General features: G+C 40.2%; 4 protein-coding genes and 1 pseudogene across 5 annotated transcripts; 2 read left to right on the forward strand and 3 right to left on the reverse strand.

Annotated features, from left to right (window-relative positions):
* Positions 1–6,499: 6,499 nt before the first annotated feature.
* Positions 6,500–192,538, forward strand: UGGT2 (UDP-glucose glycoprotein glucosyltransferase 2). The gene is made up of 39 exons (XM_003409644.4): positions 6,500–6,695; positions 9,995–10,077; positions 28,313–28,443; positions 28,895–29,007; positions 37,240–37,414; positions 49,222–49,318; positions 52,698–52,767; positions 59,475–59,575; positions 66,606–66,705; positions 68,734–68,794; positions 77,185–77,276; positions 78,732–78,882; positions 93,464–93,583; positions 94,480–94,565; positions 95,117–95,252; positions 97,128–97,259; positions 107,090–107,254; positions 107,444–107,567; positions 107,663–107,761; positions 110,954–111,048; positions 118,970–119,176; positions 122,977–123,108; positions 128,034–128,158; positions 133,125–133,220; positions 136,946–137,048; positions 139,900–139,979; positions 145,714–145,903; positions 151,020–151,178; positions 151,560–151,645; positions 156,110–156,194; positions 163,431–163,516; positions 165,914–166,009; positions 167,264–167,348; positions 170,934–171,116; positions 172,672–172,832; positions 173,647–173,761; positions 176,242–176,358; positions 184,334–184,460; positions 192,450–192,538. Exons 1-39 carry the CDS (start codon positions 6,538–6,540, stop codon positions 192,470–192,472), a joined length of 4,545 nt encoding a protein of 1,514 aa, XP_003409692.1. The 5' UTR covers positions 6,500–6,537; the 3' UTR covers positions 192,473–192,538.
* On the reverse strand, positions 191,121–285,902 carry DNAJC3 (DnaJ heat shock protein family (Hsp40) member C3). The gene is made up of 13 exons (XM_064269979.1): positions 285,731–285,902; positions 274,248–274,358; positions 252,433–252,557; positions 249,867–249,941; positions 237,352–237,504; positions 235,364–235,545; positions 234,867–234,986; positions 227,876–227,981; positions 227,657–227,777; positions 209,066–209,198; positions 207,975–208,123; positions 191,926–202,095; positions 191,121–191,431 (listed from the first exon to the last, which is right to left on the reverse strand). Exons 1-12 carry the CDS (start codon positions 285,810–285,812, stop codon positions 201,938–201,940), a joined length of 1,515 nt encoding a protein of 504 aa, XP_064126049.1. The 5' UTR covers positions 285,813–285,902; the 3' UTR covers positions 191,121–191,431; positions 191,926–201,937.
* Positions 285,903–311,996: 26,094 nt separating this feature from the next.
* On the forward strand, positions 311,997–389,303 carry DZIP1 (DAZ interacting zinc finger protein 1). Of its 2 annotated transcripts, XM_010589386.3 has the most exons (23): positions 311,998–312,225; positions 312,933–313,030; positions 313,397–313,608; positions 314,940–315,186; positions 315,288–315,863; positions 332,216–332,300; positions 335,231–335,355; positions 337,782–337,943; positions 347,454–347,591; positions 350,052–350,114; positions 359,609–359,749; positions 360,195–360,243; positions 361,476–361,532; positions 364,888–364,944; positions 370,285–370,344; positions 376,204–376,346; positions 377,586–377,748; positions 377,998–378,127; positions 378,335–378,388; positions 379,738–379,931; positions 384,889–385,019; positions 385,742–385,916; positions 388,195–389,303. In XM_010589386.3, exons 4-23 carry the CDS (start codon positions 315,184–315,186, stop codon positions 388,272–388,274), a joined length of 2,586 nt encoding a protein of 861 aa, XP_010587688.1. In that variant the 5' UTR covers positions 311,998–312,225; positions 312,933–313,030; positions 313,397–313,608; positions 314,940–315,183; the 3' UTR covers positions 388,275–389,303. The 2 variants fall into 2 exon arrangements, with proteins under 2 accessions (XP_010587689.1, XP_010587688.1); XM_010589387.3 differs by lacking the exon at positions 370,285–370,344 and having other exon boundaries at positions 311,997–312,225.
* Positions 389,304–391,431: 2,128 nt separating this feature from the next.
* On the reverse strand, positions 391,432–417,954 carry CLDN10 (claudin 10). The gene is made up of 5 exons (XM_064269980.1): positions 417,729–417,954; positions 410,625–410,786; positions 410,455–410,536; positions 392,669–392,779; positions 391,432–391,622 (listed from the first exon to the last, which is right to left on the reverse strand). The coding sequence occupies exons 1-5, from the start codon at positions 417,946–417,948 to the stop codon at positions 391,502–391,504; spliced, it is 696 nt and encodes a 231-aa protein (XP_064126050.1). The 5' UTR covers positions 417,949–417,954; the 3' UTR covers positions 391,432–391,501.
* Positions 417,955–553,987: 136,033 nt separating this feature from the next.
* LOC100673375 (protein MEMO1-like) lies at positions 553,988–566,735 on the reverse strand (annotated as a pseudogene).
* Positions 566,736–576,716: the final 9,981 nt, after the last annotated feature.

Consider the following 576,716-nt stretch of genomic DNA (forward strand, 5'->3'; position numbering starts at 1 on the left):
TTTCATTTCAGTTATTACACCTTTTAATTCCAGAAAGTAATTATGTAATTCCTTTATGTAATTTTTATCTCTTTATTGATATTCTCTATTTGGTGAGCTATTGTTCTTGTGGTTTCCTTTTATTTTTAGACATGGTTTCCTTTAGTTTTTAAAGGCATTTAAAATAGCTAATTTTAAGACCACCTAGTAAAGTACAACATCTGGGCCTCTCAGAGATAGTTTCTATTGATTGCTTTTTTCCCTGTGTATGGGCCATATTTTCTTATTTCTTTGCATGGCTCATAATTTCTTGTTGGAAAGTCAATATTTCAAACAACAAAATGTGGCAAAACTGGAAATCCAGGATTTTTTCTTGTTCTTGTAGTTGTTCTTTGTTCATTCAGTGAGTTTTATGAACTAATGTTTAAAGTTTGTTTCTTTGTTGTGTGTGGCCATGGAGGTCTGTTATTTGGTTAATGTCTTAGGCTGGGTTCTCCTGATTCACGTAGTTGCAGGGGGTGATGAACCCAAGATTGGCAGGTAAGATGGTAGGCTGCTGGCTCACAGGTTGCAGAGGCCAATGAATCCCAATATTGGCAGGCAATACAGCAGACTGCTGGCTCAAGTCCTAAGAATTAGAGGTCAGATGATGACGAGGCGGATGCAAGATCCAGAGTAAGCAAAAGCCAGTGAGCTTTGTCAGAACGTCCATATATACTGGATGCAGGCCACACCCCGGAGGAAACTCCGCTTATAATTCATTCTCTGATCACATCACAGAGGTGATTATATTATATCACAAAATGGAGGGTAATTACATTATTACATAACTGCCAACCTACATCATCTCCCAACTGCCAAACCGCATCATTCCAGAACAGTCAAACTGCATCATTACATAGCTGCCAAACCACTGAAAATTGTGTGCCAGCCAAATAAACACACACTCTTAACCATCACAGTTAACTTAGTAGTCAGCTAATAATTTGACTGAAATGTCCTTACATGCTGGGAGATTTTCATGCCACACAAGTATGTGAATAATGGTTCCAAATCTATGTGGCTGGAGACCCTAGGCTAGGAATTTCCAGAGATCTTTTCTTTTCTGATTCCCAAAGCAAAAGGTGACACAGGTATATATGTCTACTGTCTCCTTCTTACATGGCAGCTCTTCCTTTCTTTTTTTTTCTAGTTTACCCAAAAAATAAATTGTAGGATTTTTATGTGGTAGGTGATTGATCCAACTTCCCAAGTGGCTAAGGCTCAGCCAGCGTTAAAAAAAAAAAAAAAAAAATTTTAAGCAGTATACACAGTTGTTGGCGTGCTGTACTAACAGAGTTTCTCTGAACATCTAGTCCCCTCTGGTGCCAGAAATAAAGGTCTTAGTTCTGTGTTTTAACAGATAATCTTGATGACAATATAATTCTTTCTTCCTAGAATTTTCCATCAGGAAAATCCTCCTAGTGCTCCACTTTTCTAAGTCATCTAAGTCCTATACATCCTTCAACGTCCAGATAAACCATGGATTCAGTGAGGCCTTTCTTAGAACTGCCTTTCTTTTAATTCTGTTTTATTTATTGTAACGAGCCAGTCCTTTAGATCTTGTCACATAAAACTTACTATGATTTATTTACGTACTGCACTACCTTCTCAACTAAACTACAAAGTCACTTAGGGTTTGAGACCATGTTTCATACTATAAACGCAAAGTAGTTGCTCTGTAAATACTTATTTTTGTTGTTAATAATCATTTCAGTACTTTTCAGATACTTCCCTAGGGAACGAAAGAATCTGTACAGCTTCTCTATTAGAAGACATAAAAGTAGAATCTATGTTTCATCATCTTTAACCAGCATGTTTTGATCGTACGTTTTGCTGAAGAAATAAAACATAGAAGCAACGGAATAGAGATTTAGCAACCTTTGAATAAGCATATAATTATAAAATACTATGTATTTAAGTATACAAGGCTATTATTATAGTGAATTTTAAGTTTTTATATCATCTCAAAGGATTAATTTAAAGATCATTATGCTTTTTGCATAACTTAGCATTTGAAAATCACCATGGTAAACTGCCTTAAACATATCAGGAGTTAGACATTTACGGAGCAATTGTAATCTATTCTAAATAAAATATGCAAACTTTTAAAAATCAGCCTTGCTGACAATTAAAAAAAAAGAAAGCGAAATCATTACTCATTTGATTATGATTTTGGTCTAATCTTGCCTGGGGAGTTGAAATAGTATAAATTATATGTACAGACATTCTTTCCTAGGGAAGTTGAAATATAATAAATTATATGTCTATACATTCTTCCCAACTGGGATGATAAGTAAGATACTTTTATATATTTAAGAAATTCAAATAAAAAATGAGAATATTTTTCTTATAGCAAGAGGAATCCGGAAGACCTACAGAGTAATATTTTAAAAAGCTATTTCAGCTGTGGGACTGTATTCAGGCTGAGAAAATTAAAGCTTCATTATATAACATGATAATTTGGCAGTAACTTTATCCTCACCTCGCACCACTATTTTCATTAAATACATATAGTTCATGCTGTTCCTAAAAAAATTCAAGATGATTTATGCTATTAAACACAAGATTCTTATTATAAAGCACTCATTAATCACTTTTTCCACATACAATGAAAGCTACTATCCTCATCAATTTTCGTTCATATCATCCTGAGTGAATAATTTTGAATTAGCTTTTGCTAAAAAAAAAAATTAAAATATAATTGTTTCTGAAGTACCTGCAGTTCATAGCCAACCTGTGCCAAAGGTTATTGATAATTGATGTTAGACTACCTTGCTACGCCACTGATTTAAGTGACCTTTACTGAGTTACTCAATCTTCTGGTATTTTAGTATTTCTTTATGTACACTGGAAACCCTGGTGGCGTAGTGGTTAAGTGCTATGGCTGCTAACCAAGAGGTCAGCAGTTCGAATCCGCCAGGCGCTCCTTGGAAACTCTATGGGGCAGTTCTACTCTGTCATATAGGGTCGCTATGAGTCAGAACCAACTCGACAGCACTGGGTTTATGTGTACATAGACTTATATATAGATGGTGATGGTGAGCCCTAGAAGAGATCTTAAATGTCATTCAGTTCTACCCTTCTGTAGCAAACGAACTAAGCTCAGGAATGATCACTTTTTAGGAATGTTTCAAAACAACCTAAATTTCTAGGCAAATACTATGTAAACAAAAATGATAACAATGATGTATTTAAAAAATGGCCCTGGACTCAAGTAATTTCATCGTCTTCAAAAAGAAATGTATCACCTCTATTCTGAACTGAAATATACTGGAATGTATATTAATATATGTTTTAGTGCTATATTTATTTAATGGTATATTTTATGTGACTTTTTATACAACAAATCATTTCTTAAAGATCTGCAACTCATTAGATAAGCTGACATTTGAGACATTCCCATCAATATTTTATTTCCTTCATTTCACAATGTCAAAATTTAATCCACAAATAAGTGGAAATGGGGAATTAATTTAAATAAATATTTATGAAAGATTCATAATATATTCTTCTGTCATGCTCTGTGGATAGAAATGTAGCCTCTTCACTCAACTTTCTTACCCTTCTGTCTACCTATCCATAAAATGAGGACCCTTCAATGAGCCCCAATAAGATGCTAAGTATTTGTGCTAGGTACTGTCAAAAAACCAAAACGAAACCCATTGCCCACAAGTCAATTCCAACTCATAGCCACCCTATAGGACACAGTAGAACTGCCCTATAGGGTTTCCAAGGAGCACCTGGGGGATTCAAACTGCTGACCTTTTGGTTAGCAGCCATAGCTCTTAACCACTGCACCACCAGGGTTTCCCTAGGTACTGTAAGGGATACCAAAAATGAATAAGGCATAAGCCTTTTGGGAATATACCATTTTTAGCAGAAGAAATAAGTAAGTGCTATATTCAAATTCCTAAAATGAGAATTTAAATGCTAGATGACTGTAAAGAGCTTATGGCGATTCAAAGAAGGAATAGTTCATTAAATAACGCAAATCAGAAAATGAAAGCCAAAGTTAGGAAATGAAACAAGTTTGAGCAGAATTTCCAGAGCAAGGTTTTCTAAGGAAGGGTATAACCTAGACTAAGCAAATAAAACGAAAAAGGGGAGTGGCATGTTTAGGGAATTTCCAGAGATCCAGTTTCCCTACTGAAACTGGAATAAGGTGGGGAGGGGTGGTGGACCAGTGGATTCCCTATTTTCCAGATGGGGCTTCTCTTTACCATACACTTTTTTACTGTAAAATTACTCTCTTCTGAATAGAAAAAGAATAATTCCTGACTAATCCACTAATGGAAACCCTGGTGGGTAGTGGTTAAGTGCTACGGCTGCTAACCAAGAGGTGGACAGTTCGAATCCACCAGGTGCTCCTTGGAAACACTTTGGGGCAGTTCTACTCTGTCCTATAGGATAGCTATGAGTTGCAATCAACTCGATGGCAGCAGGTTTTTTTTTTTTTTTTTTTTTTTTCGTAACCCACTACTGTTGAGTCAACCCCATAGAGTTTTCAAGGCTGTGAATATCTGTGGAAGCAGACTGCCACATCTTTCTCCCATGGAGTGGCTGGTGGTTTCAAACAGCTGACCCTTCCAACAGCAGTTGATGGCTTTAACCACTGTGTGCCACCATGGCTTCTTAATTCCTGACTAGAATTCAGAATCTTGAGGCCCCACCTCTGCCCAGTTAAATAAAACTGAAAATTTTGATTTGATGAGTCATAGGGACTGGAAAATCTGTTAACTGTGTTGCAAAGTTTTTGACTTTGAGCCTGATATAGTAAATACATGTGCTTTGGGGTCAGACAGTCCTTGGAATCCAGCCTCAATCATGACTGTTATTTTGGCTGATAAAGACAAAAACAACTATCACTTATTGGCCCTTTTCTGAGCACTTTCACCTACCATCCTCTAAACCAGTACTTCTCAGTCTTTAATGTGCATAAGAGTCACCTGAGGTTCCTGTAGTTAAACTGGAGATTCTGATTTAGCGGTTCTGGGGTGAAACCTGAGGTTCTGTGCTTCCAAGCAGTTAGCAGGTGATGCCAATGCTGCTGGTCTGTGGACCACACTTTTGAGTAGAAAGGCTGTGTGGTTCCCAGGCAGCAGTATCAGTATCACCTGGGAACTTGGTAAAAAAAAAAATGAGATCAAATTCTCAGGACCCCTTCCACAACTAAAGCCCCTGGGTGGTGCAGACAATGAAGGTGCTTGACTGCTAATGGAAAGGCTGGAAGTTTGGTCCATCCAGAGGCACCTCAGATGAAAGGTCTGGCAACCTAGCTCCAAAAATTCAGACACTAAAAGCCCTAGAGAGCACAGTTCCACTCTGACAAACATGGGGTTACTGTAACTTGGGAAGCAACTCAACGGTAACTAGTTTTTTTCTTTTGTTTTGATCCCAGACCTACTGAGGCAGAAACTCTAGGGTGGGCCCAGCACTCTTTTAACAATCCTTCCAGGTGATAATACTTGTTAAAATCTTCTAAATCACTGTTTTTCAGACATAATTGCACACAGGAATCACTTGTGGGGTTTAAATAATATTGATGTCTGGCTTTTACTCCCAGAGATTCTAACTGGTATGTCATGTGTAGGCTGGGCATCGGGCCCCCCAGGTGACTCTGACAGACGATGCAGTTTGAGAACCACTAAGCAACGTCGTGAGAGGAGCACTTTAACTTTTGTAGGTGTTATTTCCACGCTAGGTCTAAGGAAGGGTATTAAAAAACACACACACACTCCAAAAACTCATTGCCATCTAGTCAGAATGCGACCCCATAGGACAGAGTAGAACTGCTCCATAAGGTTTCCAAGGAGCTGCTGGTGGATTCGAACTACGGACCTTTTGCTTAGCAGCTATAGTTCTTAACTACGGTGCACCAGGGTTCCAAAGAAGGGTATCCAAAACCAAAAACCAAACCCACGGCCATCAAGTCGATTCCGACTCATAGCGACCCTATAGGACGGAGTAGAACTGCCCCATAGAGTTTCCAAGGAGCACCTGGCGGATTCGAACTGCCAACGTTTATGGTTAACAGCCGTAGCTCTTAACCACTACACCACAAGAGTACAGACTGGGAAAATAAAAAAGGGGAGTGACATGTTTAGGTAACTTCCAGAGGTCCCCACAGATTTGGCATTTCCAGTCAGCCTTAGTGGGCAGCAATCTCAGTCAGGCTGTGAGAGCTCGCTCTTCGCACGTGTCACACGCGCTCTGTCCGATAACCCGAGGTCTCCGTCGCGGACCGGCTCAAGCTTTTTCTCAGGCCGGCTCCGACGTGGCTCCGAGCCCGGCGACTGCCGCCCAGCACGCCCCCGAGTCGTCCCCCGGGGCGCTCCCCACCGGGCGCCGGAGCGGGCCACGCATGCGCCCAGGGCCGCACGCCGGGAGCCGGGCGCCGAGTAACGGACTGGAGCTCCCTCCACCGGAAGTGGGCGGCCTCGCGGCGGGAGCGGCCGGCTGTAGCGTGGCGACTTCGGACACCCGGGTTTGAGGGGCTCGTGCTTTCGTCTCTGCGCTATGGCGGCAGGGAGGACTCTCTGCGTCGTGCAGCTGCTCCTAGGTTCCATGCCACTGTGGCTCTCGCTTCTCGGCGCCACGACGGCCTCCGCGTCCAAGGCGGTGACGGCCCGCTTGGCCGCTAAGTGGCCCGAGACCCCGTTGCTCCTGGAGGCGAGGTGGGTGTGGGCCGGGCGGGGTGTGGGCGCGCTGGGACCCTGGCTCTGCCCAGACCCCCTGCTCTCGGCCTGACCTGACCGCGTCTCCAGCCGCCCTCGCTAGTGGCCGCCGAGCATCCCCGCCGGTCCTCTTACCCGTCCGCGGCTTCGGGTTCACTTGGCAGCACCCTCTTGCGACAACTTTCCCCTTCAGTTTGTACTGAGCGTGGCAACTCCAGCTCACCGAGTTTTTTTTTTTCCAATTTCGGTGCCCTAGTTTCATTAGCATTTATGACATGAAGAAAAAAGGGGGAGGTGGAGTGTGGCTTTTAATGCAAGCACTTCAGCTGATGTTCGGCAGTCCCACTGAGGGAGAAATTAACACCGGGACAGCGGCGTTGGCCTGAGGGTCGGAAGCCCAGCTTGCCAGTTGCTGTCCCCAGTGTGTCCCAGCCTCCGCTCCCTGCTGTTCACTGCGGGGCTCCCTCCACAGCCCCCCAGTTCCCCTGCTCTGGACACACGGAGGCAGAAGCCAGGTGTGTCCACAGGGAAGGACACCTGGTTTCCTAAGGGTCACATTCTGGCAGTTCCCAGGCTTGCCATAGAGGAGGCAGCGCCCCACAAGTTACTACTTTTTTCCCGAATCTCTTCCAGTGGACTTAGTTCAAGAGGTATCGCTTACTGTGCGGAACAGACTTGGAGCTGTTGAATTTTGCCCTTTAATATTCCAGTAGTTAAAAAAAAAAAAATCAAAACCCGTAGCTGTTGAGTCAATTCCGACCCACAGCGACCTTACAGGGCAATGTAGAACTGCCCCATAGGGTTTCCAAGGAGAGGCTGGTGGATTCGAACTGCCCACCTTTTGGTTAACAGCCACGGTTTTAACACCAGCTGTTTTGTAAATTCACCAAAGCAGCAGTTTGTGGTCCTAAAAAGAGACTCCATCTCCTAGGTTACATTGCATACCCAGTACTACTAAAAAATTATATTTAATAAACGATTCTAGGTAAAATGTACTCCCTCCCTCTACTTATCTTTTCCCCAGATTCTCAGAGAGCTTGCATGAACCTGTTTCCATTCTTAGTCCCGAATTAGTTTAGTCTTAACTTCTTCCAGTCTACTACCTGTAGTTGCAGTCGGGTTTCTACTTGCCTCAAGAGTGTTGGAACTGGGACTCCTGTAGGATGTTCCGTAAGGCCCCGACGGTGCAGCCCCAGTCTAATTTACCAATGGCAGTGGGTTTTCACTTGTACAGCAGCCCTGGTGGTGCAGTGTTTAAGCAGCTCGGCTGCTAACTGAAAGGTTGGAAGTTCAAACCGCTCTGTGGTAGAAAGATGAGGCAGTTCTACTTTGTCATAAAGGGTCACCATGAGTTGGAATCGACTGGCTAGCAAAGGGTTTGTTTTGGTTTTGGTTCACTTGTGATGGGTTTAATGGTGGCTACCTGAAAAGATCATGAGGATGGCGCAGGACTGCACTTTATTTCGTTCTGTTGTACATAGGGTCGCTGTGAATTGGGAACAACTCCAGGGCACCTAACAGCAACAACCTGAAAAGATATGTCCACATCCTAACCTCTGGAATCTGTTAATGTGATCTTATTTGGAAAAAAAGACCTTTGCAGATGTAATTAAGGATCTCAAAATGAGATAGTCTTTGCTTATCTGGGTTTTTTTTCATTCATATTTGTTTCCCTCAAAGCATAGTATGTAAAAATTGGTGCTCAAGAAATGCCGATTTCAATGGCAGTGACTTTCTATAACCTAGTGTACACTTCCAACCACTATCAGAATTATCTCTATAGTAACCTGATCTGTGCAATCTAGTCTCTGTTTGGATAACTCAGTGTTTAAGTTGTTAGCAGATATTTATTATACAAACTAAAATCTTTCTCACTGGCCCTTGTACATACCGGTCCTGGGTCTATCCTTCAGAAATAAATCCATTTCTTCAGTGTATGTGTAGCAGGCAAAAAACCTGTAATTTCTTTAGCCATAGCTCTGTTCTGTGTTTTTTTTCCCCTAGATTTCATTATTCTGATCATTTTCAGTTTGGTTATGTTCCTCTCTGATAAAAATTTTAGGAAAACCAAAGAAGTTGAGGGAAGTAAGTGTGGAAGAGGAAGAATTGAGCATTGGACAGATTGAAGGAGCTTGGGAAATAGGAACTTAAGAAAATAGCTTTCTTTTTGGCAAACTCAATTTTTTGGATTTAAGGCATTATTCTTGGGAATTTCTTTTTCATAACATATAATTACGCCTGAACATAAAACAAAAATTCTCACAGCTGGACCAAAAAGCAACATGGTAAACAAAAAATATTGAAGTTGCCAAAAATTTCATTTTACTTGGATCCACAATCAACGCCCCTGGAAGCAGTAGTCAAGTAATCAAACAAAGCATTGCATTAGGCAAATCTGCTGCTAAAGACCTCTTCAAAGTGTTAAAAAGCAAAGATGTCACCTTGAGGACTAAGGTGTGCCTAACCCAAGCCATGGTATTTTCAATTACCTCACACGCATTCAAAAGCTGGGCAATGAAGATGGAGTACCCGAGAAGAAGTGAAGCTTTTGAATTACGGCGTTGGTGAAGGATATTGAATATACCATGGACTGCCAAAAGAATGAACAAACCTGTCTTGGAAGAAATACAGTCAGAATGCTCCTTAGAAGCAAGTGTGGCGAGACTTTGTCTCACATACTTTGGACATGTTGTCAGGAGGGGTCAGTCCCTGGACAAGAACATCATGCTTGGTAAAGTAGAGGGTCAGCGAAAAAAGAGGAAAACCCTCAACTAGATGGATTGACACAGTGACTACAACAGCGAGCTCAAAAGAGCAATGATTGTGAAGATGGCACAGGACCGGGCAGCGTTTTGTTTTTTTAGCACATAGCGTCACTATGAGTGGGAACCAATCTGATGGCACCAAACAACAGCAGAGTTTATATAATGTTCTCTCTTTATTACCATTAAATTATACGTCTCAGTGGTGTTTCACATGGAGAAATACAGTAAATGATTCATTTTTTAGTTGTTGTTAATGGTGAGAAAGAGCCAAAAAAAATACCGACATGCGTTCTCCTGACATGTATGCTTGCAATTTAGGTTACCTAGTTCAAGTAAGAATCATCAGTTTGTTCTCTTTTTGCTTTATAGTACATGGAAATCGGTAATTTGACATTAGTTTTTTACTATAAATTATACTATAAATTACTATAGTGATTATAAATTACTGTAAATTATCATTTCATTCTAAAGTATAGAGTATCTAAACCATTTTTCATTTCCATCTATTGACTGATTACTTTTTTTTTTTAATAGTGAATTTATGGCAGAAGAAAGTAATGAGAAATTTTGGCAATTTCTGGAAACTGTACAAGAATTAGCAATTTATAAGCAAACAGGTAGGTGATGTGCATGTTTTAGCTGTTAATATATGTGTTTATGTGCACGCATTGGTTATGTTTATGTATACACATAGGGTATGTTTATGTGCATACAATGGACATGTTTATTGTTTTTGCCAATAATGGGTTGAGTGTGAGCACTTAATGGGGGTAATAACTCTAAACATTAAAATTGAAAAGATATTTTAATGGAAATTATTCCAAACATGTTTAAAAAAATCTAAGCCTTTTATACTTTATTGTAAGAAAACTCATATAATTAGTACTGCTTGGGTATTATATAGTGACCAAATAGATGCAGAAGTTTTTGAATTATGGTTTTCTTTTTACCTGGATTCCCTTGAAACAGTATTAGTTTTACATATAACAAGATTGTATTTTTATGGCCAGAATACTTTTACACTCTTAAAAAGATTTTTTTTTTAATTATGGTACGAATATACACAACAAAACACTTGCCAATTCAACAGTTTGTACATGCATAATTCATTGATACTGATTATTCTTCATGTTGCACAACCCCGATCCCTATCTTTTTCCTAAATTTTCTGCCACTGTTAACGTAAACTCAGTTCTCCAAAGCAAAAACTCCCCCACTTCCCCTCCCTCACATCCCTGGTAACCACTAATAAATAAACTGTGGTTTCTATATATTTGCTTATTTCATACAAAAGAGGTCATACAGTATTTGTGCTTTTTGTAACCAGGATATTTTGCTCCGCATCATGTTTTAAAGGTTCATCTGTGTTGTGGTGTGTATCAGGACTTCGTTTTTCTTTGTGGCTGAATAATATTCCATTGTATATACGTACCACATTTTGTTCGTTCATCTATTGATGGACACTTAGGTTGTTTCTACCTTTTGACTGTTGTGAAAAGTCCTACAGTGAGCACTGGCATACAGGTTACTGTTTGTGTTCCAGCTTTCACTTCTTTTGGGTATATACCTAGGATTGGGATTGTTGGGTCTTTATGGTAGTTCCATGTTCAACCTTTTGAGGAACTGCCAAACTTTTCCACAGCAGCTGTACCATTTTGGATTTCTGCCAACAATGGATGAGGGTTCTGATTTCTCCACGCCCTTCTTCAACACTTATTGTTTTCTGTTTTTTTGATCATTGCCATTTCAGTGGGGTGAGGTGGTATCTAACTATGGTTTTGATTTGCATCCCCCTAAAGGCTAATGACATTGAGCATCTTTTCATGTACTTGTTGGCCATTTGAATATCCTCTGCGGTGAACTGTCAATTCAAGTCCTTTGCCCTTTTTTGATTGGGTTGTCTTTTGTTGTTGTGTTGTAGTTTTTTTTTTTTTAATATAATTTAGATACTAAACCCTTATCAGATAAATGGTTCCTGAAAGTTTCCTCCCAATCTATAGGTTGTCTCTTTGTTGATAATGTCCTTTGACGAACGAAGTATTTAATTTTTAATGGGGTCCCAGTTACATAATTTGTCTTTTGCTGCGTATTCTTTTGTTGTCATATCTAATCATCCATTCTTAAAAACTATGTCTTGCAGCCACACCCCTGTATTTTCTTCTAAGAATTTTGTGGTTTTAATTTTCACGTTTAGATCTTTTCCATTTTGAATTGGTTTTTGTGTATGATGTGAGGCATGGATCCTGTTCCATTCTTCTGCATGTGGAAATCCAATTTTCTCAGCACCATTTATTGAAGAGGCACTTTCCCCATTGAATGGACTTAGCACATTTGTCGAAAACCATTTGGCCATAGATGTTTGGATTTATTTCTGGACTGTCAATTCTATTCAGTTATTCTGTGTGTTTATTTTTGTACTAGTAACAGGGTGTTTTGATTACTGTAGCTTTATAGTACATGTTGCAGTCAGGAAGTGTGAGTCCTACTTTATTCTTTAAGGTTGCTTTACCTATTTGAGGTCCCTTGCTCTTTCTTATAGATTGGAGGATTGGCTTATTCATTTTTGCAAAGAAAGCTGTTAGAATTTTGATAGGGATTGCATTGAATTTATAGATTGCTTTGTGTATGTATTGACATCTTAACTGTATTGACCCTTCCAATCCGTGAACATGAATTTCTCCTTTCATTTATTCAGGATTTCCTTGTTTTCTTTATAAACTATGAAGTATTTATAGTTTTCTGCATACAAGTCTTTCACCTTCCTGCCTAAGTTTATTCCTAGGTACTTTTTGCTTTTGGATGCTGTTACAAACGGTAATGTTTCCTTATTTTTCCTTTTCAGCTTGCTCGTTACTGGTGTATAGAATCCCAGCTGATTTTTGTGTGTTGCCACTTTGCTGAATTCGTTCATTAGATCTGTTAGCTTTCTTATGGAATCTGGGATTTTTCTATCTATAGGATGATGTCATCTACGAAAAGGGATAGTTTTACCTCCTCTTTTCTGACTTGGATACCTTTTATTTACTTATTTTTTTCTTGCCTAATTGCTTTGGCTAGGACTTCCCAGAATGCTTTTGAATAACGGTGGTGACAGTGCGCGTCCTTGTCTTGTTTCTGATCTTAAGGGGAAAGCTCTCAGTCTTTGTCTTTTGAGTATGATGTTAGCTGTAATATCACACTTTTTTAATGACAGAGACCTTATAGCATGTTTTAGGTCTGAGAGAACTACACCTCCCTCAGTATTGTTCTCCCCACCCACCCATTTTTTTCTGTTTATTTTCCGGTAAGCTTATATAATCAGCTTGTCTGCCCCCGCCCCCCCCCAAAAAAAACCACAAGCAAACTGATTTAAAAAAAAAGAAAACCTTTTGGTACTTTTATGGAAAATAATTTTAAATTTCCAACTGAGCTTAAGGATAATTGATGTTTTTATGATGATGAGTCTTTCCATCCAAGAATATGGTATAACTATTCAAGTTAACTTTCATATGCTTTAGAACTGTTTCAAGTTTTACTCATACAGGTTTTGGCATTTTTTATATGTTGGACTTGTTCCTTGATACTTCTGTTGTTGTTTTGTTTCCTGTTATATCGCCTAACTAGTCATTGCTTTTATATATAAAGGCTATGAATTTGTGTGTTGAATAGCTTTATCACTTCCTTTCTCTTTTTTGTGCCTTTTATTGCTATCTTTCATAATTTTGTGGGCTAATACCTCTAATTTAATGTTAAATAGAAGCGTTATTCATAGGAAGAACCTGTATTGTTCTCTTCTGGACCAATAATGCTTCTACCGTTTTTCTATTACATATAATGTTGGCATTTGGTCTGTGGTAGGTATCTACATCCCTGTAATATATATCTACATATTTGTTACATTACGTGTTGTATATGCTCTCATGTTAAGGAAGTAACCATGAATTCTTATTTTACTGAGTATTTTTTAAATTATTAGGAATGAGTAGAGCTTTTTTTAGATCATTTCGGCATCACGGGTACTGTAATTTTTTTCTACTTAGATCTCTCAGTAAGATGAATGATATTGAATGGATTTCAAAATATCAAGCTATCTTGTATTCCTGGAATAAATTCACATGATCTTGATTATTTTTTGAAATTTTGTTGTGGCATGATATAAATAACATAAATTTTGCCATTTTAACAATTTTAAAATGTACAATCTAGCAGCATTAATTTTATTCACAATGTTGTGCAGCCTTTTGCCACTTTGTTTCCAAAACCTTTTTATCACCCCAAACAGAAACTCAATACCCATTTAGCGGTAGTTTCCCATTCTCCCCTATTCCTAGCCCCTTATAAGCAGTGACCTACTTGAGTTTGTGTGCATTTACCTATTCTAGGTATTTCATGTATGTGGGTGTCATGAATTGAATTATGTCCCCCTAAAAATATGCATATTAATTGAGCTGGGCCATGATTCCTGGTATTGTGTGATTTTCCTATACGTTGTAAATCCTGTCTCTATGATGTTAATGAGGGAGGATGGGCAGCAGTTATGTTAGTGAGGCAGGACTCATCCTACAAGATTGGATTGTGTCTTGAGGCAGTATCTTGAGATATAAAGCAAAGATGCAAGCAGAGAGATGAGGGACCTCGTACCACGAAGAAAGCAGTGTAAGGAGCAGAGTGTGTCCTTTGGGCCGGAGTTCCCTGTGCAGAGAAGTTCCTAGTCTGGGGGAAGGTTGACGAGAAGGCCGACAGAAAGAGAAAGCCTTCCCCAGGAGCTGACACCCTGAATTTGGGCTTTTAGCCTACTTCAGTGTGAGGAAATAAACTTCTCTTTGTTAAAGCCATCCACTTGTGGTATTTCTATTATAGCAGCACTAGATAACTAAAACAGTGGGATTATACAGTATTTGTCCTTTTGTATCTGACTTATTGAGCTTATTTTCAAGGTTCACCCATGTCATAGCATGTATCAGAATTCAGTTCCCTTTATGGCTAAAAAATATTCTATTGTGTGTGTGTGTGTGTGTGTGTGTGTATAGACACACCCCATTTTGTTTATCCATTCATCTGTTGAGGGACACTTGGGTTGTTTCCACCTTTTGGCTGTTGGGAAAATGCTGCAGTAAACATTGGTATACAAGTATCTGTTGGAGTCCTGCTTTCAAATCTTTGGGATTATATATATACCTAGTAGCAGAATTTCTGGATCATATGGTCACTCAGTGTTTAACCAAAAGAACTGCCAAACTATTTTCCACAGAGGTCACACCAGTTTACATTCCTACTAGCAATGGATGATAGTTCCAATTTCTGTACATCCTCACCAACACTTGTTATTTTCTTTTTTTTTAATTTTTTTCCTAAAAACATGCTAGTGGATGTGAGATGGTATCTCATTACGGTTTTGATTTGCATTTCCCTAATGGCTAATTGGCACAATAGTTAAAATGCTTGACCACTTGCCCGAAGGTTGGTGGTTCAAAACCACCAGCTGCTCTGTCGGAGAAAGATGTGGTGGCCCAGTCTGCTTCCGTAGAGATTTACAGCCTTGGAAACCCTGTGGGTTGCTATGAGCCAGAATTGACTTGGTGGCAGTGGGTTTGGGTTGGTTTTCTTAATGGCTAATTATATTGAATGTTTTTTCTTGTGCTTATTGGACATTTGTATATCTTCTTTGGAGAAAGATCTTCTCAATAGCATGTGTTGTACACCTTTTTCTGTTCATTCCTCCAATACTGCCTTCTTTTATGGTAGTTGATTTTTTTTTTTTTTTTTTGGTGGCAAACCATTTTGACTCCCTTTTCATTTCCTTTTGTACGTATGTTTTAGATCTTTTATTTGTGGTTCTATAGGGATTATATTTAACATCCTAAATATATAATAACCTAATTTAAATTGATACCACCCTGACTTCAGTAACATACAAGGCTCAGTTCTTATACTGCTCTGCTGCCTACTTTGTTATTATTGTCACAGATTACATCTTAATACATTGTGTGGACTGTAACATAAATTTATAATTATATTTTATGTAGTTGTCTTTTAAATCATGGTAAGATATGACAGGTAGCATTATAAACCAAAAACACAGTAAAGCTGGCCTTTGTATTTGCCCGTGAAATTACCTTTACTGCAGATCTTTATTTTTTATGTGGCTTTGAGTTATTGTCTAATGTCCTTTCATTTCAATCTGAAGGGCTCCATTTTGCGTTTTGTAGGGCAGGTCTTGTAACAAACTACCTGTTGTTTATTGTGCATTTCATATACGTGGGATTATACAATATTTGTCCTTTTATATCTGACTGGTTTTACTTAACATGGTATTTTCAAGATTCAGCCATATCATAGCATGTATCAGAATTTACATGAAATTTACATACAATGGAATATTATTCAGCCGTAAAGAGACTGAAGTTCTGATAACAGATAAACTTATTTATCTGGGGAAAAAAAAAATTTTTTTTTTTTTTTAATCTTAGTTTCACCCTCATTCTTGAAGGACAGTTATGCCAAAAATAGAATTCTTGGTTGACAGTTCTTATCTTTCTGTACTGTAATTAAATACGTCATCCCACTGCTTTTGGGCCTCCGTGGTTTCTGAGGAGAAATTGGCACTTAATCTTACTGAAGACTCCTTGTATGTGACAATTCAGTTCTCTCTTTCTGCTTTCAGGATTCTCTCTTTACGTTTGGTTTTTGAGAGTTTCATTATAATGTGTCTTGGTGTGGATCTCTCTTGGCTTATCCTTTTTCTATTTATTTGAACTTCTAAAATGTGTAGATTCATGTCTTAGCTCAAATTTGGGTCATTTTCGGCCAATATTTCTTCAGGTATTTTTTTCTCCCCCTTTCTCATTGTCTTTTCCTTATATGTCCCCCATGGTGTTGGTTTGCTTGATATTATCTCACAAATTCCTTAGGCTCTGTTGACTTTTCTTCATTCTTTGTTGTTTTTGCTCCTTAAACTTGATAAGTTAGGTTGTCCCATCTTCAAATTTGCTGATTTTTTTTCCTGCTTGCTCAAACCTGCTGTTGAACCCTTCTAGTGAATTTTTCATTTCAGTTATTGTACTTTTCTGCCCAGTATAACTTCCTTTTTATAACCTCTCTTTATTGATATTTTGATTTCGCACGTCTCTGTTATCCTTTAGTTCTTTTTGTTTTCCTTTAGCTCCTTCAGCATATTTAATACTGTTGTTTTATGTCTTTGTTGTATGCTGTTGAGTTGATTCCAACTCATAGTGACCTTATAGAACAGAGTAGAACTGTCCCATAGAGTTTCCTAGGCTGTAATCTTTATGGGAGCAGATCGCCAGGTCGTTTCTGTTGCGGAGTGGCTGCTAGATACAAACCATCAACCTTTTGGTGAGCAGCCAAGTGCTTAACCATTGGTCCACCAGGGCTCCTAATCTTTGTCTAGAAAGTCCATTATCCTGGCTCTTAGAAGGATGGTTTCTGTCACTTTATTTTGTTTTTAATAGGTTATGTTTTACCATTTCTTTGTATGTCTTGTGTTTTTTTTTTGTCCTTGTTGAAAATGGGACATTTGAATACTTTGATGTGGTGACTCTAGAAATCAAATTCTCCCTCTTCCCAGGGTTTGTTATTTTTTTGCTTAATTGTTTAAGGAGTTAGTAGTCTGTTCAGTGACTTCCCTGTTTGTGCATAGACGGCCTTCTGGTTGTTTGTGGACACTGAAGTTCCTTAGCTCATGTTCAGCTAGTATGTTGACAGATATTCTAGAACACTATGGAAAAATAAAACCTTTCCTAATCTTTGTAAATTGGCTCTGTACTGGGGCACTCTCAACATTTAACTTTGTACCGAGCATAGGAATCAGCCCAAGGCGCAAGGTAAGGTGTTATGTATTTTCTGTGCGTGTGTCATGTCCTGGGAATGCATGTGGCTTTCTTGGTTTTTCACAGTCGGTGTTTTTGAATGCTCTAATTTCTCAAGGACCCACTCTGCTTCCAATCCTTAGGCATTTGTTGTATCCCTTAATCCCACTGTTTAACACTAGGTGGCTATAGGCAATTACGTTCTTCAGGCATTGCCCCGCACCCCACGCCTCATCCCTCCTCCCTGTGTGAGCTCCGAGACAGGCCAAACCAAGATAAATACCTTGGTTCAGTCTTTCAGCCATTACTCAGACAGATTAGAACAGATACACACGATAATTTGCAAATAAAGACCAGAGACCAAACTCCTCTGGGAATGCCGACCACTGCAGCTTTAAGATGGTACTGAGCCGAGTAGTGGGTGGGGTATAGCATGTATAAAATCAAAGCTTTCTTGTTTTTATGACACTGTCTTCTCAGTTCAGCATTTGCTTACTTGCTGTAACCCCCTTGACTGGTTTCCAGAGTGTTGACAAAGTTGTTTCTTCCACTTTCTGCCTGTTTATTTGGTGTTCATATGCAGAACGTGGAGCTGCTTACATGCCACTTTGCTCTGGAACCTATGATGTACTTACTCTGTAATGTGTTGATTCTGTTGATTAATATTTTATTATACAGTTTTGCTTTGATAGTCATAAATAAAATTAACCTGTAGTTTTCTTTTTTGTATAATCATTTTCAGGTTTAGGTATCACGCTGTTTGTTTAATGATAATTCCTAAATTCTCTTTAGCTTTTCGTACTCTAGAGCTGTTTAGCATTGGGATTGTCTTATCTTTCAAGGTGTAGTAGAGTTCCTCAGTGAAACCATGTGAACTTGGTGCCTTTTTTGGTGAAATCATTTGACAACTGATATTTCTTCTCTGGAAATTTATCTGCTTAGACATTGTGTCTCTACTGGGTTCAGTTTTGAGATATTGAATTTTTCAAGTTAAACATGTTGCTTTTTGAATTTATTTGCATAAAAAAACAAAAACATAGTGTTATGCAAAATCATCTCTAATGTGTTTTTTCTGTTTTAGTGTTTTTATACATTGTTTCTTTTTTCTTATTTCTCTTTTTAAAAAAGAATGAAACCATTGGTATTTACCTTTGTTGGTTGTCTTAAAAGAATCAGCTTTTTATTAGGTCCATGAAATTTCTCTTTTCTAATTCAGCTTTTTCTTTTAGTTTTTATTAATTCATTTATTCCGTAATCTTCTGGTTTTACTTTATTGCAGTTTTTCTAGTTTTTTGAAGTTGATGTTTGTATCTTTATATTTTAATTTTTATTGTGAAGTTATTAATGTTTTGAATATTTCTTAGAACACTGCTTCCCATAGATACTGATACGCAGTGTTTTTATTATCATAGACATTTTGCAAAATAAAAATTGCTTTATTGTGGTAAAAATATATAAGAAAACTTTTCCCAGTTTAAGGCTTTTTACTTTGGTTCTGTCGGTGACATTGGTCATGTTCATTGTGTTGTACAGCCATCGCCACTGTTTCCATATTATTCCACCACTGTTAACAGAAACTCAGTGCCCCTGAAGCTAAGACCTTTCCTTTTGTCTCCTCCCTCTCATCACTGGTAACCACTAATAAACTTTTGTTTCTATACATTTGCTTATTTTACGTAAGTGGGATCATACAATATTTGCCCTTTTGTGGCTGACTTAAGAAATTTTGCAATTTTGTTTTCTGTTTCTCCTTTGACCCGGTAATGGATTAATGAGTTTTAAAAATTTCTGAGTAAAATAATCTTTTTCTTAAAAATTAATTTGTTAATTGCTAGTGTTTTACATTTTGATTTAGGCGTGCTTTTTGAATTTATTCTCCTTTCCCATATTTATTGAGGTTTTCTTTGTGTGTAATGTAGGGTAAATATTAATTTTCTATGTGCTCTTGAAAAGATGATGTAATTCTCTTATTACAGTACAGTTTTCATTTTTGTCGTTGATTGTGTTTATTTACCTCTTCCACTGTCTGTTTGTTTAACTGTTTGCAGCCTGCCTTGCAACTTGTCTTGCAACCTGCATGGATCCTGCCTTGCAACTTCCCATGAAACCTGCCGTGCAATTTGCATTGCCTTGCATCTTGCCTTGTAACTTGCCTTGCAAATTGCTGTTTGATTCCTCTTGGATTGAACTGAGAAATGTTCATTGAAAATCTCTGGCTGTTGTGTTTCCATTTATTTCTCCCTGCCTTTTCAGTCTTTTATAATTTGTGGAAGTTGTGTCGTATATTTTGGTACATAGATAGATTTTAAGGACTTTTAAATTTTGCTTTGTGAGTTACAGCCTTTGGCATTAAAAAGGGTCTTTTTGTTGTTGTTGTTGAGTGCTTTTGGTATAGAATTTTATTTTGCCTGGTATCAAAATTGCAACTTCTGCTTTTTTAAATTTGCAATTCCATATAGAACAGTTTCCATTGTTTTATTTACTTAACCAGCTTTATTGAGCTATAGTTTACACACAATAAAATACATCCATTTCCTGTGAACAATCTGAGTTTTGACAGACGTATACATTTATATAGTTATTTATGCCTCTCTTCACTAAACATTACCCTCATTTCTATTCATAGGCAATCACTGATCTCTTTTTTTTTTTACCCCTGTAGCTTAGTTTGCCAGTTCTAGAGTTTTAAAAAGGGGAGTCATAGTGTGTATACTCTTGTTTCTGGCTTCTTTTGCTTAGCCTAATGATTTTTAAATTATGTGTTTCAAATCTAGTTATTTTGAGATTTGTTCCTTTTTACTGCTGGCTTGTATTCTGTTGTATGGATATACTACAGTTTATGCATTCGCTTGTTGATGGCCATTTGGGTTGTTCCCACTTTGAAGCTGTTACAAATATGGGTGCTGTAAAGCTTGTATGTACAAGTCTTTCTGCGGAAATAACCTTTTCTTTTGAATAAATACCTAGGAATTTAATGGCTGGGTCAAATAGTATGAGTGCATACTTTTATGAGCAGCTGCCAAACTATTTTCCATGGTGGTTGTACCAGTTTACATTTCAACACACAACGTCTGTCTGGGTGGTACAGTTACTCCATGCCCTTGGCAGCACTTGGTATGTTAGCCTTTTTCGTTTTAGCCACTTGAATAGATATGTAGTATTATTTCATTGTGATTGCAATTTACATTTTCCTAATTACTAATGTTGCTGAGCAACTTTTTATATGTATATCACAAAAAAAAACTGGTTAATGCTCTGTATATTGTCTTTTTTGAAGTGTCCGTTAAAATATTTTGTTCATTACTTTATTATTAGTCTTTATTGAGTTGTAAGATTTCTTCATATATTCTGGTTACATGTCTTTTATCTACTATGGGTTGCAGTTTTTTCTCCCAGACTGTTGCTTGCCTTTTCATTTTCTTAATTGTCTTTCAGTGATCAGTACTTTTAATTTTGATATAGCCTGATTTATCAACATTAAAAAAAAGTTTGTGCTTTTTGTGTTCCTTTTAGGAAATTTGTACCACCTCAGGGTTGCCAAGATTTTTCCTATATGTGTATGTGTGTCTGTTTTCTAGATACTTTATTACTTTAGGTTTTACATTTGGGGGTTATGATCCATTTTGAATTAATTTTTGTACATAGTGTGAGGTAAGAGTTGTTTTTCATTTTTTATACAAAAACCCGTATGACCCAAACACGTTGAAAAGACTTTCCTCTTTATTTTGTAATCTTTGTTCAGAATCATCTGTCCTTATACCTATGGATCTGTTTCTGCATCCTCTCATCTGTTTCACTGATCTATGTGCTTCTCTTTTTGCTGGTACCAAACTTGATTACTGTAGCTTTATAATAAGTCTTGAAATTAGGGAAAGTAAGACCTCCAGTTTTTTTCTTCATTAAATTACTTTGGTTATTCTAAGTCCTTTGCATTTTTATATTAATATCAGTATCAAATTTTGTTGTAGAATCAAATTTTCTACCAAAAAAGCCTATTGGAATTTATTTCATTTTTCTAATGGTTTGAAATAATATTTCATCTTCTAGTTGTTTGGTCCTGGTATAGAAGAATAAATTGATTTGCCTATATTAGTCTTATATCCTGTAACCTTGCTAAGATCATTTATTATGTTTAACCCCCCCCCACCTCCCCCAGTGCTGTCGAGTCGATTCCGACTCATAGCGACCCTATAGGACAGAGTAGAACTGCCCCACAGAGTTTCCAAGGAGCGCCTGGTGGATTCGAACTGCCGATCCTTTTGGTTAGCAGCCATAGCACTTAACCACTACGCCACTAGGGTTTCCTTATCATCTTTAGTAGTTATTGTTTAGATTCTCTTTGTTTTTCTACCTATCACATCATCTGTAAGTTACGACAGTTTTACTTCTTCTTTTTCTCCATACTCTGCGAATTTCCAAAATATGCCTATTTTTCGTATGTCCTATTCCCAAGGCTAAGACATCTGTACAATATTGAATACCAGTGGAGAAAGCAGGCATCTTTACCTTATTCTGATCCCAGGGGGAAACAATTCAATTTTGAGTGTGGCGTTAGCTGTAGATTCTTAGTGTGTGTCCTTTATCAGTTATTATTATTACACTTACTCTTCACTTACTACCTTGTTATCTGACATTTCACATTTAGCATAGTAAAAAACCTACCATGTGACTATTTGCACGTTAACAACGTGCATCTGGCAGTAACAAATGCCGAGGCAAGAGTAACTGACGTGATGGTTAAGGTAATGTGTCAGCTTGGCTGGGCCATGATTCTCAGTGGTTTGGCAGTTATGTAATGATGTAATTTGGCATTTAAGTGATGATGTAGTTATCCTCCTTTTTGTGATCTGATGTGGTCGTCCTCAATTTTTGCGTAACACCAATTTCCACATGATGACCTGGTCTTTGGAACCTAACCATGTCGATAAGTGAGGAGTAGATGTATTAGTTATTCCTAATTTTGAGTTTTTTAAATTTTTTTAATGACCGATCAGTATTTATTATCCAGTGCTTCTGCATCTATTTTGATGACATGATTTTTCCCTTTATTCCTATAATTTATTCCAATTATTTATTGTTATTTATTCCTATTGTGTCCTTTGATATTGTGAGTTATGTTGATTTTTTAATATTAAACCAACCTGTGTTGCTGGAATAAATCCTTCCTGGTAGCGCTACATTGTTCTTTTTATATACTGTTGGATTTGATTTGATATTATTTCTAAAGGATGTTTCTGTATATATTCATGAGGTATATGGGTCTGTTATTGACCTTCATTGTATTGTTTTGTCACGTTTTGTTATTAAGGTTATACTGGCCTTAAAAAAGGAGTTGGGCTCTGTGTGATCATGCTCCATTATTTTTTAAAAAGTTTGGTCAGATTTGTCTTACCTTTTTCCTTAAATGTTTGAAGAATCACCAGTGAAATCATCTGGGCCTGGAATTCTTTGGGGAAAGTTTTTGATAAAAGTTTTGATAAACTTTTGATAAAAGTTTTTGGTAAATTTCTTTAACAACTACAGGATTTCCCAAGTTCTCAGTTTCTTTTCGTGACCATTTTGTCAAGTATTTTTTAAAAAGTTGTTGGCATGAAAGTTGTTGAATTTTTATGACAAAATTGATCATAAGGTATTCTGTTATTTTCTTTTTAATGTTGTTTGATCTATGATGATACTTTCTTTTTTCATTGCTAATATTGATGATTTCTGTGTGTGTGTTTCTTGATTGGTTGAGCCAGATATTTTTCAATCTCGTGAATCTTTTAAAGTAACCAAGATTTTGCTTTGTTAATTTTTTTTGCATTGTTCGTCTGATAATTTCAGCTCTTACCTATATTATTATTGGTATTGTTTCCTTCCATTTCCTTTGCATTTCTTTGTTCTTTTACTTGTATTTTTAATATATACCTTCTGGTCATTAATTTTATATCGTCTTTTTAAATAAGAGCATTTCAAGCCACATTTTTTTCTAAGTATTGTTTTAATTGGATCCTAAAAAAAATTTTTGTACTATATTTAAATTGTAACATGCTTAAAACTATTTTCTGATTTCCCTTGTGATTAAGTTTTTAACTCTTAAATTACTTAGAAGCTTTTGTTTAATTTCCAGATATTTTGGGTTTTTTTGACTTGACAGTAACGGGTTTATTGTGATTGACAAGGAGCCCTGCTGGCACAGTTATTGAGCACCAGGCTGCTAACTGAAATGTTGGTGGTTCAAACCTACTCACTGCTCTGTGGGAGAAAGATGTGACAGTCTGCATCCATAATAATTACAGCCTTGGAAACCCTGTGGGGCATTTCTACCCTGTCCATCGGGGTTTTTGGTTCTATTGTGATTGATTATTAATGTAATTCATTGCATTTAGAAAACAAACTTTGTATGATTTCAGTTTTTTCAAAATCAGTGAGATTTTTTTTTTTTTTTTGCCTAGCGTATGATCTGTTTTTGTCAAACAGTGTGCATTCTGCAGTTGTTGTTAGATGTAATGTTCCATAAATGTGCATTAAATCAGCGTGACTGAAATGTTAAGTAAGCTTTGTCTTTCTGGTTTGTCTTTTTTTTTTTTTTTTTTGATGTCTGTCAGTTGTTTAGAGAGGGGTATTAAAATATTCTCCTATAATTGTGGGCTTTGATGTTTCTCCCTTTAATTATATCATTTTTTATGTCATGTATTTTGAGACTTTTATTAGGTATATACCCATTTATTGGTATGTATTTTTTTAATAATTTATTTTAGTGGTTTTTGTTGAGAATATGCACAGCAGAAAGTACCAGTTCAACAGTTTCTACTTACACAGTTAATTGACTTTGATCATATTCTTCAAGTTCTGCAACCATTCTTACCCTTTTTTTTCTGAATTGTTCTTCTGTCATTAACATAAACTCACTGCCCCCTAAATTTACTATTTAATCATTCAAGTTGCTGTTGTCACTTTGATCCCATGTAGATAGACCTAAAAAGAGCACAGTGCCCAAGGCAGACATTCTTTACTGGTTAGGCTAAACTGTTGCTTGGTTTTAAGAAGACTTCCGGGGATATTTTTGGTTTAAGTTTTAAAGATTATCTTAGGACAGTAGTTTTGGGAGTTCATCCAGCCTCCATGGCTCCAGAAAGTCAGAATTTCATGAGGATTTGAAATTCTCTTCTGCATTCTGCCCCCACCCCCCCCCTTTTTGATCAGGATTTTTCTATAGAATCTTTGATCCTCTTGTTCAGTCATGGTGGCTGGGCACCATCTAGTTCTGGTCTCATGGCAAAGGAGGCAGTTGTTCATGGAGGCAGTTAGCTACACATTCCAATTCCCACTTCTATTTCTGACTTTTCATCTTACTCTGTTGTGTGAGGCAAATAGTATGATTATGTCTGACTAATGAATTGTACCTTTTATTATTGCGATCTGTCCCTCTTTATCTCATATTTCTTATCTTGAAGTCTGTTCTGATATTAATATACCAGCATTGCTAAGCTTATTACTCCTTGCATGTGATCTCTTTTTTAGATTTATTTACTTTCAACTTAATCTGTATTTTCAATTCACCGTATTTTTATGCAAATAAAGTGCATGTTCTACGTTTTTCTGCCAGCTGCACTCCCCCACGAGGTGTTTTTAGAAGTGTGCTATGCCAATTTATTTTTTACATGTTACTCTAAAAAAAAATTGGCATTAGCATGCTTAGGAAAATACCTTGCGGACGAAGAACGTGGTTGGCAAACAAACGTAGAACTTGCATGTCATTTGCATAAAAATACAGTATCTGTTTTATATTAAAACATGTCACTTTTTATCCACAGGTTTAATGTGATTTCTACTCTTAAGTATATTAAGACCTCACCATCAAAATTGATGCTGCAGTTTTTCCAATTATTTGTTGCTTATATGAAGCTTGCTGTAGTTTATGTCTCAGTAGGAACTCATGGGAATAACATACCATGAGTTCTTCACACATGGAAGCACATTTTATATGGCTATAAATTCCTCAGCTCTCCTTGTCTCTTACTAATGTTGTGCTGTTTGTTTTCTAGCATAAAATACTGTTTTTCGATGTAGAATGCCCAGTCTTCGCTTCTTTCAATTATAGGTAACTAGGTCTTTTGCTGAGATGCTTTTTTGTTGTTGGTCTTTATTTGTTTTGTAATCTTTGGAGTCCCGTAGTTTTACTAGAAAACACTGTATTGTTGACTGTTCCGAATCCCACCCCTTCCATTCCCTGCAGGTAAAATGGTATCTCCTAGTATGTAGGTTCATTACTCCTTTTAATTCTGCAGAGTTTCTCCTTGATTATAGTTTTATTTGTTCTGTTTTCTTCCCTTGATTTTCTCCATTGGGGTCTCTGATGATACATATGATAGAACTCTGTCGCCTGACTTAAGTATTTATCAGTTACTCTCAAATCTTTTTTCTTCCTCGCTTTCTTTTAATTCTGCTTTCTTCTTTTTTCCCCATCCTCTATTTTACCTACAGTGTTTTCCTTGGTGTATACTTACTGTGGTGTTACTTCTAATTTAATCTAAATTTTTCTAGTGTTTTCTTCTAGTTCTTGTTTCAGTTCCTTCAGAAATGTTTTCATATGCCTCTGTTTTCTGATCATCATTTCTGAGCTTTTTGTCAATAATTGTGAAAAGGTTGAACTTTTTTTTTTTTTTTTACCATACTTAAAAGCCAAGGACTCAGCGTGCCAAAATGTCAAGGAGACATGAGACTCTTGGATCAGATACGAAAGACTTTATAACTGACTAAGTGCAGTCTCCCAAGTAGGCCATAACCCCCTTATACCAGCCATTGTAATAAACTCTCAGACTTTTAACTGTCATCTTTTTGAAGGATTTAAGGTGGGTATGGCAGACTATAGGAAGAGTTGAGTTACAGATGTCCCAGCAGCTGTCATTCGCATTATGTGATTTGATTCCTCCTCTGCCTGGAGAATTAGCCACAGTCCAATGATCTGCCAGCCTTTTGGCTGTAGTGCTCCCGAATTTCCCTCCTTTTCACTCAGTTTAAGTGTACACCTCTGACTGTTGTCTGAAAGAGGTCTAGCCTTCTTCTAACCCAAGACAGGTCTTTGTACTTGTTACAGTGGAGTGGTCTTGAGGTTAACAGACTAATTGGTGAGGTGGTTGGTTTGCATGGAGAGTTAGCAACCAAGATATTGTTCAGGCAGATGTCTTTGAACTTATTTAGTAAAGCTTGGCATATAAGCCCTTCCTCATTTCCCCTTCATTAACAGGCAACAAAGTGGATGACCATTTGGCATTTGATCAGCCATATAATTTGATCAGTGTGTCTGCTATAAATTTCCAAGGACTTCTGTCAAATCCCGTGAATTGGCCCACAGGGCAGCGTCTTTCTTTTTCCAGAAATCTATGTGTCTACCAACATTTTATCTTTGTCACCAAAATTGTCAAGTACTATAAAGAGTCCAAGATTTCACATTATTTGCAAGCTAACAGATTAATTTTATAGATTCAAACAGAAGACATGAGACCCCTGGATCAGAAACAAGAGACTTTATTAGTCACAGACAAGACTGTAGCCACAGTGTCAGCAGATTTGTGCTACTCTCTGAGCCCCAATTTCCACAGAGTGACAAAGAGGGCCAGATGATACTTGGACACTGAGTGGGTTGTGGTAAGGAGAGGAAGCAAGGGTCAAGGGCCCAGCATGTTTTGAGCAAGGAGTAAACGTTACAGCAATCAGTGAACAACCCAGTCTCCTTCTGTCTCCGCTATCCCTCACAGTGTCTTCTTCCAGTCAGCAACCCTTTCCTCCTCTCTGAAGGGAAGTGTTTGGTATTACAATCTGGTCTCAATCATACCCCTTTTGCCACCCATTTTTGTATCAAGGAACCCTGATCCTTAGGGAACTGCTTTGCATCTACCTCAACTATGTGTGTGGGTTTTTGTTTTTTTGTATGAGAAGTGGCCTAGTGCCAAGAAGTAGGAGAGAGAAGAAATGACCAGAGAGTTTCCAGCGGCCAACCTGTGGATGCCTGTAGCAGCTGAACTCCTGAGGACCCTCTGGCTGGGCTAGAATGTCTCTGTGGCTTGCTGACACAATGGCAACAGTGCAGATAATCATACTTAGGGCAATGTATAAAAAGGAAAAGGGCACAAATAGAAAGTTCTATTCCTGTTTATCTCATTAGGGCCACTAGACCCCCCCGTCTTCAGCTCTAGGCTGCCATTCCATTCTTCCCTTTCCCATCTAAATGATCTGTCTAAACAGGGGTACCCTAGAGTTTTATAGTTAAATTCTAGTATCTCTGCTTCTCTCTTTTGTTTTGGGGATCCCTGGTGATGAATGTAAAGGAGGAAACAAGCAGCTCAGGTTAGTTTGTTCTAGTTCCAAACAAGGTAGCATTTATCTTATTCTTTAAGGTCTGGTTCAAATTCTGTTGCCTAAACTATTCTACCCGTTGCTGTGGAGTCTATTCCGACTCATAGCAACCCCACAGGACAGATTAGAACTGCCCCATAGAGTTTCCAAGGAGCGCCTGGTGAATTTGAACCGCTGACCTTTTGGCTAGCCTCCGTAGCTCTTAACCACTACACCAACCAGGTTTTCCTAAACCATTCTAGCCATGCTAATTTCATTTGGCTGTAGGTACTAAATCTCAGTAGAAAGTATTCATATATGTAATTTGAAATTTATTAACAGTAATATTGCTCTTTAACTTTTTTGTGTTATTCTTAATCTCTTCTTAAATTGTAGATAAGACCTATACCTATGTCTTACCCTTGTATTATAACCCCGCAGTCTTAGAGTACATTGGTCGGACATGCTGGCATCCTCCAAGTTTTAATGACAAGATTATTTTCACTTATTCCTGTGTTGATTTCTTGGATATCACTGGAATATACAAAATGAATAATATAATAAAAGCTTGATTTTTCTGTTTATCTCTAATACCACTCATAACCATAACCAAACTTCAAATATAAATATTAAAATATAATTCTGTGACATTGATTAATTTAGTGTCATTTCCAATGTGTTGGATACGAAATACTAACATCCTTTTCTTTTGACTTTTTTTTTATAGAATCAGATTATTCTTACTACAATTTAATCCTGAAGAAAGCTGGACAATTCCTAGACAATTTGCACATCAACCTCTTGAAATTTGCTTTCTCTATAAGGGCATACTCTCCGACTGTTCAGATGTTTCAGCAGGTGTGTAAAAATACCCAAATTGTATTTGGCCGAGACATGCTAGCAACATTCATAAAGCTGACTTCATGTTAGCATTTGGTTCAAAGGGATCTATAAATTTTTAATACCTGGTTCTCTAGCATCATATTATTATTAATTGTAATATAATTTAGTATATTATGTAATTTTTATAGTTATTTGGGATAAGAAAATTATGAGGACAAGTTGAAATTAGCTATAAGGAAAATTTTAACTTAATAGAATTTTTGCAACAACTTTGAAACATTTATTTTCTAGTATAAAGTTGATTTTATATTTATCTTTCATTACGCCCAGAGACATTTTTTACTTTAATTAGAGCTATAATTTAATAGTAGTCGATGACTTATTTTAATCAAAAGCATATGTGAGTTTTTAGAACGATGCTGTATTTATCAACTACAGTAGCTAACTGTGATCTTTGAAATCTTAGATTGCAGCTGATGAGCCACCACCAGATGGCTGTCACGCATTTGTGGTCGTCCATAAGGAGCACACCTGTAAAACTAATGATATTAAAAAGCTTCTGAAGAAGGCCACTTCAAGGTAAACTAATTGTAGTCTGTTGTGAAAGAAGCGGTTTATCAAGATGAGGGTTGAAATAGCAGAAATTTTTTATAATATAAAAATTAAGTATTCTAGGACATTGTATATTCAAGAATGTGATCTTTATTGAAAATTTTATTACTGTTTCTCAGCTGATAGTCTGTGTCCTTTTCTAAAATAAATAAGTACTTTTCTCACTTTATCTTGATTAAATTTTTTTAGAATATAAATTGTAACAAAATGTCATAAAATATGAGATATACGCTTTTTTTAAATATAAGGTTTCCCCCTCCCCCCCAATAAGCACACAAAGCTCTGGATTTTTTGAAATGCGTCTCTTTAAATATAAACTGAATGTACACCAGGGGAATTAAAAAAAAATAATAAAAACCATAGTATAGATGGAGTTGCTTCGTTATAATGTGTTCTTTTAAAAAACTTTAATATTTTGCAAGTATTTAAAAGATGCATATCAGAAATTAGAAGAAGATCATTAATTTGTAAGTGGTTTTTACACTGCAGTACCAGTTCTCACCTTCCATGCACAACACCCAGGTTCAGTTACCAGCCAGTACACTTCATGTGCAGCCACCAACTGTCAGTGGAGGCTTTGTGTGGCCACGATGCTGAACAGGTTTCAGAGGAGCTTCCAGACTTAAGATGGACTAGGAGGAAGGGGCTGGTGCTCTACTTCTGAAAATCAGCCATTGAAAACCCTGTGGATCACAACAGTCTGATTGCCAACCAGTCATAGGGATGATGCAGGACGGGCAGCATTTCGTTCCGTTGTGCATGGGGTCAGCATGATTGGGTACCAAGTAGATGGCATTTAACTACCACAATGGCATCAGCACCTTCCAGTGTATACCATGTTGCCTGATTGTTTATAATTTAAAAAGTGATGATAGGTTTTTCTGTAATTGTGAAAGAGCTGTTTATATATTAAGCAATAATGTATATTTATTAAGCAGCCATGTGTATTTAGTAATGTATATCTAGTAATTTGTATTAGTACTTTTCTCACTTGTTGCAAAACCTTTTCTAATTTTTTCTTATACTTTTATGTTGATGTTAACGTATAGAAGGGCTTTATTTTTATGTAGCCAAGTATTATATGTGTGTTTGAGTGATTTTGACATTGTTTTTATAGTAACACAAATTGTCTCAAGCTGGAGATAAGAGATTTTAGTAATATTTTCCAGTAGTTTTCTTAAAAGTTTTTCTTTTGTTTTACATAATTTTTTTTTAATCCACCTGTAATTTATCAAAAGGTAAGGATCCAACCAGATTTTTTTTTTCTCAGATAGCCAATAACTATATTGATTATGTTTATATTATGGTTTATTTTCATAACAATTGTTCTTCGTTATCTGTTTCTTGTACCAAAGCCATATTGTTTTAGGATTTATTGTTTTATAATATACTGAATATCTGATATGATAATTTCCTCTTCATCACTGTGCATTGTTCTCTAAAATTTCTTTGCTCTCTGCATGTGTCAGTTCTTCCAAATTAACATTAGAGTCCTTTTTTTTGCCAAAGTTGCTCCCCGCCAAAAAAGTCCTAAAAAAACCCCCCAAAATAGTCCTAGTAGGGTATTAACTAGAATTGTGTTAAACCTATTTGTTAAATCAATATAGATTTTTTTATGTTAAATCTATATTGACTTATCAAAGAACATGGTTATGTCTCTATTCATACCTACTTTTAAAACTTGAAGTAAAGTTTTATAATCTTCCAAGTTTTAAAAAACATAAAATGTTTTATTCTATCAAATATTTTTTAATTATTAAAATGAATACAAAGTTTTTGTAATTGGACTTACTGATGTACTGTGTTAACGTATTTTTAAATATTACACCTTCTTTGCATTTCTAGAGAAAACTACTCAGTGATGTGGGATTAATCGTATTTTTCTGTTGAATTAAGATTGCTTATGTTTTTGTTCTGTTGTGATCTGTAGGGTTTTCATTGGCTAATTTTTGGGTGTTGGTGGCCAGGCCTGCCTTCCTAGCCTGCCTGTGTCAGGAAGCTCCACTGAAACGTCCACCAGATTACCTTGCTGGTATTTGAAATACCCGTGACATAGCTTCCAGTATCATAGCAACATGCAGGCGACCACAGTATAACAAACTGACAGGTGGCATTTGCCTGGATCCTAACAACTACGGACAACATTACGAAGAATGGGAATTCCACAACATTTAATTGTGCTTGTGCGGAACCTATACATGGATGAGGAGTCACTTGTTCCAATAGAACAAGGGGATATTGCATGGTTCGAAACTGGAAAAGGCACGTGGCAGGGTTGTATTCTTTCACCTTACTTATTCCATCTGTATGCTGAACAAATAATCCGAGAAGCCAGACTATGTGAAGAAGAACGTGGCATCAGGATTAGAGGAAGACACACTAAAACAACCTATAATATATGAATGACACAACCTTGGTTGCTGAAAATGACGAACTTAAAGCACTTATTGATGAAGCTCAAAGATGATACCCTTCAGTATGGATTGCACCTGAACTTGAAGAAAACAGAAATCCTTACAACTTTACCAATAAGGATCATTGTGATAAATGAAGAAAAAATTAAGCTGTCAGTGGTTTCATTCTACTTGGAACAACAATATATATCCACGGAAGCAGCAGTCAAAAAATCAAACAGTGTACGTCGTTGGGCACATCTGCCGTAACAGATCTCTTTAAAGTTTTAAAGAACAAAGATTTCACTTTGATGACTGAGGTGTGCCTCACGGAAACCGTGGTCTTTTCAGTTGCCTCATAGGCATGTGAGAGTTGGGTAATGAAAAAGGAATGCAGAAGAATTGATGGGTTTGAACTGTGATGTTGGCAAAGAATATTGAATATACCATGTATTGCCAAAAGAATTAACAAATCAGTCTTAGAAGAAATACAACCAGAATGTTCATTGGAAGCAAGTATGGTGAGACTTTGGCTTGCTTACTTTGTACAGGTCATCAGGAAAGACAGATCACTAGAAAAGGACATCATGTTTGGTAAAGTAGAGGGCCAGGGAAATCTTCAGTGAGGTGGTTTGTCACAATAGCTGTAACAATGAGCTCAAACATACCAACGACTATGAAGGTGGTGCAGGGACAGGCAGCATTTCATTCTGTTGTACAGAAGATCACCGTGAGTTAGAGATAACTTCATGACAACTAAAACCAACGGCAACACTTTCTTCTTAAAATTTCTGCTTCTGTTTTAATAACTGTGATTGGATATAGATTTATTTATACCATCTTTGATTTTTTTAGAGTTATTCTGACTTCCTAAATTAGGTAGCCACATTATTCTTACTCTGTAAGAGTTAATATAGAGTAAGATTTATCATTTTTTTTACAGCAATGGTAGAATCACTATGAAATTATCAACCCTAGTACATGTTTTAAGATAATTTTTTGTAACCTTCAAAATTTATTATATTGTTAGTGACTTCGGGTGTCAGGTTTTATGATTTTTACAAGTTTTGTTTTGTAGAAACATATTTAAGATTAAAAAATGAAAAAATGGAGAGGCAATTTACTGTGGGACCTGAGAGTTATTTCATGTTTTTCCTGGGTGTACCAAGAATGCAAAACCTGGACTGTTCTTTACTTGAGTCAGTTCTCAGGGTTGTGTTTGCAGGGAGCTCTTTTCACGAAGAAAGAGTAGGCTCATTTATTGCTTGCCGTACAAGAGTGACTTCCCAAGCTCAGCAACCAAGTGTTCCTCAATTACAACATACACCCACTCGTAGTATCTGTCTAGGTCCCTGTTATGTCACACCCCCTCCCTCTGTGGGATTTAGGAGCAAGCATAATAATGCTCGTGCTCCTTGCTTTGCCATGAGTAATGAAGTCTTTTGTCTTTGACCCAGTAGTTTCATGTCTCTGCCAGAATCTATGCAACAATTAAAGGTTAGCTTATTAGTTTGTCAGTATGGTAAAAATCAAACCTTAGACCTTTCACAGTCCCTGAAAATTTGTGACAGGATGGAATGTTAACAGGCACATGGCTTTCTAGGATAATGACAAAGGCCCTGTGGGTGGAGGAGGAAAAAAGTTTGACACTTAAATTTCTTCCATACTGGCCTATGCTGCCACCTCGACTCTCTCAGCTCTTGGCTGGGTGATAGCCATCCCCTGATAGCTGTTGCTGTAGTCTCTGATACATGCTCTTTGATCCATGTTCCTATAGGAAAAGGTCCCTGAATTCATCTGATTGGATTTGGAAGAAGCTCACAGTGGGGAAAGGATGTTAAAATGATGTCTGGACTGATGCACTGTACTGTGTTTTGGCTCCCACATCTGAATATATCATTGCTGTATTACATGTTTATTCTGTGAACGTTATGAATGGTCGTGAAGTCCAGAGGGGATTCCTCCATTCAGAGAGCAGCACATGCACTCCACTCACAGGTGGTCCAGCAGAAACAGCATAGAATCCCAGGAGAAAAAAGGAAAATCACAACTTTAAAGACTTCGTGATTGTGTGAATTCCCAGAGAGGTTATTTTCTAGTACAACGGTGCCACATTCCTGACTGAGCCCTTAAAGACACCTTTTTTTTTTTTTTTAATAAAAAAAAAAAAACCCAGCTTCTAAGCTGCTTTGAAACTGAACACCTCCCCAGTGGAGGCCTCAGTGACTTCACCCCTGACACCTCCATTTTAGTATAGATCAAGTAAGAGTCAATGACTAACAAGGATGAAGGGGTCTCACAAGTCTCTCTGGTCAAATGGGAACACTCAAGAGCACAGCAGGCCTGGCCCCAGCGTGACCTCAGGTTTACATGAAAAATGGCAGATACAATTTGAGGCAAACCTTTTACCCCTTTCACCACCTTAAGTCATGGGCTCAGTGGGGCCCTCAGTTCACAAGGGTTTCTCTAAACCTGTGTCAGGTTACTGATACATTTGCCTAAGTTAAAAACTGAAAACCGATGATATCTGTTGGGCTGCTGCTTGTTCAACCTAGCACCAGCTGTGTAAAGCCAAAAGCAGACGTTGCTTCCCTTAATGGACTGATCATTGCTACCTAGGCATTATGTATCTTTCTTTCCCCAGCAGTAACTCCAGATCATCCTAGTTGGTACAGCCTCGTTGTAGTAGTCCTGCCAAAAAGGGACCTCAGAATTTCAAACTTAATTTCAGTTCAGCCTCCTGGATTCTTTTGTTGGATTGACATGGTCCTAGATCATGAATAACCACTTCATTGAGTACATTTCTGGCCAAGTCCTCCTACAGCGGCCCATGCAGGCCAAGGTGAAGGATATAACAAGTCTTTGTAAATTTTGTAAAAATTTCCTTGTCCCATTTGGCCGTTAACAAAATAAAGGTCTGGGTGCAAATAGGTGATGACTAGAAAGATGATGAACTTTTGGTACTGGGGATTCTGGAGTGAGGCATTACTTTTTATCCTCCAAGGGTTTAAATCAGTCTTCCTTTGCTTGGGAGGGAGACACTCTGTCTTCCAAGGCTGTTAACTGTACAAGCATCCATAAAAGATGGTCTTGAACAAAGCCGTCCCTGCCTTCCTCACAAGGTGTGCAAAAATACAAGAGACTTGTGGTGAGCTTTTTTTCTAACGAGGATTAGGAAATACTGTGAACTGAACTTAATGACGATGAAAATGTCGTATCAGAGTTGATGACATGCAGCTAATGCTGTACTTAGAAAAAAATTATATACTTATGTGCATATATTAGAAAAGAAGAAATGCTGAAAGTCAGTGTTATAAGCATGCATCTTAGTATCTTAGAAAACATGTACAAGCGAAACCCCCCAAAATGTAAAGGGAAATAATGAATATAACAGAGTTCATGGATTAGAAAACTCAATAGTATAAAGATAACAGTTCTCCCGGAATGAATCTGTAGATCCAGTGTAAGCCTGATTGAAATCCCTCAAGCCTGTGGCAATTTTAAAATGTACGTGGAAAAGCAAAGTATAGTGAATTGTCTAGGCGGTTTTGAAGAAAAAACCAGAGCACGCACAGTATTTAGATATGATGACTTGCAACAGCTATTTAAACTGTTTGGTATTGGCACAAATTGACCAACAGAATAGTACAGAGACCAGAAATAGACCTTTTGGTTTATGACAAAGATGGCACTTCAGAAGAGAGGTGTTTAATCAAATGAGGCTGGGTCTGCAGGTTATTCTTAAAGAAAAAAAAAAAAAAAAAAAAGAACCTCATCCCTATATACACTATACACTAAAATGAAGTTTAGGTGGACTACAGAGCAAAATATGAATGACATATAAAATAAAGTCTCTGGGAGATGATTTAGAAAAAGTTTGTTAAAACACCAACACCAGTGTTTTAATTATTTATTTTGTTTGCCTTCCTTTCATGTAGATCCAAGTTTGCATTTGGTTATCTTTTCCCTTCAATCTGAAGAAGTTCCTGTAGCATTTCCTATTGATAACAAATGCTCTAGCTTTCATTTCTTTGAAAAATCCTAGCTTTTGGAGGGATATTCTTGCAGGATATAGACGTTTGGTGGTTTTCTTTCAGTGTTGCTTGACCTCTAGCTTAGAGATACTGTTTCATTTTTTCTGGAATCCATTGTTTCTGAGGAGACATATTTTTCATACAGGCGAATAAAATCATGACAATAGTCATGATTTTATTCCCCTGTATGAAAAATATCTTTTTATCTCTGTTTATGTTTGATTTTCGGTAGTTTGATTATGGTCTACCTCATTTTTAGTTTTCTTTGCCTTTATCCTGTTCGGTTTCACTAAGTTTTATATTTTAATGAAATTTGAGAAATTTTAGCCATTATTTCTTCAGATTCTCTTTTATTCTGCTCTCCTCTCTTCTTCCAAGTCTTTTACTACATGTATTTTACTCCATTTGATACTGTCTTTCAGATCCCTGAGTCTCGTTCATTTTTTCCCTCAATCTTTCTGTTTCACAGATTGGTTAACTTCTCTTGGCTTGTCTTTAAGTTAGCTTTTTTTGCCATTTCCTGTCTCTGGCCCTTCTAGTTAATTTTTCATTTAAATCATTGTATTTTCGTTTCTAGAACTTCTTTTATGGTTTCCATTTCTTCGCTGAGATATTTTATCTCCTGACTCACTTTCCTTTAGTTCTGAGAACAGAATTTCCCTTCTTTTTTTGAGCTTACTTATAATAGCTGCTTTGAGGTGTTTGCTTTATCTAACATCTGGAACATAACAGTGTTGGTTTTTATTGAATCCTTACTTTGTTTCAGTCACATGTTCCTTTTTCTTTTCATGTCTAGTACTACTTATTATGTATTAGACATTATTGATGATATGTTATAGAGACTCTGGATTCTGTCATCTTTCTCTTAAAGAATGTTGAGTTTTAGTAGGATGTTTAGTTACTGGCTAATCACCTTGAAATTGTGTAGCTTTTGTTTTAAGCTTTTTTAGAATGGATATGTCCAATATATTTCCCAAGCCCCTGTAATTTGGTGTGACTCAACCTCCAAGTCATCATTTGCTGCAGATCTTGACAGGTCCTGGGTTTAGGCTGTCTTTGACCTTGCCCTAGGCTAGGGTGTGATCCTTCTTCCTAAAGTTTGACCTTTCTGGTGTTTTAGTCAGATGCCTGGGTGTTGTCAATGAGGTTTTTCCACCAGGGCCTCCAGTGTTGCTATCGGGTGGGTTTCAACTGCCAAGCTTTAGGTGAGTGGTTGAGCACAAACTGTTTGCGCCGCCCCAAGAGCTGAGTCTAGTACAGCGCCTGACAAAGCGTCAGTTGAAGTCTTTGTTTATTATTGTAGGTCCAGATCATAGGATGCTTCTATTACGTTTGTCTTCAAAAACTTACTGAGTCGTTGTTCATACCAAGTACCATACTCTCTGTATACAGCAATGACTATTTTTTAAGTGTTTGGAACCCATTTTCAGGATGTATAAGCTATAATAAAAAAAAAATACATTCTTTCAAATGAAGAAAACAACTTCTATTTCATTAATAATATGCTGCCAATATATGTATTGTTTAAAGATAGTCTTGTGGGAAAATAAAGCATTTTTAAGATTTATTTTTGGGGTAACAAAATTTCTGTAATTTAGAAGTTATATGCACATAGTCACCACAGGCAGTTTAAGTTCTTTTTCTCTGATGATGTATGTAATCCTTTAAACTTTTGATAAACAGAAATTATAAAGTATCGTGGTATATTTTTGAAATCCTTGTATTTATTAACTTTAAATTTATTTAAAATTTGCATTTCATTTTCATTTCAGGCCCAGACCTTACCTTTTTAAAGGTGATCATAAATTTCCTACGAACAAAGAAAACTTACCAGTGGTTATTCTCTATGCAGAAATGGGTACCAGAATCTTTGGTAAATTTCACAAAGTATTGTCTGAAAAAGCTCGCCGTGGAGAAATTCTGTATGTTCTTCGACATTATATTCAGGTCTGTGCTTATTTTTTCCAAGTTTATTCTTGCTGTGGAAAAATAACTTTTATGATAATTTCATTACTAGATTTATATAATAAGTTTCACCAAAAGAGTCACTTTTCTTGTATTTGTTTTACTTAGCACAACTGTTAAACATGTGAATTTTACATGGAAAAACATATTGGGTTTCTGTGTCTGTTCTAGGGGGTATAACATTTTTAGCTCTTTCCCCTGTAATATATCTGGCTCAGATTTAAAACTTGGATAAATATAAAACTTATTGCAGTAATGTGTATAAAATCAACTAGGACTCACAAATATAACTCTTTTTAATGTAAATGTTTCATGATGGTGAAATCTGGTTTACTAGCTGCACTGATAACCCAGTACACTGATAGTGTATCTTAAAGTCCTAAGCATGGGATAGGAATGCTCTCAACCCTATTTCTTCACATAGCTGACCCTCACATTCAGGTTTCCGGTGAACTGCGTTGTATTATCCCCCACCCTTCCTGCCTCCCACTGCCATCATACACTGTCACATTAGTCTGTTTTAAAGACTTCATAGCACATATTACTATGTTGTTGTTGTTGTTTGGTGCCCTCAGGTCAGTTCCAACTCATAGCGACCCTGTGCGCAATGGAATGAAACATTGCCTGGTCCTGCACAATCCTCAGAATTGTTGTTATGCTTGAGCGTGTTGTTATAGCCAGTGTCAGTCCATGTTGTTGAGGATCCTCCTCTTTTTCGCCGACCCTCAACTTTACCAAGCATGATGTCCTTCTCCAGGAACTGATTCCTCCTGATAACATGTCTGAAGTATGTGAGACACAGTCTCGCCATCCTTGCTTCTAAGGAGCATTCTGATGTACGTCTCCCAAGACAGATTTGTTCATTCTTCTGGCAGTCCGTGGTGTATTCAATATTCTTCACCAACACCATAATTCAAAGGCGTCAGTTCTTCTTTGATCTTCCCTATTCATCATCCAGCTTTTGCATGCATATGAGGCAATTGAAAACACCGTGGCTTGGGTCAGGCACGCATTGGTCCTCAAGGTGACATCTCTGCCTTTTCACACTTCAAAGAGGTCTTTTGCAGCACATTTGCCCAATGCAATGCATCTTTTGATTTCTTGACTGCTGCTTCCATGGGTGTTGCTTGTAGATCCAAGTAAAATGAAATCCTTGACAACTTCAGTCTTTTTCTCTGTTTATCACGATATTGTTTATTGGTCCAGTTGTGAGGATTTTTGTTTTCTTTTTTTGAGTGTAGTCCATACTTAAAGATGTGGTCTTTGATCTTCATCAGTAAGGGCTTCAAGTCCTCTTCACTTTCAGCAAGGAAGGTTGTGTCATCTCCCTAACGCAGGCTGTTAATGAGTCTTCCTCTGATCCTGATGCCCCATTCTATATATAGTCCACTTTCTTGGATTATTTGCTCAGATACAGATTGAATAAGTATGGTGAAAGGATACAACCCTGATGCACATCTTTCCACACTTTAAACCACGCAGTATCCTTGTTCTGTTTGAACAACTGCATCTTTTTTTTTTTTTTTGGTCTCATATAGTTTTTTTTATTATTATTATTGTGCTTTAAGTGAAAGTTTACAAATCAAGTCAGTCTCTCACACAAAAACTTACATACATCTTGCTACGTACTCCCAGTTGCTCTCCCCCAATGAGACGCCTGCTCCCTCCTTCCGCTCTCTCTTTTTGTGTCATTTCGCCAGCTTCTAACCCCCTCTGCACTCTCATCTCCCCTCCAGGCAGGAGATGCCAACATAGTCTCAGCTGTCAACCTGATCCAAGAAGCTCACTCCTCCCAGCGTCCCTCTTCATCCCATTGTCCAGTCCAATCCCTGTCTGAAGAGTTGGCTTTGGGAGTAGTTCTTCTCCGGGGCCAACAGAAGGTCTGGGGGCCGTGACCACCGGGGTCCTTCTAGTCTCAGTCAGACCATGAAGTCTGGTCTTTTTACGAGAATTTGGGGTCTGCATCCCACTGCTCTCCTGCTCCCTCAGGGGTTCTCTGTTGTGTTCCCTGTCAGGGCAGTCATCGGTTGTAGCCAGGCACCATCTAGTTCTTCTGGTATCAGGCTGATGTAATCTCTGGTTTATATGGCCCTTCAAACAACAACAAAAAAAATTTTTTTTTTTCAGACAACTACATCTTGATCTATGTACAGGTTCTTCATGAGCACAATTAAGTGTTCTGCAATTCCCATTCTTTGCAGTGTTATTCATAATTTGTTATGATCCACACAGTTGAATGCCTTTGCATAGTCAGTAAAACACAGGTAAACATCCTTCTGGTGTTCTCTGCTTTTAGCCAGGATCTGTCTGACATCCTCTTCTGAATCTGGCTGGAATTTCAGGCAGTTCCCTGTCGATGTACTGCTGCAGCCGCTTCTAAATGATCTTCAACAAAATTTTACTTATAAAAAAAAATTTTTTTTTATGATATTAATGATATTTTTCTGTAATTTCCACATTCTATTAGATCAATAAATAAATAAATTTTTTTTTTTTTTATTGGATCAGCTACCTTGGGAATAGGTATAAATATGGATCTCTTTCAGTTATTTGACCAGGTAACTGTCTTACAAATTTCTTGGCATAGACGAATGCTTCCAGTGCTGTATCAGTTTGTCAAAACATCTCACTTGCTATTCCGTCAATTCCTGGAGCCTTGTTTTCGCCAGTGCCTTCGGTGTAGCTTGGACCTCTTCCTTCAGTAGCTTCGGTTCCTGATCATTGGTTGCCTCCTGAAACGGTTGAATATCGACCAGTTCTTTTCGGTATCTATGTTTATGCATTCCATTTCATTTTTGACAATTTCCTGTTTTCCTAGATTCACACTTTGTATATTCCACATCCTGATTATTAATGACTGTTTGCAGCTGTTTCTTCTCATTTCAAGTCATGCCACATCAGCAAATGCAGATCCCAAAAACGTGACTCCATCCACATCATTAAGCTCAACTCTACTTTGAGGAGGCAGCTCTTCTCCAGTCCTGTTTTGAGTGTCTTCCAGTCTGAGGGGCTCATCTTCTGGCACTGTCAGTGTTCCGCTGCTATTCATAAGGTTTTCACTGGCTAATTCTTTTCAAAAGTAGAGTGCTGGGCCCTTCTTCCCGCATCTGTCTTAGTCTGGAAGCTCAGCTGAAACATGTCCCCCATGGGTCACCTTGCTGATATTTGAATACCGGTGCCATAGCTTCCAGCATCACAGCAACACAAACGTCCCCACAGTAGGACAAACTGACAGACGTTTGGGGGCTTATTGCTGTAATATCTCAAATTTTGTTTCTTTAACACTCCCAACCCACACATCCACACCAACAAGAATATTGCCATTAGAGCAAGGACTTTGTTTTTTTATTGCTATTATCTCCAACATGGAGAACAATGTTGGGTACACATTTAGCACAAGATATTTGTTGAATGAATGAATATGAAAAAATTATTGATTTGTGTATGCCATGGGGTGGTAATATTCAATTCAAATTGCTTAGAAAAATTAAGCAAACAGTTCCCATGTGTGATTTACCTGGAGTCCTTATTTGCACGTTGACCTGTTTCCAGCTCAAACTACCAAGATCTGTGTGAGGAGTCTTGATAGAGGGAGACGTGAAAACAGAATTGCCTGTTCATTTTCCTTTAGGGTTATTGTCTCTTCAGAATTTATAACTCTTGATTCAGTATTAGAAATTTTCTTTAAAAATCATTTATTTCATTGAGGTTTCCAATTTTAATGATATGAAAAAATTTTCGTGTTCCATTATGTATCTGATTTAAATGTTTAATTTTAATTATATATGTAACATGAGAATTATTAGAATATTTCAGATGATGATAAAAAAATTCCCTTTGACCCAATTCTCTGTTTGAATTCTACCCTACCCCACTTCCTCAGAGCCTGTTCCTGTTTTGTGTTTGTGTGTTTCCCTAGTTCATTTTTCAAAATATTTTAATATCTTTTAGCAATATAGAGTATAATTTTTTTGTGTCTATTAAAATTATGTAACTGGTTTATTATTCTGCTTGCTCTTTTCAATATTTTTTTAACTCAAAATTTTTGATGCAATCAAATTCATTAATTTAAAATATGTTATTATGTTGCTAAATTGTTATATTTTTTATTCATCCATGCACCTTTTCATGGATCATTTAGTTTCTGCTTTTCTAGCCTTAAAATCAATGCAGTGATGAACACCTTGTTTCTTGTCTTTTTAATAAGTTTTGTAGATGAACCACACATCTGTCAGTTTCTCATACTGTGTTGGCTTATATTGTGATACTGGAAACTTTGCCACTGGTATTTCAAATACCAGCAGGATCACCCATAGTGGACAGGTTTCAGCTGAGCTTCCAGACTAAGACAGACTAGGAAGGAGGACCCGGCAGTCTACTTCTGAAAACAATTAGTCAGTAAAAACCTTATGAATAGCAGCAGAATATTGTCTGATACAGTGCCAGAAGATGAGCCCCCCAGGTTGGAAGGCACTCAAAATACGACCGGGGGAAGAGCTGCCTCCTCAAAGTAGAGTCGACCTTAATGATGTGGATGGAGTGAAGCTTTTTGGACCTTCATTTGCTGATTTGGTGTGACTCAGGATGAGAAGAAACAGCTGCAGGCATCCATTAATAGTTGGGACATGAAGTGTATGAAGTACGAATCTAGGAAAACTGAAAGCCATCAAGAATGAAATGGAACGTATAAAGGTCCATATCCTAGGCATTAGTGAGCTGCAGTGAACTGGTATTGGTCATTTTCAATCAGACAGTAATATGATCTGCTATGCCAGGTATGACAAACTGAAGAGGAATGGTGTCTCATTCATCACGAAAAAGAACATTTCAAGATCTGTCCTGAAGTACAGCACTGTTAGTGATAGGATAATATCCATATACCTACAAGAAGACCAGTTAATATGACTATTATTCAAATTTACGCACCAACCACTAAGGCCAAAGATGAAGAAACTGAAGATTTCTTGATGAGATGTGCAATCAGGATGCATTGATAATTACTGGTGTTTGAAATGCAAAAGTTGAAAATAAAGAAGGATCGGTAATTGGAAAATATGGCTTTGGTGATAGAATTTTGCAATATAAAGAAAGCAAAAATCTTCACAACTCTATCAAAAAATGTCATCATGTTAAACCCAAAAAAGATAGAAGAAGTTGTGGAAGACTTCATTTTACTTGGATCCACAATCAACACCCATGGAAGTGACAGTCAAGAAATCAAATGACCTATTGCATTGGGCAAATGTTCTGCAAAAGACTGCTTTAAAGTGTTAAAAAGCAAAGATGTCACTTTAGGACTAAGGATTGTAAATATCATGGCTTGAGTCAGATGCACCTTAGTCCCCAAAGTGACATCTTTGCTTTTCAACACTTTAAAGAGGTCTTTTGCAACAGGTTTACCCAATGCAGTACTTCGTTTGATTTCCTGAAAGCTGCAACTGTGGGTGTTGATAGTGGATCCAAGTAAAATGAAATCCTTAACAACTTCAATCCTTTCTCTCTTTATTCTGCTGTTGCTTAATATTCAGTTGTAAGGCATCTTGTTTTCTTTCTGTTGAGGTGCAATTCATACTGAAGGCTGTAGTCTTTGAACTTCATCAGTAAGTGCTTCAGGTCCTCTTCACTTTCAGCAAGCAACATTGTGTCATCTGCACATTGCAGGCTGTTAAAGAGCCTTCTCCAATCATAATGCTCTGTTCTTCATATAGTGCAGCTTCTTGGATTATTTGCTCAGCATACAGATTGAATAAGTACGATGAAAGAAAACGACCCTGACACACACCTTTCCTGACTTTAAACCCTTGTTATGTTTGAATGACTGCCTCTTGGTGTAGGTGCAGGTTCCTCATGAGCACAATTAAGTGTTCTGGAATTCCCATTCTTTGCAATGTTATCCCTAATTTGTTATGATCCACACAGTGGAATGCCTTTGCATAGTCAATAAAACACAGGTAAACCTTCTTCTCGTATTCTCTGCTTTCAGCCAAGATACTTCTGACATCAGCAAAGATATCCCTCCTTCCATGTCCACTTCTGAATCCAGCTTGAATTTGAAGCAGTTCCCTGTTGATGTACCACTGCAACTCCTTTGAAATCATCTTCAGCAAAATTTTACTTGGATGTAATATTAATGATATTGTTCGATAATTCCCGCATTCTGTTGGATCGCCATTCTTTGGAGTGGGCACAGATGTGGTTCTCTGCCAGTCAGTTGGCCAGAGAGCTGTCTTCCAAATTTCTTAACATAGATAAGTGAGCCCCTTTAGTGCAGCATCTGCCTCTTGGTTGAAACATCTCAATGAGTATGCCATCAATTCCTGGAGCCTTGTTTTTCACCGTTCCCTTCAGTGCAGCTCGGACCTCTTCCTTCAGTACCATTGGTTCTCGATTATATCATATTTTCAGTTGTTCTGTGTGTTGCCATTTTCTCTAAGTTGATCTAATTAATATTATTACCAGCAGTTGATATTGTTCTGTTTAATTTTTACCAATCTAATGGGTACAAATTTGATATGTTGTTTTATTTTGAATTTCCCAGATTATTAATGATTTATTTATTAATGTTTAACATAGGAAAATTACAAGTATGTTTGTAAATAGCCTATCATTCCCTTTGCCTGTTTTTTTTTGTTTGTTTGTTTTATTCTTTGGCTGTTTTTTTTTTTTCATTTTTTGGCTGTTTTTTTCCTCCCTGTTGATCAATGTTGCATGTATATTCTCAATACTAATGCTTTGTTCCATACTTTGCAAACATATACTAGTGTATTTCTGGTGTGTGTGCATGTTTTTTGAATTGCTAATGACTTTATTCATTGAACACAAGTATTAATTGTGATGTAGTCAAAGTTATCTGGCTTTTCTGTACTGGTTTCCTTCACAATGTCATAAAAACGTTCTCCTATATTTTCTGGTAAGAGTGATAATTCTTTATGTTTTAGTCTTTAAGCCATCCGGGTTTTATTTGAATATACTGTGAGGTAGAGATGTAATTTTACTTTTTTCCATGTTGAAAATCATTGGCACTATCGGTTATGAAATCAGGATTTTGAAAATCCGTAACTTATTGAACAGTCAAGTCTGTATCCCACTCCATCACATACCAAGTTCTCATATGTGCATGTGTATGTTTTTAGACTCTCTGTTCTTTTCCAATGACTTACATGTCTTTTCTACACAAATATAATACCATTTTTAATTGATATATATTTAAATATTGATATCTGGTAGTAGAATTCTGCCTTTAGTTTTCATTTCGCTAAATATCTTGGCTGTTCTTACATGTTAAACATCCATATTAATTTTGTAATCAGCTTTCCAGGTCCTGTGAAAACTTTCTGTTGGAATTTTGTTTGGGAATGCATTGGTGTCACTGATTAATTTGGGAGAGAATTGTTCCCTGTGTATATTGAACTTTATCTTTCGTTAACATTTTTTCTTATTTCACCATTTAGTTGAGTGTCTTTTTAGAAGTAAATCTGATACACAGTTTAAGTTTTGTCAGTTGTCATATATCAGTCACTCTGGTACTGTACAGAAGTTTCTTCACCCTAAAAATTCCCCCGTATTATCTTCTTTGTTGTCATACACACTCCTCCCAACCTCTGGCCTGAATCTATTTTCTGTTCTATAATTTTGTTTTTTCTAGACTGTCATATTAATGAAATCATACAGTGTATAGCCTTGTAGTCTTATGCTTAGTAAAATTTATTTAAGGTTAGTTTATGTTGCAGTGTGAGTGAATAGGTCATTCCTTTTTATTGCTGAATAGTATTCCATTGTGTCAATATACCACAATTTTTAATCCTTTCCCTTGTTGAAAGACATCTTGGTTAATTCCAGTTTTTAGCGATTATGAATAAAGCTGTAGTAAACATTCCTATACAGACTTTTTTGTGGAACCGTAAGTTTTCAATTAACTTGAGTAGATACCTGTGAGTGCTATTTTTAGGTTATAAGTTAAGCCTATATATAGTTCTGCAATCCCACCAGCCACAAATGAGAGCTCAGCTGCTCTGCATTCTGACAACCATTTATTAGTGTCTCCTTTTTTTTTTTTTTTTGCATTTTAGGTATTCTAGTTTTTTTTTTTAGAGCTAGCTTGTTGTGGTTTTAATTTGTGTTTCCCTAATGACTAATGAAATTGAATGTTTTTTCATGTGCTTATTTGGCATCTGTACAGTTTTGGTGAGCCGTCTGCTCATATGTGCTTTTTTTAATTGGGTTGTTTGAGGTTTTTTGTTGAATTTTAATAGAACATTTAATTTTAATGTTCTGTGTGCAAGCCATTATCAGATTTTTTATTTGTCTGCATATTCCCCACTCTGTGGCTTGTCTTAACAGTCTTTCAGCAGTGCCTTTTGTAGAGCAAAAGTTTTTAATTTTGATGAAGCAGGGTTCATCAGTTTCTTTCTTTCATAGATTGCGCTTTTGGTGTTAAACCTAGAAAACTCATGGCCAAGCTCAAGGTCATACAGGTTTTCTTCTATATTTTTTCCTAGAAATTTTATTGTTTTATGTTTTACATTTAGGTCTGTGACCCACTTTGAGTCAATTTTTATGGAAGTTGTGAGGTGTGTGTCACAAGGGTCATTTTCTTTTTTTGTGGATGAATGACCCGTTTTCCCAGCATCATTTGTTGAAAAGACTATCCGTTCTCCAATGCATTTTCTTTGCACCCTTGTCAAAAATAATTGACTTTATTTTTGCATCTGTTTCTGGCCTCTCTGATCTGAGCCACTGATCTGTGTGTCCATCCTCATATTAGTACCACAGTCTTGATTACCGTAGCCCTGTAGGAAGCCTTGAAATTGGTGGCATGAGTCTTCCAACTTGGTTCTTCCTTTCTAGAATGTTTTGCTTAATCTAGTTCCTTTGCCTCTTCGAGTGCACTTTAGTATGATATTAAACGTAGGGTTTGTTGTTGTTGTTACACACCCTTTATTAAGTTAAGGAAATTTCCTTCTTTTTCTAGTTTGCCAAGAGTTTTCATTTGGAATGGATGTTCAATTTTTTCATCTGTTGAGAGAATCATGTTTTTTCTTGTTCAGCCTTATTAATATAATGTTAACATGATGAATTATATTTAATGATTTTTGAATGTTGAAACAATCTTGTATTCCTTTGATAAATCTCATTTGGTTGTGATGTACTATGCTTTTTATATATTGTGAATTGATTTGCTAATATTTGATTCATTGTTTTTGTCTGTTTTCATGAGGGATATTATCTTTGGTTTTATTTTCTTGAAATGTCTTTGTCTGGTATTGGTATTAGGTTATTGCACGGCCTCATAGAATGAGTTGGAAAGTATTCCATCTTCTGTTTTCTGGAAGAGATTGTGTAAAATTTGAATTATTCTTTACATGCTTGGTAGAATCCACAAATCTGCTGCTTAAGTGAGGAGTCCAAATTTTAGGTTTCTTAGTGCTGATTGAAGCTACCTTATAACTTCTCAAAGCAATAATAAATCGTTGTAGAAGTATTTGGAATTGACTGTAAGGCAGTGGGTTTGGTTTTTTTTTTTTTTTTAATTCTCTTAAACCAGTGACTCACAGTCTTTTTACCAACTTAGATTGCCAGAGGTATCGCTACATTTCCATCAGCAGCAGAGGTTCATAAAGGCTGTTACTCTCTTCTGGGTGGGGCAGAGAGGAAAGAAAGGCCCATCAGACTAGGAATGGGAGATACAAGTAGATTTATTTCACTTTAAGATGGTTCTAGTATGCCGGCCTGCCTAAGAGGCATATTCGTCTTTTGAGAACCAGTATCCCGAGTTATTCTTTGGAGAATGTAAACGTTATTATGTAATTTTGTGAAGTGATGCTAACCAACTCTCTGATCCTTTTGTAGCATCAAATTATAGCCTTCTATTTAATGAATGATTATCTTATCCATTCAGAGTAATTATATAATGAAATCTGTGACAGCCGGAACTCGACAGGACTGCCTTGTTTTTCTGGGTCTCACAAGTTTTCCGCCTTTGACAGGGTGCAGTCTTAGCACTTTTTTATCACTCTTTCGTAGTGGAAAATAGTGTATTTGAATTTTCTTCCTCTGACAGCTTTCTGCCTTAAAGAGTTTCCAGCTTTCGCAGGTTTCACTGTACTGTAAATTTATCCAACATGTAATTTTAATAAAAATAGACTTATGTTAATACTACCTTTTGAACAGATAGCTTTTTCTGGGGAAAGAAGAAACAGAAAAATACAAGAAAGATTTTCACCAGTTGATTTATTATTTGAGCATTTTGGTTTGCAAATCTAAACCTACTTAACTACAATTTAAATTTTATATTAATACATTTCAAATGGACAGAGTAAATATGGATTTAATAAACATTTGTCTTTATTAATGAATAGCTAATAACTTTCCAGAACTGATAATGGAAATTGGTTATGTGGAATTGCATTTCTTTTATGAGCTATAAAAAGGTATATGACTTTATAGCCTCAATTTTTGCTTAGCCACCAACTGATTGCCTTTTGAGTGGACATTCAGATGTATTTTTAAATTGAGCTATATGAAATTGAAAACTCCTTAAAAGATTTTCAATTTTGTCAGATTACTGTTATTAATAAATAACTTAGTTCAACATGCTATCTTTCCTTATAGTATTTGCCTAAGAAATTAGCAAATTAAATTTTAGCTTGGGCAGCAATGCTAAATGCCCGTCTGCACATCTGAGCGTAATTCTTACGTTTTATTTGAAAATAGAATAGGCCAGGGAATAGTAACTCTGTAAGTATACCTAGTTTAAGGCTGAGGGAGAGGGATAGGAGGAAAGGGAGAATAAAAAGAGTAATAAACTATTACATTTCTCTGTCCCCCTGATCTTTACCCCCTTTCTCTGTTATGTTTAGAATTGCAAAACTGCCCATGTGCAAACCTGAATTAAAGCAAAGACACATAGCATCTTCAAGGGAGTTTGCTGAGCAGTAGATTAAACGGATTTCCTAGCCCTTAAAATAATGCGCAAAATGGTTGAGGCACAACTGATAAGAATGTCAGTCCGGAAGCTGGAAAGAACCTTAGCTATCTTCTCACATATAGCGTATATATTATTGTATCATCGAGGTTGATACCTTTTGAAAAAATTTGGTGACTAGTGTTTCTTACTGGAGTAATCTCCAGAAGTGCATATTATATTTGCCCTGCATAAAATAAAAAATAGAAAGGGGAAAATTGAGTACCTAAATTTGGGTAATAACTACTTTAGGCAACTTAGTTTTTGACAGTTGCAGCCTGTTGCAAGAACAAATATTAATTTGCAGCCTTTGGTATATTTTAATCATTTAGAAACGTGAGGAAAAATTTAATTACCTTGTTTAAGGCACTGGGTTTTTGTATCCTTTGCCTCTACTTTCTGCTCTCTGCTGTTGTCAGCATTCTAGTTGCCCTACATCTAGACAACAAGCAAATGAATAACATTTGCTGGTTTAGCAAAGCTTGTGGAGCTCCATCCTCTGTAGGAGTACAGATTTGTTGAAACTTGACAATACTGGATCCTCTGTTAATTAACTCATGAGACAGGCTGGGAATGTTGCCATGAGTAATTAAAACAGTAGTCCTGAGAAAGTAGTCAGAAAGTCAGAAGGTGGTCATCGAGCAAATTCTGGTTTCTTGATAGAGTGTGTAGGCAGACTATAAATGGTACCCTCAAGTAATATGTCATACTGACTGAACAGCTTCAGTAATTTATTCTGATGTTTTAATATACTCATCATACTGAATTTAAAACAAGATGTTTAACTAAATATTTTCTTATTTTATCAAATACATGTTTTGAACAGAAACCGAGCTCACGGAAAATGTACTTATCTGGCTATGGTGTGGAGCTAGCAATAAAGAGTACAGAATACAAAGCGCTGGATGATACCCAAGTTAAAAGTAAGTTTTTTATTTCTGAATTTGAGTGGAATGAAAATTAGTAGACTTACCTACTTTTGTTTTTAAAAAAATCTAATGAATTTAATCCCACATATGTTAATTTGAAGATGGAGATGGGAGCGAATGTCTTCCTACTTAGTTTGGAATTTAATTCTAAATGGAAATAAATGTATTGAGCTTAATGGTATTGTGTCTGAAAAGTAGAGTGAGTATATTATTTTGCTTAGATCCAATAGCTTTCCAACCATTTTTAGCAACACATAAAAAATGTAAACTGAGGTAATCAATGCTTATGGCTAGAGTTGACAGACCTAAGAGCTTAGACTGGCCCAGACTCTACCCAGCCACTCTGGGGTGTAAGGGGATTGGTAGCTGGGTCAATCCGTAACCCATCAGTGACACACTGGCTTAGGAAGCTTTGTCTGAAGTATTTATTTGTAATGACATTAGAATGATGGTTTTTTTTTTAAGGAAAGTGGAAGAGTCCTGTGAATTATTTATTTAGCTGAGGTAGATTAGATTTGTTGTGATCTATAAACCAGTCTTCATCTATAGTTGTTCTGTGAATCCTAGCTCAAGATAAGAGATACTCTGGAGACCTAAAGAATTTTCATTTGTAATCTGGTTAATCTAAAATTTACTTATACCTGATTCTTGATTAAGAAAGAATATTTAACTCATTCTTAAAAATGTACTCAGATTTGGCTCCTGCTTTAACTTTGTTTTTCTATTCAGAGCTGCTGGTGAAGGCCCTGTCTTGATCACAGACTTAGCTCTGCTGCTCCTACCAGAAGTGCTTCAAATAAAGATCTGTATTACTCTAAATACTTTTGGTTAAAGAGCTACTGAAAAACTATAGTAAAAATAATAACGTCCAGATTTTATGTATTTCTGTCTAAGCTATATATACCTTTACAGTGTTTTATAACTTGTTGTTAGGTGCCATCGAGTCAGTTCCGACTCATGGCGGCCCTGTGCACAACAGAACGAAACACTGCCCGGTCCTGCGCCATCCTCACAATCGTTGTTATGCTTGAGCTCATTGTGGCAGCCACTGTGTCAATCCATCTCATTGAGGGTCTTCCTCTTTTCCGCTGACCCTGTACTCTGCCAAGCATGATGTCCTTCTTCAGGGACTGAACCCTCCTGACAACATGCCCAAAGTATGTAAGACACAGTCTTGCCATCCTTGCCTCTAAGGAGCATTCTGGCTGCACTTCTTCAAACACAGATTTGTTCATTCTCCTGGCAGTCCATGGTATATTCAATATTCTTTGCCAGCACCACAATTCAAAGGCGTCAGCTCTTCTTCGGTCTTCCTTATTCATTGTCCAGCTTTCACATGCATATGATGCGATCGAAAATACCATGACTTGGGTCAGGCACACCTTAGTCTTCAAGGGGACAGCTTTGCTCTTCAACACTTTGAAGAGGTCCTTGGCAGCAGATTTTCCCAGTGCAATGCGTCTTTTGATTTCTTGACTGCTGCTTCTATGGCTGTTGATTGTGGATCCAAGTTTTATAACTTAGTATCTTAATAATCATCCTTGGGCTTGTAGCATTTTCTTTAAGAGTCAGATGGTCACATATGTGTTAACAGATTATCTAGTAAATTCTCTCAGATCAACCTTTCACGTATCTTTGGACTGTATCTTCCCTCCTCCATTTTCATGCCACTCCATTCCTTCTTATTTTTCTTACCTGCATGCGTGTATTGGACTTTTGACTGGGCTTCTCTCTGGTCTTTAGCCTTCAGTGCTCTCAGCATGAATTAATCAGTCCAGTCTCCACAGTGCTTTCAAAATGTACTTCTTAGGAACATCTGACTAACTCCACTGGCTAAAGCCCTTTAGTAGTCCCTGTTACCTGCCTCATAAATTCAAATTCCTATAGCACAGCAAACAAAGCTTTTTTCAGTATCCCTCTTTCTGCTTTATCACCCTCCCCTCAACCCTCTCTCGTTTGTACCCTCTGGTCCTGCAGCACTGAACTACTGTATAGAAAAAGCTTCTCCCTCCTGAATGCCTATGTGCTCTGCCAAGCCTTTATGAGCTCTGTACTTTGCTCCTTTTGCATGTGCTCTTCCTCCTGCCTGAAATCCCTCCTCCCACTCTCTAACCTCTTTTGTTGTATCTAGGACCTCATCTTTTAAGACTCAGGTACCAGTCAGTACCTCTGAGGTGACAGGTGTCTTCCTGCTCTGTCAGAGGATGAGTTTTCCTTTTCTTTATTCTGTATAATTCTACTACCTGCTTTACAAAAGCTCTTCACACTATTAAAAATACCTATTTATTTGCCTCTCTCTTTTTTTACCAAGCAGGGTCTGTCAGTGGCATAGGGAAGGTAACAAGTGCCCAGAGGCAATTTCTGAGTTGCACCCCTCCTCCAATTTAAAGATGAATAGACGTTGATAGCAGCAAGTAGTCAGCAGAAATGCCTACCACCTCTAGACTGGCTGCCTTCGTCAGGTGCTTTTCACATTTGTTGTGACTCAGAATGTCATTTCATGCCTCGTCTGGTGCACCGTTGGACTTGCACCCAGAGGCAAGCATCCCCCCTCCTCCATCTGCACCCCCCACAGACACACCTCTGGAATCTGTCATGTCTCTCTTCCTGGTGTCTGTCCTGATAGGCATCAGGCATGATAGTAGGCAGTCAGTAATGTTTGCACAGTGAATGAAAGGGAGGAAAAGGAAGACTGGAGTAAAGCACCCGTGGGTTTTAGCTGTAGCCCTAGAGATTCTGACCTTCAGAAGAGAGAGAGGGAGAAGTATACTTGATGAGCTGGGCCCCTCTGATAGTCGGAGAGCAGCTTCTATGCTGGGAAGATCAGAGGTGGTTATAATGCCAAAGTACCCTTCACATACATGATTTACCACATGGTATATTATATTGTAATTATTTGGTAAGTAAAGGAGAAGGGAAGGAAAATGACTATAAAATATGCTTATTTTTTGAAGTCAGAAGTTTTGATTTATTTTATAGGAACCTATAAGACTCCTTGCTTACAGGTATTGAAATATGTAAGAACTCCTATTTGTCGGGGATTGGGTTCCTCAGCCTGGCTTAAGAGGTGAACACAGAATTTGTCCCAGGCACTTGTGTTTATCACTTCTAGTTATAAAGCAGAACTTGATGATGAAAAAAACCTATCAACTATTAATTAAGATGATTAAATATTTAATAATCAGTCAAGCCTGATTAAAAAGAGAGAGCACACTCAGGAGTTATAAGCACGTGTACACATGCACGTGTCACTGATCTGGTCCAGGAAAGAAGGGGCGAAACAAAGGGAATTAATTTGAGTTCTTCTGATTCTTGATTACATAATCCTTTTCTAGCCTGGAAATATTTTTATTTTGTGTTTTTCAAAATTTAGCTGTGAATAATACTGTAGAAGATGAGACTGAAGCAAGTGAAGTTCAAGGATTTCTCTTTGGGAGACTAAAGTAAGTCTGAATACAAATAAAATTGGTATTATACTCAAGTTTGGTTTAAAGGAATTGATTCAGTGTGCTATGTTGATACATGTTTCACATTTCTTTTTTATATACAGAATTCTTTATTACAGAAGTAACAGAGCTAATGTCAAAAACTTTGGGAGAGCAAAAAACCACAAAATTGTAAAACATTATTGTTAGTTGCCATGAAGTCAACTCCGACTCATGGCGACCCCAAGTATAATAGAGTGAAATGTTGACACTCCTGCACCGCCTTCGGTATTGTTGCTATGCTCGAGTCTGTTGTAGCTACTTGTGTTTTGAGTGCCTCCTAGCACAATATCAGACAATATTCTGTTCTGATCCATAGGGTTTTCATTGGCTGATTTTTGGAAATTGATCACCAGACCTTTTTTCCTGGTCTGTCTCTGGTTGACTCTACTGGTATTCAAAATACCGGTGACACAGCTTCCAGCATCATAGCAACACACAAGCTGCAACACACAAGCTGCCACCACAGTACTACAAACTGGCAAATGGGCGGTGGGAATTGTAAAATAGCTGCTACGAATTCAACAATTACTGCTGTTCTAGTACAGGTCTTTCCGTACCTATTTATAGTAACAGATAAATGCATCCGTGACATGCTGTTTTGTGCAGTCAAACCAGATTGTTCAACTGCTATTTTCATATCCTGTGGGATGTGCCATTATTTACTAAAACAATCGCATAGAATGAAACTTTAGGTTATTTCCTTACCTTTCCTTGGTATTTTTATACACAAATTTGTGTATACCTCTCATTTTTTAACACAAATTCCTGAGAAAAATTAATAAATACATATGTACTTCTTGAAATTTTTGATGCATATCTCCAAATTTGTCTCTGTGAAATTATCCTAATACATACACTGCTTCCAGTATGTGGGTGTGTCTATTTCCCAGAACGTTACTCACCGTTGACACTACTTCTTTGAATCTTTGTTAATCCAGTACATGGAAATGATTTTTTTTTTTAAGCAATTCTGCATTTATTTTACCAGACTAAACTATGTTGTAATTTGTAGTCAAAAACAGTTAAATATTGGAAATTTATTAATAGCAATATTAAACTTGTTTTCATATTTTCATTGGTTTTTGAATTTATTCTTGGATAAATTGCTTATTCCTAGCCTTTGCTCATTTTTTCTCGTTGTGCTCATCTTTTTTTATTAATTTAGAACAGCTTTTTGCAAGTTAAACTTCTGAGCCGTTGCACTATGTTGAATTATTCACCATTAAAGCTTATTTTTATTTCTTAATCTTAAAACTGGAAATTTATTCATTAGTTAGAGCTGTTTTACTTCTTAAGTTGAGCATTAGGACTCGATTTCTGATACTCACCATCCGTGGGATAACTAGAAGAATATTAATTGAGATCTCAGAAGCCTATGTTAGGTCTGTTAAATATACGGCTCTTTCCTTTTACGCAGACCAAATTATTTGTCCCACAAATAAAGGCTGAACATTCAGAGAATTGGCTAAACCTTGAAAACACGAAATGACAAGCATAAACCAAGGAATAAATTACCAAATATTTATTAGCCTGTAGCTTTTTTTTCTAACCTTATTATTCATTCAGATTATATGGTGGTGTCACTGTATGAATTAAAACTTTCTGTACTTGGAAGTAGTAACTTGTTTTGCTTAAGCCCATTTTAACATTCTGGCTTAAAAGTCAGGTAAATAATAAACATATATAATCAGATTTGTTTAGGAAGTGTTTTAATTTGAAGAGAACAAATAATAAAATTAACTTTAATTTTGTACATCATTTGTATTAATTGATCCAATTTTAATTTTTCAGTTAATTTAAAAATGTTAGCAACTCATTTATGTACTCAGTTTATTTTTTATCTTAAGTTTATTGATATATTTTTTAATAACAGTTTTAAGGTATAATTAATCTATCATAAAATTCACCTTTTTAAACTATACAATTCATTGTTTTTTAGTATATTTACAAGGTTTTGCCACCATCACCACTATCGAATCCCAGAATAGTTTTATCACTCCTAAAAGAAATCCTGTATCTATTAGCAGTCACTCCCCATTCCCTTTGCATCCCAACTCCTGACAACCACTCAGCTACTTCCTGTCTGTCGATTTGCTTAATCTGGATTTCTTATAAATGGAATCATACAGTATGTGGCCTTTTGTGACTGGCTTCTTTCTCTTAGCATAATGTTTTTAAGGTTCACTTATGTTGTAGGATACATCAGTAAGTCATTCCTTTTTAGTGCTGAATAATATTCCATTGTATGGATATAAAAAATACTCCTTTAATATTTTATTAATGGGCTTCTTTTACAGTGTTGTATTTAATCAGTTTTAAAATTGATTAGACACCTATTGTGCTGTCCCAGTGGACACCTATTGTGCTGTCCCAGTGGACACCTATTGTGCTGTCCCAGTGGACACCTATTGTGCTGTCTTGACATAAACTGTAGCACCAGCTGAAGGAGCAGAGCATAGTTGAGACTATGGAGTCAGATTGCCTGGGTTGCTATCCTGATTCTTCCATTTACTATTTTTGTGATCTTGAGCAATTAATTTACTTAATCTCTGTGCCTCAGTTTCCTTGTATTAAAATAGGGCTACTAATAGTATCTATTAGGCTATTATGGGGATTACATCAGTTATTTATAAAGTGCTTAGAACAGTTCATAATAGATAGTAACCCTATATAAGTGCTTGTTAAACATGAATAAAGGAAATAAAAGTTACAAAAATCATGGATAATATTGTATCTTTAGGATGAAAATAAAAATTATTTTTATGGCTGAATAGGAAAGACAAGACTTCCCTAAATTTCTGTGCCACAGATTGCCATTTTGAAAACTTTTTAAAATCTGAGCTTAATTTTTTACACACATGTAAATAACCTTTCAAAAATTAAAATTGTGTCCCCTTTTTTCTGGCAAGATGATAGAAAACAAGGAATGGGATGGTGTCTGCTCTCTAAATACTTCTCAGTGGGCATGGCTGTGGTCCTATGTGCGCTTTCCCTAATTTACAAGAAGGGAAAGTTTGTGATTCGCCTGTAATGGCAAAAATTAAGAAAAAAGGAATTTTTTATTAATATCTTTAGCTCTTCATGGAAAAAAAATGAGTTTTTTAGCTTTTATTCTAATATTACGAAAACAACCAAACCCATCGCTGTCAAGTTGATTGGGAGGTTTCCAAGGCTGTAAATCTTTACAGATCCTGACCGCCACATCTTTCTCCAAAGGAACAGGTCGGGGGCGTAAACTGCTGACCTTGCAGTTAGCAGCCTAGCGCTTAGCCACTGCGCCACTAGGGCTCCTCTTATTTTTATATTATGTGGTGTGAATATTCACAAACCACACTAAGGAGGCAGGTTTTCTTGGAGAGTAGATAACCCCATAGAGCAAGGAGAACGTTTTTTACTACTTGGCCTGTATACTTTGGAATATAACTCAGTGTAAATTATCATACTCTCCATAAATATTGCCCTTGCTCAGATTTTAATCAGCCTTGATCATTTTCAAAATGTATTCCGACATGGCAATAAAATCGCAAGATATTAACACTGTAATATACTTTTAATCATAAGATTAATGCATTTTTTTAATACATACGTTCTGTATGTTTACTGTTTGTTTTGATTTTTAAAATCTTCATTTCTACCTACTATTGGCTGCTAATCAAAGGGTCGGCAGTTCGAATCTGCCGGGCGGTCCTTGGAAACTCTATGGGCCAGATCTGCTCTGTCCTATGGGGTCGCTATGAGTCGGAGTCGACTCGACGGCACTGGGTTTTTTAGTTATTGTTGATAATATGTTTAATAAATTGTACTGATTGCTAGTTTTTTTAAAAAGAATTTTATTTAAATCTGAAATGACACCATGCTTTGATTTCATGAGGGATAAAGATTATAGCTTAACTATTGCTATGCGTCGGAATTGACTCGGCGGCGGCAAGTTTGAGCTTTTTTTTTAATGCACAGTAATATGCTATCCTACTGCATTATTATTTGGCTGTAAAGGATACCTGAATAAAACAAGAAAACAAACCCATTGCCGTTGAGTCAGTTCTGACTTATAGGAACACTATTAAAAAAACCCATTGCCATTGAGTTGATTCCGACTCATAGCAACCCTATAGGACAGAGTAGAACTGCCCCATAGAGTTTCCAAGGAGCGCCTATGCGGATTTGAACTGCCAGCCTCTTGGTTAACAGCTGTAGCACTTAACCACTACGCCACCAGGGTTTCCAGCAACCTTGTAGGACAGAGTAAAACTGCCCATAGGGTTTCCAGGGAGTGGCTGGTGGATTCGAAGTACCCACCTGTTCGTTAGCAACCAAGCTCTTAACCAGTGTGCACCAGGGCTCGTGTTTAATACTAGGCAAAATTACCTTATTTTGGTTTTTATAAGTATCAAAGATGGAACTTTGTGAAATAGATTTTAAGGTTGATAAGAAGCATTAATATCTTCATTAGTTTTTTTAAAGTACTTTTTAAATTGTGCTTTAAGTGGAAGTTTACAGTTCAAGTTAGTTTCTTATACAAAAATGTATACACACATTGTTATGTGACCCTAGTTGCTCTCCCTATAATGTGACAGCCTGTATTTCCTTTCTACCCTGTATTTCCCATCTCCATTCAACCAGCTCCTGTCCCTTTCTGCTTTCTCATCTCACCTCAGACAAGAGCTGCTCATTTAGTCTCATGTATCTACTTGAGCTAAGAAGCACATTCTTCACAAGTATCATTTTATGTTTTATAGTCCAGTCTAATCTTTGTCTGAAGACTTGGCTTCAGAAATGGTTTTAGTTTTGGGCTAACAGAGAGTCCGAGGGCCATGTCTTCTGGAGTCCCTCCAGCCTCAGTCAGACCATTAAGTCTGGTCTTTTTACTAGAACTTAAGTTCTGTACCTTACGTTTCTTCTGCTCCGTCAGGGACTCTCTGTTGTGTTCCCTGTCAGGGTGGTCATTAGCAGTAGCCAGGCACCATCTAGTTCTTCTGATCTCAGGCTGATGGAGTCTCTGGTTTATGTGGTCCTTTCTGTCTCTTGGGCTCATATTTTCCTTGTGTCTTTGGTGGTCTTTATTCTCCTTTGCTCCAGTAGATTGGGACCAGTTGATGCATCTCAGATGGCCACTTGTTAACTTTTAAGACCCCAGACACCACTCACCAATAGTGGGATGCAGAACATTTTCTTAACAAACTTTGTTAATGTCAGTTGTCCTAGGTGTCCGCTGAAACCATGGTCCCCAGACCCCTGCCCTTGCTGCTCTATCCCTTGAAGTGTTCAGTTGTGTTCAGCAATCTTCCTAGCTTTTGGTTTAGTTCAGTTGTGCTAACTTCCCCTGTATTGTGTGTTGTCCTTCCCTTCACCTAAAATAATTCTTGTCTACTGTCTGGCTAGTGAAAACCCCTCTTTCTCCCTCCCCACCCTTGTAACCATCAAAGAGAGTTTTCTTTTGTGTTTAAACCTTTTTCTTGAGTTCTTATAATAGTGGTTTCATGTATTTGTCCTTTTGTGACTGACTAATTTCACTCAGCAAAATGCCTTCCAGATTCATCCATGTTATGTTTCGAGGATTCATTGTTGTTCTTTATTGTTGTGCAGTATTCCATTGTGTGATTATACCATAATTTGTTTATCCATTCATCCGTTGATGGGCACCAAGGTTGTTTCCATCTTTTTGCTATTGTGAACAGTGCTGCAGTGTATATTGGTGTGCATATATCTCTTAGTGTAAAGGCTCTTACTTCTCTAGGATATATTCCCAGGAGTGGGGTTGCTGGATCATATGGTAGTTCTATTTCTAGCTTTTTAATTAAGCACCAAATCAATTTCCAAAGTGGTTGTACCATTTTACATTCCCACCAGCAGTGTATAAGTGTTCCAGTCTCTCTACAATCTCTCCAACATTTATTATTTTGTGTTTTTTTGGATTAATGCCAGCCTTGTTGGGGTGAGATGGCATCTCATTTTAATTTTGATTTGCCCGTTTTTTAATTGGGTCGTTTGTCTTTTTGTTGTGGAGGTTTTGCAGTGTCTTGTAGATTTTAGAGATTAGATGCTGATGGGATTTGTCGTAGCCAGAAAAGCTTTTCCCAGCCTGTAGGTTGTCTTTTTACACTTTGGTGAAGTCTTTTGATGAACATAAGTGTTTGATTTTTAGGAGCTCCCAGTTATCTAGTTTTTCTTCTGGTGTTTGCATATTGTTAGTCATGTTTCGTATTCTGTTTATGCCATGTCTCAGGGCTCCTTGCATTGTTCCTATTTTTTCTTCCATGATCTTTATCATTGTGGATTTTATATTTAGGTCTTTGATCCATTCTTTATTAGTTTTGTTTTAAATTATAAAAGCAATGCTTGCAATTTATAAAATGTTAAAACAAAAAATGTGTGACATAAAAACAAGAAATTATGCCCTCATTCTTGCATTCCTTACAGGTAACACTGACAAGCTCCATGAGAATGTGTCCTTCTAGACTTTTTTATGTATTAAAACATGGAGCTCCTTCACTTTTAAGGACTGTGGATGACACAGATGGATCACAGTTGGTTTGTTTTTATCTTAATGATAAACAATCAGTTTGTTTTTAATTATTTGGAAAAATTAATTTTAAGAACATACTGTGCATATAATGATTTGTGATAGGTGGTAATAATTGACATGACTTAATATTTTCATGCAGGGAAATACATTCAGAGCTTAGAGATAACCTGACGGCATTCCAAAAATACTTGATTGAGAGTAACAAGGAAATGATGCCTTTGAAAGTCTGGGAACTGCAAGGTATAGTGTTTTGAACTACTTTAATAGAATTCGGTTAATTGATCTCTGTTTTGTTAAATAAGCTTTTATGTAACTAAATTGTTCTTTAGAAAATAATAATTAGTAAAATATAAGTAATATAAATTATTACATTAATTTTTTGTTGGAATACACATTTAATTAAAAAGTCATTCATTAAGAAAATCATATTTTTATGTTCGTAAAATCTGAAGTTATCTGAAGTTCAGTTGTTTGTCATCATCTCACTTAAAAACCAGTAGCCGTTATTTTGATTCGACCCATGGTGACTCCACGTGTGTCAGAGTAGAACTGTGCTCCATTAGGGTTTTCAGTAGCTGATTTTTCAGAAGTAGATCTCCATGCCTTTCTTCTAAGATGCCTCTGGGTGGACTCAAACCTCCAACCTTTCGTTCAGTGGCCAAACATTTGCACCACCCAGGGACTCTGTTATCTTAATTATTTTAAAAATGTACACTGATTTACCTTCTAGGTTAGTCTCAAATATTAAATCACATTTCACAGAATCTATAACATTGATTAAAAATCCTTACTATCAGATTGGGAGAAATCAGAACTAAGTTTTAGTTTTCTTCTCTCTTACATTTTGATCTAGTTAGACCAGTGCATGTTTCACTGATATATTTTTCAAACAGAAAGACCTGCAGTTACAAACTTAGACGAACTTTTAGATTGATGACCTACAACAGATATTCTGTGCCCAAAATTTAGTTTGAATTGAATTATAAATCCTTTCTTATTAGTGATTTTCCCTTACTATAGTGATTTTTTTTTAAGTCATGAAGCCATGTCATTTTTCTTCATAAACTAAAACTTTTATCACGTCTCTCAACTTTTTATTGAGATATAATTCACATGCCAAATAATTCACCCATTTTAATTGTTCTGCAACTGTTACCATAGTCAGTTTTAGAATGTTTTCATCACCCCAGAAAGAAACTCTGTACCCTTTAGCAGCCAGCCCACATTTCTCCGCAACACCTCTAGTCCTAAAAAAAAACAAAAAAGAGTTCCCATTGAGTCGATTCCAACTCATGGTGATTGTATATATGCAGAATAAAACTGTATTCCTTAGAGTTTTCAAGGCTGTGACCTTTTGCAAGTAGATTGCCAGGCCTTTCTTCTGAGGTGCCCATGCATGCGTTCAAACCATCTGCTTTTCAGTTAGTAGTTGAGCACTTAACCATTTGCACCACCCAGAGACTCCTACAAATAATAACATTTTATGTTTTATCAGGATTCTGTTTTACAGGATCCTTTCATACAAAAAGAAACCCTGGTGGCTTAGTGATTAAGAGTTCAGTTGCTAAGCAAAAGGTGGGCAGTTCAAATCCACCAGTCACTCCTTGGAAACCCTATGGGGTAATTCTGCTCTGTCATATAAGGTCGCTGTGAGTCGGATTTGACTCGACGGCAATGGGTTTGGTTTTTTAGTTTTCATATAAAAAATTTTTTTGACTTTTACATAGCTTCTTTTATAGATAAGAAAAGTGAAATTTAGTGGATTCATGTGCCGGTTACCACATGGCTATTAAATGAAGGCTTTTGGATCCAAGTTATGTTCTTTATACTGTACCGTGGTATACGTAAGTGAACTTTATATATACTTAACAGATTTTTGAGATACCACATTTTTTTTTTAATTATAGCATAATGTGCAGGACCACATCTATTAAGGTTCTTTAACTTCTGCTACACTTTACTTACCTAATACACGTTGTATCAGCTGATCAGTGTATCCTTCACTTGACAGAAAAACATTCAACAGAATGAGATGTTTTAAGAACATGGTGATAAATTAACTGAGAAGAATCTACTGCCCTGAACATATAACATCTATTCACTCTGGGACTCTGTGTTGTATACTTCCTTATTTGTTGTCTGTTGTTTCCACCAGACCTCGCGTTTGACCTTCCTTTTGTTATAGCACAGCCGTTATGACTGCTGTTACATGTGACATCCCAATAGCACCAAACTAATGCAGTATGCCCATATCCATTCTCCACATGGATATGAGGATAATCTTTCTAAAATGAAAACCTGATCTTGCCTTTGATAAATTCAGCCAGAATTTATCACTTATAAACACCTAATCAGATAATGGCCTTATATTAGAGTCCCCATGAGAAATAGATGGCACACAAAAACTAAGGAAGCTTAATAAAGAGACTGTTTACAAAGCCATTGGCAGGGTTCAGGTAAACCAACAAGAAATGGTTTCTCTGAATCCAGGACTAGCAACCGTAAAGAAACTTTTACCACCCCACTTGAAGGGGCTCTGGAAGGGAGTGATTGCCAAAACCTGGAGAGAGCATATACAGAGGACTGCCTAATAGAGCAGTAGCCTCTGGTAGAGAGTGACATGGTCCTCCCACTGTGACCTAAGAAGGAGGAACCTAGGTAGTAACTATCTAATCCTTAATCTTCTTCTACTTGGTGATCTCTTGCCAGTGACTTCCATTGCCTGAATCCAACCAGAAGTCAGAGGGTAAGAAAGGCTGTTGATGAAGATTGTGTAGGTCAGGCTTTTGGAGCCAGCGTAGGGTTGAGCAGAGTGGATCTGGAGGGCAAACAGAAAATATCCATCCTGGTCCTCATCCAAGAAAGCCATCTTGTTTTCTCAAAGCAGACACTTCAGGAGCATCTTATGTAGATAAGGGGGATGCTTTCTTAGCCAACCAAGTCGTTTGTATCAGTACTGACTAAAGGACTGATTTCACTCATACCTGTTAGATATACTAAGTCCATCTCCTTAGCAAGTACACCAAGCTCTTCTCTAATCTTTTACCTTCTCCTCCACACTCATAAGGTCTTCTCTAGTCTTTTACCTTCTCTTCCAGGTTCCTGTCAATTTGACAGATATGCTCTCTCCTTTCTCCATAACTTTGCATAGGGGCATTTGCTCATTTTATTGTTTATTCATTAATTTACTCAGCAAATATTAATACCTGCTGTGTTTGACCATCAGGATACAATGGTGAGCAAGTCTGACAGATTCCTTTTTGCAACTTAAATTGTAGTAGGTAAGACAGTAAACAAGAAAAGAATGTAGGAATTAAATTATTATGAATTTTGTTAAATGCCAGAAAGAAAATAAAAAGAATGTTATGATTGAGGATATCATGGAAGCTAAGTTAGATAGGGGATCAGAGAAGACCTCACTGAGGAGATTCCTCCTGAATGGAAGCCTCTGACTTCCCCAAGAACACGCGCATTTACATACACATACCTTCTTTTGGGGGTAATTCTTTACCCATTAAGGCTCAGCTGAGAGACATACTCTTTTTATGGAAACTTCTGTAACACTGTCAGCGTGACAAGTTCTTGTCTCTGTGCTACCGTAACATGTGTTATCCCTGCTAAAGCACCTGTCTCCCCAAGGAGATTTTGAGTCCCTTGAAGGTAGAGATTGTTTGCTATCAAGGTATTTCTAGGTTTTAACATAGTGCCTACCACAGAGCAGGAACTCAATAACTATTTGTTTATGAAGGAGTGAAGGAGGAAGGGAATAAATGGGGGTGAGGAATTAAACTAGAAATGCTGAGCTGACAAGTATTTTAAATAGTTCAGGGCTCTTACCCAGAGATATATTAGAAGGGGAGAGGAATTCTAGTCATAGTCAGCCAGATAGGGAAGGGCCCTAGGATACAAGAAATTTGGTTATGGTACAGAGGAACAAACAAACTTTACGCAAGTCACACTAAAGAATTTAAGAGCCCAGGTGAAGAGAAAATAAATAAATGAGGGAGGGAGGGAGAACCAAGCCAGGAATCCAGATTGAATGTTCCCTGGAATTTTTAGTCCATTTTAAACAGACTCCCCTGCTACATCTGTAAAGGCCCTTTTATTTAAGGTATAGGATATAAACAGGTAAATATTCACAAGTTCCCTTACATTTATACCCCTCTGAATCACCTCCCTGCCTGTCTTAGGCTGAGCTCTCTAGGGGAGCAAAACCGGAGGTCAGATGATGAGGAGTTGGATTGCAGGATGCACAGTGAGAGTGAGCCTTGCTGGAACATCCCTTTGTATAGTGGAGGCAGGCCACACCCCCAGGGAAACTTCCTTTTCAGCTGGTTGGCTACTCTTAGCAGATCTCATCACAGAGGTGATTACATTACATCAGATCCCATCACAGAAGTGATTACATTCTATTACCTTATGGAAGCACAGTCAGTCCAGTGTCTACCAAACCACTGAGAATCATAGCCTAGCCAAGCTGACAGATATCATTAACCATTACATTGCCCTAAATTAAATCTTATTTTCTCTGAAATCCTTTCCTCTAGAAGATTAGTAAGTTAGCCTTGTGTTCCACACAAACCTAAAATCTGTTTGGGCTTGATTTGTAGTGAAGCTTGTCATCGGCATCCTTCTGTTAACTCTTCCATGACATTCCTGTTCTGTGATTTCTGTGCCATCTGACTATACCATCCTCTGTTGCTCCTCATGACTGTCACTTTTCAGCTGACAGCCTATTCTCTCACATTCATCAAGGAGTCTGAAACTCAAGTACCTCCTGTGTGTCATGCTATATATAGTACATCAGAGTCATGTAGACTCAAGCCTTATAAGTCATCGACCTTGTCATCTCCCCAGAACCTTATTCCCCATTTCATTTCAGCCACCCCGTTACAGGAGTATACTTTTGGCTTTGTAATCAATCAAAACTTTTCCAACTCTAAAATCTAAAACTCCAGTACTTTAGCTCGACAATGACTCTTCAGACTTTTAGCATCCCCAGCTCCTCATTCCCACTGATATTGATCTTCACCGTCGCTGGGATCACTGAGTTTTGTGAACTCTGTTTGGTTTCAATCTGTCAGACTTCCTCTGCTTGACTTCTTTTCAAGCTTTTCAAGATAACAGCTTATACCACCAAATCCATCATTTTAGACACCCTCTTGCAAGGTTCCATAGGCCTTTTTTTAAAATCCTTGTTTACATCTCTTTCTTAGCACTTACTTTTGTCTTGTATTATCATGTTCACGTGTTTAAGCATCCTTCAGAATGCTCTCCAAGGGACCCTTGCATAGTTTAGAAAATGATAAATGATGAGGTACTTTTAAGCAGAGAACATGCATAGTCAGCTTAGTTTTCATTAATCACCTTAGTATCTGTGAAAGATGTATTTGAATTAGGTGGAAACAGGAAATCTAGTTAGGACATCATTGAAATGGCATAAATAAGAGATTGAACAATGACTTTGGTAAAGGGCATAAAAAGGAAGACTTGAATTTGGAAAATATTTAGGAAATAAAAGGAGTCACAGACAACTCCAAGGTTTTCAGCTTTGAGGCTGAGTAGACTGTAAAATATTTAAATAGGTTTTGGGGTTGAGTGTGGGGCCCAGAAATAATGACACCAATGTTGGACAGGCTGACTTAAAGTAATTGTGAGATATCCAGATTATACAGTCTGATAGTGGATTGAATATACTGTCCTCAAGCTAAAAGGAGAGGATTCTAAAAAGGGAGAAATATCAGTGTAAAGATTTTAAACAGGGTGGTGGATTGCTGATTAAGAGCGTAGAATGACAGGGTCAGTGCAGCAGGAAGGGTGCCCGGGTCTCGTCCACGTGTAGAATGTGGAGCCCATAAAGGAGACTTGGGGAGAGATGGAAGAGTGAGCGCCGCATTCTAGATGCTATGAAAACAGACTTGTAAGAAAAAAAGCAATCAGTAGTCTTTTCTTTGTAGGAAGTGGTCCTATTGCAGAAGGATCCTGGCAAGTTAGAACTGATACATTGGCCATCATGCTTGGCAGTTGGTGTATTACTGACCACTGATAGTTTGACTGCAGCACTGGCTGCTGTAAACACACTGAGGGAGGTTGAGGAAACTCTCGTTAAAATTATTCAGCCAGTAAGCGATGGAGCTGGAGTTTGAAACCTGGTCTGTTAGACTGTACCATCTCATAAGAGGAACACTGAGAACATCTTTTTCTAGATTATGACTCCAGACCGGTAGGATATTTCACACTGAGAATATGGAAACAAATAGTTGTGTTACGTTAAACCATTGTTTGTCCTTGCCTTTTCAGATTCTGAACAATTAAGTGTCTTAATTGCATGGAATATTTCGTGGAACACTTACTTTATTTAGTATTTGATAAATTAGGATTCCACCTCTAGTGAAATATTAAAGAGAAACTATATGCGTCACTAATAATATGTAACGAAAGAATTAAGTTTCAAAATCTTTTCAGACTTTTAACAAGGTAATAAGACTAAGAGGATTATTGCTTTTGACATATTTAAGACTGACTGTAGTTAGCCAGGAAACCCTGGTGGCATAGTGGTTAAGTGCTACGGCTGCTAACCAACACGTCGGCAGTTCAAATCCGCCAGGCACTCTTTGGAAACTCTATGGGGCAGTTCCACTCTGTCCTGTAGGGTCGCTATGAGTTGGAATCGACTCGACGGCAGTGGGTTTTTTGGGTTATAGTTAGCCGCACATATTTTTCTTTCCATAGAGCTGTTACTTCAGGTAAAGTAATACAGTTTAAGCTTAGGATTTTATTTTTATTTTAGCATACTGGTAAAACAGTGTTTAAAGAGAAGGTGATTGCTTCTTATTTATTGAGTTAAATACTTTTTGAGTCTTTCTTAAAGTTCTTTTGAGAATTGACTCTTCAAAGCTCTTTTTTCCCCTCTTCTTTGTTGTTCTTTCTGTCACGCGAAGCTTTTTGTGACATGGTTTTTTTTAATCTAAGAAAAAGGAGCTTTATGTCTTACATATTTTTCTTTTGAAGTTACACTGTAATTTGTAGAATACAAATAATAGGTGTTAAATGATAATTACTCTTTCACAAAAATATAAAGCTTATGTAAATGGACATGATGATAGGTTTTCATTTACAACTTTTAGAAAATGCTAAATAAAAGAGTGTTAACATATTAAGATACAAATATATGGGAAGGAGAATTAAGTAAATTATTTAAATTACATGGATGTCTTTTAAGAGTCTAACGTCATGCTAGATTCCTTAATGATATTTTTTTTCCTTCCAGATCTTAGTTTTCAAGCAGCTTCTCAAATAATGTCCACTCCAGTTTATGATGCCATAAAATTAATGAAAGACATTTCACAGAACTACCCTGTAAAAGCAAGGTATATTAAAGCTCATTGGTTTGATCGTAGCCAGAACTGTCTTCCATTAAATAAATTTTATGAGATTAATTGATTTCGTCTAACATGATGATGTCAGTTCTAGGTATATATAGCTTTCACATAACCAATGTTTTTCCTCATTATACACATCGGTTTTTATTACAGCATAATACTGGCTTGTGTGCACATGTGGGTACACGCTGCAAAGTAGAACCCTGGAATTGTCTCTGGAAGTAAATGGAAAGAAAAAAAATTATTTAAAAAAAAAAAATACTGTAAACAGCAATCCGGGGTGGAGAGGAGGGGACTTGTTTAAGGAAAAAATAATAGAGTATTTCTCTTTTTCACTCATGGCGGATGATGAAAAGTAGTATTCTGAGTACAAAATCCATGCCTAAAGTACCACCAAGTCACATTCTTGCCCTGTCAGGTTCTTAATTTCATGGGATGTTTTGTGGAATAATTATTTTGCCAATATTTAATTGAGTTGCTTTCAAGAATAGTGATGTTGCATTACTAAGCGTATCATCTGTTTTGATAGGTAATGCGTTAACACATCTAAAAGTGACCAGTACATGCAATTCAGGTTACCACATATTATGTGGCTTTACAAAATAACTTGATTTTGATGCATTTATATTCTAGTTAATAAAAACGTATAAAATTATAAGGAACAGGTGAAATATAAAATAAGTTAGCTGTATTTTATACACCAGTAACAAGTCACAATTGCGTGGGTAGCAGTAGTGTCTTAGTAGAACTGAAAAGCAACCTTGTGGTCTCTGCATACCTTATCAAGCCCTGACTGATTGTTATACCTTTATTTGTCTCAAACACTGTTTTGCCTATGTATCCACAGTGCAAATTACTGAATATTAAATCTAGGTATTCTTTCCCTTTAAAAGATAAGTAAATGGTATATAGTTGGCCACAAAATACCAAGACCCTCTTAATGGTACCCTGAAAATACAGGGGTTTTTTGCTTTCCTACAGATTATGATGACTCTATTGATTTAACTGGAAACTCTGGTGGCGTAGTGGTTAAGTGCTACAACTGCTAATCAAAAGGTCGGCAGTTTGAATCCACCAAGCGCTCCTTGGAAACCCTATGGGGCAGTTCTACTCTGTCCTGTAGGGTTGCTATGAGTCAGAATTGACGGCAATGGGTTTTTGGGTTTATTGATTTAACTATTTCAGTCAGTTTTAGTTTAAGCGGTCAAGAATTTGAGGAGTCAGTATTTATACTAAAACATGAAATATGTGTGTGTTTGTTTAGCCACACTGCTGCTAATTAACAGTAGCTTTTAAAATCAGTACAAATAAAGTAAAATAATTTTAGTTTTAATAAAGCAGTTAATGGGCTCGTCTAAGGTTAAGTCAACACAGCTATTCAGTAGTTCTGATGCTAAATGGTTGGTCATTAAGAAAAAATTCCAAAACGTGCTAACATTGCTTAATGGCTAAATCGTAGGCTTGAGCATATCTCTAAACCCATTTGGTAGACAATCAGTAAATGTTTGTTGAAATATATTTACTAAATGAATGACTAATTTGTGCTGTTAAATTTTCACTATTGAAAGTATGGCCAGAATTATGGAACTTACATACTTTGCTAAAGATCCCAGGTTAGTCAAACTCTGTGTACAAATATTCGGAAATTTGCCAGTTTGCATGGGCATGTATGACGACTTTGGTAACTTCATACAAAATTTCTCTGGGAAAACAAGGTAATGTTGCATTTCTAATAAAGTATTTTTGAAAAATAAGTATGGTGGTAACAAGCTCTGACAATATTTCATACATGCAGTTAGTACACATACGCTTTTGAGAGTCTCTGTTCCACCTGAATCAGCATCCTTTCAGATGAAACCCATAGCGCTGCGTGTCAGATAAGGCTATATGAGAGTCATGAGGGGCTGAGAGCTGAGAGTTTTTAGTTTCTTATTCAAAGTATTACATTACATTGAATTATCAATCACTGTGAACCACCTAAGGAAGAATTAATTACACTAGTATTTATTTTCTCAGATCACTGACCAGAATTGCTGTAAATCAACAAATGAGGGAGGAAATACAGGAAAATCAGAAGGTTTGTTTGAATTCCTTTCTCAAAAATTTTCTATACTAATATCAGTATTTTAGACTTCAGCTTATCAATTATGATACAAAAAGAAAATATTAATTTGTGTTTTGATTATTAAAACAGTTTAGTTTCTTCCTGGTGGCACAGTGGTTAAGAGCTCAGGCTACTAACCAAAAGGTTGGCAGTTCGAATCCACCAGCCACTCCTTGGAAACCCTATGGGAGCAGTCCTACCCTGTTCTGTTGGGTCGCTATGAGTCGGAATTGACTTGACAGCCACGGGTTTGGGGGTTTTTTGGCTTACATATAGCTTACGCTCTATGATTTTAGCTAGTCTTTCTCCTACTTACTTCCTAGTTCACCCTACACTCTAGAATTTCTGCCTACATAGTATAGTTTTCTTCACAGGGCAAATAGTAAATGTACGACTTCATTATTCTGCTTCTTATGATCAGTTTTCCTCATAAAAGCTTGTGAGGACTGAATGAAGTTTGGGATGGAACATTACGCGACTCCTCTAGCATATGGGACACAACTGATCATTAAAAAACAAAAAAAAAAAAATTTTTTTTTTTTTTTTTTTAAATTCTGTCAAATGGTCTTTTAAATTTTCTTAGGACCCCAAATGATCCTGACTGTGTTAATACTTGTAAAGTCCTTATTAGAACACTACTGTTGTTAGCTGCTGTTGAATCAATTTCAACTCACAGGGACCCTGTTGGACAGAGCAGAACTGTCCCATAAGGGTTGCCAAGGTTGTAAATCTTTTCGGAAGCAGACTGCTACATCTTTCTCCTGAGGAGTGGCTGGTGGGTTCGAACCAGCAGCCAAGTGCTTAACCGCTGTGCCACCAGGGCTCCTTCATAGAACACTACCTGGCTTTATTACATATGACTGCTTTGTCACATATGTGGTTGCCAACTGTTTTCTTCCATTTGTTAGGTTGTTTCTTCAGTTTCTTGATGAAGTTCTTTGATTCACAAAAGTTTTTAATTTTGATGAGGTCTAATTTCTTTTTTCTAAGAATTTATTATCAAAAACAAGGCGCTAAAGATTTACCCCTATGTTTTTTTCTAAGAGTTATATGGTTTTAGTTCTTATCTTTAGATCCTTGATCCATTTTGCATTAATTTTCGTGTATGGTATGCGATACTGGTCTGACTTCGTTCTTTTACATGTGGAGAGTCAGTTGTCCCAATACCATTTGTTGAAGAGGCTGTTTTTCCCTTATTGAATGGACTTGGCACTCTTGTCAAAAATCAGTTGGCCATAGATGCATGAGTTTTTTCCCTTGATTCTCAGTTCTGTTCCATTGGTGTATGTGTCTGTCCTTATACCAGTACCAGACTATTTTGATTACCGTAACTTTATATTATGTTTTGAAATCAGGGACTGTGAGTCATTTTACTTTATTTTCTTTGTTCTTTCTCAAGATGATTTTGACTGTTCAGGACCCCTTGCAGAATTGCAGTATTTCTTGATAAAAACATTTGAAAAAATAAGATCCTAGAATCTTTGAGACAAACATCAAACAATATTCAGAGAAAAGCCTTAAAATCTTACATTAAAAATATATAAGTATAAAACCACTACAAATGAGAGCTATGAAGGTAACAGGATACACAATATATAGATATCAATAGATTCCATATATTACAAACAGCGAGCTCAAAGATAAAAGAGAAGATTCGGTTTATAATAGCAGCAGAAACTGTATCTAGGAATAAACTTAGTAAGCATGTAAAACATATATAAAGAAAATTTTTAAACGCTCACTAAGGACATATTGAAATGCAGAGTATGTTCTTGTATTGCAAGATCACATTGCAAAGAAGTCAATTCTAAGTTAATTTATAAATGTAATGTGAATGTCTACCACCTGCCTGTCAGTTTGTTATAGTATGGTGGCTTGCGTTTTGCTATGATACTAGAAACCATGCGACCAGTATTTAAAATACCAGCAGGGTCACCCACGGTGGACAGGTTTCAGTGGAGCTTCCACACTTAGATGAACTTGGCAGAAAGGCCTGGTGATCTCCTTGGAAAAATTGGCCCATAAAAACCCAATGGATCACAAAACAATACTGTCAAATAAGATGGCACAGACCGGGCAGTGTTTTCTTCGGTTGTACATAAGGTCTTAGTTACCTGGTGCTGCTGTGACAGAAGTACCACAAGTAGGTTGCCTTAGTAAATAGAAATTTATTTTCTCACAGTTTAAGAGTCTAGAAGTCCAGACTCAGGGTGCTGGCTCTAGAGGAAGGCTTTTGCTCTGTTGGCTCTGGGGGAGGGTACTTTTTTCTACTTCTGTTTCTTGGTTCTTTGGAGATCTTTTGCAGCTTGGCATCTGTCTTCCCCGACCTGTGCATGGTTGCTTGCTCAGTCTGCTCTTTTTATATCTCAAAAGAAAGTGACTGAAGGCACACCTTACACTCATACTGCCTCATTAGTATAACAGAAAACTCATTCCCAAATGGGATTATAACCACAGGTACAGGGTTGTATTCTTTCAGTGTACCTATTCAATCTGTATGCTGAGCAAATAATCACAGAAGCTGGACTATATGAGGAAGAGCAGGGCATCAGGATTGGAGGAAGTCTCAGTAACAACCTGTGATATGCAGATGACACAACCTTGCTTGCTGAAAGCAAAGAGGACTTGAAGCACTTACTGATGAAGATCAAAGACCACAGCCTTCAGCATGGATTACACCTCAACATAAAGAAGATAAATATCCCCAAAACTGGACCAGTAAGCAACATCATGATAAACGGAGAAAACGTTGAAGTTGTCAAGGATTTCGTTTTACTTGGATCCACAGTCAACACCCATGGAAGCAGCAGTCGAGAAGTCAAAAGATGCATTGCATTGGGCAAATCTGCTGCAAAAGACCACTTTAAAGTGTTAAAAAAGCAAAGATGTCACCTTGAAGACTGAGGTGCACCTGTTCCAAGCCATGGTGTTTTCAATCGCCTTATGTGCATGTGAAAGTGAATAAATAAGGAAGACCAAAGAAAAATTGATGCCTTTGAATTGTGGTGTTGTCAAAGAATATTGAATAGTAAACCATGTAATTGTCCCGTTCTGAGTGGCCAGTACCAATCCATTTCAGCTCACTAATACCTAGGATATTGATGTTTATGCATTCCATTTCATTTTTGACAGTTTACAGTTTTCTTAGATTCATACTTTGTACATCCCAAGTTCTGATTATTTATGGATGTTTATAGCTGTTTTTTCTCATTTTGAGTCGTGCCACATCAGCAAATGAAGGTCCCAAAAGCTTAACTCCATCCACATCATTAAGGTCGACTCTACTTTGAGGAGGCAGCTCTTCCCCAGTCGTCTTTTGAGTGCCTTCCAACCTGGGGGGCTCATCTTCCCGCACTGTATCAGACAATGTTTCACTGCTATTCATAAGCTTTTCACTGGCTAATGCTTTTCAGAAGTAGACTGCCGGGTCCTCCTTCCTAGTCTGTCTTAGTCTGGAAGCTCAGCTGAAGCCTGTCCGCCGTGGGTGACCCTGCTGGTATTTGAATACCGGTGGCACAGCTTCCAGCATCACAGTAACACCCAAGCCCCGATCGTATGACAAACTGACAGACTCATGTGGTTCCATGTAATTAATCTAAGGTAAGTATGTTTGGACCAGTATTGCATGCTATCCACTCATCTCTGGAGTGTGTGGGTAGTAAGTAAACTGGAGTTCCAACCCTGGAGAAAGAGGGTGGTTGTGATTGGAAGGTCAAAAAATGTTGCAGTACCCTTTGCAGTGTTGCAGCAGCACTGAACCTACTGGAAGTGTACCACTGTTACAGTATTTTATCCGCATACACCAATGAGTACAAATCTGGCAAAGAAAGTTCACACAAATACACACAAAAAATATAGTGGTTTTTATATAAGCAGATGATTTGTCTCACTCATAATGAAAGCAGTACAGATCAGAGTTAGGCTGAGAAAGCATTCCAAAACACAGAAGTTTGGCAGTGCACTCTTTTGGCAACTTGGTAAGGAACCAGGCATGTCCATAGACTGCTGATGAGCAAGCTAATTTGAGCAGCCCTGTGGCTGGAAATTTGGCAATATCTTCCAGAATCGTAGATATAGCTACCTTTTGACTCTGTCATCAGTTTCTAGGCATCTAACCAAGATATACCTGCACGTGTATTAAATGACATATGTCTAAGGTTATTCATTGTTACAGTGTCTGAAAAAAAAATGTTGGAAACATATAACTGCTGATGAGTGGGATACATTTATATGATAGAGTGCTGTGGAGTTATTTAAAAAATAAAAATGAGGAAGGTTTCTGGATTCTTGGTTCTACTGATATGAAATTATCTGCATGACATACTGTTAACTGCAAAAGAGCAAAATGGTAGCACATCTGCATATGTATCGTGTTATCTTTTTATTGGATGAAGAAATACTGGAAGGATGAACCGGAAATACTAAAAACAAAAACAGTTACTTGTAGGGACCAGGAATCGGGTGGGGGACAGGGGAGAAGGGGCTGGGCACAGACTTCTGTATGTTTATCTTTTAATACAGATTTGATTTGGGGCTGATGCAGATTATTAAAAAATATGACTATGCTGAAGTTGTATAAATGAATTTTGGTTTAGTTTTATTCAGAAGATAACTGCTTTCACTCCAAAGTACAGCACATTTCTCTTGGAGGCCCTTAATTGTTATTTTGCTCAAAGAGCGGCCAGAATATACCTCTGGGGATTTTTAAATTCAGTGTCAATCCATTGTGTGTCTCTTACTGGTTACTGCAAGGTCCGGTAAATTATATTCCATTACATTTTCTGTTTGTTTTGAGAAAGCATAGGAGTTGGGTCAGGTAGTCAGGTGACTTTAGTTTCTTCCTTTGGCGGTGTGAAGCAGAGTATTTTAGATATAGAGTTACATTATTTTACCAAATGCAGATATTTAAATAGAAAATCCAAATAAATGATTACCCATATCCAAATAAAAGTTCACACATTTTCTGCTTATTTTCACCTAGTTACTAAAAATGTTTGAAAATTTTAGAGTTCTAGAGAAATTTCCTAGATGAGAACCATTTCCAAAAAACATATTTTCTTTTGCATTATAAAGCTCAACCAGTCTTCTGCAGTTCAGTCCGTTGGAATTTCTTTAGCTTCAGGCGTTGGCCCAGCTCCACTGGTTGTTAAAGGGAATGTTAGAATAAACCATTCTCTCTTTAATTTGGGAAACCCTGGTGGTGTAGTGGTTAAGTGCTATGCCTGCTAACCAAAGGGCCGGCAGTTCAGATCCACCAGGCACTCCTTGGAAACTCTACGGGGCAATTCTACTCTGTCATAAAAGTTTGCTATGAGTCGGGATCGACTCAACTGCAGTGGGGTTTGTTTTTTGTTTTCTCTTTAATTTGAATGAGGTTATATTCTTCCAGGGGCATTTGTATTTGTTTTTGCTGAAAGCCTGGGAACACTACCGACTTAATGACACTTTAAATAAGAATTCTCAGTTTATATTTTTTGGATGACAAAAATAGTATGCAATCAAACCCCAGACTCATCTGAGGATAAGCCGGAGGTCATGAATTCCCATAGAAGACTTGGTCTTCCTCCACCTAGAACCAGGGTGAGATAGACACATTTCTCTGTTCTGTGTTTCTGTAGGGCATTTTGTTTTCTAGTTCACCTTTTCACTGTGAGTATAGCACTTCTCTGTGTATGCATGAGGATGTCTCTGACCCTCCTGCCAGCTCTGTATGCACTGCCAGGCCTTGTCTCCTGTCTTCAGATTGACCATTGAAAACCCAAGCTGGGGGTCGACTCAAGGGCATGTAACAGCAAAGGCAACTCTAGAATTCTTTAGGGCAAGGCATTCAGGGTTTACACCCCTGGACTCATAGTCCCGCTTCCTGTTTGTCCTCAAGTGAATTCTCTGCCTTCTTAAAAGCTGAGCCATTCGTTTAGACAGCATTAAGTGCTCCACTGCTAACCGGAAGGTTGGGTATTAAGAAGAAAGGCCTGACATCTATTTCTGAAAAAAGCAGCATTGAAAACCTTAAACAGAGCACAATTGTACGCTGACAGACATGGGGTCACCGTGAGTCTGAGTCGACTCAACAAAAGTTAAGTTGGTTTTAGTTTTAATATTTTAATCTTTTTGTGCTTCCCTTTAGTAGGAGGGTTTCAGGATTTCTGGTTCATTATATTGTTGGGAATTAAATTCTTACCACTTGATTTAAGAAAGACTGACATGTCAGTCAGGGGTATTTGCTAAGATTTGACAGTAACCAACTGAGGAGAAAGAGAAGAATTTGTGAGCACAGGTCTCTAATGGGGAGCCCTGGTGGTACAGTGGTTAAGAGCTCAGGCTGCTGTTCAAAAGGTTGGCAGTTTGAATCCACCAGACATTCCTTGGAAGCCCTATGGGGCAGTTCTATTCTGTTCAAGGGCAAAGGGTCTTTTTTTTTGTTGTTGTCTTTAGTACACATACCTCTTCTCTCTGGCTGTGTTTCAGCAATGACATTCACTGAGTTCAATTTATTACTTTTTTTTTTGGAATCTTTTTTCAAGGCACTGGATCTGGCATAAACCTTCTGAAAGGAATTAGAAATTTAATATAGATCTGTGTGCTTGATACGTTTTCTACTTAGAGCTGAGATGCACTAGAATGAATGAATGAAGTGCTGGAGAGAGCTCGTGTCAGTATATATGAAGGTTCATTGCAAGTTTTGGGGGAAACGGCAGACAGTATGAATTCACTAGGCATCTGTAGATTTTGAAGTTGGAATAAAAGTTTCTTAGAATAAGTAACTCTTTGATGGAAAGGCACAGAGATAGCTAACCTAAAATCAAAATTTTACTTGTGAACTTTCTCGTTTATTTTTTTGCTGGTATTCCGTGGAAAGGAAATGTGGCAAATTTAGATCCTCCTCCCTTCTCTGTAGCCATGCAAAAAAAAAAAAAAACCTTTCTGTGAATCTCTTAAAGTCAGTTGCTTCCTCTGCATTTCCAGAATAATTTATATAAATCTCTATTATGTCATTCACCATGTACTGTCATTGAAATCCACTGTTTTAAAATTGTATCTCCTAAACTGATTTGCCTGCCCTGATAATAGTTTTCATTTTTGAATACCTTATATGTGACTAGATATATATTACATTTAAACTTTACAACAAACCTGTAAGGTAGATATAATCCCCATTTTACTGATGAGAAAACTAAGGCATATACCCAAATCATACAGCTAGTAAGTAGCAAGACCAGATTTAAATCAGGTCTGACTCGCAAACCGTGATCTTAATAACTATACTATGCTGGCAGGGACACTGCTTTTTTAAGTTGCGTTACAGATCTAGTGCTCAAAAGCATTTCTGGCACACACTGCAGTTGTTGTTGGGTGCTATCAAGTCAATCTCAACTCACAGCAACCCCACTTGAAAGAGTAGAACTTTCCCGTAAGATTTTCTAGGCTGTAATCTTGACGGAAAAGAGCCCTTGGTACACAGTGGTTACAGTGTCTTCTAACCAAAAGGTCAGTGGTTTGAACTCACCCAGTGACTCTGCAGGAGAAGGACCTGGCAGTCTCCACCTGAAGGGATTACAGCCTAGGAGTCCCAGGGGCCCTTCTCCTCTGTCCTGCTGTAGGATCGCTCTGAGTCGGAATAAACTCGATGGCCTATGACAGCAAATCTTTACGGAAGTAGATCTCTGGGCGTTTCTCCCGCAGAGCCACTGACTGGGTTCAAACTACCAACCTCTTGATTAGCAGTCAGGCACTTAACCATTGCACCACCAAGGCGCCTTCTGCTACGTGTTGTTGTTGTGGGTGCCACTGAGGCAATTCCAACTCGTAACAACTCCAGTGATAGAGTAGAACTGCCCCATAGGGGTTTTTACCGAAGCAGATTGCCAGGTCTTTCTCCTGAAGAGCCACCTTTCAGTTAGCAGCTGAGTGCTTAAGCATTGTGCCACCAAATTGACGATGTGTGTGCACACACCCACAAAATACATAAAATGTAGTCGATAAGTAATCATTATAGCATTAGAAGTTGATTGTCATATATTACAAAATCAGAATTTTCAAGTGTCTAATGCTTTCTCTGATCTGTTGTAGGAGTCCCATCACCTCAGTCAGACTTGGGCAAACTACTGCCCATAGGCCAAGTCCAGTCTGTCACCTGTTTTCTCAAATTAAAATTTCATTGGGACATAGCTATACCCATTTTTTTACATGTTGTCTATGACTGCTTTCATGTTACAAAAGCAGAATTGAGTAGTCAGTTCAGAGACCATTTGGCTGGCAGGACCTGGAATGTTTAGTGGCACTTAGTGGAAATAGTTTGCCGGCCCCTGACAGATCACTCTTGTTGTATCAGGCAGTTAACTATTATTCTGCTCTGTTTCAAGGACCTTCAAGATAGATTTGATATTCACCCAGGTGATACTCGTCTGTATGTAAATGGACTTCATATTGACACAGATGTGTACGATCCTTTCAGGTAAGTGTTAGATAATTGGTAAAACTAACTAGGGTTTATATAAAGGTGAGTATTGAATTTAGTATTTGTCAAAACACAATCACGTAACTTTTAAGTTAAAAAAAAAAAAAAAAAACCATTAAAAAACCCATTGCCATCAAGTCAGTAAGTGCCTTGAAATGGCCAGAACTGAAACAGACCTTGCAGGTATTTTTTGAGAGGAGAAAACTGAGGCTTCTGAATCTTAGGCCCGTACGTATCCCATTGTTCCAAACTGCCTTTCATCGAAGAGGAGGTTGATAATTTAGCAGGGAAATTCACTGGGGCTTGGCTGAGCAGCCAGAGAGCCCTGCTTTCTAGAAAGGAACTGAAAGCAACAAGTGGTATTTCCCAGAGGAAAGAAATTAACAGGCAGGATGTAAAGTGCTTGTGTTTTTATCAGAAAGAAAACTTGGAAGCATAATACCGTCTTCAGGAGAGGTGCTCTAGGGCAGAATGAGGAAGACTTTTATTTATCAGTAACCATTGATCCATATATTAAAGGCATGGGCCAAAATGAAGAGAAATAGAAGTAAATTTGTTTTACTTTTAAAGAGAAACTACATGAAAAATTGATATTTGGAATCTAGTAAACACAATATTTAGTTCATATATTCAGTTTTAATTCAATTGAATATACTTTTATTAAACTGAAATTAATTGTTGATGGACATTTTGATTGTTTCCACATGTTGGCTATTGTGAAAAGTCCTGCAATGAACATCGGTGTACAGGTCCCTGTGGTGGTTTTGACCTCAAAAGAGGTCTGTTAAAAAGAACTTGGCATTTACTAGACACACAGGAAGAATGTATTAAATAGTATTTTAAAGCTTCAGATTGCCCCAACTTTTGTCAGTAGGGTTATTTATCGTTATTGCTGTTTAACAGTATATAATACTCTCTATCATGTTTAAGAACTATTGAATTATTATATATGTAGTTAGAATTTTTAATTTGTGTTTTAAAAAGATGTAAACTTTCATGATTTAATGGGGCCCCCGCCCTGTACTAAAATTTTACATTTTAAAACGTGCTTGATCTTATTTTAATTTTGTAGATAGCACTGTTTTTTTTTTTTTAGTAGGTGATAAAAAGAATAACCTAATAATATTTTTTTTTCTCATTTTTGACCTGTGAGTAGGGATCATCTCCTTCCTTCTTGGTAAAGGATACACCTTTATGCTTATTGGCTTATCTTTAAATAATAATAAGACTTTATTGCCACTAAAAATAAACCTCAACATAAATTTGCTCTATATAATTAGAAAAACTATTTGTCTTATGTGTTAATGAATTTAATTTGACATTATTTTCCTGCTGTTCATAAAAATAACAATGAAACTTATTTCTGATGCTTTGAGAAGCCTTTCAAACGTTTATGAATTAAAAAATATGGCAAGTGAAAATAAAACTTATTTCTTTTCTTTGAACATAAAGTATTTTGGATATGCTGAAATTAGAAGGAAAAATGATGAGTGGCCTTCAAAACCTTGGGATCAATGGAGACGATATGATCAGATTTTTAAAATTAAATACACATACTTGGGAATACAACTATGCATTAGATATTCGGCATTCTTCTATAAAGGTAGGTGCTCATGGAATTTCTTCTTTTAAACCTTTAGTAGATTTAATGCTTAACAGAAAACCACATGCCAGTTCAACCCCAAAAATAATTCCTAGACTTAATACAATTTTAATAAGAAACTCCCATAGTATTATCTATAAACTTCATAAAATATTTCTAAAATTGATCTGAAAGTTGAAGGTATAAGAAAACAAGAATATTTTTAAAAAGAAGAGTAAAGAAGGAAGACGTATTCTTGTCAAGTGTTAAAACATGACACTAATAATCAAATTGTTGTGGATGAATTCAACAGAATATTTGATCCAAAAACAGAACCTAGCGTAAATATCAATTATAAAAGTAGAATCACAAAACTGTAGGAAATAGAACAATACTGGAACAATCTGGTTGCTCTTTAGTGGAAAGAAAATCAGTGTGTATCTTTACCATATACCAAAAAACAAAGTGAATTTTGGATGAATTAAATAAACATTTTAAATTAATAAAATATTAATGTTTTATTATATCTTCCTCAGAAAATACCATAAAATTAAAATTTAAGACTAAGGAAAATGTGTGTGAAAAAGCATTAGAACAAGAGTTACATACTTTAAATACAATAAAGGGCTCACAAATATATATAGACGAGATAAATTTTAAGATTCCGGTAGAAAAAATAAGCAAAGGACATGAACATACAGCCCTTCAAATAGAACATACAAAAAAATGATTAGAAAACACCTGGGAAAGTATACAACTTCACTAGAACAGAAATTCAAATTAAAACAAGGTACAGTTCTTCATGTATCAAATAGTCACATTATTTAAAAATCATAATAGTTTATTTAACGAAAGGTGACGTGGTCAGGCACAGGTGCCGTAAAGGAGAGCACAGATTGATGCAGCTTTTAAAAAAACCATGGCTGTGGTGGTCAGGACCCTCAGAGAATGTCATATACTTTGATCTAGTAATTTTACTTGTGGGAAACTGCCATGAAGGAATAGTAGGGCATGGAGAACAGTGTTTAGGCCAAGAGATCTGATCAGCACTGCATGTTGTTAATACAACCCCAAATGAAAAAATGTAGAGCGGTTTTTGAAAGGAACAAATAGGAAACCTTACTTGTTTCCAGTAGCCACTGAGTTGTATTGTTTTGATATTTGATTCTATCCTGGATGAAATTTTATCACAGTGTAATGAAGCATCGTGTCAACTGTTTATAGCTGTTTTGGAACTAAGAGACAATCCTGTAATCAGGAAAAAAGTGAATTTTATGAGGTCAGGAATACAAACTGTTCACATGGTTGGGGGAAATGTTGAGCTGTGACTGGTTCAGTGTTTCTGAGCTTTTTATCAGTGCAAGGCTACTGCTGTAATCCTACAGATTTATGTAATTACATATACCATATATGTGTAGTCACATAATACATGATTTTATACAGATTTAACTACACACACTTTTTAATAAAAGAGAATGTAAGTTCAGTTTCTTAAGCCTAAAACTGAGCATGGAAGAAGAGACACAAATTTGTTGTTCCTAAATTACCTTCAGTTCCCTTGAGCCTTTGATGATATGAGAATCTCACTGTAGTACACATGACTTATGATTTGATTTTCTCATTTTAGCAATTTAGGAAATTGTAGGGGTAATTGTAACTTTTCTGTTTCTCCTCAAGTTGTAACTTTAGATCATAGCACCTATATGAATTTCAATTAACACTGTTTAAAAAGATATAGATAGAAGGATTTTCTATGGCTTCCTAAGCAAGAAAAGAAAACAAAATCAGTTGTCAGTGTTGCCGAGATATGTATTATAATATGAAAAAAGAAATTATTTAGTGAACCATATAATGAATTCTTGAGTTTTTTTGTTTTTTAACCATAGTGCCCAGAACTATGAGGACTCTGAGATTTTACCCCACTTGGAAGCTAACAGGTTAGCCTGCCACAGTTTTTATGGATGCTGGCAAAAGAGACGGAACTCCTGAGTTAAAGTCAAAGGACAGCTTATTACTCACAGGAATAGCCGTAGCCAGAATATCAGTATTTGTGCCACACAGGCAGCCCCCCAGTGTTATGAAGAGGGTCAGTTGATACTTGAGACACAGGGGGGTTGCATTACAGAACAGGAACACCCAGCCTGTGGAACCCAGATTTTACACCGGGAGATAAACAGACTTGCCCTTTGTTCCAGAGAGACTGTTCATTACATAAGCACCCTTGAAAATAAAGCCCAGAACTAAGGCAGACATTGCCTCCTCTTGCAAAATGTGCAGAAACACTAGAGCTCGTGGAGGATGGTCTTCCAGTAGAAAGATGTAGGGTTGTCACTAGAGTGAAAGGTGACAGCACCAGCAGATCAAGAGATGATAAATTCAGTTTGTACACTCAGAGGTGTTCCTGTTTTGCAACTAAGCAAAGTGTGTGTGGTGTGGGTAGTATCAGCTGATTAGCCTAAAGCACTAAGACAGGTGGTAGTGCTTGGTTAGTACAAGGATCCTGTCTAGATTCTTATAGAACCTTGCTGTTTCCATTTGCACTAGGGTTTTTGTTTTTTTTTTTAACTCTCCTAACCCATCCCATCTTTTCTGCATTTTGGCTTTGTACCTGACTATTAACCAAGTAACTTGTGGTAATTCCAGTGTATTTCTAAATATTTACAGAGAGACTGAGTGAATGAAAAGACTGATTTCCCAGCTGTCCCACAGTTTCGACAGGCTTTAGGCCTACCTGACGTCTCTTCCTACAGTTCCTCCCCCGTCCCGAGATTTCATATTTACAATATGAATGTAGTGTTTTCTAAGACATTTAAAATTTAACTTTCTAAAATGTTTTCTTGTATCTAGGGCACAGAACAACACAGGTATCCATTACGGTTCCTATGATAACTACTTATACTACCCAGGGAGAGGAAAACATTGTGTAGAGTAAGCAAATCAAAGTCATTCACATTTCTTAAGTAACTGAATGATTTTTTTTTTTTGGTGCCCTCTGCTTTTTTGTAGGATACCAAGCATAAACAGTTTACATTAGTAGGTTTGACTTTTCTCTGAAACATTTCCTTTTGAGCATCATGCTTAGGGGCTTTCACAAACTCTAAGAGTTTAATGGTAAGGATTATTCTCTTTTACATGCTAAATTAGTGTTAGCTAAAATAATCAGCCCCTGGCGGCTCTCTCTTCGGACCACCCTCTTTATCCTTTTGAATGCCACCTTTGGGACAGATGTCCTGCACATCATCTTGACTTCATTTTCCACAAATATGGGGAACATGGCTGCCTGTTTGCTAAGAAGCTTTGATTTCTTTTGATGGAAAGTAGTACTAAAGACCAAACGGGGGCACTAGTTCTGCACGTCATGTTGTTTCCCCTGAAATACTGAGAACACAGTGGTGATGAGCTACTTTTCTCTTGACAGAGGAAGAAAAGTGAGCATCTTTTAAAAGTTGATGAGTTTATGTTGACAGTTCTTGAATCGTAACCTCTACCTTTACGTCATCTCGTGCTCCAGTATGTCTTTAAACCAGTTTCCCCTTTCCCGTTAGTTTTAGTGTGCCTGTTATGTTGTCTTACTCAGTAATGTGTTCCAATGATAGCCTTGCCCCACCCCTTTTAAAAAAAAACCAAACCCGTTGCCATCGAGTCGATTCCAACTCATAGTACCCTGTACTGCCACCCAAACTAGAAGTCTCTTTTCTTTTTCTTCTTTTTGGCTCTTGGCCCCAGCACCCTGGAACTGCCTTTGAAATGTGCAGGTTCAGATCATCCCCCCTGTCAGGATCATTTGCTCTTCAACTATGTGAAAAGAAAATGAAATTCCAGTATCTCTCCTAGTGAAAACTAAAGAGCATACCTGCACACATAAATTCCCTAAAGTTAGACGATAGCATGAAAGGGACAGAGGCAAATTCTCGCTTTTCTGGTTTTATCCAAAACTTGGTTGACTTTTCACTTTTATAGTAACATTGTCATTGTTCATCTTTTATCACAGTTAGCTCTAGGATTGAACTTTTGTATAAAAACAGATGTTTGTTATCACAATATGTACAGTCATCTTTATAAAAGCCAATTAAAAATATCAGAAAATACAACCAAGGCAATGTTAAGAATCATAATATACCTTTAAAATTTAAAAAGTTCAAGTGGAATAATTTCTTTGGGTACATCTCATTGTAATATGGTCTTGAGTCCCCAAGAATCACCCTGTAAAAGACACTGAGTCATTGGGTCATAGCATATTTTAATTACAGGTTTTTTATAGTTACATTACATTTGAATGTTCTCCCACACATTAACTACTAAATTATAAATGTTTTTGATCTATCCTGTAAGTGTTTGCATCCACATGAGCATGGAGAATTTATCAAGTTTTAGTTATGAAGAGTAGACTTAGTGAAATTGATAAAATTTTTATGTGAATTAAAATGTGATGTGTTAGCCCACCAGTTTTATAATCTATCAAATACATGCTGTCTCCATAGCAGGGGAATAACCATATGAAACCTTTTTTTTTTTCCTGTAACTTGATATATAAAAACCCAAAACCCATTGCCATTGAGTGGATTCTGACTCCTGGCACCCCATAGGTTTCAGAGTAGAACTGTGCTCCATCAGGTTTTCAATGACTGTGATCTTTTGGAAGTAGATCACCAGGCCTTTCTTTCGAGGCATTTCTGGGTGGATTTGAACCACCAGCCTTTCAGTTAGTAACCAAGTGCTTAACGATTTGCACCACTCAGGGACCCTGTAGGTGTAGAATATGATTTTGCCAAAGTTTGTACAAACTGATCAGGGATTTGCTTCCATCTTGGACCTGGGTACGGTTAGCAGCATTACCTTTTTTTTTTTTTTGCTGCCTGTGGTTTGTCAAAATGGCTCTCCCCAAGTGCTAGAGCACTACTTCTCCAACTATCTACAGTGAATGACCAGCTTTTTTCTCCCATTGTGTTGCCAGCCACTGTGTTGTCCTACTGCAGTGACTAATATGCATCTCGTACCACATCCAACTTACCACAGTTCAGTAAACCCCACACGGGTCTGTACCGTATTCAGTGACATGAAATCATTGATCACATGCTTAGATGTCCCAGCGATGACAAATTACTTGAAGTTTCTGAACACTTAATCTAAATTTCTGTACTTACTGTGAACTAGTAACCATCTACAAACCACACGTTGAGTAGCACTCTACCTGAGCGTCTCAGTTTGTCTCTCCAGGTGCACTTGCTTTTTAGTCAGGAAAAGCTTGAAGGCTTTGATGTGTGATTCCCAACTCTAACTTTCCACTTACCCTTTCACAAAAGGCTGCTAGTTTCTCTGGAGGAAGAAGCCAAAACTTCACTTTCAGACTGGTTTGAGTCAGAGCCAGGCCTGCTACCCCTTTGGGGGTTAGGCTTTTTGCTTTTTTTAGAAATTCTTCATCTGAGCCTCATCTACTCATGTGTTCTTTTTGCCTTGGAGATGGTGAGTACAATTTTGTATGTCCCATTTATCTTAACTCTTTTTGGATCAGTCTTCTAACATATTGCCAGCATTCCCCTGCTTATTTCACTTGCCTTTGATCCATGAACATAGTCTTCCCCCAAACAAAAGATATACCTGAATTTAAAAATTCAGCTTATTGTTTTAATTGGAGAAAGGCCACTATACTTAAGAACTAAGAAACACTCTTGAAGTAGTGGAACTTAGTTATTGGAAACATTAATAGCTAGAAAAATTCTATGCTCAGGTCACATGCATACGCTTATCCTGCTTGTAAACAGAAGTTTAATTGAAAAGCTTTTTTGCATACTTTTAATGAAAGTTTCATGTTACAATTAAATACTGTTATTTTTCCAATTGAAAGGTGCCTGCTTTGAGCAGAAAATTATTTCCAAAATCTTATCCTCTCAGCCCCTTAAAAAAAAAAAACAGAACAAATTAACTGGCATGAAATACAGAGCTCTGAGGTCTCAGTGCTCTTTTCAACTTGCTTGTAAAAACCCAAAACCAGACCCGTTGCTGTTGAGTTAATTCCAACTTACATTGACTCTATAGGACAGAGTAGAAATCCCTATAAAATTTCCAAAGAATGGCTGGTAGATTTGAACTGCCGGCCTTTTCGGTTAGTAGCCGAGCTCTTAACTACTACACCACCAGGGCTCCTCAGCTTGATATAAGAGCAGCGAAATTAACTGACGCATGTTTTATTCTTCTTAATAGCAGCTGCTGTCACCCATTATGATATATATTTGTTTATTATTTGTCTTCTCCCAGTGAGATGTCAGCTCCACAAAAACCAGGGCTTTGTTGATCATTCCCAGCATATATCAGGTCCTAGGTTTTTTTTTTTTTTTTAGAACATAGGAAGTGCTTAAAAATTTATTGAATGTGTTGATGTCAAAACAGTTATTTATGAAAAAAAGTGTCATGTTTTTCTTTTTCATCCTCTGTAATCTGCCTCCCCACCTACTTGCTGTGTTTTACAGAGAAAGCTGAGTCAGTGAGACTTACATTACTGCTGAGCTCCGTGTTCACGCCCTCCCACATAAAAACTTTGACAGTTACCTAATTTATTTCTTATAAGTTGCTTATTGCTAGTTGAGTAAGAACTCAAGAGGGTCATTGGGTATCCTGCCATCCCTGGTTTACCATTCCAGGTGTCCCTGTCCCAGACATCAAGACTAACAGTTTTAATTTTGTCTAGTTTAATTGTTTTTGTTCCCACCCTTGCTGAAATACCTCAGATACTACTGGCAGTCATTCTAGAGCTAGTAGAAAGAAGCGTGTTTGGTTCTTTTGGATTGTAATTAATTTTCAGTCCACTGTGCTAGATCACACACAGTGAAGGGGCTGTTGGTCATATTCTACCAAAATTAACCCCTTTTTTAGCTGCAAGTATTTTTTTGTATGCTGTGATAAAGATTCCTGTTGCCATCGAGTCAGTTCTGACACATAGTGACTCTACAGGACAGAATAGAACTGCCCCATAGGGTTTCCAAAGTGGTGATCTTTATAAAAACAGACTACCACATCTTTCTCTCGTGGAGTGGCTGGTGAGTTTGGTTTAGGAGCCCTGGTGGTACAGAGGTTATGTACTCAGCTGCGAACCAGAAGGTGGGCAGCTTGAACCTCTCCTGTAGGGTCACTGTGAGTTGGAATCAAATCAGTGGCAACGGGTTTGTTATTTTTTTGTTGTTTTATTTTGTTTTGCTTTTTGGTTTTGTGATGAACACGATGTAGCTGGATATTTGGGGTGCTTATTTCATTTTTTTTTTTTAATTTCCTAAGTCACCTTGGCCATTTGTCATTATATCAATCCAAGTTGCTCTGAAGGAATTGGCAAAAAACAAGGCTCCAGAAATTGATGGAATATCAATTGAGATGTTTCAAAAAACAGATGTAGCGCTGGAGGTGCTCACTTGTCTGTGCCAAGAAATATGGAAGACAGCTTCATGCCCAACTGACTGGAAAAGATGCATATTTATCCCTTTTCCCAAGAAAGGTGATCCAACCGAATGTGAAAATTATAGAACAATATCGGTAATATCGCACGTAAGCAAAATTTTGCTGAAGATCATTCAAAAATGGCTGCAGCAGTATATCAACAGGAAACTGCCAGAAGTTCAGGCCGGTTTCAGAAGAGGATGTGGAACCAGGGATATATCATTGCTGATGTCAGATGGATCCTGGCTGAAAGCAGAGAATACCAGAAGGATGTTTACGTGTGTTTTATTGACTATGCAGAGGCATTTGACTGTGTGGATCATAACACAAACTATGGATAACATTGTGAAGAATGGGAATTCCAGAACACTTAATTGTGCTCATGAGGAACCTTTACATAGATCAGGAGGCAGTTGTTCGGCCAGAACAAGGGGATAACGATTGGTTTAAAGGCAGGAAAGGTGTGTGTCAGGGTTGTATTCTTTCACCATACCGATTCAATCTGTATGCTGAGCAAATAATCCGAGAAGCTGGACTATATGAAGAAGAACGGGGCATCAGGATTGGAGGAAGACTCATTAACAACCTGCATTATGCAGATGACACACCTTGCTTGCTGAAAGTAAAGAGAATTTGAAGCACTTACTAATGAAGATCAAAGACCACAGCCTTCAGTATGGATTGCACCTCAACATAAAAAAAAAAAAAATTTTTTTTTTTAACATAAGGAAAACAAAAATCCTCACAACTAGACCAATGAGCAACATCATGATAAACGGAGAAAAGATTGAAGTTGTCAAGGATTTCATTTTCCTTGGATCCACAATCAACAGCCATGGAAGCAGCAGTCAAGAAATCAAATGACGTATTGCATTGGGTAAATCTGCTGCAAAGGACCTCTTTAAAGTTTTGAAAAGCAAAGATGTCATCTTGAAGACTAAGGTGCGCCTGATCCAAGCCATGGTATTTTCAATCACATCGTATGCACGTGAAAGCTGGACAATGAATGAGGAAGACCGAAAAATTGACGCCTTTGAATTGTGGTGTTGGCGAAGAATATTGAATATACCATGGACTGCCAAAAGAATGAACAAATCTGTCTTAGAAGAAGTACAACCAGAATGCTCCTTAGAAGCAAGAATGGCGAGACTGTGTCTTACATACTTTGGACTTGTTGTCAGGAGGGATCAGTCCCTGGAGAAGGTCATCATGCTTGGCAGAGCACAGGGTCAGCAGAAAAGAGGAAGACCCTCAACGAGGTGGATTGACACAGTGGCTGCAACAATGAGCTCAAACATAGCAACGATTGTAAGGATGGCTCAGAACCGGGCAGTGTTTCGTTCTGTCGTGCATAGTGTCTCTATGAGTCGGAACCGACTCGACGGCACCTAACAACAACAACTCTTTGTGGTTATTACCAGGATGACAATGATGTGATTGAAAAAGAGATACCAGTAGAATTAGGCAAAGGATACTAAGCCTGTAGTCTAAGTTAAGAATAATTTACCCACCACAGTGCGCCACATAGTCACAGAGGCAAGTTTTCTTGTCCAACGTCCATGATGATACCCTGGTGCCATGAGGGGTATCAGATTCTCTGTTTTTCTTCGAGCCTTTTATGCCACCCTGACTCCCTTCCATAGGAAACTCTGCTTATCAAGAGCGAGTACTTAGTGATAATCCCAGTAGAGTCTTGAGCACGTTGGGGAATCAGTGCTCAGTTTGACAGCTTTAGGCCTGAGTTCTATCCCAGCTATAGGAAGAGAAGACACATTGAGGTGTGATAACTTTTTTGTTTAGTACCTAAACTCAAGCAGTTGAAAAAATTTAGGCAGAAGTGGAGTTTGACAACAGAATTCAGAGACTTATTAAATAAAAGGATAAGAATCAAATAAATAGGGTTCTTTCTTTTAACAAAGTAGAAATCATCGAGGTATGCAAGTAGATTTCAGTGAAGAAAGAGGAGGCTTTAGGAACAAGTTAATTTAGGTCCTTTAGATAGTAAAACAACACTGAGACCTTTGGAAGAAATTGGATGACTATGGAGGGACCTTAAATACCAGTAGAAATGTCAAAAGCTGAAGCTAAAGTTGTTTGCAAAAAAAAAAGAACACAAGTACATTAAAAAAGATGGTTGTGTGTAATTGAAGTTGAAAATGAGAAGAAATTTCTGTGTTCTTTGAAATAGTAAATTATATTTAAGGAACTGGCAAGTAATAGAAATTGTACTGTTGAGTATTATCTAGGGTAGTCACATATGTATGTATTTGTATGTATGTTTGTATGGAAAGCATTAGATAAGGATTTCAAATCTTCGAATCCTTGACCAGCTGCTTATTAACCCTACAAAATTTCTGAAGGAGATTTATAGCAGAGAGAACACTTCTGTTACACACTAGATACTCAATAAATATTGTTTGTTGACCTTATACGCAGGGAAAAAAGAGACCCAGTATGTCATCAATATGATAAGCAATTTAAGAAAATATTCTTTGTATTGAAGTAAAATTCACCTGACATAAAATTGACCATTTCAGACATTTTAAAGTGTCCAGTTCAGTGCTGATTAGAATATCCATAATGTTGTGTAACAATCACCACTGTCTAATTCCAGAACGTTTCTCTTGGCACAAAAAGAAGCCCCGTATCTGCTAATTTCCCACTTCCTCACCCGTTATAGTGAGTGACAACCACCCTTCTACTTTCTGCCTCTGGATTCACCTTTTCTGGGTATTTCATGGAAAAGAATCATACAAAATGTGACCTTCTGCAGGTAACATCTTTCTCTTAGCCTAAGGTTTTCAAGGTTCATCCATGTTATAGCATGATCATACTTCACTCCTTCTTTAATGGCTGAATAATATTCTGTTTTATGGCTAATACTATTTTTGTTTATCCATTCATCAGTTAATGGACATTCGATTTTCCACTTTTTGGCTGTTATAAATAATGCTGCTATGAACATTCACATACAAGGTTTTATATGGATATTTTATTTAAGTATTCTTGGGTATATACCTAGGAATTGCTAGGTCATATGGTAGTTCTATCTTTAACTTTCGGACGACCGGCCAAACTGTTTTTCACAGCTGCTGCACCATTTCATATCTGCACAAGCAGTGGATGAGGATTTCAATTTCTCCACACCCTTGCCAGCACTAACTCTTTTTCATTTTTTAATAACCATTCTGGTGGGTATGAAGTGATGTCCACTGTGGTTTTGAGTTGCATTTGTTGAGCATCTCTTTACGTGCTTATTGGCCATTTGTCTATCTTCTGTGGAGAACATTTGTCTATATTTTAATTGGGTTGTTTACATTTTTATGGTTAAGTTTTAAGAGTTCTTTCCATATTCTGGAATATTCTGGAAAGAGTACTAGACCTTTATTACATATATGATTTGTAAATGTTTTCTCTAATTCTGTGGGGTGTCTTTTTGCTTTCTTGATAGTGTCCCTTGAAGCACAGAAGTTTTTTGTTTTGGTGAAGTCTAGTTTATCTGTCTTCTTCTTTAGTTATTTGTACTTTTAGTGTCATTATTTTAAAAAACCTAATCCCAGGTCATAATTTACACCTGTATTTCTAGGTTTTATGGTTTTAGCTCTCACGTCAGCATAAAGCAAAAAGTCTCATAACTGCATCAATAAACAGCATCGTGATAAACGAAGAAAATACTGAAGCTGTCAAAGATTTCATTTTACTTGGATCCACAATCATTACCCACGGAAGCAGCCGTCAGGAAATCAAACAACTTACTGCGTTGGGCAAATATGCTGCAAAAGAACCCTTTCAGGTGTTGAAAAGCAAAGATGTCACTAAGGTGTACCTGACCCAAACCATGGTATTTTCTATTGCCTCATATACATGTGTAAGCTGGACAATGAATAAGGGAAGACCGAAGAAGAATTGATGCCTTTGAGTTGTGGTGTTGGTGAAGAATACCGAATATACCATGGACTGGCAGAAGAACAAACAAATCTGTCTTGGAAGAAGTACAGCCAGAATGCTCCTTAGAGCCAAGAATGGTAAGACTTCATCTCTCGTACTCTGGACATGTTATCAGGAGGAACAAATCCCTGGAGAAGGACATCATGCTTGTAAAGCAGAGGGTCAGCGAAAAACAGAAAGACCCTCACTAAGATGGATTGCCACAGTGGCTGCGGCAGTGGGCTTAAACATAGCAGCGATTGTGAGGATGGCACAGGAACAGGCAGTGTTTCATTCTGTTGTACACAGGGTTGCTATGAGTTGGAACCAACTCGACAGCACCTAACAGCAACAACAAAGCTCTTCTATTGAGGTCTTTGATCTATTTTGAGTTAATTTTCATATATGGTATGAGATAGGGGTACAAATTCTTTCTTTTGTATGTGGAACTCAGTTGTCTGAGCATTGTTTGTTGCTATGACTGTTCTTTCCCCTTGAATGGTCTTGCCACCCTTGTTGAAAATCATTTGGCCATAGATGTGTGGATTTCTTTCTGAACTTTCAGTTCTACTCCATTGAGCTATGTGTTTATCCTTATGCCGGTACTACAGTGTTTTGGTTGTTGTAGCATTGTCATAGGTCTTGAAATTGAGACGTGTGAGTTCTCCAGCCTTACGCTTCTTTTTCAAAATTGTTTTGTCTATTTTTGGAATCCCTTGCAGTCTGGTAGGAATTTTAGGATCAGCTTATCCACTTCTGAAAAATGGCGGTGTAATTTTTTAATGAGATTGCAGAGAATCAATTTTGAGAGTATTTCCATCTTAACAGTATTAAGTCTCCCAATCCATGAACACAGATTTCTTTCCTTTTTTTTTTAACTTCTTTCAACAGTGTTTTATAGTTTTCAATATATCAGCCTTACAGTTCTGTGGTGGTTAAGATTGTGTGTCACCTCAGCTGGGCCACGATTCTCAGTGTTTATACGTGACCACTCCAATGATGGAATCTGCTAGGAGTAGCCAGTCAGTTGAAGGGATGCTTCCTTGGGGGTGTGGCCTACATCGCATATAAGCAGGTGTTGTAGCTTTTTGCTCGCTCTGGATCCTGCGGCTGCCTCCTGTTTGTCTGATCTCTGGTTCTTGGGACTTGAGCTATCACCTGATCTGCCGATCTTGGGATTCCTTAATTTTCACAGCCTGTGAACAAGAGCTCTGCTCTCTGACCTGCTGATCTTGGGTTCACCAGCCACTGCAGCTATGTAAATTGAGAGAAGCCTCTATCCTGATCTGCAGACGTTCCAGCCTCTACAACCGCATGAACTGTTTCCTTGATACAAATCTCTTTCTGAATCTATTTATATGCTTTACTGGTTTTGCTTCTCTAGAGAACCCAGCCTAAGTTCCTTGATTAAATTTATTTCTTAGTCTTTTATTCTTTTTGATGATATTGTAAATGAATTGTATTTAATTTCATTTTTGAATTGTTCAACTGCTAAGTCTATAGAAATATAACTGCAATTTGTGTATTAGTAGTGTACCCTGCAACTTTCCTGAACTCATTTGTCAGTTGTAATCATCATGAGTGGATTCTTTAGGGTTTTATATGTATAAGATCATGTCATATGCAAGTAGAGGTAGTTCTGTTTCTTCCTTTCCAACCTGGCTTCCTTTTGTTTCATTTTCTTACCTCATTGCTCTGCCTAGAACGTCCAGTACAATGATGACTAGAAATGGCGAGAGCGGACATCCTTTCTTGTTCTTGGTGTTAGGGTAAAGCTTTTAGTCTGTCATCATGAAGCATGATGTTAGCTATTAATTTCTCCTAGGAGCCCTTTATTAGGTTGAGGAATGTCCCTTCTATCCTAGTTTATTGATTGTTTTTATCATGAAGGGCTGTTGGATTTGTAAACGCTTTTTCCGCGTCTGTTGAAAGGATGCTGTGTTTCTTTTCCTTTACTCCAGTAATGTGGTGTATTACCTTGGCTCCCCAGCACCACGTTAGTGGCTACAGCTTTAACCTCTCAGTTTGAGTTTACTCTTGTGTTTTTGCTTTCCTTTTGGAGGGTTGCTCTGTATATGTGCAGTTTAGGAGTTGGTGCATGAATTGGGTGGAATTTTTATGGAGCTTGTTTTGGTTACTTTCCTGCAGTATTATTCTCTCCTGGATTTTCTCTCACACTGAGCAGTTTGGCAGGTGCTGACTTTGAGTTCTGTCTCTCCAGCCTAGTATAACTGCCAGTTTCTGTTTGAACTCTGTTTCCCCAGGTTGCAATTTGATCAATGTCTTCAGGGACAAACAAATTTGAGGTGAATGTGGAACTTGCCTTTTAGGCCTCCTTGTTTTCAAGGATTATAACTCCTCAATTCTTAAGCATTGGTTGTCCCCCACCAAAAAAGAAAAAAAACACTTTTAAACAGTGACGTATTTGTTTTCTCTAGCTTTCACGAGGCATTTTATCTTCCTTAAGGCCCCTGGTGGCACTAAGGGTTCGTGCTTGACTGCGAAGCTAAAGGTTGGCAGTTCAAACCCACACAGTGGCTCAGCAGAAGAAAGGCTTGGCAGTCTGCTTCAGTAAAGATTATGGCCAAGTGTACCCGATGGAGCAGTTCTGCTCTGCAGCACGTGGGTCGCCGTGAGTCAGAAGCAGCTCCGCAGCAGCGGGTTTGCTTTGGTTTATTCTCCTTAGCCCAACCCTTTAAGAAGAGAGAGGAGGTGGAAGAGCTCAGTGCCTCCTGTACCGCTGATAATTAAGATGAATACTCACCTCTCTTCAGTGGTTTCTGAATGTAATTTTATATAATCTTATTTTGTATCAGGAGCCCTGGTGGCACAGTGGTTAAGACCTCAGCTGCCAACCAAAAGGTTGGTATTTCAAATTCACCAGCTGCTCCTTGGAAACCCTACCAGGTAGTTCTGCTCTGTCCCCTAGGGTCACTATGAGTCAGAATCGACTGGACAGTGACAGATTTTGTTTTGCTTTGTTTTATTTTGTATCATGAAAAACAAATGCATGAGTGAAAGAAGTCAGTCGATTTTGTAGGAAGGCTCAGTGTACTAGGACATGGTAGTATAAAATTGTTGCATATATGTTACTAAATTTAAAGAATATTCAACTTCCTTCCAACATTTAATCAGAAATATGAAAACCCTATGTATATTGTCACTCGTCATTTGTTATAGTGAAAATCTGGCTTTGATAACAATGTATTATCTTAATATAGCTTTCACAGATTTCTGGATTCTTTTCTAGTGGATTAACGACTTAGAGTATGACGATTTGTATGTTACGTGGCCTGCAAGTTGCCAGGAACTTTTGGAGCCAGAATTCCCTGGCAGCATACCTTCCATAAGGCGTAATTTTCATAATTTGGTAAGTTTTATATTTTGCTTATGTGTATTTTATAAAGTTATTTGTGTTTTTTTATCACGCTTCTCTTGATAAATAGGCATCCGTTAGCGAGGAAGAAAGTATTTGCCTAACGCAACAAGTGTGAGGTGGCGTGACTGACTAGGTACCAAAAGCTGGTAGTGGCCATTACCTGCCTCTTATTATTCAGTCCTCTTGTGCTTTTTAGTGTCCATATTAAGTTGATTGCTTACTTGTGTATTTTCTCAAAGGAATTTACGATAGGACTTTTCTTTGTTATATATTGTAAGAAACTCATTACTAAAGTTTAGTACATTTCAGGGAAAAAGACAAATATCACCTTATCATATGTGCATATAAGTTACTTACTGTAATACTAGCTATCCAAACAACATTATGGGAACTTCGAAATTTGTAGAAAACATCTGGGACCTTATTTTTTTATTTTTACATAGGAAGTGAATATCTTACTTCTTACAGCAGCTTTGAGCAAGTAATGATAACTGATAATGCTATTTTTGTCAGAATTCAATTTCTGTTTCCTTTTTTAAAACATTTGTTACAGAAAGCCCAGTGAATCGTTTAGAAGAAGTTATTTCACAACATTAAAACATACCGCACTTAATGCTTCGCTTCCAGAAAGAGGCTGCGTAGCTGATTGTGAATTCTGTGTGTAACTGTTAGATGTGCAGCTTCTAGAGGCGCCTTGTCAAGTCTGAAATTGGGTTTTGGATACATCCTTCAGAGTTATTTAGAATACAGTTGCCAAAAGTTTATTTCAAAAATTATACCTGAAATTTTATACTTCTAACTACAGAAATTAGACTAAACTTGAATTTCATAAAAATTCTAAAGAGTTGAAACAAATAGTGATTATAAACTGTCTGCCTTTCTTTTAGGTTATGTTTATTGATCCTGCTCAAGAATATACCTTGGATTTTATAAAACTGGGTCGATTATTCTATCATCATAAAATTCCTCTTAGGTAATTTCCATTTTATAACATGAAACTGACAACTGAAAAAATTCCAGTGGTGTTCGTATTACATTTTACAGAGTATTTATGTGCAGTTCAAAGCAATATTTAGTTCTAGTGCCTAATAGGACATAATAGTGTGTTGTGAAGTGTCATCTGCCTTTAATGCCTCTGTTAATTAGGGCCGATTGGTAATCTTGTTTACCCTAATACCTTCCTAAGGGGGTGATCTTAAATGGTTTATGAATGTAATTCCTTTGGGAACTTGGAGAAGGACCCATTTCCCTGTGGTTGTGTTAAAGCGTACCTTCCTTTTTTTCCCAGAAGAACAGGGTCATTTGGTAGTGTCACCACCACAGAGTTTGACATCTTGCAAGTATCCAATATCTATAAGGATTTTGGCGAATAAGGATTAAAAATCAGATTTTCCAAATAATATCTTCCCTTTCTCCCATTCACTAACTTACACCCTCCATCGAAGCTAATGATTTTTGAAAGTAGTGGTTTATTGTGATTCGTGAGGTAATTGTGACATTCATGATTTCATCTTCTCTTCCCAGAATTGGTTTAGTGTTCATTCTTAATACAGACGATGAAGTGGATGGAACAGACGATGCTGGAGTCGCTCTTTGGCGAGCTTTCAACTATATTACAGAAGAACTTGATGTATCGCAAGCATTTATTTCCATAGTACATGTGAGTTTATGCAATAAGGGTAATTTCTTTAGAATATATAATTTTTTTCATTACTATAATAGTTAATTATCATTAGAAAATTTCAAAGTTTATAAAAATTTCAAAGTTTATTTTGGGGGTTAATAGAGATGAATTTGATTAAAGTACACAATAATCCCTACTTTATAAGTTAGGCAACTAAGGCTCTGCCAAAATACACGAATTTACTTAGGTTTACCCAGCCAATAAAGGAAATTAAGTTGTATACAGGAGTTTAGAGGAAACTGTATTAATAGGAAACAGTGAGTCGGGGATGAATTCTTAAACTAGGTCTTGAATAAAATCATGAATAAAAAAATCATTGCAAAGTTAAATGTCCTAAATGACAAAGAATATGGACATTTTCTATAGGATTTCAAAGATGGAGGAGATCACTTAGAGACAGCAAATTGGCGTGAAATAGGTAAGATTGATACTGAATATGGCAAAGAGATTGTGTAAGAAGAAATTAGAAATTGATGCAAACTTGTTTAAAAGGAACAGAGTAAGAAGATTATTTGGTAATTGAGGTTTTGAAACTCCTGTAGGGCCCATTGTGGAAGCGTTAAGTGTATTAAAGAGCAATATTGTTGCTATTAAGAAAGTCACGTTGTAACTTAAAAAAAAAAACTGTTCATGTTTATATTCATTGGGCTTTCACTTGTCAACCATTTTTATAGCAAGGAATGGCCCTTGAAACTGAGAAAGAAATTTCCAAAGTAGTGTAAATTCTCTGCTCTACTTCCATAGCTCCCAGAAAAACTACTAAATACGTAATTAACTCACTGACCTGTAATTATGGAGGACACTTTGCTTCGTCAAATTGTGCCATGGAATATGTATCAATATTGTATCTCAGTGTATTAATTTTCTTAGCTAATTAGTATAAGAGATTATAAAGGACTTAGTGGAATTGACACCTTTTATTATGGTCCAGCTGCCTTATTTAAAAAGATTAGGTTGATATTCAGAAGCTGGAAAAAACCTATATACTTTCAGGATTATCTTTTACTAAGTTATTTAATTATCTATATTCTACAAACATTTTGTACCGGTTGTTGAGTTGCATGTAATGGCATATTTGTCAATCACTTGCCTTTTGAATTAGCTACTGTGATACTTTAATTTCTCTGAAAAACTAGACCATTGGACTTGAAACCATAGGGTTCAATATAAAGCAGCATAAACCAAGAACCAGCCGTCAAGCTGATTCTGACTCATAGCAACCCCGTAGGACAGAGTAGAACTGCCTCATAGGGTTTCCAAGGAGCACGTAGTGGATTCAAACTGCTGAACTTTTGGTTAGCATCTATAGCTCTTAACCACTGTGCCCCCAGGGCTCCTGAGTCATCCTAGAGGATCTGTAGCTATTTTCTTAATACATTAAAAAGAGAGAGAGAGGAGTAACAACTTACATTATGTAGGTGCATGTAGAACATTTGAGACTGGGAGAGGAGTGGATGTGCGGAGAAAATCTGGTCAAGATATTTACTGAATACCAATCAGAAATAAAAATAAAGCATTTCTGAAATAAACCATTTAGAAATATTTCACGCATACTTTTTTAAAGTAAGGTAAGTGTCACAGTGTCTAGTTTGACCAAAAAGAATGTAATGTAAATTTGTTACTATATTTCTGAAAGACATACAGGGTCCACAGAAAAAATTATTGGAAGATACATTGTAGGGTTAAAATTATTTTTATGTAAATATGTATATATACATAATTTACATGGTATGCTTTTATATATTAGCATATAAAATATGTTCTTTATTTTACAAATGTATCTACTTACTAAAAGAAAGAAAACTAATTGCTATAAGGTTAAAATTAATTCTAATATCTTTATTTCCACAGATGTATCAAAAAGTGAAGAATAAAAAAATACTCACTGTGGACAATGTAAAGAGTGTTCTCCAAACTAAATTTCCTCATGCTAATGTTTGGGATATTTTGGGAATTCATTCTAAATATGATGAAGAAAGAAAGGTACGTTGGAATGAAACTTTTAAAAATAAAATCTAGGAAGCATTTAGTATATAATCTCATGAAGAGAATTATTTCCATACAGTATAATCATGATTTGGATTTTTGTCCCATAGAAAGAAGGGAAATAGACTTTTGAATGCCTCATGCTGTATAAGGTATTACCATTACCACTGTCGCTTTTTTGAAAAGAACAAAAAAAGACAGTTCTCAGAATTAACAGTATAACCACTAGAATTTTAAAGGGCATGGTTTGTATTCTCAAAAAGAAAGAAATGGAACTCTGGGTCTTTAGACAAGTTCTAGGACAAGAACCAGATTTCGGAAAGTACGCATCATTGGTGTTGAATATTTAAGACTAATATGGATTACAGGTTTTCTAAGTGGCCTTTGCATTTCACAGGAGTTTTTTAAAAAGCACGTCTTATCTTGTCACTCTTACATTTAATATCCTTCAGTTATCTTCCATGGCCTTTAGGGTAAAGTTAATTTAATTCTCCAGTCTCATGTTTCACTACTCTTTTCCTTGTTTTTTCTGGTCCAGCCACACTAACATCCTTTCAAGTTCTAAAATGGGTAAAGCTCCTTCCCATTAGAGGGATTTTGTACTTACTATCTCAATGCCTGTAGATACTTGGTTTCATTTCTTTTTGCTTGCTCTTACCCTTTGGCTCTCACCTTGAATGTTGCTTTCTCTGAGCTTTTTCTAACCCTCTAAACTACATTACTATATATGTGTGTGTGTGTGTGCGCGTGTGTATACATAAATAAAAGCATTGGTCGATATTAAACCATTTCAGGAGGTAGCATATGATCAAGAACCAATGATACCGAGGGAAGAAATCCAAGCTGTGTTGAAGGCATTGGTGAAAAACAAGGCTCTAGGAGTTGACGGAACACCAGTTGAGATCTTCCCCCAACAAACGGATGCAACGCTGGAAGCACTTACTCATCTAAGCCAAAAAATTTGGAAGACAGTTGCCTGACCCACTGGCTGGAAGAGATCCATATTTGTGCCCATTCCAAGGAGATGATCTACCAGAATTCAGAAATTATCAACAGTATCCTTAATATCACATGCAAGGAGAATTTTGCTGAAGATAATTCAAACATGGTTGATGCAGTACGTCATCACGGAAGTGCCAGCAACTCAGGCCAAATTCAGAAGAGGATGTGGAACCAGGGATACGCTTGCTGATGTCAGGTAGTTATTGATTGAAAGCAGAGAATACCAGAAGATGTTTACCTGTGTTTTATTGACCGTGCAAAGGCATTGACTGTGTGGATCATAACAAATTATGGAAAAAATTGTGGAGATGGGAATTTCAGAGTGCTTAAAGTGCTTGTATGGAACCTGTACATAGACCAAGAGAGAGTCCTTCAAACAGAACAAGGGGGTACTGCGTGTTTTAAAGTCAGGAAAGGTGTGTGTCAGGGTTGTAGCCTTTCACCGTACATACACAAACTGTATGTTGAGCCAATAATCCAAGAAGCTGGGATATATGAAGAAGAATGTGGCATCAGGATTGGAAGAAGACTCATTAGTGACCTGTAATATGCAGATGGCACAACCTTGGCTTCCTGAAAGTGAAAAGGACTTGAAGCACTTACTGATGAAGATCAAAGACTACAGCCTTCAGTATGGATTACACCTCAACATAAAGAAAACAAAAATCCTCACAACTGAACCTATAAGCAACATCATGATAAATGGAGAAAAGATTGAAATTGTCAAGGATTTCGTTTTACTTGTATCCACAGTCAACCCCCATGGAAGCAGCAGTCAGGAAATCAAACGACCTACTGCATTGGGCAAATATGCTGCAAAAGACCTCTTCAGAGTGTTCAAAAGCAAAGATGTCATTTTGAAGACTAAAGTGTGGCTGACATAACCCATGGAATTTTCAATGGCCTTGTGCATGTGAAAGCTGGACAATGAGTAAGGAAGACCAAAGAATAATTGATGCCTTTGAATTATGGTGTCGGCAAAGGGTATTGAATATACTGTGGTCTGCCAGAAGAATAAACAGATCTGTCTTGGAAGAAGCACAGCCAGAATGCCCCTTAGAAGCAAGGATGGCAAGACTTTGTCTCATATACTTTGAACGTGTTACCAGGGAGACCAGTCTCTGGAGGAGGGCATCATGCTTGGTAAAATAGAGGGTCAGCAAAAAAGAGGAAAACCTTCAACGAGATGGATTGATACAGTGGCTGTTAACAGTGGGCTGAAACACAGCAACGGTTGTGAGGATGGCACAGAACTGGGCAGTGTTTCGTTCTGTTATACATAGGGTCGCTGTGAGAACCGACTTGATGGCACCTAACAACAACAACAAAAACTACATTAATTTGCTTCATTCGATGACAACATATTCTATAGACCTTCACAATGCTGATTATACTTATAATTAATTGTTCACTATTTGCCTTCCCTTCAGACTCTAAGGTCCATGAGAGCAGGAATCACGTATGTCTTGTTGGATGTTATAGGCCCAGTGTCTAACACAGTGAGTGGGCATGGTATGTAGTCATGGAATGTAGAATGGGTTAATGAGAAGGAGGCAAGGCCATTTTCTGAGAGTGAGGGGATGTGCAATAGGAATGAAACTTCAAGAGAGCGATGATGTTTTAGAAATTATTGCTCTCAAGACTAGGAAAACAGCTAAAGTAAAGCATATTAAAGAATTTCTACAATGCTGAAATAAGGAGCCCTGGTAGTATGGAGGTGAAATGCTCAGCTGCTAACAGAAAGGTCAGGGGTTCGAACCCACCAGCTGCTCTGTGGGAGGAAGATGTGGCAGTCTGCTTCAGTAAAGACTACAGCCTTGGGAACACTGTGGGGCAGTTTCGCTGTGTCCTGTAGGGTCGCTCTGAGTTGGAATCAGTTCAGTGGCACACAACAACAGCAACTTGGTGCTGAACTTTCTGCTAAAATTCTTACCATGGATTTATGATGTTATCAGTCTCTTATGTTGTCATTTTTTACAGCAATTCCAAAATGCTTAAGGGTAGAAGTAAAGGAGGTGACTGGATAAAGTAATCTAAGCATGAAATTTTATAGGCTTGGTATGGCATTAGCAAAAAAATCCCAGTGAGTAGAAGATAAATGAAGCTTTGTGGGGTGCAAGGTGCACAGAAATGGAAGTAAAGCCAGGAAGGGATGGTGTCTGAGCCTCCTAGTACTGCTGTTGCACAAATACCACAACTGAGTTTTAAAGAACAGGAATTTACTGTCTCACAGGTCTGGAAGCTGGAAGTCCAGATCAGGGTCTCAGCCTTGTTGATTGCTTCTGCAGGCCTCTCTCCTAGTTTTCGGTGGCTGCTAGCAGTCCTTAGCATTCCTTGCTGCTTGTGGAGGCATCTACTTCTGTCCTCACATGGCCCCTTTCTCCTGTATATGTCTCTGTGTCTCTTCTGCTCTTTTTATAAGACACCACGCATAAGTGATTAGGTTTAGGACCCACCCTACTCTGGTATGACTTGATTAACGTAACAAAAGAAAACGCTGTCATGTTTGCAGGTACAAGGTTCAGGATTTCAACAGGTCCTTTTGGGAGACACAATTCAGTCCATAACAGATGGTAAACATAGAGACTTGGACAAAGGACTGGTTGCCTGAGTCAGATAGAAAAGCCACTGTAGTAGAAATTACGGACTTTTTTTTTTTAAGTTATATGAGAATGGTTTTCCAAATAACTATTTCTGAAATCAGAAAGAGTTTTATTGCTTTTTCTACTACTACATTTTCATATAATTTTTTTTTTAACCTAAAAAACAACGAAGATCAACTTTCTTTTAGGACCAACTTGCATAGTAACATCTCTTTAAATAACGTTATTAATGGCACTAAAGAAATATAGAAAAGAAATGATTTTTCACAAGCACTCTTAAGGTATTCTGAATCACTGGGGGAAAGTACCAAAATTTCATAGAATGATTACCTAAGTTCATGGAATAGGAACACGGAGAGTTCTGTATGTTAGGATCCTGTTTGCATAGATTGAAAGCTGAAAGTTACCCAACATTTGTGTTTTAATATTAGCTGATAGTGTTAATTGTAGGCATCCTGGAAGTGATTTCATACTTATACATTACATGTTATGTTTTTATTTTCCTTTTCTTTCCTCCTTCTTCCAATAGAAGTGGTCTGTCTTCTGCTTGCTACTAGTTGGCAAAGCAGTTCCTATTAAGACCTCGACTTTCTTAGGGAGGAACACTTCTACAAATACCAGATCTCTTACATGGCTGGTAGATTCATAAAGGTGACAGTAAGAATCACTTCTCATTAGAAAGGAAAAAAAATATTTCTGATTGATAGTCCCCTTTTTATTCATCTGAGCCATGTATTTAGTTTTTCACTCAATTGTTGTATATGTGTTGTTTTTTTAAGAAATCTCTTCTGGTTCAGAATACTTACGGCATTTGAAGTCTTTTATACTCCTTGTGGACCTGAGGACGTTAACTATATTTAAATAAAGTATTAAGAACAGCTAGATAGGAACTATTCAGGGTATTTATTTAATTTCAATACATGTATTAAAAGGTTTGAAGTATCTTTCATGTAATTACCTGACTTGTATATGGAGTCATAAAAATATCATCTGAATGACACAAGTCTCCGTGCTGTGCTCAAATATTGACATTCAGGACTCATCGTTACTGTTTCTTATTACCTACTTTTAAAATATATACTATCTGTGGGTATGTATTTCATTTCGACCTAGATTATAAGTACTTGAAGAAAAGGAATATTGTCTTATTATTATTTTGTATTCTTCAAGTTTTATAGCACATATCTTAACACATAATCAGGTACTTGATAAGTACTTGTTGAGCTAAATGAACCTGGCCAAGAATTTGGCTTTACGTAGTTTCTTCTGTATTGTGAAGTAAAATTAAAAATAGACATCTTATTTTGATTTCAAGGGGTTTCTCTTACCCACGAGCCTAATAAAAAGCCTGACCCAAAACTGCAAAACCGCTCTGATTTTACCTCAGATTTTGTTAACCTGTTTTTCACCCACATCTGCTTAACTACCCTGTGTAGCATTGTTCACTAGTGTTTTTTCAGGTTTAGAGTATAGTCAATAAAAAACCCAGTTAAACCCATCACAGCGAAAAAGGTGTGTGCATCCTTATCTTCAAAGGGTCCTATGGCTACAAATATATAAATAACTTTCCAAAGCCATAGAAAGTTGATTAAGCAAAAAGGAAAAAAAAAAATTTTTTTTTTTTTAACCCTCTGTAAAAATTTCCTTCCTTCCCCAGGAATGTTTTCCTTCTTGCAGGGAGAGGTGCTGCCCCAGGTTGCAAGTGGTTTATAAAATCAGAGCAAATACTGTGTTACTTGTGTTGAGCTAATTCACAGGTTTGGTTTTTAACAGTATTAATACAGTAAATTTAAAATGTTACGTTTGATTTATAAATCTTCATAGAAAAGAGAAAATAATTGCTATAGAGTGAAATTAATTCTTTCGAACTTTAACTTATATTAAGTTATATATTTCTGCAGTAGTCACTTCAGATAGTTTATCAGAATTTTAATTCAGTTAATTTATATTTACGTAGAAAATTAAGGCTTTAAAATAGCTATGAAAGTACACGGATTTAAGTATATTTGTTTTCTCAGACGCTAAGTTACAACATTATTAGTAGTAGTAACCCTTTATGTAGAATACTGGAAGAAATTTAATTATAGCTTTGAACATTTTAAGATTTTCTGATTTAAAATGTTCTTGTGTTTATAAATGAAATGTAGGAAAGAATATGAAATCTGTTCATTAATAGATTTTTATGAAGATTTTAGCATATGTAATAGAAACATTTGCAAATATGCTAATCTAAACTTACCTTAGAATTTATAAAACAAATAATTTTATAATTTATCTGATGAAAAGATAACCAGTAACTTTAAGTGAAATTTTTTTGAAGTGTTATTTATACAAAATAAAGTGTACCATTTTGAGTACAGTGTGATGAGTTTTCATCAGTTCGTGCACCCATGTAACCACCACGATAGAATATTTCCACCATCCCTAAAAGTTTCCTCACCTATCTTTACATGGAAAAGTATATTTTTAATACATATATGTGAAAAATGACTTCTATTCAGAATATACTAAAAAAATTCCTGGCACCTCAACAATAAAATGACCAGTGACTCACAACAGGAGATATACAAACGGCTAAAAAGGACCAGAAAAGCGTTCACCATCATTCAAGAAAATTAAGTGATATTGAGATACCACTGCACACCCACTTGAATGGATAAAATTTGTATCATGCTTTTTGTTTCTTATCTAAGAAATCTTTTCCCAGTGAAGGTTGCAAAGATTTTCTCCAGTGTGTTCTTACAAAGGTGTTACCGTTTTAGCTCTTACGTTTAGGTTTATGATTCATGTCAAGTTAGTTCTTGTATGTGGCATGAGGTAAGAATTGAGTTTATTTTTGTGATTTCTATAATATCCAATTGACTCTGGCACCAATTGTTAAAAATACCATCCCTTCCCATATTAAATTGCATTGACATTTTTGTTGAAAATCAATTAACTGTTTATATGTGGGTCTGTATTTGGATTTGTTTTGATCCATCATTCTATTTGTCTGTTTTTATGCACCAGTATTACACTGTCAGTATTACTTTGGCTTTATATTAAGTATCGATGTCAGGTCGTGTAAGTCCTATAACTTTAATCTTCTTTGTAAAAATTGTTATGGCTAGTATACATGTTTGTATTGTATTTTCATATAAATTTTGTAGTTAGCTTTCAGTTTCTACCAAAAAAAAAAAGGGCTGCTGGGATTTTGGTTGAGATTGCATTGAAATTATAGATTACCTTGGGAGAAGTGATATTTTAACGATATGAGGTCTTTCAGTCTGTGAACATGGTATATCTTTCCACCTAAATAGGTCATCTTTAATTTCTGTGAGTAGTGTTTTATAATTTTCACTATGAGGTATTGGACATTTTGTTAAATTTATCAGGCATTTTGTAGTTTTAATGCTATGTATTTTTTAATTTTATTTTCTAATTTTTTATTGCTAGTATAACTTTGTATTCTGCTTAATTTGCTTATTAGTTCTAGTGGCCTTTTTGTAAATATCTAAAGATTTTATACATATACCATTATATCATCTGCAAATAAAGCATTTTATTTCTTTTCCAGTCTCAATTGGTGAGGGGCTCATGTACAATGTTGAACTCAATTGGTGATAATGGACATCCTTGCCTTGTTTCTGATCTTATGAGGAAAACATTCAATCTTTTACTGCTAATATAATGTTAGGTGTACGCTTTTCGTAGATGCTCTTTATCAAGTTAATTTTCCCACATTAAGAATAGAGGAAATTAAATAGCATCTACAAAAAATCTAACAACTAACATTATATTTAGTAGTAAAAGATTCTAAGTTTGCCCCGTAAGATTAGAAACAAGGCAAAGGTACCCATTATCACCAGCTGAGTTCAACATTGTACAGGAAACAAGTTAATTCCCCTCTACTCTTAATGTGGAGTCCTGGTGGTGCAGTGGTGGAGAGCTTGGCTGCTAACCAAAGGGTTGGCAGTTTGAATCCACCAGCTGCTCTTTGGAAGCCTTATGGGGCAGTTCTACTCTGTCCTGTAGAGTTGCTGAGTCTGAATTGACTTAACAGCTATGGGTTTATTCTTAATTTGCTAAATGATTTTATCACGAATGGTCACTGGATTTGTCAAATGCTTATTCTGCATCCATTGTACTACTAACTTTTTATTATGAAAGGGTGTTGAGTCTTGTCAGTACTTTTATGCATTTGATTAGATGATCATATGGTTCTTCTTCTGTTATTATGGTGAATTAAATAAATTTTCAAACATCAAATCCAAACTTTATATTACTAGGATAAAACCCACTTGGTTATGATGTATTATATTTTTATATATTGCTGGAATCAGTTTGCTAATAGTTTATTAAGGGTTTTTGCATTGTATTTCATGAGGCATATTGTTTTTTAGTTTTCTTGGGATTTATTTGTCTGGTTTTGGCATCACAGTAATGTAAGCAACATAAAATGAGTTGGGAAATAGCTGTCCAGTGCTGCTAAAACAGAAATACCACAAGTGGATGGCTTTAACAAACAGAAGTTTATTCTCTCACAGTCTAGTAGGCTAGAAGTCTGAATTCAGGGTGCCAGCTCCAGGGAAAGTCTTTCTCTTTCTGTTGGCTCTGGAGGAAGGTCCTTGTCACCAGCCTTCCTCTGGTTTAGCTAGGAGCTTTCTCAGCACAGGGACCCTGGGTCCAAAGGATGTGCTCTGGTCCTGGCACTACTTTCTTGGTGGTATGAGGTCTCCATGCCTCTCTGCTTGTTTCTCTCTTTTTTGTTTCAAAAGAGATTGATTTAAGCCACAACCTAATCTTGTAGATTGAGTCCTGCCTCATTAACATAACTACCAGTAATCCCACCTTATTAGCATTATGTAGGTCAGCTTTAAAACATAAAGGAAAATCACATCAGATGACAAAATGGTGCACAGTCAGGCAGTACTGGGAATCGTGGACTAGCCAAGTTGACACACATTTTGGGGGGACATAATTCAGCCCATAACAGGAAGCATTTCTTCTCTTTCTGAAAGAGTTTTAGGAGGATTGGTATTATTTCTTAAGTATTGGGTAGAATTCACCGGTGAATGTACCTGGGCTGATGGTTTTCTTTCTGGGAGATTTTTAATTGCAGTTCAATTTTTTTCATTACTATAGGGCTATTTAAGTTTTGTTTCTTGTTAGATCATTTTAAGAAATTTGTATTTCATTTAGATCATCAGATTTATTGGTATAAACTTAATAACTGTGTTAGTATTTTAATATGCGTAGGATTTGCAGTGATGTATACTCTTTAATTACTGATATTGGTAAAATGAGGATAAAACATTTTTTCTGTTTCTGTCTACATATTTATCATTCCATAGTCTGCATTCCTTTGTGTGGATCCAAGTTTCCATCTCATACGCTTTTCTTTCTATATTTGTTGAAGTGCAGCTTTTCTAGCAATGAGACCTCTCAGCATTTGTTTTCTAAAAAGCAAAAGGTTATTTTTATTTTTGTAGGATTTTCCAGTTGCTGTAATATTTTGTAGGTTGATGACAGATTTTTCCTTTTTTCTCACCTCTTTTAAGATGATACTCCATTTTCTCCTGTTTTGCCTAGTTTCTGACAAGAAGTCTATGTTCATTCTTATTTTTGTTCTTTATATAACCCCCTCCACCTGGCTGCTTTTAAGATTTTCCTTAATTGTTCAGTCTCTTTGCTCTCTTTACTTAAATGTGATAGTTTCCATTGCTGTGTCTTTATATTCACTAATATCTTATTCTTCTCTGTTCCTCAGCTCTGTGTCTGCACACTACAGTCCAGGAAGTGTTCCCAGTTAAAATTTCAGGGCAGTCATAGGAGTCACCTCCTTTATTTCCTTTCTCTCAGGAGTATCTCACTTGTGTTGCCTGTCTTCCAGCACTTGCTACATTTGTTTTCAGTTGCTCATGAAGGAGGATAAAGCTAGAACAGGATGAAAAATTTTAAGGATGACAGTAGAATTTTTATAGACTATTTTAAAATGTGATTGTTTTCATGCTTTTACTGTATTTACTGTGTGACCCTTCCCAAAAAAAGATTTTCTCACCCCTGCTCTGTGTAGATAAGATACTACCCTTTAAATAATATTTGGAAAGGACAGATGAAATTAACAAAATTGAAATTTTTTCAATAGCATATAAAAATGTGGTAGCATTCCTTCCCTCTTCTCGTGTTTTTCTTTTTCAGACAGCCATACCTGTTTAACTCTGATGTTTTTTAACTGAACAGGCAGGAGCAAGCTTTTATAAGATGTCTGGTCTGGGTCCTTTGCCTCAAGCGCTTTATAATGGTGAGCCCTTCAGACGTGAAGAGATGAATCTCAAAGATCTAGAAATGGCTGTTCTTCACAGAATGATGGACACATGCATATATTTACAAAGGGAAGTTTCTATGGTAGGTAAGCATTTATGAGAAAAGACGCAATGAATTACGCAGAAAAAAATTTATAGTTTTACAGAAAATTTGTGTCAAGAATCTAAAATTACATATTAATTTATTTTTTATTAACCATTCTCTGTGTAGTTTTAAAACGTGTGCATATAAATTGTCTATATTACCTAAATAATATTTTTGTTATTTTAGGGTACATTAAATGATCAAATGAATGTAATTAATTTTCTTATGGATAAGAATACTGTTGTACCCCGTATGAATTCTTTGATTTTACACACCAAACCACGGTACCTTAATTTAATACCTACATCAGGTAAAATAATCTTCCATGTACTTTCCTACAATACTTAGTGAGTTTGTGTATATCTTTTTGATTTGTTATTTAACATTTAATATGAAAATTTTCAGTAACTGCCGATGTTGAAGATTTCGCTACTTTCTTTTTCTTGGATTCGCAAGATAAGAGTGCTGTAATTGCCGAAAACATGTATTACTTAACCCAAGAAGGTAATAAGCATATTTTAGTTTCCTATATGTATTCCTAAGGTAGCCAAAACATGTAATTTTAGTAAAGTGCTTTGTAAAATACATTTTAAATGTTTCTATTTTGACTAGAAAACCTTGATACTCAACTTGAGAGTTCATCACGTTAGGATTTAAGAATTTCACTGAGAAAATGATGCCTTCTGTGGTAACTAATATGCTAACTAATATATTTGCTGAAGGGATTCATTTTGGATTTTTTCCTTTTTTTAAAGCAAGTGATTCCACTTTTACTTTTTTAAGAAAGCAGTAAAACTTTTTCAAGACTTTGTAAACTGATATAAGGCTTGAATACAAGTGCAATATTCAGATCGAAGAAGATAATAGTTCGTCTGCAGCCTAATTAAGCGACATCTGGGTGTTTTGCTTAAGTTGGGGGTCACAGGCAGAAGAGGGTAGACTGAGACAGCAATATGCTGGAAATAAGGATTTATCCTAGGCAGACAGTGGGGTGTGAATTTGTTAGGAAAAGACTGACTCTTCAGATAGATGAAGAATTTGGAGTTTGGTTGTTTTCTGTTTTGCATTCCTGTGTTTTGCTTGACTTGCTTTGCTCTAGAGAGAAAAAGTAGACCTAAAAAGTAAAAGATGAAGCTGCTTTTTGCCTCAGTGTATAAGCAGTGACGTTCTAAAATGAGAACACTTTACAAACGGAATGGACTTACTTGTAAGGGGTACATTTTCACATGTGAGAGAAATTTAAGTAGTGGCCACACAGCCAGTTTCTGAGAAGACTGTGGAGTGAATCCAAGATTGTATCAGGAGGCTCCTGGGTTACTTTGTAACAGACTCTGTGATTTTATATTCATAAAGTTGTCCTTTCCGAGAAATCCAACAAATGATAAAATACAATGCACTTTCTTGTTATAGTAGATTGCAGTTCTGAGTGTATGAGGTAAAGGCAACAAGAAATAGAGAAGAAAAATTAGAAGGATATTTATCAGATTCTGGGATGAAGAGTGCTTTAACTGAGAAAATGTTAATTTCCTTTTATTTGCATTTATGTAAATGTGCAAAAAAGAATAAAGTTGCTAGAAACTTACTTAGCACTTTTGAAATACTTCTCAGTACTTGTTGTGATGATAAAATGCTGGCATTGAGAAGGTGTCTCAATTCTTTAACTTTCTTTGAAGATAGTATGTTACTGCCTTACTCTTAAGTTGCTTTTCAGAGTTGCAAGTAGAATTAGTTATCCTTCTTTTTATTACTTTGTCTTTTCTTCATTAACCAAGACCAGTTTCTGATATTGCTGAAGATGGTAATAACTCTAGTTTCTAATATTTTCAGGATTAAGTTTTTGGTACAGCAAATTTTTACAGTTGTTGTAAGTGGGTCACCTAGAGTAACATTCTAAAGGGCCAATTTTTCTCGAAGTCTTAATGATGGCCGCCCAAGTATTACTTCTGATGTTATATACTGAGGCCGGGAGAAGTTAGGGTTAAGGTTAGGGTTAGAATTAGCCCTGGTGGCACAGTGGTTAAGAGCTATGGGTGCTCACCAGAAGGTTGGCATTTTGAACCCACCCGTTACTCCTGTGAGTCAGAATTGACTTGATGACAATGGGTTTGATTTTAAAAGCCCCGTGGTGCAGTGGTTAAGAGTGTGGCTGTTAACCAAAAGGTCAGCAGTTTGAATCCACCAGCTGCTCATTGGAAACTCTATGGGGCAGTTCTACTCTGTCCTGTAGGGTCACTATGAGTCAGAACCAGCTGGATGGCAACGAATCTCGTGGATTTTTTTTTTTTGTGGGGGGATGGGGGAGAGGTAAAACTATATGCATTTAATTGCAGCTTCAGAATGGTTTTTTCCTATTGATTCCAAATTTTCAAATTTTTCTAAAAAGACAATTGTATCAGTGTTGATGACAGGAGATGATGCAAATTAGACCAAGTTGGATAGTCAGACATTTTGAAATAACCAAATTATAAGCTAATAATGTATTGTTTTCTCCACTACTAATAAGCTTGATTTTATCTCCTTTTACATATATCTGGGGTGTTGTATTAGTTTTCTGGGGCACAAATTACTATGATCTTGGTGGCTTAAAACAACAGAAATTTATTCTCTCAACAGTTCGGGAAACTAGCAGTCTGAAATCAAGGTGTCAGCAGGGTGGTGCTTCCTCTGAAGGCCCTAGGGAACAATACTTAACTTGACCCCTGCAGAGTCTGGTGGTCCCTGGTTGTTACTTGGCTCATGGTAGCAACCTCTGCCTCCATCTTTATATGACTTTCTTCCCTGTGTCACCCTGTTCTCTCCTGTTCTTGTAACGATGCCAGTCATGGAACTTAAGGGCCCACTCTAAATTCCAGGATCCTTTCATCTTGAGATCCTTAACTAATTACATTTGCAGAAATGCTGTTTCCAAATAAGGTCACATTCTGAACTTCTGAGTAGACATGAAGTTTGGGGGGACACTTCAAACTCCTCGGGTATAAACATCAATCTTTTTTTTTTTTTAGGAATGTAGCAAGAAGGCAGTTTTTCTTGATACACTTGGAACCATGATAAGCATACTACATTTTCTCTGCTGTTACAAGTATCCCACAGATGTGCCCCTTAGGGAGTATTCCTTCCTTTTGGTATCTGAGCTCATAAATAGCTTATACAACAAAGTATTCATCTAGCGTTTTTCTCACTCTTTTTTTTCATTGTGGTAAAAACATAGACACCAAACACCTGCCAACACGACTTCCACATTTATGATTCAGTGACGTTGGTTATATTTAACATGTTCTGCCTCCATCGTCCCTGTCCTCACCCAGAACATCCCACCACATTAACAAACTCCATGCCTGCAAACAAACTCCCCACTCCCATCCCTGGTAACCAGTAATAATCTGTGGTTCTGTAAATTTGCTTAGTTCATCTAAGTGAGATCATGGAGTATTTGTCCTTTTGCAACTGACTTATTTTGGTCAGTATAATGTTTTAAGGTTCATTCATGATGTGGCATGCATCTTGTAGCATTTTTATACGTATGTTCCTATATATACAAGCTTAAAATTTTTAGCAACATTTGCTTAGTTTCAAGAAGGTTAATTTAATGTGGTGTTTAGTGTTTTTTTTTTTAATCTGTTTTATAAACTGTGAGTGTTCCTTCTTTTAGTCTGATTTTTAGGATAATTAATTTGACTGGAATACTGTACCTTTCAGGTGGTGATGTAGTGTCTTCAGTGACTCTCTGGATTATTGCCGATTTTGACAAACCATCCGGGAGAAAACTGCTTTTTAATGCCTTAAAGCACATGGTGAGTGTCTCCATAGTGTAACTACAAGAATTTTAATTTGTTTCAGTTCTGAGAAAGCAATATGATGTGCACACATTAACTACCTTTTACCCTTTTAACTACCCAGCTTAGTTAGAACATGGGGCTAAGGAGACCAAAACAGGAATTCAGATTCAGTCTACATGTAAAAGAGGTAACACTGCCCAGGAAAAGAAACACCTACCTGTATTCTGTGACTTATGACGCATATATATTCTCTGCTAGCCTTTGCTGCCTAACACATAGATGTGAAATAGTGGTAACAAGATAGACTATTAAAAGAGAGCGAATGGTTCTAGAGCCTGCCACTTGAAAAATCCTTTTTTACCAGCAGTAGCTAGTATAGCATTTTTTATTCACATAATTAGGTAGCACTTTCTTTCCCTGATTATTTAAGAAAAATTAAGTAAGTTTATTTTACTTAATAGTATTTTAAACCTTATACCTCAGCATTCTTGTTGTTAAATAATTACAAACCAATATATTCCGGTAGGATATGTTTCTATATTTTTTTTTATAAGTACTGTTTTACAACCTTTTGTATTTCTTAGGGAAAATATAACTATGTCTAGATAAGAAGACCTAAGAAATAGTAACCAAAATATCTTGTGAAGTAAATTTATCTCTGTGTAACAAATTACCCCAAAACCTAGTGCCTTAACACAACAGACGTTTATTATCTGACAGTTACTTGGGTCAGAAAACCAGGAGTAACTTCGCCGAATGTTGGCTGTGGCTACAGTCATCTGAAGGCATAACTGGAGCTGGAGGATTAGCTCCCAGGTTGGCAACAGTTGGTTGTTGGCAGGAGGCCTCATTTTTCCACTGGCTGTTGCAGGTCACTTCCTTACATTGTCACAGGGACCTCTTCTTCATGTTGCTTAAGTGCCCACACAACATGGCTTGCTTCAGAATGAGTGATCTAGTAGACTAAGGCAGAAGTCATAATGACTTTATGACCTAGATTCAGAAGTCTCCCAGTGTCATTTCCTCAGTATTCTGTTTATTAACGAGATCACCTGTACTTATTGTGAGAAGGAACTACACAAGAGCATAAATACCAGAGGTGGGGACCATCGAGCCATCTTGTAGGCTAGCTAACAGATTAAGAAAAATTAATACATTTTAAATGAAACAATCACCCCTGCTAGGAGAATTTGTATATCATATTACACAATCTGAAAACACATCCTGGCTTTTTTTTTCCAGTAGACTGTGACCAGTGTATTTCAGAAATGATTTATTTGATATCTGTAGAGCAACAGTAATCTGTTGAGAGAAATTAACTTCTGCTTGTTCTTTCTTCTTAAGAAGTTCTGGAAGCGTGTTCTCTGAGAGGCTCACAAACTGCCTTTCCCTAGTAGTTAACACTGTGTATAACAGATACCTGTCCTTGTTTTAGTTAGTTGCTTCTTCTGTAACTTTCACAACTGTTGTGTAATTATTTATTTATTTGTATAGGATGGATGGTTATTTTCATTATTCAAAAGTTTTGCAACATCTAAGGTCCCTGGGTGGTACAAACAGTTTGCCTTCAACTGCTAACCTAAAGGTTGGCTGTTCAGACCCACCCAGTGGTAGCATAGAAGAAAAGACCTGGCAATCTGCTTTGAGATTACAGTCAAGAAAACCCTATATAAAAACCCTATATAAAAACCCTATAGAACAGTTCTATTCTGTAACGCATGAGGTTGCCATTGAGTTGGAATCAACTCAACTTACAACAACAACAAAACAATAAGCACCTTTAGAATAAATTAAAAACATTACAACATATGAAATGCATTAGTCTTGAAGACTAAAAATGATTTTTAATCTCAAAATGCTATTTATGAAAATTGGGGGGCGGGGAAGGAAGGTCATTGCTAATAAAATCATTTCACTGTAGCTTTTTTTTTTTCCCCTGGCTTTTTCCCAATAATTTCATTTTTTTCCTGCTTATTCGAGTATCACATGTTCCTTGTACAAAATCAAAAGTGCAGAAAAAGATAAATGAACAAGAAAGAAAAAACAATCACTCATAAAACCTGTGACCTAGAAGCAACCACTTTTAATGTTCAAAATTTCCCTTCTGACTTATTGATTTTTGGGTAGTTGAAACTGTCACTTTAAATTTTATAAAAGGATTTTCCCATAATATTAAAAATTTTTGTGTTAACAAGAATTTTAATGGAAGCATAATATGCCATCCACATGGAATTACCGTATGACTGTTTAAGTAATGGAGCTGCATGGCTTTTTAAGTGTTTTCTATTCTTAATGGAATACATATGTGCATGTAATGAAGTAGATGTCAGTCTCTGATAATACGTATTCGTTTACAAGGTAATCGCAAAAATGATGTTTGAATTAAGAGTTAAGAAAAGCATTAGTACAATTAAAATACAGTCGGGAATGGCCTGCTTCTGAGAATGAAGGACTTTGAACTTTGCACCAACCCATTCCCTAAGGAACTGTAGAAACGCTGGAAAATATATATTTTTTTAATGCTGTCAAATTACTAAGAAGTAAGGAATTACTGGGCCGCAATCTGGGAGAAATGAGAAGTGAGCCTGGGAGTTGGAGCCAATTTTTTCATAAAGGCATTTGCCAATTCCAGAATAGGGAAATAGGGATTCTGCACCATGCATCTGACAGCCTCACAGAGTTAGAGACAAAAACTTGTATTGAAGCCTTGCAAAATCTGAGGGAGGGAAGCTTTTAAATCCCTGATTAATTGTGTGGAACCTGAAAAAACTGTGATTTAAGGGAAAGAAAAGCAGTCCTACTTCAGCACTGGCTGACATTGCAGCCAATTTGAAGTCCTATTAGATCCTGAAATTTAAAGGAATCCAAGATTACTCTTTCCCTTAGGTGCCTGGCAGAAGAAAACATTAATCTTTTCTGGAGAAAAATAATGTTAGGCTATAGTTCAAATTATATCTACTAACTATTTTGGAAATACATTGTCCAGAATACAAAAAAAAAAAAAAAAAAACCAGACACAAGTGAGTACATGAACAAAAAATCAACAGAAACAGTAAAAATAAGTCCACAGAGTCTTACCAGATTTTTTTTTGCATCTTTTTTTTATTGTGCTTTAAGTGAAAGTTTACAGTTCAAGTTAGTGTCTCATACAAGAATTTATACACACGTTGTTACGTAACCCTAGTTGTTCTCTCTATAATGTGACAGCACACTCCTCCTTTCCACCCCAGATTTCCCATGTCCATTCAACCAGCTCCTGTCCCTTTCTGCCTTCTCATCGTACCTCTAGACAGCAGCTGTCCATTTAGTCTCATGTATGTGCTTGGCTAAGAAGCATACTCTTCATGAGAATAATTTTTTGTCTTATAGTCCAGTCTAATCTTTGTCTGAAGAGTTGGCTTTGGGAATGGTTTTAGTTTTGGGATAACAGAGTCCAGGGGCCATGTCTTCTGAGATCCTTCCAGTCTCAGTCAGACCATTAAGTCTGGTCCTTTTACTAGAACTTGAGTTCTGCACCTCACTTTTTTGCTGTTTTGTCAGGGTCTCTCTGTTGTGTTCCCTGTCAGAGTGGTCAGACACAAATTTTTTAAAAATTATGTTTACTCTGCTCAAGGAGATGATATATAAGATTGAAATTTCAACAGAGAATTTGGCTATTAGAAAAGAGGAGATATGAAAAAGGACCAAATATAAATTATACAAATAAAGAATGTAGTACAGATATAAAATACACAAAGAATGAGTTTTCAAAAAAAAGCAGAGTTAGTGACTTGAAGTAAGTTAGAAGAAAATATGCAGAAAGAAGCACACAGAGACAAAAGAAAAAACAAAGGAGAATAGTTATGTATGCACTGTGGTCTAAAGGTCTAATACGTGTTAAACACAGGAGAGAGGGAAAAGCAGCATTTGAAGAGTTAATGTCTGAAAAGTTTCCAGACTAACAAAAGATGTCAAACCAGATTCCAGAAGCCCTACAAGCCCTAAGCAAGGTGGTAAATAAAAAGAAATCTATACATTTTACATCGGGGTAAAGCTGTCGGAAACCAAATTCAAAAGGAAATCTTATAAATGGAGGAAAAGAAAAAAAAATGTATGCACATGTACTGAAGGGGCAACAATAAGACAACAGACTTCAAAAAGAAATTATTGGCCCCACATGAAAATAGATGTATCTTTACATAGTGAAAGAGAATATTTATGACTCAGAATTCTATATTCTATAGCAGATGAAAATACACTTCATGAAAAATCTTTTTGTCTTTCCAGAACACTTGTCTAAAATTAAAAGAAACAGAAAGGCTGAGAATAAAAAGAAGTAGGGATATTGTATAAACACTAACCAAATAAAGGTAACTAATATTTTATATTAATATTAAGTAATACTTAAAGATCCCAAAAAATAGTGATATAAGGAGAAAAGTTTCAATTCATTATGAAGATACAACAATTCTGATTTTGTACGCACCTAATAACACAGACTCAAAATATATAAAGTGAAACTTGAAGGAACGGCAATGAAAAACAGACAAAACCATGAATGAGAATTATGAAATTTTACCATATGTCTCAGTAACGACTAGAACAAGTACACAAAAAAAATCAGTAATGATGTGGAAGGTTGAATAATAAGATCAGGAAGCTTGACCTGATGGCCATTTACAGAAGAGTGCACCCAAAAGGGTACAGTATACATTCTTTTAAAGCACAAGTGGAACATTTGCAAAGCATTTTCATTTGCTGAACTATAAAGCAAGTCTCATAAAATTTTAAAAGACTGAGATCGTCCCAAGTGTATTCTTTGAAGACAGTGTATTCAAATGAGAAATCAGTAACCAAAAGAAAACTGAAACAGCTTCAAGTGTTTAGAAATTAAGAAATATTTGTTTAACCTGAAGTTCCAAAAACATATTTGAAAAACACTGAAACTTGATGTGTTTTTCTCTAATATTGTTGTTGTTAGGTGCCGTTGAGACAATTTTCGACTCATGCTGACTCCATGTGACAGAATAGAACTGCCCCATGAGGTTTTCTAGGCTGTAATCTTTATGAAAGCAGATCACCAGCGTTTCTCCCACAGAGCCCCTGCATAGGTTCGAACTGCCAGCCTTTCAGTTATCAGCCAAGTCCTTAACCGTTGTGCTGCCTTTTCTATTTCTATTATGTTATATACGTGTATGTGTATATATATTATATATGCATATATATTTTTTTCTATGCTATACTATTTCTATTATATATATTTGAAAAAAAAAAAAAGGACAGGCTGAAAATAAATTAAGTAAGCACCAATGCTAAAATCTTAGCAAAAGCAACAGCTTGTTAAACTTCTGTCCTGAAGAGTAAAATGAAGGGCATGGCACAGATAAAAGCACTGAAATAGAAAATAAAAGTATAGTAGTATAGTAATTAAGGTCCACAGAGCCAAAAGGTGTTTCTTTGAAAAGACTAATAGAATTGATAAACACCTGGTGAAACTGTTTTAAAAAAAAAAAAAGAGAAGACCCAAACAGTCAATGTCCTGAGTGAAAGTGGGCTGTTACTGAAGATTGTTTTGATCTGACAGGTAGGAAGAAGACATGTTTAATTATCAAAGAAATTAAATTTGTAATTCAAAACATTTAAAAAGAGAAAACTCAAAATCCATATGATCATACCAGTGAATTATACCAAGCATTAATCTTATACAAGTGGTTTTTTCTTTTTTTTTTTCAGAAAATAGAAAAGTAAACAACACATTTCAGCTTTTTATAAGACCAGCATTACCTATAAACCAAACATTTAAAGGGCATTATATAAGAATGAAAAATTACATGCCAGTCTCACTCACAAACATAGATGAAAGAATCCTGAACAAGTGAAGATGGGCAGGAGTAAATGGTATAAAAATCCAAAAGGAAGAATGGAAGCTTAAATTTTTGCAAACTTTGTATACAGAAAATACATATGAAGGCACATATAAATTAGAATTAAGCTGTAAGTTTAGTAGGGTTGCTGGATACCAAGACAACACATAAGAATTAATTCTATTTTTTTTTTCTAAGAGTTGCAACAAACAAGAAATGCAATTTAAAAAATAGCATTTACAATAATATAAAAAATATCAAACACAAGGAATAAGTGTAACAAAATGTTTAAGACTTTTACATCGAAAAAAAATTGAGAGAAAATACAGAAGTCCTGCACAGATGAAGGGATATACTATGATCATGAATTGAAAAACTCAATATTGTAAAGAAGTCAGTTTTTCTAAAATTGATGTATCGCTTTAGTGCAATTCCAATATACATCTCAGCAATTTTTTACAGAAATCATGCTGATTCAGAAATTTATTTGGAGATTCAAAGGGCCAAAAATAGCTAAAATGCTTTTAAAAAGGAGGGATAATTGCTCTATTGAATATCAAGACCTTTTATAAAGCTATGTAATTAAAGACAATGTAGTACTAGCACAAAGATTAAAAATATAAACTGATGGAAAAAGGATAATCCAGAAAGACTGTGCTTAAGTTATCACTCAATTTGTGATAAAGTTGGCTCTGTTAGAAGTGTAAGGATGGTTTTTTAAAATTTCTCCTCTTTACGTCACACTAAAAAATCGATTCCAGATAAATTATGGACCTAAATATAAAGGGGGGAAAGCTTATAAAAGATTATTAAATTATCTACATGACTTGAGAGTAGGGAAAGATTTCTAAAACACAACACAAAAACCAGTAGCCATCAGGTAAAAGATGAGTATATTGAATTACATTAAAATTAAGGACTACTTTCTGTCAAAACACACCACTAATAGAGTAAAAAGACAAGCCACAGAATGGAAGATACCTGCACACACATAACCAACAAAGGACTCAAGTCTTAGAAATCAGACTCCTACAAATCATTAAGAAAAAAATAATAAAATACTGGCAAAGAAATTTAATACCCAAATCAAAAAAGAGGTCAATGAACATATTAAGGGGGGTTTAGTATCATTAGTGATCAGGGAAAAGTAAATTAAAATTCTGATGAAATGTCTTTACATATCCATCAGAATCGTTTAAATTGGAAAGGCTGACAATATAAAATGTTTATGAGGCTGTGAAGTAATGAAGTAATGGGAACCTTCCTATGTTGCCGGTAAGAACTAGTACAACTACTTTGTAAAACTGATGGGCACCTTCTTCTAAAGTTGAAGATGTGTATTTCCTAGCCATAGAGCCCTGAACTGGAAAAAGCTCAATATCCAGCAACAGTAGAATGAATAAAAGAGGGTATATTCATATTATGAAATTCTGTACAGTACCAAAAGTAACCTAGCTACAATTACACAAAGCAACGTGGATGAATCTCACAACCATTACTTTGAGTGAAAAAAAAAAAAAAAAGCTCAAAGGAATATATACTGTATGATTCCATTTATATAAAATTTGAAAACAGACTAAATGTTTAGGGAAAAGAACTTATGTGGTAAGCTGTAAATAAAAGCAAGGAAGTCATTACTATAAATCTCAGGAGAGTGATCGTCTTTTGAAGGTTGGGAGGGTGTAGTAATTGGGGATATTAGGGCTGTTTTAGGGTTGCTGGCAATGTTCTTTTCTTCACCTGGGTGGTGGTTTTATGGGTTTTCATATTGTGATAATTCACTGAGTTCTACATTTTTATTTTGTGTATTTTTTTTTTGTATGTGTGTTATTTCACACACACATGAAGTTAAGCAGAGTGTTGCACTGTAAAGGAAGCTTTATGCAAAAAGACGGGAATAATGAGAGTAGCTAAAATGATTTGTTATTCTGGATATCAGTGGTAGACCACATCTAGTACAGTAGGCATAGAAAGACTGACAGTGAAAGACAGTGCATGGTAAAATGAAGAAGCTTAACTGGAAAGAAAAAAACATTCAGCTGTAATAAGGATGTAAGATACCGATATTTTTAAGCTATAAATATGTTTTGCAGAAAAGAAGTGTTCACAGCCGTTTGGGAGTTATTTATAATCCTACGTCAAAAATAACTGAAGAGAATACAGCCATTTCCAGAGGAATTTTGGCAGCTTTTCTTACACAGAAAAATGAGCATTTGAGAAGCTTTCTCAGGAAACTGACAAAGGAAGATATTGCTGCAGCTGTTTACTCTGGGGGTAATATTAAATCATTCCTTATTGAGGTCAGTAGCTGTTTGTTTGAAATGTTAAATATGTATATGTATATTTTAAAATTATAAAGTGTATTTTGAAATATGTTAGTGAAAAACATCAATAAAAAACCATCAATTGGGCATAGTTAACATTCCTTTTCCAGTGTGAAAAGATAAATGTTAAATAATATGACTCAATGGAAGCATTTAACAGATCAAATTGCCTGAAATACGTCTGCCATTTGGTGATCCTTTTGTTAATATCGACGGCATTACAGTTTGGACGTATACTTAGGGGACTAACTGGGGATTAAGGCATTATGCAGGTATTTCGCTGAAGGGTCTGGTATGAGGGAAATTCTAAAGATAGAAGAATAACCTCTGGACTGGGAGAAAGATTCACCAGATCCACTCAAACAAAGATTTATTGGCTATTTACCAGACATTAGAGATACTTTTGTAATTAAGGCAAATAGAGTCCTTACTCTTAGAGAGTTTACATTTTAGTGGAAAAGGCAGACAAAATATATGCCAGGTGGTGTAAGTGCTACTGGAGAAACACTAGAAAACCTAAGAGGATAAATAGCTTTATGGGTATATTAGATGAAGTGGTTAGGGAAAACATCTCTAAAGAGCTTACATTTGAGCGTATCTCTGCAAGAAATGAGACATGAAGCCATGGGAAGGTCTGGAAGAAGAGTGTACCAGGTACAGGAAGACAGCAAGTCCAGAGGCAGTCATGCCAGGTTGGAGGTATTGGATAACCGCATATAATTCATACACTTGCAGCCTGTGACAAGAAATTGGAATTGTTTTCTGAGTACGATGGGAAACCCTTGAGAAATTGTGAGGAGGTGAATAATCCCTAAAAAGCTCACTTTGGATGCCATGTGAGATTTGATAGTAGGTGGGTAAGAGTGGAAACAGGTTGAACAATTAGAATGTTACCACAGTAATATAAGCAAGAAGTAATTGTGTCTTAAACTAATAGTAGTAGTAGAAAAAAAAAAATAGTAGTAGTAGAGGGGGTAAGAAATTGTTGATACATAATATTTGTTGCAGCTATCATCAACATTGTTTGTGGCATGTTAGGATTTTGGCTTGAAAAACTGAATGAATGGGTCACGTCTTTTATTGAGATGGGGAAGACTAGATGAGAAGGTTTGGACACATAGGGGACAAGAGTTAAGTTTTGTATATGTTGAGCTGGAGATTTCTGTTGGGCATTCAAGTGACAACATTGAGTTGCCAATAGAATAAATGAGTGTAGAATTCAATGCCTGACTGTAATGTCAGTTTGAGAGTCAGTCATCAGTATTATATGATATTTAAAACTAAGGAACTGGATGAGACCACGTAGGAAATGAATGAGGGGATGGTGGGAAAAACAGAAGGCTGAAAACTGAGCCCTGAAACATTCCATCACATGCAGGTAGGCAAATAAAGGATGATCCAGTAAAGAAGAGTGAGATGGAGCAGCCAGTCAGTTGGGAAGATAACTAAGAGAGCATGACATGCTAGAAGCCAAGTGGAGAGTTTTTCAGGAGAATGATGGACTATGTCAGATGTTCTTGAAATGAGGCTTGATATTGGTGATTTTAATAAGGACAATTTCAGTGTTTCAGTGGTGGGTATAAAAGTGAACTAGATTCAAGAGAGAATAGGAGATCAGGAAATAGAGACAGCGAGGAAGAGAGAAATAGGATCGTAGCTAGAATGGGACTTGGGGTCAAGAAAAAACTTCCAAAGCCTGAAGAGGTCACCTTTTTGTATGCTAAAGACAGTATCCATCAAAAAGACAGAAAGGGGAGCAAAATAGGAGCAAAGTTCTTGAATAGGCAAGAAGTTCTGGGATCAAATGCGTTGGTCTTACATCAGAAATAGTTCATCCATTCTAAGCAGAGGAAAAGCAGAATGTATGGGTAGAGATAAAGAAGAATAAATTTTGGGGGGGTAGAGATAAAGAAGAATAAATTTTTTTGGTGGTAACAAGGTGAAGTATTTCTCTTCCGATTGCTTTCATTTTCTCAATAAAAAAATTTCAGGCCATTGATTAAGTATTATGGTGGGAATAGGGGTTATTAGAAGTTTGAGGAGAGAGAAAATGTGAAATATTTCTTTATTCTTTTGAGAGTGAGAAAGTAAATAGATTAGTGGAGGAAGATTCCTCGTCATTGCTCAGGGCTCACTGGAGATTAACAATCATCAAATGAGGTTAGCATGGGTCATATGTTCTCTATCTGTATCCCCCTACTCACATCCAGTTGCCAAGTAAGCGGAGTTGTGTTTAACCAGGGTTCGAAATTTTCCAGGTGAACATGACTGAACTAGATCTACCTAGGTTAGGAGGAAAATTATGGTATAGGTAGAATGATGAACAATGAACTGAATGAGTCAGTGGACTGAAGGGGCTGAATACTGTTGGCCTAGTGGCGTAGTGGTTAAGTGCTACTGCTGCTAACCAAAAGGTCAGCAGTTTGAATCTGCCAGGCGCTCCTTGGAAACTCTATGGGGCAGTTCTACTCTGTCCTGTAGGGTCGCCATGAGTCGGAATCAACTCAATGGCAGTGGGTTTGGGTTTTTTTGGTTTAGTGACACTAGGATGAATGAGCTACATGGTCAGGAGGTCGTGTTCAGAGAGGGCATGATCGAATTTTAAAGATAAGGAAGGTCTAGTGCTATCCAGTACTGTAGCCACTAACCATGTGTGACGACTACATTTAAATCAGATTTTAAATTCAGTTCTTCAGTTGCATGAGCCACATCCCAAGTGATCAGTAACCATCTGTGGCTTGGGGCTACCATATTGGGCAGTGCAAGGGAGCATTCTGTCATCACAGCACCACTTGGAATCTTAAGCCCCGCTTTAGATGTACTGAAGTAGAATGTACATTTTAACAAGATACCCAGGTGATTTTTATGTACGTTAAAGTTTGGGAAGTATGACATAGAGACGTATGTCTTAGGTTGAAGGTGTAAGAAACCTATTTGTGGTTTATTTTCTGTGAATGTTGAAATGTTTTTTTGCTCTTTGACCCAGGAATACTTCTGGTATTACAGTATTTAAATGCACTGCAGGTAGTCCCCAACTTACAGGGTTCTCTTCCAATGACTCTGTCATAAGCTGGTTCTGACATAAGTCAAATACTCATTTTTTTGTTTTAGTTATTATTATTGCCTTTTTAGTGTCTTTATAAATCATAACATTGAACATCTGCAAGTGAACATCTGAGAATGATAACACCAACAAATTTTGTACTGCAACATTGTATGCGGTACGTGTTATTAATGATAAGAAAAAAAACAGACGTAAGTGTGGTTTGTTGTAGCTCAGATATGTCATAAACTGGGAACTACCTATATTACTAATTTGGTCACATGGAATTGGTATAGTGGCATAAGATAGAGTATTTTTTTTTTAAACCACGATTTTTTTTTTTTTTTATCAAGAGCACCAAAAATGGGTGAGGGGGATAATGAGTTCCCAATTTAATAAATTTTGTCATTTCATTTTCTTAAATGTTAAATTTTATTTAAATTGATGATGCTCCCTAGCATTGTATTAATTCAGTAATCCCTCTGAAAACCTTAAAGAATGAATAGCAAATTACATCTGCTCATAACAGGATTTCAAAATATTGTAACTGATCCTGGCAAAAGAGGATTCTTTTTTGAAAAACGTGGTTTCAGAAATAATAATACTTTAACAAGTATTTTGGTAAAAATTCCAATTTTATACTAACATTATATTAAAGTGGGTTTTGTAAAGAAAATGGTTCAGTTTACTTACTGTTCTCATTAGTTTTGTCATTTTTTAACTTTTGCTTTAGGGAATGGATAAGAATGCTTTTGAAAAAAAATACAATACCATTGGAGGGAATATTTTCCAAACTCACCAGTTGTTCTGTCAAGACGTGCTTAAATTGGGTCCTGGGGAAATAGGCGTTGTCAGCAATGGAAAGGTAAGTAGAGTGACACCGTGGCACTTTTCTCAGTGACACTGTGGTACAGGGATTCTGATACTCTTTTCTGTCACAACACACCTGATGCAACACACATGGCAGATGGTGCTCATATGCTGGACTCATCCAACAGGTCTCAGGGTAAATTAGACTCTGAGTTGTCCTTGTCCAGCTCACAGCACACAACCTGATACTTCGTCCCTTTCTCCTCTTCAGGGTAGCACTGAAGGCAGGTCAGGAAGAATGTCCTTCTGCAGCTAGCTTTTATTGTATTGTAGAACAAACTTGAAAACCACTGTTGTAGTAGGGTAGTGAGCACATAGTTAAATCTTTTCCTTATTGTAGCTTTTCTCTACAGTTGATTTTATTAAAGATACTTATACACTTTGATAAGCTTTTGAAGTATCAAAAGTGGTATAAATTGCCACATATAGTTTATTAATATAATCTTTAAAAAGCTATAGGAAAAACACTTTGTCCCACCATCCTAAGAAAATTTACTATTAACAGTTCATTGTTTTACCTGCCAGCCCTTTTTTCTACTGTTCATAGCCATGTCTTTGTTTTTTTAGTACATGATTATAATCATACTATATGTATCATCTTATATTCCACTTTTTTCTGAATGTATCACAAACATTTTTCTTACTGTAGACTCATCATAGATATGTACAAAATTAGTGGATGTCTTCCTATTAATTTTTTTTAGTATGATACTCTGGTCTTATTTCTTAGGAATTATTTAAATTAAGAAATTTGAATCTTTTACTTAGCTTTATTAAGAAATCAACTAATGCAATATGTTCGACATACCCCTGCTTGAATTATCAAATTTTATGTCCCTATCATCTAAAAAAAATTTTTCTTTTTTTTTTATCATCTTCAAAGTTCTAATGTACTCTTAGTGTTTTCTTATTTTCCACATTTTTGAGTTCTGTTCACTTGCATGTTTTGTTCTCATGTTAAAGAATCCTTAAAATTATGCCTACTCATTCTCTCTTATCTGAGTCAGTAAAATAAAAGAAGTTGGAGAAGAGTGGTGGACTCAGACTCCCCAAGCCTCCACAGATCACATGTATCTGATTCCAGGTCACAGCTTTTGAGCTGATTGTGTTAGTTGCTAAAGGCAGTTGACTTTAGGTTCACATGTGTACAGTGCTGTTTTACAAATGAGTGGCAAGAGTTGCCATTTATTATTATAAAAAATAGAGTAAGTTTTTATAGTGAGCTCTGTTAGATAAAAGCTCAGATACGCCATTGCTTTTTCTCTTTAACATTGTATTGGGAGGAAATAAAGTTTTTTTTAGAACAGCTTTAAAGTGTATGGTTACCTTTGGCTCTGTTGGGCATTTTGAGAAGTAATGGAAAAAAACTACACTTATGCCTGCTGTATCTAGTACCTTGCCTTTTGGTTATTAGTAAACAAAAAACCAAACCCATTGTCCTCAAGCTGATTTCAACTCATAGTGACCTTATAGGACAGAGAACTAACTGCCCCATAGGGAAGAGGAAAGAGAGAATTCAGTTCTGGATGTACTAAGAGTTCAGTGTTCAGTTCAGAATCTCCAAGTAGATTTGTTGAGTAGGGAATGGAGTATATGAGTTGAATTCAAAGGAGAGGTTGGGGCTAGAGATAGATACTAAGTTAGACTATGTTGACTTTTTGTATTGACTAATGGAAAAATGTGATTTTGTTTATCATTTTATTACAACTGTGGTTTTAATAGAAAAGTATAATGTACCTGAAATTAAGTACTGAGGTTTATGAGCTATAATTTAATACTTAGTTTTTTACTCTGTCTCAAGTTAATGCTATACAGCGTGATAATCACAATAATGGTAGCATATAATTATACTTCTGAATCAGATAGTTTAATGCTTGAAGTAATTTTAATGACATTTTAGAATAAATCTTTATTCTGGACCTGTCCAAATGTTTAATTATAGTTAGAACATATTCAAAGTTAAAATTCTTTATAAATGACCAACAACTGGGGTGCAATGATGGTTTCATAATTTCTTACTGATGTACCAGAGAATTAAAAATTTATATGTAGATAAAATCCTGCATAACGCTATAGATGTAACTCTAATGTACTATTTTAATCACACCACATACTTACAAACTGCTGAGAGACATAGGGGAGTAGGTAAAAATGGAAGGCTTCTTTTAGCCAGACAGATCTGGATAAAATTACAGTTGCACCATTAACTGTATGACCTCGGTGAGACTTGGTTCCTTCATTTGGACAATGGACATGGTAATGATTGATTTTACAGGTTGTCAGATTAAATATGCTTTTATATGCAAAGCACATAGAACTGCCGCAGACACAGAGTAAGTTTTCAGTAAATATTAACTCCTATTTTTTTCTTTTGGAGCCCTGGTGGCGCAGTGGTTAAGAGCCTGGTTAAGAGTCCGGCTAAACAAAAGGTCAGCAGCTCGAATCTGTCAGCCGCTACTTAGAAACCATATGGGGCAGTTCTCCCTGTCCTATAGGGTCGCTATGAGTCAGAATGTCCTTGACGACAGCGGGTTTTTTTTTTCCTCTAAATATTTGGAGGCTGTCATGTGAAATAGTTCGCAAATTTGTAGACTTGATTTGTGTTACCCTAGGTAAGGGTAATATAGCGTCAAGGTCAGTTGATCAAACTTAAATGGGTAGCAAGAGATGCTTAGCTCAGTATGCGGATGAACATTCTAACCGTTTTCTAAGATTCTAATGAGCAAAGGAGGTACAGGTTTCCCCCGCTGTCCAAAAGTAGAGCGTTCCTATGCTTTCATAAGCTGAAATGGCATAGAACAAGAAGAAATTACATTAATTTATATGGGGAAAATGTTTTCGCATTCCCAGACCCAAAAAATAATCTACCAAATAACATATAAAACCTTGCGAGCTCCCTTAGGCTTTTCTGATACCTTAGAACACATCTTGGAAACCCTGGTGGTGTAGTAGTTAGGGGCTACGGCTGCTAACCAAAAGGTCAGCAGTTTGAATCCACCAGGTGCTCCTTGGAAACTCTATGGGGCAGTTCTACTCTGTCCTGTAGGGTCGCTATGAGTCAGAATCAACTCGATGGCAGTGAGTATGGGTATGGGTGGAACACGCTTGCTAACAGATGCACAAAATAAAGTGAGATAAAGCACCAGTGCTCACAGACACAGTTCAGAGCTGTGGTGGCTGGATGCTGAGATGCAGAGTGTAGTTCCCTGGGAAGGAGCTTGGTGATGCCACTCTCACTGCTTGGGGTGCACACTGCCTCTTCAAAGGCTCCTTGCAAAACAAATGCTGAAGGTTATTTCCACCTTTCACCTTTTTTCGCAAAAGTGAAAATCTTCTTCGGATTTCTTTCTGTTAGCGAAAACAGGTACTAACATAGGTCTTTTGTAAAAGCTAAGGGGCATAAAGTGGACTTTGGAAAAGCAGGGGATACCTGCTACAGCACTTACTCCGTGTAATTGAAAAATCACATTTCCAAGCTGTCGAAAAGCATGTTAAGTCTTCTGCAGTTTCCCAACTCAGATGTTATGTGATTTTATGCCGTTTAATTACTGTATTCTACAGGAATGTTAGGAAACCCTGGTGGTATAGTGGTTAAGTATGTTCAACATTAAGTAGAACTCTGAGGCACAGAAGGATTAAGTTTCGCTCAGCAATTTGAGGCTATTGCTTACATAGGCAAAACAGCCAGCTCTCTGGTGAATTTACTCAATAAAAATAGCCAATCTTGTTAATCCCTTAAGGAAATAATTTAATAGTTAATTTCCTTATTCTGAGTTATCAGCAAGCTGCCTGAATCACTGATGGTGGCATTACAGTGACTATTTTTTATGTCTTTAACAGCCAGAGGTCAAAGAGATGTGGTATTTTTTTTTACTGAAGTAGGATGCCAACATCCCAGCTGATGTCACCTTTGATAGAGCAAGTGAGACAGAAAGATTAAAGAACTCTGTTCCAGTAATTTTTAGAAAATACTAACTACAGAAGCAGAAGAAGGGAAAGTGAGAAAATTTGAATGGGAAAGGAGCCATTGCCTTTTGAGCTGCAACTCAAAAAAGATTTTGGTCTTTTGACCAAGAAAATAAATTTTCTGTCTGACACATATTCTACTTGTGTCATTAAGAATAATCGTTCAGCATATGAGCTGCTTTGTAGGGGGATTATGTCGCTCTTACCGGCTACGTCAGGACTTCGTGTGCATAATGTTAAGAAGATTGCCGGTTTTGTCTTCTTCAGGGAATGCTACTACTACTAGTAGGGTGGGTGGTGGTTGTGATGGGAGAAGCATCCTGAGAAGTTAGATATGTGATGTTCTGACACCTTCCTTCTGTGGTTACTGGTTTAAAGCTAAATTAAGTGACCTTGCTATGAGCCAAACCATTTATATAATATCAATTCAAAACAAACAAAAATGTCAATTAGATGAAAATTATTTGGAATTATTATAGTACTTAATGAGATTTGTCTCTTGGTTTTTGCTCTTTTATGCCTTGTTTATATATTAGTTCATACCTACATAGTATAGACTACAACTTACAGATGAATATAAAAGAAAATTGGAGTTAAAAGATTTATGAATTATAGAAATTGCTTTCATAATTTAATTTGGAATAAAAGGTTTTAGGTTAATATTTGGAAGCATCGTGGTTTTTGTTTCCAAGTAAAGCTTCCAAATAGAAATAATGTGCTTTTTTTGGTCACCTTTGATTTTAGTGTTATGCAAATGTTATTTGTAGTATCAAAGTGAGAAAATATTTGTCTCTTGTTTTTCAGTGGATTTACTAAGTGGTAAATTTAATAGCTGCCAACGTGTAATCTCTAATCAGCTTTTTGCTAGACAAAAATATTTATTTGATGAGAAAGTGTTTATCCTAAACAATACTTTCTAGAAGATAAATGACAGTGTAACTTTTTTATTTTAAGTTCCTAGGACCTTTACGTGAAACTTTCTATGCAGAAGATTTTTACTTGTTGGAAAAAATAACTGTTAATAGTTTAGTAGAGAAGATTAAAGGCGTTGTTAAAAACATGGAAATCAACTCAAAGAAGTAAGTGTTTAAAATCAAAAGATTAATTCATTTTGGGGATTTGTCATTTTTAATGTGATTTGTTTTTTTTTAATTAGAAAATACTTGAAATATGTAGAAAAATAAAGATATAATGGAAGACATATGAGGAGAATATAAAAAAATAGTAAAAGGCACTCATGTACGCACCACCACCAAAATGCAGATGTTCATATTCTGCCTTATTTGCCTTGGATCAGAGTTCTGTCTCTGTGTCTCTGACCCATCCACCCCAATCGCTTCCCTCCTCAAGAGGTAACGTTTCCCTAAGATGGTGTACATGATCCCATGTTTGTCTTCATGCTTGGGCTTCACGTGTAAATAGCCATCATCAATATCTATTATGTTTAATGCCTTAAAATTTTTAGAGAAAAGTATACTGTAGTTCTCCTCGTGCAGTCTGTTTTTTTGTGAGGTTTATCCTGGTTCATGTATATGCTGTTGTTATTAGTTGCCATTGAGTCAAATCCCACCCCTGGAGAACTCATGTGTTAAAGGGTAGAACTACTCCATGAGGTTTTCTTCACTATAATCTTACAGAAGCAGGTGGCCAGAACTTTTCTTCCACGGTACCACTGGGTGGGTTCAGACTGCCAACCTTTATGTTAGTGGCCAAGCACAAACCGTTTGTACCACCTAAGGACCTATGTTTATGTACATACAACTAAAAAAAAACTAGATTATTAATACCTTTATCGTTTTTCATTTTATGACTAATTGCAATTTAGTTATACAGTTCCCTTCTGAGGGATAGCCAAGTTGGTTTTAGTTTTTCACTGTTAGAAAAGTACTGTCGTGGACGTGCTTTTAAGTGTCTCCTTGTGCAATGTATGAGTTTCTCTAGAGTAGAGAAGTTGTATTTTGTGGCTGTAGGGTATGCACGAGGCCCTGGTGGTGCAGTGGTTAAGTGTTTGGCTGCTAACCAAAAGACTGGCAGTTTGAAACCACCTGCTGCTCCTTGGAAACCCTGTAGGGCAGTTCTACTGTGTCCTGTAGGGTTGCTATGAGTTGGAATTGACTGGATAGCAACAAGTTTGGTTTTTTGGTTTAGGGTATGCAAAGTTGACATAAAAAAAAAAGACCCCAGTGCCAAAGTTGACATGTTCCTCCTGATTTGAGGGAGGTCAGGCTCAGACATATCCCTTTGTGCCTCACTGAGTAACTGTGAAGTCCAAAGCAGCCCCCTAGCTGCAGCACCAGATACTGCTAAGTTCTGTCCTACAAAGTAGTTGTGGCAATTTACATTCCAACTGGAAATGTATAAAAGTTCTTCTTTCCCCAAATCGTTACCAATAATTGGTATTATCAGACTTGTAGACTTGTTAATAATGTTTCCTTTTTGATAGCTGCGAAATTATATCATGTATTTGCATTTCCTTGACTTCCAGTGAAGCTGAGTATCTTCCTGTGATTATTTTCATTCTTGTTTGCTTTTCTGTAAAAGACTTGTTCATACATTTTGCTGAAGCTGAAAAACATTAAAACAAGTCCATGAGAGCCAGAGTATGACCTTGAGTATATCCTACCTGAATTTAGAGATTGTCACAAGAGTACATTTGATGCATTGAACACTAATGACCAAAGAGTTGTGGGATGACATCAAGGACGTCATACACGGAGAAAGCAAAAGGTTGTTAAAAAGACAAGAAAGACCAAAATGGATGTCAGAAGAGACTCTGAAACTTGCCGTTGAACATAGAGTAGCTAAAGAAAAGGAAGAAATGATAAAGTAAAACAGCTGAAGAGAAGATTTCAAAGGGAAGCTCTAGAAGACAGAGTAAAGTATTATAATGAAATGTGCAAAGACCTGGAGTTAGAAACCAAAAGGGAAGAACACACCATTTCTCAAGCTGAAAGATCTGAAGAAAAAATTCAAGCCTCAAGTTGCAGTTTTGAAGGATTCTATGGGCAAAATATTGAACAAAGCAGGAAACATCAAAAGAAGATGGAAGGAATACAGAGTCCCTGTACCAAAAAGAATTGGTCGACTTTTCAGCAGTTTCAGGAGGTAGCAGATGATGAAGAACTGGTATTATTGAAGGAAGAAGTCCAAGCTGCACTGAAGGCACTGGTGAAGAACAAGGCTCTAGGAATTGACAGAATGTGAATCAAGATGTTTCAACAAATGGATGCAGCACTGGAAGCGCTCACTCATTTGTGCCAAGAACTTTGGAGGACAGCTTCCTGGCCAACCAACTGGAAGAGATCCATATATGTGCCCATTCCAGAGAAAGGTGAACCAACAGAATGCAGAATTATTAAACAGTATCATTAATATCACACGCAAGTAAAATTTTGCTAAAGGTAATTCAAAAATGGTTTCAGCAGTACATTGACAGGGAACTGCCAGAAATTCAAGCGAGATTCAGAAGAGGTTATGGAATGAGGGATATGTCAGATGGGTCTTGGGTGAAAGCAGAGAATACCGAAAAGATGTTTACCTATGTTTTATTGACTATGCTTAGGCATTCGGCTGTGTGGCTCGTAACAAATTACGGGTAGCATTTCCAAGAAATGAGAATTCCAGAACGTTTTATTGTGCTCACACAGAACCTATACATAGACCAACAGGCAGTAGTTAGAACAAAACAAGGGGATACTGCGTAGCTTAATATCAGGAAAGGTGTGCGTCTGGGTTGTATCCTTTCACCATACTTACTCAATCTGTATGCTGAGCAAATACTCCAAGAAGCTGGACTGTACGAAGAAGCACACAGCATCATGATTGGAGGAAGACTCTTTAATAACCTGTGATGGGCAGATGACACAACCTTGCTTGCTGAAAGTGAAGAGGACTTGAAGCACTTGCTGATGAAGATCAAAGAATTCAGTATGGATTACACCTCAGCAAAAAGAAAACAAAAATCCTCACAACTGGACTAATAAGCAACATTGTAATAAATGGAGAAAATATTGATGTTGTCAAGGGTTTCATTTTACTTAGATCCACAGTCAACACCCATGGAAGTGGCAGTCAGGTAATCAAATGAGGTATTATATTGGACAGATCTACTGTAAAAGACCTCTTTAAGGTATTAAAAAGCAAAGATGTCACTTTGAGGACTGACGTGCACCTGATCCGTGCCATGGTATTTTCAGTTGCCTCCTGTGCTTACAAAAGCTGGACAATGAATAAGGAAAACTGAAAAAGAATTGATGTTTGAATTATGGTGTTGGCAAAGAAAATTCAACATACCATAGACTGCCAGAAAAACGAATGAACCTGTCTTAGAAGAAGAAATAAAGGAAATGCTTCTTAGAAGCAAGGATGGCAAAACTTCATCTCACGTACTTTGGACATGTTATCAGGAAGGACCAGTCCCTGGAGAAGAACATCATGCTTGGTAAAATAGAGGGTCAGCAAAAAAGAGGAAGACCCTCAATGAGATGGATTGACATAGTGGATGCAACTAGAAGTCCAAATTCAGGGCACCAGTTCTAGGGTTTCTCTCTCTGTGGGCTCTGGGGAAAGGTTCTTCGCTCCTTTCAACATCTGCGGGCCTGGCGTTCTTTGGGGATCTCCGTGTGTCTTCGTGCACCAGTCTTCCCCAGGGTCAAGGAGGCTCTCAGCGCAAGGACCCTAGGTGCAAAGGATGCACTTTGCTGTGGGCTCTTCTTTCTTGGTGGTACTGAAATTCCTCCTCTCTGCTAGCTTCTCTCTCCTTTTGTCTCTTGTAAGATAAAAGGAAATGCAGCCACACCTCAGCGAAACTCCACTTTCATGGATGAGGGCTGTGACCTCAGTAAGGGTGTTGAATTTCATCCTAATCCTGCCTCATTAACATAACAAACGTAACAGCACTCTTTAACTGTAACCCGATCCTGCCTCATTAACCACAGACAGAGATTAGGATTTACAACACAGAATCAGGATAAAATGCTTAGATTTTATTTCAGGGGCAGTGGGGAGTTTGAGGGAAGCACTGGTGGCGTAGTGGTTAAGTGCTGCGGGTGCTAACCAAGAGGTTGGCAGTTGGAATCCACTAGGCACTCCCTGGAAACTCTATGGGGCAATTTTACAGTGTCCTACAGGGTCGCTATGAGTTGGAATCGACTCAACGGCAGCGGGTTTGGTTTTGGGAAGTGTTAGAGGGTGTTGGGGGGTGGGTGATGACGTGTTCTGATTTGATTTTTTGAAAAGCCCTCTGGCCTCGGTGTGAAGGGGCTTTCTAGGGAGGCCGGGCGGCCAGGGAGGAGGCTGCTGGAATAGTCCTGGAGAATGATGATGGTGGACTGGGCTGGGGTGGTGGCAAAGAAGATAAGAAGAAAGACTTGAGTTTTATTTTAGAGGAAATTTCACAGGAGTTGTTTTTATAAGAGACATGAGATATGTGTGCTATGTGCCGGAAGCTGTTGCCTTTGCTACATCCTATTCAATCCTGAAATCATTGGGATTTCTGAACTCTATTATAACCTTATAGGACCTTACAGGACCATGGACATATATGTGGCTGGGCATTGCCTGAATGGGCATTATATGGTACATGACTGTATGGAAATCTTGGCTTCTTAACTATATTAAAAATTCTTTGGAAGTAGGTATCTTGATCATTTATTTCTTTGTTCTTCCTGCCCAGTTTTTCCCAACATGGGCCCAAATGCCTAGACACATAACAGCAAATATTTACGGACTTGAATAACTCAACAGATGTTTTTACTTTTTTTAGGACACTGTTGAGAATGCTACTTACAAATGTTTAAAGAGCATATCAGTGATAAAAAAAAAAAAAAGGATGATTTTAAAAGCAGTAGTCATCTTCAGTTTAAATTAACAAATTCAATTTAAGTGACAAGTTTGGAAGAAAAGTTCTTTTATATAAAATTCATCTAAACCACCATCTACTGGAGATATTTTAAATTCTCCTTACTGGAGGCCTTCATTGTGACATAAAGCATGGAACTTTCTCCTCCCCCAAATACTCACACATTGTTTATCTTCTTTATTTAGCATGAGTGACCTTGTTATGAAAGTTGATGCCCTCGTTTCATCTTTGCCTAAACGTGTATCTCGGTATGATGTCACATTTCTTAAAGAGAAACACAGGTAAGAAGGAAGAGTGTCTCTGAGCGTGTTTTCTCTGTCACTGCATGTTGTACTCAATTATCGTTCCATTTGTATTTATAATGTAGCAAAACCGAAAGTATAAGTAAAAGTTCTTTGTTAGAAAATAAATGTAAACTGTGGCGTTTGACATGGTTAGGAAAAGAAATTCCAGTTGTATATTCTAATAAAGGACAGTATATATATGGTATGAATTTTCGTGTAAATTATACTTAGTATGATTTGTCTTAAATTTCATACCCAAGATCATTTGAATTCTTAAGTGTTTCTCGACGATCATTATGCCTGTTGCCGTCGAGTGATTCTGACTTACAGTGACCCTATAGGACAGAGTAGAACTGCCCCATTGGGTTTCCAAGGAGCTGATGGATGATGGATTCGAGCTGCCGACCTTTTGGTTAGCTGCCAAGCTTTTAACCACTGAGCCACCTAGGTTCCTTAATTATTACAGATAATATTATTTTTATATTCTCAGTGTAGAAAAGACATAGCTAAAGAGTTACGATTAATAAAATTAGGGTTACTTATACACAGATTCATTCTGTTGTATGTAGGTTTGCTGTGAGTCAGAAGCGACTCAGTGGCACCTAATAACAACAACAAATACACGGATTTGTCTGTATATATCTTATGAAATTTCAAATAGTATTTTAGAGATGCATATCCCATATCACACAGTGTTCTGTGTGACACTACTCAGAGATGCTGATAGATGTTCTGGGGGAAAAATGTCCTCTGGTCAGGTAAGTTTAGGGAGCATGGCATCTTACATACCCCTCTGAGAGATTTTTAATGTGCCTCAATGTATTAACGGTTCTGAGGACCTGTGCGCTCAAAAGAAGAAAAAGTTCATTTTTTCTTAATCCAACACTTGGGTAACTTATTTATCTGTGGAATGCTTTTTGTTAAAAACTTGTTCTCACAGAATTTAGGTTCATGAGAACAGCCATCTGAGAAATACTTACAGCCTACTTAGAACCGGAGGAGGGGAATCGATTAGACAGTATGTCAGTAAACTATGGACGTGTTTTATGATGTCTTCGTATTCTAATCATGACTGTTATAAAACTAAATTAAGATAAAATTCTTTAACACAGACTTAAAATAACTGACATTTTCTTGTTTTCGGATTTTATGGTTGATTGAATCTTAGGTTGTTACATTTGCTATCTGAAGATACCATATATGCTTTAACAACTTGGAAATAAGAGAAATAAGTTTGACCCGAAAGTTAAGCTATAAAATCATAACATGTGAATCAGGGGAGTGAAGTGAACACTTAGCCTAACTGGAAAAATTAGGCCCAAACTAGCAACAGTTGATAATAGCCTGATTGAAAGTGTTAATTTATTTAAGAATCAATAATAATAATCAGAATTCAGTCAGAGGAGTAGATCTGCTCTGTATTTATTTATAGACACAAATGCATTGATTGACCTCCCGTGATTATGGGAGCTGGTGAAGCAGTCTCTGTTAGGCTCTCCACTTACGATGCAGGAGGTTGAAGTCCACAGGGCAGGCCGTCAAGAAGGGAAGATGGCCGGAAAGAGGGCAAGATCAATGGCAAGCTGGAACTCAGGAGCATGAGCTGAAATTCACGTCAGCTCCCATTGCTTCCGACCTTGGTATATGAGTAAGTGTCCTGCAGTAGACAGGGGCCCTCTTTCACAAGCTAAACAAACACACATGGCCCAGGAGCCAGAGAATCTGAAGGAGGATCCAAGGCAAGGTGGACCGATTGCAGACCCACCTGCTCCCTCACACCAGCGAGGTGAACCAGCAGATCAGTAACAAAATGTGTGAGCTACAAACTGATTGTGGCTCCATGTCTTCCCTACAAATCTCCCAAGAATCTATCTTGTGGCCCACCCAAACCAGAAACAGCTGGAAAGTGAATTCTCGGAAATGTAATTCATCCTAGCCAGGTTGACATATTATAAAGCTACTGCACGGACCAAGGAGAAAAGGTGCTCTGGTCCAAGGATGTGGTCTGACTGGCCCCAGTGCTGAGACGGAAATAGTAAGGGCAGTTTACCATAATCCTGTACTTGATTCCTCAGTGATTTCTGAGCCCACATTCTGTATTACAGGGCCTCATTATTTGTAAAAGTGGCTGTACTACTTTCTTGTATACTGTTACGAAGACTCCCTAAGCTCACTCAGCTCTGAAAATGATCAGTTTTAGTAGCTGTCTCTAGAAATACCATTCTTCGTTTATCGAAGAGCTGGTTCTGATTTTTTCCTATCGAGGAAAAAGATGATAATATTTTATAGGCATGGTTCAATTTCATATATAAATTTCTGCATAAATTCACATACTGTTGTGTAATTTCAGAAAATGGATAGGGCCACTTTGAGTTGGGTTTGGTTTTCTGTATATTTATTTGATTGTTTACACAGGGTTATAACTTTGACACTCCTGTGTCTTATTTGGAGCCATTTTATAATATTGGCATGGATTGAATTATGTCCCCCCAAAAATGTGTGTATTAACTTGGTTAGGCCATGATTCACAGTATTCTGTGGTTGCCCTCCATTTTATCCAGGTCACATCCCTTATCCAATGTAAAGAGAGTTTCCCTGGGGTGTGGCCTGCACCATCTTTTACCTCTTTTAAGAGATAAAAGGAAGGCAAACTAGCAGAGAGTTGGGAACCTTATAGCACCAAGAAAGAAGCACCAGGAGCAGAGCCATCCTTTAGACTCAGGGTTCCTGCACAGGGAAGCTCCTAGTGCAGGGGAACATTGACAGAGCCAGTAGAGAGAGAAAACCTTCCCCTGGAGCTGACACCCTGAATTTGGATTTCTAGCCCACTAGACTGTGAGAAAATAAACTTCTGTTTGTTGAAACCATTCATTTGTAGTACTTCTGTTAGAGCAGCACTAGATAACTAAGACATGCTAAAGAAATGTGCCAGAAGATTCAAATATTTTTGTTGCTGTAATCATAGAGTTGGTTGTTGTTAATTCATCCTAAAAAAGAGAATTTAAGTGGCTTATAAATATATTTGAATTTGACAAGATAAATTGAAAGTTTTGCCAAAGGAGAGAGAAAAGGGTAGGGGTAAATTGCTATGTATATTTTCAACAACAGAAAAATAAATTATTAAAAAATAAGTCTCAAGAAAACTTTTGGGCATAATAGCTATGTTCATTATCTTGAATGTTTTGATGGTTTGGTGGGTGTATAAGTCAGAAGTTATCAAATTGTACACTTTGAGTATGTGTAGTTTATGACAATATATCTCAACGAATCTGTAATAAAAAGCCATGGCAATTTAATATTTTTGGGACACAAAGTTTAATAGAAGTACTAAATAGTTAACTTTATCATTCTCAGATCTGAGGAAATATATCCAGCTAACACAAAAACACATTGGTTTCTGTTTTTAAATTATAATATCATGTGAGAATATATTTGCAGTTGATTATCAGAGTTTTCACTGTAATAGCATTTTTTTTTTAAAGTGTTGTTTCAGAACATTGAAAAATCATACTTTCATTTTTGGTAATTCTTTCAGTTTTATACTATTGGGCAAAACCATTAGACTCAGTTTTTCATTTTCCTGTGTTAAATAAGCTTGACTTTTTGTTAATACTGTGAGGAGCAAAGCCATTTATAAGAATGTATATAGCTAAGATCATGATTAATTAGGTAATTGCATAAGCTTAATGTATCATCTTTCATCTTATTTTCTATTTTCCTAGCATCATAAAGATAAATCCTCAAGAAGATGATATGTTCTTTGATGTCATTGCTATTGTTGATCCATTGACAAGAGAAACACAGAAGATGGCACAGCTACTAATTGTAAGAGAATATAAAATATTTTTATTTTGCAATTTATAATTAATCTTTTCAAGCCTCTTTTCAAGGACAATTAATTTTTTATTATCTGTGCTCTTGATTCTTTACCTTATCCAGTATGTTAGATTGTTATATTTCGAAGTAGAAAATGGCATGCTAGAGCTCCGCACAGGGTATCATGGCGGTACAGTGTTAGGTGTCTTCCTCATGGTGTGGAGGATGGCTTCTGGAGAAGTTCATGCTCACGCCTAATTAGCTTAAGCTTAAAGAATAGTAAGTGAAGTTAGCCAAAGAGCTGAGGTTGAGGGAAGGGGAAACATGGAGGTTGTGTTAGATAAGTGTGGCCACTGTCACAAAGGCCAAAATAACAGTGTCTTCCACAAGATTGAAGTTTATTTGCCTCATCTAACAGTCCAAGTATAAGCCATCCTGAGTTGATAAGGCAGCTCCATAGTGTGAGGGGCCCGTGCACCTTCTGTCTTATTCAGTAACCCTCATGAAGCAGCTTCTCCCTAGTGGTCTGTGATCACTTGTCCAGCTCCTAATCCTACCGTCATCTCTGTGTTTCTGCCAGCCAGAAAGGGAGAACAAGAACACTACCCCAAAGTTGAACATAGTCCATCCAGTCACCTGGCTACTCCTAGCCACAAGGGAGGCTGGAAATTATCATAAACTGGGTGGCCACGAGCCCTGCAAAAACCTGAGAATCTTTTACAAAAGAAAGTAGGGGAGAATGAGTATTGGGAGGCAGCATTCTCTCAAGAGACATTTTGTGGCTCACCATCTTCCTGAGATCTCCCAAGTTTCAAAAAAGTGTAATGTGGCTTTCACTAGTTAAATTTGGAAGGCTATCTAGTTTTTCCAATGATTTTCAAAATGTTGGGGAGTTGCCTGTTTGACATTGTTTTCAGTGCATTTTTTTAGACACATTTTTAAAAAAATATCCTCAGAAGTTGAAACTTTTTCTCCTTTAACAATTGACTTCACTTTTAGAAACCCGAAAGTAATTACATATTAAGTCTGGTAAGTTGACATAAGTGATGAAGCTGGGTGATACTGGTGTATATTCTTTCAAAATTTTAAAATGCAATTTCTCTCAGTAATTAGTTTGTACTCCCAAATCATATTGAAAAGAGGGCATTATTGCTATCTTTTATGAATATATACGTTAATTTAGACGAATGATTTTGGAAAGACCGTGATTCTAGCTGTTCAATAGATGACTAGGGCAGACGTAATTCCATAGTTGATTACATTTCCCGTTTTCCTTTAGCGTTCGTATACTTTCAGACCTGAGCTTCTTGAGACATAATGCTGTTCAGATGATTTTTTAGGAAACAGCAATCAGTAATCATATCTATAAGGAGTGAAGCAAGCATGATGCTTTGTAGCACACAGATTCCCTGTTCATGTAAAAACCTACTGCTGTCAAGTCGATTCCGACTCATAGTGATCCCGTAGGGTTTCTGAGGCTGTAAATCTCTACGGAAGTGGACTGCCACTTCCTTCTCCTGAAGAGCTGCTGGTGGTTTTGAACCGTCAGTCTTTGGGTTAGCAGCTGAGTGCTTAACCACTGCACCACCAGGGCTGCTTTTCATATACCAAAAAAAAACCAATCCTATTGATGTCGAGTCAATGCTGACTCATAGCAATCCTATAGAGTCATTACTCAGAAGAAGAATATTGCCTGTATATCAAAGATTTATGTAAAGGTAGAATTTAGAAATAAGAAATATGGAATTATTGCATTCCCGGTTACGTTAATCAGTAATAACATACTTTATTACTGAGCGACTCACCTAACATTTCTTTATAGCATAAATTAGTTTATTGGAAGAAATGAATAGTATCTCACTTAACACTTGGGGGAAAACAGTGGAACACAAACCTTCATAGCTGCGAATATGATGAGTAATAGACAGGAAATTAAAACTCAAAGCTCTTAAATCCTTAGTCAGTGTGTTTTAATTCTTTATTATTCCTGTATTCTTTCTCTTGTGCATAAATCTGTTTTTTGGTCTCCCATTACCTGTATGTATCCTTTGGTATCTATTATATTTCAAATCATCACTGATCCGTTGCCTATTTAGAGACCTGACCAGTTGCTGTTGAGTCGATTCTGACTCATATTGACCCTATAGGACAGAGTAGAACTGCCCCATACAATTTTCTAGGCTGTAATCTTTTACAAAAGCAGATTGCCACATTTTTCTCCCACGTGGCGGCTGGTAGGTTCAAACCACCAGTCTTTTGGTTAGCAGTTGAGTGCTCAACCACTGCGCCACCAAGGCTTCTTCATTTGGAGACAGAGTGTATCAAAATTAATAATTCTTCTCCTACTTCTTACGCTCCATGGAAATAAAAAGAAAAGGAAAGAATTTCGTCTGTACATAACCAAGGATTTCTTGCATCTCTTAATTAAAATTTATGGTGAATTTCCAAAAGGTTCAGGGCACCTTTGCCAATGTTGTTGTGAGGTCACCACTTTGTATTTGCAGTGTAAGGTTCAAATAATCATTTTACTTGTTCTTCAATACTAACAAAACTTAGATACTGTGGGGGAAATACCACTTTAGGCAAACAGTAGGCAGCATAACCCTGTGGCATTTAAATCAGTTATATAGATTTGATTCATACCTGTGTGATTACTTACTCTGTGACCTTGGGCAAATTACTTAATTTCTCTGTGCTTTTTTTTTTTTTTAACTGTAACAATAGCTACCTCTAAGAGATGTTATGAGAATCAAATGAGATAGGGAATGTAAAATGTTAATGCAGTGTCTGGTCCATCATAAATGCTCAGAAAATGTTTGCTGTTAATATTACTTAACATCAAATATGGGAATTTTTTTAGGTACTTGACAAGATTATCAACATGAAGGTAAAGTTGTTCATGAACTGTAAGGGTAAGCTTTCAGAAGCCCCTTTAAAGAGGTGAGTTTTCGTTTTACATAATTTCATTGAAAAAGATTTGCAAATACTAAGAGGAAAAAAAGGACCATAATTTTGAAGGTCTTACAGAATGTATTTACCTTAATTTATATCAAAATTAAAATAGCCTAACTTAGTAAATTGATCCAGCCTAATTGTAGAATTTATGCAAATTTATGTTTCTATATAGTTATTTTTGGAAATACGATTTAGGAACATGCATTTATAAATATGTAAATGTGAAATAAACTGTTTTGGGCTTAGCTGTACCTTCAGTACTTCTCTAGAGCTGAGTTATCAAAATGATCTTTTGTATTATCATATTTACTGTTCTGGGGTATTGGGATGCAGTGAGTTTAGAATAATATGTCAATGATACAGAAAATACTTATCATTATTTATAAATATTCAGGATTAATACTGTCATGCTGTTGAAATAACAGTGTCTCTCAAGCGGGGACAAAAATAATGCCCTTCTTTTTTCTGAATCAGAATCGCTATTATGGTGAGTCCCTCTTACTGATAAGAATATACACTATCCATTAGATGTGATGAGGTAGAAAAAAGGATGTGAACCAGTGGACCAGTACATAGCTTAGTGAGTCTTGTCAGTATGCTTTTCTCTGTATAATTCTGTTAGGTCACTAAACAGAAAATACATACACATGTGGAGCAGGTAGAAAAACATGACCACGTGATCATCTCAGCAGATACAGAAAAAGCATTTGGCAAAATCCAACACTCTTTCATGATAAAAACTCAACACACTGGAAGAAAAGGGAATCCTTCTATCTGATGAGGGGAATTTACAAAAATTCCACAGCTAACATCATGCCTAATGGTAAAAGACTCAGTGCTTTCCCCCTAAGATCATGAAAAAGACAAGGATGTCCACTCTCACCGCTGTTCAGCATTGTTACGGAGGTTCTAATCACACCAGTTAGGCAAGAAAATGAAATAAAAGACGTCCGGATTGAAAATGAAGAGGTAAACTATATCTGTTTGTAGGTGACATGATCTTATATATAGAAAATCATAAAGACTCCAGTAAAAAAACTATTAATGTTAATAAACAATTTCAGCAAGATTGTAGGATACAAGATCAATTTACATAAACTGATTATATTTCTATACACTCTGATGAACAGTTTGTAAATAAATTAACACAATTCCGTTTATAGAATTGTTACAAAGACTAAAATATTTGGGAATAAATTTAACAAAAGAAGCACAAAATTTTATACTCAGAAAACTACAAAACATTGTTGAAGTAAGTTAAAGATCTAAATAAATGGGAAAATATCCTGTATTCATGAATTGAAAGATGTAGTATTGTTAAGGTGGCAACACTCCTCAAATTGACCTGCAGAGTCATTGCAATGCCTATCGATATCCCAGCTGACATCTTTGTAGAAACTGACAGCAGACCCTGAAATTCACATAGAAATGAAAGGGACCTTCGGTACCCAAAATAATCTTGAGAAAGAACAAAGTTGGAAAACTCACACTTATTGATTTTGAAACCACAAAGCAATAGTAATCAAGACAATAGTGTGGTACCGGGATAAGGGTAGACATATAAATATATATATATATATATATATATATGTATGTATGTATATATAGATCAATGAAAAAGAATTGAGAGCCCAGAAATAAAGCAGTGTACATGTGGTCAACTGGTTTTCAACATGAATGCAAAGTCCATTCACTGAGAAAGATTTGTTGTATCAAAAAATGATGGTGGACAACTGGATAGCCATATGAAAAAGAATGAAACTGGACCCTTACCTCACAGCATATAGAAAAATGAATCAAAGACCTAGTGTAAGAACTAAAAATATAATACTCTTAGAAAACACAGGAGTAAATATTCATGATTTTGGAATAGGTAATGGCTTATTAGATATGATTCCAAAGGCACAGATTACAAAAGAAGAAACAGATATATTGGACTTCATCAAAATTAAATACTTCTGTGTTATCAGAGACACTATCAAGGCTATCAAGAAAGTGAAAGTATATTACCAAGAAAGCGAAAAGGAAATCCACAGACTAGGATAAAATATTTGCAAATCGTATTTGATAAGGGACTTGTATCTAGGATATATGAAGAATTCTTGTTACCAGGAGGTCTCCCCAAACCTCTGTGGGATTAGTCATTTGTATTTTCAATTTCAAGGCAGCCCAGCCAATTTTCTTAGACGGATTGCAGTTCAACCAGTCACAGGGCAGACTGCTGCCAACTAATCCTCTTATGCAGATCGCAGTTCCTTCCACCAGTCACTTGATGGGTTTTGGCCCAACCAGTCCTCTTAGGCACCTCAATAAAATGACAAATAGCCCAATTTTAAAATGGGAAAAGGATATGAACAGACATTTCTCCAATGAAGATACGCAAATAGTAAGCACATGAAAAGATGCTCTACATCATTAGTCATCAGGAAAATGCAAATCAAAATTGCAATGAGAAGATGATACCAAGAAGCAAGATGTGTTGCACACACATGTTGCCTGAAAGTTCCAAGCAACAATAAGACTGATAGGATGAGAATTCCACTCAGTGACAGCAACTGCTTCATGGGTGCTACATCCACCCAGTGTCATCAAGACAGATACACAAGACACTCACAAAAGTGTTGGCAAATGAAAGCCATTGTTATTCATAAAAACCAAACAGTAAACAATGGGAACAGATTTATGGTGGACTGGTCTTCCCCACCCTGCTACTCATGACCTACTTCATAGGAAAGGGACCATTTACATTTCAAAGGGCACTCACTTATCTTTCCCAAAAACTGATGTCCATTTTTATGTCACTGGGTAGGCATGCCGTGTCTCGCACGTCAGCAGGTACACCGTGTTTCAGGTGCTGGGTTTGCACTGCCGCTGCCTCCCTCTGAGTCTTACGGTGCTGCCCAAGCTCCACAAACTCCTGTCATGCTGCTCAGGGCTGCACGCCGTTTGCTGCTGGGCTTCTTGCCACCAGCTCTGCCTTGCTACGGGCAGATCCCCTGCACCGGGTCTCCCAGGCCTCTATACTCAGTTCTGCTGTGCTGGTTGTCTCTTTAGTCCTGCTGTCACCACTCTTGCCACTGCCATTTATCGTGGTCTTCAGTGTTACAGCCCTTGTGCACAGCTTTTTACTGGGTCTGAGAGTTTCTCAGTACGGGAACCCAGTGTCCAAAAGGCACGCTCCCCTCTAGACTCTTGTTAGCAAGAGGTTCCCCCATACCTCTGTGGGATTGGTCATTTGTATTGTCAGTTTCAGGGCAGCCCGACCAATTTTCTTAGATGGATTGCAGTTCAACCAGTCACTCAGCAGATTGGTGCCAACTAACCCTCTTCTGCAGATTGCAGTTCCATCAGTCGCTTAGTGGATTTCAGCCCAAGCAATCCTCTTAGGCAATTGCAACCCCAGGCTCAGAAAGGCCACATTAGGGAACACATTGTACCCTACATGATGATGGTATAAGCAGTTGCTTGTTCCTGCTTCCCACAACAAAAAGAGAAGAACACAAAACAACAGAAAGTGGTGGAACCAATGGTCGCAGAACTCTGAAAACCAGTTAGAAACCATCTAAGCAAACGCTGAATCAAGAAAAAGCCAACTGTCAAATGGTAGGAAAACTTTTCTCTCTGCCATGGACACTCTTCTCCCTCCCTGCCTCTGCGGCAGCAAAGGCTGTATTAGTGCTGGTGGCGCCAGCTGTGAACCAGGAACTACACTCTCTTTTGTCTCAGGAATGTGAAGCACACGCTTAGCTTTTGCTGGCAGACTGTTGTGTTTGACTTTTCATATCTGTCTCAGTGTTCCTGAAGGACTGAGGATGCTCAGTCCTCTCCATCTAGCCAGCTTTCACATTTCTATGGGACTGAGGCAGGAGAGCAGCTAGCAAGGCCCACAGTTGTGACCACCCTGAATTAAAAAAAAAAAAAAATTACCCAGGATTAATTAGTTATTGAAGCAAACAATGAGTTTCTAAAGGCTGAAGGAGAATGGCTGGTGTGTGGGTTTTTTGCAGAATTTAGAGTTTTAAAAAATACCATGTAGCTATGCAGAGTGGTGGATTAAGTCCAGCCCTTCAGTAAAACATTATTTCCCTTGAAAGAACACTTGGAACCAACTATTTTGGAACCCTGGAGCCAGATAAGACACTTAAATCAACCAGGGGCATATCGATAGAGACACAAGCTGCTGTATCTTTGTTAGATGAACCGCATGCACCAACCAGCTACCATTCCCCCGTTCAGCTTCACCGCAGTGGCATTTCTAGAGTAGCTGGCTGGTGTCAACATGGGCAGTGAGAACCTTGTCCTCTAATGATTTAGAGTTTCAGAGTTTGCATAGTTGGGTTGGTGCCCTGAGGGATGGGTGCAGACCAGTGCAGTAGTTTCAGCCCACTAGCAGGAGTGGGTGTTCCCTGCAGGCAGATCCAAAGGGCCACTGACATAAAGTCAAGTGACTGACTGACTACAGAGATAAAAGAGCTAAAACACACACTTGGCAAAAAATTAGCTTGGAAAAGTTACTAAACAGTCAGCTGAAGCCTATGTTGAGTAATAACAGCAGTCCCTGACGAATCAGTCAGATATTTTCTGTTCTCTATTGTTTTTTTACCTGAAGTACAAGGAAATCTCCTTTGAAACAGTCGTTGAGAATTGGCTCCAGAACAGAGTCCTTGATATCCACACACATTTAGGAGGGCAGTATTTACAAAAATACCTATGGGAGGTTGCTGAGCATATTGCTTATTACAGCCCCCAGTGACTGGAAATAATCATTGCAACCCCTGGTGAAGGAGAAGAATCTGAGTTCCAGAGTTACCTATGATAATATTCAGATGTCCTAGTTTCAACAGAGAATCACAAGGCATACAAAGAAACAGGAAAGAGTGGCCCAATCAAAAGAAAAATACAAAAAGACATAAATTGTTCCTGTGGAATCCTGAATAATGGGCAGGTTAGAGGACTTAAAAATAATAGTATTAAAAATTAATATTAAGTATTAAAATAATATTAAAAGAACTAAAGGAAATCAGGAAAATGATACAAGAACAAAACAAGAATTCCAGTGAAGAGGTAGAAGCTATAAAATAGAACCAAACAAATATTGGTGCCGAAAGATGCAGTAAATAAAATTAAAAATCATTGGAAGGACTCAGTAGCAAGTTTAAACTATGATCAGAAACAGAAAACGACAAGTGTTGACGAGGATGTGGAGAAATTCAAACCCTCATCCACTGCTCCTGAGATTGTTAAGTGGTACAGCTGCTATAGAAAACAATTTGGTGGTTCTTCAAAAAGTTAAGCATAAAGTTACCATCTGACCCTGCAATTCCACTTACTTTCTGGTTATCATTTGTCTTCATATTATTAGTGGTGCTAAGAACTGATAAAATGACTGAAAAATAGACCATGGTTAAATTTATAAAAGGACCAGCGAGTAAATGCAGATCATCCGTCAGTTAAACTATTGGAGTCTGCGTAAGTCAGTGTATTTTAAAGGGATTTTAATCATGTTTATTAAGGAATTATTAACAAGGCTATATAATATGCATGCTCTTAAATACAAATTACAAGCATTAGCTCTTCTCCATTATAGTGTGTTTATAGTTTGTTTTATACCTAAGACTCCCTGACTATGTCTTTAAGCCATTTTCTGTTGTAAAGTGTGTTAGAAGAAATAATAATCTCAGTTTTGGTCACAGTATTTTTATTTATGTTCTATCAACAGCTTTTACCGTTTTGTTCTGGAACCAGAACTGATGCCAGGGGGCAATGACATTCACTCTGTTGGACCAGTGGCAAAATTCCTGGATATCCCTGAATCACCCCTTCTAACCCTAAACATGATTACTCCAGAAGGCTGGTTGGTTGAAACAGTACACAGCAACTGTGACCTTGATAATATTCACTTAAAGGATGTAAGTTAGTGTGTGGGGTCACATAAAGAAAGGGGAATAGGATAAATTCTTACCAGCTGTTGTAATTACAGCCAGTGAGTGATGACAGGATGGATGCTTGCCGGAGTTCAGCCAGTGAGTGATCACAGGACAGACGCTCACCAGAGCTCAGCCAGTGAGTGATGGCAGGGTGGACACTCACCAGAGTTCGGCCAGTGCGTGATGACAGGACGGACGCTCACCAGAGCTCAGCCAGTGAGTGATCACAAGACGGACACTCACCAGAGTTCAGCCAGTGAGTGATCACAGGACGGACGCTCACCAGAATTCAGCCAGTGAGTGATCATAGGACGGACGCTCACCATAGTTCAGCCAGTGAGTGATCACAGGACGGACGCTCACCAGAACTCAGCCAGTGAGTGCTGACAGGACGGACGCTCACCAGAGTTCAGCCAGTGAGTGATCACAAGACGGACGCTCACCAGAGTTCAGCCAGTGAGTGATCACAGAACAGACGCTCACCAGAATTCAGCCAGTGAGTGATCACAGGACGGACACTGTACTAGAGTTCAGCCAGTGAGTGATCACAGGACGGATGCTCACCAGAATTTTCTTCTTTATGCTTCTAGGTGCTGATTCAATCTTTCCATTAATTCTTAAGTTTCCTTAACTTCCCAAACCAGTATCTCTGTATTTCCAGGTTTCCAGATTTGTTCAACTTTTTTATTGCTTAAGACAACTAGTTATAAAATGCTACTCTAAAATGAACGATGTAGAAATAGGGGATGGATTCCTGACAGTTTAGGGCAACATCATTAAGTATCTGTTTTGCCCTTCGTATTTTGTTTTTAACTCAGAGAGGAAGTTTCACCTCAAATTTTGTTTTGCCTCACAGCTTACAGCCAGAGAAAGCAATCCTGACTAGATTAGGGTAGAAAGCAGAAAACGAAGTTTACTCATACACTTTAGGCTGGGGACATCTCCTCACCTTGCCCCTGGCTGGTATGTCATCAGACATCTTCCCCAACTGTTGTCAGTCAGTCCACGGCACAAAGGAGAGGAGATTTTAAAATTATACTGACTCTTGTTAAACATCGAACTCAGAATGGGAAAAGAAATTCAGAAGCCACAAAAAACAAATGTTTTAGGAATGTTTACCTAGAGACTGGTATCTAGAAACTGGGTAGAAAATACTCCCTTCTCCTTATTTGTCTCCTGCTTGCCTAGCTCTGCACAGCCTCTTTCTTTAAGTGACTTTTCCTTTAAAGTCTACCATTGCCTTGGCCCAGGCATAAACATTTTACCTGGGATAATTGAGCTAAGATTGTTCTTGATGTTTGTTCTTGTGCTTCTCATATGCTACTACTTGTCTAGAGATTTTCTTTCTAGACAAATTTTTTCTCTTCCACTCGTGAGTAGATTTTGTGGTGCCCTATTGACTTCCTTGAAACATAATTTCATCAATAACCCCAACGTTAACAGAAAAATCACCTAAAACTCAGTCATAGCAACCTTCTGAAATCAGTCCTTCAAAGCCAAGGAGCAAAATAGGAAGGCAGCAAAATAATACAATCCATTAGGAAAAAATCCTCAAATTACCAAAATCATCTAGAAACTAAATGAGGGTACTGTGGCAAGAAGTTGGAAAATATTCCTGTTTTCACCATGGTCGATCAGGTCTCTGAAAGGAGGGTCTGTTGGGTTTTTATTAAGAGCATAGCAATATATATCAAGATAACTTTAAAGACTCTAACCAAAAGTGTGGAAAATTTGTAGTAGGAGAATTAGTACAGTTTAGTGTAGATCTTTAAATTCAGTGTGCTGATGAAAAATTTCAGCAGCTATTAAGCAATTAATAGAGATTAAACATTTTTTGCTTTGAGTGGCCATTACAGCAATGTCTTTTTAGAAGCTATTTGGTAACCTTTAAAAAATGAGTAGTAGCTCTAATTCTAAGAAGTCTAAATACAGGGAGATAATTTCCTATATCTTCATAGATAAGGTGAATAGATAGAAATTATAAATTCCAGTAGCTGTTAACTGCCTCTAAGTCTATCCTTTTGTACTGTGTGCTGTATACACCGTAGAATACCGTCTGTAACTATCCTACAGGAATGTAAAATAACAACATGAAGACATCTGCTCCAGTGGCAAGAATGACTTGTGAGTAAAGGAAAAAAAAATGCACCTTAGTAAAAATTAGACTAGAAATGAGAGATTTGTCACTACACACTAGATTGCATAGCACTCCTTGCTGCATCTAATTCCTGAGCACTCTGTAAATACTTGAAAAAAGCTTGATCCACAAAATTCTCCCTTATTTGGACTTTGTTCAGAATATTGTAGCTTCAAAGACTTTATGGTAAACCAAGGTTAATGACATAATTAAACGTGACGGAAGTAGTTAGAGGAAAGCTTAAAATGAGACAATTACTTTTACCTGGGGTTCAGATGTGGCTCTTCTTAGAGCTTGTTACAGTAAAGCTGCACCCAAAGACTTTCCAGTTCTACCTGATGTCTGAAAGATATCAACATACTTGAAACAGCAGTGGCTGTTTGTGCAGTAAAGAGGGAAAGACAAGTAGAAGATTGCTGAAGGAAAATGGGATATGGTTATATTTAAAATAATCATAGAAAAATGTATTTGCCCTTTCTGAAATACAAATAGTTTAGATAGCAGTTTTATAGTTGAGACATTTATAATTAGTCTAATTGCCAGAGAATTTGTATCTGATGGACAAAATCTTGATATAGATGCTAATGGATGCTGTAATTTGGATGAAGAAAACTGGATAAACACACCATTCATCTTAGGCTCAGTTTATTCTCTTGTTGTATAGGGTATGAAATTTATATCTCAAACCATCAAGCATTTACAAAATATAGTAGAGAGTTTTTGTCCCCTTTGCAAAACTGATCGATTTAAACCAAACTCAAAAAAGGTATAAATTTATATAGCAGAATATTTACAGTGCCTTGTTTTCCTCAAACCACCAGAATCATCTAAAACAAGTAAATTCTTCTAGTATCACTTTCCTGGGAGTCTTGCTCATCCCCAGTCCCAGACAGATTTAGCCTTCAAATACCTTCAGACCAGACACAAGAAAAAGACGTAGTTCATGATTTACCCGTTCCACCCCCAGACAGTCTGTCAGTGTCCAAACCACAGATATGTGTTATGACGTTACTCATTTCTGAGAACGTGTCACTGAAATTACAGAAAATTATATTTATTAACAAAAATACTGAAGTAACAAGTGAGATTTGAAGGTGATTGTTAATAAGCCCAAATATTAATCTTTTTATAATGAAAGTACTCTTTTTTAAAAGGCAGAAACTGACCGTTAGCCATAGAAGAATAATACAGTAAGCACCTCTACTTAGAAAAATTAATATGCTTCCAAAGTTATATTTGAGAGATATAAAATTCATGTCTCATATCAAGGTACTGTTTATAACAGATAAGTATAAAGAAAAGGTGTAAACCTGAACATCAAAAAAGATCACTAGCTTTCATAGTCTTGCTAAAAAGTAAGCCTTTAAAATAAGAACTAATTTAACTTAATTACCTTCATGAAATGATTAGAAAACTTCATTCACGAGAAAGAATTCTATAAAATGAAGTGTTTTTGATGTTGCTATTTGAATAAAAAAAAAAATTGGTATCTGTTGTACAAATACATAAGGAAAAGAGAAACTTTTACATTAATATATTATAAAATAAAGAAAGTGTTATCATTCACTAACTGGCTGAATATATTTGGATCTCTTCCCTAATACCTAATTCATAATAAAAAAAATCAATCTTTACCTCACAAACACTTTGGGGTACAGTTCTCTCATCTGTCAAATGAGGGAGTTGAACTGGACGATTTCTACAACCTCTTCATAACTTTTATAATCTCATATTCTCATCTTCAGAGACTGTCCCTTGTAAGTCTGTCCATCCAGGCAGACTACTGTCAGGACTGTGAGTGCAGGTTAATTAAGCATGTGAAATTCAGCACTAGGATAGTTAGAATGCTGCAGGTAATTTAGAATCCACCAAAAGTTGTTAAAAAAACTCTGTCTTCAGAGAAGTTACTTATTTCTTGTTTTTAAGGACAGTAACATTCTAAGACCTGTACAGGAAAAAGAAACGCTGTACCACAAGTACTATAATTATTTCTGAGTTAATTACAATCATGAGAAAACAACTCTAAATTATAGAATATTTCTGTACTCTGTATCCTGTACACACGAAACAATAATGTCAAAAAGCTCATATAATGAAGTAAGACTAGCTATAGATAACATCACTGTTTTTAATCTGCTCAACCAAATTCTCAAACTGTGTAAAAACCACTTACTGTTTATTTTCTTATTTGGTTATATTTGTTGTTCATATGAAGTAAAGAAAAAGCTTTATCCCTAAAGTATTTATTATAACATGATTTGTAACAGAGGAAAAACCAGAAACAATTGTGTTGTCCAGCAGTTTAAAAGGATATTTACAAAGACAAGGACATATTCTTAGAAAACCACGTTTAGTCAAAAAGCAGGTTACACTTTCTTAGGAGAAAAATTTATGGAAAAAAAGGAATAGAAATCAGTACATTGGTATATATACAGATATTTCAGCCTGTAGGTGATTTCTGTTTTATCTTCTTTCCACTTACATTATGTCAAATTTTCTTTAATGTGCATGTGTTACTTTGAGTGAAAACAAGCACTAATAATTTAGATTTACAAGAAAGTCAGTAGATGATAACTGACTTTCTTGAAGAGGAAGCTTTAGGGCAATACAACATCAAACTGGAGCGGATTCTTTGAGGAGTTTGCCAGCTGAGTTTGCGTTGAAGAGACCCTTCAAATACTACACGTTACAGAGCATCCATCCATCCTCACACTTTCCTCTTGTTGGCTCATATACCACAATGTTGGGGTAGAGCTCATGTCACGGGAAAGAAAAAAAATTAGCCTGAATTTTGATCTTCAAGAAATTAATTTCACTAAAAGTTCATTCATGTGTCAAAGAAAGATATGAAATTGCTCACTTAAATGTGTTGGCTAATATTACGATATTCACATTTTCTATTATGAAATTTGTATCATGAGGATTACTAATAGCAGAAACAATGATGTGTTTCCTGCACAGGTTGAGAAAACTGTTAGAGCAGAGTACGAGCTGGAGTACCTGCTACTTGAAGGACATTGCTTTGATACAAGGACAGAACAACCCCCTCGGGGTCTGCAATTTACACTAGGCACGAAAAATAAACCTGTTGTGGTTGATACAATAGTGATGGCCAATCTTGTAAGTATTACAAACATTTGATTAGTAAGATTTAATTAGATGTTTTGGTAAATCCTCCAAGTTTTTATAATAGTAAGGCGAAATAATCTTTATGCTGCTATAGCTGAACAGCAATGCAGCAAACAAAATGAAGTCCTTGAATAAGGTAATCAAATCAAACAAAAGTCAGGGGAGTCATACTTGTAGGATATACTTTTACAGGTAACTATAAAAATCCTCTTCCTTGAAATTCAATCATAGAATTCATTCATTCCACAGTTAGTAATCATTTCTAACAAATCATTTCATCATTTCTTGGATGAGTCATGTATGATCTTTCTTGAACAACTGGATATATTTTTAGACCTTTAACTCTGTGTTCAATTTTTCTTGTCATAAAAGGGATATTTTCAATTAAAAGCAAACCCAGGTGCTTGGATACTGAAATTACGCCAAGGAAAATCTGAGGATATTTATCAAATAGTTGGGTGAGTTATACAAACCACTTTTAAATAGGTTTTCAGTGATACAACCAAGATCGTTAAAACAACTGAAATATCCAAAAATACCATTACTGTAAAAACTACTTATAAAATCATAATATCTGCCCTATCATTGTTTTATTATAAAAATGTATAATGTATGTCTATATATCTTGTTCTTAACTCTATCTTCTTTACTTTCTATTTTTTATAGATTTTTTTCCATGAATTAGCATAATTCATATGTTTATTATTTAATGACCATAGAGTATGTGTTATACTTTATATAACAAAGCCAATACCCATTGGCTTAAAACCACAATTAGCTTCTACTACATATCTGATAGAATGGCTAAAGTTAAGAAGACGGACAGTAACAAGTATTAAGCGAGAATATAGAGCAACAAGAACCAGCATACACTGCTGGAGGGAATGTACAGTGATACAACTACTTTGGAAGAGTTTGTCCTTTTCCTAAAAATGTAAACATGTATCTACATACATATGATTCATCCATTCCACTCATAGGTATTTATCCAAGAGAAAAGGAAATACATGTCCATACAAAGACTCGTGTATTAAAGTTCATAGAAGCTTTATTTGTAATTGCCAGAAGCTGGAGGCAACCAAAATGTCAGCAAATGAAAGGATAAGCAAATTGTGGTATATCCATACACGGAATACTATCCAGCACTAAAAAGGACTAAATTATTGATGCATGTGCCAACATGGATGAATCTTAAAGTAATTATGCTGAGTGAAAGAAGCAAGACAAAAAAATGCATCTCGTATGATTCCTTTTATAAGTTATGAAACACTAGGCAGTACAATCTATAGGTCAGAAAGCAGATCATTGGTTGCTTGGGGATAGAGGGAAGCTGGGCAGGTAGAGGTAGAGGGCGGTCCCCCACCCCACCCCAGTGCTGTTGAGTCGATTCCGAGAGGGCGGTACTGGTGATAAATACAGGTGAGCGATTCAGCCGTCCTTGCCCTTTTGCAACTTATTGCAGTGCGAAAGATGGTTAAGAAAGTTAGTTATTACTGTACATTGTATGTGCTATAAAAGAGTGATGTGGTGATACAGAATATAAGCAGAATACACTGTTATATTTATATTTACCCTTCCAAAGCCTTGGTTTCAAGGCATAATTCAGGAACTAGTCATACACTGCCTCAGCTTCTTTGATCTTGTACAAACTGCACTGCCAAGAACTCAGTGTTTCTGTATCTTCCGCTGCTGTTTCACCATTTTTATTTTGTATTTTTGCAAAGGAAAAGTCCTTTGGAACTAGATCAGGTGTGATTCCAATCTTTTCTGTATCACTAACAAACTAATTATCTGTGTAACCTTGGATGAGTATCTTAACCATTTGGAGCCTTCATTTCCTCATCAATAAAAGTGGATAATCCTACCTGCTTTGTGGGGTTTTGGTAAGGACTAAATAAGATAATTATCATAAAATGCATGTCATGCACATAGAGTGAATATCTGTTTTCTCCCCTCTTGTGCCTTCTTCTTTACAAGTGTCAGTTACAGAATATCAGTACATTGTAGAAAACCGTGCATTAGATTAGGTTCTATTTTATCTTCTTTACCATTGTGCTATGCATGCACAGTCCATAAATGGAAGTTCATGGGGAAAAAACGGTCCTTGATGTTGTATGGTAACTGTCACTAACATATTAGTGGAAACTAATTTTTCTCACAGTTAGGCAACTTTTGGTAATAGAAATAATTTCTAATTTGTATCACCTGTAAACAATAAAACCATATACTTTCTCAGTAATAATTTACTTAACTTCAAATGTGATTAACTTTAAATGTCACTAGATATTTAGAATGGAAAAAACAAAAATGAGAGTGTGGTATTCTGGAGCAATTCCTTTGAAACTAAAGAACTAGTAATGAAAAACAGGACAATGTAAAATATAGCGAAAGTAGAAATTCTGTTTATCCCCATTTATTATTTAATTCTAATTGATACTACATTTATATTTAGGAAAAATATACCTGAGACACACTGAAAAGCTGAGCTAAAATAGCATTGTCTTGAGTTTCTAAGTTCAGATTTTAAAACTGTTACCAAATTATTTGATCTTTTTTTATTCGCCTTTTCATTTGTTAGGCATAATTCCCACATGTGTGACTTTCTGTGTCTGTCAACCTTTTTACAATCTTTAACTGCAGATCATCTGTACATATTCACTGTTGACTGTTGTTTACCTTGAATACAGAAATTTTCAATAGAATTATTCTCTTCTAGAAGAGAAAACCTGTGTAGATCTACTTTATAGATCTACAAATGCTCCTGAGTTTCCTAATTAAAAATTATAGATAATTTGAGATACTTTATGTGTATTTATATATGTGTGTTGTGTTTATGTATACACCTTCTAATATGCTAAATTATCACTCTGTACTTTTCACTTGAAATCTTGAGGTAAATTTTCTCCACAGACTGCCAGATTTGTATTTGTACATAATTTTGGTTTGGTGCTTTTGAGACTTGGTACCTATATGTTTTATACAGGAGGCAAGGGAGGTTACACACGGGCTTTCTATTTTTTCTCTACAGTTTAGCTGGACCCATCATAAGGTGGATTTGAACTCTCTGGCTCTGGCAATGGTTAAAGCTTACTCTTGGTGGAGCACATTTGTGGGCTCTTAGACGTTCTCGCCCTTCCTTAACTCCCTGGTCTCAGTTGTGCACATCTCTATCCCAGTTGACTGACCACTTCTAGCACCTTCCTCAGCCTCTGGGCATCCAGGGGTACCCCTACAGCCTATTTTTCCTAAGGTCCCCTCGTCCTTTCAGGTTGCCATATTGGCAGGACGTGACTACCCCTTGGAAATAACAAAACCAGATCATTCTCCTGCTGGGCTACATCTGATCCATGGGAAACACATGACTTACCCAGCAAACTCTATGATGTCATGCCAGTCGCAAAGGCAGCATCACTCTTCTTCCCTTCAGTTAAAGCACTAAGGCGGTCCTTCCCAGTTATCAGATCCTAGTTTGTGATCCCGTTTAGCTTCCTCTGCCTCGCTCAGCTTCAGAAAGTACATTTCAGAATGTCTTTCCCTTAAAACTTCAGGATTAAAACATAGTACTCCGCCTCACCCATCCTTCCTCTAGAAGGTGTAATAGTGGAAACACACAGCCTGGCAACAGCTCTCTCCAAAGAAGCTTTTCAGCTTTCATTTCACATAGTCCCTTCTCTGAACCTTTTTATATGCTTTTGTGTGTGTCACCTCTCCAGGGGGCAGTCTGCGCAGAACAGTGCTGGTAGAAGCAGATGGCTGTGCATACTCCTTTTGTCGTCTGATATCTATCTGATTGGTGTCTCAGTGGAAACATTCTAGCATCCTTTTACTCCTCAAAATCTTCTCTTTAGTTCTTTACCACCACATGACGAGTGGTTTATGTGAATATTACTAAATTCAGTACTCATCATAGTTTTTGTATGATCAGCACCTGAGCAACATTTATGACCAAAAGCTCTTGAGAGTTTTGAAGACATTGGACATTTCTACTATACAGGTTGGAATTGATTGTTTTCTAGTGGGAATTGTCAACAGGGCTATCCGACTTTGGTTTAACTACCTCATCTGGGGAATTGGGCATAAGGGGGAGTCAAAGGCACATATTATCACCACAGTACCAGAATTCCCAGGTCTTCATTTTAGAAAAATGTTAAACCATGTATTATAAATCTTACTGAACCCAGAATATCTACTAATTTGACATCTGATTGCATTCTGTCTTTGATAAAATACAGTCCTACTTTATATGATTTTTACAGTAGAATTTTTCAATATAAAATGAAAATAGCATCAAAAAAATCATTGAGCAAAGTTGTTACATTTGATTTGTTTACAGTTTTGAAAATAAGAGAATGAAATACACTGTAAAAAAAAAAACAACCCAGTGCTGTAGAGTCGATTCTGACTCCTAACGACCCTAGAGGACAGAGTAGAACTGCCCCATAGAGTTTCCAAGGAGCTCCTGGCAGATTCAAACTGCTGACCTTTTGGTTAGCAGCTGTAGCACTTAACCACTACGCCACCAGGGTTTCTCAAATACACTGTGCGTTATGTAAAATAGAAACATTTGACTATGAAGATAGGCATCAGACATATTTTCAATTTCGTGAATTTAATAATGTACTTCAAATTTTGGCATTTGAAAATAGCTAGTGGATATTTAAAATTTCTTGGACAGTGTAGAATTCTTTTGATATATAAACAAATTTGAATTAAGTTCAAAATGATGATAATTTTGAAAACTGTGTGACAGTATATCTTAATTCACTATAGAAAAAAGCAAGCATGATATATACACGAGATAATTAGTGTTTATTGCAAACTGAATTTATTGTGTTATTTATACCATCATAATTTTGTCTTACCTTGAAAAAAAAATTTTTTTTGAAATAATTATGCATGTTTATGCATTTTTCTACTTTTAGGCATGAAGGAACTGACTCTCAAAGAGACTTCGGAGATGTCATTGTTGTATTAAACAGCTTCAAAAGCAAGATACTGCAAGTGCAGGTGTGTGAGGCAGAAGCTTTTTATGGGATTTGTTCTAATACCAAGAATTATATTTTTTTATCCTTAGTTAATTAACTGATTAATTTTTATTTTATAACTAGTTTTGATACCTCAAATATATTAGAACTCTGGCAGTAAAAGGAAGAAGAGAATTGATTTTATAAATTGAGGGGAAAGCAAAGAGCTTAAAGATAGAAGGAATTTTTATTTGAAGTTATAATCTTCTGTACCTGTAGTGAGTTATTACAAATTAAGTCCTAGAAATGGGATCAAAAACACAGGTTGAAGAGTTAGCCCTGAAAAATAAGGAGTGATCTTTCTTAAGAAAAAAAAAAAAAAGGAGAAAAAGCATCTTTAATGATGGCAGGTTTAGTTCTTTTGAATCAATCCTCCTTCTTAAAAGTGGTAAAAATGCTGAATAAAAATTTTTTTTTTAATCTGAAAAGCAATGAAGAGCTGACAGTAAAGAAGTAATAAGGGTAATAAGGGACTACAAAGCCAGAATTAAAGAGAAAATAAGAGCCTAGTGAAATGAACAGCATAGAAGCTTGCATTACCCTGAGAGAGCTGTTAGTGCCCTGAGAACATTTGGCCATCCTGGCAAACTGGAATTGTTTTAACTCAATTTTCTGGGTAATAGGGATAGGAATTAAAACTGAGAACCCACATGAAGTGGGTAATCAATTAGGAGACCTTCTCTACAATAAAGTGGCAATAGTGTAAGGAGAAAGTTGACCCATAAGTAAATTATCTCACATAGTTTAGTTTTTTAGCCCAAATTTGTCCTCAACCTAAGTAGTCCAGGGATCCCCAAGCTTTGGGCTTGCACTGGAGTAGTTTTAGATTGACATGGTACACAGGCATCTTGACAGAAGTATCTGTAAATTTCTGGAGGAAGATAACTAAATCCTAAGCTACAAATCGAATTTTTCGTGTACAAAGACTAGCATGTGATCAAAGATAACCAAATACACAATTAAAACCAGCAAAAGCAGCAAACAACAGAAAACAGACACACAAGCACTTCATATATTAGAATTACTGACACAGACTCTGAAACAGTTATGCTTACTGCATTTAAAGAAATAAAAGACAAGTTTGAAATTAATTGCAGGGACCAGGAAAGTATAAAAAGTATATATCAGTTTGTTTTAAAAAGCAAAACTTATGAAATAGTACAAAAACCCAAACCCATTGCTGTCAAGTTGATTCCGACTCATAGTGATCTGATAGGACAGAGGAGAACTGCCCCATAGGGTTTCTAAGACTGTAATCTTTACAGAAGCAGACCACCAGGCTTTTCTCCCGTGGAATGGCTGGTGAGTTTGAACTACCAGCCTTTCAGTTAGCAGCCAAATGCTTAACCATTGCACCACCAGGGCTCCCCCCCCCCCAAAAAAAACCAAAATTAAGAATTCAGTAGATGGGTTTAACATTCCTGAAAAGAGAATTAGTGAATTCAAAGATAGGCAGAAAAAGGTGTCCTAAATGCAATAGAGACAGAAAGAAAAGGAAAATACAGCAGAGAGTATAAAAGAAATAGAAAACAGTTAAAAAGTCTAAGATACTGGGAACCAGGTTGCCACTTACTGTTTTTGTGACCTTGAACAAATTTCTTAACCTCTTTCTGTCATGTTTTCCTCATCTGTAAAATGGAGTTAATAACAGAACCTTACTTAACATGTATGGTTGTTATGAGGATAAGATAGTTTAGCTTTGCAGAGTGCTGAGTATATGTTTACTAAATAAAGTAAGTTTAAATGGAGTTTCAGAAGATGATGAAAGAAAAATAGAATAGAGGTAATATTTGAAGTAATAATGGCTGAGAATCTTCCAGAAGTGGTGAAAGATAACTCTCCCCACCAAAAAAAGATGTGTTGCTGTTGAGTTTATTTTGACTCCTGGCAATCCCATGTGTTTCAGGGTAGAACTGTACTCCAGTAGGGTTTTCAGTGGCTAATTTTGGGGAAGTAGGTTGTCAGGCCTTTCTTCCAAGGCACCTCTGGGTAGATTCAAATTGCCATCTTTTTGGTTAGTAGCCAAGCACTAAACTGTTTGCACTACCCAGGGACTCCTTGACGAGGCTATCAATTGCATATTCAGCAAGTCCAGTGATTAATAAGCAAGATAAATAAAAGGAATTCCACACCTAGATTCCTGTTGGTGAAACTGCAGAAAGCAAAGAGAAAGTCTTGAGAACAGCCAAAGAAAAGAAAAAAATACCTTCAAAAAAGCTATAAGTAGACAGTTGATTTCTCAGTGTAATGATGACAGCTAGAGGATAACTGGAATGATACTGGAGGATGCTGGAATAAAAAAAAAAAAACAGAACCAGTGTGATACATGGTAAGCACAAAATATAAGGTAGAATTTAATCATATAATATTGAATTATACCACTAATTACATCAAATGTAAATGGACTAGATGTTCCAATAAAAGGCAAAGATTGTTATATTGGATTTTTTTTCTTTAACTATATTTGTTTGTAGAAAACATACCTAAAATATAAGAATACAACTTCAGGATGAGGATGAAAAATAAAAATATGGCACAAGTATACTAGTCCAATACTAACCTAAACAAAGCTGACATAGCTATGTATATATCAGAAAAAATAGATATGAAAACAACAAGTATTAATGATAAAGAAGATAATTTTATAAAGATGAGGCAGAAAAGAAATAGAATGATAAGGAGAAACAATTCTCTGTCATGTTGGGTTATTTTTAACTTAGTTCTTTTAATAACTGATAAAGCAGACCAAAGCATCAGGAGAGATATGGAAGATATGAAAAATGTGATTTTAAATCATGACCTAATAGATGTATAAAGAACACAACACCAAATACAAAGTCTTTTCAAACACACAGAAAAAATAACATTACATTTTGTTGAAAAACAAATTTCGAAAGAATGAAATTACACCTAGTATGTTCTCTATCTGTAGTGCAGTAAAGGTAGAAATCAATAAGCAAAGATAACTAGGAAATACTCATGTTTGGAATCTCTAAAATCAAACAGTAGGCTACCTAAGCTGTTACCTTATGCATTGCCTAGATCATAAACTACTACATCACCAAATATTGCCTTGCATTCCACTTGATAACCTATGCCTAATCACCAATGCCCTTGATTCTGTGCTTGCTTGGTTCCTACATGCCATTCCCGCTCACTTTTGATACCCTTTAATGACCTTGCCTTCCTTCTTCATTTATAACTTACACTCTCACCTTAAATATATTTATTCTGGTTGTTCCAGGTGAACAACCCAAGAAAATCCAGACCAGCTGCTTGAGTTTGTAACTCAACCCAAACACTTTAGGGCCAGCTTTTCAGCTAGTTTTATCCTAGTCCTGCAAACAAGAAAGAAGATATTCTCTCTGGGGGGAGGAAGGGGAGCCTATCCCATCTTTAGATAGTTTTGACTATTGAAAAATTGATCAAGTTTTGTTGTTTCTTGAGCAGAAATTTTTCAGTCTGTAAACTGGTTCTAGTATGACCTCTTGGTCCCTAGTATAGAACAAGTCTAATTCCCTCCCCACAGCTATCAAATCTTTGAGGGCATTAATCATGTCCTAACTGATTCAGTCATTCTACAGCCTTGTCATACCTAGGTCCATCATAGGTTGTGCAGCTATTTTCTAATAGACAATTTTATCTCTTTACCATTCATCTCTCGGCATTACAGCAAAAAGACAAAAACAAAAAGTAAGGTAGGAGGACAAGAGAAAGAAAAGACAACATGGAGAATCAGTCCTTGAAGTCCACTAATAAGAACTCCAGGAAGAAAAAACAGAAAATGGAAGAGAGAAAATTATTCTCAGATGAAGGGAGATTAAAATGTTCATGTCAAAACCAAAAACCAAACCCACTGCTGTCAAGTCAACTCTGACTCATGGTGACCCCACGTCTTACAGAGTAGGAGTGCTCCATCGGATTTCCTTGGCTATAATCTTTACAGACACAGATCACCAGGCCTTTGTTCCGCAGTGCTGCTGAGTGGGTACCTGGGTGGCACCAAACAGTTTGTGTTTGACTGTTAACCTAAAGGTTGGTGGTTCTCACCCACTGAGAGGTGCTGTGGAAGGAAGGCCTGGCGATCTGCTTCTGTAAACATTACAGCAAAGAAAACCCTATGGAGCAGTTTTATTCTAACACATGGAGTCTCCATGAGTCAGAATCAACTCCACAGCAACAGGTTTGGTTTTAGATGAGTAGTAAATTTTAATCCAAGCAAATTAAGTGTAATTAACCCCTCAGGCATGGTTCCTTCTGGATCAGCTCAAGGTAGTGCCCAGTAGTAGTCTCAAGTCTCTTAAAGCCCTAGGGTTCCAGGTCACCTGAAAGGAAGGGTGAGAAGGGGAGAGGGGTGGTTGTAACCAGCGTACCTTGACACAAACACACACAGCCACACCCTTTCAACTAAAGCAAAGCAGTTCTACTTATCTCCTTTAAAACTCTTTTGAAAAAGGGGGAAAAAGATTCCTTGCCTGATAGAGTTTGAAAACCTTAGGATAAGTTGCTACATTTACCAAAAAATTTCATTTTCTTCAAAACCATATTCTTTGTTTCTGCTGCGAATCTCTTTAAAACTCTTGGCTGTTATTTTTCCCCCTAAAATTCTACATGAGGAATTGCAATTTGAGGCATACTATTCTACATTTGGTCATTACTGTTAGTTAATAGTTCTGACCCATTTTTAAAGATTAGAATAAATGTTCCAAATTAACTTTGATTCTTGGTTCCCAGTCATTCTAGGTTCCACATAAACTAATGATGATACAGGTGACAGAGGCTTTAAAAATGACTTTATTGTAATATCAGCACGAAAATCAGAGTAGACCATGTTTCAATAAGTCAAGCTCCTATCTCAAATTATGTAAAGAAAAACTATGCTGTGGCTTACACCCACTGTAACTTCTTCTAAATACCTTGGTATAGTTATTAGATTATATGTATATATGCTAACTTCCATAGCAGATGAAAAACATGCATCTTTATAAGTAAAAAATGATATTGCAGAAACTGAACCAATCATGGGCAGAATAAACCATTCACAGTATTACCTGTATCACAGCCAGAGTAGTCATTTTTATGAGACAGCTTTGAAGGAAACAAAGTGAGATAAAGAAATTTTTATTTCCACAATTCCTCTTAGAAAGAACACAGGAAAAAAATAACTTTGATAAACCTCTTTGGATGAAGGGAAGTAACTCAAACACATTCAGATGTGCATTAAAAATGGCAGTTACTAAGCTGTCTGCAGCACACTAGGAGAGGAATGAGTATGGCTCTTGGGAGAGATGGCCTATGAATTAGGGGAAGAGAAAGAAGGGGGAAATCAGGGAAAGGGGAGAGCTAGGGGATGTAGAGAGGCTACATGGTTTCAGATGTAATGCCTACGTGAACCCCCAAATCTCCAGCCAACTAACAAAGGCAAGTGGGGGATCTAGGAATTTGTAAAGAAGCTGAGCTTTGCACCCATGTGGGACAAAACCATGCAGTGCGCTCTTGGAGAAGCCAGGTAAGGAATAAAGTCTTAGCTGACATCTGAGTTACAGGAAGTAATTTCTTCCAATTAGTTATATCAAGACGCACTTGAAGGCTAGCCCATCCTGGGCCCTTCATGATACAGCTCTGCTCAAAGTCAGTGACTGTCCATCTATAGGACAATCAGAAATCTCTGCCCTCTAAATATTCCAGGGCATCACCGTTGGTGCCTGATGGGACAGAACCTAACACTTGGTCAAGTGTACAGTTAAAAGCATGTTCAAAGCTGCTTTAAGAAGAAAGTTCTGATCTTGCCTGTGGTCAGAAGGCCCACAAATTACCAAGTAGGATCAGTGAAAAAGACCCACGAAAGATGCTAACAGCTACCAAAGAGAAAAGGCAGATCACCACAATAGCAGGACATTGTGACTAGCATCAGACTTTTCATCCTCAAACTAGATGTTAAGAGACAGCAAAACACAGCCTTAAGGTTCTGAGGAAAAAAATGTTGAACCTAGAATTCTGTATCTAGCCAAACTCTTAATCAAATGGGAAGTAAAAATAAAGTTTTTTTCTGAAGTGCAAAAATTTAGAGAAGTTATTTTTCGTACCCCTTCCTGAGTAAGTTTGCCAGTACAATGAATATGAATTCCAAGGAAGAGAAAGATAGGTCGTTTGAAAAATGATGAAGCTAATCTGAAAAATGAATGAGAATAAGGCCTACATAGAAAAAAGTTAGTGATTGAGCTCCAAGAAAAAGAAATTCCATGTAATTAGATAACATGAGTAATAAACTAGAAAATATTAGTTATGTAGTAAAGAAAACATATATATCTCCCTATAAGATAACGACAGTTAAATTCCAAGAAAACTACTACTCCAGTAGTAGAATGTTGGAAACGAGAATTCATTTGAGAAAGAGTCTCCTTTAAGTGGCATAGAGGTCATGTACTTAGAACCTGATATACAATCTCGGTATACTTTCTGTGCCCTTTAGGGCCCTCCTGATCCCTCAGTAAGTACTATTTACATTGTTATAATAATATTCAAGTTGTTAACATAACAAAGTGCCAAAGATATAATTATGTTTACTAAACAAAATATAAATATCCATATTTACAACGGTAAAGTAAAAATTTAGCTAATGTAAGTTAGGAGATGGAGGGAAGAGGTAGGGGTATTAGTATTCTTAAAAGCTGGGTATACAAGATAAACTGTTGAAGTTGTTGGAGTAAAAAACAGATATATAAATATTAAAGTTTCAAAAATACTCAGTAGAAGAACTAAAGATATTACTACCAAGTAAGATGTTACTTCCCAGCCTAGAAGGGAAGGAAGGCACTGATATGAAGAGGGAAAGCCTCATCTGTCATAACCAAGAATAAATAATAACTAAACTCCATGACTCACGAGTTGGTATCAACTCCGTGTTGATGAGTTTTTGTTTGTTTGTTTTGATTTTGGTTTTGGGTAAACTCTATGAACTTAGAAATACCAGTAGGTAATTTCTGAGGTTGATAAATCAGCAAATAGGAGTAAAAGCCCATTATTTAGCAATCTGGAGGGAGCCCCTAGGAGAAATTAAAATGAGGTTGAGTTGGTAGTAGAAGCCCAAATTGTGCTGTAACAATTCCGAGATGTAGCCTGACATCATTTACTCCAACTATCCTAGATTTTCAGGGGACCATGCAACACTGTATTTAAAACTGCCAAATTCTACAATTTTTCTTTACCGTGCTATCAGGTGCAGAAAAAGCCAGACAAAATTGAGGAAGATATCCTAACCGATAAAGATGAAAAAAAGAAAGGAATGTGGGACTCCATTAAAAGGTAATTAATAATGAATACTTCAGCACATTATTATAGATCCGTTAATAATCTACTTGTGGAAGTATTGCAGATGTAAAAATTTAAGTAAAGCCCAGATCCTTTCCTCTCGGAGGGGTAAGGTAGGTACGTAAGTGTTAACAATATGAGATAGGGAGTTAGAGCTGTAAGATCATGAAGTCCTGTTCAAACCAAAAGACAAAAATGTATCTAGTTTCCTCAAGAAGGAACTCCTTGGAGAAGTGTGTGGCTAAGATGCACTCCAAAGAATGGACAGGATTTCAAAAGTTGGAGGTAGGGGAGAGTGCATTCCAGGTGAAGGTACCTAATGACATAAAGTGAAAAAGATTGGGTATGTTTAAGAACAGAAGGTAGCCCAGCTTAGCTGGGACAGTGGATATGGTGGAGAATCTCTAAGATAAATTAGAACCTATATTTATGAGATTATTGATTTCAAAAAAGGAATATATTAGCTTACATAGTTAAAGAGTTCAGAAGTAGAACTGACTTTATGTGCTCAAGAGATGTAGCCTGGAAATTGTCTTCATCTCATTTCTGCTGTTATGTGTGCCTGCTTCATTTTTCAGGCAGGCTTTGCCCAGTGAAAGTGTGCCATCTCCAGTGACAAGAGATTGCCTCTTTCTTTCCACATGAGTTCCAAGGCTGACTCACTGGTCCAGCTATAGCCATGTGTCTCAAACTGAACTGATTACTGTAACTTTCACCAAGTTTGGATCAGATGCCTACTTCTAGTGCTGGTGGAAAGACCTGCCCCACCCAAGCTTCATGGAATGAAATTGGGGGAGGAATGGTTCCCCGGAGAAATATTTAGGTTGCCCTTTCTGGAAGATGAGTAAAGCCTGTTAGGCAGGGAAAAACAAAGACTGTCTGGTGTAGATGCACATTATAGAGAGTTTTTATAAGTCCATTTTAGAGAACTGGACGTATTTTTAATTAGATAACCACTGGTCATTTTGATCTTGGACAAAAAACTGTTTAAGTAGTAGAAACTTGTAAGCCAAGTAGGTTCAACAACCTAAGCAGATTTTGTTGTACAAGTCAAAGGCACTGCCATCTTTTTACATTTTGCCCAGTTTTTAGGCTTCTTTTGAGAATGAATAGATGTAAGTATTAAACTATTGTTATACAAAAAGGATGCCAAAACACCATAAGTCTCTGTTAGAGAGACGGTAAGCTTTTGGTATGTTAACTCTTCCAGATACCTGAGTATTGTGTATCTTACAATACCTTCACTCTTTATCTTAGATTTAGTGCTAACTTACTGTGGGTTTTTTTCCCACAGAATCAACTGTGTGTTTTTCTTATTTGGGGGATTACAGTAAGAAAATATTTGAAAAATTGCTTCTATCATAACAATACGTATTTGGCAAAATATATCCCACTGATGATTGCCAGTTGTTTAGTTTTCCAGATTTTAAATATCTGTGCATGTAAAAATGAGGTGGTTTAATTAAATTTTTTTAAAAAAGGAAATAAAATATACATACAAATACCCCAAATTAAACATTCCTTTGCTTTTCCATATGAGATGGGTCGTACTAAAGGCTGATCTGGGTCCAGAAAGTATTGAAAGTGACAACACCAAACCGGTTGCTGCTGAGTCAATTCCGACTCAATAGCAACACTGTAAAACAGAGTAGAACTGCCCTACAGGGTTTCCAAGAGCAGCTGGTGGATTTAAACTGCCAACCTTTTGGTTATTAGCAGCCAAGCTCATAACCACTGCACCACCAGGGCTCCGGGTTGAAAATGACAAACTGGCACCAGATTAACCTGCAGTGGCGTAAACCACAGAGTGGCCATGGCTCCCCATTGCTCCTCACGGAGGCTTGCCGAAAGCACACGGAGTGAAGAATACGTACAGTCAGAGGAGCCCCGAACTGTTGACTTCTGTAGCCTTTTAGCCTGGGAGAGCCGTGTTAGCAGCACTGAGGATATACCCTGTCATCACATTGGACAGTTCTTGCTGTGCCCTAGTTATACACTCTACGTCCTGTCTCCTTCTGCACTCTGGGCCTGTTCGAAGTTCAGTATATTAGCAATGGCCATGGTATACCTTAACCTGTTCTTTTTTTTTTTTTTTTTTCCTCAAAACAACTTTTTGAAACAAAGACAAAGATGTGTTTGCATTCCATGTTATAAACAAAAAAAAAACAGTAAACATCAAAGAAAAAAAAACATCAGGTGATGTTAATTAACCACATGCTTTTAATACTAACAGTTTATAATTGCTGAGATAAAAGTTTTTAAGTTTAATAACTGTTCGTTTCGAAAGCCATTCCTATTTTTATTGCTCATCAAGTTTGAATTTTATTTAGTTACTAACTTTTGCAGATGTGTATTAAAACAAACTATCAATTACTACTTCTTTATTCCAAGTTTCACAATAAGGTTGCATAAAGAAGACAAAAGGGAAGCAGATGTTCTAAACATTTTTTCAGTTGCTTCTGGCCATTTATACGAGCGCTTTTTAAGGTGGGTATACTTTGTATTTAATGTTTTGAAAAGGTAACACATTCACATGGTTCAAAGCTCAAAAAGAATAAAGGGGTGTAGAATGAAAAAAAATCTCACCGCGCTTCCTTGGTACCCTGTTCCCTTTCCCACTGAAAACCAGTATTGTCATTACAGCCCGACAGAGATGCGTTAGGTATATACAAGTAAATACATAGGCTTTTTCTTTAACTCCTTTTTACTCAGATAGTAATGAAGTATATCGTGCTCTGCACCTTGCTCTATTTTTTTAATTTAAAGTTATAAGGTAAGAATATATTTTTAAAATGAGGAATTATATTTGGAATATTGATTTTCTTTAAAGCTAAAAAATAGACGTATTTATAACAAGATGATATGTGAGAGAAGGTATATAGTAAATATTCCTTTTTTGGTGAAGAAACAGCTTGTTTCATAAAACGGGTAAGAAGTAAGCGTATTTGCAAAGTAAAAGGGCTATTTTTTTAAAAGTCTGTGGAAGAATAAAAGAGAATGCCTTTCAGTTGTAGTGTTGATATTTAAAAATGGAACTTTAGATATATTTGCATCTTCTCTAAATGATTTCGCATAGAAAAGTGAATTGTCTAATGAATTTATCAATATAGACAGATCATTCTATTCTTTTAAGTTTTGCATGCCTAATATTAATCACACAGAAACAGAGCCAAGATTAGATACAAAAGGTCAGCAGTTCAAATCCACCAGGTGCTCCTTGGAAGCCCTATGGGGCAGTTCTACTCTGTCCTGTAGGGTTGCAGTTTGAGTAGGAATCTACCTGACAGCGGTGTGTGTGTGTGTGTGTGTGTGTGTGGTCTCTGTCAAATGAAGGAAAAAGGCAATCAATTTAGTCTATGTCATATGTATATATATATAGTTTTTCGTCTTTGTAAATTACGTACTTGATAATCCAAAAACCAAAACCAAATCCACTGCTGTCGAGTCGATTCCAACTCATAGCAACCCTATAGGACAGAGGAGAACTGCCCCATAGAGTCCCCAGGGAGCGCCTGGCGAATCTGAACTGCCGACCCTTTGGTTAGCAGTCGTAGCACTTAATCACTGTGCCACCAGGGTTTCCACTTGACGATCAACCATAGTATATGAAGATATTTCAGTCTGTGTCTCCATAATTCATAGTGAAAAACTTCTAATACCCTTAAATATTTAAAAACCATGGGAAAAGTAGGATGAACTGTTAATGTTATCTTATAATGGGTTTAATGTTCTTCCATACAGAATTATGATGCTTTCTGTTTTACGGAACACCAAGACACCAGTGAAGTTTTGGTTTCTAAAAAATTATCTCTCACCAACATTTAAAGTAAGTACAGCAATCTTTTTTATCATAGAATAGTTCATGTTTAAGTAGTAAATTCCTTATATCAATGTAAGTTCGTATACCATTTCTCTTTTCAAACCAGGCCTTTTGAAATATATATTTATTCAAAATATTATTTTTGATAAATTTTAAACCTTTATTATTTAGTATTTTGTATCAAGCTTAAGATACATCTATGTGGTATTTATTTAAAGAAGAGTTTAAAAGGAAAGAACAGTAGGAGAAAGAGGTTATTTTTAAGCAAAATCAAAATGAGAATCGTTACTGGTTTCCCATGATAAAATAATGAATAATTGGATAAAATTTGGGAACGAAAAATATATACAGATGGTCAGTAAAAGGAATTGGATCCTGTTACGTTTTTACAAATTTTTACAGGACCAGTAGTATCAAGAAAATTTGAAGACTGTACCACAGAAAAATAGTTTCATAGTGCTGAGAATAACAAGCATATCTTATTTTTGTGCAATACATTGATGGGTATGCTAATCTAGACACTGTGGTCTGAGACATTTTATATTTAGCAAGTTTTCGGGTGGCCGACATCTGTTACCCTACTCAGTCTCACACTCCACCTTCAAAATGTGTCCTATTCCTTCCTGTTGTCACTACAAAGTGAGCGAATTCCGCAAAAATTAGAATCTAATTTGATAGTAGATCAAGAAAACCTCTTTTTCTAGACCAAAAACAGTGATAAAGGAAGAGGTAAAAATAACCAACCATGCTTTTATACCTTAGTGTTTGTCAGGCACATTGGTAAGTACTTTATGTACATACTCAGTTTTTTTCATAACAACCCTGTGTGTTAAGTACTGTACTGTCCCCAGAAAACCAAGACTCAGAAATTTAAGTAAATGGCCTGCAGAGTTTGGGAGGTCCCTGAGACCACCGTCAGGTTCAGTAATTCACTAGAAGGACTCACAGAACTCAGAAAAGCCGTTACCTTCACAGTTATGGATTATTACAGTGAAAGAAAACATTAGAATCAGCAGAGGGGAAGAGGTGCCCAGGGCAGGGCACAGGAGACACTGGGCACAGACCTTCCCGTTGTCCTTTCCTCGTGGCGTCGTGCAGACAGCACTTATTTCTCCCAGCAGCAAAGTGGAACAGCACACACACAATATTGCCAGCCAGGGAAGCTCACCTGGGCCTGGTGTCCAGAATTTTTACTGGGAGTCGGCCACATAGGCACAGCTGACAGTCCCTGTGATCGACCTTAGTCTCAAGCCCCTCCAGAGGTCAAGCAGTTACCACATGGCTTAAGGCCCCCCTCATAAATCACATCGTTAGCATAGACTATCCGGTGTAGCCCAAGGTCCCCTGGTAAACAAAGACATGCTTATCAGGTCAGACATTCCAAGGGTACAGCTTAATTTCTGGGAGCTGGGGCCAAAGGGCAAAGCCTTTCTTTGTACAAGGCTAATCCTTTACTGCACAAGTCTGAGATCAAATAGCTAATTAGGAATATAGCTGAAATTTGAACACAGGTGTTGTCACCTCAGAGCCAAGGTGCTTAACCCTTAAGTCGCAGCCCCTGCGCCCTCCACCACCAACAATGCATCCTCCGGTGTCCATGAGGTCACTGTGAGGTTGCCGTGCGTCAGAATCAACTCAGTGGCAATGTGTTTGGTTTTTTTGATGTGTTGCTCATTTGGAAATAGACAAAAAACGGAAAAAGAACCTGTAAATGTCAACAAGGAGTCCTACTAGTCTGTTTCTAAATTTTTAATGTTATCCTACGTGTCACCGCATAAGAGGATTTAACTCTATATAAATTGAAAAAATACAACCTATTTAAAGATTTTCTTAGTGGGAAATATCATTCACTAAGAAAAACAGTGCAATGTCTAGATAAAATTCTTGGTCCACTAGATGGTCAAAAGCAATGCCATCTTTGAAGTAGTATGTTCCATCTTTTTATAATTTTTCCTTCTCCTCAAATTTTTTATCTTTTTAAAAGTCTTTGAAATATAACATGTACAAAAAAGTACACAGATCGTAAGCATACAACTTGATGAATTTTTATAAACTTAAACTCAAATATAGAAACAGAAATCACTTGTACCCCAGATTCTTCTCCAGTTTTTAAAAAAACATACTCTGTTCTTTCAAATCTTTGCTGAAATTATACCTACTTATGGAATCCTTGCCTGACTACACTGTGTAAAATTAAAACTCCTCCTTATCTGCCTCTCTGTTCACCTTCCTGTTTTTTTTTTTTCTCCATAGCACAACCTTCTATAAGTAACTAATTTCATTCATTTTCTGCATTACCAAACCCATTGCCTTTGAGTCAGTTCCAACTCGTAGAGACCCTATAGGATGGAGTAGAACTACCCCATAGGGTATTCCAAGGAGCAGCTGGTAAATTTGAACTGCCAGTGTTTTAGTTAGCAGCCAAGCATTTAATCACTGTGCCCCAGAGCTCCGTTTTCTATGTACCCACCCAGTGCCATCGAGTCGATTCCGACTCAGTACTACCTGTAAAATGTAAGCCTTGTGAGGGACACGATTTTTATCAGTTTTGTTCACTACTGTATTGATGGGATCTAGAACAGAGCCTGGCACATAGTTAATAATCAGTAAATATTTTAAATATGTATTTGTTGAACAAAGAAAAAATATTTTTCTAATTGTTCCCAGTGTTCTTTGGTTTTTTCTTAATTTTCAAACCAAAGCAGTGACTCCCAGCAGAACACCCATAATTTCAACATTTCAATCACGGGTAAAACTGAGGGGTTACATTAAGGAACATATTTTAAATCTACATTGGTCTCATAAAAGCAGGAAAAAATTAAGCGTATGACAAGCAATTAGCTACCCATGAGAACTGAGGGGGAAAGAGCAAATTCTGCCTTTGCTTTGCTTACCCATGGGCCCCTTCTCCTTTACATCCTCCCTCTCAGCTTTTGGGTTCTTGAGCCATGCGTAGCTAATGATGTATTGCATTAACTGCTTTTGATTTGAACAGGAAACAAGGTATGTCTAATCCTGTAAAAAGACAATCAAATATCAAATATTTTGAGATAATAACTACCTTGTCTTTTTAAACCTTGAATTAATTAATCATAAACCTCAAAATGAAAGTCGTGAAGAATCTGTTTTTATCAGTTTATAGCTCACACTGTGTCTTTTGTGTGCCCTCTTTATCGTGTCTCCAGCCAACGTACTGACGTATATATAAACTGTTAGATGCATAGGTGTTCCAAAATCCATAGGTCCTTCTTTCTAAAGGCAAGCGTTCTCAAGTCAAACGTTCACAGTAAAAGTGTGAGAACACATGTATCTTAGTTAACAAGCTTGTTAGCTAATACATGGTACCTGTTATTTTACATGACATTAAATTACATAGCTTTATGTACACCTGTATTTTTATATTTGCCGGCATCTTTCTATTTCTCATTAGTAGGTGCAAGTCTAAGAAGTAGCATTTAGACATTTTCTAGTAGCTTGTAACAATTTATAGTAAACTCTACCTTTAAAAAAAAATTTTTTTTTCTCTCTGAAACAGAACTACTTTCTTCCTTGAATATATTGTTTGATTTTTGGTGTGTGTTATGCTTTTAGGAAGTAATTCCTCACATGGCTAAGGAGTATGGATTCCAATATGAACTAGTCCAATATAGATGGCCCCGTTGGCTTCATCAACAGACTGAAAAGCAAAGGATTATTTGGGGTTACAAAATTCTTTTCCTTGATGTCCTTTTTCCTCTGGCAGTGAACAAAATCATTTTTGTTGATGCTGACCAGGTAATAAGATTAGCTGTTGTTTTGAGTAGTATTCAGACTTACTTTACACTTCTCTCTGAATAAAGAAACGTAATTTATGTTGCTTGTGTTAATTACTACCCTTGTTGCTGTGCTACATAAGCATATAAGATACAATTTTAATATATAAGCAAAGTACCTTCAAAAACAAAATGTCAGAATTACATGGAAAACTTAAGGGTACTGTAGGAAGTACCATTAATAATTTAGGAAATGTCCATTTCTCTTTGAAGTACTAATTTTTTTAGTTTTAGAATTTAAAAAAATTTTAATCAAAATAAAAGTAGTTACATGGGCTCCCATGAATATGGAATATTTGTTGTGATGCATTGAAAAAATGAGACATTTCTTTTCACTGGAAGTTACCAGTTGCACACAACACTCCACCCATTCTTCCACCTTCAACAGCAGTTTTTGGCATTCAGCTAATCCCCAAATCCTCATCACTCTACCGTCTAAGGTCTTAAATTTGGCAAAAATTTTAGGATTCTCAGTCTTAAAGATGTAGTATTGTAAAAACTGTTAAAACCTTTCTGCTTATCTCCTTACATTGCCTTTGGAATTATTAATGGGAAAAAATATTTGGAAAACACAAAAATTTTAAGGACACTAATATGTAAATATGCAAGTTTGTGAATACATGCATATGTTAGTATTTATATTTTAGAAAAAAGTATCTCAAGTCATAGAATTTACATATATTCTAAATCCTTATTATTTTTGGACTATTTTCCAGATTGGTAACCATGAACCATTATAATAAAATAGACAAATGTGGGTGATGATGTAAGCATTTCCCAGTCTACTATCTAACATAGAATTTATTTTTCCCACCCTCCCCTGACATATACAATAATATTTTTCCGACAGGCTAGAGAGTCTTTTAAAAACTAAGACTTACTAACATTATTTGATTTAAGCCATTTGGAATAATCAGATTTTTCTCTGTTATTCTAATATTTGTCTATATATAATAATGGAGGTTTAAGAACAGTAGTTAAAGCACTGGGCCACTGATCGAAAGGTCTGTGGTTCAAACCCACCAGCCTCTCCACAGAAGAAGGATATGGCAGTAGGCGTTTATGAAAATGACAGCCTTGGGAACCCTGTGAGGCAGTTTTACTCTGTGCTGTAGGTTTGCTGTGAGTCGGAATTGACTCAACAGCATCGAATTTTGTTTTTAACATAAAAAAGATTCTGAATTACTAATTTATACCTTGAGATACTAAGAGGTATGCACTTGAATAATGTTTAAAACCTTCCCAAAGTATATTTTGTGTAAAATACCTTGTTTAAAAAGGATTTAACCAACTATTCTTACTAATGCATAAGACCACTGTCATGTAGACCAGATATCAAAATTTTAGATTTCTATGAGGTTAAGAGGTAAAAAACAGGTATTTAGCAAACTCACATTACGTGAAGCAAATGCAGTTTTCTGTATCTCTACAAGAACATAATGATAACTTGCAATTCAGATAGAAAGGGCTTATATTATTTTATGGTACTCATCTGAGAACCTATCTTAATTGTCTAGATTGTGAGACATGACCTAAGAGAACTTCGAGATTTAGATCTGGGTGGAGCCCCGTACGGGTATACCCCGTTTTGTGATAGCCGCACTGAAATGGATGGATATCGTTTCTGGAAAACAGGATACTGGGCATCACATCTTTTAAGAAGGAAATACCACATCAGGTAAGAAAATTCACACTCTTACCTTTTAGCAAGTAAATAATTTCTTGAATCACAAGATTCAGTTTGCTTAGGAAAAACAGCAACCAATTATATAGTGCTTATTACATGCCAGGAATCCCTGGTAGTGTAGTGATTAAGAGCTACAGCTGCAAACCAAAAGGTTTGAATCCACCAGGCACTCCTTGGCAACCCTATGGGGCAGTCCTACTCCGTCCTGTAGGGTTGCTGTGAGTCAGAATCCACTTGATGGCAATGGGTGTGGTTTTTTTTGGTTTATTACCTGCCAGTCACTATTCTAAGCCTTTATATATATATCAACTCATAAAATCTTTACAACACCCTTTTGATCTACTATTGTTATCCCTGTTTTATAGATGAGGAAGCTGAGGCATGGAACATTTATATAACTTGCCCAGCCTTATTATGCTAGTACATAGCTGAGCCAGTTGTCAAACCAGGTAGTATGGCTCGAATAGATGCTCCTAACTACTGCAGAAGAGTTAAACCTTGTTTCTCAAATAATAATACGAAGACACTGTCTTAAAGCTACTGTTTTATAGGGTCATGAGTTTCATGAGATCTTAGAAGAACCTGAAGTTACCCTAAGAGAATCTAAATCCTAACAGTATTATAACAAACTTCAAATGCTTTGGAAACAATATTAGATATTAGGAGCAAATTTATAGCAGAATAAATTAATATAAGACCCAAGGATATGTGTAGTTAAATCAGTACCATCACTGTAGACAGTCACTAGGGGGAGAAGTGAAAATACATAAACAGTATAGGCTTTCAGGAATATTCATTTTTGCAGTGCCTTATATGTAGTGGATCTCAAGAAGTTCAGGAAAATTGCAGCAGGCGACAGGCTCAGGGGCCAGTACCAAGCTCTCAGTCAAGATCCAAACAGTCTTTCAAACCTAGATCAGGTAAGTAAAATGTTAATAAGGTAATTTTCAATGCATCTATATAGACTGCTTCAACTCCTTGCTAATAAATTTCAAAATCTAGTATTTTTAGTCTCTTTCTCATGTTCCTGCCCTTTATGCAATTCTTTTGGACAGCTCTATGTAAATAGAATTTTTTCACTTCAAACTCAGCATTTACAAAACTAATGATTTACTTTTCCTCAAACTTCTTACTCCTGTAGGTCCTGTTATGGATTGAATTATGTCCTCCAAAAATATGTACTGTAAATCCTAACCTCTGTGTCTGTGGTTATAGCCTCATTTGGGAATGGGTTCTCATTATGTTAAGGAGGTAGGATTAGTGTAGGGTAGATCTTGAGTCAGTCTTTTTTGAGATATAAGAGAGATTAAGTAAGTGAGCAGAGAAGAGACAGAGGAAGAGAGATGCCAAACAACATGAAGATAGCCCAGAATCAGAAGCTCAAAGAGATAAGGACCTTCCTCCAGAGCTCACAGAGAGAAAGCCATTCCCGAAACCAACATCCTGAATTCAAGCTTCTAGCCTCCTAAACTGTGAGAAAATAAATTTCTGTTTGTTAAAGCCGCATATTTATGGTATTTCTGCTTCAGCAGCACTAGATAACTAAGAATTTGGTACCAGGAATGAGGTGCTGTTCTAACAGATACCTAAAATGGGGAAGCAGTTTTGGAACTGGGTAATAGGTAGAGGCTGGAAGAGTTTTAAGGTGCCTGGTAAGAAAAGCATATGCATGGGAGAGCCAGCCAATGAATATAGAAGACCTAAGAATTGATGCCTTTGAATTATGATGTTGGTGAAGAGTATTGAATATACCATGAACTGCCAGCAGAATGAACAAGTGTCTTGGAAGAAGTACAGTCAGAGTGCTTCCTGGAAGTTAGGATGGCAAGACTTCATCTCATGTACTTTGGACACGTTATCAGGAGGGACCAGTCCCTGGAGAAGGACATCATGCTTAGTAAAGTAGAGGGCCAGCATGAAAGAGGAAGACCCTCAATGAGATGGATTGACACAGTGGCTGCAACAGTGGGCTCAAACACAGCAACTATGAGGATGGTGCAGGACCGGGCAGTGTTTTGTTTGGTTGTACCATAGGGTCTGTATGAGTCGGAACAGACTCGACAACACCTCACAACAACAACATACTGGCAGCCACACCAGACTTCTGGATCAGAGACAGACTACTCACAAAACGTCTTGTGTTGGTTCGCTATACCACAGTCCCCAGTGGGGTGACACATGAGGGCAGATGGCACTTGCACTTTCAGAGGGGATTTCCACCACAGAACAAGAACCTTCAAATTATGAATTTCAGAGTTTACATAGGAAAGCTAATAGAAATGTGTATCAACATGGCTAGGCCATGATTCCCAGTATTGTGTGGTTGTCCACCATTTTGTCATCTGATGTGATTTTCCTACTGTGTTGTAAATCCTACTTCTGTGATGTTAATGAGGCAGGATTCAGTCTACAAGATTGGATTGTATCTCCAATCAATCTCTTTTGAGATGAAAAGGGAGAAGTGAGCAGAGACAGGGGTACCTCATACCACCAAGAAAGCAGCACCAGGAGCAGAGCGTGTCCATTGGACCTGGGTGGGGTTCCTGAACTGAAAAGCTCGTAGACCAGGGGAAGATCGATAACAAGGACCTTCCTCCAGAACCAACAGAGAGAAAGCCTTCCCCTAGAGCTGGTACCCTGAATTTGGACTTCTAGCCTTTTAAACTGCGAGAGAATAAATTTCTCTTCGTTGAAGCCATCCACTTGTGGTATTTCTGCTGTAGCACAGGTACTGTGGTAAGAGAGAGATTGACAGAGTGTGACCTTTTCTCTGGAATGTAAACAGGCCCTCTCTGGAGAGAGAAGAGAAAGGCCTCTATAACGCTGCAATGTAAATGAATGTCTCTGGAAAAGGTGTTTCTAAATCTCTTCAGCCATCTGTATTTTTAACTTACTGGGTTTGCTTGCTATTCAAATGTCCTTTAACCCAGATGACAACCGCCTTTGAATAGAAATCCCTGAATATGCAGAAATGTGAAAATATTCATGAAATATTCTATGCTGACAGGGAGATGAAAGCTGACCTGGGAATCAAAAGAGTGTGATGGTGACCAACAGTAACAGTAATATCAGGTACAGTGTGAGTGGTGAATCCTGGTGATTCAGGCAGGCAGAGGTAGTCAGGTCATCTGTTTTAGGGAATATCGGACGGGGTTTCTGGGCTTCCTCTTCATCCTCAGTGATAGGGTTTGAAGTCTAGGAGAATGTGGGCTTTGTCCCAATGCCTGGTTTCAATCTTGACACAAGATGATTGGGTCAAATTAGCTATTTAAAGCTTAAAAAAAAAAAGCTTGCATATGTTTTTTCGTGATGTTTGTAATTTAAATGACATTGTCCTTCAGCTGCTTTTGCTCTGACTCTAATTTTTGTACCTATAAGTTTAAATTATTTTTTTCTGCAGGACCTTCCCAATAATATGATTTACCAAGTTGCCATTAAATCTCTTCCTCAAGACTGGCTGTGGTGTGAAACCTGGTGTGATGACGAATCTAAACAAAGAGCCAAAACAATTGATCTGGTGAGTGTCTGTATTTTAAGTTGTACATAAGCAGGTGTAGAAATGATCAAATGGATAAATTTTCTGTTTTACAAATGCAATTGCGCACGCATTGCCTCACGTTTCCTGCTGCTCAGTCTGTTATATATGTACTTAGATTGGCAAATATAGGGATGTTTCAGGGGCTCCCCGATGCCACCCCAGACTGAGGATTCACTAGGAGGAGTCATCACCCTCTAAATACAGCCGTCCTCATGGCTATGATTTATTCCAGAGAAATGACAGCAAAATCAGCAAAGGGAAAAGGTGTGTGAGGCAAAATCTAGGGGAAACCAGATGCATGTGTCCAAGAGTCCTTTCCCAGCGGATTCAGACCTGATCTGCTTAATTCCTCAAGCAGCAAGAAATTGCACAACACACAGGAAGTGTCGTCTAGTAGGGCAGCTCATTAGAGACCCAGTGCCCAGAGTTTTTACTGGGGACTGGTCACGCAGGCGCTCTCTGCCTGGCACGTACCAAAATCCCCAACTCCCAGAAGAAAAGGAGATGTTCAGCATAAACCATATTGTTTGCACAGTTTAGACACAGTGAGCCTTTCTAAACAGGAAATATGGGAACTACCCCCAAAGTCTGAGTTCACAGATGCTAGCCAAGGACCAACTTTGCAAGCAAGACATTCTAAGGACAGCAGTCTCAGCCTTGCTCTGTTAATTCTTTTCTGGTTGAAAATGTTCATGAATTAGCTGTCATCTTAATATATCATCAGGTTAGTTCTGATATTTTTTCCAAATAAAGGCAACCAGGATAATTCTGTGTCTTTTTAAATCATCCTATATATGTCTATTTTTCAGAATAGATTTTTCATTTTAAGCCATTTAACTATGTTACACAATTTAACACTTCTGGACATAAATTCAGACTAATTTATTGATTGCCCAACTGTCTAGAACTTTCAGAAGAAAGGCTTGGCAATCTACTTCCAAAAGATCACAGCCTTTGAAAACCCTGTGGGGCACAGTTCTACTCTGATACGTGGGGTCAGCATGAGTTGGAATGGATTTAATGACAGCTGGTTTTTTGGTTTGGTCTAGAGCTTTTATTCCAATAGTATTTTATCTTCAGCAGTTACAAGAGTACTTTTTCTGACCATTTTGTTTTTTATGTGAGAATTTAAATATAGAATAATTGTTTGCAAGGTCTTCACTGAGAAAAAACCATCAAAATGTTAGCATTCATACAGTTCAGAAAAAAATAAGTCAAGACAATAAAATATAGGGACATCTTTGCAGAAATCAAAGTAGCATACCAGCACGTTAGGTGATAGGCAGTGGAATGTAGCGGAAACAAATAAGGTGGCATTGGTGAGGGGAAAGCAAGGGGTTTAGAAAGGAAAGTCAGAAATGCTGCGGAACATACCTCGCAGGACATTACGGGTAGGTGGTGATGTAAGTTTGTGACCAAGGTGTCCTTGGGATCTTCACTAGTTAGGCCAACATCAGCTGCTGTAACAAACCGTCAGATCTCAGAGGCTCCACACTCACTCAAGTAACAGACCCAGGTGGGTGTTCCCACCAGTGAGCAGCTTCTGTGTATATTGTGAAAAAGGGACTAGTCCCCTTCCATCTGGTGGCTTCTCCATTTCCTAGGACCCTGTCATCATCTGTATTCATCTCGAGCTGCTCTGTGCAATGGCATTCACATGCCATACATATATGGCTTTTGAGCACTTAATACATGGCTAGTCTGAATTGAAACCTGCTGTGAGGTACAAAATACATGCCAGGTTTTGAAGACTTAGTACAATTAAAATATCTCAGTGAATTTTTGTATTTGATTGTATTAAGTAAAATGTAGTATTACATTTTATTTCATATGTTCCTTTTCAATTTTAATATGTGGCCACTAGAAAATTTAAAATTACTTGGGAGCCCTGGTGGCACAGTTGCTTAAGAGCTCAACTGCTAACCAAAAGGTCGGCATTCGAATCCGCCAGCCACTCCTTGGAAACCCTATGGGGCAGTTCGATTCTATCCTGTAGAGTCACTATGAGTTGGAATCGACTTGATGGCAGTGGGTTTTGTTTGTTTATGTGTTATGTGGCCTGCATCTTGTTTCTATTGGACACCACTTATCTGAAGGACAGGGAAATAAAGGAGTATGGCCCCTTGGTGGGAAACAGTGGCCACACCTCGTTTTAGGAGGAGCTGAGAAATGTCATCCCTGCGTGGGCAGCTACTTCCTAGCAATAGTTCTACCTAGTAAAAGCAGGATGGCATAAGTTTTGATGGACAGCCTAAATCAACTCTCCCACAGAAACACCTAAAATGTAAGAGAACATGCTATTGTTGGCCAGCTCCTTGGAGGAAAAAGTAAGGGGATGAAGAAAAATACCAAGGAAATGGTCCACGAAAGAAGAAAAGAGCATGGTTAATGGTATTGAAAGTGGGGGTGAAGTGTTTATGAATGTTTAAACTATTATTCTACATTAAACTATCTCAGCTCTCAACCTCCACACTGTTGACATGGGGTCAGATACTTCTTTCTTGTGGAGGGCTGTCCTGTGCATTGTAGGATGTTTAGCAGCATCCCTCGCCTCTGCCCACTAGATGTCAGTAGCACCCACACACACACCCCTACCCCAGTCATGACAGCCAAAGATGTCTCCAGACCCTGCCAGATGTCCTCTGGGGGCATGATCGCCCCAGTGAAGAACCACTGATAGATTGTAACACAAAAAAACAATTGTATCACAAAACAAAGGATAGCATTTTTTAGTTTTATTTTAATAGTTCCAAGCACAATTACAAAACAGAAAATGGTTCCATTATCCTCACTTTATAGAAAGCATTGCCTGTAAAGTTAATTTCTGCAAAGAAAATTCTGTTTTCCCATTTACTTCAGAAACATATTACTACAGAAAAAAAAATTCTACAACAGAATGAAAATATGTGATGAGTAAAGGATTAAGGCAGCTGGCTTATGCATCATGACTGCTAATTTTCTCATAAGGCATTAAGGAGAAAGCAAATTGTGGCATCCGTGAGAAAATGTCTCCTAGAAGTGAGCTTCAAGACACTTCATTAATGCTTTGTAAATTCCCAGTGGAGCCCTGGTGGTACAGTGGTTAAGAACTTGGCTGCTAACCAGAAGGTCAGCCATTCCACCAGCCGCTCCTTGGAAACCCCATGGGGTAGTTCTCCTCTGTCCTATAGGATCTGAATCACTCAACGGCAACAGGCTTTTTAAATGCCATATGGGATGCCTTGTAAGTTTGTAAAGTTTATGCTTTTCCCATAATCTTTTCTTTCTCAGTAAATGGCAACCTCATTCTTTGTATTGTTCAAGACAGAGACACTCAGATCATCTACGATATCTCTCTCTTCTCACAACTTACATCCAATCAGTCCATCAGCGAGTACTATCAAGTATACCTCCAAAGGAGTGCTGGTGACACAGTGGTTAAGAGCTTGGCTGCTAACCAAAAGGTCAGCAGTTTGAACTCACCAGCTGCTCCTTGGAAACCCTGTGGGGCAGTTCTGCTCTGTCCTTTAGGGTCACTATGGGTGGGAATTGACTAGATGGCAACGGGTTTGGGTTTTTTGTTGGGTTTTTTTTTTTTTTTTTGGTACCTTCAAAAGATATCAGACTCAGAATGAAGGTGTTTACCTGTACTTTTATCCTTTAACCTTTCTGGTTGCTGCCTTTAATTTCCTAAGAAACTCTATGATGAGACCAATTGCTAACCAAGTAAAAAAAAAAAAAAGAAAAAGATTTTTTTTTTGTCATTTACATTTATCATAGATTGGTGGAACCTTACAGATTATGGTTTAATTTCCTCTCTTGTAGATGTAGAAACTAAGATATGCCTACCTTACCCCCATAGGCCCTCACTCTGCCTCCATCCCCAAAGTTAAGTAACTTGTATAGCTCATCATATTAGTAAATGTGGAGTAGGAACTAAGTCGCAAAACTTAGATTTCATTTTCAGTATTTTTCCACTAAATCTACAAAGCAGATGACTTAAATTTTTGTTTTATTGTGGTAAATATATATGTAACAAAATATTTGCCACTTGCACGTATAATACATTGACATTAGTTATGTTCTTCGTGATGCTCAACCACCACCACTATCCATTTCCAGAATTTTCCATCACTCTTAACAGCAGCTCACTGTCCGCTAAGCAGAGTTCCCCTTTCCCCTCCCTAGCCCCTGCGCCTGTAACCACTAATAAACTTTGGTCTTTATATACTTGCCTATTCTAGATATTTTATGTAAGTGGAGTCAGACGGTATTTGTCCTTTTGTGACTGACTTGTTTCACTTGGCATGTTTTTATGGTTCATCCATGTTGTGGTCTGTATCAGGACTTCATTTCTTTATATGGCTTGAATACTAGTCTGTTGTGTGCATATATCATGTTTTGTTTATTCATCTGTTGATGGCCATTTAGGTTGTTTCCACCTTTTTACTATTGTAAACAGGCTTCCAGTGAACAAGATTATATTTGTTTGTTGGTTAATCCATTCTGCCACTCTTTGTCTTTAGATTGGAGCATTGAGTTCATTTACTGTAATTACTGATAACAAAAGGCTTCTGCCATTTTGTTGTTTTTTGTGTGTCTTATACCTTTTTTGTCCTTTATGTCATCTAATACTGCCAATATTTGTGTTTTGTTGATTTTTTTGTAGTGAACCATTTTGACTCTCTTCCTTTTGTGTGTTTTATTAAGACATTTTCTTTGTGTATTACATTTAACATTTGTAATAACCTGAATTAATCAACTTAGCTTCAGTAACATATAAAAACTCTTTACCTATACCCTTCCTCCTCCCATTTATGTTTTTGTTATCACCTGTTACTTCTTTATACATCATGTGCACTATAGCATACATTTACGCTTATTTTTTGTACATTTGCCATTGTAATGCATGAAGGGTATAACCAGTAGAATTAACAAGCAAAAATACCTTAAAACTTGCCCTTATACTTGCCTATGCAGTTATCTTTAATGGAGATTTTTTTTTTTTTCCCTTCTGTACAACTTTGAGTTTATTGTCTACTGTTCTTTCTTTCTCATCTGAAGGACTCCCTTTAGCATTTCTTGTAAGGCAGGTCTAGTGGTTATGAACTCTCTGAGCCTTAATCTTTCTGGGCGTGTCTAATTTTGCCCTCATTCTCGTAGGACAGTTTTGCCAGATATATTTTGGTTCTTCATTTCTTTTAGCACTTTAAATGTCATTCCATTCCCTTATGGCCTCCAAGGCTTCTGAGAAGAAATCAGCTGCTTTCTTGCTGCTTTCGGGATTCTCTTTTTGTCTTTAGTTTTAGGGTGCTTGATTATAATGTGTCTTGGTATGGCTCTCATAGGGTTTATCCTAGTTGGAGTGTATTGAGCTGCTTGGACTTCTATGTTCATGTCCTTCACCAGATTTGAAAATTTTCTGCCAATATTTCTTCAGATATTCTTTGTGGCCCTTTCTCTTTCTTGTCTTATTCTGGGATTCCCATGGTGTATGTTGGTTCACTGGATATTGTCCCATAATTCCATTAAACTGTGTTCAGCTATCTTGAGCCTTCTCCCCTGTTGCTCTTCAGCCTCCATAATTTCAATTACCTTATCCTCTACCTCACCGATTCTTTTTTCTGCCTGCTCAAGTCTGTTGTTAAATCTTTTTCAATAAGTTTCTCATTTTATTTATTGTCTTTTTCAGTTCCAGTATTTCTGTCTGGTTTCTTTTTATAGTGTCTGTCTCTTTATTTAAGAGTCCTGGTGGTGCAATGGTTACGTGGTTGGCTGATAACCAAAAGGTTGGCATTTCAAACCCACTCAGCAGGTCCATTGGAGAAAAGTTCTGGCAGTGTGCTCCCATAAAGATCACAGACTAGAAAACCTTATGGGGCAGTTCTGCTGTGTCATAATGGATCGTTATGAGTCGAAAATCCACTCAATGGTACCTAAAAACAACAATCTCTATTTAAAGTCTCATTCTGTTCATGCATCATTTCCCTAATTTTCTTTAGTTCTTTGTGTTTTCCTTTAGTTCTTTGAGCTTGTTTAATATTGTCATATACTTTCCTAATCTGTTTATTATTCAGGCTTCCATATCTATAGTTTCTCTTCCTTCCTCTTGCTCGCTTGGATGGGCCATCATTTCCCATTTCTTTGTGTGTCTTATGATTTTTTGTTGAAGCTAGGGCATTAAAATTTTACAGGATGTTAGCTTTTTCAATTCTCCTGTATATTTGCTGCTTTTGACAGTACTACTATCTGCAGGAAACTCTTAGATGGTGTTGTGGATTGAATTGTGTCCCCTGATAATGTGCGTCAACTTGGCTAGGCCATGATTTCCAGTATGGTGTGATTGATTGTCCACCATTTTGTCATCTAATGTGATTTTCCTATGTGTTATAAATCCTACCTCTGCGATGTTAATGAAGCAGGATTTGAGGCAGTTATGTTAGTGAGGCAGGACTCATACAAGATTAGGTTGTGTCTTAAGTCAGTCTCTCTTGAGAAACAAAAGAAGCGAGCAGAGAGATGGGGACCTCATACCACCAGGAAAGTAGTGCCAGAAGCAGAACGTGTCCTTTGGACCCAGGGTCCCTGTGCTAAGAAGCTCCCAGTCCACGGGAAGATTGATGACAACGACCTTCTCTCAGAGCCAACAGAGATAGAAAGCCTTCCCCTGGAGGTAACAGCCTGGATTTGGACTTCTAGCCTTCTAGGCTGTGAGAGAATAAACATCTGTTTGTTGAAGCCATCCGCTTGGGGTATTTCTGCTGTCGCAGCATTATGTGACCAAGACAGATAGGCAGAGCCTGCAGATTTTGCTTACTGCTCTCTCTCCTTCTGTTGTGTTAACTCTATTTCAGTCCAGATTTAAGGTTTCCATTTTCAGCAGCTCCCAGACAGCAGAGGGCACACACTGATCTATTTCTTTTCCAGTTATTGGTTCCTTGCCTGTTCTCTGAGGGCTGTATTTCCATCCAGACCAAGTTTTTTACCCTTTAAAAGCTCTCAAACTGGATAGAAAGCCCATACTAAATGAACTGCCCTCTGGCAGGTACAACCTTCAGTCCTAGCCCACTACTTCCTCCCCTGCTTTGTGAAACCTCACTTATTTCAGGACCAGAAATTCGGGCCTTTCCCCTTGCTCATGCGAGCTGTGGGTCAGCTTGGAATACAGCAGGTCTCTGTCTGCTGTGCTGAGAGGGTGGACACGGGGACAGTGGAGGAAACACTTTTCCTACCATAAGAGAGTCGTCGTTGCCTGGGTCTATCTGCAGCTCCTTGCTGCTGTCCCCTGACCGTCAATGTAGAATCCTCAGGCCTGAGTAGATTTTTTCTCATTGTGTTTCCTGGTGTACATGTAAGGGATGTCAGGGACTTAGACCTGCTCATGCCACCATCTTCCCAGAATCCATAAATATTTTTAAAGCATGGAAATTGATGGACCACTCTGAACTTGAAAACTGTGAGAGTTTTGACAGAGGAGTTCCAGTTAGCTGATTTTTCATACCATCAAACTGCTCATTAGAAAAGAGGCACATGAGAGGAGGACTGAAGGCATGTCTGAGGACTGACGTGTGGTTTTGTCTGTGGAAAACGAAGTACATAAACTAATTTTTTAGTCCAAAAAAAAGAATATTTACTAGTATAGTCTGCTGTATTCTTTTACAGTGTGGTGATGTAATTGGATCTTTTATCAAAACATTTTACGGAATCGTTTGCCAAACTTCTTAGGAACTATCACAATGTCTTACAGGAATTTTTTGTTTAATTTTTTGATTGAGGTATTTGTGCTCAGTAGGTTTTGCTTACGTCAGCTGTGATTTGTCATTTCACTTGACACTATTTCAGGTACTTTGTAGGACTCTGTTTTTCACAAAATGTATTTTGTTAGCTCTAGTGACACAGAAGTAATATCAACTATTTCCTTTGTTTCCTAAAACATGCTTTTTTTAAATTAACAAAACTTTATTTAAACTTCTAGTGCAATAACCCGAAAACAAAGGAACCCAAACTAAAAGCTGCTGCCAGAATTGTCCCAGAATGGGTGGAATATGATACTGAGATACGGCAACTATTAGAAAATATTGAAAACAAGAAGAATAACGCAAGTAAGTCATCATCCCTCAGTCATGTGCAAACAGTGTGTTACATTTATTGAAATTAAAATAGACTAGACTCATTTCCTAATGAAATTATCCAATGATTAGGTCAGAATTTCTTTTAAAAATTTTTTCTGACATGATTTAGTATTTCATTTTTATGTGGACTAAGCCCACAAATTTAAAACGTGGATAGATAATACACTCCCCCAGGGAGGTAGTTTTAGTTCAAACCACTACATAGATGGGTAGTAAACCATTACCCCGATACAAAATAGACGTAAAAAATAAAGGAAATACTTGTCTTTGATATTATACTGAATTTCTCAGATTCAAGCAGTATCTGAAGATTAATAAAAGCCTTAGGTGGCTAACTAAAATATTATTTCCTGTCTCATAAATTAATCTCACTCAGAATACAGACTTCCCCATGTGTTCCCGGTTCTAGCAGCCTTCATCATGAGCTGGAGAGTGATTTGGAGATAGTATTTCTCATTAGATTTGCTTCTATTTTCAGATTTAGAAATTTGTGGTTACCATGGCATTTCACTGTCCTACATAAACCTTCACATATATGTGCTTAATTTAAAAAACAGATACAAACTTCTTGATCCTGTCATAATTCCCTTGCCTTATCATTGCTGTCTGTCTCTCCCTGTTGTTCTTTACTCTTTTTTTAAAGATGGCACTGAGCTACTGTTGTGTTCCACTGAGAATGGTAGAAACATACAAGGCTATGTTAGTTAATTCTCACAGTAATTCTCCAGGAGTTCAGAATATGATTCTCATTTTCTTCAGCTTTATTTTTAACAGGAGAATGTTTATTATATGTAAACTTTCTCATACAATTGTAAAATTAGTTTTCATCTTGACTGTCTTTTTTTCTTAAACCAGTACATTATTGCCTGAGAAGTTCAGTGTTTAGCTACATTAGTGGAACAAAATAGAGTATAAAAACATAACATGTATATGTAATCATTTAGTATACATAATAATACCATTTCAGTTCAGAAGAAGGAAAATTATTCTGAAAGTGTTATGATGTAATTGTTTTTAAAAAGAAAGAAAAAGAGTTGGCAGAGGCGGGGAGAGACCAGGAAGAAAAGCAAAAAAGGAATGGCGGGAAATGTACATAATTACCTCACATAAAAAAAGTGTTAAATGCACAAAACATAGAGATTAAAAGTGTTTCTCTTTTCAAATCAGGGAAGAGTTAAAGGATTGATAATACCCAGTGGTGGTGAGGGTATAGACAAGAGAGCACTGTCATAGATCTGTATATTTAGTGGCCATGTAAATTAGGGAAACTTTATAATATGTATAAAAACTTAAAACATACTTGCCCTTTGATCCAGCAGTTCATTTCAAGACATTTGTTTTAAAAAGGAAAATGATCTATAGATGTGTTTATAATAGCACTTTTAAAATAATGAAATAGAAATAATCTAATGGTCTGTGGGTATAGTGTGATTACATAAACGGATACATTCAAACAAGTAAATGCAGTGCAGCATTTGAAGAGAACTGAAATAGTTCTGTAGGTGTTTGGCAGCCTGTTTTTAAGGTAAAAAAAAAATAGGTTATAGAACATTTATAAGGTGGTTGATCCCCTTTTAATTAAAGAAACATTGCATGTCTGTGTATATGCCTCTGTATGATGATGTGTATAAATAAGGAAGATACAAAAGAAATTACTGCTTCTTTCACTTAATTTTTAATGATAAATGTAACATAGGTTCACTGTAAAAATTAAAACAATATGGAATTAGAATAAGATTGAAAGTCTTCTTTTACTCCCTCAAACCAAGAGAGAGAGGGCATGTCTTGTATAGCCTTTGTGTTTTCCCTATTAACCGTATTATTCAATTATTATGAACGTGGGTCAGGGTTTTGTCATGTTTAAGGGCCATTAGTATTTTTTTTTTCCTACTATATGTGCTTAAACTTTGCCCTTTTTATTCTATAGGACTGTTGCGTTCTACCCCCCCCCCCCATATATACAAACACTTAAATGTAAGAGATACTAGCATTTTGTGATTTGAGTTGCAAGTATTTTCTTCCAGTTTGGCTTTTAGATTTTATGTTATAGTTAGAAAGCCTTTTATTACTTCAAGATTTTAAAAGAATTCAGCCATGTTTTCTTCAAGTACTTTTGTAAATTTATTTTTTATATGTTAATCTTTATACCATTTGGAGTTTAGCCTAGTGTATGGTGTGAGGTATAAATCCAAATTTATCTTTTTCCAAATGGTTTCCAGTGGATCTAACAGTGTAAAAACATAATAAGCTTTATTCCATCGATTTCTGTTGCCATTGTTATCCTACACTAAATTCCTATATTGATTATTTCTCAGCTGGGAGTTTTTATTCTGTTCCATTGGTCTCTGTCTATACATCTATAGAATTTTAATTGCATACTAAAATTATTGTGACTGTATAGTAGGATTTAATATATGGTAGGGATAATGCCACCTCATTGCTCTTCTGTTCTGTTGTTTTCCTGGGTATTCTTGTTTATTTTTCCATACAAAGTGTAGAATCAGCTCATCTAGATCCAGGAATATTTCTTTGTTTGTTTTGCAGAAGTTGTGGTGGGAGAAGAGGGAAGATTACGTTAATTTTGTTTGATATTTTCGGGTGAATTGGCATATTCATGAAAACTGTTCTTCCTGTCCACGAACATGTTGTGTCTTTCTGTATTTAAATCCAGTTTTATTTTTATCAAGAGTTATAAATGTTTCCTCATAAAAAAAATAGGTTTTATAAATATCTTATTAAGCTTATTCCTAGGTATTTTATCCTTTTGTTGTTTTTATAAATGGGGCTTTCTCTTACAGTATGTCTTCTTAGTGTTGATTGCTTGTATATAGAAAGATTACTGTTTTCTGTATATAAATTTTTATTTCCAACTATCATATTGAATTTTCATATTGTTTAAAGTAACCTTTTTTTATTGATTCTCTTCAGAGTTTTTCCAGGAATACATGTATATCATCTGCAAAGATTTTTTTTTTCCTTCTTTCTAATCCTGTGCCTCAAATTGCTTTTTCTTGTGTAATTGCTTTGGATGATACATGTAATTCACTGTCAAATAACAGTGGTGATAGTAGGCCTCTTTTCTTTGTCTTGACATGAGCTGGCCAACCTTCAGTGCCTCAGTAAGGAAGATGATAACTTTGGACTGAAATAAAGATATGCTATAATAATGAGGAAATACACATTAATTTCTATTTTAATGAGTGTTCTATCAGGAGAGAGTTAAGTTAGTTGCGTTTTATTATATCTCTCTTCAACAGAAATAGAAGTGACGGTTTAGGTTTTTGTTTCGTTTTAACATGGGTTGATTAATAAATTATATTAACAAATTTCCTAATATTGAATCAATATTCCTAACATTTAATCATCCTTGTATTCCTAGAATAAACCCTACTTATCCATGACCTTTATTCTTTTTATGTGCTGGTGAAGTCTTATCTTTAATGTTTTAATACTATTACATCCTGTCATAAGTGAGAATAGTTTCAAATACGCTTTTGCATAATTTATGTCAGATTTTGGTGTCAATTTTTCAGTTGTAAAGTTACCAATGTCACCAATTGCTTTATAGAAAGAAGTAGGAGGTTTTACTCTTTTCCTGTTTTCTGGTACAATTTAAATAGCATTGGGGCCTGGAGCTTTCTTAGGGAGTAGACCTTTGATGTCTTTCTCTATTTCTTCTGTGGAAATTAGCCTGTTTAGGCTTTGTAGATCTTCTGGGATCCATTTTAGCAAATCGTTATTTTCCTAGAAAATTATATATTCCATTAAGTTTTCAAATACATTGTATAGAGCTGTACAAAGTACTGTCTTGTAATTTTTTTTAATTCCTTTGTTTTCCTGTTCCCCTTTTCATTTTTTATTTTGTTCATTCACAACTTTCTCTTTTTCTACAGTTAATGAATTACCTATTTTATTGTTTTGTCAAAGAACCTGCTGTGATGTTTATTAATTCTGTTTCTCTAACTTCTTAATCTATTTTTACTTTTTTAACTCAGCTTTCATTTATTTTGATGTTCTTCCAATTCTCAGAGTTATTCAATTTAACTTTTATTCTTTTATTTTTATTGATAAAAGTATTTAAGCCTATTAATTTTCCTCTCAGAATTGCTTTTAATTGTATCTGCGTATTCTAATATATATTGTGGTGTCATTACCTTTGCTTTCCAGAAATTCTCTTTCAGTTTGATTTTGCTGTTCAACCCAAGAGTTGCGTGGTAAAAACGGGGGCTTTTTCTAGGTGCAAGGGTCTTCTATCTTCTGATTTTGATATTCTGGTTTTTGTTTTTTTTTTTTCACTGAAATCAAAGAATGTTATCTATGTTATTTCTGCCCTTTTTTTATTGTTTTCTTTGTGACCTAATATATGACCAGTTTTCATGAGTGTTTCTTGAGTTCTTGAAAAGAACAACAGGGAGCCAATTCTTACAGGAGTTAATTCTTCATTGGTGGAATGTAAGTCTTCATACTTGCTTTTAAGGCCACCTGTTCTTAAAAATTATTTCACAAAATACGGCCAGTGTTTACTTTATTTTGTATGTTAGATTATTCTTCTGATTATCTGTGAAGTTGTGGTCTGTTTACCTTCTTTTATTGCTTACCTTTGTAATTGTATCATTGTTGTTGCTATCGAGTCAGTTCTGACTCATGATTACCCCATGTGTACAGAGTAAAACTGCTTCATAGGGCTTTCAAGGCTGTGACCTTTTGGAAGCAGACCACCAGGCTTATTTACCAAGGCACCTCTGGATGGGTCCAAACAGCCAACCTTTCAGCTAGTAGCCAATTGATTAGCTGTTTACACCACCCGGGGAGTCCAAATGAGACAGTTAATCTTATCGAAGTTACCATATTTAAGCAGTATCTATTGGATCCGCACTAAATCAAATGAGAAAATTCGTATACTTCCATTCCCAAACACTGTCTCACCTCCCTTTGGTTTTTTGTCGGTTATATTCTTCTACTCAATTCTTCTGTATTTACCTTTAAATAATTTACTTACAATTTTAATAATCAGTTTAAATAATATCTTTCAACCTGCTGCTACCCTGAAAGATGAAGAAATTAGTGTACTACATCTCTCCTTTTTTCCCTTCCACTTCAAACTTTTTAAGCTCCATGTAATGATTACTTTTAGACATTCTGTTCTGTTCCACAGTTGCACCTGCTGTTGATTAAATGTTTTTTGTAATATGTTCCATTATTGTAGTAAAGTTTGGGGAGAGAGCGTATGTCAACTCAATGTAGCCAACAAATAGGGATTTTTTTTAAATAAACTGATCTAATCATATAATGTAAATTCTATACAGTAACTTAAAAACATTACATGAGAATTCTTAGTGATATTTTGTGATATTAAATTTTAAAAAATTATGACTACAATTAAGTATACAGCTAAAAATAGAAGAATTTACCTCAAAATCTTAATAGTAAATAACAGGATTATGCTTTTTAATTTTCCAAATTGTCTCACAATAAACACTACTTGTAAACAGAAAAAAAATACAGTTGACATATATATACAATATTAAACCAAAACCAAACCAAGCCTGTTGCTGTCAAGTCGATTCCGACTCATAGCCACTCTATAGGGCAGAGTAGAACTGCCTGCCCCATAGGGTTTCCAAGGAGCAGCTGGTGGCTTCCAACTGCCAATCTTTTGGTTAGCAGCTAAGTTCTTAGCCACTGTGCCACCAAGGGCTCCTTGTACAATACTAGACATGTGAAATGAGATTATCAAGAAGGAAAGGAGATTTTTTTTTTCTTTTTTGGTCAAGATAATATGTGCACTTGATAAGAACAACAACAAAATTAAACATACAAAAGTATGAATTAAAAAACAAAAGTTGAGACGTTTCATCTAACTTCAAATTTACTATCTCAAACTTGTCTCTAGGACCTAGGCTTTGACTTAGCTCTTGGAGAAGGAAACCTTGAATCAGATCTCCGCACCAGGGCTCCTCAAGAGCCTAATTCTTCACTCACATCAACCTGATGACCTGTCCCAGCAGCTGGTTGGCCCAGATCAGGCAGGCAGATTGGGATTTGGAGAGGCAGTTATCCTAGCATCACCAGGAATTACCCAGAAACTCCTTAAATTTCTAGATTGATCTTTTTACTCTTGGTGCTCTGTAAGTCCATGATGGTCTACCTGGATCTGGTTCTTTTTTCATTCTTTCTCTTTGGAACTCTGCTGGAGCTTTTAAAGACTCATGTCTCTCTTCAGCCTTGGACCTTCTTTATTATAATTTTTTTTTTAAATCTACCCCTTTCCCATTTTCTTTCTGTCTTTTCAGAATTCTAGTCAGTTGGATTTTATATCTTTTGAATTGATCCTGCATATTTTTTACATTTTCTTTTTATATCCTCTTGTATTTTTTCCCCTTCAGTCCATGTTCTGGGAAAATGCTTTCACTTTATCTTCAAGCTTCTGTTGACTTTTTTTAGTGGGGAGACGCAGTCACTTCTTATTCTCCAAGATATCTTCTTTTTTATCTGCTTGATCCCTTTTAATTTCAGTTTTTCCTTGTTTTATGGCTTCATTGTCTTTTCAAGTATCTCTAGAAGATACTAATTAGAATTATTTTAAGTATTTCATTGGTTCTCTGGTTATCTTTGTTTCCTTAGGGTCAGTTGTTTTGCGTGTGCGTTGTGGTCCTTTTTTTTTTTTAGCTGTCAGCATTTTCCCCAGATAGTTGGAGATCCTTGTCTGTCTGTGTTAATTTGCACAATTGGCAGGCTTCACTCTAGGGTGCATGGGCAGGGAACAGAACAGAACTCAGCCACACCCCATCCCTGGCCAAAAGCCAATATGAGACAGCTTTATTCAAGAGCACTGACACTCTTACAAGAATCTCTGTCTCCCTGTTAAACAGATGGTTCACTTTCAAGAATAGTCTTCTACTTTTCATCTTAGAAAAAGCAACAGGCTGTCAGTTTTCTTCCTGGGATGTAAGAAAAAGAACAAGAGTGAAGATCTGCCAGGCACAGACTTTCCACAGACAATTCTTCAGTTACTTCACTGTCTGACCCTTTGCCCACCCTTGTTCTCGTTAGGAGGCTGTCCCAAGCGCCTCTGTGGAAAAAATCAACTCATCCTTCTCAGGTTTTAGGATGAGGTTGTTTTATATTTTTCAGCTCGGGAAATTCATTGGCAACTTTGCTCTGATGATTCTTCGTAACCACGCCTCCCATTTCCAGTATTGTTATTCCATTTTATATTTCTTTATTATCTTTTCAATGAATTCAGTGAGGAGAGAAACATGCTGAGTCTACCATCTTGAATTATGGAACAGAATGCCTTTAAATTATATTTTAATTAATTTCTGCCTGAAAATACTGTTTTAATTTCTTAAATCAATTAGTATGCATAGCTCAATAACACAGAATAAAAAACCATTTGGGGTCTCTAAGAGTCTTTCCTAGTATAGGTTCTTACATTTATGTAGTACTTGTGCCTATGTTTGAATGATCTCTCCTCTGCTGTTAGAACCATACATGTCTTCTGCTGTTCGTTTCTCCATTGCATTGGGGCCAGGATACTTTGTGCATCGCAAATGATCTAGTAGTGTTTTTGCTTGGTATGTGTGGCACGCAACATTCAAGATCCCCAGGTGCGAGGCAGGGTGCTAGATCCTAGAGGTAACAAAGATAAGTCAGGCATGGCTCTTGTCCTCAGAGACTCATGGGTGTTCACCACCTAGGTGGGCTAAAGCAGTTATGATGTAGTACGATACCAAAACCAAAAAACCAAACCCGCTGCCATCGAGTCGATTCCAATCGATAGATTCCACAATGTGCAAAGAGCTGTTCTCAAACTGCATAGTGAAGCAAGCAGGTGCTTAACCAACCAAGAAAAGGTCCTCAGTCACCATCTGTGCTTTCTAAGTCATATACCGTAGTGAAGTTTAAGCTATTTTTATATTTAAAATTTCATGAACTAAAAACTTTGCTCCCCTACAGTTTTGACCCACGATGAACTCTAGCACTGGTTTGCATGAGGAGATGAGAGTGTGCAAGAAGTCTGCCACCTGCTGGGAAAGCATGGAACTACTGCTAAGACTCGGGAAATTTCCCTAAAATCAACGATACATTTCTTCAATATATAAAAAAAAATTATTTAAAATAAATGTACTTAATGTACTGAATAACTTCCAGCTATGTTCAGAAATGACCACTGGGTATTTAAAAGTAAACTCTTCCTGTTTCCTTATAGCAGAAAACACTGTTTCTACCGGTTATCCTGTTTTGTCAGGTAACCCAGCAGAACAGCATACCTGACTAGCTGGCCCTCATGTGTTCTCAGCAGACCATCAGCATCCCTGTGTGCTTCAGCTTTATGTGCATCTCTGTGTTTCAAAAAATGCATTTAAAGTCTAAGAAGCCTGTTTTCTATTTTTCTTAGAAAAAAAAGGACTCGTGATTATCTCTCATAAAAAAAAAATTAAGCCCATTTTTACCTTAACTATTGTTTTAAAATGGAAGTAGTGTTGTACTGTAATCATTTAGTTATCTTAAACCATATGATGTTTCAATGCTGATTTGTATTATATGTTTTATAATATTTCTAATTTTATTTCATAAAATTATATTCATGGGGATAGAGTGTATGTGTGTATTCTTAAAACAACATGCAAGTGTTGATTACTACTAGATACTTTTATGGAAACTAAGTTAAAAATGTAAACAATTTGTTTTCTTCTTGTGTATTAATAATAGATTAATGTTGTTCGGTCCGTTTGAGTTGGCTCTGACTCATAGTGACCCTATTTGTACAACAGAATGAAACACTATACGATCCTGTGCCATCCTCAAAATCGCTGCTGTGTTTGAGCCCATTGTTGCAGCCACTGTGTCTGTCAGTCCATCTTGTTAAGGGTCTTCCTCTTTTTCACTGGCCCTCTGTTTTACAAAGCATGATGTTCTCCTCCAGGGACTGGTCCCTTCTGATAGTATATCCAGAGTACATGAGATGAAATTTTGCCATCCTCACTTCTAAGGAGCATTTTGGCTGTACTTCTTCCAAGACAGACTGATAATAGATTAATAGGATGACTAGTAAACGTTCAAATCCTGTCCAGGGAGTCTAGAATCAGACAATATTGGGACCAGAAAAGACCTCAGTGGTATTTGGATCTCATTCCTGAAGAGTCCTATTCAATAAGTCTGAGGTGAGCTTGGGAAATCATGATCTTATGAAAAGCTCTCTGGGTGATTCTATTGATAGGTGAGGTTTTAGGGGAACATTAAATAGAGTTTAGCCCACAGCCAGTGGGCCAACTCCCTCCTCCCCAGCAGTGCCCTGTCAGGTGATGCCTCAGACCATGATTGAAACCTCCAGGGTAATATGGAACTCACTGCCTCTAGAGACAGACCAGTCCATCTTTGGACAACTCTGAACACGAAGTTTCATAGTGAGCCAGAAACCGTCTATCAGCAGTCTCCACTTACTGCTCTTTTGAGCTCTTGAGAACAAGTCTAATCCTTCTCTATTCAACAGCACAGCCCAGAGTTTATGAAAATAACTGCTCTGTCCCGAGCAGCTTTGTCACTCCTAATAAGAGGTCACAAAATCCTGTGCCTCTCTGGGTCACCCTCCCTGTTAGCTGTTCACACTTGTCTGTCGTAAAATGCAGTGCTCCCGGTATGGCCTAACCTGATGGAACTAGTATATTCCTGAGGTCCCTAGCAATATAGAGGCAACGCTTATCCCCGTAGATAGACCTCTGCCTTAGATCAGGAAAAACAGACCTGAGTGAAGGTTGGAAGTGTAGTCAAAACAACAGACTCTGCAACTTAAGGGTTGTTTCCAGCATGTTTTCTTGTTAGGGACTGAATTCTGAATAGTAGTATAAGACAAAACCAAATAAATTTGTATATTGTGCTTCTATTTATCAGTTATTCCCAAGGAAGGATTGGCTCAGTAAATAAAAGGTGCAAAGTTCAGAGTCTCTGCATTGTGAACTGTAAATCCTAAAATGAAAATAATTGGATTTCTGTCTTAAAGACCATTAAGCATTGATTTGGGCATGGGGAGGTAGGTAGTGAGGGAGAGGAGATTAGTGCTTGCTAAGTTATAACTCCTTAGGTTCTGGGGTGAGAATCTGGATCTTCCCTTCCTCTCTGTTCTCCTGGCAGCTTTCTCATCCACTGCACATGTTTTCATTATCTTCAGACTAAGGTTAACTGCTCATATATTACAAAGATATCATGAGGATAAGTGAGAATTTGTAAGCTTTGAGTGTCATGAATTGAATATGTTTTGAAGTCCTGGCTCCCACACCGATGGATATGATCCTATTTGGAAATCAGGTTTTTCTTTTGTTGTTAATGAGATTATACCAGAGTCGGGTGGGTCCTAAACCTAATTACTTGTGAGTTATAAAAAAGCAAAATAGGCAGAGACACAGGGAGAGGACACTACATGAAGACAGACACACACGGAAGATGTATCTACAAGCCAGGAACACCAAGGATTGCCGGCAGCAACTAGAAGTTGACATAAACAAGGACTTCCCCTCTAGAGTCACACCCAGGATTCAGACTTCCAGCCTTCTAAACTGTGAGTAAATAAGTTTCTGTTCTTCAAAGCCACCCACTTGTGGTGTTTTTATCAGAGCAGCACTAGTTACCTAAGACAGATTTCGGTACTAAAGAGTGGGGGTGCTGCTGTAACAAATACCTGAAATGTGTGGGTGGTCTTGGGACTGGGTGATTAGTAGAGGAATTTTGACGTACACCCACTCCTCACCAATACAGTTCCAAAGACCGTGTCGTTAGGCAAAAATGGAGGATGACTGCATTATTACACAATTGCCAAACCACTGAGAATCATGGCCCAGCCAAGTTGACACATAACCTTAACTATCACAGCCAGCATTACTATTGCCTTGCACCCCAGCCAGGTAAAGTTGAAAGTGCCATCTGAGAGGTATATCCTGACAACAACCACTGTAGCTTTAAGTCTGTCTGGAGCCCTGGTGCATTCCCAAGGACCCCACCTTCCTTGTATTCCCTTGCCCCAACTGCCTGCTCGCCACCAATTTCATGGGGCACCCTCTGGGCCAGGGTAGGTGGGCACGCACACTGGCACCAACCCCTTAGCCCACGATTCTGCCACAGAGACTCTGAGAGATTCGTACTGGCCTGGGGCTGTAGAACTTCCATTAGTACCCAGAGCCCAGAGAGGACATCAGAATATCACGGAGACTCCTGGCCTCACAGCCCCAGATGTTACCCTGAGGTTTAAAATGCAGGTTCCGAGCCCCAAACCTAACCTGTCCTCATGGAAACCCACTCAACAGATGCACCTTGGTCCCACCACCCCTCACCACGCTTCCAAGGGACCCCACCTGACAGGAGCCCCTGCCGTGACCACCTGCTTTTCCAAAGTTCACTCCAAGGAAGGACTCTTCCCTCAGTACTACAGAACCAGCTGACGCTGGGCATGCCCAGCCACTCCCATGGGACACCCTCCACCCTCTACACCAACCCTGACTCCCCATTCCTGCAGACCTCTGCCAAAGCAGTGGCCGCAGGAACAGCCATGATCGTCAGCTGTGGAGATGGAGCTCAAATCTTCCGGACCAAATTGGGAAGCAGGCTTCAGGCACTGTGGCCAATGGCAAGTGAAAGCCATCTGTCACTAGGCAGAATTCTGTCTCCTGGCAACTCTGAGGCAGGGAATTGGCAAACTTGAGCTGTCAGACAACAGTTTTAGTCAATGACTGCTCGCACCAATGGAGATGCCTTCGCCAGTGGGAAATCTGAGTGCAGGATGGCAAATGAGGGGCAACATGGGAAGGATGTCAGGGAGACCATGAGAAGCAAGTTTATTATACCCATAGTTACTAGAGGGGTAGGGTACACAGCAGGATACAAAGGGCCACAGGGAAGCACCTCATTAATGCCAGATGCTATGTCATTAATATGCAAAATAGTCAGACTTTGCTACTGTTGTTAATGCGAAAAGTCAGATGAGACAGTCGATAAGTGAGAAGTGGGTATATTGGATAGTAAGAACCCAGATTGCCTTGAAGAAACTGTAGAATTATGGACATGAATTAAGGGCAATTGCAAAGACTGCTCAGAAAGAATTGAGAATTGTGGAAAAAGCTATTTTCATGAACGGAATGTTGCTAGAATTGTGGACATTAAACGTGCTTCTTGTGAGGCTTCAAAAGGAAATAACATGTTATTGGACACTGGAGAAAAGGTGATCCTTTTTATGCACTGACAAAGGACTTGTCTAAATTACGTTCGAATGTTTTATGGAAGGTCGGGCTTCTCTGTGATGTACTTGGATATTTGGATGAGGAGATTTTGAAGCAGAAATCCTGTCATCTTAGACTGAAGGAAAGCTGTCTGGAATTCTACAGGAAGGAAATGGGCCAGTAGATCTACTTGGTTATGAACAGCTGTTGACCTTCCAAGAAAAGGACCATTCCAGGAACAGTTCAGAGATCACTAAAACTGTCAGAACACAGAGGGCAGGGCTGCTGCTTCCTTGATTTCAAAGGGTAGGGCTACTGGCTAAGTTTCAAACAGCAGGCTTACCACCACCTTGCTTCTGGAGGGTGGGTCTGCCATTCTGGCATACCAAGAAAATGGGGCTGCTGCCCAAAATTGAGGGGACAAGGCTGTGGTGGTGGTGGGCCAGGAGAACAGACCTTTCCAGGGCCCGGGGTGGGCTTAGGGTGTCACCACTCCTAGTGGACTAAGAGAATGGAGCCACTCGAAGTCAGGGGCAGGGTGGGGGTGTGTCAGTGGTCCCAGTGGGCCTGGAGACGATGCCAAGGGGCTTACTGCCCAGATGTGTCTGGAAAACAAAGGACTGTTTTCAAGCCTTGAGAGCTAATGAGATTGGGTTTTGGACTTGCTTGGTACCTGTGACCCCTCCTTTTCCTCCCTTTTCTCCCATTTGGAATGGGAATGGCTACTTTATGCCTGGTTCACCATTGTACTTTGGGATCAGGTAAGTTATATCCGAGGATTCACACGTCCACAGAAGGAAAGGAGTTTTGCCCCAGGATGACCCATACCGAGTCTCATCCATACTTGACTTAGATGAGTCAGATGAGATTTTGGAATTAATGCTGGAATGGGTTCAGACTTCCAGGGATGATGTGATATGGTTAATGTGTTTTGCATGTGGAAAAAGACATGAATTTTGGGGGGTCCAAAGGGTGAAGTGTTGTGGGATGAATTCTGTCCCCTCAAAATAGGAAGTCCTAAGACCTTGAGCCTGTTTGGAAGTAGGGTTTTTCTTTTTTTGTTCATGTGATTATACCAGAGAAGGGTAGGTCCTAACCCTAACCACTTCTGAGTTCTAAAAACAGCAGAATAGATCGAGTGACAATCAGCAGGTGAATCTCCAGACCCTGAAACCCCAAGGATTGCTGGCTGCTAGAAGCTGAGGACCTCCCCCTAGAGCCCGCCCTGAATTCAGATTTCTAGACTCATGAACTGTAAGTAAATTTCTGTTCTTTAAAGCCGCCCACTTTTGGTATTTTTTGTTATGTCATCACTAGTTACTAATACAATGAGCTTTCTGAAACAATTACGTTAAGTTTACGTATTCCAGCTCTCCTTTAGTCTTAGGATATACAGACCATATAACTTAGAAAACAGAAACCTACTTTCATTTGTGTTAGAAATTTCATTCAGATATTTAGCAGTTCCCTCCTGCCCCCCACACCTTTGTACCTTAACAGAAACGTGCAAATTGTAGTATAAAACGGAAAATCTTCATTCAAAGCCAGTTTAAGTATTGGATTTTGATAGTATTGAAAATGCCTACCTCTTAAAGTCCTAGCTACTGGGAGTTCAGAGATTTTAGCCAAATCTACTTTTTGTTCTCTGACCTGACCTTTCTTGTCACCCTGTGTCAACAAGGAACCCTTCCGTCACCTCATTCACTGGTTATTATAAAGCAAAGTTGGAAAACTGACTTCTCCCAAGATGGACTTGCTTAGAATTATATTCAAGCAAACACTAAAAATCAATCAAAAGCAAAAAAGTACTGATACGACCATAAATATTTTTATTAAATGTGAAAATACACGGGCATAAAAATAGTACCCATATTTGTAGACATGTCTGAGACCCATTTCAATTATTTTAAGTTCCTTTTTTATTAAAACACTAATCGAGGTGTATTAAGTTACTTATTCGTGTCTCATTCAAAACAAACTAGAGCTTTACCATAGGTGTCATATTTTAACTTGTCAAGTATCTCCAATTTTTACCTCCTCCGATCTTTGCTTCCCACTGCAGGTAAGAGGTTCAACCACAGGTAAGTGCGACAAACCTGTTCCTATACACAGAGCCACGCAGTGGCTAACTTTATTCTTAAATCATTCAGCAAATGAGATCATCTGTTAAAAAAAAAAAACCAAATTACTCCCATTTATGAATATCAATTAAAATTACAGGATAAACTCTGCCACTAACAAAAAAGGAATGATCTGATTTAGAATAAAGATACTAGTTGTTGATAAATCAGCATTCGCCATCCTCCTTCCTTATAAATAGAAAAGTAAAGGACATTCAACAAAGTTGCATGAATTTCTCTAGGTTACTCCACGGACACGTACTCAGTGAAATCTTGCAAGATCAACCCCCTGGAGCCCTGTACTGCAAGGCAGCCTGCTCTCACACACACCCGACTAACGAGCCACTTTTAACTAAAGCTTAGGCACCTTTCTTCCTGGTGACAGACGTAACCTTTGACTAATTTCATGCCTTTACAGAAAGTTTTCTTTTCCTGCCATGAATATAAAATGGTGCCAACCACAAATTGTAATTGTTAGCTTTGTATCTACTCGGTTATTGGTAATATTTTTCTTTTTAAAAACCATGAGTAGTTTTTAGATACCGTTATGAGTCTGGAAATTTGTTTTTCATACTGATATTTAATACTGACTAAAGAGAAAGATGTTTTTAAAACTACTATATCACAGCCAACTGACATTAGGAAAATAAATTACATTAGTTTTCATTTATTCATGGTTAAGAAAGTACATGGTACTTTCATAGCTTCATTTTTCATGGCAAGAAAAGCTTTCAGAATTGGAGGATGGATTAAATTGAGTCTCCTTTCTTAGGACTTTTTTCACAACATTTATAGGCTGGTGTGTTTAATACTTCCCGCTGTGGAAACCGTCCACACATACGGATCAGTGATACTTCATGTATGGAGCTTACCATAAAGGAAGGGAGGAGTTAAGAATTGAATATAACGAAACTAGGGATAGGGTACCCCTCTGTGACTTAAACTTTTCATGAAAGAGTCACAGAGGTTACTTGGCAGCTGCAGGTTGTTGTTTTCTTCATTAATCAGCAGAAAATGGACTCCGGAGACTTCATTTCCCTCCATGGAACAGGCACTTGGCACCAAAGCGTCTCTTCTCTCTTCACTGAAATCAGCCATGTAACTTTTAGCTAGGGTGACTATGTTAATAACAATCCATGGTAGGACTTCAGGAACAGGAGTCGTAGTTGTTACAAGTGGAGGGAAAAATAAAAACAACCCTTGGGGCAGTGTGTTGGTAGGGAGCCCAAGGTACACATCTCTCTCCAGTGCGGTCCAGGCCTCAGCCATCCCAGCAACCTCTGGCTCCTTTGTGTTGGCAGCTTTATGTTCTCTCCTCCAAATGGAAGGGCAAGTGAGGTGATGTTCTTTTTGTTCTGACTCTTTGTGAAAATGCTTACTTTTGAAAGATAGATGTCATCACTGTATGTCAGTGAGGTCACAGCGACATCGTGTACCAAGGAACCAGATATTGCAATATAACTAGCGAAACAGTAAGATTAAAGAATAGACAAAAATGAATTTACCTTGGGAATTATTGCCACACTGGCTTGAATTTTGGAACATTAACACAAAATGAAAGCAGCAAGTTGTTTACCAGTTTTCAAAATGCAGCGCTAAGTTTTCACTCAACTAGCTGATTTCTTTCCTTCAGTTAAAAATTATTTTTCACATATGTTTCAGGATGACTGTAGAAGAAAAAGATTTGTGCATGCCTGTTGTAGGGAGTGGTCAGGATGCCGCCACAACTAATTCAAATGCTTGATTTCATGGGGAAAAAAAAAAAAATTAGACCCTTTGCTGTTTAAAATGCCTCAAAATGTTCTTAGGCAAATACAAAGAACCTCTCCAGAGTAATGATTCTTATCTGCAATAATGCTCTTAGATTTTAAACCTAGCGTCAATAAGTTCCGTAAAGATTCAATGTTCTCGATTAAAGAACACTCATTGTTTAGGGCAAAAAACTATCCAGTATACTGACTCAACAGTTAATTTTCTGAAAGGTAAGAAAAAGTATCCCAAAAGAAGATGCCATTTTATTAAATGAAATGATAGGGGAAATTCAGCCAGAGCTGACTAGATCTGCAAACCTGTATTTTTTTCTAGGCAGAGGAGAACGTAATAGAGGCATCAAGGCCTGCGAGAGGAGCATGTCTACTGTATAACATCCAGCAGCAAACAAGTCCCGTTAGCGTGGGAGTTATTGCAGCTGCAGAGAGTCGGACCTGCAGGCGGGAGAAGCTCCCTCCCAGAAGCAGGAAACCTGGAATTCTCTGTTGATTTCTGAGGACCGCGTGCAATCCTGTAATAAGATATTCTGTAAGAGAACTCAGAACTTCTGCTATTTAGAAAGTATTTCAGTCTGCACTTCAGCAATGTTATTTTGAATAATACCACTGCTATATTTATCTGAAACTATGTGACATTATCTTTCAGTTAATTTTTTGTGTTTAATACAAAAAGCCCATAGGTTTTCACAACTGTATTCTATCGCACTGGTTCTCATTACTCTCCTGCGGGTACTGACAAAAAAAACGCAGAAAATACATCAGCTACCGTTGGGTAAGAGGACTCTCCCTCTTTTGTAACGACAGCCACATTAATCCTACTAACGTGAACGCATGCAGGCTAAAAGAGGCTCAGTCATGGAACAGAATTTGCAAGTGACTGGACTGACCTAAACAACGTTGCCCCTAAGAACACACAGCTCAAGATAATCTCTTTAAGAACACTGAAGCATGACCCATTCTCATGAAGACCAGGGACCAGGGCTCTATTTCACACACGTAGCCAGCAACATAGTGTGCAAGGCTGTGGAAGACAAATGATCTCTCCATGTTCCGATGTGGAAAAACATAAAAACACGAGCACTTCCACAGGTGAGCCTGCCACACACCGCTCCTTCCCGCCGTTCACAAGAGGTACACAGGCTGCTCTGTCAGAGACGGAACCGTTCCTGGCCTCCCTACCCACAGAAACCCATCAGCCGTAAGTGTAAAATGGATAAGAACAGATCTGTAACTCTTTGGTTATGGACAACGGAAAGGTTTGAAATTTTTTTCAGTGGGATCCTGGAACAAGGTTTCTTTGTTTTTAATCTTTAAAAAAAAAAAAGAAGAGGAGCAGAAAAATAGTTGGTTTAATTGAAGTGGAATTTAAACCTAAATGGTCCGCCTGAGCTGAAGGGATTAAACCCTTGCCATGAGTTCCAGCTTCTGTGGAAAGGGTTGCCGCCACCTCCTTGTTGGCTCTCCGCATCCAGGGGGTCTTCTCCATCATCAAACTTTTTCCTCATTTCTGTAAAAGATCAACAAATTAGGACCCAGTTATTGACTATAGTGTATGTAGGACTATTTTTTGGTGGGGGGGAGGGGGTTAGGATTGAGGAACTACTTGCTTTTCAGTTATCAGAGCAGATGTGCCTGGTATTTGAATTGAGTCTCCACTATTCCCACCCAGGAGATCAGAGACTTGGTCTCAGGAGAAACAGAATTAGAGAGACGCCAGTCACAGAGAGGCAGAGATTGAAATTTAGGTCCCCCAAATCTTCTCACCTCACAAAATGCTACCCAAGTTTGGCAGCTACCCAAGCAGGATCGTCTCTGGAAAAAGTAATTCTAGAGACCTCCAGCAATCAACGTTCTATCCGGTGGAATAACCATGTCAGGACCATACCTCTCCAGTCAGTGCCTCACTGTTAAATGTGAACAGATCTGAAGGGAGCTAGGTAGGCCCCATGCTGTATAGCTCCAGGATGCCCGTCGCTGACATGCACGATGATTACCACCCACAGAGTTGGGCACCACACAGCTGTGCCTGGCAGCCATGAGGCAAAGTCCTCCCTAATGAGAGAGACCCTGAGGCAGACACAGAGGAGAAGGGAGCCAGGCAGGGATAGGAGGGAAAAGCTGGTATCCTCAGAGAGACCAGAAAAAGATACTTCATCCCTAAAATAAGAATAGGAGCGATGAAAAAGGTACAGAGAACAAAAAAGAACTCACAGTAATTAAAAATGACACTTGAAAAACCAAAGATAAGGAAATCTCTCAGAAAAGTAGAACCAAAAGACAGTAAGCCAGAAAACATTGAGGAGAAAGAAGCAATCAATCCTGAGGTCCACTTCTAATCAATAAAGAGCTCCTGAAAGAGACAACTGAAAAAATAGAAAAATTGCCAAGTAAATATTAAAACTTACCAGCACTCAAACCTGCAGAATGAACTAATTTAAAAAAGACACAATCAAGGGCACATCACTGTGAAATTTCAAAGTAGAAAAACAAAGTACCAGTGATAAAATGATATTCCTAAAGTCTGAAGTACAGGTGTTATGGATTGAATTGTGTCCCCGAAAATGTGTGTCAGCTTGGCTAGGCCGTGACTCCCAGCATTGCATGGTTATCCGTTTTTGATCTGATATGATTATCCTGTGTGTTGTAAATCCTAACCTCTGTGATGTTGGACAGTTATGTTAATGTGGCAGGACTCAATCTACAGGATTAGGTTGTATCTTGAGTCAGTCTCTTCTGAGATACAAAAAAGAATTGAGGAGAGGAACTGCCTACCACCCAGAAAGAACAGCGAGGAGCAGAGCACGTCCTTTGTGCCCGGCGTCCCTGTGCTCAGAAGCTCCTAGACCAGGAGAAGACTGATGACAAGGACCTTCCTCCAGAGCCAACAGAGAGAAAAACCCTTCCCCTGGAGCTGGTGCCCTGAATTCAGTCTTCTAGCCTCCTAGACCGTGAGAGAATAAACTTGTTTGTTAAAGCCATCCACTTGGGGTGTTTCTGTTACAGCAGCAGTAGGTGACTAAGGCAGCAGGTTACACACAAAGGAAAAAGTGGCACAAGACTTCAACAGCAACCCTGGATGCTCGGGAGGGGAAAAAAAAAAGTTTCAAACTCTAGAAAATTACCAACCTATGTATTAAAAATAGTATACCCAAAGTATTAATCACCATGAATGGAAAGGGGCAAAAGGGTATTTTCAGCTATACAAAACTATTTTACTGCCCATACAGTCTTCTTTACGCAGCCACCGGAAGACGTGCTCCAGGCAGATCAGGGATTTACCAGGCAAGGGGACGACACAAGGTCCACGCAGCAGCCCAAGCCACAGAACGGTGAACCGGCAAACAGGGATGTTACCAAAATTCAACGTTATCGTTTCACTGAATGTATAATGTAGACGTTCAACCAAGTTTCCAAGAGGAGTATACAAGACACATCAAAAAGATGACATACCAAAATAAACTGACCCAAGCCATGGTATTTTCAACTGCCTCATAAGCATGTAAAAGCTGGACAATGAATAAGGAAGACTGAAGAATTGATGCTTTTTTGAATTATGGTGTTGGCAAAGAATACTGAATACAACATGGACTACCAGAAGAACAAAAAAATCTGTCTTGGAAGAAGTACAGCCAGAATGCTCCTTAGAGCATTCTGTTCCTCTCATATACTTTGGACGTTATCAGGAGGGACCGGTCCCCGGAGATAGAAATCATGTTTGGTAGAGGATCAGTGAAAAAGAGGAAGACCCGCAACTAGATGGATTGACATGGTGGCTGTAACAACGGGCTCCAACATAGCAATGAATTTTAAGGATGGCGCAGGACCAGGCAATGTTTGGTTCTGTTGTACATAGGGTCACACTATGAGTTGGAATCAATTTGACAGCACCTAACAACAATCAATGCTGACAAAGCTTTTTGTCTATGCCTGTCTTACCTAGCCATAATAAAACCCTTTGCCATCGAGTCAATTCTGATTCATAGTGACCCTATAGGACAGAGTAGAACTGCCCCACAGGGTTTCCAAAGAGCAGCTGATGGATTTGAACTGCCTTCCTTTTGGTTAGCAGCCAAGCTCTTAACCACTACACCACCAGGGCTCCCCCAATATATAATACACAGGGTAAATCTTGGTAAGTTCAACTAACATTAAACACGGGCTGCTTCTAGGAGGATTTCAGTTGACTCTGCTTTCATCACTATACATTACTACTAGAGTTTTAAAATATTCTTAAAATAAATGTTATAATACCTTTCTTTTTATTTTACCTTAAAATTATAATTAACCTACTTAAGAAATTCCATGAGAAAAAAGGGGCAGGGGCAGAAAAGAGCAGAACTGAACATAGGTAACTATCTCAGCAGAGACACAGCACGAACTCACACACCTGTAAGGTAGTCATTAAAAATAGACTGCCCCTTGAATAAAAATTCTAATAGTCTAAGTAACATAAACTGTTAACAGCTTACCAGAAAGGTAACTAATTCCCTTGTGTATAACGTAACAGTATAGCATCAAGCTTTACATTTTCACAATAGAAGACTGTGACATGTAAGTATTTATGAATTGCGTTGAATACAATCATATTTGCATTTCGTCAGCTTTTGCTAATATCTGAAAGAAAGCCTCAATAACAGATGGGACATATCACAAATGAGGAATAAAAGATGAATTCAGGTTTCTTTTAGTGTTCACTTAGGATAAAAGATTACAACAAAAATTGAGACTTGTGAATCCAAACATCTGACCTTAAAATTGCCCAGGAAACAGTCTAATAAAGATGCCAAGCACTGCACATATATTCATGTATCTATACACATACATATATATAAAAAATAAAGCACACAGGGAGCACAGTTATGCATACTTAGACATAACCAAACACCTCCGAGTACTGCTTTCTGGGGTTGAAGGATTAGGACTATAGTCTCATGGAACATTGTGGTCAGCTGACATCGTTCATACAGTTACATTCCGCATCCTAGTTTGGTGAGTAATTTCTGAGTTCTTAAAAGCTCAAGAGCAGCCATCTAAGATACAACCATCAGTGCCTACTTGTCTGGACCAAAGGAGAAAGAAGGAAACCCAAGACGAAGAAACTAGTCTACAGGACACGCCATCTCTGGCTACCACTACCAACTACTCTATAATCAGGGACACAATTAGACGGACCCTGATAGAACGGGAGAAAAATGTGGAATAGAACCTCAAATTCCAAAAAACAAAAAACCAGACCTACTGGATTGGTTGAAACTGGAGGACTTCCGGATGTACTCTTCAAACCTTGAACCGAAGCTAAGCCCTGAGGTCACCTTGTAGCTAAATTACAGATTGGCTCACAAAGTAATGAGTGTCTCTTGTAAGTACTATGGTCCTTTTAAAAATCACCTATATGAGACCAATATGGTCACCAATTACTGTAGAACAAAGATGAGAATATAAGGGGGCAATGAACCTGGATTAATGGAAACAAAACTCAAACTCCACACGTCCAAACTAATCCATGATCTCCACCAAACCTGCCCCTCTTTCTGGCTCCCCATCTCAGCATGTTACTGTCACCTAACACAGTCACCTGGCTGGGCTCCCAACAATCCAGCCCTTTTAAATTGGCTACTCCTACGCTGCGCTCATCCTCAACAACTCCCGCCTCATCCTCAACATCTTCTCCGTCACTAGGTTCTCAGAGCACAGCCGCGCCCTCCTCAGGCTTCCTGTACGAGCTGCTCCACACCGTCTCTGCCGTAGCTCAGGCCAGCCTAGGTCTCTCGGCAAACAGCGGCAACCTCCGAGGTAACCTCGCTGTCGCCCACTGCCTCGTCACAGCCCCGCCTCAGTTCATCTTCCACTCTGCTGTCGGCCTAGTGTATCTAAACTGCAATGTGACGATGTCAAACCTCAGCTTAAAAATCGTCCAGTAGCTCCTTACGTACCTCACAGTAAAACTCAGCTGCCTGAGTTTTGGACGCAACATTCCTCCATGAGCTGAACCCCCCCATTTCCTAGCGTCCTCCTCGCCTGCTGCTTTCAGAGGTGCGCCCTTCACCCCCGTCATTCCACAGGAGCTGTGGTTCCTTTGCTGACACACGCCTCTGCAACTCTGCCAACCCCACCTCCCTTGGTTAGCTCTCTGCCGCTTGTCCTTTAAAGCTCAGCTCAAGGGTTGACCAGTGGAGAAGATTCCCGGCTCCAGTTGGACGTAGCTGCCCCCTCTGCAGTGCACACAGCTTTGTTAGATAAGAGGATAGACTAGTCTGAGGGGTGTTGTCGGCACTCAGTATTGGCTAACAACAGGCAGTACACATCCTATTGCTCTTGATCACTGAAGTACTAGACTATAAAGGACTTGAGCACAAAGGATCATTTAATTTCACTTCCATAGCATAAGTAGGTATTCAAAACAGATTGGCCAGATGGACATAAAACCTGATTTCCTTCTATTTTATTGAAATTGTCTAGCTCAAATCATAGCTAGAAAAATTCCTCCTGACATGGAAAAGTAGTAGGTTATCAACATTAAATTCCCTCTGGGAATTCCAAGCATTGCACAATACTACCCAAATTCTCAGCCTATGTCCCTCTTATTTTCCAGGCCATATTAAACCCAGACCCAGTGCCGTCGAGTCGATTCCGACTCATAGCGACCCTATAGGACAGAGTAGAACAGCCCTATAGAGTTTCCAAGGAGCGCCTGGCGGATTCGAACTGCCGACCCTTTGGTTAGCAGCCGTAGCACTTAACCACTACGCCACCAGGGTTTCCCAGGCCATATTAAAACTGTATGATAAAATAACACAGATCACAGGCAGTAAACCTAAGGGTCATCTGATTTAGGGCAAGGGTCCTGTGAATGCCCTCAGGGGAATGGCAGGCCCTGGCCCGCGGGCTAGGTGTGTGCTTTCCCACCACCATACGTTACAGCTCACATCCTGTTTCCTGATCAGACTCCTGTGAGCTTGGTGAAGAGTATTCACCAAGGAAGGGACAAAAGACAGCTCCTGCAGTGCTGTCCTCCTCTTATCACAGGTGAGAAAACTGAGGCCCAGAAAGTTCCAGTAACTTGTTTAAGCAGAAGTAACATTTAAACTCAGGCCCTCTGATTCTACATTTGATGGCCTTTCTGCTGTACAATGTGTACAAGGGTCCCCAGAGGCTGACGAAGGGTGGGCAAAGAAGGGCAGACATAAAACTGGAGCTCTGAGGCCACGTTTCAGCACCAGCTCCTGCAGTGAACCCTCACTGCCCACAAGGAAACACAGAGCCAGGCTGCCACGCTTCCCATCTCCCACTTCGACTGACCCTAACTGGGTTAAATAAGAAGAATAAATCAGTAGTCACCAATTCGGCTACTTCAAGAGGATAGAAATGCATTAAGGGCAACTATACCTGGATCAGAGAGGACTTCTTTAGCAGCTGCTATGTCGATGAACTTTTTCTCAGCTTTTTTCTTTTCTTCTTCATTCTGGAAGTTATCTGGGTGCCACTGCATTGCTAATTTTCGGTATGCTTTGATGATTTCTTGTTTTTTGGCATTTCTGAGGGTGGTAAAATAATTGGTAGTCATTATTTTAAGATGTATCCAACACACTGCCATAAAATTACAGGAGCCAGTTAAGACCCAATTAGCACATTAACTACCTGGTTTCCCGTTTCTTCTCATGCTATCACACCACAGACGTTCAACACAGAGTCCTAGATGATCATTAAAACTGGTCAGGCGTCCTGCCTTAGATGCTTGTTCACTAAGACTATAATTTGGGAATAAATTAAAGTACTCCTGATCTTTACCATTTGCTCTTTACGTAAAAAAAAAATACAAAAAACACATGGACCAATTTTTTAACTTTCTGAATTTCCAAGCTATCATGATAAAATGCTCGGCATTAAAGATTATCTTTTTTGAAGTTACTCTTTGAATCCACTTTATATTTGACTCGACTTTATAATTTGCTTTTAGACTAGCTTACTTAATAAGAACAATGTTTCAGACTCCGGATTGAAAGACTGACTGATGGTCGACTTGGTCAGGGAAGGTGGGTCTTCCGTAAAAGCACGTGCTGGTGGGTAAGTCACACACCTCTCCGTTCTGGAATGTTAACTCTGAAAATGTTTAAGTCTAGAGAAGGTTTTTTCTTTTCCCCATCCTCTCACCCTCCTACCCCTATGGAGAAAACGCTCACTTCTGCCTCTTTACTCTTCCTGAAAATCCAGGCTTAGGCCCTATTCCTGCTACCATGCCATCTCTGTCACCAACTGCTAATCCCATCACTGCGCTATGGTCTGTGTCAAAGAAATTTGGCTGCAACGTACTAAAAATAGCTTCATGATGCTAAAGATTGTTAGGATTTCGTCTGACAAAAAATTTCATGGATAAAGGAGATGAAACAAGAACGGAGAAAAAAGAGAAATGATTGGCTTTAACACAGATTTGATTAAAAACAGCAATGCAAAATTTTAAATACAGGTCAACAATTCACCTTTTTACTCCCAAGATTTTGTAATAATCTCTCTTCTGTGACTGTTTCAGTAGTCTCTGTGCTTTCTCTAGACCTTCCCGAATCTGCTGGTCATTTTCATTGTGTTCCTGGGCAGTTTCATAATCCTGAATAGCTGTCAAAAATAAGATAATGCTGTTAAAGGGAATGAAGGCTGAATTTAGGATGCTTATTTGTCCTTCAGCAAAACTCACTGTGGCTGGTTTGCTCACCCATCTTCCCCCGTTGCCTTCCCCACACTTTCAAGGTATTTTAATATTAGCACTTTATAAAAGCAGCCTTACCACTACTAAGATTGACAGGATTGTTACACAGGAAGCTAAGAGACAGAGGCAAACCTGCATGGTCAGCTGCGGGTCCACAGGCCAGAATAGTGAGAGGTTTAGAAAAGGAGTAGGTGGAACCGGCAGCCATCCGGATACCAGGTCACCCGCTGGTTTCAACACAAACCATTACAAACTTGATTAAAAATTAAAAATGTGCTAATCCAAACAGAAAAACACAAAATCCTGATGTGGAAAATCTGATGACGATGCCATACGTTATTTTAGATTATTTTAAATATTTAGAAAATACAAGGCATTTGGGTGTCTAATATTGTGAAAAAAAAAGAATTAGCATAGGAGGCCTGAAGCTATTGTTTTCAGAAAGCCTTACAAGGCTGGTCCCTGGCCTCCCTTCTGGGAACTTAGATTTCAGAAGTGTTCCCACTATTCCCTGGGATCACCGTGTGTAAACTGTACACCGTGGTTTATGCAGACACCGTCCTTCTACATTCATTTTTTTCCTTCTGGGACTCTGCAGTTTTGGTACATGCTACGCAGAGCGTGCCTACATGACCAGCCCCCTAAGCACTGTGTCTCGAATGTCCAGGCAGAATGTACACAGAGACCTCTTCTCCCATAGTGACATGCATTCCCATGAAAACTAGCATTTGAACCCAACAATGCATTATTTGCGTTGTCTCTCCGGGGAGTAAACTGAGAAACTATTTGTGGCCAGAGTTCCCAATACCACCCCCTCCAGGTTTGGTGATTTACCAGGACTTGTGCTGAAAATACAACAACAGGATACAAGGCAAACTCGGCAAAGAGAAAAGGTGCGTGGATGAAGCCAAGAGGAAACCAGGCACAAGACTCCAAGAGTCATCTCCCAGTGGAGTCACACAGGACACACTTAACCCCTCCAACAATCAGTTGTGACAACACATGTGATATACTGCCCACCTGGGAAGCTCATTAATCTTGGCAACAGCCAGTACTGGAGAGGGTTTTAAAAGTCATCTTGGACAGATTAAAATAAGAAAGATACAAGAGTAGACTGACAAATTTAGTGTGCCTGGACTACACAGAAAAATGAACGAATACCACTTTGGACCCAAACAGTGACTGGCCATCCATCTCAGCAGGAGGAGCTCCATACTATAAAGGTTGTGGACACAGGTTCGGACCCCAAATAGACAACTCTGCCCCATTTCACAGTCTGTTTCCAAAAGCTGCCCTAACTGCAGATGGTTAAGCACGAGAGGAACTGAATAACGTGCTCTGCGCAACAGTGATGAGGGTTTGCTAAATCCCCAAACGCAAAGTGGACGGATAGAAAATCCTTCAACACTACAGGGGAGAAAAACCCTTCAAGCTTTTATCCTAGCAGTCTGCTTTCTGGCTCAATGCAATATTAAATATTAATATTAAACATAAAATATTACTGTGACCTAACCCACAGGGACATTGGAGCCCCAAAGCAATCTTCTTCATTATCTCTTTTATTAAGGCAGACACATCTTTCCCAGTATAACAAAAATATAAAATTATTGGTTGTTTCCTAAATCCACATGATTATCAGGTAGGCAACTAATGGGAAACTTAAAGAGGAGTGATGTGAGATTTCCCGTGGACTTGTAGATTATTCTGAGTTATATTTTCTCAGATTCCGTAGTTTACAGGAATTATACACTACACATTTTAAGAGGGATTTTCGGAATAGTAAAGGACACCCAATTTACCATATAACCATAACTGAGAAGTAAAATAAAAAGTGAAAAGAAGTGAAAAGTAAAATAAGCTAGAAATATTAAGGCCCTGAATGAACAATATGAAATTACATATCAGCTAATTCATTTTCTAACCTCTAAATCTGAAAAATGTTAGCCATCCCAAATTCCTTTTTTCCATATTAAACTTCCAAATTCCACTCACTCACTTCCTTAAGAAGGAAACATCCAGATCAAGGGCAGGCTAAGTAAGTACAGGAATTTGCTGACAGGAGCTTGCTTACCGTCCTGCCCACGATCCCATTGAAATGACATCATAGAACATAATTATGGCTCACTGAACTTCTGGGAGACAGCAAATGGGATCATAGGAATAATGACTAGACCTAAGTGAAGAAAATCACAATCTAAAACACACACTGAAATAGGCCCTAAGAGATTTGGAAGCCTGTTTTTTTTTTGGCCATGGATTCTAAGTTTAACAAGCAGGAGTAGCTTTAGGGCAACAAGCAGGAAAGTTAATTATGCAGCTATCTAAGGAGTAGCTGGGCAGGCCTCACGCAGCATGTGGAGCAGCTGGACGCAGTGTGAACCCCAGCCTGGGGCCCAAGAACAGGTCTCTGCAGTGTGCCTGTGGAGGGCCCCTGGTGTGGTGCTAGAACCAGGAAGAGAGCTGAGCAGAGCGGAGCCCAAGGGTATTCAAGACCTCTACAGCAGACCCATAATGGGTAAAAAAAGAAGTTCTACCCGGAAGTTAAACTAAAGGGCTCCACCTGACAAGTAATACCCTTATACCCATTGCCATCAAGTCTATATGACTCAGAGTGACCATACAGAACAGAGCTGAACTGCCCCATTGGCTTTCCAAGGAGTGGCTGGTGGATTCAAACTGCTCCCCTTTTGGATTGCAGCCGTAGCCCTTAACCACCATGCCACCAGGGCTCCAAAGTTCCGCTCAATTTGACAACAGGGCAAGGTGCCATAGGTGGAAGTCTTCTTGTGAGTGGCTCCTACCCACTTAGAGCCTTCACAAGCTCTCATGTACTGAGAAGCATCTGAAAGACAGCATGCACAGCTGCAGATGATCCTTCCCCTCCCTCCTTCCACCAAACCAAAAAACACAAACTCATTGCCATCAAGTCAATTCCAACTCAGCGCGACCCTACAGGACAGAGCAGAACTGCCCCACAGGGTTTCCAAGGAGTGGCTTGGTGGCTTCCAACTGCCAATCTTTTGGTTGGCGGCTGAGCTCTTAAACCACTGTACCACCAGGGCTCCTCTCTCCACCAGCAAATCCCAAATCAGCTGCACCTCAAAATATATCCAGAACGTAACCACTTCTCACCTCTTCCGTAGTTCCCACTGCCATGCAGTCCATCATGAACACCCTGAATAACTGCAACAGCTTCCTAACAGTTGTTCCCAGACTCCATCCTTGGTTTCCTAAAAGTCTATTTTCAGTACAGGAGCCTTAAAAGATCCTTTGAAAGAGTACATGTCAAGTCTCCAATACAAACTTTTCTTTCTCTGGATATTATACAAAAGAAACAAGGTGAACAGGGTGGGGAAAAAAAACCTTCATCTCCTTTTTCAGCAAAACAACTCAAACGACCTGTACAAAAACAGCTAATATCAGCTGTGAATTCAAGAAGAGAAGAGGAAGCAAATAGTAAGACAGGCCAATGGCAAAAGGTCATAGACAATGCCAGCAAAATGCACTGTATCCAAGTATGGGCTCTCCTTGAAGTGACAAACTTAAAAAAAAACCCATTGCCATCAAGTCAGTTCCGACTCATAGCGACCCTATAGGTCAGAGTAGAACTTGCCCCATGGGGTTCCCAAGGAGCAGCTGGTGAATTTGAACTGCCAACCTTTTGGTTAGCAGCCAAGTTCTTAACCCCTGTGCCACCTGTACAAGAACCACAAAGCCTAGATCAGACAGAGCAGAGATCAAGCAGACTCTTCACTGGGGAGAAGACAGAGGGAAAGAAGAGAACACATGAAAAGGAACAGCTGACTAGCCCGGGAGCAGCAGATCATGGAAAACACTAGTAACTATGTGCTCCCTGAGGGTGAGGGGCTCGCCCTGAAAGGCAGATACCCCTTTGGTGTAGAAAGGAAGTGGGTGGGGGCGAGCAGGGCTGGCAGCAGAGGACCTCTCTAGCACGTGGTTTGGTTCAGAGAAGCAGAGAGAGCAGGACTATAGAGAAAAGCCATTTTGGCAGGAGGCAGACTGTCTCTGTGGCAACAGTGAGGCAGGAAGTACATCAACTGTTGAGTAGAGAAGGCCATCCTGTCCCCAGCAGCCCCTTAAACACACACGGCCCAACCCATAGGGATTCCCACAGATAGCTGGGCTGGGTGATCCAATTCGTTTTATGATGAACACTAAATTAAAGACCTGGCACAGCGTTAATTCAAAGACATTTAATTTTTAAATTAAAACAGAAAAAGACCACCAAAGCTTATCTGATGAAGAACATGCATCAGAAGACATAATGAAACAACACACGAAAATCCTGGCCACACACCACAGCATGGACATCTAACCTTAATAACCCAATCACCTTTCTTAGTAAGGCTTATCACAAAGCAGGGTGAGGACTAGGGAGAAACAATTATCACAGAAGTGACAATGAAATGACAAGGAACACAACGGAGAAGAAACATGGGCAAAGATTGAGGGCCTAACAATATTGACTGGAAATAAGAGTTCAAAAACACGAGAGAAAAAATTACAGCTGTGGATGACGGGCAAAGGAAATACAAGCTGTACATAACTGTATCCTTGAAGAAGAAAACCAAACCGATAGAACAAAACATTCCAGATTGAATTTAAGAAAGTGCTTCCAAAACAAAAGATGAATCTACCTCTTGAGAGGACACACCAGGTGCCAGAGCAAACTGGCTGAGAACGTTCACCGCTAAGACATCTAGTATAATTAATAGACTTGAAAGATTAGGGCTCTTGGGGCAACCAGGCCACAGAACAAACCTGGCTCCATATCCCCCATAGCAGTATTCAGTGTTAAAAGAGAATGTGACAAGACCTACGAGATGCACAGAAGATGTGTGAGCCAAGAATCTTACCCAGCCAACATATCCTAGTATAAAAGGTACAGAGTTTTGAACATGTAAGAAATCAGGAAGAAACCTCCCATGAGCCCCTCTTGAGGAAACTACTATAAGACAAGCCCACGAAAAGATGGCTGGAGAACCCAGGGGTAAAGGAGCGACAGCACACACTGAATATATTTAATGTCAAACTGAGACTCAAATAAACCAGGGGATTAGCGTGACAGGAGAGTGTATGCGCTGACAACGCACAAGGGCACAGGTTAACAAGAGACGAGAGACAGTGAGAAAAAGCAAGCTCATGAAATCTCACCTGTTAGAGCCAAAGCAATCAGACATCACCCTGCTGACAAAATGTTATCAAAGAGAAATACTAGAGAGCATTTCACGGGCAAGTATTAGGTGATAGGGGAAAGAAAGAGGAGGAAACATGTTAACATTGTTTCTAACTGTAGAAAACTAACATATTCCCTTAGAAAGAAGATTAAGTTAATAAAACTACAAAAATAACCAAAATATGTGTGTGTATATGTATATGTGTATATACATACACACACACACACACCAAACCAAAAAAAAAAAACCCTTTGCCATTGAGTTGATTCTGACTCATAGTGACCCTATAGGACAGAGTAGAACTGCCCCATAGGGTTTCCAAGGAGCACCTTGGGGGATTCAAACTGTTAACTTTTGGTTAGCAGCCGAGGCCAAGACCTGCCTAAATACTGCAATAGTACACAGAATACAAGCCAAATAGCAAAATACCTCAGCAAAACAGAATGACAGAACTCAGAGCAAACATACCTGTCATATTACTAAATGTAAATATGCTTAACTCACCTATGTAAAAGAATTTCATATTGGTTCACAAAGCAAAACCCAACCCTATGCAAGAGACATACCTGAAACAAAGTGATGCAAAAAGTTGAAAATAAAAGTATGGCCAAAATTTTTCCAGGCAAATGCAAATAAACTTTGCTTCACAATCTTAACATCAGATAAATTAGAGTTTAGGTCAAAACCTTAAACAAGGCAAAAACGGGAGACTTTATAAGATAAAGGCTAGAACTCACAACGAAGATACATAACAACTATGTATGCATCAAATAAAACAACAGCGTTTACAAAGCAGAAATTATACGATTCCAGAAGAGACTGGAACATCCTAGTGGAGGAAGACTTTGACCCCTCCACTCCTAACAGGTCAGGTGGCCAACGGGGCGGGGGCGGGGGGGGTAAGAAAAGGAAGACCACAATAAAGTGGAGATTAATATGTGAAACTCAGACATGAGAGAATACACCTTGACAAGTCCCTGCGGAAGAGTCATGAAATTGGCTGCATATATTAGGTTGAAATAAAAACAGTAATAAATTCAAAAAAAGGGGGGGGGGGAAGTAAATAAAAACACCAGTTTCTGATCACAGTGTTAGAATATGCAGATCTGTATGGCTACAGAACTAATCAGAAAACGGAGGAAAAGGAGAATGTGCCCAGTACCGCTAGGTATTTATATAATACCGCTAGGTGTTTATATTTCTCATCAATTCATTTTATAAAACTGAATCCTGTTACGGATTGATCTGTACCCCCCAAAAATGTGTGTTGTAAACCCTAAGCCCCATATGGGTGGATATAATCCCATCTGGGAAGAGGGTGTTAACGAGGCCGTGTCAGCGTAGCGTGTGTCTGAAGTTAGTCACTGCCGAGATACAGGAAGAGCAGACACAGGTGGGAATAGATGCTGAAAAGGGATAAGGACTTTTCCCCTGAGCTGACAGAGAGCCTTCCCCTATAGCTGGTGCCATGAATTCAGACTCCGATTCAGAATGAATTTCTGTTCATTAAAGCCACCCACTTGTGACATTTCTGTTATACCAGCACTACGAAACTAAGACAGATCTCGAGGGTTGATGATGGGTTAATATTCACAATGGTTTGAAAGTATATAAAATGTTTAGGCCTCTCCCAAAGTCTAAGCAAAAATCAGTGATTTCGCTCCTGTCGTGGATTGAATCGTGTCCCCCAAAAATACATGTATCAATTTGGCTAGGCCACAATTCCCAGTGTTGTGTGATTGTCCACCATTCTGTCGTCTGGTATGATTTTCCTATGTGTTGTAAATTCTATCGGTATGATGTTAATGAGATGGGATTAGCGGCAGTTATGCCGATGAGATCTACAAGATTAGACTGTGTCTCCAGCCAATCTCCTTTGAGATAGAAAAGACAGAAGCGAGCAGAGAGACGGGGGACCTTACACCACCAAAAAAGCAGCACTGGGAACAAAGCGTGTCCTTTGGACCCAAGGTTCCTACACAGAGAAGCTCTTAGACCGAGGGGAGATTGATGACAAGGACCTTCCTCCAGAGCCTACAGAGAGAAAGCTCCCCCTGAGCTGGCGCCCCGAATTCGGGCTTCTAGCCTCCTGGACTGTGGGAAAATAAACCGCTTATTAAAGCCACCCACCTGTGGTGTTTCTGGTATGGCAGCACTAGATAACAATGCCAGCGCCCTTCAAGTCTCAAGACTGGTGAGCTTCGTTCCAAGAATTCACTCAATTATTTTTCAAATGTTTTAGCTCTTCAACTGAATTAACTTTAAAAAAAATCCTTGACAGCGCACAGACACAACGCTAGGCACAGAGTCAAGTGAAAATGCCACCAGTTAAATGTTTTGTTAACGCTGGTTTCTTCCTAGCATCAGACATCCTCCCAGCACACCAGGAAATAAGTTTTGAATGTTGTTTGTACAATCTATTAATGTTGCTCTCTATGAAAGCCTCAGGGTTTACAAGTGTTTATTTTATGTGCTCAAATATTTACCAGGATTTAGGGTAAGGTGTTATCCCCTGTTTCACATGGCATTAGAGTGTTTTGTACACAGTGGTCCAATAACAATGACTGAGAGCTAAGCTAAAGATCTTCCAGGCACACACAGTGGCCTCAGTATCTCCCTGATGACTGAATCTCTGTTTGTGGTATTACGGATTGGATTGTGTCCCTCCAAAATACGAACTCTAAATCCTTATCCTTATATCTGTGGTTATAATCCCATTTGGGAATGGATTTTCTTTGTTATATTAATTAGGCAGCATTGGTGCAGGGCATGTTTTACATCAATATCTTTTAAGATATAAAGGGAATTAAACAAGCCAACGAGAAGCAGAGATGGGGAAAGAGAGATGTCAAGCCACATGGAGATCGCCCAGGAACACAGCTCAAAAGAGACAAGTACCTTCCTTCAGAGCTGGCAGAGAGAAAACAACTTCCCTAGAGCTGGAGCCCCGAATCTGGACTTCTAGCCTCCTGAACTGTGAGAAAATAAGTTTCTGTTTGTTAAAGCCACTCATTTGGTGGTATTTCTGTTACAGGAGCACGAGATAATACAGGTGGCTATAAGGAAAGCTAGAAACCCTGAGGAGCATCTATGAAAATCCAATCACTCCTATTTCTCTACAAAAGGTAGAAATCAAAGAAATGAGAAATATTGATGTTAAATTTTATTACAGAGATAATTTTTAGTATCTAAGTGGCAGAAAGTGCCCAAGACTTATAGTTGGAGGTTCCATTTCAAATCACAATTTTGATACCCACAGGTAATGTGACTAGGACCACCACACAACTCCAGGGGGCTCACCCCATTCCCATTACTGTCTGGGTGGGAGACATCCCAAGTCATGCAGCCGAACCTGCGTGTCCAGATATGTAGCTCTGGGTGTCTGTCACCTTGGGCAAATTGCTTTGTCTACAGAAGCCTAGGTTTTCTTACACAGAATGGAAATACAGCCTGTATCATATGGTGAATGTAAGGATGAGATGAATGAATGTACAAAAAAATAAAGAAAAACCAATAATATCAGTAATTACATTTAAAGTTTTCTCCTTATAAGCAATCACTATTGCTCCTATAGAAACTAGAAAAAGAGCAAACTAAGCCCAAAGCTACAATAAAGATTACAGACAAGACAAATGAAATAGAGAATAGAAAAATAATAGAGAATCAACAAAACCAGAAGTCGGTTCTTTGAAAAATCAACAAAATTGACAAAGGAAAAGAGAAGATGAAAAAATTTTAAATTGGAAATTAAAATGGGAACGTTACTACTCACTAGATAGAAATAAAAAGAATTACAAGAAAATACTATGAACAATTGCGTACCAACTAATTAGATAATCTAGATAAAATGAAAAAGTTTCTAGAAGAACACAAGCTACCTAAATTGCTGGAAGAAGACACTGAAAATCTCAACAGACCTATAAAAAGTGAAGAGTTTGAATCAGTAATCAAAACCTCCCAAAAAAGAAAACTCATGGATCAGATGGCGTCAGTGGTAGATTCTACCAAGCATTTCCTGAAGAATTATCACCAATTCTATTCATGGCGTTTTCACCCTGTGTGTGTCTGATCTATGTTTATAACTCAGAAATTAGGTTAAGGATTCACCCTAGGCTGGTATGATCTCATTAACATAACAAAAGAAAACCATTATTTCCAAACAGGGTCACATCCACAGGTATGGGGCTAAGGACTTCAGTAGGTATCTTAGGGGGATACAGTTCAACCCACAACACTCAAAGCTTCCAAATTCTTGATTATACTCAGGATATCTTTGTAATATATGACTAGTCAGTCTTAGCCTGAAAATAAAATACGTACAGTAGATGGGAGGGCCTGTCATGGATTGCATCTCCCAAAAACTTGGCGAGGCCATAATTCCCAGTATTGTGTGGCTGTAATTGTCCTATGCATTGTAAATCCAACTGCAGCACTGATGTTATAATTATCTCTAAATGTCATCTGGATCCCACAAATACTAACAGGTCTCTCAAGGTTAGCTGTTAAATCACTAAACCTCAGTGGCCAAGTCTGACCCCCGAAAAGACTTATACAGTCACATCTTGAAGAGGCTAAGGTTCAGATGTCCTTTTTTAGCTCTGCAGTACCGCCATTCTATCATCCTTATGATAATTTTTCAAATGATAGCGGCACCCTCCATATCAGTAACATTTCTTGGCCTGCAAAAAAACATGAAAACAATATGCAAATTAAATAGCTGCTGTGTTGAATTAAGAATTATTGTATGCCATTGAGTCGATTCCAACTCATAGCAACCCTATAGGACAGAGTAGAACTGCTCCCATAGGATTTCCTAGGCTGAAATCTTCATGACAGCAGATTGCCAGGCCTTTTCTCTCATGGAGCAGCTGGTAAGTTTGAACCACTGACCTTCTGCTTAGCATCCAAGCACTTAACCATTACACCACCAGAATTATGCAGTATGCAAAATTATAAAATGTTAGCACAAGACTTTGCATTCCTTAAAGTTCTTTTAGCATTTACACACTGAATTAACAACTTTAATTGCCATTCATCCTAGAAAAATCTGACAATATGGACATAAGCTGTTCCCACTGATTGGAAGAGTATGTTTTAAATGCTAGCTTATAAACCAATTGCAACATAAGCTTGCTACACATGGCCTACACCCATCTCTGCAGCCAGGTATCTTACTGACAAAATGCTATTTTAAAAAAAACTGTCAATTAACAGACCTGGATAACACACCAAAAGAGCAAAATCTCGAGTCTGTACACTTTCAAAATAAAGTCATTCATGCCCCAGTTATAACTCAAATGAAGATGATGTACTTTAAAATTACAAGTTAGAAGGATTTGTGATAGGTTTTGGGAACTTAAAATGAATACGACATAATTGCCCTCAAGAAAGTTAGTCTAGGGAAGACAACTACATTAAAATAAAGGACGATTTCACAAGGCACGCACCAGGTGTTGTGGGGGGAAAGACAAGGGCACACTCGCTTTGGATACACTGCTTTTGTCTGAAGACTCTCCGTCTTATAATGTGCACGTTTCTGTTACGGTACAAAAGCTGGGGCGGGGGTGGGGGGACCTGTGTATCTGTATCAAATTTCTAACTACAAACAAAAGTAGCTTTCTGTTATTCGATTATACATTCTGCATAGCCTAAGATTAAAGGAGAGTTTGAATACTTAAATTTATATAAAACTTTTTTTCAGAAAGCTCCACGCTTCCAAATTCTTAATTATCCTCATGATATCGCTGTAGTGTGTGAGCAGTCAGCCTTAGACTGAAGGTAATGGAAATGTGTGCAACAGGTGTGAGGGCTGCCAAGAGAAGAGAGAGCAAGGGAAGATCCAAGTCTCACCCCAGAGCCTGAGGAGTTAGGACTTGTTGCTGTTAGGTGCAAGTCGGTTCCGACTCATAATGACCCTATGTACCACAGAACGAAACCCTGCCCGGTTCTACGCCACCCTCCCAGGTTATAACTAAGTTCTAACTTAGCAAGCACTAATCTCCTCTCCTTCACCACCCACCTCCCCATGCTCAAATCAGTGCTTAATGCCCTTTAAAATAGACATACAATTACTGTATTTTAAGGCTTACAGTTCACATCCCGTTCTTACCATTCCAAGTCTCATCAGACACACATTTCTTAGTTTGAACTAAGTATGTCAAGGGAACGGCATCAGATTATTTCCAAGCAGATACTACTTCTCAGCAGGCAGTGAGGTAATACCTGGGTCTTTTTGCTGTGTTTGTACGAGGTAGTGGAAGTTACTTGCTAGCCAAAATACAGTACTCAGATGTCTCATAACAGTACGATTCAATTTTAAAGCAGTCTTTAAAATAAGCATAAAAAGGTATTATTTCTAACATCCCAGGGACACAAAAGCCTCCACTAAAGGCAGCATTTCGGTCCTGAGTCAATATGCTCATGATCAGATCCCGCAAAAAGCCTGCTATATCACATAAGTCGGTAACACTTAAAAACCTGTACGTAAGAGAGTTCCTTATGCGGGATGACCACATATACCATATGGCCTGTAGCCCCAGACCCCCTAAGGTACCAGCGATAAACTCTGGACAAAACATCAGAAAAGCAATTACCCGAAAGCAGCGGAGAGTGAACAAAAATTGGCAGATCCTGCAGTGGAATCAACACTTGGAAGAAGGCAATGGCACAGGATTGCTTTCCTGGCTTTTTTGTTGGTTTGCTTGTTTGTGCTTGTTTTGGGTCTATTAATAAGTCTTTTAGACTGAGGGTCGGCCCCAGCTTGTACCTCGTATGGAGCAACTACAACAGCAGTAGAAAACCTGCACTTTTTCCATCCTGAAGAATGACAAAGTTCAGAGCAACCAGAGCTGCTGGAAAGCGATGGTGGGGGTGCATGGAGAGATCTCAAAAAGGAAAAATCCAGAAAGGGGGAGCCACAAACTCAGCTCATAAATCTCCCTAAATCTCTAGTTGATCCTTGAACTATGCATGTGCAGGAAGACCACAAGCAGCTCAGCTAAAGCAAAAAGAAATAAACCAAATATTACCTGCCACCCGACTCAGAGCAGAGAACAGTTCTGCACATAAGGATTCAGTCAATTTAACTGCCTGAAAAAAGTACCGGGACTAACACTAATAAATCAGAACTCTTTTAGAATATAAAAGTTTCCAGAGTTTCCACAACATATCATTCACAATAATTAGGATATGATCTAAAATTACTTGACATGAAAAGAAACCAGAAAGCCTGGCCATTCTCAAGAAAAAAGGTGATTAACAAATACCAACCATAAGATGACCCAGATGTTGGAATAAGCAGTCGAGAACTTTAAAGCAGCTATTATAACTGTGCAATGATGTAAAGGAAAATATGCTCACAAAGAATGAAAATATAGTAACTCTCAGAGAAAAAGAAAAACTTAAAAGAAAGCAAATGGATATTCTAAAGCTGAAAAATTCACTGTCATGAATAAAAAATCCACTGGTGGGCTTAAAATTAGAATGGAGGTGTCATGTCAGTGAACTTAAAGATACAAGCCTGTACCACAAGAAATTCTAAAGAAAGTTCTTCAGGTGAAAGGGAAAGAAAACCACTCAGATCTTAAGGAAGAAACGAAGAGTAATGAAAATGATAAACGTGGGTAAATACGAAGTTTTTTCCTATTTTATTAAAACACATATGACTGTTTAAAGCAAAAAGTATAATATTAGAACATACATAGATTTAACATATATGACAATTGTGTCCTTTATAGGACAGGAAGGGGGCATACGGACCAGGCATATGGTTACCAGGTTTCTATATTTTGTGTGAAATGGTACAATATTAATTCCAACACATGTGAAAAATAAAGGATGTATACTATAAGCCCCAGAGAAACCACTGAAAAGGTAATACAAAAAGACAGAGCTAAGAACAAGCAGAAAAATTAAAATGGGATACTAAAAATATCCAAATAATCCAAAAGAGGGCAGGAAGGAAGGAACAAAGAATCAAAAACCAAACATACAAAAAGAAAACAAGTAGTAAAATGGCAGACCTAAATACACGGACATCAATAATCACATTAAATGTGAGTGAACCAAACACTCCAAACAAAAGACATTGCCAGAACTGATTTTTTTTTTTTTTTCTTAAAGGCAAGTTCCAGTTGTATGACATCTACAAGAGACGCTTTACAGGTAGTCCCTGAATCACGAGGTATTCAAGTTACAGCAAACCTCACTTACAACTTTTTTTTTTTGATACATCTTATTCTTAGTAATATATGCTACATACAATGTTGCAGTGCCTAATTTGCCCAGGTTCTCATTCTCAGATGTTCACTAACAGATGCTCAATGTTATGACATGCTGTTCAAAACCCTGCCGTATAGAAGGCAATAATAAAAACTAAAAAAAAAAAAAAGGTGTTCAACTTACATCAGAACCAATTACAATGGAGTCATCGAAAGGAACCCCATCATAAATTGAGGACTGCCTGTATATTTACAGGTACAAAGACATTCAAAGTAAATGGATGCAAACATATACACCATGCAAATAATAAGATCGAGAAGGTGTAGGTGGCTCTATTAATATGAAATGAATGAGAATGGATAAACAAAATGTAGTATATTCATAAAGTGGAATACCGTATACTTAACACAAATAATGCGTGTTTCTGCGTTTGTTTGATAATTCATGAGATTTCAACCAGGCGAGTTAATCAGCTCATGCACAGTACCCCGCCAGCTGTCTCTGCAAAGACGAAGTCTAATCTAACCACCTGCTTCCAACTCATTAGTTGAAGCAAAGGTAGGGGCACTTATTTCAAGATTTGAAACTTTCAGAAACATCTGCATTATAGTTTCTCATTATATCTGTCCATTGTCATGACTGGTGTGTAAAAAACATCAATATATAAGCATCCTCCAACTTATAAAACCAAATTTAGGTATGACCCTACACAACAGGCTCTTCCAACAAAGAGCAACCTCTTCCCCTTCTCCCCATATTTGTGACCAAGAACCCCTGGTCAACAACCCTGAAAAAAAAGAGACAGCTGTGAGAAATTGGATCTGCTCACAAAGAATGGTCTCCTTGTTTAGGGACGAGTCCTCTGGCCCCCAAAGTACCTTCCCCCCAGGTTGTCCGAAGTGAATGCGGTACGCACAGGCACTTGCCTCAAAATTCCACTGATCTGAGACTCCTTTGTGTTAAAAATGCATATCTCCAGAAGCCTATCACAAACACAGTCATGAGCTGCGGAACGTCCACTCAGGCAACGTCCGACTGCATATATGTCCAAGGCCCCACAGGTTGCAACAGAGTTCAGAAATCCCCATCAGAGACAAGACCTAATGGACGTGGCAAACGCAACAGCTTCTCACACATAACACATGTATCTCATGTCTCTTGTATGCAAAGCGGTTGTACTGCCAGGTATATAATGGTATAGTACGTACATAACCTGTAGCACGTATGTCTTGACAGTCATAATAAACACCTGTGTAACTGGTATATGTATGTACTGAATTGTACTTTCTATCATTATTTTATTGTGAACTTTCCCTATGTAATACGGTGTTTGTACAATGTCCAAATCACACAACATCCAGTTTCACAGAACGGATCGTGGATGTTAAGTGACGCAGGACTGTATTTTAAATTTGACCACTCTTTTCCGAAAATACAGATGTAGTGGGGGCGTAAAAGTGCTGATGCAAGACGGTAGCATTTGTTCTGAACACAGAACACTTCTCTGGGATGGAGCAGGCCTAGGCAGTGTCACAAGGTAGAGTCTAGGATGAGCAAAGGGCATAAGAATGTGGGTACAGGACGTCATCTGAAGTCAAATAAATTTGACTTATTCGACAGTTTTTCCAGGCCAGCCTTTCATTCAGCAGAAGCAGTAATTAGCTTCTTGGTCTCAGAGTCCTGGATAATACAAAAAAAAAAACAAAAAACCAAACCCGTTGCCATGGAGTCGATTCCGACTCATAGCGACCCTATAGGACAGAGCAGAACTGCCCCATAGAGTTTCCAAGGACCACCTGGTGGATTTGAACTGCCGACCTTTTGGTTAGCAGCCGTAGCACTTACCCACTATACCCCCAGGGTTTCTTTACTATTATTACTAGTAATAATTAAATAAACAAACAAAACTACTAGTTACAAAAAAATCAGTGGGGTCAGATGGAATTAATGCAGCAGTCATAGGCTAGACCAAGAAGTGAACTATCATATATGATATTGTTTGTACAGAAAAATCTACGCAAATTCCAAAAAACGAGTGTAGTGGAAACCATCTAGAGGGTTACCAGGAGCACTGTGCTCAGCATTTTTGGAACATCACCTTATTTAATCGCCACAACAATCCTGTGAGATAGATCCCATTCTTATCTCTATTTCACAGAGGACAAAAGTAAAACACAGCAGGCTAAGTGATTTGATTGCGACCACAAAGCAAAAATTAATGGCATGGCCAGATTCAAACCCAGTTCTGTCTAAATTAGAAATTCCTTACTCTTTCCACTATGACCTTATTGTTAAATACCATAAATTAGCTATATCCACTCATTCAGCAAATATCTGAGGGGCTGCTATGTGCCAGGCACAAGTACCTGGGATACGAGTTTAAAACGACGCAGGTCCCCACCCTCACATAGCTTACGCTCTACAACTGCTCATCCCATAAGGACATCTGGGTCAGTCCTATATTCAAAATAAAGTTTTAGTATCCCTTCAATGTCCGTTTGTTCCCGCAAAAGCCATATATAGGAGTATAGGAGACCTGACGATGACCCCCTTCATTCTGCGTGATCTCAGAGGCATCCCTAAACAAGTCTTATTTACTTACTTTCTAGTGAGTGGAACCTTCTAATACATGTCCTGATAATTCCATCACAAGTCAGAAATTAATAAATCTCTATGTTCCACGATTGACTAAACTAAACCTATCGAATCCTTATTCATTATATACCGGCCATCATTTTAAAAATTGCTGAACAGAAAAAAAGGTAAAACCATTAAACAGAAGAATATGGAAAGCATTCATATTTTAACTCAGGATTTCAACTAGAGAAATGTTATTAGTTCAGTTAAGTAAGATTTGTTACTCATTTGCATCAGTCACTAAACCTCAGATTCTATCCCAAACGATTCAAGTCATTCCTGCCAGTTTCCACGCAGGATTTTCTTGCAAATTTAGAGAGCAGGAAGGCCAGTCTCTCTCAGTGGGGCTGCCTGGTGTCCATATTTGTGATTCGAACATACAACTGACTTTTGTAAAACCATAATTTAGAAATTATGGTTTTCACTGTACAAAATCTAAACCCAAAAAAGAAAGACAACTAATACACTCTGATTTAGAAGAAATTCTTTAAACAAAAAAACAAACTTCAAAGGTAGAGCTATTACATTCACTCGGTATTAGGCATCTTTTTCTCCAAGGGGTAAGCAGTTTCCCTAAAAAGCAAGCAAAGGACAGGAAGTGGACGAATGGACACAGGGACCCAGGGTGGAAAGGGGGAGCGTGCTGTCACGCTGTGGGGATTGCAGCCAATGTCACCAAACAATATGTGTATAAATTTTTTAATGAAATGAACTTGAGCTGTGAACTTTCACCCAAAGCACGGTAAAATAGAGCAAGTCAGTTTAACGTTCAGGTTGTAAACGCACGTCTGAAAACATATTTAGCAGCCTCTGTGATTTAACCTTCTTTACAGGTAAGCTTCTCATATTCTTCTGCAGCTTCTCTAATTTCACAGTAAGAGTTAAATAAAGGTTCACATACAGAAGAAAGAAGCACTTTTGACGCAGAGTCCCAGAAACTAACTAGAATGTGAAACCCTGAAGTGAAGTCACCACCCTGAGCAGACGCAGCAGCTGAAGGCGTCTTCTGTGCAGCTCTCCCCCTCATCGGGGCACTCTTACAATATTAACGCTTACCATTTTGACTGCAGACACGTCAAGCCTCAGTCAGACCTTACTGACTACACTATAAAAGTGTCCCCTAAGTAATAACCAGCCATCATCACTCCCCCGAAAGGGCTTAGGAATAAGACTCTTTTCAAATTGGAGAAATGAGATAAAAGTAAGTAACCAGTTTCCCTCAAAAAAAAAAACAACAACAACAGTGGACCAGAAATCAAGCTTTCAGCATTCAAATATTTCATTTACCTGTAACACAAACTTACTGATTCAATCTGATTTGAAATAAAAACTTTGCAATAAGGGTAAGGTTCACTTCTTTTTTAAAAAACCACCTCATTTAAATGTTCATAACATACTGTCAGATGAAAAAAATCACAGATCAATACATACGAAAGGATTCTGTTTGTAAAAAAAAAAAAAAGGGTATTACGACACATGCCTCAATTATCTTCCAGAAACAAGGGTGCTGCCTTTACTCAAGGTCCTTCCAACATCTCGCAGAAATGGCTTCGATTGCTTCACTCTGAACAAACTGATCAAGCAGCTGTCCTCATGTCACTGAGAGCTGGGGGGGGTCACAGAGGATCATTCCACATTTAGGTATATAACCTCCATATGTATGCCTTGTATGTATGTGTAATATGTATACTTTGCATACGCACAGAATATATGTATATATGCATAAAATAGAATAATATATACGTCTTGTTAGTTGCCCTCGAGTTGATTCCGACTCATGGCGACCCCTCTTGTGCAGGCTAGAACTGCTCCACAGGGTTTTCAAGGCAGTGACCTTTCAGAAGCAGATCGCCAGGCCTGTCTTCCAAGGTGCATCTGGGTGGGTTCAAACCGTCAACCTCTCAGCTAGTAGTTGAGCCCTTAACTGTTTGTGCCAGCCAGGGTCTCTACTGTATATGTACACAGACAAGCGTCTGGAAGCGTGTAAACAAAAAATGAACAGTAATTACCTCTGGATTATATGAGTACATGTAATTTTAAGTTTCTAATGCGTTACCTGTGCTCTCTAGCTTGTCTACAATAAAGCAAGCTACAATTTTTATTCTCATATTCCCCTGATCTCCTTCCCCATGCAGTAAATCACCTAAGTGCCACTAAGGAATGATAATGCTCAAGTTCAGTGCCATTTTTCTAAAATTCTCCAGGTTTCCAGGTACTCTGGTAGACCTCATCTAAACACAAGGGAGCTAAACGTGTAAATTTAATATACGTCAACTGTCAGGTACTGCAGGTCAAACTCCTTAAATACTTACCTTCGTCGTACATTTCTTCTACCAAATAGGCCTCTGCTCGGTCTTTGAGCGCATTCACGTTGTCAGGCTCCAGCTGTAAGACTTCAGAGCATATTCTAATAGCTTCAACTGGCTTCTCGTCCTAAGAGGAAATGTTAGAAAAGAATTTATGGCTCTTACTCCACAAGTTCTCATGGCTCTTAAGGCTCATTTTACAACTGCGAACAACTCAGCTGTTACCTTAGAAAAGCAGTGGCAGATCCTTTCTTTTGAACGAATTGTATATTCAGGAACACTTGGCTCTGTTTTCATTACTGATTCATATTTGCTGGTCGCATCTGCGTATCTGTTAAATGAGCAAATTGTAACGAGTAACAATGAAATTCTATTTCCAGAGCTGTTGAAAAGGCCCCCTACTCTTCCCCTAAATATCGCTTAATCAATTCACTGCCTGGGCATCAGCCTTGAAATGCGATTCGACCTTAGTAATCTAGCCAAGCACAGACGGCGCTCTCTGCAATGAAGAGTTAGCAGAAGAAACACAGGAAGGCAGGAAACGTACAAGGACAAACGGATGCATACTGGTGCACACCAAACAAATCAAACAGTGAACTTCTTTACAGAAAACCTTCAGGAATTTGAAACCGAGTAAAACACCTTGTTAAAATCTGACACCTAGCACTTTCAGCAAAACAGAGACCAAGTTTTATTTCTTGGTTACATCTCACTTTCATGAAATACCGGAGCTCATTACCAGCCATTTCACATGATTGCCAACATCCACAACTAAGTACAAGGCAGATGCCTTGAGGAAAGAACCTGCCTGGACACCCAACTTTACCACCTTTCTAAAAACAATAAGCTATTTCAGCAATTTTTTTTTTAATGGAGTACAGTGGTGAAAATCTATTAAATGAGTTTCCTTGATAATGGAAAATTAAAAGATTTAACTACATGCCATACCCACCCCACTACTGTAAAGTTGATTCCGACTCACAGTGACCCCATAGGATTTCCAAGGCTATAAATCTCTATGGAAGCAGAATGCCACATCTTTCTCCGGCAGAGCTGCTGGTGGTTCTGAACTGCTGACCTTTTGGTTAGCAGTCAATTGTTTTAACCACTGTGCCACCAGAGCTCCTTCTACATGCCATAACAACAACAAAAAAATCCATTACCGTCAAGTCGATTCCAACTCATAGTGACCCTAGAGGACAGAGTAGAACTGCCCCGTAGGGTTTCCCAGGCTGTAATCTTTACAGAAGCAGACGGCGCATCTTTCTCCTGTGGAGTAGCTGCTGGGTTTGAACGGCCGGCCTTTAGGTTTACAGCCAAATGATTTACCACTGTGCCACCTCAACTCCCTCTATATGCCATAAACAAACAAACAAAAAAAACCTGTTGCCGTTGAGTTGATTCCAACTCATAGTGACCCTATGGGACACAGCAGAACTGCCCCATAGAGTTTCCAAGGAGCGCCTAGTAAATTCAAACTGCTAACCCTTTGGTTAGCAGCTGTAGCTCTTAACCACTGAGCCACCAGTGTTTCCCCTTCTACATGCCACAAGCCATAGTGGAATGTTATTCCCAGTGTGCTGCAATCTTCACATTTAAAAATGCTGATACATTCAAACACAGGTTTAAGTATAATGCATAAATAAAAAGCTAATTCTGCTTCCAGGAAGCTGAAGTAAATGTTTTTCTCCATTTCCTCTAAGTACAACTAAAATCTCTAGACTTACATGTAACAAAACATAAGAGGACTCTGAGAGGGGAAAAGAAGGCGGCAGGCTGACTAGGGACCTGAGGACTCAGCGAACAACATGGTGGTAAGATCCTGGGGCTTTCTTTTTGCCTCATATATCCAAGACTTGGAGCTGAAAAGCAGGCAACCCAGAAATGCCAACAAGCTCAGACCAAAAAAAATAGCCTGATGTCTCCAGGAAAAAGTAGCCTGGCACAGCAGAAAATTCTTGACAACAAGCACTAGTCCAGCCAAACACCACAAAAAAAAAAGCCGCAGCCCCACCCTTACCCACATCAGCAAAGGCTGGGTGGGGAGAGACCTGCACCCTCATAAGACTATGACGAGGCACCCCAACATCCCTACCAAGTAGGCCTCAGAGAAGGTCCAGGAGAGAGCCTGGAGTTTCTTCCACGTAGACCAAGCCAGTAAGAAGCTCCCTCCCGCTCCGCCAGGGTCAGTGGAGACCATGTGAAAGGCCTGAACTCTCACACCCACCAAGCAGTCTGAGGAGCTCCCACCCTTATCAACAAAAGCCAGGTGTGAAGCTTCTACCTCTGCTGGTCAGTAACATGGTGGTCCCCACCCCTCCCCTGCTGCAACAATATCAGAAGAAAAAAAAAAATAGCTAAAACTGTTTTAAATAAGATCCGGAGTCTCATAAAAATAAAATGTCAGTTTCAACTGAAAAATAACTCATCCTATCAAAAGCAAGGAAGATTTCAAACTGAACGAAAATAGACAATCAGCAGATGCCAACACTGAGATGACAGAAATGTTAGAATCACCTGACAGAGGTTTTAAAGCAGCCATGAAAGAGGATGGGACTCAAAAAGTACTCGGAAAAAGAATGGCTGGAAACTTACCAAGTTTGACGACAGACATAAACCTACAGATTCAAGAAGTTGAGCGAACTCCAAACAAGATAAATATATAGAAATCTGTGCCAAGAGACATGGTAAATAAACTTCTGAAAACTAAAGACAAGGAAGAAGTCAGAGGAAAAGAGAGCTTATCCCAGGGAAGGGGAACAATTGGAATGACAGTGGCTTTCTGCTCAGAAACCACAGAGGCAGAAAGAAGTAGCACAATGCATTTCAGGTGCTGAAATACGAAATCCTATATTCAGTGAAAATATCCTTCAGAAATGAAAGGAAAATCAAGAAATTCTCAGATGAAGGAAACTTAAAGAGAATTTTGTTACCAGCACACCTATCCTAAAGGAAGTTCTCTAAACAGAAAAGATCGACGGAACCTTGGAGCGTAAGGAGAGAAGACCCTGGTAAACAAAAATACGGGTAAATATGTTTTCCTTTTCCTCAAGTTTTCTAAATAATGTTTGATGGTTGAAGCAAAAATTATAACACTGTCTGACACAGTTCTAAATGTAGGAAACATTTAAGACAGTCATAAGCAGGGAGTTGGGGGTAAAGTTCCTATACTTCACTTAAACTGATAAACTGACAATACCAGTACACTGTAATAAGTTCTATGTATGTACTGGATTACCTAGAGCAAACACTTAAAAAGCTATACAGTAAGTCCCCAGGTTACAAATGTCAGACTTACGGACAACTCGTACTTGCCCTCTAATGTTGTGTAAATTTGCCTGCACTTTGAGAAAACTGAACCAACCCCTACTGCAACAAACCCTTCCTAACAATACCTTCACTTGCTGCACGTGCAGCTTTTAAATCGTCGAAAAGACTTCAAGCTTCTCCCTGCACTAAAAAAAACAAAACCAAACCCTTTGCTGTCAAGTTGATTCCAACTCATAGCGACCTACAGGATGGAGTAGAACTGCCCCATAGGGTTCCCAAGGAGCAGCTGGTGGATGCGAACTGCCGACCTTTTCTTAGCAGCCCAGCTCTTAACCACTGCACCACCAGGGCTCCCTTTCTTGCACTAAAGTAAGACTAAATAAGAACCATACACACCCGTTGCAGATTATCTACAAAATCTACAAAACCTTACATACGTAGGAACAGATCTCGTTTGTAATCCAGGGACTGCCTGTACAAAGAAACACGCTCAAAAATACTACAGATAAATCAAAACGTAACTCTTAAAAATGTTCACGTAATCCACAGCAAGATAGGAAAAAGAAAACAGAACAGAAAACAAAAAATACAATAGCATACTTAAGCCCTAACATACCAATAATTATGTTAAATGTAAAGGGTCTAAATACATCAAGTCAAAAGTAGAGGCTGGCATTTAAAAACCTGACTCAACTACATACTAGCTACAAGAAACTCACTTCAACTTTAACACTATAAGCAGGCTGAAAGTAAAAGGATGGAAAAAGATATATTATGCAAACATTAATCAAAAGAAAGCAGGAGAGGCTATATGAGATAAAGTAGACTTCATAGCAAAGAAAATTAACAAAGATAGAAAGGGACATTTTAGAATATTAGAAGGATCAGTTCACTAAGAAAATATAACCATCCTAAATGTATATGCACCAAACAATGGAGTTGTTAAGAGTATGAAAAGACAAGCTAGGAAGTGGGAGAAGTTATCTTCAAATCATACATTCAGCAAAGGACTAATATCTAGACTATATAAAGAACTCTCAAAACTCAACAGTAAAAAAGCAAACAATCCAATTAGAACACGGGCAAAAATCACAAAGAGACATTTCACTGAAGAAGATACGTAGATGGCAAAAAAGCACACAAAGGGATGTTCAACATCCTTAGCCATTACCAAAAAACCAAACCCAGTGCCGTCGAGTCGATTCAGACTCAGAGAGAGAAATACAAATTAAAACCACAGTGAGATATCACTACATTTACCAAAATGGACAAGACAGAAAACTGGGACAACACTAAATGTCATCAAAGATACAGAGAAAGGATATGATACGTTGCTAGGAGAAATGTAATGTGGTACAGCCGCTCCGGAAAGCAATTTAGCAGTTTCTTATAAAACTAAACGTGCAACTACCACAGAACCCAGTAATTGCAATCCTGGGCATTTACCCCAGAGAAATGAAAAGCTGTGTTCACACAAAAACCTGTACAGGGATGTCCAGTGCTGCTTTATTTATAATAGGTAAACCCGGAAACAGCCCAGATGTTCTTCAGTGGATAAATGGTTCAGCTGTGGTACACCCATTCCATGTTAATACTACTCAGCAATAAACAGGAAAGAACCACGACCTGGGTCAATCTCCAGAGAAGTTACATGACAAATTACAGACACAGAGGACAGGTTAGTGTGGCCAGAAGTTAAGAAAGGGGTGGGTATAAAAGGACAACATGAGGGATCCCTGTGGTGACAGAATTATTCTGCATCTTGACTTATTCATGCCAATAGTCTGTTGTGACATTGTACTGTACTTTTGCAAGATGTTACCACTGGGGTCAATTGGGTAAAAGATGTGCAGAATCTCTCCACTTTATTTCTTACAACTGCCTAAGAATCTACAATTGCCTCAAAATAAAAAGTTTAATTTAAAAAAAAACACGATACTCAAAACTTATTTTAAATATATAACTGCATACAGCTTTCTATAAAAGCCACTTGCTAATTAACCTGATATAATTATTCAAAAGACATTCTGGTTTTGTTGAAATGAGCAACTCAAAAAATAAAATTTGCTCCTTGGATAATTTTTTTTTTATTGTGCTTTAGGTGAAAGTTTACAAATCAAAACAGTCTCTCATACAAAAATTTATATACACCTTGCTATATACTCCTAACTGATCTCCCCCTAATGAGACAACACAGTCCTTCCCTCCACTCTCTCTTTTCTTGTCCATTCCGCCAGCTTCTGACCTCCTCTGCCCTCTCATCTCTTCTCCAGACAGGAGCTGCCCACATAGTCTCATGTGTCTACTTGATCCAAGAAGCTCATTCTTCACCAGTATGATTTTCTGTCCCATAGTCCAGTCCAAACCCTGTCTGAAGAGTTGGCTTTGGGAATGGTTCCTGTCTTGGGCTAACAAAAGGCCTGGGGACCATGACCTCCGGGGTCCTTCTAGTCTCAGTCAGACCATTAAGTCTGGTCTTTTTACAAGAATTTGGGGTCTGCATCCCACTGCTCTCCTGCTCTCTCAGGGGTTCTCTGTTGTGCTCCCTGTCATGGCAATCATTGGTTGTGGCCAGGCACCCTCTAGTTCTTCTGGCCTCAGGCTGATGTAGGCTATGGTTTCTGTGGCCGTTTCTGTCTCTTGGGCTCATAATTACCTTGTGGCCTTGGTGTTCTTCATTCTCCTTTGCTCCAGGTGAGCTGAGAACCATTGATGTATCTTAGATGGCCGCTTGCTAGCGTTTAATGCCCCAGAAGGCACTCTCCAAAGTGGGATGCAGAATGTCTCCTTAATAGGTTTTATTATGCCAATTGACTCAGATGTTCCCTGAGACCATGGTTTCCAAATACCACCCCTGCTGTCCTGGCCTTCAAAGTGCTCAGTTTATTCAGGAAAGTTCTTTGCTTTTGGTTTAGTTCTTGGATAATTTTTGATAAACTATAAATACTAGCTCTTTCTATTCCCAGCGCCTTGATTTTAGGAAACATACAGCATCTAGAACCCGAGCATCCCCCACAGACGCTGAGGGCGCACATTCTCCTCATGGCCACCTACAAGGGTAGTAGGAGCAGTGCCGTGTGGAATGCCCTTTACTCCTCGACTCGCCGGCCCCACCCTACAAACCACCAGCAAACAACATTCACACAATCACAACCCCTTACTTCTGGCAACTCCTACTTATTCTTTAAGATGAGAGTTTAAGTACCTATCACTTTCTCCAAAGAGTGTGTCTTCCTTATTCCTGGCCTTCACCACTCGGGAATGAATTAGATGGCCCTCCCTAGCACTACAGTATAGTCTGCACACATTTCTATCGCTCTAGGTATCATACTACCTTTAATGATCAGTTTATATTCTTGTCTCCCACACTAAACTATAAGTTTCTTTCCGCCCCCCTCCCCCCATAACATTTTATTGCATTTTTGGAGAAGGTGTACATGGTGGTTTAAGTCCCCTTCAACAATTTCTACGGGCTGTTCAGTGACATTGGTTCCATTCTTCACACTGCATGAACATTCTCATTCTTTCTGTTTTGGTTGTTCCGTTTCCATTAATCTAGTTTCCTTGCCCCCTTACATTCTCACCTTTGTTTTAAAGTAATTGTTGACAATTTGGTCTAAACTATATGTTTCTTAAACCAAAAACTACAGTCTAATTCATTTCTGCACTCCCAGTATACAGTTCACTGCCTGACACAGGAGATACTCAATAAATATTTACTGAAATATAAACAAATCTGCTGGCAAGGATATTGTGCACTTATTATTATATTCTGCCTTATTCCCAAACATGCACCATCGTGGTAGTCTTGGTAAGGCCCAGTGCTATCTAGAATACTCTTTTCTGAATGGCTAAAAAGGAACAGAACAAGCAGTTCAACTGTTCTGCTGTGACCGCCGTGAGATACATAAGGGCCCCTAGATGGTCTGGAAAAGCATATTCTTACCTGCCATCTCTGATGAGCTCTTCAGCTGACTCAATCAGCTTGTTAAGTTTCTTTACTTGTTTGTAGTGTGCAAAACATCTTTTATGATCCTGGTCAAGTTTAAGACATTCACGAACTTCACTGATCATGTATTTTAAAAAAGGAAAATACTCCGAGTCAAAATAATGAGCTGTTTCTCCATATCAAATATAGAAATCACAATAAAAGATATTTATTAACTCAAATTAAAACAATTTATGTAAGCTAGGTATTAAATCCTCCATTTTGTTTCTGCAAACGTAACAGCCTTCCTATTCATTTTAATAAGCATGCTTCATGAAAATAAACTATGTGGAATTAGAATAACTTAGAGATAGTATGAAATATACAAATGTATATAGAATATAAAAATAGTCTCAGCCAGTCATAATCTTATTAATTTAAAATTAAGAAAAGACAGGAGTGATTATCTTACTGCCCACAATAAAGGGGTGATCAGCTGCGTGAACAGCACTGACCTGAGGGACAGCTCGTGGTCTCCTAGCTGGTAGTACAGTGTGCTGATCTTATAAAAGGCCTCTGTATTATCATTCTTCAACTTGGACGTAGCTTTTAAATCACTTATAGCTTTCCGGGGTTCCCCTTCTTTTATGAAACACTCAGCCCGAAGCTCCCGTAGCTCTGCATCCCAAACACAAACCTTGAGAAACAGAAGAGCTCGTCTTTAAGGAAGAAGCAGCAGGTTAGGCACTTTCACACTTGCATCTCACATATCTTTATCTACATGATTTATCAGGATAAAACACCCTCAGTTAATGTGATGGCTTCTACACTGTAAACAGTATTAAAAAGACATAAAATTTAGACTGACAAAAATGATAACCAACTCGAAATAATTTCTCCAAGGATCTGGTAAATGAACCTTAATGGGGGAAAACAGTAACAAGGCCCTTTCCCTATGTCCCTCAGTTACATAATTCTGAAACTTAAAAAAAAGGAAGCACATTTGATTTTCAAGAGAATGCTCTATAATCAGATTTTTGTACTTAACAATTCTAATTTCTAGTCAAAAAATAAATCTAGAGTCTGAATTAAACAATTTTTTCTAGTAGTAACTACATGAAACTCTTATGAAATGTAATCTCTTTGAAATTAAATCCTCATATCAAAGAAAGAAGAAACAATGTGCGAAGCCATGAAGTTGAGACTTCACAGTTGCTATTTTATGAAAAAGCCCACAGTGTTTAGTAAGCACATTTGTGGTTGTTGTTAGTTGCCCCCTCATGTGTGCACAGCATTTCCATTCCAGAAATGCTCCACAGGGTTCTCAAAAGCCGATCACCAGGCCTCTCTCTGCAGGCACTTCTGTGTGGGTTTGAACTGCCAATCTTCCAGCGAGTAGTCGAGGCTTCACTGTTTGTGCCACCCAGGGATATCTAGTAAACACATTAGTGTTCTTCAAAACATAAACCCAAAAACTCATCAGTAAGGCCTGTGGAAGCACCTTTAAATATTCCTTAGAGCTACTCTGAAGTCATGTCAACTTTTCACAAGTGCTCAGCTGCTAACCGAAAGGTTGGCCGTTCCAACCCACCCATTGGTTCCATGAGAGAAAGACCTGGCAATTTGCTCCCATAAAGAGTACAGCCTACAGAACCCTATGAGGCAGTTCTGCTCTGTCACAAGGGGTGGCTACGGGTCAAAATTGACTCAAAAACACCCAACAACAACAATGAAAATTGATAAATACATTAAGTATCATGGACAATCCCCTTAAAAAAAAAAAATTTTTTTTTTTTCCCCCCAAATGGACAGTCAAAGCCCTGGGAGGTAAAAATTACAACTCTGTATTTCTCTAATAAAGCATTAACAAAATAATTATGCAAAATATGTATTTCACTGGACATCCCATGATTTCCTCTGTAAAGGTATCAAAGAAATACCCATTCTACATTCTTCACAGATTTACTGCCAAGATTAAATGAAACTGTACATGGTAAATACGTATAAACTATGATTGCTTCCATTTGAATATTTTAGATTTACTTCTGAAGCCATTTATCATTAAATCCCTCAGAAGCAAGACAACTCTAGGCTCAGGTTTCCCTATCTGGAATCTTTTGACTCCCGCCACCTCCTCACCTGCCTTCCCTAAAACTTCTCATTCTAAACACTCCTCTTTCCTCCCAAACATTATTTTTCCTTTTTCTTCAACCGTTTCATCTTTTACCCTATACTTTAACGTCCAGTGTTTTCTTCCCCCAAAATGTAAAACCAAATCAAAACAGCAAAGCAAGCAACACATAAAAATATGTAACCCACGTTCCACAGAACATTCACAGAAATTCTGTTCTATGTAAACATGAGCTATCACTTAGAGCTGAAAGGACCACTCTAATTTACCCTGAATTGGTTATTTGTGATATGTAACATGTCAAAGTGCGTAAATATTCTTTATGGTAAAAACTAGCGTTAGGCTTGTCGGGGCAACATCGAGGAAACTTACCTCCAATATCTTATCAAGGAAGGTTATAGCAGTGATATAATCTGCGCTTTCGAAAGCGTACAGTGCTTGTGAACGCAAGTGTTGCATCTCATCAGATTTTTTAAGTTGGGACCGGGCTTCCTTTTCTTCATTTTCACTTGGATTAGATTTGAGCTATAAGAATAAAATCATATTAAACAGTGTTTTTAATCTCTTAAATCTAATATCCATAATATGCACAAAGATCTGACCATTTCAAATACTGAATTCACTGGGGGAAAGGAGTACAGAGACACTGATGAAGCTGACTGGCCCAGTGACTTGCTCCCTGGTGCGCTATTCATTACATACAGCTCTGCATAAGCAAGTTAACTTGCGTTCCATTTATCCCGCCTTCTAGTTATATTTCCTAAGCATTAAATTTTAAGTATAAAATAATTTTATCAAAATAATAAAAAATGAAATAAAGCACAGGGAAATTTGAGGGAGAGGAATTTTTTAGAGAGGTTACAGGACAGAAGGAACCCTAGTGGCGCAGTGGTTAACCGTTCAGCTGCTAACCAAAAGGTCAGCAGTTCAAATCCACCAGCCGCTCCATGGGAACCCTATGGGGCAGATCTACTCCGTCCTACAGGGTTCCTATGAGTCAGAATCGACTTGACAGCAATAAGTTTGGTTTTTTTATAGGAGAGAAAAAGATTTGATACTGGAAGAATTATGGTGCAATAAAAAGAACTTACAGATTAAAAGTAGAGTTGTAGTACCTTACCAAAAGGCTCATAATGAAGTTTTAAGAGATGTGCACCTTGCCCCCCAGCTTTGTCAAGGTATAATTTATATATCATAAAATTCACCTATTTTAAGTGCACAGTGTGATGATTTTATAATAAATTTACTAAGTTGTGCAGCCATCACCACCGTTTCAGAACACTTCCATCACCCCAGTAAGACCCCTTGTGTTTGTGTAGCTAACCCCCATTCTCACCCCTAGTGCAACGCTGACTCTTAACAGTTTCTTCCTACAAAAGGAAAATCCTAAACTGACTGTCTCAGAAAAATTGGGTGCCTACACTAAAAAGCTATGGATTTCTTTGGAACTTTTTTCTTTAAGATGTATTATATTTGACATCTAGTATTCTTCCTAGTTAGTGGCAGTTGTGGGGTCCAGTTCTGAATGAGATGCAGACATGGGAAGATTATTTACAGAAATTTCTCTCCCTCAACAGACCATGCATATGCCTTCCCTTCTTAGTAGATTCATTTTTAAAAGCATACCCGCCACCCATCTCATGGGAGAGCGTGCTCCAAGTTAGAAACGTTAAGATTATTTCTTGATAGAGGGTCTGTATTACTCTATTTTGCTTTTTTAGAATATTTGAGGCAATCTACTGTGTCTGTTTTAACCCTTAGCTTTAGAAGGAATAAACTGGATTCAAAGTAGAATATTCATAGGTAACTAGGATTGTGTCTGTAACCTCTGCTTATCTGGGGGCAGATTTTTCCTAGTGATTATATATCCAGTTTAAGGGTGTTGCTTTAGGGCCACAGCACACTTGTCTGTGTCTGTTTTATCACTCTGGGGTCTGCAGTCCTTCTGGCGATCCACATTGGAAAGAGTATGAATGTACGCATGCTGTTGCCCTGATAATGTGCTTCTTATACGTAAACCACTGGACCTTCCTGGATAGAACGCATTAAAGGCCACCTCTGCTGAATGAAATCTGCATCTTTTTTTCTCCCAAGCTTTAGAATCTTGTCTCTTCCACACACTTTTCCTTGTTGGAAGGTGGAGGAAGAAGCCGCTAAGTCTTGAGCTGGAGAATGGAGGCCTGGGTCTCAGGCAATGCTCAGGCAACGGGAATGGGCAACAGGGACTGAGAGCAGGTCACCGGGGCCTCTGAGGGGCATAGAAAGAGGGGATAAGGAAAGGGGGGGTTCTGATCCCATAAATTGCGCCATAACAAATATGTGTAGCTTTAAGTTGCTAAGTTCGGGTCATTTGTATGCAGCCATAGATAACTAATAGGGTAGTAATGCAACATGGAGGTTTCACCATTTCTCAGTGGCCAGGTTGTAAATATTCCTAAAGAGACTATATTATTAATGTTTTCAAATAAAATGTAAATGAAAAATGAAATAAATTTAACTTCAAATTCTGACTTTATCATTTACTACGTGCACGTGGAAGAAGCATCACTTTTTTCACCAATAAAAAGATAATAATACACCCAGAGTAGTCGTCACTGAGAGACTAAAAAGCTATTGTACCAACACACAGCAAATGCTCAAAAGAATGCTAATAAAAATTTCCAACTTCTTTTGTGACCTTTCTACAATATATAAATTCAAAATAAGGGCAGAATGCAAATTCTGATAGCATACGGTTATTTCCAAAAGATGTAATACACAGTTTAAAAAGATGCTCAATTTATTTCCCATTGCAACTTAAATGGGGTACTCTCTGTTAAAAGTTACAGCAATTAAGGTCTTTGGATAGTAAGAATTAATTTGATTCCTCTGAGATCAAAATAAAATTAAGACTGGCATCAAATGCATTTGCTGAACTGATTATGGCTCAAAAGATTAGTATGTCTAATGTTTAATTAGGTTTTGGAGGTTTAAGTAGCACAAATGCAGGGTTTTTGGTTGATATGATTTGATAATATATAGAAAAATACATAATATTTGCTGCAAAAGACCTCTTTTAAGTGTTAAAAAGCAAAGATGTCACTTTGAGGACTAAGGTGCACCTGACCCAAGCCATGGTGTTTTCAATCTCCTCATACGCATGTGAAAGCTGGACATTGAATAAGGAAGACCGAAGAAGAATTGATGCCTTTGAATCACGGTGTTGTCGAAGAATACTGAATATGCCATGGACTGCCAGAAGAACAAACAAATCTGTTTTGGAAGAACGGCCAGAATGCTCCTTAGACACAAGGATGGCGAGACTTCATCTCATATACTTTGGACATGTTATCAGGAGGAATCAGTCCCTGGAGAAGGATACCATGTTTGGTAAAGTAGAGGGTCAGCGAAAGGGAAGAAGCCTTCAATGAGTTGGGCTGACACAGTGGTTGCAACAATGGGTTCAAACATAGCAACAACTGTGAGGACGGCGCAGGACTGGGCAGTGCTCTATTATATATAGGGTCTCTGTGAGTTGGAACCAACTTGACGGCACCTAACGACACCACAGAACATTTTCCAGTGACTTCGAGAATCTGCCTTCACACATTCTTTCTGCAATCTCTATTAAAAGAATGATACAAAATAATACTGACTAATTTGAATGGACCAAAAGAGAGAGAGAACTAAAATGTTAAAAAATAATAGTATATAAGTCAGGAGATACGTGATTTGGTTAAAGCATTCTCGAGTCCTTGTATTTTTCTAAAGGAAACTAAGAAATTGATTAAATTTCATTATGCATAATGTTAAAATTCCTTGGGTAGTAACTAAGAGAAAAAAGTATAGCATGTGTAACAGTATAGAAAGAATAAAATAAGGAAAAAAATCTAAATCAGTGGGGTAGGGAGATCAGGAAGAAAGGAGAAAGGTGTGGGCTAATAGAAAAAAATAAAAAAAAGTTGGATAAACAGAATCCAAGAGAAATACAGACAAAAGATACAATTTACATCAACCAGGTCTGTTCATACCAAAAGCTGCTGAAGACACAGGGCTCAGGGAACTCTGCCGGATTTTGGGTGGGAGCATAAATTAGCATAGCCATTTAACAGACAGTGTGAAACTGCTCTGCCAGGTTAAAAATGCCCTTAACCTTGAAAGCATCCATTACCTTCCTAGGTACACACCCTACAGTAGTGATTTTCACAGTGTCATGAGGACCTCAGGAAGTCTTAACATCCTTTCAGAGCTCTGTTCAGATAAAAGCTTGTATGGATAAAAGATGATAAAGAATTCATTCAAAGTGCCAGATAAAGCAGTGGATTTTATTGTAACACAGTTACTGAAAGTTCACGGATAAGCCTCACACTCCCTCTTCCCCTTCTGCCTCATCTCTGAGCAAGCCAGTAAGAGGGCCCATGTGCTCCTTCATTTGGCCCAGGCAGAATGTTCAAACCACCAAAGCCCCAGTCCACAAGCAGGAACCTTCACAATAGCCCCACATCTAACCACAACAAAAATCAAGCCAGTCTCCTTTCTCGGTCTCTCAAGTCATTTTCAGACCAGCTTGGGAGGACTGCCCTGGTCTCCCCGAGAAAGTCTCATTATGTGAGCAATAACCCTTTTCCTACCATCCTGGTAAGTGTGTCATTATCAATCTCAACATCCAAACCAAATTTTGAGTGGGGGTCCACCAAGTCTATGCAGAGTGGCCACAATGCCTTAAACTCACACCTGACATCCTGTTAGCTGTTATTTCAGAAAACAACCCAATTCTGCCTACTTTTCTCCATTTCCACTACTACTATACCAGGATTGTCCCTCACGTGGTAAGAGGCAAATGCCTCTAGGTCTTCCTGCCTCTATGTGTGCCCCCGACAATCCAACCTCCTCCTAGTAAAGGATTATCTTCCTAAAACATAAATGACAACAAGTCACGCCTGATTAAAACCCTCCAATAGCCTCCCACCACACTTAGAATAAGATCCAAATATTGACCAGGACCAAACAATTTTACGTGATGTGATTTCTCTGTTTCCTAACCCTTCCAGCCTCCATGTTCCAGGGTTTTAATACGCCAACGCTCCCTTGTCAGTAACCAGGTGGGGCTCCCTAACCAGAATGGGCAAAATAACTGTGAAAATGGCATGGTGGAAGCATCTGGTCACCTCTAACTTCAAAAGAGGACAGAGAATCAAGATCAGCAGCCCAAGGCTGAGTCCTGTGGGGTGGAGGTCAGACATAGCTCCTCTCTCCAACCTTTTCACCAATTCTGACAGCAGCCACCCTTCTCTACTGGCACTCTGTACTTCTCTGCTAGGTTCAGTAATTTTTTGCTCAGTACTCACAGAAAACACTCACAATTATGGGGTTTATTATGGAATTAACAGGTTACAATTCAGGATCTGGAATGACTCAGAACACAGTTCTTCAATCAGGACAGCTTCCTGGCCATCCCCACAAGCAGGCCTCTCTCTCCTCAGCCCTCAGCCCCTCAGCCTGGGCCAGCCTCTGCCCTGCTGGGGCAAGTGTTACAAATCTCTTCAGCTCCACTGTTAAGTGCCCAGAGGTACTCCACTCCACCAGCAAGCCTCAGCCCGAAGGCGCTCAGCCCTCTAGCTCCATGGGTCAGCAAGCCTAGCTCCACTGACAAGTGCCAAGAGGCACCCCACTGCACGAGCAAACCTCAGCCCAAAGGCCCTCAGCCCTCTAGCTCCATGGGTCAGCAAGCCTAGCTCCACTGACAAGTGCCCAGAGGCACCCCACTGCACCAGCAAACCTCCTGCCCAAAGGTGCTCAGCTTTCTTACTCCATGGGCCAGGAAGCCACTGCACCGTGCCCTGCCAGTCTCCTGGGTCTGCTGCTGCCAGTTCTCTGCCATACTTGCCACCGCTTCTTCCTGTCGTACACTGTCTCCAGTGTTACAGCTCTCCGTCTCCTGTGTCTAGGAGGTTCTCAGTGCAGGGACCCGGGGTCCAAAGGGCAACGCTACTCCCAGCTCTTCTTTCTTGCTGGGAGGAAGGTCCCCCTTTCCATCTCTGGGATAGCTCATTTTAGGCCTAGTAGGATGGCAAAACTGACTAATGCCCTCGTTGGAGTTCCATACACCTTATTTCCTTGATTCCACCCAGTCATTTGGTAGGAGTTACAAGACCATGGCGATAAAAGCCATATAAAAGTGATCCATCACGCCACAGTAACAAACCCTCAGGGGCAGTCAACAACTTAGGAAATCCTCTAAGGTCAATTTACAAAAACCAAGGCAAAAGGCCACACAAGGGAACTCATCACTCCGCAACGTATTTATAATTTTTCGATAATTTGTTCATGTGGCACACTTTTCCTCCAAGAGGTAACCAATACTATCACTTTCTTCTGCATCTTTTCAGAGGCATTTTATCCACATATGAGCAAACGCAGAGGCTTTCTCATTCTTTTTTACACAAATAGCAGCAACTGTCCTACACTGTGTAAGATGCTAATATACATGTTTGAGACCTGTGTCCATATTCCATGAGAATATTCTCCAATATTCTGCTCATTGTAGCAGAAAGCAGAACAGATGAGTGCTTAAAAGCCCATACTCTGGAAGCTAAAAGTTACTTGATTATTAGCGATGCAACCCTGGGCAGGTTACTAAACCTTTCTAAACTTCAATTTCCTCTGATGTAAAACGAGACCAACAGGATGCCACACCCCCAAGGTGGAACAATAATAAAGTGACATAATCCACAGAAATCACTTAGTAAAGTGCTCCACACATCCTGAGAACTACATATCACATCTAAAGTGCAAAGTCAGATCTAAACACCAAGCTTCCTGCCTCTCACTCCCAAGTTTTTCTTTTTTCAAAATTTGTTATATACAAATTTATAAAAGGGAAAATGCCTATGAACTGTAAATAATTGCCAGTTATATGCATTTAATACACATAAAAGCTTCATGTATTTACAACCAACATTTACACACGATTTTTATTTTGCCTTTTATTGACATTATTTTATCTCTAGGTCTATAAATAAACACCACACGTAAGTAATTCTTGTTAGTGGGTATTATTATTTTATCATACTGGCAAGTATAATAATAAAAATATCCATTAACTGATGAAGATCAAAGACTATAGCCTTTAGTACAGATTATACCTCAATATGAAGAAAACATTCCCCAGTTGGACCAATAAGCAACATCACGGTAAACGAAGAAAATACTGAAGTTGAAACGAATTTCATTTTACTTGGAACCAGAATCAACATCCACGGTGGCGGCAGCCAAGAAATCAAACAACATATTATATTGGGAAAATCTGCTGCAAAAAAACCCTTTAAAATGTTAAAATGCAAAGGTGTCATTTTGAGGACTAACGTACACTTGGACCCAAGCCATGGTATTTTCAATTGCCTCATATGCATGCAAAAGTTGAAAATGAATAGGGAAGACCAAACAAGAAATGGTGCCTTTGACTTATGATGTTGGCGAAGAATACTGAATATACCATGGACTGCAGGAAGAACAAACAAATGTCTTGGAAGAAGTACAGCATAATGCTCCTTAGAAGCAAGGATGGCGAGACTTTGTCTCACATACTTTGGACGTGTTATCAGGAGGGATCAGTCCTGGGAGAAAGACATTATGCTTGGTAAAGCAGAGGGTCAGAGAAAAAGATCAACGAGATGGACTGACACAGTGGCTGCAACGATGAGCTCAAATGTAGCAACGACTACGAGGATGGTGCAAGACCAGGCAATGTTTCATTCTGTTAAATATAAGGTCACTATTTTTTATGAGTCTGAATGGACTTGAAGGTACCTAACAACTAAGACAGCATATTGACACAACATTCTCTAATGCTTATAAAACAAATGGAGTACCAATAAATACTTCTGTGCGAAATGTTTTTCTTTAATAATACTTATGCCAGGCTGTTCTGCAAAAGCTGTTTATATTTGCAATGTCAACAGTATTACATGACTGGACATACTTCCTTGAAGTATCATCAGTATAAGGCTCTATAATATTTATTTATTTTTGCTGAAGTTAATGAACAGTGGACCCTCTGAATAGTTTTAATATTTATTTCTTGATTTAGAAAGGTTGAACATTGTATATACTAGCTTCTGGTTTGTATCTCCTATGTTGTCCGCCTGATAAAATTCTCTTACTATTTGTCCAACAGAATCTAGGTTTCAAATATTTAATCAATTTTATATATGTTAAATGGTACATTTTCCCCAACATTACTATTTCATGATCTTGTCTCATCCTCTGCCACCCATAACCCCTGGAATGCACTATACTTTTTGTTCAGACAAAGGATATTCATGTGAGATTGTCCAATAATTATTCTGAATTTCAAATAACACAATAATGAACTTGGGCAGACTAAGTATTCCAGCCAATCTAAATTTACTTTAAATAAAGCTTAACATAAAATTCTTCTGAAATAACATGAATTCTATACTCATATTTTTCTTTAACTGAATCAATCTAACTAAAATTATTCTATACACACAACTAAACTGTTGGTAACATAAACTTTAAAAACAGCTTCTACACTGTTTAAATATAACTTGGTCTCTCATCTGTATGCCCACTAAGATTTCCTGATAAGAGCTCACACAATGTGAAAACTGAAATTAAAAATACAATACCATTTACAATCACTCCAATCAAATACTTAAGTATACATTTAATAAAACATGTATAGGACTCGTGTGCCAAAAATTATAAAATACTGATGAAAAAAATCAAAGAAGCCTCAAATAAATACAGAGAAATACTGTATTCATGGATTGGAATACTCAACATAATAAAGATGTCAGTTCTTCCCAAACTGATCTATAGGTTTATTGCAATTCCTATCAAGGTACCAGCAAGACGTAGACAAGTTTATTTTAAAATTTATATGGAAAGGCAATCCCCAGAAAAGCCACAATAATCATCAAGAAAAATAAAGTGGGATGAATCACTTTACCCAATGTTAAGACTAACTGCATAGCTACCATAATCAGGAGAGTATAGTAATGGCAAAGGGATAGACACACAGATCAATGAAACAGAATAAAGAACACAGAAATATAACCACAAGTACAACCAAGTGGGTTTCTGACAAAAGTGCAAAAGCAATAATGGAACCAGAACAATGGAACAGGCACACAAATTAAAAAAAAGGACCTCAACCTAAAGCTCACACATTATACAAAAATTTACTCAAAATGGATCATAGGCTTAAATATAAAACTATAAAACATTTACAACATAGGAAAAAAATCTTTGGAACCTACTGCTTGGTGAAAAGTTCTTAGACATGACACCAAAAACACAATCCATAAAGGAAACAAGAAAATGGAGATAAACTGGACTTGATCAAAATTAAAAGCTTCTGTTCTGCAAAGACCCTGTGAAGAGGATGAAAACACAAGCTACTGACTGGGAGAAAATATTTGCAAACCACATATCTGACCAAGGACCAGTATCTAAAATGCATTTCTAAAAGTCTTAAAATCAAGAGTATTAACGCAAACAATCCAGTTAGAACTTGGGCAAAAGTCACGAAGGGACATTTCACCACAGATGGCAAATAACCACATGAAAAGTTGTTCAAGGTCATTTAAGCCATTAAATCTATCCAAGTGGCTTAAATAAGAGAATAATGAAAATATCAAGGAAACAGAGAATGTAAAATGGTACAGCCACTCTGGAAAGCAGCCTGGTGGTTGAAATAGCAAATGTCTTTATGTATATATACATATACCCAGTGTCGTCGAGTCAATTCCAACTCATGGTGACCCTACAGGACAGAGGAGAACTGCCCCATAGAGCTTCCAAGGAGCACCTGGTGGATTTAAACTACCAACCCTTTGGTTAGCAGCTGTAGCACCTAACCACTACGCCACCAGGATTTCCATATACATATATATATATAACCCAGTGCCGTTGAGTCGATTCCAACTCATAGTAATGTATATGCATATATATATTTACCACATAAAATGTTTCATAAAAGAGTTAAGTACCAGCAGCCTGCACAAGAAGGCAGGCATGACCAGGTAGAGATACTAAGGCCTCCAGAGCCCACCTGAGTGCACTAAAGCCATCCTCCACCCCCCAGAAGCTGTCATTTTCTGAAGACCAAGACTCTTGGAGAATAATCCAGAGGCATTTAGTTGCTATGATCCATCAAGGTCAAAATTCTATGTGGCCCATAAACCACACACACACACACAAAAAAAAACCCAAACCTATTGCTGCTGAGTCCATTCTGACTCATAGCGACCCTATAGGACAGAGTAGAACTGCCCCCGTAAGGTTTCCAAGGAGCGGCTGGTGAACTCAAAATATGACTTTTTGGTTAGCTGCCGAGCTCTTAACCACTGCACCACAAGGGCTCTGTGTGGCCCATACTTATTATTAAACTTAGGACCAGCCTCCCCTCTCTGCCATGTACAGCCACATCTATAAAAAACCAACTGCAAACAGATGAACAGATAAAATGTGCACACAATACAATAAAACATTCCGCTATAAAGAGAAAAGAAGTTCTGACACACGCTCTAACATGGATGAACCTTCAAACATGACGCCAAGTGAAATAAAAACTGTATGATCCCACTTATATAGTATCTACGACAGGCAAATCCATCCAGACCAAAGTTTCTGAGTGACTACCAGCGGGCTGAGGGAAGAGACGAACAGGAAGTTACTGCTTGCAGGTGCTGCTGAGTCTCCTTTGGGAGTGATAAAAGCTTCTGGAAATGTTGATGATGGCTGTACAACATGGTGAATGTAATTAATGTCACTGAACTGTACACTAAAAATAGTTAACATGCAAAATTTTGTTCTATATATTTTACAATAAATTTGAATTTTAAAAGAGCTACTAAAAATTACTTTCTTCCTTTGGCAAAAATGGCAAAATGTGAGAATGAAGAACACCAAAGACACAAGGAAAATAATAACCCAAGAGACAAAAAGAGCCACATAAACCAGAGACTCCATCAGCCTGAGACCAGAAGAACTAGATGGTGCCTGGCTACCAACAATAACCGCCCTGACGAGGAACACAACACAGAGTCCCTGATGGAGCAGAAAAGTGGGGTGCAGGACTCAAATTCACATAAAAAGACCGGACTTAATGGTCTGACTAAGACTAGAGGAACCCCAGAAGACAGGGTCCCCGGGCTCTGTTAACCCAGAACTAAAACCATGCCCGAATCCAACTCTTCAGACCAAGGTTACACTGGACTATAAGACATAAGATGACACCCGTGAAGACTATGCTTCCTATTTTAAGCAGATACATTGAGACTAAATGGGCAGCTCCTGTCCAGAGGTGGGATGAGAAGGCAGAAAGGGACAGGAGCTGGTTGAATAGATGCGGGAAATCCAGCGTGCTGTCACATTATACGGATAGCAACTAGGGTCACATAACAATGTGTGTTTAAATTTTTGTATGAGAAACTAACTTGAGCTGTAAGCTTTCATCTAAAGCACAATAAAAAGAAAAAAATCAAAAAGTGGCAAAATGTATTACCTCTGAGCAGTGGGTATACATGTGTGTTATATTATTTTCAACACTTTCTTACAGATCTAAAACAATTAATAATTTTAAATTAATAATAAAAAGAAAAAAGACATTTTCCCACAACATGCATAAGGTTCCAAGAACTCTCTTCCAAAGGATATATCCGATCCCCAGCAAGGGTTAGTTTATGCTAAAATTATACTCTAAATTATTGTGTGGTTTCTAAAAGGCTCCTCTGGAGTTGTGATTAGAAAAAAAATCTAAGTAATAGATTTAAGTACTTATTAAGGAGCAGAAAACATTCTCATCTTTTATCATTCGTTTATCCATTCAACAAATGTTTACACAACACCTGCCATGCACAAAGCATTGGGCTAGGGAAAGGTTGCTCCCGTACCATCGCCTCCGTCACCTGTTCTTCTCCAGCCTGCTCTCAGGCGGCTTCCCAAGCTCTAGGGGAGATTAGACAGACATAATCTCACTGAGCCCATGAGACGGTCTCTGATTGATCACAGTCCAATCTGATGTTTATCTTAGATTTGTCTGCAGATGACTGAGTGTTGTGATAACGGTTGTGAAAGCGTGCGCAATTTATTTTCATAATAACAAAAAATTGGGATAAACTACAAAAAAATGCAAATAGTGAACAATGGGTTATACATATACCTTTCTAGTCCATTCTAGAAACACATTCATGTAGAACAAAACTGCAGTTCTTAAACCAAGTCAAATGAGGGCACAGAGAGATTGGTTGGCTACCTCTCTCGGAAAGGCCATCGAGTCGATTCCAACTCATAGCGACCCTATAAGACAGGGGAGAACTGCCCCGTAGGATCTCCAAGGAGTGGCTGGTGGATTCACACCGCCGACCTCTTGGTTAGCAGCACAGCTCTTAACCACTGTGCCACCAGGGCTCCTTTTCAGTATATACTCCATTCAGTTACAAGCAGTCTGTAACTTTCTCCCCAACAAGGCCAAAGCACTTTACATTTTGCAAAGCAGCTATAATGGATGATTGCAAAATTCCCTTTTAAGAATGTTTCATTATTTCTTTCAAATCAAAGGGTTCCCATGTCACTTAGGGAGACTTTGAAAATAGCTCAACAGACACCTCTAGATTCTCATGGAAACAAAGCAGAACAAGTGAGCTGTATGAACTGACTTAGGGTTATGTACCTTATTCATACACTTTATTTTTCATCTGTTAATGTGATTTGTTAATATTAAATCAGGAACTGTGATTCGTATATAAACAAATCTAACTAGTATTTTCCCTTTTAACTATAAATTACTACATTAAATGTCTTTATGCAAAAAATAGGTCCAATATATTCATGCAAAATGACATCTTTACAGAGTGAAGTACAGATTCAACTTAACTTACCACTTTTTTAAAATCATCTTCTGCTTCATCAAGTTTTCCTTGTTTGAGTAATAAGTGACCTCTCTGTAATCTTGCCTATAAAAGACAGGGGGAGGGTAATCTTGAGTAGTAGGCATTTCTAAATTTTCATTAAACACAAAGAATAAACCGAAGTAACTTAATAAAATTATTAATGAAATATTTTTCCAATGCTCATTTGTTTGTCTGGGCACTCTGAGGATAATTCCTGGAACCGATGAATGTGTGTAATGTTTGTTAAAGTACACTTTCTTTAAAACACTTTCGCTATATCCAAGAGAACTGACAACATATTTTCATATAAAAGCTTGTACATAAATGTTCACAGCAACTGCCAAAAAGTGGACATAACGTAAATGTCCATCAACTGAAGAATCGATAAAACACGGTATATCCATACAGTGAAATACTATTCAGCCACAAAAAGGAGTAAAGTACGGATACACGCCATAACGTGAATGAATCTCAAAAACATCATGCTAAATAAAAGAAGTCAGACACAAAGGCCATATATTGTATGATTCCATTTCTATGGAATCTCAAAAAAACAAACATAAAAAACAGTTCCTGTCAAGTCGATCCCAACTCTTGGTGGCCCCACGTGCGTCGGAGTAGAATCGTGCCCCGTGTTCAGGGGCTGTGTTTTCGAAGGCAGGTTACCAGGACCTTCTCCCCATGCACCTCCGGAAGGACTCAAACTGCCGACCTTTCAGTCAGCAGCCAAGCACGGTCATCGCTTGAGCCACCCGGGGCTGCCACCACATGTCCAGAATAAGCAAATCCATGGGGACAGAACGCACACCGGTGGCTGCCAGAGCTGTGGGGAAGGAGAATGGGGAGCGGCTGCTATGGCTACAAGATTTCTTTACGGGCTGACGAGAATGTTCTGGAATTAGAAGTGGTAATGGTTGCACAAGGAGCCCTGGTGGTGCAGTGGTTAAAGCGCTTGACTGCTAACTGAAGGGTTGGTGGCTTGGACCCACCAGCTGCTCTGTGGAAGAAAGATGTGGCAGTCTGTTTCTGTACAGCTTTGGAAGCCCTATAGAGCAGTTCTACTCAGTCCTGTAGGGTCGCTAGGAGGAGGAATTGACTCAACGGCAATGGGCTTGGGAATGATTGCACAACCTTGTACATATAGTAAAAACCACTGAACTGTACACTTTAAAGAGTGAATTTTACAGTATGTGAATTTTAACTCAATAAAAAAAAGGAATACTTTTTACCATCACGAAAACTTTCTGCCACTACCATAAAAGTTAGGTAATTTTGGGTTTTATAAATCAAAGCTCCAGAACTGGGTTTGTTTATTGACTCTCAACGCAGGTATTTATCATGCTATAACCTGAACAACAATGCCTCTTCCCTTTCAACATGCATCCATTTCTCTTCCTCCATCTCCGACTATTCCTTTTTCTGATAAAATTAATCCCATCTGTTCCAAGACTACCAACTGTCTCATGACCAGCATCTACCATAAAATAGAAACCATACGTTATTTTACCGAAACTTATATACTACTTCACAATACATAAAATTTCCCCAATCCTGCTACATGCACCAACACAGATATATTAAAGATGCTTCAACTAGCTAATAGCTACCATCACACCAGGAAAACGAGCTACTTTAACCTTTGTGAAAGGTTGTGATTGGTTTTGTAAAGTACTAATGGATTTGACACTTGGGAAATTCTATCTTAAAATAATAGTAATATTTCAAACCAAGCATTCACGCAGATATCTAATCAGTTATCTCAGGACATAAATAATAAGCGAGTTACTAAATTAACTTTGAAACCATCTCATCGGTCAATAGGTTGTCAATTCGCCCTCTGAAAGCTCTTCCTTTGTCCCCTCCCCACACATTCCCTCTGCAGGCCTCTACCACAGCCCTTACGGTGACGTGTCAACCGTCGGGCTTTCCCAGTAGGCTGTAAGTTTCTCCGCCTCTGAAACTGCTGTGTTGGTTTCAGGCGAGAATGCTGTCTAACCTAGCAGTGTATCCTCAGGATGAACCATGCTGAGCTACCCCTCTTCTTTATTCTTACTGCTAGAGTCCTAACTGAAGCAGTCACCAGTCATCTGACAGCCTCTGAATTCAACAGCTTCTTAATCACCTCGTTTCTCAGCCTCAAACCTCGTCTTTTCAAACCTTAAAGCTAACATCCCTGCCAGACTTCTAAAAAGGACCTGCTGCACCCACTGTTCCCCTTTACCACAGACCTTTGATTCAAGGGACTCTGAGGGCCAGTATTTAATAGCAGCTTTCTATAGCCTCTGGCTATGCCTTGCATGCCAGTCCTTACCTTACCTGGGTGGCGCAAACAGTTAAGTGCTCAGCTACTAGCCAAATGGCTGGTGGTTAGAACCCACCCAAAGGCACCTTGGGAGACAGGCCTGGTGATCTGCTTCTGAAAGGTCACAGCCTTTAAAACTCTGTGGAGCAATTCTACGCTGCACACATGGGGTCACCATGAGCTGGAATCACGTCGATGGCAACTAACAAGCTCCCTTAAATTCACCTTTAAACAAAGTTTAGATACACTTACTGCAGTGAAATCCATCTTCAACTCAATCACTTTAGTTAAATCAGGAAGTGCCGCTTTTGATTTACCCATAGCTAAAAAGACGGTAGCTCTCCGATAGTAAGCAATATAGTTATCAGGGTCGCCATCTGAAAATTAAAATAATAAATATTAACTCTTAATAATGTCTTCAAAAAATCAAATAGAGTTTGAAATTCTATTAAGAAAGATAGTAAGAAAACAGTTTCTTCATCAAAAATGGGTCATCTTGTTATATATATTATCACAATAAAACCTAAAAAAAAAAATAGGTCAAGTTGTCTAGCAAGATCTTATCGGGGCAAATAAATCTAGAATAGGGGTTGACAAACTATAGGCCTTGAGCCAAACCCACAGATTTCCAAGCTAAGAATGGCTTAAAGAAAACAGGAAAATATGCAACAGACTGTATGGCTATAAAGCCTAAAACATATACTATCTGGCCCTTTACAGAAAAAATCTGTCAACCTCCAATCTAAAATATTAACTATTTTCAACTCATAAGTTTTATACTATGCAAGCCGGTCTGTTGTCTTTGTCTGCTGAAATTTAAGTGAAATACTGATTGAGAAGACGAATTATGTACTTATTCACAGGATTTTAGAAAACCATAGACTTCCAGTTAAATTGATACATTGAATGTACACATTTCTGCTCATAAACTCCAATTAAAATGGCAGTGAAGAAATAAAAGCACAAATCACAAGGACAAAGAAGAAGAGTGGAAGTAAGACACTAGAGATGTTAACATTTAAAAAAAGGAAAGCAAGTGGACGAGTTAGGTTTCTGAGGTAATTCCACTATTCGGCACCTACAAAGTAGGAAGGGAAAGAATTCAATTACAGGCGAACCTTGTGCTGCGGAACCTCAGAAAGGTTCAGAAATGGGAGACGTGAAGTCCGTGTTATAAGAGGAGGCAGAAAAAATATTATGAGGACTGGCAAAAGTCTGAATAAGAACTTAGACTCTCTTACCCCTTATCTCCTCCCTCATCTCTACACAAGACTAGAGATTTGCTATTTGAGAAGGATGAGCCAGACAAACTGGAAAACTCCATACTCAGAGGAGAGCAAAAATGAAGAGACTTCCTGAAGGTCTAAAGCTAAGTAATTATGGAGTAAGGACCATTACGCATACAACTTACTCTCATTCAGAAAACATACAAACACATATTTTATAAAATGTATGTTGTTGTTGTGCACCATCAAGCCAATTCCGACTCATAGTTACCCTATGTGACAGACTAGACCTACGCCATAGGGCTTCACAGGCTATAATCTTTACGGGAGCAGATCACAGGGTCTTTTCTCTCACGGGGTGGCTGGTGGGTTTGAACCCACTGCACTTTCAGTTAGCAGTCGAGTGCTTAACCACCGTACCACCAGGGCTCCTGTATATATGTGAACACAGGGAAGAAAACAATAAAGCACATGGAGCAAAATGTTAATTTGTGAAACTGGGTGAAGAGTATACAGGTGTTCTTTGTACTATTCTTATACTTGAAACTTTTAAATTGGAAGTTATTTCCAAATAAATTTTAAGAAAAAAAGAGGAGGAGGTCTGCCCACCTCCAGACATACCTCCACACCAAAAAAAGAAAATTGAAGGATTACTTGTTGGGAAAACTGACCAAAGAAAAGACACGCTAACCACTCATAGCAAGACCCACTCAGTTAACAAGACCTCACCCTACACGCAAAGCCCCCAATCAGCTTTTTAGATCTCTACTATTAAAAAGAAATGGATTTACTGGCATAAAGATAGACATACAGAACAATGGAATAAAACTGGAGTCCAGAAATAAACCCATTCATCTATGGCCAACTGATTTTCAACAAGGGTGTCAAGACCATTCAATGCAGAAACAGTAGTCTACCTTCAACAAATGGTGCTGGGACAACTGGATATCCACATGCAAAAGAAAGAAGCTGGACCCCTACTTCACACCATAAATAAAAATTAACTCAAAATGAATCAAAGACCTAAATGTAATAAAATCATAAAACTCTTAGAAGAATGCAGAGAGCTAAAGCTTCATGACCTTGGATTTGGCAATGGCCTCTTAGGTATAACACCAAAAGCCCATATGACAAAAGAAAAAAATAGATAAATTTGATTTCATTAAAATTTAACACATTTGTGCAAAGGACACTATCAAGAAAATGAAAAGACAATCATCATATAGCTGATAAACGTTTAATATCCAGAATATATATGTCCAGAAAAATATCCAGAATATAATATCCAAGACTCCTACAACTCAACCAGGATCAAACAACCTAATTAAAAAATGACCAACGGGCTTGAATAGGTATTTCTCCAGATGTAATATACAACTAGCCAAAAGCACCTGAAAAGGTGCTCAGCATCATTAGCCACCAGGAAAATGAAAACCAAAACTATAATAAGATACAACTTCACACCCACTAGTATGGCTAGTATCAAAAAAAAAAAAAGAAAGTAACAATTGTTGGCAAAGATATGGAGAAACTGGAACCCCCACGCAATGCTGGTGGTAAATGAAATGGTACAGTTGCTAGGGGGAAACAGTTTGGCCAGTCCTCAAAAAGTTAAACAGAATTACCATATGATGCAGAAATTCCACTCCTAGATACTTCACACCATAAATAAAAAGAACTGAAAGCAAGGGTCCAAACAGACACTTGCACACTAATGTTCACTGTTGTATTATTCACAATAGCCAAAAGGTGGAAACAATCCAAGTGTCCATCAACAGAAGAATGGATAAACAAAATGTGGTATATACAAACAATGACTTATTACTCAGCCATAAAAAGGAATGAAGGAGGCGGGGCCAAGATGGCGGACTAGGTGGACGCTACCGCGGATCCCTCTTGCAACAAAGACTAGGAAAAACAAGTGAATCGATCACATACATAACAAACTATGAACTCTGAACAACGAACACAGATTTAGAGACGGAGAACGAACACATACGGGGAGACAGCGATTGTTTTCAGAGCCAGGAGCCACCGTACCAGTCAGCGGATTTTCTGGAAAAACTAGTTTCCCAGTGATGGCTCGGAGACAGCAGTCCATATCAAACCACATAAAGAAGCAGACCATGACAGCTTCTACAACCACCCAAACAAAAGAATCAAAATCTTTCCCAAATGAAGATACAATCCTGGAATTATCAGATACAGAATATAAAAAACTAATTTCCAGAATGCTTAAAGACATCACAAATGAAATTAGGCTAACTGCACAAAAAGCCAAGGAACACACTGATAAAACTGTTGAAGAACTCAAAAAGGTTATTCAAGAACACAGTGGAAAAATTAATAAGTTGCAAGAATCCATAGAGAGACAACATGTAGAAATCAAAAAGATTAACAATAAAATAACAGAATTAGACAACGCAATAGGAAGTCAGAGGAGCAGACTCGAGCAATTAGAATGTAGACTGGGACATCTGGAGGACCAGGGAATCAAAACCAACATAGCTGAAAAAAAATCAGATAAAAGAATTAAAAAAAATGAAGAAACCCTAAGAATCATGTGGGACTCTATCAAGAAGGATAACTTGCGAGTGATTGGAGTCCCAGAACAGGGAGGGGGGACAGAAAACACAGAGAAAATAGTTGAAGAACTCTTGACACAAAACTTCCCTGACATCATGAAAGACGAAAGGATATCTATCCAAGATGCTCATCGAACCCCATTTAAGATTGATCCAAAAAGAAAAACACCAAGACATATTACCATCAAACTTGCCAAAACCAAAGATAAACAGAAAATTTTAAAAGCAGCCAGGGAGAAAAGAAAGGTTTCCTTCAAGGGAGAAGCAATAAGAATAAGTTCAGACTACTCAGCAGAAACCATGCAGGCAAGAAGGAAATGGGATGACGTATACAGAGCACTGAAGGAGAAAAACTGCCAACCAAGGATCATATATCCAGCAAAACCCTCTCTGAAATATGAAGGAGAAATTAAGATATTTACAGATAAACACAAGTTTAGAGAATTTGCAAAAACCAAACCAAGGCTACAAGAAATGCTAAAGGAGATTGTTTGGTCAGATGACCAATAATATCAGATACCAGCACAATACAAGGTCACAAAACAGAACGTCCTGATATCAACTCAAATAGGGAAAGCACAAAAACAAATTAAGATTAATTCTAAATAAATAAATAAAGTAATACACATAACAGGGAATCATGGAAGTCAATAGGTAAAAGATGACAATAATCAAAAAGAGGGACTAAATATAGGAGGCATTGAACTGCCAGATGGAGAGTGATACAAGGCGATATAGAACAATACAAGTTAGGTTTTTACTTAGAAAAATAGGGGTAAATAATAAGGTAACCACAAAAAAGAATATCAACTCCATAACTCAAGAAAAAAGTAACGACTCAACTAACATAAAGTTAAACATTATGAAAATGAGGATCTCACAATCTACTAAGAAAAACGTCTCAGCACAAAAAAGTATGTGGAAAAATGAAATGGCCAACAACACACATGAAAAGGCATCAAAATGACAGCACTAAAAACTTATTTATCTATAATTACGCTGAATATAAATGGACTAAATCCACCAATAAAGAGACAGAGAGTCACGGACTGGATAAAGAAGCACGATCCATCTATATGCTGCCTACAAGAGACACACCTTAGACTTAGAGACACAAACAAACTAAAACTCAAAAGATTGAAAAAAATATATCAAGCAAACTATAAGCAAAAAAGAAGAGGAGTAGCAATATTAATTTCTGACAAAATAGACTTTAGACAAATCCACCACAAAGGATAAAGAAGGACACTATATAATGATAAAAGGGACAATTGATCAGGAAGACATAACCATATTAAATATTTATGCACCCAATGACAGGGCTGCAAGATACATAAATCAAATTTTAACAGAATTGAAAAGTGAGATAGACACCTCCACATTTATAGTAGGAGACTTCAACACACCACTTTCGGAAAAGGACAGGACATCCAGTAAGAAGCTCAATAGAGACACGGAAGACCTACTTACAACAATCAACCAACTTGACCTCATTGACTTATACAGAACTCTCCACCCAACTGCTGCAAAATATACTTTTTTTTCTAGTGCACATGGAACATTCTCTAGAATAGACCACATATTAGGTCATAAAACAAACCTTTGCAGAATCCAAAACATCGAAATATTACAAAGCATCTTCTCAGACCACAAGGCAATAAAACTAGAAATCAATACCAGAAAAACTAGGGAAAAGAAATCAAATACTTGGAAAATGAACAATACCCTCCTGAAAAAAGACTGGGTTATAGAAGACATCAAGGAGGGAATAAGGAAATTCGTAGAATGCAACGAGAATGAAAATACTTCCTATCAAAACCTCTGGGACACAGCAAAAGCAGTGCTCAGAGGCCAATTTATATCGATAGATGCACACATACAAAAAGAAGAAAGAGCCAAAAGCAGAGAACTGTCCCTACAACTTGAAAACAAATAGAAACTGAGCAACAAAAGAACCCATCAGGCACCAGAAGAAAACAAATAATAAAAATTAGAGCTGAACTAAATGAATTAGAGAACAGAAAAACAATTGAAAGAATTAACAAAGCCAAAAGCTGGTTCTTTGAAAAAATTAACAAAATTGATAAACCATTGGCTAGACTGACTAAAGAAATACAGGAAAGGAAACAAATAACCCGAATAAGAAACGAGAAGGACCACATCACAACAGAACCAAATGAAATTAAAAGAATCATTTCAGATTACCATGAAAAATTGTACTCTAACAAATTTGAAAACCTAGAAGAAATGGATGAATTCTTGGAAAAACACTACCTACCTAAACTAACACATTCAGAAGTAGAACAACTAAATAGACCCATAACAAAATAAGAGATTGAAACGGTAATCAAAAAGCTTCCAACAAAAAAAAGCCCCGGCCCGGACAGCTTCACTGCAGAGTTCTACCAAACCTTCAGAGAAGACTTAACACCACTACTACTGAAGGTATTTCAAAGCATAGAGAAAGACGGAATACTACCCAACTCATTCTATGAAGCTACCATCTCCCTGATACCAAAACCAGGTAAAGACATTACAAAAAAAAAGAAAATTATAGACCTATATCCCTCATGAACATAGATGCAAAAATCCTCAACAAAATTCTAGCCAATACAATCCAACAACACATCAAAAAAATAATTCACCCTGATCAAGTGGGATTTATCCCAGGTATGCAAGGCTGGTTTAATATCAGAAAAACCATTAATGTAATCCATCACATAAATAAAACAAAAGATAAAAACCACATGATCTTATCAATAGATGCAGAAAAGGCATTTGACAAAGTCCAACACCCATTTATGATAAAAACTCTTACCAAAATAGGAATTGAAGGAAAATTCCTCAACATAATAAAGGGCATCTATGCAAAGCCAACAGCCAATATCACTCTAAATGGAGAGAACCTGAAAGCATTTCCCTTGAGAACGGGAACCAGACAAGGATGCCCTTTATCACCACTCTTATTCAACATCATACTTGAAGTCCTAGCCAGGGCAATTAGGCTAGACAAAGAAATAAAGGGTATCCGGATTGGCAAGGAGGAAGTAAAGCTATCACTATTTGCAGATGACATGATCGTATACACGGAAAACCCTAAGGAATCCTCCAGAAAACTACTGAAACTAATAGAAGAGTTTGGCAAAGTCTCAGGTTATAAAATAAACATACAAAAATCACTTGGATTCCTCTACATCAACAAAAAGAACACCGAAGAGGAAATAACCAAATCAATACCATTCACAGTAGCCCCCAAGAAGATAACATACTTAGGAATAAATCTTACCAAGGATGTAAAAGACCTATACAAAGAAAACTACAAAGCTCTACTACAAGAAATTCAAAAGGACATACTTAAGTGGAAAAACATACCCTGCTCATGGATAGGAAGACTTAACATAGTAAAAATGTCTATTCTACCAAAAGCCATCTATACATATAACACACTTCCGATCCAAATTCCAATGTCACATTTTAAGTGGATAGAGAAACAAATCACCAATTTCATATGGAAGGGAAAGAACCCCCGGATAAGCAAAGCATTACTGAAAAAGAAGAAGAAAGTGGGAGGCCTCACTCTACCTGATTTCAGAACCTATTATACAGCTACAGTAGTCAAAACAGCCTGGTACTGGTACAACAACAGGCACATAGACCAATGGAACAGGACTGAGAATCCAGATATAAATCCATCCATGTATGAGCAGCTGATATTTGACAAAGGACCAGTGTCAGTTAATTGGGGAAAAGATAGTCTTTTTAACAAATGGTGCTGGCATAACTGGATATCCATTTGCAAAAAAATGAAACAGGACCCATACCTCACACCATGCACAAAAACTACCTCCAAGTGGATCAAAGACCTAAACATAAAGACTAAAACGATAAAGATCATGGAAGAAAAAATAGGGACAACCCTAGGAGCCCTAATACAGGGCATAAACAGAATACAAAACATTATCAAAAATGATGAAGAGAAACCAGATAACTGGGAGCTCCTAAAAATCAAACACCTATGCTCGTCTAAAGACTTCACCAAAAGAGTAAAAAGACCACGTACAGACTGGGAAAGAATTTTCAGCTATGACATCTCAGACCAGCGCCTGATCTCTAAAATTTACATGATTCTGTCAAAACTCAACCACGAAAAGACAAACAACCCAATCAAGAAGTGGGCAAAGGATATGAACACACATTTCACTAAAGAAGATATTCAGGCAGCCAACAGATACATGAGAAAATGCTCCCGATCATTAGCCATTAGAGAAATGCAAATTAAAACTACGATGAGATTCCATCTCACACCAACTAGACTGGCATTAATCCAAAAAACACAAAATAATAAATGTTGGAGAGGCTGCGGAGAGATTGGAACTCTCATACACTGCTGGTGGGAATGTAAAATGGTACAACCACTTTGGAAATCCATCTGGCGTTATCTTAAACAGTTAGAAATAGAACTACCATATAACCCAGAAATAGAACTTAAATGGTAGTTCTATTTCTAACTTAAACAGTTAGAAATAGAACTACCATACAATCCCACTCCTCGGAATATACCCTAGAGATACAAGAGCCTTCACACAAACAGATATATGCACACCCATGTTTATTGCAGCTCTGTTTACAATAGCAAAAAGCTGGAAGCAACCAAGGTGTCCGTCAACGGATGAATGGGTAAATAAATTGTGGTATAGTCACACAATGGAATACTACGCATCGATAAAGAACAGTGACGAATCTGTGAAACATTTCATAATGTGGAGGAATCTGGAAGGCATTATGCTGAGCGAAATGAGTCAGAGGCAAAAGGACAAATACTGTATAAGACCACTATTATAAGATCTTGAGAAATAGAAAAAACTGAGAAGAACACATACTTTTGTGGTTACGAAGGGGGAAGGGAGGGAGGGAGGGAGAGGGTTTTTTATTGATCAATCAGTAGATAAGAACTGCTTTGGGTGAAGGGAAAGACAACACTCAATACAAGGAATGTCAGCCCAATTGGACTGGACTAAAAGCAGAGAGGTTTCCGGGATAAAATGAATGCTTCAAAGGTCAGCGGAGCAGGGGCCGGGGTCTGGGGAACATGGTTTGAGGGGACTTCTAAGTCAATTGGCAAAATAATTCTATTATGAAAACATCCTGCATCCCACTTTGAAATGTGGCGTCTGGGGTCTTAAATGCTAACAAGCGGCCATCTAAGATGCATCAATTGGTCTCAACCCACCTGGAGCAAAGGAAAATGAAGAACACCAAGGTCACACGACAACTAAGAGCCCAAGAGACAGAAAGGGCCACATGAACCAGAGACCTACATCATCCTGAGACCAGAAGAACTAGTTGGTGCCCGGCCACAATCGATGACTGCCCTGTCAGGGAGCACAACAGAGAACTCCTGAGGGAGCAGGAGATCAGTGGGATGCAGACCCCAAATTCTCATAAAAAGACCAGACTTAATGGTCTGACTGCGACTAGAGGAATCCCGGCGGCAATGCTCCCCAGACCTTCTGTAGGCACAGGACAGGAACCATCCCTGAAGACAACTCATCAGACATGAAAGGGACTGGTCAGCGGGTGGGGGGGGGTGGGCGGAGATGCTGATGAAGAGTGAGCTAATTAAATCAGGTGGACACTGGAGAGTATGTTGGCAACTCTTGACTGGAGGGGGGATGGGAAGATAGAGAGAGAGAGAAGATGGCAAAATTGGCAGGAAACGAGAGACTGAAAGGGCTGACTCAATAGGGGGAGAGCAAGTGGGAGAAGGGAGTAAGATGTATGTAAACTTACACGTGACAGACTGATTGGATTTGTAAATTGTTCACTTGAAGCTTAATAAAAGTTAATTAAAAAAAAAAAACATAATGCAAACTGAAAAGTCAATCACAAAAGGCCACATATCATATGATTCCATTTATAAAAAATGTCCAGAATAGGCAAATTCATAGAGACAAGGCCTGGGAATAAGGGGGAACAGAAAGTTATTGCTTAACGGGTACAGAGTTTCTACTTGGGGTAACGAAAAAGCTTTGGAAATAGTAGGGATGATTGTATAAAATTTTGAATGTAATTAATACCACTGAATTATACATTTAAAATGGCAAATTTTGTTATATATATTTTATCACTATAAAATTTTTCAAATAAATTAAAAATCTATAAGAAAATTATTTCCTCCTATAATTCTATTGTTAGCCATGACATGAAGGCAAGGTCTCAAAAATTAATCTCTCTTGTAATCTTTCTCAAGAAGCTACTAAAGGATGTATTCTACAAAAATTAAGGAATAAACAAAGAAAAAGAAGTAATCCATGATTCAGAAGATACAAAAGAGAAGCAAAGAAAATTCTCATGAAAATGAAGTGTGTCCCAAAATGATAGCATACAGTAGGCCTAGGGAGACACAAGTATAGACTGAATCAGAAGGGCCATCCCCAAGTAAAAAGGAATCTAAGTACTTTGTTTCTGATCATACAAAAAGGGGCTTTCAAGTTCCGGAGAAGACTGGGAGTCATTTAATAATGGATACACAAAAAACAAAGGAGCGGGAAGAAGAGGAGAAAGAGAAGAGGAAAAGTTGCAGCAGCAACAGTTTTAAATACTAGGAAAAGCAAAGAGTTATCAAAGAAAAGAAATATATTCACAGTACAATACTCATGAGCCTGTGGATGGCAATCTAGGGGCTCGGCTGGGATTACTAGTAGGCCAGGGGATAGAGAAATAAAGGAATCGCAGAGAGGGCTAAGTCCTCATCTACCATAAGAAGTAGTAAACACGGAAGGCGCAAAACTGGTAAATCAAGAGCAGAGTCATCAACAGATTATTTTGAACTGTGAATGAATATAGCTTTAAAAAGTTAAGCAAAGCTGCTCCTAGAGAACATAACTGATAGTTTTTCTCATAAACCTTATGATACTATTTGACCTCCTAAAATGATGGCTACGTGTTATTTTTGATAAAAATAAAATTAACTTATTCTTTAAGGAGCCCTGATGGATCTGTGGTTAAGCGTTTGGTAGCCAACTGAAAGGTCAGCGGCTTGAACCCACCAACTGGATCAAGGGAGAAGGACGTGGCAGTCTGCTTCCGTAAAGATGACTGCCTTGGAAATCCTGTGGGGCAATTCTACTCTATCCTATAGGGTTGCCAGGAGTCAGAATCGACTTGACGGCACAGGGTGATAGCGCGTGCTTTTTGAGGAGTTGGTCCATTTCACCTTCGGTGTCAAATTTGTGTGTCTAACAGTTGTTCGTAGTATTCCCTTATCACCCTTTTTGAAGTCTGCAGGGTCTGAAGTGATAGCCCCGTTTCATTCCTGATTACTAGTAACCTGCGCCTTTTTCTTTGTGAGTCTTGCTAAGAGGTTTGTCCACGATCTTTTCATAGCAGCTTTCTTTGTTTTTTTCTACTGCTTTTCTGTTGTCAATTTTATTGACTTACACTCTGATTTTTATTATTTCTTTCCTGCTCCTTGCTTTTGGTTTATTTTGCTCTTCATCAAGTTTCTTGAAATGGCAGCTAAGACTATTGATTTGAGACTTTTCTAATGTACGCATTAGCATTATAATTCTTCCTCTCATCACTCTAACTGCATCCCACAAGTTTTAATTTGTTGTATTTTATTTTCATTCAGGTCAATATATTTTTGTATTTCCCTTGAGACTTCTTCTTAGGTTATTCAGCATTAATAATTCTTAAAATTATTTTATGATTTTAAAATAACGGGTACTTTCAGACTATTTTAAGCTTGTTCTCATATTTTTATGGAATTGCAGAGATGCCAATGATTTGTTTCCAACACTTTTTCCAACAGACTTGAAGATTCTAAATTCTATAATAAAGCCACATTGCTTACTTATATAACACAATGATATGCCATAGATATTAAAAAGTAATACACAATACACACCTTAAAAGTCTTTTTTTTCCTTATAATTGTTTATAAATTTGGATATTTAGCTGAAAAATGCCAAAAAATACATCACAGAGAGAGTGTTTGGATACATATATTTTTAGTACAATGTTTTTTAACTTCACATCCTGCCAGACTAGTGGCTCTGAGTATAAGTTAATTTTATTTTTTATCAAAAATAACACGTAGCCACCATTTCTAAAAGGTCAAACAGTATTATAATGTTTATGAGAAAAACTATCAGTCATGTTCTCTAGAAGCAACTTTAACTTTTTAAAGCTATATTCATTCTCATTTCAAAATAATCTGTTTCTGAGTCTGCTCCGGATTTACCAGTTCTGCACCTTCCGTGTTTACTGCTTCCTACGGTAGATGAGGACTTAGCCCACTCTATCATTCATTATTTCTTTATCCCCCGGCCTACTATAAGAGTTATATCAGGTCTTTACAGTAGTATTACTGTATAAATAGTAAGCCTAGCCGAGCTTCTAGATTCCCATCCACAGGCTGGTAAGTATTGTTTTATGATTATATACATATTAAAATTAAGTGGCCAATTCCGCAAAAATATGCACACTACCACAACTCCTCCAAAATGATATAATGGAATTTTTCAAGAACATAATGAAAAATGCAATAAGCTGCAAGAGTCCACAGAGAGACAGCAATTGGAAATTCAAAAGATTCACAATAAAATTAGACGACTCAATAGAAAGTCTGAGGAGCAGAATCGAGAAAGTGGAAGGCAGGATTGGTGAGACCGAAGATAAAACACTCAGCACCAATATAATCGAAGAAAAATCAGATAAAAGAACTCAAAAAAACAAAGAAACCCTAAAAATCCTGTGGGACTCTATCTAGAGAAATAACCTACAAGAGATCGGAGTGCCAGAACAGGGAGGAATAACAGAAAATACAGAGAGAATTGTACAAGATTTGTTGGCAGAAAACTTCCCTGATATCGTGAGAGATGAGAAGGTATCTATCCAAGACGCTCACTGAACTCCACATAAGGTAGATCTCAAAAAAAAAAAAAAAACCAAGACATATTATAATCAAACTTGCCAAAACCAAAGATAAAGAGATCATTTTAAGAGCACCTAGGGATAAGCAAAAAGTCACATACAAAGGAGAGTCAGTAAGAATAAGCTCAGACTACTCGGCAGAAACCATGCAGGCAAGAAGGCAATGGGATGACTTATATAAAGCACTAAAGGAAAAAACTGCCAGCCAAGAATCATATATCCAGCAAAACTGTCTCTCAAATTAAACCACCAAAAACCAAACCCACTGCCATCGAGTCGATTCCAACTCATAGTGACCCTGTAGGACAGGGTAGAACTGCCCCATAGAGTTTCCAAGGAGCACGTGATGGATCTGAACTGCCAACCTTTTAGTTAGTAGCCGTAGCACTTAACCACTACATCACCAGGGTTTCCATCTCTCAAATATAAAGGTGAAATTAGGTCATTTCCAGATAAACAGAAGTTTAGGGAATTTGTAAAAACCAAATCAAAACTACAGGAAATACTAAAGGGAGTTCTCTGGTTAGAAAATCAATAATATCAGATGACTAGATTTTTTTTTTTTTTTTTTAGAGCACAGGACAGAGCAACCAGATGTCAACCCAGATAGGGAACTCACAAAAATAAATCAAGATAAAAAAACCGCTCAAAACAGGGAAACAGCAATGACATTATGTAAAAGAAGATAACATTAAAACAATAAAGAGGGATTAAGAAATGTAGTCATAGATCTTTCATATGGACAGGAAGTCAAGGCTACATAAAGACATAAAAGTTAGGTTTAAACTTAGAAAAATATAGGTAAATATTAAGGTAACCACAAAGGAGACTAACAATCCTACTCATCACAATAAAATACAAGAAAAAAATAAAAACTCAGCAAAAACAAAATCAGCAACAACGAATAAAAGGAAAACACAATATATAAATTACACAGCACAAAAAATTGAGTGGGAAAAACAAACTGCCGACAACACACAAAAAAAACATCAAAATGACAGCACTAAACTCATTCACCCATAATTGCGCTGAATGGAAATGTGCTAAAAACACCAATAAAAAGACAGAGAGTGGCAGAATGCATTAAAAAAAAAAAAAAACACAATCTGTCTATATGCTGCCGAGAAGAGACACACCTTAGACTTAGAGACACAAACAAACTAAAACTCAAAGGATGGGAAAAACATATATCAAGCAAACAACAACCAGAAAAGAACAGGAGTGGCAATATTAATTTCTGACAAAATAGACTTTAAAGTTAGATCCACTACAAAGGGCAAGGAAGGACACTATATAATCATTAAAGGGACAACATGCCAGGAGGATATAACCATATTAAATATTACGTACCCAATGACAGGGCTGCAAGATACATAAAACTAACAGCATTGAAAAGAGAGACAGATAGCTCCACAATTATAGTAGGAGACTTCAATACACCACTTTCAGTGAAGGACAGAACATTCAGAAAGAAGCTCAATAAAGACATGGAAGATCGGAATGCCACAATCAACCAACTTGACCTCACAGGCATATACAGAACACTGCACCCAACAGCAGCCAAGAATACCTTCTTTTCCAGCACACATGGAATATTCTCTAGAAGACCACATATTAGGTCATAAAGCAAGCCTTAGCAGAATCCAACACACTGAAATACTACAAAGCATCTTCTCTGACCATAAGGCCATAAAAGTAGAAATCAATAACAGAAAAGGCAGTGAAAAGAAATCAAACACTTGGAAACTGAAAAACACCCTGTTCAAAAAAGACTGGGTAACAGAGGACATTAAAAATGGAATAAAGAAATTCATACAATCCAACGAGAATGAACACACTTTCTATCAGAACCTTTGGGACATAGCTAAAACAGTCCTCTGAGGTCAACTTATATCAATAAATGTACACATACAAAAAGAAGAAAGGGCCAAAATCAAAGAATTATCCCTACATCTTGAACAAATAGAAAGAGAGCAACAAAAGAAACTTCAGGTTCCAGAAGAAAGCAAATAATAAAAATCAGAGCAGAATTAAGTGAAATAGAGAACAGAAAAACAATTGAAAGAGTTAACAAGACCAAAAGCTGGTTCTTTGAAAAAAATTAACAAACTTGATAAACCAGTGGCCAAACTGACAAAAGAAAAACAGGAAAGGACGCAAATAACCCAAATAAGAAATGAGATGGGCGATATTACAACAGACCCATCTGAAATTAAAACAATCATATCAGATTACTATGAAAAGTTGTATTCCAACAAATTTGAAAACCTAGAAGAAATGGATGAATTTCTAGAAACACACTACGTATCTACACTAATACAAACAGAGGTAGAACAACAAAATAGACCCATAACAAAAGAAGAGATTGAAAATGTAACTTAAAAACTCCCAACAAAAAAAGCCCCGGCTCGGACAGCTTCACTGCTGAGCTCTACCAAGCTTTCAGAGAAGAGTTAACGCCACTACTACTAAAGGTACTTGGTACTTCAGAGCATAGAAAAGGACAGAATACTACCAAACTCATTCTATGAAGCCAGCATATCCCTGACACCAAAACCAGGTAAAGACACCACAAAAAAAAAAGAAAATTACAGACCTATATCCCTTATGAACTTACACGCAAAAATCCTTAACAAAATTCTAGCAAATAGAATTCAATACCATTTCAAAAATTCACCACGACCAAGTGGGATTCATACCAGGTATGCAGGGATGGTTCAACATTAGAAAAACAATTAATGTAAGCCATTATATAAATAAAACAAAAGACAAGAACTACGTGATCTTGTCAATTGATGCAGAAAAGCCATTTGACAAAGTCCAACACCCATTCATGATAAAAACACTCAGCAAAATAGGAATAGAGAGAAAATTCCTCAACATAATAAACGGCATTTATACAAACCCAACAGCCAACATCATTCTAAATGGAGAGAATCTGAAAGCATTCCCCTGAAGAACAGGAACCACACAAGATGCCCTTTATCTCACACTCTTATTCAACACTGTGCTGGAGCTCCTAGCCAGAGCAATCAGGCTAGATAAAGAAATAAAGGTCATCCAGTTTGGTAAAGAAAGTGTAAAAGTATCTCTATTTGCAGATGACATGATCTTATACACAGAAAACCCTGAAGAATCCTCAACTGAACCTAATAGAAGAGTTCAGGCGAGTTTCAAGATACAAGATAAACATACAAAAATCAGTTTGATTCTTCTACACCAACAAAAAGAATATCCAAGAGGAAATCACCAAATCAATACCATTTATAGTGGCCCCCAAGAACATAAAATACTTAGGAATAAATCTTACCAGAGATGTAAAAGACCTGTACAAAGAAAACTACAAGACACTACTGCAAGAAACCAAAGGAGACCTACACAAAGTGGAAAAACATACCTTACTCACAGATAGGAAGACTCAAAATTGTGAAACTGCACATTCTACCAAAAGCGATCTATAGATACAATGCAATTCCGATCCAAATTCCAACGACATTTTTTCATGAGATGGAGAAACAAATCACTAACTTCATATGGAAGGGAAAGAGGGCCTGGATAAGTAAAGCATTACTGAAAAACAAGAACAAAGTGGGAGGCCTCACTCAATCTGATTTTAGAGCCTATTATACCACCACAGTGTTGTAGCAGCCTGGTACTACTACAACAACAGATATATAGACCAATGGAACAGAATTGAGAATCCAGTGGGTTGGTTTTTTATGAGCAGTTGACATTTGACAAAGCCCCAAAGTCAGTTAAATGGGTAAAAGACAGTCTCTTTAACAAATGCGGTTGGCATAACTGGATATTCAACTGCAAAAAAAATGGAACAAGACCCATACCTCACACCATACACAAAAACGAACTCAAAACGGATCAAAGACCTAAATATAAAATCTAAAACGATAAAGATCATGGAAGAAAAAATAGGAACAACACTAGGAGCCCTAATACACGGCATAAACCGTATACAAAACATTACTAACAATGTACAAACACCAGAAGAGAAACTAGATAAGTGGGAGCTTCTAAAAATCAAATTCCTATCTACGCTCATCCTAAGACTTTACCAAAAGAGTAAAAAGATTACCTACAGACTGGGTAAGAGTTTTTAGCTAAGACACTTCCCATCAGCTTCTTATCTCTAAAATCCACATGATACTGCAAAAATTCAACAACAAAAAGACAAATAACCCAATTAAAAATGACCAAAGGATATAACAGACACTTCACTAAAGAAGACATTCAGGTGGCTAACAGATATATGAGGAAATGCTCACGATCACCAGCCATTAGAGAAATGCAAACCAAAACTAAAATGAGATTCCATCTCACTCCAACAAGGCTGGCATTAATCCAAAAAACACAAAATAATAAATGTTGGAGAGGCTGTAGAGAGACTGGAATACTTATACACTGCTGGTGGGAAGGTAAAATAGTACAACCACTTTAGAAATCGATTTGGCATTTCCTTAAAAAGCTAGAAATAGAACTACCATACGATCCAGCAATCCCACTCCTTGGAATACATCCTAGAAAAATAAGAGCCTTTACACGAACAGATATATGCACACCCATGTTCACTGCAGTACTGTTTACAATAGCAAAAAGAGGGATGCAACCAAGGTGCCCATCAACGGATAAATTGATTAATAAATTATGGTATATTCACACAATGGAATACTAAATGGAATACTACACATTGATAAAGAACAACGATGAATCTGTGAAACATCTCGTAACATGGAGGAATCTGAAAGGCATTATGCTGAACGAAATTAGTCAGTTGCAAAAGGACAAATATTGTATGAGACCACTATTATGAGAAGTCAAAAAATAGTTTAAACAGAGAAGAAAATATTCTCTGATGGTTACGAGAGTGGGGAGGAAGGGAGGGAGAGGGGTATTCACTAATTAGTAGACAAGAACTATTTTAGGTGAAGGGAAAGACAATACACAATATAGGAGAGGTCAGAACAATGGGGCTAAACCAAAAGCAGTTTCCTCAGTAAAATGAATGCTTCAAAGGCCAGCATAGCAGGGACAGAGGTTTGGGGACCATGGTTTCAGGGGACATTTAGGTCAATTTGCATAATAAAATCTATTAAGATAACACTCTGCATCCCACTTTGGAGAGTGGCATCTGGGGTCTTAAACGCTAGCAAGCAGCCATCTAAGATGCATCAATTGGTCTCAACCCACCTGGAACAATGGAGAAGAACACCAATGACACAACATAATTACGAGCCCAGGAGACAGAAAGGGCCACACAAATCAGAGACAACATCAGCCTGAGACCAGAAGAACTAGAGGGTGCCTGGCTACAACCGATGACCACCCTGACAGGGAGCACAACAGACAACCCCTGAGAGAGCAGGAGAGCAGTGGGATGCAGACTTCAAATTCTCGTAAAAAGACCAGACTTAATGGACTGACTGAGACTGGAAGGACCCCAGAGGTCATGGTCCCCAGACGCTCTGTTAGCCCAACACAGGAACCATTCCCAAAGCCAACTCTTCAGACAGGGATTGGACTGGTTTTTTTTTTTTTTTTTTTTATATAGGCTAGAAAATGATACTGGTGAGCAGTAAGCTTCTTAGATCAAGTACACACGTGAGACTATATGGGCACCTCCTATATGGAAGGTGAGAGGGCAGAGAAGGTCAGAAGCTACCTGAACGGACACGAAAATAGAGGGTGGACAGGAGTGTGCTGTCTCATTAGAGGGAAGGCAACTAGGAGTATGTAGCAAGGTGTATATAAATTTTTGTATGAGAGACTGACATGATTTGTAAACTTGCACTTAAAGTACAATAAAAATTTAAATAAATAAGATCATATCTATCCTCGAGAGGTTCACAATCCTTTAAACTGTGACTTCCAGAAGTCACTGGAGCATACTCTGCTTCCTTCTGTCTCATTCCCATTCCACAAGTGAGGCTCATATGTAGGGAGAAAGCATCAGGATACACATAAGCGACGAATGTAGATGTGGATTTTGTGTTCTTAGCAAAACTATGTAAGTGTGACACTTTTTTTTTTTTACTATGTAAATGAAGAAGCTTATCATTTCAGACATGCCCACCACATAATTACCAGTTTAAACAGGCCAGATACACCTAAGACGCTCTGTGAAGTCTGTCAAAGAAATGGATGCAGATCCTGGGATTTATTATCCCCACGAGATCAGGCCACAGGCAGGAGAGGGAGGGCGTTTCACACGTGCACTGCACTTTTCTCTAATGATAAATCTCTGGACAAAACTCACATCTAACTTCTTCATGGCAGTGAAATACACAACTGTTTCAGAAGACTATTTCAGAAAGCAATGCCTAATACTTCCTTTAATCACACTGTTTCCAATAGATCAAGAGTATCTCTCAGTCACTGAGTTCCAAATCTTAAAATTTCTGCCAAAAAAATGAATTATATGCCAGAAACAAAAGGACTTAAAACCAAATCATCAATATCTGCCACAACATGGCAGCAAATGCTTATGTTGCTATTGAGTTTTAATACATACATTTTTCATTGTGTAAAAATGTCATCACAAAACGCTCTATGTGCCCAGGAAATAGTTTTTGAAAAAGGAAGAAAGGGTGTGACACCTATAAATAATGTCAACTATAACATCAGAATAAAAAATGCTCCCTTAACATTCAAAATGCTTCTACTATGAATTTTAACATCGATTTCCTAATCACAGGAGGAGTTAAAGAAATAAATTATAAAACTAAAATTTAGAAGTTGAGAAGTATTAACATTTTGATGAATACTTTTTAATGGAGCCATAGTTTAACTCACAGATGTATTAAAACACAGATAATATTTCACCACAAAGATCAGCACTCACATTTTTAAAATAGCACAGCTGTACAACCTGCAGTAATAAGTAAATAACTGGTTAGCTGGGAAATGAAAGGCCTGGACTGACTCACTGTTAGTGAGTTACTCACAGCTAGTGAGAGACTCTCGCTAACTTGCCAGGTTACCTGCAGCAGCTAACGTGGCCATACTAAAAGATTGGACTTTTGCTACACGAGACAACTGAAATAGAGGGTCTATGTTTTCTCAATAAGCATACACCTTGTAAGAGATTTGATAGGCTATGACACCATACCACCCTGCTACTATCTACTGTATATCCCCACTGTATACGATTTAAACTTTATTTTCTACAGCTTGTTATGGACGCTGTTTTACATAAACTAAAATGTTATGTGTTCTCATGACACAGGTCCTCCTCAGAAACTACGATGTACGCCCCATTTGAGGACCATCGCTGCTTACCAAAACGGGACGAAGGAAATCACTATTGGAGCTCTGAACGCACTAGCAGTGTTTCACATTTTCCCTTCACCGAGTTAAATAAATGTTTCAGTTTTACTGATTTACCAGTTCTTCTTGGAAGACAATAACACTTTACTGGGTATTCTGGAGGACTGCCAACTCAGGAATTCTTATATTGCAGTGGTGACGCTGAAGAAAAGTGCGCAGTTGTTTTAAGCTACTTTAACAACATGCCATAGCCCTTAAAGTTTCTGCTAAATGAGAGATTAAAGAAAATGAATAAAGCAAGAAACAGGTAGAAGCTAGAAATTTCTGTAAATATTCTTGTGGTAGTAGGGAAGAACCAATATTTAGACATTTTCTAAGACAACAGAAATTGTCTAAATTTAAAATTTTTTAGTTACCAGGCTGCAGTATTAAAGAGAGTTTGAAGCACTAGAAAAAGCATAGGCTTAGTAGTGAAGTGGCCAGATATTAAATTGACCGTTGAGAAAAAGTAACTACTGCAAATTGTTGTGCCAAGTAACTACTACTTCTCAAAGGAGAGTCAAATCACTGACTCAGCAAAACACTTCCTAGCAGAAACGCCAGAGTTAAGAAAACCCTATTAACGTATCACATCAGTTTTTTAAAATAGTCTGAATTTTCAGAAACACAAAAATTAGATTTATTTTTATATACCGTACACATGTGATTATGCCCTACTTTCAAAGAAAACTTTATATCCATATCTCTCACCTAATCTTCACAAAAATTCCTTTGCATGGCACAGCGAAAACTGCTGGGAATTTATCAGTAATGTCTTTAAATGTGCAGCCATTGGTGGCACCGTGGTTAAACTTGGCTGCTAACCAAAAGGTCAGCAGTTTGAATCCACCAGCCACTCTTTAAATGTACCTTTTTTTTTTTTTTTTTTACCATAATTAAGTTTAATATTAAATTTTTTTTTCACATTGTTCTTTTTTATTTGAAGTCTTAGTGCTCATTCTTTATAGGGGCTGTAGTGAGGACGGCCAGGGCTGAGACTGAAAATTGTGTCCAGTCCAGAATTATTCCTGAGCACACTATGCTTATGCCACCTCCTCACTGAGGCTTCTGGGGCTGTTTTGCTAGACCCTGGAACGTTAAATTTAACGTAATTTTAACATAATTTGACCAACGTCACAGGATTATCAAGTGACAAAGCCAAGAATAAAATCTAGGTTTCCTATTACTACAGAGAGCTAATAACATCAGTACTAAAAATTTGATTTTTAGAAGTATGAGGAAAGATATTGCTGGACCAAAACCTACCTTTTGTTTATATAATAAATTACAACAATTAAGCACCCACAGGCTGCTTTCTCGTGACCCTAAACTGTTCCAGATAAGTAAATAAAAAGGAACTCTGAGGAAAATGAATGTCAAAAAACCCTAGAACAAGTTTATGCGTCCGTTCACAGGGAAACTTTCTAGGCCCTCACTGAGAACGTCTTTTTTCTGGTCACCTCATTTCTCACAGCCTCAATAAAATGCAAAGCTGCAATGACAGCTGAGAAAGCTGATGCTACAGGGAAGATACAGGTTTCCAACAGGAAGTAACATCACGGGGGGCGGTGGGAGTTTCACCAACACAGAAGGAGCGATAAACTGCAGCACCCCCATCGAAGTGAAGCAGTTCTTATACTGAGGATCCCAAGCTGTCAAGAACATCAGACTGCATTCACTGAAATCTGTTTACAAAGAAAAAAAACTACGTAACACACTGAGGAAGGTGCTCACTCAGAAGTCTCTTGAATTATTCCTGGTGCTCAGAAATAAATCTCAGTTACCTGGAAAATTCTCTCACGTTAGATACATGGGCACTGAAGTATCAGATACATATTTTATTAGCCTATTTCACCTAGAGCCCTGGAAATATTTTTTAAATGTTTTACTTAAACATTTAGATGTTAATTAAATGATACTTATGTCAAATGTTATCTAAAAAGGAGCTCTGAATTAGAACTCACTGAGCTGCCACTGAGTATTTTGGTTCCAGGATACAAACCTACTGCAGCATGAAACTGAGACAGGGCATCTGCTAGCTGTCCGGCTGCGAGTAACTTCTTGCCCAATTCAAGATGTTTCTCCACGTCTGCATTTACTCCACACTCAGCGCCTAAAAACAAACAGCAAAAAAAGCAGTTACCTTGGCACAAACCAAAATTTGATCCTAAAAATAAAAAGTTAAAATACATTTCTTTGGTTCAGTCAACTACTCAGATGAAAAAAAGTCACAGAAGCTGAAAAAGAACTTAGACAAAGTAACGATAACACAAAAAGAGCACTTTATTTTACACAGTATGATCGGTCAGTTCAGAAATACATCCAGATAGACCTAACTAGTCAAAAGAAAGTAATCCACAAAATAAAAAAAAAAAGGGCAACTGCATAACATGGCAACCTAACCTAAACCTAGTGCTGTCGAGTCAATTCCGACTACTGAAAATTTTGAAGAAATTAGAACTACTTTGTTAAATCAGAATTTCACTTTCATGAATATTATACAGTTCATTACAATGGCTGCAACAGTTTTGCATGTTCTCTTTGCTCGTTGAATACATGTGCATGTTTGTATATACTAACAATTTCTCTCTCATTCCCATTTTTATTTTACATAGAAGGTGTTGGAAATTAATTTTACAATTTAGTCTTTACATAACTGAATTCTGAGTGGGACAGTGATGTAATATGAGTGGTAATTAATACAGCCAGCTATGGGTACAATGGCTGTTGGAACTGCCTGTCTTCTCAGTCGGGGTAGGGTGAGAATGCCTTCGCTAGTAAGGAGAATTCCCATTCCTGTCAAGTCGATTCCAACATACAGCAACCCTTTAAGACAGAGCAGAGCTGCCCCCATGGGGTTTCCAAGGCCATAAATCTTTACTGAACAAAACTACCGCTTCTTTCTCCCAAGGAGCAGCTGTTGGGTTTGAACTGCCAAACTTCCGGCGATGGCCAGGAACCAAACCCAGGTCAATGACTTGGAAGGCAACTATGCTAACCAGTATACCGCCAACACCTTGGCCCACCAAGATTCAAAAAAAACCAAGCCCGTTGCCAATGACTTAAAGCGACCCTACAGGACAGAGTAGAACTGCTCCATAGGGTTTCCAAGGAGTGGCTAGTGGATTTGAACTGCCAACCTTTTGGTTAGCAGCTGAGCTCTTAACCACTGTGCCACCAGGGCTCCCCTCAAGAATACAGCCTTGGAAGCCCTACAGGGCAGTTTTACTTTTTACTCTGTTCTATAGGGAAGCTATGAGTCATGACTTGATGGCAGGATGCTCCTACTGCACTGTGCAATACCACCATCACAATTCACAGTTTGCCCTCCTCTCATGACCCCAAGCCCCCAGCCACAAAGCAATTTTGGGAGTTGGAACTGTCTTGTCTTCTTTTTATCACATAGTTCGTTACCTTGCACAAAGTAAAAACTCAACATTTATGGAATGAACGAAACTATTTTCCTTCTTACTTCAATGAATTACAGTTCATCAGAATAACGATCCAAGGTGCACAGTAACAGTTATCAAATCAAACTGAACCTACCAAAGATGCAAAAAGACATGAAGACCTGGAGGGGTGAGGCGGGGGGGACACCAAATTCTTTCTTTATTGTTGGCAGTTTTTACAATATCTGGACTCCACTTGAGCCACAGATGATTTTTATCCAAGTCTTTGAGCATTATTTTCTGAGACAAGGTCATTTCCTATACCACAACATTGCCTAACCATCATAATACATCAACTTCTCCTTAGAAGAGCATCACCCATCGGTCAGCAAAAAAGGACGTCACGGATTGAATTGTGTCCCCCGAAAATATGTGTATCAATTTGGCCTGGCCATGAGTCCCAGTATTGTGTGACTGTCCACCATTTTGTCACCTGGTGTGATCTTCCCAGATGTTGTAAATCCTATCACTACAATGCTAATGAGATAGATTAGGGACAGTTTATCATGTTAATGAGATCTACAAGATTAGATAGAGCCTTAAGTCAATATCTTTAATAAAAGAGAGAAGGGAGCAGAGAGACAAGGGAACCTCACACCATCATAGGAAGACAGGACAGGAAGTTTAGTTTCAATAAAAATACACTGAGGTGGAGAACTCAGACCTAAACATCTCTCTCCAATCACCCTGACCTAAAAAGTGATAAGTCTACACAGGCAATCTGAAAGAAAGAACACAAAACCTGTGTGGAGTTGATTTCGACTCATAGCAACCCTATAGAACAGAGTAGAGCTGCCCTATAGGGTTTCCAAGGACCAGCCTGGTGGATTTGAACTGCCGACCTTTTGGTTTGCAGCCTTAGCTAGTAACCACTGTGCCACTGAAAGAAAGGGCTGAGTAATTACATAGTACATTTTAACAATGTCTGCACCAATATCTTCCTAGCTGAACTAGGAATATAAAACACATTATAATCAGGATTGCTCAATTTCAGTGGACATTATCTCGGTCTTTGCTTTAATCAACTCTGAAGGCACAAATGTGGTGATGAGATTACTTGCTCAAGGAATTTCAACTTGGAAAATAAGTCTGAAGAGCTCAAGCAGAAAAAAAAAAAAGCTCAAATAGTCAACTTCACTTATCTATTTAGAAAATATTTATTGATAAACAATACATTTCTTGGCAACATGTTTTAGGCACAGAAACAAAGGCCCTTTCCATAAAGCTTATATTCCAGAAGGGACAGACAGACAAAACCAAACAAGATAATTCAAGCAATGCTAAATTTTATGAAAGGAGAGTATTAACTGAAGGAAAGAGTGCTTTTTACATAGTGCATCAGAAAGGTCATTCTGAAACATAAATGCTCATTTGAAGATCTCAGGGAAGAGTTTTTCAGACCATGGAAACAACAAGAATAAAGGTCCTTAGTCAGAAATGAACCTCATATTTGGAAGTAAAAGAAATTGGTATGGAATTACGTAAGGCTTTGCAGTATCCATGGACTAACTCGTTGGGAAGAGAAGAGAAGAAGAAGAAATAGAGAGAGACTACAAAAAACTCTTCAAAGTTCTGTCAACTGAAGCAAAAATACAGCTCAGTGGCTGGTGGAACACAGGACATCGAAGAACAGCTGACGACCAGAACACTGCAGCCTGTTAGAACGCTGATGGCAGTGATCCTGTAGAGAGGAAAAAAGTGGTGACAGGGGAGAGAAACAGTAACTGTAGCAGCAAACTTTTTAGAAGAGAAGAGGAATCTAGGATATAAGTGTCAGAACTGGACTCTGCCAGGAATTGAGGCGCTTTATCCATTGCAACAGGAGAAAAGTTAGTGAGGGTGGGTATGGATGCAGGTGGGGTAGGGAATTCAGGGGTAGAAAGAAGGTGAAGTTCTCTTCTGGTAGTTTTCATTTTCTCAATAAAGACAAGGTCTAAAAGGATAAGGTAAGGGAGGAGAGGAAATGAGAGTTTTAAGGAAAGAGGAAAAGCATAAAATGCTAGTTTTCAAGAACACACATACCAGGAAAGTATAAGAATGCTAGCATTATTGAATATGCATTTGAGATTGAGACTGAGTGCTTAAGATGAGATCAGTTGGCAAGGTTATTCGTTTTTCTCCATCCATGTTCAGCTCAGAGGCACAAACACGATGTCCAAGTTAGATTTAATCTTTATTGGATCTTGCCGGATTAGTATAACAAAAGTATACTACAAAATGATCGCAGTGATGATCCATTCCATCTAAACTGAGTAAGGAGGGAAGGAGAACATGGATACTTCACAAATACATGTCTTACATTCCCTAGTGGTCTGTAAAATCAAAGACAGGAGTTCTATGCTACATATATCTCACCAAAGAGCACGATGGTATAAACCTTTGCGGACTAACTGAATCTCCTCCCTATATTCCTGAACTCCAAAATGATACAGACTCATCAGATAAAACAAAAGCTGCTTTCTAAAGATCTGGAAAGAAAAATAAATTCATGGCTGAAATGTTTTCGTCCTAAAGAGAAGGTGACTAGGTCCCCATATAAACAAAGGTTAACTGCTGCATACTAATCAAAGGAGACCACAGCAACAGATACTTAATTTAACCACAATTAATGTCATATGGGAAAAGAAAGCCCCGTTACTACAGGGCATCCATCTCAGAACAACTCCTTACCCAACAGAATCAAACCACTGCATTTCCAGGCACTCTCTCAGCAGATGCTAACTGCTCAAATCAACTGGAACTTTGACACTACTGCTAACTACAGTCTATCTTATTAAAAAAAAACTTAAAATAGTCCTGGAAGCTATCTGACCCTCTCCTAGATTAATTCGGTTTTTATAAATTACTTAAAGTCATTCACTTCCACTACTTAATCTATTTATTCTTTCCGTATTTAAATAAAACCAAAAAACAAAAAAACCCAAAACCCTATTGCTATTGAGTCGATCCCAATTCATAGCGACCCTATGATAATGGCAAGGAAATCATATTAGGTTCAAATAAAAATTTCACAATCTTCTATACCTACAGCTTTAATTATTCCGTTCCTTATGGTCAAAATGGTTTCATCAGCTCAGTTCAATGTAATAAAGAAAAGTTGAGTCTAGACAGTAGGTTAAAAAGAAAAATTGAGATAAAAGTATGATAACAGAAAAAAAAAAAAAGGTTTGGTTCCCAGGATCCGCTCCTACTCAAGTCACCAAAGAGAACAAACCATTAGCAAAGAATTACAACCGCTTCCTTACCTGCAACGTGAGAATACTGAAGTAAGTGCTACTACGGTTGTCTTTCTGCTCTAAAGAGTCTATTTCTGATCTAGAGCTTTGGGCTTCCCTCTTTCGAAACACTTTTTGAAAGAGGGCGCATAAAGAATCAGAGGTTCAGAACCTTCCAATTCATGAGCCTATTACATGGTTTCGTTCTCTGAATTACAATTAACAGAAAAATGCAGCACTGAGATCCAAAAATTACGTCTAGAAGAAAACAAAGGCAAATCATTTCCAATAAGGAAAAAAAAAAAAAATTAGGCCAACTCGCACACGGTGTTGCCGTGAGTTGGAATCACCTGGACGGCAGCTAAGAACAACGAAGCTAACTACTGGTGACAGGGCCATCACAGGTGACTCTGTGCTGCACGTTCACTCCTCCCAAAGCCATTTTCCTTTCTTCTCTCTCCAAGTGTTACGGGCTGAATTGTGTTCCCCCCAAAAATGTGTTGGAATCCTAACCCCTATGCTTGTGGATATAATCCCATTTGGGAATAAGGTTTTCTCTGTCATGTTAATAGGGCCATGAATTGTGTAGGGTGTGTCTTAAACCTAATCACTTTTGAGACATTAAAAAAAAAAAAGATTATGCAGCAACAAGGAAGCACAAACAAGAAGACAGATGCCACAAAGAGATTATCAAGAAAACAAAGATTTTTCTTCCCCCAGTACAGACAGACAGAAAGCCTTGCCCTAAAGCACACGCTCCTGAATTCGGGCTTCTAGGCTCCTAATGGGTGAGAAAATAAATTTCTGTTCTTTAAAACAAACTACTTGTGGTATTCCTGTTACGGCAGCACTAAGACACCAAGGCTCCAGCCTACCAGCGGCACCATACTGACCTGAATGCCTCCAGGACTAGGAGGTCAGCGAACAGACACGACTTATTTGGGCAAACAGTAGGAGCTAACAGTCTGATAATTCAAGTCGGAGATTCTCTATGTCCCAATACCAAGTCTTGTGCCTGGTACATAAAAACAGTTGACGCCAAGTTGATTCCAACTCATGGCGACTCCATTTTTGTCAGATTAGAACTGTGTTCCAATACGTACACAGCACATAGGCTGGTTTTTCAGAAGGAGATCGCCAGGCCTTTCTTCTGAGGTGCCTCTGGGTGGACTCAAACCTCCAACCCTCAGGTTAGCAGCAGAGCATGTTAACCGTCTGCACCACCCACAGAAGTCTAGTACACAGCAGACACCTAATTTAGCTCCTCTGGCACTGGGTATATTATTTACTTGGAAACCATGTTGGCGTAGCAGTTAAGAGCTACAGCTGCTAACCAAGAGGTCTGCAATTCAAATCCACCAGGTGCTCCTTGGAAACCCTGTGGGGCAGTTCACTCTGTCCTATAGGGTTGCTGAGTCAGAATCAAATAGATGGCAACAGGTTTTTGGAAACCCTGGTGGAGTAGTGGTTAAGAGCTATGCTGCTAACCAAAAGGTCAGCAGTTTGAATCCCCCAGATGCTCCTTGAAACTCTATGGGCAGTTTGACTCTGCCCTATAGGACTGCTGTGAGTCGGAATCAACTCAACAGCAGTGGGTTTTTTTTTGTTATATTATTTATTCCACCACCTGTCTGGGAGTTTGTCATACTGTGGTAGTTTGCATGTCACTATGTTAGAAACTATTAGACTAGTATTTCAAATACCAGCAAGGTCACCCATGGTGGACAGGTTTCAGACTAAGACAGAGACTGGGAGGGAAGGCCTGGTGATTTGCTTCTGCAAATTATCTAATGAAAACCTATGGATCACCACAGAACACTGATTCTCTTGTTTTGTGTGTGTCATCAGAAGGGATAAATCACTAGAGCTGGGTATGTCTGGTGAGTAGAGGGCCAATGAGCGCAAGGGAGATGGACTGGCACAACAGTTGCAAGCATGAACTTGAACATGACGGTGACTGTAAAGATGATGCAGCATGACCAGGTAACATTTCATTCTGTCGTACATAAGGTCGCCATGAGTGGAGTCTACGCCATACCAGCTAATGACAACAGATTATTCATTACACCAGTGGCTCTCAAAATGTGGTCACCTGGGAACTTTACAGAAATGCAAAATTTAGGTTCCACCCCAGACACACTGAATCGGAAATAATCTGGAGGACGGCCAGTACTCTGTGTTTTAAAAAGCACTCTTCCACGTGAAATTCTGATGCACACTCAAGCTTGAGAACCACTGGACTAAATATGCCAGGAGATAACCTTCCTACTCATCACTGCTGGGAGCTAACAAAAATTGCTGATTTTTCTCAGCCCCCACCACTTACAAATTCTTGGGCCAACATGTTGCTGCCAGCCACTTAGCCTACTTCTCCTGTATCCAGCCTAAATACAAGATGAACTTTATAGTCAAATAGCCTGAGTGCAAACACTGGCTCTCAGAGTCAACAGCTATGTCACCTTGACCAAGTGAATTAAACTCTTGGCACCTTAGCGCCCTCATCTGTAAAGCAGTAATAATAGCACATACCTCCATGAAGGAAACCCTAGTGGCGTAGTGGTTAAGAGCTACGGCTGCTAACCAAAGGGCTGGCAGCTTGAATCTGCCAGGCGCTCCTTGGAAACTCTATGGGGCAGTTCTACTCTGTCCTATAGGATCACTATGAGTCAGAACAGACTCAACGGCACTGGGTTACCTCCATAAACAAGACAGCTTACAGAAAGGGGCCCAGCAGAGTGCCCACAACACTGCAGACCTTGAATAAATTTAACATCTCTTTCCCTTCTTCCCTGTCACCTATACCAAGTTCCTGCAGCTGCACAAAGGCTATGTTCCTAACCCTTTCAAGACCCATGGGACATTCCATATCCCACCCACTTTTTATGCCTCTGGAGTTCTCTGGAAAGGTGGTAGCCCGATTTTAAAATGTTGGTGTTTAGCTTCAAGGTGGGAGCCTTTGAAATGTGTGAAACTCAAAAATCCTGAGTGGGGGCCTCATTTTTGTGTAGACTGATTATTGTCTTAGATGATGCCTCTCAGATCTGTGATCCTCAACTTTTGACAGGTTTGTCTTTAGTTCTGTGAGATAAGCCTCCTCACCATGTTTCCCAGTTACTATGTTCTCGTAAGAACGTACTTATCTAGAAAATAAGGTATTGCCAGTCTTCATTCAGTCATAGCCCATTACCGTTGAGTCGATTCTAACTCATGGCAACCCTACAGGACAGAGTAGAACTGCCCCATAGGGTTTCCAAGGAGTGGCTGGTGGATTTGAAGTGCTGACCTTTTGGTTAGCAGCCCATTTCTTAACGACTGAGCCACCAAGGGCTCTTTCATTCAGTTATAGTGGCCAGTTTCTCTTTTATGCCATTCATCATTTCCACGTGTTACTGGCTCCCTTCTTTTCTAGCTTCTGAACAGTAAATAAGGCCTTTCTAATAAGGTATAGTGCATTACAGTGGTACATTTCAAGAGACTGGAACTCCTATAAGTTATTCTTACCCTGCATTCAATCTTAGGGCCCCATCATTCCTTCCACATGTAGCAGGTGGGCCGCACCACTATGAGCAGGTCTGCAGTATACCAAGGCAGCCGTTCCTGCTTCTTAGCTGTTAGTAGTTTTTGTCAGAATGAAGAATACACAGTAGTGATTTTCCTGAGATTCAAATTCCTTTAGTTTTATTTATTTTGCCTCTAAGTACTGCTTTTGCATTAATGAAGAAAGCATTGTAGTGGTCTTTTTCCTGAGATTAAAAAAAAAACATCCCTTGGCTTTATTTATTTGGGCTGTGAATACTGCTTCTGCAGTAGGGAAGAACGTACCATACCATGTTTTGAAAAGTTTCATGAAAAATAATAAAAAGGCTAAGAAGGAGAACAGAATAAAATGTACGTGCGGTCATTGCCAGGTGTCTTCATATTTTACAAATTTTCAAGAAAGAAAATTCAAAGGAGAAAATAAGTGGGTCTTGAAAGCTCTAAAGGAGATGGCACTCTGGCATTCCTGAGAAATGTCACCAAGTCCTCCTATACAGAAAAGCTCTCTAATGAAGTTTTCAGTCGTATGCAAAATACCACAGGAGGGAAATGAAAAGTTAAGAGTCCTACAGAATTCTATACAGATCAGCATTCTAAAAAGGTGGTCCATAAGTTAGTGGAAAATGCAATCATACAAATGTGTGAATCTTTACGACTTAAAAAAATATGACATTAAATAGAACAGCCAACTTTCTCCTGCGTGGACAAAATAAAAATCATTAACGGTATCAAAAACAAACCTGTTGCCGTCAAGTTGATTCTGACTCACAGCAACCCTACAGGACAGAGTAGAACTGCCCCATAGGGTTTCCAAGGAGTGGCTGGGAAGTCTTTCAGTTAGCAGCAGAGCTCTTAACCAATGCGCCACCAGGGCTCCTCGGCAACAGTAACTGTACACAAACTCCAGGCTGGGGGCTCGGGAAGAGGTGTGGGAGCAATTCAAAGCGCAAGAGAACAAGAATCTATGACCCATATTAAAGTGGTCCATGTATTCCAAGTCCAATTCCCTAGGTTTTCTGGGGCAGCCTCTCTGTCAAATTCTGTGTCTCACTGCTGTCAAACCACTGGTTGTGCTTTTATTTATTTAAAAAAAAAAAAGTCACCAGGGAAACAAACAAGCCACTGCCATGAACGAGACCTAACAATTGTGAAGTGTTGAAAACAAGTTGAGAATTCTGAGGAAATTTTACTTTCAACATTTCCCAACTTCAGTTCCTCACTCTGTCAGAGAGTCTAACACTAACATGTGTAATGTGACCTCCTTACTATCAGCCCTTTTTTATGAGGCAGAGGGTGAAAATGGACCAGTACGTGATATGTCATTATGTTCTAATATTTCACACAGTAACCAAGCTAGAAGCACTAAAGGGCACTTGCAGCTTTAATTCCCACTCTTCCTGCTGACAACGAAGACTGAACAGCCCTCTGTTCTGGCTATTCTGTTAAGAGCAGCCCCTGTTCCAACCTGTAGAACTCCAGTGAGATGAACCTGTTCATACCTTATTTCAGAGGTGGGAGAAAGGTGTGGCAGTCTGCTTCCCGGACGATTTACAGCCCTGGAAACCCTACCGGGCAGCTCTGCTCTGTCCTATAGGGAAGCGACTTGATGGCAGTGGGTTTGGTTTGGTTTTATTTCACAGGACTCAGAAAAGTAAAGCCAGCAGAAGCCGAACGACATCATAGCGCTGGGAGTTGTAGACTCACACACTTCAGGGTCCTGCCCTCCGGGAGCCTGCATTCCAACGCCAGCTCCTCTAACAAGTTCTTCACCGAACAGGCGGGCACTGGTGTGGCGGCCACCGGCTTTTTTACCTGTCGACCCTGTCCCCGGGTCTACACCCCCACGGCTGCAGGTCGAAAGCCGCCCCCCGGCACCGCCGGCCACCTTTACAGACGCCCCCAGCACCGCCGGCCACCTTTACAGCCGCCCCCCAGCACCCCCGGCCACCTTTACAGCCGCCCCCCAGCACCCCCGGCCACCTTTACAGCCGCCCCCCAGCACCCCTGGCCACCTTTACAGCCGCCCCCCCCGGCACCCCCGGCCACCTTTACAGCCGCCCCCCCCGGCACCCCCGGCCACCTTTACAGCCGCTCCCCCCGGCACCCCCGGCCACCTGTACAGCCGCCTCCCCGGCACCCCCGGCCACCTTTACAGCCGCTCCCCCCGGCACCCCCGGCCACCTTTACAGCCGCCCCCCCCGGCACCCCCGGCCACCTGTACAGACGCCCCCCCGGCACCCCCGGCCACCTGTACAGACGCCCCCCCGGCACCCCCGGCCACCTTTACAGCCGCTCCCCCCGGCACCGCCGGCCACCTTTACAGACGCCCCCAGCACCGCCGGCCACCTTTACAGCCGCCCCCCCCGGCACCCCCGGCCACCTGTACAGCCGCCCCCCCCGGCACCCCCGGCCACCTGTACAGCCGCCCCCCCCGGCACCCCCGGCCACCTGTACAGCCGCCCCCCCGGCACCCTCGGCCACCTGTACAGCCGCCTCCCCGGCACCCCCGGCCACCTTTACAGCCGCTCCCCCCGGCACCCCCGGCCACCTTTACAGCCGCCCCCCCCGGCACCCCCGGCCACCTGTACAGCCGCCCCCCCCGGCACCCCCGGCCACCTGTACAGCCGCCCCCCCGGCACCCCCGGCCACCTGTACAGCCGCCTCCCCGGCACCCCCGGCCACCTTTACAGCCGCTCCCCCCGGCACCCCCGGCCACCTTTACAGCCGCCCCCCCCGGCACCCCCGGCCACCTGTACAGCCGCCCCCCCCGGCACCCCCGGCCACCTTTACAGCCGCCCCCCCCGGCACCCCCGGCCACCTGTACAGCCGCCCCCCCGGCACCCCCGGCCACCTGTACAGCCGCCTCCCCGGCACCCCCGGCCACCTTTACAGCCGACCCCCGGCACCGCCGGCCAGCAGCGTTCGCAGGCGCCGACCGAGCCTCCGGCGTCCCAGGACGCCCCGGCAGCAGCCGCCCGGTGACCCGCTCCCCGCTCCCCGCCGCGCCCCCCGGGCCCCAGCCCCGCTCCGCACTCCGAGCACGCCGGCCGGGCCCCGCGGCCGCAGCTCCCCTTTCGCGAACAAACCCGGAACCAGGCGCCGGCCCCCGCCCCGGGGCGGGCTCAGGCTCAGGCCCAGACCGGGCCGCAGGCTCCCCGGCTCCCGCCCGCTGCCCGAGCCGCCCCGAGACTCGCGCCCGGGTGCTGGAGGGGAGGCGCCGGCGGGGAGGCGCCGGAGGGCCTGGCCCGGGAGCCCGCTCCTCCGTCAGGGCAGGGAGGACTCACCTTCGTATTGCAAGTCCACCAGGACGAGCAGGAAGGGGAACACCGAGCCCAGCCGGCTGGTCACAGAGCCGGGGGCCACCATGTCCGAGGACGCGGGAGGTGAGGAGGAGGAACGCGCGGGGCCGACTCGCTCCCGCCGGCGCTAAAGCCGCAGCTGCGCCCGCCGCGCTCGGCTCTCGCTCTCGGGCCTCAGCGGCCGCTGGCGCGGATCCGAGGAAGGCGGCGGGGGGCGGGGCCCGGGCGAGGCCACGCCCCCGAGCGCCGCCGTCCAATCGCCTTCTCCCTGGGCGCTCTCCTACTGGGTGCGCCTGGGTCGTGGTTCGCGCTGATAGGCTGCGGCGGCCGCCGCCCCGCCCCGTCCCTGATAGGGTAACGTGGAAGCACGAGACGAGGCTGCGTCCGGCAGTCGTGGAGCTGTCAGAGAGCCCGAAACCGCCGCGGCTGCCGGGAGGGAGGCGGGAGGGAGTCGGGGCGGCGGCGGAGTCCGCATGCGCAGGCCGCGGAAGCCCTGTCGGGCCGGTCCCGGAGCGCTCGGTTGGCGAGGGGGGATGAGTTCAGCAATCGAGGTTTTCGGACGTGGCGTTTGGAGAGAAAATTAAAGCCAGCGCGACCGGAAGGAGGCCAAGCCGCGGCGCGTTAACCAGTTAGCTCAGTATGCACAGGCTTACAGTAAGCGAGGTACGCACGGGCTTAACCGTGCTTACTTACTAGTCTGTAGTGCACCATTGCACGTGGGTGAGATTTGACGTGGTGAAAAACAGGTGAAATTGTGCACTGCAGGTTAGTAAGTAAACACAATTAAGCCCGTGAGTACCTTGCTTTTTGGGTAATCGTCCCAGGGACCAAGCCGGGCCCCAGGAACTCTGAGGCGACTTTTAAAGCGCCTAGAATTGAGGTCTCGGAGTGGGCCAGTGAACTCCACGCATCTCAGTGCCTTGTCACGCCTTGCTGAGCGTTTTGGAACAGGCACAGACTGAAGAGACAGCAAAAAGCGGTCAGGAGGGGCTGCGGCTCAGGACAGTAGGTGATCTGATGGAGGCGGGAGCATTGCAGGCAGAGCTAGAAAAAAAAAGGGAAGCACATTATTGACCTCAGGCAGGTAAGTTAGCAGGGCTTGGGAGCCTGGGCACAGCTCAGTCCCCGCCCTACTGTCCTTGTTGACCAGCATGTCCAGGAAAGAGCAATTCTGAAAGATTCCGCCAAGAAAGCAGGGAGACACTGCGGATCAAGGGGGCCGGGGTCTCGAGAGTGCAGCCAACGTCAACTATTAGAAAGGTCTTGCAACTTCTGCAGACCAGAGAAAATCCACAAGAGCTTGAGCAAGTTCAAGTTCCTCAATTCGGCATTATGAGGTTGTTTGTGACCACTTCCCTCCTGGCATCCCCAACACAACCCAACATGCACATTCTACACCAGCCACACATGGGATAAAAGAATAATGCTTTTGTGTATGTGTGTTAAGCACTGTCAAGTGCATATTTATTATTTTACCAAGGACTGCATTCCTTGCCACCTTGGTCCTACTTCACTCTGTAGAAAAACTCTTGAGTTCCAGGTAGTATAGTAAATAAGTGATTTCCTGAAGAAGCAAGGAGTACAAAAGGAGAAAGACTTCTATTTCAAAGGAGACTAAGGTAAAGGGGGGAGGAGAGGGGGGAAGCCTGATTAGTTGTGGTGGAAGGCAAAATAATATAATGGAAAGAGCAGAAGTTTCACTTGAATCCATTATGTTAAATGAAGTCAGTCAGTCACAAAAGGACAAATACTAGTATGGTTCCATATATATGAAGTAGGCAAACGTATAGAGACCAAAGTTTACTAGTGGTTACCAGGGTAAGAGGGCAGGAGAAAGGGGAGTCTTAGCTTAGGGGGACAGAGTTCCTGTTAATAATGGGAGAATAATTAGGAAACGGGTAGTGGTGGTGGTTGGGAAACACGATGAAAATAACTAAAGTCACTGAGTTGTATGTTTGCCCTTGACTACTAACCTAAAGGTTGGTGATTCAGACCCCCCCAGGGGCACTGTGAAAGAAAGGCCTGGCAATCTGCTCCCATAAAGATTTCAGCCAAGAACACCCTAAGGAGTAGTTCTGTTCTGTAACACAAAACACTCATTGGTAACCTTTTTTTGTTTTTTAATATATATCTTTTACCACACTAAAGGAATTAAAAAAGGAAGGCAGAAAACATGTATATACACACAAAAGCAGAAGATTCAGATCCAGGGAATGTAACTCCACGCTGTGACTGTTATCTGAATTATCTTCATCCGTACAGTGGTTTTTTTTTGTACAGTGGTTATGATCCTGATAGCCTCAAAGTTTTCACGAAGTGGCTAAAAACTCCTGTAAAGTGTTATATACATGTTACTCACTGTTCTAACAAGAGCAAAATAATGAATAGACTTCTCTTGGGAAACTCCTTGGGATTTTTTGCGGAGAGGAGATGCCTTTTTCCTTATTAGGTGTCACAAGGCAGTGTAAGTGAAGAGAAACGTTAGATGATTTCAGGCCACAACTGTGTTAGTAAAGACATCATTCCAGTGGGGTACTGTGGCTGAGGCTGTCGACAAAATGCTGAACATCGTCAACAAAGACTTTTCAAAACAAAATACAGTACTCCTGGATTATGAATTAGCACTAGAATGCTACCTATGATTCTGGTCTGAAGGAAAAGCAGCAGAACTGAAGAAGTTTTAACGACGGACATGAAGAGTGATTAAGGACATGACAGACTTCTGTATGATAGAAAATACAGCAAGAATCTTCAATGTAGAGTGATTTTTTAAAAATCTACTGATCGCTTACATAACTCTGAATCCTGTAGTATCAGAACTAAGCTTTACAAAGTACTATTGAAAGAGACAAATGTACAACAAAGAAGGAAATGGAAATAAATGTACAAAGCTAAAATTGTCTTTATGTGACTAAAATATTTGAGAATGTTTCCTGAATGTTTATCTGGGCATGGTTTTCACCTGATCACTCTTGCCAATAAAACCAAAATAATCCAGTAATTGTAGGAAAAGTTACTATGAATATTGTTTCCATTTCTCGGTATTTATTTACTCGATTCTTCTTGAAATTAAACTTGAAAATTCTTTAATTCATAGTACCTCTTGATTATAATAGCAAAAATCTTAAAATAGTGATAGAATATTTGAACAAATTAATGTTGTTAGGTGCCATCAAGTTGATTCCAACTCATAGCAACCCATGTGCAACAGAATGAAACACTGCCTGGCCCTGGCCATTCTCACAATAGTTGTTATGCTTGAGGCCACTGTCGCAGCCACTGTGTGAATCCATCTCATTGCAGGTCTTCCTCTTTTTCACTGACCCTCTACTAAACATGATGTTCTTCTCCAGGGACTGATCCCTTCTGATAACATGTCCAAAGTATGTGAGATGAAGTCAAGCCATCCTTGCATTATAATACACGCGAATATTAACCAAAAAAAAACAAACAAACCTATTGCCATCGAGTTGATTCTCTGTTATGGTGACCCCATGTGTTAGAGCAGAACTGCTGGGGTTCCTTGGCTGTAATCTTTATGGAAGCAGATTGCCAGACCTTTTTTTTGTGGTACCACTGGGTGGATTTGAACCACCGGCCTTGAGCACAAATCTTTTGCATCACCTGGGGACCTTCCAAAATTAACAATAATATGTGATTTTTAATGGGTTGACCTATGTTTATTTACAAGGAAAAAGTTCCTAAGAGAGGAGTGGACAGATACAGAACAAATTTTGAAAGAAGATGACGGATAACTCTGGTAGAAAAGTATTGTTCAGAAGTAAGTATACTACTTAGAAACATTTTTGCACCAAATCAAGAACAAAATAGGCAACATTATAATTAACACTGCAATAAGCATCATTTTATATTTACCTTTACAAATTTGTGTTTTTATTTCTATAAAACGAATTTCTAAAAGTGGGATTGCTAGTGAAAAAATACCCACATTTAAAATTTTCAGACATTGTTATGGATTGAATTGTGTCCTCTAAAAATATGTGTTGGAATCCTAACCCCTATACCTGTGGATGTAATGTCATTTGGGAATAGAGTTTTCTTTTTTAATGAGGTCATATCACTGTAGGGTAAAATATATCAGTGTAGATTAGGCACCAAAGCCCATTGCCATCGAGTGGATTCCAACTCAAAGAAACCCTATAGGACAGAGTAGAATTGCCCCATAGGGTTTCCAAGGAGCAGCTGGTGGATTTGAACTGCCAACCTTTTGGCTAGCAGCCTAGCTCTTAAACCACTTCACCATCAGGGCTCCAAATTAGGCACAGAAGCAAGCAAACACAGGGAGAAGACCAACACTGTCTGAAGACAACAGAGGCAGATCAGTCTACAAACCCAGAAACAAGGATTGCTGGCTAGAGAAGCTGAGACAAGAATTTCTCCCAGAGCTGGCAGAGATCATTCCCCTAGAGCCGGTGCTCTGGATTCCGATTTACAGCATCCTAAACTGTGAGACAAAAAAATTTCTGTTGGTTAAAGTCACCCATTTGTGATATTTCTGTTTTAGCAACGCTAAGAAACTAAAACAATTATTATTTTCCTAAAAAGACTGAGTAATTTAAATTCATAGTAGCCATTTCTGTCCCCGCATCCTCACCAGCAGTAGATATAATGAATTTCCCTAGTTGTTGCCAATCTGATGAATAAAAAATGACCCTCTATGTCAAATTTACTATTTGTTTCCAAAGATTTGGGATTCTAATCGGATGTTGGTGTCCTCTTGTAAAATCTGCCTTTAAAACCATGTCCTATTTTGTCTGTCTGTGTACTTTCTTTATGTTGTTTGTTTATGAGAAATTTCTTCAGTTTTGTCTGTGTGAGAAACTGACTTTGAGGGAGACCTGCTCTCTAAATATTCTGTTTGAAGGGAAGCTGCTGATTTTTTGGGTCAGCAGTTTAGGTCAGCAAGACCATGATAAATGGAGAAAATACTGAAGTTGTCAAGGTTTTTGTTTTACTTGGATCTATAATCAATGCCGGTGGAAGTGGCAATGGAGAAATCCAATGATGGATTGCACTGGGCAAATCTGCCACAAAAGACCTCTTTCAAGTGTTAAAAAGCAAAGATGAGTACTAATGTGTAAAAAAAAAAAATTACCTGACCCAAACTGTGGTATTTTCAGTCACTTCATAAGCATGCGAAAGCTGGACAATGAATAAGGAAGACTGAAGAAGAATTGATGCCTTTGAATTATGGTGTTGGCAATGAATATTGAATACGGACTGCCAGAAGAACGAATAAATCTGTCTTGGAAGAAGTACAACCAGAATAAGGATGGTAAGACTTTGGATATGTTATCAGGAGAGACCAGTCCCTGGAGAAGGACATCATGCTTGGTAGAGGATCAGGGAAAAGGAGGAAGACCTTCAACAAGATGGATTGATTCAGTGGCTGCACCAATGGGCTCAAACATAACAAGGATGGTGAGGATGATGCAGGGCCAGGCACTGTTTTGTTCTGTTGTGCATAGGGTCGCTATGAGTTAGAACTGACTTGATGGCACCTAACAACAATGAGTTAAATTATGTGCCCCAGAAAGATATGTTCAAGTGCTAACACCTGGTACCTGTGCCTGTGATCTTATTTGGAAATAGGGTCATTGCAGATACAGTGTCAAGAAAGGACAGTGTCAAGAAAGTGAAAAGATAACCCACAGAGTGGGAGAAAATATTTGCAAATCACATATATGATAAAGGACTTGTATAAAGAATATATTTTAAAAAAACTCTTATAATTCAACATTAAAAAGACAAACCAGTTTAAAAATGAGCAAAGGATCTAAATAGATATTTCTCCAAAGAAGATATACAAATGGCCAATAAGAATATGGAAAGATACTCCCCATCATTACTCATTAGGAAAATCCAGACCAAAACCACAATGAGATACCACTTCACATCCACTAGAATATATATATTCATAATAGCCAAAAGGTGGAGACAACCCAAGTTTCCATCTACAAGAGAATGGATAAACAAATTGTGGTAAATCTACACAATGTAATAGTATTGGCTATACATGCTGCAATATGGGTAAACCTTGAAAAAGATTAAGCTAAGTGAAAAACGCCAGACACAAAAGACCATATGCGGTATGCTTCCATTTATAAGAGATGTCCAGAATAAGCAAATCCATACAGGCAGAAAGTAGATAAGCAGTTTCCAGAGGCCTGGGCATAGGAGGACTAGGGAGTAACTGTTGATGGGTATAGGATTTCTTTTTGGGATGATGAAAATGTTCTGAAATTAGGGTGCGGTGATGGTAGTACAGACCAGGGAATATACTAAAATGCATTGAATTATACACTTTATTTTTTTTTAATAATTTTTATTGTGCTTTAAGTGAAAGTTTACAAATAAGTCAGTCTCTCACACAAAAACCCATATACGCCTTGCTACACACTCCCAATTACTCTCCCCCTAATGAGACAGCCTACTCTCTCCCTCCATTCTCTCTTTTCGTGTCCTTTTCGCCAGCTTTTAACCCCCTCCACCCTCTCATCTCCCCTCCAGGCAGGTAATTTATACACTTTAAATGGGAGAATTGTATCATATATGAATTACAACTTAATGTATCTGTTTAAAAAAAGTAAAACGATGGAAAAAGATAATACCATGCAAACACTAATTAAAAAGAAGTTGCGCCCTTGAGACTATAGCCCTAAGACACCCATCTAACTTGGAACTGAAGCCACTCTAGGTTTTAAGCCAAATAATACACTGACCTTCTTAGAACAATCAACAATAGCAGACCAAAAGGACAATCCAATGTCTTAGTCTTCTAGTGCTGCTGTAACAGAAATATCACAAGCGGGTGGCTTTAACAGAGAGAAATTTATTTCCTCACAGTAAAGTAGGCTAAAAGTACAAATTCAAGGCATCGGCTCCAGGGGAAGGCTTTCTCTCTCTGTCGGCTCTGGACGAAGGTCCTTGTCCTCAATCTTCCAATGGTAGAGAAGCTTCTCAGGCACAGGGACCCCAGGCCCAAACGACGTGCTGTGCTCTTGGTGCTGCTTTCTTGGTTGTATGAGGTCCCCAACTCTCTACTTGCTTCACTTTCCTTTTATCTCTTGAGAGAGAAAACGACCCCAGGGAAACTCCCTTTACCTTGGATCAGAGAGGTGACCTGAGCAAGGATGGTGTTACAATCCCGCCCTAACTCTCTCAACATAAAATTACAATCACAAAATAAAGGACAACCGCACGTGGCCTAACCAAGTTGATACACACATTTTGGGGGGGACATAATTCAATCCATGACAGACAACATTTGCCCAAAAGCAAAGATGAGAAGGCAGGAAGTGGTAGGAAAACCTGAAGAGTTAAAATGGGGACCCAGGGGGAGAATGCTGACACATTGTGGGGATAGTAACCATTGTCATGACACAATTTGTGTATGAATTACTGAATGGGAAACTAATTTGCTGTGTAAACTTTTCACCTAAATCACAATAAAATGTTGGAAAAAAAAAAAAAGGAAGTTGGGGTGACTGGCTATATCAATATCAGACAAAGTAGAATTCAGAGTAAGAAAATTACCAGGGATAAAAGAGGGACATTATGTAACAATAAAAGGATCAATTCACTAAAAAAGAAATACAATCGTAAGTGATAGACTCCTTGCCTTAGAGCTTCAAAATAGATGAAGCAAAGACTGGCAGAAATGAAAAGAGAAAGAGACAAATTCACAGTTACAGTTGGAGACTTCAATACTCGTCTCTAAAAAAAAAAAAAAAATACATAGAACAAGTAGACAAAAAATCAGCCAGGATATGGAAGAACTGAACACCATCAACCAACGGCATCGAATTGACATTTATAGAACACTCCACCCAACAACAGCAGAATACACATTTTTTTAAAGTGCACATGGGACATTCAACAAAATAGACCATATCCTGGATCCTAAAACAAACCTTAACAAATTTAGAAGAATTGAAATCACACAAAGCATGTTCTCTGACCATGATGCAATTAAAAAAAACAAAACAAAACCCATTGCCGTCGAGTCGATTCCAACTCATAGCAATCAATTAAATTAAAAAAAATTAAATTAATCGATCAATTAGTAACAGAAAAAACAAAAAACCAAACCTGTTGCCGTGGAGCTGATTCCGATTCATAGTGATCATATAGGACAAAGGAGAACTGCCCCATAGGATTTCCAAGGAGCAGCTGGTGGATTTGAACTGCTGACCTTTTGGTTAGCAGCCGTGCTCTTAACCACTGCATCACCAGGGCTCCAGTAGGCAATAGTGAAAACTCCAAACGCTTCTAAATAATCTATGGGTGAGATAGGAAGTTTCAAGAGAAATTAGAAAATATTTTGAACTGAATGAAAATGAAAATGCAACGTATCAAACTTCCTGGGATACAGTAAAGCACACAAAGCCCAGGGCAGCTCCTGCACAACTTCAGGACAGCTCCCTACAAGTAGTATTCAGTCTGTTGTGGTTCTGCCCTCTCCACATGAGGTCTTGTGGTTTCCCAAGCATGGAAAGAAAAATGTAAGTTTACTTTTAAAATAATCCATGTCATGCCTCCATGACTGTAACTAGTCACGTAGAACAAACAAACAAACAAAAAAAACATTGCCATGGAGTCAATTCCTACTCACAGTGACCCTACAGGACAGAGTAGAACTACCCCATAGGATTTTCAGGGAGTGGCTGGTAGATTCGAACTGCTGACCTTTTAGTTAGCAGCCATACCTCTTAACCACTGCACCACCAGGGCTCCAACTAGTCACACGGCTCTACATAAATTCAGTGACTGGAAAGTTTGTTGGGACACATGGGTAGTCAGTGAGCATTAAATATATCTGCTACAGTGAGCAAGAGTGGTAACAGAGCAACCAATTAGAAGGTTATTATGGACCAAGGTGATAGTTGTGAGGGTGGAAAGAAGTGGTAAGATTCCACATGTTCTTTGTAGGCAGAGTCTACAGGACTTGTTGACAGATATGGGTGGGAGTGTGGAGGATGAATGAGGCCTAATTTATGAAAAGGAGCCTGTCACTTTAGGAGCAAAGGTTTTGAAATGGAAATAATCCACACAGCGGGAGAAAACTGGAGAACAAAATTCAAGCTCGGAAAAAAAAGACCAGACTTCCTGGTCTAACAGAGACTGGGGAAACCCTGAGGGGATGGCCCCCAGAGACACCCTTTTAACTCAGTACTGAAGTCACTCCAGAAGTTCACCCTTCAGCCAAAGATTAGACAGGCCCATAAAACAAACAATAACACCCATAGTTTAACCATGTGTACGAAACTAAATAGGCACACCAGCCTAAAAGCAAAGATGAAAAGGCAGGAAGGGACAGGAAAACTGGGCAAATGGGAATAGGGACCCTGAGGACAAGAAAGGGAGAGTGTTGTTGACACATCACAGGCTTTGGCAACCAATGTCACAAAATAATTTTTGTACTAATCATTTAATGAGAACCTAATTTGCTCTGTAAACTTTTTTTTTATTGCACTTTAGATGAAGTTTTATAGAACAAGCACGTTTCTCATTAAATAACACAAATACTGTTTTATGACATTGGTTAACAAACTCATGACATATCAACACTGGCTCTGTAAACTTTCACCTAAAGAATAATTTTTTAAAAAGTAATTAAAGAAAAAGAAATGGAAATAATCCTGTGTTTTATGAATGAGCCCTGGTGGAGCAGTGGTTAGAGTGCTCGGCTGTTAATCCAAAAGTCAGCAGTTCAAACCCACCAGCCCCTCCATAAAAGAAAGATGTGGCAGTCTGCTTCCATAAAGATCATAGCCTTGGAAACCCTGTGGGGCAGTTTTATTCTGTCCTGTAGGGTCGCTGTGAGGTGGCATCTACTCAATGGCAGCAGTTTTGGCTTGGTTTTGGTTTTAGGAATAGTGTGATTAAAATGTGAAAAGCTTGAGGGACAGTGGTTGACATGATGTCAGGGGGTAGGCAGGAACCAGCTCACATAGTACCTTTTAGACTTTTAAGAGAGTTTGACTCTTTATCTATTAAAAACAGGAAGACACCAGCGAGTTTTGTTTCTTTGTTTTTAATTCAGGCAATACTTCTTGGGTATTATTATATGTCAGGCAATGGAAATTCAATTCCACATCTTCATTCCATGATTCATTTCTCCTAAATTCCATGTGCATATAGCCAGCTCTCTGCTGTGCATGCCCATTTGAGGAAGATAAAAATTACCAGTGAATTGTATGTGTGGACTACACCAAACAAGTTTAGACCAGCTATCAGAGGGTTTTAATCAAAGAGCTGACATTATTGGATTTAGGTTTAAAGTTTGTCACTCTGAACAGAGAGAGAGGTCATTCTAGCTGCTGTAAGGAAAATAGATTGTAGAGGGACACACCTGAAAGTAGTGTGCCCAATTAAGAGGCTACTGCAGTGGTCCAGCTGAAAGATGCTTGTGGCTTCAACTATGGTGGTAACAACAGAGATGCAGATGGAGAGAAACCAGATTTGGCCTGTGTTTTGGTGGTAATTAATGGGATAGATGGGAATAGGACCAAGTGAAGAATCAGGAATAATTCCTAGATTTGGTTCAAGTAACTAAGTAATGCCATTTCCTAAACTGAGAAAGTTTCAGAGAGGATGGAGGGAGCTAGTGGGGTGGGAGAAAACCCAGAGTTCCTTTTTAGCCATGTTATATCTGAGATACCTCTTGGATATGGAAGTAAAACCGAAAAAAACCAAACCCATTCTCTCCAGTTGATTCCGACTCATAGTGACCCTGTAAGGACAGAGTAGAACTGCTCCATAGAGTTTCCAAGGAACTCCTGGTGGATTTGAACTACCAACCTTTTGGTTAACAGCTGTAGCTCTTGACCACTATGCCACCAGGGTTTCCAGATATGGAAGGAGACATGTCAAATAGGCAATTGAACTTATGGGTGTGGTGTTCATAAGAAAGGATGAGCTGGAGCTCTAAACTGGGAAGCCATATGCCCGGATGAGATCACCGAAAGATAATGTGTAAATAGATAAGAGTGCCCAGGACAGAGCTCTGGGACAACACAACATTTAAAAGTATGCTAGAGGAAGAAGAGACAGCAAAGCTGACCAAGATGGAGAAAGAAAACCAGGAGAGTGTGGTTCCACAGAATCTAAGAAGGAAAGTGTTTCAAGAAAGAGGAGTGAAAGGTTGAATGGTATTGAAAAACTAAAGATGAGAATAAAAAACTAACCTCAAGGTTGCTGACCTTGACAAAGCGGTTCCAGTGGAAGACTGGAAACAAAAGTCAAATTAGTGTTGGCTGAATACTAAATAAGAGGTAGTAAAGTGGATACAGCAAATATGGGCAGCTCTTCCAAGAAGTATTTTTTTAATATTTATTTTATTTTTGGTGAAAATATACAAAGCAGAGCATAGACCCATTCAACAAATTTTACATTACAATTCAATGACATGGGTTACACTCTTCACATAGTGTTACCATTCCCTCTCTCTCTTCCCATCTTGCTTCATCACCATTGACTTAGACTCTCTGCCCCATAAACTACTCATCTATGCTTTACAGTTACTGTCGTCAATTTGATCTGATATAGATAATTCTTTAAAAGAGCACAAGGCTCAAGGCAAACATTCTTTACTAATTCAGCTAAATTGTTGTTTAGTCTAAAAATGACTTTAAGGGATAGTTTCGGCACAAGGTTCAAAAATTTTCTCAGGGCAACAGATTCAGGGATTCCTCCAGCCTCAATGGGTCCAGTAAGACTGAATTCTATAAGAAATTTGAAATTCTATTCCACATTTTCCCCCTTTTGTTCAGGACTCATCTATTGAATCCCCGATCAAAGCATTCAGCAATGACAGCTGGGCACTATCCGGTTTTTCTGAGCTCATAGCAAAGGAGGCAGTAGCTCATGGAGGCAATTTGACCTGCGGTCCAGTTCCTGGGTCTCACTCTTTTGCTGCTCCATGTGAACAGAGACCAATTGTTGTATCTTGAATGGCCGCTCACAAACCTTTAAGACCCCAGGCGCTACTCATCGAACTGAGGTAGGGGGGAGAGTAGAATAGAAACTCTGAAAACAGTGTTAGGCTAATTGGCTGGAGAGTCCCATGAAGTCATGACTTCAAGCCTTTGAGCTGAGAGAACAAACCCCATGAGGTATTTGATCGTACCTAAGTGCTTTCAGCAACTTCATCCTCTTTTATTTGTTCAGTGGCTGCCACTGTCGTAAAATTATATATAACGCAGCATTTGCCATTTCACCCTTTTTCTGACATACATTTTAGTGACATCGGTTACATTTGTCAAGTTGTGTAACCATTACCCTTAGCTAATGCCAATTTTCACACCACCACAGACATAAACTCACTACTTTCCAGAGAATGATTTCCTCTCTCCCTGCCCCCCTCCCACCCCAGGTCTAATAATCATTGGTCTTTACATATTTACCTATTCTTGTTTCATATAAGTGAGGTCATACAATATTTGTCCTTTTGCGATTAACTTATTTCAGTTGGTACAATGTCTTCAAGTTTCATTCATGTTGTAGCATGCACAAGAACTTCATTTCTCTTTATGGCGGAGTAGTATTCCATTGTATGTATATACCGCATTTTGTTTATCCACTCATCTGTTGATGGACATTTAGGTTGTTTGCACATTTTTGCTATTGTTTCCTATTGCTAACTTTAAGAGCCAATTCTTTTTGTGTGTGTGCGCTTTAAGTGAAAGTTTACAAATCAGGTCAGTCTCTCATACAAAAATTTATGTACACTTTGCTATATACTCCTAATTGATCTCCCCCTAACTAGACAGCACACTCCTTCCCTCCACTCTTTCTTTTCGTGTCCATTCCGCCCGCTTCTGACCCCCTCTGCCCTCTCATCTCCCCTCCAGAGAGGCGATGCCAACATAGTCTCATGTGTCTAGTTGACCCAAGAAGCTCATTCTTCACAAGTATCATTTTCTATCCCATCGTTCAGTCCAATCCCTGTCTGAAGAGTTGGGTTTGGGAATGGTTCCTGTCTTGGACTAACAGAAGGTCTGGGGAACATAACCACTGGGGTGCTTCTAGTCTCAGTCTGACCATTAAGTCTGGTCTTTTTACGAGCATTTGACATCTGCATCCCACTGCTCTCCTGCGCCCTCAGGGATTCTCTGTTGTGTTGCCTGTCAGGGCAGTCATCAGTTGTAGCTGGGCACCATCTAGTTCTTCTGGTCTCAGGCTGATGTAGTCTCTGATTTACGTGGCCCTTTCTGTCTCTTGGGCTCATAATTACCTTGTGTCTTTGGCATTCTTCATTCTCCTTTGCTCCAGGTAGATTGAGACCCACTGATGCACCTCAGATGGCTGCTTGCTAGTGTTTAAGACCCCAGATGCCACTCTCCAAAGTCCGACGCAGAATGTTTTCTTAATAGATTTTATTATGCCAATTGACTTAGATGTCCCCCGAAACCATGGTCCCCAAACCCCTGCCCCAGCTACACTGGCCTTCAAAGCATTCAGTTTTTTCAGGAAACTTCTTTGCTTTTGGTTTAGTCCAGTTGTGCTGACCTCTCCTGTACCGTGCATTGTCTTTCCCTTCACCTAAAATAGTTCTTGTCTACTATCTAGTTAGTGAATACCCCTCTCCCTCCCTTCCACCTTCCCCCCTCTTTGAACCATCAAAGAATATTTTCTTCTCAGTTTAAACTATTTCTCAAGTTCTTATAATAGTGGTCTTATACAATATTTGTCCTTTTGCAACTAATTTCACTCAGCATAATGCCTTCCAGATTCCTCCATGTTATGGCATGTGTCACAGATTTATCACTGTTCTTTATCAATGTGTAGTATTCCATTGTGTGACTATACCATAATTTATTCATCCATTCATCCACCTATGGGCACCTTGGTTGCTTCCATCTTTTTGCTACTGTAAACAGTGCTGCAATAAACATGGGTATGCATATTTCTGTTCGTGTAAAGGCTCTTATTTGTCTAGGATATATTCCAAGGAGCAGGATTGCTGGATCGTATGGTAGTTCTATTTGTAGCTTTTTAAGGAAGCACCAAATTGATTTCCAAAGTGGTTGTACCATTTTACATTCCCACCAGAGTGTATAAGTGTTCCAGTCTCTCCACAACCTCTCCAACATTTATTATTTCATGTTTTTTGGATTAATGACAGTCTTGCTGGAGTGAGATGGAATCTCATTTTAGTTTTGGTTTGCATTTCTCTAATGGCTGATGATCAATAGCATTTCCTCATGTATCTGTTAGCTACCTGAATGTCTTCTTTAGTGAAGTGCCTGTTGATATCCTTTGCCCATTTTTTAATTGGGTTATTTGTCTTTTTGTAGTTGAGTTTTTGCAGTATCATGTAGATTTTAGAGATCAGGCGCTGATTGGAAATTTCATAGCTAAAATCTTTTTCCCACTCTGTAGGTAATCTTTTTACTCTTTTGGCAAAATCTTAGGATGAGCAGTGTTTGATTTTTAGGAGCTCCCAGTTACCTAGCTTCTCTTCTGCATTGTCAGTAATGTTTTGTATGCTGTTTATGCCACGTATTAGGGCTCCTAACATTGTCCCTATTTTTTCTTCCATGATCTTTATTGTTTCAGATTTTATATTTAGGTCTTGGATCCATTTTGAGTTCGTTTTTGTGCATGATGTGAGGTATGGGTCTTGTTTCATTTTTTTGCAGGTGGATATCCAGTTATACCAGCACCCTTTGTTAAAAAGATTGTATTTTCCCCATTTAACTGAATTTGGGCCTTTGTCAAAAATCAACTGCTCATATGTGGATGGATTTATGTTTGGATTCTCAATTCTGTTCCATTGGTCTATGTATCTGTTGTTGTACCAGTACCAGGCTGTTTTGACTACTGTGGTGGTATAATAGGTTCTAAAATCAGGTAGAGTGAGGCCTCCCATTTTGTCCTTCTTTCTCAGTAATGTTTTGCTTATCCAGGTCCTCTTTCCCTTCCCTAGGAAGTTGGTGATTTGTTTCTCCATCTTATCAAAAAATGTCATTGGAATTTGGATCAGAATTGCATTGTATCAACAGATTACTTTTGGTAGAATAAACGTTTTTACAATGTTAAGTCTTCCTATCCATGAGCAAGGTATGTTTTTCCACTTAGGTAGGTCTCTTTTAGTTTCTTACAGTAGTGTTTTGTAGTTTTCTTTGTATAAGTCTTTTACATCTCTGGTAATATTTATTCCTAAGTATTTTATCTTCTTGGGGGCTACTGTAAATGGTATTGATTTGGTGATTTCCTCTTCGATGTTCTTTTTGTTGGTGTAGAGGAATACAGCTGATTTTTTTTGTATGTTTATCTTGTATCCTGATACTCTGCTGAACTCTTTTATTAGTTTCAGTAGTTTTCTTGAGGATTCTTTAGGGTTTTCTGTGTATAAGATCATGTAATCTGCAAATAGAGATAGTTTTACTTCTTCCTTGCCAATCTGGATGCCCTTTATTTCTTTGTCTAGCCCAATTGCTCTGGCTAGGACCTCCAGTACAATGTTGAATGAGAGCGGTGATAAAGGACATCCTTGTCTGGGTCTTAATCTCAAGGGGAATGCTTTCAGACTCTCTCCATTTAGGATGATGTTGGCTTTTGGCTTTGTATAAATGCCTTTTATCATATTGAGGAATTTCCTTTCTATTCCTATTTTGCTGAGAGTTTTTATCATGAATGAGTGTTGAACTTTGTCAAATGCCTTTTCTGTATCAATTGATTAAATCATGTGATTCTTGTCTTTTGTTTTGGTGATGAATTACATTAATTGTTTTCCTAGTGTTGAACCATCCCTACATACCTGGTATGAATCCCACTTGGTCATGGTGAATTATTTTTTTGATATGTTGTTGAATTCTGCTGGCTAGAATTTTGTTGAGGGTTTTTGCATCTATGTTCATGAGGGATATAGGTCTGTAATTTTCTTTTTTTGTGGTGTCTTTACCTGGTTTTGGTATCAGGAATATGCTAGCTTCATAGAATGAGTTTTAGTATTCTGTCCTTTTCTATGCTCTGAAATACCTTTAGTACTATTGGCATTAACTCTTCTCTGAAAGTTTGGTAGAACTCTGCAGTGAAGCTGTCTGGGCCAGGGCTTGTTTTTGTTGAGAGGTTTTCAATTACCTTTTCAACCTCTTCTTTTGTTGTGGGTCTGTTTAGTTGTTCTACCTCTGTTTGTGTTAGTTTAGGTAGGTAGTGTGTTTCTAGAAATTCATCCATTTCTTCTAGGCTTTCAAATTTGTTGGAGTACAATTTTTCATAGTAATCTGATATGATTCTTTTAATTTCAGTTGGGTCTGTTGTAATATCGCCCATCTCATTTCTTATTTGGGTTATTTGCTTCCTCTCCTGTTTTTCTTTTGTCAGTTTGGCCAATGGTTTATCAATTTTGTTGATTTTTTTCAAATAACCAGCTTTTGGCCTTGTTAACTCTTTCAATTGTTTTTCTGTTTTCTATTTCTTATAATTCTGCTCTAATTTTTATTATTTGCTTTCTTCTTGTGCCTGAGGGTTTCTTTTGTTGCTCTCTTTCTATTTGTTCAAGATGTAGGGATAATTCTTTGATTTGGGCCCTTTCTTCTTTTTGTATGTGAGCATTTATTGGTATAAATTGACCTCTGAGCACTACTTTCACTGTGTTCCAAAGGTTCTGATAGGAAGTGTTTTCATTCTCATTGGATTCTATGAATTTCTTTATTCCATCCTTAATGTCTTCTATAATCCAGTCTTTTTTGAGCAGGGTATTTTTCAGTTTCCAAATGTTTGATATCTTTTCCGTTCTTTTTCTGTTATTGATTTCTACTTTCTGGCCTTATGGTCTAAGAAAATGCTTTGTAATATTTCAATGTCTTGGATTCTGCTAAGGCTTGCTTTATGACCTAATATGTGGTCTATTCTAGAGAATGTTCCATGTGCACTAGAAAAGAAAAAAAAAATTTTTTTAAATGCCTTCTTTGGCTGAGGAGGCTTTGCCAATGTTGCATGTGAGAACTAATCATTTCCCTCAGGAGATAAACCTCAGTGTTACTATGGCAACCAGAATACAGATTTTGCATTGCCTGGGGTGAGATGGGGTATTGTTGAATATTAGCACAGAAGAGTTATGAATCTGGAAAAAATTGTAGGAGTTTTCTAATTTATGTTCTAAAAAAATCTGGAGATTATTTGTGGGAAGGGACCTTGTGGTTGCTAGATGCAGAAGCATGGTCCATATTCTGGATCAGGTCCAATGTCGAGGTGTGAGCAATTCGGAGAAGACTGTTCAACCCCTCCGTGCACTGGATTTTGACCCATAACAAATTACAAACCACAAGTCAGAAATCCCTTCACAACTAAGCCACACCTTCTGTGGAAACTTATTTCAGTAATGAGAAGTATAGATTGGTGAGGTATATCAATACGAGTTTAGTGTGAGAAATAGAAACCACTCTAAGTATTTTAGGCTTCAAGGGATTTGATCCAGAGAATTAGATGCCGGCAAAACCATGAAAAGGGCTAGAGGGTTAGGAGTGTGGGATGGGAATGGGCAGTACTGGAAGAATTAAGATCAGGAGTTGATCCTCTGATTAAAAAAAAAAAAAAAAACCACAGTGCAGCCACCACAGTCTCAACAGCTACTTGACACCCTTGGACCTGTGCCTAGCCATGTTGCGTTCAGCTGCTGCCTTTACCTTCTGATACTCTGGTCCACAAGACCTTGCTCACCAGCAAAAACAACAGCAGGAAAACTGCTTCTGTCTTTCAAATCATTCAAAAATGTATCTAAAAATTGGCAGAAAACAATTTACTTGCAGATTCTGTGTTGGAAAGGAGTCTGGGAAGCGTGGTTTTTAGCCTTTTAGCCTCTGAACGAAGCCCTGATGGCATAGCAGTTAAAGCATTCGGCTGCTATCCAAAAGTTTGGCAGTTCGAATCCACCAGCCACTCCTTGGAAACCCTATGGGTCAGTTCTACTCTGTTCTATAGGGCCGCTGTGAGTTGGAATCAACTTGTTGGCAACAGTTTTTTTGGTTTCGCCTCTGAAGAGCAGAAAGCACATTAAGGAAGAGGGCATGAAGATTTTGTGAACGAATTCTGTGCCATCTTCTGAAGGAAGTGACAGATCTTTACGAAAACCCATTCTACCTGTCGTGGATTGAATTGCGTCCCCCTCCCAAATAACTGTCAATTTGGCTAGAACGTGATTCCCAGTATTGTGTGATTGTCCACCATTTTGTCATCTGATGTGATTTTCCTGTGTGTTTTAAATCCTACCTCTATGACGTTGCTGAGATGGGATTAGCAGCAGTTATGCAGACTCAATCTATAAGATTAATGTACAACTTGAGCCAATCTCTTTTGAGATATAAAAGAGAGAAGCGAACAAAGAGACAGGGGGGGCCTCATGCCACCAAGAAAGCAGTGCCAGGAACAGAGTGCATCCTTTGGACCTGAGGTTCCTCAACCAAGCAGCTCCTAAACCAAGAGATTAGTGGCAAGGACCTTCCTCCAGAGCCAACAGAGACAGAAAGCCTTCCTCTGGAGCTGGTGCCCTGAATTCACACTTCTAGCCTACTAGTCTATGAGAGAATAAATTTCTGTTTGTTAAAACCAACTACTCGTGGTATTTCTGTTTTAGCAGCACTAGATGACTAAGATCCTTGTAACGTTGGGTGCAGGTGCTTTCACTGAAATGGGCTCCCAGATCTCAGTGGGGATGGGAGATGCTCAGGGTGCCTAAGATCATGTAGAAGCAGTTAACCCCAAAGATAAAGTAAACTTGCTTATCCTAATAGGCAGCACCACAGCCATGGCAATCAGATTCGGAAAAATAGTCTGACCCACAGAAGCATCTGGTTGTGATGAATTAATCAGGGGGATCCATTTTGTGACTTTTTATCAAACTATAAATTCTTACCTGATTTGAAGACTCCTCTTCCCCAACACACCACCTCCCCCTGCAAATGCCAGGACTGACAAAAGCCCTAATTTGCGCTCAACTGAAAGACTGGCAATTAGAAGCCACCCGGCAGTGCTGCAGGTGATCTGCTTCCTTAAAGTTTATCGCCAAGAAAACCTTATCGAGCAGTTCTACTCTGTAGCACGTGGAGTTGCCACAAGTCAGAATCAACCTGGTGGCAACACTTCTGGTTTTGTACATGCCAGAGGCTTCTAATTCTCCTAGGTTCGGTTCCTTGTTTTTGTGTCCTCTGTCGTTTCTGAGCTTCCTTATAAATTCTTCCTTAAATGGAGTTTGTGCCTTACAATTCTTTCAGCTATAATCCACTATTATTATAGGGGAGCTGTGTTGAGGTTGTGGCAAAGTGTGGGAGATGGAGGACATTCTATCCATCATCTTATAATTAAATTTTAGTCTTCTAGTTGGCCTGTGTCCCTGGGCTATGACCTTCATAAATATTACTTAGGGTTTTTTTTCCCCTCCTTTACATGAGACAGGAAGGCCAGAGGGGATGAAGTCAGGTAAATGTCTTCCCCCTAGGTGGAATAAAGCTCTAACAAAGTTTTTTGTTTTTCTTTTTTTGAGTGGGGGTGACAAAATACACAACAAAATACACACCCATTCAACAATTTTTACATGTACAGCTCATTGGCAAGGGTTATATACTTCACATTGTACCAGAGTTCTCAATACCTCTGCCCTATTGTTTCGCCATGGTTAACTTACACTCTCTTCCCCTCTATGTTCTCATCTGCACTTTTAGAGTTACTGTTGTCATTTCGATCTCACATAGGTAATTCTTCAACAGGGTGCATGCTCAAGGCAGACATTTTTTATTTATTGAGCTAAACTGTTTAATTTAAAGATGATTTCCTGGGATAGTTTCAGCTCAAGGTTCAAAAGCTGTTTCCAGACAACGGATTTGTGGGTCCCCTCAGTCTCAATGTGTCCAAGAAGTCTGGTTTCCAATAGAAATTTGAAGTTCCATTCCACAATTTCCCTCCTTGTGATAGAGATCCATCTATTGGCCCACTCCTTGGAAAAACTACGGGGCAATTCTATTCTGTCCTATAGGGTTGCTCTGAGTTGGAATCAACTCAACAGCAATGAGTTTGGTTTTGGGTTATTGGATCCTGAGGATTTGATAGTTTTTTCCCTTGGAGAGTAGGCTTTTGCTGTGGAGAACACTCAGGTATTTAAAATGGTTACTTTTCCGCTCCCCCGACAGAGCCTTGAAGAGCCCTTTCTTGGATCTTCAGGGTGAGAACCTGATGGTGTTCCTCAATGTAAAGCCCACGAAAGTATGGTGGGCCCCCTAAGACTGCTTCCTTGTTCTTCGTGTGATTTTCATGAAGCTGTCATTTGCACCCTGCCTTCATCGAAACCACTCAGATGGGCATGTGACTGAGTGAAGTCAACCAGAATCTCTCTCCCAGGAATTTGAATTTTTTTTTTTTAATTTTTATTTTGCTTTAAGTTAAAGTTTACAAATTAAGTCAGTCTCTCACACAAAAATTTATATAAACTTGGTATATACTCCTAATTGCTCTCCCCCTAATGAGACAGCACACTCCTTTCCTCCATTCTCTTTTCATGTCCATTCCGCCAGCTTCTGACCCCCTCTGCCCTCTCATCTCCCCTCCAGATACAGGAATTTGAATCTTGTGGTACTGAAGCAGCTGGAGTCGAGTCATCCCAAGAGTAGTACCTGTGATCCTCAGAACAATCATAAGATGTAGGAGTTTCTGATAGCAGTTAAAATTTTGTTTTACTGCATGAAAGGGAACATTTGAATAAGTGGCTTGAAGAAGATTAAGTTTACTTATCACTTGAAATGCTGTTTTAGAGGCAGGCCGTTCAAGACTGATCTGACAACTTGACACCATTCTGCCCCACCATCCTTGGTATGTGGCTCCCATTTTCAGATTCCAAATCATGATGCAGATTGAACACAGGAGTATGATCTTGCTCCCTCTAGAAACCCTTCTATAACTAAAGGAAAATGACTTTCTTTTTAGAGATAAAACACCATAAAGACAGAGAAAACACGAGTGGGAGACAATAGCAACAAAACTTTGGAAGTGTGAAAGCAGATGAAGAGTCGTAACTGACTTAGTGGACCTGAGAAAACCAAATTCCAAGCGGACAGTAAGGAAATGGACTTATGGGTCAGAATTCTCAAAAGGCTGAGGTACTGTTAGCACTGAGGGTCTCTGGAAGTAGAAATGAAGAACATTAAAATAGGTATAAAGGTATTTGAGGAGTAATTGTTTCCTAAATCCCTACCCCAACTTGGTGTCAATGAGAGACAACTATCCCCAACATAGCAGAAATCTGGAAATTTTATTCTTAGGAAAAAGGTAAAATAAAGGGTGTCTGGACATGGGGAGGAGCCCTGGTGGTGCAGTGGTTTAGAGTCTGGCTGCTAACCAAAAGGTTCATAGTTCAAATTCACCAGCTGCTCCTTGGTAACCCTATGGGGCAGTTCTACTCTGTCCTACAGGGTCGCTGTGAGTCGGAATTGACTCAACGGCAACAGGTATCATAGATTGAATTGTGTCCCCCCAAAATATCTGTCGACTGGGCTCCCCCTCGATTCCCAGTATTGTGTGGTTGTCTGCCATTTTGTGATTGATATGTATGTGTTGTAAACTCTAATCTCTGCCTATGGTTAATGAGGCAAGATTAGATTACGTTAAAGAGGATTAGGGTGGGATGTAACACCCTTGCTCAGGTCATATCCCTGATCCAAGGTAAAGGGAGTTTCCCTGGGGTGGGGCCTGCACCACCTTTTATCTTACAATTGATAAAAGGAAAAGGAAGTGAGCAGAGAGAGGGGGGCCTCATACCACCAAGGAAGTAGCGCCAGGAGCAGAGCTGGTCCTTTGGACCTGGGGTTCCTTCAAGCAGAAGCTCCTAGTCCAGGGGAAGATCAATGACAAGGACCTTCCTCCACAGCCCACAGAGAAAGCCTTCCCCTTGACCTTATGCCCTGACTTTGGGTTTGTAGCCTGCTAGACAGTGAGAGAATAAATTTCCCTTTGTTGAAGCTTATCCACGTGTAGTATGTCTGTTACGGTGGCACTAGATGACTAAGACAATGAGTTTGGTTGGCTGGTTTGGGCGTGCTGACACTAGGTACAGTTAAGGACAATGGTACCCTGTTGAAAACAGGAATAAAAGGATCATCTCCCTGGGAATGGTGAGTGCAAAGATCTCCCCTGCTCCAGCTCTCATAACCCACTGGCTGCTAGCCCATTAGACTCCAAGTAGCAGACTGGAAAAGCATTCTTTGGGGACCTGACCAATGCCTACCCAGACCACCATATGTGAAAGTCAGAGGGATGAGGTTGATGGCTCTTTACCAAGAACACATAACCAAGAATCACTAGATATATGAAGAAACCTCTAGCATGGAAGCTAGAGATCAAAACTAAAGAAAAGAATAATGCAATTTATAGGAAACAGAAGTTATACAAGAAAAAGAAAATTACATATATATATATATATATATATATACACACATATATATGGAAACCCTGGGGGCAGAGTTGTTAAATGCTACGGCTGTTAACCAAAAGGTCAGAAGTTCGAATCCGCCAGCTGCTCCTTGGAAACTCTAAGGGGCAGTTCTACTCTGTCCTATAGGGTCACTATGAGTCAGAATCAACACAACGGCAATGGGCAATGGGTTTGGTTTGGTTTTACACATACAAACATATATAGATGTATATGTGTGTATATATATATATAACCCACTAAAAATATAGTTAATATATTCAGAGGAAAAAGAGATACGTTATTCGTGAAGGAAGCACAGGATGTTATCTAAAAAAGGAACACAGAACAAAAATATTTTAGAAATTTAAAATGTGATACTAGAAATGTAAAGACAATTTAAAGAGTTGAAATCCTGAGCAAAATGCCAAGAAGATGAAAAATAAAAAAAAAACTGAAAAATAGGATAGAAAAAACAAGACAGTTAAAGAACCAGTCCAAGGGCTCTGTCTTAGTTATCCGGTGCTGCTATAACAGAAATGCCAAAAGTGAGCGGCTTTAACAAACAGAAATTTATTTTCTCACAGTTGAGGAGGCTAGAAGTCTGAATTTAGGGCACCGGCTCTAGAGGAAGTCTTTCTGTCTGCTCTGCGGGAAGGCCCTTGTCTCTTCAGCTTGTTTCCTGGTTGTTTGGAGATCTCCATGTGGCTTGGCATCAATCTTCCCTGCTTGCTAGCTTGTTTGTTTACTGTCTTTTATATCTCAAAAGAGATTGATTCAAGATACATCCCATACTAATCCTGCCTCATTAACATAACAAGGACAACCCATTCCCAAATGGGATTATAACCATGGTCATAGAGGTTAGATCTACAAAACATATTTTGGGGGGACAGAGTTCAACCTATAACAAGCTCTAAACAGTTTCAGAAAGAGGAACTGATAGAAGAAAATAATTGTAAAGTAGCCCAAGAAAATCAACCCCCCCCACCCAAAACGAAGCTGCAATATCAAAAGGGAACACACCCAAACCAAGTCTCATCACTGTGAAATTTCGGTAGATGATGAGAAGATTCTCTCAGTTTCTAGAGATGTACAGAGGGGGCGTCTAAAATGCTGGAAATGTCTTATTTCTTAAACTGAGTAGTTGTTATACAACTGTTCATTTTATTATTATAATTTGGACTGTATATATACACTTTACAGGCTTGTCTATATATAGGATATTGTTATAACTAAAGGACAGTAGCTAGGTGATCAAAAGAGAAGGCCAGAAATTCAATATCTATTACTTATTTTGTTATATTCCCACTGTGGCTATCTCTAATCCCGATTTTACTTCCTTAAGGCCTAGTAACGTTTAATAATAAATAAATATCATGCTAACCACCCTTCCAATTGCCTTGTTGTTGTTGTGTGCCGTGGAGTCAATTTTCAACTCATAGTGACCCCACGTGACAGACTAAAACATTCCTGATGGTTTTTTTAGGAGCTTTGGTGGTGCAGTGGTTAAGCGCTCAGCTGCTAATGGAAAGGTCTGCAGTTTAGCTGCTCCCCGGAAGAAAGATGTGGCAGCTGGCTTCCTAAAGATTTACAGCCTTGGAAACACTATGGGGCCATTCTACTCTGTCCTGTAGGGTTGCTGTGAATTGGAATTGACTCCATGGCAAGGGGTTTGGTTTTGTTTTTTGGAATCTTTACAGGAGCAGATCCCCAGGTCGATGGGTCGGTTCGAGCCTCCAACCTTTCCTTTAGCAGCCGAGCGCTTAACCCTTGTGCCATCAGGGCCTCTTTCTTCCCAGTTACCTACTGCTATGCAATTTCCATTTTCTCTTACTTGTTATTTTCAAACAAGAGAAGTTGCTGTTTTTGTTAGATGCTGTTGAGTCCGTTCTGACTCAGCAATCCTCTGTACAACAGAATGAAACACTGCCTGGTCTTGCGCCATCCTCACAATTGACAAGAGAAATAGAAACACAAATTTGAAATAATTTCAGCTACAACATTTTTAGGTATTTACTGTACCAAATGACCAATATTCACTAACATTTTTATTTCTCTTTTTAGGATAATTTCTGACTTCAAAAAAATTTTTTTTTATTTGAACACTCACTACTTCAGGCATATACTAGAACACACGTGGCTCTAATAGTCTGGGGGAGGAGAGAGAGAACTTCTTTCATGTAAAGTTTAATATGATAACCAGTGTAAGCGGTTTGATGCATGAAGGCTGCAACGTCACACCAAAGGCTTTGCTTCTAATTCTGCACACATGGGGTTGTCATAAGTCAGACTTGAGGGCAACAGAGTTTGGTTTGGGGTTTTTGGGATAATATACTGACAGTGGGCAGTGGGGAATTCAAATAACTATAGGGTCGCTATGAGTCAGAATCGACTGGACGGCAACGAGTTTTTTTGGTATGGTTTATCATCAAATAATGTTAATTAAGCAACCATCACAAAGCCGTTCCCCAAAGGAGGGTACAAGGTATAGATTTGGCAAAGAAATGGCTCTATCCACCTCATATTGCCTGAAATTTCTACTTAGCAATCTTTTTTTTTGTTTGTTTGTTTAATCTTTAGCTATAAAGGAGCCCTGGTGGCGCAGTAGTTAAGTGTTTGGCTGCTAAGCCAAAGGTCGGACGTTGGAACCCACAGGCGGCAACGTGGAAGAAAGATGGTGGCAGTCTGCTTCCCTGAAGATTTACAGCCTTGGAAACCCTATGGGACAGTTCTACTGCCCTATAGGGTCGCTATGAGTCGGAATTGACTCGACGGCAATGGGTTTGGTTTTGTTTTGAATCTATAGCTATAGCTCTTAAAGGATTTTTATGGGGACTTTGTATTCTCTTTCAAAGAATTTTTAAATTTAATTTAAAATTCCACCAAGGGGTCCCAAACCGTATGATTTCAGGTAAAAACAAAAGTAAAGACTTCAACATATCGATTGTGCTATTACGATGTTTGAAGCCTTGTGCTGAAGTATGATACAAGGTTGATTCAGTCATGGAGAAGCGCAAGGAAAGGCCCTTTTACACTAGCATGTTATCGTCCTGCAAAAATCCTGCAAACTGCTCCTCTAAAATTTCATAACTATTTTGCTACAGCAGAGACTACTGTTTTGCAGAAGGTGTACTCAGATTTCTCCATCTGGGTTAACCTGGCGGTTGCTAAAAAGATATGTGCCTTTGCAGAACTACACATTTAAAAATACTGAATATCGCCTTAAATCCAGACCACGTGTTCTAATCTTAGGTTAACAAAAAATAGTCCCATTATTGCTGACCCACACGATCTCCCCGCTGTGTAACTTTCCGCTAACAGATTTACGTAGGCATAAAGGAAGGGAGTGCGGGAACCTACGTGGGTTTGAATCCTAGTGTGATTTGGCGATGTCCACCTACCTAAATCTTGTTTTCCAGGGCACCACAACGCCAGGCAGTATTAGATAGCCTTTTCAAGGTCCCTTTCATATGCAGACTTCTGCCATTAAAACGCAACACTCCTCGGGAGCAAATTCACCTAAAGCCCCTAGGAGAAAATAGCTAGCTGAAGGCCAAGACAGCGCAGAGCAGGAGTGAGTCTGGTTTCTCTCTGAAAAGCCTTCTCGGGGAGAGCATCCCCAGCCAGCAACAGAGCGCGCCTCGGCACCACGTGTCTGCACCCGCAGCCGGATTGGCGGAGCGCATTTTAGCGCTGCGGTCTAGACGCTCCGGAGGCCGCCCAGCTGCCAGAGGAGCCGGGACTGGGCGACCAGAGGCCGCAGGCCGAGCGCGGTGGGGCGGGGGGCGGGAGGGGGGTGGGGGATCCCGAGGCCGGCGGCCCGGAGTCTGCCAGGGCCCCAAGCGGCGCCAGCTGTCCTGCTCTGCCACAACTTGCCCTGACGAGACAGGATCCATCCTGCGCCCTGGAAGAAAGAGCCGGCCTGCCTCTCCCAGCTCTGCTTCTACGCCTCCGCGGGCACCGCCTGCGCGAGCAGCTTCTCTAGGGTCTCGACCCCCTTCGCCGCCCCCATCTGCCAGCAGCGCCCGGCCCCGCCGAGGAGCGCGCAGCGGGGGTGAGCCGGGCTGGGGATGCGCCAGGCGCCCGCGGGAGCCGGGGGCGGACGGTGCATCTCGGCGCCGGCGAAGCCGGGCCCCATTCCCGCCTCCCCGGCTGCGAGCCGAAAGGCCGCGCTCTGCGGCTCGCGCTGGCTTCGCCGCAGCCCCCTTTCCTCCTTTGCTGGTTAAGGAGGGCTCCGAGGCCCGATCGGAGCCCGCGGGCCCGCAGCCTTTGTCTTTGCGGGACTGGCGGTCAGGGCGCGCCGTGCGCCCAGTGCGCCCGGGACAGGAGGCACCGCGCCGGTTTCGGGGCCGGCGACCGTGAGGAGGGGAAAGGACGGGAAAGCGTTGCCCCTTCTTTCTTGCTCCGGCCATTTTGTGACCGAAATCCGACCAAGGGGGGCTGGGGTGGGCCAACAGCTCGGCGCCCCAGGACGGAGTGGTGACGGCGAACCGCAATGCGCGACCCGAGGCGGGGGCCCCTGGCCCTTGGGCGCCTCCTCACCCGAGAGACTGCGGGGGCGCATCGGGCCGCACCCCACGTTCAGCTTCGCGGGCCTTGGGCCAGGCGTGGGTTAATGGAACTAACTGCCTAGAGTAGAGAAAAGGCCTAAGAGGTCGGGAGCCGATGTTTACTTAATTAAGCGCATAATTAATTCGATCTTTTATTCATGTACCCTTTCGGCAAATACTTAACGTCCTCTCTATGCGGGTCCCTTGCCAGGTGCTGCGGATACAACGGTGAGCAACAGAGACCAGGGCCCTTCTACCCGCTGAGCCTGCAGTCCAGTGGATGGATCCCACAGGACACAGACATACTAGGTCGGTATCCTGATGCCCTTAAGCAGACAGGGAAACTGAGGCCTAAGGTTTACTTAATTTTTTAAAAGTCAGGCAACAAGTAAATGGCAGAGTCAAATTTGAACCTAGGTCATTAGGACTTTCATGCCAGGCTGGCAGGAAACGTTGGTAGTTTTTTTTTTTTTCCCCAGAGGCTCGTTAAAAGTTACGTGGAAGCATGGTTTATATGAAATCATAGGAAATACATGTTTTATTTTCCTGATGCTGTCATTTGGGTTATTTGTAGTTCACAATATCTGGGAAGTGTTCAAAATGTCTTTTATATTGCAACTTTGCTCCCAGTTACTCTGAACTTCATTTTCATCTGTTTATACATTTACCTGGTAGGAAAGAAAAACGTTTTCCCGATGGTTGGACCAAGCAGGAACTCTCTGGTGGATTGAGGAATGTCTGGCTTTTCCTGAGCTCATTGATCTCTGGGGTAACCACAGCCAATCCCAAGAAGACCCTAAGAATGAGCAGGCCGAGGTCTACAAGGAGCTGCTAGAAATATTTTAGCCTCTCTAGAGAACAATGCAGCCCCTACTCAAGCTTGTAAGGTAAATACCAAAACCCATTGCCATGGAGAGGATTCTGACTCATAGCAGCCCTGTAAAACCAAACCAAACCAAGCCCATTGCCATGGAGTCGATTCTGACTCATAGCGACCCCATAACCCACCATAAAACCTAACCTGTTGCTGTCCAGTCCATTCTGACTCATAGCAACCCTATAGGACAGAGTAGAATTGCCTCATAGAATTTCCAAGGAGCGACTGGTGTATTTGAACTGTTGACCTTTTGGTTAGCAGCCATAGCTCTTAACTATGCCACAAGGGCTTCCACCCTGTAACCAGGGTCATGTAAAACTGGACGGCAAATGACATCCCCTCAATCTGTTTTTACCTTCAGTATTTTGAAAATGTATTCTTTTGGAAAGACAAGTAAAATATTACATATTTTAGGGAGTTCTTTAGTTTTTACTTTTATCAAATTGTTCTATTTAGGTTGCCAACCCACAGAGGCATAAAGCCTTCATTTTTTTTTTTTTTTATTGTACTTTAGATGAAGATTTACAGAACAAACTAGTTTCTCATCGAACAGTTAATACACACATTGTTTTATGACATTGGTTAACAACCCCACAACATGTCAACACTCTCCCTTCTCAACTCTGGGTTCCCTATTACCAGCTTTCCTTTTCCCTCCTGCCTTCCAGTCCCTCCCCAGGGCTGGTGCACCGTTTTTTTTGTGCACCGTTTAGTCTTGTTATATTCCATGGGCGCCCCTTTAGTCTTGTTTTGTTCCATGGGCCTGTTCAGTCATTGGCTGAAGGGTGAACCTCAAGAGTGACCTCATTAGTGAGCTGAAAGGGTGTTCAGGGGCCATACTCTAAAGGCTTCATTTTTAAAAGTATCTTGATTTTAAGTAATTTAAGAAACCTGCCATCAAAAGAATTTACAGATTTAATTTTTAAGTCAACTTTATTGGGGTGTAATATACAAAATGAATATGACAAAGGTTGATACCCCAGTAATCACCACCACAGTCAAAATACAGAACATTTCTATTACCCAAATAGTTCCTTCTTGCCCTTTTGCAGCCAACCCCCCTTCACCCCCATTTAATTTTGCCTAGTTTTGTTGTGTGCAGAATATATTTTTAATCTCAAAACCTAAGGCAAGGGCAAGAATGAATGAATAACCAGAAATGGCAGCAAGGAGCGAAGTTCCCGGGGATGTGGTTCCCCACACCCGTAGGAAAAGGCAGTGTCCAGCACCAGGACCGGGGAGGGTGGTGCCCTGGGGAGCCGGCGCGCCCAGGATGTCCCCTCTCCAGGACGCGGCTGTGTCCACGTGGGCTCGTCCACAAGGTCTTCTCTGGTCCCGCAGGGTGCTGGGCGCACGCTGACCTCGCGCGAGCTGGCGCGCCCTTTGCTCCGGCTCTGGGCCGCGAGCGCTGCCATAGCAACGGCCGGGACGCCCCGACCTTAGGCCGCCGCCGCCGCCCTCGGGGACCCCGTCTTCTCCCAATCCCGGGGAGTGTGGCGGCGGCGGCCTGGGAGGCGACGCGGCCGGGGTAGACGAGCCCGCCCCCTCTTCGGACGCACGCAGAGGCGGCCGCTCGCTTCTAGGCATGGTAAGAGGGGAAGGCCGGGGATGCCGGGCGGGGGCGGCGGCCAGCCCCCCAGGCCCACCCCTCACCCCTGCCTCCCATCGCCCCTCCTCTTCTCCCCGCAGCCCTTCGAGAAGCACGTCTACTACCCGCTCGCCGGCGGCCCGGAGAGCCCGGCTGTCCCTCTCGTCCCCACCATGGCCGCGGCCGGCGCAGAGGGGGCAGCCGCCATGGCCCGTGCGCCCCCCTCGGCGGCGTCGGGGCCCCTGCCCTTCTTCCAGTTCCGGCCGCGGCTGGAGAGCGTGGACTGGCGGCGGCTGAGCGCCATCGACGTGGACAAGGTGGCGGGGGCCGTGGACGTGCTGACGCTGCAGGAGAACATCATGAACATCACCTTCTGCAAGCTGGAGGACGAGAAGTGCCCGCACTGCCAGTCGGGCGTGGACCCGGTGCTGCTGAAGCTGATCCGCCTGGCGCAGCTCACCATCGAGTACCTGCTGCACTCGCAGGAGTTCCTCACGGCGCAGCTGCGCTCGCTGGAGGAGCGGCTGCGCCTGAGCCTGGCCGACGGCGAGCAGGGCCGGAGGCTGGTGGCCCGGCAGGCGGGGGAGATCAAGCTCCTCAAGGAGGAGTGTAGACGCAGGAAGAAGATGATCTCCACCCAGCAGCTGATGATGGAGGCCAAGGCCAGCTACTTCCAGGTAGGAGAGGGCGGTGTCTCAGGAACGCGCCTTCCGGCGGCCAGCCGGGGCGTTCCAGGGCCACCCACACCTCACTAACCCTCCTCCCCTCCCCTGGAAAGGTTTGTGCCAAGCATCACATGACACAGCATATTTAACCGAAATCAGTCAGTTTAACCAACAGATGCCGTGGCGTGGTTCATAATTTTCTCTAGATACGTGGGATTAATAATTTAATCACTAACTTTATTAAAGTCATCCAAATGCTGGCCGTTGAAGAACCTGTTTCTATCTTCTAATCCATGTAATGAAAAATAAATCATATACAAATTGCTCTTGGCTGGGCCCCAAACAGTCTGGAATGATTACATTTTTTTCCTCATTTTTTATCTTGGAATATTTTCAGACTCAGAAAAGTTGCAAGAACAGTACAAAGAATTTCCATGTACCCTTTTTTCTAGATTTACCGATTGTTAACGTTTGCCACACTTGCTTTATTTTTCTCTCTAGTTCTATATACTAAATATACGTATATTTGCAAACTTCTAAATATTTCAGTGTGTGCTTCCTAAGAACAATATGTTCACTTATATACCAACCCGTGTTTGTGGATATTTTTAATTTTTGTTTTTCTGGTCTTAATTTTCTACTGTTATTGGTTAGACCTTAAACTTAATATAAATATTAAATTAGTATTAAATTTAACATAAGTATTGTAATTTTTGAGTTATAATAGTAATCTGTGTCTATCCATTTTATTGATGAGTTGGAGGAAGCACAAAAGTTATCAAAAGTGCTTCATAAAGATACGGAAGCAAGCAACAGATTGACAGCATTGATTATACATCCTTACCTTCTGGTCGTTTTGGCCAGATATGGCTTAAAAGGCCTCAGCGGACTTGGGCAGTAATGAATGAATGGGAGAACTGGGAGAGGTGCAGAAAATGGTGGGATTAATGTTGCTGTGGACTGACCCAACAAGAGTGTTGAGAGAAATGTATTCAAGGTAAGTGAACAACTGGGGAATGGTATTATTAGAATGACTTGAAGTGTTCTAGCCCTTGCTAGAAATCAGTGAGGTATAATCTTCAGATGATACTTTATGTCACTAATTGCCTGTTTTAAAGCTAAATGTCATCCACAAATAGTGCTAAGCCAACTCTTTATAAATATGTTTCTTTTACAATGAATAGGATGGGATCTATTTAAAGATTAAAAAAAAGTTTATCTTACGCTAATTTTGGTAATAACTAATGAAACACCAAAACCTGTGACATATAGGTATTTTGTTCATAAGGTTTTTCATTCATTCAGTTATAGAAATACCTGTTAAGAAAGAGAGATTTTAAGACTTGAAGGAAAACCCGTGATACAAACCCAAAAAACCAAACCTGTTGTTGTGGAGTCGATTCCAACTCTTAGCCACCCTATAGGACAGAGTAGAACTGCCCCACAGGATTTCCAGGGAGCAGCTGGTGGATTTGAACCGCCAACCTCTTGGTTAGCAGCTGAGCTCTGAACAACTGCGCCACTTGAAGGATCTATAAGGGTAAACACAGTGACTCAGTTAAAAGTGTTTGCTAAAGTAAATAGATGCCATCTGTCAACCCTTGGCAGTTCAGCAGACCGAATGACAGTGTTATCTCAGGCATGACTTAGAGGGGGTGGGAGGGGGCGGACCACCTGTTCCCAGGTAGGGTAGTGCAGGTATGCCCCGCCCTCTGCTTAGTGGCTTGCCATTGTCCATTTACGGAGACTTTGAGCAGTGTGAGCACCATAGGGCTACAACTTCTGAGTTACACTGCCTGGGTTTGAATCCCAGTGTTCCACTGTGCATCATTTAACTTCTAGACCTCAGTTTCCTCATCTGCAGAGTGGGGACATTAGCAGTAGCTACCTGTTAGGGTTGTTGTGAGAATTCCAGGGGATAATGTGTGTAAACCAGGAAGTTGCAGTGATGGCATCTGTTGTATGAATGCCGATGTGTGCAGTGGCTTCCCCGTAGAGAGCTGTGACTAAAATGCCACCTTGGGCCTCCGCAGACCTTTTTCGGAGCTCACTGTCTAGTGGTGTATGAAAAGGAAGGCCAGAGGTCGTGGTACAGATGCCGTAGGAATCGGTGAGTCAGGGAGGGGCGGTAAAGACTGCCACTGAGAACAGCTGGCATGTGCACTGGCTGGGGCTTCCAGGTCAGTGTATTCATTGTACCTCCAGGCTTCTAAGCTGGGAATATTTGCACTCTAATAAAACTTATGGGGGGGGGGCACTTGGTTTTGTTTAAATAGTTATTTGAATTTAGGATGAAGGCATGAATTTGTGTTTAATAGGGATCTTGTAACAGCCAGGGAAGTCTAATGGTTATCGAATTACTTTTAAAAATTTGAATAATACCTAAGAGTAAACCCCAAACCCATTGCCATCGAGCCAATTCCAACTAATAATGACCCTATAGGACAGAGGAGAACTGCCCCTGTAGGGTTTCCAAGGAGTGGCTGGTGGATTCAAACTGCCCACCTTTTGGTTAGCAGCCCAGCTCTCAACCACTGCGCCATGAGATCTCCTACGTGTGTGTTAAAGGCATGACGAAAACGTTGGTTTCTTTATCCACCCTCCTCGGCCATCGTCTTTGAGAGGTCTCAGCATCCAGAGGAATAGAGAACCCCCGTGCCACTCATTGTGGTAAAGTCCTAACTAGTGAGTTGTGTTAATTCTTTTACACTAATTTTTGTTTTCATTTCTTAATGATTTCGGATGGAAGGAAGTCATTATAAAGGCATTCACATGTTGAACATACTAATCTACATTCTTAACAAAGTTTCGTGAACATAATTCCGTGTTTTCTGTACTTGAAGTTGTCATGGAAAGAGCATCATTCGTTATTTTCGTTTGTTTGTTTTAACCAGGATGCCAGTTTATTAACTTAGAACAAGAACAGAAGACTTGGAGAGGGCTGGACAAATCTATTTTCTTCGTATAGGAATATTTGCATAGGAAGTAAAATTAAAATTATAATGAGCCATCAGAAGGATTGCTTTCTCTCACTATTTTGCCTGTTAACATGGAGTTGATTCCGACTCATAGCGACCCTAGAGGACAGAGTAGAACTGCCCGTAGAGTTTCCAGGGAGTGCCTGGTGGATTTGAACTGGTGACCTTTTGGTTAGCAGCTGTAGCACTTAACCACTATGCCACCAGGGTTTCCCTCACTATTTTAGAGCCTAGAAAATAAAAAAAAAAAAGAGCTTTTTAATGCAGGGATTACACGGTGGTGCCCCACAAGCTGCATTCGGCCTGCAGACCTCTTTTGTTTGGCCTGTGTAGCATTTCGTGAGCACATACTCTCGGATTCACCTCCCCGCCTACTGTCTTACAAGGGCCTGCCTCACCACGTGCATTGCCTGCTGGCCCTGACCTCGGAGATTCTGACTCAGGAGATGTGGAGTGAGGAATGTCTGTCGTTATGAGGTATATCACACCTTTGCGGTGCTGGTGGTCAGGGAGTCGCACTTTGAGAAACAGCCTCCTGCAGGGAAATGCTTGGTAAATGGGCCTGACGATGCATACTGCATAAATACTGCAGCCCGCTGGCCCAAAAGGAAACCCTGCCTCAGGTAGATTTTTTTGAGGGCTTCTGTGTACATTTTTAGAGCGCAAAATATTCTTTATCGTAGAAGGAGTTGTTATTTGTTAGTTGCTGTTGAGTCAGCTCTGAATCATGGCAGCCCTGTGTACAACAGGATCAAATGCTACCCAGTTCTGTGCCATAGTCATCATTGTTGGTATGCTTGAGTTCATTGTTGTGGCCAATTATATATCTTAAGTGCCTTCCAACCTATAGGGCTCATTCTCCAGCATTCTACTGGACAATATACTGTTGCCTTCCATAGGGTTTCTTCGGCTAATTTTTTTGAGTAGATCACCAGGCCTTTCTTCCTGATCTGACTTAGTCTGGGAGCTCCACTGAAACCTGTCCACCACGTGCGACCCTGCTGGCATTTGAAATACCAGTGGCATAGCTTTCAGCACCATAGCGACACTCAAGCCTCCACAGTATGACAGACAGGTGGTGGATCAGGCATTCGAAAGGTAAAAGTAAAACATAAAGGTCATGGGTCATTTATTTATTGAGGGACTGTATTAGTTACCTAGTACTGCTATAACAGAAATACCACAAGTGAGTGGCTTTAACAAACAGAAGTCTATTCTCTCACAGTTTTGGAGGCTAGAAGTTTAAATTCAGGGTGCCAGTTCTGGGAGAAAACTTTGTCTGTCGGCTCTAGGGGGAGGTCCTTGTCATAAATCCTCCCCTGGGTCTAGGAGATTTTCAGCACAGGGATCGCAGGTCCAAAGGATGCGTTCTGCTCCTGGCTCTTCCTTCTTGGTGGTAGGAGCTTCCCCTCCTCTCTGCTCGCCTCTTTTATATCTCGAAAGAGACTGACTCAAGATACAACCTAATCATGTAGAGATTGAGTCCTGCGTCATTAACCTAACTATCTCTAATCCTGCCTCATTAGGATTTACAACACATAGGATAATCATGTCAGATCAGAAAATGGAGGACTACCATACAATACTGGGAATCCTGGCCTAGCCAAGTTGACACATGTTTTGGGGGGACACAATTCAATCCATAACAGGAAAGTATTCTGCACTGTGGCTGAATCTGTTCTGATGTAACTGTAGTTACTGACAAGAACCCAGAAGTGTGTGAACGCTCTGCTGGGCTGGGCAGCGCAGTTGGCTCATATGCGTCTGCCTAGGAAGGTTATGGTTGTGAGAAAGGATTCCAGACTCTAACTAGGCTCAGATGGCATCCCCACTTTTTTCTCAACTGTGAGACACTGGCAAGTTACTCAACCCCCCTGTGCCTCAGTTTCTAATCTGTCAAATGGGAATGATAATTATACCTACCTTTTTTTTTATAGCAGTTGTGAATAGGGTGTCAAATGAGTTAATTCATGTAAAGTGTTTAGAACAGTGCTTGGTATATAGCTAGCTTTTATTGTTTTAGCAAAAACCTGGGGAGGGAAAAAGTTCTTTGGCATAACATTGATACACAAACTGACTTATTACTAAATGTGGACAGTCATATTGCCATGGATTGAATTATGTCCCCCCCAAAATGTGTGTATCAGTTTGGCTGGGCCATGATTCCTGGTGTTGTGTGATTAAATCCTGCCTCTGTAATGTTAATAAGGGAGGATGGGCAGCAGTTGTATCAGGGAGGCAGGACTCAATCTATAGGATTGGATTGTGTGTTGAGGCAATCTATTGGGATGTAAAAGAAAGAAGCTAGCAGAAAGACGGGGGTGGGGCGGTGGGGGGCGACACGGGACCTCATACCACGAAGAAAGCCGTGCCGGGAGTACAGAGTGTCCCTGCGCAGAGAAGCTCCTAGCCCTGGGGGAAGATTGATGAGAAGGCCAACAGAGAGAGAAAGCCTTCCCCTGGAGCCAATGCCCCAAATTTGGACTTTGAGCCTATTTTACTCTGAAGAAATAAATTCCTCTTTGTTAAAGCCATCCCCTTGTGGTATTTCTGTTACAGCAGCCCTAGATGACCAAGACATATATCATGCCATCATCTTAGTTTTTCTTTTTTTTCCTAGACGGGAAAACACAAATTCTGGACTCTTCGTTCCAAACTAGACCCTTGGGCCCCACTGTCTTACCACTTTTACCTCTCAGAAATCTTGTCAGTGGTCTCATTCTCATACCGCTTTTCTTTGCTCCATTTCCCTTTGCTTTAAAAAGTGAGAAGATCAGGTAGCTGATGTTGTTGTTGGGTGCCTTCAAGTGGGTTCTGACTCATAGTGACCCTACTGTGTATAACAGAACAAAACACTGCCTGGTCCTGCGCCATCCTCACAATCGTTGCTATGCTTGAGCTCATCGTTGCAGCACCTGTGTCAGTCCATGTCACTGAGGGTCACAGATACCAGATAAAAATAAAGGAATCTGCTTCTTCACGTCTTATGTTGTTGTTGTGTGTCCGTGGCCTAAGTGTAATAGCAATGTGTAGGGTCTTTTTCTTCTCAACAGTATTATGAAAAATTTAAAAGATAAAAGGATTATATATTGAACACCCGTATGTGGAGGGTTTTAAAAATAAAAATGGTGCTATTACGTTGTTGTTGTTAGTTGCCGTCAAGTTGGTTCTGACTCCTGGCAACCCATGTGTTGTAAACATATAAAAAAGTGCATATATATTGTCTAGGGAACCCTGGTGGTGCAGTGGTTAAGAGCTACGACTGCTAACCAAAAGGCCGTCAGTTCAAATCCACCAGGCGCTCGTTGGAAACTTTATGGGGAAGTTCTTCTGTGTCCTGTAGGGTTGCTATGAGTTGGAATCGACTTGGTGGCAATGGGATTGGTTTTTTCTATATTGTCTCAGTCATCTAGTGCTGCTGTAACAGAAATACCACAAGTGGGTGGCTTTAACAAATGGAGGTTTATTTTCCCACTGTTAGGAGGCTAGCTTCAAAGGCATACAACAATAGCAGCAGCATTTTGGGGGAAGATTTAAGATTTAAAACATTTTAAGAAATAACGTTTCCTTCCTTCCATTGCCAGAGGAAACCTCCCTTTTGTAGTTTGTGGGTATCCTTCCTCTGTATAGTTTTATATGTTTATTGTTATTACATATATATGTTTACTAGACAATTGTTTTTTAAGTTTGAAAACTTTACATGAACGATACCATGGTTATGTGCCCTTCTGCAATATCCTTTTTTTCACCCAACAGTGTATTTTTGAAAGATGTATGTTGATATAATGCCATATAATATTCTGTTGTACGTAATATTAACTAACATTCTTATTGTTCTCAGTACTTGAAGTATATGGGCTGTTATAATCCTCAAAATAAGCTTTTAAGATAGATTCTGTGATTCACTTATATTTGAGAAAAATGAGGCACAGGGAGGTTACATAAATTATTCAAGGTCACAGTTGTGGAATCCAAATTTGAGCCCATTTTCTTTATTTTATTTTATTGTGATTTAAGTGAAAATTTACAGTGCAAATGAGTTTCCCGTTCAAAACTTTATAGACAAATTGTTCTGTGACGTTGGTAGCATTCTCTGCAATGTGTCAGCATTCTCCCCCTTTCCCTTTACTCCTGGGTTCCCTGTGTCCATTTGTCCAGTTTTCCTGTTCCTTCCTGCCTTTTCGTCTTGGCTTTTGGGTAGGTGTTGCCCATTTGGTCTCGTATACTTGATGGAAGTCAGAAGCGCATTCCTCCTGTGTGTTATTGTCTGTCTTACAAACAGATAAAAAAATCCGTTGCTGACTCATAGCAACCCTATAGGACCGAGTAGAGCTGCCCCATAGGGTTTCCAAGGAGAGGCTGGTGGATTTGAATTGCCGACCTTTTCGTTAGCAGCCAGGCTCTTAATCACTGTGCCACCAGGGCCCTCATGTTTGTTTTACAGACCTGTCTAATCTTTGGCCGAAAAGTGGACTCCCAGAGTGGCTTCAGTTCTTTTAGCAGAGTGTCTGGGAGCCATGGTCTCAGGAGTCTGTCCAGTCTCTGTCAGACCAGTAAGTCTGGTCTTTTTTTATGTGAATTTAAATTTCGTTCTACATTTTCTCCTGCTCTGTCCTGGACCCTCTGTTGTGGTCCCTGTCAGATCTGTCAGTGGTAGCATCTGGACACTGTCTGGTTCTTCTGAGCTGAGCCCATTTTCTTAACTATGTTTCTCTTCTCATCTTAATAAATAATTTTATCTGCTGAAGGATTCTTTATTTTTGCTGTTATGAGCAATGTGCAGTGACCATACCCATACATGTGCAAGAGTTTTAGAGACATAAATATAGGAGAGGAATGGTTTGGTTGTAGCACTTACTAGGTGCAGTGCCAAACTGCTTTCCAGAATAGTTGTACTCCCACCTACACTGGGTGTAAATCCTCTTTTATTCACATCCTTGCTAACACTTGGTTTTAGCATATTTACATTTTTGCTGTTTGAATGGATATCATTGTTTTAATTTGTGTTTCTCTGATTACCTGTGAGACTGAGCCTCTTTGCAGGCACTGACAGGTTAGTTGGAGTGCAGTTCGAGAATTGACCCTTCAGATGCTTCCTATATTCTGCAGGGTGGTCTGTCTTTTGATTGGCTTGTAGGAGTTCTTTCATGTTCAGGATTCTAATCTTTTGTTGGTTACAAGTTTTGTGGCACCTGCACCCTGTAGCTTAGGTTTTGTTTTTGGTGTTTCTTGTCATATAGAAGTTTTATATTTTGATGTATCGAATTGTCTGTCTTTTCTTTTTTGAATAGGAACCCCTGAGCTCTTACCCTGAGCTTCTGACTATACACACTTATGTATTACTCAGATAGTTAAAATAAATATTTTTTCCCATTTTTAGATATTATTAAAAAAAGTACAGCCAAGAAAAAAGAAGAAAATTAGAATCACCTGTATCCCCAGCATCCTTAATTAACCAAAAAAAAACCCAAATCCATAGCTGTCAAGTCGATTTGTACTCACAACAACCCTACAGGACAGAGTAGAACTGCCCCATAAGGTTTCCAAGCCGTAATCTTTATGGAAGCAGACTGCCACGTCTTTCTGCTGCAGAGCAGCTAGTGGGTTCGAACTGCTGACCTTTTGGTGCAGCCAAGCGTTTGGCGGCTGCACCAACCAGGGCTCCTTTTCCTGAATTAACATAGAATATTTGTTTCCAGGCCTTCTGTTTGTAATTTAAAAAAAAAAAATCACTGTATTGGTTTTTGAAAAATGATAAAATTTTCATTCTAAAGACAGGCAACAATAAAAAGATATTTAAAAAGAAGTTTTAAGTCAGACACTTCAGATACTACTATTGTTAGTCATATGTGAACAGCAGCCCAGACAATTTTTAATGCATACATGCAGGTCAAAAGATGAATGGATGGATAGAGCAGAGTAGTTTAATAAAACTGGAATCATAACATGGACAATATGTTTTAAAAATTGTTTTACTTAATTTTGCTTGTATTTACTAGGAAGCTTAATTTCACTTAAACTTAGTAGAAAATAAGAAACTGAAACAAAACTGAAAATGTGGTAAAATACATGTTTCTTTACTAAAAGGTCTTATTTCCTAAAAGATCTCTTTAATGTTTAAAAAGGGAAATAGGGATTATTTAAGACATCATGAGGAACAGAACAGACACTTCACCGAAGAAGGCATTCAGGTGGCTAACAAACATAAGAAGAGATTCTCGCGCTCATTATTCATTAGAGAGATGCGAATCGAAACTACAGTGAGATACCATCGCGCCCCTGCAAAAATGGCACTGATCAAAAAAGAAAACAAGTGCCGGCGAGGTTGTGGGAAGACTGGAACTCTTATACACTGCTGGTGGGATTGTAAAATGGTACAGCCACTATGGAAAATGGTATGGGGCTTCCTCAAAAAGCTAAAAGTAGAAATAATACCATATGATCTAGTGATCCCACTCCTAGGTATACAGCCTAGAGAAATAAGAACAATGACAGGCGTAGACATATGCACACCCATGTTCATTGAAGCGTTTTTCACAATAGCAAAAAGATGGAAACAACTTATGTGTCCATGAACAAAAGAATGGATGAGCAAACTCTGTTTATACAGTACGGTAGAGTAGTATGCAACGAAACATCCTATAACATGAATGAATCTGGAGGACATTATGCTGAGTGAAGTAAATCAATCGCAAAATAATTCCATGCTACCACTGTTATAAAAAGTCAAGAATAGGTTTACACACAGAAAGCAAAATTCTTTCGTGGTTACCAGGAATGGGAGCGGGAGGGAGACTCACTTGTTAGATAGTAAAAAAAAAACACGTGTTAATTCTGGTGAAGGGAAAGGCAGTACACAATATGGGGGAAGTCAGCACAACTTGACCAAAGTCAATGGAGACACTGAGAGGTACGCAAGAATAAATGCTGTACCATGTACAATTCTCCACCAACGGTAACAACAACCAAGAATCTGTGGGTGGTTACACAGGCAGATAAGTGTATGCTATATAGGTGTGGGAGGGCATATGGGGGACCTGCATGTGGATGTATAGGTGTGGTTGTGGGCATCTGTGTGTACTTATTTGTATGTGCGGCATATATATTTGTATATATAATAGAGTACAAACAGGGCACAGTTATGGGATCTTCTTAGACATATCCAAACACCTCGTGGGACTGAGTTACTGGGCTTGAAGACTAAGGGCCATAGTCTTGTGGGACATCTCGGTCAGTGGACATACCATAGTTCATAATGTTCTACATCCTAGTTTGGTGACTAGCGTCTGGGATCTTAAAAGCTTGTGAGTGGCTATGTAAAGTATAATTATTGATCTTTTCCCATCTAGAGCAACGGAAAGTGAAGGAGGCAAAAGATTCAAGGAAGTAATTAGTCCACGGGACTAATAGGCCCATACGAACCACAGCCTCCTCTAGCCTGAGACCAGAAGAACTAGATGGTGCCCAGCTGCCACTACCTACTGCTCTGACCAGGGACATGATAGAAGGTCCTGGCTAGAATGGGAGAAAAATGTAGAACAAAACTTAAATTCATAAAAAAGACCAGACTTACTGGACTGACAGAGACTAAATGAACCCCTGAGACTATCTCCCTAAGACACCCTTTTAACCTGGAATTGAAGCCATTCCTGGAGGTCACCTTTCAGCCAAATAATAGATTGGCTTATAAAATAAACAGTAACCCTCGTGAGAGATGCGTTCCTTAGAACAATCTACCATATGAGACCAGATGTGCAATGTTTGCCCAAAAGCAGAGATGAGAAGATAAAGAGGGGTGGAAACGGGGAAGGCAGGGTGGAAATGGGGAGAGTGCTTACACACTTCAGGGATAGCAACCAATGTCACAGAACAATTTGTATGAATTGTTGAATGGCAAGCTAATTTGCTGTGCCAACTTTCACCTACAACACAAAATGTTTGAAAAAAAAAATTATGGTAGGTTGGTGCCCATGTGTTTTAAAAATTTTATTTGTGTGTTTTAAGTACAGACCATACTCACTGAATTCTTGCTTTAAAGAAGGTGTCAGAAAACTATGAACCACCGACCAAATTCGGCCTGGCACTTATTTTTTTTTTTTAATAAAGTATTACTGGAACACAGCCGCACTTATTTAAGGATTGTTTAAGGCTACTTTCATGCTGCAATGGCAGAGTTGAGTACTTGAGACAGAGATGTTATGTTAGGCAAAGCTGACATACTATCTGGTCTTTTGCAGAAAATGTTTGTTGGTCCCTGCATTCAAGCGTTTAGCCCTTGAAGCCGTCTCACCACTCCCCTGCCCTCCTAGTTAGGAGAGTTAACCATGTTTGCAGCATTCACGTTCTCTCATCTAACCTTAATTTCTCATTTGCTTTTCTGTTGATTCTGTATTTGTGTGCAAAAGCACTTTTGCCTCCGTGTCTCCATTCCTGAGTTCTTTATTTTGAATCATCTTTTAATTAATAGGGTTAACAGGATTGTCACAGTTGTTATTCCCCCTCAAAGGGCCAGTGATTACTGAATTCCCTCAGCCTTTCAAGTTTGAAAGACATCTTGGCTGGGTAGAATATTCTTAGGTCATGCCTTTCCTCTGAACTTTGTAGACATGGTTCCTTTGTTGCCTAGCAATAAATGTTGCTGTGGAGAAATTTGAGGCTAGCCTAGTTGTTGTTTGGCAAGTGATTCGCTTTCTCTGCCTGGATAGCTGAAGAATTCTTTCTACTTGAAGTCCGGTATCTTAGTAGGTATGTCTTGGTGTTGAGCATTCTCAATCAGGTTTTTTCCTGGAACCCAGCAAGCTCTTTTAATCTGCAGATTTAGTGTTTGCTTAATTTCAGGACAATTCTCTTGTATTACATCTTTGAATATAGCTTGTTTTGTTTTTGTGTTCTGTTCTTCTGGGAAGCCAAGTATCTTTATGTTAGATTGTATTTGTCAAACAGCCCTTCATTTCTGTCAGTTTCTTTCTAATTGCTTTAGTCTTTGTTCCTTTCATAGTCTTTCCTTTAGTAATTCTGTTTTCAAAACTGCCCCTCCTTGCCTGTTTATTTGTTCTGTGATGATGGTTTCGTTCTTGTTACGGCTTTTGTATTTTTTTCATCTTATCCTATTCTTTTCCTTTTCTTCAGTCATTGTCTTTCTGTAGAGTTACATATTCTTCTTATGCTCTTTTGGCATGAATGAAGAGATTTTGGAGAACTGTTGGTTTATGTCCCCCTCTCCCTCCTTCAGATGGGAATCTTCATCTTCGCATGCCGTGTTTCTTTCCTTATCCCTTTCTTTCTTCTTCTCCCCACCTCCTGATGGGATGGTGTGTTCCATCCTTTTCATCTTACCATGCCATTTCTTTCGTCTCATTCATGCTTGGACAGCCTTGTCAAGAGATTCTGTTTGCTTTTCTATATGGGAGGTGACTTCTGGACCCTGAGTTACAGTGTGAAGTTTGGGTAGCCCGTGTCCCTGTTTTCTGTAGCCTTGAAGGAATGGGGGGCTGGGAGAGCCACATGTATGAGCGAACAGTCTTGTTAGAGTACCTTCTGACAGTGTGTGAACACTGTGTACTAGCGTTCCCTCTGTCCTGCTGCGGGAGGGAGTATGGGTGAAAGAGGGAATGACTCCCTCAGCCTTTCCTTCCTCCTGTGCTGTGTGGAGCCCTACACCCTACCATTACACCAGCGTCCATACACATTGTACAGTGAACACAGCAGTTAAGAGCAGAGAAAGCTGAAAATATACTTTAAAGATTCTCTGAGATATAATGCTAAGAAATATGCCAAAACTGGTTGTTTTCTGGGAAGCCAGAGCCTAAAGTCTAGGTGCAGTTAGACTGATTAAGATTCAGGCAGTACGGAACAGCGAAAGACAAAATAAATGGGACCTCATTTTAAAAATGCAAAAAGACAAGCTACTATCTGGGAGAATATCTTTGAAACCAATAAGAATCCAATAAGAAGCTAATAACCAAAGTGTAGATAAAACTTTGACAACTTAACAACAAAAAGACAAATAATCCAACCAAAAAATGAGCAAAGGATTTGAATAGATATTTCACCAAAGAGGACATTGAGATGACCACCAAACACATAAGAAGATGCACGACATCATCAGCTGTCACAGAGATGCCAATCAAAACCACGATGAGATACCGTTTCATTCCCTCTAGGATGGCTAAGATGAAAGACAACAAAACAGAGCATAACAAATGTTGGCGAGAATATGAGGAAATTGGAACCCTTACCTATTGCTGGTGGGAATGCCAAATGGTTCAGCTGTTATGGAAAACAGTGTGGCAGTTTCTCAAAAAACTAAAAATAGAACTACCCTACGACTCAGCAATTCCACTCCTAGTAATATACCCAAGGGGCTTGAATGCAGTTACACAAACAGGCATACGTACACTAATGTTTTTGCAGCACTATTCACAGTAGCCAAAAGGTAGAAACAGCCCAAAAGCCCATCAACAGATGAATGAATAAACAAAACATGGTACATACAGACAATGGACTACTACTCAGCCGGTAAGAGAAATGAAATCTTGATACATGCTACAACTTGGATGGAGCTTGAAGACATTATACTGAGTGAAATAAGCCAATCTCAAAAGGATGAATATTATATGACCTCACATAAAAACAACAGACAAATATATAGAGACCAAAGTTTATTAGTGGTTACCAGGGGCAGGAGGGAGGGGGCGAGGGGGTCTTATTGCTTATGGGGAAACCCTGGTGGCATAGTGGTTAAGAGTTAGGCTGCTAACCAAAAGGTTGGTAGTTCAAAACCACCAGGTCTTCCTTGGAAACCTTATGGGGCAATTCTGCTCTGTCCTATAGGGTTGCTGTGGGTTGGAATAGACGGCAGCGGGTTTGGTTTTGGTTTATTGCTTATGGAGCACTGAGTTTTGGTTTAGGTGATAGAAAAATCACATTGATGAGGGTAGGGTGGCACAGCCAGTTATTGTAATTGCTGTCAGTAAGTTGTACACTTGTAAAAGTTGAATTGACAAAAGTTATGTGATACAGTGACAGCAGCAGCAACAAAAAGAGCAGCTGCTAATGCTGCTTATGTACAACTAAACACCTCATGGGATTTGGTGTCTTGGTTTGGAGGTCTAGAGTGATAGTTTTATGGGACAACCCAGTTAATTGGTCTAATACCGTGTTTATTGCTTCTATTCTGCCTCCTAGTTTGTTGCATAGTGCCTGGGGCCTTAAAAGCTTGCAAGTGTCCATCCAAGTCATGACAGTTGGTCTCTATCTGCCTGGAGCAACAGAGGAAGGGAGTCAGGACTAGGAGAAGGATATGGAATGTGTGGCTGATTGCCTTCATGAACAACTGCCTGCTTTGCCATGAGACCAGAAGAACTAGATGGTGCCCATCTGCCATTCCTGAACATTTTGATCAAAGATACTTTAGAAGAATTGTGATCAAAAGGGGGAAAATGCAGAACAGAGTTTAAAATTCTCACGAACTCCAGAATTTCTGGAATCATGGGGGCTAGATGAACCCCTGAAACTATTGCCCAGAGATAATCTTTAAATCTTAAACCAAAATATTCACTGAAGTCTTCTTAAAACCAAACAATAGTATAGCTTAACTAGTAAAGAATGCCCGTCTTGAGTGTTGTGCTCTTTTAAGAGCTGTCTATATGGGATCAAATTGACAACAGCAACATGAGGGATTAGATAGGAAACTTAGAGGGCAGAAAGTTTATGTTAATGGAGGAGGAACAAATTTAGAAAAGCAGGGTGAGAATGGTTGCACAACTTGAAGTGTGTAATCTGTGCCACTGAATGGTACATGTAGAAATTGTTGAATTGGTGTATGTTCTGCTGTGTATATTCTCAACAACAACAAGAAATTACTTAAAAAAGAGAAAAAAATGAGTAAGGTAGTACAGTGACTAGAAAAACATGTTATACAGGACACAACAGGAATGCAAACAGGAATATCCAAACTGAGAGAGACTGCTGGACTAACGTTTGGTTCCTTTAACAAAAGGATTGCAAGGAAAAAAAGAGACGGGGAGCCTATAGACTAAAAGAGAGTTAAGACATAACAGCAGCCGGTTGTCGGATATGGGCTTTTTCTGGATGCTGATTCAAACATATTTGTAAGGCAACGTTGGCAATATAAGGGGAAGAAAATAAGCAACAACTAGGTATTTGTTGAGATTAAGAAATTGATTCTCACGTTTTAAAAGATGGAATAATGGTATTACGGTTGTGTTAAAAGAAAAAGTCCTTATCTCTGAGATACATCCTGAAATGTTTACAACGAAATATATAATATCCAGGATTTACTTCAGACTAACCCAGCGGTGAGGGTGTAGATAAAATAAGTTGAATTTTGCTTAAAATTTGAGTCATTGTTAAAATGGAAAAATATAGGTACTGGTGGAACCGATTAATTTTTTTCTCAGTAAATTAATTTTGTTCCTGTGTGTTGTCCAGTTGATTCTGACTCACAGTGACCCCATGTGACAGAACAGAGCTGCCCCATAGGGTTTCCTAGGCTGTAATTTTTTTTAATGTTTCTAAGAGCAGATCACCAACCAGGTCTTTTCTCCCATGGAGCCCCTGGGGGGGTTCAGACCACTGACTTTTTTGTTAGCAGCCAAGCGCTTAACCATTGTGCCACCAGGGCTCCAGACATGCATTCAGTTATTTATTAATGCTAGCATCTGGGAATAAAGTGGTGAATAAGACAGAGTCTCTGCTCTCAGCAAGCTTACTTTCTAGAACCTGGAGGGATTTACAGAGGAGATAATAAACAAATGAAGTAAACAAACATGAACTCATTAATGGGTGATATGTACAATGCAATGCTGAAAATAAAACATTGTGATGTGACAGTCAGTGGTGGGAGGGCCATCAGGGAAGATCATATTGAGGACCTGCCACTCATCCTCAGAGTGGAAGATGCTCAGTACATACTTGCTGAATTCAAGCTGACATCTTGAATGTCAGGAAGGAGCCAGTCAGGTGAAGATCGGGTCAGATTCAGGTAGGGGAACAGCTAATGCAAATGCCCCATGGTAGGAATGAAGTTGACATGCTGGAGGGGCAGAAAAAAGGTTCACTGTGGGTGGTGTTATAAGGAAGTTGGTGACAGGGTGGGGCCTACCAGGCTAACAGCAACAGGGGTTCCGGAAAGCACAGTGACATGCTACTGTCAAAAGGTAGTTTTTATTACCTTGTATTGAATTTGGAAAGAATGCCCTGCATTTATATCCATTTTTTTAAGTCAGGCTATCACTTATTAATATGGTATCTTTCGGTGGGGGAAGCCCCCAGAGACGGTGATTCAGTATCTGAATTTTAGTTGGAACTAGGTGGAAGAACGTGTAACGCAGACACTTGGATTTGTTGCTCTCCCCGTTTCAGTGCCATTTTTGTGACAAGGCTTTTATGAACCAAGCTTTTCTACAAAGTCATATTCAGCGCCGCCATCCCGAAGATTCTCACCTTGGTAAGTGATGAACTCTATTTCAAAGAAGTGTCTTTTTCACTGATACCTTTTTCTTTTTAAAGTGAAACACGGTCCAGTGCATTTCTCAAACCTTCCTAAAGAGAGTGGCATGCTGCTTGTTCATTCATCAACTAAACGGGGGAGCCGTACTTTGGGCAAGGGGCACAGCAGCAAACAACTGACCGAGCCCTGTTCTCTGGAACCTTACATTCTAGTGGGAAGGATGGAGGAGGCCCACTTATACAATTAAATGAATAATTCTTCCCAACTTGTGGCCAATGCAGTGAAGGAGGGGAATGGGATGGAGAGGGACTCCAGGTGGTCAGCCAAGGCCTCTCTGAGAACATGATATTTGATTAGAGACCTGAGCGATTAGGTGGTCCCAAACCTGTTGCTGAAGAGTCGATTTCAACTGTATGAGTAGAACTCCCCATAGGGTTTCCAAGGAAGGGCTGGTGGATTCCAACTGCCGACCTTTTGGTTAGCAGCTGAGCTCTTAACCACTGCGCCACCAGGGCTTCAGGCAGTCCCAGACTTGTGAAAATGTGGGAAAGAATATCCCAGCCAAGGGGGACACTAATTGTAAGGACTGGGGCGGCGGGGGGGAGCATACTTGTTGAGTATGTGAGGTTGAGGAAGAGGAAGGTTGGTGGAACAGAGTGAACCAGGTAGCTGTGTGTGGTGAGGTTGGAGAGATAGGAGCCAGATCACATGGGGCCTTATAGGCCCTGGGCAGGAATGTAGATGCTTTTATAAGTGTAATGGGAAGCCACTGGAGTGGAGAGTAGACGGTAGGGGTCACGGTAGAAGCAGATGGGAGAGTGAGGAGGCCTTTCACAGTCGTCCAGGCAAGAGAAGATGGCAGCCTGGGCCAGGGGGAACCAGGGAAGAAGGAGAGGAGTGGCGGTGTGGAGAATATGTTACAGACACAGAGCTGACAGAGATGTTGACTCAGCATGGGAGGAAGCGACGAAGCAATGAGCCTCGGTTTTTGTCCTACACATTTGGGAGAATGGAGATAATATTTACTGAGATAGGGTGGGAAGCAGCTTGAGAAGGTTGAGGGAGAAGCAGAATCCAGAGTTCGTTCAGGCCAGGTGTCAATTTGAGTCAAACATATAGTAGATATGCAAGTGGAGGTTTGAAGGCCTAGAGCTCGAGGTGGAAGGCCAGGGTGCACATCCACATTTAGAGTTGTTGGAGTAAAGCTGAGGTGGGTAAAATCACCTAGACAGCAAAGGGAACATGGCTGAGGGCCAGCCCCAAGGCTCTTTCAACACTTGGAGCTCACCGGGAGCAGAGCGGTACAGAAGAGTGAGAAATAGCCATTCGCTAGGGAAACCCACAGTGTGTTGACATGGAAACCAAGGGAAAAAACCGTGTTTCGAGAGTGAGGCAGTGGTCAGTTGTATGTCAGATGTTCCTGAGGCACAGAATAAGATGAAGACCAGCAGTTGACCATTGGGTTTGTCAAGATAGTTGTTGGTGGCCCTAACTCTAGCAGCTTCCGTGGGTTAATGGGGACAAAAGCCCAATTAGAATGAACTGAAAATCTAGTGAGAAAGTGGTCGTATCAAACACAGACATTTATTTCTGTAACTTTGGTTGGGAAGGGCAGCAGAGACACAAGGCACTATCTGAGGGAGATATGGGACCAAGTGACATTGTTTGCTTTGTTTTATGTGGGAGATATTAAAGACACATTGATGTACTGATGGGAATTAACCAGAAGACAGAAGGGGAAATTGAAGAAGCGAGAGAGGAAGGGGTTTCTGTGGCTTGCTAGGGAACCAGATTTCCTACTACTGAAATGTTTTCAAAATCAAGGTTTGTATTTCTGTGAGCAGATCAACGCTTTCTTCAGATTGCCTAGTAATCCACAGAAGTTCTAATTATGATCTTGATTGTTAAGTCTCTAGACGTGTGTACTTCTTGCTTGTTTCCCAATGCCTGCCTTCCCCTCTGTTTTGGGCCAGTCTGTTTCCATTTCTATTTCAGGTAAATAGACTTATTTAGAAAAGCTCTGTATAAACCGTCTAAAATTCTGCTTTTAAGCCATGGACCACTGACACAATTTAGGAATATACTGGATACTTAGAAAGATGAAATATTTTAATTAACCTAACATTCTTCAGTGTGAAACTGACCTTCTTTCTCTTCTGTTTCAGTATCTTGTTCTATCTCATACTCGTTTCAGAGAATATTTCAGTCTCTGAAATGAGTATTATTTCTTCAGGTCATCTTTGAGATTCTGACTTTCTACTTTGGTTTCCATACCTCTCATGTCTGCACTCACAGACACATGTATATCCATTCAGTCATGTGTACATCTGCATGTAAGTACATGTACATAAGTATTTTTCTCTTCACTTGTTGCTTCCTTTTACAACTTCTCAGAACCTTGGTTGTGCCCCAGTTGACAGATTGTGGCCCGACTTAGCATTTTGAATGCTAGGCCTTTACTTGTAATAGCAGTGTTCACTGACAGGGCTCTCAGCACAGCTCGGTGGGAACCAGAAGGATACTGACCACAGAGATTTCAATATGGCGGTACGTGTGGTGGAAGGCATTGCTTCTCTTCTCTGATTGAGGCAGCCATCTCTAAGAAGAGGCCAGAGTGCCACGATTATTCGTCGTCACCATTATGGTGCCCAGAACAGGGCTCTATCACACTGACTCTGTAGGGATAGTCTGGCCTCAACACAGTGGCTGAAAGAATCCGCTAGAAATAATCCAGGGCCCAATGATAGGCAGGGCCCCAAATAAACATTACAGAGTAAAAATCGGCTCGTGTGGCATGAAAAAAAAGTGACTAATAGCCCAAGTCAGAGCAGTTTCCTTTCTCTTATCAATAGGACTAGACCCCATTAAGTTTTCAGATAGTGTTTCATAATAAATGGTGTTGTAACGAGATATTTCTGTTGCAACAGAGTATAAGAAAAAGGCTCAAACCGATAAGCTCCAGGGTGAGATCGACATGTTGAAGGAGCAGCTGCAGCTCACCAAGTCCCAGCTGGAGGCCGCCCAGCACGCCCACGCAGTTAGACTCACTAAGGTACAGAGCTGAATTCTCCGTCAGGTTTATTCTCTCTGTTCACGGTAGTTGTGTTGTGTAAAAGGAGCCTGAGTGGTGCAAATGCTTAAGAGCTCGGCTGCCAACCAAAAGATTGGTATTTCAAACCCACTCAGTAGCTCTGGGGGAGAAAGACCTGGCAGTCTGATCCTGTAAAGGTTACTGGCTAGAAAACCGTATACGGCAGCTCTCCTCTGTCACATGGGGTCGTTTTGAGTCAAAAATCGGCTCGATGGCACCCAACAACAACAACCAAAAAAATACCCAAACTTACTGCCGTTGAGTCGATTCCTACTCCTAGCGACCCTATAGGACAGAGAACTGCCCCACAGAGTTTCCAAGAGCACCTGGGGGATTCAAGCTGCCCACTTTCTGTTTAGCAGCCACAGCTCTTAACCACTACGGCACCAGGGCTCCCAAATATCAACATGCTGTATAAAATCCCTGAAAACACTGTTAGTGAATATGAAAAAGTCCGTGCATCAGGCAACTCAACGTTCTCACTGCTAACGTCTGCCAAAGCACTGCAAGTATTGATTTCGGGGTTACAAATACATTTTAGCAAGGAGGCAAACTTGCAAATTACAGGATTCGTGACTCCTGAGGACCTACTGCATTGTGGTTAAATTGTGGCATGGACTCTAATAGACAGCGGACACTCTGGGGTTTGTGGAGCTTGACCAAATGTGACCGTCCTGCCAGTCGACTCTTTAGTGTCTTAACGAGCCAAGCACATAGCAGGAAATGCAGTTCCACTCTATTTTTGAAGGTTTAAAACGTAATAGTGCAGTTTCCGTCAGTGATGCAAAAGGATATGCTCCTATCAGAAAACTTGAACCTGAAATGCCCTGCTGACAGGGATAATGTCAAATTTGTTCTTCATTTCCAGCCCCGGCCAGCCACTCCAGATGTCCATTTCTCTGCTCCTTTGTCACTTTGATATTCTTCACGTTTATAAGTTAGCTTCTTTACATCTTAACGGGATTCCTTTCCTGGTCTTGAGATACCTCATCACTGAAGTAGCTTTCCATTTTTTTTATGTTCTCCAAATAATACATGCATTTTTTAAATTGTACTTTAAGTGAAAGTTTACAGTGCAAATTAGTTTCTCATTCAAAAATGTGTATACAGATTGTTTTGTGACGTTGGTTGCAATCCCTGTAATGTGTCAGCACTCTCCCTGTGCTTTTATTATTATTATTGAAGTAATTCATATACCATAAAATCTACCTTTTTAAAGTGCACAATTTAGTGATTTTTAGTATATTCACAAGGTGTGCAACCATCACCACTATCTAATTCCAGAAGAGTTTTATCACCCCCAAAAGAAACCCTGAACCCATTAGCAGTCACCCCCCAACCCCATTCTGTTAGGATGTTTCATTACACTGGAAGTTAAGTGTGACCTGACTGAGTGATCTCAGCTCATGCTCCTGGAGCCCTACTGTGTGCCTGGCACTGCTCTGAGTGGCTCCCATGTGTTAGCTCATTTAGTCCTCATAACAACCTCAGAGGAAGGCACTGTTATTGTCCCATTGCACAGATGAGGACAAGGGGGTACGGGAGCTGCCTTGCACAAGGTCATGCAGTTGATAAATGGGGGAGCCAGGATTTGAACCCAGGCAGCCTGTGTTCTGGACCACCATTGCCTGATGTTAGTGCCTAGCAACAAGGCATAATTTTTATTGGAGTGCTAGAATCTACAGATTTTTTTTAATCTGATTCCTCAGCTGTGCCGTTTTAGGTGAGAAATCAAGTACCGATCAGCTAGCTCATGCAAATCTGAATTTGTATTTTTTGGTGGGCAGAATGGGGCCTGTTGTCGTTAGTTGTCGTGGAGCTGATTCTGACACGTGGTGAATGCGTGTGTGCAGAATAGAACTGTGCTCCATAGCGTTTTCAACACCGTGACCTTTCAGAAGATCACCAGGCCTGTCTTCCGAGGCGCCCCTGGGTGGGTTTGAACCACCAACCTTTTGGCAAGTAGCGAAGGCTTGACCATTTTAGTCACCCAGGGGCTCCTGGAATGCGGCAACCCTACCCAAATTGATACGGTGTGAGAGGGATTCTTCTAATGCTAAATTGATGTTCTCTTTTAAAAAGTATGTTTATAGTTTATGTATTATTGCCTGTCTACCATACGAGTTCATAGAATATAGAACGTGTGAGGCCTTGAGCCTCTGTTTTGTATTTTAAGGAATACAAGGACAAAAGGATGCTAGGTGTTTCCTTGGCTTACATATAGTATTATGCACAGACCTGCCATTATGTGACGTGTTGCTGGAGACCTAACTGAAGTAAGCAATACTAGCTAACACATTCAAAGTGAAGCTATGACTGCTTATTTAAGATTTTGCATGTTTGCTTCATATCATAAATTTTAAAGCCATGTGTTAAAATAATTTCAGGAATATGAAATGCAGAAATCAAAAGAAGAAGAATTTGTCAAGTTATTTGATAGATGGAAAGAAGAAGAAAAGGAAAAGCTAGTTGATGAAATGGAAAAAGTCAAGGAAATGTTTATGAAGGAGTTTAAAGAACTGACTTCTAAGAATTCGGCATTAGAATATGTAAGTATTGACCTAGACACTCTCATAGTATTACTAGAGTGCAGTATTGCTTGGAAGGTGGTATCAGAATGGCATGGTGGCTAGAGGACCCAGAAATTCCTTTATTGGCCCTTTGCCTAGGAACCCTTCCTTCCTGTGAGCCTTGAAGGGAGCACAAGGCATACAGAAGAGGGAACAAGTCAGAGAAGGCATGGTGTTGAGAGCAGAGCCTTGGCACTAAACCCCAGTGCAGCACACACTCATAGGATGCATTTGTTCGGATCATAGAGGATCCCTCTTTCGTTAACTGGTTAGGTTTAAAACCAAAAAACCAAACTGTTGTCACTGAGTTGATTCCAACTCATAGCGACCCTGCAGGACAGAGTAGAACTGCCCCGTAGAGTTTTCAAGGAACAGCTGGTGCATTCAAACTGCCAACCTTTTGGTTAGCAGCCATCGCTTTTAACCACTGTGCCATCAGGGCTCCTGGTTAGGTTTGTTGTTGTTGGGTCCCGTTGAGTCAGTTCCGATTCATGGCGACCCCGTGCACAATGGAATGAAACACTGCCCAGCCCTGTGCCATCCTCACAATTGTTGTTATGTTTGAGCCCATTGTTGCAGCCACTATATTAATCCATCTCATTGAGGGTCTTCATTTTTTTTGCTGATCCTCTACTTTACCAAGCATGATGTCCTCCTTCTCCAGGGACTGATCCCTCCTGACAACATGTCCAAAGTATGTGAGACATAGTCTCACCATCCTTGCTTCCAAAGAGCATTCTGGTTGTACTTCTTCCAAGACAGATTTGTTCGTTCTTTAGGGAGTCCGTGGTGTATTCAATACTCCTTGCCAATACCACCGCTTAAATGCGTCCATTCTTCTTTGGTCTTCCTTATTCGTTGTCCAGCGTTCCCGTGCATACGAGGCGATTGAACACACCATGCGTGCCTTGGGTCAGGTGCATCTTAGTCTTCAAGGTGACGTCTTTGCCTTTTAACACTTTAAAGAGATCTGTTGCAGCTGATTTGCTTTTGATTTCTTGACTACTGCTTCCATGGGTGTTGATTGTGGATCCAAGTAAAATGAAATCCTTGACAACCTCAGTCTTTTCTCCATTTATCATGATGTTGCTTATTGGTCCAGTTGTGAGGATTTTTGTTTTCTTTATGTTGAGTGTAGTCCATACTGAAGGCTGTGGTCTTTGATCTTCACCAGTAAGTGCTTCAAGCCCTCTTCACTTTCAGCAAGTAAGGTTGTGTTATTTGCTTAACGCAGGTTGTGAATGAGTCTCCCTCCAGTCCTGATGCCCTGTTCTTCTTCATATAGTCCAGCTTCTCAGATTATTTGCTCAGCATACAGATTCAACAGGTATGGTGAAAGGATACAACCCTGACGCACACCTTTCCTGACTTTAAACCATGCAGTATCTCTCATTCTGTTCTAACGACTGACTGCCTCTTGATCCGTGTACAGGTTCCTCATGAGCACGGTTAAGTGTTGGTTAGGCTTAAAAAAAAAAAAAAAATTGTAGCCTTAAACCATAAATGCCTCCCTGGTTTCGGAACTTACCACTGTAGTGGCTGTAAAGGCTGACCCAGAGCACCAGTGTGGGAGGAGAAGGAAGCAGACCCAGAAAACCAGAGCGAGAACCTTTGCCAGTCCCCTTCCTTACCCCAGCCTTCACTGGTGAGGGGGGCAGGGTGTCTAGAGAGAGCAGCACATGGCTAAATGAGCCCACCCTCCTGTTCATACTGGCCACACAACCCTCATCATGTGCATGAATAATAGAGACGGACCCAGCTGGACTGGGACCTCCATCTCCTGTGAAAAAGGCCAGTCATTGTCCTCCAGCTCACAGTTCACCTGAGCTCCTTGGGCAGGTTTGATCCTGAGTCATCTGTGGAGAAAAAAAACTATGGGAAGGAGGAGAGGGAAAAATCCTTGAGCACCCTCTAGGGGCCAACAAGTTTTATTAACTCAAATGGAAGAATATTCTTGAAATACTGCTAAAATCCTTCCCTAAAACTGTTTAAACTCTAGTATAGTGGTCTAAACCTGTGGACCAAGTCTGGCATGCTACCCGTTTTTGCATGGCCAATGGGCAAGAATGGTTTTCATGTTTTTAAATGGTTGAAAAAAGAATCAAAAGAAGAATGTTTCATGACATGTGAAAATTAATTTCAGAGCCCTGGTAGCCCAGTGGTTAAGAGATTGGGTACTAATTAAAGGTTGGCAGTTTGAATCTACCAGCCGCTCTTTGGAAACTGTATGAGGCAGATCTACACTGTCCTACTGGGTCACTATGAGTCAAAATTGACTCGACAGCAACGGGTTTTGTTTTCTTTTAAATGAATTTCAGTGTCGATCAGCCAAGTTTTGTTGGAATACAGCCATGCTCATTCATTTATGTATCATCTACAGTGCTACCATGCCACAGTGGTAAATTTGAATAGTTGCAACAAAGACAGCATTGCCCACAAAGCTGAAAGTATTTACTACCTGGCCCTTTACAGAAAAATTTGCCTGCCCTGTCACCTTTATAAAGCAAACATGGTACGATGTTAACAACGTGGAGGTGAAATGGGTGGTCATTGTACTATTCTTTACACTTTTCTGTATTTTGAAATTTTCAAGTAAAAAGTTGAGGGAAAGTAACTTTGGACGGTTCATTGTCTTTTTGTAGAGCTTCCTTTAGCCAGCTTCCTACTGGCTCCAAACCCAACCAAACCCACTGCCATCGAGTCGATTCTGACTCATAGTGACCCTATAGAACAGAGTGGGCTGCCCCACAGGGTTTCCAAGGCTGTAATGTTTACAGGAGCAGACTGGCACATCTTCCTCCTGCAGAGTGGCTGGTGGGTTCAAACCACCAACCTTTCAGTTTGCAGCTGAGTGCCTAACCATTGCACCACAAGGGCTCATGGGCTCCCATTGGCACAGTTATCCCCATATCGCCTCTCCGTAGTTCCTGTTCTTCTTTATAAGCATCAGCACCTCTGGACAGTACTTTCTTTTACCACTCATACCCCGAATATTTTCCTGAACCTCATACCTGTGACACCTTTTCAAAGTGGGGTGGTGAATTATCCACAGAGGTGGATTTTGATACTCAGCAGTTTAAGGCTGGCTTCCTAAGTCTTCCCCATCAAGGCCACACTTATTCCCTCCTCTGTAATGAGCTGTCCTGGTGGCATAGTGCTTAAGTGTTATAGCTGCTAACCAACAGGTCAGCAGTTTGAATCCACCAGGTGTTCCTTGGAAGGTCTGTGGGGCAGTTCTACTCTGTCTTATAGGGTCACTATGAGTTAGAATCCACTTGATGGCATTGGTTTTTTTTTTTTTTTTAATGAGCTGCTAGTTACAGTTCTTTTGCCTGAGGCTCCATCCGTGGTCCTGCCCGCTGCCCCCAGGCTAATTATGGAATAGGACTTGATTTCACAGCTTACCATTTCTAACCTTTTGATTTATATATATATATATATACTGAACTTTAGATGAAGGCTTACGGAGCAAACTAGTTTCTCATCAGACAGTATGCACGTTGTTCTGTGACATTGGTTAACAACCCCACAACATGTCAACACTCTTCTTTTTCAACCCTGGGTTCCCCCTATTACCAGCTTTCCTGTTCCCTCCTGCCTTTAAGTCCCTGCCCCAGGGTTGGTGCACCCCTTTAGTCTTATTTTGTTCCATGGGCCTGTTCAATATTTGGCTGAAGGGTGAACCTCAGGAGTGGCCTCATTACTGAGCTGAAAGGGTGTCCGGGGGCCATACTCTCAGGTTTTCTCCAGTCTCTGTCAAGCCAGCAAGTCTGGTCTTCCTTCTTGAGTTAGAATTGCATTCTACATTTTTCTCTGGCTCTCTCTGGGACCCTTTATTGCAATCCCTGCCAGAGCAGTCGGTGGCAACCAGCCACCAGCAGAGCATCCTAGATGGCCGCTCACAGGCTTTTAAGACCGCAGACGCTACTCACCAAAGTAGAATGTAGAACATTTTCTTTATAAACTCTGTTATGCCAGTTGAGCTAGATGTTCCCTGAGACCATGGTCCCCATAGCCCCCAGCCTAGCAGTTTGGTCCCTCAGGGAGTTTGGATGAGTCTATGGAGCTACCGTGGCCTTGCCTTGTACAGGTTGTGCTGGCTTCCCCAGTGTTATGTACTGTCTTACCTTTCACCACAGTTAATGCTTATCTTTGTTTGTTAAGTGTTTTTTCCATCCCTACGCCTCCCCTCCGTCATAACCATCAAATATTGTTTCTTTTTGTATGTCAGCCTTTTCATGAGTTTTTACAGTAGTGGCTCATTCAATATTTGTCCTTTCGTGATATCCTCCAGATGCATCCATGTTATGAGATGCTTCACAGATCCATTGTTGTTCTTTATAGTTGAGTTTATTGCTGTCATTTTGTAGTGCTTTTTTTTTTTGTGGTGCTAACATTTTCGTTGTTCCTCTCTCTTTCCCGTGCTGAGTTCCTTTTGTTTGTGGATTTTTTTTCATTTCTTTTATTTTTGTTGAGACTTTCTGTTTTTCTTCTTTGTTTTGATAGTAGGTTTGTTAACTTTCTTTGTGGTTACCTTGAAATTTACCCTTGTCTTCCTAGGTAATAGGTTCCTATTATTACTTGGTATCGCCTTGCCTTCCTCCTCATTAGAAAGTTCTATACCTATACCGTTTATTCCGTTTTAGCGTTCTGACGTTGTTGTCGTTTACAGATTAACCTCTCTGGTTCCCTGTTGCAATTGTTTTGCTTTTGGATAGTCCTTGAGAGTTATTTCCTAGGTTGGTATCTTGCTGGTACCATCTCGTGTCCTAGATTCAGGCTGTGGTCTGATGTTGTTTGTTCTCAGACTGAAGGACTCCCTTTAATAATTCTTGTAAGTTTGATTTGTCTTTTACATATTTCCTTAATTTCTGTTTATCTGGAAATATACTAATTTCTCCATCATATTTGAACAAATTTTTTGCCCAATATATTATTCTTGGTTGGCAATTTTTTTCTTTCAGTGTTTTATATGTCATCCCATTGCCTCCTTGCCTGCATGGTTTCTGCTGAATAATCAGAGTTTAGTCTTATTGTTTCTTCTCTCTTTGTGACTTTTTGTTTTTCTCCAGCTGCTAGCAGGATTTTGTCTTTGGTTTTAGCAAGTGTGATTATAATATGCCTTGGTGTTTTTCTTTTGGGGACTATCCTATATGGGGTTCATTGAGCTCCTTGGAGGGTGAGCTTTTCATCATTCATGATATTAGGGAAGTTTTCTGTCAGCAATTCTTCAATGATCTTCTCTGTGCTTTTCGTTTTCTCTCCCTGTTCTAGAACTCCGATTACTTGCCAATTTTTGCTTTTGATTGTGTCCCACATAATTCTCAGAGTTTCATCATTTTTCTTGGCCCTTTTTCTGATTTTTCCTCAGAGTCATATCCAAGTGTTTGTCTTTAATTTCGCTGTTTCTGTCTTCCATCATTTCACACCTGCTCTTCAGCCCTTCTATGACACTGTCCATGTCTCAAGTCTTATTGTTTATCTTTCGGATTTCTAATTGTTTTTGTATGATCTCTAGTTGTGAATTTATTTTGGCATTTTGTTCCAGTATTACTTTCCTGAATTGTTCCTTTTTTTTTTTGTCTGTATTTTCCATGAATTTGTCTGCCTTTGCCAAAAATTTCTCTATTTCTTCATCATTTTGTCTGCTTTTTGCTTCAACTCTTCTATTTCTCTGAATATTAGTGATTTGAATTCCCTGTCAGGTAGTTCCAGTGTCTTTTCTTCTAATGGAAAGTCATCTGGTGTTTTATTTTGAATGCCTACTGGACCCATCCTGTCCTGTTTTTTATATGTTTTGACATTGTCTGCTGTCTTCGGGACATTCAGTAGTTATTTTCTTCACTTCTTGATTGTAGATCTGTTTGTTTCATCCTGATCTTTTGTTTTATTTGGTTATATCTGAGCAGGTGAGCTGTGCGTTCTTTGTTGTTTGCTCGTCTGTAGTCGCGATAATTTTCACCTCCTTGTCTGATAGGCAGGGCCAGTCATTCAGCTATGGTGCAGCAGGGCAGGTCCAGCTGAAGGTGAGGGGCTGGGATGGGTTGTTTATGGTACATACTAGGGCTGACAGGGTGGGCCAGGAATCAGTGCTGGGCAGGTCCCATTAAGCTGTGCCTGTGGTGCTCAGAGATGTGATGTTCAGTGCATGGTACAGGTAGGCAGGAAAGAGGGGGGAGGTTGTGATGTGTAGAGCTAATGGGATATGGGAAAGAGGAGAGAGAGGAGAGAAAAACAGGAGCCCAAAACAAAGAAGCAAACAAAGAAAGAGAAAAAAAAAAATGACTAGATAAAAATTTGGAAAAGAAAAAAAGAAAAGCCCCCAGGAATCCCAGAGTCCCACTGGTGGGGCTGCTAAGACCAGGGAAGTGACTCCTTGGCTGCGAAGTATAGCCTGGTTAGAGGGGGTATAGATGTCACACAGCACCAGGTGTTCAGGACACAGGAAAAGAAGATAACTGTAGAGAGACAAGAACTGAGAAATGAAGACATACAGAAAGGGAAAAAGAGAGAGAAAAGAAAAAAAAATGCCCCCAGGGATCCCACCTATGCGGCTGCTCAGATTGGGGGAGTGGCTCCTAAGTCATGCAGTGCAGCCCGGCTAGAAGGGGCTCCCAAGCTGTGAAAAGAAAACAGAACAAAGCAAAACAAGGGGAAAAAAAGCCCCAGGGATCCCACCAGTGTGGTGTTGCGGGCTGGGGAGTGGTTCCCCAGTCAAGCATGGCTTCACCGCCTTTCAAGAAGAAGCAAAGATGGCACACGGAGCTAGGTGTTCCAGAGAGTGGAGGGGGAGGTGGTAGGAGGTGCAGAAGAAACCAAAAGAGACAGAAAGAAGCAATACCAGCTCAGGGGCCCTGCCAGTGTAGGCAGGGCAAATCCGAGCAGCCTGAGGCCAAAGCAGTTGCCTCCTGGCCAAGAGACTGCGGCTAGCGGGAAGCAGAGGAGGCCAAAGAGGGGAGAGAAAGCAGGCTAGGAAAGCGTGTATCACTCGTTACTGGGTTCTGTCTCCTGCTGGGAACTTTCTGAAGCTGCTTTCCTGTGCTCCCTATCCACTGATCTCCCACATGGGTGGGGCGAGTGCAAGCGGCACATATCTTGCACTTCCCGGCCAGCTGGGCCACCACAGCCATCCAACAAGCTCAAAGGTAGAGCAGTGGGGAAAGAATGGGGGATGGGAAGGCATGTATCGCTGGTTACTGGGTGCTCTGTCTCCTGCTGGGAGTTCCACGAAGCTCCTTTCCTGGGCTCCTTGTTTGCGGATACCCGACTGGAGTCCAAGATGGCGGATCCATGCCGCATTAGCTGATGCGTCCCTTCGCACTGTCTCCCCTTGCTGCCTGTCCTCTGTCAGTTTCTTATTCGGTTCGGTGCTTGGCTGAGTTTTCTATCTCTTCATTTGGTGCTTCAGGTTCCAGGAATGACATTTGTGTGTGTTTTACTTAGTTTTTTGGGTCTTTGCTGTGGCAGGATGGTATGGTGCTTCAGTCTGTGGTGCCATGTTGGATGGAAGTCCCCTTTTGATTTTTTTTAAACAGTTTTATTGAGATGTAGTTCACATACCATATAGTGCACCCATTTAAAGTGTACAAGTCAGTGTTTCTTAGTGTATTCAGAAGGTTGTGCAGCCATCAGCATAATCAATATTAGAATATTTTCACCAAATTAGGAAAAAACCCCTTAACAGTTACCAGTCGCCCCTGTTTCCCCCTAAGCTCCCTAGCCCTAGATAACTACTAATCTACTTTCTGTCTGCGTAGATTTCCCTATTCCGAGCATTTTACATGAACGGAATCATATAATCTGTGGTCTTTTGTGACTGGGTTTTTTCACTTAGCATAGTGTTTTCAAGGTTTATTCATGTTATAGCATGTACCAGTCCTTCATTCTTTTCTTATGGCTGAATAATATTTCATTGTATGGATATAGATACATACCATATTTTATTTGTCCATCACTTTTTGGCTACAGAGGTTTACTTTTTTTTTTTTTTAATTAATTAGACTTTATTTTTTAGAACTGTTTTAGATTTACAGAAAAGTTAAGCAGATAATACAGAGAATTCCCATATAACTCCCTTACCCCACACAATGTCTCCTGTTGTTACCATCTTAGAGTAGTATGGTACATTTGTTACAATTAGTAAACAGATATTGATATGTTATTATTAGCTAAAGTTCATACTTGATTTTGATTCCTTAGTTTTTGCCTCATGTTCCAGGATCCCACCAGGATTCCATATTACGTTTAGTTGTCATGTCTCCTTAGCCTCCTTTTGTCTGTGACAGTTTCCCACACCGTCCTTGTTTTTGATGATCTTTATAATTTTGAGGACTAATGGTCAGGTGTACTGTAGGATACCCTTGTATTGGAATTTGTGTGATGTTTTTCTCATGTTTAGACTGGGTTTATGGGCTTTCAAGAGGAAGATCATAGAGGCAGAGTGCCATTTTCATCACATTATGTCAAGGGTACAGGCTGTCAACATGATTTTTGATTATCGATGTTGACCTTGATCACCTGGCTGAGGTAGTATTTGCCACGTTTCTCCACTGTAAAGCTACTCCTTTTCCCTCCTTCCACATTGTGCTCTTTTGAAGGAGGTCAGTATTTGTAGCTCACACTTAAAGAGCAGGGAGTTATGCTCCTCCACCCTTTCGTTTTTAAAGTTAACGTATTGTGCTTCTGTGGTTTTCAGAGGTTTTTTTTTTTTTTTTACCACCAGTAACTTTGGAAATAAAGGCACTGTGGTGGTTCAGGATTGAATCCTCACCTTCTGTGTGGGAGACCTGGGTTTGATTTCTGGCCAACCCACCTGATGCACAGCCGTCACCTGTCTGTCAGTGGAGGCTTGCATGTTACTTGCTTGCATAATGCTGAACAGGTTTCAGCAGAGCCTCGAGACTTGGACAAACTAGGAGGAGAGGCCTGATGATCTAGTTCTGAGAATCAGCCAGTGAAAACCCTTCGGACCCTGATGATGGGGATGGGCTCAGGACCAGACAGCGTTACACCTGGCGTTGCCATGAGTTGGGGGCTGACTCAGTGGCAGCTAACAACAACGACAAACTGGAAATAACAAGCAAAGGATAAAATTAAACGTTGTGACCCAAGTGGATTACTGATGTGGTACCTGAATAGTGTTAGCCCCCTCACTAAATTATTTTAACCTGAGAACCAGCTGCACCCGGTTCCTCTGTTTCTGACTGCTGGTATTTGCCCATCAAATATTTGAAGGCATGTTGCCTAAGATTAGAAAGTTCAGTTTTCCTTTCATTTTTTTCCACCCTGTACACTTTGAGTTAGAAAGACCAGACAGTAGTAGGAACAGAACAAGAAACCACTGGGAAGGAGAAGTAGGAGAAGCAAAATCAGCTTTCGGTAGGATAGTCAGATTGAAGATGTGGTTACCTGCTCCCTAATTTTGTTTTCTGCTTCAGTCTTACAAAAGTATAAACACTTGTATCAGTGATTTCGAATTTTATCTTATAGCAATTATCAGAAATACAGAAGTCTAATATGCAGATCAAGTCCAACATAGGCACGTTAAAAGATGCCCATGAGTTTAAAGAAGACCGTCCTCCGTATCCCCAGGATTTCCAAAATGTGATGCAACTTCTTGATAGTCAGGTATGTAGAGGTGGGTAGTAACTGTGGTAGCTGTCTTAATTTCTCTTAGTGAAGTAATTTATAGTAAGCGTTTACAGAAAAGTGTTTTCTTTCCGTGATCATGAACGTGGCTAGTTCTTTTTGTTTGTTTCCTTAAACCCGTGAAATCTGTGATAGGTGCTCAGTAAATATTTTTTGATTGATTAATAGAAGTGGAAAGAGAGTTCTCTCCTCAAATTAACAGTTGGAAAAATTGTTTCATTGTTTTTCTAACATAATGTCTGTTTGAATTGGTTAGTGTTACCATTGTCTTTATTTTCCTTACTTTAGATGTAGCTCTTACTGTGAAAAGGCATAAAGAGGCATGTGGAAGCACTGACTTGATTTTTAGAGCTTAAATATACAGCTACATTGGCAAACCGATGATCTTTTTACCTTTATCAAACATAATTAAAATCATTTGGAAGTCAACCCCTGGAAGAAGCACAATCTTCATCATGGCTGTTTTAATCACACTGGTTTAGTGGAACAAATTTTTTACCAGGAAACAAATAAAGATGAAAGCTTATGAATTTTTAAAAATAGATAAGCATATGCCATCTAAAAAGGCAAGTGTGCTTTTGAAATATGGATTACTGTCACTGCGTCTTAACTTGCCTTGCTTCTCACCTTCCTCCCCCAGCTCTACCTTCTGCACTGCAGCCAGGCTGACCCTGCCAATGTCCTGCTTAAAATCCTGTAGTGATCCCCGTGTTTTACAGAATAAAGTCCAGGATCCTAACCAGCATACAAGCCCCTTCAGGATCTGGATTTTGCATCATCGCCTGCCATTCTTTGCCTTAACCTTCACCTTGATGCTCTGTTAGTGCCAGGACAGCTGGCGGTTCCCAGAACGGGACATTCTGTTTCCTGCCTTTGCTCGTGCTGCTTTCTTAGCTTGTCATGCCCCTCCCAGTTTTCGTGACCTGTCCTTTTCTTGTTTCCTCGTACTCATTTGGGATGGCACCTCTTTCAGGAAGCTATCCCTGAACCTCTGGGGTCCTCACCTACCCGGTCAGTGACTGCCCAGCAAGGTGCCTGGTACACAGTAGGGGTTCAGGAATTGTGCACTGAGCTGTGCTGCAGACAATTGCTCCTGGCAGGCTGGAAACCACAGTTTGTCTCTTATGAATTGAAGGACACAGTTAGGAAAACCTAAGGTCCTACCTAAACTTCTTCTTTTGGCTTCCTGTGAGTTGTCGCACTAGTTGAGAACCCATGAACTCAGAAACCTTGGTGTTTCCAAGCCCTTACTGCATGGGTTGGCAAACTGGCACCTGTTTTTGTAAATAAAATTTTATTGGAACATAGCCACGCCCATTTGTTTACATATTGTCTATAGCTGTTCTCCCGTTACCAATAGTTGTTACCAAGACCCTATGGCTTACAAAGCTTAAAACATTTACTATCTAGCCCTTTACAGAAAATACTGGCTGACCCTTACCTTTGGAGTATAAAATTAAAACAAGTGCAAATGTGTCTAAACACTTTTAACTTTATGTATTTTTTAAAAATGCCAACTAAAACTTTACCAAACAGTTTGGTTTCATAGGTACTATAATGCGTGTCTTCTGACACCAACTCTAAAATGAATGAGTTTAGTTTTGCTGAATTCTGACTTTAACTGTAGTGTAGTTGTTCTGACCGAGAGTTAGGTCAGACCTCACACTTTAAAGGCACAGTCCTCCAGACTGCCACGTCTGACCAAGCCTTGAGACACCAGCTGCAAGTTCAGGGGTTCCCAGGACAATCATGCTTCTGACCTGCTGCCTACTCATGAGTTCGATAATTTGCTAGAATGACTCACAGAACTCAGGAAAGTGCTGTATTTATAGTTTTAATACAGCAAAAATGATACAAATCAAGAGACGCATAGGCCAAGGTGTGGGAGGGTCCCAGATTTGGAGCTTCTTTGTCCCCAAGGACATGTTGTTCTCAGTGCATTGATCCCTGTCACCAACCAGGAAGCTCACATGAGCTTTAGTGTCCAGAGCTTTCATTACATAGGCATGATCGACTGATACCATGGGGTGGGTCTTTCTGGCTTGGCCAGCCCTCACCTGGAATCATCTTATTAGCATAAACTATCAAGTGTGATCTGGAATTCTCTATGAATAACAAAGACACTGGAATCCCTAGGGAAATTCCAGGAGTTTACAGGAGTCCCTGGGTGGTGCAAGCTCCCTCAGCTGCTAACTAAAAGACCGGAGGCTAAAATGCACCCAGAGGTACCTTGGAAGAAAGGCCTGGCAACCTACCTCCAAAATATCAACCCTCATGTGTCAGAATTTACTTGACGGCAACTGGTTACCAGGGACAGAAGACCAAATTCCTTGCAAAATAATTCTTCACCCCACCAAGTAGCCACCAGAAAGGAAGAAGCCTTTGTAGATATTGTTTTTATAGTTGCATGTAAGTTACTCTTGTTTCACCATTTTGTAGGAAAGCAAGTGGACAGCTCGAGTTCAAGCCCTTCATCAAGAGCACAAGAAAGAAAAGGGCCGGGTAAGATTAAGAAATCAATGGCTTCCAAGCGGGTCTTTTTTGAAATGAATGTTTGCTCTTCTTTTTGATAAAAGTAATATTTGTCCACTTAATAAAATCTGTGGAGAAGTGATATGTAACAAAAATTAAAATTACTTATAATTCCAGTACCCAGAGATAACCACTGCTACTACTTTGATATAGTTTCTTTCATTCTTGTTTTCTATGCTACATTGTTGCTGTGTGCCTTCGAGTCAGTTCCGACTCATAGTGACCCTATAGGACAGAGAAGAACTGCCCCAAGGGTTTCCAAGGTTGTAAATCTTTATGGAAGCAGACTGCCACATCTTTCTTCTGTGGACTGGCTGGAGGGCTGGAACCACCAACCTATACAAATTCTAAAATGACCTTTCTTAGCAACAAGCAGAGTATTTATATGACAAAAGGCATGTAATAGGTAGTATCTAGGATGAAGGCTGTAGTCTTTGATCTTCTTCAGTAACTCCTTCAAGTCCTCTTCACTTCCAGCAAAGTTGTGTCATCTGCATAACACAGGTTGTTAATGAGTCTTCCTCCAGTCCTGATGCTGAGTTCTTCATATAGTATGGATTACACCTCAGCATAAAGAAAACAAAAATCCTTACAACTGGACCAGTAAGGAACACCATGATAAATGGAGCAAAGATTGAAGTCAGCAAGAATTTCATTTTACTTGGATTCACAATTAACAATCATGGAAGCAGGAGTCAAGAAATCAAAAGATGCATTGCATTGGGCAAATCTGCTGCAAAAGACCTCTTTAAAGTGTTAAAAAGCAAAGTTGTCACTCTGAGGACTAAGATGCTCCTGGCCCAAACCACGGTGTTTTCACTCGGCTCATATGCATGGAAAAGCTGGACAGTGAATAAGCAAGACCAAAGAAGAACTGACATCTTTGAGTTGTGGTGTTGGCGAAGATTCTTGAATATACCATGAACTGCCAAAAGAATGAACAAATCTGTCTTGGAAGAAATACAGCCAGAATGCTCCTTAGAAGTGAGGATAATGAGACTTGGTCTCACGTACTTTGGGTATGTTATCAGGAGGGACTGTTCCCTAGAGAAGCACATCATGCTTGGTGAGGTGGAGGGTCAGTGAAAAAGAGGAAGACTCTCGATGAGATGGATTGATTCAGTGGCTGGAACAATGGGCTGAAGCATAACAATGATCGTGAGGATGGTGCAGGACTAGACAGTGTTTCGTTCTGTTGTACGTAGGGTCGCTATGAGTCATAACCAACTCAGCCTCACCTAACAACAACAACATCAAGGATGAAGACCGCTCAGATGACCACAGCATTTATCAGCTTGTATTCCTCTTAAGTAGGAAAAATGCTGAAGAAAAAAAGAAGAAACGTGTGAGCATTACCAGAACCAAAGTAAAGCAAAGCAAACAAAAAGTAAAAAATCAAAACACCCTGTAAAATACTTACAGTTCTTGATGAACTTAGATTGGAAAGTTAGTTATTAATCTAACTTTAAAATTGTACTATTGCTAGAAAAATTAAATAGGAACCGTGACTTTTTTTGTATTTCATTCATAGTATTATTTAGTCATGTTAATGATACATATTGTTCGTATATGGATACATGTATATATAAACGTATACATGCAGATGCTCATACAGTAGTTTGTATAGACTGAAAACTCTGTCACCAATTCAGAGATATTTTTTGAGCAGCGACTGTGCGCATCGCTTTATAGAGGATAAAAAATATATACAACAGATAATCTCTGCTCCTTGGTTGTTTACAGTATAGCAAGAGAGTAGAAATGAGTAAGCAGATAATGGATGGAAATCAGGACAAGATAAATGCAGAGTACTCTAGTGATTGAAAAGAGAGTTTGTTAAAGTGGAATTGTGGCTATGTGTGGATACCACCCATGTTTATTTCTCCAGCCTAAACCACCGCTCTGAGCTCCAGATCACATAGCCAGCTTTATACTTGATACCTTCATGAACTTCTCAAACTTAACATGTCTAAAACGAAGTCCTTGGGTTTGTTCCTAGATGTGGTTTTCTTTGGTAAATAGCCCTCGTCCACTTAGTTGCACATCTCCCTTCATTCTCTTCTCTCTCTCCCTCAGTTCCCAATTCCAGGCCATCAGCAGTTCCTGACCTTTATCTCATACCCATATTCTTTTGAATATTTCTGTTGCCTCCACACTTGACCAAGCTTCCATTGTTTCTGAAAGGAAGGTAGAGGGTTGGTGGAAAAGAGGAGGACCCTCAATGAGATGGATTGACATAGCAGCTGTAACAGTAGGCTCAAACATAGCGATGATTGTGACGATGGCACAGGACTGGGCAGCGTTCCCTGCTGTTGTACGTGGGTTGCTGTGAGTCGGAACCAACTCGATGCCACCTAACGACAACAATGACTGGTCTTCTCAATCCAGCCTTGTCCTTTCCTAATCTGCTGTCCACACAGTGGGCAGAATAATGTGGCTGTTAATAATCACTGTAGCCTCATCCTGATCTCCCTCCTAGCTTGGATAGCATTCTGGTAATTCCTAGAACATTGCAGCCTTTTTCTCTTCTTTACATGTGGTTTTCACTGCTGAGAGCCTCTTCCTCTTACTCTTCAAATGATGTTCTCCTCCCCCTCTCTGTTAGTTTTATGTGCGGTGTAGCAAATAACCACAAATTTACTGGCTAAAAATGATGCACTGTGATGTGATGAATTGCTCTTATGTGGCCTCTCTCGCCATGGTCTTGTGACTCCTACAAAATCATCAAGTGGGAATATGCAGATAAGGTGCTTGTGGCCCACCCAAAGGGTTAGACAGCACTGCTAATAATACAAATAAGGTGCATGGCACCCTTGTGGGGGTTGTTGTTGTTGTTAGGTGCCGCTGAGTACCTATGTAAAACACACCCTATGTAAAACAAAAGGAAACACTGCTCAGTCCTGTGCCATCCTCACAATCATTATACTTAAGCCCATTGTTGCAGCCACCGTGTCAATCCATTTCATTGAGGGTCTTCCTCTTTTACACTGACCCTCTACTTTACCAAGACTTACGGGGGTGGGACCATGCCAATAAAATGTTTGGAACCTTAATGAGGGGATTGGTCAGTTTTGGCATCCCGCTTAGGCTTAAAATGAGCCTTTCCAGAGGCGGATTGTGAGGAGGGGGAACCGCACTATCATCAAGAAAGAAGAGCTGGGAGCGGAGCATGTCTTTTGGATCTGGGGTCCCTGTGCTGAGAACCTCCTAGACCCAGGAGAAGAGAGGGAGAGCTGTAACACCAGAGATAGCAAAAAGCCACAGCAGAGAAACAGCAGCAGCAGAACCAGGAGACCTGTTCGAGACGGTGCCAGCCCATGGAATGAAGTGGCTACAGTGGGTGTGCTGGCCCGTGGAGCTAGAGAGCTGAATGCCTTCAGCAGCAGAAGGTTTGCTGGCAGAGTGGGATGTCTCCAGACACTTGAAAGAGCTAGGCTTGCTGACCCACAGAGTGAGAGAACTGAGCACCTTCAGGCAGGAAGCTTCCTGGTGGAGTAGAGTGCCTCAGGGTGCTTATCTGCAGAGCTAAAGAGCTTTGTAACACTTGCCTGAGCAGGGCAGAGGCCAGACCAAGAGGAGCCTGCCCCCAGGGGACCAAGAGGAGCCTGTCCCCTGGAAGCATATTTCGAGGGCCCTGTGCCCTGCCTGTGGGCATAGCCGGAGAAGAAGCTGTCCTGATGGGAGAACTGAATCCCAAGTTGTAACCTATTACTTGCCTAATAAACCCCATAATTGTATTTTCTGTGAATTCCATGTGGCCATTGCAACGAATTGTCAAACACAGAGAAGTAGAGAGTGCCATGGAAGGGACGGCTGGTGTCAGAACTGGTAGGAAGTTTGGAGAGCGGAGATATGTCTGACTTCCACCTCCTAGGCATCAGCCTTGGGCTGATATTGATCTTGATTCTCTCTCCTCCCCCTTGTGAGGTTAGACGAGATCTGCCCCCGTTGCCCCACCATCTTCTATATACATGTCATTTGTTATTTCATTTTCCATGGGTCAGGGATCCAGGCACATATCACCAGGCTCCTCCGCTCAGGGTCTCACCAGGTGTGTCAGCCAGGCGTGTTCTCATCTGGAGCTCGGATTCTCTTCCAAGCTCACTCAGGATGTTGGCAATGTTCAGGTGAGTTCTTGGCGGTGGTTGGATCGAGGCCCTCAGTTCTTAGGGCAGCCGCTCTGCACAGGAGTTCACAACCTCGTTGTTTGCTTCTTCGCAGTAGAAGGGTCTCTCCTGCTTCCAGTCTTTTCCTCAGGAAAGGCCTGGACCTTCTTTCAAAGGGCCTGCCTGATCAGGTCAGAACCCCCACGATAATTTCCTGTTTTATTACCTCAAAGTAGGTAATAAAAGATGGGGGACTTCAATTGCATCTGCAGACTCCCTTCATTTTCCCCACATTGCGTTGGTTAGCAGTGTGCTGCGGGTTCCACTCAACTCAGGGGGTTGGGCTTATGCAGGATGTGTACATCAGGAGATGGAATCTTAGGGGTGATCCTAGAATTCTGCCTAACATCCTCCTCTGGCCTCTGCTTACGTGTCACCTGAGACCAGTCCATCTAAGTAGGTAGCACCCCCACTTTGTTATTCTCGTCACTTCACCGTTTAGCTCTGATCACCATTTTAGCTTATTTCCTGGTTTGTTTACTTGTTTGTTGTCTGTCTCTCCAACCAGATCATTAGTCCTTTTTTAGGGAAGGGCTATTAGTTCTCCACTGTATCCCCAGCAGCCAATATCATGCCTAAAATATGATTAAACCAAAACCAAACCCACTACCATCAAGTTGATTCTGACTCCCAGCGACTCTGTAGGACAGAGTAGAACTGCCCCATAGGGCTTCCCAAGGCTGTAAATCTTTAAAGAAGCAGACTGCCATATCTATCTCCTGCTAAAATGTGGGTGGCATTCATTAAATACTTGCTGAATGAATATGGAAGGTGGCTAGATGTCTAAAAGGGAATCATTCCACCTGGCTTTTATAGAAGGGGGAATGCTAATTGTAGAGTTCAGAAGAGTAGGGGTGAAAGAGTGGCCTGTAGGTATTAGCACCGTCTGCTTTTTTTTTTTTTTTTTTTGCTATGGGGAGAACATTAAGTCTGTGTTCCCATCACGGACCCCAGGGAGCCCCTTGCTGGGGGCAGTCACCATATAGTTAGGAAGACGGTGATCACCTTTCAGCACGTTTATCGGCAGCCAAGGAGTAGGATCCATGGAGCTCTGGATGGTGATTTTTCTGTACCTTAGGCCAGATCCATTATGCAGGAAGTGTTCTCTGTTGTCCGTATGTGTTATGCAGAAGTGAAAATGCACCAGTACTACCGCTCACGCTGTGGTGTGCTGGAGCTGGCCCGCATTGGCCTGCGAGAGCCGATTGTGCACGTTTCTTCCCTGTCACGGTTTTTTATCTTTTTTGCAAGCTAGTTAACCAGCATACCTCTGGGTTCATAGATGTATTTAGGAATAAACTGATTTTTATAGTCACCATTTATTTAATTCTTCTGAGAATTTTATGACGTAGGTACTCTGAATACCTATTTTATAGATGAGGAAGCAGAGGCTTAGAAAGGTGCGGTCTTGCCCAAACGAGGAGCCTGAGTTAAGTGCTCAGCTGCTAACCAAAAAATTGGTGGTTCGAACCCACCCAGTCGCTCTGCAGAAGGAAGACCTAGCGACCTGCTTCCATAAAGATTGCAGCCTAGAAAACGCTATGGGGCAGCTCTATGCCATCCCGTGGAATCCACTCAAAAGCACCCAACAACAGTTTCTTCCTCTAGGTCACTGGTACTTAAATCCAGGCCCACTTAACTCCGGGGCCCATGCCGTGTAACTGTTTCATTGTCTTGCCTGGCTGTTATGGTTAAACGAATAATTTCATTTATAAGGATCAGCACAAAGCTGGTTCATATGAGGTGGAGGTTAAAGATGTCCCAAATGTCCGACTTTTCCAAGCTGCTGTCCCACTCCATCATCTCTCACATCAGCTACTCCCTCTCCCCTCAGCACTCTCCCTCCCATCTCTGGGTTCCCTGATTCACTGCAACGTCTCACAGAACTCATGAACCATGTAAAGGAAATGGACCACGCAGTTGTGGAGGTTGGCAAGTCCCAAATTCATGCGTCAGGTGTAGACTTCTCCCTGACCCTCAGTTTCTGCTCACACACACTCTGCATTCTCGCTTTGTGGGCAGGAGAGCCCACAGCTGTGTCTCCTGTGGGCTTCTGCTGCGGATCTCTCCTTCCTTGGTGGTGATGGGTCTCCTCTCTGCTCTGGGATTGGCTCTATTTTAGGGCAAAACTGATCATTCCCCTTGGTGGGCCACAATTACCTTATCTGCACAGCCCCACACAGTCACCTGGGTAGGAGTCACAAGACCATGGCTAGAAAGGCCCCACACAAAAGGAATAAGTCAGACGGCAGTGGTAGAGCCACTAAGCCAGGCCCATTAAGTAGGATCCAGAGAGGAGGGCAGTCAGTCAGAACTTAGTGTGGTTGCTTTTGGTTTGTTTTTTTAGTGCAGTTGTTTTTCTGTAAGACCATTGCGTCTGTCCTTTGAGATGCTTAAAGGTAGTGGTTCCTAACCAGGGATGCACCTCAGAATTGCTTGGGAATCTTTTCCGGAAGATTGCCCAGGCCCTACTCCCTGAGATTGGGATTCAGTAGGTAAGCCTGGGACATGTGTATTTTTGGGGGAAAACAAACAAACAAACAAACAAAAAACGGCTCCAGACAATTCTAATTTGGATCCATGTTTTTGACCATCACTCTTAGATCACTTAAATGTAAAGTTATTACTTTATTCTTCCAGGCACCAAATGCTTATAGCATCTTTATTGTTTTATTGTGGAAAAATATATATCACAAAACATTTACCATTTCCCCCATTTTTATGTGTACAATGCAGTGATGTTAATCACTTTTCTTATGTGCAAACATCACTACTGTCCCCAAATTTTTTCATCACAGTAGAGGTAATTTTGACTCCTTGCTTCTTTAAAGTGCTCTGTGTTCCCAGCCACTTACAGGGTTTACAGCGGTCTTTTGGCTGAGGTAGAATGTGAGTTGCAGGGTTTTACACTTGACCACTGCAGTCAGGGACAGAGAGACTGTCAGCATTATGGAGGGAGAAGGTGAGGCTTTTCCTGGTTATGAGTGAGGTGAATCCACCCAAGTATTTGGTATATGGGAGTTTTTGTGCTGCCGCTAGGCTACGCTGCTTCCTTATCTATTGGTTTCACTTGTTTAGAAGCTACTGGCTTCTCCCTTCACTTCTCTCCAACCCTTACAGAGGGGAAAATACCTTCAGGTTTAGTAATCTCTGCTTGAGACCAAACTATTAATTATTCCACATGATTGGTGTTTACTGTTCTTACAATGCACATATTGTATTTCTCCCTTTAAGGGAAGTTGCATTTGCCAGCTTTTTATTGCTTTACCTGGATTCTTGGCAGTCTTTTTTCTTTTTTTTAAATAACCACTGGTAGGAGTTCAAAGGGAGTCACAGATAAGTGATGGCATGCCCTTTTGACCCAACGAAAGACTCTTTAGAGTTGGGGAGGTTGTAGAGTGGTCACAGAGTTTAAGGAACAGAGGAGGCTGCGACAAGGACTGGTGGAAGAAAAGCAGGGAACTTGCAATGGTGGAAGGTTATGAAAAGCAGCTTCAAAGGTCACAGCTTTTTGAAATAATCTGTGGTCATCCCTTACTTAGATACCACACTCCTCTCTTGGTGAACTTCTTCATGTACCCTTCTGGTCAGTTCTTAATTCCGATATGAAAATAAACCATCCCTCAGTTTTTGTTTTATTTTTAATGTTCCCACTCTTTTGGGGGCCTGAAATGACTCCTCAGAGTGTTGATCAGGTTCTAGGTCCTGAATCCCCACTAAAACACTGGAACCCTCACTGACTTTTCTGTTTTCGAGCTCAGCATTTCTCAAAGTGTGCTTCTGGGGGCATTCTTCCAGGGGTTGGTGATAAATACAGTCTGTAAAAGTGGTTTTGTGGCTAATTAAGATTGGGGAAATTCATGACGGTGTCCTCTGGACGTTAGCATGTTGCGTGTGAAAGGGTCTTTTTAGTCTCCACTCAGGAAACCTTTTTGACTTGGTTGAACCCAGTGCATGTCCAGCCTCATGAGCACCACACACACAGTTGCTGTCAAGTCGACTTCAGCTCATACTGACCTCCCCATGTCAGAGTAGAACTGTGCGCCGTTGGATTTTCCAATAGCTGAATTTTTTAAAGTAGATCGCCAGGCCTTTCTTCTGAGGCACATCTGGGTGGACTTGAACTTGCAACAACTTGATCAGCAGTGAGCACATTAGCCGTTGGCCTCACCCACGGGCTGCCTCATGAGCACAAAGTGCTTTGTTTGGGCAGACCAGGGGAGAGAGTGCAATGTGCTGATTGAGAGCGTGGGCTTTGAAGTCAGAGAGATGAAGTCAGGGCTCTGCTCCCTCCAGCGGTCTGAATTTGGGTCAGTTACTTTACCTCCCTTGGCTTGAGTTTCCTCATCTGAAACAGTGGGGCCATAACATGTATCCACAAGGCTGTGGTATGGATTAAACAAGACAAAGCGCTTCACGCAGCGCCCAGCGCATGGTGAGCGTTGACATAAAAGAATAAACCAGTTATAGGAAGTCTGCTCTCAGACTCTCAGCTCCCTCTCTCACAGTCACCCCCCACCCCACCTTCATATTCCTGTCTCCTCTTCAGGCCTTATGCTCGGAATGTCCTTAGCCCCAGTTACCAAACTTGTTTTTCCATCTGTTCAAGCAACTACTGCAATGCCTTTAAGAATCCTCCTCTAAACGGTTGAAAACAAATTCTTTTTGGATTCTTTTTGTCTAATCTCTGATCTTCTCAGGCATCATGTCTCTAAAGATGAGTCTATTTGTGACTCTTTGGGTCTCTGTCTCTCTGTGTCTCTCCCCTCCCCTCCCTCTGCCCATTCCTTTCTTCCTACCTCTCCTTCCCATGCCAGACTTGCTTTTGTCAGTAAATGTTTCCTGAGAACCTGCTCAGGACCAGGGGTTGTGCTAGTTGCTGGGGGTATAAAAATAATGGAGATGGAATCTCTGCCCCCTGGAATGCCCACTGGAGCCAGAGACGTGTGTAGGACAGAACTGCATGGAAGTTCAGTGATGGAGGCACGGGCAAAGGGCTGTGGGTGCACGAGGTCAGAGAAGCCCTCATCCTTTATCTTTACGTATCTGTACGTTGTTCCACGTAACGTGGTGAAGTTCGCTCAACTATTCACAACATCAGCACATCTGTCTTGAGTTAATGAGCACCCTTGGAAACAGATGAAGCACCTCGTACACCCAGGGGCTTGGTACGCGGTGATCAAAGCTATCTCGGTGCCTGGATGTGCATGGATTCTATAAAGGCAGCAAAGAAAGTAGGGTGTGCACAGTAAAAGCTGCAGTTCACAGAGGGGTGTGTTCCTTAAATTTATTTTTCAGCTCCTGTCACATATAGAGAAACTTCGGACTTCAATGATAGACGACCTAAATGCCAGTAATGTTTTCTACAAGAAGAGGATAGAGGAGCTGGGGCAAAGACTCCAGGAACAGAATGAGCTGATTATTACACAGAGACAGCAGGTGTGTCCGGCCAGACAGTGGCCCTGTGCTGCGTTAAGTGCCGTACTGTGTTTAAGAACCTGTGTTTTTATTTCAGAGCACTTGTGAGTTGTGTAAGGTGAAGAAGATAAAGTATTCCGCCCCATAGTTGCTTGTAAAAGTAAATCCAGTAAAGTGAACCTAAAGAAAATGGTATTTAAAAACTCAGTAGAGCAGATTTATTCATTGCGAGTTCAGAATAAATTTGAAAGTAGACAAGAATTTCTTTTGATGGTTGCTTTTGAAAAGCAGCCAAATCCAAATGCTGCCTTCATGAAGTATGTGTCTCCATCTCTTTAAAGTCCATGTGTCTTGTGTCTTTGGAGGGTTTCGTGAAAAGGTTAATTTACTCAGTACAGTATCTGTCCATTATCCAATATGTGTTAGTTTCAAGAGTGTATTGCTACAAGACTGTTTTTCTTTGCAGATTAAAGAGTTTACCAGTAAACCATTAAATAGTGTCAGTGAACCCAAAGGTAAGTGGACCGACCTCACAGGGCCTCCCTAACTGTGTGCTGGGCAGCAGACATGGGGAGCCACATGGTTTATGTCTGCTACGAGGGCATTCCTCCTGATGTTTTAATGTGGGAGCTCTGATACCAGAACCCAGAAAGTCAAAGAATTTTAATTACCTGTTCCGTATATTTGTATTTTATCTAAGAATACCGTTATGCACATAACACAGGCAGAGTAACTCTGTACCTATTGATTGATGTACTATAGGACAGAGTTAAGATTAAATGCACAAAGTTTAGAAACTGGCTGGGTTCAGCTCCCATCTCCAGCACTTCGGAGCTTTGTGAGTCTCTCCCTGCGTTGCCTCATCTCTGTAGTAGAAATATTAATAGTGACTACATGGTAGACTTGCTATGAGGATTAAGTGAGATAACCCATGTAAAGTATACCTGTTAAACACTTGTTAGTGTTAGCTATTATTATTGGTAGCAAAACTGTTAATTATTCTAAAGTGCTTTAAAGACTTGCCATGTTATTCTCAATTGTAGTATCTTGAAGATTGAAAGTTCATTTTAAAGATAAAAAAAAAAAAAACATTAAACCAAACCCATTGCTGTTGAGTATGTTCTGGCCCATGGCATTGCCATGAGTTTTAAACAGTCTACTGACTAAAGTGGTAATAGCCCATTTCTCTCATATCCTTTGAGGAGCTAGACTAGAAGTGAGATTGGGAGGCAGAAATGAGGGTCTCATGTCGCAGTCTGAAAGCATGCCTTCTTCCTGATCTCGGTCTTGGTGAGCTCCTGCCAAGTCTCAAGTGTGATAAAGAATCTTCCTTTACTTGAGGAACTCCAGCCCGGGATTGTCACTGGGTGTGTGACCTGGGTTTCCTCACTGTTCTGGGGGCCGTGGGAGACGCATTGATGTTCATGTTTTGAGGTAAAGGGTTGGGGAAGGGCCGAGTTCCCCCTTTAACTTCTCTTTAAACCTACTACATAGTGAGAATTCAGGTAAGCAAGGGTGTGCCTCTATAATTACTTAAATATCATGAATATTTGGCCGAAAAGCAATTTTAGGAAAAATTTAGCTTTGAAAGAATTTGCGTTAACCATCTTTCCTCGCCTGGCTGAATTGCTGTGTATTGGTAAATTTCATTTGTTGTTTTCTGGGGGGAAATAGACTAGGATAAGGGCTGCCAAATTTAGTCTATACTTTGTGATTCTTGTTACTAACTAGTTTTTTGTTGTTTCAGGGAATCCTTTAGCCTGGCAAAGTTTTGAATCTAAACCAACTGCCCCAGCTGTACCTAGTAAGTTTCTATAATAGGGTCATCATTCTAAAGATTATCTTTAAAATGCTAGATCAAAGCATAACTTTTGCTTATTTATTTTTAAAGACCTTTCTTTGAAAACCAGTTTATCTGGAAATTACATAATTAATTTTGATTCCTGGTTTTGACCTGGCCCTGAAACCCTTGATGGTAAACATCGATATGATTTTGGTCAGCCATACCTGTTATTTTGCCTCAGTTAATAAAGAGACTACTAAAAATCCTCTGGCACTCTGAGGTTTACGCTACTGAACTTCCAGACTTCTACCCTGTGACCGTGGGACTCTGTGGTACAAATCATATTTGCAATTCCGGAGCTTCTCATTGCTGCAGGCCTTGAGCAGACGTCTGTCTGTCGCCCAGCTTTGGGCAGCTCAGCACGTGTCTCCCAGAGCTGTCAGGATTTGGCAGTACATCAGAAAACCATAATCTTTACGGTTTAGAAACTGACACATTTTTTTTCATAAATTAATAATTAGTTTAAATATTTTTATTTTCAGTCAAGAAAGTGTAAGGGGGAGGAGAAGAAGTGGGAGTAAGGGAGCAGACGATTGTGGGCCATAGAGAGCAGTCAGACACAAGCCCTGTGAACGGGGATCTGACGTGGTAGAGGGGCCTGAGCTGGCGGTGAGAGAGATGGCGCCATAAACCTGGGCCCAGAAATAGTGAGAGCTCTGTGCAGTGATGGAAGGACATTCGTGAGCACGTTTGGGAATCTGACACCAATGACAGTAAAATGCTGACGGTTTCAGCTGCTCAGTCTTCTCTGATGCTTCTCAAGGCCTCTTGGTGTTGGAAGCTGAAGAGGTCCAGAGGAGCAGGGGTGGAGAGGGAAGGTTAGTGCCCAGAGTAGGGGTGAGGGGATGAGGGGAGAGTAGAAACTGGACGTACATCTCAGAAAATAAAAAAAGGATCAAATAAAAAAAAGTCACCTTACAAAGAAGAATGGAAAGTTAAAAGACACTAGATTATTTAAACAAAATAATTCTATAAGCTGATTAAACTCAAGTATACAAGCAGAAAAAAATAACCAAAACTATATTTGGCCTGCTCTTATATTTGGTCAGGGCAGTGGTCTCCAGATACAGTGTTCAGACCCCCTGGGGCATGCAAAATGATCTGTTGGGGTATGAAAATGAAATTATTAGAGCTTCTTTTTATATATTTTTTAAAAAGTCATTCTTTTAATGTTTCCAATTACTTTTTTATGTTTTACAACATGCATAATATTTGTACTATAACCCCAAAACCCATCCTACTCATAGCGACCCTATAGACAGAGTAGAACTGCCTCATATGGTTCCCAAGGAGCAGCTGGTGGATTTTGAACTGCCAACCTTTTGGTTAGCTGTCAGAGCTCTTAACCACTGCACTATCAGGGCTCCACTATTTGTGCTGTAGTATATAAAATTTATTTAAATGACTGTGCATGACAGGGTAAGGTATTACTTAAGAACTTTTACTGATCAAGGCATAGGGTCAAAAGAATTTGAATGCCACTGGACTCTAGGGAATTCACGGGAAGAATGGGCCCTTAGCCGCATACGTAGGGGCCTCTTCACAGGTGGAGCCTTTGGGTTTCATGACAACTAGGCAAGAAAGGGTGGCTGGTTCATCCCTAATTCTCCCAGTATGGAAGAGGATCTTAAAGTTAGAGCTTTAATAATGTCAGGGCAATTCCCTTCCCTTAAAAGAAAATGCAGATACTCTAAGACCAGAAAAATTCAAATCACAAAGTGAAAGACCACTTAGGAAATCTAAAATCAATAAATCAGAACCATCCCCAGCAAAATGAAGGCTTTCTAATCTAAGCTAAATAGGGGTAAACTGTGGACCCCGCCGATTTCTAGTGTTGGCAATTTAGACACTAGTCAGTCGTTTCAGAACTTATATGCTACCTGCCCGTAATAAGGTAATGAATTTTGTAGTTTACGAAGGAGGCCTGGATGTGATAAATTTTGATAAGATCAGAGCTTTTGATTCTATAAATTGGAATAATATCTAGAACAGGCCTGGGTAGTGAATATTTTGTATTTTTATTCTGTAAAGGACGAGGTAGTGAGTATTTTAGGCGTTGTGGGCCATGTTTTAGGCTTTGTTTCTAACTCTTCAGCTTGGCTGTTTTAGCACAGAATCGGCCACAGACCATATGTACATGAATGAACGTGGCTGTGTTCCAGTAAAACTTGATTTAGAAAAACAGGCAGTGGGCCTAATTTGTCCCCTGGGCTATAGTTTGCCACGCCCTGATCCAGATTATACAAGTTACAAACGAGTTTGAAGACCCTATTTCTAAAATTATTAGCAAGTTGCACCTAGTTGGGAGTTGAACAATTTTACTATTAGCCTTTGTAAAGACCAGAAGTATATGCCTATGGAGGTAGCTGAGAGTTTTTGGCCAGTTCTGAAGAGCAGGATTCAAATTAAGTATCTATCTTCATAAGTCTGAGAAAGAGTCAGTAAACTAACAGACAAGTGTTGTCTAGTAAAAACCAACTGTACAAATAAGTAGTCTAGAGAGGAACCCCAGGCACAAATTACCAACTGTTGGAAGGGAGGCTGTGGGGTCTCACTCTCTGGAGATATTTTGAAATAGCCTTTCCTTCCACTCCAGTCAGATATAGTCCTCTCTTTTTTTAAAGGCTACGGTGCCTTCCAGCCCAGTGACTGGAGTATTTTTAAACACTGGTTTATTTTACACAGATGTTCACAGCAACATTACTCATAATAGACAAACAGTGGAAACAACACCAAATGTCCATTAACAGATGGACAGATAGCATGTGGTCTGTACATACCACAGAATATTATTCAGTTATGAAAAGGAATGAAGCGCTGATACAGGCCACCACATGAGTGAGCCTTCAGAACATTATGCCAGCTGAAGAAGCCAGATACGAAAGGCCATGTATCGTATGATTCTGTGCGTCTGAAATGTCCAGAGTAGGCCCGTCCACAGGACCAGAAAGCAGACTAGTGGAACCAGAGGCTGAGAGGAGGAGGGCGTGAGGGGTGTCAGTTAATAGATATGTGGTGTTTTGGGGGAATGTTGAAAATGTTTTAAAAATCAGATAGTGCTTATGATTAAATAACTCTGTGAATACACTAAAATCCACTAAATTGTACATTTTGAAAGGATGAATCATATCTCAACAAGGCTATTGTAAAAATGGATTTAGATGAGTTGTGTAATGTCTTTGTCATTTGAAACATTTGTCCCTCGTGATCTATATGTGTCCTGACTGACTTGAGGAGTAGGTGGCTGTCACTGTGTTTGGATACTTTTGCTGTAGATATGGAACCTACGAGCTTTTTCCTTTTTATGCTGTTTCAGCCAATGCCCCTGCACCGCAGACTCTGGATGCTAAATCAAGTCTAACGATAGCACACGGTGAGTTTCAGCGGTCGTCTCAGTCATCGTTCTAGACCTGCGTCCACCCCGTGTTAGAGAACTTCTCAGCTGAAAGTGCTTCTGCGGGGCTGACTGTGTAAAACAGAAAACATCTCAGTGATTTTAAAACGAGTTACCAAAACCACAGTCTTTGTATGTCCTATTATTGTAAAGTGAACATAAATACCGAGGTCCTAAAGTATAAAACGTCTATGTTGCCAGACTCGCAAATGGAGATTTTAACTTTGAGTTGTACTCTTACTATTTATAATTTTTGGTGGAAAGTAGTAGGTCTTGGGTAAGAATGAGGGTGACTTTCTCCCAGGAAGGCCAGTCAACCTGCACATGCCACAGGGCATGTGGGATTGTTTTTCTAACTTTCAATGTGGCAGGAAGTCACCTTTTTTAAACAGTTTCAACAATTGGTTGGGAAAATCTAGAGAAGACTCGTGATGGAAGCCAAAGGGAGAAAAGCAGGACCCACTAGAAGAAATCACTGCCGGGATTCAGCTGGGAGTTGTTAGCAGCATGATCCAGTAGATGGGGTGAATATTAGTAGCCATATTTTACTTTTAAACATTTAAGGTGCTTAACAGCTTTTCCTAGGGTGCTTTTTGATACCGTGTTTTCTTATGGTCTGCTGTATCTTACAAATAATTAAGACAGAAGAGGGACCATCTTTTTCCTGTCCTACCTACAGATGCTTCTGGAGACTTACGATTACTTCATTCTGCTTTGTCTTGAGCCTTTTGGTTAGACTTAAGTCCATGATCTGATTGGCTAGTTGCCTGCCACTTTCTATCTTCATAAATAGGGGAGGTCTTCAGTAGTCACTCTTTTTGCTCACTGTCTGACTCATGGAGTTGTCTACTGCACCTTGTTTTTTTTCAAGATCAGTTCAGTTGTGTCAGTCCCCTACAGGATGTGATCACAACATATAATGTGTACATTCTCCACACACCGAATCTTAGTATTTACAAGTGTTTATAGCATGCAGTTTTTTTTTTTTTTTTCCCCCTTTGGACCAAACCCATTGCCATCAAGTTGGTTCCAACTCATAGCGAACTTACAGGACAAACTGGAATTGCCCCATTGGGTTTCCAAGGAGTGGCTGGTGGATTCGAACTGCCAACGTTTTTGTTAGCAGATGATCTCTTAACCACTGTGCCACCAGGGCTTCTTGTGTATGTTGGACATATATAAATTTGCTTTAATACTGAATATATAAGAAATTGTCTTTGGCAGTCATTTGATGTTTATTTTATTTTATGTCGGGTCTAAAATAGGTCTCTGCCCTCCCTATTTTTTAGAGCAGGCTTCTGTAAGGCGTTGCTGGCCACTTCTCTTTTGTACCTTGGCAGTGTGTTTTCATTGATCTCTCTTTTTTTCCTACTTGGTTGTTGTTAACCTTCGTATGTCATTATGCAAGGTCCGCATTTTCTTCGTGCTGTGTTTGTGTGCCTGATAAAGGCCATCTAGAGTAGGTGCGTCAAGCTGTCTGGGGGTGACTCCAGGTTTCTAACAAGTCTATTGATTATAAACCTCTGAGTTCTTCGATCATGGGCCCTGCCCTGATTAAATCAGTTGTTCCCCCTTCCTGGAATCTTTGGGAATTGAAATGCTCGTTCTAAATGCCAGCCAGACCTGGCAAGGGGCCATAGCCCTTGGATAGGGCTCAAAGCTGATTTATGAGCATCTCAATGGGCCAGGAGCTAGGAGGAGGCTTGGCTGGAGCCCACTGACCTGCCCCCCATCCCCAGTGATGGCAGCCTCCCCACCTGTGGCAGGAGGTGTGGGGGAGTAGTAAAGAATTGCGTCATGTTAATTAGCCTGTTTACCCCCCACGGGCAAAAAGATCCCTTTGTTCCACCTCAAAGCTTGCTGAGGTTCTTCGTGGTGAAAAATGCCCTGACTACTCACTGTCTTAGGCTGGGTTCCCTGGGAAACAGACCCTGAGGCAGACTTACGGGTGGGAGGCTCACTGGGGAGTGCTCTTGGACAGCACCTGTGAGGGAAGCAGGCTTGGGCGGAAGAAGTGGGGAACCCAGGTTCGGCCACAGTGAAGGCCTCAGCCATTCTACCCAGAGCCTTAGAGCTGGGATGGGCATCTTGGAATTGCCCTCGATTGAGGCAGGGAGGCAGGTCATTGCGCCCCTGCATCCATCAGTTGAAGTGAGTTGCTGCTCCTTCAGCTGAGGCAGTTGTGGGGAAGGACGCCACTGAGAGCTACCAGGAGCCATGACTGCTACTCCCCCCCCTGAAAGTGCGACTGGAGGAAATCGGGAGTTGATCGCTCCCCTACCATTTGACTTTGCTACCCAAGTTGAACAATATAAACTGTAAATATTGATCCTAAGGCAGTAGACAGGATGAAATGTGGCCTGTGGGGAAAATAAGTGATGATTGCCATTCACTGCCCTAAGTTTTTCCTGATAAAAATCTCTTCAGTAGCCATTTTCACTCCTGGAGAACATGTAGCTGATGGCATTGTGACTAAATTGTGCCGTTGCAGTGTCCAGGAAGGAAAGTGTCCATGGGTCCATTGTTGTTAAACTGACCCATACACCCCAATGCCTTAGGCTGTCTGACCTGATAACGCAGCCCCCATTTTCTTTTAGCGTGGCCGGGGAAAACGTTTGTCTTCTTTTGATGGTCACTTTTCCCAGAGCCTTTGGGGACCTGCTAATTCCACTGAATAGAAAGGTCTTTATTTTGGTCTGAGTTGTGAGGGGTTATGTATGCCTGACCTTAGTCGTGCAGCTAGGTTTAGGGCCACAGAAACTAAAAAAGTTGAAAATGGAAAGCTGCCCTAAGACTTTAAGTGTGTCGTAACTGGTTTTAGAAAGGCAGAAACATTTTTGCTAGAATTTGAAGTTACCGTGTTTTGCTCACAAAGTAAATATCTTGCATTTCATGATATTGAAACCTAACACAAGACTTTAGTTCGAGCAATGTTATACTGTCCAACACATGAGAAGCAGTGTATGCTGGAGTTCTGGTAGTCTGTGACTCTTAATGGAAGAAGGAGCCCTGCTGGCACAGTGGTTAAGTGCCACGGCTGCTAACCAAAAGGTTGGCAGTTCAAATCCACCAAGCCACTCCTTGGAAACCCTGTGGGGCAGTTCTTCTCTGTCCTGTAGGGTCGCTGTGAGTCAGAATTGACTCAACTGCAATTTTTTTTATTATTTAGTGGGAAGAAAGATGGCTTCCCCCATCTGAGTACACAGGACCCAGCAGTGTTGTGGAAACCAATTGGAGGCTATTGAAGGGGAAGCCTCCATTAAGGAGACTGGACCCTCTGAAGGGGGGCTGGGCCGGGTCCCTTTTAGGTGGCCATGCTTACATGCAATCACAAGGAGAAATGTCTGCATGTGGCTGACAGGAAGAGCAGTCACTCAAGGTTCACATCCTGGAAGAGTTCAGGAGAGTCTTTAGGGAATTCTTCGTCCTTAGAGGAGAAGTAAAAATGCCACTTGTAGTTATGGTATTTTCCCAGCCGTGTCCTGTGCCAGCCCTGCCTTCTACTCCCTGTCACGGACCCGTAGGCCGTATTAATTCCGGCAGATAGATACTTCTGGGCTGCTCTTATGTGCCTAGGTTGGATAGAGAAATGAATCGGAAGCAAAGCCTGCACCCAAGGCACTTACAGCCCGTAAGGGATACCAAACACTCATAATTGTGGCACGAGGTGGGAGCCATTGATACACTAAGTGGGCCTTTAAGCAAAGAAGAGATTATCTCCGGTTGGGGAAAATCTGGGAAGGCTTCACGGAGCAGCTGATATTTGGCCATTTGTGCTTGTTTGCAAACTTTATAGAAGCAGAGTGCCAGGCCTTACTTAAGCAGTGCTGCTGGGTGGGTTCAAACCATCAATCTTTAGGTTAGGAGGTTAGTAGTCGAGTGTAAACCATTTTTACCACCTGGGGACCTATACCTAAAATAAAAAAAAATAAAAAAAAAGAGTACCGAAAATACTCTTTAATAAATTAAAACTAGACCTTCAAGGTAGGCAGGACTTAAATCTTAGATAATACATGAAGATCACTTAGCTCTGTGCCTGGCAAATAGTGGCACTCAGTGATTGTTGCCTGGTGTTGCTCTGGCTCATTGCCCACTCTGGGGTCTGGCAGTGGAATGGAACGACCTCCTCCTTGGGGGTGGAGGTGGAGAGCTAGACTGGGAGCCCTGTGTTAGAGATGAGTGAACCATGCACCGCACAGTCCGGACTTCCTGGTTCCATTTTATCCCACACCTGATGCTTGACTGCTGTCGGTCAACCTCTAGCCAAAAGCTGACTTTTCCCATGAAGGGAATTTCCCTCTGTTAGTTAGCAGGATGGAGCTTGGTTTTATTCACGCTGCCCTCAGGTTTCCTTGTGTATGCATAGCAACGTTTGCCAGGAAAGGTCAGCCAGAGGCCTCGTTTCCCCCAACCCTGGTTCTGGTGCTGGGGCCTTGGGAAGCTCTTCGTCCACCTGAGGCCTCAGCTGCCTGGCTGTGGAGGCAAGGACTTCTCCAGCTCAGAGCCTTTCCCTGGTGGCCCTCCAGGTGTGGAACTGTTTGTTACGTGCCGTGGAATCAATGTGACAGAGTAGAACTTCTCCATAGAGTTTCCTAAGGCCGTAATCTCTACAGGAGCAGATGGCCAGGTCTTTCTCCCGTGGAGCTGCTGGGTGGGTTCAAGCTGCCTTGCTTTAGATTAGCAGCAGAGCACTTCTCGAGTGGACCACCAGGTATCCTTTTGGGGCAGAACTAGGTCTTGAAAAGCAGTGTGGGGGAAGGAAGTGTGTAAGAACGGGTGCAGGTCTTGCTGCTGACCTTATGTTCACCTGACCTTAGCCCTTCACCGTCCTGGTCCTACCACTCGAAGGCCCAAGATGAATGGTGGGGGCAGGTAAGAAGTTGGGATATGAGGGCCTCGAGTTGTTGTTTTTAATCTTTAAGAATTGAAATATTCTCATTAATTTTCTATTTCGCCACCTGCTCAAACTATTTATAAGGAAAATTTTTCTTAGGGGTAAGTGATGGAAATCTTTTGCAGTTGTGCTCTTTTGCCTTGAAAAGAATCACATCAGACACTAGGTTAATGGGCGAGAAACTTTAACTTAATTATTTAAAAATATGATTTCTGAAGTGGAGCTGCGACTAGAAAATAGAAGACACCATGAAAATATGACCGGCTTTAACTGACGACCTCAATATTTTTTTCCCCAGTAAATTCTTACTATTTAGGCATGATTAAAATACCACGGAATTGTGTCTTTCAGAACAGTTTGGAAGGAAACTAATTTTACTCTGCTCTTGTCCTGTTTGTACTGTTCTTCTTTTTCCCTGTTAATAGAGCAGGCATTCTCGTCGCACATACTGGAACCAATAGAGGAGCTTTCTGAGGAAGAAAAAGGTAACAAAGGGCTTGACCAGGGTTTCTGTGTGGAGATTGTATTTACACGCCCAAACCCAAGCCTTGAAAATACCAGCCAGCGGTTTTTATCATACTGTATCAAAATTAGGTCAGACATTTAGGTCTGGATTATATTTTCAGTCTGTAGATGGTATAAAAAAAAAAAAAAAATTTTTTTTTTTTTTTTTTTAGATAGTATTCTGCCATCTTATTCCCCTAATATTCTGTGTTGTTATTCCCTGCTTTACTGTATTCTTATGCAAGCAGATGCATAAGAAATATCCCGTGTCAGGGAACTTGAAAAGAAATGTTAATTCTTCACCGCAAGGCAGGTATTTTCTGCTCTTTTGATGGATCCACACGTATGTTGTGCATCAGTCACGATATGAAGATACCTGTCTCACAGTCGTGAGCGTTCGTATGGTGAGACGGATGGGTGAAGCCCATTTAAAAATGATTTGTAAACAGCAGAGAACGTGTAATACCTGAACTCTGAAAGTGGAATGTTGATATGCAAAATAACATCCATGTGGTGGAGTGTTTGAGCTCTTACCGGTCTTGGGAAGTAATTAAAACTATTGCTGCTTACTTTATTTGGTAGTTCTTAAAATTGCCCTCTGTCAACTTTTGAGGTTTATGAAAATGGTTTTTAAAAAATGATAAGGAGTATTTTCTAATGCCACTGTAGGTCTGGGATACAATTATATTTGAGTCAGTTTATCCTAAGTTTCTTCTTATTAATAGTAGCACTTCACCGTTTATCATTCTGGGCTCCCCTTCTTTATGAGAAAGCAAATTTTTAATAATTTAATTTTTGTATTAAACTCTTAATATTTCTTATATTTCTTTCTGTGTTCACCAGAGTTTTTTTTTTTTAATTGTTTTTACAGGACTACAAATTGAATATTACATCAGGCATATATTTGTAATATCTACATGATGTATATATTCAAGTCTTGGTTTTGCTGTATTTAATCATCAGTGCCTTTTTGATGTTTTTAAATAGTGTTTGCTTTGCTTCCACAAATCTTTGCAAAGTGTCTTGATTTTCTGTGTGTTAGTTGGGCTGTTCAGTTGAGGATTTCCCACCTTCCTAGCCAAGTAGTTGTTCATAATCGCTGGTACCTGACTTCGGATAGTATTTTAGTTGCTCCCTTTTGTGGCTCTTATGTCTTTGTAATTGCTGTTCCAATATTTAAATACCCATTTCTTTCTGAAACAAGAGTGTAGAGACATTGAAGTGTAATAAAGCCATAAAAAGTTGCTGATGGAAATTGAAGGGCATTTAAATGAGCATAACTTCAGGAGGATATTGTCAGGCTCCTTTGTAAGGCTCCCCTTGTCCCATTGTCAGAGAAACAAGAAGGAGCAGCATGGGTCCTTGGCACAGGCTTCCAGCCGTCTTAAAGATGGCCCAGGCCTCGAGTAGGAGGCCTGAAGGCTAAATCCATCCCCCAAAAGTGATTTGTCTGAGCTGGCCACTCTTGGCAGACATTTTATGATCAGTTGCCAATATTTAAAAATCAGAATATTTTGTATGAATGTCAGGATTTCTGACTTCTCTTGAAAGACTGGAAGACCTGTCAACATTCAGCAAGTGTGAGTACCAGTCACCCACTTTGGAAGCAAATGGGGCTTCTTGGGCTGCCGCAAACCACCCCCCCTCCCCACAGTGTGGTATTCTGTCTTCCACCCACTTTAACTGCCTAGCCTTGATTGCGATCCGTATAGGTAAAGAGACACAGTGATTAAAAATACTGTCTTTAAATGCTTTTCAACATCCTGTTGGCTTACTGCAGACAAGATGACCAAATCTTAATCCTATTTTTGAATAATGGCATCCATTTACTTGTAAGTACCATACTTTCTCCTGCACACAGATCCTTTATTGATGTTCAAGACATAAAATCTCTTACTCGATGAGCAAATCTGTGTGACATGTCAGGAGGTCCGTAGAAAGGGTCACGTAATTTTAATACTGGGACCACAGGTTATATGGCTCACACCCCTTAAAACAGTCAACTAGGGCTCCAAGTGGAGGAGCGATTTGACCCCCATTCTCCAACATGGTCTCTTCACCTTCAGCTGCAAGTTCCTCCCTCTGCCTCTTCCTGCTCACGCCTCATTTAGAATTCTTCTGTCCATACAAGTTAGGACCTGAGTTTGGCATTACTGACTGCAGATGCTGTCATTGGTTGCTGCCACATTTTGGGGGGCTGGGTTGAGAAAGAAAATCTTTGCCACACTCCACGTGGTGAGACACAGCTCTGGCAGGAGCTTAGGAGGGGGCCTCAGGACTGGGTAGAAACCAGGGACTGCATCCTTCTCATTTCTCTGTGGAGCCAGCACAAAGCAGGAGATTAATTGCCATCAATAAATCCCTCAGCTTGTCCTATCATTTTGCAGACAAATGCCCTTGAAGCTGAATTCTGCGAAAACATTGTGGTCCTTACCAGGAAGCAACTCGTGACTATTTCTGCGTACTTGCTTTTTGACAGATTTGAGTCATACTTGATCTTGCTGCTTTATAGGATATTAAAATGTGAGGGCCAGAACGGGTCTTAGAGGCCATTTTATATTTTGGAAACCTGAAACACAGGGGGATTAGGAACTTGCTTCACGTCGTTGAGTTTAATTAGTGACAGAAAAAAAAAATTAGTGACAGAGCCGGAACTAAGTCCAGGTTTTCTGCTTCCCATACTTTCACACAAGGAAGAAGGAAGGAAAGCTGGGTTGGCGGGGACTTGCAAAGCTAGCCGGGTGGCCTTTGGGGGGTCTCTTTACCTCACTGGCTTTAGTGTCCTTATGTCAAAAAGGAGGTTCATTACTAGATAGCAGGTAAAGTTCTTTCCAACTCATTCTTTTTTTCCCTTTTCTTACTTGGTTTGCACTGCAGTTACTTGCTTACTCTAATGCTATGTTGTGTGGCTAGTTTACCTGATCGCAAGTCTAGCTTCTTGTGCGTTAGCCTGGCCATCTGCTTGGGTATGTTTTTACAATTTTAATCTGAGGAAATGCTGATCTCCAGACAGTTTTGTTTTGTTTATCTTGGTGAACAATGTATGCTTTAACTCAAATCTTCAGGCATGGGTGGTTTTCAAGAGATTAACTCTGCCTTTATAGTAAAGCCTTATTATTATTATTCCTTTTCTGTCCAGCCTACAGTCTTTCTATCACTTTAGTTGGCCAGCCCCAACCTGGTAGGAATCCTTCTTATATTAAAAAATTAAAAAATAGGTGATGCCGGCGAGTCGATTCCAACTCATAGTGACCCTATAGGACAGAGTAGAATGCCCCATAGGGTTTCCAAGGAGCAGCTGGTGGATTCAAACTGCCGACCATTTGGTTAGCCCCGAGCTCTTAACCACTGCACCACCAGGACTCCATCTCATAAAGGGTTTTCTACTCATTCATAAATGGCTTTCCAAGAAAGCACCAAAATATAAAGTGAATTTGAGGACAGAGGGGAATTCTTAATCTGCCGTAATTTGTGGGAATTTGGTCATCAGAATTAACTTGGCCCCGGGAATGAGAGTTTAAACACAAACCTGGGCAGATAAGCAAAGGAATTCAACAACTGCTGTCATAAGGCTTTATAACTCTTCTCAGCTGTGGCTAAGCCATCCAGGGCATCACTTGAACCCTTCATGTGGCCCATGTCCTGGAGCAGAGAGCCCGGAGCATGTCTTTAGGCTATGCTTCTGTGCAGTTTCTTTTCTGAAATACCGGTTTAAAAATTATGTTAGCACAGTCAGGCAGTGGAAGTGGGACGGTTGCGTCTGTATAAATGGTACCACCTTGACTTCCACACGTTCTCTTTTCTTTTTAGCCTTAGATGGTTGCTGACCTGATGGCAGACTATGAGCTAAGACCAGCAAAATAGCCATGACTGCAACCATGTCCACTAGATTTTGATGTATTGTTAGTTCCTAGGACAGAAGCACTTTTTTGTGTGTGGTTTCAGAATATTTGAAAGCATTGGTGGGAAAATGGGAGTATGGATGGTGAGAATATAAAATTTAAGATCACCTCCAATTTTTAGCCCTGTAAAATTTTATAGTTGCAGTTTAGCAACGTTTAGAAAGGCATCTTCATGGGGGATATTTTTTCTTCTTTAATGTACAGATAGTGGTATGACTAATTTTGCTTTCAGTAAAACTGATTATTAATCAACAGAAATATTCTTGAGGTGGTATTTAGAAAACATCTTAAACAAGGCATTTTTTGTTCAAGATCTGCAAATCTGAAGGCGCTGCGTGCACCTAAAGATTCCATCTGCTGAGATGGATAAGGCAGTGGAAGGTTGGAGTCCCTCAGGGCCGCCCTGACAGCCCCAGACCCAGGGAAGCACATTTGACGTGACCCTTGCTGAATGAAATGTCCCTGTTCGGAGACTACAGAATGATAGCTCAGTTGTCACGTTTCTGTCAGCTCTGAATTTGTACATTCACTAAGGGTCTGAACTCTGCCAATGTTGTCATTGTTAGGTGCCGTTAGTCTGTTCTGACTCACAGCAACCACGTATACAACAGAATGAAACGTTGCCTGGTCCTGCACCATCCTCACAGTCATTGCCGTGGTTCAGCCTGTTGTTGCAGCAATGGTGTCAATCCATCTTATTGAGGGTCTTGCTCTATTTTACCAAGCCTGAAGTCCTTCACCAGGGATTGGTCCCTCCTGATAACACGTCTAAAGTACTTGAAACAAAGTCTTGTCATTCTCACTTCTAAGGAGCATTCTGGCCGTACTTCTTCCCAGACAGATTTGTTCATTCTTCTGGAAGTCCATGGTATATTCACTATTCTTTGCCAACACCATAATTCAAAGACATCAGATCTTCTTCCATCTTCCTTATTCATTGTCCAGCTTTCGCATGCATATGAGGTGATTGAAAATACCGTGGCTTGGGTTAGGCACACCTTAGTCCTTAAAGTTCATTTTTGGATTTTAACACTTGAAAGAGGTCTTTTGAAGCAGATTTGCCCAGTGTGATACATTGATTGATTTCCTGACTACTGCTTCCGTGGATGTTGATTGCGGATCCAAGTAAAATGAAATCCTTGACGACTTCAATTTTTTCTCCGTTTATCATGATGTTGCTTATCCGTCCAGTTGTGAGGATTTTTGTTTTCTTTATGCTGAGGTGTAATCCATACTGAAGGCTGTGGCCCCCAGTTCCCCTTGACAGAAAAACTCAGCCCTTCAAAGTTCATGAGATCATACCCTCCTCTAAATTCTCTTGAACTAGACATTTTTTGGGTGGGGAAGGAAAACTGAGGAGAATGTGGCCTGTTATTTTTTGTGTTTAAATATACATTGTTTTGAACAAAATATACTTTTTTTTAAAGACTTTCTTTGACCTCTTTTCATTTTGGTAAAATATTTTGAGGGGGGTAACAATTTTTATATTTTGAAATTTTACATGAACGTCTACTAAATGTATTATATAAAATGAATTGGACTTTTTCTGTATAAAATGATATATAAATGTTAACTGGACTTAGGAGAGATGAATTCTTCAGGAAGTAGTGAAATATATTCAGTGATTAAACTTTCCAAATAAAGTTTTTTCCATTATGCTTCTGTAGATGCATGTATTTCTTGTGTTATTTATATAGCTGTAATTCAATTAAATGATGGGAAAGAGTCTATAAAAACACTGAATATTTGAAGTGGACTTAAGATAGTTTAAAAAGCTGTTATACTTAACTGCTGTGTATTGTGTTGAATGACTATGAAGGTTACAGATGCTTAATGATATTTAAGAGTTGTATTTTACTGTCATCTGTTTAGAGGGCTTTAAGTAGTGTTTCTTAAAATTCATTTTTAGCATATTTCTCCCTAACCCCCTTATTTCAGGAAGAGAGAATGAGCAGAAATTAAATAACAACAAGATACATTTAAGGAAAGCCTTGAAGAATAATCCTTCCCTCACCAAGGAGATAAGAACAATTTTAGAGCAGAGCTTGGTGGAGAAACTGGAAACCCTGGGGATTAATGCAGTAAGTTCATTCATTTTTGGAATACTTGCTAGTTTTGCTTTATTTTGTCTTCCAAGTAAAAAGTGCTCAGAGAAGAGAAGGCTTCTCAGTTGTGGTCACGTTTGGAGACCAGAGGTTAATATGACATGATTTATTGATCACATACTTAGATAATATTCACTGTGTGCCAGGCACCTTCCTAAGAACTTTGAAAATATTAATGCAGCTGAAACTCGAAAAAAATCTTTGGAGATAGGTACTGTTAGTATCTCCATGGACAGAGAGGTTAAGTAACTGACTTTAAATCAAGCAGCTAGTGATGAAGGATCCAGGATTTGTATCCAGGCAGTTGAAATGCTGCCTATAGATATTAACCCAAAATTGTATTTCATGTTGTTCCCAGATTGAATAATTTCAGTGTATCAGATTCCATATAGACTCTTTGCTTTTTTACCTTTTTTTTTTTTAATTGTGGTTAATATATAATATGTAACAAAACATTTGATATTTCAACCATCTTCACATGTACAGTTCAGTGACACTCACTGCGTTGTTTGTTGGCATCTCATCACCTGGTCCTTTGTTACATTAACCCACTGGACATGACTATTTCTGCTCCTCACCTTTCCGACAAGGTACCTCTAAACTCATTGTTGTAGGGTCTTTCCGACTCATGGCCACCCCACATGTTAAGAGAGTAGAACTGTGCTCCATAGAGGTTTCTTGGCTGTAATCTTTATGGAAGCACATTGCCAGGACTTTTTTCTGTAGTGTAGCTAGGTGGGTTTGAACTGCCAACCTTTGGGTTGGTAGATAAGTGCATACCGTTTGTGCCACCCAGGGACAAGGTGCCCCTACCCATCTGGAAATAGTGCCTTATTTCTACTTGATGGACCCCACTCAGCCTTCAGGGCACAGCTTTAGCCTCCCCCTTAAGCCTTCTGTGACCACTGGAGCCTCCTGTGGCCTCTCTCCTTGGAATGCCTCTAGCCCCGGTGGACTTATTCAGTCCTTATCACACATGGCCTTGCCTTGTTGGCTAACTCGTCATACAGGGTCACACACATGCCTTATGTGTCCAACTCACTGAGCTTCTTTTGGCCCAGGACAGTGTGTTAGGTGTTGGGGCTTCCTGCCCCTTCCAGGTAGCTGGAACTCAGGGAGGATGGACTGACCTGCTGGCACAGTTCATGCTGACATGTGCCATGAAGTGAAAAACGACTCAGGATATTGGAGTAAGTTAACATTTTATTTCTTCAGGACCTACGTGGTATTCCAAGTGATCACCTGACTAGAGTGCTGAGATCCGTGGAACTGGCAAGACACGAGAGAGAGAGAGAAATGCCTAACATTCAGCAAATCCGGGAATTCCTGGAACATAAGGTCAGCTGTAAAATTGAGGAGAGAACTTTACTGTCCTCAGGTAAGCAAGCCTGTTCCAACGTCCGTTTCATCTCTGCAGATGAGAGTGCAGTTCAGCAACCCGTTCAAAATGTTAAATGATTCATATAAAAAGTGGGTTGTGCTTCATTGGCCACTCCCTTACTGTTAGAACGATTAAATATATTGGATCTTGATTTTCTTTTTGCATATTTACTTATTTATTTAAAAGCCTAAACTCTAGAGACTTGTTTGTTTCAACAGCAGTGTAGACAGTATTACACTTTCACAGATAAGTACGGTGTCTCTCCAATGGACTCCTTTTCAACTGGAGAAATCCCCAAAGCGGTACAGCTTCCTCCGAAAAGCAGACATTTGGTTAGACAAAGACCTGTTTTCACCGATAAGACACCTGTTCCAAAGTGAGTATTTTCAGCCCTAAAAGCCTCTTATTGATGCTTGACCCACCGGCAATCCCTCCCACCCTCTCACTGACACCGGTGGATCTTTGCTGCTGCCCTCCCTCATTAACACACATCAGAAGCAAAGATTACCAGTTACACAGAAATTTATGTTAAGTTGTATCCTTCACTCAGACAGTTTAGAAATGTTTTTCTGTTGTTTTTTAGAATTAGGAAAAAGATTGTAGAAGATCATTTTTCCAGAAAGCCTCCAGCTATTACGTGAGTACTTGGGGAGGGGAAAGGAAAGTCATTAAAAAAAAAAAAAAAAATTCTTTGCACTGAACATTTCTTTCACTGTAAATCAGCATGCTTGTTGTGGTTAGCTAAAGCTATAGTTATTAAATGTCATAAAATTTGCAATTTCCTACTTTGTGTCACGCTCTTTGACACACCTTTGTTTCCGTATCAGTTATTAAGGCAGTAACACTCATCAGTAACCGCATCAGGCAGCGAGATCACACACGTGCATCATCTCTGTGCCCCTGCCCTGAGAGTCCAGTAATTTCTCACGTTTAAGTTAAATGAATGATGTCAGGTTTTAAAGGCTGGATCCATGATAACGTAGGTTTATCCCAGTTACTACTTTAGTGTTCTAAGTCCTTGTGGAAGTTGGTAATGACCCTGGACCTTACTCTCCTAGGGTCTCTTAGGATACTAAGAATTTTAGCTCAGTCACTCACTTAACTGTGTGCCATTAATTTTGTTGCTTACCTGTTCCAAGCCTCAGTTTTCTTATTTGTAATATGGGGATAATACTGCTTTTTTTCACAGGATACTTCTAGAAACTGAATGAGAGTATATGAAAAGGGCTTGACTCAGTGCCTGGCACTTAGTGGGTACTCAATAAATTGTAGGTACAGTATTGTTAATAATTATGAAGAAAAATTAATTTTATCATGATTAAATGTCATCATCTCTGCCTTATTCTGGAGATACTGATGCCACAAATATTTCTTCATCGAGGCATTGTATAGTAGAGATATTATAAGTAGTGATTTACCCTTTAAAAGCACTTTCCATGTACTTAATTGTCTCGGAATTTAAATGACTGGCACTTAAGTGCCCCGTAACTATTTATTAAATGAATGAATACGCCTATAGACTTTTGTGTGTTTTTAAATGTGGTGATAGTACATATCCTACCTCATCATTGAAAAAAAGTCAAATCAGATTGTATGTCTATAGAAGTTCTTTGTAAGATGGAGTATAAAGGTGAGTTATAAGTAACAATAGTCTTTTAAAACGTGGACTAGTTTTATTGAGGAAAGTGTTTTTCTTCCATTGAGAAATGTTTTTCTTCAGTGTGTGAAAACCAAGGATAATAAGGATATGTACATGTGGAATTAGAGGAGAAATGTTGTGACTTCAGTACATTTTGATAAGCACACCACATGGTTGGCAGAGCTGGGGTAATGCCTGGACCGAGCCCCGTCTTACCCCCGGTCATGCAGCTGTTTGTTTGCCGTACTCTGTGGGGATTATCTGAGAAAGCTCTGACCACCTGATGAGGCATAGTTAGTAAATTCTGAAACTTACAAAAACAGCGCCACCTGTTTTGGTTTGTTTAGGACGCCTCCTTTTAGCTCCGAGGAGGAATTGGAGGATGACCACCTCATACAGGCGTACACGTCCCCAGACTTACTTCCTGCGCAGCCATCTAAGAGCAACAAGTGTAGCTTTGGAAAGAACGCTGCCAAGAGTGACACCGACTGGACTGAGGAAAGTGAAAACGAGGATTCTGATGCCTCTCCCAAGCCTGCAGGTGATCTTTTTTCATTGAAAATCACTTTGGAAACTTTATGTAGGATAGTGGTTCTCGACGGTGTGATCTGGCCCCCCATAGAGCATTTGGCAATTTTTTTTTAGAGACATGGATTTGAGCGTCACCAGCCTATAGAGAGTAATCGAAGCTGTCACGACGGGGAGGGTGCTACTGGCATCTAGTGGGTAGAGACCAGGAATGCTGCTCAACAGGCTACAATGCACGAAACAGTCCCCCATAGCAAAGAATTATCTGGCCCAAAATGTCAGCCAGTGCCACTTTTGAGAAACTTTGATTTCGCATTACAAAGGTGGATGAAATAATTCATAAAAATTTTTTTTTCCTTCTGGAAGAAAAATTAAATATATGACATCCTTAGTTCATGTTTTTTAAATGATTCTCTTAAACATGAAGGAGCCCTGGCAGTGCAGGGGTAAGGAGCTGGCTGCTAACCCAAAGGTTGGCAGTTTGAACTCACCAGCTGCTTTGTGGGAGAAAGATGTGGCAGTCTGCTTCCATAAAGATTTACAGTCTTGGAGACCCTATGGGGCAATGCTACTCTGTCCAATAAGGTCGCTATGAATCGGAATCCATGGCAATGGGTTTTTTTTTTTTTTTCCTCTTAAACAAGAAGTGTGAGTGTTGGTAGGTTGTAAACTAATTCTTTAGCTATTGTTAACTATTGATCTCTGAACGTTATCTCCCCTGGTGCCCTGACATTGTAGCATTCTAAGGGGCCATTGAGTAGCAAGGGTATCGCGGATGACTGAGATACAGCATGGAATTTGGGGGCAAACAGGTGACAAAGAGCCTAACCTAAGTCAGCACCTTCCTGCAGCACTCTTGAACTTAGCCAAGGTGCTCAGGTTTGTAATAAAGGGGACACGCACATAATCTTTTCTCTCACCTGTTCTCTTGCAAGCATCCCTTCCTTTCAGTCTTCCTGTCTCTGACCTAGTTCATATCTTCATTCCCTCTATCCTGGACTGTTGAAATAGTTTTCTAATCTCCCTGTTTCTGTCTAGTCTGTCTTCTCACCAAGCCAGCAGGGAAGGTCTAGGAGGGGAAGAGAGCAAACCTAGCTTATTTGTAAGATCAAAGAAGTTGAGTATGGCTAGAGCATGAAGTGAGACTAGAGACATAAGCAAGGACTAGATTGAGACTGTGTTAACGTGATAGTACTTTATCCTAACAAGTCATTGAAGAGTTCTAAGCAAGGGAAAAACATGATCAGATTTGTGAAGAGAATGGATTGAAAGAACCTTGCACTGGAGTTAGGAAGCCCTGATGGGAACTTGTCACCATGAGTCTGAAGGGAGATAATTGTGGCCTGGACACTTGATGAGGCAGTGTTGTTGGGGCTCAATGAATGATTAGATTTGAGGGACACAGGAGGGAGGAGTGACCCTGAAATTTCTTTCTTGGACACTAGGGTACATGGTGGTGCCATTTGGTGAGCCGAGGAGACACTGGTTTTGGATGTGTTGAATTTAAGATGCTTTTGAGTTATCTAAGGGGGGAGATCCAAAAGGCAGTAGGCCAATGGATCAGGACCTTGGGAGAGAGCACTGGACTAGAGACATAGATTGAGAGTCGCCAGCTTGTAGAGAGTAATTAGAGCTGTAGAACCAGGATGGCATTGCTCTGCAAGAGGTTGTTCAAGGGCCTGGGGACAGAGCCCCCAGTAACTACAACACTGAAGAAGAATACAACGGAGTAGCCACAGATGTAGGAGGAAACACAGGCCAAGGAGTTATCATGGAGAGGATAATGGTCAGCGAGGTTGTAAGTGGCTAAAGGTGAGGACTGAGAAGTGCTGTTAGATTTGGCAAAGCCGTTTCAGTAGAGCAGTGGGATGGAAATGGAGGAACTAGAGACAGAAATTAGGGATGGCCTGTTCTAGAAGCTTCTGTGACAGAAAGAGAGAAGAGGCAGTGGTGGATGGGGCAGTGGTTGCAACTTACATTTTAAGGTGGGAGACACAGGAGCATTCTTTGATGAAGGGCCAGCAGAGAGGGAGACATGATCATACAGGAGCTGGGGGAAGTTTTCGTCCTATTGCTTTTGTTTTCTCAATGAACTAGGAAGAATTATGACAGAAATAAGGTTGGAGGGTGTGACTGTGAACCAGGAATGGTGGCCATGACTTTGGGCCCATAGTTTACGGTCTTAGTTATGTAGTGTTTTTATAACAGAAATACCACAAGTGGATGGCTTTAACAAAGATAAATTCCCTCACAGTCTAGTTATTAGGCTCCAAGTCCAAATTCAGGGTGTCGGCTCCAAGGGAAGGCATTCTTTTTCTGTTGGCTCTGGAGGAAGGTCCTTGTCATCAATCTTCCGCTGGTCTGGGAGCTTCTCAGCTCAGGAACCTTGGGTCCAAAGGATGCACTGTGCTCCCAGTGCTTCTTCCTTGGTGGTATGAGGTCCCCCGTCTCACTTCTGTCTTTTATATCTCAAAAGAAGTTGACTCAAGACACAACCCAGTCTTGTAAATTGAGTCCTGCCTCATTAGCATAACTGCCGCTAATCCCATCTCATCAACATCATAGAGATAGGATTTATAACACATAGGAAAATCACGTCACGTGACAAAATGGTGGACAGTCATACAATACTGGGAACCATGGCTTAGCCAAATTGATAAACATATTTTGGTGGGACACAGTTCAATCCATGACATTGACTTTTTTCAATAAATAGGGTATAGTTTGATGATGTGAGATTCAAAGATGGGTGTTTTTAATGAGGAAGGTGGGGAAATGGAAAGCAGCAATGCAGAGCAAGGGCAACACTTACACAATACCTCCCTGTGACCCAGGTAAGAGGGGCCTCTGGCTTGCACTTCATAGGGCACCTCTGTGGTCCTCAGCCTATGCTGCTCGCTCTCGGGGGGCGGGGAGTCCGTGGCTTCAACAGGACGTGCCCATGCCCACCGCTCCATCTGGATCAGGGTTGGCAAAACTTCCTCTGGAAAGGACCACATAGCAGATGTGTTAGCTTTGTGGGCAATATCATCTCTGTCACAACTATTCAACTCCATCATTGTGGAAAAGCAGCCATAGACCGTACGCAGATGACAGGGTATGGCCATGTTCCAGTAAAACTTCATTTACAGAAATAGATGTTGTTGTTGTTGTGAGATGCTGTTGAGTCAATTCTGACTAATAGCAACCCTGTGTACAACAGAACAAACCACTGCCTGGTCCTGTGCCATCCTCATAGTGGTCTATTGTTGCAGCCACTGTATCTATTCCATCTCTTTGAGAGTCTTCCTCTATTTCACTGACCCTCTACTTTACCAAGCATGATGTCCTTTTCCAGGGACTGGTCCCTCCTGATAACCTGTCCAAAGTACATGAGACAAAGTCTCGCCATCCTCGTTTTTAAGGAACATTCTGGCTGTACTTTTTCCAAGACAGATTTGTTTGTTCTTCTGGCAGCCCGTGGTATATTCAGTATTCTTCTCCAACACCGTAATTCAAAGGCATCGTCGATTTTCTTTGGTCTTCCTTATCCAAAAAAACAGATTGTGGGCGGGTTTTGACCCTGGTGCCCTAGCTTGCCATCCCCTGTCCAGATCACTCTCTCCAGGTCACAAGACTAGAAAATCTCCTTCCCAAATGGTCCTGAGCTGACTTCCAGGACCTGCACCAGCTCCTTCCCTGGGTCAGCTCCCCACAAAGCAAGCTGCACTGCTGATGCTCAGATGCCAAGATGCAAGAGGTGGCTGAGGGGTTTGTGTCTGAATGTGTGTGTGGGAGAGGCGGATGAACAATTTCCACACGTGAGTGAGTCCAAGAGCCTCCCCTCTGTGCTGACCACAGATGGAGATGCCTGGGTGCCTAAGAATGACTGCTCTAATACACTGTACTGCCTTTTGGAGATGGGAGAATTCTAAAGGAAGACAAGGCCCAGGTTTGTGACTGTGCCAATGATTTGCTTGAGAGAAGTAGGGCCAAAGGGTGATTTTAAAAGAAATTCTGCTTAATGCAATTTTTAAATTAGGTTTTTTAAACATACTGGATGTAATTAATTTACTGTATTTTATGTAATTTAATATACCATGTATTTGTGTAATTCTGTAAAGTGTAAGTAATTCATTTAAAAACAATAAATGCTGTTTTTAGAAATACATGAATATTCTACTCATGCAGGTTTCCCCAGTGAAATGAAAGTTTCTGATCACATACTTGAATGAGGCCATTCTTCTTTGATTTAAAATAAAACGTTCATAGCTCCAAGTCTGAAGGGTTATGACTTTTTTTTTTATTGTACTTTAAATGAAGGTTTACAGAGCAAATTAGTTTCTCATTAAACAATACACTTGTTTTGTCACATTGGTTGCCAACCCTGCGACATGTCAGCACTCTCCCTTCTTGACCTTGGGTTCCCTGTTACCAGCTTTCCTGTCCCCTCCTGCCTTCTAGTCCTTCTTCCTGGGTTGGTGTATCTCTTTAGTCTTATTTTGTTTTATGGGCCTGTCTAGTCTTTGGCTGAAGGGTGACCCTCAGGAGTGACTTCAGTACTGAGCTAAAAGGGTATCCAGGGGGCATATTCTTGGGGTTTCTCCAGTCTCTCTCAGACCAGTAAATCTGGTCTTTTTTTGTGAGTTGGAATTTTGTTCTACGTTTTTCTCCAGCCCTATCAGGGACCCTTTATTGTGATCTTTATCAGAGCAGTTGGTGGTGGTAGCTGGGCAGTGCTCGGTTGTACTGGACTCAGTCTGGTGGAAGCTGTGGTAGTTGTGGTCAAGATTATGATTTTTAAGGAAGCATAAGTGTGTAGTGTAACTTTGTTTCAACCCCAAAATATGTCAGTTGATTTTATTGTAATAATACATAATTATTTGCAAAGTTTAGACTCTTTCAAAGTTGGCTATTAAGGCTATTTTAGAACTGAAGATAGGTACTATTTTTAAAAAAACCTTAACTGACTAATTTTTATTGTCCTTTAGGAACTTCCGTTAAAACCCTAACTGAAAAAGTTGAGAAGACGGTGTCAAATCACAGAAATGTTAATAAACCATTTGGTGGAATTAACGTTGCCGAAGCATTCATCAAAAAAGAACCGCAAGAGGAACTAAAGGTAAGATCACTTTTATTTGCTAAATGTCCATGGATAAATTCATCATTTGATAGATGCGTTTTAAGAGTTGTATTTTTTATAGTGGGATGAAAAACAAATTTAAATATTTAATATGGCTGAGGGTGAGATTTTTACCTAATGTTTTTAGTATTGCACTTTTTCTCGTTCCATCAAAGAGACTGAAGCCACAACTCATGATACTGCTTTGTATGTATGTATATACGGCAGTTTGAATCCATGGGCCACTCCTTGGAAGACCTATGGGGCAGTTCTGCTCTGTCCTGTAGGGTTGCTATGAGTAGCAGTTGACTCGGCAGCAGCAGGTTTGGTTTTGGTTTTTTGTGATTTATCCTGTTGGCAGATCTTCCATTATCACAGAGGTCAAAGAGCCCCAGAGCCAGCCCAGCTTCTGCTTGGGGAGCACCCTTACCTTTCCGTTTCATACAGGTAAAACGTAGTGGTTTTGGAATTTTCTAAATTCGTAACCGGTGGAGTAGGAAACATCCATTTCCATGGCAAGGAAAGAAAAAGAGGTAGTTCCCCCGGCTTTCAAAACACGGCCTTCTGTACCACTTTGTTGTCGCCCGCGGACTGACCAGATTTGGAATCCTCTGAGGATCCCAGCTTCTTTCCTTATCATTCCCTCTAACCAGCAAGATCATTGTGGCTTCTAACAGGTGCTCTTCTTGTAAGAAACATTATTTCCCATGTTGTTCTTTTAGTGTGCAGATGTGGATGATGATGACTGGGATATATCATCTTTAGAGGAAGAAAAATCTTTGGGGAAAAGAATCGAAAAAGACCAGAAAGAACCTCCAGTTGTGAAGAATGAACCGAATTCTACCCACGTTGCAAGTGCCTGGGGTGCATCTAATCTGAATGGACCAAAGGGAGAAGGTTGGCTATTTTGTTGTTGTTAAGTGCCATCGAGTCAGTTCCAACACATAGCAACTCTATAGGACAGAGTAAAACTGCCCCATAGGGTTTCCAAGGAGTGGCTGGTGGATTTGAACTGCTGACCTTTTGGTTAGCAGTCGAACTCTTAACCACTACGCCACCAGGGCTCCTTCACTGCTTTAGTGTCTAGTAGAAGCTCAGTCCATCTTCCAGTTATTTGCATTTTATCTTTATAAATACATACTTCAGCTACGTTAACATATCATTAGACAAAAGCACTACTGGCGTAACAAAGAGCTTGGTGCCTTCATGTTATTTTAAAATAAGTACCAAATTATGTATAACTTACTGACTTTCATAGATTTACTAAGTGTTTTTACTTCATGTTAAGCTTAATCCTTAGTCATTACAAATGTTCTTGTTCTATTTTCAAAAATGTCCATACACATATTCTATTCACGTAGGTGCCCCAAAGCAATGAAAATAACCTGATCTTGTTCTTGAATGAGACCATTCTTCTTATGGTTTTCACGTATTAATTTGTTTACATATTGAATATTTTCTTATCTTTCTGAGGAAGGTTTTCCTTGTAGCGTCGTAGCCAGTGAGATTAATTACAAATGAAACAATTAGTTCAAATGCTTGCCATCCACCTAGTGTGGTGGTGCTATTAGGTGCCATTGAATCGATTCTGACTCATAGTGACCCTGTAGAAAGGAGTAGAACTGCCCCATAGGGTTTCCTAGGCTGTAATCTTTATGGGAGCAGATCACCAAGTCTTTTTCCCACAGAGCCACTGGGTGGGTTTGAACAGCTGACCTGTTGGTTAGCAGCTGAGTGTTTAACTGTCACGCCACCAGGGCACCTTGTACCTAGTATAGAGCCTGGATAAGTATAGAAACTTAATTCTTAATACATTTAATTTTTTATATAAAAGTATATGTAGTTTATATTTTGATCAAAGTACTTCTTGCACATGGCAAAGGTCAAGTTGAACAGAAGGGCTGCTCTGTGCCCTCTCTCACCACTGTATTTTACAGAAATAACGCACATCTATTTTTGTTTGCCAGCCGCACCCTCCCCCTACCACAGGTGTTCTTCTAAGTGCACTAAAGCTATTTTTTTTTTTTTTTTTACAGCAACGTGCAAAAAAAATTGGCATAGCAGTGCTTATGAAAATACTTTGCAGGGGAGCGTGTGGTTGGCAAACAGATGTAGAAGGCATGTTATTTGTGTAAAAATATGGTAGTGCCTCTGGTGGGCACCTCCGTGTTTCTGAGTGATGTGCTTATACCACTGTTCCTTGATTCATGAATGTTAGACATCATCCACTGGTGCCCTGCTAAGACAGATGAGGATTTGGTTCATTTTCACCACCCGCTACACCTCTCATTACCCCTCTTCACTGCTTCCATACCTCTCTGTGGAATTTTAAATTAATGCGTGTAAGTCTGTGTGTGTCTGCTCTCTCCATTTCGGTGGCATCTCTTGCCGCCTGCCCTATTTGTAGGTGAAGCCATTCCTGGCTCTCCCTCCACTTCCCCCAGCAGCGTGTGGGCTGGCCTTTACACGCACATTGCCAAACCATGACATTTACCTTCTGTTCCGTAACCATCATTAAGTTGTTTGTGCTGGGTCTAAAGGTTGATCCTAATAGTCTGAAAACCAAAAAACCACGTTTACATTACGTTGACTTTGTCAGTGCACTGGGCCAAGAGCATGCCCCGAGGACATGTCTCCTCCCCCAGTGCCAGGACCCGGTGCCCCTCAAAGGAACCGTTCCTAGAGACAAACTCAAGGGGGATTCTACACACAGCACCCTTTTGGTGGCTCACAATCATGGCAATTGCTACTGAGCTTCATGTTTAAGTCAACCCACCCTACAAAATCTATCAGCACTTCATCCCTCCTTGGCCAGTCAATTTTATTCTCCTCTCCTTTCACAGTCAGTAATGAGAACAACAAATTGGGTTGAGCACATTCAACATCCAGGCCCTGTGCTGAGTTCTGGGGAAGGAGCAAGAAGCAGGCACGTGTAGGCTGTAGAGTCCTGCCCATGATGGCGTCCTAGAGATGTGGCTGCTCCTTGGCCAGATTTTATAGCCACTCCTTACTGTGAAAGCCTCCCCAGCTTGCGGGGGCTGCGGAGCAGGGATTAATGAACAGATTCAGGCAGAGTAATAGGTTAGAATGCGAAATTACGGATTTTTACAGGCTTGGCTGTACAATTCTTTAATCACGGGGCCTTCTCATCTTCCTCCTCTCTCTTCCCCGACAGGACTTCAAGAAAACGAGTCAAGCACGTTAAAAAGCAGTTTAGTAACTGTGACTGATTGGAGTGACTCCTCAGATGTGTAACTTAAATCCTGAATGTCAGAAGGTTCTTGGAGAAGCCAGCAGTATTTCAGAACCCCAGTATTTCACTAGCCTGCCTACATGACTAAGCTCACGGCCCACAGTATTTCTCTCACAATAACAAGGAAGCCGACTCAGAGAACAAGGGTGTCTTTAATGGCATCAATACATTGTTGAAAAACAAACTGTCAACAGTATTTCAAAGCAGATAAAGGTGTTTAAGACTTCTGCTGCTCAAAAATAACAAGTCATTGAAGTCATAAAAAGTTTTTCCTTCAGAATGGTACTCTAGTGTTAAGTGTTTTTTCCAACTAATTTTTAAGTGAATTTTTTTTTTAACTTGTAGCAGGTCTTGAATTATTAAAGCTTTTTAAAAAATACCTACTATCTTATGTAAGTTGTCACGTATTATAAATTTCTAGGTGTTAGAAAGTTCCGTTAGTAACTTTACAACTGAATTAGTGGAATCAGTGAGAAAGCTTCAGTGTAGACTGGTTATTTTCATATAGAAGTAAATTTACAGTTTCAACAGTATCGCTAGGCCCATTTTAAACACATTTTCCTGAGGTACTGTCATGGTACCAGCATTGAGCCATTGTAAGCATGTTGCTGTTAAAACAATTATTTTAAAACTTAAAATAGTATTTCAAGTAGAATAATCTTTACCTTGGCTATTTTATGACTAGAATGTAGCCATTTTAAATGCCAATTTGTTTATCAGAGTATGAATAGAAAAGATGGAGTCATTATTGAATTCGTATGTGTATGTAGAGTTTTTTTCTTTTTTAAACTTTTTAAAATGCCCAATCCATATTATAAAATACCTCAAAACTAATTTAGTTATGTTCTTCAACAATGACATTGTCAAAGGTCAGAAAATTCATATCAGCTGTCTTTGCATTTTTAAACTTTGTGGTACTATCTGTACTGTTTTCGAAAAAAAGTAGCATTTTAACTAAGAGTAACATTTGTTGGGTTTTGGCTCTCTCTTTATTTTGCAAAGGTCTCAAGTAAAGCCCTCCATTTCCATCATCGTGACTGTGGCTGAGTTATTAGATTCTGACCAAGGTGTCTGGAGATTGATTTCCGAGTTACGTTTATTAGAGGATGTACTAAACGAGAAGCTGGCCTTGGCATATCTGTGCCATACAACATCCTGAACTAAGGGTAGAATAAGTCTTTATCTGTTTCTTCCCTTTCTAGGATCTTTTTTATTTGTGGCCTATCCCTACCCTTTGAAGAACTATTCCTGGTTCTCACAGGGGCTGTTTAGGCAAATATACTAACTTTATATGCATGTTTCTAAAAGTATTCATAAACACCAAATCAAATTTCTATAGAGTAGGACAGAGATAAACAATGACACACATGCCTAAGATGGTGCAGGGGCCGCTGGGTTCACGGAATCACTCCTTCAACCATTTATGCAGCGGGTACTTCTTGAGCTACTTGCATGGTTCCAGGCTTTTTTTTTTTCTTAATAGGCATTATTAGTTCGCTTAATTAGAACAACCTTGAGATATAGTTATTGTTATAACTTCTCATCCAAAAAATGTGAGAAACTAAGAGTTATTTTTTAAAAAGTTGCCAAAGACATTCACGTGAGGTTCTCTATTCAAATTCTGTCTGCCACATCTTCATTCCTGAATGCAGAGGGTTGGGGAAGTGGGATAAACTTCTACAGAGTAAACCCAAATTTAAATTAAGTTAGTATTTCTGAGTAATAAAAGCCTATTCTTAAATTTATCTGTTTAGTGCTATAATTTTTTATCTGAAAACAACAGATTCAGCTTCTTCATTTTTTTTAGACCATTACCTTATATTTCTCCTCACTGAAATTATCTTCTCCAGCTCAGCTTTGAATGGATTTTTTCATAAGCACACACACACAACCCTGTCCTCACACTGGCCTGTCTTTTATATTTTCCAGTCAATTTGGATCTGTGGAAAAGATATTTCAAGTATTAATCATGTTACAGACTTTTTTTTTAATAACAAATTTGTCCATTTCCTTTTCTTTCCACAGTGAAAACAATGTGATTTTTCTTTTAAGTTTTTGATGCTTCATAAAAATGTGATATTCACCCACGTTGTGATTAATATTGGTTTCTTATGAAGAGATAACACAGATACCGAGTCTTAGCCAGAGCTTGAAATTGTGTATTTTAAAAAGTGCCTGAGTTCAAAGTGTGGGTTTGTCACTCATTGTAGCACGTTAACCCAAACTCTTGGCTTTAATTTCCTCATCTGTAAATTCAGGGTAGTAGGAATATTTACTTCATAGGGTGGTTGTGAAGACTAAGTAAGCTAAGGCGTGTAAAGTGTTTGGAACGGTGATGTGTTAACTGTGACGACTGTTAGCTTTATGCACATGGTCTAAAAGGGCTGGCTCTAGGAATACGTTTTTTCTTTGTTCAAAAATCACTGGAGCAAGTTCCACGACCGGAAGAATGGCATGTCTCAATGACTCAGTTCCAGAACAGGACCTGAGAGACATGCTGGAACTCAGCCCAACAGTTCTGAGTGAGGAAGGTACCACACGGACCCCGAGATGCCTTTTGTGGGTTCCAAAGGCAATCATTCCCAGTGTCCCTAGCTGAGTCAGTTCTACCTCAGGACTGTTGCTTTCTCTGTCAGGAGCAGTTACTTAAGGTGGCAGTGTAAGGTAGAAGAGCAAAACATCTTGGTCTTCTGACCCTTTTCTTCAGCACTTAGCATAGGGACTTAAAGTCGTACCAGAGAGGAAGAAACTAGAAGTAGACTCTACGCAGCCCGGGAATACGTCCATTTAACCTGAACACCTTTTGAGGAACAGTCTCAGGTTGCCCTCATGTTGTGCCAAGACTCTGCTCCTTGCCTACCTTCTGTTTAATACATGAGTGAAAAGCAACACACAGAAGTGGGACAAAGACTTCAAGGTGTGAATGTGCAGGAAAGCTACTATATTATCAATACGTCTTGAAACTTCGGTACTACATACTTCACATGCCCTAAAACTGTATAAAATATATACAAATCCTGTAAATAACCCGTTTATTTTTTTATAGAAAGCCACAACAGAAAAATGATTAGTATATAAGAACATATACATCCACACAATCAACAAATTCTTCCAATTCCTATTTTAAAAATAGTTTGAGTGTTAATTATAGGAGGACCTTGATGGAATCATGTTGTGAACAGTTCACTTTTAATAACAAACTCAAGGTATAGCTTGCAGCACTGCTCTGTCAGACATAGGCATTTTTATCAAACTGTTTTGAAGGGTTTGTGGTTTTAAAATCTTCTCCGCCATGATACTTTGTCCGAGAAGACAGGACTGACGTGGCCCCGTTGTATGTATATCCCATTCTGAAAGGCAAAAAACAGTTGGGAGATTATACTCCACACTTGGGGCAAACAAAAAGCGGAAGACACCCACTTCCCCTAGTTCTGTAAATTAAAAAAAAAAAACAAAAAACCAAACCTGTTGCCATTGAGTCAATTCTGACTCATAGTGACCCTACAGCACAGAGTAGAACTGCCCCACAGGGTTTCCAAGGAGCATCTAGTAGGTTCCAACTGGTTAGCAGTCTTAGCTCTTAACCACTATGCCACCAGAGTTTCCAGTTCTGTGAATAAGCTACATCTAAATCTTCCCGATTTTAGTTAACTTTCTTCCTTCCCTTCAGCCCAAGAAATATTTCATTGTCCTTTCTAGTTTGAGTGACAAAAATCTCTGCAGCAGAAACCCTTGGCTTATTCATTTGTTCATTCTTTTACAAACTGTTTTTTGAAACTCACCTTCCTGGAACCTAGGGGACTTGTAGCCTTCCTTAGCAATTTCTACCTATATGAAATGAGGCCATAGTGAAGAATTAAAAAAAAAAAAACCCATTTGCTGTCTAGATTCTGACTCACGGCGACCCCTTCTGAGTCAGAGTAGAATGGTACTCCACAGGGTTTCCGATGGCTGGTTTTTTGGAAGTAGCTTGCCAGGTCTTCTGAGGTGCTTGCTTCTGGGTAGACTCAAACCTCCAACCTACTGGTTAGCAGCTGAACACGTTGAGCATTTCACCACCGAGGGGATCCACAGTGAAGAATACGCCCTCATCTTTAGACCCATGTTTTTAAAGCAGTCGCTGATTCTGGTGGTTAACTTTTTTTAGGGCCCGTACCCCTCACAACTGATCTTTAGGAGAATATCATTCAGATTTTCAGATGAAGTTTCTACTCATAGAACCAGCTTTAGAACCTAATAATGATAAGCTTTTTTTTTTCTTTTCTTTTGTTTTTATTAACGACATTCCTAACACTTCCCAATTCCGGGGTTTTGAGGGTTCTAAGAATCTTATGAACTGCATACTTTGTTCTATATATAATAATTTAGAAGGGCACTGTATTTCCTGTTTCCGTACCTGGGTGTCTTGTTGTTGTTGTCAGATATCGAGAAGCAAAATATGACCCCACCAATTATGCAGAGTGAGGCTCCCGCCCATCCGATGAAGAGAGCAGCTCCTAATTCATACCTGCGGGAAGTGGCACACGACTGTTATGGCCTGCTTATTTGGGGGAGTAAACAATATTTGATACTACTAACCAACAACAATCACCAAATGGTCATCATCTTTTTGCTATTGGGACTCCTAAAGGAAGTAATAACACCTTGTGTCCACAGAATGCTTTTAAACTTTTTCAAAGTGTTTTTGTAGCCATTAATTTTATTCTCTTTCCCCAACATCCTGAAAGGAAAACGAGAGGACCATGCAACCAAAGCAGAGGTAAAACCGAATCATATCCAGGTCTCTGGACTCATCTGCCATCTTTCCTCTGGGCCCCGCCCTAATTCACAGAGCTTACCATCCACTTACCCATGGCCATCGAGTCGATTCCAACTCATAGTGACCCTATAGGACAGAGGAGAACTTTCCCATAGGATTTCCAAGGAGTAGCTGGTGGATATGAACTGCTGATCTTTTGGTTAGCAGCCAAGCTCTTAACCACTGCACAACCAGGGATCCTCCGTCCACTTACTGTCTTCCAAAAGGTAAATTACTCAGGCTGAGTGTCGGAACTGACGGCAGTGGGTTTTGGTTTCAGTAGTTAGAAAAGGGAAGGCTGCCATTGTGTTCACCTGCTATGTATGGATCTAGGAGCCCTGCTGGTGCAATGGTTAAGCGCTCAGCTGCTAGCCTCAAGGTCAGTGGTTCCAATCCACCAGCAGCTCTGAAGGAGAAAAGACCTGGTGATCTGCTTCTGTAAAGAGTACAGCCTAGAAAACCCTACAGGGCAGTTCTACTCTGTCCAGTAGGGTCGCTATGAGTTGGAATCAACTTGACGGCATACAACTAGAAGTGTGGATCATTGTGCAATGTGCCATGAAGAATCAGTGATAAATATGGCATCATCTTGTTACTACAATCTACTGGAGAGATGAATAGCTACCATTTAACAATAACAGATTGCTATTTTGCACTTCTTGCTGGCAGGCTTCAGTACTTTGCTGAACACTGGAGCAGATGAAAAGATAAATGAGATGGTCCCTCCCTTGGGGAGGTCACCATACAGAGAAGAATGTAAAAAATCCTATTAAAAGGGGAACATAATGCTATTGAGCACAAAATAGGGTTTGCAGTGAGGGCTGGAAGAAATCCTTTTAGGGTAGGAGCATTCACCCCAGAGAAAGAAATGAGGCATGAGAAAAGTATAGTGCCGTCACAGGGATTGTGTGGGTTCTCATGATTTTTCCCAATGAAGAACGTTGTTTAAAAAGAAGTGACGCAGACTTTTTTGGCTCACAGACCTCTACTGCAAGGCAGAAGCTGACAGATGCCATTCCCTACCTCACCATGCTTCTCAGTGCAGGACAGAAGCTGAATGGAATGAAGGATCCACTTTTGATCTGGCAGATAACACTGAGATGGGGAAGAAAGGTCAGAGGTGGGGGTAAGGGGAAGACCAAGCCCAAGGTGGGCTCCCTCCCCACCCTGCCCACAGGGAACCAGGTGCAGGACCGGGCGGGTTTGGGGATCAAGGCCACTCAGTGCTGTTCGCAGAGCTGGCGTGAGCTGCCTGTGCTTGCCCTGAGCCTGGCCTACTCCCCATCTCTGTGCTGCATTGCTGCTTCTGGACTCTGTGGTCCTTGGCCTGGGCAGGCTTTGCTGTGGGTCCAGTCATAGCAGCGACAATATAATGACATGGCCCGGACCTCTCTCTAGTGGAGCAGGAAGCAGCGTGTGCGCACGATCAGGGGGTTATAGTCCACTCACTCCTGCATTTTCAGATCCGGCTATGAGGCAATTTCACCGCCTGCATTTGCCTTCGGTGTGGGGTTATGTACACAAGGCTGTCCTGTGAGTCCTTCTCTCCTGGCTCTTGTGGTACCTTTATGGGACTTCCGGGGGACGGACAGGGCAAGGAACAGCTGCAGTGGAAAACTAGAGGGAATCGCCACCGCCTGCGCCAGAGCCCGGGTTATCCTCTGGGAACTGGGAAATTTCCCCAACTGCTCTGGTCAGAGGCAGCGACAAAAACAGCACAGTTGGTATAAGTGGGAAAAAAAAACATCTGCAATTTGCACTAAAAGCCAACCCAAAAGAGGACTGAAGGGTGAAGTGCACAGGTGAAAAAAAGGAAGAAGAGCTGATCAGATGGAGTGTTAAACTAGTAGTTTTATGAAGGAAACGACAATTAAATATTATGCCACACATCTAAAAAGAATAGCCTGGATTTCCACAGCCAGCCATTTTTATGCTGTTTTAATAAAATTATGCACTTAAAATAGACAGAGTCCCTGGCAGGTTGTAGGTTCATATTGTTTGTCTTCTTTAAAACATCTGGAATGTACTACAGATGGGTGACTTTCATTCTTTGACTGCAAGACAACTAAAGGAATGAGCATGACTAGTACAAAAATTTCTACTTGGCATTATTGTAGGATAATTATAATTTTATGGTGCTTTTAATTTTTGTCTTTTTTTCCCCCTAGAGTTTAGTCTGTCTACTTTTCTACTTCGGTATTACTTCTTAGCATTACTTAGTGTAAATATGCCCTGAAGAAATGGGTTGAGATTTTTCTTAAAATACTTAGTTTTAGTAAAATAGGATGCCAATGTCAAGTAGTACAGTTGATTAGAAACAAGTTTCTAAGTATTAATAGCGGTCAGTTGAAGGTGAAGTTTACAGAAATCATAAACCATGGCTCTATACTATGTCAATTCATTTAAAGAGCATAGAAACACCTGCGTAAATGTTGTTACAAGTAAAAGGATCAATTACCCAGGCAGGCCCAATGTTGTGAACTGTGTCTTTACATTGATTTAAGCCATTCTAAAACTTCTGAATGGATTTAACAATCCTGAGTTTGACATATTAAAAACCAGTTTATTTATCCCTACTTATGTATTTTAATTTTAAGTCACTAAATACTCTAAAACCAAAACCAAACCCACTGCTGTCAGGTTGATTCCAACCGGTAGCGACCCCACAGGGTTTCCAAGGCTGTAAATCTTTACAGAAGCAGACTGCTGCATTTTTTTTTCCCTTGGAGCTGCTGGCGGTTTTGAACCACTGACCTTTCGGTTAGTAGTCAAGTGCTTTAACCACTGCGCCAAATATAGACTCTAGCCCATGGAAAATATCACTTCCATTTGAGTTCCGTCATGAATTCTGTCAGAGACGAACTTTAATAGTACCGTTTAGAGTCGATTTGCTTGACCTCTTTAAAATAAACCCTGTCTTTCTCAATAATTTTAAACAATTTGGATGTTATGGATTTTGTGATTTCATTTTCTTTCTTTCAAGAAAGTTTTCTTCATTTCTGTTGAAAGACACATACCTCAGACTTACTCAACAGTGACTTCAACTCACACCTATCAGTGTGTGTCATCTGGCAGGAGCGGACTTGTATCATTGAAAGAAGGAGCCCTGGTAGCGCAATGGTTAAGTGCTCAGCTGTTAACCGAAAGGCCTGCGGTTGGAGCCCACCAGTGGCTCTAAGAGAGAAAAGACCTGGCGATCTGCTTCTGTAAAGAGTACAGCCTGAAAACGCTGTGGGGCAGCTCTACTCTGTCACAGCCTAGAAAACCCTATGGGGCAGCTCTACTCTGTCACATAGGGTGGCTGAGAGTCGGAATCAACTTGATGGCACACAACATTATTGAAAGACAAGAATGAGAGACAGCAATATAATATCCACTCAGATTTGTTCTGGAGGCACCCCTCCTTTGACTCTGATTGTGAAACTCAGTCTCTGGAAATCTTTCTTCATTTTTGATATTGCTGAGAAGCTGACTTCAGTACCTCATAAGGTAATCCAAATTTTAGATTATCTGTTGAGTTCTCTTTTTTTTGTAAACAATATCCTTCTGGCCCTAGACTAGAACCTAGGAGGTGTGAGTTTAAAAATTCCAGCTTTCCCACTCAGACTGTGGTCTTCTTTTTGAGCTGTTAAGATCACCAGAATATCTTCATTATCCTGAAAAGCTATTAATCTACATAATACCAGGCAGACCTACAACCATCAAGTTGTGGACAAAACTTTGTTTTACAGATTAAAACATTTATTTTGGCTGAGCGAAATAAGTCAGTTAAGAAAAGGACAAATATTGTACCATCCCAATCGTAGGCAACATCTAGAATAGGCAAGTGTATGAAGACTGACGTTTACTAGTGGTTACCAGGGGCTGGCGGAAAGGAGAGGAAAAGGGGGTCCACTGCTTAGGGGTGGCCGAGCTGCTGTTAAGAATGATGGAGAAGTCGGGAAACGGAGAGTGGTGATGGTTGAACAACATGATGAACGTAATTTCACAGAACTGTACATGGGAAGAATGTCGAAACGGCAAATGTTTTGTTACATATATATTTACCAAAATACAAAAAACAAAACCACATTGGTTTTAGAGTGTCTCAGAGATATTCTGCTCAGTTGACAGGACTAATCAAAAGCTGTCTGTATTACTTTAGTCCATTTACGTAACTGAATGTCAATCGAGTCAGTTCCGACTCATAGTGACCCTGCAGGACATGAAAGAACTACCCCATAGGGTTTCCAAGGAGTGGCTGGTGGATTCCAACTGCCAACATTTTGATTAGCAACCAAACGCCTAACCACAACACCAACAGGCTCCAGAAACAATAGGGTACAAATTTACTTCTATACAGAGAAGTTGAAACACAGATTAACCACTTAAAATTTTCCTAAAGAAGAAACCAGTGAAGTCACTGGTGGAGTAAAGGCACTCTCGTCTGCCCCACTGTGTCTAGGCTTTAGGCCGTGGCTCACGTGGACAGAGTCAGGCTAGAACCACGCTGGGGACCTTACTACCCCCACCAGGGCTCTTTCTGCTATACTTGGTGATGTTGATTTTGATGCATTTCATACTCCCACTCATATTTTAGCCCTGTAACCCTCACAGAAATTCCAAGGGAATAGGTTGAGGAAAACCTCTCATTTTCACCTCTCAGTTTAGTCTTTCTTGCACCCAGGCCCCTGTTCTGACTTGGTCTGCCATCCATGGGGAGCTGGGGTGGCCTTCCCTGGTCACGGTCACAGAAGTTACATCCATGCATTGTGCTAATGATGTGTTTTGGGGTGGACAAAAGAGACACAGCCCTGTTGTCACACATCTTATAGTCTAGTGGGGACCGTCAGACAGCATACATATAATAATACAGTGTGATGAAATGTAACAACAGAGTCAGAAGAGTATGTTTTTGCAAAGTAAACATTACCATAGTTCTCCAGAATACATACAGATGTGGTTCAAGTGAATGTCCACGGTAATAGCTACTGTGACTGTAGGCTCACTGTGCTATGTTTTTTCGTGTGTATGCCGATTTTTTTTTTTTGCATACATCATCTTATTTAATCTTCATTACAATCCTGAGGGATAGGCATTACTCTAGTCATTTTACAAATGACGAAACTGAAGCTCAAGGAGATAAACAACCTGCCCCACATCTCAGGTAAGTAAATGGCAGATCCAGGATTTAAAACCCATGAGTGTGATTCCAAACCCCAAGCCCCTAACCATCACTCCAACTTCCTCTTATGTACATCTTAGCTAAGTAACATATTAATGTAAAACAAAACAAAACAAAATCAATATGACATAGTTTTTTGACTACTGAGATACATTATTATTAACTAAAGTCCATAGTTTACATTAGGGCTCACTCTTTGTGTTGCACAAACACATGATGTCACATGTCCACCGTGACAGTCTCCTGGAGAACAGTGTCACTGCCCTAAAAATGTCCTGTGTTCCACCTACTCATCCCTCCTTCCCTCTTCTGCCCCCCGAACCTTTGGCAACCACTGTCTCTATTGTTTCGCCTGTTCCAGAATGTCCTGTAGTTGGAATCATATGTAGTCTTTGCAGGCTGGCTTCTTTCACTTAGCAATATGCACTTCAGGTTCCTTCTGGTAGTAGTTTAACAGGTCATTTCCTTTCTTCTTTGTATGAATGTGCCACAGTTTGTTTATCCACTTGCCTACTGAAGGACATCTCAGTTGCTGCTATGTTTTGACCATGAGGAATAAAGCTATTTCGTGGGGACATCAGTTTTTAAATACAACATACTTTTTTTTTTTTAATACAACATACTTTTGTTGTCATTTCAGAAGCAAGTTTTCTCACTCCCTGGCTCATTAAATTCTCAGTGGCCCAACAGCTCTAGGGTATGGAATTTTTTTCCAAATCCCCTCAGGCTGTCTTTTCACCCGATATAAAAAGAGGTGAGTGCTGTAATTAAAAGCAAGGAATGCTGGAGCTTAAAAATGAAAGAGCAGCCCCTCAAACAACAGAACAGAAACTGTTTAACAAATCAAACCACCTCATCCTTTCAAGATCCCCCAGAAAAGTAAGGTGACCTTGCTGAAGGTCACGCGGCTTGGAGCAGCTTGACTGCGCCAGGTCTTTTGACATCCAATAGAGTGTACTTTTCAAGCATACCATTCTACTCATTTTAATCATAAGTGCTACCAGGCATGAGAAATATTCCAGTTACCTTAAAACTGGATGTGCAAAAAACCTTAATATCTAGAAGGTACACTCATATGCTATTAATTTAAACATTTTAAAACTTGAATTTCTTTGGTATGCCATTCTTTCAAAGATAACTCTGGGTGGTGAAAGTCTAACAAGAAGGTTGGAGGTTTGAATCCACCCAAAGGCATCTCTGAAGAAAGGCCAGGTGACCTGCTTCCACAAAATCAGCCACTGAAAACCCAGTGGCGCACAGTTCTACTCTGAGACACGTGGGATCACCATGAATTGAATTTGACTCGGTGGCAATTGATATTACTATCCAAAGTAAATTCTCCTCAAGCATAGGCTCATATAATCCAAGGTCTATATAAATGCACAAAGGGATTGTATATTAAGTAAGTATTGTACAGGCATCTTCTACAAACATATTTCCCCAAATGCTCCATTTTCTTTTTGGGTTCTGGTTACTAGAAGTAGACTGTTAGGGCCCACCAATCCCAAGAATCTCCTGGGAGGCTGACATAGTCTAGTTTCCTTATGCAATGCGGACCATTCCCCCTACTAACAGTTCTCTCACGGTGCCTCGTAGATAGCCATCTACCCAAGGCGTCCCACGAGATGTACAAATAGTGGCAAACCCTGAAAAAAACAAAACAAAACCACCTCGTTGCTGTAGAGTCGATTCTGACTCACACCTACCCTACAGGACAGAGTAGAACTGCCCCAAAGAGTTTCCAAGGAGCAGCTGGTGGATTCGAACTGCCGACCTTTTGACTAGCAGCTGAGCTCTTAACCACTGCGCCACCAGGGCTCTGCCAAATGGTGGCTAAAGTGGGATGAAATCATTTAAATTATAAGTGTAAGGGACGAAGTCCCAGTGGTGTAGTGGTTAAGCACTCAGCTGCTATCCGAAAGGCTGGCAGTTCAAACCCACCAGCTGTTCCACAGGTGAAAGATATGGCTGTCTGTGTCCATAAAAGATTACAGCCTTGGGAGCCCCATGGGGCAGCTCTACTCTTTATAGGCTCCATACTAGTCACAACTGACTCAACAGCTCACAACAACAACTTACATAAAGAACCTTCTTAAATTTAGGAAACCCAGGTGAAGACCTGATTTTTTTCTTTTTTTTGGTGCTAATTCTAAATTGCTTTCCTGTGTCCAGATCATACCAGACATACATGCATTATCTTTCAGTGTTATGATTTATCATTGTTGTAGTTTTTAGCTGCTGTTGAGTCCACATTGACTCATGGTGACCCCAACTACAACAGAACAAAATGCTGATCGGTTCTGTGTCATCTTCATGATTGTAACACTACATCGGACATTTTTTTTAATCTATAGGGTTCTCAGTGGCTAATTTTCAGAAGTAGATCACCAGATCTTTCTCGTTAGTCTATCATAGTCTGGAAGCTCCACCGAAACCTGTCCACCATGGGTGACCCAGCTGGTATTTGAAATACTGGTGGTGTAGCTTCCAACGTCACAACAACATGCAAGCTACCACCGTACAACAGACTGATAGACAGCTGGGGGGTGGTTTATCATTAGGGCAGTGTGATGGTTAAGGTTGTGTCAGTTTGGCTGGCCCATGGTCCTCAGTGGTTGGGCAGTTATGATGTAGTTTGGCAGTTATGTAATGATGTAATCACCTCCATGATGAGATCTGCTATAAGCAGCCAATCAATTGAAAGAGAGTTTACTTGGGGGTGTGGCCTGCCTCTAGTGTATAAATGGATGTTCCAGCAAGGCTCTCTGGATCCTGCATCCAGCTCGTCATCATCTGACTTCTGGTTCTTGAGACCTGAGCTAGCAGCTTACCTGCTGGTCTTGGGATTCATCAGCCTCCGCAGCTACGTGAGTCAGGAAAAGCCTCCAGTCTAACCCATGGACTTGGAGCTTTCCAGCCTCTCCAACTGCATGAGCCATTTCCTTGATATAAATCTCTCTCTGTATATATGTATGTACATGCTTCACTGGTTTTGCTTCTCTAGAGAACCAAGCCTAAGACAGGTAGTACAGAATTTCATAAATTGTATATTTTGATAACAAGTAACATTTATTGATCACCCACCATGTGTCACTGTGGTGCTTTATAGATATTATTTTATTTAATCCTCTTAACATTCAGAGGAGATACCTGCACCTCATCTAAGGTCATGGAGGAGTGTGGCCAGGGCCAGGTGTTACCTGAGATGTAACTCTGAAGTCTGCACCTTAACCACTCTTCTGCCCTGTCATTAAAGCTTTGAGCCTTCAAACTATTCCTCTCGAAGTTAATGTGCAAATTCTCACAGTCTAAAGTTATCAGAGAATGCTTTCATGTGAGTTCAAATTCTTGCCAATAATTCATGGGAATTTACAAATCATCCACAATAGAACTGAATATAATGCTATTGCTATTGGTTGCCATTGAGTCACCTCATGGCAAGCCCATGTGTTACAGAGTAGAACTGCTCCACAGGATCTTCTTAGCTGTAATCTTTACAGAAGCAGATTGCCAGGCCTTTTCTTCCACAGTACCACTGGGTGGCTAGGAACCACCAACCCTTAGGTTAGCAGTCAAGCACAAACCATTTATGCAATCTCCAAAGTAAATTATAATTTAAAAGAAATTATGGAATTTTAATGTCCCTAAAATTGCCTAATTTGATTAAAAAACAAATTTGTTGTTTAGTAACATCCATACCATTGGCTTCCGTTCCAAAAACAACCAAACCCATTGCTGTCGAGTCGATTCCTACTCATAGCGACCCTGTAGGACAGAGTAGAACTGCCCCACAGGGTTTCCAAGACTATAAATCTTTACGGAAGCAGACTGTCACATTTTTCTCCCACAGAGTGACTGGTGGGTTCGAACCACCAACCTTTTGGTAAGCAGCCAAGCACTTATACCACTTTGCCACCAAGGCTCCTGATCTCCATTCAAGTGGCTAATTGGGAGTTTTCTTGGCCTTGATTTTAAGTGAGAAATGATGTTCTGAGACATAATACAGTAAGTACAGTAACATGTTTACATGGAAAATTTGAAGTCTGAATACACTGACGCTGCAGAAAGGTATGAGCTTCAGGTAAGTAAATTGCTAAAACAGCAAATACTGCCCTGAGACACTTCAGGTATGGCCAGTATTACTAAGCATAGGTCAAGAATCTGTGCATGTGGATGTGGGCGTGCACATGTTTTGTGTTGAGGAAAGAATATACAGATGGCTTTGAGACAAAAACCTTGGGTCAATGAAAAAGTGTATCCTACATTCTATTCAGAGCTCTCAACCAAACCAAACACCTGTTGCTGTCAAGTCGATTCCGTCTCATGGCGACCCCATGTGTATAGAGTAGAACTGTACTCCACAGGGTTTTCAAGGCTGTGACCTTTAGGAAGCCGAGCGCCAAGCCTTTCTTCCAAGGCACCTGAGGATGGATTCGAACTGCCAACCTTTCAGGTAGTAGTCGAGCACTTACTGTTTGTGCCACCCAGGGTCTCCTAGAATCCTCAACAACCTACCTGAAAACACTTTAGACTAGAATCAGGTGTTGGGAAGACTTACATTGTGTAAGTTCCCATGTGAAGCGTCTCAAGAGTACCAATCTACACAACAATTTCAAATCTCTAACCCAGTGCCATAACAGAAGTAATCAGAAATGAGGAGAAGAAATCACACAAGCCTTCTTTCTTTTCAATAGTTCCACGCTAGGTCCCTTTTGAGCCTGACCTCTACTTGAGAGTCCAGTGTCTGACAACAGTTTTCCTTCATGCTAGGTCTCTACCACCACTCATCGGTCAGTGCGTCTTACAGTGGTGGCTTGTGTGTTGCTGTGATGCTGGAAGCTATGCCACCAGTATTTCAAATGCTAGCTTGTGAAGTAGAGGGTCAGCAAAAGAGGAAGACCTTCAACGAGATGGATTGACACAGTGGCTGCAACAATGGAGTCAAACAGCAATGATTGTGAGGATGGCACAGGACCGGTGATGTTTCGTTCTCTTGTACATAGGGTCTCTATGAGTCGGAACCGACTTGACGGCACCTAACAAAACCACGACAACACTAGGTCTCCAACATTTCAATATACATTTCTCTATGGGTCAACTTGGAGCCATGGTGGCACAGTGGTTAAGTGCTATGGCTGCTAACCAAAAAGTCTGCAGTTTGAATCCACCAGGCACTCCTTGGAAACCCTATGGGGCAGTTCTACTCTGTCCTATAGTGGTGGTATGAGTCAGAATCCACTCCACAGCAACAGGGTCTCTGCTTCAAGATAGGCACGTCTGGCTTAGGAGACAGACCAAAAAGCAAGTGCTAACCACCCAGTGGATTCCCTGGGTAGTAAAGTGCAAACGTTTAATATGCTTAGCTGCTAACTAAAAGGCTGGAGGTCTGAGTCCACCCAGAAGTGCCTCAGAAGAAGGGCATGGTGATCTATTTCTAAAAAATCAACCATCAAAAACCCTGTGGAGTACAGTTCTACTCTGACACACATCGGGTGGCCATGAGCCAGAACTGACTCGACAGCATCAGGTTAACCACCCAGGGAGATGATGACAGAAGCAGCAAGTACAAGCTGAGCTACCAAACAGCATGGCAGACGGGCGGGAAAATGACTCTGTGCTAGTCAGTAAGAACAAAATACAGCTGCCAACCACTTGGTTTCCAAGCAGATTTTTGAGTCAGGGTAACATCAGAACTGATGTGGGGTCTGAGCAAACCGATGTCACAGAATAATACTTTCTTAACATGTAAAGTTGAATTGTGTTTTGTTCTAAACACTTGCCACTGACATGGAATCTCCTACCCAACAGTCTACGAGCTCTTTACCAACATTAATTCATTCATAAGTTTTCATGAATAGAGTAAGCTTAAATAAACAAATATCCATAATTTATTAAATTATAATAAGGAGAGAACCAAAACCGTTGCCATCAAGTCAATTCCAACCCACAGTGACCCTATAGGATAGAGGAGCCTGCCCCATAGGGTTTCCAAGGAGTGGCTGCTGAGGGATTCGAACTGCCAACATTTGGTTAGCAGCCGTATCACTTAACCACTGCGCCACCAGGGCTCCAAGGAGAGAACAGAAAAGTCAAATAATCTTGGTGAGGTCACCCACCTAGTGAGATCGCTGTTCTTTTTTCAACCTCAGCCAGGAAAATTTGTTTAATCTAAAAATTTACATCTTTAATCGTCTATTGTTCATTTAACTTAGCAGTCAAAAAGAATGAGAACATTTATCTCAAAGTAGACAGCTGTTTATTTCTAACTGCTAAATAGCCATAAAGAGCCCTGGAGGTCGTGAGTTCGAACCCACCCAGCAGCCCTGCAGGAGAAAAGACCTATTGATCTGCTGGGTAAAGGTTTCAGCCTAAGAAACCCTACGGGGCAGTTCTACTCTGTCATATAGGGTCACTAGGAATCGGAATGGACTCGACAGCACACAACAACAAATAGCCACAATGGTGAAAAGATTTTACCTAAGCAAAGATTAAACCCTAAAGTAGAAACAAAATATCTGCCACGAATGAAGAGTGCTACAGAAGAATAGTTACATAATTTTCAAAACTCTGAAAATAGAAAAGCTTGGAGGACAAAAAGACCCAAACGTCAGAATACCTGAAGCAAATGATGTAATGATAAATCTTATAGACTGAAAAAGAATAAACCTAATATCACACTGTCCTGTTTCCACAATTACCAGCTCAGTGCTATAAGTCTGTGTGATTTGAAAAGAGGTTTCTTTATGTCAGTCAATTCTAACTTGGAACAGGTTGAGTAAACAAAGCAAGACATTCAGGAAGTTAGTGGTTTGGACAACAAAGCAATGGTGGGATTAGTGTATGTAATTTCAACACCCTGGGATGGTGAATCATACTAAGGGATGCTTCTGTTACCAGAAGTTTGCAGGAGGGTAGTTTTTTTTTTTTTTTGGTAGGTTTTCTTTTCATCAAAAGGAGGAAGTTGATTTAAAATGGCCTAAAGGGAAGAGTTGAGAAATAGTTTTTGAGGCTGTGGATGAGCACGTACCGGAGTCTACAACATCATGGTAACTTGAATGAACACAAGGAAGCAAAACACAAGGAGAAAGTGAGGCAAAAGGCAGGGCACAAACACAGTCAGATGGAACTCTTTAAACATCCGACTCTGTCCTATTGGCTTGGAGGAAAAAAATCTTCCCAGGTCCACGGCGGGGAAGGAAGAGTTTGAGAACAGCCACCGAACAGAGAGCGCAATACTGTCTGAGAGCGCAACACTGTCTGTGGTGTTCCCGCCACAATCTTTGCTCCAGCTAGACACTAGGAGCTACTTCGTTTTCCTCACGAATGAAACTCTTATTGAGTTCCTCGCACATAGCAAAAATGCAGTTGGGATTCTGTTGATGATGTTGCTATGATGCTGGAAGCTAGGTCACCAGTATTTCAAGTACCAGCAGGAAGGTTCACCCCTGGTGGACTAGCTTCGGTGGAGCTTCCAGACTAAGATGAATTTGAAAGAAAGGCCTGGTGACCTACTTCCAAAAACTGGCCAATGAAAACTTCATGGATTACAACAGAACACTCACTGTCTGACTCACTTGCTTTGGACAGGTCATCAGGTGTGATCAATAGCTAGACGAGGACATCAGCTTTGATGAAGTGAAGGGCCAACAAAGGCTAGGGAGACCCTTGGTGAGGTGGATTGGAACGATGGCTGCAATAATGGACTTAAACATGCTGTCTATCATGAGGATGACGCAGGACCAGACAGCACTTCATTCTGTTGTACATAAGGTTGCCATGGGTTTGAGGCAGCTTGGTGGCATCTGCAGGGCCCTGGTGGCGCAGTAGTTAAGAGCTTGGCTGCTAACCAAAAGGTCAGTAGTTTGAATCCACCAGGTGCTCCTTGGTAACCCTATGGGGCAGTTCTACTCTGTCCCAAAGGGTCGCTATGAGTCGGAATCGACTCAATGGGAACGGTTTTTTTTTTTTTTTTGGTGGCATCTACCTACCTACCTACTGATGACCTATGAAACCAGTTTATATTGTGTTAATCAATTTGTAGTTTATTGACTGTCCTAATTTTCATTTCCTTTACTAGAACGTGTTGATAAAGGGAAAACAGCTGAAGTCAAGTTAGTCTACTTAACTGGTTTTTATAGAAACCATTTTTATTTAAATGAAGCCTGTGAATTCCTGTAGATGTCATATGTCATTTTTATGCCTCTTTGCCATCATTGTAGGTAATTAGAACCTGATTGTATTAATAATTCTCAGGCTGTGGTAATTCCTTGATCCATCTGGGTTTGATTCAAGTCATCGAGGGCCTTTCTTTGTACAAGGCACTGCAGGGAACCCAGAGATGAGTAGGAGAAAGACCCTATCTCAAGGAGCTAACAAGTTCTCTACATGCAGATTCTCTATAAAGTCTATATTTTCTATAAGGCCTTGGTATGTAGAACCCATTATTTGTAAATATTGCCAATTTGTAAATAATGCTGTTTTCATAACATATAGCCCTTGTGTTTTTAATTACATAAGGTAATTGGAAAATTGTAGATGTCACATGTTTAAGTCATTGCAGAAAAGAACTAATAAAGAAATCTATAAGGACAAGCCACATTTTAAATACACCCAACTCCTCACTTATTGACATGGTAGGTTCTAAGACCAGGTTGTTTTGTGAAAATCAGGGTTATGAGAAAATGAGGAATGGCTATATCAGGTCACAAAATGGAGGATGACTACATCATAATATAACTGCCAAATTACATCATTACATAATCATTACATCATTATATAACGGCCAAACCAAGTTGACACATAGCCATCACAGCCAGTGGTTCTCTTCCCTCACACCTCGGGGTTCATTACTGCCCAACACACATCATTAATGTGCAAAATAGTTGGATAGTAGATTTTTTATTATTGTCATAAATTCAAAATTCAGATAAAGAGACAGTAAGATAAATGAGGAGTAGGTGTACTACACACAATGGAAAAACAGTCAGTCCATAGCTAATACAAGGTGCTTGCTCTGTGCCAATCAGTTCTAAGCATATATACCCACACACTCCCTCAACTCTCATGGCAACTCCGTGAGATGGGTACTGTTACTGTGCCTGTTATACAGATCAGAGTATACAGAGAGACAGAGCAGGCAGACAGAAAGAGAAAGGCTGGGAGGCTAATAGTGGGAATGGGATAGTTCAATGGAACACTTAAGAATCTGGAAAAGAGAACAACCTATCATTGTACATAATTACTGGACTGAGTTTAATCAAAATCTGAAAGGGGAATAAGAAACTCGAATGTTACTAAACTAAACTAGGTGACCAAGCATATAACAAGCAGAAAGAAATTCACACAAAGGACCGATTTAAGTTACTGTGTGTACACACACACACTGTGACCTTTTGAGGAAAGCTTCAGATGATTTTCAAAATGCTGACAAAGACATCTTTAATAACTGCCAGAAAAATATAAACAGTGACGTAGAAAAGATAATCCAGAAAAGTTAGCAACACCAATAAACCATAACAAATAAGGTTTTGTTCTGTATCTAACCCTGAAATAAAAATTAAAGTTTCAACTAAATATCTAGAGACTTGGTTCCTAATCTTTAGAAGTACAGCCTCAGTTTTCATTTCAACGTTTGGTGCCATGTACACCTGTTCAAATCTCATTATCAAAAATCAATTAGGAGAAAATGTATACTTCAGGACACATTTTTCTAACATAGTCAAGACAGCAAAATTTAGATTGGGGCCCAAGACAGTTGTTTTTGTATCCAACTTAATAAACTCTCTGGATAACAACTACTTTTAAAATGCACCTAAGAAATCCCTTTGATGAACAGGATATGAAATATACTGTCACAAAAACGACGAATTAGAAGACTATAAACCATGTGTTCCACAGCAAGGATCCTAGAGTTAGACAACCCAGTTTGTATCACAGTTTAGTCACCCCACTTGTTTTGCTCCCTTGGACATATTCCTGGGCCTCTTTCCTCATCTTTAAAAAGGTCTGGAAGAATTAAATAAAAATAATATTTACAATGCTCTGAAAGAAGTGCCTGGTACATGGGAGAAGCTTAACACACGTCAGCTATTATTTTCATTACATATGTTTTTTAAAAACCTGTTGCCATAGAGTCAACTGACTCATGGTGACCCCATGTGTTAGAGTAAAAAGAAGCTTCATAAACATTTACTAATTATACATAACATACATCAAAGACAGAATTGCAAACTTACGGTTCTGAAGTTTCCTGAATCCACCAGAAAGTAGTACACACCTGATCAATTATTTTAGGAGTTACTTCTTTTTTTTAAATTCTATAATATTTGATCTGAAATCTGAGAGTTACTAGCCTGGTTGACAGCAGGACATGCATATAACCATGTGGCTTTCCAGAGAGGCATGTGGGTATGTTCTCATGTAAGACAAAATATTTGATACAGACATTATTTCTGATTTGGTTTCCCCGGGGTTTTCCAACCCAAAGAAATAAGCCTAGAGAAACTATAAAGAGTAACAGCCCATAGTTTTAAAAACAAACAAACAAACGGATCTGTCAGCTCCAAAGCATTCATCTGCAGCTCAGAAAGTTGTATCTGGGCCATGTTCCTAGAGCATTTTTTAAAAACCTTGTTAAGGAAGTAGTTAATAGAGCAAATATAAAAGGCCAGTTAAGAAAACTTGGCCCAGAGACTGGCATCTGGCCAACATCATTTTAAAGGGTCAATAATCAAGCCAAGCTTTTAATTTTCTAACATCACATCCCATCATTCTTTCTTTCCTGTCTTACACTTTTCCTCTAGTTGACTGCAATTTTATGATGTTCAGTGGATAAAATTTATAGTTATAAACCCTATGTCTTGAGCTATTTAGAGGCAAGATGTTATGTAACACAAATAGTGGAAATAACCCAAATGTTCATCAACTGACAAAGGGATAAATAAAATGTGATACAGCCGTACGATGCAATGTTATTTGGCAATAAAACAGTAATTAAGTACTGATACATGCTATGACATGAATGAACATTGAAAACATCATGCTAAGTGAAAGAAGCCAGTCATAAAAGTCCACGTATAATATGATCCCATTCATATGAAATGTCCTGAACATGGAAATCTATAGAGACCAAAAGTAATTTAGTGGCTGCTTGGGGCTAGAGGGATGGAAAGAAAACAAAAATCCTCACAAATGGATCAATAAACATCATGACAAATAGAGAAAAGACTGAAGTCCTCAAGGATTTCATTTTACTTGGATCCACAATCAACACCCATGGAAACAGTAGTCAAATCAAATGACATATTGCATTGGGCAAATCTGCTACAAAAGACCTCTCTGAAATGTTAAAAAGCAAAGATGTCACTTTGACGACTAAGCTGCGCCTGACTCAAGCCATGTTATTTTCAATTGTCTCGTACGTATGCGAAAGCTGGACAATGAATAAGGAAGACTGAAGAAGAATTGATTCTGTTGAATTATGGCGTTGGGGAAGAATAATGAATATACCATGGACTGATAGAAAAAATTTTTCTTGCAAGAAGTACAGCCAGAATGCTCCTTAGAAGTGAGGATGGCAAACCTTCATCTCACATATTTTGGAAATGTTATTAGAAGGGACCAGTCCCTATAGAAGAACATCATGCTTGATGGAGGGTCAGAGAAAAAGAGGAAGCCCTTCAATGAGATGGATTAACACAGTGGCTGTAACGATGGGCTTAAACATAGCAACAACTGTGCGGATGGTGCAGGACCAGGTAGTGTTTCCTTCTATCGTATGTACGTAGGGTCGCTGAGTTGCAGCTGCCTCAATGGCACCTAATGACAACATAGCTATAGGATATGGGATTTCTTTTTGAAGTGATGAAAATGTTCTAAAATTAACTATGATGATAGTTAACCAACTCTGTTAATTTACTAAAAGCCAGTGGATTACACACTCTAAATGGGTGACTTGTGCAGTATGTGATTATATGTCATTAAAGCTGTTGAAAACAAAAACTCCAAAAAAAAAGACACCATGTAAAATGAAGTATTTAAGTGCATCTTTTGTCAAGGTATCACAAGATATTTTAAATCCTGAATTCTATCATTAAATATCATTTATCACAATGTTTTACTTTCATGTGCCATATAGGAAATTCATGGATCTTAATTTAGAATATGAATTTATATACATTTCCTATGAGCTGCAAACACACAGACTAAGAAAAGTGCTTACTTTTGCTCAACAAAGAGAGGATCAAAGAATTCCGTTGTAATTTTGTTTGCATACAGGGAACAGCCGGTCATTGAGCACAGCCCTAAAAAGCACCAGAAGGAAATTACTACTGTTAGTATTTGTTCATTAATATCATAAAGTATCTTGTTTGGAAGAAAGTTATTATTTACCTGACAGTATGAATACAATTCCAGCCAAACAAGCAATTTTAGCTTTGGCTTTATCTGAGCCTCCAACTTTGGTACACTTCATTCCAAACAGAGCAAATATGGAACCAAAAAAGCCCAGGCTGACAGCAGCAATCATGAGGCCTCTGCATGCCTGGATGTAGCCTGCAATTAGAGTAAGTCATTTCTCGTTAACATAAAACACAGGCTGTCCAGGGGTAAATCCTCATTTTATATCATCATTCTTAAGGATTGTTCTCTTTCCTAAAAATATCACCAAAAGCAAGTTCATCTACCCAGATTGAGTGCCTTATTTCTATACCACCCACTTTTAAACATGGCCTGTGTGTGATCCCTAAGATAGATCGCTGAGTGCTACAATCCCATTTTCACTGACGAGGAAACTGAGGCACGCAGGTTACATGATATGCCAGAGGGGAGTTGGCAAGGGGCAGAAATGGATTCTATCCCAGATCTGACACGAAGTCCATGTCACCGTGCCTCTCACTGTGAGAAATATCTGCCACTATCACAACCCTCTAACTCCTCCACACATCGGGCCTTTTACACAGACAGTTTAATGGTTTTGAACTTTATAAAATTATAAAATTTATAATTGGGCAGCAACTCTCCCAAAGGGTCAAACCTTCCAACATTAGTGAAAGCTAATACATGCAACCAACTGAAATACCATCTTGGGAGTCTAAATCATGAAATATCTTAACGACATTTTCAGGACACATAAAACAAATCTGGGTTTAAAAAAGCATTGTTTAGTAGGAGAATAACTTATAATTATTACATCAACTGTTTGCACATAAATGGATGCTTTCAAAGGGCATCCTGTTTGTTGGATTATTCCTCCTATACAGTTGTTTTCACCATTCACTTTCTTAGCCACATATTTTTATTTGCAGAGCCCGGCTAATAGTGGACTTCAGCCCCGCTTTTGTCCAAACACTAACGAATTTCTAATTAATAGAGTTTAAGCTAATAAACTTTTACCTTCTAAATTCTTTCATTTCAGTCTGAAACACTGTCATATTTCAGTCAGAAATATTGATAGTAGACCAATATTAGGTATACATACTTACTAGGTGTAAATCAATATTTGTTAAGCAAATGACCATAGACAAACACATCAGGTTTGCCTTTGGAATTCAACTTTTCAGTTTAACTAGAGAGGATTCTACATGCCGAGACACACTACGTATCTCTTATTCGTGTTCAGGCAAAGCCTACAGTAAAATCTTGATCCTTGCCCAAAGAAATACAGGTGAGAGATCACCTATTGGCATTTATTTCCCAAATGTATGAGGACCATGGTCTTAGAATGGTTATTTAAAGCTTTATCCCTATTCATGGGATCCATTTTCAGGAGTAAAGGGGAGATGCTCTACTCAATTTTAACAAACTTAAAAAAAAAAACAAAACCAAACCCACTGCTGTGGAGTCGATTCTGACTCATAGTGACCCCGTAGGACAGAGCAGAACTGCTGCACAGGGTTTCCAAGGAGCAGCTGGTGGATTCAAACTGCAGACCTTTTGGTTAGCAGCTGAGGCATTAACCACTGCACCATCAGGCCCTCACGATTCAGACTGCAATTACAATGGCCTTCTGTTTTATAATGTGAACTACTTCCAGACAGAAAATAATTTCACTGCCGGTGAGGCTAAATAGCAGAAGTAACTTATTTTTAGCAAAACAGGATAATGGGAGTTTATTCTGATGGCAATGAACACACAGCAGGGCTACCTGGGTCTCTCCTGCCAAATACTGAACTCTCTCGATTTTCAGCTTCAACCTTAAAGTCCCGGAGCCAGAGCAGGCAGGGGCACAGAGAGACAAAGAACCCGTTAGTCTCTTGCAAGATTAAAAGAGTCTACAGATAACCATAAAACTGGCTCTTCATTTGCAACCTCAGCTACTGGGGCAGTGTGGTTTGATCATTTTTTGATTTACTCTAATTTATGGTTTTGAGGTCTTTTAGCAGATTTTGACTGCAATCACTAAGCAAACAAACAAAAATAACAACAAAAAAAAAAAAGGGAGGAGGGGTGGACAAGCCTGTACAATACAAAAAATAAAACTATCCTAGAAAGCTTTATCCTGTATCATAGCTGAACAATGAATAAGGAAGACCGAAGAAGAACTGACACCTTTGAGTTGTGGTTGGTGAAGAATATTAAATATACTACGGACTGCCAAAAGAACGAACAAACTTGTCTTGGAAGAAGTACAACCAGAATGCTCCTTGGAAGCAAGAATGGTGAGATTATGACTCACATGCTTTGGACATGTTACCAGGAGGGATCAGTCCCTGGAGAAGGGCATCATGCTTGGTAAAGTAGAGGGTTAGCAGAAAAGAGGAAGACCCTCAACGAGATGGACTGACACAGTGGCTGCAACAATGGGCCCAAGCATAACAATGATTGTGAGTGTGGCACAGGGCCAGGCAGTGCTTTGTTCTGTTATACACAGGGGTCGCTGTGAATCGGAACCGATTTGACGGCACCGAACGACAACCACATAATTTGCATTTACATATCTTACCAGCTTTATTAACAGAAAGTGCAGCAGGTTAAGTTCTACAATCCGGTCACGTAGAACACTGAATGCATTTTCCCAGATGGTTAGAATCCCAGGCCAGCCCACTGAATCCTTACTATGACTGGTAAAATAATAGAAGTCCTGAAACTTTATTGACCCACCACCCATAACATTTTTCTGTGAGTTTCTCACTCCCAGTTCTCCTTTCTCAGCCCTCGTTTCTGCAGCAGGAACTGCTTTGGTCTCTTGGCACTGCCGGAGAGGAAAGATGGAGAGAGCAGGTTCTGATGTGGTCATGTCTTTCTTTGGTACCAACCGGAACACTGATTGGAAGGGCAAGGTACCTCTCTTCAGCGTGTGAACAGCACTAATAGCTTGCTAGCTTTTTATAAGTAAAAAGAGAAGTTACCTCAGGTGGTCAATCATTTTCCAGATTTGCTGAAATGGGGAGCAAAGAGCAGGGGATAGGGGTTCCTGGGAATAAACTCTCTGCCAGCCATAAATGTAAATCAAGATGTTTATAAGTCTGAGGTTTATAAATTAGGGGCTACCAGTGCTTATAAACACCCAGAGACTTGGTCCCGAGGTGTCTTTGGTGTTTCTCTTTTGAAAGGCAGACCTATACAACCTTACTTTTAAACAGCTCCTAAGGGTAAAACTTATTTCAAGTAACACCATCAAGGGAAGTAGCAGTAAAAACCTAGTCAAGGAGGCCATTATTTTTGACAGGTCTAATTTATTGACACCCTTACTAGCTAATTAGCACATTAAGGTGCCGAAGCATGAACGCATTCACTTAGAAGGTCTCTGAAGTATAATTTATAGTGAAGTCTCTTAGGAGAAATGGCAAACATTTCCACTGACAAAAATAGATGGCATATACTAAAAACAACATGGCTGAAAATGATTCTCAGCTAAAGTTCAAGCGGTACTTTGAAAGGAACACAGGTTAGCAATAAGCAGAAATCACCAACTCTTTCAACCATGAAATTTTCAATTAGTAAAATAGTGACTTTAAATCCATGAATTCTGTGGGATAAAAACCTTCAAGGTGTCCTTTAACAGTTAAGTATTATTCCAAAGTACGTGTACCTTGTTTTAAATTTCAAACTAGCAGAAAATATCCACTTACTGGAGACAATTTGCTAGAAGCAGATGTGCTAGTTGGATTCGAGAAGGAAAAAAGAACATGATTTTCTTATACCTAGTAGCTTTGTGTACTTTTTGCAAATCCTTTGGAAGAAAAGTGATATGGGGCAAAGAGCAAGAACTCTGAATTTCAGCCCTGGCTCTTCTATTTATCAGCTGTGTGCCTTTGATTGCATTACTTAATCTCTCTGGACCTCAGTTTTCTCATCTGTAAAATGGGGATAGCAGCACCTACTTCAAAGGATGAAGAAGATGAACAAAGTGTCTGGTGAGTGGTAAGAAATATCATCAAACCGTCCCTTCCATAACACTGAGATTAACTCTTTATAGAATTAGAGTTGGGTTCTTAATACGGAATGACATTAAATCTAGACAGTTAGCTTCTCCAGGTTTGATTTTCCTTATGGGTACAACAGAGATGACCATGATACCCTTCTGTCACTAAGAAATCTGAGCATTGACCTCCTATAGGAAATTCAGAATAATGCTCCCATCATCTGCATCCAAGAGGCTTCACCTTCCACCTAAGAATAGGCTGGCCAGAGCTATGAGCCTTCCCTCTCTCAGATTCTCTTCTCAGTCTAGGGCTTCTGCCAGGTTTAAGGGTTCAAGGGTCTGCTCAGGCCTGTGGCCACCACTGCCCATGGCAAAGTAGCTTTCTCATGCCACCTGAAAGGCCATGTCAGGAAGTTCATGGGCAGGGTGCCTTCAGCAGGACTTGCCTCAGAGCCAGCACCCAAAACATGTGGCTGCCCTGGGAATACATACAGAGAGTAGACAGGAAGAGGGCCCTGCTCAGGGAAGCCCCACTTGTAGGTGGGCAAATCAACTCTCCTTCACAGGAAAATGTAGCTTTGTGGCTTAGCTCTCAAAAATGTTATTCTGGGAGATACAGAAAAATAAGCTTATCACATTAGGATAGAGAATGCCTTTGTAAGCCACAAAGGGCAAAGTCAACAAGGAAGAGCCAGATATTTATTTATATTAGAAATTTTAAAGTTCTGTATGGAAAAAAAGGCACCATAAAGTTAAAAGAAAAGCAACGGCCTGAGACTGCAATATATACATGTAACAAACCAAGAACTTGATATCCAGAATTTTAAAAAAAAAATCATTTAAACCAATAAGAAACAACAGAAATCCTGGGCATAAGATGTGGACAGGCAATTCACAAAAGAGAAGATAAAAATGGTCAATAAATATACGATAAGATGGTCAAGATCACAACTAATCAGGGAAATGCCAAATAAAATGGTAATAAGATAGTATTGGTCACCCATCACATTGTGGGGAAAACTTCTTGGTGAGAATATGGCGAAACAGGTGGCCTAATACACTGTTGGTGGGATGTAATTTGGCAGTATAGGTTGAATATTAAAATGCATATTTTATTGCCTGGACAATTCCACTTCTTAGTATCTACAGAAATACCTATGTGCATAAAGAAGACCTAGAAAGAGTCCAATGTCTAACAATGGGTAAATGGTTCAATGAACCAGTTTGTCCAGACTGATGAATACCACGCAGCTGTTAAAAAGAATTAGCTAGATCTGTATGTACTGGCTTGGAAAGATAAGTTAATAATTTAAAAACACTGCAGAACAATAGTGCACTATCATTTGTATTTTTAAGTCATTTTCTAGACACATGGACACACAGGAAGGCCATTTTGCAGGTCGAGTTGTACACAAATGTCAATACTCCACTCTTTGTCCCATTCCCAACTAAATCTGAATTTGATTGTGGAGGCCTTTGTCAGACTTCTTCCTCACCACCCCACCTGCCTCAAAACCAGAATACCATGACACCTCTCACCTCACAAACATAAGGTGGAAACGTCACTAATCTCTACTCAATAATCTTTACAGGGCATTTATTTGTCTCTTTTCTCCCATGTCGCCCAACTGTCCTACAGAAGGAAGTGTACCTCCCTGGCACGCTGTGTCAGGTAACAGCACAGCTACAACGTAAGAAGACTCCTAGGACGGTTACTGTTAATTGTATATCCGTGAATGTAAGCCACAGAAACAAGAGCCTGCCTGTTCACGCCATCTGTCTGGATGTGTGCTCTGCGGAGCTCAGGAAATTCAACATTAGTTCAACGGGATAAACAGTGTTTTGGCTGCCGCTTTTACACAAGCAGAGGCAAACCAAACCGGTTGTCATCCTTCTAACACCTGACACGTATTCCCTTACACTGAGGTTCCATCAAATACCACATTGAGCAACAGTTTGCATTTCATGACATGTACCATTTTAGAGAAATCCAATCTTGTGTCTTTTATTTACCCATCTAGGTAAATAATAAAAACTTCAAGTGCAGTCATAAAAGACAAAGAAAACACCTCAAACTTAAAAATAATGTAAACAATGCCTCTTAAAGTGTTTGCCAGGATCCATCTAGTTGTCTGCTGGAAAATCCTGGAAGAAGAAAGCCTAGAATTTGAGCAATCACTGAGGCCTGGCAGACAGCTACCCTCTTAAAACGAAATGGGCCCGTTTTCAATGTTAATATCTACCTGTTGCTATAATGCAAAACAATATAAAGCCTGGTCAACAGTAACGATGTAGCTGAACAAATACAACAGGACACGGAGACCCGGCGAGCAGACCAGGAGAGACAGGGGCACATAATAGGTCAATTCCGGGCACATGATCCCTGTTCTCCAAGATTGTCTACCTTCTACTTCATCTGCGTAGGCCAGATAGATTTCCAGGAGGTGTTTGTTCTCCTAAAACTTGGAGAAAGTATTAAAGCCCAGCCAGACAAACGTGTAGAAATGTTTTTAGGTGGTGTTGGGTGGCGGGGTGTGGGGAGGTGGGGGGAGTTGAGAGCACGCTGTAGTTTTTTTCCTGCCTCCTTTTAAAAGAACCAACAAAACGGCTAAAGGGACTTCAAGGCAAGTACATCTGGCTTTCAATGACACGGCGTTAATAAGAACCGAGCTCTTTTGGGGACGGTGTTGGAGACAAAGCCTCACGGTGTGAATTCCGCGTCTGGTGGATGCGTCGTTCTGACAAGTCCCCAAGAAACGGGGTCCCACGCCCATGTCCTCAACTCTCAGGACAGTAAGGCTGCTCCCCCCCCACCCCCGACGACTGGAAGTCACCCTATCCGGGTCTGTCTGCGTGTACCCTTTCCCAGGGTCCCGGGCCTGGACAGGACCCCCGTGAGGCAGCCGTCCAGGGACGGCGAGCGGCGGGCACCGGGACCCTCTCCAGCTTCCTCGGCCCTGGGGGGCGCACGGGCCCGAGCCTCGGAGTCTGTGCGGGGGTCCCGCCAGGGGCCGTGGGGTCGAGGGGGCGCCCGGGCATCCCCACTCCCGCGCCCTCCGGCCAAGGGGGCGCCCCCGTGGTTTGGTCAGGGAGGTGTGAGGGCCGGGGTGTGGGGGCGAGGGGATGCAGACCGTCCAGCGCCAGCATGGAAGGGAAGTCCTTGCAGTTGGAGACGCCCGTGGATTCGGTAACGCACGTCTTCCACAGGTTGGCCCAATAGGTGGCGGTGGTGATGACCGTGCCGTCGATGGTGGACACCTTCCAGTAGTCGGTGGGCAGCGTGGAGGACACCAGCACCCAGCCGGAGATGGAGACCATGAAGGCGATGATCTCCGAGGCCGTGCTCGCCATGCCGCCGGCTGCAGCCGCACTCGCACACCCACTTGGCGCCGCGACCCCCGCGCGCCCAGCTCGGCGGCTCCGCCTCCCTGCCCGCCTGTCGCCGCCTCCGCCCTCCGCCCGCCGGGGAGCCGCCTCCGCCCCGGAGACCCAGCGCTAGGGGCGCGCGCCGCCCCGCGGACCAGCCGGGGTGCGCAGGGAGGGCTCGGGGGGCGCTGCCCGGGTTGCTGCCCGCCAGCTGGCCCGGCGCCTGCAGCCAGGAGGAAGGCAGGTCGGCGCGCCCTTTGGCCCCACGCCCCCCGCATCTCCCGGGCTGAGGGACCGCGGAGAATAGCTCTCCTATCGGAGCGGCGCCGGGGCCGACCGGCAGCCGGATGTGGACAACCTGCTGCCCTGCAGCCCCCCTGCCCCGAGGTTCTCGCCACCCCCCACCCCCCCCCCCCCGCCCCAGCCCTACTCATGCCAAATAGTTTGGCTTCCAGAGTACCTTGTAAAAGTCTTTTGTGTGCCGTGAAAGGACACGGTCTGGTAACGCAGCCTTCGGTTAGCTGAACGTGAAAGGTTTTCGTGCCACGCTTGTTTTGGTGACCCTGTTTGCGGATCGCTGTGCAGGTTTGTGCCACCGGCCTTGCCCTCAAAGCTCTGCAGTTCTTTTTGGCCTGGTGGTATGCGGAAAGTGAGTGTCAGGTTCTGTGGCCACAGGCCTCAACTCAGCCGCATGGAGAGCGCGGACTCTATCCGAGCCTTCGTTACAATTTTGCACTTGAATTTCGAGCCGTAATGTTGGCATGCTTACACGAATGTACGGTGTACAGGGCGTGCATTGACATTTTTCCCCTATAGGTCCCTCTTTGCTCCAGTTCTGTGAGTCTGTTCTATGAAGTGGTGGTTCTGTCCCATTGGAAAGGTTGCCATCTTGTTTTGCCTTTTTGACCACCACTCCTTTTGTGACTAACTGAAGAATGAACTCATTCATTCGTTCATTCCTTCATTGCTGTCGGAGGGTAAATGTAGATCTTGGTGTACTTCCCGCCCTGGTCACAAACCTGGGCGTACATGAGACAGCAAAGACACTGGCTTCGTGGGGTTTTCATTTGTCCACTTAAAGTTCTTTTACTCCTTTGTATGAGCTTTCAGGATTCGCTTCTTGCCGAAAGCAACCCAAGGTCTAAAACCTATAAATCAGTCTTCTGAAGTAAAGCTAGCTCCTCACCCTTGGTTTCATAATCTTTATGCAGAGACACTCTGGTGCATTGTGAAGAATTTTTAAATTCCTCTTTTTTTTTTTTTTTTAACCAGATGAGTGCAGAACGAAATTTGTGGTGACTGTGGAAGAGAGAATGTCTCCTGGATTTGCACGCAGGGACTAACTGATAGGTTGGCACCTTGAATCCAATGAGCTTCACCTGGGAGGAAAGGCCTGGAAATCTACTTCCGAAGGAGCGGACTTCTACTCTGAAACACGTGGGGTCGCCACGGTGCGGAACCGACTGGATGGCAACAGGTTTGTTTTTTTTTCATGGAGGAGAAAGGAGATCGGGCTTTAGAATCATAAAAACCTTAGATTTGGAAGGCCTATGAGAGATCCTTAAGACAAGCTTCACCCTCACCACAGTTATCCTGTCCGTATCTAGAGGTTATATATGCAGCCCAAGCCCTACCCTGAAGGGCTGGAGGTTCAGCATATGGCAAGGTATCTGTTTTACTTATTGATTTATTGGGTAGCCCTTTAAGAAGTGTTTTTGCTGAGTCTGAGTCAGCCTCCCTTTAACTTCACCCAAATGTCAGTAATTCTGCGCTCCGAGACCACACAGGTAAGCCCTCTCTCGGCTGGGTATCAGCCCTTGGGAGGTGTGTCTGTGCCTGCTTGCCCACCTCATGTTGTGGATGGGAGTGAGGGTGCAGTTGGTTTGCCTGGTGGGACCCTCACATGGTGATATGTCACTCCAGGGCTGCTCTTGGCCCCAAATTGTCCTGGTGTGTCCTGCCGGGTTCACTGGTGGGTGAAACTGAAAAACAAAGTTGGAAAACCGCTGACCTAACCTCTTCCTTCTTCTCATTTTCCCTGCTATTCAAACCATCTACCTTTTGAGTATTGACTACAAAGTATCCTCTATTCTTCATATGATTTGCTTTTTTAAAGTGCTTTTATCCCCTGGTTTCTTGCCCTCCAGCATATTTCCACTGTTATTTCTACACCATATCCCTTTCCAAACGATCTGCCTATTTCTGGTCCAATTTACTGTTCAGAAAACACAGAAAATCATTAACCATAGCATTCCCCATGTAGTTACCCAAAATTAAAATTTGCATAAATATTGGTTTTGTGCTTTATTTTCTGCCTTCTTTCACAGTTTATTTGCTTGTGTCTGGCTCCTAAAAGGTAACCATTAAATTTCTTTGTTTTCACAAACCAAAACCCTGTTTTAATTTTAACACACGCAAGAAAGCATAGTATTGTCACCCTTGGGACTCAAAACCCGTTGCCGTCAAGTCAATTCCAACTCATAGCAACCCTATAGGACCTACTAGAACTGCCCCATAGGGTTTCCAAGGAGCGGCTGGTGGATTTGAGCCACCGACTTTTTGTTAGCAGCTGAGCTCTTAACCATGGTGCCAACAGGGCTCCCTTAGGACTTAAGCAGTTTCTAATTTATTAACAGGTGGGTTATAAATTCCATCGTTTGAAACCAAAGGCACTTTTTTTGTTTTTTTTAAGAAACAAATATGAAGAATGGGTTGGTGTTTTAGACTAGATGCACAAAGTTACCTATTGTACTTTAAAAATCCATAAATCTTGCTAATTGTTACAGTATAACTTTATGAGGAAACAAATTTTGCATTCCAACTTGGAACTCCAGGAAGGAATCGCTCCCCCCACCCTACCCCCCCCCACCCCCTGCATCACCAGACCGATCAAATCAGAATCTCTGGGGTGGGGGGTGCCTGGAACTGGTGTTTCTTAATCTTCTGATGTGCAGCCTGGCTGGGAGCCAAGGCTCTGACCAGTTGAGGTTCCCGTATATAAACGGTTAATTTAGCTTAACAGATGGCGTATATTATACAGAGAAAGCATTTGCATCTCTTGGTTAAAAACTTCACCCCAAAAAAGAAATAATCTTCACCTGTAGAGTTTGTAACACACTATTTCAACTTAAAAGAGGTTGAAAATACCACAAACAATACATAAATTAAGATCTAAATGCCAGGGAAAACAGACTAGGGTCGTCATGCCTGTGGATTTGATTAATTTTCTTTTACTTTTATCCTTTGTTCCTTTGCTTTCTGTGAGGTTAGACAACTCTAAACTCTTTTTCTTCTCTGGAATGTACTGCATATTCACTGTAGAAAGTTATATTTCACAGCCTTGCAAATGCCTGATCAAAGAATGAAAAACGTTAACTTTCATTAACACCTAAGGAATATTATGGAATGAATCAAGCATTTATTTTAGAATCTGAGGTTTTTCAAACCAGTTTAGTCAGGAGAAAATTAAAGATATTATGGACTACCACATAACCTGGTGTAAGAAAACCCAGAAAAAGAAAAGGAACCAAACAGAGAAGATTTTTTAAAAAGTAATGGGTAAATAGCCTGTTTCACCTGAAGATTATAGAGTCCAAAATAACCTTTGCAGATAACGGGCAAACCGATTTACAGAGAGCCTTTCCGCTGCTGATGCTTCCTCGTTTTCCTTAGTACCCAGTTCACTGGTATTTTTATATAACTATTCATAACAAGTGATTCTTAATTTGAATATAAAAAATGAACACAGCAAAAAAGCTGCTTTCTCCAAATTAACCAAAATGCCGTCTTAATTCACAATAATTTGGTGCTTTCCAACAGGAAAACTGCTAATTTATCTATCGATTAACGACACCGAACTGAAGACATTTAATGTCCTGAGATATAGTCTGGACCTTTCCTTTTGAGAACTAAGCTGCTAAGATAAGCACTGGAAGTGATTTCTTTGGCGTTATCATGGCTAGTAAGGAAAAATAGAGGATCCCCCCACCCCGGGGTTGCTCAGTGGGAGTGTAAACCAGTTTAGCCGACTGAACCGGAGATTTGCAGGAATTCTTTACCTGAGATTTAATTCACCTGCCAAACAGCACAGGTGTGCCTTTCAACAGCTCAAGGATTTTCTAGGCATCGAATTTGGTTTCAGTACACATTAGCTCCTTCCTAGATTCCAGTGAGATGGCATGCTGATAATCAGGTGGGAAAAGAACAGGGAAATCCTCTAAATACGGTATTAACTAAAAAACCAACTCCCCGGGAGCCAAATATTGTTACACCATGTTAAAGAAGAAATTAATGCCGATACTAAGATATTAAAATAGCATTTCCGTGTGCTATTTCCTTCCATTTTTCCCTAACACTGTTACTTTATCTTAATTCTGTACACTAATTCTATGATTATTTATAATCTACTTAGTACGAAAGGTACAGAATGATAAGAGTAGTTATGAAATGAATATTGATGCTTATCATTACATCACTGTTTCAAATATATGTGGTAAGTAAACAGTTTCCTGATTTTGGCATTTGGCAACCTCTTAGGCTATCTCTGGGTGTTGTAATTGGTCTGTGCTCTGCTACTAACCTAAAGGTTGCTGGCTCGAACCCACCCAGAAGCACTGCAGAAGAAAGGCCAGGCGATCTGCTTCCGTAAAGATTACAGCCAAGAAAACCCTATGGAGCTCTCCTAGTCTGTACCACAAACGTTCACTATGAGTAGGAATCAACTCGACAACAATGCAATTAGGCTGTACTGAGTCAGAATGGTCCAATGGGCCTGTTACAAGTTGGTGCCGTATACCTTGGGGATTTATTTTTCGTACATTCATTTGAAACACAATCATTCCCAATTCTGAAGTAACTGTGTGTCATCAAGATTCCTCTTGAGCACCTAGAAAGGTAAGATGGGGGCCCAAGTAGCTCACAGCTGTCTTGGTGAATACCACCCCAGCCTGGAATGACTCTCACTCTGGGATGCTGGACCTTTCAGGGCTCGAAGATGTGTTGGGTACATTTTGTTGACCAATAAGCAGGTGCTGAGTCTTAATTCAACCTACCCATCCCAAGTTGGGCAGCAACGAAATCTATGTTTTGGGCAAGTCATTTTATTTCTCTAAGTTGCAGCTCCCTCGTTTGTAAAATGAAGTAGTTATTCTGGATGGCCTCCAAGACCACTTCCCAATCTAAAAGTCTCTGAAACTATGATCCTAATGAACCCAGTCGCAGACACAGCAAGGAGAGAAGACAAGGGAGAGTTTGCCTTTCGTGCCTTTGCTGCTTCCCATCATAATCCTCCTTCCTTTGCTGACTTTAATTGGTGTGTTTGTGTGTGTGTGTGTGTGGTGGAGTCCACAGAGGTGATCGTTTACAAATCTCTATGTGTGATCTTGTTTTCACTTGTATTTATTAGAAACACGTGCTAAAGCACTGTGGTTGAATTCACTTATGACATAGGATGATGTCGTGGGCAGAGGATAGACATGAGATAAAATTGTGGCCCTATGTGGCCTTGGGTAGACCACCTAACCTCTCTGAACTTCAGTTCTTCAATTATAAAAAGGAAATAAATAGTAGCTTCTTTCAGAGTTATTGTGAGGATTGGAAATAATGTGTATAAAGGACCTGGAACCTGGTAGATGGTCAATAAATAATGGGCATTAGGAGTTCACTCACACACTTTCATTTCCTTGCTCCTCTTTAAAGCTGTAAAATGAACATTTTCCATAAGAAGCAATTTAATCAGTTAGACTGACACATAAAGATGAACGGTATTGCAAATCTGAAAGTGAAAAAACGGAAAGGATACAGGAGAGCACCAGCCTAGAAGAGGTTGGTGCCAAGAGCAGAAGGAGAGAACCAGGAAGTTAGAGTGGAGAGATTATTAGGCCAGAGGAAAGCAAATGGGGGTAAGGGGATGATTAAGAGATGTATAGCCAAAGTGAGAAACAGAACTAGATGGCAGTTACATTTAAAAAGTGAATTTTAACAATGGGGGAAAAAACTACATGACAGAGTAAGGGTAAGAGATATGCAGGGAGAAAGAAAAGGAGCAAGTAATAAGGTTGTAGGGCAAATGAGGAGCCCTGGTGGTGCAGTGGTTAAGAGCTACAGCAAGCTGCGTTTGCTAACTAACCAAAAGGTCGGCAGTTCGAATCCACCAGCCACTCCTTGGAAACCTATGGGGCAGTTCTACTTTGTCCTACAGGGTCTCTATGAGTCGAAATTGACCTGACGGCAGTGGGTTTTTTTTTGCGGTGGTGCAATGGTTGTGCTGGGCTGCTAACCAAAAGGTTGGGTGGTGGAATCCACCAGCTGCTTTGAGGGAAACCCTATGGGGCAGTTCTACCCTGTCATATAGGGTTGCTGTGAATTGAAATCCACTGGAAGGCACAGTACAGCAAAGAATAATAGAAGAAGTGGGAAGCAGAGCAGGGAATGACTAGAAGGAAGGGTAAGAGTACTGAACAGAGAGATAGGTGGAAGACATTGTGGAAAAGTGGAAAATTATTTCACAGCCTTCTTTCTATATTGCTAGGTGTAAGGGGGAGGAGGGGAGCGACACACTGTAGTGCCTGTTATTAAGTGAAGATATCAAGATACTTTGGCCTCTCCCTGTCCCTCAGAATAGAGCTAGTGAGAAGTTTCTTCCTAAACTACTCAGGAGTTTGGCTTACTTCATGAGACAAATTACTGAAAGTTTAAAATTAATATCTTTAGGAGTCAAAAATGTATGTTCTTACAAGACATACCCATAAGCAAATAATTGCTTTTTCAAAACCTAGGCTTTCTCCCATTTTTGTTTAATTAACGCTTACATAGTGCCTGTTAGCTAGCAGGCACCATTCTGAGTACTTGACTCATTTAGTAACGACCCTATGAAGCAGGCACTATTTATATTCCCATTGTGCAGATGAGGGTGCTGAACCACAGAGAGATCAAGTAACTTTTCTAGGCCGCTTAGCCAGAAGCTGGTGGAGGTGGGGTTTTAACTTAGCCAGTTTGGCTCCAGTCTAACTCCTTTGTACTAAGTTGCCTCCTAGCAAGACAGCTCTTTGTAGTTGGTGTACAGTTTTCGGTCAATATCTACTGAGTATATAAACACACACACACATACACAAAATGAATTAAAACAATTGTAGATAACTTGCATTTATCTTTGTTTTTAGTAGAATTGCTTTGATAATCAGAAGTATTTGAATGGGGTGCCTTTGTTGATGTATGCCGTCGAGTTGATTCCGACTCATAGTGACCCTAGAGGACAGAGTAGAACTGCCCAATAGGGTTTCCTAGGAAGTAATCTTTACAGGAGCAGGTCGCCCAGTCTTTTCTCCCATGGGTTCGAACCACCGACCTTTCCGTTAGCAAGCAAGCACTGAAACGTTGTGCTACCAGGGCTCCATCAACAAGGTAAGGTACCTAGTTTCCTTATTTAATCTCATTGTGTGACTGACTAGATCTTGCAGTGGGTGAACTGAAGTTCACTGTGTTGTTTAGTAGTGTCCTGAGCAGTGCTGATTCATTATCACACAGTTTGTCTCTGGAACGGTTTTCTTAAAATAAGGGTGTGTGTGTGTGTGAATGTATGTATGTATAAAACAGTTCACTAGAGCACTCAGTTAAATCTACATTCTCCATGCTCTGCATGCTGTCTTATGCTCTCAGCCAGCTGAAGCTAGCACGCACGCACACACACAAAAAAACAGTTGCCACTGAGTAGACGTTGACTCATGGTGACTCTTGTGTGTGTCAGGGTAGAACTGTGCTCCATAGGGTTTTCTTTTTTTTCTTTTTTATTATGCTTTACGTGAAAATTTACAGAGCAAATTAGTTTTCTGTTTGAGAGTTTGTGCATAAAGTGCTTCCTGACCTTGGTTGCATTTTCCTCAATGCATCAGCAGTCTCCCCATTTCTGCCCTAGTTTCACCATTTCCTTTCGTCTGGATTGCCTACTCCTTCCTGCCTTCTCATCCTTGCTTTTGGGTAAATGTTGTCCTTTTGATCTCGTATAATTGATTGTTCTAAGGAACATGTCCCTTCCGGGTGTTATTGTTTATTTTATGGGCCTGTCTATTGTTTAGAAACCCTGGTGGCATAGTGGTTAAGTGCTACCACTACTAACCAAAAAAGGTGGGCAGTTCAAATCCACCAGGAGCTCTTTAGAAACTCTATGGGGCAGTTCTGCTCAGTCCTGTGGGGTCACTAGGAGTCAGAATCGACTGATGGCAATGGGTTTGTTTTTGATTTGGTCTATTGTTTGTTTGAAAGGTGGTCTCTGGGAATGGCTGCAGTTCCAGGTCAAAAGCGTGTCTTAGGACCATAGTCTCAGGAGTTCCTCCAGTCTCTGTCAGAGCAGTTAGTCTGATCTTTTTTGTGAATTTGATTTTTTGTTCTATAGTTTTTCTCCCTCTATGTCCAGGGCCCTCTGTTGTGATCCCAGTCAGAGCAGTTGGTAGTGGTAGCCAGGCACCATCTAGTTCTTCTGGCCTCAGGATCATGTAGGTTGTGGTTCATGTGGTCTATTAGTCCTTTGGACTAACTGCTCCCTTGAGTCTTTGGTTTTCTTCACTGTCCTTTGCTCTGGATGGGAAGGGACCAATAGCTGTAACTTAGATGGCTGCTTACAAGCTTTTGAGACCCCAGATGCTACTCACCAAAGTAGGATGCAGAACACTGTCTTTATGAACTATGTTGTGCCAATTGTCATAGATGTCCCCAGTCTGCTCCTTAAGGTTTTCAGTGGGTGATTTTTTAGAAGTAGATCGCTAGGCCTTTCTTCTAGGGTGGCTCTGGGTGGACTTGAACCTCCAACCTTTCAGTTAGCAGCTGAGTGTGTTAACCGTTTGCACCCCAGGGACTCCAAGAGTGAGCACCACTGACTTTAATACAAATGCTTAGCCAGGGAACACCCTTCTGTCTTGTTATCCTGAGTTGGTGGTGGTCTGCAGTGTGTTGTTTGCTCTGCCTCTTCTTTTGACATTATTTTGTTTTCTGGTGAAGTTTTCACTGGCATTAACTAAAAAACTACGCCCTACCATAAAACAAAGGATGTTTAAAGAAAAGTTTTCTTGCTCACTGGTTTTTGCCTTCCGTTTTCTCTACTATATCCTTGAAGGCAACCCCAGCTGCCATAAAACTTGCTGAAGGTGCCTTTAAGGAAATGCCAAGAAAACAGAGGCCATTAGAGACTGGTGGCATGAAAGGTGTCATGAACATCGCTGAAACCTGGGAGGGCTGAGCAATGATGATGGGAACAGCAGCAGGAGAAAACTAATGCCAGACTGTTGCTTTGACTTCTGGGGATTTGAAGAGATTGGTGAAGCCAGTGTAAGAGGCTGAGAGGCATCTCCCTGTGAACTAAGCTGGAACAACCCCATAGAGTTCACTCTGGGCCTGCTTGCAATTGGCCATTCCTTCAACCAATTCAGAATACATTAACTGAACGCCTAAGATGCTCCAGGTGTTATTCTAAACATTGTGGATATAGTGAGCAAAACAGACAAAATCTCTGATATAGTGCAGTTTACATTCTGCAGGAGGAAACAAGGAACAACAACAACAAAAAACCCCAAGCCTGTTGCTGTCAAGTCGATTCAGACTTGTAGTTACCCTATGTTGTTGTTGTTGTTAGGGGCCGTTGCGTCGGTTCTGACTCATAGTCACCCTACGCACAACAGAACGAAACACTGCCTCGTACTGTGGCATCGTTTCAAACGTTTTTATGCTTGAGCTCATCGCTGCAGCCACTGTGTCAACTCACCTCACCGAGGTTCTTCCTCTTTTCTGCTGACTCTGTACTTTGTCAAGCATGATGTCCTTCTCCAGAGACTGACCTTCCTGACAACATGTCCAGAGTATATACGATGCAGTCTCACCATCCTTGCTTCTGAGAACATTCTGGTTGTACTTCTTTTAAGACAGATTTGTTCATTCTTTTGGCAGTCCATGGTATATTCAATATTCTTCACCAACACCACAATTCAAAGGCATCAGTCCTTCTTCGGTCTTCCTTATTTAGTGTCCAGCTTTCACATGCATATGATGCGATTGAAAATACCATAGCTTGGGTCAGGCGCACCTTAGTCTTCAAGGTGACATCTTTGCTTTTCAGCACTTTAAAGAGGTACTTTGCAGCAGTTTACCCATGCAGTGCATCATCTGATTTCTTGACTGCTGCTTCCATGGTTGTTGATTGTGGATCCAAGTAAACTGAAATCCTTGACAACTTCAATCTTTTCTCCATTTATCATGATGTTGCTCATTGGTCCAGTTGTGAGGATTTTTGTTTTCTTTATGTTGAGGTGCAATCCGTACTGAAGGCTACCCTATAGGACAAAGTAAAGCTGCCCCATAGGGTTTCCAAGGAGTGGCTGGTGGATTCGAACTGTCGACCTTTTGGTTAGCAGCCATAGCTCTTAACCACTATGCTGCTAAGGTTTCCAAACAAGGAACAAGAAAAGAAAATTAGTATATTAGATAATGACAGGTGCTATGGAGAAAAACATTAATCCAGGGAGGGGGGATATGAATTTTAGTTAGAGTGGCCAGGGAAGCCCCCCCGAGAAAGTGATTTTTGGGTAAAGATCTGAAGGAATGCGGGGTCAGCCATGTGGATGTTTCCAGGCGGAGTTTCCCAGCAGTGGGAGCACACCTGACTGGTCTGAACAGCGTGGAGAGGCCAGTGTTACTGGGGCAGAGCTGGGGAGATGGAGAGGGCTGGAGACGAGGACAGAGCATCAATGGCGTGTGTCTGTCTGTCTGTGTGTCCTTGTGTGTATGTCTGTGTTTGTGTATCTGTATGCGTGTGTGTCTGTGTATGAATGTGCATCTGTATGTGTGTCTGTGTATGTGTGTGTGTGCCTGTGTATGTATGTGCCCATGTATGTGTGTCTGTATGTGTGTGTGTGTCTGTGTATGCCTGTGTATGGGTGTGTGTATGCATGTACATCTGTGTATGTGTGTGCCCATGTGTCTGTGTGTGACGTATGTGACTGTGTGTCTGTAGGCGTGTGACTGTGTGTGTGCTCGTGTGTATGTGTGTGCCCATGTATGTGTGTCTCTGTGTGTCCCTGTATATGTCTGTGTACATATGTGTCTGTGTATGTGTGTCTGTGTCTGTGTATGTGTATGTCATTGCTTGTGTATGTATATCTGTGTGTGCGTATAGGCCTGTGCAACTCCTGCAGGACTCTGTAAGTCACAATAAGACCTTTGCCTTTTCCTCTGAGTGAGATGAGAAGACATTAGAGGGTTTTGAGAAGAGGAGTGACACCTGACTTATGTTGTAGTAGGATCACTCTGAGCATATCCTGAAGGCAGGCAAGTGGAGAAGCAGAACACCAGCCGGGAGACTGTGGCAGTAACCCAGCTGAGAGATGATGGTGGCTTTGAGCAGGCTGGTGACAGTGGGGTGGTGAGAGATGCTTAACTTGAATTCTGAGTATATTTTGAAGGTAAATCTGACAAGATTTGCTGATGAACTAGATGTGATACGTGAATGAGAGATGAGTCAAGAAAGACAACAAAGTTATTGGCCTTAGCAACTAGAAGAATGATGTTACTATTTACTGAGATGAGAACTGTAGATGAATATGTTTAGGAATGAATGTTAGGCATGTTAAGTTTTGGGAGCCTAGAAACCAAGTAGATAGTGGATCTTCAAGCCTGTAATCCAAGGGAAAGGTCCAGGGAAAAGGTCTACATTTTTGAGTCATCTGCAGTTGGGTGGCATTTAAAGCCATGAGACTAGGTGGGATTCTCTAGGGATGAGTCTGGGCAGAAAAGAGAAGGTCCAGGGTTTGAGCCCTGACATCTTTCAATATTTATTATTAAGGACACGAGGAAGAACCAACAAAAGAGATTGAGAAGGAGAAGAGATTTTTCCTACTACCAAGGTAGGAGAAAAACCAGAGAAGATAGTCCTGGAAGCCATGGAAAGAGGAAGTTTAAGGAGGAAGGAGTGATCTAGAGTGTCAAATACTACTGAGAAGACAAGCAGAAGGAGGATGGAAGGAGAAAGACGGTTGGATTTAACAACAAGGTGGTCATTGGTGACCTTGCCAGGAGCTATTTTGTTGGGAAGGGTGGGGGTGAAAACCAGGTGGAAGTAGGTTCAGTGGAGAGAGGGAGGAGAGAAATGGAGACTGTGAAAATAAACAACTCTTTAACCAGTAACTAGCTGCTATCCAGTCAGCTCTGACTCTCGGTGGCCCCACATGTGTCAGAACAGAGCTGTGCTCCATAGGGTTTTCACTGACTGATTTTTAGGAAGTAGATGGCCAGGCCTTTCTTTAGAGTTCCTTTGGGTGAACTCTAACCTCTAACCTTATGATGAGGTGCACAGTACCAGTTTAAACCACCCAGGACTCCAAACAAATTTTTAGAGGGAGGGAAAGAAATAATGTGGAGGCTGAAAGGGACAGTGGGGTCAGGAAAGATTTTCCTTTCTTTCTCCCTTCCTTCCTCCCTTCTTTGTTTTTCCTTAAGCTGGCCTTCTGCTGGCCTGTAAGGTGCCCATTCTCTGTGGATGCAGTCCTGCACCAGGGCATACAGCTCCGAGAACAGAATTTGGGCTGGATTTTGGCTTCCAGCCCCCTGGGCCCAGATCCCATATGCAGGGATGGCCCATCATCACCTTCTCCCCTCACTAAATTGTCATAAAACACAGGCTCTCTTATGGTTAAATTCCATAAGGAAATATTTCAAATGCAGTTTTTCCATCTAAATTTATGCCTGTTCGACTTTAGTTTGATGTCATTTAAGAACAATATGGCCTACGTGTTTCATAGCATTCTAGAATACTAGACTAATAAAATACTTTAAAAATTATGCATTTTGTCATTTTATGAATGAGGAAACTGGAGTCTAAAAGCGACTTCTTAATTTATATTAACTTCCCCAAACCAAACAACCCCTTGCTATGAAGTTGATTCCAATGCATAGCAACCCTATGGGACAGAGTAGACCTGCCTCATAGGGTTTCCGACGCTGTAATCTTTATAGAAGCAGACTGCCACACCTTTCTCCCTCAGAGCGGCTGGTGGATTCAAACTGCCAACCTTTTGATTAGCAGCTGAGCACTTCACCACCCAGGGCTCCTTTATGTAAACTTATAAAGAATATATTGTATCCATTGGAGTAACATTTTGTATATGTTATTCTTCAAAAGCATATGAACTTGAAAAATCACCTGAATTTAGCATTGAAGAAAAATATGAATTATAAGCAGGATTTTGAATATTTCAAAGTTGAAAAACTATCATATCTGACACATATTTTCTTCAAAGATACATTTGTGCTGATAAAATATTTACAAGTGTATTACTAGGGAGCATTTTGGTTAGGTTAATGCAGAGTATCTCTACAAATGACTTTTGAATAAAAACATGAAAAGAAAGGTCTAACAATAGAATTGTGTGGTGATAATACAGTAGACAGATAATGGACGCACCTCTCTTTCTGGTTCAAAGCAATAGTTGTTCCTGTGTTTAATTAAGGATTTGTGGAGAATTAATAAAAAGATCTAAAGAACAAAGTTGATGTCATGTTTGGCCTCTGATTATTGTAACTGCCACACCTCTAGGATTTCTGGCATAAATCTTCGTGACAAACAAACATGCCCTAAATCAGCTGCCTCTGCACCATACTATTCACCCATATATGTAATTCTATAGAGTTAAGCAATGTTTTATTCCCAATCAAAACACCATATGAAAGAGTATATTGTAATTTTTTGACAGAGTAAAGAAAGCAGTGAATGAAATTTGATTAAGCAACCTGAACAACATTCTGTATGTTAGTTTCTAGAGTTTATATTACTATGGAGAAGAAAAGCAAATAATGAGATTTCATTATTTCAGGTTCCTTTTCAGATGTAACTGAGAGAACCAGAGAAATTAAAGCACAGATACCGTAGAATGACACGATAGGCATTTGATAAAGAGTTATTGAATTTAATTTTATTAGTCAAAAAAGGGGAACCCTGGTGGCACAGTGATTAAGAGCTCGGCTGTTAACCAAAAGGTTGGCAGTTCAAATCCGCCAGCTGCTGCTTAGAAACCCTAGGGGACCCTTCTACTCTGTCCTATAGGGTCACTATGAGTCAGAATTGATGGCAACGAGTTTGGTTTGGTTTTAGTCAAGAAAGACAAATGACTTAAAATGATGGATGGAATGTTAAGTATAAACTCTCAAAAACTGTCTCTAAGTTTCTAATTTTTATTTATTCTTTCAAGTAAATAATCTTTTTACCTCTGTCCACTGAAGTCAGGGTATTTTTTTGAAGCCTGTTGTTAGGAGCTGCCCAGTCAGTTCCAACTCATAGTGACCCTATAGGTCAGAGGAGAACTGCCACCATGGGTTTCCAAGGAGTGGCTGGTGGATTTGAACTGCCAGCCTTTTGGTTAGCAGCTAAATAATCTTTTTAAATGAAAAAAGTCATATCCTTTGAAATTAGAATCTTGTTATTAATACGGGGCTTTATCACTGTGTGGTAAAGAACCCAATTTTTTCTCTAAATAGGGTGCCTTTGTCCTTAGCTCTGGAGAAATAACCCTTGGAGTAATTGGGATGCTTTGGTCAGGCAATTACAGGCCACACCCAAGAATTTCTGCTGGCCTGTGGGGGCTGGACCCACCAGAAAAGACTCACCTGGGAGGCTGATATCAACTAGCCTCAGGAGGCATGATTCAGCCCTGAACGTGGAGACTCAGGAGCTTCCTGGTTGGCAAGAACATCTACTCTCGGGAGGGTAGTGCATTCCTTGAGATATAGAACCCTCCCAGACCTCACCCTATGTTTTTCTTCATTGGTATCCTTTTTTGGCCATAATAAATATGTAGCTACAAGAATGGTATACTCTTCATGAGTTCTTTGAGTCGTTCCAGTGAATTATCAAACCTGAAGGGATAGGAGGAGTCAGCAGGTCAGAAAATGAGGATGCCTGGACTTGCATCTGGCATCCTGGAGAGGTGGTAGGAAACTAGCCCTGAACTGGTAGCCAGCAGGTCAGAAGGTTGGAGTGTCAGGTGGACTCCCCAAACTTGCGGCCGGCACCTGCCTGTTTGGCAGTCTGAAGGAGAGTGTCCTTTTAATTTGTGACCTCTGACTAGAACCAGTGGATAGCGTGAGAGAGAGTGCCAGAGGGGCTGCTGGCCACGAGGATGGAGAAGTGGAAATGTGAGGACCGGATCAATCTCTAGATTCAGGGATTGAACTCGTGCTGATCCTTACCGAGCCATCATTTTATACTTCATATAATCAAATTAATTCTTCAATAATCGCTTTTCAACCTTTTAAAACCTACTGTATGTATGTGTAAAGAGCCCTGGTGGCACAGTGATTAAAGAGGTCAGCTGCTAACAAAAAGGTCAGCAGTTCGAAACCACCAGTGGCTCCACGGGAGAAAGATGAGGCAGTCTGCTTCCGTAGAGAGTTACGGCTTTGGAAACCCTCTGGGGCCACTATGAGTCGGAATCAACTCGAAGGTAGTGGGTTATATATATGTATACAAATGATATATCTATCACAAATTTTTTTTTCTGCAGCTGGTTTGGAATCACACAATGTGAACTTAGGAAAATGCAGTATGTTTCTTTTGTTATGTTTTTAAGCAGCCTTGATCACCTATAATCTACCAGTAACAGCAACCCTAATAGCTTACTCACTGATTAGCCTCACCAGTTTCTTGTACCCTTTTTCCTAACAAGCAATTAATTTTCACTTTCAAGACACTAGTATTTCATTGGTTTGGGGAAAACCAAGCTAAGCTCTAAATAGTATGTTGTTGTTAGCTACATTTGAGTTGGTCCCTGACTCAGGGTGACTCCACACATAAGGAAAAAAACACTGCCTGGGTGCCATCCCTATGGTCCCTTGTGGATCAGACCATTGTGGGTTCTCACTGGCTGAGTTTTGGCAGTAGATCACTAGGTCTTTCTTCCTAGTCCACCTTAGTCTGGAATCTCCACTGAAACCTGATCTGATCATAGCAACATGCAAGCCTCCACTGATAGACGGGTGGTAGCTGTGTTTGAGGTGCATTGGCTGGAACTCGAACCTGGGTCTCCTACATGGAAGGTAAGAATTCTACCACTGAGCCACACTAAAGAGTATGTGCCTCTATAATCCTGCAGGGTTGCTCTGAGTTGGAATTGATGACAGTGGGTTTTTTGGTCTACAGTCCTACCTATCTTCTTTTTTTCCTTACCACCTGGAAATTTCTGGCTGACTCCATCTCAACGCAAGCTTCACAAAAGATTGGATTTTAGATTCCCACGTAAGCTGGTGTTTGCTTAACTGATCACTGGACAAATCTGAATGTGGGCCTTTATTATGTCTCTGTTGCTCTGGATTATTTGGTGAATACAGTATACATATTTCTAGTGGATTTTTTTTTTTTCTGGCAAAACAGGACCAAAGGTGAACCATCCTCATGACTGCATTTCAAAATCACATTGACTCTTGAATATGTACCTTCGTATTGCACTATCTTTTTTTTTATTCTGAACCAAATAATCCTTATATACACAAAATAGTTTAAGTTCTGTCACATCCCCCTTCTGCTCTAACCCCTGTGGTTGCAGAGAAATGAGAGTACAAAGCCATTTTTACAGATGACAAAAATAAGGTCAGTTCAGCTTTGGAAGTTTATTTTCTTCTTTAATCATTAAACTTAGGTGCGATGTATGAAGCAGAACTGGAATGGCATTAAAGAACCTGGTGTCTAGTTTCAGCTCTGACATTACCTTGCTGCTAATTTAAATTTACTGGGGCCTGTGTTTTACATCTAAAAATGAACCGGTTGAAGAGAGTTTCCGAAATTCTGTCTCACTCTAACGACAGGGGAAGGAAATAAAAAATGAAGTGGGAGCATATTGTGGCCTCCTCGCCTTCACACTGTGCTATTTTTTCCTCTAAAAACAGGATGGAACGGGGGAGACAAAGGAAAAGAGAAAGATGAGAGAAGGGAAGGAAGAGGTGGGAAGACCGTGAGGGAGTCAGTCTGTGGACACGTGGACCCAGCAGAGGACACTTAGAATCGTTGCGGAATCTCTTTCTCCCCGCTCCAAACAGAGAATTGCCCTTTAGTTCTCAAATTTTGCATCAGTTTAGTCCCTACTTTATCCCAACTCCTTCACCTCCAAATTATGGTCACTTGCTTATATTTGCTTCTTTTAATTAGAAGCAAAGAGTGCAAGAGCAAGGTACAGCCTGGTCATTCCAAGCTCCCCACTGCCTCCAACAACTGAAGGCCACACCAAAAAAAAGAAAAAAAAATGGGGAGTGAGTTCAGCTTATTTTACGCGCAGGCCTTCTGATTTCCTTTAGAGCTAGTCTAGGGCACGGGAGCCTGTGTTTGTTTTCGTGGCTGGAATTAATGGATTTGCAGAAAGCCCCATGGCAGGTTGACGGCAGAGGTCAATTTAGCATATCCAGCGTTCTCAGCGTGGCCTCTCTCCGTGGGGCTACGTGGCCGTTCCACACGGTATTCCAAGTCACACACTTGTCGCTGTTGTGAACAACCTTTGCTAAACATACCACGTCCAAAAGAGCCTAAAGGCCAACACTTTGAAACTTTAAAAACACTACTTATCTCTTTCAGTTTTAAACAACAAAAAAAATGTCACATGGTTCCTTAGTGAACTGGTCTTGTCAGTGTTTGGAAAGAAGCAATATTCCAACGCACAGAAAACTTGACTTGCCTGCTCAGTCCGCTAAGCTATTCAGTGAGGCCAGGGGCTTCATCATATTTTTACAGGTAACAAAGGCAGCCAACTTTAGAAGAATTCATGTCATTTCTCAGTCAGAGCCACTTACCAGCATATAATTATTGTTTAGCTTTTCCCTGATATTTTCAAAGGATATGTACCATATGCGCACATAACAACTACAAAGTGTCTTTTGTAATTTGACGTATTGTTGTTGCTGCTAGTTGCTGTTGAGTCGATTCCCACTTACCCCATGTGTGCTGAGTAGAACAGCTCCACAGGATTTTTGAGGTTGTAACTTTTTGGAAGCAGATCGCCAGGACTGCCTTCCAAGGTGCCTCTGGGTGGGTTCGAACCACCAACCTTTTGGTTAGTAGTCAGGTGCTTAACTGTTTGCATCGCCCAGGGACTCCTCATTTGATATATAGTCTACTAGGTTTCAGTGGCAAATGGTTCTTAAAGGTAAATGTTTATTGAAGGGTCAAGATTATCCTTTGAAATCTGAATAAAATAGTGTACGTAGTCTATGGGGTGTCTGTAGAACCAAAAGAATTGTAAGTTCAGAATATCTTCTTTTTCTCAAAAAACGAATGTATAAGTGTCCTCACGATAATATTGGAAGAAAGGTTTAGTGATACAGAAAATACAGCTTCCATAACAAAGTCATCTCCTAATTGTCTTTTGTTAATAATTTAACTTTATATCTTATTAAAGCCCTTACATTATGCAACAGCTTCCTTCTAGCTACACATTTCTAATTGAATCTTTATATAACTTTTATTATAAAATCAAATTCATCTTCTAAGCAAATTGATTTCAGAGTGTGAGATTTTTATACCTATGAATGTAGCAAACCTTTTAAAGCCGTGTACCGAATGGAAAATTATCATTTCAGAGGAGATCAACTGAATGATACTGTCTGTATGGCCCCAGCATCTCTATATAAGTAAAACCCAACCCACTGCCGTCGAGTCGATTCCGACTCATAGTGACCCTATAGGACAACAGAGGAGAACTGCCCCACAGAGTTTCCAAGGAGCGCCTGGCGGATTTGAACTGCTGACCTCTTGGTTAGCGGCTGTAGCTCTTAACCACTACGCCACCAGGGTTTCCCTCTATATAAGTAGTGAACGTGAGAACAAACTCAAAATCCAATTGTATGACCAGTATCCTCATGTTTTCTCCAGTATTCTTGTAGGAGATAATTGTGTTTTTGATTCATTTGTACTCTCTGTTTCCACATCCTTGTCTTAAGTCATTTTTGGTGGTTGATTGACTCGGTCTGTATTGTTGGAGAGCCATAGAAACTCTGGCGCACCTCGTGGGTAGCCACCTCCCGTCTGTCGATGGTGGCTTGTGTGGTGCTATGATGCTAACAGGTTTCAGTGGAGCTTCCAGACTAGGAAGAAAGGCCTGGCAATCTGCTTCCAAAAAGCAGCCAGTGAAAACCTTATGGGTGACGTTGGTCTGATCCTATTGTGCATAGGGTCCCCTGAGTTGGGGACTGACTGGATGGCAGCTGATGACAACAATAATTAAGTTTGGCATCAGCAAACAACTTGAGTATTTAAAAATCACCTTCTTGGTAGAGTCTACCGGAATGAGTCTTAGGGGGCTGGGCTGTGGCCATAAAGGGCTACAGCAGAACAAGAGTGTTGGCTGCAGCGGGAGGCAGAGAAGAAGTCCTGGGCCCCCAAAATCCAGAAAAGGCCATGTGGCCCAGGCTTAACCTAGAGGAGATGTAATGAGATCTTATAGTCAGAGAAGGAGGAAGCTGGACAAGATGCATCGTGAGGATTTTCAAGGCACATGGGGTGCGGGATAAAGGGAAGTTTTGGCCTGTCACAGGCAGAAGTCGATGTAATAAATAAAACCATGGTACTCTATGATGGTGTAAGGCAGGCAGGCAGCCACGTATGAGTGCTGTTGGTAACTCATAGAAATAGTGCTTATTGCCAATGGTGTAAGGTCATTGATTTGTAATTAGATGAGAGCTGGAGATAATGCTTGGTTCTTGTTGCCGTGTTGGTTCTCTCTCAAAAATGTTTGCAGATCTTGGCAATGTAGTTCTAGGCTGACAAATGACAAAGGAGTAAGACTTTGGCTGTGCACTCACCCTCATAGCCTACAGGAGGGTGTAGTTGTTCAGGTCCTATTTAACAGCCACCAGTGACTAATAAGTTAGCAGATGATGTTTCGGTGATTCTCTACCATGGTTGGTTTCCTTTTTAGGGGCTAGGAGCCAAACAAAACGGTGGTGTTTCCCCCAGAGAAGTGTTTGTCGTTACCATGCATCAGTGAGTTTCCAGGCAGTTAGCTATGATATATGGAGAAGCTGGATTTCAGAATCCAAGCCAATTACAGAAGCGAGGATAAGCCAATAAATGTACAGGACCTTCAAATATGGAAGTGCCATTCCGTGGATTGAATCTTTGAGTTAAAGTACACGTTTCAGGTGCAGAATTTGGTTAAACGAATTTCTAAGGGATACCTGTAGTATATGACTTCTAAAACCAAGCCAAACCTATTGCCATCAAGTCAATTCCGACTCATAGCGACCCTATAGGGCAGAGTAGAACTGCCCCATAGGGTTTCCAAGGAGCACCTGGTGGATTCGAATTGCTGGCCTTTTAGTTAGCAGCTACAGCTCTTAACCACTGTGCCACCAGGGTTTCCGTAGTATATGATGACTATTGAAAAATAGCTTCCTCTTCGCACTTTCTTCCATTTCCATAGCTTGTACATGTGATGCCCAACTTTGGCCCTTCTGCCAGCATATGATTCCCCTAAGAAAATGTACATAAGTCATGGTGAGATTCAACCTAAGGGAATAGCTTAGATCAGAACTCACACACTCCTCTCTTCACCAGCCAAGCTGCTTTCTGTCTGTGGGAAGAGCCATATCCTGGGTAGTCCCTGAACAATATGAGTAATCCAGTTATGGGGAAAAAAGAAACCAAAAACCCCAGCTGGTTAGCTATTAACCACTCACACACAAGGTCTGAACTATATTACTTCACCAGGCATTCTTTTGGCTGTGGTAGAATGGAAATACACCCTAAAATTAGAAGATTGTAAACAAACTGTGTTTTTTTTCCATTTAATGTTTAATTTTAACATGTTGGATCTTAGTTTGGTTTGGTGACCAAAAATGGGTAAACGTTAGCTTACAATCATTACTTTAGCAATAGTGTAAATCTTCTCTGAAACTACTCCCAAGAAGCACAAGGCTCTTAATTAGCACTTGCAGGATAGGACTTAATTCCTGTGCACAAGCCATGAGGAATAGTGTTTCTGCCTCTAAATTATAGCAGCTGCGAAATTTAAATACTACGAGGAACAAATGTATTTGGCGAGCTACTGGACTGCAGTTCCTGAGAAATTTGCGCCCTCTTTTGGATAAAAATTGTTACAACATTTTACTGTGAACTTAAAAAAATGCAGTCAGTTGCTTAAAAATAAAAACAGTTTGGTTTTAAAGACTGTGGGAAAGGAGGACAAAGAACAGATGTAAGAGACATTTGTAAAAACAGCGGTGACAGGCCTGCAAGGCGAAGATTTTGTGAGTGTGAGATGAAAATGGCAGTATGAAGAGTTCAGAGTAAGGAATCTATAGTTTTGTTTGGAAACCCTGGTGGCATAGAGGTTAAGAGCTAGGGCTACTAACCGAAAGATAGGCAGTTCGAAGCCACCGTGCGCTCCTTGGAAACCCTCTGTCCTATAGGGCCATTATGAGTCGGAATCATCTGGATAGTTTTGTTTTAACCAAAATGTATTGGGAAAATTTACCAAACTAATGTTTCTTAGGATCAATATTCTCTAAGAAGATGATAACTTATTTTCCTTTTATGTTTTATGTGGGAAGGGATGGGTAATTGTTCTGCCTGGATAAAGCAGATCTCAAGGATTTCTTTCAGGTATTGGGAAATATATAAACATATTTAAAGATTTTTTCGTGGATATTTTGACATTCTTCTTCATTTTTCTCTCAATCAAGCACTCCGCTAGAATCTATTATCACTGTCTCTCTTTTCACCATTCCGTTCACTTCTTAACCCACTTCGCACAAGTTTTCTATGGTTCTATCCTGGCTTAAATACCACTGGCCAAGGTGATAAGTGGCTTTGTGCTAATTTATTAAAGGAAATTTCCCACTTCTTACCTTGCTTGACTTTTCTGCACCTTTCGACACAGTTGCCGGCTTCCCCCTCCATGAACTGCTTCCTTCCTTTGACTTCCACATAGTCCTATTCTCACCTCTACTTCTCTACCTGTTGGGTTGCTCTTCTCTGTCTCTCCTTTGCAGGCTGGTATCCCCAGCATCTGTACTTGGCATGGATCCCTTTTCACATCACACTGTTTCCTAAAAAAACCAAACCCAGTGCCGTTGAGTCGATTCTGACTCATAGCGACCCTATAGGACACAGTAGAACTGCCCCATAGAGTTTCCAAGGAGCTCCTGGCAGAGTCGAACTGCCGAACCTTTGGTTCGCAGCCATAGCACTTAACCACTACATCACCAGGGTTTCCCACTGTTTCCTAGGTGAAGCAAATGGGATTCCCTGGCCCAGTCCTTCTAATTCCTGGTCCCTGCCTACTGGGTATCATCTCCTTTCTGGGGCTCACAGGTACTGCAAACTCAGTAAGTTTAAAACCAAACCAGTCATCTCCACCTCAGCGTCCCTCTGCTTCCCCCTCTTCTTTGTGAATTCTCTACACTAATTAACAGAGCCATGTTTGTATGTCTGCCCACTCACTCCAAGCCATACATTCATGAGTCGTCTTGGACTCCTCTCTTCCCTTTATAAGCCACACCATCCGGCCATGTTGACTCTATCCCTGAACTGTCTCTTGAATCCATTCTCACCTCCCCATCCCCACACTACTCTCTTCCTGATTCAGGCCCTCATCCCCTCTTCTTCTTCTTTTATTTTTGGCTTTGCCATTTATTTATTTATTACTATTTTTAACTAATGTGTTTAAGGTGAAAGTTTACACAGCAGATTCAGTCTCCCCATTTAACAATCTTTGCACAAATTCTTCAGTGATATTAGTTACATTTTTCACAACGAGTCATCATTCTCATTCATTCCATTCTGGTTGTACCATTTCCAGTACTCTAGTTTCCCTGCCCGCTTACTTTCTCATCTTTGCATTAGAGTAATGTTTGGCCATTAGAGGATTTTTCAAAGGAGCTCATTACTCACAGGTGGTATTCTTTCAGAGCCACTTTATTATTTAGCTAAAAGGCGATCTCAAGGGATAATTTCATTTTAAGGTTCAGAGAGTATCTCGAAGCCGTAGTCTTGGAAAGTCCTCTAGTTTCAACTGGTAGAGTAAGCCTGGACTTTTTAAGAATTTGAGTTCTGTTCCACACTTTTCTCTACTTCTGTCAGGATCCATCTACTGTGACCCTTATCAGACTGGTCAGTAGTGGTAGCTGGGCACCATCTAGCTCTTCTGGTCTCAGGGTAGATAAGGCCGTGGTTCCTGTAGACTCTTAGTCCTGTAGATTATTTTCTCCTAGGAATCTCTGGTTTCTTTCTTTTTTGTTTCAGACTAGTAGAGACCAATAGTTGTATCTTAGATGGCCGCTCACAAGTTTCCCCGCCTCTTTTTTCTATTACAGTGGCCTCCTGGCCAGTCTCCCTGCCTCTAGCTACGACCTTCTAAATCACCCTCCATGTGACTCCCAAGGTGATTTTCCTGAAAGATACATCTGACGGTGTTTCTCCTCTGCTTAGAACCCTCACCTGGCTCCCCACTACCCACACGGTGAAATCCACGCATCTTATCGTGACATACAAGGTATACCCCAGGACCAGCCGCCCATCTGCCTTTTCTATCTTGGAATCACAGCGGAGTTGCTGCCATCATACTAGACACATATTGCAGTGTTTCTCTGCCCTGAATGCCTTTTTTCCTTAATTAGCCTGGAAAATTTCTTTTTGTTAACTTTTAAAACAAAACTCCTCTTGCGGGCCAGGCCTGAGAGTTACTCTCTCATTCCTCTTTGTGGCATGCTTTCATTTTTGCCTTCGCTACACAAGTTTGGAGTTTTTGCCTCTACTGCAGTGTGAGCTTAGAGAGGGCAGACATGGATTCTTAGTCACCCTCACTGCTGTTGTTACATTGTATCCTTTATTGAATTCCAAATATCGATATATCATATAGGGCCACTATGAGTCGGAATTGACTCAATGGCACACAACATGCATACGTACACACACACACACACACACACACATTTATATGTATATATAAAACCCCCAAAACCAAACCCATTGGCGTCAAGTTGATTCCAACTCATAGCAACCCTAGAGGACAGAACAGAGCTGCCCCATAGAGTTTCCAAGGAGCAGCTGGTGAATTTGAACTGCCCACCTTTTGGTTAACAACCAGTCTCTTAACCACTGTGCCACCAGGGCTATATATATATATATATATATATATATATATATGTGTGTGTGTGTATATGTATATATACATACACACACACACAAACATATACACACACAGACTATATATATATATATAATTTCTAATGCTTACAACAACTCTGCTATTATTTTCCCAAGTTTATAGGAGAAAAACTGAGGTTTAGAGATACGAAGCGAACAGCTCAAGATCATATGCCCAGTTAGTAGCAGAGCTGTGATTGAGTCCTGAACTTTTCAACCATCTGGAACCTGTGCTGTCTTCACGGTGAGGTACTGTGCCCAAAACTTGGCAGCTTGCCTGGCAATGCTACCACCGGTAATATCAGTTACTAGAACGATGACTGCACATAAAACGTGGTATTAAATGCATTACATGAGGATCAATTTCTGAAGAACTGAGAATTGATTTGGTTTCAGTTCTTTAGCAGTTTGATTAAAGCTTTTTTTTTTTCTTAATTTACTAAAGACACTTGTACGTTCGGCAGGAGTACAGTCAAACATAGGTGGGCTAGGGCCACTATCTGTCCCTCAGATCCTTTCCAACCTAAAATTTTGATTCTACAAATATTTTCTCTTTGGACTTTTTAAAGTCTTTTGTTGAGTTTCTTTTATTAACAAGCTATTTTGGCAGTAGCTTTCTATGGTTAAAACCATTGAAAGAAAAAAGAAAAAAAAAAAAACCACACAAACCAACAACAAACCTTTCTTTGTGTTTTCCTATGTAACTTTCCACGTAACCCAACCCAGTGCTGTCGATTCGATTCCGACTCATAGTGACCCTATAAGACAGAGTAGAACTGCCCCATAGAGTTTCCATGTAACAGGCGCCACTAATTGCTGGGGATAGGACTGGAATTGAAAGGAGGTAAGATCCTTCTCTCATGGAGCTTAAAAACTAGTAGAGGAGAAACCCATGACTCAAGGATCTCTCTAGTAACCATGTAATTATGAACGGAATATAATACTCTCCAATAAAGGGCTACTCCTCTCTGAAGCAGCATAACAAAGAACCTGACCAGGACCCAGTCAGGGAGGCGTCCCTGAGGAAATGAGCAAGGACAGAGACTTGATGAATGTGCTGGAATACTCAAGCGTGGCACGTGGGAGGGAGCCTTGCAGACAGAGCAACGGTGTACGCCCACCTGTGGTGGGAGGAAGCAAGAGAGACCACTGTGGGGGGAGGCCTGGCGCTGGGGCAAGCGCACTTGCACTGCCGGGCATTGAAGCCGCTGCTGAGTATTTGGGCATTCAGCCTCACTCTCCAGAGTGTGTACAGCTGACCTCTGCTCCTTCTTCATAGCTGTCCAGTGAGAGAGTGGGCCCCTGCAGGTAAGATTGACACCATCTGTGTCTTTGTATCCCACAGGTGGGCAGGTAGCAAATGTTCGATGAATATGCCTTAATTTATTGACCTAAGGGTTTTCTCCTTCACTTTCTGATACCTCTACAATTACTGATAAAAACAAAACAACCCATTCCCATTGAGTTGATTCCGACTCACAGTGACCCTACAGGACAGAGTAGAACTTCCCCATGGGGTTTCCAAGGAGTGGCTGGTGGATTTGAACTGCTGACCTGTTGGTTAGCAGCCAAACACTTAACCACTGCACCACCTGGGTTCCACTATAATTACTGAAACACCCTCAAAAATACCAGCCTGATTTGCTTTTTAGTGGATTGAACAATTCAATTAATCATAAAAATTTTTTTTTTTTTTATCACTGGACAAATTATCAAATAGTCTCATTGGAAAGAAATTTTGTAAAATGGTATCAGAAGGGCGGTATATCTAAAGATCATTGAAAGACCAGTTTTTATTTTAAAAATCTACCTTTTTTTCCATTTTCTTATGAAAATTTATAAACCGATAGCAATGTTGAAAGAATTTTGCAGTGAACGCTCATATATCATACCTGCTACCTAGGTTATTCCATTAATGTTTTACTTGCTTTACCGTCTACGTACCCAACATCTATCTACCTACCTGTCTATTTATCTACCAGCTATCTGTCTACCTACCTATCTACCATCTACCTACCTATCTACCACCTATTATGCAGCCATCTTTATCCACCTTCTGTCTGTACTCTCACTATCCACCCATCAATCCATCTTATTTTTTTGAGCATTTTAATTGTATACTTCAGTACGCTTTCCCCTAAATACTTCAGTATGCATATCGTTAGCTACAGTATACTATTTCATTTTTTCTTTTGACATAAAACTTGCATACAGCGAGGTGCATAAGTCTTAAGTGTACATTTGCTGAATCTTGACAAATGCATACGCCTGTGTAAACCAGACACACCCTGTGAAGATACAGAGCATTACCATCTTTCCAGAACTTCTCTAATACCCCTTCCCAATCAATCCCCACCTTCTCCATTTTTCTTAATTTTTTTCCTCAGTAAATTTCGTCTGTTCTAGAACTTTATGTAAGCGAAACCATATTGTATGTCTTCTTTTGTGCAGGACTTCTGTCACTGAGCTTATTGTTAAGATTCATCCATCTTGTCGCATGTATCAGTAGTTTATTCCTTTTTATTATTTTGTAGTATTCCATTGTATGGTGTACTACAGTTTGGTTTTCCAGTTTTATATAGATGAACATATGGGCTGTTTCCAGTTTGGGGTTGTTACAAATAAAAGTGCTATGAAAATTCTCATCCGAGTCATTTTTGAACATATGTTATAATGGGTAAATATCTAGGATTGGATTGTCGGGTTATAGGGTCAGTGTCAGGAGCCCTGGTGGTGCAATGGTTAAGTAGTTGGCTGCCAACTAGAAGGTTGGCAGCACCTCTGTGGGGGAAAGACCTGGTGCTCTGCTCTCATAAAAATTACAGCTTAGAAAACCCCACGGAGCAATTCTACTCCGTCACATGGAGTCACTATGAGTTGAGATCAACTTGATAGCACCTAATAGCAACAGGGTCAATGTGTGTTTAGTTTTATAAAAAACCTCCCTGGCTTTTTTCCACAGTGGTGTATCATTCTACTCCCACTAACAATGTATGAGATTCAGTTGCTCTATATTCTTGCCAACATTTGAGGTTATCAGTCTTTTTAATTTTAGCTATTCTCGTGGGTATGCAGAGGAGCCCTGGTGGGACAGTAGTTAAGAATCCCACTCCAGGGGAGAAACATGTGGCTGTCTGCTTCGGTGACAGTTACGGCCTTTGAAACCCGATGGGGCAGTTCTACTCTGTCCTTTAGGGCTGCTATGAATTGGCTCGATGGCAGTGGGCTTGGTTTGGTTTTTGTAGTGGGTATGCAGTGCATCTCATTATGATTTTGATTTTGATTTCCCTGATGACTGATGATATTGAGCCTTTTTTCATGTGCGTATTGCCCTTTCAGATATCTTCTTTTGTGAAGTGTCTATCCAAATCTTTCACTCCTTTTTTATTGGGTTGTTTATTGTGGATTCTTTATTATATATTCTAGGTACCAGTCCTTTGTCAGGTACATATTAGTGAACGTGTTCTCTCAGGGTATGGCTTGTCTATTTTTCTAGTAGTATATTTTGATGAACAGACATTTTAAATTTTGATTACCTCTAATTTATATATGTGTGCTTGTGTGTACTTGTGTGTGTGTGTGTATAAAACATGGCTGAGAAACCTTTGCCTACCCCAACGTCATGCTGATATTCCCCTGTAAAAGCTTTTTTGGTTTTAGTGTTCATATTTAGGCCTATGGTCCATCTCTAATTTTTGCATATTTGGTGTGAATTAGGGGTTGAGGCTCACGTTTCCACATGGCTCTCCAATTATTTCAGCACCATTTGTTGAAAAGATCTTCCTTTTTTCATTCCATTGTTGGTGCCTTTGTAGAAAATTAAATCCTTGTGTATAAGTGCGGCTCTTTTTAAACATGTAGATGGTGAGAAGTCAACACCCACAGGGTTCTCTCTCAAAGATCATCTCTTTATTTAACCTTTATACACCTCGATCTGGATAGGAATTTAATCAAGAGGCTATAGTGATTTCTAATAGCCTACTGGAGTCCCTGGGCAATGCACAAGGTTAATGCACTCACCTGCCAATGGGAAGGTTAAAGGTTAGCGTCCATCTTGAGGCCCCTCAGAAGAAGGGCCTGGTGATCTACCTTTTATAAATCAGCCAATGAACATCCTGTGGAGCATAGTTCCACTCTGACGCACATGGGATCGCTATGAGGTGGACTCAGCTTGACAGCAAGTAGCTGGCTTGCTTATGCAGTTTGGGTTTTATAGTCTTTGCACTAAAGAAGGTGGAGAGAAATGCGCTGCACCTTTAGGTGAAATAAGCTCAGGCAGGTGAACAGGAAGGGTGGATGAGTCCCTCGTGGCAGCCTCCCTTGAGCTTGCTAGCCCAAGTGGATTTGCCTGCTGTTGACGGTGGTAATTCAATAGCTCGTTTCCTTCCGGTAGCGATTGCCTGACCACTTGTAAGCTGCCATGAGTCTTTGTCTCAGACCACTCATCAATGTTGTGGTTTAAACACAAAGAATTTTAACATCCTTCACATCCCAAAATAAACAGCAGCTCTGAAAATGTCACAGGGCTTTTAGTGCACGGGAAATAGAGTTTGTGAGATGGACTTAAATAATTCCCAGTGCACTCTGGAAACTTTCTGGAGCTCTCCCTCCTCCTACCATCTTTCCCCTGCCAAAGTGGTAACTAGAATCAGGAAGAAACAAACACAGGTGCCTGAGAGTGTGAACCTAATAACACACTTTCTAGTTGATGTGGGTGCAGGCTGAAAATCATTACAGGAATGTGGCCCAATGTTTTATTTATAGGCACTATGTCTTATTTTATTTAAGTATAACCAACTCAGTGTGTAAAATAATGGAAGTGACCTTCTAATACCAATTAAACTGGGTTTGATCCTAAGGCTAATTTACAATACTTCCTCACCATAATTATGCGTCATATCCGGTAAACTATTTTTGAGGGAGAGCTATCTCCTGCTAAACCAAGAAATAACAATCCTACAACCAAAATTATTTGAAACAAATAATGGCAAAATCAGGATCCCAATTGTATCTGTTTATTTGTTTTTAAGCCCTGCATGTGACCCGTGACTTTTGTATGCTTCATGTGGGGGAGTAGGGGAAAAAAGAAATCGGTGTCCTACAAAAGACTTTTAAGGAATGGGAAAGGACCACTTGTGCATGCAGGCTGTTTCGTGAAACCAAAAATAATAGAGTTACACGGAAGTTGGTGACTCAATTATTCCAGCCAGGAGGCAGGCTCACCTAGAAGGTAAGAATTCTGTGACGTACTGAAGCTCCCAGTGCCCTTGACGGGTCCAAAAAAAATAGCATATTAATAAGGCTAATGGTTCTTAACCATTCCTTTCAAGCCCTGTTTTCTATGTAACACGGTACATTCTTTTGAAAGAGGCGTGTTTATTCACTTCAATTAGTTGAAAATCTGACTTCCCGTGGAAGAAATATTTCACAAGATCTGATGAAAGTATTCCCAATCAAGGAAAAAAGCACTACTAACTTACTCATTAGAGAAATAAATCCATCAGTAAAGCAGGAAGAGATTGTTAATAGCATTGGCTGGATTTTGTTTTTCTGATGATTTTGAGAACCATGCTTTTCAACTTAGAAATTCATAGGTAACAGCATAAGCCCAGATGGTCATATTCACACAAAAATATTGGGAAAAAACCAGATGTGGGCAAATATCTTACTGACACAACTAGTTCTAGAATTAAAAAAAAAAAAAAAAAAAATCTTTGCAGCTTTGTTAAAAAAAGAAGGGACTTTTCCAGACAAAATACTTCTGATTGGCCATGAGTCAGTCAAATGACTTGGCACCTCTTCCAATTCTATAGACAGTCAGTTCATGTTAGGTTCAAGCTCTAAAAATTGGTTTATGTGGTGTCTTGATGACCTAGCTAATTCCTCTCTTTAACTTTAATGTTGCCAACCTATTGAATGAATTTTTTTCCCCTTGCCAACTACCCATTTAATAAAATGGCCCCTCAATGCACTCCAATCTCCTTGACTGGCTTTGCTGTGATGTCTGTACTTATGTCTACTTCCGTGAGTTCTACATGTCACTGGAGGGAGACATGCTCCTTTTTCTTAGAGTTAAAAAAAAACTAGTTGCTGTCGTATTGGCTCTGACTCACGGTGACCCCATGTGTATCAGAGTAGAACTGTGCCCCTATGGGTTTTCAGTGGCTGATTTTTGGGAAGTAGATCTCCAGGCCTTTGTTCCAAGGCACTCTGGGTGGACTTGAGCCTCCAACCTTTCACTTTGCATGTGGGTATTCGATTGTTTTAGGACCACTTACTGAAAAGACTGTTTTTATGCTGTCATTGCTCATTTAAATGCGTAGTCTAGAGGGAAGCAATATGGGCTTGGATGGCACATCCCATTGACCCAGTGGACTCCACACTCCATGGGAAGGTGCACCATCTGAAGAGGACAAGAACCAGGCCCCACTGGCTTGAGTCTTAGTGTGATAGTACATATTTATACAAATCATATTTATTTGTTGGAAGACTCAGCATTATAAAGGTGGAATTCTTTCCAATTGTTTTATAAATTAAATGCAATCCCAGTGAGAATTCCAACAGGTTGTTTGTGGAACCTGAGAAGTTGATTCTAAAATTTACTTGAAAATGCAAAGTCTGAAAATAGCTCTTGAAGAGGAAGAGTTGGGACACCTTACTCCACCAGATATCAAGACTTACTACAAATTTCAGGAATTAAGACAGCGTGAGAGTAGACAGGTAGTCCAATGGAAGAGAGTGCAGAGCACAGAGACATTCCTGCGCATATAGAAAGACAGATACATAGACAGAGAAATAACTGATGTAAAGAAGTACATTCAAAGTGTTGGAGAAAGAGCAAGCTTACAATAAATGCTGCTGGGCCAACTGGATATCCACATGGAACAAAATTAAGAATTGATTTTCTACAACCAAGTGGGTTTTTTTGGGTGACATACAAAATTCAATTCCAGGTGTATCGTAGACTTTATGTGAGAGGCAAAACAACCCAGAATGTGGGACATTCTACAAGAAAAATGACCTGGTTTCTTCAACAAATAAATGTCATTAAAAAAAAGAAAAGGGGGTGTACAGAGGAAACTATTACAAGTTCAAAACAATTTAAGAGAAATGTCAACCAAATGCAGTTTATGGACCTGTTTGGATCCTGTTACGTGTGAAAATGGCATCACAGTAACATAAAAATAAAATTTAAAAATCTAAAATAAAATAAAACAGCAGCACAACTCTGTGTATTTGTACTGAGTCTTAAGCTAAAACCAGTTAAAAAAATAATCCTAAAAGGTGTTACCCCCAACTTTGCCAACCGTTCGTAGGCCTGAGGCCAACCTGTGAGGCCCAGCACCTTCCTTCACATGGGGAGGTGTCTTACACAAAAAAGAGGCATTTCATTGCCGATAATTCTTGAGGAATTAGTCTCTCATATAGCACTGGGTTTGGTTTTTGGGTTTTTTTGAGCTAAGTGTTTCTGTAGTTTGGGAACCTTAAAGGTCTTAAGGTTCCACTGAGTTGAAAGGAAGTCCTTGGAGCTGTGGCTTTCACTGGAAGGAAACTCCCTACATTGTATAAAGTAATAGAAACTGGCTGAATCATTTACACCCACTTAATCTGAGAAGTCTCATATGGACTTTACCCTGAGAGGTGGAGATGCAGTGAGCTCCATTGGATTCAAGCACTAGTACGTACAGTCATGTAGTCAGTCAAGGCAGAGGTATTTTATTACAGACTCCATGATGCAAGTGAATTTCTAGGTTTCTTAACTTATAAAAACAGACAGTGGAATTTAAATTCTAAGACCATTTAACCCATTAAAGAAAAAACCATTGCTGCCGAGTCAATTCTGACTTATAGCGACCCTATGGGGCAGCGTAGAACTGCGCCATAGGTCTTCAAGGAACTGTTGGTGGATTCGAACTGCCTACCTTTTGATTAGCAGCCTGAGCTCTTAACCACTGTGCCGTCAGGGCTCCTAAAGCCATTTAGTAGCTCTAAAACAAGTATATTTTAAAAAATTTAGAGAAGTAATTTGCACCTTAATTTTACAAACTATAACCATGAAATTATTTCTATTCTTAGCATTCTTTTAGTAGCCATATGATAAACAAGAAAGTACAGCTTTTGGGATTTTGGCTTCAATAAAAAATTTAATGCCTAAAAATAATTCTAACACCAGCATTAGAGAACTTTTTGCCAATGCGATAAAAATAAGAAAAAGGAACACATATTCTCTGAAATAAGGGAATGGGGAATTAACTATTAGAATATGTGGTGTTTCTATATGTCAGGCACTGTGCTGTGTATTTTATACATTATCAAATTTAATTCTCACAAAAACCCTGTGAGGTAAATATATTATCCCCAATTTACAGAAGAGGAAACTGAGCAGAAACAAAGAGTGGAACCATGGTTTCGATCTAGGCAGCTCTCTTTGATGACAATTTCCACATTCTTTCTACCATGCTAGTTGTTTTTGTCATTGAAGAAAGGCTTTTTATTAAACTTTAATTTACAGTAAGATTCGTTTTTATGATTGGTAACTCTAAAGGTCCTCTTTTTTTTTTTTTCTTTCCTATTTTAAAATACACAAAATGAGTCTTGTAATTGTGGGGTCACATCTGACATAAAATATGTCTTTAAGCATGACATGTTGCTTCAGCCCCAAACCAGTTGCTGTCTGTCGAGTTGATTCTGACTCATAGTGTCCATGTAGAACAGAGTAGAACTGCCCCGTGGGGCTTCCAAGGCTGTAGTCTTTACGGGAGCAGACTGCCACAGCTTTCTCTCACAGAGTTAGCAGACGAACAGTAACCTCTGTGCCACCAGGGATCCTTAAAAGTTGCTTAAATCATATCAAATTTAATATATGTGTAATATACCATATGGAAAATAAACCTAACTGAAGGCTCAGTGCTTAAGAGCTCGGCTGCTAACCAAAAAGGTCAGCAGTCCAAATCTGCCAGCCACTGCTTGGAAACCTTATGGGGCAGCTCTGCTCTGTCCAATATGGTTGCTATGGCTCGGAATCTACTCAATGACAAAGGGTGGTGATGGTGGAATAGAGAATATTTTACATAAAATAGATCCACATGGGATCTGAGCTTTTTCTGACATAGAAGAGTATTCCAGTATGTTTTAACTTCCTGATTTTGTTGGCATGTTGGTGTCTGTTATCAGACATGTGGATACACACGCTTGAACACATGTGTATGCATGTTCATCTGCATGTACACACGCTCACTATAATTCCCCAAATGACACGTTGAAGGAAAATACCAAGTTTTAATTGTAAGAGTAACTCTGTTTTCACTTTAGATTTTCATATCTGATTTTCATAGATGATTTCCATAGGAGATTTTCATATCTGACTCACTTACTTCCCCTATCTGAAGCTTGACCTTCTCCCCGCCTTTCCTCTTCACTTAGATCCTCAGATGCTTAGGGCGTTTTGTTTTACGGCACATTATTTATATTTAATGATATTGCCTCCCCTTAACCCTTTTATTTGTTGTCTTAAAGGTCATCCCTGTGCCTAGATGACAAAGGAGTGCTCCCTGTGGTCATTCCACGTGCTAGAAAGAGTTACGATAAGAGCCAGGAGAAAGAGGACCTGAGTTAGAATCCCGTTTTTACCAGTTACTAACTTCTGGCCTTGGCAAACTTCTTCAGCTCTCTAGCTTCAGATTCCACATTTGTAAATTGAAGATAATGCCTTTCACGACCACCTCCAGGGCTCTTACGGAGATCTGGTGCGAGGAAATGCTGCGTAAATAATAGCCAACTGCAGCAAAGATTGCTATATCCTTTCTCTTTTTAAAAACTTACAGACCCCAGATTTTAACATTTAACATGAATGTTGTGGCTGAAGGAGCCATCTTGAGGCCAGACGTGAGAGAAAGGCCCAGAGAGTCCAGAGACCTTGCATCTGCCTTCTCAGCCCCCTGCACCAGCACTGGGCCACCTACCTTCAGATTACTTGTTTGGTGAGAGAAAACTAAACCTCAGATGTTTTAGCTACTTTTACCCTGGATTTCTGTTATGTGCAATGTGCAAATAAACTCAATCCCTAACTAACATACCTCTAGTGAACTTTTATTTTGTGTCTGGCGCTATGCTAAACACCTTCCATATGTTATTTAATCCCCAGGAGAGCCCTCCTACGGGATAGTGAGGTGCTGAAAGATTAAGCAATTTACCCAAGGTCACATGGCTTTGCTGATAAAGGTCGAATATTCAAGAAGGCTTCAACAATTAATTCAGCTATTTACTGTTGGAAAGACGATTCAAGGTCATGCCCTAAACCAAAAATATCTTTTGTGACAGACACCCACCAACTATTCTGTAGCTTAAGTCAAGTAACTAAGTTACCTAGGGGTCTATTTTGTAGGTAATCTGTCTTGGAGCAGTCATCAGGAAGTTGTACTTTCTAGTATCAGATGTTCTACATATGGATTTTTTTTCCTTTAACGAATGCAATTGGTTTTGCAAGTTTTCACACCCAAATGATCATGGATATGATCTATGGCAGAATTTTGGGCCAAGATCATCAAGTTTTTTTAGGCATTAAATTGGACCCAGAAACGTTTGAGTAAAATCTTGGCACTGCCTACAAGAATTCTCTTTAGGGGTATGATAATATCAAATAATGGTTACGAAATATTTACTGAGTGCTAACTATGTAGTCCAGAAACCCTGGTGGAGTAGTGGTTAAGTGCTATGGCTGCTAACCAAAGGGTCGACAGTTCAAATCCACCAGGCGCTCCTTGGAAACCTTATGGGGCAGTTCTACTCTGTCCTATGGGGTCGCTATGAGTCGGAATCGACTCGACGGCACTGGGTTTGGTTTTTTGGTAACTATGTAGTCCATCACTCATCTGTCAGTTTGTAATACTATGGTGGCTTCCATGTTGCTGTGGCACTGGAAGCTATTCCACCAATATTTCAAATACCATCAGGGTCACCCATGGTGGACACATTTCTATACAGCTTCCTGACTAAGACTAGGAAGAAAGGCCTGGTAACTTACTTCCAAAACTAAGCCAATGAAAACCTCACGGATCACAACAGAACGTTGCCCAACTTGCTTGCTTTGGACATATCTTCAGGAAGACTCAATTGCTGGAGAAGGACATCATGTTTAGTGAAGTAGAAGGCCAGTGAGATGGAGTGGCACAAGGATGGACTCAAACACACTGGCAATCATGAGGATGACGCAGGACCAGGCAGTGTTTTGTTCTGTAGTACATAAGGTCTCCGTGAGCTGAAGTCGACTCAAGGGCAAATACCTATCTATCTAACTGTGTGCCAGGCATGATTCTAACTGCTTCACGTGCATTGACCCATTCTGTCCCCACAACAGCCTCGTGGGTAACCAAAAGCCAAACCAAACCTGTTGCTGTCAAGTTGATTCCAACTCACAGCTACCCTATAGGACGGAGTAGAACTGCCCTGTAGGGTTTCCAGGGAGTGCCTGGTGGATTAAAGCTGCCAACATTTTGGTTAGCAGCAGAGCTCTTAACTACTACACCACCGGGATTTAGGCACTTTTTTTTTATAATCACGCTTTCGGGTGAGGAAATCAAGGCCCAGAGATGTTACTTGTCAGAGGATTCCAAAACCACCAGGACGTGACAGAAATGGAATTTGAAATCTGGAAGGCAGTCCCCAGGAATGTCTCCTGTCTAGCTTTTATAACGTATTTGCTGCTTATCAAAGCAGGTGCTCAATTTCTTAATTGGTAGCAGGGAAGGAACATCAACACTTCAGAGTCTGGTCAGAAAAGTCTCACTCGGATTGTTTTAAGTCTGTTATCAAGACTAAGAAGTATATCCATATTCTCCAGACATTCTAATTTTATTCTTGCATCAACATTTGACACTGCATTGTTTTGATTCTCTTTAGAACTGACTTTGCTATGCTTTGGCATTTTGTAACTAATCTGCTTCGAGGCATGGTACAAGAAAGTTTTACAGAACTTGTTTTTGTGTTTCCTGTAGTGATCTCGGTGAGCGGCTTTTCTGCTCCATCACACACTGTCGTTATATGAGCAAAGGACAAAAATCTAACACAAACTGGCTAAAGCAAAATGGGAAATTATTGGCTCCTGGCATTGAAAAGTCTGTGTGTGCTTCAAGGACTGTTTGATCCAGGCTCAGTGATGTCACCAGGATTTGGTTTTTCTCATTCCATCTCTCAGCTCTGCTTCATTTATCTTGACTCCGTTCCCAGAGAGCTCTGCCCTGGAGATTCCTGAGTCGCGGCAGCAGCTCCAGGACTCAAGGTCAGGAACTCTTTCCCAGAATTCCAAGAAGTGTGATGGGCTCGGATTGGGTCATGTGCTTATCTCTGGACCAACGCCTGTGGCCGGGGGAATGCAATGCATTGAACGGACGTGTCTGAGTCACACGCTCCATCCCTACGTAGGGGTGGAGCCCAGGCCACCAGATGCACATGGGCTGTGGGTGAGGTAGAGGATGACACCCTCCCCCCAAGGAAAATTGTGTTTACTTCTCAGAATAAGGGTAGATGGATGCTGGGCAGCAGGAAAAGCAGATTCCACTACAGGAACATCTGTGGGAGAAATGCTTGCTTGATTTTATTTGTCTGGGCACTGTGGCTGTCATATCTGGTTGTGTTTCCCGTATGGCGTGAAAGAACGAACATTGAAGCCGTTATCTGGTGGCCACTTCCAAGCAAAAACGAAACCAGAAAACAAGCCAGTTGCTATGGAGTCACTTCCAACTTGTGGGAACCCCGCGTGCGTCAGAGTAGAACTGTGCACCATAGGGTTTTCCGTGGCTGATTTTTTAGAAGTGGGTTGCCAGACCTTTCTTCTCAGGTACCTCTGGGTGGACTCAAACCTCCACCCTTTTGGTTAGCCGCTGTCTGCACCACCAGGGACTCCATTAGCTGTGAAAGACCTATGGCATGCAATCAGTAAGTTTTATTTCACTTTCCTAATGGTATTTCTTTTTTACATTTCTTGCCTCATCTTATGTTTTCCTTTTATACTGTATGTATTTTTATAAGCTATTTGTAAAATTCTTTTGGGAAGAGACAGTATATAAATATAAATACTAAAAATGTTATTTTTAATATGCCCTGGCAGGGTAGTGGTTAAGAGCTACTGTGAGCTGCAGCTGCTGGCTAAAAGGTCAGCAGTTCAAATCCACCAGCCGCTCCTTGGAAACCCTATGGGGCAGTTCTACTCTGTCCTGTAGGATTGCTATGAGTTGAAATTGACTTGACGGCAATAGGTTTAGGGTTTTTTTTTGGTTTAGTAATACTGTCTAAATGCCAAAGCTAAAGATTACAATAGCTCATGTCTTCCCAGAAAAGATTAGCACAGCTATGAATATAATTCCCATTTATAATTTGACCAGAAAAAATAGAACATATTTTACTTTCTGCCTGGACCAACTTTTCTCATCTCACCAACAGTTTTGTATTTGGCTTTTAAGATTCATTTCAGACATCACCCTTTCTCCCTGTGTAGTCTTCTGGCATTGCCAGATCCCAAGTTCAGTAGGCATCCCTCTCATCGTGCTCCCTCTATTGGTTTTTCTGTGGATGGGGCTCCCAGAGAGCAAGGGCTGCCTCATTCATGGGTCTGTGTCTCCAACTCCTAGCACAGTGCGGGGAATAAAGGCATAGTACATGTCCATGAAAGAAAGGAAGGAGTGAAAGAAGGAAGGAAGAAAGGAAGGGAGGGAGGAAGAAAGGAAGGAAAGAAAGAAGGAAGGAGGGAGGGAGGGAGGGAGGGAAGGAAGGAAGGAAGGAAGATGTCCTAGTCATCCAGTGCTGCCATAACAGAAATACCACAAGTGGATGCCTTTAACAAAGAGAAATTTATTTTCTCACAGTCTAGTAGGTTACAAGTCCAAATTCAGGGCGTCAGCTCCAGGGGAAGGCTTTTTCTCTCTGTCGGCTCTGGAGGAAGGTCCTTGTCTTCCCTTGGTCGAGGAGCTTCTCAGGCACGGGAACCCCAGATCCAAAGGACCCACTCTGCTCCTGGCACTGCTTTCTTGGTGGTATGAGGTCCCCCACTCTCTGTTTGCTTCCCTTTCCTTTATATCTCTTGAGAGATAAAAAGGTGGTGCGGGGGCCAAACCCCAGGCAAACTTCCTTCACCTTGGATCAGGGTGGTGACCTGAGTGAGGGTGGTGTTACAATCCCACCCTAATCCTCTCAACATGAAATTACAATCATAAATTGGAGGACAACCATACAATACTGGGAATCATGGCCTAACCAATTTGATATACACATATTTGGGAAGGACATAATTCAATCCATGACAGAAGGTAAGAAGGAAGGAAGGAAGGAAGAGAAAGGAAGATCGGAAGGAAAGAAGGAAGTAAACTATTCACATGGAGAACGACTTCATCACAAGTGTCCGTATGGCTAAATATTGCCTGTGGCTCACGACCATCTCTTGTGTCTGGCAGGAAGAGACACCCTCCCCCTCATAAGAGATAAGTTCTTGGTTTATATTAAAAAGGATTTAGAAACTTACATTCACTACGAAGACTCAGTAGTCAGGACTCCCTGAGTGCCCTTCTATTCATACAGAGATCCAAGCTCATTTCCTCAGCTGGCTGGCAGGTTTCACTGCCACCCCTAAGTAGTCTTTGGGAATGGCAGAGAGGCCAGAATCTCTGTAAAGCCTTTGTTTGTCTAATAATAGGGGCTTTAAGGGTTTTTGGAAATTGGTTTTCTTTGGGGATTACGTAAGTTTCCCATTTCCTTGTCAATGTTTTTCGTAAAAACATTATCCTCTTGGATTTCAGAGGAAGTTAAGACAGATCTTGCAAGCATTCCCAAAACAACCTGCTGTCAAAACCCAGCCATTCATTTGAAGGCATGTCTCTAATCTGAACCCAAATCCTCCAGTCAACACAAACCTTAAATCTACTTCTCCTTGTCTGTGAATCCTTTCTGCCTCAAGCTATGATCTTCAGAGTTCTCAAAGGGTTGCCTTTGGGTGTTTTTGTTTTTTTTTTTCCTTATTCATAGTACTGTTCAGTCTGTCTGATGTATAGAATGTAACAATATTGTGCAGATACCATAGTTGTGGCCTAGCTGAGACAGAGGAAAAAGTACTCTGTTACTCTAAGTTCTAGTTCTTTTCTACTATTTAGTTGGTATACCTTTATAGCAATTATTTGTTTGGGTCCTTTTACATGTATTATTTTGAAATGATAAAACAGATGTGCATTTTTGAAAAGCTTTAAGAAATAAGCCAGCCTGGGTGGTACCTGCCATTTTCCCCATCCAAAAGTTCTTCTTTGACAGAAGAGTTATTTGACCATTAGAAAAGTTTCTGTTCTTTCTGAAAGGAAAAGCCTTACACCACTACAAAAATCCTCCCAATGGACCACGCGAACCACAGCCTCCAACAGCCTGAGCCCACGAGAACAAGATGGCACCTGGCTACCACCACTGAGCACTCTGACAGGGATCACAATAGGGGGTCCTGGACAGAGGGGGAGAAAAATGTAGAACAAAATTCAGATTCACAAAAAAATAAAGTGAAGACCAGACTTGCTGGTCTAACAGAGACTGGGAGAACCCCAGAGACTATGGCCCCTGGACACCCTACTAATTCAGAACTGAAGCCACTCCTAAAGTCCATTTTTCAGCCAAAGATTAGACAGGCCTATGAAACAAACAGTAACACACGTGAGGAACGTGCTTCTTAGTTCAATCAAGTATACGAGACCAAATGGGCAGCGCCTGCTCCAAAGCAAAGATGAGAAGGCAGGAAGGGACAAGAAAACTGGACAAACGGACACGGGTAGTCCAGGGTAGAAAGGGGGGAGTGCTGACACATTGCAGGGATTGCAATCAATGTCATGAAACAATTTGTGAATGAAAAACTAATTTGTGCTGTAAACTTTCACCTAAAAAACAATTTTAAAAAAGTCTTTCCAAACTTTCCTTATCCAAACAAATAAATGAACAAACCAGCAATGAGAACAATTCCAGGTCTCCTTCCACGTGTGTTTCTTCTAGTGAGGAAAATGTTTTTGAAATGTGTCAAATGGCAACATTGAACCCATCATCTGCAGCCTGAAGGTTAAGGACCACAGAAGTTAAATTACTAAATAATTTGGTTATCTTGTTCTTGCTAGGTGCTATTGAGTCAAATCCAACTCATACGTTTGCACCATGGGACAAAGTAGAACTGCCCCATAGGGTTTTCTAGGCTGTAATCTTTACAGAAGCAGGTCACCAGCTCTTTCTACCTCAGAGCCTTTGGGTGGGTTTGAACCCCCAGCGTTTTGGTTAGCAGCTGCACGCTTAATCGTTTGTGCCACCCAGGCTTCTTAACTTTGGTTATATTATCAAGGAACTGACAACATTTTTACAAGTTCCTCAGTATCGGGGCTTTCTAGCAATTTTTAGTGCTTATGTTTTAAAGAAAAAAAAAAAAAAAACAGCCTGAGTCTCTCTCCGAAAAGTGGTGTGTAAAGGAAAGTAGACTTTCAAGTCAGTTTGGAGCCAAATAGGCAGAAGATCAGCCGAGGACTAGAAGGGAACTCCCTGTTCTCAAGCCAGGCAAGGCCCAGGGTTCCAGCAGGTGGTGCTCCTTCCCCTGGGGCAGCGATCGGTGGACTGCAGTCAAAGGAACACAGCTTGAACCCTGTGGAACAAGGGGAAATCCAGACACCCAGCACTTCCCAATGCGTCTAACCAAAAGGAGAAACGTGGTGGGGCAAAGAGAAGTGAAGCTCTGAGCGTAATCCAAGACTTTTCAGTTACTACCGGTAAACCAGGTGCCTTCAACTTCCACTCCGATTCATGGCAACCCCATGTGTGTTGGAGCAGGATCGTGCTCTGCTGGGTTTTCAGTGGCTGATTTTTCAGAAGTAGATCACTAGGCCTTTCCTCTAAGACACCTCTGGGTGGTCTTGAGCCCCTAATCTTTTGGACAGCAGCCAAGAACATTAACCATTTGAAGAACCCAGGAACTGGGATCCTGACTCACAGCCTCACTTCATGCAGTGGGGTGTAGGAAGAGCCCCTTAGGAAAGGCTCACATTCACGCCGCAGACAGACCATCATTCTACATGTAACGTCTTTCCTCCTTGAAAGATACTAGTAGTAATTGCCGATTGCAGCCAAGGCTCTTGCTAGTTCTGCCTCCACAGTACACCTCAAATCTGTTTACTTTTTCCATATTCAGTGCCACCACTATGTAGTCCAGGTGATATCGATTTCGACGCATAGCGACTCTGTAGTACAGAGTAGAACTGCCCCATAAGGTTTCCAAGGAGCGCCTGGTGGATTCGAACTGCCGACCTCTTGGTTAGCAGCTAAGCTCTTAATCACTGCACCACCAGGGCCCTGCTTTCACCCCCACCACCTTAAAATTCATTTTCCATACAGTAGCCAGAGCAGTCCCCTTAACATAGAAATTCAGTCATATCACATGCACACCCACCTGCTTACAACCCTCCAATGGCTTTCCATTTCTCTTAAAAGAAAACCTAAACTCTTTGCCTGGACCAACAAAGCCTGTAGTATCTGATCCTGACTACTTCTCCCACTCTTCTCAGCTTCTGTCACCCTCACTCCCTGCCCTCTGCCCACCCCCACCTGCAGACAAGTCCTAGAAGACCCCTAAGGTCTCACCTGCTTAGATGCCTTGGTACTCCCTGACTCTTTGGCCTGAAACACTTTTTACTTCCTTTTCTCAAACTTTAGGTCTCATTTTAAGTCGTCTCCTTAGGCCATTTCCCACTTAAAAAAGAAAAGTTCCTTTGCCTTGGAGTTGATAGCCCAAGTCCTCTACTTCATTATCATTGGCATGCTAGTAAGTGTGTTTTTTTTTTTTTAATGTTTTGTTGTGTTTTGGAGCCCTGGCAGCCCAGTGGTCAAGAGCTTGGCTACTAACCAAAAGGTCAGCAGTTAGAATGCATCAGCCACTCCTTGGAAACCCTGCGGGGCAGTTCTAGTTTGCCCTATAGGGTCATAATGAGTCAGAATCACTCCACAGCAACAGGTTGGTTTGGGTTTGGTAGGTGAAAGTTTACACAGCAAATTAGATTCCCACTCAGCAGCTCATACACAGATTGCTCTGGGACACTGGTTACAGTCCCCATAATGTGCCAGCACTCTCACCATTTCTACCCCGCCTGCCCCGTTCGTCTAGCTTCCCTGCCCCTCCTTGCCTTCTCCTCATTGCTTTTGTGTAAATGTTGACTGTTTGGTCTCATATAGTTGATTGTTTTAAGGAGCACATTCCTCACGGGTGCTATTGTTTATTTTATAGGCCAATCTATTATTTGGATGAAAGACAACCTCCTGGAATGGTTTCAGGTCCAGGTTAAAAGGGACATAGTCTCGGGGGTTCCTCTTGTCTCTGTCAGGCCAATAAGTCTGCTTTTTTTTTTTTTTTAATGAATTTGAGTTTCGTTCTATGTTTTCCTCCCATTCTAACCAGGACCTTCTATTGTGTCCCTGGTCAGAGCTGTCGATAGTGGTGCCGGCTCAGCATCAGATGGGACTGAGAAGGCAGAACCCCCAAACAGAGGGGGTGTGGAGTTTTCTGAGGGGAGAGGCAGCACACAGGATTTAAAAGCTGAGATTTCAGAAATAAGATGAATATGGAGAGAGGGCTCAAAGAAAGATGGAACGTGAGAGAAAAATATCCATGGGGTCACCCTCCCACTTGGAGGCCCAAGTCTTCAGGGGTGGAGTTACACCTTTGGCTCTTTCTAGGCTGACTGGCTGTTCTTTTGAGGTCTTCCTGACCCTTCTGAAGAGAATTTTATCATAGTTCACCGAACACTTGGAAAGGGAAGACTGGTGTGGCAGGAGGGACTTGGGAGAAGGGACAGAGACTTCATTCATTTCGTAGGGTAGGAGCCCCAGTGGCGCAGTGGTTAAGCTCTTGGCCGTTAACCTAAAGGTTGATGGATTGAACCCCCCAGCGGCTCCGAGGGAGAAAGATGTAGCAGTTTGCTTTCGTAAAGATTACAGCCAAGAAAACCCTACGAGACGGATCTACTCTGTCCTATAGGGTCACTAAGAATCGGAATCAACTTGACAGCAACAGGTTTTTTTTTTTTGGAGGGGGAGAGTTAATAGAGACAGGGGCACCACAGTTAATCACTCGGCTGCTAACCACAAGACTGGTGGTCCGAACCCACCCAGCAGCTCCCTGGGAGAAAGACCTGGCAGTCTGCTTTTGTAAAGATTACAGCCAAGAGAACCCTACGGGGGAGCTCTACTCTGTCATATGTGGTTGCTGTGAGTTGAAAATTGACTGGACAGCACCTAACAACAGTAGACACAGGACTGAGGGACATTTCCCCACCACTCCACTCTAAGTCTCAAGTCTCTCTGTCTTTCTCTCTCTCTCGCACACACACACACACACACACACACACATATGCACACACACACATTCAGCAACTGCAGAGACCCCAAGGCTGGCAGCAACAGAGAACACTCTTTGAGGCATTAGATGGTGAGGCTGAATTCCCTTCCCCTTTCTTCCCCTCACCAAAGGTTAATTGTTGTTGTGTGCCATTGAGTCGATTCCGACTGATAGCAAACCTATAGGGCAGAGTAGAACTGCCCCATAGGGTTTCCTAGGCTGTAATCTTTATGGGAGCAGATCACCAGGCCTTTTCTTCCTCAGACCACCAACCTTTCAGTTAGCAGCCTAGGGCTTAAGACAAAAATAAAGGGGCCTTGCCACAGCCAAGTTACAAACTTATTTATTTTATGCTTATTCAAGTGTCAGTAAAGGTCAGCCTCACTTTGCAAGCACCTGCTTTGCCCATTACCTCGTGAGTGCATTTAATATGTTCTGGCAGTAATCTGACTAATAGATGAGAGCTTTCGAATTGTACTTACTTTACCTGTTGCCAACAGCTATCTTGGCTTCTCTCATGAAGCGAAAAATACCCTTCAGATTAGCCACAAAGAGACTGTTGGCCTGGGTTGGAACGAAAATCAACTTGAAAAGACCGTGGTATTTATACTAATGAGAGCTAATATCCATGTGCACGGAAAAAAGCAAGTCAGTAACTATGAGTCCCCACTGGGCTCACTGCAAGATCTCCCTAGTCTGGCTGTCTGCATTTGGTCAATGAATGAACATCGTGGTTACAGTAATGCTTGGCCTTTTAAACTAGTTGATGTTTTTAGGTGCCGTTTAAGTTGGTTCTGACTCATAACACAACAGAACGAAACACTGCCTGGTCCTGTGCCGTCCTCACAATACTTGCTATGCTTGAGCTCGTTGTTGCAGCCACTGTGTCAATCCTCCTGACTGAGGATCTTCCTCTTTTTTGCTGACCCTTTACTTCACCAAGCATGATGTCCTTCTCAGGGACTGATTCCTCCTGATAACACGTCCGAAGTATGTGAGACGTAGTCTCACCCTCCTTGCTTCTAAAGCATCCTGGTTGCACTTCTCCCAAGACAGATTTATTCCTTCTTTTGGCAGTCAATGGTATATTAATATTCTTCTCCAACACCACAATTCAAAGGCATCAATTCTTCTTTGGTCTCCCTCATTCATTGTCCAGCATTTGCGTGCATATGAGGCGACTGAAAAAACCATGGCTTAGGTCAGGCGCACCTTAGTTGTCAAATGACATTTTTGCTTTTCAACACTTTAAAGAGGTCTTTTGCAGCAGATTTGCCCAGTGCAATGCATCTTTTGATTTCTTGACTGCTGCTTCCATGGCTGTTGATTGTGGATCCAAGTAAAATGAAATCCTTGACAACTTCAATCTTTTCTCTGTTTATCATGATGTTGTTTATTGGTCCAGTTGTGAGGAGTGTTGTTTTCTTTATGTTGAGGTGTAATCCATACTGAAGGCTATGGTCTTTGATCTTCATCAGTGAATGCTTCAAGTCCTCTTCACTTTCAGCAAGCAAAGTTGTGTCATCTGCATAACGCAGGTTGTTAATGAGTCTTCCTCCAATTCTGATGCCCCGTCCTCCTTCATACAGTCCAGCTTCTCAGATTATTTGCTCAGCATACAGATTGAGTAGGTATGGTGAAAGGATACAACCCTGATACACACCTTTCCTGACTTTAAACCATGCAATACCTGTTCAAACGACAGCTTCTTGATCCATGTACAGGTTCCTCATGAGCACAACTAAGTGTTCTGGAATTCCCATTCGTCGCAGTGTTATCCATAGTTTGTTATGACCCACACAGTCGAATGCCTTCACATAGTCAATAAAACACAGGTAAACATCCTTCTGGTATTCTCTGCTTTCAGCCAGAATCCATCTGACATCAGCAATGATATCCCTGGTTCTGTGTCCTCTTCTAAATCCGGCTTGAATTTCTGGCAGTTCCCTGTCAATACACTGCTACAGCCACTTTTGAAACTAGTGGGTACTACCACATTTCCAGAGAAATAGAACCAGAAGATCTGATCTTACATCTTTAATGCCTTGAACTTGGTAAGAATTTGCAATGCAATAATAATCAACTGTAATTTATGTGGATAAACAAATGGATGCTTTTAAAGAATGTGTAAAGATCATGCATGTTTTGGTAAATTTTATTATTGTTTCATACAGAGGGTTTGTGGAAGGATTAGGAACATAGGCAGAGAAAAGAGACTGTTCCTTCTTTCCTGCCCATAAATGTGGTCTTCTGTATCTTCACAAAACACTCACTTGATTCTATTCTGCTTTCTCGCTATTTCTCTCCCCTTTAATTGCCAGACTTCTTCAGTACTGATCTTTACTTGTTTTACTGGCTTCCTTAATAACCTTTCCCCATTTCAAACTGTTTCCTTGTTCCCAAACCCAGGAAATTTTAAAGTTGTGCATTTTCCTGTAATTCCATGTAGCATCCATGTCGTTGTTGTTAGGTGCCATCGAGTTGCTTCCTACTCATAGTGATCTTACATAGAACAAAACTACACCTGGTCCCCTGGGCCATCCTTACGATAGTAGGTATGTTTGCACCCGTTGTTGTAGCCACCGTGTCAGTCCATCTCATTGAGGGTCTTCCTCTTTTTCGCTGACCCTCTACTTTACCAAGCATGATGTCCTTCTCCAGGGATTGGTCCCTCCGTATAATATGTGCAAAGTAAGAGAGATGTAGTCTTGCCATCCTCCCTTCTAAGGAGCATTCTAACTGTACTTCTTCTAAGACAGATTTGTCCTTTCTTTTGGCAGTCCATGGTGTTTATTCAGTATTCTTCACCAACACCGTAATTCAAATTTGTCAATTCTTCTTCAGTCTTCCGTACTCGTTGTCCAGATTTCACATGGATATGAGGTACTGAAAGTACCCTGACTTGGGTCAGGCACATCTTAGTCATCGAAGTGACGTCTTTGCTTTTTAACACTTCAAAGAGATCTTTTGCAGCAGATTTATCCTATGCAATACATTGATTGATTTTTTGACTGCTGCTTTCATGGGCATTGATTGTTAATCCAAGTAAAATGAAATTCTTGACAACTTCAATCTTCTCTCCGTTTATCATGGTGTTGCTTAATGATCCAGCTGTGAGGCTTTTTGTTTTCTTTATGTTGAGGTATAATCCATACTGAAGGCTGTGGTCTTTGATCTTCCTCAGTAAGTGCTTCCAGTCCTCTTCACTTTTGGCAAGCAAGGTTGTGTCATCTGCATATCTCAGGTTGTTAATGAGTCTTCCTCTAATCCTGATGCCGCATTCTTCTTCATATAGTCCAGCTTCTCCCATTATTTTATAAAATTTTTTCTTTGGATTTATATGAAAGTGTACTCTTTTGAATCTCATATTTATATGTTTTTTAATTAATGCTTTTAACCCTCAACTTGGGTGCCTTCCCCTGGTGTAGTCTTTGGCCCTCTATTTTTCTTCCTTTAGTTTTCTCCTTTGGTGATCACATCCACTCTTGTGGCTTTTACATATTTAGCTCTGACTTCTGTGCTGAGCTGCATTTTGGATGTCTTCATTGGGGAAATACCCAAGATACAGGCCCAAGACAAACTCCACCTTTGAGTCCAGTTCTCCTGATCTGGACAGGAAACATTTCAATAAGTTTAACTCTCCTACGGGCTGAGACCCAAAATTAGACGGCAATATGGAGTGCTGATGGTGCTGTGGTTAGGCTACTAAACAAAATGTCAGCAGCTTGAATCCACCAGCTGCTCCTTGGAAACCATATGGGGCAGTTCTACTCTGTCCTGTAGGGTCACTATGAGTCAGAATGGACTCAATGGCAATGGGTTTGGTTTTGGTTTATGCTTACGGAACTAAGCACTGGAATTCACTGAGACTCCCATCCGCTCATTCATCCATATGACTGTGTCCATTGGAAAGGGTGGAGGCTGCAGAAACAGGACATCTTTGCTAAGGGACACCTTTTATTGAGCATAACGTATTCATTTCAGACATGATCTCAAGCTGCTCCACAGCATGAAGATGTAGGTGACAGCTGAGGCAGGGGCACATTTCTAAAAAAAGAGTTACAGTGCTGATTCACAGACTCATATAACCACCCCCTGGGGCTTCTCAGACATGTGAGAGAAGGGAAATCCCAAGAAAAGACCAGACTTCCCGTAGTTAAGCAGATAGGACAACAAAGCACTGAGATTTGGAGTATTACTGTAATCTCAGATTGGTGATTTTTTTACTCCTTCATCTAAATAAATCACAGATAGTATTCCCAAGTGAAGAACCTAGGAGTTGAGCTAAACTCCCCATTTTTTCTCACCCTTGAAGTATAACAAGTTACTAAGTAAATCTATCCTTTGTAACATGTGCCAAAGTAAAATACTGCAGTAGAAGGGATGGGAGGGGATTTAAATGGAGTGTTGCTGTTTTAAAGTTTTTACATTAGGTGATATAAATTAGGGTAGATAAGCTAAGGATGTATATCATAATACAACTAAAACAACTACTTAAAAAGTATCAGGAGGTATAGCTAAACAGTCAATAATGGAGATACTAAAAATTATTCAATTATCAGAAAAAACATACGAAAATAACAGGACAAATAGAAAACGTGCAGCAAAATGTAGACTTAAACATAACCATATCAATGATTACATTAAATGTAAATGAGCCAAACATTTCAATTAAAGACAGAGATGATCAGACTGGCTTTAATTTTTTAAAGCAAGATCCAATTATATGCTATTTTTAAGAGATATACTTTAAATATAAAGACACAGACAAGTTGAAAGTAGAAGTATGGGAAAGATATCTATGCAAACATTAATAATAAGAAAGTTGATGTGGCTGATTTGATTTCAGACCAAGAAGACTTCAAGATATGGAGATGATTAGGGTCATTTCATAAGGATAAAAAGTCAATTCATCAAGAAGATCAAGTAAATCTGCCTTTGATAGTACCTCCCACATATGCCATCTCCTCTTTATTTCTTCTTCCACTTTCTTAGCTCTGTTTGGCTCTCCAGTTCCTCATCAGGACGAATTCTCTCCCCCCTTTCAATCCATCCAGCTGCAAATTCATTTTGAAACAAAAAATGGGGTCACTGCTTTAATTAAAAACCTTTAATAGTTTCTGATCATTAGCTGGATGCAGTCCAGATCCCTTCCTTGCTTGTTATAGGCCTTTCACGTGCTTGCCCCCACTCACCTATCCAGCTTTGTCTCTCACTGACCATAACTCATCCTAGACTCCATTCACAGCAATTACTCCTCATTCCTGAACAAGCAATGTTTTGTTTTTTTTTTCTGTGCATAGGTCTTCCACTTGCCAGAGATACCCTCCTTTCCTGCACACATTTATTAAGCATCCTTCTACAGCTACAAGCTCTACATGTACTGGCCTCTTATATCCTACCACTTCTCCCTCCCTCTTTATACTTCAACAAACTGGCCTCAAATATTCCATGCTGGATGTCAGTTTAGGGCCTTTGAACTGGCTGTTCCCTCTGCCAGGTATGCTCTCCTCCTTGATCATTTTGTGGTAGCTCCTTTGAACTATTCAGGCCTCAGGCCAGATAGCTGCTCCTCAATGAGGCCTTCCTTGACCTCTCATCCTTATATAGCAACCCACCCTTCACTAGGCATCACTATTTTATTGCCCTCATACCTCTCATCATTGCTTCAAATCACCCCATTCAATTATTTGCATGTTTTTCCGTGGTGGTGGTTCAGGTAGAATTCTTGCCTTCCATACAGGAGACTCAGGTTCGTTTACCAGCCAGTGTACCTCAAGCACAGCCGTCACTTGTCTATCAGTTGAGGCTTGTGTGTTGCTGTCATGCGAAACAGGTTTCAGCAGAGCTTCCAAACCAAGACAGACTAGGAAGAAAGGCCTGGTGTTCTACTTTCAAAAAATGAGCCCGCGAAAACCCTATGAATCACAACAGCCTGATCCTGCTAGACATGGGGTTGCCATGAATTGGGGGCTGACTCCATGGCAGCTAACAATAACCAGCCCATTTGAATGGAAATTCCATGAGACTGAGGACCTTGTAGGTTTTGCTCACTGATGTATCTCCACATCCTAGAGCAGTGCCTGGCACAAAATATAAAAACAGAAACAAAAAAGCAAACCCATTGCTGTCGAGTTGATTCAGACTCATAGTGACCCCAGAGGTTTCCAAGGCTGGAAATCTTTATGGAAGCAGACAGCCACTTCTTTCTCCCGCAGAGCAGCTGGGGGGTTGAAACCACTGACCTTTTGGTTAGCACCCAAGTGCTTAAGCACTGCACCACCTGGGCTCCCAGCACATAGTATAGGCAGTCAATACATATTTGAAAAACAAATGAATTGTAGGTGGATGGGGAGATATTTTATGTAGGGGAACTCTTTACTACTGTTAAAATTCCCACACATAGGCTTTGGGTGTGCTTTGTAAGTGCCTTCTAACATGCATAAGAATCCCTGGTTGGTGCAAATGGTTAAGCATTGGACTACTAACTGAAAGGTTGGCGGTTCAAACATACCGAGAGGTGCCTTGGAAGTAAGGCCTGGCTGCCTGCTTCTAAAAGGTCTACATCATCGTCTCCGTCTGTCTGCCTGCCTGTCAGTCTGCAGACCTCAGTCGCTTTGATCTTATTTTCAGTGACTGGCAGAGAGGCACGAACGAAAGGGAGTGTTTAGTAATCCCTGCCAATCATGGTTTGTGAGATCCCTTTCAGCGCGACACGCACATTTTCATGGACTTCTTTGAATTTATCACCCATACACATATCTCGTATGTACTTGTGCTGAAAGCTTAAGTTCTGTTTGGAACCTTTCCTACTCAGATTCAACTCGAGGCTTGTAATGGATTGAATTGTGTCCCTTCCTTCTCCCCCACACCCCCCGCCCCGCCACCCCACACCAAAAATATGTGTTGGAATCCTGACCTCTATACCTGTGGATGTAATCCTATTTGGGAATAAGTTTTTTTTGTTGGGTTCACGAGGCCCTATCAGAGTAGGGTGTGTACTAAACCTAATCCCTTCTGAGTGATATAGGGAGCAGTAAGCCCTGGTAGCACAGTGGTTAAGAGCTCAGATGCTAACCAAAAGGTTGGCAGTTTGAATTCACCAGCTGCTCCTTGGAAACTCTATGGGGCAGTTCTACTCTGTCCTATAGGGTCACTATGAGTTGGAATTGACTTGATGGTGGTGGGTTTGGTTTACAGACACAGAAAGGAGCCCTGGTGGCACAATGGCTAAGTGCATGGCTACTGACTGAGAGGTTGGCGGTTCAAACCCACCAGCCGCTCCATGGAGAAAGACCTGGCAATCTGCTCCTGCAAAGATTGTTGTTGCGAGGTGCTGTCGAGTTAATTTATTTATCGTTATTTATTTTGTTGTTGTTATTGTTAATATACACAGCAAAACATACACCAATTCAGCAGCTTCTACGTGTACAGTTCAGTGACATTGATTACATTCCTTGAGCTGTGCAACCGTCCTCACCCTCCTTTTCTGAGTTGTTCCTCCGCCATTAACATGAACTCACTGTCCCCTTAGGTTCCTATCTAATCTTTCAAGTTGCTGTTTTCGCTTTGATCCCACATAGACAATTTTTTAAAGAGCGTAATGCTCAAGGCAGACATTCTTTTTTTATTATTATTGCTATTATTATTGTTACTATTATCAAATGAGTTTCCCGGGTCCATCCTTGCCATCTTTGATCATTAAGGTTGTGTGTCACCTTGGCTGGGCCATGATTCTGAGTGGTTTGGCAATTATGATGTAGTTTGGCAGTTGTATACTGATGTGATCACCTCCGTGATGAGATTTGACATAATGTGATCACCTCCCTGATGGAATCTGTTGTGAGCACCCAATCAGTTGAAAGGGAGCTCCCTTGGGGGTGGAAATATATGGAAATATCCAACGTAAGTAGACTTTCTGGCAAGGCTCATGGGTTTTGTTCACACCGGATCCTACAGCTAGCCCCTGGTCATCTGCCCCCCAGTTCTTGGGACTTGAGTTAGCAGCTTACCTGCTGTTTTGCCTGCCTGTCTTGGGATTCGTCCGTCTTTGCGGCCTGTGAACCAGAGCCCTGCTGTCTGACTTGCCGATACTGGGTTCATCAGCCCCTGCAGCTGCCTGAGACAGGAGAAGCCTCCAGCCTGACCCACATTCCAGCCTCTATAACCTCAAGAGCCAATTCCTTGATATAAATCTCTCTCTATATTCATATGCTTTACTGGTTTTGCTTCTCTGGAGAACCCTGCCTAAGACACCATCCAAGTCCTTCTAGCTGCCCCTCTAACTGCCGTGTCCCTACAGAGAGGCCGAGTGGGTGAGAGACCCTCAGAGGCTGTGTTTGGCAGGGATCTCAGTAACTGAGAAGATGCAGTCTCTACCAGCCTTGATTACAAGAGGTACAAAACTGAGAGGCACAGGGACGCTTCCTGAGGAGCCAACAACCTGATCTTAAACACAATAGATAGCACACTTGTATCTAACATGGATTTCAACGTTTTCTCTTTCCTCTAATGATTGTACGTTGTGCCATGTAACAGTAACAGGCCCTTATACCATTTGGAAAGCAGGTTAAATGCCCAAGGTTTTTCACATACATTGTCTCATTTAAGCCTCAGTGGCACCAAAAGGAAATCAAGGCATAGATTTTAGTTTACCTATGAGGAAAACAGCCTAGAAAGATTGGTGACTCCCGACACGGCTGGTACTATGGGTCTGATACTGAAATCTTGGGCATGTGGCCACCAGACTGTAAAGTCTTTCCAGAAGGCGGCTCCTCCCATGGGCTGGGGCTGAGTGAAAGGTTAGGAGTCTCCTGCGAGGAGATAGGCCTGGATGGGAGGCTGCCAGCAGAGGTCTATCCTTTTAAACTCAAGGCAGACATTCTTTACTAGTTAAGCTGAACTATTGCTGTCAAGTCGACTTCAACTCATAACAATCTTACTTGATAGAATAGAACTGCCATATAGGGTTTTCTTGGCTATAATCTTTAGGAAAGAAGATTGCCAGGTCTTTCTGCCACGGAGCTGCCGGATGGGTTTGAACTGCCAATCTTTTGGTGAGCAGCCAAGCGTTTAACTGTTGTGCCAGCAGGGCTCCCTTTCCCATAAAGATTACAGCTTGGAAAATCCTTTAGGGCAGTTCTACTCTGTCATACAGGGTCGCTATGAGTTGCTATTTGGGTTTAATAACTCTGTCTTGGAAGAAGTACAGCCAAAATGCTTAGAAGCGAGGATGACAAGACTTTGTCTCACATACTTTGGGCATGTTATCAGGATGGATTAGTCCCTGCAGAAGGACATCATGCTTGAGAAAGTAGACAGTCAGAGAAAAAGAGGAAGAACCTCAACAAGGTGGATGGACACAGCGGCTGCAACAATGGGCTCCAGCATAACAACAATGGTGAGGATGGCGCAGTGTTCCATTCACAGGGTCGCTGTGTAATAGAACCGACTCGATGGCACCTCACAACAACGTGAGTCAGGACTGACTCCATGGCAAACAACAACAAATAGACACAGAGACAGAGAGACACAAACAGGGTAAGACAGACACTATCTGAAGACGGGCAGATGCATCCACAAGCCTGGGAATTCCCAGGAAGCTGAAATAGACAAAGAAAGACCTCTCCGTGGAGCCACACTCTGCATTCAGACTTCAGCCTCATGAACTTTGAGAAAATAAACTTCGCTCTTTAAAGCCGCCGGTTGTGGTATTTCTATTACAACTGCACTAGAGAACCAAGACAAGGAGCATCTAAAGTATTAGGGATCTGGGGAGGGTCTTATAGATCCTGTGAGAAGTCAGCAAAATAATAACTAGAGGGTTGCTAATTATGTTAGGAGATTAAAGCTGGTTTGCTTGAGACCATGATGTGGCCCTTTAGCTAAATTCTCAGCAGGACCCTCGTGGAACTCTGAGCGCTCCAGGGACACGTAACAAAGGGTCTGTATTTTTGTTGCATTACATCTTAGACATGAATGGATTGTAAAATTTTTCCTTGGCTGACTTTTAAAAAGCAGTTTGTATTGCATTTCTCTCTTTGCTATGGTTTCTGAGTATATTAAGTTCAGTATTATCCTCTCGATTTTCTTAACATTTAAGTTCAACCACATTTTACTTAAGACACTCTTTCCCTTTTCTTTGGTTTCCCAGAATTTCCCCTTCTGGTATTCAGTGGCCTGCTTTCTTTTGAGAGGAAAGTGTTTGGCAACTTACTCTTTGGCTGCAGAAATGCTGAGCAGGTTTTAAGCACTTGGATTTCCAGGCTGGCATTAATCCCTTGCCAGTTACATAAAACAAAACAAAACCCATTGCTATCGAGCCAATTCTGGTTCATAGAGACCCTAAAGGACAGAGTAGAGCTGCCCCATAGGGTTTCCAAACCTGTAAATCTTTACAGAAGCAGCCTGCCACCATTTTTCTCCTGAGGAGTGGGTGGTGGATTCCAACCACCAACCTTTCAGTTAGCAGCCAAGCACATAACGACCGCACCACCAGGACTCCTTTAACTGGAAGGTATAAACCAAAAAAAACCCATTGCCATTGAGTCTATTCCCACACATAGCAACTCTACAGGACAGAACAGAACTGCCCCATAGAGTTTCTAAGACTAAATCTTTTTTTTAATAATTTTTATTGTGCTTTACGTAAAAGTTTACAAATCAAGTCAGTCTCTCACACAAAAACCCATATACAGCTTGCTACACACTTCCAGTTACTCTTGCCCTAATGAGACAGCCCGCTGTCTCAGTTGACTCTCTCTTTTCCTGTAAAACTATAAATCTGTACAGATTACCACATCTTTCTCCTGTGGAATGGCTGGTGGGTTCAAACCGCCAACTTTTTAGTTAGCAGCCAAGTGCTTAACCACCACACCACACCACCAGGGCTCCTTCCAGTTACGTACCAAACCAAAAACCAAACATGTCGCCGTCGAGTCGATTCCAACTTATAGTGATCCTATAGGACAGAGTAGAACTGCCCCACAGAGAGTGCTGGGTGGATTTGAATTGCTAACCTATTGGTTAGCAGCTGTACATAAAAAAAAAAAAAGTACATAAAGGGACCCCTTAAACCTTTGAAATTTAAGTGAACATTTTAGTTGAAGTTTCACTGTCTCAGGACTCTTACATAGGTGGACATAGATGTCTAATTGCCGTGCATGTTCAAAGATGACACCACCAGCAGCATTTTTTTTACTATGATAAATGTGGCTACACGGAGCAGAGGGTGATAGCAGGCCTGCCACCCGCATTGTGTGGCTGGTCTGTCCTTTGCAGAATGACAACTCTGCTTCCTGCCAGGGCTGTGGTGGTTGGCAGGGAGTCTTGGCACTGAGATCAGCGGCCCTGCTCCCTTAAACCCAGCCACACCACTTCTGATTCCTGGCACAAGTTTGATCTGCGCCTATTGCTGTTTACTGTCAGTGGTACATTGTTCTCCGTTGTGGTTGGGTGCTGTGGAGTTGATTCTAACTCATAGCGACCCCACATGACAGAGTAGAACTGCCCCTGTAGGGTTTTATAGTCTGTAATCTATGGGAACAGATCGCCAGGCCTTTTCTCCCGAGAAGCCTCTTGCTGGGTTCGAACTGCCAATCTTTTGGTGAGTACTGAGTGCTTAACGGTTGTACCACTAGCCTCCTTACACTGCTCTCTCAAAAAAAAAAAAAAAAAACCAAACCCACTGCGGTCAAGTCCATTCTGACTTGTATAGAGCGTATAGAACTGAATAGAACTGCCCCATAGGGTTTCCTGGATAACGGGAGAAAACATCGTTTGGTTCTGGGCCATCTTCATGATAGTTAGCATGTTTGAATCCATTGTCCGTAAGGTTTTCATTGGCTTATTTTCAGAAGTAGATTGCCATTATAAAATTAATGATTAAAAATTACATTTCTTGATTAGAGCTAACATTTTTGGGGGGCTTACTCTGTCAGGTGCTGTGTATTACCTCATTCAGTCCTCACAACCACCCTATGAGGTTGGTACCATTATTATCCCATTTTATCAGATGAGGAAGCTGAGCTGCAGGCAGATGAAGAGACTTGCCCAAAGGCCCACAGCTAGAAAATAGTGGAGCTGGGATTGAGTTCAGGAGCCCTGGTGGCCCAGTGCTTAAACGCAATGGCTGCTAGCCAAAAGGTCGGCAGTTTGACACCAGCCGCTCCTTGGAAACCCCATGGGGCAGCTCTGTTGTGTCCTATAGGGTCAGTATGAGTTGGACTTGACTTGATGGCAATGGGTTTGGTTTCCTTTTTTTTTTTGGTTTGGTTTGGGATTGAATTCAGGATGTCTGTTTTTGATTCTCTAACTCAGACAGTCTGATCCCAGCGCCTGCACTGCAGTGTGTTTCTCAAGGTGCCTCCCACGGGACACAGTACCAGACAATGCAATGAGAAAAACACACGAAGGAAGTATTCTTTAATAAATCTGGGAAATGCCACGATTCTATCCCTATTGTAAAGGCTCACGATGCCTATTCAGAAATCAAAGGTTCTGAAAAGTCCTGCAGCAAAGAAACCTGTTTGAATTTAACCAATAGCTTCTCAAACTTTTTTGACTCTGAGACTCCCCCACCACACACACACACACACACACACACACACACAGCTATTAATATCTTCCAGAACACACTTGGAAGATGGTGGTGGAAGTGAATTGAATGCCTCAGGCAGGACTGTGTGCTCGTTTTCCAGGATGGAGTGTAACTTCCCAGTGTGATCAGAAATAGTGGAATCACTGGGAGGTGTCAGGGGTGCGGGCTGTACCTGGTAACATGGTAGGAGGGGGTGACACCAAAGTGACTATCTATACAAATATCCTTGTGGTTAGTTACAACAACAAAAACATTTTTGGTAAGTCCAGCTTACATGTATCAGTATACCTATAGGCTAAACTCTATGCTAATTTACTTTTTGAACCTTCTAAAGCGCTTCAGCCAGAGCTGCCATTGTTACCCAATTACACCTACGCCTTGAATCAAGTGGTTTTGTCTGCATGAGCTGCAAACATGCACAGTGTTCATTGCTGCTGGCGTTTTTATAGTTGCTGATTTTGTCAAATTTTCAGGTGTTTTAGCTACAATGTTATGGTAATTAGTATTTGTGAACTTATATCAATGACTTTTTTGAGACTGAAGTAGTAATTAAAGGAAAAGGAGTGATGTACGGTTGTGTGCCAACTTGGCTGGGCCATGATCCTCAGTGGTTTTGAAATTATGATGTAGTTTGGGAGCTTTTTAATGATGTAATCACCTCCGTAATGAGATGTGATAGAATGTAGTCACCTCCATGATGAGATCTGTTATGAGCAACTAATCAGTTGAAAGGCAGTTTCCTGGGAGGTGTGGCCTTCATCCAATATTTTCTGGCAAGGCTCGTTGGCTTTTGCTCACCCTGGATCCTGAAGCTGGCTCCTGTTATCTGACTTCTGGGTTCTTGGAACTCGAGTTAGCAGCTTACCTGCCGATCTTGAGATTTGCCAGCCCCGCAGCTACGTGAGCCTTGAGAAAGCCTCCAGCCTGACCCACGAACCTGGGACTTCCCAGCCTCTACAGCTGCATGCGCCATTTCCTTGGTATAAATCTCCCTAGGTGTATATTTATACACTCCACTGGCTTTGCTTCCCTGGAGAATCCAGCTGGGGACATATGGGAATTATGATCTATGGGTAACATTAGGACAAAAGAAACATTACTAAGGATTCTGTGTGGCCTGGTACGGGAGGAGGCCCGTGTAAGGATTCTGTGTGGCCTGGTGCGGGAGGAGGCCCGTGTAAGGATTCTGTGTGGCCTGGTACGGGAGGAGGCCCGTGTAAGGATTCTGTGTGGCCTGGTGCGGGAGGAGGCCCGTGTAAGGATTCTGTGTGGCCTGGTGCGGGAGGAGGCCCGTGTAAGGATTCTGTGTGGCCTGGTACGGGAGGAGGCCCGTGTAAGGATTCTGTGTGGCCTGGTGTGGGAGGAGGCCCGTGTAAGGATTCTGTGTGGCCTGGTGCGAGAGGAGGTCTGTGGGGGGAGTGACACCTTGATTACGGCTCTGGGTAACACCAACCCTAGTGATGCCAATGATCCGAGAGGAGAGAAGCAATGAGGGCAGAGCTTGAGAAAGACACAGCAGGAGGGTGGTGTCCAAGGAAATGGTGAGTGGCATTGCCAGGAGGAGAGTCCGGGTATGCCTGGAGATCTGATAAAACAAAACAAAACCAAAAAAAAACCAAACCTGTTTCCATCAAGTCAGTTCCAACTCAGGGTGACCCCGTATGTTACAGAGTAGAACTGCTCCCTAGGGTTTTCGTGGCTGTAATCTTATGGAAGGAGATCACCAGGCCTTTCTTCTGTGGTGCTGCTGGGTGGGTTCGAATTGTCAACCTTTAGGTTAGTTAAAAAGCAAGCAAACAAAAAACCATTGCTGTCGAGTCGATTCCAACTCATAGCGACCCTGTAGGACAGAGTAGAACTGCCCTATAGGGTTTCCAAGGAGCAGCTGGTGGATTTGAACTGCCAACGTTTTGGTTAGCAGCCAAGCTCTTAACCACTCAGCCAGCAGGGTTGAGTGCAAATGTGTCACCCAGGGACCTTGGGGAAGATATAAGGAAACTGTTCTTTTTCTGGGAAGTAACTTTTAAGAACAAAGATGAGAGCCTGCCCTGGACAGACAATTTGTTTTAAGAACAGAGAGGACCTTCGGTATTATGTGTTAATTTAAATAGGAGGGATAGAATAACAAACGACCAAAAATTATTGTGTCATCTGAGCTGGAGAATACCATATATTCTGCCCGTTAGAAATTCAATACAGGCTGATTTCCTAAAGTTGTCTTAATTTCTTCCTGGGGAATTACAAGATGTGAGCTGAAATAAAAGTCTCTGTTGAGCAAGAGAACAAGAAGATATTGCTTGGCCATAGTAAACCAAAACCAAACCTGTTGCCGTTGAGTCAATGCTGACTCATAGTGACCCTAAGGACAGAGTAGAACTGCTGTATGGGATTTCCAAGGAGCACCGGGTGGATTTGAATTGTTGACCTGTTGGTTAGCAGCCTGAGCTCTTAACCACTGTGCCACCAGGGCTCCTCTTGGCCATAGCTGTACCTGATAAATGTTTGCTGAATATATGGAAAGGACAGAAAGGGGAAGATTAATCACACAATTTGGGCTTTGTGTCCTAAAAAATGTTAGTAACTGCCGAGTAGTTAGATATTTTTTAACAGTGTATGTTTGTTGTAGTCGTCCTTGGGTAGTACACGCGCTTTAGTGCTCAACTACAAACCAAAAGGTTGGCGGTTCACATCCATGCAGAGATGCCTTGGAACAAAGCACTGGCGACCTGCTTCTGAAAGATCACAGCCTTGAATACCCTATGTGTAGAGCGTGGTTCTACTCTGACACACATGGGTTCACCGTAATTCAGAATCGACTCACAGCAACTGTTTTGGTTTTGGTTATACGCTTGTAGCAGGGCAGGAGTGAAGGGAAGAAGGGGAGATGGCTGGTAGGAAGGTAAGTACGCACAGAAGTCGTCAGATTGCTGCGTGATCTCATGATGAGATTTCACACCTGCTCAGCTGCCAGAAGAGCGGCTAGACTAGGCGGCCTGAAGGATTCCATCCAGACTTAACATCCCAAGATCAGATCTAACCTCCTAAGAGTCTAACACACTAGAGGAAGCTTGGAGAAGAAACAGAGCTGACATAGCACTGAAGGGACTGTTTTATTCAGGGGTGCCAGTTGCCATTGAGTCAGTTCTGACTCGTGGTGACCCCAAGTCTGTCAGAGTAGAACTGTGCTCCGCAGGGATTGTCAGTGGCTGGTTTTTCAGAAGTAGGTCATCCGGACTTTCTTCCCAGGTTGCTCTGGGAGGACTCAAACCACCAGCCTTTCAGTTAGCAGCTGAAAGTGACCTGTTTGCACCATCCAGGGACTCCTTTATTCAGGTTCTTATTCAGAGGTAAGCACACTTAATACAATTCAGACAATAAATTTCTAATGGGTATTTACCCCTAGATCGATTGTACAAATAGGTTCAACTTGGTTTTCCTTTCATTAAGTAGAGGACTGTATAAACCTAAGTGGCCTCAATGATTTAACCCTGAAATGCTGGCATCGTAGAGGCAGATCTCAATATAGAAAAATGGGCTTCCTGTGCTCTTTTCATTTAAAACAAGTTGAAAATTTGTCTGACATCAGTAAGTTTTCCTTTGAATTGGAATGTGTTGAGGTTTTATTATGTTACACAGAGCAGTCTATTTTCAATTTCTGTGTTCATATAACGGTTAACCATTGCCCTCAAGTCACTTTTGACTCATAGCAACCCTATAAGATAGAGTGGAACTGCCCCATAGGGTTTCCAATGCTATAATCTTCATGGAAGCAGATTGCCAGGTCTTTTCTCCTGCAGAGCTGCTGGTGGTTTCGAACCACCGACCTTTTGGTTTGCAGCCGAGTGGTTAACCACTGCGCCTCCAGGGCGCCTTCTGTGTTCATATATTCACCTGTAATTGCAAACTGTAAGTAATGTTTTCTCTTGTGTAAATGCCAAGTGGATTTAGCAAATGTCATGATTATTAGCGCCATCTATTGATGAAATGTAATATGATAACATCTGCTGTGCAAGATAGTGAGCTACAATGGCAAGTTGGGAAGGGATAAAAGGACAGATTAGACAGGGATTCTGTAATCAAGAACAGTGGCAAATCTATCTTTTATAAAGTAATTAGAAACTTGAACACCAAAAGGGCACTTGATGATATTAAGGAATTTTTTTAGGTGTAGTAATGGCATTGTGACTACGTTAAAAATGTCCTTATCTTTTAGAGATATATAGTAAAATATTTTGAGATGAAATTAAATGATATGTGGAACTTGTTCCAAAATGACATTAAACAAAAAAACCAAAACCAAACCCCTTGTCGTGAAGTCAATTCCAACTCATAGCGACCCTGTAGGACAGAGTAGAACTGTCCCATATGGTTTCCAAGGGGCGCCTGGTAGATTCAAACTGTGGACCTTTTGGTTAGCAGCCGTAGCTCTTAACCACAGCACTACCAGGGTTTCCAAAATAACTTTAGGATCATGGAAAAGTGGATAGGGGTACACATATGACAAGATTGGTCCTGAGTACCTGATGGTTTAATCAAACCATTTTCCGTATTTTTGTATGTATTTAAAATTCTCTATAATAATTTAGAAAATTAATATCCCTGAGGTCTTCTTAAAACCAAAGAATAGTTTAGTTTGACTAGTAAAAAAAAAGTCTGCCTTGAGCATTATGCTCTTTTAAGAGCTACCTCTTTGGGATCAAATTGACAACAGCAACTCAAAAGATTAGATAGGAACCTTAGGGGGCAGTGAGTTTGTGTTAATGGGGAAGGGACAACGCAGAAAAGAAGGGTAGGAATGGCTGGACAACTTGAAGAATGTAATCAGTGTCACTGAATTGTACATGCAGAAGCTGTTGAATTGGTAGGTGTTTTTCTGTGTATATTCTCAACAATAACAAATTTTTTAAAAATAAATAATAATAATAATAAAAACTTTTCCTAAGCAAACTTTGAGCCTAAAAGGGGAGATAAGGTGTGACCATGATAACTTCTAAATGACAGAAGAAATAAACTAAGGAAATTGCAGAGGAAATTTAAAAAACACCCTATATTTCTGAAGATGAAGTATAAAACTTGTTGCTGTCGAGTCGATTCTGACTCATAGTGACCCTGTAGGACAATGTGGAACTGCCCCATAGGGTTTCCAAGGCTGTACTCTTTACAGTCGACTCATAGCGACCCTATAGGACAGCGTAGAACTGCCCCATAGAGTTTCCAAGGAGGGTTTTAATCTTTACAGAAGCAGACTGCCACATCTTTCTCCCACAGAGAAACCGCTGGTGGGTTTGAACCACTGACCTTTTGGTTAGCAGTCAGGCACCACCAAGGCTCCTTAGGTGAACTATACCAAAAACCGTTGCCATCAAGTTGATTCTGACTCATAATGACCCTGTAGGATACAGCAGAACTGCCCCACAGGGTTTCCAAGGAGTGGCTGGTAGATTCAGACTGCCAACATTTTGGTTAGCAGCTGAGCTCTCGACCACTGCGCTAGCAGGGCCCCACATAAAGCATACCAAACCAAAAACCAAACCCATTGCCTTTGACTCAATTCCGACTCACAGTGACCCTATAGGACGGAGAAGAACAAAGGACAGGCAAAACCCACTGTTGCCAACTCTATTGATTCTGATTCACAGTGACTAAAAAGAAAACAAAAAATTGTCAACTTGGCTAGGCCATGATCCCCAGCATTGTGTGGTTGCCCTTGATTTTGCGATCTGATGTGGTTTTCCTGTGTGTTGTAAATCCTAACCTCTATGATGTTAATGAGGCAGGATTAGAGGCAGTTATGTTAATAAGACAGGACTCTATGGGATTTATATCATATATGGGATATGATATATATATTTATGGGATATCATATATATTATATATGGGATTTATTTTTTTTATGGGATATGATATGATATATATTTATGGGATATCATATATATTATATATGGGATTTATATCATATAAAGGATATGAGTCAATATCCTTTGAGATATAAAAGAGGAAAGAGAGCAGAGAGGAGGAGGACCTCCTACCATCAAGAAAGAAGAGCTGGGTCCCTGTGCTGAGAAGCTCCTAGACCAGGGGAAGATTGATAACAAGGACCTTCCCCGAGAGCTGACAGAGAAAGCCTTCCCCTAGAGCTGGTGCCCTGAATTCGGACTTGTAGTCTCCTAGACTGTGAGAGAATAAATTTCTCTTTGTTAAAGGCATACATTTATGGCATTTCTGTTATAGCAGCACTAGATGACTAAGACACATGAGATGCCCAGAAAGGTTTTCCCAGAGGAGATTACATTTGAATTAGCTTCCAAAGATGACCAGAATTTCTAGTCTGTGTCTGGGGGAAAAAGAATGAGCAAAGACATGGAGGCTTGGAAGGGCAAGATATGTCCAGTGAGTATGAGTAACTCCGGCTAGAGTGTAGCCAGCATCATGGAGGCTGGAAGGGCATGGCTGGGGCCTGATGATGATTTCCTGCTGTTCTAAGGGATTTGTACTTCTCTGGGCAGGCCAAGGGTTGAAAGCTAGTGATGACAAATAGCAGGGTTTTGTTTGGCCAGCTCAGAGTTTAAAATAATTTTGAATGATTTGAACAGGGTATGAACGCACCAATTTGGCCAAAGACCCCACCATACTACATTGTATTACAGTAGTTTTCCCTTACCTGTGGGGTATACATTCCAAGACCTCCTGTGAATGCCTGAAACCTCAGATAGTACCGAACCCTATATATACTATGATTTGTCCTGTACATACATAGGTGTGGTAAAGTTTAATTTATAAATTAAGACAGCAAGAGATTAACAACAGTAACTAATAATAAAATAGAACAATTAATATACTGTAATTAAAGTGATGTTCTTTACATTTATATTTAAAATGGCAGAGTAGGACAGTGTGAGATTTCATCATGCTACGTATTCGTTTTCCAACCGCGGTTGACTGCAGGTAACTGAAGCCTCGGAGAGCGAAACCGAAGATGAGGGGCTACTGTGTGTTCTGCTGCTTTACACACTTACATTTCTTTTTTTTCAGAAATCTAGGAATTATTTTATTTTCATTTTAATCCATTTTTTCTACTGTTAAACACAAATACAATAAATTTTAATATTTTTATACATTATCATTTTAACATTTTTTGTTATAAATATATATATCTTAGCTATTTACATAACCTTCTATCTGCATATATGTGTAGAGAGAGAACGGGAGTGAGGTTCACCTAGTAATGAAGGTTTTTATAGATGAACAATAAAAATATGCCAAACCGTCGCCATCCAGTCGATTCCAACTCGTAGCAACTTTATAGGACAGAGTAGAATGGCCCCACAGGGTTTCCATGAAGTGCCTGGTGAATTCGAACTGCCGGCCTTTTGGTTAGCAGCCATAGCTCTTAACCACTGTGCCACCAGGGTTTCCATAGATGGATGACAGTGGATGATTTTTAACATTTTTCTTTGTACTTGTCTGTATTATCAGAATTTTTATAATTAGCATTGTATTATTTTTTACTAATCCAAACATACTATTTCAAAAATATAGTCATGAGTGTTTAGGAAAAGGTGCACCTGACAACCTAGGAAACTAAAGATAACAGTAAGCCACAGTCCCAAAGTAGATGGAATTTGCTCTGCCACACACAATGTGATTAGATTCTGACACTGGTTTGGTTTCCACATATTCTAGTCCCTGAGAAAGGAGCCCTGGTGGCACAATGGTTAAGTGCTCAGCTGTTAACCAAAAGTTCAGCAGTTCAAACCTACCAGTAGCTCCCTGGAAGAAAAGACCTGGGGATCTGCTCCCATAAAGATTACAGCCTAGGAAACCCCGTGAGGCGGTTCTACTTTGTCCTATAGGATTGCTATGGGTTGGAATCTACTCAATGGCATACAACAACCACAGTCCTTGGGTAGCACAAACAGTTAAGCACTGGACTACTAACCTAGAGGTTGGAGGTTCAAACCCACCCAGAGATGTCTGGCAAGAAAGATTTGGCACTCTGCTTCTGAAAGGTCACAGCCTTGAGAACCCTGTGGAACACAGTTCTACTCTGGAAAACACAGGGTCGCCAGGAGTTGGAATTGATACACACTTACATTTCCTGCCAGGCTCTAAAGAAATTGGGAGCTTTCAGGCGAGTGGCATTGAAGTTTGCATTTTGCAGATATTATTCTTAGAGAAACACTATTCTGGAGGTGGTGTTCAGGATAGATTTTAGGTGGAATAAACTAGAGTTCGGAAGACCAGTCAGGAAACTATCCGGATGGAGTGATACCCCTCGTACAAGTACAGATGAGCAGCGTGTAGTAGGTACTGTGATGTGCTGCTCAGGAGAACGTGGAGGATGGCTTGCTGTGGGTGCTGGGCAGTAAGTCTGTAGCTTTCAGGCCCCTCAGCAATCATCCCAGCTGCAGAGCAAGGTCGTTCAGGGGCATACCCCTTCCTGGAGCAGTTTCCATCCACTGACTGGTGGATGCAGGAGTAAGAAGGCTTGGCCATCTCAGCCATGCTCAGGATAACTCTGGAAGGCCATTCTAGCTCCAGAGCGCCCCGTGAGGTCAGCCGAGGCTGTCGCTGGGTCTACGCGGCTTTGCAGCCTCTTCCTCTGCCCACCCCTGCTTCCTTCCGCTACCTTCCACGTACAGGGATCCCAAGGGCACTCCTGAATTAAACACCATTTAAGAGTCTCCTTCCCAGGAAACAAGACCTGTGATAGTGAAAAGATTAAGAGATGGGCAGTGAGGGAAAGAGAAGGAAACTTGAATAATGAGAAGCTAGGTAATTTTCACACTGGGGGAAAAAAAATCCCCTGAATATAACCAGTAAGAATTTCTACCTCAAAATAAATTTATGGATATGTTTAACAGATTAATTTAGTTCATTTATTCTACTAGTTATCTAGTGCTGCTATAACAAAAACACCACAAATGCGTGGTTTTAAAGAACAGAAATTTATTTTCTCACAGTTTAGGAGGATAGAAGCCCTAATTCGGGGCACCAGCTCTGGGGGAAGGTGCTCTGTGTCTGCTCTGGGGGAAAGTCCTTGTCTCAGCTTCTCTAGCGTTCTTCTTGGCATTTCCTTGGAGATTTCCATGTGGCTTCTATCTTTCCCTTGTTTGTGTTTGCTTCTTTCTGTGCCTAATCGGCTCTTTTTCTGTCTCCAGAGTGATTAGGTCTAAAACACACCCTACACTGATGCTGTTGTTGTTAGGTGCCGTCGAGTCGGTTCCGACTCATAGCGACCCTATGCACAACAGAACGAAACACTACCTGGTCCTGCGCCATCCTTACAATTGTTGTTATCCTTGAGCTCATTGTTGTAGCCACTGTGTCAATCCACCTCATTGAGGGTCTTATTCTTTTCTGCTGACTCTACTCTGCCAAGCATGATGTCCTTCTCCAGAGACTGATCCCTCCTGACAACGTGTCCAAAGTATGTAAGCCGCAGTCTCATCATCCTTGCCTCTAAGGAGCATTCTGGCTGCACTTCTTCCAAGACAGATTTGTTCGTTCTTTTGGCAGTCCATGATATATTCAGTATTCTTCGCCAATACCACAATTCAAAGGCGTCAGCTCTTCTTCGGTCTTCCTTATTGGATCCACAATCAACAGCCATGGAAGCAGCAGTCAAGAAATCAAAAGACGCGTTGCATTGGGCAAATCTGCTGCAAAGGGCCTCTTCAAAGTGTTAAAGAGCAAAGATGTCACCCTGAAGATTAAGGTGCGCCTGACCCAAGCCATGGTATTTTCAATCCCATCATATGCATGTGAAAGCTGGGCAATGAATAAGGAAGACCGGCCTCATTAATATAACAAAGACAATCCTATTTGCCTATGGGATTATATCCACAAGTATAGGGGCTAGGATTCCAACAGATATTTTTGGAGAGCACAATTCAGTCCATAACAACCTGTAAGAATTTCTGCCTAAAAATAAATTTGTGGGTATGTTCAACAGATTTGTTCATTTACAATCCAAACTGGATACATTCATCATGACAATAAAGTAAATCCAGATAGTCCTGGGACTGAATCTGAGATAAGATTCAGTATGGCAGAGTGAACTGGACTTAAACTCCCTGCCCTGGACCACCAGTAGCCTGAGAAGATACGATTTGATGAACAGCTGGAAGACCCATCTGCCTCCAAAAGTTTTGACTCAATGAGTTTCTAGATCTTTTTGTCATAGAGATGAACATGGGCTTCGTAGAACACCACTACTCCTAGAAGGAGTCCTGATGGTCCAGTGGTTATTAAACATTTGGCTGCTAAACAAATGGTGATGGTACAAACCTACTCAATGGCCCTGTGGGAGAAAAGTCCTGGTAATCTGCTCCCATGAAAATTGTTGTTTTTATTAGGTGCCCTCAAGTTGGTTCCAACTTATAGTGACCCTGTGTACAATAGAATGAAGCACGGTCTTGGGCCATCCTCACAATCGTTAGGCTTGAGCCCACTGTTGCAGACATTGTGTCAATCCATCTCATTGAGGGTCTTCCTCTTTTTCACTGACCCTTTAGTTTACCAAGCATGATGCCCTCCTCCAGAGATTGATCCCTCCTGATAACAACCAAGTATGTGATAACTCCAAAGTATGAGACAAAGTCTCGTCGTCCTTGCTTCTAAGGAGCATTCTGGCTGTACTTCTTCCAAGACAGATTTGTTCATTCTTCTGGCAGTCCACGGTATATTCAATATTCTTCACCAGCAGCACAATTCAAAGACATCAATTCTTCTTTGGTCTTCCTTATTCATCATCCAGCTTTTGCATGCATACGATAGGGTTGGAAATACCAAGGGTGGTATAATAGGTTCTAAAATCAGGTAACGTGAGGCCTCCCACTTTGTTCCTTTTTCAGCAATGCTTTCTTATCCGGGGCCTCTTCCCTTTCTATATGAAGTTGGTGATTTGTTTCTTCATCTCATTTAAAAATGCCATTGAAATTCAGATCGGGATTGCATTGTATCTATAGGTCGCTTTGGTTAGGGTAGACATTTTCATAATGTTGAGTCTTCCTATTCATGAGCAAGGTATGTTGTTCCACTTATATAGGTCTCTTTTGGTTTCTTGCAGTAGTGTCTTGTAGTTTTCTTTGTATAGGTCTTTTATGTCTCTGGTTAGATTTATTCCTAAGTATTTTATCTTCTTGGGGGCTATTGTAAATTGTATTGATTTGGTGATTTCCTCTTCGATGTTCTCTTTGTTGGTGTAGAGAAATCCAACTGTTTTTTTTTTTGTTGTTGTTGTTGTTATCTTGTATCCTGATACTTTGTTGAACTCTTCTATTAGTTCCCATAGTTTTCTTGAGGATTCTTTGTGGGATACTGCGTAGTTTAAAGTCAGGAAATGTGTGCCTCAGGGTTGCATCCTTTCACCATACCTATTCAGTCTGTATGCTGAGCAAATAACTCGAGAAGCTGGACTATATAAAGACGAACAGGGCATCAGGATTGGAGGAAGAGTCGTTAACAACCTGCACTATGCGGATGACACAACCTTGCTTGCTGAAAGTGAAGAGGACTTGAAGCACTTACTGATGAAGATCAAAGATCATAGCCTTCAGTATGGATTACACCTCAACATAAAGAAAACAAAAATCCTCACAACTGGACCAATAAGCAACATGATTATAAATGCCGAAAAGATTGAAGTTGTCAAGGATTTCGTTTTCCTTGGATCCACAATCAACACCGATGGAAGCAGCAGTCAAGACATCAAAAGACACATTGCATTGGGCAAATCTGCTGCAAAGGACCTCTTTAAAGCATTGAAAAGCAAAGATGTCAACTTGAAGACTAAGATGCACCTAACCCAAGCCATGGTATTTTCAATCCCATCATATGCATGCGAAAGCTGGACAATGAAAAAGGAAGAACGAAGAATTGACGCCTTTGAATTGTGGTGTTGGCGAAGAATATTGAATATACCGTGGACTTCCAAAAGAACAAACAAACCTGTCTTGGAAGAAGTACAACCAGAATGCTCCTTTAGAAGCAAGGATGGTGAGACTTCATCTTACATACTTTGGGCATGTTATCAGGAGAGATCAGTCCCTGGAGAAGGACATCATGCTTGGTAAAGTACAGAGTCAGTGAAAAAGAAGAAAACCCTCAACGAGATAGATGGACACAGTGGCTGCAACAATGGGCTCAAGCATAACAAGGATTGTGAGGATGGCCGAGGACCAGGCAGTGTTTCGTTCTGTTGTACATAGCGTTGCTATGAGTTGGAACTGACTCGATGGAACCTAACAACTAACAACGACAAACCCAGCTTTAGGAATTAGCTGCAGAGAAAAACTTTCTGCCAGAATGGAGCAAGGATGTCCTCTTTCCAAATGTGGGATTTTCAGGGTTCAGGGCTGCTCTGCAGGAGGAAGTATCTAAGTCAGTGTGAAATAAGGAGCAGAAGGAACTGTGGGAGCCTGGAGGGACCATACAGATTCAGTCCCCTTGTGGTGGTGCTCCAGGGTCACCTGAAGTCAGTGTACAAATCCTTGTACAGAGGAGACCTCCTGAGGTCCTGCAGTGGACATTCGAGGAGCTGGTACAGACTTTGGAGTCCAGTGGGTTTGGGTTCAAGTCCTACATCGATCACTTACTAGGTGTACAGCCTTGACCAAGTTACTTAAGCTCTCCAAGTTTCTTTTCCGTAAGAGGAGCATCCTAACACCTTCTTGGCTGATGTCAGAGTAAAACGTGATAATGAAGTAAAACACACCCCTGCCACAGAGATCTGAACCAGTGGTGGCTACTGTTTCGTATGAAGGTTGTCTTATACCACTGCACTCTCTGACACTTAATGTCACAGGCGCTTTCCACTGGCTGATAAAAGGAATTTCCTCACACCTCCAGCAGACACAGGAAACCACTTAGTCTCCAGTTACAGCCCTGTGGCTGAACAGTTCCAGGCTGGTGGTCTCTAACTCACTGAGCTTCCCTGTGAAGTAGCAGCTCACACGGCCACTTTTCTCCCTGTATGTGTTTCTATGGGTAATCCCACCTGTCAAGCCCACCTCTTGGGGCTCCCTTACGGTTTCCTTATGAGAAACAGGGTTAAATAAAACCTCCAGGCCACAGCTGTGCATTACTGCAAGCAACCACTAGGGGGCAGAAGACTCCGAGGACCCATGTGAGAAGCACGGAAAGGCTCCAGAGAGAGACCCGGCAAGGGAAGACAGGATGTGGGACCTAGCCTCACCTCGGTGTTCACCGGCCCTCCACGCACGGAAAGGCACCTTCCATCCCTGCTGGCCGATCACCTGCTCTCTGTTTACTCTGTTCCCTGACCCAGGTACAGTGTCTTATGCCTTATATACTGCTTTGGGCCAGTGGTTCTCTAACTTGGCTGCACACTTGAATCACCTGAGGGCTGTGTAAAACCCTGGTGCTGAGGCCTTATCCCAGGCCAGTTAAGTCAGAACGTTTGCAGGTGGGAGACAGGAATCAAGACTTTTTATTTTTTGGTGAAAATATACACAGTCATACACCATTTCAGCAATTTCTACATGTACGACTCAGTGACACGGATTACGTCAGGTCGTGCAAACACTCTCACAGTCCTTCTCCAACTCAGACTCACTGCCCTCTAAGCTGCTCATCTGACCTTTCGAGCTGCTGTTGTCCATTTGGTCTCACATAGATAATTCTTTATAAGAGTATGATGCTCAAGGCAGACACACTTATTAAGATAAACTATTTTTTTTGTAAAATACCACAGGTGATTCTGAATTGTAGCCAAGTTCAAGAACCACTTCTTTAGGCAAAAGCTTCCATTTCTTTACAAATGGCTGCTGCCTTTTTTTTTCTCTCTCTCTCTCTTTTTGATAGTGGTGTTATGGATTGAACTGTATCCCCCCAAAGTATGAGTCAACTTGGCTAGGTTGTGATTCCCAGTATTGTTTGGTTGTCCACTGTTTTGTCATCTGATGTAATTGTCCTGGGTGTTGTAAATCCTAAACTCTGTGATGTTAATGAGACAGGATTAGAGGCAGTTATGTTAAGGAGACGGGGCACAATCTACAGGATTAGTTTGTATTCTGAGATGTAAAAGAGAGAACAAAGCAGAGAGGACAGGGACCTCCTACCGCCAAGAGAGAAGAGCCAGGAGTGGAGTGTGTCCTTTCGACCTGGGGTCCTGGCACTGAGAAGCTCCTAGACCAGTGCAAGATTGATGACAAGGACCTTCCTGCAGAGCTGACAGAGAGAGAAAGCCTTCTCCTGGAGCTGGCACCCCAAATTCAGACTTCTAGCCTCCTAGTCTGTGAGAGAGTAAATTTCTGTTGGTTAAAGCCATCGGCTGGCGGTATTTCTGTCATAGCTGCAGTAGATGAGTAAGACGAGAGGCCTCTTCCGAGAAGCTCCCCTATCTAATCATACGTTCTTCTCTTCCACCTGTCCATAGGTTAGTCTGCAATTTATGTTGGCACCTCTCATATTTTAGTGTATACACACAGCACCTGGGGGCGTGTTACAGTGCAGAATCTGATTCCGTAGCTCTTAGGTGGGCCTTGAGATTCTGTGTTTCTAACACGTTCCCAGGCGATGCTAACAGTGCTAACGTGGACGATACTTGGGTAGCAAGGTTTATAGCATATCATCCTGTGTTTCTTCCCGTGTGGAAGTAGATGGCCAGGCCTTTCTTCCTAGTGTGTCTTACTCTGAAATCTTCAGTGCATCATAGTAACACTCAAGCCTCCACTAACAGACAGCTGGTGGCTGCACTGGCCAGGATCAAACCCTCGTCTCCTGCATGGAAGGTGAAAATTCTACAACTGAATTGCCAATGCCTCACAAGCGCTTCTCATCATGTGGCCTAAATCCAGCCCTGGGAGTTAGCTGCAGAGAAAAGCTTCCTGCCAAAATGGAGCAAGGGTGTCCTCTGCATTTGTTCTCTAGTTGTATTGTGTCTGTTTTCTGCTTTCCCTGCTGGGATGAGAAGAGTGGCAAGTTTCCAACTCTTGCATCCTGCCTCTCATCCCACTCCCTCTGGTGTCCCCACCATGCTGCCCAAGGGGAGAAGAAAAAACCATATACACGAGCTCAGTCAATAATTGTTGAAAGAATAAATGAACAAATGTAATGAGAAAAGCTCTGAGCTTGGAGTTTGATACCTGGCTCTGTCACCTACAAACCATGAGAACTTGGGCAAGTGACTCCACCTGTTTAATTTATCCCATAATTTCACTGTGAGGACCAAGTGAGATGACACACGTTCAGACCCCTTTTCACCAGCACAGTAACATCCTCCTTTTTTCTCTCAGTCTTTTATGTGTCAGCATTGTGTATTATCTTACCCTCCACCAGGATAAGCCTCTGACAAGGTCTCCAGGTGACTCTAATGCACACTGGATTCTTATTGCCCGGGATTCCAGTCTTGCCCTACACACATTGCCTGGGAGATCCAGTCTACTCCAGAGCCTTCAAACCTTTATCCCCAGCTCAGACTTCTCTCTTGGGTTCCAGATATGTCCTTCCAGGTGCCTACAGTACATCTCTGTCTTGTTGACCCGCCCACGTGTTGCACTTCACACATCAGAAATAAAGTTTTTCGTTTCTTGGCAACTTCCAAACCAGCTCCACCCCCCACCGTTAGCTCTCAGAAGGGGAGCAGCACACGGGGAGAGAAGAGGTGCTCTAGTGGGGTGCTGGTGTGGATGGTGGTGCTGGACAAGTTAGGATGGGCATAGATGACCACACAGCAGCCTCGGGGAGGCAGCATCAGTCTTAAGTCAGGTCTCAGCAGGGTCGTGGCTTTCTAGCCAGACAGAGAGAGAGAGAGAGCCAGGGGGCTCTGTAGTGGGCTTGGGATTGTGGGAACATAAGAAGATAGATCCCAGTGTATTATAACTGAGACCCTATGCAGAGAAATGGAGCAGGGGGCACAGGGTAGGAAAGGAGGCCTTGGCTACCTTCATGGAACTCCAGTCTGGGCACCCTCACCAGGGGCCCAAGAAATCCTCTGAGCAAAGATTACCCAAAGTCTTTCAAACCCTACTGACCACTTCCCTGGCCTAGGGACGGAAGGAGCAGAGAAGCCCACAGGTGCTGGGACCTCAGGAGGGGCAACTGTGATGGGGCTGGGGCTGGCACAGGTAAGTATTGGCCCTGTCTCAGCAAATGGCTGCAGGTGTGATGGGGGCTCCTCCCCCCGTTAGTTGCTTAGCTGAGAGCTGGCTCAGCAGGTCTGGATAGTTCCCCAGAGCAGGCTGTGCCAACCGTGGGGCTCTGGACTCCCCTTTTCTAACCAGACCACTTCTCCCTGCTGGGAGCATCCGTAAGCCCATGGATGTTCAGTGACCCCTGTCTGGGGTGGGCTCTTTCCTTCAACGTTGGCCATGCTGCCGCTGCCCCATGTAAGCTGCAGGTACAACAGCTGCTGAATGAATGTTGAGTGTGCCTCACCACTTCCCTGCTTACATGTTTCTCACCGCTGTGTGGCGCTAGTGGTGTATGTTCCTGATCCCTTTGCAGAGAGGCTCCAATTAAAACATCCAGTTTTTAGCTTGCAATATTTTTAACTCCCTTCTCTACCACGATGGAGCCTGGTTGCCTAGTGGATAAACATTTGGGTGCTAACCAGAAGGTTGGCAGTTCGAATCCACCAACTGCTCTTTGGAGGGGCAGTTGGAATCTACTCCATAGCCACAGGTTCTCTTTTTTTTTCTCTCTCTCTCTCTTCCCAAACCTGTGATTTATACCAATGTATCACCGAGATACTTTCAGCCTCATCCATTTTCCATTTTTTTCTTGTACTTTAGATGAAGGTTTACAGAACAAGCTAGCTTCTCATTAAACAGTTAGTACACATATTGTTTTATGACATTGGTTAACAACCCCACAACATGTCAACACTCTCCCTTATCGACCATGGGTTCCCTAGTACTATCTTTCCTGTCCCCTCCTGCCTTCTAGTCCTTGCCCCTGGGCTGGTGTGCCCCTTTAGTCTCGTTTTGTTTTATGGGCATGTCTAATCTTTGGCTGAAGGGTGAACCTCGAACTGACATCATTACTGAGCTAAAAGAGTATATGGAGGCCATACCCTCAGGCTTTCTCCAGTCTCTGTTAGGCCAGTAAGTCTGGTCTTTTCTGTGAGTTAGAATTTTGTTCTACATTTTTCTCCAGTTCTGTCCGGGACCCTCTATTGTGATCCCTGTCGGAGCAGTCAGTGGTGGTAGCCGGGCACCATCTAGTTGCACTGGACTCAGTCTGGTGGAGGCTGTGATAGTTGTGGTCCATTAGTCCTTTGGACTAATCTTTCCTTTGAATCTTTAGTTTTCTTTATTCTCCCTTGGTCCCGAAGGGGTTAGACCAGTGGAGTATCTTAGATGGCTGCTCACAGGCTTTTAAGACCCCAGACTGCTACTCACCAAAGTAGAATGTAGAACATACTGTCTATAAACTATGTTAATGCAGTTGAGCTAGGTGTTCCCTCAATCCCGCAATTCAGTCCCTCAGGGAGTTTGGATGAGTCTATGGAGCTTCCATGACCTGCCTTGTACAAGTTGTGCTGGCTTCCCCAGTATTGTGTATTGTCTTACCCTTCACCAAAGTTACCACTTATCTATTATCTATTTAGTGTTTGTCCATCCCCACCTCTCCCCTCCTTCGTAATCATCAAAGATTGTTGCTTTTTGTGTGGAAACCTTTTCATGAGTTTTTATAGTAGTAGTCTCGTACAATACTTGTCCTTTTGTGACTGACTTACTTCACTGAGCATAATGCCCTCCAGATTCATTCAAGTTGTGAGATGCTTTGCAGATTCATTATTGTTCTTTATTGTTGCATAGTACTACATCGTACGTATGTGTCATAGTTTGCTTATCCATTCATCTGTTGATGGGCATCTAGGTTGTTTCCACCTTTTTGTTATCGTGAACAATGCTACAGTGAACATGGGTGTGCATATGTCTATTCGTGTGATCACTTTTATTTATCTAGGATATATACCTAAGAGTGGGATTGCTGGATCATATGGTATTTCTATTTCCAGCTATCTAAGGAAGTGCTATATTGTTTTCCAAAATGGTGTACCATTTTGGATGCCCACCAGCAGTGCATAAGAGTCCCAGTCTCCCCACAGCCTCTCCAACATTTGTTATTTCTTGTTTTTTTGATTCGTGCCAGTAATGCCGGGGTGAGACGGTATCTCATTGTGGTTTTGATTTGCATTTCTCTAATGGCTAGTGATTTCAAGCACTTCCTCATGTATTTGTTAGCCACTTGAATGTCTTCTTTTGTGAAGTGTCTGTTCATTTCCTCTCCCCATTTTTTAATTGGATTATTTGTCTTTTTGTTGTAGAGGTGTTGGATTTTCCTGTAGATTTTACGGATGAGACCTTTGTCAGATTTGTCACAGCCAAAATTTTTTTCCCAGTGTGGAGGTTTTCTTTTTACTCTTTTTGTGAAGCCTTTTCATGGGCGTAAGTGTTTAATTTTTAGATGATCCCAGTTATCTAGCTTATCTCCTGGAGTTTGTGTGTTGGTAGTAATGGTTTATATCCTGTTATTGTTGTGTATTAGGGCCTCTAGCATTGATCTTATTTTTTCTTCTATGATCTTTATAGTTTTGATCCACTTTGAATTAGTTTTTGTGTATGGTGTGAGGTATGGGTCCTGTTTTTTTTTTTTTTTTTTGGCAGATGGACATCCTCTTTTGCCAGCACCATTTGTTAAAAAGACTGTCTTTTCCCATTTGATGGACTCTGGACCCTTGTCAAAGATCAGGTAACTGTAGGTGGATGGATTTACATTTGGATTCTCAATTCTGTTCCATTGGTCAATGTAGCTTTCATTGTACCAGTACCAGGCTGTTTGACTACCGTAGCTATATAGCAGGTACTGAGGTCAGGTAGTGCGAGACCTCCTACTTTATTTTTCGATAGTGCTTTACTTACCTGGGCCTCTTCCCTTTCCATATAATGACTAATTTTTTCATCTCTTTAAAGAATGTTGTTGGTATTTGGATTGGGGTTGCATTATATTTGTAGATTGCTTTGGGAAGAATTGACATGTTCACAAAGTTGAGTCTACCTATCCATGAGCATAGTATGTTTTCCCATTTATGCAGGTCTTTTCTGGTTTCTTGCAGTAGTGTTTTGTAGTTTTCTGTTACATCCCTGGTTAGATTTATTCCTAAGTATTTTATTTTTTTAGGGGCTATTATAAATGGTATTGTTTTCCTGATTTCCCTTTCGTCATTCTTTTTTGGTATATAGGAATCCAACTGGTTTTTGTATGTTTATCTTGTATCCTGCTTCTCCACTGAATCTTTCTATTAGTTCCAGTAGTTTTCTCATGGAGTCTTTTGGGTATAGTATCATATCATTAGCAAATAGGGACAGTTTTACTTCTTCATTACCAATTTGGATTACCTTTATTTCTTTTTCTTTCCTTATTGCTCTAGCTAGGACTTCCAGCACAGTGTTAAATAAAGAAAAAAATAGGAGTGATGATAAAGGTCATCCTTATCTTGTTCCTGTTCAGTGTTTTCAGCCTCTCTCTGTTAAAAATGTTGTTGGCTCTTGGTTTTGTATATTGTTGTTGTTAGGTGCCATCAGTTGGTTCCGACTCACAGCAACCCTACGCACAACAGAACAAAACACTGCCTTGTCCTGCACCATCCTCACAATTGTTGCTATGCTTGAACCCATCGTTGCAGCCACAGTGTCAATCAATCTCGTTGAGGGTCTTCCTCTTTTTCACTGACCCTGTACTTTACCAAACATGATGTCCTTCTCCAGGAATTGACCCCTCCTGACAACGTGTCCCGAGTATGTGAGATGTAGTCTCACCATCCTTGCTTCTAAGGAGCATTCTGGCTGTACTTCTTCCAAGACAGATTTGTTCGTTCTTTTGGCACTCCATGGTATATTTAATATTCTTCACCAATGCCACAATTCAAAAGCGTCAAATTCTTCCTATTTCTTTCGTATTCCTTGTCCAGCTTTCACATGCATATGAGGCAACTGAAAACACCACGGCTTGGGTGAGGCGCACCTTAGTCCTCAAGGTAACATCCTTGCTTTTCGACACTTTTGTATAGACGCCCTTATTATGTTGAGGAATTTCCCTTCTATACCTATTTTATTGAGAGTTTTTATCAGGAATGGGTGTTGGACTTGGTCGAATGCCTTTTCTGTGTTGATTGAGATGATTATATGATTCTTTTATTTATGTGGTGGATTACACTGATTTTCTAATGTTGAACCATCCTTGCATACCTGGTATGAATCCTGCTTCGTTATTTTTTTGATATGGTGCTGAATTCTATTGGCTAGAATTTTTGCATCTATATTCATGAGAGATATTGGTCTGTAGTTTTCTTTTTTGTGGTGCCTTTGCCTGGCTTTGGTATCAGGGTTATGCTGGCTTCATAGAATGAATTCATAGGTATTGCTTCCTTTTCTATGTTCTGAAATAGTTTGAGTACTACTGGTGTAAGTTCTTCTGTGTATGTTTGGTAAAATTCTTCAGTGAAGCCATCTGGGCCAGGGCTTTTGGGGGGGTTAGTTTTATTACCTTTTCAATCTCTTCTCTTGTTGTGGGTCTGTTCAGATTTGCAACATCATTTTGTGTTAGTTTGGGTAGGTAGTATGTTTCTAGAAATTTGTCTGTTTCCTCTAGGTTTTCAAATTTGTTGAAGTATAGTTGTTCATAATACTCTGTTACGATCCTTTTTATTTCAGTTGGGTCTGTTGTAATGTCCCCCATTTCGTTCTTATTGGGGTTATTTGTGTCCTCTCCTATTTTTCTTTTGTCAGTTTGGCCAGTGGCTTTTCAATTTTTTTGATCCTCTCAGAGAACCAACTTTTGGTTTTGTTGATTCTTTCTCTTGTTTTTCTGTTCTCTATTTCATTTATTTCTGCTCTGATCTTTATTATTTCTTTCTTCTGGTGGCTGTGGGATTCTTTTGCTGTTCTCCTTCTATTCATTTGTGTTATATAGCCAATGTTTTGATTTTGTCCCTTTCTTCTTTTTTGATGTGTGCATCTATTGCCATAAATTGACCTCTGAGGACTGCCTTTGCTGTGTCCCACTGGTTTTGGTATGATGTGTTTTCATTCTTGTTTGATTCTAGAAATTTTTTGATTCCATCTTTGATTTCTTCTGTTACCAGGGGTTTTTAAGCAAGGTGTTATTCAGTTTCCATGTAATTGATTTTTTTCCCTTGCTCTTCCTGTTGTTAATTTCTACTTTGATGGCATTGTGATCAGAGAAGATACTTTGTATTATCTCAATGTTTTGGGTTTTGTTGAGGGTTGCTTTTTGGCCTAAGATGTGGTCTATTCTGGAAAACATTCCATGTGCATTGCAAAGAATGTGTACATTGTAGCTGTTGGGTGACATGTTCTATATATGTCTGTAAGTTCAAGTTGGCTGATTGTGCCTTTTAGATCTTCCGTATCTTTGTTGAGTTTGTTTCCAGATGTTCTGTTCCTTACCAAGAGTGGTGTGTTGAAGTCTTCTTCTATTATTTTGGAACTGTCAGTTTCTCTTTTCAGTGCTTTTAACATTTATGTTTTGGAGCCTTGTCATTGAGTGCGTAGATATTTATGTCTTCATGATGGATGGTCCCTTTAATCATTATATAGTGCCATTCTTTGTCATTTATGGTGGATTTTGTTTTAAAGTCTATTCTATGTAAGATAAGTATTGCCACTCCTGCTGTTTTTTGGTAGCTGTTTGCCTGATATATTTTTTCCATTCTTTGATTTCTAATAAATTTACATCTTTGTTTCTAAGATGTGTCTCTTATAAAAAGCAAATTGATGGATCCTTTTTTTTTTTTTTTAATCCATTTTGTCACTCTCTGTCTCTTCATGGGTACATTTAGGCCATTACATTCAGTGTGATTATTAATAGGTATCAGTTTATTGCTGTCATTTTGTAGTGCCTTTTTTGGTGGTGCTGATGTTTTCTTTGTTCCTTTTACTATCCTGTGCTGAATTCCTTTTGTTTGTGATTTTGTTTTCATTTCTTTTGTTTTTGTAGATTTTGTTTTACTGAGTTTTTTTTCTCTTCTTTATTTTGATGAGTTGGTTTCTTAACTGTCTTTTTGGTTATCTCGCAATTTACCCTTATCTTCCTAGGTTTGAACCAGTATATTATTAGTTGGTATCACCTTGCTTTCCTCTCCATCAGAAAATTCTATACCTATACTGTCTATTACCTCTTTTATTGTTCTGACATTGTTGTCATTTACAGATTAACCTTTCTGATTCCCTTTTGTAAACCTTTTCATTTTGAATAGTCCTTGGGAGTTCATTCCCTAGGTTGGTATCTGGCTAGTACAATCCTGTGTCCTACATTCAAGCTGTGGTCTGATGTTGTTTGCTCTCAAACTAAAGGACTCCATTTAAGAATTCTTGTAAGTTAGGTTTGATTTTTATATAGTCCCTTAATTTCTGTTTATCTGGAAATGTTCTAATTTCACCATCATATTTGAATGAGAGTTTTGCAGGATATATTATTCTTGGATGGCAGTTTGTTTTTTTCAAGGTTTTATTTGTGTCATCCTACTGCCTTCTTGCCTGCACGGTTCCTGCTGAGTAATCAGAGCTTAGTCTTATTGTTTCCCCTCTGTATGTGACTTTTTGTTTTTCTTGAGCTGCTCTCAGGATTCTTTCTTTGTCTTCGGTTTTAGCAAGTGTGATTATGATATACCTTGGTGATTCTTTTGGGGTCTATCCTATATGAGATTCGTTAAGCTTCTTGGGTGGTCGGTTTTTCATCTTTCATGATGTTAGGGAAGTTTTCTGTCAGCAATTCTTCAGTGATCCTCTCTGTGTTTTCCATTTTCTCCCCCTGTTCTGGAACTCTGATCACTCGAAAATTTTTGCTTTTGATTGTATTCCACATAATTCTCAGGGTTTCTTCATTTTTCTTCGTTCTTTTGTCTGATTTTTCTCAAACAAAATGGTATCTAAGTATTTGTCTTCAGTTGCACTGATCCTGTCTTCCATTGTTTCAAAGCAGCTCCTCAGAACTTTTATGATACTGTCCATTTCTGAAATCTTGTTGTTTGTCTTTCAGATTTCTAAGTGTTGTTTATTGTATGATTTCTAGTTGTGAATTTATTTTGACATTTTGTTCCTGTATATTTTCCTGAATTCTTCCATTTTGTCTGTATTTTCCATGGATTTGTCTATTTTTCCCTCATTTTTATCTGCTTTTTGCTTTAACTCTTGCATAACTCTGAATATTAGAGATTTGAATTCCCTATCAGTTAGTTCCTATGCTTTTTCTTCTACTGGAACATCATCTGGTGTTTTTTTTGGAACACATACTGGAACCATCCTGTCCTGTTTTTATTAATGTGTTTTGATATTGTCTGCTGTCTTCAGGATATCCAGTAGTTATTTTCTTCATTTGTAGATTTGTTTGTTTCATCGTACTATTTGTTTTATTTGGTTATGCCTGAGCAGGTGGTCTGTGCACTCTTTGTGGTTTGGTTATCTGTGGGCATGATACTTTTTACCTTCTTGCCAATGGGCAGGACTAAATCACTTGGCTATGGTGCAGCAGGGCAGGTCCAGCTGAAGGGGATGGTCTGAGATGGGTTGTTTGTGATATGTACTGTGGCCAAAAGAGCAGGCCAGGGGTCAGTGCAGCACAGGTTCTGGTAGGCTGTGCCTGTGCTGCTTGGGGCTGCAATGTTCAGTGCATGGTGGAGATAGGCAGGAGGGAGGCGAGAGGTTGTGATGTGTGTATCTAAGTTGGGTATGGGAAAGAAGAAAGAGAGGAGAGAGAAATAGGTGCCAAAAACAAAAATTGCTGAGGGAGTCTGCTGTTGGAGTGGAGAGACAAGAACCTGAGAAATGAAGAAAAATAAAAAGAGAAAAAAATAAATAAGAATTAAAGAAAGAAATGCCTTCAGGTATCCTACCTGTGACTGGAGAAGTGGCTCCCAGGCCTTGGGGCATTGCTTGTCTAGAAGGGGCTGAGATGGCATACAGCACTGGGTATACAGTAGACAGGAAAAGAAGGAAAGTAGAGAGAGATGAGAAACTGAGAAACGAAGAAAAACAAAAAGGGAAAAAGAAATAATAATAATAATATTAAAAAAGGGGGAGGGGGAAAGAAAGGCCCCCCGGGATCCCACTGGTGAGGCTCACAGACTCGGAAGTAGCTCCCAAGCCACACAGTACAGCCTGGCTACGGGAGGCCAAGTTAGCACAGTACCAGGAATTCAGGAGACAGGGAAAGAAGGTAAGGAGAGAGAGATGAGAAACTGAGAAATGAAGAAAAACCAAAAGGAAAAAAAAAGAGAAAACAAAACAAAAAAGGCTCTAGAGATCCACCAGCATGGTGGTGAGTACTGAGGAAACAGTTCCTCAGCCAAGTGGCACTTCACAGCCTGTCAAGAAGAAGCAAAGATGGTACACAGAGATAAGTGTTTGAGAGAAAGGAGGGGGAGGAAGTGAGAAGCAGGGAAGAAACCAAAAGAAGCTGAAAAAAGCAACACCAGCAACAAAAAAAATGGTACTGAAGGAGCCAGTTGGTGTGGGCAGGGTGAATCTGAGAGTCATGGAGCCGGTGCCTCCTGGCCAAATGAGTGCGGCCAGCTGGGAAGCGGTGGAGGCCGAGCAGGGGGAGGAAGAATGGGGGTGGGAAAGCTTGTATCACTGGTTACCAGGTTCTCTGTCTCCTGATGGGATCTCCATGAAGCTGCTTTCCCATACTCCCTGTTCACTGATCTCCAACAGGAGTCCAAGATGGCGTATCTGTTCTGTGTTAGCTGATAGAGGACCTCTGCTCGTATCTCTGCGCTGTCTGTTTTCTGTCAGTTTCTTATTCCATTCAGTGCTTGGTTGAGTTTTTTATTTCTTCATTTGATGCTGAAGTTTCCAGGATTGATGCTTGTCTCTATGTTACTTAGTTTTCCAGGTTTTGCTGTGGAGGGGCAACGTGGTGCTTCTGTCTGTTGTGTCATGTTGGCTCTGCCCCCGTTTGCTCATTTTTGTTGTGAGCTGTTGTCCAGTTGGCTCCCCTCTCATGGCGACCTGATGCACAATGGAACGATGCACAGTGGAATGAAACACTACCAGGTCCTGTGCCATCCCCATGATTGATTGTGATTTGTAGGTTTTTTATTGGTTGATTTTCAGACATAGATCACCAAGCTTTCTTCTTAGTCCATCTTAGCCTGGAAGTTCCACTGGAAACTGTTCAGCATTATGGTTACACATGAGCCTCCACTGACAAATGGGTGTTGACTGCACATGAGGTGCATTGGCTGGGAATCAAACCTGGGTCTTCTGCGTAGAAGGTGAGAGCTCTATCACTGAGCCACCAACACCTCTCCAGCTCAGGAACTCATCTGTACCACTGAACAGCCTGCAGACCAGTCTTTTTCCACTCCACTACACTCACCCCCATCTTTCTCCTACCTGCCCCAAGAATGATCTTCCCAAATGGCAAATCCAAAGTAGGCCTCACCACTGTGCAGAACCCTTTATCAGCCTCTGCTCTGCTCTTACTTCTTATCCCTGGTCACTTTCTAATCTACATGCCTTTTCCTCCCCAGTTCCATTGAGACACAAGCCATTCTCTAAACCTGAATTGCCCTTGGGGCCTCCCTGCCTTGTCTGAACCCATGACTCCCTCTTCCTAGACTTGCTCCAGTGTGCCTCCCTGACAGAAGCCGAGTGTAACCTGTTCTTACCTGCCCCCAACTGAGGTAGGCCTCTTCTCTTTGCTCATAGCAACTTCTCCCAACCTCCATTAGAGCCCTTGTTATGTTGTACTGTAGTATAATACCTTATTTTTATTTCTGTTTCCTACACTAGTGGGTGAGCCCCTTGAGGCCAGAGATCTGTGTCCTTAAAAGTTTAACAGTCTGGCACAGAGTAGACACTTGATCATGCTTTGTGGAATGGGTTATACCACCGGTTCTCAAAGTGTGATCCCTGGACCAGCAGCATTAGCATTATTTGGGAGTTTGTTAGAAATGTAAATTCTTGGCTCCACCCCAGCCCTGCTGAATCAGACACTCTGGGGGTGGGACCCAGCAATATGAGTTTCTGTAAGGCCTCTAGGTGATTCAGATGCACGCTGAAATTAGAGACCAGCTGAGTTAAACAAATGAGAAATTAAAGAAATGTAGTATGAATGTAATTCAATATTACCATTCAGCCTAGACTGAATAATCATAGCAGTGGTGGTAGTCTGAGGGTGGAGCTCTCTTTTGGCTCCCCTATCCCCATCATTAGGCATTCAGACTGCCTAGGGTGCTGGTTACCAACTCTTCTCAGCATTTCTCTACTCATGCAATTCCCCCTGCTTCTGAGAGTGTTGTTAATATACACAGAATGTCTCAAAAGGATCCTAAGGAAAAATCCAATCCCCAGAGAGAGCCCTTGAGTCTAAACACCATGGTTGGTACACCCAGGCTGAACTCCGTGGTCATGGTCACCAGGTTTATCATTCCACACTCCCAAACTAAAAACATTTGCCAAGGGAGTCACAGCCCCATTACCTTAGAGTTTCCATTTTGCCAGTAGTGACCAGTATCTGATTCTACATTTACTTTAAACTGTATTCTAAAGGAGGTGATGGTGTGTTCTTTTTAGCCTTAATTTTTGTCCCTTGGTTCTTGTATTTGTAGTTCCTACAAATATTTCAAACAGAACATTAGCTAATAAGCTCTTTAATGTTAGGGCTGTTTGTTGTTAATGTTTTTTCTTCTATGGCCTATGTCTTAGTTATCTAGTTTTGCTATAATGGAAATACCACAAGTGGATGGCTTCAACAAACAGAAGTTTATTGTCTCACAGTCTAGTAGACTGGAAGTCTGAATTCAGGGTGTCAGCCTGAGGGGAAGGCTCTCTCTCTCTGTTGGCTCTGGAGGAAGGTCCTTGTCATCAACCATTCCCTGGACTAGGGGTTTCTCAGCACAGGGACCCAAAGTCCAAAGGACACACTCTGCTCCTGGAATTACTTTCTTGGTGTTATGACGTCCCATGTCTCTCTGCTCACTTCTCTCTTTTATATCTCAAAAGAGATTGGCTTAAGACACAACGTAATCTTGTAGGTTGAGTCCTGCCTCATTAACATAACTGCCTCTAATCCCACCTCATTAACACATAAGAAGTAGGATTTACAGCATATAGGAAAATCACATCAGATGACAAAATGGTGGACAATTACACAGTACCGGGAATCATGGCCTAGCCATGTTGACAGGTATTCTGGGGGCATAGTCCAGTCCATGACAGCCTAGTACCTTGCCTGCAGCTAGTAGATGCTCAACAAATGTTGGTTTTCGGCTACTGGAAACCAGTTACTGTGGAGTCGACTTAGACTCATGGCGATCCCATGTGTATCAGAGTAGAATTGTGCTCCATGGTTTTCAATGGCTGATCTTTCAAAAGTGGATCGCCAGGCCTTTCTTCCATGATGTCTCTGGGTGGACTTTAACCTCCAACTTTTTGGTTAGCAGCTGAGTGGGTTAACCATTTGTACCACCAGGAACTCTGGTTTTTGACTACTAAATGAAAAACTCTGATAGGCCATTTTAAGAAGCTGGAAAATAAGTCCTTCAGGACTGAAGAACATATTCAAAGGCCAAATTTGAAATAGTGTGAACACTTCTAGAGGATGCTAGGACAAGCTCCTCCACTGTTGGTCGTTTGCCTTCCTCTTTCCCTTCATCTCTTGGCATTCTGTCACTCCAGCCTATACTCCAACAAGTCTTAACCTCTTTCAGTTCTTCGAATTCACCAAACTCTCATTTGCTTTGGACCTTGCACTTGTGGCCCTCCTCCTGGGAGATTCCCCTCCCTTCTCTGATTAACTCTTATTTATCCTTCAGATCTTAAGAGACATGCATCTTTCCCAGGGAAGCACCTACTTCAGATGAGGCTAGGACCCTACTCTTCTCTGTCCTCATACTCATCAATTTTCCTGTAATGGATCCTTTATTATCTCCCTTCACTCCTTAGCCTGAAAGAGCAGGAACTGTGTCTCCTTCTCCCAGCACCTAACTCAGAGCCTGGCCTATGGTAGGGGTTCAAGTATTTGTTGGATGACTTTGAATGAGCCAGTACAGGGGGTTTAGATGAATAGCCTCCCAAATCCCTCATTTGTCCATTTGCTTCTCTTTCATCCTTGGATTAAGAACTGAACTGGTAATATAGCCGGGATGGGAGGGAGATATCAGTAGACAAGACAAGTTTATGATCTAAACAGAGGACAGCAGAATGACAAGGAAGAAGAGGAGCTGGCAGCTCAGAAAGTGCATGGCCAACAGGAAGTTGCTGTGACTCCCACAAAGCTTGTTTGTTCATTTGTGGAGAGGGGTCCCTAAGATGGACACGCCATGAAGACTTTCCCAAAAGGCTTACTCTTTGGCTTATTCTCTGACACTTGGAGCGTCTGTAGGCAAAACTGTATATAGACACTGAACTTGAACTTGGACGAAAAAGGGGAGGGAAGAGCATATTATGCATCTTTGTGTAAATGGCTGCTACTGTCTCCACCACACAAACAAACAAAAAACCAAACTCATTGCTGTCCAGTCAATTCTGACTCATAATGACCGTATAGGACAGAGTAGAACGGCCCTATAGGGTTTCCAAAGAGCAGCTGGTGAATTCGATCTACCGAGTTTTTGGTTAGCAGCCTAACGCTTAACCACTGCACCACCAGGGCTCCCTAATAAGGACATTGGATGTCAGAAATCCTATCCTTTGACCTCTGCATGAATTCCCTCTGCAGATTTCAGATAAGAACTCGCCAGGCTGCATTTCCCTACTTCACTGGTTTATGAGGCAGTGAATTCCATCTTTGGAGAGTTCTAATTACTGGAAGATCCCAGTGCCGTGTACATGGGAGAGGTTTATAGAACTAGATAAATGAAAGATAACATTTACAATCAAGATAGAAATTATTTTAAAGTAATGTGTAAGAGGGCAGTGGTGATCCAGGTTGAAGATCCAGGTTCAATTCCCAGCCAGTGCACCTCCTGTGCAGTGACTACCTGTCAGTGGAGGCTTGCATGTTGCTGTGATGTAGGGCTTCCAGACTAAAACAGACTGGGAAGGAGGCCTGGCGACCTACTTCTGAAAATCACAATGAAAACCCTATCGATCACAATAGTCCAATCCTATTGTGCATGGGATTCTCAAGAGTCAGGGGTGGAACTGACAGCAGCTAACCACAGCAAATGTTGTGTTGTTTTAAAATAAAAGTTGGCAGGAATATTGTCTTCAGTGTTTGAAATATTTAGCTTTCACACTGTACTAGATATATATTCTCTTCAATTTGTTACCTGGACACGTAACAACAACAAAAAATTAGACAGTAAAGCCTGTCTTGGCATACACCTCAGGCCAGTCACTAAATATTTACCACATGACCAAGCAGATTCTCATAAACATTTGTTGAATATCCTAAGCCTTGAACTTAACTTTCAGAATGGGCTTCCTTTGCTCACTGCAAATTGACAGTTTGTTATTCTTAGGTGCTATTGAGTCAATCCCGACTCATAGTGACTCCATGTGGCTGCGTAGAACTTCCTTGTAGGCTTTCTAGGCTCTAATCTTTACAGGAGCAGATTGCCAGATCTTTCTTTTGTGGAGTTATTGGGTGGGTTTGAGCACTTAACCGTAGCACCACCAAAAAAACCCACTGTTGTTGAGACAGTTCCGACTCATAGCCACCCTATAGGACAGAGTAGAACTGTCCCATAGGGTTTCCAAGGCTGTAAATCTTTACAGAAACAGACTGCCGTATCTTTCTCTTGCCAAGTAGCAGATGGGTTCGAACTAACGACCTTTTGATTAGCAGCTGAGCACTTTAACCACTGTGCCACGAGGGCTCCTTAAAATGATTTCTTTAGCATTTACACAAGGAGAGCAAGAAGGGAGAGCCAGATGAGTGGAAGGTAGACAGCAGATTGGTTTCCCGTCGTGCCCCTGCCACTGACTAGCTGTGGGATTTTAGGCAGGTAATTAAGTAATTAAACTCATCTGGATCTTCATTTCCTCCTCTGTAAACTGGGGGGATTAAAAGATGACCTCTGAGGTCCAGTACTGCTCTGATTCTCTCTGACTCTGGGACTTTGCACTTCCCTCCTGAAGACCAAAGCTTAGTGAGTGAAATGACCTTGTGGCCAGTTAAGTAAGTGATCATTACCAGAGATGTAACTCGTGCTAAATATAGATGCTCAAGTTAAAATAAATATTATAAATATAACTATCTGCATCTCCTTCCCTGAATTAGCAGAAACTTGAGTTAATGAATAGTTGGCTACAGATCACAGCCTCTCCAGGGCATGCCATTTCAGCCTCCAAAGTTGGCTGAAACTCCCTGGCTGGGAAATGAATGTGTACTTTTTAAATGCTTCTATTTTTAAACCACACTAACTGGACTGTACATTCCTAGTTGGGTATATCCCAAGGACAAAACAACAACAACAACATTGCCAAGAAATCTGAACTGGCTTTCAGTAATTATCTTTTTAGTATGATTCTTTTCCTGATAGGATATTTTCTGATTATATGGTAGTTATTATGAAATGATAACATATTTAGCCGAGCAAAATAAAATAACTAGGTTTGTTTTTTCATTAGGAATGAAGACTTTCAGTGCAAGTAAAAAGAGATATAAATTTCAAATCAGTGAAGTTAAGTAAAAACCTTGTATCCTAAATTTGAATCAGAAATAAGCATATGGTATATTTTCTGTTTTTTAAAAAAACAGTCTTCCTCGTTCTTTCTGTCGAAAAGGCCTATATACCTTGACAAACCGAGTAACAATGAGCGTCCTTAGTATCCACATTGTGGTTTCTAAATACCATTTCCCATTAAAAAAAAAACTAGAGGCCCTTTGAGAAATGATTTAAGGTAAGGGATGAGTCTGGAATGTCTTATGCCAGAAAGCAAGAATTTCTACAAGACCACAAGATCATGCCCAAAAATTTAGGCACCAAGATGAAAAGCTCATTGGCCAGGGATAAGGCAATTTCAGCACCAAAAAGAATAATAATTGCACAGGATTGAAGCACATTGAATATGTTAAAAAGCTATGCATTCATAGATTATTATCAGCGATTAAAACACACGCATACCTGTGAAAAAGCTAGGCCCTCGGACACTCTTTCAGCTCAGTAATGAAGTCACTCCTGAGGTTCACCCTTCAGCCAAAGGTTAGACATGCCCACAAAACAAAACGAGACTAAAGGGGCACACCAGCCCAGGGGCAAGCACTAAAAGGCAGGAGGGGACAGGAAAGCTGGTAATAGGGAACCCAAGGTGGAGAAGGGAGAGTGTTGACATGTTGTGGGGTTGGTAACCAATGTCATAAAACAGTATATGTACTAACTGTTTAATGAGAAACTAATTTGTTCTGTAAACCTTCATCTAAAGTATAATAAAAACAAATAAATAAATAACGAAGAAAAGGAAAAAAAAAAAAAACAGCAGCTAGGGATCCAACATATTATTCTTAAAACCGGATAATAAAGAGAAAGAAAGGAACAATTATTTTGCCTTTCCTCTACAGAGATTGCTATTAAAAAATTGCTATTAAAGGGTAATTAAATAGTTTAAGAAGTAAATTTCTTCTTTTAGAGGAATTTGACCTAATAAATGCAGAGAAGATAATAGAATTTGAATATCACTATTTTACAGCCTCTAATAATGAAATAATAGGAAACCTTGGTGAAATAGTGGTTAAGAGCCATGGCTGCTAACCAAAAGGTTGGAAGTTTGAATCCACCAGGCGCTCCTTGGAAACTCTAGGGACAGTTCTACTCTGTCCTATATAGGGTTGCTCTGAGTCGAAATCAACTTGGCGGCAGTGGGTTTGATATTTGGTTAATGGAATCATGGGCCAAGGCAAATGGTTTTCAGTGGTTGCTAAAGGACTAGGTGAAACATTGGTGGGGAATTTTATAATGAATAGACCAGGCTATGATACTTGAATCTACTGATGACTCTGGACATGGTAAAAAAAGACAGCCAAGCTCATGAACCTCCTGATGTGATACAGTAAGAAACACACAACAGCACCTATGACATATTCTTGCCTCCCACCCCCTCAAAATAAAACAACAACAACTAAAAAAACCTAAACCTGAATCTGACCAAACACACCTCTAGGTCTAACCATCAGTTTATAAGAAATGCAACACCACAGGATGTAATCAACAAAAAACAGTATGGGAAGTTCCATAGCCTATAGAAAGTACTGTCTTTCAACAAATAAATTACAAGGAAAAAAAAAGGGAAAGAGGGAGGGGGTAACCTATAAATTAAAACAGATTTAAGAAACATGTTATGGATTGAATTGTGTCCCCCCAAAATGTGTTGTAAATTCTAACCTGTGATTATAATCTGATTTCCCAATGGGTTTTCTTTGTTATGTTAATGAGACACTATTAGTATAGGGTATGTCTGAAATCAACCTCTTTTGAAATATAAAAGAAATTAAACAAGTAAGTGAGTAAGCAGTGACGGAGGAAGAGAGATGGCACACCACATGAAGATCACCAAGACGCCATAGAATAGAAGCTGAAGAGACAAGAACCTTCCCCAAGAGCCAAAGGAGAGGAAAAGCCTTCCCCTAGAGCCTTTGCCCTGAATTCCTAAACCATGAGAAAATAAATATCTGTTGGTTAAAGCCACCCACTTGTGTTGTTTCTGTTCGAGCAGCACTAGATAACTAAGACGTATATCAACCAAATGCAATGTATGGGCCTTATTTGGATCTTGACTTAAACCAACAATAAAAAATTATGAAACAATCAGGGCTATTTGAGACATTTTCTTGGATATTTTATGGTATTATGGAATTATTTTTAATTTGGGGGGTACAATGATGTTTATGTAGCTGTGCTTTAAAAATCCTTATTTTTTAATTTTTGATGAAAATATACACAAGAAAACATACCCATTCAACAATTTTTACATGTACAGTTTGCTGACAATGGTTATACACTTCACATTGTGTCACTGTTCTTATTTTTTAAAGGTGTATACTAAAATCCTTATTTTTTAAAGGTATATACTGAAATATTTATGAATAAAATGTTTTTGATGCCTGGCATTTTCTTCAAAATAATTCAGCAGGGGTGGTATTAAGGAGGAGAAGTAGAGGGGGCATAGATGAAACAAAACTAGTCATGTATTAACAGTGGTTGACGAATACAGGATCAGAACATGGGGGTTTATTATGCTATTTCCTCTGCACTATTATTCCCATAATATATATATATTTTTTTTACAAGCAAATGCTTTTAGTTTTCAAATGCCTAGTTCTACATTAGACTTATATTTTTAAGGTACCAGTCAAAACCCATTCCTTTTTAGTGTGTTGTTGTTAGGTGCTGTTGAGTAAGTTCTGACTTATAGTGACCCTGGGTACAACAGAATGAAACACTGCCTGGTCCTGCTCCATCTTCACAGTCGTTGGTATGTTTGAGCCCGTTGTTGCAGCCGCTGTGTCATTTCATCTTGTTGAGGGTCTTCCTCTTTTTTGCTGACCCTCTATTTTACCAAGCATGATGTCCTTCTCCAGGGACTGGTCCCTTCTAAAAACATGTCCAATGTGAAACGAGGTCTCGCCATCCTTGCTTCCAAGACAGATTTGTTCATTCTTCTGGCAACCCACGGTATAGCCAATATTCTTCACCAACACCGTACTTCAAAGGCATCAGTTCTTCTTCAGTCTTCCTTATTCATTGTTCAGCTTTCACATGCATATGAGGTGATGGAAACCACCATGGTTTGGGTCAGGTGCACTTTAGTCCTCAGAATGACATCTTTGCTTTTGAACACTGTAAAGAGATCTTTTGCAGCAGATTTGCCCAGTGTAATGCTTTGATTTCTTGACTGTTGCGTGGTCATTGATAGTGGATACAAGTAAAATGAAATCCATGACAACTTCAATCTTTCCTTCATTTATCATGATGTTGCTTATTGGTCCAGCTGTGAGGATTTTTTTTTTTTTTATGTTGAGGTGTAATCCATACTGAAGGCTGTAGTCTCTGATCTTCATCAGTAAGTGCTTCAAGTCCTCTTCACTTTCAGCAAGGAAGGCTGTGTCATCTGCATATTGTAGGGTATTAATGAGTCTCCACCGATCCTGAGGCTGAGTTCTTCATATAGTCTGACTTCTCAGATTATGTTGCTCAGCACACAGATTGAACAAGTATGGTGAAAGAATACAGCCCTGACACACACCTTTTCTGCTTTTAAACCCCAAAGTGTCTCCTTGTTCTGTTTGAACGACTGCCTCTTGATCTATGTATAGGTTCTGCATGAGCACAATTAAGTGTTCTGGGATCCCCATTCTTTGCAATGTTATCCATATTTTGTTATGATCCACACAGTCAAATGCCTTTGCATAGTCAATATAACACAGGTAAACATCTTTCTGGTATTTTCTGCTTTCAGCCAAGATCCATCTGACATCAGCAACGATATCCCTCATTCCACATCCTCTCCTGAATCCAGCTTGAATTTCTGGCAGTTCCCTGTCGAGGTACTGCTGCAACTGTTCTTGAGTTATCATCAGCAAAATTTTACTTGTGTGTGATATTAATGATATTTCCGCATTCTGTTGGATCACTTTTCTTTTAAATGGGCACAAATATGAATCTCTTCCAGTCAGTTGGCCAGATAGCTGTCTTCCAAATTTCTTGGCATAGACGAGTGAGCGCTTCCAGCGTTGCATCCATTTGTTGAAACATCTCAGTTGATATTCCATCAATTCCTGGAGCCTTGTTTGTCATCAACATCTTCACTGCAGCTTGGACTTCTTCCTTCAATACCATCAGTTCTTGAAATGGTTGAATGACCACAAATTCTTTTTGGTAGTTACTCTGTGTATTCCTTCCATCTTCTTTTAATGCTTCCTGTGTCATTCAGTATTTTCCCTGTAGGATCCTTTAATATTGCAACTCAAGGTCTGAATTTTTCTCCAGTTTTCAGCTTCAGAAATGCCAATCATATTCTTACTTTTTGGTTTTCTAACTCCAGGTCTTTGCACATTTCATTATAATACTTTCCTTTGTTTTTTCAAGCCGCCCTTTGAAATCTTCTATTCAGCTCTTTCACTTTATCATTTCTTTCATTCGATTTAGCTATTTTACCTTCAAGAGCAAGTTTCGGAGTTTCTTCTGACATCCATTTTGGTCTTTTCTGCCTGTTTTAATGACTGTCTTAGTCATTTAGTGCTGCTATAAACAAATACCACAAGTGGATGGATTCAACAAACAGAAGTTTATTCTCTCACAGTCTAGTAGGCTACAAGTCCAAATTCAGGGCATCAGCTCCAGGGGAAGGTTTTCTGTTCTCTGTCAACTCTGGTGAAAGGTCCTTGTCATCAGTCTTCCCCTGGTCTAGGAGCTTCTCAGAGCAGGCACCCTGGATCCAAAGGACATGCTATTTTCCTAACTCTTGTTCTTGGTGGTATGAAGTCCTCTTGTCTCTCTGCTCACTTCTCTCTTTTATATCTCAGAAGAGATTGGCTTAAGATGCTACCTAATATTGTAGATTGAGTCCTGCCTCATTACCTAACCACTGCTAATCCCATCTTATCACATCATAGAAACAGAATTTACAACACATGGGAAAATCAGATCCGATGATGAAATGGTGGACAATTCACGCAATAAAACTGGGAATCATGGCCTAGCCAAGTTGACACATACTTTGGGGGGACACGATTCAATCCATGAAACTCTTGTTTGCCTCTGACAAATTGTGGCTTTCAACTTTGTTTTGTGAACCACCGTGTTACTTCTCATACACCTCCCCCCTTTTTTAGATGCCTTGTGCTTCCTTCCTTCCCCCTTTTTAGCCCTTCCTTTTATCAAAATTAGAAAGAATTCAGTGCAAGCATAACTTAATATATTTTCTAAGATATAACTTTCAATGAATTACTAATAACTTCTGCATTTTTAGCTTTTTTACTTTTAATTATAATAGAGGTTGGAGATGCTTGTGTCTCTTATCAGTTTGCTTCAGATCCTAACATTCTTTCTGCAGTAGCATAGATCCATGGGTAGGACTTGTCCTCCTATCTTTGCCTCTCCCTTCCTTGCCTCAGCATAGGTAGGCTTTTTTCCTGTCTTTTACTTTTAAAGTACAGTTTAAATAATATGTGTTCGTTTTAGAAAGCAATTGTCTTAGGCTGGGTTCTATAGAGAGGCAACACCAGTAAAGCATATAAATATATATATACAGAGATTTATATCAAGGAAATGGCCCATGTAGTTTTAGAAGCTGGAACATCCCAAGTCTGTGGATCAGGAGAGTGGCTTTTCCTGATTCACACATTTGCAGGGGCTGGAGAACCCAAGATCAGCAGGTCAGAGAGCAAGGCTCTTGCTCACAGGCTGTGAAGATCTGTGAATCCCAAAATCGGCAGGCAAGACCACAAGTAAACTGCTAGCTCAGGTCCCAAGAACTGGAGGTCAGATAAACAGGAGCCAGCTGCAGAATCCAGAACAAGCAAAAGCCCCTGTACCTTGCCAGAACATCTGCTTATATTCGGATGCAGGCCACACACCCAAGAAAACTCCCTTTCAACTGATTGGCTACTCACAGCATATCCCATCATGGGGGTGATCACATATCAAATCTCAACACATATGAAGGGAAGTGATCACAACATTATACAACTGCCAAAATGCTGAGAATCATGGCCCAGCTAAGTTGACACACAATCTTAACCATCACAGTGACCTTTTGCTTTCTTCATGTATGATGTCCTTGATGTAACTATACAATGCATCTGGTCTTCGGTCATCAGTGTTCAATGAGTCAAATCTATTCTTAAGATGGTTTCTAAATTCGTGTGGGATATACTCAAGGTCTTACTTTGGCTGTCATGGACTTGTTTTAATTTTCTTCAGATTTAACTTGAACTTGCATAGGAGCAATTGATAGCCCATTCCACAGTTGGCCCCTGGCCTTGTTCTGACTGATGATATTGAGCTTTTCCATCATCTCCTTCCACAGATGTAGTTGATTTGATTCCTGCCTATACCATCTAGCGAGATCCATGTGTATAGTCACCATTTATGTTATTGAAAAGGTATTTGCAATGAGTTTGAGTAAGTCATCGGTCTTGCAAAATTCTATCGTGTGATCTTTGGTGTCGTTTCTGGTCACCAAGGCCATATTTTCCAACTACCAATCCTTCTGTGTTTCCAACTTTTGCATTCCAATCACCATTATTTATCAATGCATCTTGATTGATAGTAGATAGTAGACACTTGTTATTATTGGTGATGGGAAAGGTAATACCCAATAGAGGTGAAGTCTGCAAAACTTGACCAAGGCAAATGAGGACACTAAGAAGTACACAAGAATAAGGAACAATTTTGGTCAATGCTGTAACATACACAATTTTGCCACAACAGTAATAACAACCAAAATATATGACTGGGATTACATAGGTTTATGTATCTGTGTATACACCTACTCCTCACTTATCAACTATTTTGTTTTCCAATGTTTCACATTTACGACAATCGTAAAAAATCTACTGTCCAACTATTTTGCGCATTAACAATGTATACCTGGTGTAATGAAGGCCGAGTTGTGAGCCGAGAGTAATGCTGTAATGGTTATGGTTATATGTCAGTGTGGGTGGACTGTGATTCTTAGTGGTTTGGTAGTTATGTAATGATGTAATTTGGCTGCTATGTAATGATATAGTCATCCTCTATTTTGTGATATGATATGGTCATCCTCCATTTTCACATAATGCCAATTTTTGCATAACAGTCTGGTCTGTGGAACCTGTGTTGGTAAGTAATAAGTGGGTGTATGTTTAGGAAGGCATATGTTAGTACATGTGTGTTCATGTATAGGTGTGTGCATGTATAGGCATATGTATATATGTGTTTGAGTGTGCTGCATATAAACTCATATATATATAATAAAGCACATGGGGGCACAGTTATGGAGACTTCCTAGACATATCCAAACACCTCATGTATTTGGTTTACTGGGTTAAAATTCTTAGGACCATAGTCTCATGTGACAACTCAGTCAATTGGTATAATATAATTCATAAAGATAATTTCTACATCCTTGTTTGATAACAGTGTCTAGGGTCTTAGATGGCAAGCAGCCATCTAAGATACAACTATTCACCGCTACTTGTCTGGAACAAAAGAGAATGAAGGAAACCAATGGCTCTAAGAAGAAACTAGTCCACAGGAGTAGTAGCCCCCATGAACCACAGCCTCTTCTAACCTGAGACCAGAAGAACTAGATGGTGCCCAGCTACCACTACTGCCCATTCTGCCAGGGACACAATAAAAGCTGTCAGATAGAATGGGAGAAAAATGTAGACAAAATTCAAATTCCTAAAAAAGGCCAGCCTTACTGGACTGGTAGAAACTGGAAGAACCCCCAAGACTATCACCCTAAGATACTATGAACTTGGAACTGAAGCCACTCCCAGAGGTCACCTTTTAGCCAAATAATAGATTGGCTTATAAAATAAACAATATCACCCATGAGTAATGTGCTCCCCTAAACAATCAACTATATGAGACCAAACAGTCAGCATTTACCCAAAAGCAAAGATGAGAAAGCAAGGAGGAGCAGGGAATCAATGGAAACAGAACAAACAGAATGGAAATAATAAGAATGCTGACACATTGTAAAAATAGTACCCAATATCATGGAACAACCTATATAAAAATTATTAAAGGGGAGCCTTATTTGCTGAGTAAAGTAAACTTTCACCCAAAACACAAAATATTTTTTTAAAAAGGCAGGAAGGCTGACTAGGTAATCTATTTGGTGTGCAGATAGCAACTGTAGTTTTATATTTAAAGAACTGAAATTAAAGTTTAACCCCAAATGACTCACAATTTTATTGCCCCTGCCATCATGTGAAATAAAAGCCTTCTCCACCTTGTTTGCACTAGTCTCTGGCCTGATGCAGCCGTTTTTATCGCGTCAGGAGGTACCTGTTTTCATTATCAAAGTGGAGCGTTTCTGCTAAGTCATCGTGAAGTCCAACTTGCACAACATGTTGTTTCATAATTAAATTAAAGTCGCAGGATGTTTCGGATTAGGGAATCTTCCTTCAGCCAGACCCCAGGTTAGGGAGGGAGCGTGACCTGTCTGGGATAGGATTCCTTCATCCAAAACAACCAGAACATTTCACTGGATTAATCTGCAACTTACTGGGAGATTTTGGTCCAGTTCGCTAAAGATTTTCTGTGTGTTTCTGTTTCTCTTTCCAGTTTAGGTCAATAGGCAGTGTTCTACCCTTTTATGGAAAATGACATGAAAAAGTGTTACTGAATCTAAAGAATAAAGAAAGTGGCAGATAGAATGCAAGGGGAGGAAGAAAAGTAATAAGTGAATAAATAAGTTCACTTGTGAATAAAGAATTTATTCATGAATAAATAAATTCATTCATGCAACAAACTTACGGAGCCCTTATTTTTACCATGCTTTGTGCTTTTTTTTTTTTTTTTTTTCGTGCTAGGTAAGTACGGTGCAATACAGAGAGAAGTATAAGCCATGGTTCCTATTATCCAGGAGCTTAGAATTTAGTTTAATTTGTTATTTAAAAAAAATCTGCCTTTGGACAGTTCAAATTGTAGTTTATATTAGTGTTTGTGATTGGTTAAGATTGTGTGTCAACTTGGCTGGGCCATGATTCTTAGTGTTTATATGTGATCACTCCCATGATGGGATCTGTTATGAGTAGCCATCATTTGAAAGGGAGTTTGTTGGGGATGTGGCTGCATCCAAATATAAGCACACGTTCTGGCTTTTTGCTTACTCTGGATCCTGCAGCTGGCTCCTCCTGTTCATCTGGCTGCTGGTTCCTGGGACTTGAGCTAGTAGCTTACCTGCTGAACTTGGGATTCGTCAATTTTCATAGCCTGTGAGCAAGAGTCCTGCTCTCCTACCTGCTGATCTTGGGTTCACCAGCTCCTGCAGCTACGTGAATCAGGAGAAGCCTTTCAGTCTTGCCTGCCGATCTTGGGATTCGTCAATCTTCACAGCCTGTGAGCAAGAGCCCTGCTCGCCGACCTGCCGATCTTGGGTTCGCCAGTGCCAGTGACTATGTGAATCAGGAGAAGCCTCTTTCCTGATCCACAGACTTGGGAAGTTCCAGCCTCTACAAGTACGTGAGCCATTTCCTTGATATGAATCTCTATATATTCCTATTTATACACTTTACTGGTTTTGCTTCTCTAGAGAACCCACCCTAAGACAATGTTTTAATCCAATAAAAATCTTCATAAGGAAATAAACCATGAACAGTTTCCTTACATCTCTAAGAAGATGCTGAACATTCTGAGTTGGAACAGATTAACAAAATCACATTGTATCACTGGATAGAATAGGAGTGAGTTGGCTGGATCTTGTGGTCACTAGCCAGTGGGCTGCGTGGAGAATCATCTTAAAATGTATCCTCCCATTAGTGGCTGTAAGAAATAACCCTTTAGTGCACTATATCAGGTGTGTTTTTTTCTTTGGGCATTGCCATGAGATTATGTAGCTTTAGAAAGAAATTATCTTTAGCAAATGCCAGTTGACAAGTAGGACCAAAAGTTAACATAGTTCTGAAATATATTGAGGAAAATCTTCATTTAATCCATCCATGTCCCAACTTTGGCTCCTAGTTTGTCAAACTATGGTTCTTGACTATCCAATGAAACAAAGTATGGAAAGCAACGGAAATGCCATGCTAAAGTGTTACTGAAAAGTGAAGGGAGGTGAGGCAGATGAACATTTAGACAGAAAGATGAGTATTACATATAAGGAAGCATTTCAGGGTTGTTGCCATCATCCTAACCTCATTTCCATCTGCTTCCACTAGAACCTAAGCTCTATGAGGGCAAGGCTTTTGTCTTGTTTTCTGCGGTGCCTCCAGTGCCTAGAACAATGGCTAACACATAGGAAGTGCCAAACAAATATCTGTAGAATGAATGAATGTTCCTCCTGCATTAGATAAAAGAAAGGCTCGATCCAGTGCCTGATCCATCCTTCCTTCCTTCCTTCCTTCCTTCCTGCCTGCCTGCCTGCCTTCCTTCCTTCCTTCCTTCCTCCCCTCCCCTCCCTCCCTCCCTCCCCTCCCTCCCTCCCTCCTTGCCTCCTTCCTTCCTTCCGCTTATCCACCCATCCATCCTCTTGAACCAAATATTTCTCATTTACCTGGTACTCTGCTACTTATTGAGGCTATGAAGATGATAAGGATAAGGTACCAGCTCTCAAAAAGCACATGATCTTGGTTTTAAAAGAAGATTCTGAGGAAAGATAAGAGAAGGAAACTGACTCATCCCAAATATGAAAAATAACACAAGCAGGATTTCTGGATAGGGAGTTACAGAGAGCAGTAGTAAGTGAGGTGAGTTGTGACTTGACAGAGGCTAAGGAGTAGGGAGAGGGTTCTAGTATACTCTATCACTCCCAGGAGCTGAGGACCATGAGTGAGACTGAGTTCTCAGCCACAAGAAGCTTATCCGTAATAAGAAAAATGAAACAAATGTACAGATGAGTGAGACATGAAGAAGCGTGAGGTTAGAGCCATACAAAAAGGATGATAACTTATGAAGTAGATTCAAAGGAAGAAACATTTCCTTTCTCACTTCCTCCATCCCTTCCATTGTCATGTCATATCTAATGTATAAGATGCTATGGGGAAACAAAAGCACTTCAGGGTTGGAGACTTCCCTCCTGGTCCTACAGTCTAGCAGGGAAGATGCTGCATGTTCATGCGTCTCCAGTGGTGTGCCGGAGCTGATGTGCCTTGGCTCACACTAGCTCACAAGAGCCAAGTGCTAAATTTTCAGGAATTTTGCAAGTCAGTTGTTAAACACAGCCATTATTAAATGTAAAGTACATAAACTTAAAGTTAAATAAATTATATTAAAAACATAAAAAAAAAAAAACAACCCAGTGCCGTCGAGTCGGTTCCGACTCATAGTGACCCTATAGGACAGAGTAGAACTGCCCCGTAGAGTTTCCAAGGAGCGCCTGGAGGATTTGAACTGCTGACCCTTTGGTTAGCAGCCGTAGTACTTAACTACTACAGCACCAGGGTTATAAATACTCAAAGCCATCACTCCCTAAAATATTATCTACGCTCTTGAAGTTTTTATGTCTATTGTATTTATGTAGGGTTGTTCTGCTGAGCATCCCTTCCTAACTCGGTGTTCAATGACATTATGTCGGTAGCTTTAAATCGCCATGGTAGGAGTATTTACGCCACAGAAATTCGCAAATGCTACTAGTCAAGGCTTGGTTTATTTTTCTTTATTTATATATTGTCTAGACTTAAGAAAGTGATGGACAAAATGTTTAAAATGTAGATTAAACTTAGAAGTGTGCTGTACCTGTAGCCATCACATTATGAATAGCACAAAAAATGAGGAAGTAATTCCTCCAGTACTTGAAAACTGTTATCCAGTTCAGCAAAGAAGCCACTGATATCATTGGCTACTGAGCGATGTTCTAACATACTTCTTTGTTGCTTCACATTCATGTGGCTTGTTAAATATCAGCCGACAATATGTTGGAACTATATTTGTTCATCAGTCACAACTGTTGACTGGTCATGGGTATAAGTTTGGCAAAAATCAAAGCATTCAGTGAGAATCAATTGGATCCAAGGAAAATTATGATAAAAATATTCTGTATTTTATTATTGCTTATACATTGTGTGCTTTATATCACATTCTTTATATCAGTAAAGTGCGTACAATAAACTTATACATGTATATATGTGTACATATGAATATATATATGGTTATATATGTGTGTGTATATATGTGTATACACACATACATACTTTTTTTTTGAAAACTGGTTGCTAAATATTTACCCTTGTCCCAAATCATAATACAGATTAGAAAGTAATACATGTCACAAGAGAGCTGTATAGGGTTAGAGAGTAGGGGGGTGGGGCAGAGAGATTCCCTAGGAGATGGGGGTAGTGATCCCAGGCTTCACAGATGAGAACCAGGAGAGACAGAAGAAATCATGGGAATGGTTTCCTTGGAGACCCTTGGCTTTGTTTGCCCATCTTCTCCATTCCTTGGGGGAGAAAGCCTTTTACACTGATAATGGCCTTCTGCACTGATAATGAGGCTATCTCTGGGCTGTACCCCCTGGGGACCAGGAATAGGGCACAAGCTGGGGAGAACCACAGAAGAATTTATGAGAAGGTGGGATAAACCCAGAAATCATCAAAGCTTCCAGAAACAGGAATATTTACTGGTTCTACCTTGTCATATAAGGGTCACTATGAGTAGGAATCCACTGGACAGCAATGAGTATGGTTTTGGTTTTGTTTGTTTTCTTCTGGGGCCCCAGGGTCTGGGCAATACAGAACAAACCACAGAGAGAGGCAGCAAGTCCCACTAGCAGGAAAATCAGTTAGCCAGGGACTTCTGTAAAAAGACCTTTTTTGGCTGGGCTTGTGGGCCTGGAATTCAGACTTTGTTATCAAGGCAATGAGGTGGTGGAATTAGGCACCACTCCTCCCCCAAAATATTCTTTTGCATTTAAAACTCATAAGTTGCCTATAGAGTTGAATAGTATCTTCACCCTGTGTCTATTCGAATTCACAGATTTTAATATGAGTCAAGGAGTTTCCTGAAAGGTACAAGGACCCTGACCCCTCCCACCCCGCCTCTCATACAGCTTTCACTCCTTTGTACTCACACCATCATCCCCCTTGAACTTCAAAGGTATGGGCTGAGGTCAGAGTGTAGAAAGAACAACACTTTCCTTCCCACCCTGTGATCAACCCCATAAAGGGTGGGGAGAGAGAAGAGGGGAACCTGTATCAGTGATATGGGCTCAACATCAAGACTTCATTCAATTGTTGGGGAGGACTGCAGGGTTCTAGCCCAGTATGGCACCAACACTAAAATGTATCCCCAGTTGACCATCCTGGCTATGGGTTTATCTTGTGAGAAACGGCTGCCTGTACCAAAACCAAACCAAACCTGCTGCTGTTGAGTGGATTCCAACCCATAGCGACCCTATAAGTCAGAGTAGAACTGCCTGATAGGGTTTTCAAGGAGCACCTGGTGGATTCAAACTGTGGACCTTTTGATTAGCAGCCAAGCTCTTAAGCACTATGCCACCAGGCCTCCTGTAGGTGAATTGAAATTGTTACCAGCCTTGGAGCACTTAGGAAGGTTTATTTGCTATTAATACAGGGAGGGAGAGAAAGAGAGAAAAGAGAGGCAAGGCTGTCAGAGGCCAGCTTGGTGGGATATGACCCTGAGGGAGCAGTGATGCACAAGAATTCCACGCAAGAGGAGCTCACGCCCACCAGTGTTGTTGGGAAGGGTGTGCCTAAGGGACTTTTCTAGTAGCTATGTTTGCAAAGCACAATTAACAAGTTTGGCTGCTAACTGAAAGGTTGGAGGTTCAAATCTATTCAGAGACATCTTGAAAGAAAGGCCTGGTGGTTTATTTGTGAAAAATCCGCATTGAAAACCGTATGGAGTACAGTTTCTACTCCGACACACATGGAGTCGCCATGAGTTGGAGATGACTCGATTTTTTTTTTTAAATGTTTGCATAGCTTCTAGCTTTGACTCAGACTGTGTTTATTTAAAAGAAGAGCTGGTAGAGTTTGAGCATGGAATGGGGAAAACTAGAGCCATACCATAGCACTGTTAAGAAGAAAATCTGAATTATCCTCTGTAGACAATAGTAGGTAGGTGATGAGAGGCAATTGTAAGCAGTGCTAGGGTAATGCAGAGATATTTAGGGGGCAAACCCTGGAAAAGTTTGAAGTTTCTGCCTGGATTCCAGTTGAATTGAGGTATAAATATAAATATGATCGCATTTGTCCCCCTGGACTGGTATAGTGTATAACATCACTTTTACGCACAGGAAAAAATAAAATTAAAAGTCTGAGATGTAAGAGAGGTTAAAAAGTAAAAAACATGGCATGCCGCTTAAGGGACAAATTAAGGTTTATAAATAGGAAGATGAGACCGTTAAATTTAAGTTAATAATAAAAAGAAGTTATAATTATTTAAGATGTTTAAGAACAGGGTACCTAAGAGAAAATCCTGACGGGAGAAATATTCAGGAAGGAAATAACTTACTGATAGAAAATGATTTCAACTTCTCATCCCAACCATTTGAGTTAAAATAAAGTAAAACACATGAAAGAACTACTTGCAAACCAATCATCTTTGGACAGGTTTTGTAGTACAGATAACCCACATGGTGCCAGGCTATCTCGAGAGGGTTATGGTTCATAATTTCGTCTGCTTTCAGTGAGTGAATGACACTTTATGTTTACCTTGCACTTTTTTACTGAGTTGCTCATAAGATTCAAAAACTCGAGCCCTCAGAGAAATGTCCATGCAGCCCAGCCACTCTTCTGAATCCAGCAGATGAGGGGCCGGGGAGCTGTTTTTTGCTGACTGTGGTCATGCATGGCTGCATGATTTATGGACAAGACCAACAACCACCTCTATATCTCAAAGTCATTAGTTACCAAGAGAGAGACTCAGCCTAGAATCACTCCAAGGGTGGAAAGTCTTTAAAGAGCGAGTCTGTTCGAATAATCAGAGCCATTTTTATTACATTCTGATTTTTCAGCTGCTTTGTTCAAGTCTGGGGCTGTTTTCCACTGCGCAAACGGAACACTATGAGTGGTGCTTGAGATTCTTCATCAAGTGAACGCCTGAATGAAAGGACCAGATGTGATCTCAGAATGAAGAAAATCAAGAGCAGGGAAAAGACTAGGGGTCAAGAAATGTTTCAAATTTCGAAAGGGTACAATTTACTATTGATAAATTTGGTAGATAATTCCAGATAAATTCTAGAATCGATTATTAAAGAGGTAGTTCTTGAGCCCTTAGAAAAGAAAGAGGTTCCCTCGAGAGCCAGCATGATTCCCTAAGAGCAAGAAATGCCGTGTGAGCCTTACTTTCTCTTCTGATAAGTTTGCTATGATGCTTTGTAACGTCTATCATGATATGCTTTAGGAAAGAAGAAGAAACATGAGCCTGGTAACAGTGGGGACACATCCAGTTGATTCAGTCATGGCACCAAGGAGGCTGAATTCTCTATGCCCTGGTCCCATTTGTTCAACTCAACAAATGGTTATTCACTAATCCAGCACACACTTATAAGGCTTGCATTTTATGCAGGCCCCCTTCTCGGCAAGGGATAAAAATTTTGAATCCTTGCTGTCTCAGAGTTTATAATTTAGTGGTGGAGAAGGACAAGAAGACAAGTAACTATAATAAAAGCCAGAGTAACAAAATTGCAATAAGAAAGGTACTAAGTGCCATTGGGAATTGACAAAGGGGAAGGTCCTATCTTGTAAGAAATTTAAAAAGGTTTTGCCTGAGAGAGGGCATTTAAGGTAGAGTTTGAAGAAAGAGAGAGATGGGAAATGATGAGGAAAGGTGTTTGGGGCAGTAGAAATGGCACAGAGTCAGGAAAAGTTAAGTCCAGAGTTCAGTTTGAGTAAAGCAGAGAGGACGAGAAAGAAATGGCAGGGCTAGATAGGACACATTTTTCCTGCTGGGAATTAACTCCTCACTAGGTACGCCATCAGGAGCCCTGGGTGGGTTCCAGTTTTTCCGGGTGCCATCAGGTTGATTTCAATTCACAGAGACCCCATGTATGCAGAGTAGAACTGCCCTCCATAGCATTTTCATGGCTGTGACCTTTCAGAAGCAGATCGCCAGGCTTTTCTTCCAAGGCACTTCTGAGTAGGTTCAAATGCCACCCTTTGGGTTAGTAGCAGAGTGTTTAACCATTTGCGCCACTCAGGGACTCCGTAGTGTGGGAGTAGAGTGATTGGGCTCAGGAGTCATATGGTCTTGCATTTGAACCCTGCCTTGGTCACCACCTTAGCCACGAAATTGAGCAGCAAGTTATGTTACCTCTTCAAACTCTAGTTACCTGACGCATAAAAGGCACATGATTTAGTACCTAAATCAAAGGGTCACTCTGGGGATGAAGTGAGCTTACATATAGAGGTAGCTGACATGGACTAAATGCTCTCTGAGTGCAGCTCTCTTTATGTTAAAAGCCCAGAAATTAACTGCAGGAAGCTCTGCTTCAGGAAGTTTTACTTGGCAGTGTTGAATAGTCTTGATTAGATCAAGCAGAAGAACAGGAAATCTTTCTGTGTAATATTTGGTCCCAAACCCTGGGGTCCTGGAGGCTGAGCCCAGGAAGGACGCTGCAGCAATAGCCTGAGTTAGAGACAAGGCCAGCCTCCCAGTTGGGGAAGGTGGGAAGGATAAGCAGGCAGGTTCTACAGGATTTGACAGTGACTTTTTTTAGTATGGAGTCTCAGGAGGCATTATCTGAGTCTGAGTTTGCAGCCTGGTGACCAGATGGATGGTGCCAACATCCATCCCCACTGCCCATTGCCATCGAGTTGATATCGACGCATAGTGGCCCTATAGAACAGAGTTGAACTGTCCCATAGAGTTTCCAAGGACCGCCTGGTGGATTTGAACTGCCGATCTTTTGGTTAGCAGCCATGGCTCTTAACCGCTATGCCACCAGGGTTTCCTAGTAGACAAATATGGACCCTAAATTTGACGATATGATAGAAAGTCACTTCTAGGCACTCTACAGATCAGTGAGTTGCCTTTGAGGCTCAGGCAGGGAACTGAGTTTTCTCTCTGACCCTTGCTCCCACATAAATTACTTCTTACTTCGTGCTGATGAGCAGCAGTTTTCCAAGAATTTCTGTCTAGGGTCCACATTTCACATCCTGTCTGTGTAAACTTTGGTCTCTAAGCCTGTCTTTCTCTTGGTTGTGTGTGATATGTGTGAAGTGTCTACATGGTGAGTGGTATGTGTTAGGCGTGGGCCTGTATAACTGTGTATGGGTCTGTGGGTTTCTACATGGTGGTGCCTCCGTGGTGAATATGGGTCTCTGAGTGTCTATGTGTGTATTTGTCTGTAAAGCATATGTGATGACTACATGGTAAGTGTGTGTGTGTATGTGTGTGGCCTCATGGTGATACAGTTTCACAGAGCATCAACATCAGGCATGTGACCATGATGGATCAAGACAAAAATACAACCACTCTGTAATCATGTCTATCCTCAGACAAAAACCTGAATATTGTCCAAATCACAAAATGACCAAGCATTCCCCAGTCTTGGCTAAGAATAGTGACTGCTTTTCTTTACCAATTAGAGCTTTAACCTCAGTCTAGCCTTCTGTCTTAGTTCTCTGTTGTTGTCGTTAGGTGCTGTCAAGTTGGTTCCAACTCATAGCGACCCCACGTACAGCAGAACTAAACACTGCCCAGTCCTGTGCCATCTTCACGATTGTTACTATGTTTGAGCTCATTGTTGCAGCCACTGTGTCAGTCCATCTCGTTGAGGGTCTCCCTCTTTTTCGCTGACCCTCTACTTTATCAAGCATGATGTCCTTCTCCAGGGACTGATCCCTCTTGATAACATGTCCAAAGTACATGAGACGAAGTCTTGCCGTCCTTGCTTCTAATGAGCATTCTGGCTGTACTTCTTCCAAGACAGATTTGTTCATTCTTATGGCAGTCCATGGTGTATTCAATATTCTTCACCAACAGTGTAATTCAAAGGCATCAATTCTTCTTTGATCTTCCTTATTCATTGTCCAGCTTTCACTTGCACATGAGGCAATTGAAAACACCATGACTTGGGTGAGGCGCACTTTAGTCCTTAAAGTGACATCTTTGCTTTTTAACACTTTCAAGAGGTCTTTTGCGGCACATTTGTGCGATGCAACACGTCTTTTGATTTTTTGACTGCTGCTTTCATGGGTGTTGATTGTGGATCCAAGTAAAATGAAATCCTTTACAACTTTAGTCTTTTTTTCATTTATCATGATGTTGCTTATTGGTCCAGTTGTGAAGATTTTTGTTTTCTTTAAGTTGAGGTGTAATCCATATTGAAGACTAGGATCTTCGATCTTCATTAGTAGGTGCTTTAAGTCCTCTTCACTATCAGCAAGCAAGGTTGTGTCACCTGCACATCGGAGGTTGTTTATGAGTCTTTCTCCAATCCTGATGCCCTGTTCTTCTTCGCATAGTCCAACTTCTCTGATTATTCGTTCAACATACTGATTGAATAAGTATGGCAAAAGGATATAGCCCTGATGCACAACTTTCTTAACTTTAAATCATGCAATATCTCCTTGTTCTGTTCAAACCACTGCCTCTTGATCTAAGTACCAACTACTTAGTTCTCTAATGCTGCTATAACAGAAATACCACAAGTGGACAGATTTAACAAACAGAAATTTATCCCCTCACATTTTAGGAAGCTAGAACTCTGAATTCAGGGTGCTAGTTCCAGAGGATAGCTTTCTCTCTCTGTCAGCTCTGGGGGAAGGTCTTGGCATCAGTCTTCCCCTGGGCCTAGGAGTTTCTTAGCACAGGGTCCCCAGATCCAAAGGATGTGCTGTGCTCCTGGCACTTCTTGGTTGGTGGTACTGAGGTCCCTCTCCTCTCTGCTTCATTCTCTCTTTTATATCTCAAAAGAGATTGACTCAAGATACAACCTACTCCCATAGATTGAGTACTGCCTCATTAACATAACTGCCTCTAATCCTGCCTCTTTAACATCATAGAGGTTAGGATTTACAACGTATAGGATGATTACTTCAGATCACAAAATGGTGGATAACCATACAATACTGGGAATCATGGCCTAGCCAAGTTGATACACATTTTGGGGGAGCACAATTCGATGCATAACACAGTCTGTCTTAGGCTGGGTTCTCTAGAGAAGCAAAACCAGTAAAACGTATAAATACATATATAGAAAGATTTATATCAAGGAAATGACTCATGTGATTGTAGAGGCTGAAATGTCCCAAGTCCCTGGATCAGATGGAGGCTTCTGATTCACGTAGACAAAGGGGCTGGCAAACACAAGATCAGCAGGTTGGAGAGCACGGCTATTACTCACAGCCTGTGAAGATCAACGAATCCCAGGATTGGCAGGTAAGACCGAAGGTAAACTGCTAGCTCAAGTCCCAAGAACCGGAAGTCAGATGGACAGGGGCCAGCTGCAGGACCCAGAATGAGCAAAAACCCACAAGACTTGCCAGACTATCCACTTATATTGAATGCAGGCTGCACGCCCAAGGAAACTCGCTTTCAACTGGTTGGCTGGTCACGGCAGATCCCATCATGGAGGTGATCACATAATATCAAATCTCATCATGGAAGTGATTACAACATTGTAGGACTATCAAACTACTGAGAATCATGGCCCAGCCAAGTTGACACACAACCTTAATGGTCACACCGTCCTTCCTTCTAAATAAGATTTATTAAGATATCCAATCTTAAGAATCATCCTTGATTCCTGACAGCATCCAGTCTGAATCTGTGTGTGTACGTGTTTGTGTAGCCTGCATGATAAATGTGGGTCTTTGTGTGTCAACGTGTGTATATGTAGTTAGGTGTAGAACCTGCATAGTGTGTGTGTGTGTGTGTGTGTGGTGAGTGTGAATTTGTTTTATAATTCTAGATGGAAATGGAGGACAGGCTGAGTGACTCACCACTCTGGGTAAAGGCAGAGCACCCTGCATCCTTCCCAGTAAGGGTCACTGAAGGCATAGGAGGAAGAGGCAGAAACAGCATATGGGAGAGGCCACATTCCCACATCCCCCAAGAACCTCAGGGGCCCTCTAAAGGATCGCTTTGGAATTGCAGCTGGGATGGGAAGATTCCTAGGGAGGGTGCTCTCTTCTCTGAGGCTCAACGCCTCCCACTCCTGTCACTGGCACCCTTGACCTGAGTCTGGGATCGAAAGAGTCATTAGGATAACATGGGTGTTTGTCCAGAAGGTATAAATTGATCCCGGATAATCTATAGTAGTGTTTTCAGGCTTCTTTTTGGGACTCCATCTCCTACTAAGGAGATGACTGACTGAATTCCCGTTTGTCACCTTGGCCATGGATGTGATTCCTGCTACATTCTTTCCCACCCCCACCTCATTTCCCCCTAGATTCTCACAGCTTGATGGCATGCTCCAGTAGTTCTCAAGGCACAGCACAGAAGAACAAGTTCTAGTGAGGGAGCTGATGGGGGAGGGGCAGAGGAAATGGGTTTCAGATCAGGCAAGACAGTCAAGTCTAGGGCTCAGAATGAGCGTGGGGCCAAGCCTGAGTGACCCAGCAGGCTGTAATAAGGGGACAGAATGGTCATAGCCACTTCTACCACTTGAAACCCAGACATCAGCTGACAGAGTAGAATGAGAGGTCTGAGGTCCAGGTTCAAACAGGGGAGTGGGTGTCAGCTGACCTCCAGGAACTGGAAAGCAGAAGCCACAGCTCGGAGCCAAGGCACAGTGTCAAGGAAAGGTCTCAACCACTACAAGAGGATGAGTTTGGTGCGAACATTTGTATGCATCTTACAGAACAGGTGAAATATCCATATGACTGGCTCAAGGCTTGCTGGTGGAAATAAATGAGAACACGTGGCTAAAATTAGATAGGGAGAAGATAAATTTCTGTTTCTTCCACCCACGTTGCCAAAAATCCATATAGAGTATCCTGGAGAAGATCGGTCTTCCAATGTGATGACTGGTCTTATTGTGCACGGACTATATTTGATACATATAAGTCAACAGTTGACCCAAAGAGATTCAGTCAAAGGCAGAGCTTGGCCTCTTGTACCCCCTCCCTTTATCCCCACCCCTTCCACCACTACTCAGTGCTGTGCCTGGCATTTAGAAGCGGTAGATATCCTTCCCCTGGCAACAGTTCAGTGGTACACTTTCTTGGTTTGCTGAGGACTCTTTACAATATAATTATAATTATGTACTCATATTAATTCTAACATGTACTACTGTATAGGTTTAAATACAATAACATTAATTTAACATGTATAATCTTTATTACTTTAAGTCATGGTCCTTTCTAGGCTGTGAACATCTCTAGGGCAGGGATAAGGTCTTTTAAATAATGTATCCTCAAGTGCCCAGCAGGGAGCCCAGTAGTTGTTCAAAAATATTTAAATCACTATACGAATCAAGAATATAGATTTATTAAACATTTTTCTTTTCTCTCTCTTTTTTTTCGTTTAACACATCCACAGAGTCTCATATCTCTCAAACTAGAAATAAACTTAGAGATCACCTAGTCTGCCTTCCCAGTTGATATGAGAGTTATTTCTACAACATTTCAGCTGGTGATTGCCAGTCTCCACTGGATAATTCTAGCAAGTACTTTGTGAGGAGGCCTCTTCCATTGTTTGTCAACTCTGACAGAAATTTTTTCTTCATGGTTATCCTAAATCTGACTCCCTAGTGATGTCTGGAGCCCTGGTGGTGCGGTGGTTAAGAGCTTGGCTGCTAACCAAAAGGTCAGTAGTTTGAATCCACTGACTGCTGTTTGGAAACCCTACGGGGCAGTTTTGCTCTGTCCTATAGCTATGAGTCAGAATTGACTCAACGGAAACAGGTTTGATTTAGTAATGTCTGCCCAATGGCCATACTTGTCTACTGACCACTCTACCCCACCACACACTTTTCCTGTTTTTCCAGGTGAAACAGTTGCCCATGGGAAGTTATTTCAAGCCTTCTCACTGTCTTAGTCACCCTCCTCTAGACTCAATGGATGTGGTTTATGTCTGGTGGCCAGGACTAGAATCATTTGTTTGACCCCAGAGTAGTGGTCCTCCTAATTTTGTTATTCTTATGCTATTATTTTTTTTTTAAGATTACATTAATCTTTATGGCTGCTATATTTTATTGTTGTTTTTTAAAAAATCTAGAAAGCTCATTAAAAAAAAAAAATTAAGTACAGTCAAGCTGCTCTCTCACAGGTCCCTAGGTGGTGCAGATGGTTTGCACACAGCTGTTAACCAAAAGGCTGGCAGTGTTAACCCATCCAAATGATTTTTTTAAAGTCAAACATTAGGAATCTGATTTGCTTGAAATGTTGGTATGTATTGGAAAATCCTTTATTAGGAGAAGAGACGGGAACATATATTGGGACCTGCTCTTTAAATAGCTTCCTCTATCTTGTTGCCACACAGTCTCCAGGCTGGAGTCCTCAGAGGCATCCTTGACTCCTCTTATCCTTCATGAGTCGCCATGTCACCGAGTCTTATTAATTCTACTTCTTAACATCTTCTCTGTCCCCACTTTTATTCACTTGGTTCAGGTTCTGACATGAAATACTACGGCCTTCCTTCTCCAGGGTATTCTCCACACTGTGGCCAGAGGGATCCTTCTGAAATGCAAGTCACATCAGTTATTTGCTGCTTGAAATGTTTCCATAGCTTCCTAGCTTCTTTTAAGACAAAAATCTAAATCCCTTCATAAATCTGAAAGGCCCTGTTAGGAGATCCCCTTTACTACGTCTGCAGTCCCAACTATAACATTCCCCTGTAGATGTCTTGTGTTTCAGCCATGCCAAGCTGCTGGCTGTTCTCTGAATGCACGTAGCTCCCTCGTGCTTTTAGACCTTTGCTCATATGTACCCACATTGTGCCAGCTGCTGTACACAAATAAACTCATTTAATCTTCAACTCCACCATGAGAGGTAGAGTATTATTCCCATTTTACCAATGTTGTTATTGTTGTTGTAAGGTGCCATCGAGTCAGTTTCAACTCATAGCAACTCCATGTACAACAGAACCAAACACTGCCCAGTCCTGCACCGTCCTCACAATCCTTGTTATACTTGAGCCCATTGTTGTAGCCACTGTGTCAATCCATTTCGTTGAGGGTCTTCCTCTTTTTTGCTGACCCTCTACTTTACCAAGCATGATGTCCTTCTCCAGGGACTGGTCCCTCCTGATAATATGTACAAAGTTTGTGAGGTGAAGTCTCACCTGCCTTGCTTCCAAGGAGCATTTTGGCTGTACTTTTTCTAAGACAAGTTTGCTCGTTCTTGTAGCAGTCCATGGTATATTCAATATTCTTCACCAACATCATGATAAATGGAAAAATATAGAAGTTGTCAAGGGTTTCATTTTACTTGGATCCACAATCAATGCCCATGGAACAGAAGTCAAAAAATTAAGTGACGTATTACATTGGCAAATCTGCTGCAAAAGACTTCTTTAAAGAGTTTAAAAAGCAAAGATGTCACTTTGAGGACTAAGGTACACCTGACCCAAGCCATGGGATTTTCAATCACCTCACATGTATGTGAAAGCTGGACAATGAATAAGGAAGACCAAAGAAGAATTGACGCCTTTGAATTACTGTGTTGGCAGAGAATATTGATTTTACCGACGGGAGAGCTTAAATGATGAGCATCCTGCTCAAACCACACAGTTAATAAGTTGTAGAGCTGAACGAGCCCCTTAGCCATTCTTCTTGGCAAACTTCCACCAATCTGTCAAGACAATTCAAACTCCAGCTCTTCTGTGAAGTCTGCCCACCCTTTGAACTTAACCTTTGGATACCACTTATCCTTCTAGGCTAATAGTCTGCTAAATGGTTGCACTCCTAAGCTGCACATGCTCTGAGGGAGGCCTGTGTTCCATCCCTCACTGAGTCCCCAGAACCTGTTTTGGTGCCTGGAATCTAATGAATGCTGTTTGTGAAAGGACTAAGTAATGAATCGCTTAGAATGAATTGGAGATTTACAGGGTTCTTTTTTTTTTTTTTCTTTGAATCTGGAACATGGCATCAGAGCAATTTACCAACAGGTCAACCTTTGGTCATCAGTTCTTCTTGTAATACATGCAAAAATCTGGCAAAATCTTAATCATAGGGCAGCTGGCTCTTGTAAATCAGGTCAATTTTAACAAGTTCATTCAGGAGCTGTGTGGCTTTCTGAAATGCTCTGGAGTTACCTATATGTGCACAGTGGCAGGAAGGTTTAAAATTACTAAGCCCAGTGTACTGTTGGTTCAGATGTTCTTTGAGTAAGTCTCCTTTAGGATGAGGTTTAGTACGAGTGGGTAATAGAACCTCTGCGGGGGAGAATCAATAGTTCCAACTTGCCACATGGGTGGTCAGATGGGCAATGGGTACAGAGAAGTAGAGAACCCTGTGCAAAAGAAACCCAAACCGTTTCTACACAAGATATTTACCAGGAGAAAATGACGCTGAGAATCAGGTGAACATGTGAAGTCCTAAAGGAAAGGCACAACAGCAGAGCTCTTAACCTTGCTGGCTTATCTATGCGACAACACCAAGAGAGCTAGTATCCGCCTAACCCATTGCCATTGGGTCGACTCCGACTCATAGTGACCCTATAGGACAGAGTAGAACAGCCCCATAGGATTTCCAAGGAGTAGCTGGAGATTCCAACTGCCAACCTTTTGGTTAGCAGCCAAGCTCTTAACCACTATACCACCAGGGCCCCAGTATCCATACTAGTCTATTTAATGTAATAGGGTTCATTTACTTGCACTTTCCCATGAACTTGTGAAGTATGTAACTAGATATCATCATTATCACCATTGTCATCATCGTTATTATCCTCCAGAAAGAAAGAGAAACAACGTGACCTTAAGCAAATTGTCCAAGGTTGCACAGAAATTATCAGTAGTAGCAGAGCTACTACTATAGAAAACCACGCAGAGTTATAAATACATTCCCCTGTGAGCCTCAGTTGCTTTGTGTGTAAAATGGAAACTACCGAATATCCCAATTACCTGTTTTTTAGATAAATATGATAGCGTATATGAAAGCACTTTCTCAAATGTAAAGTGCAGTACACATGTGTCTTAAAAATCATCTGAAAAAGACCAGACTTACTGGTCTGACAGAGACTGGAGAAACCCCGAGAGTATGGCCCCCAGATACCTTTTAATGCAATACAGAAGCCACTCCCGAAGTTCACCCTTCAGCCAAAGATTCCCAGCCCCCAAAGATTAGACGGGCCTATAACACAAACAATAACACGCATGAAGAACGTGCTTCTTAGTTCAGTCAAGTGTACGAGACCAAATGGGCAACACTTGCCCAAAAGGAGGGACAAGGAGGCAGGAAGGGACAGGAAAACTGGACAAATGGACACAGGGAGCTCAGGGTGGAAAGGGAAATGGGGAGAGTGATGACACATTGCGGGGATTGAAACCAATGTCACAAAACAATTTGTGTATAAATTTTTGAATGAAAAACTAATTTGTGCTGTAAACTTTCACCTAAAACACAATGAAATTTGAAAAAATTAATAAATAAAAGCAGTACAAAATGTTTTAAAAAAAATCGTTTGAACCAGCAGCATCATTTTACATGATAGCAGGTCATCATTCTTAACCCAGTCACACTAACTTGTGGCTGCTTTATGTGCCAGAACATGGCTTTATTATTATTTTATTTAAACCTCACAACAACTCTATGATGTAGGTATTATCCCCATTTGTTGTTGTCGTTAGGTCCATCAAGTCAATTCCGACTCATAGCAACCCTGTGTACAACAGAACAAAACACTGCCCGATCCTGCGCCATCCTCACAATCGTTGCTATATTTGAGCCTGTTGTTGCAGACACTTTGTGAATCCATCTCATTGAGGGTCTTCCCCCTTTTCGATGACCCTCTATTTTACCAAGCATGATGTCCTTTTGCAGGGACTGGTCCCTCCTGATAACATGTCCAAACTATGTGGGACAAAGTTTCACCATCCTTACTTCTAACGAGCGATCTGGGTTTACTTCTTCCAAGAGAGATTTGTTCGTTCTTCTGGCAGCCCGTGGTATATTCAACATTCTTCACCAACACCATAATTCAAAGGTATTTGTTCTTCTTCAATCTTCCTTATTCACTGCCCAGCTTTCCCATGCATATGAGGCAATCGAAAACACCGTGACTTGGGTCAGGCACATCTTAGTCTTCAAGGTGACATCTTTGCTTTTTAACAATTTAAAGAGGCCTCTTGCTTATTCCCATTTACAGATGAGAAGATTGAACCTTTGAGAGGTTAACTTATTTGCTAAAGCTGTGCAGATCTGCAATCCAAGCCAATATATTGAACTGTTACAAGTTTTTCCCACCCTCAGGGTAAGGAGTATTCATTGGAGTAGACATTTTATTCCTTTTTGGCTGTCCAGCACATGAACACTGTCCTAGGAACACTAGAGCCCTGTCTCCCTCTAAAGAGCCTGAAGGAGGCCCTTTCTCTCCGTCCCCTGCAAATGCAACATGTATGTGCCAGGGCCTCCCTTCAGGATTGGCACAACAAACAAGCTGTAGTCTAATAGCATCAGAATCACCATTAGGATCAGCCCAGAGCTGACTCCTGTGAGGTGGAGGTCAGACATACCTCCACTCTCCAACCATTTTTAGCATTTCTGACACCAGTTGTCTTCCTCATGGCACTCTTTAGTTCTCTGCTGGGTTCGATCATTCATTGCAATGGCCACACAGAACTCACAGACCATACTCAGGATTATGTGGTCGATTAGGGAGGCAACAGGCTACACCTTGGAATACGGAATCAACTTGGAAGTAACAGGAACATCTCAAGAGACAGGATACAGTTGGTCCATTAGGACAGCTTCCAACCAAGAGAGCTCTCAGCTCCTCAGCTGTGCCCACAGGAAGACCATGCTTCTCGATTCTACCTGCAGGCCAGGGCCTCCCTCGAGCCTCTACCACGGGCCCCTGCTTGGGCCTGGCCTCTGCCCTGGGGCCCTGCTTGGCCAAGTGTAACAGTTCTTTTGGCTCCCCTGTCAAGTGCCCAGAGGCATCCCACTCTGCAGGAAGCCTCATGCCCAAAGTTGCTCAGCTCTCTTGCTCCGTGGCTCAGTGAGCCCACTGCAGGGTCACTCTGGTAGCTCTAGACCATCTTCACCACCACAAGCCATGGGTACATTTCAGCATTTCAAGCTCCAGCTTTATTAGCATAGACAATTGTCTGACAGTTCATCTTGTCCAGATTCTGCTGTAAAAATACAATTAACCTACCTTGGGGCATTGCTTATGTCAGTACATATATAAAATTGTGCCATCATTTGTTGGGACAAGGTCATGTCAACTACTTCTTAGACTTGGGTGTGAGAAACTTGGGATTTTTCTATCTGGTTTTTAATAGCTTTGTATGCGTTTGGTACAGAGCAAAAAAAAAAAATCTGAAATCAAAATTAATCTTAAGTTTATGTAATGAAACTAAACCTCAGAAAGCAGTACTGCTCATGGCATGAAAGTCAGGATCTTAGAGAAGGGAAATTTCTACTGAGACTAAAAGTAAAGGTCATCCAAGAGTATAGATACCCATCAAAAGTGTTAATATCTTTTAAGTATCTAAAAAAAAAAAAGTATCTAAAGTTGCTAATAATTTTCCCTCATTACACTGTAATTAATTTTCATTATTATTGTTATTGGAGATTTATTTGCCACTGTTATTTGATCATTTACCAAGGCACATCAGATGGCTTCCAGCTATTCCCTGTACGTGAATAAACACACACAGAGAAACCCCTTTATCTAGCAAATGTCTTTCCTTTACCCCTACTCTTATGGTGTGGCTGATGAGAGAGTGGGGAGAGAGAGGTGCGGCATTGGGTTGTGAGGAGAGAAGAGGGATCATATTCCTATAGAAAGCTGGCATCACCTAACTGTTGGCCTCCAGACTTATGTTTGGTTTCATTCCAAGGAAACCTGGCACCTTTACTTGGGCCATGTGGTCATTTGAGGTCATTTAATCCTATCTCCACCCAGAAGCAGATAAGATCCTAAATAGTTGGGAACACAGGAAGCCAGCCGAGATAGTAGATAAGGGGGAAAAAAGACGGGCCTAATCCCATGAACAGTTATAACAGAGGGGCCTTTTCAGCTCTAATTCTTTGGTGAATTATTGCCATGTGGTGAAGTATTGTGATGCTCTAGAGTTGAACTTTAGGTTGAAAGATGCTTTAAGGGACTTTTGGAACCCAGCTCTTTTAATTTATGGATGAGGAAATTTATGGTGGAGGCATGGAGAGTTTCATTGCCAAAGTCAAGGTCTTGCAGCTAGCTAATAAAAGTCAGAACTTGAAATTGACTTTCTTAATTGTAACCCAGTGATATTCCTTTGTGTTGTCCAAATACTTTTCCTATATCAGTCCTTAGTTCAGGAGACTCCCAGCCTTCCCCCAAGAAGACAGTTTGCCCCTGTGGCAAACTATCTGTAAGTCTCTCCCATCATTTATCCATTCAGTTACTTTGCAAACGTATGTCAAGAGCTCTCTATATGTTAGATGCCAGGAACACAAGTGACCATAGCAGATCAGGCCCCTGCCCGTAAGGTGGTTACAATTTAACGTTAGTCCCTCCGTTCTAGAGCCAGCATTCCCCGATCAGAAGGAACTGCTTCTCTCCATCTGAGAGATGATTTGCTTTCATAGTTAAACATGCCTCAGCCTGGAGATCTACGTCTGAGAATCAGCCACTGAAAACCCTGTGGAGCACAGTTCCACTGTGACACACATGGGGCCGCCATGATTTGGAATCAACTCCATGGCAACTGGTAACTAGTGTTAATATTGACACGAGAGAAAAACAAAGCAGGAGGTACAGCCTGTGAGGGACACTGGGTCTGAAGACAGTGAATTGGTTCTGAAGTTGAATCAAGAAGCTTTCAGGCAACAACGAGAATCAAATTGTCAGTGTCTGTTTGAAGTTTTCCTGAAATGGATTTCACAGAACTGTAGCTCAAAGTGGCCTGTGTTTTCCACAGCAACTGTAAATGCCGCTTGCCCAAAGAGGTGCTCGTTTACAGCAAAGCTTTAAAGGGTGCAGTCACTGTTGATCCAAATGATTCCCTAAAATCTGTGGTTATCACGGGGCTTTTAACAGGGTTAGCAAGAAGAAGGTATTACTCTAGCAACGAAGTTATGTAACTAGTAGGAAAAAATCCTGGCAGCTTAAAAAGCTTTTCTGTTTTTCTTTCTCAGAGAACGCTTAATCTGGCCTAAGACTAAGAAGATTTGTCTCAAATTGACAATACAGGCTTAAATCGTTTATTATTTTGAAATGCGATATAACCGTTTTCATTTCTCGTTGGCTTCTGGGTTCTTTTCTTGATTTGGAATTACTGTGCTGTATGAGAGCACAGCTTTCCCAAAGCCCATTGTTATACTCTCAAATATGAATAAAGGAAAAGTGACTAGCCACATCAGCAGTGGCTCTGCGTGAATAAGGAAATCCAAATTTGTGAGCACCCATTTCCTCTGGAAATATGAATCAGTGTTCCTGATGTTGAAAATAGATTTATGTGGTAAACTATCTTTTATAAAGATTCTGATGCAGGATGAAGAAAGCAGAAAGATTATGTTAAATTAACTTTACGTATTTTTTTTTTTATTCTAACCTAAGCACTGTCAGTAGACAAGATTTTTCAATGTACCTCTTATATACAGGGTGTATGACAGATACACATTTTTTTCCCCACTATTGAGGAGCAAGATGCAAAATTGAGGAGACGTTTTCAGGGTGGAAGAGGTATTTGGACCACCATCAACATTATTTGGTAATACAATTTCTCACTCTGTGTTTTCCAAGGTACATTTGGAGAGGTAGCCATTGAAGTCATACAGAAATCTACCAAGGTCCTTTAGCCTAATTTGGAAAGTTGAATACATATTTTTCACAATAACTGTACTCTACCAAGACATATAGAATGAAGGGTAGGTAATAAGACTATATATATATATATATATATATATATATATATATATTAAAAAGACGTGCCCAGTAAAGACCAAAGAACCAGACTTACCCACATGCCATATCTTCTACTTGTTGCCCAAGATGGAAATGGGCCAAGAGGGGGCCATGGAGAAAGAAGAACCATAAGAGACATGCAGGGGGACAGTAGTGCCTCCATGACACTCTTCCTTTTCAAATTTTCCCTTGTTCCCAGGGACATCTTCTATAGTAGAAGGAACAGTTTTGAAATACCCCAAAATAAGTTTAGAACTTGGGACTGAAGAGAGACATAGCATTGATGGCTCAAAGGGATATTTAAGAAAGTACATGTATCCAAGCCTGAGCATTTCCTTTTGATTGTCTTTGGAAATCTGGCTTTAGCCACCTTTTAAATTTTCTTGCTGTTATTTTTTCACTAAAATTTATCCCTTGGCACTTACTGTAGACTAATGACATGCACACTTGACACAAAATCCTGTAAACTAGTATGCTTTAGTCACTTCCTAGTTAAAATTTTATTTCATTTTCTTCACTGGGGCCAAAGTTAAGTTTTACCATTTGATTGTGAAAAGTCTTCATATTATTAAAAAACAGTGACAATTTTTAATGTAATAAACTCATTACCTGTGGCAGATTTGTAAAAATATCAAATAGGCAGAAAGCTGAGGGAGTTAGTGATTCTTACAATGACATAAAAGCAGGTTAATTGTTTCTCTGGAGGTATCCTGAGGTATGAGAATTTATTTTTTACATTTTCCCTCTTTAAGATATGTATACTTGGAATATCTAATATGCATAATGATGAAAGCTTCTCCACATATTTTTTAAAAAAATAAACCCAAATGACCAAAAAGGAAAGTCCATGGTATTAGCTTTTTCTTAACTACCTTTTAAATTTTCTTGCTCTGTTATATTTTCACTAAACATGGTAATAGAAATGAAAGATGGAAAACTCCCTAGAAAATCAAACCTCTTTCCTTGCTCAATGTTGTCCTTCTTGTCATATGCTTCTATCAACTGAATATGTATTTCTGATAAAGTTTAAATCATTGAGAGCTCTAACAACCCATCAAGATTCCTCTGTGGTTAAAGGCAAATTTAAACTGGCTTTAAAAATAGGCCACTCACTTCTACCCTTTCTTTCGGAGTCTATTGTTCCCACTGGGCATTTCTAAAAGATCCGTAAAATCATTCCTAACTTTCCTTTGCCAAATAAAATAATGATATGATTCATTCAGCCAACACTTATACCCCTCTCATCCTAGGCAAATCGTGGCACTTGAATTAAGTGCTCAGCATTTACAGTGTTAACAGCCCGCTGTCCACAATGACATCCACATAGTGCCATACTTCCACCCCCAACAAAGCTGTTATATTTACCTTCTACTTTGAAGATAGTAAAATGTGGTCGGCAATGGAAAGAACCCAACGCGTTACCTGCGCAGTTCATCCACAGACCCTGGTAAACCCAAGTGGCAGTTATCACCGATGATGCTCGGGTGGTGACTTTCCACTCATTGGATGTTGTTGCAGCAACAAGAGCTCCAAACCCTCCGACACCAAACACCAGAGCCGAGATCTGTGCCCTGGACATGTCGCTCAGCCTTCTCCAGTGACACTGTCCAAGCAGAGAGAACGCCTTGGTGGTCTAGGCATGGAGCAGACAAATAACACTTGGACAAGCGCTACAGCCAGCTAATGTGGGTAGGTGACAGCATTTCCTGCTCAGCTAGCCTGAAGAAGCACAGGAACTTAGGATGAAGTGTGACTTATCGATGGCATTTTAAGGGTAGCCTAAGATGATCTTTCTAATTTCCTACGTAGATCTTTACTAACATTCTATAGATGAATTTTAAAGGTTTTGATTTGGGAGATTTTTTTTTAACCCAGCACCATAGTTAATGCTTAATTTTCTGTTAGCTTGAAGCTTAACGAACCATACAACTACCAGATATTACAAAGTACAAATTGTACAGTAACAGTTAAAGCTTATTTGGCCAATTGCTTTGCATGCTTTTCAATCTTTACATAAATGGGATCATATTGTAGGTATTCTTCTGTCACCCATTTTTCCACAAAATATTGTGTTTGTATGAGATTTAGCCATGTTCAGGAATACAGTTATAGTTCTCTAAATCTTCAGCTGAATATAGCATTTCATTAAATGGATATACCACAGTTTATCCATTTTCGTGGAGATAAGCATCTGTGTTATCTCACCTGCCCCATAACAATTGGTACAGCTATAAACATTCTCAAGGATTTTTCCTTGTACACATGTGCGGGAGTTTCTCCAGAATATATCCTAGAAGCATAATTGCTAGAATGTAGATAGATTTCCATCTTCAACTTTTATTTCTACCTCCACTGACCATTCAAGTCAATTCCAACTCATGGCAACCCCAAGTATCTCACAGTAGAACTGTGCTCCATAGTGTTTTCAATGGCAGACTTTTTGGAAGTAGATCTCCAGCCAGGCCTTTCATCCAAGGAGGCTCTGGGTGGATTTGAATCACCAGTCTTTTAGTTAGCAGCCAAATGTGTTAACCATTTGCACCATCCAGGTGCATAGTATGCCACTATGCTGATGTCATTGTAGACAGTGGGCTGTTAACATTGTAAATGCCGAGTTCTTAATTGAAGTGCCATGGTTTGCCTACTTTTGGAAGTAGATAGATAATATTAAATTGCTTTCCAAAGTAGTTGTAGCAGTTTACAGTCCCACTAGCAGTGTGTGAGTCCTCATTGCTCCACTTCGTAACACTTAGTATTGTGGTGGTATCAGAATCCTTGTTTCTCTTTTGATCAGTCGGCTAGATGTAAAAGTATCGCATTACTACTGATTTGTATTTTCTGATTACTAATGAAGTTGAGCACCTTTTCATGTGTTTATTGGCCACTTGAGTTTTTGTCTACAATGAAACTCATACCTTTTGCTCATTTACCTATTAATTTGATTGACTTTTTATAGTTTATTTTTTGTTCTTTATATATTCTGGATCATAATCTTTTGTTGATTATTTATGTTGCAGGTACCTTCCCCCCAGTTTTTGGTTTGTCTTTATATGGTCATTTGATAAAGAGTCCTTATTTTAACATAGTCAAATTTATCAAGCTTTTACTAAATGATTTGTACTTTTGAGGTCTTATTAATTCAAGACCCAATTATTTTCTCCTTTGAATTTTTTTTGATATGAAGTGTTTTCATTAATGAAGGCATGCTGATTAAAGGACCAATTCAGAATTTTTGTTATGAGTTACAGATTTTGATACCTGTTATCTGGGATAATGTATGTCCCAGTGGACCCTGGATAATATAAATTCTGCCAGTATACATCAATGACAAAATCGATTTTTTTATTTTATTTTTTGAAAATTTGCAAAACCTTAAGGGACCTGGAAATGACTGTACATACATTTTATTCTAGTCTTCTTCTTCTTAGCCTTTTTATTATTTTTCATGAAAATTTTCAAAACATGGTACAATGCATTCTTCCTTACTACTAAAGCAGTACCTATAGGCCAAGTAAATAAAATGAAAGGAACTTGAATCTCAGGAAAATTACCACTGCTATGTAGTCTTCATTATAACAAAAGCAGTACTAACAGCTAAGAAGTAGAAACAGCTGCCCTGGAATTCTGCAGAACTGCTCGCAGTGGCGCATTCCACCTGCCACACATGGAAGCAGTAATGGGGCCCTAAGATTGAATATAGGGTGAGGATGACTTACAGGAGTTCCAGTCTCTTGAAAAGTACCGCTGCAATGCATTATTTCTTGTTTCAAAGGCAATATTTGCTGTTCAGAAGCCAGAAAAGAAGGGAACCAGTAACACCTGGAATCAATGAATGGTCTCAAGGAGAACATGGCCGCTACGACTGAATGAAGGCTGGCAAATAGCTTCTTCTCTCTGTAAGTACATTCTTACGAGAACATCCAAAAAATAGTAACTGGGAAAAATAGTGAGGAGGCTTATCTCACACAAATAAAGGCAAGCCTGTCAAAGCTTTAGAAAATGTTCACACATACAGGAGGCATCACCCAAGACAATGCTCAGTCTACACAAAAATGAGGCTCCAACTCAGGGTTCTTGAGTTACAATCATTTCCAAAGGCTCCCACCTTGAGGCAAAATGCATTAAAATCGGGAAACCTCCTTTCCAAAGAACTCCAGAGGCACAAAAAGTGGGTAGGATCTTGTATGACCCATGGATTTTGAAAGAGTTTTGAAATCTGTCCACCTAGAGGAAAAAAATGCATTGCCCTTTACTTCCAAAATTTCAATATTTTGGCATTCACATTTAAGTTCTTAAAACATCTAGAGTAGATTTTTTTGTGTCTTGCGATTTGGGACCAATTTCATTTTCTATCTGGAAACATGTTTTTTAATATTTTTATTTAGTAATATCTTATTTCCCTATTGATCTACAGTGTTACCTCTGTCTGTCATATCAGGTATCTATATTTGTGTGGTTTGTTTCTGGGTTCTCTCCTCTGTTCTATCTGCCTTCTTGTTTGCTTCTGCACCAATAAAACACTTTCTTAATTACTCCATTTTTATAAATATGTCTTGAGATCTTGTTGGTGAGTTTCTTAGCTTGCTCTTCTTTTTCAAGAGTGTCTGGTGATTTTTTTTTTTAATTCTTTGTTGTTCTGTATATATTTTAGAATTAACTCATCAGGTTATACACATACATATATATGCTTATTGGGAAGTTTATTGAAATTGCATTGAATCTGTAGATTAGCTTGAGGAAAGTGGGCAACTTTGTAACATTGAGTCTTCATGTTGTTGAACATGGTATATCTCTCCTTTTATTTAACCCATCATTAATGTCCTTCAGTAAAGAAAGTAAAGTATTTGATCCATAAAGGTCTTTTAACATTCTTTGTAAGGTTTATTCCTAAATTTAGAACTCATTTGTAACATCTGTTTTGTACATACAAGTTTTCCCATTTTTCTTGTACGTACATGTAGTTTTTCTTCTTTTTTGTCTTTTTTTGAATTGAATTTTGTTTTTCATGATTCAATTTTTCCACTCTACTAAATTTGAAGTTACACATTTTTTGGATTGTTTAATGGTTACTGTAGAAATTCTAACGTATATTTAACTTAATACATAAAATTAATCAATGTCTACTCTTTTTCTGAACTATATAAGAATCTAAGTTGTTTTAACACTAATAACTCCTTTTTTGGCCTATGTTATTACTTTATTTTTATTCTGTTTTATTTTTAGTACCACAAATTAGATTTTTAGTCCCACAAATTGTAGCTCCACAAGTATTATTATTATAACTATTATTACCATTATTATTTACTGTCATTGTTTACCTATTTTTCCCCTTGCTATTCTATTTTGTATCTCAGTTCTTTTCACTTAAGATTACTTTTCTTCTTCCAAGTAATATCTTTATTCTGTGCTTGTTTTTAAAAGATGTATATACAATTATTAAAAACAAAACAAAAAACCCAAACTCATTGCTATTGAGTTGATTCCAACTCACGGCACCCCACAGGACAGAGTAGAACTGCCCCATAGGGTTCCCAAGGAGCAGCTGGTAGATTTGAACTGCTGACCTTTTAGTTAGCAGCTGATCTCTTAACCACTGAGCCACCAAAAACCAAAAATCCAAACCCACTGCCATTGAGTTGATTCCAACTCATAGTGACCCTATGGGACAGAGTAGAACGGCCCGATAGAGTTTTTAAGAAGCACCTGGCAGATTCGAACTGCCGACCTCTTGGTTAGCAGCTGCAGCACTTAACCACTATGCCACCAGGGTTTCCACTGAGCCACCACCAATTATAAGTAGACAATTATTTTGACTTAATATTTGAAGATATAATTCCACTTTTTTCCATTGTTACTGTTGAGAATTCAACGGCCAGATTTTTCATTTATATGTAGGTTAATCTGTGTTTTCTGTTTGGCTGGTTTTAAGATTCTCTTTGGCTTTGGTTTAAGCAGTTTTACTTTGACTTTCCAAATGTGGATTTCTTTTTAGCTTGTTCAGGATTCACTGGGTTTCTTGAATTTTATGATTCATCTATTTTATCAATGATGGAAAATTATTAGTTCCTTCCCTATCCAGGCATTACCTCTGTTCCCATCCCTTCTTCTGTAACTCTGATAAGAGCTACTTTTTAGTCTGTTTCTCAACCTCTCTTTAATGTTTTTCATCTCTTTGTGTGTGCTGCATTCTGGGTAATTTTTTCAGACATATATTCTAGTTTAATAGTTTTCCCTTCGTCTATGTGTTATTTAACCCATCCACTGAGTTTCTAATTTCTATTACTATAGAAATTACTATTACTGTAATTTTTTTTTAATTTCTAAAAGTTCTAATTCATTCTTTTTCAAGTCTTCCTGGTTTCTAATCTCTTTTTCTTTAGTTGTAATTCAAAAGCCCTATTTTCCTTTTTTAAAAGTATTAAACTTTTAGTTTATATTCTATATCTAATTATTCTCATATCTGTAATTTTGCAGGCCAGATTTTGTTTTTTGTTTTGTTTCCCTGAGGACTCTTTCACTCATGGTGCTTTGTTAAAAACATGTGCTTTGTGAAAGCATGCAACATTATTTGTGGAAATGTTTTGAGGCATGAGTTGATGATTTATTCCCACAGAGAGAATTTATATTTCATTTTGCCTGTTGCTTAGGGTAGCTATCAACCCAGGATCACTAAATTCTCAGATTTTTCTAGCCATCCAATTCTAGCCAGTGTGGATTCTGATCCTAAACCCAAGTGATTGTAAGCTCACCTAGGAATTCTCAGGTGACTTCTTTTTGCTCCTTTACGCAGATCCAGGGTTGAGACAGGACATTTCCTTATTCCTAATGGGTGAGGGGTTGGGGAGGTAGGATTGGGTTGTAGGAAGTGAAGCAGTACTTTTGATTTTCCCCATTGAAATCATTGCTTTGTGGTAGGTCAGCTTTATGCAGGGTTCCCTGATCCAACTTGTACTAGTATCGTCCACTCATGGCACCTCAGGAATTAAGCTCTAGGGCACCATGAATCCCTGAGGATAACCATTGGCTTCAGAGATGACTTATGTTTCTGTATTTCTGCTTTATCCTTATTTTTTTGGCATCTAAAGATTTCCTTTACTTTTCTTTACCCACTCAGGCATGTAATTTAAAATATTTTTCAGGTATTTTTCGAGCATCTTTAGGTGTTTAGTTCCAGGTGAGTTGTGTAGGAGACTGTCTTAGTTCTCTAGTGCTGCTATAACGGAAATACCACAAGTGGGTGGCTTTAACAAACAGAAATTTATTTTCTCACAGTTGAGGAGGCTAGAAGTCCCAATTTATGGTGCTGGCTCTAGGGGTAGACTTTGTCTGTCTAAATGTTTTGGGGGAAGGTCTTTGTTTCTTGGCTCCTGGGTGACCATCATGTGACATGGCATCCATCTTGCTACCTCTCTGCTTGCTTAATCTTCTCCTTTTATATCTCAAAAAAGATTGGGTCAAGACACACCCTACACTAATACTGTCTCATTAACATAACATAACAAAGAAAATTTATTCCCAAATGAGATTGTAACCACAGGTATAAGGGTTAGGATTTTCAACACATGTTTTTGGGAGACACAATCCAGTCAGTAACAGATACCTAATCTACCCTATGCCAGAAATAAAAGTAGTCAAATACTGTAAATGAAACAATTATTTTTAAAATACCAAATAGGTTATCAGACAAAAAAAAAAATAACCAAATTTACTTTGAATGAGAGGAAGACTGGAATTTCAGATATGTGCAAATTTTTCTGTGCTACTTAATCTCAATTCATGTATAGTTTCATTTGGTAAGTAGTTGCATATTTTTAGTGGCATGAACGCTCTCTTAAATAATAATAAAAAAGACTTTCAGATATAGTATCTTCTTTTTTTCGTACATCCTATTTTTCTTCATCATAATCTGAGTTGAATTCTCAGAAAAGGTATACTTGTTTCTGTACTTAAGATGAAAATCCAACAATTTAAAACAAAACAAAAAACCCAACAATTAAATGAGATTTTAACTAGATTTCTCAAACGTTAGGAGAAAGCATTAATACCACCTAATTTGCTGGTACCTTGAGTTCAGGGCTCAGTGAGAGTGTTGAAAAAGATTCTTCCAAAGACCTACTAACTAGTGATTGGAATTAAATAAGCAATTCTGCCTGTAAGTTGTTATTTGTCTCTTCCTTTGACAGCCAGAATTTTTTGGATTTTGATGGCTTTCAGATGAAAACACATATTAAAGTCTCTTGTCTTACATGAAAATTCAGAGGATTAGAACCCGAGATGGAAAACAGAGAAAGTTACTGCAGCTGTCTTGTGCACAGGACTGCTTTTAGGGCTTATTTTCTCTTTGAGGGGAGGGGGTGGGGAGACATGATTTCAGTGGAGGAATTCAGCAAAACTTTGTTCCCATTGCCAAAATCATTAACCCATAAAAAAAAAAAAAATTGCTGTTGAGTCAATTCTGACTCATAAACAACCCTACAGGACAGAGTAGAACTACCGCATAGGGTTTCCAAGGAGTGGCTGGTGGATTCGAACTACTGACCTTTAGGTTAGCAGTTGAGCTCTTAAACACTGTACACCAGGGCTCCAAAATTACTAAGAGATACTGAACTTTAAATGTTTTTTGAGGTTTTCTACAGCTTCCTGAAATTCAAACAGCAACTAGTGGGAGCAGAGGAGGGGGCATCGATTGTGATTAAGCATAGTGACCCTATAGGACAGAGTAGGGCTGTCCCATAGGGTCTCCAAGGAGGGGCTGGTAGATTCGAACCGCTGACTTTTGGTTAGCAGTCAAACTCTTAACCACTGCGCCACCAGGGCTCCATAATTAATCATGGGAATTATAAAAGGGGAAAGAATTAAGCTGCAAAGACAGAAGTATTAGAAATAGGCAGCTTAAATCATAGAACACACAGCTATCAAGCCGTATCACTAAATCATTACATGAATCATCTTAGAACTTGAATTAAAAAGATTTCTTCCACTGCTTAGTAAATGTAAAAAGATAATTCCAGCAGTTAAGGCCTTGCAAAACTGATTTGGGGGCGGGGTGGGGAAGTACAGAGGAAGGAAGCTTGTAGAAAAGTGGACTTTGGGACACTGAGGTAGAGAAATGGAAAAACTTTTTTCCTTCCTCACTTTTTTGAGGTACACATTAAAGGAAAAAATACACACACACACACAGGCTTTTTTTTTTTTTTTTTTTTTTGCACCTGTTTGCTTCTTCTTCAAGAGCTTATAGCAAAGATAATAACTATAATCAAAATAAAACCCAAAAAACCCGTTGCCATCAAGTCAATTTCTACTCGTAGCAATCCTACAGGACAGAGTTGAACTGCCCCATAGGGTTTCCAAGGCTGTAAATCTTTACAGAAGCGACTGCTACACCTTTCTTCCACGGGGTGGCTGGTGAGTTCCAGCTGCCCACCTTTTAGTTAGCAGCCGAGCTCTTAACCACAGCGCCACCAGGGTTTCCCCGGAGCTCCTAGCTACCATTTAGGTTTCACTTACTCTAGTCTTTGCTATTCACAGTGTAATCCCTTTACATACGTTACCACATTTTGTTCTCATAAAATCATGTGGAATAAGAATTATCACCCCTCTTTCACAGATAAGAAGAATGAGGCCCAGAGAGATGAAACAATTTTCCCAAGAGGAGAAGGCCAACCTCAAACTCCAAGCTCGAAAGCATTTTCTCCATCTACCTATACTACATTGTCTCCCAGAGACCCAAACTGGAAAACCAAACCCATTGCCGTCAAATCAGTTCCAACTCATGGTGAGGCTATAGGACAGAGTGGAACTGCCCCATAGAGTTTCCAAGGAACGCCTGGTGGATTTGAGCTGCCAGCTTTCTGGTTAGCAGCTATAGCACTTAACCAGTACGCCACCAGGATTTCCTCCCAGAAGCGGGGGGAAGGATGCTTGCCAAATGTGTTTAAAGGTATAGATCTATGCAAGAAGAGGAATTCATGAGTCACACTGCTGTGTCTCACCCCTCAAACCTTCCATGGTCCTTACCTCAGGCCCTTTCTCCCATCTAATTTCTCCTTTTTTTTCTCACCTAGTTACAATCCAAACATCTTCTCCAGGGGAGGCAGAGTAGGGCAGTGGTTACATATATAGATTTCTTCCAAAAAACCAAACCAAACCCACTGCTATTAAGTCAATTCCAACTCATAGCGACCCTATAGGACAGTTGAACTGGCCCATAGAGTTCCCAAGGAGCACCTGGTGGATTTGAACAGCCACACTTTTAGTTAGCAGCCATAGCACTTAACCACTATGCCTCCAGGGTTTCCATAGGTTTCTTAGTCACATTAATTTAGGTTTAATCCCAACCCTTCCATTGACTACCTGGTGTGACCTTGGGAAGTTACTTAAAATTTCCTGAGCCTCATTTTGCTCCATTTTAAAAATGAGAGTGAGCAGTGTGTACCCCTATTGATTTGTGACCATGTGGTTCAGACCAAGAATTGCATTTAAAGTGTGACTTCAAAAAAGAAGGAAAAAATGGCAATAATTTCCTTGTTTTTCTTGCAGTAATGTAAAAGGGATTTATTAGAGTGTGGCAATATTTCTTGGATTTCCTTTTCTCTGTTTCTAAATCCCACACTTTCTAAAGCCCTCCCCACACCTCCCTCCACATGTAAAACCCCTCACCAAATCTCAGTCCTGTCAACTTCCAGTGTAGACAGACTTTTACACTCTTTCCTTTCTTCTCTCCTGTCTAGCCCGTCCTCTTCCAACTCAAAGTGGTTCTCAAAGTGTGGCCCATGGGGCAGCAGCCTAAGCATTACCTGGAAACCTGTTAGAAATATGAGTTTTGGGGCCTCACCCAGACCTATTGAGTCAGAAACTCCAGGGGTGGGGCCCAGCAGTCTGCTTTCCAGGTGATTCTGATGGACCCTGAAGTTTAAGAACCTCTGGTATAAATTGATTTTATCTCTTTTATTTAGAACTTTCCCTGTTTCCTCTCAGAATCCATTCAGATTGGTACAGTCCTTCTCACTCTAATTCTGTATCAGAAAAGTCTAGACGTTGATGTGGCAAATAGTACAGACTCCTTATGACTAGGAGTGTGCGTGAGGGTGGAGACGGCAGGGGGGTGTTGTGACTGCAGGATTCTCTTTAGGGGAGGGAGATCTGTGAACTCTGCCAGCCTAATACTTTTTATTATATCACAGATACCTACCTCCTAAACTGGTGTGAGGATTATAATGAGGTAATACATGTAGAACTCAGAGGAAGTGCTAAGTAAGTGTCATCCATTATTATGAAAGGTTGCTGGGTGGTGCAAACGGTTTGCATTCGACTACTAACAGAAAGGCTGGTGGTTTGAATCCACCCAGAGGCACCTGGAAGAAAGGCCAGGCCATCTACTTCTGGAAGATGACAAAACAAACAAACAAACCCGTTGCCATCAAGTCAACTCATAGCAACCCTATAGGACACGTAAGAGCTGCCCCATAGGGTTTCCTTTTAATCTTTACAGAAGCAGACTGCCATGTCTTTCTTCTGCAGAGCAACTGGTAGGTTCCAGCTGCTCACCCTTTGGTCAGCGGCCGAGCCCAAGCGGTTAGCCACTGCACCACGACGACTACTTCCGTAAGATTACATTCATTGAAAACCCTAGGGCACAAATTCTACTCTGAAATATGTAGGGTCTCCATGAGTCAGAATCATGGGTTTGGTTTGGTTTATCATTCCTAGGAAAGCGAGGATACTGGAATGAGGATGACCAAGCACCTCGGTTTGCCTAGTTTTAGCACTGAGAGCCTTGTGTCCCGGCAAACCCCTCAGCCTCAGGGGAAACAAGTAGTCCTGGGTTTTCAGGTTTTGTGGAGGTGGGGTAGGGAGGAGGAAAACTGACTGAATTCCTATTTTTCGGAATCAAATGACAACCTCCTTCTGTCACAGGCCCAGAAAGTTTCCTGTTTCTACCCTATTTTCCCCTCACATTGCCACCTGTCTGTAATAATAATAAAAAAAAAAGCTAACTCTTGCCCTGGGAACAGAAATCAGCACTTTAGGTTTGAGGAGGGTGGGCTAATGTGTGAGTTGACCTTTGTGTTCTCTGCAACATTCAGCAGTTACCAGTAGAGGGCACACTTCACATTACCATTGTCATGGTCTGTAATCCAGAATTTCCCTCCTAAACCACGCAAGGAGCCCTGGTGGTGCAGTGGTTAAGAACTCTGCTGTTAACCAGAAGGTGAGCAGTTCAAATCTACCAGCTGCTCCTTGGAAACCCTATGGGGCAGTTCTACTCTGTCCTAGAGACCTGCTATGAGTCGGAATCGACTCAATGGCAATGGGTTTTGTTTTGTTTTGTTTGGAACCACACAGGTTTTCTGCCTCCCCTTGAATTTTAGTACATTGGCCTTCCAGACTTAGATGTGTATTTTTCCTTCCTTCCTCCCTCACTCCCTTTCTTTCTCCTTCCCTCACCCCCATTTCTTCTCTCTTCTCTCTCCCCCTTCTTTCTATCTTCTTTTGGTTTTCATTTCTGATCTTAGGTGCAGAAGGTTGAGTTAATCATCCTCCTTAGTTCACTAGACCACATTCTCTCTGGATCAATGATGCTGCTCTCATGTTTATTTTTTTTTATCCCCTCCGCAATTTCTGTTCCCTCTCTTCCATGAGCTACCCTTCTAGTGGGCTCACTGTGTCTTCTTTTGGTATGCACTCTTTAAAAACGTGCATTTTTGTTTTGTGTACAGGTTTTATTAATTGACAGAAATGGTGACAGATTTTGTGATGGACAACCCTTCTTGCTTTCCTAGGCTGAGCCCCACTTGGTCACAAAACCTTGTTTTAGTATGCTATTGTCACGTAGTGTTCCTCCTCCACCTCCCTGTCTCTGTGTATCTTCTTTTTTACAAGGACAGCAGTCATATAGTATTAGTACACCCCTACTCCCGTATGACTTCACGTAAACCTAAATGATAACACCTTCAAGGACCCTATTTCAAAACAAGATCACATTCCCAGGTACCAGGGGTTAGGACTTCAACATATCTTTTTGGAGGATGCAAGTCAGTGTATAACAGGCACCAGTAGGTGAAAATATGACAGCTTGACTATGAAATGTAACTGTTTTTAAAGAGTCCTTGAGTTGGATGGGAGTCCCTGGGTGGTGCAAATGGTTAACCTGCTTGCCTGCTAACTCAAAGGTTAGAGGTTCAGTTCTACCCCAAGACACCTTGGAGGAAAGGCCTGGTGATCCACTTCTAAAAACTCAGCCATCGAAAGTCCTATGGAGCATGGTTCTACTCTGACACACATGGGGTTGCCACGAGTCAACTCGACAGCAGCTAGTTTGGTGAGGTGGATGGCTTAAAAGCCTCTGGGATTTCCTATGCTCATTTATCAGTTCAGTCCAAAATTCTACCACCAAACCCTTCCCTTACTGCCCCTGTCTTTATCAGCCTTGCTTACCATCTATCTCTGGCCTGTACGTTGAACATTTGCCAGGAAACTGCCAGCTTCCCACTTCATGATGTAAGAAACTCTCTTTTGGCTTCTACTTCTACATAATGCTCTTATGCACATAATAAATCTTAGTATTTTAAGCATCAATAAGATAAAAAAACTTGACCGTGCAAATGGAAAGAAAGTAAATCTCTAGGGGGGTGCTTTCATATTTTAGGTCTTGAATTACCTGGAAAAATTTATTCTCTTGATTATGCATGGACTCAGAGGAAGATTAATCTTTTAAGCCCTTTGCTCAAGATATCACAGCCATCAGATATCCTTGAGTAAAGAAGTCTGATTGAGAAACAGTGAGATTGCTGACACTGGCCAGATAAGGAGGTGTAAAGCTGTCTTACATCTTCACAAGTTTCTACACCTCCCTGAGAGAGCTAACTCATCATTAACAACAAATATATTTCTCGTTCGGTGTCACTGAAAGTTATCTAGCATCATGAGGTATTCCTGCCTCCACCTATTTCTCTGATATTATACTAATATAATCACAAGCCATGATTATAGTTTAGCTGCAGAAAATTATAAAATACGTTGCCTTGCCAAATGTGTTTTCACTTTGGTACACTCGTTTTAAAGTGGCTTTTCAAAGCACATATAATGGACTCATTACCGGCTGTAAATTGAATACCCACCACCACCCAGTGCCATCGAGTCGATTGAGCTCTGCTAATGCAAACAGTGCTGGGAGAAATGAACAAAAAGGCAACCCAGGATTGTGGTAGTATCGAAAACTGTTGTGGAATTATTCAACACTTCATTCAAAAACATAACCCGATGCATGGTGCTAGGTACACAGTGGGGCGGAAAGTCCAGATTTATAAAATTGAATTGAATTCCGTAAAGCTGATGTTTTCACCCCATTTCTTACTTCTCACTTTCAAGTTTGTCAGTCGGCACCACCAGAAGTGAATCAAGTTGCTTGATTTTGGCTTTTGCCCAAGATGGAAAGACTCATGCCTTTCTACTTATAAATAAACAAGCTCATGCCTTTCTACTTATAAATAAACAAACAAAAAAATAGGAGCAGTTGTTCTAAGCATTCTTGTTTGCTCTAAAGTCTGGCAAGATCTTCCACTAGGTTCAGACGAGTGTGAGCTCAGCCAGTTGTCTTCATGTTTGATGTTCCTCAGATCTGCCCTGGAATGCACAGGACGGAGGCTCTTTTTGTATGCTCCAGTAGATCCCCAGGACTGTGGGTGGGAGCCTGGAGCTATGCTCAAACTTCAGGCTTCCATCCCAAACACAGCATTAACGTAGTCACCCCGCCACTTCAGAGGAGGCCAACCCTTACGGCAGCAGCCAGCCTTCATCGTGGGCTCCCAGTTCAACTGCAACATGAAGCTCAAACAAGCAGGGACAATCACATAAAACAATCACAAACACTTTCAACACCAGCCTTTCTGTTCTTACAATGCACGTTTTCTTCTCTTTGTTGTGAACTGTAACACACAGAGAAAGAAGTCTAAAAATAATGTACAACACTGTTTTATCACACGCTTGCTAAGAGAAGGCTGGCTGGCCCTGGCAGAGAGCTACGCTGCTCCAATCCTCATTAATGGCCTACCCATTTGTATTTACACATTTGCCTTCTAATTCCATGTCCACTTCCAAATTTTGGTTTCTCACAGACATCAGTTATCCAGCCCAGGTATTTGTCTCCTCACTTCTCAACATGAGTCTGGGCTTAACTTTTATTTTTATACATTCCAGATTCCACATTCCACGTTCCTTCTATCTTTACTCTTTCCCTGTTTATTGTCATTGGTTGACACCCTTTGGATTTTATCACTCAGACTGCCTCCCCAACTCATCCCATAGCATCCAAGTCTGGGGAGAATCCTCTAGAACTGTATGTAATATCCACACCTTCCTTAGAAACCATTTTAATTAAGGCGCATATTGCTGTCAGCTTCCTAGTTAATGGTCGCAGAGAAAACCTCCTTAACTTCCCTTGAGAAACTTTCTGACTTCTTTAGGAAGATTAAAGATCTTTCGAAGGAAATGTTTATGCTAGTTCAATATTTTACGCCACTTGACAGCTCCTTCCAGAATGATTCCTCATCCCTGGATTACTTGTCAAAACTTCATCCTCTCTCCACATATCTTTCAGAATTAATAGGGATTTCAATAAATTCTAGACAGGATTTTAGATGATAATTTCATAACTATATCATCATTTTGTGCTAGAACTTCCTCTTCTTGATTATTTTGCCATGATTCAGAGCTGTACCTAGAATTTGAAAACATAATTATATTTTATATAGCGACAGCTTGGCATTTGGGGCTGGTCCCACTGTCAAACTATATACAGCAATGTACTATGAGCAAGAGGCTGGGAAGGCTGGAGTGAAGAGGAGACTATGATAGACTCGGCTTTTATAAATGGTGCCAAGGATGGCATTAACTTTAAGAAGGATGGTGCTGTGATGGTAGGGAACACCTGTGGATGTAATCCCTTTTGGGAATAGGGTTTTCTTTGTTATATTAATGAGTCCATCAGTGTAGGGTGTGTCCTAAACCTAATCACTTCTGAGTTGTATAGGTTTTTAACATTTTATTGAGGTATAATATACCATTGGAGTCCCTGGATGGTACAAATGGTCAGTGTGTTCGGTTGCTAACCCAAAGGTTGGAGGAAAGGTTGGAGGTTCCAGTCTACCCAGAGACACCTTGGAAGAAAGGTCTGGTGATCTACTGCTGAAAAATCAGCCACTGGAAACCCTATGGAGCACAGTTCTACTCTGACACACATGGGGTTGCCATGAGTCAGAATCGACACCATGGTAACTGGTGTTTATAACATTCCATTAGGAAATGAATGTGTGTGATTTGTTGAGTGTCCACTAACTGAGCACACCAGCGTAACCAGAACACAACGGGCACCCCATAAATGCTCCTGCTTGCTCTTCCAGTCTGCCTGACACGTCTCATCTGATAAATGTCCAAGTTACATGTCAGCTGTGGCCCATGAGTTCCAGTATCAACTGGTGTACTTTTCCTGGGGGTGTGGAAGGGGGTCAGCACTGCCCTCTTTAAGATCCCTCTCCTTTCAAGCACTACCTAAAAACTTTCTGTTGCCCCAGGATGTTTATTGGCTGCTGGCCAGTAAATGCTGGATTTATAACCCATGTGGGGGCTAACTCTGATTTGAGGGAAGACTTGTTTAACCCCCACAGACAGAGGCAACTTGCATTTGGTGGGGTGCAGGGAAAGCTCTCCATCCACACCTGCTGATTAGCGTGGGGCCTGTGATATGTAATAAGTGATGTTGGGTGTCTCTTTGGGATGAGAAATACATTTTTTTAATAACCTTGGAGAAGATGTATCTTTTTTGCCTGCTAGATGGAAGGCCCAGAACCTTTACCTTTTATAAAGTCTTCCAGATACATAGCAGGACAGTGTAAGTCAAAGTCGTGATAGAGGCAGAAGTCGGTTTTTGCCCCGACTCCCAACCTCACCACCATCTTGTTTTCTTTCCCCTCTCCCGTTCTCTTTGGCAGCCTCACCCATCATCAGCATCACCACACACACTCCCTTTTCCCCTCCACTCCAAGCCGGCTCTCTGGAGAGAATCATAGCGACCTTATAAGACAGCAGAGTAGAATTGCTCCATAGAGTTTCTGAAGAATGCCTGGTGGATTTGAACTGCCAACCTTTTGGTTAGCGACCGTAGCACTTAACCACTACGCTATCTCTGAATGTTAGTGTGGATTAAAGCCTGTGTGTTACACCTTCTAAACTGAAAGGTTGGAGGTTTGAGTCCACCCCAGGCATAAATATTTCCAAGCTCCCCTAAAGGACTGTGTAAAGCCGACACCCGCTCACCTCCATCACTCTAAATAAAATATATGTTTGCTAAGCAAATGCAGCTTCAAGACAGCCTCCCAGCCCCACCCCCCAACAGAGTGTTGTCCCTAAGCCCCTCCCACATAGAAATTCTGAAGCCCCCATGGCCTAACCCTTACCTGTACTTGCTGCATGGAGAATTATCTGGATGCAATGGTAGCCTTCAAGAGTACCACCCAGGTGAGGTATCCTGTGGGTCATGGAACAGAAAGACTACCAGTCTAAAGGTTAACATGCTTGGGATAGTGTGCAAGCGGGATGGAAGGACCACAATGCCTGGATCCCAGATGTTATGGATTGAGTTGTGTCTTCCCCAAAATAAGTATTGGAGTTCTAATCCCTATACCTGTGGATATAATCCCTTTTGGGAACAGGGTTTTCTTTGTTGTATTAATGAGACCATCAGTGTAGGGTTTGTCCTAATCCCAGTTGCTTCTGAGTTCGAAACAGCAGCACAGACGCAAGCAAGCACAAGGAGGGATGGGGTGAGGGTTGGGGAGAGCGATGCCATGAGAGTTTCACTAAGGAATGGAGGAACACTGGGGCTACAGGAGCTGAGACAAGGATCTACTCCCGGAGCCCACAGAGAGAGAGAGCCTTCCCCTAGAGCCAGTACCCTGAATTCAGACTTCTAGCACTCTGAGTGAATAAATTTCTGTTCTTTAAAGCCACCCACTTGTGGCGTTTCTGGTACAGCAGCAATAGGAAGCGAAGACACCATGCCACACCAACTCGTGTCGTGTGTCTGTTTCTTTGTTCTATCAGTCTCCTTTGCTGGCAGTGTGGATATGAGAACCAGTGTCGAGGTTTCAGCAAAGGGTCCCCACAGATAAGGGGTGTCTCAGCCTAACGCGCCACTTGCCCTGTCAGAGAGACCGGGGACAAGGTACGCCTGGCCACAGCTGTAGCTTGCTGATTAGCCAGCCTGCTGAGCAGTTCTGGGTTTATCTCTTTCCTGGGCAGTGCATACTGGGGGCCAGAATGTCTGAGTGTCACCAGTATGTGGTTGATGTAGGCACGGCATAGTTGACAGAGGAAGCATGATGACTTGATCTTTCCATCTTTTTATCTATAAGGAACATTGTCGTGTGTTCCGTTGTATATTCTATTTATTACATTTATCCTTAACATGTCTTGGAGCCCTGGTGACACAGTGGTTAAGAGCTTGGCTGCTAACAAAAAGGTCAGCAGTTAGAATCCACCAGCCGCTCCTTGGAAACCCTCTGGGGCAGTTCTACTCTGTCCTACAGGGTCATTATGAGCCGGAATCAACTCGACAGCAATGGGTTCGGTTTTTTATTTTAATATGTCTTACAGATGACCAACTTAGTTTCTAACCATATTTAACACATCTTACTAGTTTTGCCTTTATTACATAAGCTTACTATCTGTATATAATACTCATGAGTTTCAACTATCCTGCATATCTTTATTGTCTTTTATAGAACAATTAAATATCATCAACTAATACACAAAACAAGCTTTGGTCTCTATCAAAGAAATTCCCAACATTCACAATACGGCAGAATTTCGGGAAGAGCAAAGCACTTTAAGATTGTTCTGAAATCAACCCAGGCTGGCCATCAGCTCTGCCTAAGATAAGTCCCAGCTTCCACAGAGGAATCCTATCAAACCTAGGAGTAAGGACTATTAAATATGTAACCAGATTTTCATATTTGACACCTACTGAAATGGGGATATATGTGGTAGAGGGGTCTGTTTTCACAACGCTGTATATTCATGGGAAACCTTGGTGGCATAGTGGTTATGAGCTACTTCTGCTAACCAAAAGGTCAGTAGTTTGAATCCTCCAGGAGCTCCTCGGAAACTCTATGGGGCAGTTCTACTCTGTCCTATAGGGTTGCTACGAGTCAGAATCGACTCTCCAGCAATGGGGTTTTTTTTTTTTAGTATATATTTATGAAAAGCGCTGTTATCACAATTTTCCATGCACTATTGTACTGCTGCGCCTTTGAATAACTCGGGAAAGGAGCCATCAGTACTGCGTCTGCAAGGGAATCCTCCTTCCAGCCCATTCTTGCTCCTGGAATCCTCCCTTTTTCTGTTTCTGTCGGCATGTGCCCTTGTTCCGGCCAAAGAAGTCAGTTAAAATAGGAACATGAATTTCTTTGAGCAGATGTGAATTAACGTTACTCTGTTTAAAAACAAAAACAAAAAAACCTGTTTCACCCAAAATAAAACGCTGGTGTGTTCCAAGTGATGTAATGTCGAGTCCTACAGTTGTCCTATTTAGCCACCAGATGGCGCACGTGCACCAGTAAGATCCGGGCTCCGGCGGCCAGGCTGTTCCGTAGGGCTGGGTCTGCAGCAGAAACGGTCAAATGGAGGGGTGGTGGCCCTGAGAAGGGAAAGGAGCAGAAACTTGAACCTCAGACTGTGGATGAAGGCTAAGGACACAGAGGAAAGGCTAAGGATCTGGACTTTGGGAAGGGGTGGATTATCCCATAGGCAAGATAAACACAGTGCTTACCTCCCTTACCAGATCATGTGTAGTGAAATGGCTACCTTGCTTACTGGGTCATCGCCCCTGTCAGGGATTGTAAATTTGAAAACAGGCTTTGGTTCTGTAGGAAGGTGCTGTGGGCTTGGGACAGAGACAGATGCCAGCCATACCTAGAAGCAGAGTCTTCGATGTGGTGAAAAAATGTGAAATTGTTCACTACAGGTGATCTGGTAAGCAAGGTAAGCACGGTGCTTACCTTGCCTGTGGAACGATCCACCCCTGCTTTGGGATCAAATAGCTTACTTTCCAATCCCAGCTTCACCACCTTCCTAGCACCGCGACTTCAGGTTTAGTTTAGTTTAGTTTCTTTTTGTAAAATAGAGACAAGAAGAGGACCTGGCTCAGTGTAGGTGGTCGTGGTGGGGGATAAATGGAATGCCGTCGAGCACCACGCAGAGTGCTAAGCATACCCTACACAGTAGTCATCTGGGGCCTGGAACACAGTAGAAGTTCCAGCGTGTGTTACGTTTGTCAGGGGAGAACACACCTGAGACGCCATGGCACAAAGGACCTTTCAGCTCAGTCTCTAGCAGTTGTCTGCAGAAAGGGGAAACGAAAACCTTAATCCGTTCAAATGATTTATTCCTTCCAAACCAAACCCGCTGCCGTCAAGTTGATTCCAACTCACACCCACCCCGTCGGACAGAGTAGAGCTGCCCCACGGGGTTTCCAGGCTGTAATCTTTACGGGAACAGATGGCCAGGTCTCTCCCCTGCGGAGCAGCTGGTGGTTTCCAGCCGCTGACCTTTTGGTTAGCAGCCAAGTGCTTTAACCATCACGCCACCAGGACTCCTTCTGATTTATTCACAGTCAGTTCATAAAGCGTGTGAGGTTTGTCCCGTTCCCTGCTGGCTCCCTGTCCCCTCCCGCCTGTAAACGACACTGCTGGAGGGATTACTGCTGAGATGAAGTCCAGATGCGTCAGGAGGAGCCCACGGTCGCTGGAGACTGGACTGCTGCCTTCTCCCCACAACCAACGTGGCGCTGACTAATCTTTTATTAGAGCGAATCGGGAGTTGCTTGAGGGGAGGTTGTCCAACATGCCGTGATTCTGTTGCTGCTTATCAGTTTAGTGACTCATTTATTCTGAAGAAGAAGGAAGAGGAGAAAGAGGAAAAAAAAAAGTTCAGGAGTCATCACAGTGCAACACTGCGTTTTCTTTCTTTTATGTGTATACAAAAGCGAAGTAGCAATAGGCTACGCAGCATGGATCATTTATAGGCCAGTTTTTCTATTTTAAAATGTTTTTGGTTTCCAGTAAAAATGGAAAAGCATTGTGGAGTGAAAAACCAAAAACCCACTGCCATTGAGTCAGTTCCGACTCACAGCAACCCTGTAGGACAGAGGAGAACTGCTCCGTGGGTTTTCCAAGGCTATAAACCCTCATAGAAGCAGACTGTCACATCTTTCTTCCTCGGAGTGGCTGGTGGGTTCCAACCGCCGACCTTTTTTTTGTTGTTAGCAGCTGAGCACTTAAACCACGGCACCACCAGGGCTCGCTCGACTGGTAAAAATAATCAGAGAGACTCATAAGAAAAACTAATGTTATCTATAATTTGGTTGACATTATAATACACCATTCATTTTTTTTTTAATAATTTTTATTGTGTTTTAAGTGAAAATTTACAAATCAAGTCAGTCTGTCACATGTAAGCTTGTATATACCTTACTACATACTCCCATTTACACCATTCATTTTGAATGAAGGCTATTGTTTTGGAAAGACATTCATTATATTCCTTCAAAAATAAAAAAGGTACACATTTTTCCTTTCTAGGATGTTTATTACTTACTTGTGAAGAGTGCAGTGATGCCTAGAATACTTGACACTCTGTGGTCTGGCTGCTGGAGGCAGCAGAAACGAGGTATCAAATCAAGGTCATTTATGTAGGAAGAAATACAGCCCTCCCCTCCTACAGCTCAGCATCACCTCCAGGGTCCTTGGAGTCTCATTCGTGGATTATCCAGAGGTCGGGACACAGACAGCTGCAGAGAACGCCTTGCTCTATCTGCACTGATGGTGTGCTGGGAGCTACCTGGAACCAGAATCTCAGGCTCCCTGCGGGGCTCAGGATGGACTCCTCCAGATTACCTGGGAAGAAACCAAAACTACTTCTCCCTTCCAATCCTTCAGCACACCTGGAATTATCCCTCTTTGAGAGCTGGTTGAAATTAAGACCATGCCTGTAGTACCAAAACAAACAAAAACAAACCAAACCCATTGCCTTCTCATCGAGTCCATTCCGACTCATAACTACCCTATATAGGACAGAGTGGAACTGCCCTATAGGGTTTCCAAGGAGTGGCTGGTGAATTCAAACTACCAACCTTTTGCTTAGCAGCCAAGCTCTTAACCACTGCACCACCAGGGCTCTGCCTACACTACACAGCCTTACAAAATATGTTTTTAAACAATCTTAACTAGGGATTGTTTAATGAAGTACAACTTGATTTACCTCTTCCTTCCAGTCACAAATTCCAAATAGTGATATTGTGTTGTTGTTGTCATTAGGTGCTGTTGAGTCGGTTCTGACTCATAGCGACCCTGTGGACCCGATCCTGCACTACGGTTACAATCATTGTTATGCTTGAGCCCATTTTTGCAGCCACTGTATCAGCCCATCTCCTTGGCGGTCTTCCTCTTTTTCATTGACCCTATACTCTGCCAAGCATGATGTCCTTCTCCAGGGACTAATCCCACCTAATAACATGTCCAAAGTATGTAAGATGCAGTCTCGCCATCCTTGCTTCCAAGGAGCATTCTGGGGTACTTCTTCCAAGACAGATTTGTTCATTCTTTTGGCAGTCCATTGTATAAATATTCTTCCCCAATACCACAATTCAAAGGCATTAATTATTCTTTAGTCTTCCTTATTCATTATCCGCGTTAGTCATGCATATGATGCCACTGAAAATACCATGGCTTGGGTCAGGCGCACCTTAGTCTTCAAGGTGACATCTTTGCTCTTCAACACTTTAAAGAGGTCCTTTGCAGCAGATTTGCCCAGTGCAATGGGTCTTTTGATTTCTTGACCGCTGCTTCCATGGGTGTTGATTGTGGATCCAAGTAAAATGAAATCCTTGACAACCTCAATCTTTTCTTCATTTATCGTGATGTCATTTATTGGTCCAGTTGTGGAGATTTTTTTTTTTTTTTTAAGTTGAGGTGTAATCCATACTGAAGGCTGGGGTCTTTGATCTTCATTAGTAAGCGCTTCAAGTCCTCTTCACTTTCAGCAAGCAAGGTTGTGTCATCTGCATATCACAGGTTGTTAATAAGACTTCCACCAATCCTGATGCCTCGTTCTTCTTCATATAGTCCAGCTTCTCGGATTATTTATTCAGCATACAGATTGAATATGTATGGTGAAAGGATACAATCCTGACATGCACCTTTTCTGACTTTAAACCACGCAGTATGCCCTTGTTCTGTCTGAAGAACTGCCTCTTGATTTATGTAAAGGTTTCTCATGAGCACAATTAAGTGTTCTGGAATTCCCATTCTTCATAACGTTATCGATAATTTGGTATATCCACACAGTCAAATGCCTTTGCATAGTCAATAAAACACAGGTAAACATCCTTCTGGTATTCTCTGCTTTCAGCCAGGATCCATCTGACATCAGCAGTGATATCCCTGGTTCCACGTCCTCTTCTGAAACTGGCCTGCATTTCTAGCAGTTCCGGGTCGATGTACTGCTGCAGCTGCTTTTGAATGATCTTCAGCAAAATTTTGCTTGCGTGTGATATTAATGATATTGTTCAGTAATTTCCACATTCGGTCGGGTCACCTTTCTTGGGAATTGGTATAAATATGAATCTCTTCCAGTCAGTTGGCCACATAGCTGTCTTCAAAATTTCTTGGCATAGACAAGTGAACACTTCCAGTGCTGCATCTGTTTGTTGAAACATCTCAATTGATATTCCGTCAATTCCTGAAACCTTGTTTTTTACCAACGCCTTCAGTGCAACTTAGACTTCTTACTTTAGTACCATTGGTTCCTGATCACATGCCACCTCTTGAAAGGGTTGAGTGTCAACCAATTCTTTTTGGTATAATGACTCTATGTATTCCTTCCATCTTCTTTTGATGTTTCCTGCGTTGTTTGTTATTTTCCCCATAGAATCCTTTACTATTGCAACTAGAGGCTTGAATTTTTTTCTTCAGTTCTTTCAGCTGGAGAAATGCTGAACGTGTTTTTCCCTTTTGGTTTTCTATCTCCAGCTCTTTGCACATATCATTATAATATCTTACTTTGTCTTCTCGAGCCACCCTTTGAAATCTTCTGTTCAGCTCTTTTACTTCATCAGTTCTTCCTTTTGCTTTAGCTGCTCTATTTTCAAAAGCAAGTTTCAGAATCTCTTCTGACATTCATTTTGGTTTTCTCTTTCTTTCCTGTCTTTTTAATGACCTCTTGCTTTCTTCATATATAATGTCCTTGATGTCATTCCATAAGTCATCTGGTCTTGGGTCATTATTATTCAGCACGTCAAATCCTCTCTTGAGATGGTCTCTAAATTCAGGTGGGGTACGCTCAAGGTCATACTTTGGGTTTTGTGGACCTGTTCTAATTTTCTTCAGTTTCAAATTGAACTTGCAAATGAGCAGCTGATGGTCTGTTTCATAGTCGGCCCCTGGTCTTGTTCTCACTGATGATATTGAGCTTTTGCTTCATCTCTTTCCACAGATGTAGTTGATATGATTCCTGTGTACTCCATCTGGTGAGGTCCATATGTATAGTCATTGTTTATGTTGGTGAAAAAAGGTACTTGCAATGAGGAAGTCGTTGGTTTCGCACAATTCAATCATATGATCTCTGGGCATCATTTCTGTCACCAAAGCCATATTTTCCAACTACTGATCCTTCTTCCTTGTTTCCAACTTTTGAATTCCAATCACCAATAATTATCAATGCATCCTGATTGCATGTTCAATCAATTTCAGACTGCAGAAGCTGGTAAAAATCTTTAATTTCTTCATCTTTGGCCTTAGTGGTTGGTGTGTAAATTTGAATAATAGTCATATTAACTGGTCTTCCTTGTAGGTGTATGGATATTTTCCTGTCACTGACAGTGTTGCACTTCAGGATAGATCTTCAAATGTTCTTTTTGACCACGAATGCAACACATTCCTCTTCAAGTTGTCATTCCTGGCGTAGTAGATCATATGGTTGTCTGATTCAAAATGACTAACACCAATCCATTTCAGCTCACTAATGCCTAGGATATTGATATTTATGTGTTCCATTTCATTTTTGACAGTTTCCAATTTTCCTAGATTCATACTTCGTACATTCAACGTTCTGATCATTAATGGATGTTTGCAGCTATTTCTTCTCATTTTGAGTTGTGCCACATCAGCAAATGAAGGTCCCAAAAGCTTGACTCCATCCACGTCATTAAGGTTGACTCTACTTTGAGGAGGCAGCTCTTCCCCAGTTGTCTTTTAAGTGCCTTCCAACCTGGGGGGCTCATCTTCTGGCACTATATCAGACAATGTTCTGCTGCTATTCATAAGATTTTTATTGGATAATTGTTTTCAAAAGTGGACTGTCAGGTCCTTCTTCCTAGTCGGTCTTAGTCTGGAAGCTCAGCTGAAACCTGTCTTCCATGGGTGACCCTTCTGGTACCTGAATACCAGTGGCATAGCTTCCAGCATTACAGCAACATCACAGTGATATTGTAAGGGCTTCAAATTTCAGCCAAAGGCCTGGGTAACACACAAAACAGATTTCTCAGGGTTTTCAAAGCCCATTTTCACTAATAGGTGAAGAGCTTCATTTAAAAAAAAATTTAGGAGGCTGTTATATTTCTCCAGAGTCTCTGGGGATACAAGTGGTTAACACACTCAGCTAACTGAGAGGTTGGAAGTTCAAGTCCACCTACAGGCACCTCGGAAGAAAAGCCTGGTGAACTCCTTCCAAAAAAAATCAGCTATTGAAAACCCTGTATAGCACAGTTCTATTCGGATGCACATGGAGTGGCATGAGTTGGAATTGACTTGGCAGCAACTGGTTTGTTTTTAGTTCTCTAGGAAAAAGGTGATGGCAGCTTGGGTTATGTGTTGGCAGGAGAGAGAGAGTCAGAGTCAAGAAACAGTTTGTAGATAGACGCATTCAGACTTGGAAATGAGTTAGAGGAGATAGATGAGAAAAAAGAAAGTGTCAATAAAATTCGTAAGTTTTGGGGATGCATATCTGGTGCCACTTACTGGTGCGAAGAAGCGTGCAGGGGAGTGGGTTTTGGAGAGGAGATCAAGCATTCAAGAAACCTAAGATACCTGTGCGACATCCAGGTGTACGTGTCAAGTGATCAGTCGGATATGAGTGTCCAGAGCTCAGAAAAGACATCGGGGCTGCAGAGGAAAGTGACCAGAGAGGTTGGGGGAAAACTAGGAGACGGTCTTGTCAAGGAAGCTAGGAGAAGACAGTGTTTCAAAGGAAGCTGTAGACAATCCTGTTGGATGCTGCACAGAGGCCACCTCAGATATAGACATTTATTAGACAAACTGTCATTGGCAAAAAGGGGCACAAAACATATCACACAGCTGGTTCTTCCAGCTGAATGAACTTCCAGCTCTCTGACCTTATAGATTGTGGTGGCTTATAATATAATCTACGCTTCTTCCTTCCTACGTGCCCATCAGCCTCAGGCTTGGCCACATGGCTTACTTTGGCCAATGAAATGTGAGTGAAAGTGGTATGTGTCACTTGTAAGTAGAGTTTTTAAGATATTCCCCTTGATTCCACCATTACTCTTTACCCTCTGCCAATATATCCAAGAGAGGGGCTTAGAAGAAAGACCATGTGGAGCAGGGCCTCAGCTGACCTGCAGCCAACGTGCAATAAACTTTTCTTGTAAAACCAGTTGTTGTCAAGTTGATTCTGACTCATGGTGACCCCATGTGTGTCAGAGTAGGACTACACTCCATGGGGTTTTCAATGGCTGACTTTTTGGAAGTCGATTGCCAAGACTTTCCTCTGAGGTGCCTCTGGGTGGACTCGAACTTCCAACCTTTCAGTTAGCAGCTGAACGTGTTAACAGTTTGTACCGCCCAAGAACTTCTTGTTGTTGTAAGCCATTTGAAAATCAGGGAGTTGCTCGTTACCATAGCACAAGCTTACTAAGACTGACTAATACATAGGTATTCCAACCTATGTATTCCACGTCTGTAAAAGACTCTCTCAGGCAACTTCCCCTTTATTAGTAACAAAGATACAAAGTATCTGTTGTATAACACAGGTAGTAATTGACAATACTGGAGATTTACTGTATACTAATATAAAAAAACCCCAGTGCCATCGAGTCAATTCCAACTCATAGCAACCCTATAGGACAGGGTAGAACAGCCCCATAGAGTTTCCAAGGAGTGCCTGGCAGATTCGAACTGCTGACCCTTTGGTTAGCAGCTGTAGCACTTAACCACTACACCACCAGGGTTTCCATAGTATAATTGATTTATATTAATTATACTAATATAAATCATTTATAAATGCAATTTCTTTATCAAAAATATATGTTCACAAGTCTCTAAAAAGTACAGATTCAGGATGTGGTAAATTCTCCACAGGTTGCACTGAAAGGATCCTTTGTCATGACTGGCCCTTTATCTTCGTTGTTTTAAAAGTCAAGATATTATGACGCCGGTCTTTCTTCCACTGCCCTAAACAAGGTAGGATTCTCTAAGGAAGGAATATACCTAGAGAAGGAGATTATTCCCTTAGCTGGAAGTTCCAGCATCCTTCAAGACCAGGACCGGTGCCTTCGTGAGGGCTGGGCCAGGGCCCTAGCAGGAGTGTGCAGACGTGAGGAGGGCTCAGACCGTTAGTGGATCCTGCTCCAGTGACGCAACTCATGGAGCTGTCTGGCCAGATTCTACACGGATTTGACTGGTATAAGTCAACAGGGAGAAGTTCATATTCATTCCTTTCTGCTGGAGCTCTGTGATAATATTTAATAACACCGCAGTGGGATATCTTCCACAAACTGTATTGTGGTATTTCTTCAATTAATTACTAAGGGATATGGGGCCTAATTGTTCCATAATACTGTTCAGCATTTTGTCCAGATGTTCAATGGATCTATAAGTCTCCCGCTGGGTTTCATCCTATTACCTGTGCTGGAACCGTTGGCCTCAATGGCAGATGTCAGAAGAAACCTCAAAGAGATTATTCGGATCTCAAGTGGTTAAATGCTCTGCAGCTAACCGAAAGGTTGGCTGTTCGAACCTATGTAGTGGCTCCATGGGAGAAAGACCTGGCGATCTGCTCCCGTAAAGATGAGTGCTCAGAAAACCCTATCGGGCGGTTCTGCCCTGTCACCTGGGGTGGCTGTGAGTTGAAATCGTCTCGACGGCACCTAACAACAACAACAACGACAACAGATATTTACTGAAGAGTTTCACCAAAGTTTGCTCTTTCGACACATGCAGAGCACCACACAGTGCAGGAATAACGGTAAACACATCCTCGTGGCCTGCCGTGGATTTTGCTGAATAGGCTTATGCATGGCAGTGATATGTTCACCTTCCATCTGTCTGCAGAGATGCACGTCTCTGCCTTCTGTGGTTCTCCTAAATCTTCTGATCACTAGGAAGGTCATACAGAGAGACAGATGGAGAGACAGACAGACAGACAGACAGCTGACAGGAAGGCCCAAGTGTGAAAATTCTCCAGATAATGAATGAACAAATCTGTCTTGGAAAAAGTGCAGCCAGAATGCTCCTTAGAAGAGAGGATGTTGAGATTCTGTCTCACCTACTTTGGACATGATATCAGGAGGGACTAGTCCTTAGAGAAGGACATCATGGTTGGTAGAAGGTCATTGAGGAAGAGAAAGACCCTTGTCTTAGTCACCTAGTGCTGCTATTGCAGAAATACCAGAAGTGGATGGCTTTAACAAACAGAAATTTACTCTTTCACAGCCTAGGAGGCTAGAAGTCCAAATTCAGGGTGCCAGCTCCAGGGGAAGGCTTTAATTCTTTGTTGCCTCTGGAGAAAGGTCCTTATCATCGATCTTCCCCTGTTCTAGGAGCTTCTCAGCACAGGGACCCTGGGTCCGAAGGATGTGTTCTCCTCCTCGTTCTTCATTCTTGGTGGTAGGAGGGCCTCCTATCTCTGCTTGATTCTCTCTGTTATATCTCAAAAGAGATTGACGTAAGATACAACCTAATCTTGTAGATTGAACCTTGCCTCATTAACATAACTGCCACTAATCCTGCCTCATTAACATCACAGAGGCAGGATTTACAGCATATAGGAAAATCACATCAGATGACAAAATGGTGGACAATCACATAATACTGGGAATCATGGCCTCGCCAAGTTGACACACATTTTTAGGGGGACATAATTCACCCAATAACAACTCTTAATGAGATGGATAGACACAGTGGCTGCAACAATGGATTCAAACATAGCAATGATTATGAGGATGGTGCAGCACCAGGCAGTGTTTTGTTCTGTTGTACACAGGGTCACTATGAGTCAGCAATGACTTGATGGCACCTAACAACAACAATGAATGGATAGGTCCACTCGAATGTAAGCACGGGCAACACAAGGGCTGTGATAAGGGTTCTAGCAGGGCTTTTGAAGTCCTGAGCCTCTGCCAGTTTCTGGCAGACCACGTGTCTGTGTCCGTTGATGTCTGAATGTGTCCCTCTCTCCACCGCATTCCCACAGAGCTCCTCGTGCCCCTCCCCCGTGACCCAGGCTGGGCCCCCAAAGTGTGCCCAGAATGAAAGCTTAAACTGACAGACATATGCATAAAAAAATGTATATATAAGGTTACAGTAATTCCAGCGGAATTTTACGAAGTGAATCACAGTCATCATGATGGGGATGTGTGTGAAGTCTTCAGGAGAGAAGAAAAGGCCTGAGATAGTTATTTCAGATAACGGGTGAGTGAACTTAGTGAAGTATTTCTGACCCCTGTGGAATGTCCGTTTAAAGTTCGTGACACGTTTCCATAAGAGCAGTCTGCCAAGTGGGTGAATTCTTCAGTCATGCTCAGCAGCAGGTATGGAGAAGGTGGGGTTGCTGTTACCTAGGACTGAGTTTTTTCCAGATGATATAGTTGAGGGATAGAGAGGAAATTGAGAGTGCTTGCAAGGGAGTGATTATAATTCTGAGCCGTGGACCCTGAGTGGACACTGGGGGGCGTGAGATGTTGGGATTCATAGGCAGAGAGTCTCAGTGAGGCTGAAGAGTGTTCCATTGGGCATACGAGAGCGAATAGGGTAGGAGATGGAATTGGAGAAATGGATGTCTCAATTTGTGATTTTGGAGGTGGCGCACTTCCTGGTGATGACAAGACCCAAGGTTGGGCTGTGGTTGGGTGGCTGAGATACATGGGGTGGAAGAAAAGGTCACTGTAGATGAGCTGGATAAGGAGGGAGAGTCAGCAGCTAAACATTGACAGAGACTGGGGCAAACACTGAGTCAGTTGCTTCATCATCAGTGACTGGGGCACAGTGACTAAGACGTTGGTTGATAACAGCAAGGAGGAGGGAGAGGGGATGGGGTGATGTCCTGGGCATCAGGGGATCTGGGATCACTTCACAAGAAGGAAAAGGAGAAAGATCTGGAAGGTATAATAGGGACAGAGCGCCCCAGCCCCACCTTGGGACTTGAGATAAGTAGTATGTGTGAAAATGAAGAGAGTCTTCTGAGGGGGTTATGAGGGAAGCACTTGTTAGGGGTTGGCCAGGTTTCAGATAAAGAAAAGAGATGATGCTCTGTGGGAGAAAGTTCCCTAGACACAGAGCAGGTAGTCAATCCAGAGAACTAATGAATGGGTTTGGGAGGGATGAGGATGGGCAATTACATCAAATCAGAGGATGTGTTGGACATTTGAGGATGAGACTCGTACATCTTCCTGTGCCTGAGAGACTCCAGGATGTGAGTTCTGGTTAGTTTCTAGGCCAGTTATTCAAAAATATTTTCCTCAGAGGTATGGTGGTATCAAGCGGGTATCAGGGTGGCTGCTCTTCAGGCTACTTTGAGGTAAGGCAGGTGATGGAGTGCCTACTCCCTCAGATTTTCCTTGGTGATATGATGGCCAGTGTCCATTTCTGTCATCTTCAGTTCTGTTTATTCACTGCTCCTCTCCCTTTCTCCTGCTGCTCTCCAGGCTTTCAGAGCTTCTCTACTTTCCTTGCCTTTCTGGCTCCTCTGTCAAATATACCTTTTTGTCTTCAATTCTCTTACTTCTCCCTTTGATAAGAACAAATACTTTTTTTTTTTTTCATAACAGATTCATCTGTAGTTAGCACAGTTACATGAACGTGGGGAAAAAAGTAAAAGGCTCAGGAAAAGTCAGAAGGATGATATTAAAAAAAAAAAAAAAAATGCCCTTCAGGCCTGTAGAGGCTTTCCAAAAAGCCTGGATCAAATGATTTTGTAGATAGCAGAAAAAATACCAAATAGCAGGAGGAAAATGAGTTGTGGGCCCCCATTCTGTCCATTCAAATCACTTCTGTGTCTTGGTAGTTCTTTCCCGAGTGTCTTCAGATCACAGCTAGGAGACACACAAAGCAGGACTCTATGCCCAAGGCGGGGCGGTGGGGAGGGGGGGGGAGTGTTTAAAACCAAAGATGTATCAAAGAAACTAGTGTTTGTTTTGTAAAGGCATCTTTTTTTTTTTCCTCTTTCAGGAAAACTTGTCAAGCAATACAACGAAGAACAGGTAATTAAGAACTGGTGTTGTTAACAATCATTTCTGTTTTCATTCATAAAACACAGCTTCCAATGGAAGAGAGGTTTAATTTCAATGATAAAACCCAGAACACAGAAAGGAGGAAATTAATTGAAAGTCCCCTTTGACCTTTACCCAAGTTGGCTCAGCAGAGTTTGGCTGGGTGTAGGGACATCTCTGGAGAAATCAGATTAGACAAAAAGCTGCACCATGATGCTCCCTGGGGACGTGGATCATGTGAACTAAGAACTTGACTTTGGGATTACAGGAAGCTTTTATTTATTTATTTATTTTTTATATAGGAACCTGTCAAGGACTTGGCTGCCAGGTACAGCAAAATGTCCCCCAGAACTAGAGTCAAGAAAAGAGCCTCTCCGCACAGGCCTCCCCAGGGGCTGGTCTTACTTTGGGGGGGTGTGTTTCAATGTTCGCCTTCATGATCACACTTATCCAACAGCCATCTATCAAATTTCTAACTCACCTGCCCCAGAAGGGCCAGGCAGAGGCCAAGAGATACCCCCATGTCTACGTAACCAGCCCTGGATTTTCTGAGGGAGAGAATACTATGAAAGGAGTGTGAATGAGGGTTCTCAGGGACTCCCAGCAAATGCTCCCTTACCGCCACCTTCCATCACCTCAGCCCTTCTAGTCCCATCTGCCTTTGTATTCTGACCTTGGATTTTCCCCTCAAATCCCTTCAGGTCTTCTCCAGAGTTCTACTTCAGGTCTGAAATGTTTCTTAAGCTAATTGTTTAACAGCATAACCCTTAATATTTGAAAATCTCAATACAGGATCTTTACTCACAAGGGCAAGAGGGGCTGGTTTGAGGATGGGAATGAGATGGGGATCAGAAGTAATGAGATGGGGGTCAGATGGGACCTCTTGTTACTTCTTTCTGCTTTTAAACAGGCATAATTTTTTTTTTTTTTTTTTTATGGGCCCATGTCACATGCAGCAAAGACAATTTTAGAAAAAGTTGCCTTTAGAGTCCTACCACCTCCATTGGGCAGCCCTCCCGCCACTCCAGGCTTTGGTATGTATGTTCATACTCCCTTCAAAATTATTTCTAACTTCAGATGCTGGGTGGAAAGCTATCTGATTAGGCTATTGCATAACAATCACAAAAGAAAAGGAGTGGTATCAAGATAAGACTGAAGCTATTTGTCCAATGTTTAAAAAGGAAGGAAAAAATCGTTCCAGAGATTCACATCATGGTAAAATTCCAAAATGTATTATTAAACTGATGGCTTGTGAAGATTTAGAAAAGGAAGCCATGATTATTGGAGCCTTTCAACCAAAAAAAACCAAACCTCTTGCCCTTGAGTCAATTCTCACTCATAGCGACCCTATAGGACAGAGTAGAACTACCCCATAGAGTTTCCAAGGAGCAGCTGGTGGATTTGAACTGCAGACCTTTTGATTAGCAGTCATAACTCTTAACCACTGTGCCGCTAGGGCTCCTTGGGAGACTTTTGGGGTTCAACTAATGGATGGAATGCCAAACTAAACGTGTTTGCTTTAAAAGGCCAATGGATTGGGAGAAAACTGTAGCCAGATCCTGTATCGAGATTTTATCAGGTACCTGACAAAGTTTCTCAAGACGTTCTTATCACCAGGACAGAGACAGGTGACTTTATGGAAAGCTAAACCACTGTACCCAAAAAGCTCTGATACATGGAATACCCAGTGCCAACAAGTCGAATACCCTTTAAATTGGCTCTGGCCAGTTAAATCTCTTTGTTAAGGACTTGGATGGAAGCAGTAAAGGTTAGCTTATTTTTTATATTTTTATCAATGTAATGCCAAGTGGCTAAGAGGTACTGCCAAGATGCTCAATAACAGATTTGGGATTGAATAAGTTCTTAGGTCTTGGCTAAAAAGCTAAAATTAATATGAACAGGTATATGTATATATATCTGTTCAATATATATATAGTATTGATATACCATTGGCCTCTCCTCAAGTCACCTCCAGTATGACTGGGTATTAGGTGATGATATGGTGATTATTAGATATGATAAAGGCACTGTGGTTACCACTTTAAAATGTCTATCTTTTAGAGATGCATACTAGAGTATCTATAGGTAAAATTCTGTTTGTGTGAGATTTATCTTAAATACTTGATCCCATCTGGGAATGCTGCGTATCAGGGCCTCAGCATTGGCCTCTGCACTTGGTAGGTTTGGTGCTCTGTGGTATCAACAGCCAGACTGACCTTGGTGAAGAACTCCATGTTGTGTGGTCCACATAGAGCCTGTGTTCCCTGCTGTTATTCCATTAACTCATTGAGCGCTGGGGTAGCTGAGAAGAGGTACTGACTGACATCACAGAATGGGACATCTTTTCTACTTATTAATTAGGAGGCTCCACTGCAATGAGTGGCCATTGGTGAGCATTTCAAATGGGACACAAATATCCTCCCATATTGTGGCCATTCCAAAAGGCTCCTCCACATACCTCTTCCCCATATCTTCTGGTCACCCATCTTCCAATCCTGTCCTTTCCAAGCCCTTACCGTCTGGCCAAACTTTTGGCCACTGTCCAAGAATCTGTATCTATCCATAACTCTGTCCAGGTAAAGTAGACATACTGCCCATTAGAAAGTTTTTCTTCTCCTCAGGCTTTCAGGGCCGACTTTGGGTGGAGCTGCAGTGTGGCAGCAGTTCATTCCTGATTAGTGCCATCATAAAATGCTGAGCTATCAGTAAAACAGGCCAAATTTCTTTGTCCCCAGTCAACTAGTTAGGGGAATGGCCCATGAGACCATAGATACGGGTTGAAAGAGAGGAGAAAATCCATCAGGAATAATTGCTGTGGGAATCGAGACATCTCTTCATGCAGTTTACTTGTACTTTCATCACCTGTTTGAACTGATGTCACATAGGCCACTTTCACTTGATGATGGAAGGCTGCTGCGCACGCCTGACTTTATGGCATGGAGAATCAGGTAACATCCAGCTGAAGGTGCATAGTCACTTGCTGTCTTACCTCCTGGTGCTGTTGTAACTGAAATACCACAAGTGGCTGGTTTTAAAGAACGGAAATTCATTTCTAGAAGGCTAGAAGTCTGAATTCAGGGTGTGTCTCTAGGGGGAGGTCCTTCTTTGTCTATGGCAGGATCTAGTAACTGGCATCAATCCTTGGAATTCCTGGACTTGCAGATTCTCCTGCTTTTGTGATCATCATATAGAGAGTCTGTCTTCCCCTATACATGCATGCTTGTCTCTGGGTCTGTGCTCCTTATAACACACAGAAGTGACTAGGTTTGGGACACACCCTGCATTTTTTTGGCCTCATTAACATGGCAAAGAAATCCCTATTCCCAAATGGGATTACATCCACAGCTATAGGGGTTAGGAGTCCAACAATTATTTCGGAGGAACCCAATTATGTTTATAACACTTGGTGCGCCATAGATGGGTATTCAGTCTCTTCCAGGACCCAAGAGCAAGCTTAGAGTTGTTTCTCAAAAGAGAGGTTATTTGTAGAAGAGTTATGGTTTTGTTCTGAAGCTCTAGGGATCGATCCTATGATTCTCACATCGGGGCTTACTAGGGACCTCTGCCACAGACACCTTGAATTGCTTAAGATGTGCTGCATAGCCTTCTCTTCATCTGGGCCCCTCTGAAAACCAGCAGCCTTATGGGTTACGAACCTCCGACTTTCTTTCAGACAACTCGTACTTGCCCTTTAAATCTGTTGCCAGTTGGCCGATTCTGACCTTTAATGTTATGATGTAAATTTGCCCTCACTTTGAAATAGTTGAACCAACTCCTCCTCACAACAAATTTTTCCTCACAATCACCTTCACTTGTTGCACATGCGTCTTTTAAATCATTGAAAAGTCTTCAAACCTTTTCTTATACTAAAGTGAGGCTAGATAAGAACTGTATGCACCTGTTCTGACTTACCTCAAATCCCACTTAAAGACTCAAAGACACAGCCAGGAACAGATCTCCTTCGTAACCCGGGGTCTACCTGACGTGCGAATGTGTAAGATGAGCATGCTCAATATGGTGTATGTTACCTCCAGAATCCAAAGAGGTCCAACAAGTATTGTGCCTCTTTCTTAATGACAGGTGGTGCAGGGTGCAGCAAGTTGTCTTCCGCTTTACAGAGGATAGCCCAATGCACCCCAGATCACTTGACCCCTTGAAACTTCACCAATATGATTAAACTCAGAGTTTTCGTGGTGTTTAACTCCTATCCTCTGAAATCTAGGGTCCTTGTTACTGGGGTACTTGCTTACCAAGGTCCAATAAGCACGACATCATCAGTAGAGCAGACCTGCAGATGTTTTGTGGGATGTGTGTGTAGAAAATCAAGGCTCTCATAGACTTTATGAATGAAGGGCAGCAGCTTTGAAGTAGCTCTAAGGTTTAAGATTGAAATTTCACCTGCCAGGCGAAAGCAAACTTTGGTCATTACCGATTACATTTGCCAGTTAATAGTTATACGAAGTGCTGGGAGCTATATTGATTTTCTCCAGGAAAGAGTCTACATTTGGAAAAGTAACTGCAGGTGAAGTTACCAACTGGTATGTTTAGTCTAACCCAGTCATTGTCCAGGATCTATCCACCATCTGCAAAGGCCAGACAGGTGGGATACTGATCCCCCTGTATCATTTAAGATGTTTAAGATGGTGGCTCTAAATCCTGCAATTCCCCCAATTGAATTATTTATGGCTTACTATTTTGGTAAGGAAAGAAGGCTTCAGGTGCTCCCACTTGGCCCTTCCTAACATGAAAGCCTTCACTCCATTGGACAGGAAGGCAATGTGGTCATCTGGCCAACTGCCGAGAGTATCTAACCATGCAATCAGGTACTGGGGAAATAACCATAGGATGTGCCCACTGTGAGACGGGTCATGTCAACACTTCTTTTATCACCTGCTCTCAAGCACCCACACTCACCAGTAGAACACAATGACATTTGGGTTCACAGAGAGAAGATCAATTCAGAACCAGTGTCTAATGATCCCCCGAATGTCTGGGTATCTCCCTTTCTTCAATGTACAGGCACGCTGGCAAATGGCTTCAGGACCCTGTGGGGAAGGCTTGGAGTAAGATTTACAGTTGTAACTGTGGCCATGTTGCAGGGCCATTCCTCAAGAGAACTCAGCCTGTCCTTCCTTCAAGGAGCTGGGGATCTGTAAACTGGTTCAGATTTCAGAAATGGGCAAGAGTCTGTGACTTTCTATTGGAATGACCCAAATCAGATCTCTCTTTGTCAGAACTAGAGTTTCATAATTACAGATTAAGTAACACTTTAGTAGGCTATTTTAGTTCTAGAAATACTGTGATCAATAGCTAGTAGCAAAGTCCAATGTGGGTCAAATTTACCGATTGACACTTTGGCCCTGCTGACCCTCATGGAAACAATATACACCTTTTCTCTGGCAGGTAAGCGGGGCCCTTTGGCCTCCACCACTCCAGGATCCTGTTATCTCCATTGAAATCAGGGAACATCAACTACCGTTATGCCCTGCCTGTAGAGTTTTCACTTGCTCTGATACTCCCCTCATCAATATATTTTTTAACACTTTGGTGAAGGGAGTGGGTTCTATGTCTATCTGGGAAACATGATGGGAGCAAGATGGCTCATACATGAGAAATCCACTTCAATAATGTTATTCCTTTAAGCTTTTGGGTTTCTTCTGCATATTAGGAAAGCATCTCAACCTCATTGGATGGAGGCCACCATTGAGTTCAAGTTCTGTCAGCCAACCAAGCAAACTGTTAGAGCTACTCTCAGATGCTTGAACACCCAGAATCTCTGGAAAATACACTAATATCAACAAAATCTGCCCCATGCAAAGTTATACTCTGTTTTCCTTAGTTTCACACATCTAAAATCCATTCCCACACATAATCTTCAGGATTATGCCAATTAAAAATTGGAAACATTTGCAATTCTTTTTCTGTGTATAGCTGTCTCCTCCACTTTCTCAAGCCAGACTCTGTACAAGTGCTAACAGAATGTGCCAGGATCTCACTTCGGTTATGGGACTGGAAGCAGTCCCGTAGGGGGAAGTGAGGAGGGTCTTGAGGACAATTGGTATTAATTTGAGAGGGAACTGCCCCAGAAGATGTCATGAAAAGTTCTTCAAGGAAAAGGAGTCTGATCTCCTCAGTCATAGGAGAAAAGAGTGCATTCACCTGCACTAGGGGTTCAGGGACCTTTGGGATTTCAAGGGTGCTATATTTGTCTGAGTCCACACAATTGTTCCCACTCCAGTTCTCAGGGTTCCATTTCTTTTCAATCAATACCCTAAGTTTCACATCAGAAAATTGAAGAGGTTGCAAAATCAGTTTATCGTGTAATTCTGCAACCTATACCATCAATCAACACCCATGGAAGCCACAGTCATGAAATCAAACAACACATTGCATTGGGCAAATCTGTTGCAAAAGACCTCTTCCAGGTGTTCAAAAGCAAAGCCCTCACTTTGAGGACTAAGGTGTACCTGACCCAAGCCGTGGTATTTTTCAGTCACCTTGTATACATACAAACGCTGGACAATGAATAAGGAAGACTGGAGAAAAATTGATGCCTTTGAATTATGGTGTTGATTAAGAATATTAAATATACAATGGACTGCCAGAAGAACTAACAAATCTGTCTTGGAAGAAGTACAACCAGAATGTTCCTTAGAAGCAAGGATGGCGAGACCACATCTCACATACTTTGGACATGATATCAGGAGGGACCAGTCCCTGGAGAAGGACATCATGAGTGGTAAAGAGGAGGGTCAGCGAAAAAGAGGAAGACCCTCAATGAGATGGATTGACACAGTGGCTGCAACGATGGGCTCAAGCATAATAACGATTGTGAGGATGGCACAGGACCAGGCAGTGTTTTGTTCTGTTGTACATGGGGTCACTTTGAAACTCGATGGCACCCAACAATAACATACCATCAAAATTTAAGTGTGTATCAGCCCTGTGGCTACAAGGAATCAGAGATTCTTTAGAACCGTTGTAGAAGTTCTCAGCTTCTCTCACTGCCTTGACTTGAGAACTTAAAGTCCCGAGCTTTTCATTTTCTTTCTGTGAGGCTCTTCGGTGCAGTCAGAAATAATCATCCTTTCTCATGATCCTTGTATCATCAGTCCCAACATAAACGTCAAGTATAGCAGTCACTTGGTTTGCCAAAGCCTTGTCTTCAAAATGCATTTCATCTTAGTCAACCACAGATAATCATTTAAGTACCTATTTTGCCACTGCATGACAGAGATTACCTGTATTCTATTTTTCATTGACAATGAGGTAGTCGTTATATTCCAGTCCAATCAGTTTGGCGACCAATCTCTAAGTCCCATCTTTTTGGTCCCCTTCCTTTTACCAAATATTGTGTCTGCCAGTATCCAATCTGGAAAAGAGCCTCACTTTATGTATTTCCAAAACTCTATGCATTTCAACCATTTTAAAAGAAAAAAACCAAGCCAAATCCATTGCTGTCCAGTTGATCCTGATTCACGGCAACCCCATGTGTACAGAGTAGAACTGCCCCCTAGGGTTTTCAAGGCTGTGACCTTTCAAAAGTAGATTGTCAAGCCTGTCTTCTGAGGTGCCTCAGGATGGGTTCCATATGCCAACCTTTCGGCTAACAGTTGAGCGCTTAACCATTTGTGTCCCCCTTTTACTGAGCCCTGGCACCCTGGAGCCCACACTCCTGCTGACATTGCTGGACCTGCAGCCAATGCTGAGGAAACTGCTGTCACTCTTTATGAAACAGGATCCCAGAGGCCAGCACGCCTGCTGACACCTCTGCCAGAAACAGAGAACACCTACCTTCCTCCCATTTTCTGGTCGTGACGCGTGCTTCCCATTGGCTGAACACAACCAAAATTTAACTGTCTGCATAGTCTGAGAAATGTAGCTTTCAGGCTTTCAACCTGTACGGTAGAGGGAAGATTAGAAAATGGCAGATAGGAGGAGGGTTGTTGTTAGGTGCAGTGAGTTAGTTTTGACTCATAGTGACCCTACGTACGACAGAACAAAATGCTGCCCAGTTCTGGGCCGTCCTCACAATCATGGCTATGTTTGAGCCCATTGTTACAGCCATTGTGTCAATCCATCCATTTGCATTTAATGTGATTACTGATATGGTTAGATCTGAGTCTATCATCGTGCTATTTGTTCTCTATTTGTCTCATTGTTCTATTTCCTATTTTTCTGCCTTCTTTGATTTTTTTTTTTTTTAATCATTCCAGTTTGTCTCCTTTGTTGGATTGTTTTCGATAACTTTTTATTATTATTTTAGTTGTTGCTTTAGGGTTTATAATATAGATCTTTAACTTATCACCATCCATCTTCAAGTGATATTATACTATTTGACTAACCAAACTTTCCAATAGTATACTTTCATTTCTCTTCTCGCAATTTTTTTTGCTATTATTGTCATACATTTTACTTATATAAACCCTATTGCCATCAAGTCATTTCCAACTCATAGCAACCCTGTAGGACAGAGTAGAACTGCCCCATAGGGTTTCCAAGGAGCACCTGGTGGATTTGAACTGCCAACCTTATGGTTAGCAGCTGTAGCTCTTAACCACTACACCACTAGGGTTTCCAGAACTGAACCTACTGCTGTTGAGTCGATTCCGACTTACAGTGATTGTATAGGGCAGAGTAGAACTGCCCCATAGGGTTTCCAAGGAGCACCTGGTGGATTCAAACTGCCAACCTTTTGGTTAGCAGCTATAGCTCTTTACTACATCACCAGGGTTTCCTTTTACTTATGTGTATGTTCTAAATCTCACAATGCATTGATATTATTTCTGTATAAGCAGGCAATTTTCTTTTAAAGATAATCAAATACTAAGAAAAAATCCTTGAATTTTTTATTTAGTATTATTTATACTAAATATTATTTATAAATATATTATTTATAATGATGGGCTGAAACATAGCAATGATTTTGAGGATGGCGTGAGAGTGGGCAGTGTTTTGTTCTGCCATTATGAGTTGGAACTGACTTGATGACACTTAACAACTAATGTTGTTTAGTACTTAGTATATATTTACCTGGAAACCTGGTAGTACAGTGGTTAAGAGCTCAGCTGCTATCCAAAAGGCCGGCAGTTCAAATCCACCAGTTGCTCCTTGGAAACCCCATGGAGCAGTTCTACTCTGTCCTATAGGTTCGCTATGAGTCAGAATCAACATCATGGCAATAGGTTTATTTTTGTTTTCAATATTTACCCATATAATTACTGTTTTCATTGCTCTTCATTCCTTTGTATAGATCCATATTGCCATCTGATATTTTCTTCCTTATGTTTATTTTTGTTTTCTATATTTACCCATGTAATTACTGTTTTCATTCCTTTGTATAGATCCATATTGCCATCTGATATTTTCTTCCATATGCTTGAAGGGCTCTAATATTTTCACCATGTGGATCTGCTGGCGATGAATTCTTTCAGCTTTTGTATGTATAAAAAAGTCTTTATTTTGCCACCATTTTTTTATGTTGTAAAATTCTTACAAACTTAATGGAACGAAGATCATTTGCTTCAGAGGAGAAGAGATCACAAATAAAAGGGAAATTGGAAAAAGAAACCCTAGCAAGAGGGACCTTAGAACCATTTTTTTTTCATAACTTTATTGAGGCATATTTTAGATATTATATAATTCACCTGTTTCATGTGTACAATCCAATGATTTTTAACAAATGTACCATGTTAGTTTCATCTTTGTTTTTTAGAATTCTAATTTGACAGTTTCTCTTTTCTTCCAGTACTTTAATGATTCCGTATCATTGTCTTCTCACTTGCACTTGTTTCTAATAAAACATTTATGTCATCTTTATCTTTGCTCCTCTGTGTGTATCTTTTTCCTTGGGCTATAGTTTTTGAGCGATTTGATTATCATGTACTTTTTTAAAAATAATATTTTATTGTATTTTCCGTGAAGGTTTACACAGCAGTTTAGGTTACCATTCAACAATTTCCACACAAGTTGTTCAGTGACATTGTTTAAATTCTTCACGATGCATGAACATTCTCGTTATTTCTGTTCTGATTGTTGTGTTTCCATTAATCTAGTTTCCCTGCCCCCTTACATTCTCATCTTTGTTTTAAAGTAACTAGTGATCATTTGGTCTCATATAGGTGATTTTTCGAAGGATTACGGTACTTACAAGTGATATTCATTATTTTTCTGAGCCAATTTGTTATTTAGCTATAAGGTGACCTCAGGGGTTAGTTTTTTAATTGAAGCGTATCTCAGGGCAGTTGTCTTGGGGAGTTGTCCAGTCTCAGCCAGTCCAGTTGGTCTGTTTTTTGTTTGTTTTGTTTTAGGAATTTGAGGCTGTGTTCCACATTTTTCTCCCATTCTATCAGGGCCCATCTAGTTCTTCTGGTCTCAGGATAGATGAGGCTGTTTCATGTAGACTATTAGTCCTGCAGACTAGTTTCTTCTTTGAGTCTTTGGTTTCCTTCTTTTGCTCCAGAAGAGTAAAGACCAATGTCTTAGATGGCTGCTTACAAGCTTT

The sequence above is a fragment of the Loxodonta africana genome, chromosome 17 (assembly GCF_030014295.1).
Source record: "Loxodonta africana isolate mLoxAfr1 chromosome 17, mLoxAfr1.hap2, whole genome shotgun sequence".
NCBI classification, from domain to species: Eukaryota; Metazoa; Chordata; class Mammalia; order Proboscidea; family Elephantidae; genus Loxodonta; species Loxodonta africana.

Coding starts and splice junctions, on each gene's coding strand:
- UGGT2 (XM_003409644.4), top strand. CDS start 6,538: ATGGCGGCAGGGAGGACTCTCTGCGTCGTGCAGCTGCTCCTAGGTTCC. Junction 29,008..37,239: donor CTGAAGAAGGCCACTTCAAG/GTAAACTAATTG, acceptor TTTTCATTTCAG/GCCCAGACCTTACCTTTTTA. Junction 119,177..122,976: donor TTAAATCATTCCTTATTGAG/GTCAGTAGCTGT, acceptor CTTTTGCTTTAG/GGAATGGATAAGAATGCTTT.
- DNAJC3 (XM_064269979.1), bottom strand. CDS start 285,812: ATGGTGGCCCCCGGCTCTGTGACCAGCCGGCTGGGCTCGGTGTTCCCC. Junction 249,942..252,432: donor TGAAGATGGATTTCACTGCA/GTAAGTGTATCT, acceptor TGTCTTTTATAG/GCAAGATTACAGAGAGGTCA. Junction 209,199..227,656: donor AGAAGAAATGTACGACGAAG/GTAAGTATTTAA, acceptor TATTTTTGACAG/CTATTCAGGATTATGAAACT.
- DZIP1 (XM_010589386.3), top strand. Junction 315,864..332,215: donor CCAAGGCCAGCTACTTCCAG/GTAGGAGAGGGC, acceptor TCCCCGTTTCAG/TGCCATTTTTGTGACAAGGC. Junction 350,115..359,608: donor ACAAGAAAGAAAAGGGCCGG/GTAAGATTAAGA, acceptor TTTATTTTTCAG/CTCCTGTCACATATAGAGAA.
- CLDN10 (XM_064269980.1), bottom strand. CDS start 417,948: ATGGCGAGCACGGCCTCGGAGATCATCGCCTTCATGGTCTCCATCTCC. Junction 410,537..410,624: donor AATTGTATTCATACTGTCAG/GTAAATAATAAC, acceptor GGTGCTTTTTAG/GGCTGTGCTCAATGACCGGC. Junction 392,780..410,454: donor CCTCTCTTTGTTGAGCAAAA/GTAAGCACTTTT, acceptor CACTTCCCGCAG/GTATGAATTAGGAGCTGCTC.